General features: G+C 37.1%; 3 protein-coding genes and 1 long non-coding RNA gene across 5 annotated transcripts in view; 2 read left to right on the top strand and 2 right to left on the bottom strand.

Moving 5' to 3' along the window:
- RGS22 (regulator of G protein signaling 22) overlaps positions 1-32,408 on the top strand; it is a 65,142-nt gene extending 32,734 nt beyond the window's left edge. The window contains exons 12-24 of the mRNA XM_030444700.1: positions 1,057-1,182; positions 2,755-2,856; positions 8,484-8,678; positions 12,858-12,950; positions 13,557-13,723; positions 16,787-16,949; positions 17,566-17,724; positions 19,561-19,623; positions 21,651-21,812; positions 24,772-24,951; positions 26,525-26,686; positions 30,172-30,276; positions 32,301-32,408. Coding sequence (XP_030300560.1) covers positions 1,057-1,182; positions 2,755-2,856; positions 8,484-8,678; positions 12,858-12,950; positions 13,557-13,723; positions 16,787-16,949; positions 17,566-17,724; positions 19,561-19,623; positions 21,651-21,812; positions 24,772-24,951; positions 26,525-26,686; positions 30,172-30,276; positions 32,301-32,408 — 1,785 coding nt within the window. The remainder of the gene's footprint in view (positions 1-1,056; positions 1,183-2,754; positions 2,857-8,483; positions 8,679-12,857; positions 12,951-13,556; positions 13,724-16,786; positions 16,950-17,565; positions 17,725-19,560; positions 19,624-21,650; positions 21,813-24,771; positions 24,952-26,524; positions 26,687-30,171; positions 30,277-32,300) is intronic.
- Positions 32,409-44,302: 11,894 nt separating this feature from the next.
- LOC115597942 lies at positions 44,303-48,712 on the bottom strand. The gene is made up of 3 exons (XR_003987282.1): positions 48,350-48,712; positions 47,671-47,826; positions 44,303-44,640 (listed from the first exon to the last, which is right to left on the bottom strand). It is a non-coding gene; the product is annotated as an uncharacterized LOC115597942 (long non-coding RNA).
- LOC103536496 (cytochrome c oxidase subunit 6C) lies at positions 48,020-53,824 on the top strand. 2 transcript variants are annotated; one of them, XM_030446311.1, is made up of 4 exons: positions 48,020-48,108; positions 49,106-49,233; positions 50,781-50,919; positions 53,698-53,824. In XM_030446311.1, the coding sequence occupies exons 2-3, from the start codon at positions 49,120-49,122 to the stop codon at positions 50,898-50,900; spliced, it is 234 nt and encodes a 77-aa protein (XP_030302171.1). In that variant the 5' UTR covers positions 48,020-48,108; positions 49,106-49,119; the 3' UTR covers positions 50,901-50,919; positions 53,698-53,824. The 2 variants fall into 2 exon arrangements, with proteins under 2 accessions (XP_030302171.1, XP_030302172.1); XM_030446312.1 differs by lacking the exon at positions 48,020-48,108 and adding an exon at positions 48,198-48,295.
- A 4,774-nt stretch (positions 53,825-58,598) lies between these two features.
- Positions 58,599-476,492, bottom strand: VPS13B (vacuolar protein sorting 13 homolog B). The gene is given in 65 exon segments (XM_030444536.1): positions 58,599-58,844; positions 64,600-64,849; positions 65,484-65,586; positions 68,054-68,230; positions 74,929-75,099; positions 76,023-76,199; positions 80,631-81,454; positions 82,653-82,771; positions 85,307-85,506; positions 86,090-86,217; positions 87,722-88,005; positions 89,792-89,938; positions 90,665-90,853; positions 91,477-91,678; positions 92,338-92,508; positions 93,002-93,177; positions 93,345-93,428; positions 93,586-93,849; positions 95,191-95,346; positions 104,654-104,815; positions 111,337-111,686; positions 113,506-113,687; positions 119,235-119,431; positions 135,128-135,312; positions 135,648-135,855; positions 138,426-138,455; positions 138,457-138,518; positions 138,521-138,587; positions 138,590-138,630; positions 150,340-150,753; positions 161,408-161,545; positions 171,299-172,001; positions 200,384-200,527; positions 202,061-202,187; positions 211,608-211,811; positions 235,736-235,847; positions 241,495-241,903; positions 243,597-243,738; positions 245,626-245,740; positions 246,740-246,911; positions 252,950-253,156; positions 257,850-258,070; positions 269,009-269,243; positions 277,768-277,895; positions 286,845-286,992; positions 295,248-295,357; positions 345,830-346,003; positions 346,854-346,988; positions 392,376-392,560; positions 407,293-407,417; positions 408,940-409,134; positions 410,986-411,155; positions 411,706-411,897; positions 415,924-416,011; positions 417,345-417,482; positions 419,472-419,594; positions 419,747-419,842; positions 422,492-422,760; positions 430,368-430,542; positions 433,564-433,745; positions 434,868-435,035; positions 439,380-439,500; positions 468,655-468,798; positions 475,555-475,713; positions 476,418-476,492. Coding segments are annotated over 64 exon segments (12,108 nt in total). The 5' UTR covers positions 475,702-475,713; positions 476,418-476,492.
- Between the last annotated feature and the right edge of the window lie 53,362 nt (positions 476,493-529,854).

Below are 529,854 nucleotides of genomic sequence, written 5' to 3'. Positions count from 1 at the left end.
AGAAAAGGCTAGTCTTTGTGATTAGGTTTACAGTTAGAAACCTGTATTGAGGAAATGTTCACACCATGAACTCTTAGATTTTGTACACCTGCATCATTCAGAGTTTTCTTCTGGCTGAGGGAGAAAAATACTGTTTACACTTACAGGGCTAGACTGGAACCTACAGTCAGGACCCCACAATTTGCTCCCATAAATATGATGCAAAGAGGAATGTAGGAATCCATTGTTCATACTTGGGAGTGGGATCTTCCTGCTCTGCTTCAGAAGGCTGGCTTCCTCCTGCCCTTCTCCATCCCTGTTACTGTTAGGAAAGAAGGCAGCTGTCAGCCACTGCATGCATCTGCTCACACTTCTGCTATCAGAGATGACAAGTCAGCCAAAATTTCTCCCTTCTAATCATCAGAATCCAATTTACCAGTTTGTAGCCTCCTCTGGTTTCTCTATGAGCCTTGTCACAATGGGTACAGTCTTCCTCAGACACTCCAGAAGCCAGCCACAGTAAAGGGAATGGATTTCCTCTGCCCTAAGCTGCTCATGATTTGGTGCTGATGTCAGTGGAGTAATCCCTGGAGACATCTTCTGTTTCATGAGAGTAATTTTGAAACCTGACCAAATAACCACTTGTTAACTTCTGTTGGTTCAAAACACAGTAGCTTGAGCTGAGACAACTTCTGACAGTTAAGTGATATGGTTTATAATTTTTTATCATTGGAATTCTTGGAACCAAACTGCTAGTGACAGAGTGAAGGCCAGCTTTGTTTTCCTGTTGGAAATATTGAAAAACCACCTAAGGTTCAAATTGTGATCATTTAGATACTCTTCATGCCTTCTGTTATCAGAGCTTTTCCATCGAATATGAATATTGTGGGAATATGAGTGAGAAGATGGTATGGTGAGCTGTGATGAGATGCATATGTAGTAGAAAATGGAGTCTAATTTCTTGGGATGAAGATAGTAATTGAATACTCTGCATGGCCCTCCCTTGTGATGTACTGACAGTTGAAAATTGTGAAAACCTACTGTTCCTTGCTGTATAACTACTTTTTATTTGTTCAGGGGAAAAGTGCTGCTGGCAGTGTTGTCTTAGGGGAATCAAGAATGGAAAGCATGCTGCAGTCTCTTTATTTGGAGAACAGAGCAGGCTACTACTTCACACACTTCTGTGAGAAGTCAGGGAATAAGGTACGAGCATTTTCCTACCCTGTGATAATTTAGTCTATAATTGACTGAATGCCAAGTTATAGAGGGCAGCCAGGCTGCAAAAAGATGGAGAAAGAAAGATTGATGACTGGATGAATAATTACTTGTGAGACTCCAATCCCTCAACAACAATAAACTGTTCATGTGTATACTCAAACTAATGACAGGTCTTAACCAAGCCGTCAGATCCTAACTGTCTCAGAACTATTGGAAATCTGATTGTACCATCAGGGATAAAAAAAAGACTAATCATTTTTAAAAACTGGCCTTTAACTTGGCAGAAAAAATGAGGTCTTAACCCACAAAAACATTTTTTAAAAAGATGGAAATTCCACTCTGCTATTACTCATGATAATCTGCCTCCTTCTTAGTTGCTGGGTTAGCGATGTCCAAAATCTCCAAAGTTTTAAAAACGTTCTTCTGCTTCCATGAAGCTTCTTGGATTTCTGAGAAACATAACACTATTTCTTCTGTGCAGTCAGCAGATCCATCATTCATTGCTGGGTGTAAACTGAGGATTGGTTGGAACAAGTTATGAATCTGAGTCAGTGTTCAGTGGCTTTGCAGAAAATTTGAGTCTTTAGGGGAGATTTGAATGCAATCAAGATGGACATCTATTTCACCACTGGCACAGCCCAGAATCCAACAGCAGTAGCTAGAAATGCCTTTTGCTACCAGAAGGCAACAGTCAATGTTTCCAAAGCCGAATACCTCCAGATAAAGATATTAAATATGTATAGATAGAAACCTAAATAAAAGAATCTTATATTTTCATTGGAGACAGGCACACACCCTCAAGTCCTGTAGCCTTTGCAGGTGCCAGACTCCTTTGAAAATTATTTCCTTCAGGCTTTATCTGCAACTGTGGATCCTGTTTCACTCCTATGCCAGGTATAACAGGCTACAGTTCTGTGGAGCTGTTCCCTGTCCCTATATTTTTGGAATGTTTTCTTCATTGTCCAGCGATGGGAGTTCCAGGCTATTTTTAAGCCAAACTCCAAGCTCATAGGAACTTGATTTGAACAGAGGACTTGTGGGAAGGTCTAGACTCCGTCTTCTGAAAGATCTTTTGATGTTTATTTGAATTTGTGAAATGAGGCCATGACTCTGTGCCTCAGAAATGCATGTAATAAAAATGTAACGATGGCCCCAGCAACATATGTCAAGTACAAAATATTTAATTGTTTTGGTTATTTCTGCAAAATACTGTTTCACCATGGCATGAATTCTGCATGTCCATTATCACCATTTCTTCTTTAGTTCTGGCTTTGTGCCACTGAAATGTGATTACTCTTCAAATATTAACTATAATGTTAACAATTTTAAGGGACAATTATGGACAAAGGATACAATAAAAGATACGGTATCACATTGAGAATGCCATTAAATGTGTTGTCCTTCTGCCAGTGTGCAACAGAAGGTTAAATCCATCTCAAATTGAGCTTGATTTATGATGACCCCAAGGAGCTTGATAAATTACTTGCTTTGGAAAGTCATCCTTTTATAAGGCTGTGATATTTGGGTGGCAATAACTACAATATTTTTCATCTCTAGTTGTGGAAGAACAGTGTGTACTTTTGGTTTGACCTGCAGGCTTATCATCAGCTTTTCTACCAAGAAACTCTTCATCCTTCTAAAATATGCAAGCAAGCTCAAGTAAGTTGTAAATAATATGTTTTCTCTTCAGAAATAGATTTGTTCATTCCCTTCACAAATACACTTGTTCAGTGTCAACACTGAAAAGAAGATACAAAGTAGAAAAATTTCCAAATCCTGACAATTCAAAAAGACCTAAATCTGGGTTGTGGACAATAAAAGAAGTTCTTTGGATTCTTTCCATGGAATTTCTTGATTTCAATGTTAAACATGCATAGTCTGATTTCTGGGCTCTAATGTCTGTTCCCAGTTTTATCTGTTACACTCAGTTTACCTAATCTCCCTTTTGCTGCTCTGTGTTGTATTTGGAAACTGTCTGCTTAGTGTTAGAGTTAATACTTTTTCTAAAGCATCTAATTGTGCTGTACCTTCCTTCCATCTCCTCTGTAGATTAGAATTGCAGGTCTCACAGTTCAGACTTTTTATAATGACTGTAGTGAAGAAAATAGATCTTCCAGTTGTCAGTCCTGTTCTTCTGACTTTCAGGGCACCACTGTGCTCTTTCCTTACTTGTCAAGTGATCTGTAGACCCTCATTTACTGTAAGCCAGAACTGATATTGCCTATAAGTGAGGATTCTTAGTTGGGAATGCAGTTTAAGTTGGGGAATAAAACAAAAATGAAGTGATTCACCACTGCTGATAGCTGTTGCTGTTGCCAGCTGCAGGCACTGGCAGGGAAAGAGGCTGCAGCAGCGTGATATCTGTAGGATTCCAAATAATTTTTAAAATCACTTTGTGAGACTTTGGTCTGCTTTTCCTCTGTAAACCTTGTGTAGGAGTATATCATATCTACATATTTCAATATATGCTGTAATAGCTACTTCACATGTCATCAGAACAAGTATCTGTACAAAGCAGTGGAGAATGATCTCTTTGTATTGTTATTGAGCATCTGAACTGCCTTGAATATTTCTTTTTTTCCTACTTGGAGGATTTACTGCGGCAAATGACACAATTTTGCATGTTTGTCCAGAATTCTCACCTGCATCAGTGTTATTTGTACAGAAATTCCAAGCAGAGGCCAAGGGCATGGATTCCTCCCTCTCTCCTGCCTCACACTGCCTAACTTGAACTGCTGCTCTACTGAGTTGTATTCCCCTCTGTCTCTCCTTAGGGCCTGAGGCTGGGGACAGCTGGCTGTACCCCAAAGACTGACTGTTTCCTCTATCTGCCCAGGTCTGAGTGTGAACAGGGACCCTGCTCACAACAGGCTTGCAAGTTAACCATATCTAGACTGTGTCTTCATTTTCCTATATGCTTTGTTGCAGTGGCTGCATGGCTGCAAATTAAACCCCAGATCTTCCTTATTTTTTCTTATCTTATTTCCAGCACTGGCCTGGTGGTGACAGCAGAACATCATGCAAGCAGTACTACCAGGCAGTTGCAGAGAGCTCCATATACATAGCCATTAAAGTAAATACATAAAAATGGAATTTGTGAAACTGTTCCATTAGCATAACTAACAGCTGAAATGTAACATAACAAATCAACACATGTGCTGCAACATTTGGTATCATTCTCAAGCTTGCCTTTTAAGGCTGCACAAAAATTACTCTTGTTTTCATTGGAACATGGTAAAGAATCAAGCTGCATCCAATCTACAGGGTCTGCTTATGGAAGAGTTGCCTTCCCAAAGTCTGTGCTCACCTTTGGCACATTGAGATAGTAATTCTAAATACTCCTAAGAGAATGGGGATCAGATTCACACAACACATTGTCATATATATTTTACTATCTTTTACAGAAAGAGACATCCAGAGAATTCATTGTTTCAGTTGTTAGGCATTTTTATCTCAGCTTTAGAACAGAGCAAGGAAATGCATTCCAAGGTGTACATTCATTCATCCAGGGAAAGAAACTATGGTGAGAATAAAATCTGATGGATACGAAAAATTATGAGTACTGGTAACCCTCAAGGAACATATATAGTTATTCACCACAAATATCCTTACAGGAATGTAAAATAAATTGGGAAAGAAAACAAATAAACAAACACATATTTTAGTTTTCTATTGTAAGAGTTATTTAGAGTTAGAAAACTTAATACAGTTATGGGAAGTAAAATCTTTTAACACTGGACCCAATTTAGATAAAGGAAGTTGCTCTTATTGTGAACATGAAGGGTCAGACACAAGATATCTCTTAGTGGAAAGTGATGATGGGGGGCTAAGGCAGTTCCACCTTTCATTTTAAGATCAGCCAGTGCATTGTGTTCTTCCATCATTTGATTCTGTCAAGCAGCTCCACAAGCCCCTTTTCTAGAGCAGATCAGTATCTATGCCTTCGGGCAGCAATGCAAAGCACTTGAACTTAAATTCTTTTTGTTTTTCTTGTGCCTCTCTAGTCATTCTGAGGTTGCTTATCACTAGCAATCTCATCAATCACACCAAAACCCAAGGCCTAAACAATCCTTGATTTGGAAAGTCACAAACGAGACCAAAGCCTTAGTCTGAATTTCCTAGGCATTTTGTCTTCAGATTTGTGCCATTATAAGTAATTTCAAGGTGCAAACTGACCAAATTTCTAAGCAGTGTTTTGGGTTCAATGCATCACTTATTCTAATACATTTACATACATAGGAAAATATATAGCTGGCAGGTAGGAAAACTCTTTGTATTTTACAAAAGGAACAAAACCTGGAATAAATGAAGTGTGATGTGCACTTGATGTCACATTGCTTAAGATTTGTGTAATGATTTGATAAGCTTTAAGTTAATTTAATATAATTTTTTCCTGTTGGAAAAAGGTCACACAAGACCTATGTGACATGGGAGTCAAAAAAAGGCTAAGAATATACCTTTTTAAAGGATACAGTGTATTTCCCTCTATTTCTTGCTAAGTTCATTGCTCAGTGTTGAGGGCTGTGAACACAGACCCTTCCTCTTTCTTTGGCATGTCTAGAACTCCCTGCAGCTGATTTTGCTGCAATCCTTGCATTCAGCTGGTGCAGATTTACAGATGCACTTGAACTCTTAGCACGGGACACAGGGATTAAAGATCCTTCTCATTTCTCCCCTTCCTGCAAGTGCACGCATTCACTTTGTCACTTTGTGATGCTATCTTTTTACTTGATAGGTCAAATTCCATAGCAATGGATTCTTACAAGAACTCAAACAAGAAGATGGCATCACGCCAAATCCTTGGGCACTGCATCCCTAAGAGGCCATCCTGATTACAGCACTGAGGGGCTGATCCTTTGAGTTTGGAAAAGGGCACTCCTACAGCTAGTTAAACACCTCTGAGTTTCTGCTTCACATGTATTACCAGCCCCAACTTGTTTCTGGAAAAAGAAATCTGTCTTTACTATGCTCTAGTCTTCCATGTGAAATTATACAGGACTGGAGGCAATTCTAGAGGTAGAGCAGCCTGCAAAGGCAGTCCCTAGTATGACACTATATTTCAACTGTGTTTATGTGAGAAGATTTTCAATAGCTTTTGGCCAAAGCTTTCTTAATCTGGGCAATTTTTGACTCTGTAGGCTGATATTTTTTTGTCAGCCCTGAAGAAGAGCTGTGAATATGCTCAAGTTAATCTGTCTCATAAGAAATAATGGGGGAAAAAATGGTTCTACCCAGGAAAGATGTGGAATGCTTGTTTTGGTTTTGTTCTTAAAAATGTCCTAAAATGACCAGCCATTTAAAAAACTAGGTTAAATGTGTCTTAAAATACTGAAGACCTATTTTAAACCCTTTTCACCTATTTATAGATCCCTTGTGTGTGTATTTATGAGTCATAACAAATGGAGCAAAGTAGCCCTAATGATGAATAAAATGGTTAACCTCTCTTTAAGAAGTCTGTTTTTAAAGACACCACATCTTTATGTCATTGGACTGGTCCTTTGTAATTTGGTTATTTTACATGTTAAATGTTTTTGATCAGACTAAAACACGATAGAACTGAAATTTGTGTTAGGGTTTTTGAAAGTAACTTGCAACTTTTGAAATCTATATGAATATAATTTATAATGTCTCTTAAATTTAAATTTATTTTTGGGATTTGCTGAATTTAGGATAAATACAGTCTTGTTCTTCAGCTAAGACCTGTGGATGTCCTCATTTTTTGACCTTACCCTTTATGCGTGGGGGTCTTTATTGCACTGATAACATGGGACCACAATAGCCACAAATAATCTTTGTTTTCAGTTATTAAAGCTACACAGAAAAGGGTTATAGTCCTGCATAGACAGCAAATACAGTAATCATAATATGTTGTAAGTGGGGGATGAATGCCAGCCATCATAGCCCTGTATACCTCAGAGACCTGATGTCAGGAAGGTTTAAAGGGTTTGTTTCAAGTTGTTAAGATCCCAAATAATGGGGATTTAGTCCGGTACTGTTACTGAAATCAGAAAAAAAAAATAATCAGAATTTCATTTAAAACAAAGAGAAACATAATTATTTCATGTGCCCAAACCTTCTCCCCACTGTTCTTGAAATCTGAAAAAAACAGAATTCTAATACTGCTTGAACACAGGGTAAATGTGTAAATTTTCTTCTTTTCCACTGCTTTGTACATATGCTATCTAAAGATGGAATTTAGTAACATAAGGAAAATTAAGTTCTTAATTGTCAAAACTGTGTGATAATAAATAATACAGATGAGTTCCCCACTGCCATCCTCAATGCCATCATGGGCTCCTCGGTGCCAACTCAGAAATTCTGAGTCATGCTCAGTTATCTGATCCCCTAACTACATGTTTGAAAGCTATTTAGACTTTGACAGTGTGAAGAAGAAAAACATTTTAAAGAGATGAAATTTGTTTGGGCAGCATCTTTTTTTGTTTCAGTTGAATACCCAGCTACAGTCAGAATTGTGATGTATTAGAAAGATATTCTGGAATAACTTATTTCAAGATATTCCTGCAAGAAAGTAGCTTTCTCTGAGTTTTCAATTAATTTTTCATAGGAATTTATGAAACATTTAATAAACAAGAATTTGACTTAGGGGACTACTTGGAAAAATAATCCTTTAAAAATAAATTTTAAAAGTACTCTATGCTTCAAGAATGAGCTGATTCTCTACACATCTTCCATGTGTATGTGTTGAATGGCAACCTCTGTTCTTCATGAAAAAGCAGATTGTAGTCCTTGCTTTGATAAGGACTTTGACTTCAGTTGTACAGTAATATCTCCTGTTACAGATCCTGTTCCATGATGGAGTCTCTCCAGTGTCAAAACACTGTGCAAGAGAATCACCACACAGAATGAAATCTTATAATTTTTACCTTAAATTTACAATTTGCCTTCTATGTAGAAGTAAGACTCCATGACAAGCTATCCCAACCCATTACTACATGAGGAGTGCAGTTGCTGCAATGATTGTGGTTATTTGGATCTAACTAAAACCAAGCCAAAATATCTCCAAGCAAAAACTAAATGAAGCATTATTTTGTGACTAACCATTTAAACAAGTGGGAGTAAAAGTGGCAGGGAGGTCAGGTATGGCAATAACAGGACTTTGGACAAAGCAGTAATATTGGTAAAAACAAGACAGGTGTAAATAAGATAAATGTTCAGATCTTATAGCAGAGGAGAGTGGAAAATATGCATTAATTCTCTCACGTTAATACCATGATAATTGGAATGGATAATGGCTAAGAAACAGTTTTTTCTCTGTTTTATTGTAGTTCCTTTATGCAAATTACATTGCCCCATCTGCCAGTATGGACATTGGACTTCATCAGAGCAAGAAAAACATGATTTATCAGAAAATTGACCCAGCTTTTGAGGACCTTTTTGACTTAGCAGAAGAACATATCCTCACTGTGCTACTAGAGCCATGGATGGAGATGGTGGAAGCAGACACATGTGCTTATGGAAAGGTAACTGCTCTGCATGACATGACGAAAAATCCTTATATCAAGGAGGGAAGTCACAAGAGCCTAAATATGCAACACTGTTGCACTTGAAGTCAGCAGGGAAGTATTATGGGATGCTTTGCTCACCCATTCTTTTTTACACTGTTGTGTAAAAAGTAGCATGTGTGGAGCAGCATCAACTTTCTGTGGACAGGAGATTTGCATTCCAGAAGCAATGTGCAGGCTTCATAGACCCCTGGGTCTGTGAATTAGGAAGGGATGCATCTTGCTATGGCAAAATTTGTCTATGCACTCAGGAAACATCATGTTTCTGCAATCAAATTAATCAACATGTTTTTTCTTCTATGTTTTTAACGATAAGCACAGAAAAAGCTGCATTTCTAGAGTGTCTGTACAGTGCTGCTAGGGTCATATTAAGTATATCAAGTACTTCTTGGGGTCTAGAAATAAAGTGCAAATACTGCTTAGAGTAACAGGAAATGTGATTTGGTGATCCAGCTGTATTTGCCCCAAGACTTTTTAGATAGCTGCCCTGCTGTCTCTAACTGAGCCCCAGAGGCTTCCTGAAGTAGGTGGTTCAGTGATGTACTCAGTGCTAATCCCAGAAATCCTCTGGAGGCTTGAACTGAGCAGGGGACACAGTGTTTGCTCTGGCTCTGTACTCTTTGTAAACTTACCTACAAGTTACCAGCTGCAGGTCCAACTTCTAATTCCAAGTCTTTAATATCTCTCTTGGCTATGGACAGAGAAGCTGTCAATGGAGAATGAGGAGTTGGTGGGCAGGGAGTTAGTTCTTAGGGTTTTTTCTCCACTGTAGTCTTAGATGAAGCATCTACATTTTTACAGGAAATATCATCACTTCTGCTGATACTTCTGTCAGCATGTAATGAGAATATGCATACATTGTCCCTTGAAAAACAGTCTGGGATCCTTCCAAAAAAGTTCAGTGGTACATTGTATTTTTGTTACTAAATCATGCATGCATATAGGGAGAACTAGAGCAGATAACTAAATTCAAAGTCGAGAATGGACTTCTGTTAGGTGGCAACCAGTGTTAAACATTGAAGATTAGAGTACAAGAATGGAAAAAAGCATACAGCAACACTGTCAGCTCCAGCAACTGAGCAGGTTCATGAAGCAGTGAGAGCTGGTCTTATCCACACTGGTTTTGATAGTCTTCAATGAGGTTTTTTTTCCCCCATGGGTTTACATAAATGTGTTTTGAGTCATTTTATATCTTCAGCCTCACAGTAATGGTGGGTTTCATAGTTTATTCATGCAATAAGAGAAAAAACTGCTTATCTTGGTCCGTTTGCAAACCCCTCCCTGATAATTTCACATAGTTTTATATGTCATGAGGAACAGTGAACAACTGCTGTCTTGTCATATTCTCAATTCTGTTATTCTTTTACATATTTCTGGTTTATCCCACTTCAATTGCATCTCTTTGAAACTCAAGAATCCTACTCTACCTGACCTCTCCTCTTATGGAAGGAGTTCCCTACCTTTGTTACACTTATCACCCCATCTGCAGCTGTTATTTTATATTTTTTTTATGAAATGCAAGCAGTATTCAAAATCTGAAGGCACTAGGGATTATGCAGTGGCAGAATCATGTTTTGTGTTTTGTTCTTTGTTCCTTTCCTAATTGTTCCTGTGATTCTGATTGCCCTTTGACTCTTGGTGAACTTTGAGTGAATGTGCAAAATGTAAGATAATAGCCATCCACAGTGATTCCAAGATGTCTTTGCTAAGTAATAACAACTAATGGAAGGCCCTAATTTGGAACTCACTGGAATGACTTAATGTTTATTGTCCTTGAATTCAGCTGCTCTTGTAACATGCAAATGTTAAAGTGTCCTGAAATCCTGCAGCTCTTCACAGTCAATTTAATTTTTTACTCTGGAATCATTTTGCAGACTTTGTTGTCTCCTCACTCACCTCCTTTTCCAGATAATTTCTGAATATTTAAAAAAACAGCCTCAGCGCAGATCCCAGGGAGACTCCAATAGGAACCCCACCCCACAGTGAAAGTTATTTATTTCTTTATATTTGATTTTTTACCTTCTAATTAATTCACAAGGGGCCCTTGCCTCTCATCCTCTGATAAATTTGTTTCCTTACGAAACTCTGAAAGAGGGAACATTGAAAAAAAAATACTGAAACAAAATACACGAGGCCAAACACATCTGCAAAATATTCTCTTCGCTTTTCAGCATCTTTTCAAAGCTTTTGGATAAATTATTTGTTTCTAAGCTACTATTTCTAAGTTTTTTCAGCTATAATTGTTTATGACCTTCTGCACACTGTGTGACTGATCGATGCTTTTGTCCATATGAAATTTTTCTTATTTTCTATCAGACTGGTTTTACAGCATTTGTAAATGCATATTTCCCATCTGTATTGTCCATACCAGCTGTAGTGTATCGATTGCCAATCCTCACTAAGTCAAATCATCAGCTCAGCAGAGTATTACTATACAAAACTTTTGTGTAAAAAGGACTCTGCTCTTGAGCACTCTCTGAATATAGTGTTTTCACTGTTTCTAGCAATGGAAGAATTCTTCCAAAATAAGAATTGAAAAAAACCCTCTTCTTTAAGTTAATGTGTGTCAGTTTATACCTCCTTGAGTTACCCTTTCAGTTTAGATGCTTTGCTTTGCTTTACGAATGTTGCAGACTTCTCATTGTCCTAATAACAAAAACATCTTAGAGCACAAAAAAGCAGAACTAAATCCTTTTGAGTTCACAACACATGCATTTGTGAAGAGCTATAATACACAGCCATAAACTGACCTGTTTGAGGAGGCACTAGAGTCTCTCTCTTTGTACTAGGTGCAGTCTGATGCCTAGATCAGGCACTCTCCTTCCCAGCACAAAGTCTGCTTTGGATTTTGTTCAGTCCCTGGCTCTGCTCTTTCCCTTTGTTCTACCTTACAGCAGGATATATTTGCCCCATAATGAAACAAGATATTTTATCAAGAATTAGGTGAGTCCAAAACTGTTTATCTGGGACATGGTCAATATATAACTACATTTTTATCTCTGAATGAAACACGAAAACAGGAGAGCTCCTTTTTATTGTTGACGATCATCCAGCCTCTATCTGCTTTCCGTTCAAACTTTATGAAAAATGTTTTGAATTATTTTCCTATTTACTTTTAAACTACATTTTCTTTGAAAGGAAAGAATACCCAAGAGCACTTTACAACAGTGGAATAGAGTTACACTGAGCCTGAAGGCATTCAGATAGCACAGTGATTAGTGTGGTATTCACATTTTGACAAAGGCGTAATGAATATTAACCTAAGAACTCTCTCTCTTATACATAAAATCTTGTATAATAAGACCACAGGTTATTAATTGTTGTGGTGAGTGTGCTAATTGGTGCAATGCATTGCCTTAATATTGCTAAGTGTCCTAAAACCTGCATTTGAGTGGTTTAATCAGCCAAGAAGGTCACCAACTAGTCCTTACCCAGTTACTGACTGTTTGCACATACCATGGAGAAATTCTCTAGTTATATACATAAAGCTTCTAATGAAGTAAACAAATGCAAATACTTCATGAGTTCTAATCATGCACATTATATTATTTTAAGGCATTACCTGGAATAAAACTAAGTAACAGGATAAGACTGAAAGTCTGAAAGCTTTCATCTCCATTGTTTAGATATTATAGCATCTTTCATCTTAGATTTCCATTTCTGGAAACCTGTGGCACTCTATCTGACATTTTCCCCTGAGCATCATGGTTTTAAGATCTGTTTTTCTGCTTCTCAGTGGCCCATTGACACACTATTAGCTGGTATAGGCAATCAGGTAACTCTGGCACAATGTATATAATGTTATACATACACAATATACACTATATTATGTACACAATATAATTTTACAGGTTTTAAATGACAAAGTTCTTTTCTTGTAGATATAGTTACGTTATTTAGTGGTGTTCTGTAGAACTCTACATGTGACCTGACACAGATCTGAAAAACCTGTTCTACTACAGCTTTTAACTGAACTGTTTCTCACAAGGATGTAACTCCTCCTGTCCTGTAAACAGCAATCTTACTGCTGGCAAACATATTCTTTTCTAACCACTGTCACTGGCAAGGTGCCTGCCCAGTTCTCCATCTTTCTATACTGTGTACTATAGGGATGACATAAGATATTATTTTTATTAGGTGGAGTTGGTGGAAGAAACTCGACAGCTGGATTCCGTGTACTTTAGAAAGCTCCAGGCTTTGTATCAGGAGAGGGGTTCCAAGAAGGATGAGGTAAGACAAGTACCTGCTAACAAAAACATATTCTTTTTTCTATCAGAGAGGGTTAACACTTTGAGTATCAGCAATGAAAGACTAAGTGCCGGTTTGGAGAAGCAACCAATCTGATTTCTACCATTCAGTTTGGGGAAAGACTGACAGCCATGGTGCTAATGACAAGCACAGGTCTTCTGCCAGTTACATCAATGTCAGACCACTGTATGACTGGAGTCAATAAGAAAGTTTCCACTCAAGTCTGTGGAATGTATTTTGGCTCCTTAATAACGAGTAAATACCTTGATTTCAAGTAAACTGCAGGTATATACTGGTTTATTTGATTATGGAAACTAAAGCTGATTAAGAGCTCAATTGACTTTCTCAGCTATCAGAAAACTGTTCTAAAGAGAGAGAAGTTACCTAATCATAGAATCATAGAATCGACTGGGTTGGAAGGGTCCTCAGAGATTATCAAGTCCAACCCTTGATCCACTACCGTTGCAGTTACTAGACCATGGCACTGAGTGCCACGTCCAGTCTCTTTTTAAACATAAGGATTATTAGACTGAGCAAAGGATAGAGATGAAAAAGCAGTTATGCAAGTGAAATAATTCCTTCCTTCAGAGTACTGTTGCTGCCACGGGTCTGCCATCCTTCTCTGATGCTCTCAAAGAAGATCAGCACTTGTGTCAAGTTCCCAAAGAGTTGGCAGGTCCTAATCTACCTGACTTGATTTATGACAAAGAGAAGTTAGAACAGTTCTGGACTTTTCTTAATGAGAATTCTGCTAGGTATGTTTCTTCATTATTATTATTTTACTCGTTTCTAAGTTCATAAGAAATCTTTGCTGGGGACCTTGGACATCTAAATATCTGCAGATTTTTTTTTTTTTTAAATGTGTTTGTATACTTATGAAATACATATGCACATTGTTGAGATAACTGACTTCTATTAATATTTTGGGGGTAAAAATTCTCCTGTCATAAAATCTTTCTATTTCTGTTCCACTTTTTGCTGCTGTTTTGCTTTTAGCTTCTGCTTTCATTAGTGGCAAACCACCGAGTAGAGCCGTTAGCCTAAAATAAGTAAAAAATTATCTTTTTTAGTGCAGATTCAATTTAACACATTAAAAAAAAAATAAAGCTGGATGTTATAAAAACGTACACATTATTCTCACAGTGTGAGAGCAACTGCAGCTTTGTGCTTGCACTGATCTGAACAGAATTAAAAACCAGCTCATGGCACATACAGTTCTTGCAGGGTTTTTGAAAAACTGAGCTCAGAAATGAAGATCTAAACAGAAATTCTAGCAGAAGTAAATGTGAGTTTGCCACATTTTAATTTTTTTTCCCTGAGCCCCACAGTAATCTCTATCCTGATTTAGGAAAAGGCAAATATATTTTCTATGCAACTGCTACCAAGTCCTTAAATTGTGACTTTCTTCCTTTAATTTGGGTTCCTATGAGCTGATATTTGACATATTGCCCATTACTTCTAGTCAAGCACTGCTATCATTGTAGACTGGATATTGGCCAACAGACTGGATACTGGCCAACTTTTTAAAAAGTGTCTGGAGACCTAGCACAGAATTCCTCTGGAAAAGTCTCAATGTCATCACTTCTGCTTATCATCATAGGTACCCTTTGTAGCCAGAGAGAGAAATATACACTTTTGGACACAATTCTTCTAATTCTGAATGTAACATCTAAAACCCATTTGGATGGATCACTCCTAAAGTGTTGTTTTTGGTTTTTTTCTGCTCACTGACTACAAAAACACTGTAGGCAATGAGTTCAGATGTCACTTAGGCTGTGAGTACCTATGGTCAAATGAATTCCAGACCAAACATTTTGATTACTCACCTGATCACTAAAAAATTTGGGACATACACCCTGAAGATATGAATATATATTTTTTTATATCATTCATATGCCTTTGCTACTGCAGTTCTAGTATTTCCTTTCTGCCTCTCAATGAATCATCTTGCACACCCTCTGGGGCTTGCACACACTTTGGAGAGTACTGATTTAGAGTTCCTCTCTAACTGGGGAAATGGTGGGAATTGCCAGAGAAGAGGTCACTGACTAGGATGGGGTCCTTGAAAGGTGGACTGAATCACCTCTGGGACTTCCTGCTTCTTTGCTAATGACAGACAAGTCCCATCTAAAATTATAGAGCCAGCCAGAGAAATGTTTAATTTATGGAGAAATTTTTCTTTTTAAACATTAATAATGAAGAAAACCTTCTGTAAAAGTTTCACAAAACAGTACTTTAGGGCTGGGTCCAGACCCAGTAACTCTGAGGTCCAGCTGGCATGCTGCAGTAAAGATGCTTAATGGCACTATAAACTGAAGGGATTGTAGAACTAATGCAGTCTGGAAAACTTCAGCAAAAACCAGATAATGTGTCATTTGCCTCTTTGTTAAAGTTTATGGTTCTGTTATTGCCCAAATGTAAGTGATCCAAGGTTCAGGAAGGACAGGATGCTGAGTACCTGGGCACCAATTTGGGTAAGATACTAAACAAAGTTCCATTACTTAATATTTAATTAAATGCATAGGATATATTCACACAATTTCAGGACAATTTGTGTTACTTTGGTTTAGTGGGTTAAGACTTAGTCTTGTCAGACCAACAAGCTATGTTCATGCTCCTGATCCCTTGGAAGGAAAAAGTAGGAGAACATGAGGACAAAAACATGAGGGTAAGCCACCAGTGTAAGTGGTTTTACCTAACAAACTTTAAAATTATGTATTTTGCTTTTTAAATAAGATGGACATATTTGACCAGCTGTCATAGGTAGATGCCAAGGAGTAACTGCATAAATTACAGCAAATTGGATCATTTGCTTTTGGGTGAATTATTCATGCTGTGAACGAACTAGGAAATGAAAGAAGTTCCATAAAACTTAGGTCTGTAAGGGTCTCGAAAGACTTTTAAAGGGTGAACATCTGTTCTTCAATCAGTTGGATGCTTTTGAAAGTTTAACTCATAGATAAGTGCTTTGAAAAAGTCACTTATTAACCAAATGGAGAAGTGGAACAGATTTGTCTAAATTTAATGTTTCATATTTTGTACTACAAATGCAGAGAATATCCTCATTAAAATGCTCACAAAATGGAAACTGTAGGTATGTCACTTATTCTGTCCTCTGGTTTAAAGAACAAAACCAATATCTGCTCCATTAAAACAAATAGAACAATCTACAGATAGATTATTTGTCAATTACCACAAATGATAAAACAAGTACTGGAATCAAGAACTTATGAAAAGGCAACCCACAAAAAAGCCCTAGAAAAAAAATTACCATAAATTGGTTTTGTCTGCTTGACTGCAAACTGACTGAAGCTCTAGCACTTTGCATGAAGTAAGAAGGGGGTGATTTCTGGAGCTGACTTTTCCAGCTGTCATCCCTGCTTCTTTCTCAGGCAATATGAGGATGCAGAACAGGGGGTGTCAACTTGTCTCTCAGTGGTTCACAGCCTGCAGTACTGCTTCAAATTCTCATCTGTTTCATTTTTCTTCTCTCTGTGAGCTCTGCACCATGGGTCTGGTTCACAGTCCCTGCTGGATTTAGCAGGGGCACATTGAGGTGATTATTCCTTTTATGATACCCAGAAGGGACCCTAAATGAGATCCCCAAGATGTGTGTTTTATCTGTGTGTTCACCAAGTGACATGGTCTCACCAGATGGTACTAGCAAAGAAAAAAAATTACATAAAATTTCAGTCCAATCTGACCTGGTATTTAGAACTTGAACATTTTGGTGGCTTGTGGTTAAACTAATAACTCCCTAGAATGTTGATGAAATTAACTCAGTATTTAAATAACATTCTGTTTAAATTTGTTTGTAGCATGGATCTCATGTACTGGATAGATACTGAACAGTTCAGAAAGATGCTCCATGAGGACAAATTAAAAATGGAAGATAAATTAAAGGACATTGAAAATAAGTACTTAAACAAAAACTACTTATTTGGGCCCAACAGCCCAGCTACCAGAGAACAACAAGAACAGGTACCAGTTACAAAACCATTAATAAAGAACAATCACTCTGAATATTACTGAGATTAAAATCCATAAGCTGCTTTAGACCAGCTTTTCCCCAAGTTATGTCCTCAAACCTTACCTATATTTTTGGCCAGAAATCTGGTTCTGTGTTGGGTGTGAGGAGCCCCTCGTCCATGTGCAGGTATTTCCTCCCTTATTCTTATAGAACATCTCTCTAAAACACTGATGTGAGGCTGCAGTCAGAGCATGCACAACAGAGCTCAGAAAAAGTGTAAAAATGGCTTTCAGGCAGAGTGACTTGTTCCAGCTTTCTAGTTTGGTATGTCAGTAAAGCCACAGACAGCCAGTCTGAGCTGTGGTACTCTGATATATCTTGATACTTAGGAAATTTACTTGGTCAAGCTGGGGTATTATTTGCTGGAGTCTGTATTCCATTATAGGTAGGGACAAATGTAATCTGTTCCCTTTTATGAAAAGTACATGTGAGCCTTGGGTAAGCATGCATTAAATGCTTTGCTTACAGTTAAGCTCATGCTTTGCTAAATCAAGGATGTAGAGAGATAAAGGACATTTGGTATACACAAAAGTTTATGTCATGTGTTATTGTATTTGGATTACTTAGCTAATGCATTCAGGTGGAGGAGGGGGACAAATCCTTCACGATCAACTTTCAGCAGCAGTTCTGCTAGAAATTCAGCAGTTCGTCCAGAAGAGATTAGAAACACAATGGCTGCCATTGTTCCTGGCAGATGAGCACCCCGGGGAGGAGGGACAAGCAAAGGTAATGTTTTAACAACAGCAACAAATCCGGGCATTGTTTTTTGGTTGGCTCAGAATTTATCATTGGGATAAAATGGTTCAGAGGAAAAGCAGCCCACAACCCACATTCAGTTTACTTTGAAAAGGATGATCTAGCTCTTACAGGTTGAAGCATTTAGCTTGATAACTGTGAAGGTAGTTCCTCTGAAGGCTCAGTCTGGCTGCCAATATTATTGGATCCTAAATCTGAAGGAGCTGGCGTTAGCTCTGCTGTAAACCAAGCTTTGTTGTAGTGCTGCACTCTCCAAATGCCATTCTGCCCTAGCCATACACTTACACACTGAAGAAATGCTGCTTTGCTTAAAAGATTTGCCCAAGGGGACAAAGACACCAGCAAACAAATGGGCTTCCCATGCTATTTTCTCTTTCACTCACAAATGGGCTTCCCATGCTGTTTTCTCTTTCACTCTCTCTTATGCTGTCAATATTCTCCCATCTGTATCTGAAGTGCCTGTAAAAATAACTCCAGGACTTGTGAAATTTTGCTGAGTGGGAAGGTTGATTGCTACAAGCCTTGTTTCCAATTGGTGACTTCAGAGAGTTGCCAGAATAAATGGAATGAGAAGCCTTGCACTGCTGCTGGCTCACTAGGAATACAGGGAAATGGGCAGAGCTAGTAGAGTCCTTCTGTGACTGGGATCTGTGTAGGGAAATATTCCTGCTGCATCCTACAGATGCAAAACACTGGGGTTTTTGCACTTGCACAAAAACTCTGAAATGGCACAGCAGAAGGCAATTTGACAGTTCCACCAAGCAGACACATAGGCAGTCTACATTGATTCATAGAACTTACTTCCAATGATCTTTTTAACATCAAGAAGATTGTCAGAAGTGTTGTCAGAAATGCATCGGAACGGGAATTTTTTTCATTGATTCAGAGCCCTAAGAAATCTCAAAAATGTGGGTTCTGATAAATCAAACTGTAATTTAATAATAATGTCAAAGTAAAATTTCCTAACCCTCTGCACCTTTTTAGCTGAACTCTGGCTTCTTCATAAGCCATGGCAGAAGACAAGAGGTAAGACTAAGCTGCTTCCAGGTCTGGAAGCTCTCTTGCCTCTTCTTGCACCTGCTTGCTGCACAGTGCTGGCAGGGAGAGTAGACCCATGCAGTTTGGAAAATGCTGTATTCAACTCTAATAAATAGTTTACAGGAAATACATACTTCTAATGAGCCTCTAGTATTTTCCTAACTCCATTTATGTCTCACTGGTCTTTTTCTTACTGCAAATTCAGAGGATGAAAAGGTCCTTTGAAGAATGTATTTGAGAAGAAATGAAACCAGATGACATTCTCCACTTGGCTTCATATTTCACAGTGACCAAATACTGTGGGACTACTATGTAGTCCCTATTCAGAAAATCTGCCCTTGATTTGAGGTGTATTTTTCCTACAAAGAAGCTGTAGGATCAAGCCTGTATTTCTGATACAGCTGTCCAAAGGAACTAAAACCATTTCATGAAAAAAACCCAGAACAAAATAAAAAGTTAGAGCCCAAAATGTGTTCCCAACATAAGTGCTTATTCAGAAGGCTATGAGTAGGGTAAACTAGTGCAGTTTTTGCTATTGCCTCTTGTCTTTTCTAACTCTACAGTCCAAATGAGCACATGCTCATTTATAGCTGAACAAGGGATTGTGTTCAGTGTGGGTCTACAAGTTTCAGATGCAAAGACCCAAAAGAAGATCTATCAACTCTTCATTCTTCCTTCTTCATTGTGGTCTCAAATATTAGAAGGCTTAACATGAACAAAGAGGAGATAAAAATGCAGTTTAAAATAAAATGTTTTGTTCAACTCTAGGTAAGGGACATAACTGAAGATCTTCCAGGCCAAAAACAGGAGAAGACAACTAGGATGTGGAAGGCAAGTGAAGTTTACTCTGTCTCTTGTGTCTGCAGTTTCATTGGCTTTTCTGTTTGGACCTTGCACATCCTTCACTGTCTGCCTGCTGACAGTGTGAGGCCCAAAGGTACTGCTGTCAAAAGCAGTCATTGTTGCATTGGCTACAGTTGACTGATTGCTCACATTCCTGGTGAATTTAGCTCCCTCCTGGATGTTCATGGTAAATTTCTCTCCCTACCTGGCTGGAGAGCTCATACTTGAAAAAAGCCCTGTCTCGTGTCCTGGGCTTTGGAGCATTCAACCCTCCTCAAACTGGTATTGTACCTTTAATTCACATTTATCTGTGTTTTGCATGTGGTGGACTTATTGGGACAAGCTGTTCATTCCAGCATCTGGTAGTTTATTTATTATTGTGAGTGGATTACGTGCAGACACAAAAGGGAATGTGAAGTATGCAGTAGAGTGGGCAGGTTTAATCATATCTCACAGTATCTGTTTCATTTAGAATTGTATTTTAATCTTACGGCACTGAGATAATATCAAGTTTAAACATCTTAAACCTTTGTAATAATACATTTCATCAGATGTTTGCCAGTTTTTTCCTCCTGAAGAGCAGTGAACTCGTTATGATTGCCAACATACAAGTTGTGTACATTTATTCAGTTGAACTTTTATTGTCTGTTGAAATCAAACTGGAGACCCGGTCACCAATTATCCATGCAAACCATTAGCACAAAAAAGATCCAAAGTGCATGTGGGTCCTGTTAACTGGCTTCCCTTTGTTTGTCAGGAAGATGGTTATTTTCCATGTTCTGCTTCAAGGCTATAGACCCATAAAATAAGCAGCGTTCATATATTAGTACAGGGGTGGGAGCAATGCTTAGTTCTTCCCTTCATTATATAGCCTAGAAATAATTTTCCCCCAAAGGTGCCTACATGCTGTTCACAGGGTATAGAACATGTTTGGAGAACTGAAGGAGGGCTGAGTAGATGTCACCTTGTTGTCTAAGTTGAGCCAACTTTATTTTAACCAAAGGACCTTTGGACAACCACCACTCACCCTCTTGCAAGGGGAGCCTCTTATCCCTGGCAGGCTCTGTGGCAGGACGTTACCTCTGTTTTCAAGAGAATATTGCAGAAAGACTTTCTGCTCAAATGAAATTAGATTTCCAGGACTGCCTGCAGAAACTGGAAATGTTTGTGTCTCATGTTGACCATTGAACAGCAACCCATCCCTCCAGGACTTCAAAAATTTTAAATTCAGAAAATTTATACTCTGTTAGATGATAGTTTTCATTCATCCATCTGATTACAAAGGAGGGCTGTTTGGCTTGCTCCTCAGTGACAGCACAAGAACTGTTTGTTCAGGAAGGCAGGCCAGCCTGAACTTCATTTCAAACAAACTGTCCCTGCATAAACCATCTTCCTTTCTCCACCCTTTCCTGGCTGCCTACCCCCCTGTGCTTTGCAGCATGTGGGTTTCCAAAAGGTCTTGATGACTTTAAATTCTATTTTATTAATGGTAGCTTTATTCCACAGAGAGCAAACTCTCCAGCTTCTGTTGGTGATCATGGCAACACATTTCAAAGCTCATTTTGTTGGTGAGATCCCTGTCAGAAGCATTTTACAACTTTAAGCTATGCGGTTTGTCTGTTCCTTTTTCTTTGTTGTTTGTTTGCACAAAACCCCAACCATTCTCTAGAAAAGTAGCCTGTTGCCATAATCAATAACAATAGCTGTTTCCATACTTTATAGTATGTAGTCATATGGTCTAAATCATTGTTAGTCATTTCCTCTCCCATCATGTCTTCCAAAACATGTTGCCCAAACCAAACTGGAGGGAAGAAAAAAAAAAAAAAAAGCAAAAAGAAGTAAAGTAAGAAATGAAACCTTGCCACATTCTATTGTATCCATGTCACAAACTCATAAACTACTGAAAGTTAGGGTCATTGCAAAGATAACTATCAGACAGCTTAGGCTAACTAATGTCTTTGCAATTGCTTTTTGAAACAAAGTTTATTTGGTGCATTTATTTCTTCTTTTGACAGCATGTGGACAGTAAGTGGGTTTCTTCATCTAGTGAAATAATAGCTTTCCGCAATGCGCTGTTGAATCCAGTGACAGCAAATCTGTTTCAGTACTTTGTGTCACTGAAAGGAGACTTACTGGAGAACGGAGTGCTCTTCTGGCAAGAGGTGCAGAAATACAAGGTACGCTGGTAAAATGCAGCAAGGGGAATACCATTTGATTTGTAAGCAAATGCATCCATTCCTGCATATTAGGATAATTTTAACAAGAAAATCTTAGGCACTTTCTTGTTAGCAGTAAAACCTTGTTCACTGTTTTAACTTTTTTCTTTGATGAAGAACCTCGCTTCTTAAGAGTAACTATTTTTAATGACTTGACTGTATTGTCCCTGTATTTCTTTATGCTTCTTCAAACTGTTACATTCTTCTGAGTCCCCAGAGGACACTAATAACTAGTTAATACTCAGATTTTGGTATACATCTGTTGAGCACAAGAAAATATGCAAGCAATAAATGTTAATTCTGTCTTTATGTTTACATACTGTTAAATAATGGGATTATTGCTGAATTTGGTAATTTCTCAAAAATCAGAGAAAACTGACATTCAACAAAATGTGCAAATGCAGAGATAGTATCTACTCCAAACACTTATATTCAGACCCTGTTCCCCCTGCACTCCATACCATCACATTTGACTGCAGCTGAGGATGTGGCCAAGGTGAAATGTGACAGGGAAGCTGAGAAGGAATTGCCTCTCTCCCAGATACATCTCTTTATGAAATAACTGCTGTGCAGGGTGAAATGTAATGGGAAAACTGCAGACTGAGCCTTTAAATCACACTGCAGCCTCCTAGTAGCACCCTGGACTGAATACAGGGGCAACAGTGCAAGGATCTTTCACTTTTAATTTATTCCTGTTGCCTCTGGGATACTGCTGATGCAGAAGTGCTACCAGAGAGCAGAGCCTCTCCTGGGCTCCTGAACACGACCTGTGTGCACATGGCAGGCAGGGAGCATGAGGTCAGATAACATGCTCAAAAATCAGGACATAAATATAGCTAATGCTGCAGCAGCACTCAGAGATCCTGCTGCAGGCATGTGTCTTTATTTTCCCTGTTTAATATTGCACATTTGAATTTAGGGTCTGCTTTAGAAGCTGTTTGCTCCTCTGTTTCCAGAGGGTGGCCTCTCCTTCTCAGAGGCTCTAATCCTCAAGCAAGGAATCATGAGCTGAAATGCACTCTGGGGCTGCTGCTGTCTCTCTCTTCGTTAGAGTGACAAGCTGAGACTACAAACTTGACATGAAGGCACATGAAGTTCCATGGCATAAATCCTTATCAAAATATTCAATGTTTTTTTTCAGATTTGTGACCGTTCATTGTTAAATTGTGAAATACACGCAAATTAATGTGGAGTATAGTTTAGAATGTTTTCTTTGTTTATCTGCTTTCTGAAGAAATCCTTCGTTGTTTTATGTCCCAGCGACTTCATTTATGTTAATTTTATTTCTCTTCTTATCAAGAAAAAGTACAATCTGACCATATTTCTACATGCATGTGATTTGTCATGGTTGGCAGTTAATACTCTTTATAGAAGCAAAGAACTGGACCAGTAGGAGTGTTGTGGGTCAGGCTGAACTGGAGGAATATTGCCAAAGACATGGGCAGCACTTTGTTCAGTGCATACTTGTGTTGCCTGAGCCCTGTCATGCCATCAGTTCAGACAGAACTGCCTTGGGGAGTCAGGGACTGCAATGCTCCTCATAATCCATCAGGCTGGAGGCACATCTTGGGACAATCAAAACCCCCAAAATATATATTTATATATATTTACATATATTATATATATATTTATATATGAAGAACTGTAACTCAGTGGATCATTTCCATCTGTTCCTCTGTGTTCATGTCTCATCCTTCTTCATATTATATGGCTTATTTGTCTTCCCTCTTACTACAGCTCAGATATGTTTTTTTTTTTAAGGTAGGTAAGTGAAGGAAGGCATAATTTACTCTCAGGATATATTGAATATATTCTTGTATTGCCTAACTTTCCTTATTATAGCTGTTATTATTTTTTTTTTCTTCACAAAAGTAAGAAGTATTTATAATAAAACCAGCCAGCTTTTTCACAGACCACATTACTGGTTAAAGGCCCTGTTTTTAATTTCTTTGCAAAGTAAATATCCAGCCTTCTAAACTGAAACAAAATGCACATTCTTCATTTAGAGAGCTCTCTTCCTGAAAATTCTCTTGAGTGCTCATTGTGTCTTTCATAGATATATGTGATAATCTCCTGGTGTTATAGAAATTTCTTGATGTTTATAGATAGATGGAAAGTTTGTGTTTCATAGTGTTTGAAGGAAGTCCTTTAAATTATTTTACCTTCCAGTCAAAGTCCAATCATTACATTGCCAGAATGTGAAAACAGTAATAACAGGTTTTACAAGATTAATAGGATCATATTAAAAAAAATAATAGAAAAATCCCAGTGTTTCTTACAGCTCTCACCCTTGTAAGTGCAGGTTTGTTTTGTATTCTGCTGTGCACAGAGTAATTTCAGACACAGGTTTTGGGAAACTATAACATCTTAATGAATGGGGAAAGTAGAAGACTTGGTGAATGGAAGATTGTACTGGCAGCTGAAATTGTCCCCTCTTGTGCCAATGTTCCTGTTATAATATCCTGTACCCTCTAAATAATGCCTCCCTTGGAGTATTTAGAGCATTTATTTGCCTTTAATTTACCATGGATATGCCAGTCATAGCTGGCTCATTGTGGAAATCAGTGCATTTCACACCTCTATGCACGTTTCTCTTTTCAGAAATGCTTCCTATTTTCCAGTAATGTAAACTGAATGCAGGATACAAGCTATCCTGTTCTATCAGAATGTGCAGGCAGAGATTATCCATCACCTAAAAGCAATGATTGCTGTATATCTGCATTTGCAAACCAGAAGTCCCACTTATGTCTTAACTATGTTTTTCACTACACCCATTTCCTCTAGAATTTTATCCTCCATACTGAAGAAATCTATCCTATAACTATTTTTCTATGACTATAAATCTTTGATCATTGGTGCCCTATAAAAGGTCTTGCATCTCTCTCTTCATTGACAGAAAATGCTGTTTTTCATCTTTCAGGACTTGTGCCATTCTCACTGTGATGATGCTACAGTCCAGAAGAAGATCACAGCTATTATCGACTGCTTTATCAATTCTGCCATTCCCCCAGCTTTGCAGATTGACATCCCACCTCAACAAGCAAAGAAGATTCTGGAGCACAGGAAAGAATTAGGACCTTACATTTTTAGAGAAGCACAGGTAAGAAGCTGGGAGAATCTCTGTAACAGATCCTGCTAGAGTCTGTGTACCTGATTCTAAAGACAGTCTCTGGTGCTTATGTGACAATTTGGACTTGATACTCATGCCTGGACATGAAGGAGAACATTATCATCATGCATCTCAGTGAAGACTGCATGGTGGAGATGACAAAGAGTTCAGATATTTACTGCTCTACAGGCTGGGCAATCTCTGACAGCTAGGTCATCTTGCAAGGTGTTATTCAGGTCTGTGTTAGGAATTCTGGCAGTAGCAATTAATTCTGCCTCTGTTTTTAATTTCTTGCTCATTACCATTTGATTAATGTCAGAGAAGTAATTTGTAGTAAGAAAGTTTGGAGGTTTCAAAGTTTGTGGAAAAAAAATGCAGATGAGACTAAAGTACAAAGACAGCTTAACTTATTGAATGCCTTTCCCTTCTTTATTACAGAAAGTCTGTATTAAATGGCTGTAGATAATTTTCTCTCTGATCTATCTACTAACCAGACTGAGCAGCAATTTGTGAACCCTTACTACAGACTTAATTTCTTATTCCTCATTACTGTTTTCTCTGACTTATCTTCTAAACCCAAGAAAGGTAGTTCCTCTTCTTTTCCTATGGAATTGCTACCAAAACATTTAAACATCAACTGTAAGTCCATAAAGTGCTTGAACCACAAAAGACGGATGGTTTCTCAGAGAAGAGGTTTCATATCAGCCCTAAGAGAAATAAGAAGTCTCATTTCAGCTGGTGTAAAACCCAGCAAACTCCAGAAATGTGGCACAAACCCAGGGGAAGAACATGGCCAAAAAGCTGTGACTGGAACATGACAGTAACCCACATGTCACTTTCAAGTCTGTTGAGCCAGAAGCAGTGAGGTGCTGAGCATACTCAGCTTCTTTGAAGCCAGGTTTATCAATTAGAATTAAACATAGAAATAAATTGAAAAATGTAAGCCTTAGTACGTGCAGCAACAGAATTCACTGAGCCCCTCTGTTTGCTTTTCTAAAATTGTTTTTCTTATTCTAGTTCAAAAAAAGACCCTGTGAGAGATTATATCATTTAAAAATTATCCAAGATTTGCTCATAGATCTGTAATGTGGTTTAAGAGCCTTTCCAGAGGCAAAAAAGTATTTCCTTTCTCTTAAGGAGGGAAAAAACCCCTCTCAATAATGAACTGAATATTTGAAATACTTGAGCAGTACAATGGTGCAAAAGCAATTCTACTGTTGTATATTTTATCAGGAATACTTGTAAAAAATGATGGATGTTTTCATTAATGCAAACAATTGTTTAGGGAAATATAAAAAAAGAAAGTGCCTTTTAACTGTGTTTTAGGAAGATTTCTCACCAGTAATAAACACACTGATGAAAAGCATGTGCTGAGAAAAGCTGGGCTGAAATGTCAGGACACAGTACGTGGGAGGAACAAGGCTGTGTATTCAAAAAGAAATAGTTATTTCATTCTCATGGTAAACTACATTTTATTTCACAGTAAATTCTGTGGTTTGTTTTTGGTTTGTTTTTTTTTTTTTGTTAATATGGTCAAGACTGACTTTCTTTTCTTTCTGTGCAGATGACTATTTTTGCTCTTCTTTTTAAATTTTGGCCAAAATTTTGTAAGTTTCAAAGTGATTTGGCTAGTGGAAAAATTCTACTACCCCTGGAGAGAAAAAAGGGGAAAACTATGCAAAAGAAGCGAGGCAAAAGAGGAGAGGTAAGGCTCACAAAGTTTCAGGTGACAGCTGATGAACTGCATAGAAAGTCCTTCATGAGCAAACATACATAAATTCAAATATCCCTTTTTCAGCCTTGTCCAAAGCTACTGAAATATTTTCGTTAGAATTCAAGCTTTACATGCGACCCGGTCTGAGGGTGATTAGTTCCCAATCCTGCCAATGCATATACATATGTTTAACTGGAAGCAGATGAGTCAGTGGAATATTCCTTTCATGAAGCAGAGGGGAAAATGTATTTTAGTCATTTCTTGTGCCAAAAGAAGAGTGAGAAAGAGGGCTGAATTAGAGGAAAAAAATTATGTATGGTCCATGTGTACAATGTGTAACTGCAGACCTGTTTGCACTTTCAGTATGTGCTGTCCTGCTTCAGAATTTACAGTCCTGGGTCACCATTGCAAACCAAACCAAACAAAGCAAAACAAAAACAGATTTTCATATCTATTTTCTCAGAAGGAGTATTTGAAAAGTCTGCACATTATTTAAAAAAATATTTATGGGCTAATTGCTTTGTATAGTCTTTGTCTTTTCTTGGATATCTCTCAGCCTTGACAGTGAAATTGTCAGACTGTTCACAATGAGTTTCCAGACAGTTTCAGTGCATTAACAGAACTGTGACCCCTACAGCGGAATGCTTGCTTGTAAAATTGTTTTTCTTGGAATTTTATTATTAAAATATAATGGATTTTTTTTCTATTGATTATAGGCTTTGCAAATGTTTATTTTTTATGAAATGTAATTGTTTAGCCAGCTTTGAGGAGATATAATTCCTTTCAGGGCAAAGAAATAATAGGACTTGCAAACTATCAGAAGTAGCATTAACAGACCTTCACATATTTTAAATACCAAGTGCACATGTGTTGAGATGTTGCCTATGATGAGAACCACATGAATACCTGGACAGATAAAGACATAGAGGCTGGTAAGAACACGGACACATTGTTATCATCTTTTAGACACGTGAAAACCCAGGACCAGTGAAGCGTTATTTAAGGCCACACACCAATGTCAAGTGAAGTCTAAAATCCAAGAACTCATGTTCCTTTCTCCAGAGCACGTTGCCTCCATACAGATATATCTGGCAAGGCCATTGGCAATACTTGCTGTGCAAGAATGCAATATTTCAAAGTAATGCACTTTTGCGTTTTCACAGACTTATTTTTTCCATCTGTTTGTTGCCTGTCTATAAGATTTCTGATTAAGATCAAGGAAGTAAAGAGCAAATCTTGGCCAGGAGGGCAAAAGCCTGGCTTTTATGGGGAACAAATGGGAAAGGTGAATTACCCTTCTAAGCTGGGAAACAGGGCAAGAAATTTTAGAAAGTGACAGAGACTGTAGTTCAGTAAACAGTTTGCAGACTATTCTCAAAAAAAAAAAATTGTCAGTAAATCAGTTACCTTTTAAAATCTCTTGAAGGAACAGGTGGAACAGCTAAGTCTTTGCAACTCTTCTCCCCCTCTATTATTGTTTAAAGAATTTGCCATTCCCTGTTCTCTTGCCTGAGATTTCTGTCCCCTCAGTGACTACGTAACTATTCAAATGATTCAGTATCCCTGAAGGATACTGATAAGGTTCATCCAACATAAGCAATAGCACATTCCCTTGGCAGCTTGTAGAAGGTGATGATTTCTTGGCATTTAAAATAATGTCTATGCTCCTCTGCCCCACCAGGCTCATGTTGACAGAGAGGAAAGCTCTGTCGAGAGTTAGAAACAATTTTTTCTTGTAAATATTTTATTCTCCCCCATTATGCCTTTTTGGGTTAATTTCAAATACAACAATCATAGTACTGGTGGAGCAGATTTCATCTCTTCTTTTGCATAAATTTGTCCGTGGAATGCCCAGTCTACCTGGGCTCTTCTTGCTTTCTAGACTGACTGGGTAAGAGTTGGACTTCTGTGTACTGTAATGGAAAAAATGGACAGACAGTGAGGTTTTCATAGAATCATGAAATGGTTTGGGTTGGAAAGGACATTAAAGATCATCTAGTTCTAAACCTCCTGCATGGGCAGGGACACCTCCCACCAGACCAGGTTGCTCAAAGCCCCATCCAGCTTGGCCTTGAACACTTCCAGGGAAGGGGCATCCACAACCTCCTTAGGCATCAACCTGTTCCAGTGTCTCACCACTCTCACAATGAAGAATTTCTTCCTACTGTCTAACCTAAGTCTAGCCTCTTCCATATTAAAACCATTTTTGTTTTCAAGTGTACAAAACAGTTTTAACTTGCACTGCATATCTGTATTTACTCTTTTCATAACCTTAGGGGGAAAAGGAAAAACTGTAAGTGTTAATTTTTCTTGTTGATGTTTCTGCTATCTCTTTTTAAGCTTTTTATCAGTAAGTTTATTTGTTAGAAAGGGGTATAATGTCATGGAACAAGCCATTGCCATAACATTACTAATTTTTAAATAAGAAGACAGTTTTAAAGACATCATTTAATTCACCATTCTAATTGAGAAAGCTAGCAAACATAAACTGAGTTATATTAGCATACACACTATTTCTGTATTTACTTTAAAATCCCTGTTCCATCAAGTGTGCCAGAGAAGTTTGTAAGGCTGTGCTGAAAAGAAGATAAATACCACACTGCCTGGGCAGTTCTATACCAAAGAGACACCTTTGGTATCCATAGGACAGTGGGGGTGATCAGGAAGAATGCACTGTGGGAGAAAAAAATAGGATATTCTAGTCATTTTAGTATCTTTCAGGGGTTTTCTGAGTTACTCTGGGAAACCATTTGGGTTGAATTCTCTCTCTCTCTCTTTTTTTTTTTTTTTTTAATAAATTTCTTATTTGCAACATGGGACGTTATACTACTTGGTTAATGGGGATCTTGTGGGTTTAGTGACATAAGGTTAAATATGTATATTGATTAATGTTCATAAAGAGTTTGGGGATAATCAGACAGACTGTGCAAGAGTGTAGCCTTAGTAAACCACTAAAACAACATGAAAATGACAGTTAACCACTAGAGCAGTTTATGAGGCATTATGATACCTTGTTGGTCATTGTAAATGTTTTAAATGAGATTGCCTGTTTTCTTAATACTTACACTGTCTTCATTCACAGCTACTGGACCAAACTGGAATTAATAATGAGAAATCCTATGTTCTATGTTTATACCTGAGGCCAAATTAGAGGATCACAGTGGCTTCTCTGCTCTTAAACTATGTTCTGCTGCAGATCTGCCCCCTCCCTTCATGTCATTTTGGGGAGGGTATTGAATCTGAAAGGAAAAGAGTTGGCAGGAGTGTAGAGGTCAGGAAACTTTAATTAGCACAAAGAAATGCTTCAAAAAGCAGTATCTTATGCTACTTTTTATTATTTCCAACATGATGAATTATGAAACTGAACATTACAAAACATGTACTGCATATGACAGTGTTTCATTTGCAATGACAATTTTAGCCTTCTCAGACTTTGGGTTTTAATTCAGCTCAGTAACTATTGTTTACATCTAACCATGAGTTCTTATTCTTGGCAGGTTAAAGAAGTGAGAACAAAAAGTATTCCACCAAGTGGTGCTTTGGGAGGTGAGACTGGTCTGGAGACAGGAACAGCACCATTTTCAGATGAATATGGGTGGAAGGTAAATAATAAACATGTTGCTATGAGTATAGTCATTCAAGAGAGGCAAAATGAACTTGGTATAATGGGAACATGGAGTTTGGTTTTGAATAATACAATCACATGGTTCTTCAATAAATACTCATTCTTCTACAATTAACTTTTCTATTTTTAAGAGTACTTACATGTAATGACTTTTAAACTTATTTATTTATTTTAAGATTTATCTGCTGAGTAGTATTAATATCTAAAACATGTTAAGCCCTTCAGTTTTTAAAAGAATTTTTATTTAAAGATAATCTCTAGGAAAGGAAGTTCAAATCTTGAACAAGAAAATTTTAATTACTTGGAAAACTCATATCTTGATCGAAATTGGCTTGGGCCTAAGTCCTGTTGTGCTCTCATGTCAGAAATAAAAGTTGAACTCACTTAGGAAATATAGGAATTTGAATAGAAAATCCAGCAGAAAAATAGTTTCCTATTACTTCTGTGTTAAATCTGTAGTGAAAAAGTAGAAGTCAATTTATTGGGAAAGCAGGAAGAACAGACATCCCAGCTCAGGCATATCAAGGCATCATTCATGGCTGAATTGCCATTGCCATAATGTACCAGGAAACCTCAGCAACCACATCATCACAGCTGTGTTAGGCACTGCAGGAGTAAATCACACACTCCAGCCACTGCTTCCATTCCATAGACCTCCTCCTGTGGCATTACACTAGTGATGAGCAAAATACAGAAACAGGCAGTCTGAAATACCCTTGAAATCATAGAATCATAGAATTGGCTGGGTTGGAAGGGACCTCAGAGATCATCGAGTCCAACCCTTGAACCACCGTTGCGGTTGCTAGACCATGGCACTGAGTGCCACATCCAGTCTCTTTTTAAATATCTCCAGGGACGGAGAATCCACTACTTCCCTGGGCAGCCCATTCCAATGCCTGATCACCCTCTCCATAAAGAAATTTTTTCTAATATCCAACCTAAACTTCCCCTGGCACAACTTAAGACCATGCCCTCCTGTCTTGTTGAAAGTCATCTGGCAAAAGAGACCAACGTCCACCCTGTTACACCCTCCTTTCAGGGAGTTGTAGAGAGCGATGAGGTCTCCCCTGAGCCACCTCTTCTTCAGGCTGAACAGCCCCAGCTCCCTCAGCCAAATATGAAGCCAGAAGTCAAACTGTTTAAGATATCACCCTGATCCCATAAATTGACCTTCTAACCTTTGCTCATACCTATTTAAAAAAAAACAAACCCAAGTCAGTTGGGTGAGCCAGTATATCAATATCATACACTTCAGTCCTCAAGAAGCAGGTAACTGCAGAAAGAGCAGTAATATTCTACAGAGCAGTTTCTTCTGCAAGCCCCTTTCTGCTATAGGAAGATGCCCAAAGTTCTTAGGGAGTCATGAAACGACAAATTGGCCGCAAAGTTCTCAGGCTGTAATGAAAAAAACCCCACCAAATAAAAGTACAGATCCCATACTGATTTGGAAGAGTGACTAAATTTTACATGGAACTGTGGCTGTTACAACATAGAAAGCAACATTTGTTCCCTAGAAAAAGAAAGAATGTGAAATCTCCAGTTGATCTGTCTCAAGTGGTAGCAGCATTCTGCTGAAGTGAAGAGGCAGAAAGAACTCTTATGCTAAGGACTAGCTGGAAAGATGTGGCAGAGAGATAAAATCAAGTCCTCAATAGCACAAAGGCTGATATTTTGGTAGGGGAAAGGTCTGCTCTGTTTAGATTTTAAAAATGAAAGGAGCAATGATAGGACTGAGACAGGGGATGGAGAATAAATGAATGTAAGCATCAGATCTGTCAAACTTGCATAAATTGCATTTCATGGTGTTTTGAGATTCATTTATTTGCAGCAATCCCCTGATTCCAGTATTTTCATGACAAAACTTCTCTTCTTAGCAATTGTGATTATTCCATAATAGGGGTATAATATAAACGAGCTTTATTTTTTGTCTCACTGTTGAAATGGACCAGGAACTACCAGTGACATGGTCTGGAGGATGATGGTTTTTAATGATTCTTGCAGGCTTCCTGGTCCTATTCCAAGTATATAGAAGCTTTGGAGCAGGAGAGAATACTGCTTAAAAAGCAAGAAGATCTGGAGAAAAGTTCATCATTCCTTGCAGGTTGTTAACCAAACTCTCCAGTTTAAGAGAACAAACTTATCTTAGGTGAAATTCTCTCCGTATAAGGTCTTTGTTCTCCTTTTCAGTTGCATATATGAACCTCTGCCTTTTTTATGCTGTGTGCTTAGCAGTTGCTCTCCACAGCATACTCATGATTGATAAGATTTCTAAGAGAGGGAAAGTGAAAGCTACAGGAGTATCAGTGTTGCCTTTACTGGACAGGTCCTATTGCAAGAAGGGATTTGGACATTTCTTCATTCTGCAGTGGCACAGCAATCCTATTTGTTCAGTGCATATTTCACTCCCCGGCTTCTTGTAATTCATCAACTTACATACAACCAGAGAAATGAAATTTTTTTCTTACCAGTTTGCCAGTATGCTTCTGGGGGGATGTAAGAAGCTTTGCTTCATTTTTTGTTTTAGCCATGAATATCCTCTTGGGTCTTTCTCAGAGAGATTACGATATTTTGTTCATTAGATAGCTCCATTTAGCTGTAGGGTTAGCAATAATGCTATGTAATATTTAACCCTTTCATTATCTCATAATTTAAATTTTCTTTCCCTATGCAGGTGCCTCATCTGCTTCCCTTCCAAAGCAGGGAAGCTCCAAAAAAATCCCCCGTTTCTCCAAAGAGTAGTGTGATTTTTGAGAAACACTCAAATCTTCCCAAGAAATAGAAAGTGAGTACCAGATTGCCAACAAGTGTGCTTTGAAATTTGGATGCTTAAAAGCTAGATTTCCTGCTGTCTGTGCTGATGCTCATTAGTAGCAAGTTATCCCACTCCAAATCATGTTTAATAGAAGCTGTACGCTCTCAACATGAAGACAAGATTATTTTTTTCTCCAGCCATGGTTAGTGGACCTAATTCTGACCAGATGGAAGTTTGTTGCAAAATGGTAGTCTCTGAAATGTGGTCATCTAAGCTTTCCAGTTAAAATATTTTAAATAGGAGCACGAGATGACTGGAAGAAATTCAGACCCCATGGTGTTACTGGCAAGGGCCTGACACAGAACTAGCAATAGATCATCTCTGCTGAAGCCAATTAAACATTAGAATGGGAGAAAGAAGTGGGACAGCAAAGAGATCTACTAAAGACAGAAAAGCAGATTTTGCTTCAAAGCTTGAATTCCTAGATGGAAGAATCCCCTGGAGGTTTTAGTGTGTTTTTCTAAGCCTATACTGAAATTAGATGGGCTTAAAAAATTAATAGAACTTGGAGTATTTCTCCCCTTCCTTCTCTGCTCCTCCTTCCTTTTCTAATTTTGTGCATCAGCCCTGTTATTTTAGACAAGTTGGTGTCCTGCCCTCCCTAGTTCTCCTAAACTTCCCAGTGCCTTGTCCTGTGGCAGAATTTTCTGTATGTGACTTAAGAGAAAACTGCACCATTCTTTGGTCTCCCCTCATGTTCTCTTTCTGCCCTCTTATCACCCTCTGTAGTTGCAGTTACAACCCAGTCACTGTGTACCTTACTTAACTCTATTTCATACCTTTATGCCTGTTTGTACTACAGCTCTGCTGCACACACAGCTTTGTCACTGTGGGAATCCTTGTGTAGGAACTTTGGTTCTGCTCAGTAGCTGAGAGCCCTCCAGCTGGGCCCAGTGCTCAAAGAGGGATTGCAAGGTAGCTGCAGCCCCTGGACCACAGTTCCTCAAAACCTGAGAGCTACATTCCCACCAGACATCAGGCTGTGCAGGGCAATGCAGTGACAGTAGAGGTGTTCTCCAGCAGTTTGAAAGGCCTCTCTCACTACCTTCAGTTGCAGACCACTCGCCAGCACAACTGGAAATTTTCCTGCCCTGCCCAGTTCCTCCCCATAGCTCAAGTGTTCCCCTGCTCTTTAGTGGTTTCCTCTTCTTCCATCTTCTTCCCTTTGGTGGTTCCCCTCCACCACACTCTCTGTGGTGATCTATCACGCTGCTATGAGGATGACATATCTACCAAAGACCATCCCTGCTCTTGATGGGACAGCTTCTCTCCACTTCGCTACAGAAGAAGTCACACCTTGAATACTGGGTATAAATTGTAAGGTACTGGCAGTGGGGGTGCTGTAGGGGTGGTGTCTGTAAGGAGAGGCTGAGGCTGCCCTGTATCAGACATTGCCAGTTCCATCCAGCTCCAACAGACCCAGACCCAGACCCAGACAAGCCCATCAGCCAAGCTGGTGGCATCTTGGAGAAATATATCTAAGAAAGTTCAAAGAAAATCAGAGAAAGGAGGAGGGAATGAGCAAAAATAACATAGGAAACACCAAGGCCAGAGGAGGAAGAGAAGTTGGAGGAGGTTGGGGAGAAGGAGGTGCTTCATCATGGAGCAGATGTTCCCTACAGCCTATGGACCCGTACTGCAGCAGAGGAAGAGAATGAGATGGAAGAAAGGACTCTCCATTGCCTCAGTGAAGGGACAGAGTGTAACCTGTGGTGATAACAAGATGGGGAGGAGAGGTGCCTGGAGTGACCTGGAACCTGGTAACAATGGAGGAAAAAATGTCTTCTTTAAGTGTGTAAATGTTCATTTCTTCTTTTTGTTTCCCACCACCCAAAATCAAGGGATTTATTCTAATTGCCAATACGTTAATTTCCCCAATTCAAGCCTGTTTTGCTTGTGACAGTAAGGTAAGCAATATCCCTGTCTTTATCTTGAACTACAAGCTTTCTCTTTCTTTTTGTCCCCTCTTTTCTCCCCTTGTCCTGATGAGGTGGGGTGTGTGGAGTGAGTGACCAGCTGGGCAGGAAAGTCTGCTAGTGAGGCCTAACCCCACCATACCTTGTTTCTCTCTTTTTGATGCATTTATTGAAGAACTGTTCTGACTTTTGCAGGCAGATTAAAATCTCTCTGAGGCATTTAATGGAGGTAGGAAGGACACACAAAAATAATGTGCATGCAAGGTTTGTCCTTGTGTTTCCAGAGCAAAGACAAAATTCCTTGGAATATTATTAAGAACCATATAACGTTAGTGAAGACTAGAAAACAAACATCTTCCAATGTGTGCCATCATCGTGTGATTGTGATACTGATTCTTGTGTTACTTATTTGTTTATTAATACACCTTGAGCCTCAAATCAAAGTAACCTTCCACTGAAGTACGCATGGTAAAAACAAATAGGTAGTCTTGGTCCTATGTGTCTTATAATCAATCCCAGTTCTTCACTACTTGATGTGATGAATAAGTAAAACACTGCATTGAACTGACAGCCCTGAAGCAGTGTCTCTTGGCACACCATAGTCTCAGTACTAGAAATCACACAACTTCTGTTTATCAAAGGTACCTCATGAGGTGCCTGAGATATCATTAAATCAAACTCTCTTGTGGTAAGCTCCCAGCTCATTCTCAGTCTTGATCCAAAGTATACTTTCTGCCTCATTTTTGAATTTTGATCCACAAGAAAGGCTTAAAATACATCAGGACACATATGTGATTGAGAACTTAAGTAAAGCATCTTTCCTTCTGTGGCATTACTCACCTGAAGGGTGCAGGAGCTCATAGCTCTTGTGTAGCTCTCCTGAATTTCTTGCTGCTTTTTATGATTTTAAGAGTTTTAAAGAGAAATGAGGTTGGGACTAGGGCCAAAGGATTAACTGGGGAGTTAAGAGGGGCAGGGGAATAATTAACTGCTAGGCAGGGGACGGGATGATGATAGACCTCTCCCTATTTTTCAGACCACTTTAAACACCAATCTCTGGCCACAAAGTTGTTGGCTCCCTTCTTTCCTTACATGTGTGTAACGCATGTAAGAGAAAGGCAGATCAGAAAGCTCCAGCATGCTGAGTTCCTGAGGACTACCCCTGAATTCTGATTGTCTTCTGCTATTCCTCCCAACCTCTTGGACAAGGAGAACAAGTCGTGCAGCCCTGTCTCAGTTGTCAGAATTAAAGGTTCTTCACTTGGAGCTCCGAGATCATACTGCTAAGGACCATTCCCAAGTGCTTTCCTTCTCAGTGTGGCATGGCAGCTAAGGATAACTTTTTTCACTCAACACAATGACCAAGAATTCTGTAGGTTTCCACCAGGAGTTGCTTCAAACAGGCTGGCAGGGAAGAAAGACACTTTTTTTTATGGATCTAGCTGCCCTGCTCAGATAACTTCCCAGAAGGAGCAACGGAGTTCAGTTCCTACTTTCCCCACAGTTCAGAGACAGAGTTTTCTTCATGCATGTATCCTTCTGTCTTTGGGTTGTTTGTTCTTATGACTTTACCTGAGCAAGATGTTTTGGGTGGAAGCCACAAGGGAGTTAAACATAAAATTCTTGTTCCTCTTTTTCATGTTTTCCCAAATGTTCCCATGTTTTTACAGATGCAGTAAACTTCAATGCTCAGTAACATCTGAGGAGGGTGGAATGTAGCATCTTGTAGCGAGCAGAGCACATGTGGTACTGTGTGGCCTACCACTCATTAATGTGAAAGGCAAAGAATCACGAAATGTCATAAATGGAGCATTACATGTCAGTCTAAAAAACACGTGAAAGGCCACCTTCTGCTGCTGTGGTCAGTGCAGTGCACGCAACCAAATGCTGGAGTGCACCAGTCAGTTCCTGCTGTTGTATTCTTGCCTTCATGGCACTCTGAGACAGTTAAATAACACGTAGACAACGCTTATCTTATGCTGGTAGCTTTGACTTGGATCTACTTGGATTACTTCTAAAACAAAAAATATTATCCAGATATTTGTCACAGATGATAAAACTCCTTGTGAATATGTTCCAGCCTTGCCAAATTTTTAACAAAACTTTACCAGCCGCTACACAAAAACTACTGTCCAAGTTACTATGATTAATACCATACAAGTCTATCAAACTTTAAAAAAAAACAAAAGTATTTCGTGTACTTCAATGATTGAGTAGAATTCTTCAAACTGCCTCTATCCACTCAAAGTTCTGCAAATCAATGATAATACTCAATCCAGTCTGCAGTTTTGCCTCCATGTTAATGGAACATATATGTATGTATACACGACTGCAAGCACAATCATTTACACACTATGTCTTAGTATGGAACTGAGGAAGATCACATGTATTAGTAATGCTAGCAATGCATGTCATCACCATGCTCATTTTATGTGTTAATTTTAAAGAATTATTGAGCAATTGGACAGGGAATATATTAAGAGACAGGAACCCTTTCACTTCTGGGTTACTGAATCTCAGCTGCTGCAGTGTCAGATACCCCATATCAGCTGTTTGGTTACACACCTGAAATGGAGTGGTGGGGTTAGCCTCATCCTGAGGGACCACGTAACTACTATTGCCAGTTCCAGCAGAGACCCTCCAAGCTGAATGGATATAGAGACTAAAAGAATGTTACTGTTTTAAGTGATGATCCTGCATCACTACAGAAAGCTTGCACTGCTGTTGCCCTTCTTCCCTTGTTCTTGAGGTTTGTTCTCTCTCAAGTTAGTGACATATGAGAGCATAGCAGTTAAAAAGGACTAGAAAAGTTTTATCGAGAACCCTGTAACTTCTCTCTTTGGATAACTAAAATGTTATTCCTTGCTTGACTATATATACATTGGGACTTTCAGAAATCTGCAGCAGAACAGTTGTCCGTGGAGTTTGCTGCTACAGACAACAAAACCAATTCTCTTTTCAGAAACCTGAAAACCTAAAACCTCTTCTGTAGAGATTTATGTAGAGATTCTGTGGAGATTTATGGTTTAGTGTTCAAAACACAGAGTATAATCATGTTCATTCAGACTTAACTTATCTTGTTTACTCCAAAGTAATACAACATATTGGAACTATTCTTGAATTTTTTTAATCCATCATTTGTATTCACAAATATTTACACTTAGATGCCATTACTGTGTATTTCACTTTTCTCTCATCAGACCTGGCATGTTTATTAAAACATTTTATAATCTCCAAGAATGCAGTCCTGAAGTTGGTAATTTGAATACTTCTGGTATCAACACAAGCTGTGACTACACACTTCAGGAAGGGGATTTATACATTTTGCTTTGACTTCTCTCTCGCTACCAAATGACACAAAGTATCAGATTATGAGATTAATTCCTGAAAATATGTAGTGCCGGATTTAGTTATTAAATTGTACACCTACAAGAGTTCACAGGAGTGATAGTGGTGGTCACCAGGCCATTTTAAACGGGGTGAAATGTTTTCTCATTTATGCCTGTACAATGCTGCTCTGCCATTGCCTCCAGACTCATGATCTCTTTTTATTGGCTGCTTTTTAAACCATTGTCAATGGGGAACATTCTCAGATCCTGAACTGTGGATTTGTTTGTAGCTTTCAGGGTGTGAAAATCTAGTAGTCAATCATCAGGCATTGAAATCATTAATGAAGAGCAGTGCTTTGCAGACACAGCACTAAACCAGACTCAGCAGGCACAGTTTCTATTATTGGCTCTCCTAATACACAGTACTTGGTGGCAAAGGCCAGACTGGTTTGTGCCACACCTTCTTAACCTTTTACAGAAGAATAACTATTTTGACAAATTTTGCAAATATATTTGGTTTAAAATGAGAAACCAGTAAACAAGAACATCATTGAACTGGTTTTTTTCATAAATGTGGGAGGCTCAGTTTCCTGCTGTTGAAAGAACTGAAAAATGGCAGGTGGCCCCTCAGTGCCCCTTCCGTGCCCCTTATTACAGACTTGGGGACTTTTTCCATCCTCTACTACTGGCACACTTGTTAAATGTGCAGCCTCAGTCTCCCCCAACACTATTGCTCTAGTCAAAACTACTTATATTAGCTGGTGTGTGTGTAAAAAGGATTGAAAAGAGAACACATGTTTCAAAGTTCTGATCCACTTGGAAAAGAAAACCCTTAAATTATTTGTTTTTAATGTTAAATACTTGGCCGAAGGGATCACTGTGTAGCTTTATGTGGCCAATGGTGCTGCAGTAATCCAGCTTCAATTTCACCTGTTTAAACTGTTCCATCACATTCAGCTGATGATTTTTGTCACTTCCTTTTTACAGAAATGCTTTTAGTCAGCCATTATGAATCATGCTGGAATGCAGCTAAGATGGGGTTAACTGGTATTTTTTTTTAAGCTTATGGAACATTGCTGGTTTTAATACATTCAGTAGTTGCTGTAAGAATGTTGGGGAAAGACAGGTTTGAACAAAAATTTTAGATCTGGATCTGTACTCACAGTTCAAATCTATGTCTAATGGCCTGATTTGGAGCATTCCCAGGATTTCAGAGAGCTATAATTCACATCTGTGCTTCTAAGTCCTTCATGCATGATTGTTTGAATGTGCACTTTTGGAACAGGTCCATGTCTAATAGGCTAGATTGTAGTTCCCAAATCAGAAGCCACATGGTATTGCTATATAGCCTTTTTTTTTTTTCCACTCATTATGTAGCCTTTAAATAAGGTTTTGTCAGTCCAGCACATTGCATTAATGCAAAACACCAAAGCCTATGCTTTCAACCTACCTGCTATCAAATTCACACGTTTTGATTCCTACCAGTGATTTAGTAAAGCATTTGCACAATGATCACAATGGATGTTATTCTGCAAGTAATAATTTATCAGAGTGTTGGACCAGATGGTACTTATGCAGGGCCCACTAAGTTGTTCTTGTATGGTAAAGATAGTTCAGGTATAGATTAGATTATTTTATTTTTAATATTAATTGAGCCAAGGTAATTCATATGTCAAGCACAGGCTGCCTTGGGTTTTCCTCTCTTTCTCTACTAGTTAAAGTATGTTAGTTTCATGGTAACATATGTGAAAGCGTTGACAACAGAATTGCTTATTCCACATGTTAATTATGTATTTGTTCAGAGCATACTGATGAACTGTGTGCATTTCTCATGTTAAGTTTTCATTTCACGTCAAAGGAAAAGTGGAAATGTAAGTGGAATTGTGCTTTTAATTTCAGATTTTATTTTTTGCTTTAAACCGATCTTTTACATGATTCCTCTGTACCATATGTGTTTGAAATTTTTCTGTTGGCAAGAAGTTTAAAAAGAAAGTAATACTCGCTTCTCAGAAAAGGATTTTTGAACAAAGCAAAGCAATTGTGCCATTAATGAGAAAGTTAAATGAAACAAATGACAAGGCAAGCAAGAAAAAAACACAGCATCACACTCAAGGAATGCACAGGCACACAATAGCTTATGCAATATTCCCCATCTGTCAAAGTCAATAAATACAGAGATTGCATTGGAAATATTAATCACATTAGGCTTCAGTGTCTATGGCTCACTAAATGCAATCAACAAGCTTTTATCATTCTTACTGCCTTTCACTTGTAGGCAACTAAATTAATTTAATCCCAGCTATGAAACCAAATTTTGTGAAACCCAGACTCTGATTTTGTTTGCCATTCATTCCTGAGAAAGGCATTTTGTTAATCAAACTTATCATGTCTCTAGAGTAATTTACACCTTCACATTTTTGTACATGTGTATGTTTGTAGGCATGTGTACGTGTCTATAAAATTCTGTACCTCATGAATTTGTGTGTACTTGTATGCATATATATATATACATCCTATAAACTTATAGGCATAAAATTACCTTGTTTGGTAAGCTGTTTTACTGTCATAATCCCACAAAGCTTAAGTTTGGTGTGTACCACCTTCTTCCTAATACAATTTCCTCACCATTTCCTTCTCTGTGGTTGTTTTTTTCTGAAATGAAGATCTTTATGTTTCATTAAAATGTTTGTACTCACTTGCATATCAGAGGGTAGAACCATTATGCCTGTTTTGTTGAGCAATATGACTCTTTCCAGAGCTCTGCATAGCTGCTGGAAAGAGAAAATAAATGCATTTTTTGGGAGTCCTTCTTCATCTAGAAAGCATATGTAAGAAAAAAAATTAACTTTCTCTCTGCTTTTTCTCCCAAATGAGAAACTAATTAACAGCACGTGTTGGGACATTCACTAAAGGCTACAAAGAATGATTTACTATTCTCAAACTAATGAACTGAATGCTTGACCTAAAAAAAAGGAGAGCCTGTGTGACTGCATTCATCTTCCAGTTACGATTTTCCAGTTCAAAGATTGTCTTAACTCCTGGCTGCTTGATCCTGAAATTTGCTGAATGTATTGAAATTCATTCCCTTAATTCATATCTCCAGAGGTCCTCAGCACCTGGCACCAGTAGGCTTCTAGAAAGCTGTCCAAAAGATTAAAAGAGTGATTTCTTTTTTTTTTTTTAATTGAAAAAATAGGAAAGCAACACTGCTTCATTGCTGCACCTCCAGGTGAATGTATATTGAAAAAACAAATTAAAAAAAAAAAACAACAAACCCAAAACAAACCAAAACAAAAAAACCCCAACAAAAAAACCCAACAAAAAACCTACCAAAAAGCAAAACAAAATCAACACTCAGAAAGACATAGGCTTAGCTGGGCTTGCCAAGGTAATGTGGCATCAATCACAGATTGCGTTCTGGGACAATAGTTGAGCGTTGGAGACAAATTGTTCAGCAAGCTTTTGGTATCCTTATTGTCATCAGAGGGGTTCTAAAAACAGATAAGATGCACACATCTGCCAGGAATGACTACGTATTTTCAGGCCTGTACTGGGGCAGGGGAACGAGCAGATGAACTCTTGAGGGAGTTATTTTCTCCGAATCCATATCCAGGTTGTTCTGAATGCAAAAGCTTAGCCTCTGCTAAGGAATCTTATGACAGTCAAGGGCCGTGACACTTCATTTGCTCTGCACCCAAAACTCCCACTGAAGCCAATTATTCAATCTAATTTAACAAAGGCCACAGCTTCTCTGGCTGTGCAATTGTTGGTAACCATCAACAAACTGATTCATCTACAAGTGGGCCAAATGTTACAAAATCTGTTTCTGAGTTCTTGTTTGTACCCCCATCATAAGATTACACCAAAATTAAAGCATGCAGTACTTGAACTAACTTCAAAGGCTGAGCTTGCACTTCTAGCTAGTTCAGCCTTTTTATTGGTTCATGTTTTCCATTTGGCTTCAACATCCTGTTCCTTACTGATGCCCTTCTAGAGTTTCATTTACAAATATTACGTCCCTGGTTAGTGAGCCATGCTAATTAATACTGTGGTAGAGGCTATGGATTATAGTAATCTCATGCCTCCTGCTTGGAAAAACTCTGCAATTTTTCCAGACGTTTACATGTAATGCCGTATTGAACATGGCCAAATTTGTCTTAAGAAAACGTATCCTGAACTCATTTAATCAAAATATATTTAACTAAGGTTGCTTATGCTGTTATCTACTGCCAGTTTTGTTAATCATGAAGCTCAAAAATTTCAATGCAGTAGAAACCTGAGATCCACAATTTCCTAATTAGATTATTTCAAACAAAACAGTAAAGTTAAAACAGGCTGGTTTAAGTATACATATTTTTAAAAGTTTATGCCAATAACAAGTTTGTTAAGAAAACATGAACAGATGATTTGACTACTTTCTGGAAGCCTCACACGTCTGACTGGGCCTCACCTTTCAAACCTGGAACCACAACCTGACACAGATTTTGTCTCCATTGGGAATTTTGTAGTCAGAGACTCCCTGACTGCTGGGACTTCAAGCACTGCTAATGTTGTGATTGTAAAGAAAATATACTGTATTTGCAGTAGCATCAAATATCAAATAAAAGCTATGGAGCTTTTACACAACATAGCAATCCTAAGTCAATAGGTTCTTCCAAAACCAAAATAAACCAAAGCAATGGCATTTTTTAGGAAGAAGGGATGTATTTATAAGACCAGGTGATGTAATTGGAAACAACGGAGAAGCTTTCAGGCTCACAATATGTTCACCAGGTCACAAAGAGGTCAAGAAATACATCATCTCTGGGGTACTTGTTACTTTATTTTTGGTTTTAATGGTGTTCATGAACTCTCTTTTCATAAATGGACACAATTCAGTTGACATGACTGCAGTATGATGACACAAATCACAACAAATGTGAAAAAGACACTCCTCACTCCTTCTAGACTGTCATTTCAAACCCAGAAAGGGAAATTTGCCAGCATCTTGTAATGCTTACCATGTCATCACCTCAACATGAATTAAACCAGACTAAAATGGAAGCCTTAGAAACCTCTGAGAAAAGGTCTAAAAACTTGATGCACAAACAATTCCAAAAGTGGCAATTTACACATTTTCTTCAGTATTTTCTTCAGAATGAGCTCTACATTGTACTTGCTAATTTTTTATTTTATACTTTACTCAAATAAAAGGCATAGATATCTCCAGGTTGAATCCTACACTGCCAGTTACTAAGTGTCACTTTCCTGGGGTGCAGTCCCTAACCTGAGCAAGGCCTCTTGTCCTCTCAACAAAGCTCTCTCCTCTGAGAGGAGCACACTGAGCCAAGAGCATGTTGAATATAACCAGGGAAGGGACCAAATGCTGTGCCTTGTGGAGATTAAGTCCAATCTTCTCCTTGAAAGAGGCCTTCCCACTGTACAGCCACTGCTTTATACCCCCAGGTAAGTTGGTCTGTTATTTTCTGTGAGAATTAATTCCTTGAACAAAATTATAGCTGTACAAACAGCAGCAGTTGGCTGATTTCTGCTTTCCTAGAGGTCAGAGGATTAATGGTATCATCTAGGAAAAATAGAAGCTAACAAAAGACCTGGTCTAAACCTTATTACAGTATGAAGAACACTTCCTCTTTCAATGGACTCATCTTTGGACTCCTGAAGGGTATCCATCAATCTTCTGCTCAGACTTACTGTAAGGCATCCAGGATCAAGGAGAAGAGAACTGGTGAATGTACCTTGTGCTTGTGTGTACAGGCTCACCAGGAGCCTGGTGGGCAAGTCATGCAGACATTGTTTGCCATAAAACAGTGTCCACTGTTCACTCTGTGAAGTGTGGGACTTCACAGAGTCCCAGCACAGTGTTCACTCTGTGAATGTTCCCACATTCACTGAGAAGCTGTGAATGCCCCTTCCACTTCTTCCCATGGAACATCTAGTTCCATGATGTTTGGAACTAGAGAATTTTGCCTTGTGTTAATCTAAATTGAGTCACAGCACATCAACCAAACTGTGCTTTGAAAAGGATTGTGAAAAGCTTGGCCTCTTGTCCTTGTGTCCTTGCTTTCATTTTCAGAAGGAGAAACTCTGCTCCAGTGCTGCTCTTACCCTGAACACTTTCTGGAGCTGAAGCCAGGCTAGGAATGCTTCTGGACTACATCTGATGGGTTGTGCATTGCCAAGATGGGACTGCAGAGCCTGAATTACATATAACAATGTTACATGTTGACTGGTTGAACTGTAGACTGGAATAGTTGGCTGTAGAGGTGGCTTAACTCCACAGGTTCCTGGAAAAACAAGGATGAGGAATAAAAATACTTTCTCAGAGTAAGGCATATCAATGCAAACACAGAGGAGTATTGTAATCATAGTAATACAGTAGTACAGTCTTATATTCTACAATTACAAACAGTAATCATAGAATCATAGAATGGTTTGGGCTGAAAGGCACCTTAAAGATCATCAAGTTCCAAGCCCCCTGCCATGGTCAGGGATATCTCCTTTCTATGAAATCAGATGATAATGTAGAACATCTCTGGCAATGAATGGTGAATTTAGACCTGTCTAGGTTAAATTTTTAGGTAAGAATGATATGTATATAAAGTATTTCTTCTTCAAAAATACAATTTATCTAAATGAACTTTTCCTGCTACTGACATAAGCAGTGTATTTTTTAGGCTCCCTGAACCTGGAGGACTCCAGAATGAGAACAATTAATATATATCCATACTTCAAAAAAGAAGAGGGACGTGTGACATGAATTAATGTCTCAACTTCAAGTTGAGAATCTGGAAAAATATCTGAGTCTCTTATTTAACAATATAACATGATGGTACCAAATACAGGATCATTAATGTAATCATATTGCTATTTGAAGTGTTTAAAAATATCAAAATCTGCCTCTCTACAAGTTGAACAAACTGAAAAAAATTGCCTTTTTTTTTTTTAGATTTTATTTATTTCAGAAGCATGCATAAAATCAACAAAGGCTTGTGAAATCCCTGTCTACTCCATTTATTCTGATTTGAACTTCTGGGTTTTTTTTCTCCTTTGTTTATAATGGGAAGTATAAAAATATTTTTCTTCCCCCTACTAATTTTGACTTTTTCCATTTAGGAATCATTGATTCACCCTCATTTTTTGTACAGCTGCCATTCCAATTCTGTTAAGTAACTTCTTGTGCCACAATATCTTTGTTTGTTCCATACCACCACTGATTGATGTTGACAGAGCCGTGGTAAGAGAGCATTTGATTAGTTAATTTCTGGCAGAGAAATGGGAGGAGGAGCCCAAATGTATGCATTTTCATATGTGGCACATAGCACTGTTTAATTTTTTTTTTCTTTTATGATAGAGAGGTAGGTTTTATACTAAATTAAACTACTTATAAATGCAGCTGGCTCAGGGGATTGCCGCTGTCCCATGTGATCCTTTTCCAGTAGATTTTGTTTTCTTCTAATTTGATCCAGATTATGATTATCTAAAGGCTTTTTGTGGCATATGCAAAATCATTGGATTGTCACAGTCCTGTTCCTAGTCGGCTCCGGTCCACACCACAGAAAGCACAGTCCCAAGTATCACAGCTGGCACTCTTTGTGGAACAAACAAGGATTCACTGCCTAAATTTCCTCTCACTAAAGCAGAGGTGAATTTTATTTCAAATTTCGGTGCAGCACAAATTCCTGGAATACAACTATTTAGCATTAATCCCTTTCTTCACTCTTCAAAAAATGATCCCTTTCAAGGACACCATGAAGAAGTGTCAACTGTTGCTGGCTCTACAGTGTTTTGGAAAGGAAAAGAGGACTGCAGATTGGTAACTGTGGTGCCTTTTGAGCTAACAGTCCTGATATTCGTGGCCAAAAGGCAACTGAAGCAGGTGTCAGAAACCCCAGGGACTGGGTGGACTGGGAAGGAAATAATGCTGTTGTCTCTGTAGTGCATACCTCAGTGTTTTCAGAATGCTTTGATGCATTTGGATGCATGGGATCCACTAGAGTCCAAAACGCATTCAGCCTTCTCATCCATTCAGAAACCAGAGTGAGAGGAAGCAAATTCAGGCACTGATTTAATGGAGCTGATTATTTCTGCCCTTCTTCCATGACTCTTCTCCCAGTGCATTCAGTATCCCTTCTTTTTATCCCTTATTTGCACAGTCCCAACTGCCCTTTCTACAGAACAAAAAGGAATTGGCTGTATATTCCACAGCAATGACGTCAAAGAATAGTAACAATTAGCACTTCATTTAGCATCCTAACTATAACACAAAGATGCCTAGCCAGCAGTATCTCAGGCACATGGGGAAACTGGTCACATAGAAAAGAATTTAATGACCTGGCCAGCCATGAAGTAAGCTATTGAAAACAGCAATCAAAATTCTTTTATTTGGAGACCTAAGTCCATCCACCAAAATACTCTGTCTCACCAAGACCCACATTTACAGGAAAAGCCCTCATATGTAATCTATAATGATAGCAGCCATGAAATCTGCTATGCTTTCACTTCTTTTAATTTTGTATCCTCTTTTTTCTTGACACTGTGTAAAACGAGGGCACGCTGAGTGGATCTTTTAAGACACCCTAGACAACTCTCCCTGTCATTCCTTTCCTGGTCTTACTGAATGACAGAGTGAGCTCTCCCCAGAACAGCAGGACCCTTGTGGACATGGGTATGTCCTTAGATCACCACAGTAAATTTATAGACATATTTTGTCATTCTGTCTGCATGACATTGTTAACATTTGGCTTTTTGTGTTAATCCACACAGTAAATACTCTTGGACAGACATTATTCATTTCAGTCTCAAGTATTATAACAAACTTTTCTTCAGTTTGAGGAATGTCGTTCAGATCACATCTATTCAGACTGCTGTTACAAAGATGGTTCTCCCGGCTTGTAGCTGTGCCTGTATTATTTCTCTCTGCATTTTTCTGCACTTTCCTCTTCTTTGATCCCACCAAAGGAAAAGCAACTTCTCTTTAGTTTTAAGGGCCTGTCTCCTCTCTCATTTGATGTCAGGATCTGCTGGCTTTGGCAAGGGACTGCAAGGCTCGAACGAATACTTTGCTGCACAGAGGGGGCTGGGGTTCTTTCAAGGCAGGAATTTCTAGCATTTTGTGTAAACCCCACACAGACTCCTCAGGAGTTACAGAAATGACAACAACACCAGATGCTGAAATGGTGGTAACAAGGTGGAAGCCAGGTGCAAAGGACATCCGTGCCTCACTTCCAAGAAAGGCACACAAACTGCCTAAGGAACACCTAGAAAGGATTGCAAGTTGTTTAATTTCTTTGAACAATCATCCTTAGCCAGCTCACCAGAGGTTATTATTCCATACATTCTGGAATTACAGCCATTTGAGTCTGATGGCCACTCCGGAGCCCTGGAACAGCGGGTGCCATGTGAGCGCAGGGCGGCGGGCGGCGGCTGCTGGAGAAGTGCGGAGCAGCGAGGGTATTGGGTGCGCAGGAGGCCTGGGGTGAGAGAGGGGCCCACTGAGCCTCTCGGCACGGCTGTGTCACCCGGGGCCTCCTCCTGCCTTGACTCTTGCTGGGCAATGGCGAAGCCCAACACGGCTACACCTCCCGCTCCTCTCCCCGCTCCCCATCCACACCCCGCAGCAGTGCGCGGACTGCCGGCTTTGAGCCGCACCGCTCGCCGTAGCCAGGCCACCTCCTCCTGCGCATGCGGGGTGGCGGGGCGGCAGAGGGCTGCGGGCCGGCGGGGCGGAAGGACGTTGCTGGGGCAGCGCTGAGGTGAGGCCGCGATCCCGCTCCCTCCTCCCGCTGCCGGGATCCTTCTCCCCCTCAGACCAGCGCTCGCCGCCAGCCCCCACCAGTCGCCGCTAGCCGCCCCTCTCCCCCCGGCCCCGCACCCCGTCGCGGCAGCCGGTGACCTCTGCGCGTCCCTGAGGTGGTGGGGACGGGCCCTGGGGCGGCAGAGGTCAGCGAGGGGCCGGAGCGCCGTCTGTGAGGGGAGGGTCAGTGCGGGACTTACCTTGGCCTGGCCATTGCCCTTTCTGCCGGTAACGGCGGCGGAGGGGGACCTGTATGCGATGGTTCCTCTTAAACGTGTGAGGGGAGTGGATGTCCGTAGCTTAGGGCAGCGCTGAGGCCGCCGGGGGAGGCCGGGCCGGGCCACCTCCTGAGTGTCGCTCCCGCTCCCTGTGAGCACCGGGAGGCTGCACGAAGGGGAGCAGCCAGCGGGCAGCGCTGCCTCGGGGCCGTGCACTGCTGAGGAAGCCCGGGTCTGGTGTTTGAAGAGGCCGCCTGCGTCTGGTGGTGCAGGTTACATCTTACGGAAGAGAAAAAATTTCCTTTAGTACAGTAAGGCTTGCAGTTATTTAAAAAAAAACCAATCAAAACCCCATAAGTAAGTTCAAGAGGCGTGTGTTTTTCATTAGAAATCAATCAGATGTGATCAGTGTTCTGAATGTCTTCATCAGGACAGCAGGCCTGAAGTGATAAGATCTGCAGAGTGAGGAGGATTTAGTATGAACAGTGATTCCTTGAGTACTGGATGGAAAGAGCATAAAATCTCACTTAGGTTTATGTCATGAATAGCTTGTCCTTGAATGTTGACCCTTAAACGTTCTTACTGAGAAGTCAGGTAGAGAAGAAATGCTTTTGTTGTGAAGGCATTTATTACACAGTGTAAAGAACAATCTACGGTACAGCTACAAAAGATGACTTAAGTAGAGCTTCTTGTCCCCAGAATTTAATTTAATTTTATTTTGTTTTATTTTCTTTTTAGGAAATACAGTCACCATGTCGTCTGCACTGTTGCCTAAGCCACAAATGCGGCGCCTTTTGGCCAGGAGGATGAAATTTCACCTTTTTGGGGCATTTTTTGTATCTGTAGGATGTGCAGCTTTATATAAGGTGAGTTCTGCAGTCATTCAGTTATAAACTGGACTCATTACAGTGTTTTAAGAATTCATAATATTTTTTTTGGTTGAGGTTTGGTTGAGCTGTTCATCAGAAAGCTTTAGTAGTATATTTTTGTAAGTGTATTTCCAGAACATAACTAAATCTTCCTAATCTTCATTTGAAGAAATTAAGTTAATAACCTGATTCCTTAAGCTGTGTGATCAAGGTGACGCAGTTCGTAACAACTTTAGCTGGAGTGTCCTTATCCAAGGCTACTCTTGATCACTCACACAGTTGGTGTGCATTAACTCTGTATAGTCTGTGTCTTTCTCTGGTTTGGTATCTGAGACTCTAGGGAGTTTCAGTCTTATTTGATCTCTAGACAGGCTGATTTCAGAAACCTTGGTCCTAAGCAATTTGGGAAGCCTGCCCTTCACCCTCCAGATATCAGAGTGGGGAAGGCTAGAATGGTCCTTTTACCCTTTCTTACAAATTGGCATGTGGAAATTAAGAATTACTTTTCAAAAAAACCCCACTTACAGATTGGAGTTTGGCTTTTGTGTCCTTAAGAGACTTCTAACAAGAGATAAGAGTGATGGCTCTTCTTGAGTTATTAATTTATTGTATAGTTCTTGGATCTCATACACAGAGCAAGTAACATAGTTTGAATTCTTGTGCAAGAACTGGATCTTGGTTTTTCCATTGAACTCATTCATGCAGCATTTGAAAACTTGGGAAGCTATTGATAAAAGTGACTAGAAATTCAGTTGTTTTCAGGCTGTTCACAGAAATATCACTGTGGACTTCATCTTTTCAGATATAAAGAAGTGTTTATCAGAAACAATAAGCTTGCACAGTTACAGTTCAGCATCTAGTTAACACATCTGTTAAAGAGATGGGCAAGCTTGTTTGTGATCTGACACACAGTGTAATTTTTTTTAACAGTGTGTGGTTTTATACTTTGTTTGCGACCCCCACATTAATGCACCAGTAATGCAGCAGACAATACTTAGAACAAGTAACACAGACTGCAGTAGTGTTTACTTCCTTACATGTTAGATACTGTTGGGCAAACCCATCTTGGACTTCCCCTCACATTTCTGGGGGGCTTTGTGAGCATATCCCTGTGCTTCTGTGCACATCCTGTGAATGAGTGTCTAAGGAGTCAGGATCATGTCTTTTCGTGTCACTGAGCTCTTGGCAGTCTAGTAGAATTTTATCAGACTTCTGTAGTTGACTACAGTGTAGGTAAAATGTCATACATTATTTTAGGATGCTGTTTCTCTGGAGTTACAGTTTTGCAGCTGCCCACAGGCACAAAAGTTGACATAATGGTCTTATCTGTATTAGTGGGATGGGCATTGTGTTTGACTTCAGACAGTTTTGTTTGACTTCAGGTAGTTTGAACTGTGGATTTGAACAGGAGCAAAGTAGTATTTTACTCCTTTGAGGTAAAGGTTTTTTAGACTGATAGCCATGGATACAGATCATAGAACTATTAGGAAAAAAAATGTTCATAAAGCTTTGCAAGCTTTAATACTCCATGTGTTACTTTCTAGTTTGGAATTGCTGAACCAAGGAAACGAGCTTATGCAGAGTTCTATAAAAACTATGATGCCATGAAGGACTTTGAAGCCATGAGAGCAGCTGGAGTGTTTGAGTCTGCTCCACCCAAATGATGGTAACTTGTGTTTACAGGTAATAAGCTCCTCTGCCTTAAAACAAGAGACAAGATTGTTTCAGTGAAGCATTGTGCTTGTCTTTGGGGGTTCTTCTGTTCTGATCATGTAAGAAGATGTTTCCAGACAAAAAGGACTCTAGTAACCTCTGGGTACTAAGAACACAAGGACATATGGCAGCTGGAGAGCAGGGAGTTAAGGGCAGAGTAGAAAGCTCCTGAGTGCATTTTGGGTCCTGTGTTTAGCTTGTGTGATATAGGAGACCTGCACAGAGGGACTGCAGGTTTTTCCCTCCTCACACAGTCATGTTCAAAACAGTTCTGTCTTCGTGTGGAGAGGAGACAAGGCTCTTAAGACTTGTCTGGTATCACTGTGATGTTGGTGTTGCCACATCTTGATCTGCTTAGCTTTGGGCTGTCTTGTGTCTTTTTGGGCTGTCTTTACTTTTACTTGTGGTGGTGGAGTGAATGAGGCAATGGAGAGGCTGTTTTCTCTCTCATAGCATTTATTTTAATGTAAGAAACAGAACTTCCTTGCATCCTTTCATCTTTTGAAGTTGATGAGAGGGGGAAGATATCTAGTAATGAAGGAAGTGTTTTTAGATACATAAATAGATACAAAAAAATCACAGAGGCATTTAATTATTACACAGCTCTGTGTAATAATACTGAGATTTTTGTTGTACTGAATTAAGGCTGAACAGAAGTTTGCTCACAGTATTATTTTCCTAGCACTTAGTGTTGCTTTTTTTTTTTTTTAATTTGAAGACTACCAAAACTTTGTTCTCCCTTACTTGTTACAACACAAGGGAAAAAAAGCCTTATTTCAAGCTTTCTTAGTTATTAATAAGAACATTCATTAAACTGCACAAGCTCATGATGTGACAGCTCAATAAAGAATTCCCCCCCCTTCTTGATCCAGATTTCTTACACTGAGTTCTCTGCTTCTCTTAAAATGACTTCAAACTAATCTAGAGTGATAGCTTTTTCATTCTTTTGGAATGTTTTCATATTGTGATCATTACGTGATAATCTGTGGCTCTAATTATCCTGGCCAGCTGGATTTTCTCAGCCTGTTTGCTTAAAGGAGCAAGATTAAATAAAGTGTTTGTACTTAACGCCGTTAATACCAAATTCTGTTGTGTGGCAATCTGCAACTATCTGGTTTCTGCATAACAACTGCAGAAAAAAGCAGAAATTAGAAATAAATTTATTCAAAGAAATTAATAGAAATGTGGCAGTCCCTTTCTTAATGTTTTTCTTCTTGTGAGAGGGGAAGACTTCTGCTCTTCAGTGGTGATTGCAGGAAAGGTAAATACTGAAATGATAAATTTACCTGGTTTTAATCCTGGCAATTCTGCCTGTGATTTGATCCCATTGCTAATATTTAGGCACTTTTAAACTTTCTTAGACACTAGAATTGCATTCCTTAGTCAGGTGGCCTTCATCAGAGTATTCTGAAAGGCCATCTGGTGGTAAAATCATTTGAAACAAACACTGTCAACAAGGATGCATGTTGAATATTTAATTGGAATCATGAGCAGGATTTTTTTCAGTGCAAGTAGAGCCCCACTCTCAACTTGCTTATGTTCCCATTTGCAGCTTAGAAAAAAAAATGCACATTGTGTGCACCTGTTAAAATTAAATGTTTCCTAAACATTTGTTCCATTCCTTAATTACAACAGCTCAAAAGACAATGTGAAGGACAAATCTTTATATGTGATTTTGTTTGAATTGATTCTTCTTCTTTAGCCTGTTTATTTATGAACTGGTATTTTTCACTCCTTCACAGTAGAAAGGGGTTGGATATTTTTGTATCCGCACAGAATACATAAATAGAAGGGGGAAAACAATACCAGTGTTTCAGATGTTCCTAAAAGACTGTGAAAAGGGCAAGTACACAGAAAAGATGGAAGCTGGTAGCTTAAGTCTTAGTTATGGCAGTTGGATGGATGGAGGTTGAATTTTATTCCTTTTTTGGCATAGTTACTGAAGGGTACAGTGGTCATGCATGCTCTACATCTCCCATTTTACTGGAATACATCCTGTACGTGGCAATAGATACAGCAGTTTATGTAACACTCATGTAATGCTCTGGAATCAGTACTTAGCTCCAAAATTGAAGAAGGGGCAGGGTAGGCAGGGAAGAGAAGTAATGAATTAAGGTCTTAGCTTAGAACTCTGCTGGGAATGGGGGCAACTTGGTACTGAAGTGTGGATTTTGTCTTTTGTCTGCTTGGCGTGGACTTTGTGTGGTGATACTGGTAATGGGAACCAAGGTCAAGTGTAAATTTGTGGAGTATCCTACCTCCTTAGTGTGCTCAGTAATAGAATAAAGGGGCAAGCTCAGAGTTTGAAGCTAACCACTTGCATGACTCTTGTCATGGAGCACAGCTGGTCTTGGATTGTGTTCAAGGTACTGGGGAGAAGCAATTTGAATTTGGTTTTCTTCCTTCCTTGGTAGGTTGCCTACACCACTTGTTTCCTCTCTGGCTCCTATCTGAAAGCTGCATTCCTTTCTCTTTTAGGCCCTTAGCAAGATTGATTCAGTTATCAGTGCAGCATGTATAGTGAATCTGACATGCTGTGCAGTATTGTTCCAGCTCTTGATTTATTCCATGTTTCACTTCTGTTTGCCACATGAAGGGTGTGTGATTCTTTAAACCATCAGGAAATAACAGGGGGAATTCCTCTAGACTAAACCACCGCATTGCTTTGCATTCATACATACTAATATGTTTACTTAGAGCATGAAGTTTGTCCAACATAACTTAATTTTTTTTTTTTTAATCTTGCAGATCCCTTTCAGTCTAAGGCGACTTGATGACCGAACGTCATTTGTTCACTGAATTGTGAAGTGTCCTGCACACCAGTGCACGGCACGCTCTGGTGTAACTCAATAAATAAAATGCATATGTCAGTGGCGCTTGGTTGTCTTCATTGATGTTGAAATGCTTAAATGCTCAGATTCTGGGAAGAGTGGTGGAAAGTCTTCATAAATTGCTCAAGATGAGCAATAAATCTGGTTTTCTTTCTGCTTGCATCTGCTTGCATCTTTCAGAAAGCCAGCCGGGACCTGGGCTGCATCAAAAGAAGCATGGACAGACAGTCAAAGGAGGTGATTCTCCCCCTCTACTCTGCTCTTGTGAGACCCCACCTGGAGTACTGTGTTCAGTTCTGGAGTCTCCAGCATAAGAAAGAGAGCTCCTGGAACGTGTCCAGAGGAGAGACACTAAAATATTTAGAAGACAGGTTAAGGAAGTTGGGGGTTCTCCAGCCTGGAGAAAAGGGGTCTCCAAGGTGACCTTATAGCAATCTTTCAGTATCTGAAGGGGGCCTACAGGAAAGCTGGGACAGGGCTTTTTACATGGGTGTGTGGTGAGAGGACAAGGGAAAATGGTCTCAAGCTTGAAGAGAGGAGATTTAGGTTAGACATTAGGAAGAAATTCTATGAGGTTGGTTAGACACTTGCACAGGTTGCCTAAGGAGGTTGTGGCTGCCCCCTCCCTGGAAGTGTTCAAGGCCAGGTTGGATGAGGCTTTGAGCAACCTGGTCTGGTGGGAGGTGTCCCTGCCCATGCAGGGGGTTAGAACTGGATGATCTGAAAGGTCCCTTCCAACCCAAACCATTCTATGATTCAATCATCTTTGTTTTGACCAAATTCTGCATTTGATAACGAAGCATATCCCTAGGCAGATGCAGCTTGGTTGTCTTTGCTGCTGATGCTGAGCTTGAAGATGGGCTGCAACTCGTGATGGCTAAATGTGGGTACTAGGAGAGGGGTCAAAGCTCATCGTGTGACAGGAGGGAACGTGGTGGGTGAAGCAGCATGACACATTAAGCTATCTGTGTGATATCTGAAGGTCTTCAAATCCTGTTTGGAGTAACTCCTTACTTTAAATGGATCATTAACTACTTAGCACTTCCTAGGTATCTGCGAGCAGCATTTGGACTAATGAAGGAATGTAAGTAATGTATTTGATCCAGAACACTATGAACAACATGGGATTTTCTTTAAATTTTCCATATGAGCAAAGCAAAGAAAGAATTTGACATGAGCAGTGCAGGGGAAACCATACAGTAATCAAAATACCCCTGCTCCTATAAATGTAAACCAAATTTAACAATAGCAAATGATACCCATTTATCTTCCCAATGCACACTATAAACACTCAGTGCCATTAAGCGCTGCCTAACGGGTTCTCAGGCGTGTCTGCAGGTTAAACAGCGAGGGGTCCTCAGTCATACTGACAGCTTCAGAGGCAAAGAAGCTTGTTACTGCCAGGTGTGCAGGCTGGCTTTCCTTGAAGACTGACTTCCCTTGCAGCTCCAGCCTGTCCTTCCCAGTTGCTACAAATTAATTTACTTCTAAAGTCTTAAGTTTCTTCTAAACAGTTAGAGATGACAGCAGTTACTGTTACAGTCTGGGTTTCTTCAGTTACCAGTATGCTTTGATTTCAAGAAATGGGATCCCTGTTCCTGATTGTACAGCACAGCTTAGGGATGACGCTGGCTAACAATTCATCAGCAACAATGAAAGGTGAGCCACAGCTTCTGTGTCTGTAGGTTTTAATTGTTGCTTTCGGTATAATTATGATATTGTGGCTTCACAATGTCTGAAAAGCAAGTCCTTCCTTTCAGCAGGTGATGCCAACTGACCCATAGCCTGCTTTCCTCTGGGTAGGCACACGTAGGCAGATGGGCTAAATGCCTTTTCTGAAAGCAGAACCAACCCATCGACTTTCACCTTTAATTTTTCTTTTCCTTTTCTTTCTCCTGTTTGCCTTTGCCAGCAAGAGTTCGGTTTATTCTGTCTTGCAAATGGCTTGAAGTGGGACTTCGCATAGTGCAAGAAAGACCTGTGTGAGTTAGACCCTCATCAGCTGCTTGTCACAGGGCCTGGCATTCTGTTTCTAGGAGATGCAGAGCTGATAAAAAAACCCCATCCTTGTCTGTTCTGAGACCATCCCAAATGCCTGTAACGTGTTTTGGGGTTTTTTTTTGGTGGCTTTTTAATTTTTTTTTCTGTGTTTGTATATGAAATAATACATAAAAAGGAATTGTTTGAGCTAAACTACTTTGGGAAAGGTCTTGCTGTGTGTAAGCCTGACCATGCCTTCAAATTTTTGGCTGGCTTACTTTATTCTTGAGTGTTTGAGGAATGATTGATCGTTCTGGAAGCAAACTAAAAAGCTAGATTTGAAGTTGAGAGCACTCCAGGTCTAACGAGCATTAGGAGGGTAGGCATGTTTTAAGAGTACACATTGGAGTGCTTTAGCAGCTAAGTACAGGCAGCTGCTCTTTGGACAACTTTGTTTTCATAGTTCACACAGCTCATATGTAGGAGAGGCTGATTTATATGCCATCTCCACACATGTTTCCATACATGTGGTCAGAAGGGGGAGAAAGAACCTGCCTAATGCACTAAAGATGCTGGCTTAATTCACTAAAGAAGAGTGTAATTTAAGCAAGTGTTTATTCCAGGGGAATATCATTCAAGGAAAACACCAGTGTAGTTTAAACAATCTACAAACCAAGAAATTAAACTGCTGCATTCCCTCATTTTTTACAGGTGTGTTTGTATCCTCTTGGCTCGTTTGCATACTACATAGAGAGCAGATCAGTCTAATTCAGATGGTGACTACAGAGCTGTTTTGATTCTGTTAGTCACAAAAGCATAAAACTTTTCAGCACATGTGTTTTGGCAAGCTAATAATCAGGTTTTACTTCCCATGTATTGTCATGATCTATTGCATTTTCTGGCACATGGTGATGTCCAGTGAGCGACTAGAATGTAACAGGGTCTACTTCAAGCTTTTGTCTGTCTTGCCACTGTTCTACACAGCTACCTGCTCATTCCCTTTTAACTGGATGACCAAACAGCCCACATAAAGAGGTATTACAGGAATAGCTTTATTAACTTTAAACAGTCTCATTATATTACAATTTATCCACCAATATGCAAAATTAGAAGTATTAAACTATTTCCATAAAATATTCAGGAACAAAGAATGTGTTTGCATATATACATGTACATTTTTAAAATAGTGTTATTTAAGCAATGGCTAAGTTATGAAATCACTGTATGAAATGGTAATGGATGGGCTGACTTCACATTCAGGAAAGGACAATGCAGAACCCAGGCTTCTGTATTTTCAGTACACAAGAGACGCAGCTATTAGAAATATCTTTTAACAAAACAAAACTCACAAGAAAACATTGCAGTTACTACATTCTCATTGACTGTGCATTTGGTCATATCAAGTATGCATAGAAGTTAATAACTATAAAGCATATGGACCTGTTCCAGATGATGATGAGATTTTACTCCAGTTCCTGTCTCCAATTCCAGCTGTGTTCAGGAATCCCAACACACAATTCTTGTTGGTAAGTACACAGAAAAGGGGGTAACAGAGTGGGGGAAAAAAAAGAATAAAGCTGCCATAGCCAGATTTGGTTTATAACGTAATCTAACTGCCCAGAGACAGTGATTTCTTGCCTCCTATAAACTGTGAGACATCTGAAAAATAAAAGACCTTTAGAAAGCTTGTTTGCCTTGAAGTATTTAACATATTCCTAAGTGTGTTGTGAGGGCATCATTAACAATGTAACTGGAGCCTGTGGGTCTATACTTTTCAGTCAACTTTAAAAAATAAAAGAATCTCACTTTGCTCAGCACAAACATTTGGAAAGGTCATGTTTCTAAATATCCCTGGGTTTACCAGGTCAGTGCTGATAGGCACAGAATGAATTAGGGCTTTATTGAGCACACTGTGGCAGATCAGATGTAAGCAAGACCCAACAAGGCCGTATGTAGCACCTGCATGTCTATGCTATGTTGGGCTTGTAGATTTTTTTTTTTTTGGTAGATCTTAAGGAGACTAAGCTCTGTTTCTTAGATTTTTTTTTTAAACTGCATATTATTGGCTTCCAGCTAATGACTAGGCAATGCACAATGTCATATATACATTGAAAGTCCTGAAAATTTGATTGTGGATAAAATAAAAGTTTCTGTATACAGATAGTTTTAAAAATAAAGTCATGTTGTACTTCATGTTTTGTTCTCCAAACCACACAAAGGCACTAGTTTACATTAAGGACTAATGTCCTGCAAAACTTCAGTCAAATAAAGGAAGCTATTTTAAGGTTAAAGTGGTGCTAAAACCCAGCTGTCACTAGTAACTTAAAACAGCCACAACTGGGTTTTTCAGAGTAAGTGGGGGAAAATGTTTTGCCTCAGGATGTACGTGTTGGGGGAAGTGCATGGGGGGGAAGGCTCAGCCTTGAGCAAGTTTTTACAGCTGAGTTATAAACCTGGTTTATAACAGAAACTGGCAGACCCTAAAATATGATATAGTAGGTATTGATACACATCTTGTGTGTGTGGCAAAAATGCCCATGTGCACGTAAGTTTTCCTTATTCTCTAGTTTTTTTTTGGTTATTGAAAAGAAAAAGTTTTGATTCAGCTGTAGTCCAAGGCTGTTTGTTTCACTTTGTTTGCTAGAATACTTTCCTTCCAGCAGTAGTATTTTGGATAGAGAGTAGGAATGTTGTCCCTATTAGAGAAGCTATTGGGCTTAACTTTATCATCCCCTACCTCCTAATAAACAATACTCGCCTCTACTTGATGCAGGTTACTGCACAGAAAGCATTTCTTTCAAAACAGAAAGGCATTACTATACCCATCACAAATAATTATCAGTGAAATCCTTTCCTCAAGGCTTTGTTTTTCACCATGGTGAATTTGCTAATGAATACTTGGGCAAAATTTGGATCAACTACATATTGATAGGTTTTCACTATAGCAGGAAGATGCTCAGCAGCCACTGCCTGCAATGCTGGCACTGTTGCTGAGCTGGGAGGGAGGTGGTGAGATGTCTTGGTGATGTACTCCACGAGGCGGTTGTACTGTTGTTCTGAGAGCCTCTCTCTAGCTCCATCTGCCTGAAATCAGATAACACAACGATTACTTAGTAATTGACAGGAACTGAACTTAGTAGTTCAGTAGACATTACTTTCTGTGGTTAAAAATCTTCCTTCTTGGGACCTTCTTACACCAGTTTAATGTTTGAGTTCATGGTGCTCTCCCATAGTTTACTGCTTGTTGGATTAGTCCTTTCCTTTGCTGCTTTGGACACTTCTGAGAAGATCTAACTCTGCCATAGAAAATTTAAGCAGTGTCTTTTGAGGTTTTCAGGGATGGAGCCTGTACATCTTAATCTATTGTAAAGATCTATTATTGAGCAACTCTTTGTAGACAGAAAAAAGCATCTGAACCCTTTTTAGAAAAATGCCAGTGGCTCCTGGCAGTGTTTATCTATAGCTGTGCTCATTATCAAAAGCAGCTTCTCACAAAGTGCAATTAAAGACAGCTCATAGCTGTATCTGGGCACTTAAGTTTTTATCTTACTTTATTTACAAAAAAGACTAGAAGCTACCTTCCAGGTGAGTGCCTTATGACAGGATAGATCCATCTGCTTCTGGTAACCAAAAAAACCCATTCTAGGTTAGAGGACAATTACATTTTTTTAAATGAAAGGGGTTTACTGAAGGTGGTTTGGACATGTTTCTGCAGAAGAAATTAAGATGGCTATGAAAAAATGCTTTTTCTGCTACTGGAGTTGGAAGGAATCTGCTGAAGAAATCCTTTCTGGGATGTGTAGAGGTTCAAGGCTGTAGCAACAGGCATGTAAGTAACCTACCTCTAGTGGAAAAATGCATTAAAATGATGACTGTCAACAGAAAGGTGGCATCTACCATATAGTTCCAAAAGATAAAGAATCAGGTGAAAACCAAGGGCAAGACTGGCTTTGGAAGGGCAATCTGCTGAACCCCATTTTTTTGAAGAAGAACTTGAAGATGATGATGACAACTTTAAGAAGGGAAAGCATGCAAGCCAACATCAAGCTAATTGCATAATTAAAAAAAAAAGCATATTTCAGAAATACCACCAATGATGGATCCTATAGTCACATCACAAGCAAAGTCATTCAGAATAAAAGTTATTTCCAAAATATGAAAATGAAAAAAGGCAGAAGCTATCTTAGGGCTAGGCTTTGATATCTCCCTGTTTGTACTTGGGAAACTGCTGCCTAGTTCCATTTCTATGGCGTTTAAAATGTCTTACTAAGGATTCAAGACAACAGGCAGAAGATTGTTGAAATCTGCCTGTCTTTCAGGGAGTTTTACACGTGCATAACTACAGTGATGATGTTTTAAAACAGTGCCATTGGATTATTCTATTTAACACCCAGAACCAATATCTTGTCACATCTCTGGGCTGCAAGGCTCATTTTAAACAAACCATTGCTTATTTGAAGAAAGAATTAGTATGATTGATAGACAGTGACAGATGTCACATCCAAATCAAAACAGTCCTCTCTGTTTTTGTTTTTTTTTTAAACTATGTCTTAGGAGACGGATTTTCTGCTCAGCAAGTAGAAAACCTCCTGTTTTCAATCATAACCACAAAAATGCTAAAGGAAGCAGACTCATGAACAAGCTCAGAAGCTCAAGGTTGGAGCCTATGCTAAGAAACAGTGGGAGTGATGAAATGGAGAGTGTGGTTTCCATGAGTGACCCTAAAGGGAGGGAAAATTCAGCAGGCAGGTTGCTGCAGTGGACACACAGCTAAGAGGGGATCATGGTGTGTGAACCACCTCTTCGGTCTGGTGGCACAGAAAAAGTATCTTCTCAGCAGTCAGTCCATTTTACCAGTTGGAGGGAGGGAAATACATTAGAGTAGCACTTCTGAAAACTGGATTTCAAGGTAGGGGTGTAAACCTTTCAGTCAGGTGGCTCCTGATTCCTACTTCTAAGGTAGTAAGCCCAGGGGAAGTGGGGATGTAGCTGTGCCTCCACACTGACCAGAAAACCCTGTAATCAAAGGAGATGGAAACTGTTGGCATCCCCCTCACCTACCCATGTGAACCCGGTCTGTGTTCAGCCCCAGTCTATATTGTACAGATACAGCATAATTAGCCAGGAGAAAATACTAATGGCACTTGGATGGTCTTAAAAACTAACTGGGACACTACTTGCTTCCAGATGACTTCATCTGCAACCATCTGCTTCCCCAGCCAGTTTCAGTTTATATAGTCAGGACAACAGCAGAAACTTGAAACTGCTGTTATTCTACATTTTTTCCTAAATGGGGCCTAACATTGTCACTAAATGCCTTAGCCCACTCCTTTGAGCAGCTGTCATATTAACAGCCAGATCATTCCATGAATCAAAACTTAACTCAAAGACTTCCTAGAGGAATCTTAAAGATATATCATGTCCTTTTCTGCTAGAAGGCCACACTTTCAGGTTAAGAACTCCAAAATTCTTCTAAAAATTCCTCCTACTATGGCTTATGAAGAATAAGCCTTCAGCAGTTCTGACTAATTCTACAGTAGCAATAGGGTCTTTGTTGCAGAGCCTGGATGTGTACGTAGCAGTGATGGTCTGCTTTGTGCTGAGGAAGGAGGTCTGGTTCCTTAGGGTATTTTTCACTACTATGAAAAATCCAGGGAATGGATTTTGGCTCCAGAGACAATAGCTTGCAGCACTATTGTGAAAACCCTGTTGCAGATCATCACAAAGAAATTCTGGAGAATCTGAAAATCCAGGGCCCTTTGATATTTTGCTGTCTTCTTGATGTCGTGAGCTATACTGAGAGCAGCTGGAGGAGCAGGCCTTTTGAGTTTGAAATCTGTCAAGAAGCAAGCAGTGTCTCAATTACTTCAGAAGATAATCCAGGTTCAATTAATGCTTCCTTTTCAGTAACAATGCTGTCAGTGCCAGAGTTTTCAAGAATCCATCCAGGCTATTCCTAGCCAGATGGAATAAGTTATATATTGTGGAAGCAAACAAGCCATCAGGCAAACCTATTGCTGAAGGAGTCAAACTTTGCTCTATAACATCTCTGGTGAGTACAGCTGTAGAGCAACTCATGTTTGTTTCCTAATAGTTCCAAGAAGCTGAGGACAGGGAAAGGGGGAAACTGTTTTGGGCAGAGCTGAAACAAAACTTCTGGCAATTATTTTTGTGAGCAACGACACAAAAAAATTAGATTTTTATGATGTCGAAATGAAATGTTTCAAATTGCTGTATTATTTCTAGGATCTTTGACCAAATTAACCAGAATACTAGGTATAATTTACACTTGGTGACATCACATCTATTCTGCTAAGCTCATCATAATATTTTGATTGACCTTACTGGGCATTTTCTAGATAAAAATTCTGGCCATTCTTACTGATGTCATCATGTACAGAAGTGTTTGCACTTCAGCTGAGGACATCTCCACTGCAACCACATGGGCTGCCATTACTGTTCTGGAACTGTGTCTGTTGGAGTGCAGGGCTGCAGCTCTGAGGCTGCCCTGTCCACTTGCAAGTTTCAGCTTGCTGCTCCTTAAGGTTCCTTATCCTAATCAGATTCAAAGGCTTCTTACAGAAGCTCTCCTGGGGGACCTGAAGGGGAGGCCCTGGCTGCCACCACCAGCAGTGCTGCACACAGCAGCCCAAGCTCCACAGAAATGACATGGCTCAGATGCAGAAAGAAATACCAAGTATGAAATTTTCCAGTCCACTAAAGCAAAAAAAAACCTATATTAAACATTAATTACAAAGGAATATTATGTAACTCCAGGTGATTACTGAAACTTTATGAAGCTTTTGGAATCTCGTGTAGCTGCCTTAGCATTAAAAAAATATTAATTTTTTTTATTGTCTTCCTTGCTTTCAACTGCTCCTCCTTACAGCCCATTTTCACACAAATTTCAGCATCAGCTTTTCCATTTTAAAGGAATACTTATGCCAGGTCTTTTTTGTACAGCACTGCTCAGCTTTTGCTGCCTGGCCATCCCTGACCTTGCTCCACCTTGCTCCACAGGTGTTCTTCACCTCTTTTATCATGTCATACATTTTCACTGAGTTCTCAAGAGCCTGTGTGTGTGAAAGAGACTGTGTACTCAGGCTGGGTGGCTTGAGGCTCACTGTTGTGCCACTGGAGTACGATTTTCATATTTTTATCCAGGATTCCTAAAGAAACGTGGATTTGGTCCAGTACCTCCAAAGCAGGTCACATTTACTGTGTGTACCAGTACTGTGTGTACTGTGTATGTGGGAACACTGGAGTCTGCACATGCTTGCAGGGTTGTGCTGTCCACATACAGAAGCCACTTGCTCAGCAGCTCTACACATTCCCAGCTCCAGCAGCTGTGGGGAGCAGAATTAGGTTCCCTGTCCCTCACCTTCCCTTCCCCAGAGAGGCAGCCCCTCTGCCTCATCACCCTCTTAAAACAATGTTTGGGCAACATCTTGAAGCAACTCCTCACCCCCCGGATAACCAGATGCAAGGTCAAGAACCACCACACTACAGGACAATTAAAAACATATGGTTTGCTGCTAAAATTTGGGTTAGGATGGGTTGAGTGCATCAAATGTCCAAGGGAGAACAAATGATCTTCCTCTTCCCTCCAGGACAGTAGCTCTGGACTGAGCAGGATAGTCTGGATTCAGTCTGATATGTGCCTCCAGCAACCACACAACATTCAGGGATAAAAAAGCTGAGCTCTGCCCACTTGCATCAAAATTTAAGCAATACCTCATGTAGCTTTGCGGTGAGAGAAGGCATCTTCAGTCAACAGCACTCTGTGAGACTGAGGTTAGTGGAAAGACAATAAATGTAAACAGAGAATTCAGCACTAAAAAAAGCTTTCACAAAAAAATCCAAGCACTCTCATGGCAAAGATGAAGTCCTTGCTGTGCTGGAATTGACGGGAAACTCCTCAGCAACTTCAGCAAAGCTAGGACTTAACTCAAGATGCTGAAGCCTCTCCTCCTTTTTGGGACCCCTCATACTTCATGGAGTTCTACTTATGTTCTTTTCTTGTATTTGAAACAGAAAATTATGGCCTAATAGTCTATGAACTACCTGACATAGTTTAAAAAAAAACCAGAGATGTGCATGTTTGTTTTTGAAATGATCCATTGATCATATGATTCCATTTGAGAACTTAATACAATAAACATTGTTTCCCAACAGTGTTAAAAATATAACATTCTTCTGCCATTAGAAGAAGAAAATTAATCCAAACCCTCAGTATTCAAATGAGTTAGAGATCCTTCAATGTGAGGATGAAGAGTTTGTCCTCTTACTGGCAAACACTTGGAGCATTCAATCTCAGCACAGGAATGGATCCACTGTAAAGTTACCATTTGCAGAGGGAAGATCTAAAGTAAATAAAACTAGCAGCCAAGTAAGACCACTGCATTGGAGGTGGTCAGAGAAGAAACATGCTGAAAGAAGTATGTGTCAACATCACTGAACTGTTAAAACACAATTCACAGAAAAATAGAAGGAATTGTTCTAGGTGTGACTTGGTAGGTATAGGCAGCAATGCTGACTTTCCAAGCAATAAACACCTCACACACATGCAGTCATGAGAACCTGTTTAGAAAAAAGTTGTGCTTACCAAGAACTGTCACAGATATGAAATACCAAAAAGAGGACAGAAGGGAGGAGAGGTGTCCCTTTCATCTGAAGGGCAAGGCAGTCAGTCATGAGGTATGCAAAACCAGCAGGTCCCCTGCTTTGGCACTTAGACCTCTGGCCTCCCAACCCAAAGGCGAGTATGCCCACTGCCAAAAGTATCATTATCATTGTAACTTTATCTTTGAATTAAAATAGCATTCAGGCCTTGCCATACCTCCAAATCCGAAGGCACTCTCTGCTGCTTTAGCTGCACCTTCAGCAGGTCTTTTTGCTGATCATCCTCCAGACAATCGATTTCTGTCACGGGGAATGCCTGCTGCTGTGTGTCTTCACTGATACTGACCACAAAGAGCACCTCTGAGGTGAGCAGCAAGCAGCCTTCATGCTGCTGGCCTGATCCACTCACAATCATGACATCTAAGGCCATGTGGACCTCTGGCCTTCCTAGAGATTGCAGCATTTTCCTGCATTATCAAGGAAAGAAAAAGGAGAAGAAAAAAAGATGAAGGAGGCAGTGTTATGCATGGGATTCTTCACAACTTCTTTTGATCAGTAATGTTTTCGCTTAAGTCTGTAGCTATCACCTACAAATACAAAATAAGCCAGGGAGAATATTCCAAGTGTCCATTACCGAAAGTTGTAAGATTTAGAGAAAAAATGTTAAACTGTTACTTCTCAAAACTCCATAATCATTCACTGCAAAATTGGCCTAATAACTGTGCTAGGTCAGCCTATTTCCTATCCTAAGAGAAAAATTAGCCTGAGAAGTGGCTTACAAATTCAGTGCAGAAAATAAAGTTATCTTCACTAACAGCTGTTTCTGGAGATGTGCAGTATTTTTTTGCAATGATAAATAAGTAAGAACTCACTGAATGCCATTAAATAAAGATCAGCCCTCTAGTTCCAAAGCTGGAAGCAGATCAGCAGCCCATCATTTGCAGATTGGGTTTCTATGCACTACCTTTGTGTTTAATGTTCCTAAACAAACTGCTGTAACTCAGCCTTTCCTAGGAAGCAGCCTGTTAAGTTGACCCCAGGCCAGAACCTATTAATAAACAACGTGGATGTAAAAATGAGCAAGTGTCTAAATAATTTTACCAGACATATTTGACGTGGCTATTTGGAGCCTGCTCAACATGTTGATCATTTGGATGAGAGCGCTGCTTGGGAAGCTGAGAAAGTCCAGCGCCGTGCAAAATACCTGTGGTAAGAGAATTTAAGTTTTTTAGTAGTTGTTTTCTACAAAACAGTTGCATGTTGTAGTGATGTCATCTGTTTAGAGCAGTTCGTAAAATAGTGCAGATCCAAAATGATGTCACATCTCTGGAAACTGTAGTCAAGATAATTCATTAAGTATTACAATGCAAGAGTTACACACTTAACCCCACTGATCTTGCATTAGCGAGAAACACACAAAAAACCCCACTGTGTGTTCTAAAAATCAGCCATACGCTTGCAATCAAGAGAAACATAATGCCCCTGAGAGCCATCATTTCAGAGGAGGATCGGACACATCACTTAGGATTTATGTAGAAAAAATCAAGCTCGTTGTTAACTTTCTTGCTTAATATTAAAAATCTTCAATATACGTGTCATGATGAGTACAAATTAGGAGGCGAGTTTGCCTAGATACTGTATTTAAATGTTCAGTTACTTAATCCAGCTGTTAAACACAGATCCATAGACATTTATGAGATCTCCCGGGGCATCTGGTTTATTGTGAATTCTTCTTAGTGCCAGCACAGAACAGAGATTACAAGCAGTTAAACAGTTTTCTAAATAGACTATCCAAAGCTGAAGATGATACAATATGCATACTTTCAGATGGCTTGTAAACTTCTAGAGATGAGGTATGATCAACAGAAAGGACGAGTGAGTTGCAAAAAAATCCACAAATGGAGTAGTTTTAAAAATTTTTACAAGACAGACAGGAAGTAGGTTAAGCATCATGCATTAGTGTTACACTGTTTAGTGCAAAGTTAGCCTTTAAATAAACAGAGAAATTGCCTTTTGTCTAATTAAGCATTCCATTGAAGCAAAAGGCATTTTTGCATAAGGGTGTCAATAACTTAGATTCCTTTTTACACAATGGATAATAATTTAAACAAAACATCAGCTCTGAACAAAAAAACCCTTTAATTTTAAGCACACATGTTGATGGTAATACTTAAAAGCTGCATCCCAGTTGTAACAGTTGGCTTACCAAGGTTCTCAGCATTATGTGAGTGAAAATGTTATTTACAGATGGAGAAAGAGAGAACATGTGTTTATTTCTGTGTGGTCCCCCACCCCTTGGTCCCCCCCAAGAGGCACGGTCCCACTTCCAATCCAGTTGTGGGTAAGAGTTACTTGAACTCTTGTGTGTTTTCCTCTCACGCACTGTCAGCTATTATTGATACGGTTTTTATGTTTTTTCCTGGCTAAGTCTTAGTGTCACATGCTCATGGAAAACATGATGTCTTGTATACCCTATCTGCAATGAAGTGACCCTCGCCTGTTCCAGGCTTCTTGATAAAGACTGAAGTGGAATTAAATCTAGAAAGAATAATGCCATGGGCTGCAAAACAACATGCAGCTTGCTGACAACAGGCAATAGTTTCTGATTTTACTGACACAGGTTTTACATCTATGGGATGCATAATTCAGGAGAGTAGTTATTATTAGCACTCATGCAAATGAGATAAAGTTAATTTGAAAGAATTGTAATAATTTAATATTTCATTATTTCTTTAAACAGACTGCTTCAAGGAATGAGTTCTGTTTGTAATGGGAAGCACAGAAACAATGTCCCAAACTTAAGCCCCAGGAGAACTAAGTATATCCTAAACAACACATCTCAAACGTAATTACTGCTAGCGATTAAAGGCTTCGATCTTAAAGGTCTGTCTGGTGTAATTAGTGAAGCAAAATTATTGACACACTGTCTTTGTACTAACAGGTCTCCCTGCTTTTCTCCCCTGACTGCACTCTCCAGCCCCAGTATACCCTTTAAATACCCAGACCAATAGCTTTGATTTCTTAAAACTGGAAACCAAGAAATAAGTGTATTTTGATATTTTATTTTTATCTTTTACAGTTTCTGGTTGTCCAGAAGTATCCACGCCCATCTGAAACAATCCACCACCACTGCCACTAAGTGCTCAGTCTTGCTGGAGAACCCACCTCTGCTGGTTGAAAGGTTACCTGTGTATCCAAAAAAGGGTCTGCCTTCTCACAACTCCCCAGGATGAAGGGGATGGTTCCACTACATGACTCAGTTCTTTCTCCCAGGAAAATAACTCTCTCCATGCATAGAGACAGCATGACTCTTTCCTTGCCAGAACAAAGCAATCTCAAAATGACACTCTAATTGGATCTAGTGTTGCTCTCATACACTTATGTCAAAAATACTCTTGTAAGCACATATGTTTCTGTAACTAATTCTACTGTATTCCAAGAATTACTTCATGCTTTCTGCGTTCTGTGTGTCTGTGGCTGTACAATGGTGATCAGCAATACAAGAGAGAAGCACAATGTGATGGCTTTTAAGAAAAATGAGCAGCACAACATTAACAACTACTCTGTGCTGGCATTTCTAAACGTTCCTCCAAGTCACACAGCTACTGAGCCGGATAAGTAAAACAACGCAGTTTGTATCCGAAGAGCACTGTAAAATCCAAAACACTCACCATAACCTGTCTGGGAGACGAGTTCAGCTGCCCCTCCGATGGGCTTTGTGAAGACCCCCATGATTCCTTTCCCCACACCTGAGATGACCCCTCTGGCTTTATGTCCAGCTGAAGCTTGGGCCTCAGACACTCGCTGAAAATTCTGCATCGGCTGATCCACAATCCCAGCGATTGCACCTGAAAACACAAGAGACCCTGGGAATTAGTGAAGACCAATAAACCAGAATAAGAGGAAATCTTACTCCTGGACCTGAATGCTGCTTGGATTAAAAACTGTACTGCACCCTTCTTATACAGCTACTTAGCATGCGACCAGTTCCAATTAACTAAACAATACGTTGGCTCCAATTTAAGCTAAATCTCAGCTTCCTTTTTAAAATGTATTTTAGTTTTTTAAACATTCAGATCACTTAACTTGACAGTATACTTTCATCTTTCAACTACTTTCAACTAAATGCTTTTGCTGAGTTAATTTAATTTGTTCATTCTGTGTAGCAACTCTGAAAATGTTGGGCTGGGAATAAAATCCACCCAATTTAGAAGAACTGAGCTGTTATGGAAATGAGATTTTCACATAAGTCTGAGACTGACTTCATGAGAATAAAAACTGCCTGTATTCAATAGATCATTTTTATATCCTCTTCCACTGCCAGAAATGTTCATAAGCTAACACAACTTTTGATATATTACTAAGATTAGCAGAATTAGATTTTGAGACTTTTTGTTACTTTTTGTGAAAACGATCATATTTTACTTTAATGCACATGGGTCAAACTTTTACAAGTGATACAGTGACCTTCCCAGCTTTTAGTATCAACAGAGAACTCTGACTTAAATCTTTTTAAATGTAAACAGGTATGTGAGGTGATACATTTCTTTGATCTTGAGTTTACTCTAGCCATTTAACTACAGACATGTCTCTAGTTATTGTAATTTTGATAGATAAGCTATTTGGAAATCACCAAGAGTACAAGGATTGGACCAAGTGACATCAGTTAGAAAATGTACTGCCTGATCCGAGGTTTTCTGCTCAGCAAAAAGCACATTTGCAGGCTCTCAGTTTGCTCCTTCAGCTGCAAATATCAAAATTAAACTTTTCTTTAGGGAGTAGGACAAAGTGCCACCTTGATAATCAAGCATTTTTAAAGAAACGCCACCTCTGAAGATTCTGCTTTGTATAAGGACGTAAATCCAGGCATAATTCCACAGATTTGGACAATCACAGCTGAGGTATTTGGCCCCATGTGTTTACCAGCGTGACATGCACTGGTCAGCTAGCTGCTAACTGGTTTTCAGATGGTTTTAGTTACTGTTACTGGATAAACAGAGAAGTTGCTGACTTTGAACAACAAGAACTAATAATATATTTGTACGCTGATATTCTGTCCAAAGAAAAGAGGAGGATGAGAAACAGCAGACATTTCCCCAGATCCTTATCCCTGGGATACTATCTATCAGCACTTCAAATAATCAGCATCCCCCATAAATGCCTTTCTCTGTTTTTAGATTGCTTCCAACTTCAGTGTGTGTGTGTGTACCCTTTACTGACAAAGGTATAGTATTTTCCCAGTAAATGCTGGTCTAATTTTTAATCTTATATCTCAGTTTTTACTGAGCTCAGTCACGGATTCAGAGTCTGTCACCCTTTGTACCACAGAGGCCATGAAGCTTCCTCCTTAATGCCATGCCATGGAAATGATACAATTTTCAATTCAATTCTGCTCTATTCCTACTCACCAGCTGCTCCTGATGCTTGACTAAAATAATGCCCCAACACTGCATTACACAATTGGGATTGTTCACCCAGTCTTTTGTACAATTGTGATGCATTTGAAGGCATAAAACAATACTTGGTGTGCTGCTAAGTTGCAGTATTAAGTTACCCTGTGACCTCCTTCACCCTATCTACTGAGGTCATCCACAGCAACTGCACTTTCAGAACAGAAGTTATTGCCTTATTAAATGTAATCCACCTAAGTCCAAGCACTAATAAATTATTTACTGCAATACACTTGAGCAACGTTATAAGGCAATAATAAATAAGAGCCTAGTCCAAAAGACCTGTGGTATGCTTCAGGCACTTCTCAGCTGGAATTACGCCCAGAGGACAAGGAAACAGAATGGAAACTGCTGTGGCTGTGTTATATAGGATTATTTATATAGTACCCCAAATAATATATAGCTTAATTAGCCTGTTGTTTAGTACTTCCACACTTGCTGTTATTCTGCCATTTTATGCATGGCATGAACTTGTTTGTAAAGTTACTGCCTTTTTGTATCTCATATACTTTTTTCAAGTCCTGTCTTTCTACCTGCAAAAAAATATAGCCGATGGTCTCCTCTTCCTTCTCTGCTCACCCTTTGTAATCTCTTATCTCAAACTGCAACACACTGACAAAACTCATTCTCATGCTGTGATCATGCCCACAAATCACATACTAAACTATAACCTTGCTTCTTTCATTAAGGTGTAGGGGGAAGCAATAAGGTCCTACTACCCTTGCAAAGCTAGGTCTGTGCAGCTCCTTTTGTGTAGCTCCTTTCCTGTGTGTGTCATGTGTGGGCAAAGGGAAAAAACAAAAAACAGAATTCACAGAATGTTTTAGGTTGGAAAAGGCCTCCAAGATCATCTGAAAGGCTGAGCAACCTCAAAACCCACCAGCACTGAGACAACGATGACAGACACACGAGGTTCACTGGAAAGAAGTTCTGGGAAGCATATGTCCCCTGGTATCCATGTGGCTTCTTTCTTTCTAACATAAAGTTAGTGGTAGAAACATCATGCTGAATGGACTCACTGCAGAAGGTCTTTCTCCCCAGCCTTCAGTAGGGTATCAGAAAAGCTGGGTGTGGGTATCAACACACAATGGTTCATGCCCACTCTTATTCTCACAGTCAAGAAACAGCTATGGTATCCTGTACCTGTCCCTTCTCTGTGATGTCGTTTGCCCTTTTTTTTTTTTTTTTAAAGAAACCATTCTCCCTTTTTCTTTCCTTTCTTACCCCAGGCATTCAATTTTATATGCATGCCCACATATGTACACACAGACTATGTATGTATAAAGAAAACCTCAATAAAATTAAACACCAAAGCAACAAAACAAAAACATATTCTTCCATTAGTGGACCAAAGAGGTTCCAGCAACACCGTAACATCTGCTAAACATCAGATGGGGTGCACTCTGATTAATACATGTTGCTCAGTAACCATAAAAAAAAGATACTTTGATAACTACAAAATTCAGATAGTTCAGAGTATATCACTGTATTACTTCAAGAAGAATTTGATTGCAGGCAGCAACTGATTTGTGCACGGGCTGACCATGTTTGGTGAATACAGCATGGCTGACAGAATTTAGCAAAGTTTAGACTACTTGTGTCAAACCTTTCAGACCAAGAAATGACTGGAAAATACCCTGCACCAGGAGAAACTGGCCATGGTTTGTCATGAGGCAGAAAACCAGCAAGCTGAAACCATTTTCTTCTTTTTCTTTTTTTTTTCTGTCGTCCTTCAGGATCGTCCCAAGTGTTTGAGAACACTTGAAGCATAGTCTCATCACAGCAAATATCACATAAAAACACAGCTAAAAGGAAAGAGCATCTGTTGGCATGCATTAATGTAGTTACAGAATTAATGTGTGGAATAGCACCCACCGTGTTAGCACTGGGTCTTTACTATCTCAATTGCAGATAGGCAATCACAGAGTGGCTCCTATTCAGTGGCTGTTGCACAGCAAGAACAACTACCACCACCTTTAATAACAGAAATTTGAGCTTCTGAAATCCAGGCTTTACCTTCTCTAGCAGCACAGTTACCCTGTCAGCTGGGATTACTAACAATGCCCTTTCCTCAAAAGCAGGAAAGAGTAACTCAAATGTCAAGCACTTTTGTAATGGTAAAAAATGGGTTTTTCAATAGTTGTCAGCTCTTTTGTTATTCACAAATGCTAACTTCAAGATGGTATTTTTCACTTGGACCAGTAGTTGAAAACAGAAGACCATAGTTTCAGTATTCTCATTTAAACAGTTATAGATTATTATTTTAACCTTGACTTCACCACGTAAGATGCAAAAAACAGACTGCTGATCACCGAAGTATTTAAAATACAATTTCACTGCATTTTTTCTAATCATATAAAAGAAAAAACACACCTATCCTAAGCTTTTGCTTCTTTTAATGCACAAATGTTATTAAAATGACCCAGAAGGTCCCCCCAAACTAGAAAAGAAGATGACAGCCTGCCAAAGATAACAATCAAATCAAATCAAACAACACCCTGACAGTACTTGAGTCATTTAAAACGAGACAGGACAAAGCACTTAAGAATGTACCACAGGGAACGATTTGCACTGAGGAGGAGACAAGAGAACATGATTTTGGCCCTGATTCAGCAAAGCACTTAAGCATGTGCTTAAGTGCTTTGCTGAATTAGGGCCACTATGAGCCAGATTTTCAGAAAAATCAGAAATGTAACTTTTTCTACGTAGATATCCCAACTATCAGTGAACTGAGGGCTCTTACATGCCGGTGCCTAGGCACGAAATCTGCATTTGCAATTCTTTAAGCTGATTGCAGGAGTCAAGTGGCTTTTACAAACATGACAGTGCTGTGACTATCATAGAAATATTTTTCACACTTCTCAGTTTTACAAGTAGAAAGTCACAGAAATTACGGCTTCAAAGAGCCGTGCCCTCTGCATTCCTGTGCTCTTCTGAATGCCTCTTCTGTGAATAAAATAGCAGCTCCGTTTCATTTTGTTATGTATGCAGAACCTGGAAGTGGTTTTAGAATAAGCAAGTTCATATTTACTCTGAAGAGCTGGTGAAAGAAAGCAACACAGTGTTATCTCCCTTTAACTACAATTGGGGTTTTTTTGTGAAGCCCCGGTATTCTTTAAACTGAATAATCAGCATGAAAACAGCTTTCTGACACGTTTGTAAAAATGAAATGTAGGTCTATACACGATTTAGGTCTTGGCACAATTTACCCTAATGCTGATGTGTAAACATGATTTCTAAAAATCAGTTTTTAAAAAAAAAACAACAAAAAACTACAGAAAAACCAACCTGTTACAAATTCACTGGAATACTTCTGATTTCTCCCTGAGAAGTCCCTTACTTGTCAAGTCTGGCTACACAGTAACCATAGCTATTTATCCGGGTACTTTTTTTGCTTCCACGGCTGAGAAGAGAGGTACCTATCAGGGAAGAAACTAAATAATAACAGTGGGAATAAACAAGATCCGAACTTGCAGAGCAGCTCTGCTTAAATGTTTATAAAGTTCTTAGTTTCTAACACGAAGTTTGATTTCTTCAGAAGCCAGGGACACTGAAACTCTAAATCAATTTTTTGTTCTTTAGGAAAAAAAAAAGACCAAACAACTCAGGCTTACTCTCACAAACAACTGAAGCCTTGTGTGCAAGAAGGCACAGATGCAGAGTATTTCTGCATGTATGTTATGGGATCCTGGCTTTCCTGAACAGCAGAAACTTTGCCTTGCTACAGCCAAAGCTACGAAGTTTTGCTTTTGAGTTCAGGCTGTAGACCTGTTGCTTTTAGCTCTGAAAGGCTCTGGTGTGTCAGTGAAAGCGACAGCCACTGCCTTATCCTGCTCTCTTATTAATAACTGAGCCAAGATCACCAAACCATTTCACCAGCACACATACACCAGGCTGACAGTGTGTTTCTAGAAGTATAATCTTTCATTCAGCTACTCAACCTGACTGCCCCTAGCCCAATAAAACAAGAAGCAAAAATAAAACCTTCTCCAAGCTGCCTTTGATTTGCAACACCAGTAACAGCTTACTATTGGGATAGTAGCTACTAACAGATGAAATTTCTCCTTTATGCACATTTCTCCTAGGACACTCACTTACTGGTTTACAGGCATTATCAAATGACAGTGCTTCACATCATCTAATGTTATTGCTTAAAATAATTTCCAGTAACTTAACCCAAACTTGTAACATTTTTACCACTTCCTCTTTGGGGCTTTCAGGGTTGTGGTTGCAAATTTAGGAGTTGTGTACACTACTGAAGATTAGGAAAGAGGACAAATCCTTTCAAGCTTCAGCTCCTCTAACCTTTTGCACTGGACTGCTTTTGGTCACTTTGATCTCAAAGGGATTCATACTCTTTAATACTTACTGAGGAACTCTGCCAAACAATACAGTTCTGCATTCTTTTGCTGTGTGACAAGTAGAAGTAACCTAGAAAATCCAGCCTCTTTCTGCAAAGCTTCTTGCAGAGATTTTTTTCCAGTGCGGTTAGAATTCAAATTTTTAGGTACTACTTTGAAATTGCCAAAGTAATCTTCCCTTCTAACCAAACCACTTGGCTGCTTGATGAATACAACTACACCGAATCAGGATGATCTGGGTTTTTAAAGCAGAATTCCTCAAAGGTTACTTAACATCTGCACTAAGTTCAAGTGTTTTTCAAACAAAACCAAGAATCCCTGATATCTACAGTGCAGCAAAACCAAGCAGGTTCAGGAGGCATTCCTGTAATTCACTGGAAAGTAAACATCAGTGTGATGACGTCTTTGTGCTGACTTAGTTACAAGCCACCCTCTGCCCAATGCAGAATTAATCTTTCTTCTCAAATATACATCATGTACTAACGAAAATGCTATTTCACAAAGAGACTGCAAACTTGATCTATATCTGCAATTATTTTATCAGTAAAAAACATACACAAAAGTCACTAAATCTCAATGAAAAAAACCAGTACCTCACATAAATACTGTGAGGCTACTTCGAACGAAAACATGAAATCAAACAGATTTTGCAATCATAATTCACTTGTAGAAAAGGCTGGTGAACAGATCAGAGAACAGTATCATCACTCAACTTGATATTTAATAGTACATTACCTAGAAGGCTAATGCCTAAACGAGAGAGCCCCTGTCTCAGTCCTTCTCCCAGGCTCTCTGGAAGCTGCCTTCTCCATTCTTCTTGTCTGTTGTAATGCTCCTCATCCAGTGACAGCCTATCCATATTGCGAGCAAGACTTGTTGCCAGATTGGTAATTGACGTCAGTGTACCTAAATACATGGGAGATATACATTTGGGTCTGGATCAAAATGCTTTAATTTAAAACATGGAGATGTTCCACGCCTCACTGAAATACCGAGCTTGTGAGCAGACCAGCAAGTCAATTGCAAAGTCACCCATGTGTAACATGCTTTACTGTTTGTTAAGCATCACCACACTGCTGCTACGGTCCACGTCATGCCTTTTACATCAGCCCGCACCAGGTCTGCCTGGCCGGTGGGAAAAGCAACTCAGCCGAACATCCTTCCCCAGTTCCCAAACTTCTCCGGGGCTAAACTAAACGGTGGGGGTGGGGTGGTGGAGGTGAGGGAAAGGTAAACAAATATTTACAGAGGAGCCCCGGAGGACTTGTCCTGAGGGAGCCCGGAGCAGCAGCGAGCTCTGGGGTGGCTGTGCCGGTGTCTCCCTGGCGGCAGGAGCCACGCGATGGCACTGTTCATACAGGCTTCGAAACAAAAGCTGCTCCTGTTCTCAGGCCAGCCCGGCCCTGCTGGCTAAACCTATCCACTTACTTACACGGTTATGACAACTGCATCGACTTTTTTCGTTTTGGGAAAAAAAAAAAAAAATAGATGAGGCAGCAGAGTGTAGAATTTCTGATGGTTAGCAGAAGTACAGAACACCTTTAATATTTCTGCAGTTATCACATGAAATACTGGCTGAGCCAATCTCTGTTTCCCACAGGGAGGTTTAAAATTCTGAAGTTTCTGAAACATTCTTACACACTGTAGTTAAGTGGTGATCTGTTTAATACATATGATGTTATATATGAGCTTTGTTACCCCCCCCAGAATGTTGCTGCAGCCTAGCAAGCCAAACAAAGCTGCAAGCAATACTGTTTAAAACTTTAACACATCCTTTAACAACACACGACAACAAAGCAGTAGCTGGAGCAACAAAGCGAAAGATCTACCTTTGGAAATGTGTTTTACAAATGATGTTGTTCCTCTGGAAACTCCACTGACAAATGCTCCTGGGCCTCTGGTCAGACCTTCATAGGGGAGCCTAAAGAAATCGGCTATGCCGTTCCCTATGCTTCTCACCAGACTAGCAGGGCTTCCCAGAATTTCCAGTGATCCGACAACCCAGCCTGCATGGAGAAACAAGACACATGTTATAGCTGCAAAATCTGCCGAAGCAGCAATTGTGAAGAGGTTATTCCTTAATTCTCTTTTTCACACTAGAATTCATCACATTATGAACTTCCTTTGAGCAAAACACGGGAAATAACTCATCCACTATGAATTCAGAAATGGCAATCTTTCATACTTCGTAAATCAAAGAAATCCTTTTGGCAAACTCACAAATAGCTTTAGAATGACTTCCTTCCAGGAGCTTCCCGTATTTCTGCTAAAAGTGTGCTAGGGAGGCGGATGCTAAAGCCTCACAGCTACAGAGGAACGGGACTGCGAGTTCAGATCACTGGGTCAGTTTTAGAGGCTATAAGGCAGCAGTGTGATTTCACATCCTTATGTGATAGAACTGTGACAGGGAGTTTACACTGATACAATGTACTGCTTTACCGGAGTGTGGAGGTCAATTGCTTGATGGAGTGTTAGGAAAGGGGATGCAGATTTTTGACAAGTGCTTTAGAAGTTATTTTAAATCCACCCGAACCCTTCTATGCTGATCATTTTCTTTCGGAGAGCAGTGAAAGCCAGACAAATGTCTTTTGCTCAGTACAGTTGTGTAAACAGCAATGACATCTACATGCTGATTAGGTTACTCATAGGGGAGTATTCCTTATGCATATCCCAGGAGAGGTTATCAGTGGATCTGGTTTCCTATATAAACGCAGGGTTGCCAGCAGCTTGCTGGATGGCCGAGCGTGCAGCAATCTGTTGCTGGAAAGCTGTTCGCAGGTCTTGTCTTTCTCAGGCTGGTTGGCAGCAGATTTATTGGGGAAATAGTGCTGCATAACTTTTTTCTTGGCAGCCCAGAGAGAGCAATTCAAGAATGGCTATAAACGTTCAACAGGAACTGCTTTGGGTTTGAGCCCCCATGAATTTGGTACCATGAATTTCAACTGGCACTTGTCAGGGTGACACAAGGTATGACAGGGCCAGGAGACTGAAAGAAGGACAGATTGGCCTCCTGCTCGTCTGCTGAGGGCCCTTGATCTGCGCTGCCCTCCTCCTTCCCATCTCATCACTGCAAACTCCTGCTATCCAGATGCTTTCCTTGTTTTCTAGTAACCCCTCCCAGTCACTCCTGTGGAAGGCTGAATCATGAAACTGAAGAGAAAACGTTACTCATATGAAATGAATTAATCTCGTACTATCGTTGTAAGCTCCCGGAAAACCTATTATTCTTGTTGGATCTGTCCCACATTTCAGCCCTGGCAGGTTCAGAACTCCAGTTCATGTAGTATAAAAAAGCGGGAATCTCAGTGGACATGAGGGAGAGGGTGGGATGGACTAGGAAAACAAAAAACAAGTACTGCTGGCAACACAACGAGCTGAGTGGCCATGAGCACGGCGTCCCACTGTGCCTGCCCCGGAGAGGGGGTCCCCCTGGCAGCCCTTCCCTGTGGGGACCAGGGGAAGCCAGTGATCCAGGCTGGGCCTGCCACTCCCTTGCTGTATTTTTAACAAATTATTCTTGCCACTGTGTGAAGTGATGAAAAGCTGGAGGGGCGGGGAGACATGTGCAGATGGGAGAGATGCTCTTTCTGTTTTTTTTCTGATCAATAATGTTGCAAGAACCCCCTAAAAACAGTCTTTTTTTTTTTTTCCCCTTTTCTTTTTTCCAAATGTCCTTGGCATGCCTTGTCCCAAGGCAGTGATGGGACAGCATGAGGCGATGGAAACGGGCTGCATGACACTGTGGATTAATGCCTTGCTGCCCTTCAGGTACCACCAGGCCAGTATATGAGAGTCTGCAACTCCACTCACTTGTTTGGTCAACCAGCATTTTCAGGAATGAAAATGAGATTAAAATCAGTTAAATACAAAGCTGAGCAGTTCCCTGATAATCCAGGGATGGGCTGCTGCAGTCTGGCTCTGGCCTATGGGCTGTCAGTTTTGGAAAGCTCTGGAAGAAACACGCACATGGGAGGACTACGCAACCTGCAGCCAAGGTTGACCCTCCTTAGCCAATGCTCAGAAAAAAAAATAATGGCTCCTCATTGCCAGCATGGACAACCTAATCCAAGGAGGAAGGCGTGGGAGTAAATTAGGAATAGGAAAATGATAAATCAGGAATAACCCCTCAATTCATAAGCTCATTTTACTTTGCAGAAATACAGTATCATGTCAGATTAGCATACCCCAGAGTAAGTTTAGTAATTATATGCCCTAGTTAGAAATACCTATGACTACATTAGCAGACAGCCACTGCATTTTCTTCATAGGCAACTGCAGGGTTAGATCTGGCTGATACCAGTAATATTTTTAAATAGAATTTTATTAACTTTTTAATAGAAGCAAACTTAATTAGAAAAGGATGGGAGATTTCAATTTCTAGTTCTGCTGATTTGAGACAAGCAATGCTAATCACTGTATCTGAGCAGAGTTCTCTGACCCCATTCATTGCTTATGAGACTTGGATTCCAGACAATCCACTTTGCAGCATGTGGGGCAGCCTCGTACAGCTCCTTTGCAGACTTGGGGGCACATCCTGCCCCCTCTCACAGGGAGCAATGGTCTTGCACATAGCTAAGGGTCAAATGAGACTACACCCTGCTTGGAGCATAAGGCATAGCTGTATGGGAATGCTCTTCATGCAGATGCTGTTATTTATGCATGGAGCAATGGTGAGCAGAAGAGGGGTTCAAGCAACCCCCCGTTTAGCAGAGGTTATGTAGTTAAAATGCAGGAGAGTGAGGTTTGCTTCTGTAAGAGGTGCAACTCACTTGGTGATGACGAAAGAACTCAGGGTTTGCAGACCATATACAGCTTTTTACTTGATTTTCCCCCTCTTTTTTAACTTTGTTGACACAGTCAGTCTTTAGACAAGTGCCACAAGCTCTTCAAAAGAAAGCATCTTATTTGCGTGAGCAAATACTCAACACTATTCACTATTTTAATCATGGTAACTCCTTTAAAAAAGTACACTTCAGTAGTTGGAGTGAGATTTGAGTAGTAACTAAATACATGCTTATGTATTTTCCTGAAGAGCTCTGCTGAAGCAAACCTTATTTCTTAATATTTAAACCTGCTTGATTTCAGCTACATCATGAGCCCAGAGTGAGGGGTGGCCTGGGCACTGCAAGGGTAGCACAGGAGGAAAGACCAAGACGGGGCTCAGAAATTCTTCACTAGCATATGTGCCTCACCTGGGATGTTGGGGATGAAAAGCCAGTACAACCTCAATTTCCTGCTGCAATCTATCACCACTTGCACCATCACTCCTAGCCTGTTCTGGGGAGAAACATTCACAGTGGGAACCATATTTGGCCACACTTTCTCTCTTTGTTAGCAGAAAACTACATCTCCCCTTTTGTACTATGGAGTTTGACTGTAAAACAAATCCAAACAAGTAGTAGAAAGAAAAAAAACCCTCCAATTTTTGCAAGCAAAATAATGAAAGAATTATGAATTATGAATTTCTGGTGCACTATGTTGTACACAGTTGCCACAGTCAGCTATACATGACAGGTATGCACACAGTGGAAAACCATATCGACATCTCTCTATTGATAAATACCTGAAATGCATGTGTACAGTTTTGGAAACTCTGCACAGAGATGAGGTCACAGCTATGCTTGCCACACAAATGGAAACACTGGCATGTCAGAAAATCTGCCCATTAGTATTGCAGGAGAAGAAATTCCACATTTTAGTGTGGAGTATTCCTTGTGTGTGATTGTGAAGGAGCTTTTGCCTGTTGGGTACAAATTCTGTTCTACACTAAGACACATCAGAGACCAAACTTCATTATTTCTAAATTAATATTTATGGGAAAAAGAATATACCTTCTAACCTAACAGACTAATTCCTCACTATTGATCCTATATGGAAAAAAGTCAGCAACAGCAAACTTCATAGTTCTTGGATCAAAGGACAACATCTGTGTGCCAGTTTAGCATGAAGGCTGTATGAAGAAAGACAGATTCCTAATCATAAACTGCAGCCAAAGGAGTTTTAACAACAAAACAACATTCAGGGCTATAATTTACTTCTGAATGCAGAGCAACATGCTGAATAATTTGATTAAATGTAGTTTTGGGGAGTTTATGTGAGGAATGTGGGTTGATTCTGACTCGTGCTCTAATATAAAATGACAAAAACCTAAGCCAGCTAGAATACATTTTTATGCTGTGTTCAGGGTTTTGTAAAGCCTTCAGGCAGCTGGCTAATGTTTAGCACAACTTTACAAATCTTCACTGGTGTCTGCTCAGCCATTTTATTTCCCTTCTGTCATATGGCAGGACATGAAAGGTGTCTGAAAATATCATTATCAAAGAGCGTTTGAGGAAAACAGTAATTGCATGGCTAACATCTAGGTTATTCAGCTTGAGACACAATCACAGAATCCTGGTACCTAATAAAAATGTTACACATTATGGAAAAGTACTGACCTGCTCTGAAAAGTGCTCCAGCAGCATAATGCATGGCCAAGGCATGGACAAGTTGCCTGGCAGTGGTGAAGATTGGTCCTCGCTCAAACACAGAGAAGGAGAGAGGGGTGTGATCTGAGGCTATATACAGTTTCAATGAAGCATGAATACTGACAAGGAGATTAACAGGTTGTATTGTTAATTTTCTTAGCTTCACTGGCTTGACCAAAGCTCTTGCATGCTCTCTCACTTGTTCAGGCAGTATAAGGGTAGTATCTGAAGTACTCACAGACTGACAAACAGTCTTGTTTTCTGGAAGGTACGTATCAAACAAGGTCTTAATGTAGTAAACAAAGGTGTCTTCCACATACAGTCTGGCTGGTTTGAGCTCAAAGCTGAGGTCATTCACATGGAACATGAAATTCTCCTCCTCAGAAAAAGCAATGCACAGTTTTATAAAGCAGTTTTCTTTATAGCTTTCCAAATCTTTGTTACAAACAATGAGGTTGTTCACTCTGGACCACTGCACAGTCTCGCTTTTCTCTCCTTGGCATAGAAGAACTGCAAAATGGAAATTGGATTTGCTGTACAACTGATTGTCCAATTGCAAATCTTCACAATACACTTGGAGACTATGAAATTGTGGGAGGCCTTCCACAGTGTCCCGCTGGAACTCCTGCGACAGGGGCCTGAGGTAGCTGGTGGCTGGGGCCATGTGGACAAGAATGTTGTCTGCTGTGAGATGCAGTAGTTCAGATGACACTTTATGGTTCGTAATATCATCAAATGCACCCAGATTTAACTGACTGATAAACATTTTCAGGGACAGAGTCTGCTCTTGACCTCTGGACAAGAAAAAGAAGTTGTGTTACTTCATGTATTTTGAGTTCACCTGGCACCTGGCTTTCTCAAAGTTATCAGGAGAGATGTTCTCCATAATACATGGGATACTCATTGTGCAAGTCCTGTTAATCTTAATGGGATCTGCCAGACTTAATCACCGCAGAGGGTACCACCCACCCAGGAAGCCTTTTAAGAAATGGGATATTACATATCTATGCCTGTTTTCTCCTTCTTTATTATCAATAAACAGGACAGTTTGGAGAGGAATGTTTCTTTATACACCACAGTTCTCTATTGGATTTGCAGCAGGGCAAGATATTAAAAGCAGGCAGTCAGTAAGTACAACTCTCTGATAATTCATATACAGCCTCAGCCATTATAGTATTTTCTGGGGGCCACTACTGAAGGTTACTATTATGGATAATACGTTTCACATCACATGCAGCAAGTGCTGTCCAGCAAAGCCACCACAGTATTTTTGATGGCACTGAGGGCCTCAACCCCCTCCAGTGTTACTTGTTCATTGCCAAGTTTAACTAGTAAGTGGTCTATTAAGTACTGCTGCTGACCAGTTTCTTGGGGCTAATGCTTAATTACAGTGCAAATAAAAACAGTACAACAAATTTAATTCTAAAACTGTAACAGCATTGCTGGAGGTCAAGCATTCTGTGTCTTGGAAATTGGTAGCATTATAATTGCACTTGAATGGAGCTGAGGTCCAAGTTGCAGTATGTGGTGCAGTCTTCTAAAGAAGAATGTTATAACCAACTATAGTTAATTACTGACTGCAAAACTGTTTTTATAGCCCTTTCACATCAAGCTTCCTACCAGTTTTAGTGGGAGGTTGTACAACTGCAGATGGCAGGACCTAGATAAATACATTTTCAACTGATGAGCACACACAGAATTAATTATAATAGAAAATTTATATATTTAAAATTAACAACTTGGGGCTTTTTGTTATATTGGACATGTAGTGTTCACCCCAAAGTGACTTAACTTTTGATGATACTGTCCTTTTTTAACTGTGATAGGCAAAACATAACATAGGATCTAAATGTATGCCACAGAGTATGCAGCAGTATGAAACCTACCTAACAGTTAACCCAAAGTTTAAGTCAATTAACACTTAGAAAGTTGACTGACCTTTCAGTACTGTCTGGCAATGCTTTTTTATCATCACCTATGTGCTTTTTGTACCTGTTGAGGTTGATCTCGACGGGTCCAGCTCTTCCTTCTGGAGCCAAGGTTATGATTACTGTCCCACATTGATGGGCAATGTCCACATAAACATAGCCAAAGCCAGTTAAGAACACAATCTAGTGAGGAGAGTTAGAAACATATGGAATGCTACTGAAATTACTATTTTGATGTCATAATTTGAATTAATCCTACTAACACTTTCTGGCTGAAACCTTTTACTCAAATAATGACACTGTTCAGTAAGAAAAAAAAACACACAAATTTGAATACTTCAGAAAAAACCTGCTCTGATACTTTAAGTATTTCAGTTGCACAGCAAGGAGAAATTTGTACCTCATCCTTTAATTGTAAACTGAATACATTTTAATACAAAGCTTCTTCTCCAGAAAGAGGCAAGATGCATGGAGAGGAGTGAGTTATATGAGAAAAGACTTAATAGGAAATTTAAATTTGTAATTTTGGATGAAGAAGAAGGGTATATTGCTGGAATTCTGCAAAATCCCACCTTCTCCTCTGGCAAACAGCCCCTAAATTACCATTATGCTGCTATGCCCTAGCCTAGAGCTGGTTAGATGAATGGCTGATAGCATAATAAAAAACACGTGAAGACTAAAATGTAAGTAACATTTTGAATTCATGAAGACTTGATATACGACTCAACACTGAAACATTTTAAAGTCATCTAAATGTGTTTGGTGAGAGCGCCTTCACAAGAAAGGTGCTGCCACAAAGATATCATAGAATCACAGAATCATAGAATCTTTTTGGGTTGGAAGGGACCTCTAAAGGTCATCTAGTCTAAACCCCCTGCAGTAAATAGGGACAGCCTCAACTAGATGAGGAATATGACAACAGTCTATTGGAAAGTGTAAGTGTCTAAAAAGGCAGGAAAATGAGAACTTCACAACAGGTTTGTCTTGCTTACAAATGTGTAAACTTCCATTCTGAACAGTTTGTTCTTAGGAATGCTCTGCTTAAAGAAATGATTTCCTTTTTTTTTTTTTTTTTTTCCCAGAATATAATATATTCAGGTCTTTTTAAGGCTTAGAGAACTAAGAGCGATCCTTGTTAGTGCAAGCTGGCTTCTGTTTCCTTGTAGGGCTACTATCAACACAATTGTTTATTAGACTTTAATGACAGAAGATATAATTTAAAGGAACCTAAGCTCAAGAAACAGTACAAAGATAATGGGCCAGCACAGGTAAAATAAACATTTATTTGTGTTGCAGAATCATTACTGCTGTTAACAAATCACCAGAAGGAAAAGCACTTGGAAGTTTAGTAGGATCAGCACTTAAACTGAGTCTCATTACACTATTTATAATAACCTTGTACAGGTTTCATTCATCAAATTGTGTCTTACTCTTTTGGGAATTACATATAAGAGACTTTTGGATTTCATTATGTCAGTTTTAGTCCTTTGCTTATTTGAAAGAGATTTGCAATCCTGCATGATGGAATTTGAGAAAACAGGACATCTCTTGAATTTTCAATACACCCTTATTATTCTAAAAAATCCTTACTGATCTTAAAGATTGGTAATTTAAATTCCAATTTCAGATAATTCTGATGATAAGATAAATACCTTAATTTTAGTAAATTATTAACATTTTCTTTCTAATAGAATAAGAAGTACCTATCTGAGACCATGCAGAAAGAGTACAAATTACTAAAGATCTTCTAAATCCTAGTTATTTCACAATCTGAACTGGGTTTTATCTGAAGCTATTAGCCTATTTATCATTTACTTATATTTACAGTTTTCTAAGAGGAAGACTGACTGAGAAATCCTCAGGAGATTCTCTACATGTAAACCTTGAAACTACAATAACAGAAGGCTGCACTTTTTATTTGGAGAGTTCTTCAAGTAGACAATGATCACCAAATGTTGTCTTAGCATCTAATTCCTTCTAGGAGCCAGATACTTATAAAGAACCCTAGTCTGGCATAACATTAATGACTGAAATTTGAAACCTTGCATTGCTTGACTGGCTTGCTGAATGAAACTGAACTACTTGCTATATAACATAACACTCAATAATCAAGAGCATTTTGTGATTGGTCCCCAGGGAAAACATCTGAAACTAGTATTTCTTTCAAAGAGCCAAGCAGTTTATGTTGATTCCATGTAAACTAATGACTTCAAAGATGGAAAAAATTCCCATCAAAAAGAATTACTCCTGTCAAGGAAGTTTTCATTTACCTCAAAAAAGGAGAAAAATAACAGAAGGGAAGGAAAGGGGGCTTCTGTTTTTAGAAAGACATAAGTTGCTTCTGTGAAGACACAGGGAGAATGACAGTGATGATTCCTTCAATACATAAAGATAAAAATCCTGTGCTAATTTAACTACCAAATAGAAGGATTTTCCTGGATCCTGTGGGATTCTTTGCTTAAAGGGCACAGAATTTCTCAGGATTTATTTTTCCAGGGAGTACCTGAAAAAAATTCCTACTTTGATTAAAGAGAAGAGAAAAAAAATCAGTGCTAGAAAGCCTGTATTTTTGATTTAGCTATTTTTATAGACTTAAATAAAAAAACCCAACAAAATCAACAGAAAGAATATGCTTATTGCAGAGGAACAATATAGAGGACAGGTCAGGAAGACAACCATTTATACTGTGAACTAGTAAATATATTTATAATGATGTACTTGTGTTCCTTGATTGTTGATGTCCACAAAATCACTCCATTCATTTACTAATTCACTGGTTGACATCACTTTCAGAAGAATGCTGGGGAACAAATCTCTTGTTTTGCAATCTGGGTAGCTGGAGACTTGATGGTAAAGTTCATGATGAACTGAACATTCAGCTGGAACCTTTCTACAATAAACTTCAAACTTTGGTGTATCTGAAATTGTATAAAATGCACAAGGTTAGAGGCTTTCCAAAACCTGATTTAAATAACAACTTACCTATGCTTCCACAAATGAGGAAGTTTCAATCTGACCATAAATGAGGAAGTTCCTATCTGAAATACCTCTTGATAAATAAAAACATTACTTTTCTATTGGTTGGAATATTTTCCCTTTTTTATATCATTAAGATTTACATAAATAATCATTATATTAACATACTGGAATTGTGACAATATGTGTTGTATTATATTTGCAAGTCTAAAGAAGTTTAAATGTTCCATGAGCTTGAACTGATGTCAACACAAGTCCACTTCCTACTAAGTTTCCTACAGCCTTGACAGCTGGAACCAGGGAGACCCAAAAGCCTGAAGCTATGTAAGTTCATACTCCTGACCTCACAATTAGCTCCATTAGCTTCTAGGCTTTAAAGTGCCTCAAAATGAGACAGACTTTTATGAGGCCATCAAGTTCTTGTAACCAAAACACATACTGAACCCATCTTTGAACTGGAGATCCAGTAAAATAATTATTCTACAACAGTACACCAATAGTTTCTAATTACTGCATAACACCTACCTTTAAAATTCTCTTTTACAAGTAGTGGAACAGAACACTTATTGTGGATAATTATACGAGGACTAGGATCTTCTGTAAGTGTTAGGTATGTCACACCAAGATGCTCTTGATAAGTCAGAGCTATAGCTCTAAAACAGAAGCAGATACATTTGATTACCCATCTTTTTGATGAAATGTCTATGTATTATTACTCTGGACAACCAAAACCATTCAAAACTAACACATGTAAAGATTCTGTATAATCAAATTCCACAGATATTTATATTCATTTAGGCAAGTATATATCTCCACTCAGAATTATATTTAAACAGATGAACACATGAAAACCAGTAACAGAGAAGAAATCCTTTCATAGAGAATAGTTAGGAGTTAAAATGAGCACGTGTGTTTGCAAGATGAGAGCCCTAGACAGCAATGATTTATATTAAATTAAAGACATGAGATTGTAGGCCCAAATTTTCAACATAAATCTTTAAATTTTTCCAGAAGAATTTGCACACATGCTTCTCTGAGACACAAGGAAGATATTTTTAACAAATACATAAATTTGTAACTCACTGCTCCCCTGGAATGATCCAAAATGCTATTGCCCTTTTAAATGTTAATGATACGGATCATCACTACATAAATTTCCAAAATGAAAAGAAGTCAACTTAGTTCTACTCATTAGCTATATAAAATGTCTTCACAAATAAACACAAACTCATTTTTTTTCTTGTGCATATTTATTGGCTATTTCTAAAAAAATTCACCCCATGGCATTTTTAAAAATCCAAACAGTCTGAAAATTCGATTAGGAACATGAGATCCTCCAGGCCTGTCTCAGAATTATAAGGAATCCCTCCCTTGTTCTTCACATTAATTTTTTTGAATCTTTAGTATCTACAATGATACCGCTTAGGCTCTGCAAAAGAACTAGATGAAGGCCCCACAGGCAAGAGAAAGATCATATAGCTAGTAATATATACTGATGTAGCTTCTCTAATTTCAGCAGATTGTTTCTTGTTTATACCAGCATAAGCACGAATAGATTCAGATATCAGGTCTGAGAATTAAAGTCGGGCATCTGAAAAGTCATTTGACATTATTTTTAACTGTCCGGATGCATTTGTTTGTAAGCAGAATGCAAATTTGGATTATTCAGGCTTTAAACTTTGGAGATCTTTCCTTGTTGTAGTCTCAAAATAGTTTCATCCCTTTTTTGCTTTTACTGTTTTTCCTCTTCTTACTATTACTAAAATATTTATTTATCTTTTAAAAACAAAATCTTAATTTTTGTTTTGTATCATTTCACACTGTCCTTGAACTCTTAAATTGTTGCTCACAAATTTAAAAAGATCATAATCTCACATATAAACATTTCAATCTCTTATTTTTTTATGCACATAAAATAATAGCAGCCCCTATGCTATAAAAACTGTACAACATGGTCATAACATTATAACAAGTTACAATGAAAGCATCAAAACCATCAAAAGATAATAATTTTCAAATTAAAGTAAGACCTGCCCTTTGCATATGGGGTGCATGTGTTACTCTGACTATTGCATTAATCTCTTAGGGTTTGTTACCAGCTGAAGCTTTACAGCAAGAAGCAGAGTTCATTATTCATTACCATGCAGGGTACAGTACCTGGTACAAAATCCACTTTCATTACGAACCCCCGTGGGCACTGCCACGCTCTGCCTAGGAAACTCCTGTTTAATGACAGCTGGGAGGCTCCACAGCTCCCAGCTCCCAACGCAGCCACCTGGGCTGAAGCTCAGCAGCACACGCTTGTCAGTAAGAGGAGCTCCTGAAGCTGCAGGACTGGTGTCTGGCATCAGGTCCCAGCAGGGCACGGTGCTCAGCGTTGTGCCGGGTGCTGCCCCAGCTGGACTGATGCTGAACACTGTACTGGCTGATGAGTGGAAGTCCTGGAAAGAAAAAAGGTGGTGGCAGCACAACATAGAATCTTTCAGGTTGGAAAAGACCCTTGGGATCATCGAGTCCAACCACCATCCAACCAAAGTTGTCCCCTGAACCATATCCCCCAGCACCACATCTAAACCACCCTTAAATACATCCAGGGAATGTGACTCAACCACCTCCCTTGGTAGCCTATTCCAGTGTCTGACAACTCTTTCTGTGAAAATTTTTTTCCTAATGTCCAGTCTAAACCTACCCTGTTGCAGCTTGAAGCCATTCCCTCTTGTTCTATCACTAATTACCCATGAGAAGAGACCAGCACCAACCTCTCTACAATGTTGCTTCAGGTAGTTATAGAGAGTGGTGAGGTCTCTCTTCATGCTCCTCTTCCTCAAACTAAACAGTTCCAGCTTCTCCAATTGTTCTTCCTAAGATTTATGCTCCAGGCCCTTCACCAGCTTTGTTGTCCTCCTCTGCACTCTCTCCAGCACCTCAGTATGTGTCCAACATTGAGGTGCCCCAAACCAGACACAATACTCATGGTGTGGCCCCACCAATGCTGACTACAGGGGGACAACCACCTCCCTTTTTCTGCTGGCCACACTATTTCTAATACAAGCCAGGATGCCATTTGCTTTCTTAGCCACCCCGGTTAATGCTGCTGCCTTATATTCAGCTGCTTGTCAATTAGAACCTCCAGGTCCTTTTCTGCCTGGCAGCTTTCCAGACACAGTTCCCCAAGCCTGAGTGTTGCATGGGGTTGTTGTGGCCCATGCTGTCTCTGTTCACACCCATTTGTACAGAAGAGTCTCCATCAGCCACAACTAACTAAAGACTGCACAGTGCATTAAAAGATATTTGGCCAAATTCTGTCCTCAGGTATACTCAGGCAGTTAACTGAGCACTGTGAACTCTCAGTTATACAACATAACTCTATCAAAAGAAAAGCTACATCACTGCAACGTAAACGTGAAAGAAAATCAACTTGTAGACATAAAACTTAGAATGGATTTTAGCCTCAGCATTCTTTCAATTTGCCACAAAATGTGAGATGCATGAATGTAGATACCGATGTGAAGAATACTAATGCAGAAGGAAAACAACACAGAAATAGGGAATTCAAAAAATTTGCTTATCTGCCAATTTCTCTAGCAAGTTGGACCCTGAGAAGTCTTTCCATGTATTTTACTATAAATCTAATCTTCAATAAATATGTATAAATGGTTGATTAAAATACATTGACCATGCATACATTTTGGTTCCTGTAATCTAGTCCTTAAATATACTGTGTGACTACTAGAAAACTGATATTCATGATTTGATGCAGATCACTGAAATACATAACCTATGGGCCTGTTTCTAGTTCTGCAGCTTTGCTCGGATAACTGGAATCTTCCCAAAAGGATAACTAAAAGTTTTCAGCTTGTCAGGCCAATACACCTCTTTTACATGAAAACTAAGGAAAAATTCTGAAAACAATTTCAACAGTTTCTATGGATTATGCTGCCTATTTTACAGGAATGGCCATTATGCCCGAACAGATGGAGAACAAGCAGAACTAATTCTGCAAAATACAAGAATATCTTGCTTGCACAGATTTCTGATCACAGTTGATTCCTGGAGCTGAATTTACACAAGATTCGGTATTTCAAATTAAAATGACAAAAATACTTTATCATTATTATCTCTAAAGATATCTGTTAAAGCTCTGCTATATGTAGTTGAGACCATGAAGCCTGAACACCCAGGTATGCAGATGACAAACAAAAACAATACCCACAGTGATTTATTTACCTCTTCTCCTGAGTGGGGTTTGGAAATGGAAAGCTGTGGCCTGTAATAAATTTGATATGATGTATCATTGATTATTGTTGTCTTATCTTCTATCTGTAGAATCTGTATACCTTGTCGAACCATTGAAGAAATGCAGAATTGACACAACTGTAATGATTGAAAGCAATTATGAGGTCACACACAAAATCACAAAAGATATTGAAATACAGTGACAGAATTGGCATTTTCTTTATGCCCATGGAATCCAGCACTTTGTAACTGTAGCAACATCACATACTTTTGAAATTGCATGTATCAATATTTCCTGAACAAGATTGAGAATTCGTTAGTTCTTTTTCTGGGAGATACTGCATTATCTTGATAAGTTGGGTAGAATGCTTTTATGATCCATTTCTTTAAATTATACTTCATATATTGTTTATGCAGGCTGAGGGAGCTGGGGAGCAGCCTACAGGAAGGCTGGAGATTGTTTGCAAGGGCCTGCAGTGATAGGACAAGGGGCAATGGTTTTAAATTAGAGAAAAGCAGATTTGTATTGGATGTTAGGAAAAAATTCTTTACCATGAGGGTGGTGGAAAGATGAAACAGGTTGTCCAGGGTGGTAGTTGAGGCCTCATCCCTGGAGATATTCAAGGTGAGGCTTGACAAGGCTCTGAGTAACCTGATCTAGTTGAGGGTGTCCCTGCTTACTGCAGGGGGGTTGGACTATGTGACCTTCAGAGCTCCCTTCCAACCCAAATAATTTTATGATTATGTATATATTAACATAATGAGGGAGGAGATTTCACACTGCATACTTTTTACTGTTTCCTTCTGCTATATGCCTTCTTTTTTTAATATTTAAGTTATAAATCATGAGAATTTTTTTCTAACCTTTTGATGGCCTGGAAAAGCACCAAGTTTTATTTCAGCTTCAACAAAACCTTCTTCATCCAACGTTACCACTTCCCCATTATCTGCATCCTTCCATTTTGGGGAAGTCACATTATGAACCAGTTTAATTGCCACCGATTTGTGCACAGTATTAGTGTTTGCCCAGTATATTCCAACCTGAAAAGCTTCCTGCAAGAGATAAGTGACCGATTACCACTTGTTGATATTTGGTAAGTTTTTACTAGGGTTAAATGTAGTTTCCAGCATCAAGTCAATCTAATTCCTTCCTTTCTCTCTGATGCTTAATAAGAGGTACAAGAACAGATGAAACTACAAGGTGTATATGGGACTCATCCTCATGATGGAATCAAGATTATACATGTTACCAGGTAGACTTGTTTAGTAATAGACATACATGGAGGAAATAAAAAGACAAAATAATCAGGAAGTATCAGATTGCCCAATTAGAATGAACATGCTGCTGTGTCAAATTATTTTAACTTTTTCAGAAATGAAGAATATCAGGGTTGTAATAAAAATGTATGTGCATGGCCAAGCAAAGGTATGGGAGAAGATCCATTATTACACAAACCTCTAAATTCAGGTAGACAAGTACGGTTTCCTATGAAGTATGTCATGCTACTTGCTTCGTGTCTTGTGAGTGTGGCAAATTTCTATTGTTCTTTCTATTCCTCCTTATATGACTAACAGATACAATGACTGTAATGTGGTGATCATCTGGATTTATAACCATTCTTCAGAATGAGAATGTTTAGCAGAACAGTGCCTGTTAAGGTGAGTGGCAAAGTTACCTCGAAATTGGGAGGTATAATTACTTTCCCAGTAGGTACTTGAAGAACGATCTTCTCTCCTTCAAACAACCAGAGGTCCCACTTGGACTGATTGATAAGCAAAGCCCAGGGCAGGAGTTCTACGAGCAGAGTTTTAACACACGGTTTCCACACTGACAACTTTACCCTCATTGGGCTATCCCATTGGGAGAGTTGTTCATTGCTGTGCAGTACCAAATAAACAAAAAGATAAAGTCAAAGGAATAATCAGCTCAAGATTAAAAATGATAAACTGTCATTTTCAGAAATTTGAAAGGCTTGTCTGGTTTCAAAACAGAAAAGACATCTCCTATTACCTTATCATTCTAGAACATACTGAGATGCTGCTAGATCTTGCTACATGTAGGCTATGAAGAGCTATTTTTAACTGCACAACTTCAATCTAAATTTGGTCAATTAACAAAATGCCTTAATATAATAACCACTATCCTTCAGAACTAAACCTCTCACTTCTGTAGTCATAAAATCACATTTCCTTTTGTTTATCTCTGTAAATCCTCCTACATCTTCCTACATCTACGACTTCCTACAACTCCTTGTTTCTAGACTGAAACAGCTACTGAATAAACAACAGCCTCTAGAGTTGCATAAAGAAGGTGCATCCACAAAAAATAGTTTCATTTTTTTAGTCTTTGCTGATGCCATGTTCTCAGTGTAATCAAGGGCTGAGCTCATTTTTTTCCCACCTGCAGCTTTCATATAGGAATCATGTAATTACTGAAAACAAATTCTACATTGATCACATACAGCCTTCTGGAACATGATTTCAACTTATCTGAAAGGGCAATATACCAACAATGAAGAAGTTTTGCAAAGAATTACCTGTCTGAATCCTTCTTATTATATGGCCATGCAGGCTGGGGAGGATTAGCAGTGCCATAGAACTCAGACAGTATTTGGTTGACGTTGCCACCTAGATGGGATTTCGTTGCTATCTGTTTAATTAATGTGGTTGAGATAGGTACTGCACACTCTGACGGATCATCTTCCTCCCTGTCATTGAAAAGAGATTCAGTCACACAACAAGATCAAGCATTGGTAGCACTGACTCTCAGTGAAGTTTGCCAAGTGTACTCTGCAGTAGGAACACTCTCAAGGTAATCACGGATGAATCAAAGTGTTTAACAAGTTCCTGAGCATTAACTGACATGCATGAATTTGTTATGAGACTGTAATGACTGCTGTGTCTGAGATCCTAGAAACTCTGCAGTGTTCTCAAGAAAACTTCAAGATCACTTAGGAATTTATTTTTCAAAACACAAAAATATGAACTGCTTGAGCAAAAAAATGCCAAGGTGCTTAGGATAGTTATACCAAATTTAGTACTTCCTATCAGGAAAGTCGTTTTCAGGCCATACATGCTTGCTCTGTTGTATCTCCTCTGCATATGCCACACTGCTGGAAAAAATGCACCAGCAGTTAAGCTGTAAATTATTCCTTCTTTTCCATACAAATGAACCCTTTTCAAAGCAAGTGAGTATTTTACCTGGCTTGAAATGTCAGGTGGTGTGTAAGATCAGGTTCTATATTCTGCAGTGCTTTCTCCTGACCTTTCCCTGGAATCACTTGTGTTTCCATCAGTCCCAGACTTCTTTTCTCTAGATGTATGATAATTGGGTCTGGAAGATGGCTCCTTACAATGAAAAGAGGGCTGAAAACAATCTACAAAAGGAAAACGATATACTAATTTAAGGCTAATTTTATTTCAGTGTTACAACTCTTAAAACAAGCTATTAATAAAACTTTAAAGTAGGTTATTCGGCCCTTAATTTATTATATGACATGTAAGGCATAAATAGTTAGATTTCAGACACACTAAATACACTTACTAGTCGTTGCTGCACATGAGAGTTGGGCTCTAAAGTCAAAATTGTGCACCACACATAAGTAATTGAACTCTGTGAAGAAGGTACCTGCATGCAGAGAGATCAACAGTATTACACTAAAATTATTTCAGGATGGTAATATTCAGCATTTCATCATATCAAATAAAACTCTAAATTCAAAGTTTGCAGTTCTCTCAAACATTTTCAATGCTATATTCCTTTATATACCTCTTTTTAGTCATACCTGAATGACAGTGCTGTGTTCTGTATGATTAGAACTTAGACACACATCTTGGGACCAGTCTTCATCTCCTGTAGCTTTCACACTCAGCTCAGTTAGTTCATCATTTTCTAGGACATATGAAGGCAACTTCTGCTTGGCCACAAGGCAGTTGATACGTTCTTTAACAACAGCCTGTCCATCCTGACTCACATAATGCTGAACCACTTTCAGTTCAATACTTTCGGAGAGGTAGCTACAGACTGTCTGTCTTCCGCAGATGAGGATCTAAACCACAGAAAAGTATGGAGTTCATTTATAAAAAACTGTGAAAAAGAAAGGTCAAAACTGAATTACAGAGTGAAAACCTCCACAAGAATAATGTCTCTGTTTTAGGTTTTCCCTTGCACTGCTGAACACTGTGAACAGTAAAACATTATTTTTATTGGACAAATGTATATGAGATTTCATAGAAAACTAGGCATTAAAATACTTGAAATATTGCTAAGTCAGTATCCAGGCTCGAAAGAAACATGTAACATATCCACTTTCATTCCCACTGAACTCAGCAGTACTGCCCATGGCTGACACAGCTCTGCTTTGGATTTTAAGAGTACTGTGATAGTCTCTGAATATTCATCCCTTTCTGAGCAGGCACAGTGAGGTACTTCAGAAGAAAGGTTTCTACTACCATCTCACACTCCCATCAAAATCCCAGTGATCCAAACCTTCCAGTATGTTTGCTCTATTGAAGTTTATAATTCCATTCTAACTGGCTGTACCACAGTTCTGTATTTAAGTGCACTCATCTAGAAAATTACCATATTAGACTCAGAGTTGTTGCTGGCCATCATCCACGAATTGTTTATCATGGAACTTACATCTGACCTTTTCTAAGCCAAAGGAAGGCAAAGCATTCCATGTGTATCCCTGTGACAACCACCTGCATTTTCTTTTCATTAATGAGGGTGCACACCAGAGTTGCAACCTACCAACTAAAACTCAGCAGGGCTTTCAGTGACACCAGGCACTGTTCTTGTCTGATCAGCTGCACTTCTGTTGTGCAATGTAAGGCTCTCTGCCATACCCATGAGCTGAACATGTTCTGTCCACCACATGCTCTGGCTTCTGCCAACACAGGCAGAATGACTGCAGTGTTAGGAACAGATCTCTTTACAAAGATAGTATGTTAAAAGTTACTACATGGTAGCCCATTTTTAAATGTTAATTTGGTCATTACTTCTTTCTCCTTTAACAATACAAAAGCCTGAATTACAAGTCAGAATAACAAATGAACAGTTTCTCTAAAAATATGTACACTATGCTTCTCAAGAGCTTAAAACATGTAACAGATTCTGTAAATTAGCACTGTTGAAACTTAAACAGGTAAAGGGATTTTCACTAGAATATACAAAATATGTGGAGGTACTTGAGCTTTAAGATGCTAAGATACACCCAAGTGAAGAAAACAGTTGCAAAAATTCCCAAAAATGTCTCCAGGAGGGTGTTATATTTGGGTTTTTTTGCATATCCAAGTAGGAGAGAATAAATGATAAGGTGACTAAATCATGAATAGATAACAGTTTAAATTACTCAAGTTATTTTTTCCAAATCAGATTGAATACTTACTTGCTTTTGCACTCCACTGAGCTGCTGAACCTTGATAATAAGTGATGCTGTCCGGCCCTTGTACTGAATGGTACGAATAAAGGTACCTGTATTGTCCACACCGAATGGCTCAGACCACCGCCAGTTTCCCCAACCTTCAATACAGATGTGTAACAGCTGGAAAGAAAGATATGACTACTTCGATACATAACTGGGGGGAAGAAAAAGCCTTGCAGTAGGATAAGAATTCCCATGAAGTAGAAATCGGTTTTAAACTCCACAGTGCTAACCAAACCAGTTTGCTGAACGACCCACTCAATCTGTGATTTCAAATACAAAAAAAAACACCCCACCAATACCATAAGATGGCTCTCCATCATGCATTTCTATATGTTACCTGCTTTAACAGTGTATTTAATATGCAGCACACAACTTTCAGGAAGAAAAGGGTATGTTGACTAGAGAGCCTCAATCAGGGAACAAGAGAGGTTTTTTTACTTCCCTTGAAATAGTTCTAGAAATCCACCCTCTTTTAATATCAGCAAGGTGATATGGAAAGCAGGTTGAGGCAAGATTTTTGGCCTTCAGAATAGGACAGAAAATGACAAATACCTTTCCCTTCAAAATAAAGGATGTAAATCTATTTGTACATACATTTATATAGCTCACATATACATGCGTGTTAAATACTAAACTTCGCAGATTGCTGAGAGATGGGGAACATTTTATTTCTTACACAAATGTGGTGGCAAGTTCAAGCTTGACTGCATGAGAAGAAATTTAACTGCATAATTATACTCCCTGTGTGATTTATTCCGGAAAAGGAGTGGCTTTTTTCCAGTTTAACTTAAATCACTTCCAGAGCAATATAGTCTTTCATCATTTGAAGAGCCTTTCATCCATTTACCCACCATACGCACTTACCTCTATCCCATGGAGATTCTTTAAGCCAGAGTAGTGAAAATTGGGGCTGTTCCATGTAGGTCAATGAAGTTACATAAATTTACGCCAGCTGAAGATCTGGCTATTTAGTTCTGTATAGATCTTTTGTGGCTGTGCAAACTTAAGAATGTGAGTTATATATAAGTGATCAAAGCAGTAAGCATTCTGGGTAAAATTTATTCTTTGCAGAGGGCCAGCACAGAGCCTAAGCATCACTTAAGTCCTTTAAAACAGTTATATAAAGGCCTTGTGGGAATTCTCTCTCGAGGGTTGAATTTCACTCTGATTTTGGACATCTGTCATTAATTAATTCAAGTAATTGAGAACAGGATCAGGCCCAAAGTTTGATTATTTACACGAGCAAAAATCGAAACTTGTAAATATTATGTTCTCTTGTGACTTGTTTCTAAAAAAGTATAGCACTGGCCATAGATCTGTCCAGTTGGACTTAGTGAATGGCTGCATGCTGGGGTTTTTTCATTGTTTTAAGAAACAACCACAGCAACAACTTTCAAAGATATTACAACTCAGTAGCCTGTTTGCAATTTGTGGTATCCTCAGCACAAGTTACACACAGAACAATAACATCCATTCAGTGGGTGGCTTTTGAATTTGCAAGAGTGATGACTGTTGCATTCAGATTCAAATTAGTTTTATGCTGGAAGCACAAAGGGTAATCTGTGCCAGTGTGCACATGGGCATGCCTCTTGGATGTGCACACGCGTGGGCACAGTTTTGTATTCAAGAATACATTGAGGCAAGCTGTGCACTAGGACACTCAAACTCATAAACAAATGCATCGCTTTCATTCTTAAGTGCTAGTTACAGAAAAGGAAAAACAAATAAAAAAAAAAATACAACTGCAGTGGCTGGAATCAGTTCAGTTTCTTACAGAGACAGCTGGGAATAAATCTCATCACATATGAAAACTAAAAGAAACAAGAAAACTGTTTACTTTGGAGAGACTGGTAGCTGGAAATGACAGCCAAATAATGACAAAAGGTACTAAGCGGTCAGTCTCAGCTAGAAGGCACACAAAATATGGTGTTCTCCAAAGACAGATGTCACATAAATACCATAATTGATGATTAGTAAATTGTATGTAGCTCCAACATTAGGATGTTTCCCACCCTGTATAAACAGCTTTGCTCACAAGTTGAATGTTCCCAAGGAACACGCTGTCAGCTTTCCCTGAGCAGTCATTAGCTCCCAAATGCTGCCTTACTAACTTTCTTTGCAGCACAATGATTAGTCTGCACTTAAATTCATGATTTAGAAAGAAAATTAAGATAGAGCTATTATCATATATTAACAATTTCTTATTTTGTAAACTTACTTTACACTTATTTTATAAATATATAATTTGTATACTAGTAAATGCTACATACAAAGGGAACAGTCTTTGTAAGTTATTTTGAAAATATGGAATGGATTTGTATTAATGACATAACAGTAGAACTGGGTACTTTCTAAGTTTACTTTAGAGCCAAGAAACTAAATTCCATGAAAACATAAAGGGATCTCTGGGTGAATCAGTTATATAAATGTGGCCAGTGGTGATTAGCAAATGACACTAAGTGATATAGAGATATATGGCAGGAAACAAAAATTGAAGTAATTTTAGAAAATTAAGTCATCAGGCGTTAACATGTTTTAGCAGAAGACGTCATAATTGATGGTGTTAAGATACTCAACAAGGCAGAGCTCTAATGCTGTAAAACTGAACTAATATGACAGATAAATGGTAATTGCCATGTAAGTCCCTCTCATTTATCAAGCTTTAAGTAAATTCTAAGTATTTATTAAATGCTGCTTAAGAAGCTCAACAAGTATAGCTAAGTATGGTACACGTATTAGGAGAAAAGAGAGGTAATTGCAGAAAGGTACAAAAAATGTTACATGGACTTCAAAAGCATTTTAACAAATACAATCCAGTGCTAAGTGGCAATTTCTAGTGTAGAGAGAGCTTTAAACAATTATCTACTGTACGTGTGAAGACAGCAAATAATTTGTGTAAGCATTTGATTTCTGCATTTTTAGTTAGGAAAACAAACCAACAAGTAACAGAGTTTTTTGATTGGACCAGACTTTGAATCTGTTACTCTGAGCCATTATGGACTTCAGGTTTGAGAGAGAAAGAAACTGGTGTCAGGGAGGCAGCCTAAGATGAAGCTTCCCTTCCTGGAGTGAATGGCTAGAATATCTGTATTTTTATCACATCTCTTCACAGAATGTTTCCATGCACTTGTCAAAATTTACTTAGGTTTTCTGCTAAATATGTGAGTGAAGGATACAATCTAAGTAAATAATAAGTGTCATCTGACAAAGTATGAAGACTAAAATTGGGGATTAAGATGAGATTAAGAATGGAGCCTGTGTAGAAAAGGCAGCATTTTCCATCTGTACAAGTAATTTAAAGCTTCTGGCATCAAAATGCTTAGTGACATAGATTTGATTTCTGCTTGAAGAGTCACCAATGTTAACTTGGTTTCACTGTAGTGAGATTATATCTGTCTTAGTAAAACTAGAAAATGCTTTTTGGGAAGAGTAAGGGTTAATATTCCCTCTAAGAGACTTGAAGGAATCAGCTGTGGATCTGGTTAATGGTGTGGAAGCAGTGGTTATTTCAGAAGGTACAAGACAGTAAAAAGCTGTGATGATGCAGCAGCACACAGGAAATGGACCTGAAGAGCTGAATTCTAAGACTTGCAGCAAAAATAAATTTTAACTGAAAAATTCAAGAAGGGTGATTGGTATTTTTTGGCTGTGCTTTCAGGGCATCAGGTAGCCCTTGACAAGGATTAGGACTTAAAACACTAAAACCTATTAGTATTTGCAAAAACAGTGGATGAAATGTTCATTCTGCACATTGTCAGCTGCAGCAGCCACCAAAAGTTCAGTTTTCTCATGTGACCTTGGAGATCTGACAAGTTCTACACCATTGGCCCTTGTAAGACAGAAGGCCAGTACAGAGTATGGGAGACAGCAATTTCCAGCATCCCCACTCTGCCCAGTAAAAAAAGGTCACGCTCAGTAGATAATCTTTGACCACTGGGGGTTCCTAGAGGTGTTGTGAGCCTCAACACAAGCTGCAGAGCAGGCCTGAACCTCACAGGTAGAAACTGGCTTTACACACACTGGAAGAGAAGAATCTTTGGGCTAAGGAACATTAACCAAATTATGAGGGTTCCCATGATTAATGATCCTATCCAGAAAGTCATTTACATATAATATGGTATATAAAAATGATTTCAATGCAAGACTGCAAAGGTAAGCAACAACAATGCATTCTGACCACTTGAACAGTTTAAAATAACGTAAAACGGTGTTTTTTGGGGCTTTTTTTTTTGGGGAGGGGGGATGTTTCCTGATTTTGTTTTGTAAATGACCTGGAGTGGATTATGTAAAGTACAGAAGGTTGTGCAGAGAATCTGTAACATTCCTAAGCACTAAAACAGTAAAATATCTCAACAACAACTGATATATAAGTCACAGTTTCTAAATTTGAACCCACAGAGTACAGTGCATCATCTTACCTTTTATATAACCCAATACCTGAAAGAATGGCAACTTGGAAATAAATAACAATGAATTATGATTCTGCTGGAGATGTAACATAAGTTAAAATCTGCCTCAGGGTCTTTTTTTTTTTTTTCTTCATCTGTTGGAGAAGGAGGAGGAGGTTCTTAAAGCTATTTCTAGATCTACAACTGCTTTAAAAAATTCTGTTGACAAAATTCTAGCAGAAATTCTACTTTACAGGCACGCTATTTAAAATAAGAGAAGAAAAGCTTTAAATGGCTTCCAGGGAAGGTATTATTAATATACCAACCACTACTACTATCTTTTCAAGAATTTGTAAGTGTATGTTCAGAAATTCTATATAAGTAGCAATAAAGTGGCACAGAGCTGTTTCACTTTGTCAAGAAATAAATTTATTTTTTCTGTAAGAAGCAACTTGGCCATGTTCTTACTGATGTCATTGCCCAAATCAACATAGGAACTGACTTTCACCCACTACATGCACCTGCTGCTTCAAGTTAAGGATGGTGAAAAGTGAAAATGGGCTGCTACCAAAAGCCTGGGAGAACCCTCTGGAGATAGGTTTGGGAGCTGCTACTTTAAATGCAGACTCCTGCTATGCAACATTATTTTATGCACAGAAAGCAAAAGAATTAATTTAGATCCATTATTCTTTTGCTTCTTGAAAGAAGTCTGCAGATGTTTGAGAATGTGGAAAATAACTAGTAATAACTAGCGTGCGTGATATAGAAGAATTTTGCTGTTTGTTCACAAGTAATCTCTTCAGAATACATTCAGGGAACTCTCACATGAATAGCTGGTTTTTACATTTGGTGTGATCCCTAGTGGGACCCTCCGACTGCCTACTGTCTTGCAAGACAGAATTCCTTAACTCTGAGAAAATTGCTAGGAAGATCTGATCTCTTCTAACTTCAGAGTTTCACCCTATGTATCATATGCTCCAGTTTTTCTCCTAAAAAACACAGCTGTCTTGGAAACAAACATGACTTTTGACATAAGAGGGGCCCATCCCACAGAGCAACTTGAAGATCAAGATAAGGAGTGCAGACTGGATCCAATAATAATGTAAGAGCCAGTGTTGCCTGTGGAGCACAGGAGTAATGTAGCTCCACTTCCCTTTTAATGATATCTACCAGACCTCTAACTTCCATTAAAATCTGCAAAACAAACTCACGAGGTCTGGCAACTTTTGCTAGAATTGCTTAAAGCCTCAAATATCATCAGTTTTGGACTTACCCCAACTCTGAAAGGGACTATATAGTTGGGGGTGTCTTATCCCTAAGGAAGGTTGAAACTTCATGAAGAAAATATGGGGAATGGAGCAGAGTATAATAAAAAGCATTGGACATCAGACTTACTACTGAAATATTAGCCAAACCAGTGAGACTTTCAGGAATCTCCGTTAAAGTTAAAAGGGAAAAGTTAAGTTCCCAAGGAAGGAAGGAAGGAAGGAAGGACGGACAGATGGACCAAGCTTTAACTTAAGCCAAACAGTTGAAGGGACACCTTCTATAGCTTATAAATCCAAATCCTTGGTGTGCTAAAGCTGTTTTCATAACATGAAGAAGTTGAACATTTTTTAAGTCCAGCCTATAGCATCTTCATTAATATTAAAATTAATTCTGAATGTAAATAAAGCTTTACATAACTATCGCTACTACAAAAATAACTTATTTTAGCTATATATATTTAATTGTGTTAAATAATTCAAACAGGCATTTACTGGATCTCTCACTATGCTTAATTAGCAAAAGAAAAATGGGCAATTTTATTGATGTGAATGTGAAAGAAACACAATCCTTTTAAAACTATTTATTTTCACTTAACTGAACTGCCTTGCCATACTAAAAAAACATTTTGCAGAGGTTAAATAAAGTATTTCATGGCAACCGCTGCTTCTTAGTGCCTGTGTAACAAGAAACATGAGACAGCCAAAGTTGTGCAAGTTGGTTTTCTTTCCCAGTAAGAGAATGTGGTATCTAAGACCTTGTCCTAACTCATTTTATCCCCAAGAGTAAGTCAAGTAAGTCAAGTATGAACTAATGCCTGGAGGGAAGTCCCTGACTCCAAAAGTATGGATTATTTCACATTTATCTTACAATCTGCTCTCAGAGTTCTTAAAATTCACTAACTTGGCAAGTTGGGAATTATCATGAGAAATGAAATAATTTCATAACTATGAAGTCATCTAGCATTCCACGAATATGACACTTAGAGGGTTTGTCTGTACTTGGGCATTATTCTGACCTTTGGATAATAAGCTGTTAGGTAGTTTTACATGGAAACAATTAGAAAAATGACATGGCATAACAGAGACAACCTGATGTCTTAATTGAGTTGTCATTTTAATTTCAAGGACTTGTATTAATCACTGAAAAAATTTACATGACAACATTTGTAATAGCATTTAAATAAACTTATTTTCTATGATCTAAACTGACAAAGGATTTTGCTATCCAGATGAGCTGTCTTTCTGAAGCATGCTAAACTTAGTGATTTGTATTTAACATTAATAAAATGAACAAGGTTTGCTTACAGATGGATGCCAAGATTCTCCAACCCTTATAAAGAAAATTTGCTTCTATCTCAATAGAGTGTGGAAAGCCTGTGCTTTCACAATGAAATTTACTTCAGTGTTATTTTTTAGTCTCTGAATTTCCCAGCAAGAGATGAATGTTGAAGAACATTAAAAGAGCAGAAATATTATTGAAATTATTCCAAGGGGTGGGACAAGGGAGCTATAGCCCCTCTACTGGAAGAGCCTGCTGGCGAGCAATGTGGTTGAGTCAGGAATGAGCTGTTAGCTTCACCATCTCTTGGGACATGGGAATCCAACATGACACTCCTGACTGTTTATCAGCTTAATTCTTCAGTGAATCTCAAGCTGAGAGCAAAACAGAACGGGGAAACCCTTTGACATCATCAGCTTTCAGCTGAAGAAAGAAAAATGCATTTAAGTTCCTACTGTCACCTCACCCACTCTGCAATCTGATTTGGTTTTCTTCTGGACTTCTCCACCTTCCATCCTGCACTTTTATTTTGCGCTTCTCAAAGGACATGCTAAAGATCAATGTTTAAAGGTTTAGGTTCTCCAGGTGTTGGGATAGCTTATGCCACATGTTGTGCTGGTTGTCTTTAGCAGCTTGGCTGCAAGTGACAGAAAGTATCAATAACAAGCTGCAATTTTAACTCTTCTACTTCTCACTTTGCTTGAGATATTCCTCATTTCCAAAACTCTTTTCAGTTTACACTATTATCAGAAGTACACATTATTAGAAATACACATAATCAGAACTACATCATTAGCAGGTCCACATTGAATAATGGTCAAAAAGAGGATTCTCCCAACTAAATAATTTTAAATAAGTAACCAGAAAATGAATAAGAAAACTTGTTATCAGGAAAGCCTTACTCAGTTATCATTTTCTTTGTAATCACTTTAAACATCTTCTTCTTCCATGTATTTATGAAAAGCTTTAAGTGATTTTTTTGGTGGTTGATAAAAAAAAAGCAAATTATAATTGGTGCAAAATACAGGTCACATTTAACTAGCTTTCTATAAGCCTGGTTGTTCTTCCTCCTTCACACAAGGAGTTACTTCAATCACACTCGCACTGCGACAAAACCCAGAGGAAAATGTTGTCCTGTTTGATGAGCAGGGATCCAATCTGACACTTGCCCATTGGCACAGAGCACACTCACCCATCTGGACTGCTCGCCCGTGGGCTGGGGCAGCACAGGAATTTCACTTGTATGAGAAAGTGTAGGTCCTTTTTGAAAACATGAGAAGGGATATAGAGTACTCCAGTGTCCCTGAGTCTCCAAAGATCTCTCCCTCTGCACTACTACACCAACTCCTTGGTCTCTGGGGTGAGCTTGTCCTTTATTAGCCTGCCTCCCTCTTAACTTATGCCTTGACTTCAGTGCCAACTGCAGCTGTTTATTCTGGCTGAATTTGCTCTGCACAGATTACCACATTAATGTAAAATGCAGTAGTTTTGCATATCCAGCGACTGACAAATGAACGAAAAACACAGCACGTTTGCCTTCTCTGCTTCCCAATGAAACCTGAAACTTCTCAGGAGTGAAAGTGGGCACAGCTCCTGTTTAGAATTACCATCCATATTTCACCTTCTTTCTCACATGTTAAGACTGGTATTTTCCAGGGCTCTAGAGAAGTTAGGAACCCCCATCCACTACACTTCTCCTAGGATCTGTAAAAATTTTAATAACTCCTCAGTGCAGGACTGCTGCTCAGCAGGTGGGGTGGCACAAGCCTCTAGTGTCCCACTCAGCTGGAGATGGGTAAATATTAAAAAGATAAAAGAAAAGGCTTTGCAGTCTAATAAACACTTTTTTTTGATGTTTGCCCTATCTTGAATCAAGATGAAAAGTCCATTTTTTCACCACCTCTTGAGAAAACAAACATGGTTTCATTGAAATAGTTCTGTTGATAATTTAAAAATATTTTTCTGTGTTTCTCTTTAAAAAACTATTTATCCTTATTCAAATTATGGAAGTGGGGTGTTCCTGACAATTCAAAATTTTTTCTAGTGTAGGAGCACACTGAGTGGAGGGATTTGTCCAGTTTTCTGCAAACAATTTCAGTGAACAGATGCTTCTGATAAAAACAATTAATTAGAAAAATCCTCCAAACCTCTAATGTACATCACAGAAAACAGACACTGATCAGTTAGTTACAAAAACCTGGCAAGTGATCTTTTGCTTTTTTTCAGAAGCTTCAGTTTCCACAAACCACTCAGTTTTACAGAAAGCGGTTGTGCACCTCCAGTTCTACCCTGGCGCAATTTCTAAACATTTCTGGCTTTCCTCACTTTTTGTTTACCTTTTCTCTCTGATGCAGCCAGAGCATGTGGCTCCTGAAGGAACTGGAGGCATTAAATATAGTTGAGGCCAGAGAGAAAACTGAGGAATCAATGCATAAAGCCACCAGGCAGCTTCAGAAACCGCTGCAGTGGAAGGGCTGTTTCTGCCTTACCTGCGGGGACTTGTGAGAGCGCCAGCTGTACTGGTGACAGTGGAGAGTGGCCAGCAAAATGTTTTCATCAGTATCCACCTGGCCAAACCGAAGTGTCTCTTGTGTGTCATTACAGATCACAAAATGGCTGAAGACCAACTCCTCTGCCCCAGGGCATTGGTTCTGAAAGGAAAGGGATAGGAAAGCCAGTAAGCATCACATTAATTGCAAGACATTTGGCAGCTGTCTGCCCACTGGCAATTGCTTTAACACACAATTGCTTTGGTCTAATAGTACTCCACTCTCTGCAAAACTATTGTTTGGGTTGACAAAGTATGTCCTAAATCTTACTGTATTTTACTTTATGTTTCTGTAATGCAAGTCCTAAAGATTTAAAACTACAGCAAAACTCTTATTTCCTAACTTAGGTAAAGGACTGCGATGAAGTTAAATTCAGATGGAAATGACACATCACATCGGGCAGATGGGTCTCAGGTCAGGCTTCACTTCCTCTTCCCCAGCTGCTGCTTCTACTTTGAACAGTTGCTTTGGGTCAGCAGCAGAAGACTCTCTCTCCTGACATCACTACACTTAAAAATAACTAAAGAAAAAGCAGAAGACAATTGGAGAGTATTTTCACAGCTTCACAAAGCTGGCTTGAAAATGCATCATGCAATTTGACAGTCCAACAGGAAAAATAAAAAACAATCACAGATTTAAAAGGTATTTTGGATTTTACAATACTTTTTCTTCTGCCTACAGCATCCTTCCATCTCTCTCTTTCTGCTTTTCATCTGGCTCCTTGTCACTCCGTTGACACAATGAGACTATATGATAGTCATAAAAATTAGCAGAGCTACAGGCCTTCCGCCCCAAAGGCACGAACTATAATCCCCTATACGGGAGAGGTCAAAGTGTGACTGACAATTTGATTTGGAGATCATCTCTCATATATTTCTGCCCTAGTCACTACTGGGCTGGCACCTTCACTTAACAAGCAACTATCTAGCAACCATAACTACTCCAAAAAAGCAACATTTGGACAGTGTTCACGCGATTTAATGGGTATAACACAAAGAATTAATTTTCCTGTGCTTTCCGTTACCTCTTTTTGACCCATCTTTTTTAGCACATACTTTTGACAATGCTTTATTGTTGGTTGGTTCCCTTCTCTCCACAATATAGCCCAGCTGCTCTTTTCTCATCCTTTCTTCCCATGACCTCTTCTCTAACTTCACGGACCTCCATGGTCTTTGAGAACTAATTCTGTTTTCCCTCCTGGCTCTCTCAGTAGACCTTTTAAATGAAAATAATAAAGCTAGCACCTCCTCTATATATGATCATGTGAGTCTTTTAATTATTTGATAACAATGTGCCTGGAAGCCTGCAGAAATTCAGAGATCAATCAAGAGAAAAGTATTTCCTCAGAGATCCCTATGGATCCTTAGTTATCTCTGAAAAACAGCTTGGTAAATAGCTTTTCTGAAAAGCTAAGTCTGCAATGTATGTCCAATTTAGCTTCCTTGAATGCATATTCACTCCTGTTATTGACTTCATAAGAACCTACGGTGCAGGTTGTGATTCCTCTTGAGACTGAATGTCAGAATGATTGGCTGGGAGTGTTTGTAAAAAAAAGTTATTCACCCTAGGAGTATTTAAGCATGAGTAAATTTAAATTAAAGCTTCTCTCCAAATATCATGAACTCTTCTGCATAAGATCAGATATCTCCCATGAAACAAGAGTCAGGTGAGTATAACCAAAATCTCACTTTTCAAAGTAGTAAAACTCATTAAAGAGCAGTATGACTGTGCCATATTCAGTAGCAGAGCTGGGTACACTAAAGGCTCACATTTACAGTGCCACTTCAGAGTGCGGAGTTTATTTTGGCATTTTCTATAGTGGTGGATCTATGACTCCTTACTGTCAAGCTGCCATACCCACATACTAATAAGTCTACCACAAATATATATACTTTCCTGTTACAGCTTTGCAAAATGTTCTTTTTAAAAGGGAGGATTTGCTATCCACAGAGTTCAGCATCTTGTTATAGTCAAACCTAGACATAACCCCAGAGGAATTAAAGAAATTATTTTTTACTCCAATACATTTTTTGCTGATTATGCGCAGCCTGGAAGAACACCACCAGAAGATTACAAGGTTCCTTCTTTCTACCTGACTGATTAACTAACTTAGCTACAAGTAAGTTAGCACAAACTGTAGGTTCCTGCATTTTCTGCAAGGGAAAGAGAACCAGCAAGTTAGCAAGAACACAACTCCCAAATTGTACTGGGGAGTGTTATCTCATCAGGGATTATTAATAGACTTGCACACATTTTGGTGCTGATGAATGACTGCCATAAATCATTATTTTAAATGCTAGATTTGCTACTAGAATCCACTGCTATTAATAGCAGTGCTTCCCAAAGTTACACAAAAGAGATATTTTAAGATCAGTTTTATGAGTTCCAAAGCTTTAACCAAGGCAACACCAAGATTTGCATAATAAGATATTGCTCTGTGCTGCCAGGTTTAGGAAGGATGCTTCAAGTTTTGATAGTCACAGCTGACTAAAGGATCATCAAGGAAGTTTGTAGATGCTTTAGCTCAGTATAGCAACTACACACTTTACAAGCAGGGTTCAAGGCAACTCTTGTTCTTGCAGTAAATTCAGACTTTTCCCAGAGGACCATCAATGCTTCTTGGTCACTGAGGAGCTACAGCAGCTCCCTGCACTCATCATGGGGAACCAGATCCCACATTCGCTGCTGAAGTCTGACAGTAGAAGCTTCTAGAGTAAACTGAGAGGGGAAACAACCCAAAAAAATCAATGTAAGGATGGAGTGAGGAAATCTTGATTGATAAAAGAGAGTGTAGAGAAACCAGACGTAATAAAACCAAATAGAACAGAGCCATTTGTGTGGCTGATGGGCTGAATAACTCCAGAAGCTGAAAACAACTAAGTGTGGATTAGGAAAGATATTACTTCTCTGAATTGAAACATCAAACCAAAAGAATCAGCAGAAGATCAACAGCCTGAATACGATACAGATTAGGGTCAGTTCCTGGGGGACAATTCCCTGCTTCTCTTTAGATAACTTTTCAGCTGTTCGTTCCTCCCAGAGAAGCCTGGAAAGCCCTTTACTGGGCTTTTAAATATTTTGTGAATTCTATTCAGAGAGGGTAAAAATGTCCTGTGTATTACTAGTCACCAGGTCTTCCCTGTCTCAGGACTTTTCAGCTCACAGCTACATCAAAGCATTTCTGGATCTGGAAAAAAGCCCATAAAAGAAGTAGGCCTCTTTATATGCACAGAATTATTTTCTGTGTGCTTCACAAGCTACCGAAGGCCTGTGCAAGCCTTCTCTCTCACACATACACACGTGCACACACCTCTTTCTCTACTCCATAGCAATGTTTTTGGGACAGAAAGTCTTTAGCAATTTCTTATCTCCCTCTGAGTTCCTCTAAGAGAAAAGTTTTTCATTCTGACTGTTTAAACTTCACTCTCATGACAGTGTGCTGCCATAAAATCAGAAACGTAAACTGAAGCTACATGTGAGTTTTCTGCTCCTTTTTCCTTTGCACTTTGTTCTCTGGTCAAAAGATAGGGAAACTTCTGTGATCACAGATGTTATTCTGACTGATCCCAGCTCATTAAGAAAACATACAACTGGCAGCAGAAAGGTTAAGCACCATGTGAACCTCAAGAAAAAGAAGTTCTAATGGTTTAAAACAGGTTTAAAACAGGAGCTGTTATAACTTCTGAGGGGTTTAGGAAAACATTTGCAGTGCAAGACCACAAAGGAATAGGATTTTTTCCAGGAATACTCACATAGTACCATAGCTGGGGCACTGTTTTCTCAGCTGACCCTGTGTCTCTAGGTATCACAAAGCAGTATGCTATAAAACAATTTGTGAAGGCTTAAATACTCAAACTAAGGGGGAAAAAACCACCCTCCTCCATACACAGGAGACACACATTTGCTATCTCACTTGATACTCTGTATGGTATTATTAAATAATAAAACTAAATTAATAACAATCTTGAAGTTCCCTGTTGAGTTATTAGATTATTAAAACCATTGCTTTAGCTTTGCATTTAGATGGGCATTAGCCTATTACAAGCAGTATATAAACAGGGACTTTAGATTAGGCAGTGAAATATGTCAAAAGGGAAAACTACTTTTAAAAAGTGCTAATCCTCTCAGATTTTCAGAATGTGATTTACATGTACAAAGCAAGTTGTATGCCTGCTGTTTTTTAGGCTTAATCTACTTTCAAGATATTCACCATTACTTAAACAAAAAAAAAAATTGAAAAATAAAATAATAATTAAAAAAAAACCAATCCATACTGAGGAAACAGAGACACTGACAGAGGCTTCTGCTAATCCTGAACTCCTGACCTAAAGGTGCAGGGCCAAATTGTTTCATGCTTCATCTGCCTGTCCACTGACTAAAACATCACTTGTTTCAGATATTAATCCAGTAAAAAATATGTGGAGAATTCAAATAACCTTTCCTACTTATTAAATTCATGCTTCTAGTTGGCAGCATTTATATTGCATTTTATGTGAACAGAAAATATCAAACAAGGCTTATCACTGAGAAAGTCATGCCCTCCTTGTGCAGTGCAATGCCACCCCCCAGTCTGGAGGTAAAGCCATATACAAAACATCTTGGCAACAATTAATTTAATAAGCCATTTTAAACCTACTTGTGTGTTAACTGTTCCCTAATTTCAAAGCAATGCAAGTTTTTAATCTTGAATACTCGAGGCTTGATACCCACCACATCAGAACATGGTGGCAAGTACCCTTGACATGAGAGGAAACGAGAAAATTACAGCAACAATTACAGAAGTATATCCTCCTGTGGCTCATGTTAACATTGCCAAATCCATGTATAAATCAGTACCAACTATTCATAGAATGTACCTGTCAGCAATATACAATGCGACATATGGCTCTACTTAATCAAATATACAATTCCATTTTTTCAACTCAGAATATTCCTTCAAGGCACAGAGTAGTCAGTCAGTCATTCACACTATGATGTGGTTTAAAACATTTAAATATTTATGCACCATATTTTATTTATATGTATAGCTATGTCTGAGATTTTTTTTTCCCCCCAACCTAAGAGGAAACTAACCTTTCTGAAGGCCATTTTGCAGTAGTTGCCACACATGTCTTGGATGAGGGACTAGTACTAAGCCAGAAATATTTGGGGTTTAAACAGCCTACCAAGGACTCTCTTATACTTTCTATGTTTGTTCTTTATTAAAAGCATTGTTCAAAATATGACAAAAACCAGAAATTGGAGCTACAAAGATTTTGGTTCACATTGATATTTGAGCCAGCTGTAAAGATTTAAATCACACTAGATCTTGTTTTATGAATGTCCTTTTGCAACAAGAAAACCATGGAATGCCCTTAAAAAAGAATTTTTTTTATATAAAACAGATGTTTTATCCTTTTTTGGGGGTTCTCTTATTGTAGTGCCATGATAGGTAATTAATTCCCAGGCTCCACATAGGTCTTTAGGCAGATGAAGAGAATGATTTGATTTCAGGGCTATACTGGACAAAGGGAATTACAGGCCTTCGAGGGGTCATTGCAGAAGCAAGGTTCCTTATACTGGGACTGGCTTCAGCCATTAGTGCTCTTTACACAGAATGTAATGTGAAACGAATGTTGAACTTCAATAAAGACAGAAGTAGTAGCTAGAAACAATAAGCTCTACTGCTCAGACTGAGCTGTGCTTACATACCATACATCACTCACCTTTTCATAAATTAATGGAATATTATGCATTTCAAGACCAAGATTCTGATTATTCAGATATAAATCCGTGAAGTTTCAATGAAACTCAAGTAATGTTGGCTACATTTAGCTTTATATACAGCATTCATTGCCTTCTGATTTTCATTGCTATCATGGAATAAATCACAGAATCACCGAGTCACAGAATTATTGAGGCTGGAAAAGGCCTCTGAGATGATCAAGTCCAGCCTATGACCTGACACAACCACATCAGCTGGACCATGGCACTAAGTGCCACATGCAGCCTTTCCTTAGAAACCTCCAGGGATGGTGACTCCACCATTTTCCTTGGCACTCCATTCCAATGTCTGATCACCCTCTCCATGAGGAAGTGCTTCCTGATATCCAACCTAAACCTCCCCTGGTGCAGCTGCAATCCGTGCCCTCTCATCCTGTCACTAATTGCCTGGGAGAAGAGCCTGACCCTCAGCTGACTACAGCCTCCTTTTGGGTAGTTGTAGAGAGTGATAAGGTTCTTCCCAAGTGTCCTCTTCTCCCGGTGAAACAACTCCAGCTCCCTTAACCTCTTCTTGTAAGACTTTCCCCCTGTTCTCTTCACCAGCCTCACTGCCCTCCTCTGGAGCACTTCCAGTACCTCAATGTCCTTCTTGAAGTGAGGGGCTCAGAACCGTACACAGTACTCGAGGTGAGGCCTCGCCTGTGCTCAGTACAAGGGGAGAAGAATTACTTCCCTAGTCCTGCTGGCCATACTATTCCTGATACAAACCAGGACGCCAAATGTTAATCAGTAAAAATAACTTTAGTATAAATTAAAGCTTTTACTTCTTCAAATATTTTTAGTGAATGCAGTTGGCATTCTCCCCTGCTACTAAATTTACCACAATAGCTACAATTTCCCTCACTACTGTATTTGCATACCTGTTGCCAAGCTTGAATCGCTGTATTTAGTGAGTGAAGTGCATATTGGCCAAAGTTGATGAAAATGGGGTCCACCATTATTGTGCAGTCCAATAGCCTTCCTACTGTACTTCTGGAAATAGCCATCTGCCCCCAGGTTTTGAAAGGCTTCACAACACTCTGCATAGTCACATTTCGGCACTCCAAAAGTTTACAGTTGGCTCGAGTTGAAAATTGGATCTCCTGGAACATGGAGTCATCACTCCACTGACGAAAATAAACGTGAGGCTCATCAAAGGAAATTATCATGTACTCTAGCTCAGACGGCAAGTTCTTATCAGACAAAAATGGCTGAAGAAACTTTGGTGATGCTGAAACATAGAAGAACAAACAAGATTCTCTATGGTTTTTAAAACTGTTTTAACTGCTTGTATAATATGATAAAAAAACAGTAAAATTTGTAAGAGTTGACATTTCTGAAATTAATCCTGTTCACACTGTTTATTAGATGTAAAATAGAACTGTAATTAATAGTAGCTGCAAAGAAAAAGTATCTGCAAACCCAAATCTCTTCATGGTAAATAGACCAAAAACCAGTCAAACTGCTTTATCTACACTGTGCATACTTGGGTTGCAATCTATGAGGAACACAGACCATATTTCCATGAGACTTTTAGCCACAGTAGATGTATATGATATCCCACACATAGCGCATTATGAATACAATAAAAGTTAGCAATATAGTATTTGCTGACATGTGGCTGTGCAGGCTAACAGGCTCCACAACGAGAACTGTCTTTGCTGCAGTTATAGGGAGTTCAATACTACAAACCCACTGAGATGCAGCATATTACCCCATAACAGTAGAAATGAAAGAAAATAGTATCCTGAGACTAAAGCATGAGAAATAAAAAAAAACCAACAACAAAAAAACACAAAAACCAACCAAACAAAAAAAAACCCCCCAAACCCCAAAGATGTTATCACATTCACTGATGTCTGTCTTGCAAAGTGCTGAGCACTGTGGCAGCAGACACTGCAAGGCACGTACACCCCTTGTGTAACATTAAGCATGTGAGTATTTCCACTGATGTTATTATTTATGTTGCTGGAACTATTCACATTCTTAAAATTAGCATATGCTCAAGTGCTCTACACATTTGGAACTGAAACATTCATCACTTTCCAGGATCAAGCCCTATTATTCTACAAAAGCATAATGGACACAAAAGGTTTGCTGCTCTCTTTGTGTATACATAGTACAATGGAGTTCCAAAAACTCAAGGCCTTTCGGGTGCTATAACAAGAACAGCAGCAGCATAAATTCATGCACAGTTGAAAAATGAAACAGCTGGGGTTGATTTTAATGTATTTTTTTATTTTTTCCAGTATGTGTAAATTTAAAGATCAAGGACCTGGAATAGGAGTGTAATAGTGAGCAAGGGTATGTACTGATAGAGGTAGCCAATAGGCAAAAAATTATCTGCTATATGCTGAATGTCAGTCTTGGTATGATTTGATAGTGAATATATAGTAATACTTGCAGAAACGACTCACAAAGAAACCTGTCCCTGTCAAATTTATCTAAGATATTTGCTCATCTTCCGTGGAAAGCATTCTTGGCATTTGAAAATCAGACAACAATGTAAAGATCTCTTGGAATGTATTTGCCACTAATGCAATGACAGAGAGTGCTGAACAAAACCAGATGTAGCTCCAGAAGTGATCATAATTGAAATAGCAGCTAAATCTGCAGTTCTCAGAGCTCTTCCAAGGAATTCTTACTAAGGGGGTTGCAAAATCTTCAAATATTTTAATAGCGCTGTTAATATGCTGGAAAATTTAAAAAGATCAAATTCATTCACTAAGATGGCTCAAAAATGAAGTGGCACCTGCTGTCACTAATCAGACTGCAAAAACCGGATGGCTTCTACAGTTACCCATTCCGGAGGGAGGGAGGGAGGGAGGAAGGGGTAAGATCAGCCAGTCCCACTCCATCCGTATGTGTTTTCTCAGGCACAGAAGTCATCAGTTTCACCCTGAAGTCTATACCACTGGTGGTTGTTGGTCACAATTTATTCCAAGCATGCCTGGTTGAATAAGGAAATGGGGACTACAGAGAGCATAACAGTGATGAAGCAACACAATTGAACTATATGCTTTTGCTATTCTACACAAAGGAGTACATACCTGTGCCTAGTTGATCAAGATGGTGGCAGAGGTGGACTTCCAAATAAGCAAAATGGATCAACACACTTAATGATGGCACAAACCAAGGAGTAAAACAGGAGTCAACCCTGGTACAGGCTGCTAATGCCATAGGGGTTACGAGCTGATCACAGGCACTTTGTGAGCCAGATTCACTTTCTGAGCTGCAGAAGAGATACAACAATGGATAGTTGAGCACATTGTTTTTTTTTAACTGCTGACATTAGTATTTATACACTTTTCCCAAGAATAGCATAGCAGTAAAGACTGCAATCCAGCTATGGTTTTATCACAGTACACTTTCAATTTACACACTGGAACACTTGAACCACAGAAGTGAAGTATATTTACAGAAAATAAAACTTAAATACCAGGTATCTTTAATTGCTAAACAGAGATACATTACCACTATTTTAAAGCTTTAAGAAGGAGCTGAAATTTAATCAGGTCAAGAAAATGATTTTTTAAACTTTATTTTAAGGAAACCAATTCACAACCACCGAACTTCTACTTATAAACCTTGCCACAGCAAGCTTTCTTTCCTTTACCCTTCTCATTCTACAGTCATAATTTAAAAAGAATCTCTGGGTGTTGTAAGCTCAGCCTGGAACCTTTTACTAGCACCTATTGCAATACATTTAACTATACATTTAAAATGCCATCCCACTGATTTTTTTTCTAGCTGGGCTCTTAACGCCAGGAATTTCCAAGCATTATCTTTCAGTCTCTTGAGAGAAACTAACACTACATCACAATTTTATAGGTTGCTAAGACACCACTGAAGTACAAATAAACTTTCTAATTCAAGCCAAATCTATCCTTAGTGTTCCTTATTCTCACTCTCTTCGCAGTTTTGCACTGAAGAGTTTTAGTTTAAAAGCCTAGACTTGATTCAAGAAGTAGACATCCACAGCCCAAAATTGTTTTTCAAATAAAGTTTAATGAAGGGTTTATGAATGATTTAATGAAGTCTAATTAAGGATTTTAGTTAAGAGGACAAGGGGAAATGCCCTAAAACTTGAAGAGAGGAGATTTAGGTTAGACATTAAAAAGAAATTCTTTCCTGTGAGTGGTGAGACACTGGAATGGGTTGCCCAGGGAAGTTGTGGCTGCCCCCTCCCTGGACGTGTTCAAGGCCAGGTTGGATGGGGGCTTGAGCAACCTGGTCTGGTGGGAGGTGTCCCTGCCCATGCAAGGGGGGTTGGAACAAGATCATCTTTAAGGTCTCTTCCAACCCAACCCATTCTGTGATTATATGATTAACTAAGGCAAATTTACTATTTTTGTCAGAAAGTAATTAGCTGTTATAAAAGACTGTTAATAGATTTTCATTGACATTTTAAAGGTATTTTAAGTTCAAACACAAGTTTTAATTGAAACATCGGCTTTCAAAGCAACATCTTATGCTTTTAGGACCAAATTTTATGTCACTCCATGTGTGTTACTAAAAAATTATGCACTCAAAATGTTCAGCTGCAGATGTGAAGAATTCCATTGACAGGTAAATTTATCAGCAGTATTTTGTAAATAAAACTGACCTGACCTTACTATCAAAAATGTCTACATTTTTTTTTTTAAGTCCCATGAAATATCAGAACTTGAAAAATGGAAATACCTACATTAGAAGTCATTATATATTATAAAGTATAATAGTTTCACATCATGCAAAGCAGTTCAAGTTAAATATATGGCAATTGGGAACAATGACTTAACAGTGACCTACATTATTCTTGTTATTTTAAAAGTGGAATATTTAAACCCAAACTGCCATTTGTGATGAAATCACAACATGGGAAAATATCCACTGGGAAGAAGAAAAAGACCACTTAAAGTCATTTAATTTGTGACTCAAATGCTGGTGTGAACCCAAACTGTGAGAGGTCAAAATCCAGCACATCATCTACTTTGAATGAAAGCTAAAACAATTAGCAAGCAACATGATCATGATTCTTCACTTTGATTTTTTAAAAGCAGCAATTTAAGGCTTATTTAAAAGTATTTGTACTTGTTTCATGGTTTGAATCATAAGGTATTTTCAATTACTACTTCACATGAGTATGTCAGTAGTTACAAAAATGCTGTTTACATTACACAGGAGATGCAAATATACAAAACATCTTGTACAGTAACCCACTTAAACAGAGAATGATAAACACCTCCCGAACAAACCACTGAGGGTCTTTAGTGCCTCACCACCCAAACAGAGCTTTAAATAAAAGTAATTCTGATTATAATTTGCTAGTCCTGCAACATGAAAATGCAACCTATAAAAAATTTATTCTACAATAGATTTCTTTTAATCTTCTATTTTAAGGTCTTCTGAAAACAGTCATTTATGCCATGTGCGATCCCTTTCCATAGATTCTATAATAAATCCTGAAGGAGATGCTAAATTACTTCCCTTAGGATCTGAGATTTGTTCATTCACAAAATAAACATTCACAAATGTTCATTCGAATGCTATTCATTCATAGATTAAGGAATGGTATACAAAATCCTTAAACAATACACACACATATACTATGTCCTTAACCCTGATTTTTATACTTCTATTTCCTGATCAATCTCAGAAATAGCTTGCATACCACAGGATTTGGCTCATGACAACTTTGCATATTCCCATATTCGTAATTGGTTAATTTACTTCAGCCTGCCAGATACTGCTCAACACATCAGCTGGATCCATATCTTCCCACACATACTGTTTTCCTGTCACACGAGCCACAAAAGTTTTATACTTTATAACTGATGTTAGGAATCAGTAATAAAGTATTTAAAACACAAGGGGTATTCTCTCTGGTATTACTGATTGGCACATCCTAGAGGTTACCCCAAAAGAAAAAACTTATCAAACAAAAAACCTGCAGAATTTGAAGGAAAAAAATATTATCATTGAGTAGCAGCTGCATGCATATGGCAGCTGAATCTGACCCATAATATAGAAGATCAAACTGAGAAAATAAACTTCAACAAGACTAAGCATTTTCGTACAGTGAATTAATAGTTAATTAAATTTACTAATCAATCATGCAGTTAAAGCAAGTAATTAATGTCAAATCCTCCAGAAAAAACAAGATTCAACTTTTATACAGTCCTCAGTTCTCACTCTCATTTGCAGATCCCCTCAACTTTGAAGTTCCCTCATCTAACACTTGCATTGGCTTTAAGCACAGCTCCTTGTGACTCTTCTCACAAGTCTAAAATAAAATCTCATGTAAAATGCTTGCTTTAGGAACAAGCCTAACTCTGAAACTTACCATGACATGGGGTAGTCTGTCTCAAAATCAAAACAGTTCGGATTTTTTTTGACAAGTAGAATCCAGAATACATTTTAGTGTGCCTGGTTACAATAAAATACTGATAGTGATAGCAATGTGTTTGTTTGATGAAGGCAGAGCACAGTTTCAGCAGAATTACTGTCAACATTGACTTCCTATGCTACCAGAAATGCTTCTCTGCAGGTCCACAGTATCTGTCACCACCTCCTAAATAAGTCTTCCCTTAAAACCAAATGGGATCCTTTAGGACTTAACTGTTGGCTTAATCTTGTGTACCTGTAACTATTTGCATTTTCAATGCTTTTCAGCTGCGTCAAAACTCCATGACTGGCACAGTTTGATCTGTCCCCAAGACAGATGTAATGTGGTCCAAAAACCACAGGTTAAAGCCCCATCTCTGAGAAACCACTCAGGCTGGACAGGACTACTTCCATACCAGTTGTTCCTGAAGTCATCTTTAAGAAAGTCTGCTGTTCAGCCCTCTTTGAAGATAGCATAAAGAGAGATCAGTTTTAATTTCCATCCAAAGATGAGGTTGAGGCAGGGAATATAATCTTTTCTCTGAATGGAATCAGAGGTTTTCTTAATGTATCTTTCAGGTTTCTGGATTCAGGATGGAGATCACCCTGACCTACACAAATCTTTACCTGTCCAGTCCACTGTCAGTTCATGTAGGTGTAAAATACACCTTTTAAAGCTATTATAGATTCCTCAAGCCACCAAAAGTATCTGGACTAGTGACTCTGCAGTCTCCATGCACATGCCTAAGCAGCTGACAGCTTATAACACAAGCTTGACTTCTCCCTTTTCTGTTTATTGACCTTCAAACACACGAGTAGTGTTGCACACTTTTTTTGCTGTCTCCTTTCCTGCCATCTCTATTCAGTGAACTACTAATGTTTCAGTTCCTGTTCTTTAAGTTGTAGTTTCTGCTTTAGCTTTATGCGTACACACGCAGTCTGGAAGATGTAGTGATTCTAATAAAATTACTGTGGACAGAGCAATTGTCTTCCCAGGAGTCTTTTGGTACCTCAAGGCCATTAGGATACTTCAACCCCTTTAATACTAGACACACTGATAGCACTGAGGATGGTCATGATAGTGGAGCAGGCCTGCAGACTCCCATCTGAAAACTCACAAGGTCAGACCTTCTAGGTGAGTGAATTAATTTTGTGCTGTAAAACATTTTTGATGTTAATCACAGTGCAAACTGGATTTATTTTTAAAAAAACTTATTTGTATTTCAGTTTAACCCTAGCCTTTTTCTGAATGGTTGCAACTAATTAGCTTATGAGAGCTCCTTGAACAAGCACTGCATATAGTGATGAACTCTATTTGAGCAGAAAACAACAAACATGATTACAGTGCCAAATGCCTTGATGAAAAAAAATCTACTAAACTTCACTACTTCATTTTCAGTTCCCACCGAGTTCACATTTCTGTGGTGTTAAGCTGACCAGGAACGCAATTTTGCCAAGGTCCCACATTCAGAGGAATTAACCTTGTCTAAAACACTTAACTTCTCAATGATGAAAATGCATTCTTTCACAATTAACATCAAGAAATCATTCCCAACCTGATACTATTAATGGAAACCAGATGTTTAATTTTCTTCATTGATTTTGTTAGCCATGTTCTTATTTCCTATTTTCTCTGAATTCTGTAGCTTCACATAACATATAGGTGGATGCTGTGCACTCATTCAAGTTTGTATTCGGGCACAGGCAGCAAACAATAAGCAAATATCAATGATCCAACAGCGTTGTTCTGGATTTTTCACTCCAACTATAAAACGTTAAGGTTTTTGAAAGTTAATTCCACTGCTGTTTGTGGTGAGAACTTGCACTCATTTTTAATACTCTACATATTAACCAAAACTGAATGAATGCAAATAGAGTGAATATCTGTCATTGCTCATTGTTTCCAGCTGTAAACACAATGAAAAATGGATCCCCAGTGTTTGATTAAGGTTTTTTTTTTTGCTGTTGGCATAGCAAGCAAGATGTAAAAATAATAATGTAATGCTCTTGAAGTACTAGAGGATTTTAAAAATACATTTAAAATAGACATGGCTTATTTTAGTAATTATTTAGTAATTTAGTAATTTAGTAATTAATTTAGTAATTTTAGCACTGAGGACAGAATATAGGTGATACAGGGAGGAATGCATGAGAGTAGAATGTTTACTACAATGTCAAACAATGGATTGTGCTGCAGCCTTCTTTTTTAATTCGCTGTTTATGAACCTAAAAGAGAGCTCTTTTTTGTGCATACTCCTTGCCCTTGCGTGAAGGTGAACTACAGCCTGCAGCTCATTTCAGCTACTCTCACTGCGTATGAAAACAGTATCTTATTACCTAAGTCTCCAGAAAAAAAGATCTCTCAAGAGTCTAGCATTAGATTTCTGCTTTTTCTCTCCTCCTTCAAAATTACCTTTGGTCATCAGCAACAGTCTGATTGCTGTTCAGGACAATCCTCCAAAGATCCGAGGCTATGAGCTCTTTCTGATCATTCGCAAGGTTGACACTGGGCAGCTGCAGTTCACAGACTTTGCTTTCTGATAGACTGAATTCCCGGAATGCAACAAAGGATTTCTGAAGCTCATCCCAGTACTCCAAGCTGCAAGGAATCTGTGATAAAAGGGAGGAAGGATAATTACTTTATGCTTGATTCCAAATATAATGAGATTTACTGTACATGCTAAAAGTGCAAAACTAACCAAAACTAAGTAGAAGTAAAAGCTGTTACACAGAAAATCATAATTGTAACCATTGCTTGGGTTCTGTGCTGTTTTGACATAAACTAAAATGTTTTCAGAACTTCATTGCAGTATAAAATTTCAAACTTCCTCTTACTAGGTACAGAAATATCCACTTATTCCACAATTCCCAAGAATAACAAAGACAATTAAACTAGTCCTTATTTCTATTATGTAGTAAAAAGTCCATCAAATGTCATCATGGCATCAAGGACATTCTAGTCATCACTAAAACTCTTTTTCTTGAGCTAGCTCTTTTAATTTTATGATATTACAAGTATCAATTTATTAATTACACATTTATTGTCATCTTAAAATGATCAGAGATAGCAAAAATTGCGATACACATGAATCAAAAAATCTTAGGACAAATCATGAAGTACTTATGATCACATATTTTCTCTTGTGGAATATGTTACTTAGCTGTGTGATTTGGAAAATCCAAGCCCAGTTTAATAACATCCCTAATTTTAAGGCACGTAAATAACCCATGTGCAGCAGTCCTGGATGCATCACTGAAGTGCAGAGAATGTTATTAGAGAGATTGCTAAATAAAAAACAAATCTTAAGCATCGACTTCAAAGAAATTTGTCTTAAGCCTCCATTTTTTTTTTTAAATGAAATTGTATGAAAGTCAGTAAGAATTTAATTTAAAAACAAATGCAAGATTTTAGAATTAAAATACTGAAATCCACAATTATGGCACTTACACATTTTCAAGAAATACTGGAAGCTAAGTTGACATAAAGCAACCAGAAAAAAAAAATGCATATGTATGTGCTATTATCCCTTTTATCACTGTGTGCCTCTGTGTAGGCATACATATATAAACAAGCAGGAAAAAAATAAGAATGTGGTAGAGATGCAAGTAAATCTAGGCTTAAGTAGAAAAATCACTATAAGTATTCTTCCTTGTTACTCAGTAAGGACCAGAATTCACATGGAAATGACAGCAGTCTGATTAATTAAAAAGAATGAAGGTTAAGAAGCAAAATTCAGGGAGCTCAGTGGTTCAAGCTGGGGAGGGCAAAAGGACATAAATAATCTCCATCAGGGAATCCTGGAAGAATTAACATATGGAACCACAGAGCCTGAAACATGAATTTTTACTACATCTGTCAAGTCACAGTGATACCTGAAGACTGAAAAGAGCAACCACAGTCACTTACATTTCAGGGTCAGGATTGAAAAAAAAAGAAAGAACCCACCCTTCCCCCCCAAATTAAACATAACAGAAAGAAACAAGGAAAGAAGGAAAGGAAAGGAAAGGAAAGGAAAGGAAAGGAAAGGAAAGGAAAGGAAAGGAAAGGAAAGGAAAGGAAAGGAAAGGAAAGGAAAGGAAAGGAAAGGAAAGGAAAGGAAAGGAAAGGAAAGGAAAGGAAAGGAAAGGAAAGGAAAGGAGCACTTCATGACTAAGATATATAACAGAGTAGCACAGGAGTATCAACCAAGAATACTGATATCCAGAATCTGAGAAAAAAGAATTGATTTCACACTGAAAAGTGCATGTCATTCAGGTAAAGATAGCAACTTCTCCATTTATAAGCTGCATATTCAATTGAAAATGGTGAGGACATGTAAGTGTTAGCTGGAAAATAACAAAGCAGTATGATGATGTCTGGAAAAAACAAATGGCATCGTGACACACATCAGGTGAGATATTTCCAAAAGTATGGGGCTATATACTAATTACACTACATTTACTCATTGTCTCACTGGAGAGTTTTACATTTCTTAAAAATTTCTCAATATTGAATTTCTTTATGTTTTAATGCCTATGGACAAACGCTCAAAACTGCAATACTTACCATTTAAGTATTTAATAATTAAAAAACATAATTACCATGGTAATATTTCTACCCTTTAATTATAGATATACCCAAGAAATTATTCCTCTGTGTTAACTACCAACATCCACCACCTGCTATCTTTCATGCTACATTCTATAGTCATTCACACTGACATCTTTTCTAAACCTTCACAGCTTCCACTTGTGATAAACTTGATTTTAAGATATTGCAATATCTTGTCTAATTCCTATAGTACAATATCTTGGAATGATAACATTACAAAAGAAACAAAAAATCTAAATTTCTAAAAATTCTAAATTTAGAATTCTAAGAATTCTAAAATTTCTAAAAAATGTTGCAGTCTTTCATGGCTGCACAGGTACTTCTGAATATAAGACACAGATCCAAACCATCAGCATTTATTTCTGTGTAACAATTTAGGGAGAAGGCATCCCCAGCCTCCCTGGGCCATCTGTTCCAGTGTCCCACCACCTTCAAACTAAAGAATTTATTCCTTATGTCAAACCTAAATCTACCCTCTCCTAGCTTAAAGCTATTTCCCCTTTGTCCTATCACTACATGATGTAGTAAAAAGTCCCTCTTCAGCTTTCCTGTAGACCACTTGAGGTACTGGAAGGCTGCTGTTAGGTCTCCTCAGAGCCTTCTCTTCTCCAGGCCGAAGAACCCCAACTCTCTCAGCCTGTCCTCACAGGAGAGATGCTCCAGCCCTCTGAACATCTCTGTGGCCCTCTGGACTCACTCTAAGAGCTCACAAGCCCTTCTTGAACTGGGGGCTCCAGAACTGGACACAGTACTCATGGTGGGGACCACATGAGAGCAGAGTTAGAGGGGGAGAAGAATGGTAAGTAGTGGGTATTTTAAAAGAGGCTAAGCAAGGTGAGAAATTCTAATCCCATTAAAAAAAATGAGCTGGAAGAACAAGTTAAAGAGCACAATAAAGGAATTTCATAAATGGCACTACCATATGAAAATTAAAACTATAAGTAAGGCTAGAGAAAAGTAATACAGAGAGACTGAAAATAAAGATGGACAACAAGGGCTGAACAAAACCTGAAAAAAACCCCCAGATTTTATATATAGTGTTCTTAAAACAAAGCAGGTACTTTTATATTTCCATCACTCAGTAGGTGATGGAAATACTGAAACTAATCTTGAGGATAAGATTGCAAAGTAAAATGAACAAAACAATTATTATGTCATAAATAAGTAATAACTCCTCTTCAGGCTTTTGTATAACCTGACATTGTGCATTTGTCTTTGAGTAACTTCACGGTAGCCTGCTATGTGAATTCTGAAGAATATGAAAAGGCACCAGAATAACTACAGGACTCAGAATAAGCCTGAAAGAACATATTCCCTAACTGAGTTGTAGTATGTCAAGAAATCTACCAGGGCATGAGACAGTGAGTTTCAAGAAATCATCTAAAAATTAGAAGTAAAAAGTCAAGGACATGCTTTATGTGACTGTCTATACAAAATAGAGGTCATGCTTTGGGACCATCCAAATCATAAGCTTTCTGGTTTGGAGCTTGCAAAAGACTTAGCTGACTTAGGCTCTTTGATTCCTACATATCTAGCTTTATTTGTTCTAGGGGGTTTATTACTAATGCCTGATCTGGATAAGTTTTAGGAAAGATGGTAGCTCTGGGCAATATTAGCTGCCAAAAAAAATAGTTGTGAACGCTGGGAAATCAACTACAATGCCAGAACTGAGTCATAGGCAGTGGGAATAGGTGAATTAGCTGCAACAAAAAGTTCCCCATAAGTAGAATTAAATATGGTACTTTCACCTTAAAATATTTGAATAAAACCTAAGCTATAATTCAGATAATTGCTCTCTTAGAAAATGTGACCGCTAGTGCTGCCTCTATGAAACTAAACACTAACGAAGCATATCTAACCACAAACTCCTTTGCTAAACATGAAACATGCTTCTTCAACAGACACTTCATTGCTTTTTGTCTTCTGTCCTAGATTTTCAAAGAAAGCTTTTTTCTACTGTAGAAAGCAAACAGAAACTTACTGTACAGCCTCTGTCACTTATATGTGCATACATCTATTGTTTACTTGTAGGCTCAGATTAAACCAAGAATATCCAGGTTCTGGAGAACCATATATAGCACAAACCTCATTTAGCCTCATTTAGAAGGATGGTTATAGTAATAGAAGGCAAAAGAGTCAAATGCTTCTCTCCAGCAGCATGAACAGCACAGTTTAGAAGCAGAAATTAAAAGCTACATGAGAACAGCATAAACCCTAAGTATTAAAAAAAAATGTTAATAAGATAAACACATTTTAAAACAAGCAGAGGACTTGCAGGATCCTCCTTTTTCTCTTTATTTCTGTGAACTAAAGAAATAAGAGATCCGAACATTGCATGACACTGTTCTGATGAAGAAGGAACATGGCTAATTAGCAAATTCTGACAGGAACTCACTCTGCCTCTGAGTGACACCTCCAGTCCTGCCCCTGTGAGAACAGGACAAAGAAACAACTCAGCTGAAATAGTTGCCTTGAAGCAGAAATCTTTTGAATTAAGAGAGCGTGGATTCCTGTCCTCCATGAATCACTCATTTCACTCTATTTTAAGAAAAAAAATTTCATATATATTACGAGCATAGACATTACCAGAATCACCTCTGAAACACGTCAAATCTCTTCAAATCAAGCCCGTTTCAATTGCAACAGAGCTGAAACCTCTATCATATCCATTTCCTCAAAAAAGAGAAACCTTAAACAACAAGAAACTTGAAAAGCTCCCCCAAAACCTGCATCCTTCAAGTAATCTCCTGAATGTTTGTTAACCTATCAGCAAGACAGTATTAATAACTAATATGAAGAATGCCCACTAATGCACTACTTTGGAACTGATCATGTTTTTTCTTACTCATCATATATGGTGTCACACAGCATTTGTAACAGAATAATTTAATTTCTATTAGGAAAGCAGGTGTCAATAAATGCTGGAGAATCCATTAATAGTATGTTACATGTTAATTTTTTCATCCATGTGTCCTACTGTTTATTTATATTTGCTTTTCAAAGGCTTTCATGATCACAATGCTCTTCTAGATTTTTCCTATGATCTGGTGCTGTCCTTCCAGCTTTAGACTTCTTTGTCAATATGACCTGGGAAAACCTTTGGGTGCAAACCACTAAGTATGTTTCTACAGCTGAGCTCTCTGGATGAGCAGAGGTCCAGCACCAGAACACTTCCTGAAGTTGTCACCTTACCATAAATGATTGTACCTGTAATTCACTTTACTTATTGTCATGATGCTAACAGGTCTCAGACACAGACAACATTGACATTTAGGACATAAATAAAACATCCCAATTTTTTAGCTAATCCCATCATTTTTCACAGATTTTTTTTCCACATCCACCTGCCTACTGTTCTGAATGAAGGACATATAAAAATATTGTATTATTACTTAAATAACACAACATGTGATTTTTAAACTCAGTCTTAAAAATGGATCTTTATCTTCACACATGCAGATCTCTTCGGTTGCAAAACACATCTTGCCCAGTTGAGAAAGAAAGATATTAACAGCTGGGTTACAGAAGAACATGCTTAATGTTACTTTCAGCAATGTTTCCTTTTGATTCATGTTTTTGGAAAAAAATAAACTTCTACAGAATAAATGTTAATTTCTTGAAACTCGGTCCCTCAGATGGTGGGCGCTTCCTCTTGGAAATGAAGTTACTCTTGTTCCAGAAACAACTACTGTACAAGAAAATGCACACAGAAGACAGGAAGCATGTGTGTGTTTTATCTTCCCCAAGCAGGGCCACCTAAGTGAAGGAGAGGCAGAATACAATACAAACTAGCACTTTGTGTCAGACGCCAACCCATGCTGAGATTTTAACTCCAGCTTCCTGAGCATGAATAAACTGATGACTCTGTAATAAAGCTATTCTGTTATCAGGATATTTTACTGTTTTAGGGCCAACTGCCTTAAAAATACAGTTCTCCCATTAGGTGAACAGAAGTTGCAGTAGTAGGAAATAAAAAGCTTTATCCAGATTTTTATTAGGGAAAAATTCTTGGCAACAACTACCAAGACTAATAGTTTTGAATTTGGAGTTGAAGTATTATTTGTATGAAAAAATAGTGAAAATGCCCTACAGAAAAATATATTTTGTAGAAAACACACTCAAAAGAAAATTAATATTAAACAGAATAAATCCTCCATAGTTATTATTGACACAACATACACCAAACAATCTGATCAGTGGGAAAACATCTTGGACAACTGCAGGATGCTTCAGCATCAGTATTTCTGTTTATTTTATGTGACTGACACTGTGAAATCATGCTACAAACCAGGCTGCCTGTTGGATAACATTTTTCTTAGCCTTCCTTGGGGCTAAGATTGTATCACACCACTGTAGAAAACAGCCTCTCCAGGCACAGCTACAGACCACCAATTTTCCTTTTTCATGAGGATCCAAAGAAGGAAAAAAGATATGGTAGTTTACAGTAAGGTAAAAATTTAGCCTGTTACTATTAGTATCAGGATTAGCAGTAGTAGTAGGATTAAAAACAGTCCTTACGCAGTGCTTGCTGTTCCCCCAGCTCAATCTCCTTTGTATTTCTCTTAGGGTTTTCTGTATTTTGACTCAAATTTCATATGTTACACACCTGTACATTTTGAGCACTAAAAGTTATTCCACTGTGGTGCACTCTCAATTTTCAGCACTCAGGAATATTCGCATACCACAACTAGAGAAGTTTTTCACAATGTTCCTATATAATTTATTTCTAGAATTTATTTCTCTTTTAATCTGGTTCATCAAATACTGTGCTGAAGCTAGAACGTTTAGATTCTAAATGTTCACTTTAAAACTGAATCTGCTTAATTTAATTTTTCCCCCTATTCACTTGAAGTCTTTGGCTGAATAATGAAAATAACTGCTAATTTTCTTTCTTGAGTAACAACATATAACTTGGCTCTTTCAACTCTTTCAACTTTCAACTACATAACCATGTATTTATTATGGTCTAATTAGCATATTTACTTCAGACTATTTAAATTTACATCTGTACTGTTGTTTATATAGTAAACATTAAATAGAGTTATAATAAAGAGATGTAAAAAAAATCTCCTGTCTTCTGAGAGAAACAGTTCTTTAAAAATACATAACTGCCTTTTAGCTGACTTTGGAAAAAAAGCGTCTATACATCTTCAACTAATAGAAGCTATAAAACCCCCTTTGTAATATTGGAACCAGTTGAGAAACCACAAGTATTCAAACGCAGGAAATCATGATTTTATAACATTTTAATGTGATCTACTCTTGGGAAACGAAGTTAACCAAGCCCTATTTCTGTACAGGAAATATTCCACTGTACAGTTGTAATACATTGTGGTGAGGGGTACAGCTGCAAATTTTTCACCTGTAATGCCCCACTGGTATTGTGGCTTACTGAATTGCATCAAGATTGCCTTCCTGTCCGGAAAGCCCTCTAAGTACAAACAAGACTCTAAGCCCAGGTTTTATTTTCCCTTGGTATCAGAATATGGTAATTTAAGAGCCCTGAGAAATGCTTTTTAACCTTTTAGAAGAAATATGTAGCATTCTTTTATTAGGAATTATGTTCTTTGCCTTTTTAAAACAACATGTGACCAACTTATCAATTTATCAGGCTAGCAGGTTCAGAGCAAATGCAGGTGTGTACAGTAATGTAATCTGTCACAGATACTGGGTTTTTTCATGATGGAAAAATTACTCCAAACACACTAGCAGCTTTTGTTAAGAAAGCACAGAATTGCACTGTGCTAGAACTGAGAAAATTTCTGCAGCACTTTTTAGCAGGAAAATGTATGTACTATTAAGTGCCAAACTTGGTTTTTTCTACTAACTGTCATTCATCTGGAGACTAAGTTTATCTGAAGATCACTTGCTCTTCTAATAGCAAAAGCAATGGTATTTAATTTAATTTATTAGGGACTTAATTGTTGTTGTAAGTATTGAGAAACAGAAGTATGTGGACAGGAGATCTTACACTGGAGACCTTACCAACTTCTTGCAATATTTCTTATTCTCTTTTTCTGATACAGGAACAATATTACACATTTTATTTAAGGCTTTTCATTTTCTAAGCTTCAGCACTTATTAATAGTATAAGCACCATGCTGTTGAAATGTAGTCACCTCTGGGACTGAAGGTAGCAGCCTAATAACACATAAAGTACTGACTGATTTTCGGTGTATGGGTTATTTTGACCACATATTCTCACCACAGTAAAGATTGAGTCCTACAAGGAGTGCCATAAGATCAGTGTACAGCAGGAAGGACTTTGGTTTGCAAAGTTTCATAAATCAGAGTCACAAAATCTAAAAAGTACAGAACACGAGGAGAGTGTAAATCTGTCATTAAGATAATCTGATGGTTTCATCAGTCCTCTGGCACCCGGTAGAATTTTCACTGGCTCAGTAACCCCAAAGGGTAAATTTCAGTGTGATGCACAGGCAAATTATGCACAACTTCCATTAACATTCCCAACAAGTTACGCTTAACTCCCTGCAGACTGCACAGAAACTGTAGGCCAAACGATACAGTCTCATCTCAATGCAGGGAACACTAAGATCACACAGCAAAATAATCAAGATTATACACACAAAATACAGTAACAAAATAGTAAAGTCTGAGATAATCCTACTCTCAGGCAAGGAAGTTCACAAATAATGTTTAAAGCTGGAATTCCTAAAGAGAATGGGCTCTGTTTCAACATGTGCTTAAGACTCACTGTGTAACACTGCAACTCCTTTAGCCTCTACTTCCTTCCTTGCAAGAAAATGAAGACAATACTTATCCTTAAGAGTCAGAGCCTTAACTTTTGAAAACATATGCAAAGCACTGCCAAGCACCACAGAATTTGCTCACATCCAGATAATCTGAAACCTAAGTGGCTCAGGGTATGAGCAAGCCTTCAGCTCTCTTAAATTAAAAGACCAGTTGTTCCTATGATGATCTGCATCCAGTTTTGTACAAATGCATGGATGTAAACACTGCTTCTACTGATGGGAAAGCTGTTTCCTACATTAGAATAAAAGGCATTCATTATAATTCTAGTTTATGGTCAGATATGCTTAATTGTACTGAATTGTTTCATTTCAGACTTGTTGCAACTCTTCACCAGTAGATACATCAAAGAAAGACATGTACACTCTCCGCAGTAGTAGTTTTACTACCACAGTAATTTTTAATAACATCAAAAGGTAGAATTAAATAGAAATTCAAGTTAAAAAAGCAGAACCTCACAAAAAAAAAAAAAAAAAAAAAAAACAAACCAGCAAATTGGCCTTCCAAGCAATTCACAACAGCTAGCCAAATTATTTCACAATCCATCAAAAAAGTCTGATTATTTGAAGATAGTTCTGAACTGCATGGCAGTAGAGTGAAAAATGTGCAAACCGACAGGCTTATCAATAAGTACAGTTGAACTTTACAGCTTATTATCTAATAACATTATGAACTTAAATCACTAACCTGTCCCACACAAATCATCTAGATTTCAAACTTAGTTGCTGCTTTGGGAATGTAAGAAATAAATCAAAGCTGAATAAAATTTGTGGTTTCCCAAAAAGCTGTTTTCCCAGACTCTCAAATGCCCAGCTGAACACTGTAGGCCCAAGAGGGAATGAAAAGTAAAAAGGAAGCAGAGCCAGCCAAAAATGAGGTATTCTCTGTTAAAAGGAAAAATGAATGTCTTTGACATTGATCATAATTCTTTTCCTGTTGACTGTCATGTCAAATCTTTCCTGGAATAATGACATACAGTAGGTCTAATGTCAGTCATTCTTAAGCTCACGCTTCCCTAAGCCACTGTTTAAACAACCACAAGGTGTTAGAAAATGGCTGTTTATTGACTGACAGTGTTGAAAAAATCACATTCCGGGCTGCAGAGTTTGCAAATGCTCTTTTTAAATAGCCCAAGCATTTTAAGGCAATGTGACAAAATTTTTTGAACCCTCACTTTTAAGTGGGAAATATTTTATGCACTCCTGAAAGAGATTTCACCATCTCAGCAAACGTTCCAAGTAAATTTTACCAGAGGGGTTTAATGCACCCAGTGTTTATTAGATCTCAGTTAAGACCCTGCCACCTTAGAACTATTCTCACTGACCTGATTTTCTCCAGTAGACTTTGAGATCTGGTTAATTTAATCACCAGGAATAAATGCTCTGTTTATCAGGAGACTGTATAAAGAAGAAAGGCCAAAAAAGAAGATCTCAGCACACATTCATCTTTTCATCAGCTGTTACAATGCTGACTACACTTGCATGCAATAGGAGTCCTGGCAGGTACACAAGGGAAACATCCTCAAATACAAAAACCTGTCAGGGTTATGGCTCAGTAGATATTTTATTTTAACTTCATATGGAGAAATGAACAAATGCCATAGATTATCTTTCTTTTCTCTTGTAAGCTTTAACAGCTTGTACCTCTCACTGGATGACAATCCAGGAGAAAGAATTTTAAGTCTGTGTTAGTGATGCAGCTTAAATAAATCAGAGAGCTCAGAATGTGAAGCATTACACATTATTTGATCACTATGATTAGACAAATCTGGTTTTCTCCACCTAATTCCCTGACCACTTGTGTAAACGCTGTTGTGACAATACTCAGCTTTTTGTTTTGAGATATGGGACAGTGCCAGCAATATTCCTTATTGGAAAGATAACTGCAATGGAAAGACAAACACTGAGCATCTCTAAAAAGTTCACTAGCTAAAATAGGCTTCTAGAAGCAAAGGAAATAACCTGTATGTATTGTTAGTCTGTTTGCAAAGAAAAGCAGGCTACCTCCTTGATGGTATACAAACTGTATTCTTATCCTTGGTGAGCCACTCTCCATCTTTGCTCTCTCTCCTGCCAACCCAACAATCAGGATGAAAAAAATAGCCACAAATTCTCTTTCAGCTGTCTTTCTAACCAGCTCAAGCCAATGTTTTCATCATTCTGGGAGATGAGGAAAGAGACTATTAGCTTTTCCTCTACAGTTTAGGCTGTCTAGCACACTTTTGTTCCTGAATTGCTCATGTATTCTCTACAACTCTGATATACCTGCAGGAGTTGTTTCTATATACCTTATAAAACATATTCTGCTTGAAGGCTATTACTCTGTTTCAAAGCCCTCAGTGGAAGAAATATTATTATTGGACAGAATCACAAGAACCATAACCACCTAGAGATTCCAACTTCAATTGCTATGAAACAAGACCATCATAGAACAAAAATAAAACCTGTTGCTCTTGCTCTGCAATGATCAGCTGGTTGCCTTGCAGAACTTCAAACTGTGTTTACTGTTGAACTGGAAAACTGAGACATACCTCCATTCTTCACATGTGGATATTTGCTGAGACAAATACATAAACATCTACATAATTTTTACTATAGAAATGCTCAAGAGAATGTACTAAATGTACAAATGTACTAAATGTACTTTGGAGCAAGAACAGGTTTTGACCCTCTGGTTTTTTTTACATATTTTCTGTAACCACCTAGCAAAAAAAAGGCTTTTAAAGTAGCTTGTCCACATATCTTGAAACACAGGTCTTTCTCTTACCAGCAAGCTACTTGAATGATTTAAAAGTTTCATCTGTTTTAATTGCGAAACTCTCAGAGAGCATCCTTTTGGATGTACCAGTATAAATCTTCACTATTTAAGTAATACCATTGCTACTTCATCTTGCCTATTATCTTTTGAAGTAATTTGGTAGAATTTGTCCAAATTTGGACTTTTCTCTGCTCCTGAGGTGTGGATGTGATTCTCATATCAACACCATTCTACCCTTTGCCCCTGCTTGATTTGGGCAGTAATGGATTTCCCTGGTTTATATGACATTAGATGGAGCCAGCATTGGGATTATCTTCATCCTTAAGCAATGTGTGCTATCTTATGTGAAGTTATCAGTGGAATATGCTTTTTTCTTCTCTATGTATTTTTGGAACTATCTTAGCAGTAATCAAGATCAAAAGAGAATGCCTTCAGCAATATTTTAGATGCTGCCCGAAGGTCTTTTCTATAGATCTTCTTTATATGAAGGGTACTTTAGTCATGTTTTTGAGCAATATTTATTGTTACTTGGACAAGACACTATTTACTTTTACGGCCTACAAGAACATGAAATTGCTCTTTGTATATTCCTTCACCTCATATTGATCTTTAAGAAACTATTCAGTTGTATCCAGAGCTTTCTAAACATTGATTAAAAAATCTCACAACTTGGAAAACAAATAACCATTAGTTGAAATGAGCCAGGAGTGATGAAACATTCAAGAGTTAATAGTTTTGATCAAGGAAGTAGGAAGATGTTTATAGAATTAGCCAGATAAGATTGTACACAAAACGCTTGCAAGCGAAGTGGCAAATTAATTTTTCTTCATTTCATTGATTTTGTACTCCAAAAACTAATACCATGTTTGTATTTCTTAATTAGTAAGAAGCTGAGAGTCATGCTACATAAAGTTTAAAACAGTCTTCAGGGTTTTATTCAGAAAAAATCTTGGCAATGAGGCAGACACAAGAGGAGTAAAAGAAGAAAAGATCAGAAAGAGTATAAGAGATGGCAGCCAGTAGCTTTAGTACCTGAGGATACAAAATGCCTTATGTCACTGAGAGATTAAAAATTAAATATTAAATAGAAAGGGGCTGCAATGTCTGGTAAACAGGAAGAACATAGGTTCAAATACTCTCAACCTCCCGAAAGAAATATAATCCTGACACATTTTCCTGCAAGCATCCAGGATTCTCTCTCACTTCCTCCAAACAAATAGATTCAACACCTATTTCAAACTGCTAAAGGAAATACAGCATGCTACACCTCAGCAGAAACAACAGTTCTTCCTTCTCCCTCCACAATAAAAGCAGCAATGTTCAGATTGTAAACAAGTAAAGTAGTAGAAACTTGACCAAAGACATTTCTTAGTTTTGCAACAACACAAGTTAAAACCAAGTAAGTTCTTCAGACAATCTAGAAACAGCAGCTAGGTTAAGGTTTCACAAAACCAATATTGCTCATACAAACTCTTATAATCTGAAGCTATTTGCTTCAGACTGCAGCAGATGACATGCAACTTCAATATCTACAAAAATTCTCTTTATGGTGAAGCTTTTGCAAGTTTCAGGAATTTAAAGAATAGCTATAAAACCAACGAGACTTCTAAAACCTACCCATGATTAAAACGATATGTCAAAAAAAGATTAACAAAGATAGAAAGCTAGATGGAATGTCACAGCAACTTACTCAGAAAGAAAGAACAGACAATTGGCAAACTATTAATTCAAGACAAACTACAGAAGTGCACCTTTGCCTGGATTTATGTGAAGTAAAGGATTAACGGAGACTGGTAACACAGCTGGTGACATTATGGGGCTTCTCAGCATTTGACCATACACACAATCCTGTGAAAGTTTTAAAAATATATATTTATATTCTTCAATATTACTACTGTCTTTAAATTTCAATACTTTTTTTGAAAAAAGCTCAAGCCTTTTGCTTGCAGATATTCCCTAATGTTTCATGTGAAAAAGTGAATAAAATGAAAGCATTTTCTTTTCTTTGTCTTTTTGTTTTGTGATTTTTCCATATGAACTAAATAAGCACTACATCAAGGAAGAGACATATATCCATATGGGGGAAAAAGTGAAGCTGATGAAAATCCTCCCAATTTATTTAAATCAGAACATAAAATTTGAGATGACTATCTGGTAAACAGGGTATACCTAATGAATTTCAAAATCACCTCTGTTACTTATTCCACCCACATAAATACGTTGGATTAATAAATAAAATGCATATTGCCTGTGTTTAAAATGGCTGCACATCTACAATGTGCAGAGCTGCTTTGTGTAGATGCATGGCCGTTTCAGGGAAATGTGATAAATGACCACCTAGAGCCAGTCAGCAGTTACTGCCATAATTAATGGCCCACTACCAAAACGTAGAAATGTATGCATTTCTGCACTCCATGTGTCCACAAGCAGAGGTTTTGAACAGATGTCCTCTAATTTGGCTGGTATCTTTCATCTCTTGTAAATGAAAGCTCAAGGTAGAAATATGAGACTAACTACGAATTACTTAATCATAAACTTGACAGACCTTGAGAAAAGAGTATGCCACAGTAAAACAAATAATGGAGGGAAGCTGCACAGGAACCCTTGACTACAAACTTAAAATGAGACCGATGGAAACGTAGTCAACATGTAAAATTAAATGCAAACCCCATGAATTACATGAAGACCAGTGGAAGTTGTCAGAACCTGGACACTGGTAGCTAAATGCTTTCCAGTTTCTTTCTTACTGTCCAAAGTAATCACAGGGGAAATGAGAGAGGATTTCAATTACCTTCTTTTCTCTAGACCACAGCATGGAAGCACAGAGCAGCAGGACCTGTGTGCTACTAGAAGTCCACCTGCATATGCCCAATTGAAGAATTGCCAATATTCCCTCTGTACAGGTTTATATTATTATACAAGCACCTACATTATTTTCACAATGTCTGCTACCTAAGCTTAATGTAATTATACCAAAAACTTGGTGTGCTATGCTCTGAAAATACCATCCTGAAAGAAGGCAAATTGCTGGCTTTCATAGCAACCTAACAGGATCATCAAGAAGACAACATACTGTAACACAATTTTGATCTTTGATTCAAACCTCATGCCAAGTGGAGCTGATTTTTTTCCATCTAGTTTTTAATTTTTATATAACCGAAAGGAGCTGACATTTGACTGTCCAGAGGGCAAAGAAATTGGCATGATCTCACTAACAGTATGTATGCAGTAATAACATTATAGTATTTATCTGAGGAAGATTATCCTACTTATCCATAACTCAAAGCATACTGGTGCATAATTCAATTTTAAAAGCAATTTTAAAAGTTATAGTAATAATGAAATAGAATTCAATGTTTCTGAACAAACAGGAAGAATTGGGAAATATTTATTTCCTTTGAATCAAATTTTAAAAAGTAGTGACAGATCCAATTCATAATACAAAAAAGAAACTAATATCAACAAAATTAATAAAAAACAAAATACAAATTGTAAGCGAATTTATAAAGATGAATTACACTAGACAGGAAAGAACTGTAACTACCTGACTGTGTATTTTAGAAAGCAAAATTTCTCAGAGTTAAGGAAGAATGTATTCATGAAGTATGTTCTATTTTTGGAGCAAAGTCACAAAGCTGCAGCACTAAGCCCTCCTTTGAAGGGCAGTTCCATGATCTCATAGAGCCAAACCCTCTCATAGCAAAACAAGAGAACACAGATCTTTTCTTTCCACTCCATGGATCTTACTAGTAGAAACACAGCCATCTGCAATCACAGCCTCACAGGCAGAGGCCAGGCTGGAGATCTGAGTTCAATGATTCCACTGCATCTGAGCAATTTCAGATCAGAACTTTCCACACATGTTTCAGTATCAAATCAAGTAAAGTCTTTAAGTAAGGATGAAATAACAGGAAGACAACAAAAATACAGCATGCCTGCAAACCAAACTGACAAATTTGGCTGTAGCTCATTATGTCATGGAAAAACTTTACAGGTAAATGTTAAAAATGTTAGCACAAGTAGTTCTACAAGTAAAGATGTGCTCAAGCTATGGAATTTACCTCTTATTGATTTTATAGAACTCCTGATATTTGTATTGTGTTCACTTTAAATAAACCAAAGTTTGAAAACGTTCACTTTACAGCACTAAAGTTTCCTTTTGCTAATGAAAGTAGAAAGTTACTCACTTGAAGAACATCTCCAAGGTCAGCAGTGCTAATATCTGGGTCTTCAGTGGTATTAAAAGGAACAGGGTTAATTCTTACAAGAGTGAGGACTCTGGGTTCTGGGTATCTCCACAACATCATTCCAGGACTATCCTCAGTTTCATTGTAAAACACAACTTCATGGGCATTGGGCACTTTTTGTGCTTCTGTCAAATGAAAGAAAGTTGTAATCTGTTATATAATTTCTACAAAGAAACACGCTGGTTTATGAGACCAAAGTAGTTAAAAATAATCCCTCAGGATCAAAAGGAGAGAAAATAAAAAAGCAATTTCCCTGACTTTTAAAAGATTACAACCTAATGGAAAGAAATAAAAAAACGTGTGGGTTTTTTTTCTTAAATTCCAGCAGATGTTCAATTGCTTTTCCAAAAACAGTAAAGTATTCATTGTAAAATGCAAGTAATCCTTAATAAGTTACTACTGTATTTATTTCATAATTAAAAATAAAAAAGAAGGAAGAGAGCAATAATACTCTTCTTACCTGCATCTTGTATGTATTGGAAGAGGCCTGTTCTCAGATCATCTGAGGTATGCTCAGTTTTTGAGGCCTGATTCCTTTCTGTAGAAAAACAATCAGGGTGTGTATGTTTAAATCGCAATGTCTCTACACTGCCCTTTTTGGTGAGGTACTGCCACAGAAGCTCCTGGAGAAGAACTAAACAGTTCAAATGCTCGTGACCCCAGAAAACCTTAAAAAAAAAAAAGAAAAAAAAAAATAAAATATGAAAAACAAAGACAAAACAAAACAATTTCATACAATATTTAGTTATTTTTGAAGGAACAGATTTCAGCCAAACAACAGGAACTTTATATGGCTTTCAGCCTGCTCTGCTTAAACCTTTATTGCTTGCAAGTATCCTTAATGTGAAAATAAAGAACAGGAACAAGAATCTCTACAAAATCATTTGGTAAATTTCTTCTTTTCATCATTCAAAGGAAAGCATTAATTCTTACCACTTACAATTGATACTGATTCTTGGAAAAGCCCAGAACTTTGAAGTAATATGCAAGAACTCACAGCTGAGAGCAGTATGTAATGCTAGGACTCATCACAAGTTTTGCAGTTTAAGATATATCATAAAACCCTTAAAGATGAAAAATTTGAAGTGTTCAAAGAGCGTGTTGCTCCAAAAGGAAAATTTTGGAATGCATTAAAAACTGAGGAATTGACACAGCAAAGAAGATGATTAGGAAGACATATGAAAGATCATACCAAGCATGAATATTGAACTAGATGTGCTCTAAGTTGTGAGAGTAAAGTTTAAAAGTTTAAAGGTTCTTCAAGTTTATGCCAGAAATTTAGAAAAATATCTAAGCAAAAGTAGCAGTGGAAATCAAGAGGATTCATACACTTTAAATCAAAATAAAATGCAAGCAGATATTTCTCTCCCCCAGCTTTGACAAGCAGCACTGCTTTACTCAAATCAAACTCCTGCTTGAGAGAATCCTGTTAACAGGGACAAGTCCTTGAACCTTCATATGCAGAAGTGGGTCCAGAAACAACAGGGAAGACAAGGAAGCAACTAGTAACTAATAGAGAAATAATACTTAGAACTGATGTAGAATGAAACCAAAAGCACTAGAAGGTAACTTAAAAGCCCATGGTAAGGGAGTAAAGGGATAGGAGTAAAGTAAACAAGTCAGGGTGCACATGAACAGCAGTGCAAAGTTTTTCACCAGTTTCCAAATACGAAAAAAAATCAGAAGATGCCTAAGGAGAGCACAGAACAGCTTTCAAGAAGGAAAGTTTTCCTTTCCCTGCATCTACATGTGAGCCCATGGAATAAACAGAGACTCAGAGCTACAGCCAGTCCTGAGATAAATAGTCCCTGCTATCTCCCAAATTCACTGCATTTCTACTGCAGTTTCTTGGGTGCCTCTGGGCTCCAGGTCCCACATTTGGTCTAGCACCAGCTCAAAGGAGCTCTGTGTCACCTAAGCTGATCCAGAGGCCTCAGTCCCCCACTGATGGAGGAGAGAGGAATGCTTTTTTCCCCTCACTTATATTCAGTTTATTTTTAGCCAGTGGGAACTACAGAGCATGGAACTCCTACTGCAGAATTCACAGATGAGGGACCAATTTCACATAAGCTCTCTATGCTCTGCTGCAATACAAATTAACAGTGGTAGAAGATGAGGTCATGTTTAGAGCTGGTAAAATCATTAGCTGTAAATAAAATAATTTGAAACAGAATTGCTCATGCTTTTGTCAGTATTCTCAAATCTGTTCTGCCAGACCAAATGCTTAATTTTTTTTCTGCAAAAGTTAATTATCCCAGCATACACTCTAATAATGAATGGCATTCTCAGATTTATAGGTATTTTTCTGGTTGTTGCTAAAATCCCTATTTTTTGAAAAAACCCAAAACACAAACCTGTAAGTAATAAATAGAAAGAAAGCAGAGAAACAGACTTTTTTTTTTTTTTTTTTTAAATTCATTGAGATATAATGTTTAAAAAATTTGTATATTCAGTTAGCCTTGTTCCCAGTTGCTGTGGTTTTAAGAATTGTAATGCCAATTCTGGAAAAAGGACCTAATGACACGACTAAATGTTCAAAATTTACTTTTTGTCTTTTATATGCTTGATTTATATATTTATTTTAAAACATTTGGTGTGTATAGATGCTACAATAAAAATTAATTGAAACAAGACATATCTTAAAAGCCTACTTATAAAGCCCCACAGAATCTATTTTTCATTTCTAGAACTCCCATGCTTCTTGGACTGGTTTCAAGTTGTGGGCACTTCCAAAAAGGAGAGGATTGCGTGGAAAACTGAGTATTAATTGCTACAAACAACAGTCTATAATTATTCCCCTGAGAAATTGGTGTAAGTTTTAAAAGAAACGATATGTATTGCTTAAAGCTACCCTAGGCATTACAGACACATAGCACATGGACAGACAAACACACCACACATCAGCACAGGGTCCTAGATATTAAGTGTTAGTAATTTGGATCCAGTAGTTTCTAAGGGAACACACACATACAGTTACAAGACATGGCTTAAGCAGTATTTAAAAAAGAACAACAAAACACTGCACAACAATTTTTCAATCAAAAGTTCTACATGAAAGGATAGATTCTCATTTTAAAAGGTAAAATAAAAAACCATCAAAACATCCAAGGAAAAACCCCAACCCAATGAACTGCTGAAGGCTGCAAAGCTTTACAGGTTTTCCATACATATTTATGAAATCCTGATCATCCAAAGCCAGTCCAGCTCACAAGCAGAACCATTATCATCTTATACAGACCTGCAGCAGTCCTCCTCTCAAATCAATGTATTATTTTTGGAACAGATTGCTCTGGGCCAGGATCACCACTGTGCTTACACCACTTTGCTTTCCACATGAACAGAGCCAGCAAAAAGGGCCCATCAGAGATCTGGCTCTTTCTTTGAGACTTGTTTTAAAGTAGGAAATCTTTTTACGTCAAGGGCAAAAGATGATCCGTGGATTCCTAGAAAGAGAGAGAGAAAAAATCACCGCTGGTTGTTATTCTCCACAACATTTGCTTATGTCCCACTAATTTTCATGGAAATGCTTGTGTGGAAAACTGTTCTCCTCTCCAGGCAAGAACATCACAGTTGGGCATGAAAGGGTTGATATTTTTTTTTTTTTAAGCTTTTTCTTGTGACACTGTTGAGCACACTTTATACAGTCTTGCAGTTATGGGCAGGTATGTCTCCTGCACATTCCTTACAAAGAACTATTTGCCCAAAACATAATGGCTTTTTTACATGTGTGACTATTTTAAGGTTTATGAGAAGAGACATTTTTCATTAAAGTATGATTTTTTTTTTAAAGAGCATATTAAGAACAAGAACAGCTGCTTCACTTGATTATATTTTAAACTGACAGGAAATAGCTATTTTGAATGACTCTTTTCTACCTTTGTTCATGTTAGTTATAAAATACTGCCTTGCTAGACTTTAGAAGAATAAGGGTATATTTGCATTCAAATATTCAAAACCAATTACTGTAACACATATATATATACATGAGCTTGCCTAAAAACAGTTTAATCTAAAAGTTTCCACAAAAACCATTTACACTTTATGCAGCTTTATAAACCAGGAATGATAATGGCTGGTTAGATTTATGACAGAATTTACGTACTCTCACTGAACATGCAAACATTTTTAGGAAAGAAATACTGCAGAAATGTCACATCTCTTGTGAGTTTAGCTTACTGCAAATCACTACTTAATAAAACAAACCACACTTAATATCTCAGTATTTCTTTTCTATATTTATATGAAAAGTACTACATCTGATGTTTGGTTAACTTTTTTTTTCTCTTCTATTGCTTGTACTTCAACCCAAAACCCAGAATATTGAATGTCACCATATTTTATAATTACCACAGCTTATTTTTCTAATGAAACTAGATATTTACTAAAGGCAAAAGATTAAAAAAAAAAACAAAACAGGAGTTACATACAGATATTTGAAGGTACAGTTCTATTTTACATTTTCATACCTTCACTGGTAGAAAAATCCCACAAAAATACAACTCACTCTTTTGAATACATGCAGTAAAACTTTTCCCATTAATCCCTTAGAATTCTGTAAAAAGTCTATCTGAAGAAGTTATGATTTCATAATCCTGACACATATTTTATACAATGGAAAGAAATACACTGGACTTTTTTGTTGTTGTTGTTGTTGTTTTTTGTTAAATTTTTAATCTAGCATCCAGTAGGAAGGTGATTTGATAGTCTCCACAGCAATAATGGTTGAATTCAAGACAAGTAGGAACCACAAACAAGAACCTCTTCCTTGAGCAATTTGAGCTTCAGTAAGAATAATCAAGGGCTCGAGAAAACATTTGTCCCATGCCAATAATGGACTGGGACTGGGTTATTTAGTTTAACTTCTGAGCCCCTGGGTTTGGTCTTGTATGAAACAGGTTCATATGACAGAAAGTGCTCCATATTTCTTTGACATTGAATTTTGAAAATCAAGAAAACTAACAGGAACACACCCCAACACCTTTTGGTACTGGATTAGACTTGATTCTGTAAACTGTGGAATGAATTAGGTTCATGTAGGAATCAAGAAAAAGAGGTGTTTTTACAGGAAGGACTGACCCTCATCCTGCTATGCTCAGTCTAGTTATTTAAGAGGCATTACAATATTTGGTTTTTTTTTTAATATTCTGCATGGAACTTTAATTTTAGAGAGGAGAAATTCTTGGTAACTATTGCACAATTTTGCAATATACAGAAATGTTCTATAGTTTTAGTGGAATATGTGCCAAGCTGCAGGAATAACAAAAGGGGAAAAGGAATGCCAGAATACAAGTGGTTTTATTTATGTTTTCTTTCACTGGGATTACACTTGGAAGGATTATGCTTTCCAGTCTTTTTTCTGTTGTCATCTCAACTCCACGAAGTACAAAGAAAACACAATATCCAGCGGCTTAGAAACAGAACTGAGCATTCAGCACATAATATGCTGAATCCAAATTGCTGGTCCAAATCAGCAGTGCCTTTCTCAAGAGCTATGTAAACAATGAGAAATGAACACACAATTAACAATAAGGAAGTGTTGGTAGATTGCAAATAAATAAAATATTATGAGACACGGCCATGGTTTACGTCCTACAAATACCAGGAAAAACTCAGGGATAGGCACAGGCAAGAATCAAACCCTTGTCCTTCCTAGGAGTTATCTCTACGTGCCCTCTTGGGCACTTAATTAAAAAAAAATAATGTAGAGAGCATTCAGAAAAACTTGCACAAAGTGATGTATTGAGGAAGCCTGAAAAAAGCATGTGAAGAACAACAAGTATGCACAAACTTGATTAAGGAATAGTAAATCAAGAGACCTCTGGGCCTGAGGGAAATCTCAATTGGCTACCATTACTATGGAAATCCTTAAAGATGACATTAGAAAGGGATAAATCTCATAAGGGAAGGGAGTGAAGGAATACCAGTATGCACTAGGAGGAAACTTATTTTAAAATTCCTAAATATCATATATTCAAAGTATATATTCACTTAGTGAGGTTGCTTGCCTATCACTAAACAATCATCTCAGAAAAGTAAGGTACAAAATAATTCTCCCCCATTTTTTTTTTGTCTTACAGCATTTCAGTCAGTCCTTTCTTGCATCTCCCACAAACCTCTACTGGAGAACTGTAGCTTCAGTTTAAATAGATTAAATCACAGTCTCCATTTGAAGTGAACCTGAGATGGCACCACACAGAAGTAATATATCTTCATAAATGATTGTTGTGATATATAAAAGTTAACTTGTTCTGTTTGAATTATTACTCATGAACACCAACATGCTTTTCAGTACGTGCAATAATTTATTTCTAGGAACAAATAGTTTCATGACTTTCAAAACACTCCTCCAAGAGACCAATAAATAAGAAGTATTTCCTCCAGACAGTTTTTAAAAACTGCTACCAGCCCTTCACTGTCAGACTCCACCCAGACTCACAATAGCTCAGCAATGGGCTGCCACGTTAACTCAGCAGAATGCAGTTTACACCAGGCTTCTGGTGTAAGGAAGGATTACCTTTACGATGACACATGCTTGAAAGGAATATTCATAGCTATTTTCATAAGGTTGGAAGTTATACTTGAGGGCTTGAAAAATAGGTAACACTTTCTTGGCAATGTCAAGAAATTAACCTGCTCAGAATTACAGAGCATTACAACAGAGTAGTGAAGAAAATTCACTGAAAGATAATGTTTGCTTTGATATTCTAACATTTTTCTTCTTCTAGTCAGTAGAAACTTGATTTTAAACATTTACAAAGACATCTCAAGAACCTGAGTACCCTACTACAGATATAAATATCATTATGCTAGGGTTTATATGTAACTATAATTGTGTTAGTGTTTACCAGTACAGGAGGATCTGCGTTTGTTAAACCGCCCCATACACTTAAGTCAATTTGTGTGTATAGAAAGAAAAGAACTCTTCCATTTAATAGATGCAGAAAATACATTAGAACAACCCTTGCCTTACAGTAACAATCACTTGGCTTTTTTGCAAAACAGGTGTTAAGAAAGAATTCTCTTATTTTTCCGGGTTCACAGATGAAGGGAGAGACAATGTTTTGGCATTAACCACGGACTTTCTGTTTTTAAAAAACATTTTAAAATGGTGATACTTGAATCAGCTCCAAATGAGATAAGTAGAAATGGAGCAGGAGTTTTTTCTTTTCCATTATGCCCTGTCCATTTGCTCCCCCCTTAGATAGCTGCAAATCCTGTTTGGTTCACTGTACTTTCACTTAATACAACATAGAGCTTGATTTTAACTGGCAAACTTCTCTATGGGAAAAGAGTTTTAAGAAAATGGAAACACATATAATAAACATAGCAAATGGGACTGGACTATAGTCGAGCTACATTCTGAAAAGTCTTCTGGAAGCTACTAGCTGTGCTACAAACTGTGGCACTAGGAATAAAATTGCTTTTATGAGTTTGGGATAGCTCAGAAGCAAGACTGTGTCCTGGAGCACAGAGCCTGCAGGCTGCTTGGGACTGGGCAGGATGCACGTGAGCAACATGGGCTGCACCAGCCAGGGACATGTTCTGCATTCCCATCCAATTCCCACCCAAAGGATCGTGGTGCATTCTGAAGGGAGAAGTCCAGGCTCTCCCTTGGGCCCTTCATACCTGGGTGGCAGTGAGACCATCTGGCTCCAGAAGGTAAATCAGAAAGCAGAGTTCCTTACTACTTTCTGATTTATTGTCACACATAATGAGTGTGATAATCTATCGTGTTTGCTTCACTCTTCCTATTTGCAATTTCATTACCTAAAGTTGCCAAAAATACTAAGACACCTTTGAATATGTGTATATGTTATTATATATAATTTATTGAGCCAATTATCTGCATGGGTTTTTTCCTCTTACGAAAAATTCAGATGCATCATATAACGAGGAGTTATACTACAGTTACACAGTTCTGTTTACAGGCATCTTTTACGAAGCAGTTTCTGAGAAGAAAGGGTAACAAAGCTATGAAAATAATTACAGGGGAAATGCTGCAGTTAGTTTAAGAGTCAGCCAACTTATTAAAGTCTGGAAACAGCAGTAGCAAACAAATGGTGAGACATAGTCAAGGACAATTTTCCAGGACAGATTTAGTTAACAATCCACTGACTGCACTGGATTTCTTATTAGTGTCGAGCTGAATCTTATGATAGTTCATTCTCCCCACGAGAACAATATTTACACATTGCCAATTATCTATTCTTTGGTGAAGGCCAGGTTTTCAGCATTTCATGGGGACACATGCGGGCTCTGTAAAAACATGAGATGTGTAACACACGGTAAACAGAAAGTAATGATCTTAAACAGGCCAAACCCTTGAATTCATCACTAATAAATGTCCCCATGCATTCAGCAGTCCTGGCTGCTGGGAGCCTGTTTTCTTCAAATACTTCAAACACTAAAATGCAGGAACATTTATTATTTTAATCCATTACAGGCAGTGCTTGATTTAACTTTATTGGTTGTGGTGGTGGTAGTAGTTATAGTGGGGGTAAAGCTATGTTCTTTTACACATCATTTCAAACGGGCTTAATTATATTTTATAGCTCAGGCCAGGAATCCTGCTTGTTTTGTGTCTAACAAGGTTCAAATGGAGTTCAGGTCAGTGATGAATCAGAAGAGAAGTCAAAGATGGTTATCTATTTGAAATGAGCTCATCTCCCTTAAAGAATAACTGAGCAGGTACATCATGTTCATTACACTACTGAATACTAAATAGCTGAAAAAGCTCAATTAAATTCTTGATTTGGTAATTTGGGAGTGTGTGGTGCCTGAACAGAGAGGGCATAATAAGGTTAAATTTTAAGGGATTTTCATTTGTGGTCTGGGTGATCTTTGTTACAAAATAATTTAGAATACATTTGCAAAGTTCTGTATTGCCCTACCTTATTCTCATTAAGTGGAAAAAAATTCATAATGAAAAGCAACAAAAATAGCATTTATTTTGCATCTCTGAGTCCAGCTTTCAAAACTGACTGCTATACTTACATGAGGAATATTTGGTTCTTGTATCATAGAAATTTTCTTTTTAGAAATTGATAGTTTCCAGAAAGTGACTAAACATTCTTGGCACTAAACATTGGGCACAAAGAGGTTCTTCAATTAAAAAAAATATCTATTCTCACATGTTAATTTTAGGTGGCTGGTTAAAAACCTTGGTTTATTTTCAGAAGACAGCTGGTGCCTACAACTGTCACTGATTTATGAAGTTGTAGATACTTAGCACTGCTACCATATCAGAACATCACATGGCTGCATGGTAAATGAAGCATTACAAAATAGTGGATGCCACTCAAAATGCAGCCCAATATAAATGCCATAGTGTTGAATTAGAATTACAGGTGTCTTGCACGTCTGCTCTACGCTTGATTCACTGGATTTCAACTGTTTAAAAAAACTAAATAGTCCATGAACTACAGGGTAACTTTCCTTTATAAATAAACCACCCTGAAGACAGTGTCTGGCAGCACCTGAGCTGTTTGAGCCACTATAACCCAGCGAATTATGCTTTTGAAAGTCCAAGGCTTGACAGATACATGGCAGCCTCAGAAACTGAACAGCTTTCCCTGCACTTCTGGGATATGTTCCCTTAAGATTAAGGTCAGTCCAAGTCCAGGCTCCTATGTCCCAGGTCCTTTCTTCTCCTTCCTACTTTCAACACTTCTCTGGATTCTTTTTTGTGCTAGAACAGTGCACCTGTCCTGTGAGTCAACTGAAGGAGAGCATCTTGCTGGAAACTTGTCTTCCCCTTTGGGTTGGTTTTCAGCCAGATCAGTGCCCTCACTCAACTCAATGAACAGCTGCCCAAGTAAGAGAGCATGAGGCAGGGTGAGGAAATGTGTATCCACAGTAAACTGAACTTCCTATGGAATAGCACCTTTTGTTTGAGGAGCAAACTGGTGATCTCATCCTATAAAAATAATCTTGTCATAGCACACAGCTAAAGAAATTCCAATCTGAAAAAAAAAATACAATTACTTTCACAATAAAAGCTGAAGAGAGTACTGAAACAACTGTTGTTCGGAACAATTGTTCAGAATTGAATTTCACTTGGAGACTTGGAGCCTACTTTTTAAAGTTGAGTTATTTAAACTATAAATGCAATTCAACAAAATTAGTGCAGTCTTTCATCAACAACCTACAACTAACTAGTTTTTTCTTTTTCTTTCCTTTTTTTTTTTTTTTTTTTTTTTTTCCTTAGGTTTAGTTAACTGCTAGTTCATCGGTAGCAACTCTGAACGCTGTTACAAAGTACCAGTAGGGAATCTGACCAGGATTAATAGTGGTACTCAGCCCTGGGATTAGGTGGTGTCTTGTTTCATGGATTTTAGGCCATCTGTTCTTCCCTCCTACATTATACTCCTGCAGAACTATAAATGCACCTCCACCTCAGGGACTATACTAAGGAATTAGAATTCTTCTGGTTTTCATTATCACAAGATTCAGTAACTCATTTCATTGTCAGGATAATCCCCTTTTACTCTTTCTTTTGCGCTTGCAGGGTATGCCAGAATGACAAATAAAATCCCAGATGTTAGAGACCTGATGAGGTCTCCACCTTTTTTCGAGTGTTGGGTTTAAGCTACTAGGGACATGGTGTCAAATCTGACAGGACCCTGGTGCCCACACCCAATATTCATTAAGGTTTGTTAGTGATTTGTATAGCTGTCTACAAGCTGCACTTCCACCTCAATCCTCAGTGGCCATTTAAATATTTAGTTTGTCCTCTGGCTTTTACTGACAAAGAATTAATTTCCTATTGTTCAAGTGTTGGAAAGAGTTTATATTTCTTTCTAAAAGTAACAAAGGTCTTCTGGGTGTTGTAAATGGTTTGTTAGTGCTGCATATTATTTTAGGTAGTCATATCTAATTTAATGTTTTATTTCCCCAAAGGCTAACTTGCATGTCTGCAGCATCCAAAGGCTACGACAACGCCTTAGCAGAGTTTTCTCAAGAGAATCAGTAAGATCCAAAATGAAGTTTAGTCTTTGGTCTCCACCAATTAATAGCTGTTTTTAATTTTAATATTTCTGTAAAGTGTCTTCAGTATGTAATTACTTTTAAGGTTTACTAAAAATATTTGCAATTACCATATGTTCAGCTAACGTGTATTTTTACCCCTTATTTATATGCTAAAGTAATCATCTCTGCATATAGAACTAAGGGCTGGGGAATTCTGCCTATGATCTTTGGAACATTATATGTCCGTAACTTTCTCAGTTCAGACACTGAACAGCAAGACTTCCCTCCTGTGTCCAGCCAGAACAAAATAAGGCTCTGCTGAGAGACTACAGGCTTCTTGCTGTCTTTCACTCTGGGGAGAGTACAGTCCTCAACTTCTCTCATTTAGCTGCACTTTTGGCAGGTAGGTAGTGCTAATTTCAACACCAAGCCTAAATTAACTGAAAGCCATATGCTTAGAATTGCTGTCTATTTTCTGGTATTTATTGCTAAAACTTATTTCAACCTTAATGGCATGTCATTGTTCTAGAGTAAGCTACATACCTAAAATGTGATACCAAGCAACCTCAAATCTGGTTGGATACATGGCACTTGAGAGCTCTAGACACTTTGCAGAAGATGCCACACACTTCAAAGGACAAAAATCACTGAACCAGGTCTTGAGATAGTTCTTGAACTTGGGGCTCTCATCAACAGCACAAATAAGCTGCCAAAAATGAGCTAAATGCTTGTTATTTGCTTGCATGAAATGGGTAAAAGTTTTAAATTGTAATTTTAAGGTACAAAATATAAAACTACTACAGGTAATTACTGTATTTAACACCAGTAAATATATTTAACATCCTGCCCTTAAGGGTATCAGAAAAACTATACTGGTTGCCTCTCCTAAACTAAAATTAATAATATCTTTTTTTGGAAAAGGGATTTTGGTTTGTTTTTATGCCAATACACTGCATCACATTCTGCAAGAGTATTACTTTACTTAAACCAAAATACTTGGGATTTCAACATAAGAGAATATAAGTATTCTAGCAGAACTAGTAATCATGTTGTTATAAGTAACTGCTGTATTAAAACATGAAAAATGGCCAAAAAATTAAGTCCCTTGACACACTAAAGGTTTGGAGTTGTATAACAGTGCAGCACGATATGCAGAAATGGATGTGTTTTAATTTGATCCAACTGCAATATGAGTGTTCAACACTCAGAATATAGTTTATTAAAAGTTAAATAATTCAACAAATTAGCCCCTCTGTTTTTCAGAAGCTAGAGCTTTTATCATTCATTAGAAATTAAGAAACTAAATTTAAACGGTAGGCCTTTACCTTTTGTGATTAAACCTGGAAAGTCTAGAGGGAAAACTAATAAATAAAAAAAAAGAGTTACATGGCAAGCTTCTTTCTTAAATTCAGCTAAAAGAAATCAAAGCATTAAACAAGGTCACGCACTTTTGTTTTCCCCCTGCAAGGAGGAAAGAATGCTGACAATACGTTCTTGCAAGATTTTTTTTTGCTAAATAATTCCTAGCAAATAGGATTCTTTACAAACCAACTTCTCCTGCATTAAAACTCATCTGGAAATGGGGTCATCTATGCTGTTTATAAAACACTGCCACATAAAATGTGTAAAAAACCATATTTCACTAAAAATAGCTTGTGTAAGTAAGGGATTAGAGTAGTTTCTACTGCTATAATTGTTCCTTTGTAGTTTTTTCCATGATGTTTTTGAACAGTGTTTTTAACTATGTTTATTAAAGTCAGCACATCAAAAAGCATCAAAGAGAAAGCTAGTGAAAACCAAAGAAACCCCAAGCGTATTGTGTTGTCTCACTGGGGAGTTATGCAGATTCAAGTAAACAAGTGCAAATTGTTGAGGTTTTAATGAAAATTTTCTACAATTATTGTATCTGAAGTCATTCTATATAATAACATCTGTAGAGCAGATGGCCATACTGTACAAAAGGCAAGCAATGTTCCTTTTTCTTCCTCTGTTTTAACAGTACATCTGAGATGACTACTTTTGTCATTGTGCTTAGTCTGGTTCAGCAAATAATTCGTAAAATGCAGCTGCTACAGATGGTCACAATAGTTATTCAACTGTAAAATCAAAGACACAGTGAAGTATTTGCGTATTATTTTCATTCAATACACAAAAATCTGATATTAACCCTGTTTAGCTCAAGAGGTGTATCTATAAAACCTTTTGTAAAAAGAAAAGTAGTGAACAACTGATATATTTAAATAGTACTTGTTCCCTAGATATTAGCTGCTACACATTTTAAAACGGAGTTAGCTTGCAAAATTTCTTTGCAATAATAGAACAAATCTAGTTAGGTAAGTGGAATTCTAAAATCTTTTAATAACAAGATTATAATATCATTGCCCCTGTGCTGAATAACTTTTTTTCTTGAAGTTATAATTTCCACTTAGGTTTCTATCAGAATTTTAATTTTAAATTAATGATTTTCAATAAATATCTGAGCAGTTTACTACAAGAATTTTTGAAAGTCAAAATCAGTTTTGTGTACTATTGTACTTTTGGAACTTAAAACAATTTATTTCACTGACACAGTATCATGCAAAATGTCATGCATATGTATTTCCCTTTTTTAAAAGCAAAGGTAAGGCAACTTCAGCTGGAAAAACGTGAAAGGAGTTTGTTGGTGTACAGTTATCATCAGGTATTGAATTTTCTTCATACCGAGTAACTAATTTCCATTTTCAGTAGATTCAGCATCAGTGTTGCTTTACTTAACAATGCTTGCCAGACTCCAAACACAGTGAAGATCTATGTATAGCTTGTTTCATGATTAAAAAAAAGATTGCCTTCCTCACTCTGCCCAAAGAATTAAGAAATAGAGCTTCATATCAGAATGTTTCTGAGGTTTAAAGCAAAGGCAAAGTACGTCCTCCTTCTGGGAGGATGAAAAACTCCAGGGTAAGTGATACATGCTGCTAAGTTTGCCAGATTGCTTTATAGCACAGTGATGGAACAGGCTCAGCTTTCATATATCGAAGCTTGCTGTGGACACCATAATGCACTATAAGACATATAATATTTAAAAGACAGAGGGGAAGTGATGGAAGGAAAGAGGATTATTACACAGAAAGAAAACCAGAACCACTTAAAGGACGTTGGAAAGGCCTTTTACTCAGTTGCAGTGCTTTCTATGCTAGGGTTGCAATCTGATTAGAAAAGCGTGGGAACACAGGCTCTGTACTGCTGTTTATTTATGGATAAATATATATATACAGTACTCTTGATTTGATCCATAAAAAGGCTCCAGCACTTTCACAGGCTTTCATGTCTTATGAACCTTAAATTTTTCATTTTTAACTTCTAAAACAATAAAGAAACACTGAAACCTGCTGGCCTGAGAAGAAATACTTCTGATGAAAAAGAAATAAATCACCACCTCACTTGGCCTACAACTTGTTCTTCTCAGCTACAGACGATTTTACCTGGCACAATTACTCTGCCAACTACCTCCATCTGGCTCATCTCCCCATCATGTAAATGTACCCTCTTATTAAATTTATTAGAAGACTAATAAAACAAGTTAGAAAGACACTCAAAATGTCTTCATTTTAAATGAGTCTCTGGTATCCTGGTAATTGTACCCAAGGTGTGAAGTTTCCTTGCAGTTCTGAAGTAATGAGGCTGGAGCACCAGTTTTCCCTGGGTGACTCTCAGCTGTGCAGAGAAAGCATGTAAAAACTTAAAACCTCATAAGCCTGAAGGAGAATAATGGTATAACCCAATATTTACATAGTAGGGCTCTGAACACTTCTTGTATTTTTTTTTTAAACAGAAATATAGGGTCCTAACAAGAAAATACAGTTATTAAGTGAAAGCTGTCAAAATTTTGTCCTTTGAAGCATGCGCTGAATCATCAGAACACCAAAAAAATGGTTCTTGCAAAAACTATTCCAGCCAGAATTCTGTCAATAAATTAGTAATTACAAGCTAGGGAATATTAACTACAAAGTTTAATTAAGCACTCTTGGGTGCAGCCTCACTGAAAGGAAAACTCTGGAAATGCAGTCTATGAGGAATTTGCTATTCTCTGTTGTAGATTCATTATTTCAGCTAGAGGAGTTCTCTTCAATGCCCCACACTTTAAATGGTTACCAGACCACCACTTGAACAAATCAGTAGCATTTCCAGCTTTCAAAAACTCTTACCTGCAGTTTTATGCCCACTTTTAATACTCAGGCTCCCAGTGAGGCTTGATGAAGAGACTAACAAACAAGGTTTACTGGGATGCGGGATGGTTTCCATGGAAACAACCATTTGAACGGTGTGAATGGAAATTTTCTGGAAGCAGGAAAGGGCTGGCCACAAGTTTTCTTGCACTGACAGCTTCTGGGCAGCACTGGTGGGTGCTGCAGGTGGCAAATCCCTTGTACTGGGCTGTTTGGTTTTCCCAGTGACATCCTCATCTGGAATGACACCAGGTGATGGAGCAGCCTCTTTCCTGGGCTCATCATCATCATCATCTGTCGGTACGATTTTCTTCAAAAACTGGTTTATTTGATCAAGTCTGACAAAACTGAGATTTGCTTTCAAAGGTTTTGAGATGTCCACGTTCATGTCAGCTGTAGAAGAGAATTGAAGAAAGAAATATGAGAAGCTATCATACAATATAAGCTATTCAAGCAATATAAAAATATTAGGCATCTAATGGAAATACCATTTCTCCCATGTTTCCTTAGAAGTAATGAATCAATGTTAAAACATACTGAAACAATATTTTTATGAATAAATCTGAATTAAAACATCATGAAAAGTGATGTAAGAAATCTTCACTATACACAGTTTTAATGGAAGAAACATGTCACAAAGTTGATCTTATTTCCTTGTTTTTTTCCCAGGGATCACCTATCTGAAAGGCACACAGTTTATCTGAGTGTGTAGGAGGGTAAATACCTTAGTCCTTTTGTGTCAGAATGAGAGAAGAAGAAATGTGAAATGAAAAGCAAATATAAAAACTGAGGTATTTTCAGATGTGCTTGTTTTCCAGGAAGGCTGGAATAACTCAGCATTTGAAAACACTCTTTGTATCCATTGTAAAGAACTTTGGTACTTCCCAGTCTGCTAAAAGTCTCCCAGAATTTTTAGAAATCACAACTAATACAAAGAACATTGCCAACAGTGGTATTTTAGTAGCTGAGATGTTACAATTACCAAGATTATTTCACAGATGGGAACCAGAATTTTATGATAGTTGAAAGTAAATTCTATGCTGCTATCTGGCTTTTTATCAGTACATTACACATCATTACAGAAATCCAGCTTTAGCTCGTTTTTTAAACTCTTTCATTTCAAAATCATCTTTCATCCAGTAATGAGGCAGCTATCCTGAGCAGCAGGAAAAGTTTGCTTTTCACTTTGGTGTTTGATTCGTATCACCCTACCCCCAAGAACCAAAAATTATTAAAATTCTGTGCATATATCTAAAATTGATCAAATAGTCAGAGAAAACAGCATTACTTGGTTTCAAATTTCATTGTTAATATATATAGGAAACACTCTTTGCTGAAGGTTTCACACAGATTAATGAACACCTCACAAAAATTAGGATCTAGTTCCAAATTGTTCAGGATCATATTCTATTTTTAGCACTGATGCAAACTGATGAACTCGACTTTCCCATTCTTGAGTGAAATCACCAGGTTTTACAACAACAGTAAAGGGCTGTGGAAACAAAGCTTCAGAACTTCTCTTAAGCATAGGTTTATACTGACTTCAGAGTCCCAGACATATGACAAAGCAATTTTCAGACCCCCAAAATATCTGGGGATTCTAAGTTTCAGGTACATGCTTTGGCATCTGGATTATAAACTAGCACTTCTACAAAGATAAGAGGAACTTATTAATAGCCATGTAACACTTATTATAGTTGAATTAAAAACCCCAAAACAGTCTTAGAAAAAAGCCTGCAGCACTCCAGCAGCCACAGCTAGCTGAAATTTAAGACTCGAAAACTATTTCAATTTTAACTTACAATTTTAATTAATGGCTTTCTAAAAATGCTTCCTCTTTTGTTAGACTTCCATGCTGAACTAGAAACTGTGGTGAAATACCAGCTAACATGTGGTCCTAGTAGAAAGGCAAGTATCAAAGCTAGGAAGGTTTGATCAAAAGACAGTAAGATTTTTAGACATTCAAAATGACCCACGATCAACTGGGAAGATTCTTCAAAATACTTATGTACTGATATCTGTAACTGAGACCAAGGGAAGAATAATGCCAAAATACTTTTGAAAATCTGCATTCTTCTTGGCACTAAAGAAATATGCCTGGCTTTTTGCATACATCATTGGTCCCCTCCTCCCTTTGGATGGAGAAAGTAGATTCAGGAAGAAAGTAGAGACTTGTGACATTATGGTACTATGTGTTACTCTAACGAAACATTTAAAAACCAACCAACCAACAACAAAAAAAAACCCTAGCAACCAACAAACATCAAATGAGCAAAAACCAAAACAAATGAGCAGCAGTTTAAAAATTACCCAAGTCTGAAATCAAATTTATACAAGGATTTGTGTTTCTGAACCATTTAGGCACTTTCAAAACAAGTCCGTTACTGACTTAATTTTCTCCATTAGTGATGCAGTAATAAAGGAATAAAATAGAATTGATGTTGTTGGATTTTCTACATATTTAAGTTTGTAAATTAGTAAATGAAGAAAAGACCCTTATTGCTTGGTGTGACAGCTTTCACATCTGCCTGTTTTGTCAGAGAAAAGGCAGTGTTTTATGACTAGTACTAGTCACCTGTTTTCACAAAGACTCCACTCATCCAAGAAAGTAATAAAAAAAATGGACATTGGGACTTCCCTGTTTTCTATTTGGAAACTGCACATGTCACACAGAAAATTGTTGTCATGACCAGTAACTTGACAAAGGTTTGCATTAAGTTATTATTATCCAGTGAATCAGCCCTGACTGAAGGTGATAGCAGCCAGAAGCATAATTGCAGAAAATGTCACCCTGGAACCCTGACTGCAAATATTTTAACTATCTCATAATGAAATAGGTTATTTTTACAACTTGGGAAAGATTATGTAAGGAGATTCTTTGGCATTTTAAGTAAAACATTCAAAACATTTTAAAAATCTAGTTGAGCAATCAGCATGTTTTTAGGATTTATGTTGGTCAATATGTTTTACACTTTAAACTTAGAGCTGCAAAAGAAACTAAGATTCCAAGAAAAACATATATAAATGATGGAAAGAAAGAGCGAAAACTTATGCAATATGAAGAACTATTTGTAGCAGCTGATGAACAGAGATGCTCAGCAACTTCTCCAGTCATGCAAAACGGGCTAAAAAGAGAAATTACAAAGCGAAGGGTCACGTTGATGCAGCTGGAATAAAATTTCCAAAATGTGAAATCCAAGCGTAAAAGTCTTATTACAGGATCTTAAACACCTTGGGAAGCACATCATACAACACCCTGCAGATTCTGTACTGGTAGGAAAACAGATTCTCATAATCCAAACAAGTCTTTCAGTTGTCAAAAATTCCATCAGAATCAGGACATGGCAAAAAGTAGCTCAAAGCCACCTTTAAATTGTCAGCTCCATCAGACTTCTGTCTACTGGTGACTCCCTAACACAGTTATACCTCAATGTTTTCTTTAGATTTAAGACATAATAATAGCAATCAATTACTTTGCCAGGTGTTATCTATTTCCAGCAAATAAAGAGTAAAGAAATTACTGTGGTTGTAAACAGACTGCATTCAAGTGAGTTATTTCTGGTTATCATCTTTTAATCAGACAGAATCAGATGATATCAAAGCTATGTAGCATTTGAGTGTAGAATTTGAATTGGTATTTGTGTCTCTCAGCTTCTTCACTACATTTGTGTCTCTCAGCTTCTTCACTACATTTCTTTAGATTACCCAGCAAATCCATGTCTGTCAATTATTAGTTTCTAGTAACACTTCACAACTTTCTGAACAGCCACTAGGAAACAGAATGATGAAATAACTATTGAGTTAAAAGGAGATTAGATAAATATAAATAAATTACACTTATTATATGCTCCCACTACACCAGGAGATGACTTAACAGTGAAAGGAAAAGAATCACATTGCAATAATGAAATCAGAGAGGGAATTAGGTCCCAGAGGCAATTCTACGGAGTTTATGTTAATGTACACCTTGTGGGGGACCAGAAATCAACTGAAATAGTTTCCTGAAAACTGTTTCCAGCTATTTTCTCATTTTAAAAGTTCCAACTTCACTTGACCCATTAGTCATCATATTACTTACATTTATTATGTATTTTGAAATCTATTACAAAAAGCCCAATGGATTCAATATGGCCTGTTTGAACAAAATCATAACATCCATAAAAGAAAACCTATAAGCAGCACTCTGAAATGTCTGTCTGAAACAATTTCTTTCTTTGTCATTTTATTACTAAGAGCTTTAGATAAAAAAAATTCAGGGTTATGAGTATTTTACCCTTGTTCTCCATAACATTCAGATTTGTACTATGAAGATATAATTTTATTCAGTGAACCTGGGATAACAATAATACTCAAAAGGACTTTTTATTTGGTGGTCTAAGAATGAAAAAGCAGCACAAATAACGGGGGTCCTAACAAGTTACTTTAGGTCAATCCAAGCTCTTACTGAAGTCTGTGGGTTATTCTAATATATGCCATAACTTAATGTACACCAGGTTACTACTTCTATGACTGATAAAACTACCATAGTATACTCTTAGTCTGAAAAACCAGAAAGTAACTCCATGAAAATTATCTATAAATTTCATTTATAAGACTGGGATTTTTTTCACACACTGAGAAATGTTAAACTGTGACAGAGAAAAATAAGGCATCTTCCAAGAATTTGTTCACTTATCATGCACCAGTGGATTTTTTATTTCTCATAGCTAATATAAAAAAGTCCAGGTCTTTCTCCCTCTGGATAGACACAGATCTTGCTTTTCTCTACCCGAAAAACACTATAAAATATGAAACTTAATAAATAGTACTACCATAGAAGAAAGTATTATTTGCCCTAAACTCTTAGGAGGATTGGATTGCTAGCCAGGGGAGAGCCAGACAAAAAGCATGAAACATGTTTCCATCAGTAATATTCTTTTCTCTGGGAGCCACCCATACTGTTGTAAGAAGTTTAAACAGAGGAAATCTGAGGAAGGTAAAGGTAATCTTGAGCACTGAGATTCTGATTTGGAGTCAGGGTGGCCCTTCAGCAACAGGGAAATAGCTGAATTGCAAAAATTAAATTTATAAAAATAGGAAAGAGAGAGACACGTGAAGAAAAGACTAACTGTACTGTTCTCAATTGTCCTTGGTCAGGCATCAAAAGAGAGACAAATTAAAAGAAATTGAAAAGCAAAAAGAATCCAAATGAACTGGTTTTATCCTCTAATTCATCATTCTCAATTTGGATCAAGGGAGAAGAGGAAGAAACTTGAGACAAGGCTTGAGAGGCCATCTGCAGTCCATCTTGTATTCTGCTTCTGTGAGACAGATGCCAATTAATCTGTAAGAGGCTGGTAGTCACTGTTCAGTATTTCTACCTACTCCCATCTGTGTGTTGCAGCCCCACAGAAGCAGCTCTTTAAGGCCAGTAAGGCAAATTCCAGCCATCAGGGAACTTGATCAACTCAGCCAAGCAGGGTGTTCCACAGAGGTAACAACTCCACTTCCATGACCTACTTTGTTATTGACATCACACAAAGGCAACACTGACCCATTAACAGCTCTAGCAAGCCAGTGTCTGGGTCTGAGATCTCAGATGAGGCTCAGTTATGTAATTCTATTAATTTTTTTTTTAATTGTCACAAATGAACCAAAATAAATTGTAGGCTGAGAAGACGAAAGACACCATTAATAAAGGACAGAAGATTACTGCTATTTGTAGGATGCTGACTAAAATTAAGCAACAGTGCAACTACCAAATCCAGTACAAAAGTGTGTGTGTCAAAGGCTGGGTGGTGAGTCCAAAAATTGTAATGAGGGCACTGGGAGAGTCCTAGCATGAAAAAGAAACTCTAGCTAAGGGAAACATTAACTCTCTCAACAGACAGTCGGGGAAGCTGAAGCACAATATGGTGAGATGAAATAAATTGTTCCAGGTCACGGAGCATGTTTTTGGAAAAGAACCCATAAATACTAATTCTCTATTTGTCTGCTTAGCTGCTGAAAAATACATCTGTATTAAGACATACAGAGAGCATTTCAAAAAATTCAGCAAATGTTTGAACTAACTTTTAAAAGAATGTCAACACACTGCAAAAGGCACCAAGAAAATCTTTTCCAACTTTTCCATGTGGCTTCAGTGTGCAGTTTTCACTTTTATTACTTAGGCATTCAAGAAATTAAATTTAAAATAAATGTTCTAGACACTGCTTTTAGAAAGGTACTTTGATAATTTTATGCATTATTACATTGATATTATGGACAATAGATGTGTCAAAACCAAAGCAATACCTACAGGCTGGTACACCTGTTTGGAATATTCCTCTTTGCCCTCTTAATCAAATAAATATAATTTCATGGCTACAGTGTCACTGCTTTAAAAACTTGTTTGTAAAAGAGTAAAGGGAAAAAAAACCCTACTAGAAAGCTCAAAAGTTTTGCAAATGACCCAGAGTTAATTAGAAAAGTCTGCACCCTGGCTAGTTCCCCTTCTCACGTGTCAGCTCTCATTAAATCAAAAAATTCTCATTTCAAAGTTAACAAACACCATGGTTAACAAAACTGTTAAACTGGGATCAAGTGGGCACATTCCTAGGTTTATATATGATGTCATGCTAAGCAGCCCACAGCTGAACTTGCAAGTAGTATGAATGATTTTTCAATATATTAAGTATCTGATCTAATGCTAATTTTCTCTCTATGGGCTAACTGTGCTGGGAACAGGTGGCCCTGCTTTCAATTACGGAGGGCTAACATGCCAGTGTGAGGCCTGGATTAGTTCACCTTCTCACAGGGAATTTGCCTCGGTTGGGAATGGATTTATTATGGCTTCACACATGGAACGGAGCTCATGTCAGCTGAGGGCAGTGATACATCATATGATTCAAATTAACCTGCTGTGGACTGTTCCGCAGGGCTGATATTGTGTATTAAAATGACGACATTTTTAAAACAGCTTGAAAGAAACCAGGATTGCTGAAGTGCAATGGTTCCAATTTGTTCCAACTAATCTATCACCTGCTGGAGATATTATTCCAGTGGGTTTCTGGTAGCTGCTATTTTCCAGGTTTCTCCCAACCACTGACCTTGCTAATGGGTACAATTGTTGCCTTTGCAAGGGGGGAGAAAAAGCAGAGAGCACCCCATGGCACAGTTTGTTGCTTTTTACACATAAACCCTGACCCGGTGCTGTGCCCCTCCTGGTGCCCACAACATCCCAGGGAGGGACTGGCAGGAGAGGTCAAGCCCCCAGTTTACACTTTATCTTTGCGTTTCAGTAGGACATGGTATTTCTTAATTTGTCTGGATAATTTGAGGTTCTGTAGAAATTATTTCAGAAGCTTTGGTAGGAAGGACCTCAGCAAATTCTCCTTTCCTAATGTCCTCCCAAGAAAAACTGAGGGAAATGGACTTTGGCATAAACCATCTGTATTTTACATGCATAAGCATTTTAAGGCAATTTGTATCAAGCTGTACTTCAGAAACTTGTTTGGTATAATTTGCAAAAAGAAGACATTAAAAAGATTTTGTAGCTAAGAAAGCATAGCTGATTGGAAACCAAAATGTCCCAAGGAGATAATAGGAGATAAACATAATCAACTTTTAAAATTTGCTAAAACAACACGGCTGCATTTGTTTCTCACCTAAGGAATAATATCTAATGCTGAAGCAGCAATAGTTGACTCATATGTATTAGACAAGAATTAAATGTACTATCCAGTAGCAGACTGAATATAAAAGAGAGGGTCACGAGGTACGTGGAATTTAAATTTTTAAAAATAATTAGTTACTGCAGAAAAAGAAAGAACAGTCCTTTAATACTCTGCAGGGTTAAAGTTGAGGCCTGTTCCCACAGGCCTGATGATGAATGCTTATTTCTTCTAGGATCCTATTACCTTAAATCTGGAAGAAATATCATTTTTTCTTTAGTTGCCAAAAATGTACAAAATAATCAACTCATGTGGCAAGAAGTGCATTAATGTATCCTGTTATTCTCATTTAATTAGTGGTTTCCAAGTTTAGCTACTTGCTGTAGTTTTTTGATCTCCAATCTAATCTGGACTGACAACCTGGTTTCCTGTGTGGTGAAACCATACAATTTTTCTGTGGAACACTATCTACTTATCTGTTTCAGCTGACAAACTATTTACAAGGAGTACTGGTTTTATCTAACACAGCAAACACTGGGAACCACTTGCAGACTTTTTCTTTTAACTGCTGGCACAGAAATTTCCAACATAAAACATAAGCACGTTTGATTGTTGTATTTGAAATTTTACCTCAGCACACAAATGATGTATTTTGTAAGGGAAATTACATTACAACTAATTAAACACTGACCTTTGAACACTTAAAATCTGTAAAGTCACCTCAACTGTTACGTCAGATTTTTGTCTAAAGAGGCACAACTTTCAAAAATGTGCTGATGTTTCAGAACAGCAGATCTGCTATACCAAACAGATAGCACCTACTATAAGTGCTAAATTAATGCATTTTAATAATTTACTTCTTGCACTTATAAAAAGCATATATCTAAATGAATGTGAAAACACAGCATGTCCTTAGAAAATGTGCCAGTTAGCAGCAGCATTACTTGCCAAATGTTCACCAAAAAGATTAGGCCCTCGAGGCCTCCAACAGAAGTGTGCTCCAGCAATCCATTTATTTATTCAATTTATTAACTGTGATGCCTCCCATCACAAACACAGGTTGTCTGGTGACCTTACGAGAGCTCTCAGGAGTTTTGATGAGGTTCTTGTCCTCAATAAACAACTACCAGCTTAGGATCTGGTGATGTAGACACTTTCTCCAGGGCTGCTGACGGCCAAGCTACCTCACCCTGGAAGAAGTTGTGGTCGGAGAACTTTCCCCTTAGGAGAGTTAGTAACTTATTTTCCAGTAGCCTGCTGAGGAGCTGTCAAGCTTCCATAACTCTTTGCATGTGCTGTTCTGACGCAATCACAGGCGGAAAGCGCCTTCCATTACTCATGCAATGAAACCTCCAGCCCCCAAGGAAGGCTTCTTGGTAAAGGTTAGTTTATTTGAAGAGGATCTCATAATGGCAACAGCTGAGGTCAGAGAAAGCTGCAAAGGAATGCAGAGCTGTTTTGTTACATTACACCAGCAAAAATATTCATCAAAATTTAGAATTACTGTGGAGTCATGTATAATGATAGTTCCAATTAGCAACAAAAAGATGCTGTTGGCTAGGAGGAAATCTCTGATCTTTTATATGCTTTGTGAGAATACATTAAGTTTTTTTTCAGTTCCCTATTTAGCCAAACATCATGGAGGGGAGAGATACAACCCTGATTTGGGACCTGACTGAATTGCTGAGAATGAGGCAGACATTCAGACTGCTTGTGAGTATATACCATGTACATGCATACATAAAACACCAGCTTCCATGTTTGCTAGTCTTATCTGACAGGAGAGCTGTCTTACTGACAGGAGAGTATGAGGGAAACACCTTCAGGTGTGTAATAAATTAAATATAAAGGTTGTGCTGGAAAACTACAGTGAGAACTTTGAGAAAAGGGGAATGCAGAAATGAAGGGTCTGGGAATAATGGGAAGCTGCCAGATGTGGGGAGAGAGCATAAAAAAGAAAAAAGAGGGAAAAAGTAAACCAATCATGCAGCAGCAACCAAAAAATTGCAGCCTTGAGAGAGAATACATTTTCCTTTTGGCTTTCCCAGGTAACTCAAAAATCCTGATTCTTGATATTCCTTTGCTTTCACCATCTACCTATAAAAGCCACTGATAGTAGGTATCTCTTGTGCTGGTTATGATTAGAATGAAAATGTTCCCTTACTACCAATCCTTTAGTTCAAATAGGAGTTAAACATACTTAGGTCTGAAGGTTCAAAATCCTATTAATGAAGCAAAAAATAGAACAATAAAATGAAAGTTCTGCACTGTCAGATGATTTCAAAATCTTCTCTTAAAACAGTGTTTCTAAGGTGGGACAGGAGAAACTGAAGAAGGGGCAATGATTAGGTTGTTTATGTACTTTATTCTTTCTTTAAGACTCATGCCTACCTGCATGCAAAGTATGGATTTTCAAGTTAATCACAATACTTACAGTCAGAGGGTAAATAAGCAAGTCTCATTCTCTGGTTGTTCAATTTGATATCCTGGGGTCTGATACACAGATGCAATTACTGCATCACCCAAAGACAACATAAACTGTGTTTCCAACATCTAAATTTCTGTGTTTTGAAGTACCCTTGAAAACTAAATTCTCTGTTTAAATTGGTAACCATAATATGAGGGAACTTTTAATTTTGCTGTGCCAGTTGCCTTTTGTGAAATGGCAAGGCCATAATATTCCACTACCCATAGGAAGGTTGTGCAGGTAAATCAGTATTTCTGTGGTGCTCAGGTCCCAAAGCAGTAAGGAACAAGTAATTCTGCTGCAGAGCCCCCCTTAGATGGTGTACCTGTATGAACAGGTAACAGAATGAACAGGAAAACCCAGTACTGAAATGTTGGTCACCAAGTGACAGATAAGAGCTCATTCTGTGCAGAGTGAAATAGGGGCATTAGGGATAAGGATATTAGACAAGAAGAATTTACACATTTCAATAAACTGTAACAAATATGCATAAGAGAAATTAATTGTGATGGCACAGGGAAATGCAAAAGTATTTTATAACTTCTAATGTAACCTCAATTATATTCTATATAGTAATGTAATTATAAATGGATAATACACAAAACAGAGAATGGATGACATATTTCAATTTGCAGGAGTTTCTGATACTCCAGGAGAGAAAATTTAAGTCACATTATTTCAAGTAAATACTAATAAGCCTTCAGACTACACCACTAACATTCAATGTTAACTAAAGAAACACACCATTTTTTTTTAAATTTTACAGTATCTACACTTTAGGTTACAGGAATGTGCAATGTCCAGGTATCCAAATTCCACAGATGGAAGAAAATTTCACATTCATTAGCATGGAATACATTTTTCTGATAATCCAGCATATATGTGTCTAGGTGTGCATATCTACAACGAGATTATATTAGAAAAACAGAGATTAAAGTGCAATGCTTACCTGGTCCATTAAGGAAATCTTTAATTTGCACAGTGATAAGAGGAGGTGGAATACCACTTTTAGCATCTACCTCTCCGGCTACTGTCTGCAACCAAATCTTGCAATAATCGAGAGCTTCTGGTAGAGTTTTCCCAGGATCTACAGATGATAGTGATCATAGTTATTATTATTATTATATACATAGCAAAATGCTACATACAAAATAAAAATTAAATTTTAAAACATAACACAGTAAATGTTCCTAGTGCTACTGTTATACATAGATAGCACTTGTGCCTACAGAACAGATGCATGTATACACACGAAAAAGAGCAAAGCTGTAATGGACAAAATATAAAAAACCTGCAAAAATAACAAGTAAAATACCAGCAAAAGACATCATTTACCACAAGATGACTTCAATTAGCACACAATTTTAGCTTTAATTATGACTACACTTACACTGCTCAAGAGAATCTGTGCTCAAAACCAATAAATTTTACAGAACAGAAGAAAGAGGTCAGGTTAGGAAAGCAAAGGCACAGAGAGAATGGGATCTGAAAAGGGGGGGTTAAGGGCAACAGGAAACCTCTCTATAGGTATGTCAATGATAAGAAGAAGACTAGGGAAAATGTGGGCCCACTCCAGAAGGAAATGGGAGAGCTGGTCAGCCAAGATGTAGAGAAGATACTCAATGACTACTTTGCCTCAGTCTTCACCAGCAAGGACTCTGGTCACCACTGGACCACTAACGTGGTCTCCATGTTACAGAATTCAAACTATATGACAAGAATGTTACCAGCTATCAGGGACAGAGCACAATAACAATGTGGTTATATCACTGTCTTTGGAACTTTGCTCAACACCTAATCAGTAACTATTCCTGCATACCACCTTGAATTGCATTCCTTTGAACAGTTTATAATATTACAGAAGTACATTAAAATTTATTTCCTCCTAACTCCTCCTATTCTTTTCTTCATTTTTGGCATATTATAAATGGCAAAAACGGTACTGTAAAAGCGTTTTTTATTCTTTAGCATCTCATGACCTTCATTATAATAGTCCTAAATTTTGGCACTAAAGGTCTTATGTTCTAAATAATCAATTAGTCTTTATCATCAAGACTGCTGTGTGGATTACTGAAAGTCTCTCTCATCCTTAATGGTTTAAGATTATTTTCTTGATGTTATTCTTTCTATTTTTAGTCAATTAAAAACTGTCATAGTTGCCTGGAGTTTTACTGAAAGGACTCCTTTCAAGAACAGTATTTAAGTACCCACTATTATAGTCAACATATGGTATTCTTGGTATCCCAGTCATATGTGGACTGGGTATATAAAGTCAGCTTTGGAATTTGTATTTCTTGACCTTATCATGTGATTCATATAAAACTTGGCACATACGAACCCTTATGTGATTTCAAAGAACCTACTGAAACCAATTGATCATGACTTTAGATCTATATGGAAAAGATCAAAAGTTAGCACATTCTTCTGGTTTTATTTGATCAATTTTCAGGCAATGACTTTACAGCAGTATTTGTACTGCATGGCATACACATCACAGGCTTTCCTTCCCTTTATTCCTGCTATACATTTATAAAGTCAGCTCTCAACAGTTATTTAGGAGATCTCACTGCATGCAGCAGATTTGTGTATTTTGCACGTGAATTTCTAAATTTTCACTGTCCTTAGCCCTTTCTCTTAATTATGTTAAACAAAATGGAGTGGCTTTTCTCTATAATAACTGCTTTTTCTATAGAAACTCTCTTTTCCACAGTAACTACTTCAGGGAATATATCGCTGCCTGTGTCTGGAGTTTGCCTGGTGTACTGAAAATAATAATAAAAAATCTTTACCACCAAAATACACATCTATTCCAAAATAGAATTTTGTAGTTGTTTTGAAGAAGGATGTTGTCTCTTACTTGGATCTATACTGAAATGTTTTGTTTTGTACCAGTGAATAAGTAAAATACTATTGTTTTTCAGAATATAGAGTGCAAAGCCTTGTAGTAGGAGCATCACTGATACAATTATATTGATCTTAAAGTTACCATTCTTTCAGCAGTATCAATATAAACATTTATGTGTACTAATACTTGCAACATGCCACTCCTGTGTCTCATTTCTGTAAGATAGCACCACATGCTGTACATAGTAACCTAGATAATCCAATGGCTTTTCCAGTAAATTCAGTCAAACAGTTCTTCTGAAGAATACATTCCTGCTATCCAAAGATATGTTTAGTTTATAAAATACCTAATAATTATTTCAAAGTTGTAGCTATTTAAAGATGAAAATATCTCTGACAAAAAGAACTTAACATAGCATAAAATCCTTGTGTGACATAATACATTAGCTATACAAACACTGCCCTCAGGGCTCTGGGAATTGCAGCACTTCAGCACAGAATCAAAAAAGTAAAGGAACCAAGGGGCTCTCAGGAGGATATTCTGATCTGTCACATGTCCAAGGAGTGCAGCACTGTCACCTCTTCATTACCTGAGGCACTGCAGGGCTGAGATACCTGAATAATGGGAATGACTCCATTTACAGATTAGGAAAACAACACAAACAAACCTCAGTGCACAAAATTAGCCTGTGTCCAACAAAGTGTGTTACTTTTAACCCAGCGCTGGCTGTAATGATTTCAAGACTTTTTTTGTTTGTTTGTTTGTTTGCTTGCTTTTTAATCATGTGGAACTGTTTTATTCTGAAACCAAGCTAATTCTGGAAGCAGGACAGTTGCACTGACACAATTTTGCATCAGAGTTAATGATCCCAAAGAGCCATACAAAGAACTGGTTTGTGTGTTCCCAAACCCATGGCATATGGTTAATTGGGAACCTGGGTTACAGACTTGACTGTACACCCAAATTTGCTAGATATGGATCAATAGATATCTTTTTTTAATGTAAAAAGAACAAAGTTAAAACCTAGAGCTTTCAAAACTGACTATGCTGGTGTGTATCTCAGAAACTTGACAGGAGTTCCTAATTGGAACTATGACTTGTATCTGGGCAGGACAATTTCATTTACATCAAAGGTCAAAAGACTGAAACAAGTGTCTTGACTAAAATACATTCTAAGGTAGAAAACAGCATATGCATTTTCACAGGAATAAAGATCAGGAAAGAAATAAAACAGGAAATCAGGAAAGAATTAAAACAATATCAAATCAATTGATCTATCGCTATGTCAAAGGCTTAGTAACAGCCAGAGAAGCAGCTGAATGAAAAAGAGAAAATTTAAGCTGAAAAGTGAGGAATTCCTGCTGGTGAGAGCTGTTAGAAAAAGGACTCTTCTCCCTCAAGGAAATGATGGAAACATTCAGAATGTTTAAAAATACACTTGACAGAGCACTATAAAATATACAATAGGGAACAATTATGCATCAGCAGGGAACTGGTCTGAATAATGTATTATAATAGGTCATTTCCATTTCCATTTTCTATGATTCTCTCAAAAATCAACACTTAAATTTGCAGTTATTTGTATAAAGAAAATGCTGGAGAAAACCCAAGGGACGCATATATAAGTAAAAGGAGAGGCTAGAATTACTTTGCAGCAAGCCAAGAGAGAGAAAAGAAAGGCTTGAGAAGGGAAGAGCAGTGAAGACAGCCAGAAATTCTATCCTCTACACCATGTGTACAAATATGACTGTGGGCAGCAAAAGAAAAATGGTGAGACAATTATCACAGATTGACAATCAAGACTGTAATTTAAAATCTGTAAGACTGAGAAGCTTAGAGGACTTCTTGTTGAAGGCCTCATGTAAATCCATAATTTCTCTCACCCCTCCTTTTAAAAATAAATAAATAAAAAAAATCTCTGGCTAGATTTGAATCCACTCAAACACCCAAAGCCACTTATAATCTTGCTAAGGTCCAGATCTCAGCTCAAAACTTCACAGTTCATGAAGCGTTTGATTTCACAGAAGCAGCAGAAGAAATTTCCATCCTGAAGGTTTTTACTCTTCAAACTGTGGGTTTGTTCCAGTTTGTAGCTGAGAGCCAGGGCAGCTCAGCAGGCATAGCCAGAGGGGGACTTTGATGGGGGGATTCAGTGATCCACAGCACCCCAGAAACTGCCAGGCAGGGGACAGGGCTACTGAGTGTGTGTGTGGGATGGCAACTTGGCCCATTCAGCTGGAACTTGACCCAGACGCTTTCATTTCAATGGATGAATCATATTTTGGTCTGCATTCAATCTTAAAAGCCAGTACGATGCTGAAATCATCCCTGCATTTCAAACTCTAAAGTGGAACGTTTGGTCTTGTTTTAAAAATGGTTTCCATTGGAATTTAAAAAACACAAGTGGGAAAACGTATCTATGAGCGTACTCACAAGTGCTGTGTCAGGAAGTTCAAAAATGAGCACTTACAGTAACCTGAGGAATGTGCATTCCCAGGCCAGCTTGTCTTTACGGGTGGAGGCTGCATCCCCCCACCACATCCATGAGTGCAGATGTACTGGACAATAATTACACTTGGAGGGGAACAGGTGATGCTCCAGCAGAACTCCCTCAATGCTGTACTAGGAAAGAGCCTTAAATCCCCTCTTTCCCTCGGAGGAAGCACAAGCTGACAGAGAGGCAGGGAATCAGACTCCCTGCCGGAGCCAGCCTGCTCTGCTCTCTACACAGCCTGGCCTTTCCATTAGATCAGAGGTTACATGTGGTCTTAGCTACTGCATGTGCTCTTCATGGACCCCCTGCCATGAAAGGCGTGGGTGTTAAAAAAAAAAAAAGTCAGGAATAATGCTGGATGGCCTCACAATGAGTGTTTTCTGCAAATGCTTCATTGGCGGAAGTTGAAGAAATTCCATGCATAACAGATACTTATTGAGAAGTTCCCTTAAAACGACCAAGCACCACAACCTCCTCTTTGAAAGTAAACAAACAAACAAATAGAAAAAAGATTTTTCAAGAATGCCCAGAGCACAATGCTCAGGAAATGAGGCAATTTTGTATCTGGATTACATTACCTGAAACAAAGGAAATAAAGATTTAAAAAAAATATTTAGAAAAGTGGCTTATGAGATTACATTAAAAACTATTTCACCCACTTTTATTTAAGAGGAAATGGCCAATGCTCTGTTGGCAAAAACTAATGACTAGCAGATGCCTTTCTGTTAAATGTAGGATGAGCAATGAATAAAAAAGTTTGGTTGATAGTATCTTTCAAGCTATTAATACAGAGTATTACAAGTAAACTCCGGGAATAGCCAGTCTATTTAATGGTGCTTATTAGCTAGTTAATATTTATTCCATTAATTTATTTACTTCGATTTGAAGTTCCTATACCTGGCAGTAGCATAATTGCACACAAGCTGTGCAATTACTAAAATAATTTAAAACACAAATGAAGCCGTTTAGCACAACCATAAAAAACTAAGCTAACATTTTAATAACTTAATAAGTCTCCTGTGCTTACAAACTGACTTGCCAGTGGATTTGGTTGGAGAGAACATCTGAGGAAATTGAAAGCATAACCATCAGTCTTTACCTCCAGGGCTGGCAAATGCTCCCACATACAGACAGTGGCCTCATGGAAATGTGCTGCTACTAACTGCTAATTAACACACTAACAATACTTAACTGTTAAAAAGCGTATTTTCTATTTTATTCTCAAGTTCTTATTTATTTCATGTTTCAGAAAGTAAGCAAAAAACCCCAACCAAACAATGCTAGTGACAAAGGAAAGAAGTTCTGTGCATGAAGAACATGTTTTTCGTCATGAAGAACATAGCTTTTCTCATGTGCGTGTCCTCTGGCCACTGTGCAATACTTTGTCTCACAGAAAAGAGTGAAAACTTAATGTGTAAGATCCTGAGTTTTAAGCTCTATTAGCTTGAAATCTTTCAAAAATAAGAACAGAACTGTTGTCCGATATAAAGTATATGAAACTTAGTAACAGTATTAAAAAACTTCATTTCTACACATGTCCAAAGCAGTAAATGATCATAAAGCAGTAAGTTTAATTTTGTCAGCCCAGGATTAACTATTATTCTCTTCAGAATTCATGCTGGTGCTGTTTTATAGGTTATTTTCCCTGTTTTACTCAAAGCTTCATAAAACAGACTCTCATCAAACCACCTGCTAGAAGCAGTTCTGAAATCTGAAGCATTCTTTTTTCACTTACAGCTGAACAAAATATTTCTTACAAATATACTAATGGGAGATGAGGGATGGGAAACATAACTAAGTCCAAACTAGTACCAGTTTTAATTTACTCACAGTGTTTTTTTGGAACTAATATTTGTCAAACAGCAAGACATTCCTAAATTCACAATAGAATTTTATATTTGCTTCTCTCTTGCAAGATCTGAGATTTGCTTCAGAACTGCAGACTTTTTTTGTACTAGAAAAGCTGCAAGAAATAGCACAGTATTTCACAATACCTGAATTTACTGCTGGTGAACTCACACCAGTCAGGTCTTATGAATCACACAACAAAACTGATTCAGAATTTTTTTTCCAAATGCTTAAAAAAAATTCCTGAGGTATTCTTAGGCAGCATATATGGTGTATGCATATACACAGAACCATGGGTTGAAATGGCAGAGTTTTCATTATCATGTTTTGGATCTAATCTACATTATTCATACACAGCTTAACTGTGTAAGCTTAACTGTATTAGTAGAAGTAATGAGAAACGACCTCCTTAGGAGGACCAATAAAACTTTACAACAAATATCATGTATTTTTCCTTTTGCCCAAACAAGCCTCAATTTTTTAGGTTATAATGAAATTTGGTATGTTACAGAACCCATCTTCTGAGCTGCTGCTGTGCTGTTGTCTGTCTCCATCATGAGATGCAAGGCACATAATGTTTTCATCAGGCCTGCTTTCCAAGTCCCAGTGATTAGTTTTTTAGGTTTGTTTTTTATTTTTTTTTTAAAGGGGGAAATATACTCCATCAGTTCTTATAACCTAATTAAAATATTTATTTTATGTCTAGATTGTGTTCTCTTCCCTATCCTAATAGTGATAATGGAGTGATAGTTGCATGCATACATACAGACACAAGAAGAGTAGTTTCTAGGGAGTTTAACTGGAAGTATTCTTTAGCAACATTCACAGTAAATTAAATATCATTTATGCCCTCTTCCCACTCTCTAGTCCTTGGTATACAAAGAAATACAGGAATTTAATGCATGCCTGTTGTAAGGAGAGAAGCTAACATTTCTTTCAAATAAACTTTTTATTATTCTTCATTTGGATGATGCATCTCTTTCAGATAAAACTGTCAGCAAATAGTCAGAACATTAAGAAAAATTGGCATGATTGATTAAATCAACTGCAGCAACTCAGAAAATGCCATGCAAAGCTCTTGATGCTGTAGTATATGATATACAATATATAGAGTATGTATGTATATAAAACACAGCCATTGGCTACTTTCTTACAAATGAAAAATACAGATTTCCAAAACTAACATGTTACTGCAGTGGTATGACAACATTAATCCTGAACAATGCAATTACAAGCACAGCAGGTCTTCCTAAACAAGAGGCAATAAAAATTTATACTGAGTATTTGGCTGTGTGAATTAGTGTGTGGCTTCAAGTTTGGATTAGTTTTATTAACTTATTAACATGTTTTAACAGGAGACCTTAATAATGTCTAAAAGTATCTAAAGGGTGGGTGCTAGGAAGATGGAGCCAGACTCTTAATAGCTCCCAGTGAAAGGTCAAGGAGAGATGGGCACAAGCTGGAACATAGGAAGTTCCATTTAAACACAAGAAAAAACTTATTTATCATGAGGGTGACAAGGCACTGGAGCAGGCTGCCCAGGGGGGCTGTGGAGTCCCATTCTCTGGAGGTATTAAAAACCTGTCTGGATGCAGTCCTGTGTAATGTGCTCTGAGTGATCCTGCTTTAGTGGGAGAGTTGGACTGGATGATCTCTAGAGGTCCCTTCCAACTCTGGTGATTCTGTGATTTAGGATGGGGATTTTAGGCACTAGAACTTTGACACCCACCTTTCAAACTCCTTTGAGAAGAGCCCTAATGTTTCAGAAGCAAGCACAGAATTCTGCCTGATCCACAAATAAGGTATTTACTGCTGCCCCCAAAGGCAGCAAGATGAAACCAGAAATTCTGCCTTCACATTGTCTGGTTCCTGCCTCCACACTCTTTTATCTCTGTCTGACCCAGAGACAAAAAGCCAAAGAAAAGGGTAGTAGGCTAAATGAAGGGTTAGTCTTTGGTCCTTGAAGAAGACCTCTTGGGGTTTCACTGAAAAACTGCTGGTGACCAAGGAACTCTCAGGCTGTAGATTCCTATTATCTTTGCTATTTAGACTTCTCTAAATATGGGAAACATAAATAAAAATGGGAAACATAGAAATCTTCTCATGATTTCTCATCATCTTTGTAGGAAGACCTTAATACAGCTTGTGTTTCCTAGAACTGCTCCCATAGACAGGAAAATGGTGAAAGACTTCAAAAGTTAATTGTAGGAGCACAGTTGGGAGAAATGTGTCAAGTTTACTGCTAAAATGGTGGCAATTTGTACAAGGACACACTTGAATGCCTCAGACATGGGAAACGAAGAAGTCATATCACAAATTTCCAAAACCCTACATTAATGAAGTTTTGATCTTTACCTTAAAGCTACTCCAACTTCCTTTCAAGTTTTGCACCGTTAATTGATCTGTTAATTCTTTTAATATTTTTATTTACACAGTGACCACCTTTTATATAACATCTAACTAATACACATGAGAATCTGGAGCAAATAAAATTCAGGACACAGCTGTATTTCTTTCAAGACAGGACAGCAACAGTAGAGAAAGATGAAAATGGAAGCATGGTAAAAGATGTTCTTTTGCAAAGGACAAATCTCTGTATTTCAATTATCATTTTTTCCAGCTAACTGATTTTTTTCACTATTTCATTGTAATTCAGGTTTCTTAAAAAAGTTAAAGTCTACTAAAATCAGAATTTTTAGTCTTTCACATATGCATGCTATTTGAATGCCAATTTTCAAAAGATACCACCTTATTCAACAAAGAAAGGTATACATCCACAAAAAAATGTACTATTTTTCACAAGTGGTGTGCTATATGAACTCTGGCAACAAAAAACTAGCAATGTTTTTTAACTATAGTTCTCATTCAGTGAAAAATTTAAAACCCCACACTTTTCTGGCTGTGTGTTCAGTAGATCTCAGCACTTTCATTTACACTTTTTTTAGGTAATACTCTGTAATGGTGTACATTACATTTTTGCACCTGGTACTAGCTGTCAGAAAACGAACTACAGTAATAGATTTCTCTCTTCAGTGGTATAGATAAAAGAGAAAAAGAAAATTTCAGAGTATTTTCTTCTGAACAGTTACTCTGGTATTTCTTATTATAAGCTTTGCATATGAAAAAAAAGTGCCACTTGTTACGAAAAGGAAAAACTATTACTAAGCTGAATGAAAAATTATAATATATGACATCACTAGATTTCATTTGAGATATCACTATAATTTCCTTACAGTTTATGATTCAAACACCAGGTGCTTCTAAAATGTTTACCTTCAAATTTTATCAGAAGGCTAATAGAAAAAGACTGTCATATACAGTCATAAAAAATGGTTCTTATGGGATCAGCCTGGCTTACAACATTGAGAAGTTAGAGAACTGCAACAATCCCTATTGCAATCTGGTACTGAGGAAGTAATATTGAGGAACAGGAAGATCCGGTTGCTATAAAGTTTGGTACTGAGAATTTCAAATATTTTATACACTTACTATGATTCAGATGTGGGGTATAATCCGAAATATATGTATATTTACAATTTGATTTTAAATAGATGTCCTAGAAGTCTCTCAGCTGTTTTCCACCGCCCCAGTAACTTTGAAAAGTGCAATTATTATGGCAGTGACAATGAGAAGTGAATGTTAAATGCTCTTACCAGTACACTTGTAGTCTGAGGCTACTCCTTTAAGACCAGCATCAAACACGGATATCTCTACCTTTTGCTTTCTGTGGTGGCAGCTCAGGAGCACAGAGGGTTGTGATACAACGAGGTAGAGAAATGGCTGCAGCTCTATGTCCCCAGCTCCCCTGCGACCGGGCTGCCGAACGATAGTTATACCCAGGGCTTGTCGGGCAGATGATCTTGTGGAAGCGTGCAGGCTTTCTAGGGACAAAAGACCAGTTTTTCTCCCAGTAGGAAGGGGAACATTACTGTTCAACAGATCATCTGCTGTGACAGAAGAAATGCAGGGCTGACTGGGCTTCTTGGTTTCATGGCTGCCACCTGAGGCTGTTTCTGGAAGGTTCAAGGAGCTTTTGCTTATTTTCTCACCATCTTTCTGGTCTTGTACAGATTTTGATTTAGGCAAGGCAGTGCATGAATAAGTCATCAAGGAGATTCGACTTGCTGTTACAAAAATGTCAAAGGGGATGAAATTGAGATTCTTGACAATGGAGGACTGGAGGGAAGGACGAGCAATGCGGTGCTGGCTGGTACCACTGTGCTGCTCAATCTGAACAATTCTGATTTTAACACTGTCACTGCCAATTCCGCTGTCCTGTGCCCCGCTATAACGGGAAGAAGTCTCAACTTTTCCTCCATCAGACACATCCATTTTTTTCTGCTCTTGTTTGGAAACCTGCAAAGGAAAATGTTGTATCAACTTATGATACCCATATTCCAACTATTTCCATTTCAGTGGCAGCAAACAATCACTATATAAACATGATGTCTAAAAAGAGAATTCTTAGAAAAATACCTGCCAAGTTTACTTTAACACAGTAATAACTCATGAAAACACAGCAGGTGTCTGTTCCAATGAAATGATGACTCACAACAGATTAAGTGCCAAAAGAACACGTGAAGGAAAACGAAAAAAAGGAGTAATGATTTCTAGGCTTAAATGACTTTTCTTTTTTTAAATATAAATCTAAAAAAAATATTTAACCATGTTTAACATTACATTCTATTTCACCTAATCTAATGCAAAATCATAAAAAGATTAAATGGAAATTGTATAAATATTATGTTGTATGAAAAATATTTTTTAAGAGTCATGGAAATGACAGCTGCCTTGTATAAAACACCAAAGCTGAAGGAAACGTCAGCACTACCTAAAGATTGCCTCTGTGAGAGGGTACAAGCTGTTAGTTTACCAAGGCTCACCATAAGGTTTCAGAGGGTTTCACATAAGAAATCATTGCATATAGAAATATTTCAAAAAGAAAACATACACCACTGATAAACAGAAAAAGAATGCGCCTTCTATCACAGGAAATGCAAGAGTGAAACAAATAGTTGCAAGGCTGTCTTCAGGGACCACAGAGTGCCAGTTCAAGGGACAGAGATATCCAAAATACGGAAATCCTTCAGGAAGAAATCTCTTCCAATACTGCTCATGAAACAAACAGAAATCCTACAAAGGAGCTCAAAGACAAGAGGAGGAGTGTATCCTAAAACAGATACTTGTTAACAATAGCGATAATGATAATAACGGCCAACTCCTTGGATTCATATGGAATTTAGAGCCATACATTCAGCCTGTATAGCTTCCACAGCATAACTAGCACTTCCAGCTGTGCTGCCCAGAAGTGTTTCTGCTCTCCACAAGAGCTAACATCAGAATGCCCAGTTCAGTCAGATTCATGACCCATTCCTCTCCTACTCCCCCAAAATCCACAGCTGTTCCATTTGGGATGCCACTGGTACACTGTGTAGTTGTTTTAGTAATCACTTCTAGACTCAGTGTCCATGAATTTCTTTTTGAACACGCTGCAAGTGTCTGGCATCTACAACCTTCTGGGGCAGTTATTTCAATTTCTTTTTTTCTTCCTTTGCTTTAAACCTATTTTCTATTAGTGTCATCTCCCTCCACCCATCTTTTTCAGTGTATGATTTGAATGTTCAGATCCACATTCAGCTTCATCACTGTTGCTACTACTTTGTAAACCTTGATCAAAACCTCCCTCAGCCTTCTTTACAGACAGGGAAATCCCAGACTTTTTAGGCTTCCTCACAAAGCAACTGCTCAAGCACTTTAATGATTTTAGCTTTCTTTCTCTACTTCTGTAACTGCACTATACACTTCTTGAGTATCCTACATAGTATGAAATAACTGGGATCACTATGGCTTTATACAGAAGTAAAATAATTACTTCTGTCTTGTTCTCAGTCTCCACCCTACTGATGTCCACTATTTTGTTGCTTTTTTTTCTCCATATTGCCTCAATGATACAATTTCTTTGTTCCAGGACTTCAATCCTGTCTCTTTATCTTCTCTGCTCAACTGAATCTTAAAAAAGGGAGATATAAACTATGACAAACTGTGTCTTATTATTAATTGTATATTAACCACAAAATACAATCATGAGTTACAAGTATTTTCAAATTTATCAACAACTTAACTCTAGGAATGAAAGAGTGAATTACTGAATTTCTTCAAACTTTATTATTTTTGCAACAATATTAGTAGATTCTACATATACTTCAGATACTGGGTTGTGATGTAGTTAAAGAAAAGCATTTTTTTCATAGGTTCTTTTATTTTGTGTTTTATGAATCAAAGGAAGCAAGTCCCTCTTCTTTTCTTAAAAGGAATGAACATACCAGAAAAAATTGCTACGTAGGAAATCCTTAAGCAGAACCATTAAGTAGCTGAGATTTTCTTTGAAAAGGTTTTTGTCAGCTCTGGTTACAAACTTTTCAGATTCACTCATGTACATATTTTTCAAATAACCAACAAAATTCCTTGCAGCTGATTTCTATGCAGAATCGTATCACTGACTTGTAAAGGTGATACCACTTTTAATGCAATCTCTGTAAAAATAACTAGACACCATTTTAATGAAGTACAATATTGTGAGCCCGGAAACCCTGGATCTTTTTAATAGCTTAGAAAAGTTAGGTTATTTACTGTCTGGTATGCTATTTCTGTCTCATATCCTATAGTGCTTTGCCCATATGCTGCACTGATGGCACTGTCAAAAATGGCATAGTTGGTTGTGTTGCTTATGGGCTGAGGGCAAGCAGAAGGCAGCAGGGGTGGAGCTGTGAAAGAACCTGGCTGTATCATTTCATGGAGATGCTGCATGACATGGAGCAGAGGGCATATGCTGATTAAAGTCATTAATTTTTAACTGCTCCACAGCCATCAGTTCAGTCTGACAAAAAATCTTTTTAGAAAGTGTGGTACTGTAGTGAATGAAGCTCTGAGGGTGTTATATAGTATTGTCTTGCTCTCCTCTTTGCAGTAAAAATTTCTACAGAAACCTGGTATGAAGGATATGCTTGATTTGGCTAGAGGGATTGAAAATACAGTGTCACCCACAAAACTATAATCTTCCAGGGAGAAAAGCATTACATGTGTATGACTGAGTGGAGGGAGAGAGCACAGTCCTTTTGGGTTTTTAACAGATCCTCTCTTCTCACACCTAAATACATTTGACTTGAGGAGTAGTTCTCTTTTCTTCTGGCTCTTTGTATAATTTAGTATTTGTTAAATGTGCTGGTCTATGCAAATCACCTCAAGGAAGGGATGCAAAGCCTCTTGCAACAGGACAAGGGGGAATGGTTTTAAAGTAAAAGAGGGTAGGCTTAGACTAGATATAAGGAAGAAACATTTTACAATGAGGGTGGTGAAACACTGGCAAAGGTTGTCCAGAGCAGTGGTAGAAGCCCTACCCCTGGCAACATCCAAGGTCAGGTTGGACCCGGCTCTAAGCAACCTGATCAGGTGGAAGATGTCCCTACTCACTGCAGGGGGGTTGCACTAGATGACCTTTAAATGTCCCTTCCAATCCAAACCATTCTGTGATTCCACAAAGGTGAGAAAGTAGCTCTGCCTCCATCCCTATTCAGACTTCAGGTTTTTTGTGAGGACTACTGCAAGGGCGCTAATTGGTCCCAACTGCTGAGTTTCCTGTTATGCAGACATTTGACTAAAGAAACTTACTAAGACCCCAAATCAATTCAGGCAGGTCACCAAACAGCAGTCAGATGGCAACTTCTGCTCAGTACTAAGCAGTACAGAATATGAACCAGTGCCCGAAAGGTGAAAGACACTGTATCCTATTACAGTTTTCCATGCCACCCGGTTCTGCAATGAAATTTTGACTTATGTGAGCTCTTACCACATATATTATTAAAAGTTGGAACAAGTGAGTAATGATTTGCAAGACAGCTTTATATAACAGCAATGGGTACAAAATAAAGGTGCAGAAGTACCACTGAAACTTCTTGCATCAATTTTGACTCTCAGTAAACATCAAACATTCCCACCAACTTTCACAGCTAGCCTGAAAATACGGCTAGTAATAAACTTGGGAATTATTTATTTTTCTCTCTAAAAGGATAAGGATACGAGAGGGAATGACTCTTAGTATAACAACTCTAAAAAGATTCTTTGCTTTCCTATGGGATAAACAGGACAATACTTTAAAGATGTCAGGAACAGCAATATCAGCTTGCTGTTTGCAAATGTAACGGTAACATTTATCATTGGGCTGCATTATATCAATTCTCTTACTCTTTACATAACCCATTTAAAATGAACAATAAAAGTTTTCTTTAATTAGCTACTGGTGTGCATTAACATGATCATGATTAAACCATAAAAACCAACTGTACATTACTCTGGTCCCCTATCCCATGTGTTTTAAATTATTTTAGTTGAAAATGTACTTTGAGTCCCTTTTAAAAGTTCGACCTTCTGCTTTCAGAGAATTAAATGCATATTACTGTAGTGGAGAAGATAATGTTTCAGACCTCCAGGCATATATTAAACACACTGGCAGCACATTAGACAAAATGCTTTACTTATTAGATACTTCCTATTCTAAACAGTGTCATCAAAGGCTAAAAACAAAATCCATATAAAGGCTGCACAATGCTTCCACACAGAACCTGTGCCAAAATCCCTGTACTTTCCAACTAATGAGGAAAGGATGTGTACTCTTAACATATGAATGTAAGATTTTCCAAGCATTCACTTTAGGAAACAGGACTATTGATTCCACATGGCTTATGTTAAGTGAAACTGTATTGGTAAAATAACCTTTAAGATATTTGGCATGATAACTATAATTAAACAGTATTCAAAGGAATAAAACAAAAGGGAATTTGGTTCCACAATGGCTAATTAAAATAAAATGAAAAAACACAGCATGTCATCTATCAAGATAAATTGTTATTGTTTAAGAACTATTTAAATACTGTTAAAATATACTTTTAGATAAAATCTGAAAGGACTGGAAAAATATTTGTGGCTTAAAAATGGATAGTTTGGCGAAGAAAAAAGTATAGGATGCTGAAATTTTATGCTGAGATAATAGCTTTAAAGCTTTGAGCATAACCAGATGGTACTTACATCGGAGGAATTCTACAGTTTCACTGTCAGAATGAGTTGCAATATGGAAAGGTTTTCAATAGCTAGAAAAAACATGTCAAGATGATAGTTTACTTCTTAGATCACTTCAGTGCATTTTCTTGTCCTTTCACAGTTATATAACCTATCAATAGTAGACGTTATGGAAAAGGTGTTGAAAGCTGCCCTGGTAGCTAGGGAACTGTGGCTAATTCTTCCTTTTCATGTGTTGAGATAGGTAACTTTACTAGCTTAACCCCTTGAGTTCAATAGGGCATATGACACATATATCTAGTGAAAGGGCAATGAAATAGCATGTCCTGTAGAACACACACAGAGAAGTACATCAAAAAATCAAGGGTAAATAAATATATTTGATTCGCATAATTAGCAAGCAGTCCCACCTGAGGTCACTGCAATCTTAACCAGGTAACTCTTTTTTATTTTCCATTCCTGATAAAAGTATTTAGATGGTAAAGACATGTCCTCAAAGTTTTCACTCCATAAAGAGAAGCAATAAAACCACCCAGATAAACACACAACCTAATACTTCTGACCAGTAATTAACACATTTTCCAAATCAGAGAGGTCTTTTACAACAACTGGCAGTGTTTTTTCATTGTATTTTCACTTTCTTATTCTCTCAAGAGCTTTCAACAATAACAAATGTAAGCATGTGCAAATTTCATTATAAGCATTTCCATCAGTTTTATTTTCTCTTACTGATACTTTACAGGATAATTCTTTAACAGAATAACTGTAAAGCAACATGATCTTTGGAAGTGCAACTGGTCCAGACTGAAAGCACCTACATTTGTAAAATTTTTCCAGCTTCTCAGCTTAATTAAGGTTATTCAAAGACAATATTGAAGTAAAATTTCCAGCCTTCTGCATAGCTGTGCCTTAACTGTGATCAAAACCCCTCAGCCCATCATGAGATCACTCTTCACATTACAAAAATTATGGAAAGAGAGACACAGGTGTGAAACCATGGAATCAAAGTGCCAATCACATATGCTTCATCACCATGGCATGTGACCCAGTTTTATTGCTTTTGCTAAATAGTAGTGCCATTTTCAGGGAAATAAAAATCTTGCCTACCACACAAACTGAAATACAGAAAAGGATTTCTTCTTTCCCTGTTACGCAGGAACTACAAAAAAAAACATTTGTGTAGTTTCTTTCTTGCTCTAAGTACACAATCTACTTCATCAAAGAGTCTCCAACAGTTTAGAAATTTATTTGACATGCTGTTCTCTAAAGAATCATGTTTGTTTGTGTGTTTGTTTTTTTGGCTAACCAAAGTTTGCTACAATTTTCTACTGAATTCTTCATCTAAACCAATTTTGTTTTGTTTTGCTTGAGTTCCAAGATTTATTTGAATTTTGAACATTATCAAAATAATTTTGTAAACTGACATATTAATGTCACAGGAAAATACAGTGACACACACACAAGCATATTAGACTGCAGTAAGACCTATGTCTGAAAGTCTAATAAAGTTACAAATTTTAAGTTACAAATTAAAATTTCAGTCATACAGACAGACTTGCTTCTTATATCAGTTCAACTACAGAAAGTTTTGTGTAACAAAATATCAGAATGTATGAAATAGTTTATTTTATAGAGAAGCCAAACGTATTTTTCCACTAAGGAAGTTGCTTTTTAAACAGAATTTGCTTTAAAATAAGTCATGCTAATTTGAAGTGTAATGGCATTCTACAGAAATACTCCTGACAGGAATTAAATTGTAACTTTTACAATACTGCAGGAATTATGTGAACGATGTGATGGCAAGGAACAATACAAACTCAGCTTCTTCATGCAATGTTTTAACAGCTCTTCAAAAGCAGAGCAAGAGGCTACAGTCTGCTAAACACTGATCCAAATATTCATAAATCAAAGCTGTGCTAAACTTCCCAATTGTAACATGGGTACATGCAAATGCTAAATCCTCTGTAACACCAACAGAATTATTTAAAAAATCTTAATACAAACCGTATGTTTATTTTGCTACCTTATGAAAGGGCAGTAAGAAACTATTGTGTTCAATATTGTTATTGCTAAATGAATGCTTTCACTTTAAAAAGACCAGGATGAAATCTGGCAGAGTACTTTGTTCAACAGTAATTTTTCTTTAATTTTTTTACTACAAGAATTAGCTTTTCTTGGGTTATTTTAAAATTTAATTTCAGAATTTAAAGTTCAAGTCTTTGCTCTTATATGAAAAACCTGGATTAAAATAAATTTACATATTTAGGCAGGATGAAGGTTTGTTTTGAGAATCTGCATATTTCTCTTGGACATTTTAAAAAGAAATAGTTAAAACTTCGAATTTATTTTATGAGATGTTATCTAACATTTTGGTCTTAAGATTTTGTTAGAAGTTTTACCAGTCTGTTTTGGATCACATTTCCATCCAGACAGACATACTGAACTAAGTGGTGGTTTGATATGGAGGTGACCTTACAGGAAGCAACTTTGTCTCATCAAGCTGGCTGAACCTTTCAGGAGGATGCTGAATTAGCTCTCATTCACTGGTATGCTAAATACATTGAGGGGGGGAAAAACACCCAACACAACAAATAACATTCAAGGACTTACAATTTTGAGTTACAAAGGCTGTGATTTCACACCAGAAAGGTTGCTCTTGAACACTACAGACAGAGCAGTTATCTAAGTCAGCTACCAGTATGGCTGGATATACAAGTTTGCCACTGGAACTGGAATATCACAGCATGCAGTGGAATTATTTTAAGTGCTTTTGCCACTGACCATTCCTAGGAAATCATGAAGTCACTGGATGGCACCCATCACAACACTACTCTTAGGTCCAAAAAATCCCAGGCTCCTACAGATTAATGTTTTCTTGACCAGGCATTCAATCGTATGATGAGAAAGTCTAATGTAACAATTCACTGAATAATTCTTAGATACACAAGTTTAAATAATTTAATATTATTAAAGATGGAAACATCAGATGATTCACTGTTACTACAGTCAAAGATGAGAAATTTAACAAAGTTATTTACTCCCATTGGAATAAATTGGGATATTCTCCCATTGACTAACATTCAGTGTTCTGCAAAATAAATAAAAAGATGCAGAAACAAATGCCAAATACACTGGCAGTGATTCAAAGCAGGATTCAAGAAAGCCTCAAAATGCAAATTTAGGCTTCTTATTCTAGGATAGGATGAATTAATGTACTAACAATAAAAACAGTCATTGTAATTCAGTAAACTAACCTGATATCTGACTTTCAACATACAGAATCTACCTGCAGCATCTTAACTGAATAAGCATATAGCTGTAAGCTGTCCACCAAACCAAATGTTATAGTATTTATCTTTCTCTATATTAGAGTCTTCATCTGTTCTGAGTATCTTAAAGGCATTTCAAATAACGATATCCACAGCAGATAAGATGTCATGTACAAATGCTGCCCAATTTACCAATTTTCTTTCTACATTATTTCCAACAGTGTAGGTTAAACAAAAGTACAAGACAGAAAATCACCTTTATCCTGGCCCAAACCAGGACACTGAGACAGAATATATGCCACAAGGAGGAGAATCCACAGTACAGGTAAAGAATACCCATCTGTTGATACAGAATTGCTCACTGAAAGGTGCTGGGACGTTGAGTGCCTCAGATTTTAAAGCTTTCAGATGTATGGAAAATTACAGGGGAAGAATCAATTCCCTGGACCTGCTGGCCACACTGTTCCTGATACAGGCCAGGATGCCATTGGCCTTCTTGGCTGCCTGGGCACACTGCTGGCTCCTTTTTAATTTCTCATGTTCAGCTTCCTGGACCCCCACCCCCCTTCTTTTTTTCCTAGGTTGCTACATCTCACCTGTATCACGACAATTAAACTTGTATCTAGCCTAATGTTTGAGTAAATCATGGTTCAGTTTGTCCAGAGTATCTTAGAAAAGGACTACCTGAGTTAAAGCACGTGAAGTGCCATGCAAACTAAAGACTGGGAAATTAATAATTCCTGAATATGATTTAATTTTTTTTTTGTAACAAGGCCATCACAAAATATTGCCATTTTTAGCAAGTTGCTGTGAGAGCCTCAGTGTGGAATTCCAGGCCAGACTGAATTTGTGTCACCTCATTTGTGCCATGTCTGATTCATGAAACAGCCAGTCTTAAAGTACCAAAACAAAAACAAAACCAAAAACCAACAAACCCCAAAAAAACACCAAACCCCCAAAACCCCAAAAAACCCCAACAACTCCAAAAAAAAGAGAAAAAACATATTTATTTTTGGCCTGTTCTGTTTCCCCCATTGCTTCATTGTACTACTACAATTTGGACAAGGAAAAGGACAGACTGTGGCAACCCAGCTTGGATTATCTTAATGAGCCTCAAAATTGTATCTTAAATGGTGCCCTCTGAACTCGTTCAAAAATAATTAAAGAAAAGAGTTGTGGTTTTGAAGCAGGAAAGAAAGGTCAGAACCAGGACCTCTGTAAGCCCACTCCAGGAGCAGATGACACATGGAGCTGCATCTTCATGCTTGTCTGACTGATCAAGCCTGGCAAGCTTCCAACTGCCCTAAGTCTCTCTCAGTGCTAGGAGGCAGCTTCAAAGCACCCAGCTCCAAGCCATGCTGAGATTTGACTTTATACCTTACTGGAAAATAAATGGAGAATTATTATGAAACACATCCTGCAGCAGTCTGCCACTTTCAAAGCTTCCAACTGCAGCACTATGATCTCATTGGAGCCATCTAACTGTGGGCTGATAACGACATGAAAGACAATTAGAAAGCCCAGGCATAAAGACAAGTTTTTCTTTTAATGAAAAACACCTTTGGCATTTAAATGCTGCTTCTATGTGGTGTTATTATGGTGTATTATATTAAAGATGAAAAAGATAACAGATATTACTGGATATTATGTACCCATACTGCTTTTTCATTAATTTTTACATAAATACTAACAAGCTTTACCTGTTTGGAGTGATGATCATTATGTATACATATATATATATATATATATACACATACAATATATCCGTATGTACAATCACATACACAAATATATAGTACAAAAATCAATAATGGCTTTTTTTTGTTTGTTTGAATTTTCAATTTTATAGCACCTACTAGAAAATTCCCAGTCTGTCAGAATGCAGCATGCAATTTGGGAATTCAGGCTCAACTTGTGAGAAATGCACAAAACCTTGTTCTAGCAGCCTGGATGTGCAATATAGCCAAGCTAACTTTATTACTTTGGTAGCTGAGCCATACTGATCCTGGGCAAAAATCCATTTCCTGTGGTAGGCTTCAACATGGACAAATATCCAATGAGGCATCCAACCCAGACCAGCCTATTTAGAAATTACTTAGTACAAACACCAAGGATCCAATAGATAAAATGAGTAAAACCCTCAGGTGTTCAATGTGTCATAAATATTTATATGGGGAAAATGCCTTATTGCCACATAGAATGAATTCTATGAAAAACAGGGATATTTTCAAGAGCATATATATCAGTTAGGTGTCCAGGTGCTCTCTGACTGAAAAAAAAAATTTCTATATGACTTTGAATCTCTCCTACTCTCTTCTGTCTGTGTTTTGGAAGGCAAAGAACCAGCAAAAGCAGCGTATCTGTGGAGATAAGTTTACATATTCTAGTGGAAAATGAAAAAAAACCATAAAAATCACTGCAAGAACACAGATGAACTAATGCAAATAGAAGGACCTTACTATTCCTGTAATTATGGGAAGAAAAAATGCCCTATTTCCTATTGTACTGTCTTGCTGCTCTTCAGACACATACGAGTAATGTGAAACCTTCAGACAGGACCCCTAATCAGTTAAGTTTATTGATTTTCAGTTCTATGGATTCTCTATTTTAACCAGTTTTCCAATAATTTGAAATAACTGTCACTGTTCATTTCTGAGAATACTCTACCAAGTCTCTATTACTCCTGTGCTTTGATGGAGAAAGTTAAAATTAGTGGAAATCTTTACTTAGGAGGAGTTAAGAACGTAGCTGTGAGTCTTGATTCATGCAATGAATCACTGGTAATTTGGTGGGAAGGTAAAGACTCACTGACATTAAAAGAGTTGGAAAAACTGCCTAGGAAGGCAATCAGGAAAAAATTGCTAATCTGCAAGGTTATGAAGAAAATCCATTAACTAGCATAACAGAAACACCAAAGTTGCATACTATATATTAACAACTGAAAGCTTTACAATGTCTTCTCTCTAGGTAGATAATGGTGGTCAGTTATCTGCAGAAACTAGTTTGAAATAATTACCAATGGCTCTAAGCCTGAATTCAATTCAGTAAATGTTACTGGAATAACATGCATGACTCCTATCAGTATCTTATCACAATCTAAGATTTCACCTTTTGATATACCAACTGTAACCCAGTAAGAATGAAGTTAGCTGTAAAAATGTAAAAATGGAAGTACTGTTCTCTTTAATCTCCTTCATACTCAAGAGAAACACTTAGCAATGCAAGTCAGAGGCACATCTACCTTTCTGCCTAGGTGGGAATACAAACAATACTGGTTTGTGTAATGATTATCAAAGTCACAGAACCTATGCATGTACTTTGTGGACTTTGTCACCCAAGGGTGATACTGTCCTGAAGTGTAGTTCACTGGAATTTCAGTAAATTGGCTTTTATGGTAGATGGCAGAAGAAATCTAATAGATTATTATATATTTTCTAGGTATTATATAATAAAGGTTCTGTATTATCTTTCCAGTTGGAACACTGTGTGTCCAGGAAGAAGCACTATTACACTCTCTTCCCTATTCAACAGAAGTCCAATGCAATGTTCAAATGTTCAAGGGGAAGTGGAAAAAGTATTTTTATTGAGCCAAGTAAACTTCCCTGCAGGTTGGGCATAGAATAGAAATAAATTGTTTGGATTCAGAGAGGCTTAGAAGCCCAAATAATCCTAGAAATAAATGCCACTGATGATATCAATAACAGATGATATCAATTGATATTGATGATATCAATAACAGAAAATTATTGCCAACTTTTGGAAACCTCAATTGAAGAGTAAAGCTCAAACTACATTCCACAAGTATCCACATACATGCACGTGTTCTTTTGAATAATCCCCATGTGTTTTGCTTTCGTATCTGCAAAACGGACCCTTTCTCTGAAAACTTCCTATTTTAGTGTGAATTTATTTGAGTCCCTCACCTCTTTTTCGCTTTGTTGAAAAATAAGAATTTTGCTTTGAAGAGTCTCAGTAAAATCACAGCCATTTTCCCAGTACCAGATTTGCATCTACATGCTTGCTCATAGAAGTATCAAAAAGAACTTGCACAGCCCTTCAAAAAGATTATCTCCTTGCTAGTTTTGGCTACAAAATCAAATGATAAGACAAAGCTTCCTAACAATGGAAACATGGTATAGTGATGACACAATATACTGGCAAGGACTTTATTATGATACTGACCTTGAACTAACCAAAGATCACTTTTTTTTCAGGAAAACATCCGACAAGTGGCTATGTGGGGATCCAAGTACTAGTAAAACTACCAGGAAAATGATGCAAATGTCTATTTCAGCTAAAGGTTTTTCTTGGCATTCTCAAGAAGTTACACTTTGGCACTCAAGCTACAAGTTTACATCTAAAACTGTATGACCATTGTATCCCAATGGTAAAAACTATCAGAAGACAATTTCAAAAGATTTAGCCGTCACATGAATTTTGAGTACTGCTTTAAAAGCAGGACTTAGCAGAAATCAAAATAAAACAGACAACTCAAAATAATACGTCCTGTTTGTCCAAAATAATAAAAATAATCTATATCTCTCATTTGAACTACTCAGTCAACATGTCAAAGAAATGAAGAAAACTTCACGCAGTGGACACTGTAAAACAAGAATTAAAATAAACCAAAACAAAATACATCTATTTTTGACAAAGATGGGCAGAACACTTTTGTTGGCTTGCCAAGAAAGGAAGAGTCCTAAGTTTTTCTCAATTGAAATTAAAACTTATTTCAGATTGACCAGAGTCAGAAACTCTATGGAGCAAGACTGTTACTTATGTATTTTCAAAATTAGTTTTCTTTTGGCCTTGTGAACACTTTTGTGAACACTGCATGAGGTACAGTTTTAAGCATGGCCAGAATGGTATTCCATCTATACTCTAAGATTCTACTGTATTTCACACAGATTCTAGCAAAGAAAAATCAATTTAACTTATTGCACAATACATCAAGCTAAAGGTGTAGAAGGAAAGGAAAGGAAAGGAAAGGAAAGGAAAGGAAAGGAAAGGAAAGGAAAGGAAAGGAAAGGAAAGGAAAGGAAAGGAAAGGAAAGGAAAGGAAAGGAAAGGAAAGGAAAGGAAAGGAAAGGAAAGGAAAGGAAAGGAAAGGAAAGGAAAGGAAAGGAAAGGAAAGGAAAGGGAAGGGAAGGCAAGGCAAGGCAAGGCAAGGCAAGGCAAGGCAAGGCAAGGCAAGGCAAGGCAAGGCAAGGCAAGGCAAGGCAAGGCAAGGCAAGGCAAGGCAAGGCAAGGCAAGGCAAGGCAAGGCAAGGCAAGGCAAGGCAAGGCAAGGCAAGGAAGGAAAAAAACCCTAAAAGCACAAACAATTTTTCTACTTCAAGGGAAAGAAAACTTTGGTGGGGATCAAGATACTTGGATTTTGATTTTATTATAATCTTTCTTGTTCTAAAAGAACTCTCATACAGTTTAAAGGATTATATCTATTAGGTCCACTTACTGCTTAAGATGGTAAGATTAATCTGTAGAACAACCTATACTATGGAAATAAACTATACATGAGGCAAATTTTGTCCATGAATTCTACGTCCAAGTATGTCTCAAATATGCTTTTTACAAGTCTTCATGTTATTACATATTTGGGACAAAACAGTCACCAGATTAACTCGTACACCTTCCTTTCACATTTGAAGGTTTCAGGTCATCAAACAGAAATAGGAAATCTATGTCAATGAATGAAACATCTACCATCTTACAAAGGTGCAAATTCTTTTGAGAGAAACAGTAAACACTAATCAACTCAGTCCAATGACGTAGCTCAGATGTCTTGAACATTTTCACATCCATTTGATTCATATACATAGAAAGCTACTCTCTTTTATGTTTAACTCACTACTGATAACAGAAAATTTATTCATACAAATATTCTTGTCAGTCTTGTCAAGCAACATGCAAAGCCCTTAAATTTCTGCTATTACAGGCAAATGAGTATTTGAGAAAATACCCACATAATGAAATCTGTGGCATGAGATACCAGTCATATCATTCTACTAGGCAGTCTCAGATGATGCAGCTTAACCTGAACAGAGAAACAGACTACAGCTGGCCAGAAAAACTGAAAAAGTAGGTGGGCAGCTAATATGATTAGCAGCAGCATTCACAAAATTATTTCTCACTGCTTAAGATAGAGGGTAGCACTTAAGTGAAATTCTGGTCTGAAGAAAATCAGTGTGAAAGTAAGCATAGAATCATAGAATATTCAGGGTTGGAAGGAACCTTTAAGCTCATCTAGTTCCAACCCCCCTGCCACAGGCAGGGACACCTCCCACTAGCTCAGGTTCCTCAGAGCCCTGTCCAGCCTGGCCTTAAAAACTTCCAGGGATGGGGATTCCACCACCTCTCTGCGCAACCTGTGCCAGTGTCTCACCACCCTCGTGGTGAAGATCTTTTTCCTAACTTGGAATCTAAATCTACCCTCCTCTAGTTTGAATCTATCCCCCCAGTCCTATCACTACCTGACATCCTAAAAAGTCCATCACCAGATTTCTTGTAGGCCCCTTCAGATACTGAAGGCTACAATAAGGTCTCCTCAGAGCCTTCTCCTCTCCAGACTGAATAACCCCAACTCTCTCAGTCTGTCTTCATAGGAGAGGTGCTCCAGCCCCCTGATCATCTTCATGGCCCTTCTCTGGACACACTCCAGCACGTCCATGTCCCTCCTGTAACAGGGGCTCCAGAACTGGATGCAGTACTCCAGGTGGGGTCTCATGAGGGCAGAGTAGAGGGGGAGAATCACTTCCCTCAACCTGCTGGCCACACTTCTCTTGCTGCAGCCCAGGATACATTCAGCTTTCTGGGATGCACATGTACACTGATGGCTCATGTTGAGCTTCTCATCCACCAGCACCCCCAAGTCCTTTTCCTCAGGGCTGCTCTCAAGCCAGTCACTGCCCAGCCTGTATCAGTGCTTGGGATTGCCTCAACCCAGATGCAGGACCTTGCACTTGGTCTTGTTGAACTTCATGAGCTTGGCATGGTGCCACCTCTCCAGCCTGTCAAGGTCCCTCTGGATGGCATCCCTTCCCTCCAGCGTGTCAGCCACACCACACAGCTTGGTGTCATCAGGGAACTTGCTGAGGGTACACTCAGTGCCACCATCCATGTCACCAACAAAGATATCAAACAAGACTGGTCCCAGTGCTGATCCTTGTGGGACTCCACTTGGACATGGACCCATTGACAGCCACTCTTTGGGTGCAGCCATCAAGCCAGTTCTTTTTCAATCAAATGGTCCATCCATCAATCCCAGGTTTTACCAGCTTGGAGAGGAGGATGTTATGTGGGACTGTGTCAAAGGCTTTGCTCAGGTCCAGGTGAATGATGTTTGTTGCTCTTCCCTTGTCTATTGATGTTGTGACCTTTCATAGAAGGCCACAAGATTTGTCAGGCATGATTTGCCCTTGGTGAAGCTGTGTTGATCATACCCAGTCACCTCTTCATTATTCTTCTGCCTCATCAGTGCCTCCAGGAGGATCTGCTTCATGATCTTACCTGGCACAGAGATGAGACTGACTGGCCTGTAGATTCCTGGATCTTCCTTCTTTTCCTTCTTGAAAATGGGGGTTATGTTTCCCCTTTTCCAGTCAGTGGGGACTTCACTGGATTGCCCTGACTTTTGGAATATAATTGGTTTAGCAACCACATCTGCCAGTTCCCTCAGTATCCATGGGTGAATCCCATCAGGTCCAATGGACTTGTACACAAAAGCAGCACACAAAAAAGCTGGAGAATGACTTCTTATGTGATAGAATGAGACGGTAGCAGTTTTAAACTGAAAGATGGTAGATTTAGGTTAGATAACAGGAAGAAATTTTTTACTGTGAGGGTGGTGAGACAGGTTGCCCAGATGATTTGTGGATGCCCAGCCCTTGCAAGTCTTCAAGGACAGGTGCTTTGAGCAATTTGGTCCAGTGCAGGCTGTCCCTGCCCATGGCAGAGGGGCTGGAAACACCTGACCTTTAAATTCCCTTCCAACCAAAACCATTCTATGATGCTAGGATTTAATCCCAGCTGAGCACCCAGGCCATACAAGCCACACAAGTGGGAAAACTGTCTACTGCCTATAATTGAATAACAGCTTTCTCTTAGTGGCAATACCTATTTTGGTTTCTCACCAACCATTTCCAGGATTTTCATGAAAGAGATAAAAATAATTAACATTGAGACTGTTCTGATCTCTCTGATCTATCCTGATTTCTAATTTGGCTGAGAACACAAAACATGTAGTATTATTTGAGGAAGACTGACATACAAAGCAATCACATAAGCTTTATTTACTTCCAAAAATAGGTTAAAAAAGATTTTTTCATGAAGCAATAAGGTAAAAGTGAAGATCCTTCTTGCACAGAAAACAAGAAAGTTCAAAATCTGAGACTGCTCACTGCCCACTGGCTGTTGCTTTAATAAACTACTTATTGGCTTCAACTGCCCTGTCTCTTTTCATTCCCAGCTTTCTCTTTAAGAAAAAACACATTACTTCACTTTAAAATGAAGAGAATTACAGTATCCATGTGTTTATAATTACTGTCAAGAATCAAGTTTTCTGCACTACCAAGCAGCTGATGTTCCATACAAGGAAGAAACTGTAACCAGTGCTGTCTGAAGGTGATCCTGCCACAGCATCAAACTCTACTGTGTACAAGTGTGAGATGACTCAAAGGAGAGTATTTGATGAGATCAAAGAAGCAGAACCCTCAGACATACATCATGTGACCCAACACTCAAACTTTCCTCTCTTCATCAGATGCTTAAGAAAATCATCACTACGACACATTTAATGTCCACAGTGTGAGAAAGTCCAAGCATGTATTCTCTCACACTCCTGTTTTGGGTGAGTTAGAGCCAGCGTGTTGTCTTTAATGATTTTGTCCTGCCTACACTTCAACAACCAATTATAGCTTTTATTTACTGCATAACACACATTTTCTGTTTTTCTAATCCTTTTTTTTTTAAAATTTTTTTTTTTTCTGCAAAATGAACCAATAGGATCTCTTGCATGCATCCTATATTTTAACAAACAGTTTTGGACCTATTTCAGAATGTATCTCTGTAAGGAATACTTTAGAATTTTAGTTAATACATTAAAAGACCTGAAGCAACTATTTTTAAAATTAAGTTTATGTACCATTTAGTTATTAAAAGCATTTTTTTATAAGAATGTACAATAATATTTAAGTTACTGATACTAAAAATAGTATCCACAAGTTATGTTTGAAATCTTGTTAGAGTATGCAATAAAGAGATCCAAGAGAACATTTATGTCTTGTTGACTATTCCACTAACAGTAGTAGAGACAAAAGAACTGTAATTTCTTATAGATTGAATTGATTCTCCTTCACAAATTCATGTAGGGTGTACAAGGCATGATCAAGATTTAAAACATACAGAAGTGGCCTCACTATACAGGAATGGAAACATAAGAAATCTCTTAATGATGGTGACACAAATTAGAGCTACTTTGGAGATCTAGTTGTGGTGTGTTTAGAAATGATAACTTTCTACAATCTTTATCTGAGAAAGCATTATCTGGGAATATTCCATTATTTCCAAAGCCATAAAATAAATACAGTGTGAGTAACCAAGACTAATTTTAAGCTAACCCTTGTTAAGCTGCTTGAGAACTTCTGTCAAACTGCTCCAAAGTAACCCAAATTTTGGTAGTCTCTCTTGACTTTGTTTCTTAGAACCCTTATCTTAAACTTTACACTTGTAACCTAATGGCAAGTCCCTCATGTTTTTAAACCTACAGCCATGGAAAATAAAAAAAAAACAAAGGAAGCTACACTTAGAGATTATTCATGCAAAATGCAGCCCACGCATCCCAGGTAATGAGATTGTTGCTAACAGTTTTATTAATACATTAAACAGCTTCACTAAATACGTGATTCTTCAATTACTGTAGTGCTAACTCACCAGAAAGTACCCATAGCCTGGGTATGGCACTTCATGCTGTGTGATCTGCTAGTCCCTAAAGTGAAAATTGGAAGGCTTTAAACATGGGGCATGGTCAGATATGCAAGCTCAGATCAGTAATTGTGCAAATTACAAGAAAGACAAAATTATCTGAGAAGTATTTCAGTAGTTCCCATGTCAATAACTACCATTTCTGGGATGCTACTGTTACCATACCTGAAGTTTGCCCTGCTTTTAGTCATTGCAACAAGCTTCAAACACCCAAGGAAAAAATCTTGAAACCCTCAGGAAGCTATCTTCACACAACATTACCTTTTTTACATGCCAGGACACTTTTGGATATCAAGACATACCTAAATTCATCTGGTCTATATAAAACACAGAAACTGAGACTGTTTTGGCTCCCTTACACTGATTACCTTAAGCTTCAGGAATTAAAAGACAAAAAGATAAACAGCTTCATCAAAAGAAACTCATAAATGTGGATGCCAACTTCTCAAAGTTTCAACATACTAAAAATACTTCCAATTACACAAGGACACTAACCAGTCAACACAACATATGTGCAACATGTGCATCTACACTTCACACTATGGCTGTCTAGCTTCTTAAGTAGTATTATCTGGAACTTGTTTTACCAGATTTCTGATTGTTATTATTTTAAAACAAATACAAATTGAAAACAAGGTGATGTTTGTTTTCAGCAAAAATATGATACTATTGTTTTTTATGTGCTCCCTAGAAGTAATACATTGATAACCTTGACTGAAGTTTAATTAAATTTCTCAGGAGAACTTGCTCTGTGGAAGTACCATAGGGAAGAAAGCTTGCTATGAACTCCACTAGCCAGCACATGTTGTATGACACAATTGCAATAGCACTTTCACACATCCTTCCTGCTGATCATGTTCCTTATCTTACAGTGAAGTTTCAGCAAAACAGAAGGTTAATAAGACTACTATAAACAGAAATAAACTACAAGAGAACATACGAATGGCCCCACTGGGTCAGACCAAAGGGCCTTCTAGACTTCTGTTCTCTGATGGCAGCTGTAAAGTGGATGCTTAGAGAATAAGTATAAATAAAGCAAACAGAAAAACATTTCTTCAGAATATTCTTCCAGACCTCCTGAGCTAGCTTATTACAGGGCAATATAATTTATCACAAATGCTTTCTTAAACCTTACCTGCAGTGACAGAGAACAACTTATCTTCTGAAGATACAACTGCAATGTCTCTCATATGACAAATCAGTACCTAACTTGATTCAACCAGTCTAGACAGGAATCAGTTGCTACAGATGAGTTTTGTACACTTTCTCTCTTTTGGAGACCTCTCAGTTAACAGCTTGCTGAAATTAGTGTGTTGCCTATCAATCACTGAATCCTCTGCTGATTTTGTTTGAGTGTCTGTGCAGATAGAAAACATACTCCCCCACTATTGGGACCAATTACAAGAAATAATCTGATCTCTCTGAAATATCCAATCTTTACATGAATTAAGAGTCCAAAAATATTTTTTGTGGTGGAAGAACAATATGGCAAAGTTGAAACAACTTTCACCTCTCTCCTGCCATGTCCAGTGTTAACATTATTTCTTCAGGAAGCTGGTGGGCTGTCTTTCAAATTTATCAGAATGTAGGGGTTAACCTTATGGAACGTGTCACATCTGCTGGTGGGGTTTACCCAAAAGTGATTGTCCAACAGCCATATTAAGAAGCAAAATATCATTTGGCTGGGCTGACAAACACTGCTGAGGCCAGTGCTCGGGTAGCCTTGCTCAAAAGTCAAATCCCTAGAATCAGGCATTACAAAAGCACAAATCAGTAGCCTGCACATCATGCCTCAAATTTCTGAAAGAAAAAATCTGCCCATACCACCATTCCCTTGTTTTTGCTCAACAGTGCCCTCAGGTGAATGACAGCTTCTGTCGTCTCTGACTGCAAATTTTGGTTGAAATATAGATCAGTTGTGAATAAAAATTACAACCAGACACTTCAATCCTAGGTAATTCTTTATGTTATGATTTTCCCAGTACAGCTGAATCTATCCTTTACCACCTCAGTTGTTAAATACAGTTTCTTGACTTCAGGAAGATTTTTTCACATCTTTTGGGGGAAGAAATTATTTTTTAAACATCAAATTTGAGCAGGATCTACTGCGTCCTAATGGCTGGCAACACACAGATACAATAACAGCAAGTACATTAAAGACTTTTCAGAAGCTTTGTTCATTGCTCAGGCAAAAATACCAAAATGTCAGAAAGAGGTAGGGAGGTCTGAGAGGGATCCAAACCAGGGACAATTTCTTGGTTTCTACTTCTACTGTGTGCAAATAGCTCCATATTTGCAACAAGTATTGCATTCATCACTGCAATTAAATCTTATGAATAAGAAAAACATGGTCAATGGAAAAGATATGGATTTGGCTATGATTATTCAAGAAATAGCTTATGCTGGTTACTGGTTAGTTACTAGCTATGTAATATCAGCTACCTATCTGAATTTCAGCTACAATCTGAAATTGTATAGGATAGGTATAGACTTTCAACCTACTGAAGTGTGCATTTAGGCTAACAGAAAATAAACAAACAAGACTATGTAATTTGGCAAATAGGGAGGGAGGGGACAGGGAGAAATACACTGGTAGAAAACAGAAAATGAGATTTGGGATGACATCCTCTGGAATATACTTCAGAAGTTTACTGTGCCTGAAATTTTAAAAGCAAGCACCTTGTATTCAGTACTGTAACTGACTCTTCCCCTAAACCCACAATCCTCACAGAAAACTTTTTTGAAGGAAAAGCAATATCTGAATGTATCGATTAATTGGTCAGGAAAGATACAAAATAACTGTGCTTTAGTATTCATAATCACTTCAAATACAGAATTACTAGACAGGAATATTTTTTAGGGGAAATTAAGCAAAATTCTGATTTGCATCCAAATTAGTGTTTTTCCAAAAATCTATCCTGAAGCTTATGGAGGAGTACTTTGTACAGAAAATATTTGGTAATGACCTCAATGGCCATATTTGACTAAGGAGTGTAAGAGAAGCTCCTGTATTTTCCATTTCTAAACCCTAGTATGACAAATAGATTTTCTCTTGCAAAAAATCTCCAACTGTGACAGACACCAGGAAATGGATTTCTCAGACTAAGAAATAAACTGCTTGAGATGACACCTGTTCTATCACAACTAAAACTAGTTATCATTTATGTTGGAAAGACTTTTACCAGAATATTAAAAATTCTTGTTAAGAATGAGGAAATATGGTACTTTTATTAACATTGCACCTATAATGTTAGGTGCATCATTGAAAAAATCAGGACATTAACTGCACTTCACTCATTTCTTTTCCTAGGACTTCTGTTCTCCATGTGCAGGTATTACATCTTCTTGTAAAAATTTGGCATATAGTAATTGTGAAAACGTGAATAATTATGAAAAGGCAGCAACATTCTTTGCTTCTCAGGTAATTTATCAAACACCACATATGTGTCCATACTTAAAACCTGTCAAGAAGATCAAAGCAATATTCTTTGTAATAATAGACTACACTTCATGAAGAAGTCAGTACAACAGGTCTACTGAACAAAAAGATTAATTTATAAAAGAGTATAAAGCTAGGGCTTGTAATAAGTAAAAACACAGCACTGGAGCCCTGGTATAAAACTCTGTATAGAATATTAAAGCACTAAAAGAAAATAAAAACAAAGATTTACCCATAAATCACCACCATCTTTTTGTTTTTCTCTACACTAATCTTTACAACATTGTTCAATAAACCACCAAATACAGACCATTTGGAAATTACACCTTTAAAGTTTAAACAAGTGGTTACTACTTTGATGACTGGATACATTTATGTAACTGAAGCATAAAACAGCAAAAACACAAAGTATTTTATTTTTGAAGCAGGAGACAATAACTTAATCCTTCTATTTACCAAGAACTTCCAGTGAAATCAAGCTTCCTAACTAGAATTAATGATGTTTTTAGTTGCTCAACAATCCTCAGGATTTATCTAGTCAAACATTTAGAAGGCACTGAATTTTTTTCACATCTTAAATGCTGCTTGTTGCCTCATTTTTTGGTGTTCTTCTTCAATACACATGAAAAACTTTTTGTAATGAGATTCAAAGCCAATATATGTCCAGCATATTTTCTCTCTAGTCTTTATATTTTTATATATAGTTAGCTATTTCAAACATGGTTTACAGACAAAAGGCAAAAGAGGTAACAGAGATTGCCATTCTGACACACTGGGCACTAACATTCTGACACTATGGGCATAACATTAACATTAACTTTTAAAGTCATAGATTGCAATTTTTAAAAAAGAAGTAAGATGCTTTTTTTTAAACTGGAAAATAATTACTTGTTGGAAAAGTTTATGATTGACTATGGTGCATTCACTATCACTGGATTATTTTATTATTTTTAGAAAAATATTAATGGCACAGAATAATTAAAAAATATTTGTAACTAAAACTACCTCATCTAAAGCTCAGTTAATTGAAGAAAATCCTACAGTCTGAGATAATTCCAATTACAGCGATCTTCACTGTCACCTTAGTGACTCTAAATTATCAAACCACCCTAACTATAGACAAGCTAGGACACCTGCCAGCTTTGCTTCTAATGTTAGACAGCTTTCCAAATGACATCCTCTTTATTTGTTCTGATCAGTTTTAATGTAATTTCTTTCAGCCTTAACACTATTTGTCTCATTCAGGCTGATCATATGACTTACCTGTCTGAAACTGCACCCCTATATATTTTCCAATTAATACCTTTAATTTAATTTTGGCAATTTTTCCTGTTTTCTTTAAAGTTTGCTAATTCTCCTAATTTACTTATGTTCACAAAACAGTAAAAATTCCAGACTTTAATTCTGCCTTACACAGTGACTGAAGCTGAGAAAATCCAGTATCAGTACCAATCCTTCAAAGCCCAGTTGATGCCTCCAACGAAAAGCATATTTGCACTCATGATTAGATAATCCCTTAATGAAGTCAGGCTCACTGTGATTGATGAAACAGTGTCACTCAATGTAACCAGGCTTAGAAGGAAGTAAGAACAAGTGGATCAGCTTAAGTTATTTAATTAAGTGTTGGTTACTTACTGAATAGGCAACTGCAATGATCTATAATCTTTCTAACTTGTAATGCAGAGCTGTTTAAGGAATAAAGTTAGAATAGCTCTTGGCAAGTGGGAGGCTACAGGAGAGTAATCAGTAAGTTAAACAGAATTCTAGCAATCCTTATTATTTTGCTTATACAGTCAAAATATAACATTCCAGAAATTCATCAATGCTAAAACTTCAGCTCTTCTAGTTCACTAACAGAGCAACTACAACTTACAACTTCATTTTTATCTTATTTTCAAGGCACATGTACAGAATTCTATTTTCAATTGTGAAGTTCTGATAAAAACAAGTGCCAGTATTATGTCTTAGAATACGTATAAGGCATATTTTATATGTTACCAGACAAACATCATCAAGGATTAAAACATAGTTAATTTATATGCAGACAGGAAGTGTTAAAATGCAAAAAAATTGAAAAGAAATAATAATAATTTAAAAATTCCTGGCACAGAATGCTGATCTCACTGCGTATAGTTAGCCGTGAACTCCTTGTTATTGCATATAATTTAAGTTTAGATGAATTTCAATGGCAAACAGACAAATCCATAAGAGAAAGAAACACTGAAGACTCTCAAGTACACAGACATCACCCCTATTCTCTGCAAGTGCCTGACTTGTAAATATGACATTAAAGCTGGGGGAATATTACAGGGATGCAAAATGAATGAATCTGGTTTTATATTGTTTCCACATCACTTGGTCATGTAGGGCTAAATAAATGAGTCTCAATTTAAGCCACCATGGTCATTACTTTATCACGTGTTTCACATATCAGCTATATCTAGCAGTGGGTGTGAAATCTTTGCACTAGTGCCTTTCTACAACCAGAGTGGTAAATTACAAAATATTGATGAATTTGTCACAGGAAATACTTGTGAAAATTTAGGGTACTTACAAAACAAAGAAGACCAAGCTAGTAATTAATAATGGTGCTTTCTAGGCCTAAGAAAAACAAAGACACAAAAAATGCCAGGAAAATATGGCACAAAAGGAATAAGTAGGTCATCCCTTCAAAAAGATGATCCAGAAAAGCACAACAGATTTTGTGCAATAGCAGCTCTGCCAGTGAAAGTATCAAGCATCAGATCTCTTTCTTTGCTATAGCCTTTTAACAAAAAACCCCCTGCAAAAGTTATCATGATATTCTGACAAATTTTTCTTCCTGTGTAAGAAACAGGACAAGTCTTCAAATAATTTCAGAAGACACAGAGCTGCATTTATAATTGCTTTTATTATTTAATTTCTAAGACAGCAGCTCTGCACAATGGAAAACGTAGAGAATTGCAAATTAATATCATGAGTGAGCCACATCAGCACTACTGGAGTTAAAGAGATGTGTGGATTTCTGGAAGAAAGTAGGCCATAGGAAACAAAGAAGGAAGAGTGCAGTAAAGAGAATGGGACAAGGAAAGAATGTTATATTAGCTTTGTCACTTAAGGGTGGTGTTTTTTTTTCTGTGGGATACTGTATAGAATGCATACATAGATCATAGATCAAAAACTATTCCCATCTCTGGCTTTCTTAATGAATTGGTTCATCCCTACTCCCTTAAAGTATGTTTTTTTTTTGTTAGGAAGTATAAATGCTCAACTTGCTTGAATATACTGGTTTCAAAATTAGGCATGTGTTATTCTTAATATGTGGTTGTTTTAAAAGCAGAGTTAATATGATTATTTTATATTAATGAATAACAAAATTAATTACTGTTGGTAAAACCCCATCCCCCAGGAAGTCTAAACAAAATTAAGTTCTTCGTTATTAATAAAAACATACTTAGCTGCTTAAAGATTCTTAGGCTTCAGAGAATGCAGTTCACTAATTTTTGCCATTTTAATGTAGTGTGGCTTATTTTTTGAAATGCAGAGCAGATTAATAGAATTTACTAAACTCAGAATCACATATTTTAGAATTGATAGGAGGCTGTTATGATCGGTTAGAGACTGTAACATTAGAACCAGTTCAATCACAAACCACAGCAGGTAGTATTCTCTTGATATTAAAAATAAGCAAAATTACCTCAGCTTAACATCTTTTTTGCCTGTCTTTAGGCAGTGTTCTAAGATTTTTTGTAACATCCAGACTTGAATGTTTACTTCCAGTTTCAAATAGATGACTCCTTGTATATCTCCACAACTTTAAATAGAACTCTAAGTGATTCTACTTTAGCCTTGATGTTTGCACTTCTCAAATATTTGTGGCTTCACAGCTCCAAACCTTTCATCTTGCAGTCAAGGTCTATGCATTTGACTCTTATGCTCCTCCTCCCAGAATATACCTGGGAGGGTAAAATACATCCAGAATTCCCAAATATTTTGTTGTCTTTTATTTTATTGTCTTTCTTTGGAATACTGGTTAGCTTCAAAGGGCTGCTTGCTGAAAGAGCTGTCATCAGCCCACATACTTGGCAGCCTTGAGAGCTCACCTTGCTGGAGAAAGAATCAGCAGGGAGGCCTACAGACAGAAAGAGTGCTAGAGACAAGCAGAGAGACATGCTTTATATATCCATAGTTTTTACTTGGACAGCAAGCATTAGAAACTATTGGCTCTGAAAAAAATGCAAAGCATTATTAAGTATCAAAAAAGTGACAGCCCTGAGATGAGCAAAGGAAAGCTTCTGACTGAAACGCTTTGCCCTTCCTCAGAATCCACAAAGCAGATATCTATCAGGGTAATGTCTGTGACAAAATGGATGGATTTGTGGACAAGGGTGGGGCAGTGAATGTAATTTACCTCAACTTTGGCAAGGCTTTAAATGCTTCTACAATATTTTAGACATTATAGTTTGGATAGATGGACCAGCAGATATAAAACTAGTTAAATGACTGAACTCAGAGGGTACTGATGAATGGGAAGCAATGAACATGTACAAGGGCACAGGGCAGAGTTGCTATCCACAAAGACCTGGACAGGGTAAACAAATTACCCAAAAAGGAACCTTAGAATGTTAAAAGAGGAGAAATGTGAGGTCCTGTGAAGTCCTGTACTTGTATAGAAAGAATCTCAGCAATGATACAATTTGGTTGCAGAGCAGTCCTATTGGACATGAGCCAGTTTTGTGTCTGGGCAGCAACAGTGGTCAGCAGCATCTTGGACTGTATTGGCAGAAGCACAGTTGGTAGATTGAGGGATGTGATTATGATTTAACCAGCTCCTGTGAAATCACATCTGGAATACTGGGACCAATTTTGGTTCTTGCAGCATAAGAAAAATATCAACTGAGTTGTAATTGGCCTCAGACCATCAATTCACGCTGTCCAGCTCCCTCCTCAGAGCCTTCCTACCCTCAAGCATCTCAACACTTTCACCCAAATTGGTGTCATCTGCAAACTATCTGAGGAAGCACTTAATCCCCTTATCTAGATCACTGATGAAGATATTGAACAAGCCTGATCCCATGGCTGTACTGCACTTGCCATGTGAGTGCACTCAACATGAACCTCAACGTGTCAAAAAACCTGATCTAGGTTTGACACTGGTGTTCTTTTGAGCAGAAGAATGGTCTCCAGAGGCATGTTTGAATGTAAATCATGTTTTGAATCTTACAATTCAATAATTAGAAGGTGTGAAGTATAGATAGCCAAGTGCAGGCTCCAGCCTCTATTAATTGAAAAAAACCCAGCAGTATACAATAAGTGTACTGTATTTCTCTCTGACTAAAGGAGAAAGATGAGGCTGGCAGTAAATGCGTATATAAATATTAGAGGGTGGGGTGTCTTATATGTAACACTGAAGAAACACCTGGACAAAAAACAATAAGTGGATTTTACATTTTTTGTATAGCAAATCAAAATACTTCTAAAACTTATTTAAGAGAACCCTTTGAACCCTTTGAATAAGAAATAACCACCACTTAGAACAAGAAATATTCCCTTTATTAATTTATTAAAGGAGATGGCAATAATGCAGAGGAGATAGGAATGAAGAACAAATAGCTATCTTGGGATGTAGTCAACAAAAAGCTTTTTTAAAGTGTCTAGAAAACTGCTTTTAAGTTTGTACAATCTACATCAGTCATGCAGCACTTCTGAAAAGCACCGATACAAAATTAAAATTCTTGACATTCATTAAAATCTTCCCATTCCACTGACAATGGGAAAACAGCACTACTACATAAATTATGTTAATATCCAAAAGAGGTCCTGTATCTACAAAGTATCCAAGCAAAAGAAAGATATGCTGCATTTCTATTCTACAGTTTTCATGTTTTTACATGATAATGAGACAACTCCCTTTATTTCCCTCTATCCTTGGAAGGGAACAAGGGTGGTGGTGGTGATGGGATGCCAATATTAGCAGATAACAAGCAGCTTCTGGGGCTTTGACAGGATGAGAAAGGAGGAATATATAAGTACTTTAGCTGTTCTAGAGCATTTCTTATTTCCACTCAGACTCACATGCAAATTGAATCTTTAAGATCTAGATTCTTGGAAAGACGGAATTTATTTATTTATTTATTTATTTATTTCCCTCTTATTTTTGAAGATTTATTCATGGGTCCAACAGCCATTCCAGTGGAATTAGTGCCTTGTCATACATTAACTTCTACTGTCTTCAAAAGATGCTGTCAGCCTGACTAGATCCCTGGTTTTAAAGAGAAGAAATAACCTTATTTTTCTTAGGGCAAAGTTCCTTTCCTCTTTTCTTCCTCCTCAGCCCAAAAGTTTAATAATTTAAACTTGCAAGTCTGTCACAATTACTGACTGGACTCCACTGCAAACTGAGGTTATCAACTTTTAGAAATAAAGATTGTCAAATACAAGTGATTGTTGTTGAACACTGCGAGATTCCATAAAAAGGGAGAGATGAATTGCTCAGGAGATGAAAGACCCTTCATGATGTACCTATCACCTTTCTTACTTAAGAAGCACAAGAATATTCAGAGGTAGACTGAATCTCAGGGACTTAAGTGAAAATAGTCATTATCAGTAGTGGCTACTAGCTACAGAGAAAATTTTGAAGTTTACTGTCTTTAGTGAAGTATATAAACTCGTAAGAAGATGGCAAAGCTTCAACAAAAGTTGAAAATACCAAACAACCTCAAAAACCTACTTCAAAATTTATTTTTTACTTCATTGTTTACTTTGGACAATTCTCTTAGGCCATCTTAGGACAAGATGTTGCAGAAGCACCTTAGTCTAATTAACTGATTTATTCTTCTTAAAGTAACACTCATCCTATTGTTCAAACAACATCAGAATACATTTTAAAGCTGAACAAACAAACGATAACAAAATATATATTTCACTTACTGACATAATTTTGTCCAGATGATGCTACAGTAGCCCAAAAAAGCCCAGTTGTAAACCAGGGGAAAACCTACCTCTGTGGTGCTACTGGAAGGTTCCAGGCCACCCATATTGGCTTGTATCAGCTGCTGAAGAAGTTGTACTTGAGCCACATTGAGAAAGAAATCAAGGTTTGTCGTCACATTCACCTCCAAAGAGTGACCACACACCAAAATTTCCTGTCGAGAAATTATAGGAAAACAACAGATAGCAGCTACTGGGGAAATAATTTTCAGCTTCTATATAACTGTATTTGGATTCTCTGATGCAAGTCTTCAACACTGGATGTAGTACTAATTCAGTCTTTTTAGGGGGAAGTGGTGTCTCAGGCTTCCAAACAAGGATTGTTTGCTTTCAACAGCATAACTATTCAGGCAAATTTTGTGAGGCCTTGTTTTCATCTCTTGATAGGATCACACACCAGACTGTCAGATTTTGGTTTTGGTTTTCATTTCCTTGGCAATGACTACAATTTTCCTTCCTTTTTTTTTTTTTTTTTTCAACATAGACTCTGATTGATTTATACTTAAATCATATGTTGGAAATCACTGATAACCAACCTAATTGATTTCTCTTTGCATGTAAACCATTGTTAATACCTTGGCAAAGCTATCTGGATGGCCCCTGTTTTATTGGTGAAAAAAAGCTCTTCATCACTGCTGGCCAGAGAGAAAGAGATGAAAAACAGAATCAGTGCAGAAGGGTAGCTTCATAAGCAGAAGTACTACCCTTGGCTCATGAGAAGCTTGCAAAATGTTCAAGCACTTTGTAATTTAAACTAGACCCCTCCCTTCATCATTGAACATCATCCAGGGAGTAGATATAAAGAAGGTATGTATAGAAAACACTATTTTTTTTATTTTTTTTTTTTTACATTAAACAATTTCCATCTGCCTTTGCAAAGACTCTTTACATAAAATATGAAAATGTTACTTTTTCTCTCTCATTAGCTGTTATTTTGCAACCATGTATTCCTACTGCATGCTGCAATACACACCTAATACCCTTTTTGCTCCCGTCTTGCTTTTCTCAGGAGGCAGCTGTTATGAGAAATAATCCTTGTGAGCTGACAATAACTTTCTGATATTTCCCCTACATAAAATGTTTTAAATTCTTGAGCTACAAACAAATGCCAGAAAGTGAGTCAATACCTTCTGTGTGCAACATGATTCACAGACTAACCTTGAAGAAGCTGACCCATAGACTGGTAAAAGTGATTGTTAAATCTGGAGACCTGGAGTAGCTTCAAGTACCTACAGTAATGGTTGGAGAGCAGATGTTTTGTGGAAATCTGTGGGCTTGAAAATCTGACATGAAGAATTCAGCTCAATTTTTTTCTTAAAGATAGTCTATAAATTGCATTTCCAGGCTTCTTTACGAGAATGCTGTACTATGGCACCTCTTCTCAACACCTTTTAATCAGAAATCTTTTAAAAATCTTTCTGGAAATCATTTCCCATTTTCTGAATTGCAAACAGGCTCATCTACCTCTGCACGGGCTGCCTTTAATATCAAATGATACACAAAAATTATTTCTCCAGTGTGGAAAGAGCATTTCAGATAGTGACTAAGACCTTTTGCTTGGCTTTGCTTTCAGTCATGATCTCTATATTTGAAAACACACCCGGACATATAAAATAGTGAAACAGTAAAATATTAAGATTATCCACGTATTAGAAGTTACACTATTGCTGTTCACATCTTGTACTAACCTCTGCGTGTAAATTCTCTGCAGCATCAATTTTGGTGAAAATAATAGCAGGAGCTGCAGTTATTCGAACTGTAAAATCTGTTAAAATTGGAGTTAAAATCGCTCTCCTTTCCTGATGCCGTCGTATGCTAAAAAAAAAAAAAAAAAAAAAAAAAATTAAAAAATTACATTACATTATACATTTTTGAGGGGCAAAGCTTCTCATACTCTTCTTTGCATCCAGTATGTAGCAAAAAATGGCTTCAATATTAGTATAGCATTTGAGCATTTGAGAGTTACCTCAATAAACATGAAATATCACCATTATAAATCACATTATTTCCAATTCTGAAGGTGAGCTTCTACCTTCATTTCACAGAAAATATATGCTGAAATATTTGACTTTTTTCAAACTACCTCCAGGTAGACAAGTCTGATATTTGACACTGCTGCTTTTACTGCTTAATGAACTAGACAAAAATAATTTGAACAAAGATATGAACTTTACTATCAGGATTTTTCAAACTTGTCAGTGGATGCCCTTCACTTTACAGAATCACAGAATCATCCAGGTTGGAAAGGATCTCTGAGATCATCAAGTCCAACCCTTGATCCACTGCCACTGTGGTTCCCAGACCACGGCACTGAGTGTCACATCCAGTCTCCTTAAAAACCTCCAGGGACAGAGAGTTCACCTCCTCCCTGGGCAGCTCATTCCAATGCCTGATCACCCTCTCTGTAAAGAATTTCTTCCTAATATCCAACCTAAACCTCCCCTGGCACAGCTCAAGTCCATGCCCTCTTGTCTTACTGGTAGCTACTTGGGAGAAGAGACCGACCCCCCCCTTGGCTACCCTCTCCTTTCAGGGAGTTGTAGAGAGCGATGAGGTCTCCCCTGAGCTTCCTCTTCTCCAGGCTGAACACCCCCAGCTCCCTCAGCCCTTCCTCACAGGACTTGTGCTGGATCCCTTCACAGCCTCCTTGCTCTTCTCTGGACCTGCTCCAGCACCTCAATCTCCTTCCTGAAATGAGGGGCCCAGAACTGGACACAGTACTCGAGGTGTGGCCTCACCAGGGCTGAGTACAGGGGCAGAATCCCTTCCCTGGACCTGCTGGCCACACTGTTCCTGATCCAGGCTAGGATGCCATTGGCCTTCTTGGCCACCTGGGCACACTGCTGGCTCATGTTCAGCTTCCTTCAATCCAGACTCCCAGGTCCCTTTCTGCCTGGCTGCTCTCCAACCACTCTGTGCCCAGCCTGGAGCTCCCCATGGGGTTGTTGTGGCCAAAGTGCAGGACCCGGCACTTGGCTGTATTGAACCTCATCCCATTGGAATCAGCCCAACTCTCCAGTCTGTCCAGGTCCCTCTGCAGAGCGCTCCTGCCTTCCAGCTGATCCACACTCCCCCGCAGCTTAGTGTTGTCTGTGAATTTCCTAAATATGGACTCAATCCCCTCATCTAAGTCATCAATGAAGATATTAAACAGAACTGGGCCCACCCTGGGGACACCACTAGTGACCGGCCGCCAATTGGATCAGCACCATTCAGCGCTACTCTCTGGGGGCCTCCAGCAGTTCCTACCTCAGCACAGAGTGCTCGTGTCTGAGCCCTGGGCTGACAGATTTTTCAGGAGAATGCTATGGGAATAGGTGCTATGAACAGGTGTTCTAAAGTCTGGATTATAGTTGAATTCATGCTTTAAAGGTCTGTGGTGAAATAATTTCTGCACACAACAGTGTAACTGACACAAAAATCAAAGATATGAAAAATTAAACTAGGAAACCCCATGAAACTCTAGGGATCACACAATAATATATAACTACTGCCCAAGACATTTAAAGTGCCATGAAAATGGAGAGATGTCAGTTTTCCTCCACTGCTTCCACCACTGGCTGTTCAGAGATAGTACCTTTTCATCCAAATAACACCATTTGCTTGCCAATAATATTTGTGTCATTAAACTTGATAATTCCTTTTTTCCCCCAAGCTGTGTGTTTCTTTTTTTGTTCTGTTTTAAGAAAATACTAAGCCTAAGGGCACAGCTCCATTATAGATGAACCAGTAATAGCTTATGACAACACATTCCAAATAGCCAGAATCATCTGGGTCAGGTCAAATAAACTATTGCCACAAAATGCCATCTGAGAGCCCCTGAGATCAGGGGAAAAAAGATAATGAGATCAAGATGTTATTCAGCTCCTGAAAGAGGACAGAGTTCAAAATCTTAGGAGAACCTTCCATCAAGAGAGGTTTTTGATAACTTTTTTACCTATCATGATTTATAGAGATGCTAAATACCTGCATTTCACCACAGAGAACTCTAGAAGTCACCAAAAAGTTATTGGCCCAAGGCTAGATTTCCTATGCTTACAAAACAGAAATTTATCAACTCTGAAACAATGCAAGTTAAAACTATACACTAAATTATACAAATATCTATCACAACACAAGAGACTGAAATGAACTGCCATGTAGAAGAAGGAAGTAAGTTTATGTAGAAGTCCTTAAGATTTATCTCCATGCCAGACAGGTATCCCTGTACTACCTTTAATCTTGCCATCTCCAGTAATGGAAACATGGCCGTTCAGGCATCATTCAAGTGAGCCAGACACATGAACTATGCAATTTGACAATTAGTCCTTAGCATCATTGGAGTTATCCATGTACATGCCAATAAACAATATGGTTATATGCTTGACTATGCAGAAATCTCTGGACTGCACGTGGAATAGGTAACTGTCTTGTTTAATAATAGGTATCAATACACAGTCATCATCAATACACACAATGACACTAGATTCTGCTGAAAATGACACTATTTCAAATGCTGATGGCATGTGGGCCAAGAGTTAGGGAAAAAAAGAAATTAAAAAGACATCATAACATGACTGTAATTCAGTCAAGTTCAAAAAATTAAAAATCCAGATGACAAATTACTGCTTACACAATTTCAATTTGATGCTTCACATTCTACTAACAATTTTCTTAAGTGTCCTCAAAACATGTAGAAAGCATGAAATGATGATAGAAAGCTGGGAATACAGACTGTCAGATGTAGATTGGCCTTGAAGCCTTCAAATTTATTCAAGGCAACAGTGCACATCAGTCAAGAGCAGATGCAACAGAGCAGAGCTTCTATTTACTGCACACAAGTCTAATAAACTTTCTCTACACTGCTGAGAGGGATGCACACTGCTCTAAGTTGCATGCAAGATACTTCAGAGCAAGACAGTTACTAAGAGTGAGAAAACTTTAAAAGCATTTTCATAAGCTGTAGATCTCCTGATCTGCAAGGATGGTTTTTAAAGCAAAATTCTAAAGTCTACTTCGATCCCCAAATTAGAAAGAAGATCTGTTAATAGTTAGTGTACACCTTCAACTGAAAAAATCATCTTAGATTTTGCCAGCTCTACAAATGCTTCTCTCCCTGCCATCACCTTAGTATTAAATTTAAACCAGATGGTTTTCTACCCAATTCCTATTTCTCCTTCACAATAGGATGAGAAAAAATGCTTTTGTTTGTGAGGAAAATGAAAGAGCTAAGTAGCAGAACAATTCTATGAAAAAACATACAGCTATACATTAGAATGTTCTATATAACGTGATATAAAACTGCTGATACATATAGCAGAGCTGTAAAAGCAAGTTACTAGAACCCTAGACCCTGAAGAGACTGGCTCTCTTCAGTCATCTTTCAAATTATTTTTCAGTTAGTATGTATTCCAATTTCTTAATTTCTTAACTAACCAAGTACACTGGGTTAAATAACTTTTTTGGCACTACAGATATCATGTGTTATTTTACTTTTTACAAAAATCATTACTATGTGGTATCCCTGTCCTACTCAACTTACTAGTTTCTGCATTTCTAGCTGGTGAATTTGAAGTTCAGCCAAATCAAGTATTAGCAAAATAATTGTAAGTACAAACAGAAGGCAAACAGAGCACAGTAAATAATGAAGGGAGAGGATATGAGAAAGAGCACAAAAGGACCAAAGAAACAAATTCCACTTTGAATTATTAAGTCTTCCACACTGCACCTAAGTGCACAGTTAACTTAACACAGGTGTACACCACATGAGCTTATGAAAAAACTTGATTGTGAAGAGCGTAATGATGGCTCTATGTCTGCAGCACATTCATTCCATGGTTCATTTATGCATCTGTTATATATTTGTCTTGGAAAAAAAGGAAAAGCAAGTACTTTTAGATATGTTAAAGTAGTTGATCATCTACACTTAAAAGTACAGCACATTTGAAACACCATATGCTAAAGCAAAGCAATAAGGCAGTAAAGCTGTTCTGATAAGGCCTGGAGGTGTGCTGAATTTGGGCTGTATCTGCTCAATAACATGAACACTGGTTATGGACCACAGATCCACATTGTAAAAGCACAAGACCAAAGTGGTCTGTGTCCTCAAAGGCTTACAAGAAAAAACACCCTCACAGACAGTAAAAGTGAACAACTAACAGCATCATAGGTAATGATATCCGTACAGTGGCAACCTGAAAGCTGTCTTAGGAGGTTTTATATTACAGTATAATAAAAAAGAATTTTTTTGGAAGGATTTGCAAGGTGATATTGCAGTAACTCCGTGCACGTTCACACGAAGTGCCTTTATAACATATAGGCTAACCTAGGCATGAGCAAGAAAGTGCTTCTTCAAAAATTACATGTAGCAGCTCTGGTAACCAGTACGATGAGATCTGACAAGCAGAGAGTGTAGATGTTTCAAAGCAAATGAAAGCAGACGCATAAGGGGAAATGGATAGACACAGAAGTCTGGAAATACCAGAAAGCACAGATATTTCTAATAATTAATATGACAAAACATGTGGGGAGAAGAGAGAAAAAAATGTGAAGAACAGAATTTTGTATTCAAAGAAATAACATTTGATTAAATCAAATGAATTCATCAGTATTTGATTACACCCACTCAGAAGCATGTTGAATTTACACGAGGAGGAAGGACTGCCAAAGAGATGATGTTGCACTAACCTAGGAGGTGCAATGATGTGAGACTGGATAAGCTATGAAATTGCACAAAGAAGACCTATAACTTGGCCTTATTATGTGGAAAACCTAATTAAAAAAAAAAAAAAAAAGCAGAAAATACTGGCCAGTAAGAGCTAAACAAAACCTAGATGTGAAACGTGGAAATGTTTGCCTTATTCTTATTGCAATTTTTCTCTTAACAACAGCTTACTGAATCTAGAATTTGAGCTCTTACCTGCGTAAAAAATACATAGGTCAGGGAGAAAATCATATAAATTCAACACATGAATGACAATCAACAAATTTTTTATGTCATAAAAGTCTACTATCTACAGACAGACAAGTCCTCCCCAAGAATTCTGTCACTTGAATAAAAACAAAAAATTCAAGTCTTTAGCATGGAACAGGCAACATAATCAGTGTTCTCTAGTAGTATGAGGCATGCAAAACCAGAGATGTTATGTTGGCTAGCATGCTAACTTAGGAAAGATTTTTCCTTTGCAGGTTTCCCATAGTTGTATAAAGCAGTTAATCCTTGATCCACAACTGTATTTGGATATCCAACTAGTAATGACATTATCATGCCTCAGACCTCCATCTCCCAGTGGGCAGAAGGTTCATATCCTTTCAGTTCTCTGAGGTGTTGGAAAGGCACATTGCAAGACAGTGAAACAGAATAGCAACATTTTGAGGATTACCTAATGACCAGAATTATAAAATGAAAAAAACGTACACCATCTGGTTGTACAGAATGACTATTGTTAAATAATTATGCCTCAGTAAAGTTAATTTTCATCTTATTAAGAATGCTGAGCAATATTTCTTTGCTGTGTATTTATAAAGAAAATAATATACTCCATCTTATTGGGTAAGACCTTCTACAGTATGAATACAAGCACGACTTCAAGCACAGCAACTGAAGTACAGGACTGAATACAAATTTATTGCATTTTATTTCAAAAAGTTCACAGGGGATGCCCCTACTTCCCTACATATGAATCAAGATCTCTTTTTTCCTGGTATTCCTTGTGAGAACTTAGTAAGCTGCACTTCAGCTTTCCCAAAAAGCATGACCAAAAAAACTATTCAAAGAAAAATCTGCAGGAAACCTTTCTGAGGATCCTTGCAAAGCAAGAGTGGTATTTTGTTCAGTTTAGTACAACAGATCATTGGCTCCCTGACATGCTCAATGAGAGTTGCAGAGAGCTGTTCCAGATGGTGGTATGCCAAGGACAGAACTGTAATGCAGTATATTGCCACACTCAATTCATTACCACACAGAGAAGTAATGCTTTTAAGCTCAATTAATTTTTTTTCTTTTTAAACGGAGTTTATTCAAGCTGCAGGAAGCAGAAGTTGCTGCTGGGAGCTGGGGAAGGATTGCACAGGGACGGGGGCGAGGCCTCAAGAGAGGATATATTTCTTTATTTCCTTCAGGGCTGTTGTTTTTTCCATTGAGAGGAGGGAGAGGGAGGAGGAGATCTGCAAGCTGTAAAAGCAGTTTTCAATCAATAAAACTTCTCTTGGTTAAGTACTCCCAGTTCCCCACATGCTGTTTGGTATAGGGAATAAACGTGGACAGGTTTCATTTGTACATAACCTTATTAGAACTGTCTGACTGTTTCCAGTATTCTTTTCATATATTACACCATTAGGGAGCTTTTTATAACATCTACAGTGAAATACAAACATTTCATAATGGGAAGAGTTATGATCCCTGATCCTCAGTACAGCACAGAATTTGGATGTTGGGTTTTTTTGGTTTTTTTTTTCTGAGACAGGGCATCTACCCCACCAGAGCACTCCAGGCCCCTCATTTATCATGGAGTGACCTGCAGAGGCCTAGGAGGCATCACACCAGCACTTCCCAATAGCCCTCTTGAAGAATTGTAAACTAAAGGCCTTCAAACACTCAAGACTTAGACTCAATGCAAGACTGTTTGCTTTCCAAATTACAATGTAGAAGTTTTTCAAAAAATCAAACCCATGAGACATTAAAGTACTAGAAATACTAAACTGCAGAAAAAATGGTGGAAAAACCAGAAGGATTTACTTTCTGTGTAAAGATTGTTACAGCATTTAAATTACAAGTTATGTCAAAAGCACTTAAATATATGTTTGCATGATATCTTATATTTAGAGTGATTTGGTCTTTATGTGAATTTTTAAAACAAGATCAAATCTTCACCCTGTAGACTGAATTACAGTATAATGTATTTGAGAATTTTTTACAGTTATTTAATATATTAAAATAAAAAAGTAGTAATGCTTTTAGAAATAGGAATGGAAAATGAATGGCTGCTATCTGTGCTGAAGTCTTCTGCAAAGTAACTGAAATACTTGGACAGATGTTGGACATTATACTGCACCACATAAAGCCTAAGAATTAAAAAAATGAGGAAAACGGGTCTCCAGAAAGAATCTTAAAACCCAATGCAGCTAACAAACCATAACACTGGTTCTAAATGATATGTAAAAATAAATAAAAGTATATTAAAACCAAACAAAGAAACTAACCCTAAAATAACTCAGTAAAAATAATTCACTATGTTCCAGGTTAAACATGTTCAAGAAACTTAAAGAATTAAAAAAGAAAATAGTATCACAAGTAGGTCAAAGAATTAAGTGCTTGTGGTAGTTCTAGGAAATTTTAAGATAAATTTAACCCTTAAGACATTAAGCACCATGTAAAACACCATGCAGCCAGCACCTTTTGGTGCACATTGGAAATAGCTCAGTGGATGGCAGAGTTCAATGCAGGTTCTTCCAGTTCTCAGCACACCACTTCCACAGATCGTAAAATAAGCCCAGATGCAGTTAAAATGACTGCCAACTAAAAAAGCAAAAATCCTGGAAAAGAACTGTAGTAAATGTGTAAAATTTCAAGCCAAAAGACAAAGGAACACTCATACTGACTTTTTCTTTAAAAAAATTTGAGCTGGAATTAAAATAAAGTGTTGCATACCAGAAGGAAAATGCTAATGTATTTAATTAAAAGTGATCTAAATTGAACCCCAAATATAAGATTAATTTAAAAGCAATTTCAAACCAAACATACTTATGTGTTAAGAATATTCTAATACATTCTATTTTGGAAGTCTACTGAGGAAAAGAAGGATGTCCAAGAAGTTATGAGAAATAAAAAGGACTCAGGTTATCTGTAATAGTAGCTCCTCTCTCTCTTATCTTAATAGCTTTTCAGAAATCCCATCAAATTTCTTATCAAAATCTACAACCATAAAGCTGAGATCAAAGTGTGCTTCGCCAGTGGGAAGGAAAAGAAAAGCCAGTTTCTCAGTGTCTGCTACTCAAGCTCAACTTGCAAATTGGCCAGAAGTCCTTTGAGATAAGGTCACACACATTTTTTCAAAATTCTTTTGAAAAGAAAAATTGTCTAAGTAATTATATTAGTTAAAAAAGGTCAGGTGATCTTACAAATGAAGATAAATATTATCACTGTGTTTAAATTTTTATTTGTTCTCCTGTCACTTTCTGTGGTTTTACTATTCCTTCAGTTAGATCTCCATTTCCTGCCCTCTGTTTTTCAATGATAAGGTGGAATTTAAAATATTGATCACATCTTTTCCCAAAATGTGCTCAAGTGTGAGCTTATTTGTTCTCTTGGTCAGTCTGCATGCCACCACATAGCTTCTTTAACTACACCTTGTCTCACTTCAGAAAAATCTCAGAGTCCTCTTACCTCTCTCTTTTAATAAAAAAAAAAAAATTTAAAAAATCAGCAATGGTTCATTTTTTGCCTTTTCTTTATCACTTTTATGAACTTATTCTTCAATTAACACAGGAATCTTATTTAAGGAACCAGTGAATTATTACTCTTCACCATCAGATCTTATTCATCTCCGTTTGCAAAGAGAAGTCTGACTGCTACACAGCCTGAAAACTTAGCTTCAAACCACCTGTATGGAATTTAAAGTATACTAAAACTTAAGATGTCATTTTTTCATAGTTTACCACTTAAAAAAACAAGTTTGTATTTGAAATTTTTTCAACTTTCTTTTACTGGAGGATGGGGTTTTTTGGTGTACAGATCATACAATACACAATAAGGGAGACTCAGCTGAAATATCTCATTCTCAAAATTCATCTGGTTTTAGTTACAGAAGTGCAAAAAACAGTTCAGAACCAATAGGAAATGTTCTACTTTATCCTCCTCTAGCTTAGAAATGTCTAAGCTGGTTTTACTCAAGCTTTTTAAAAATACAAACAGAAGATTAAAAAAAACCCTAAAAAAAATATCAAAACCAAAACCTCCCATTGCTTGTAGACTGAGAAGCTAAAGTCTCAGCCCTGGAGTTATTTTTATGGACATACAGTAATTCATTCAGAAAAGAGCTTATAGTGGAAACAAAGGCACAAAATAACCAGACAGTTACTACAGTATAACAATAGTAATACGCATTTCAAATGTATAATCCAAAACGCCTTGGAAATGTGCTTGTAATGTAAAGCAAAACCAGTCCAAAATTATTTGATTCAGATACACTGCAAATGACATCTGCAGTGTTTCTGCTATGTAATTATATTAAAAAAAAGTTTAAAAAAACTTCCTACCTACTGGCCATGTTCCATTCAAGCGCTGGATTTTGAGAATTTCTTTCACTCTCTGTCAAAACCCCTCCTTTTCCATTTTCCTTCTCTGGTTTCAGCTGATTCCAGTGAGCAGTACCAATATTTATAGACTGAAGATCTATTTGATATTGTCTGTCTTCAACCTCTGACCCAGGGTCTCGAAGTATTCCTAGATTCAGTGCTCTCCTGTAATGCCAAAGGGAAAAAGCAAAAAAGAAAAACAAACAAAAAAACAAAAAGGAAAAAAAAAACAAGAAAAAAAAAGGAAAAAAAAACCAGCAAAGGTCAAAATCAGGCAGATATTCATTAGGATAAAAAAATGAAGAAAATTTATGTATCAGTTTTGCCATTCTTGATGACATCTATGCATTGTTTCAAGTCCAGCTCTTCAGAATTATTCAGCTGTCTTTTTTCTACAGAATTCAATGGGAGATATGCAAATAAATATATTCCAAAATTTATCCAGATTCACCAAAGTTAGTATGAGATCAATCCACTGAACGTAACTGCACTTTCAATCAAGTCCACATGAGCAGAATTACGAGGAAACAGGAGCAATTCATATATACTGGATGGATAAAGGATGTCACATTCAAGTGTCCAAAAAAGAGCAGCCACATACTGGCATTATGAACAACTTCATTGTGAGACAGTTGCTCCACCGTTGATAGAAAAACAGTCCAATGTCTTTAAAATGGAATTTCAGTACAGTGCTTTCTGTACAACTTTTCTGACAAGTGAGAAAAAAATATAAATTTTAGTGAACCACACGACTTGTGGGTTCTGCTAAATTCTGTTACATTAGATTTCATGAAATATATTCAATTGAACTTAACACTGTTTTTCAAAACAAGCCAGTAAAGGAAGAAGGTGGATTATCTGATTATTTTTTTTTGCCTTGAATCTACTATCACAAAAATTTACAGTCTATTTTTATTGATTTCATACATCTGAGTTCAAGTTTAATCTTATTTGCACATGCGATCCAATTTACTGCTGCATTCTAGGTTGAAATCTTATGTGAGAATTGTAGTTTAGTGTATTACTGCTGCTTCCACAGAGAAATTAATAATTCTGTGATCTATTTAATCACTGATGCTAACAATCTAAAAATAAAGATTAAAGCAGTTCATCTCAACCTGCGATGCACACACTGCATGCAAACTGTAAGTACAGGTAAGGAACCTATTTCAAAGTATGAACCCAGTGCTGTCCAAATCCAAACACAATTGAAACTGCTAAATACCATTGCCACTGTCACCAATGGAGTATGCAAGCAATTAATAAAATTAAGTAATTAAGCATGTCTATCCACAGAGGCATGTGAGCAGCAGGAAATCCATTTTGATCAAGTAATTCCTGGTGAGGCAGTGGGATGGCATTGTTCAGTAGCCCTGTAACTTTCCTAAATGCTTAGCACAAATACACTGAAAATCTGTTCTGTCAGTAGTGGTATTTCAAAATTAATGTGGTTTCTTAAAACTCAAGAATGTATTTGTCAACTTGCCACATAGAGAGATCTAACCACAACAACTGTGTATTTTATTATTCTTTCTAAGCATTGCTTCATCAATATGAATGCAGTTCTCTTTGGGTTGGTTTGGGGTTTTTTTGGTAGTTTTTTGCATTTTTTTTTCTGTTTGTTTGTTTTTAACATGATAGCTTTTTTGTCTATTGCTACTTCTAAATAAGGGAATATATGTTTTGTGAAATATTACTGAAATCAAAGCACAAAATGACATATTTAATGAAAAATATCAAATATATAGAATACTAATTTCACCCACACAATAAGTTCTCTCCTGAATGTCACTCTAAGGGGTATTTTTCATTAAGTGAAATTTCACTTCATTTTCATGAAGTGCTGGAGAACTTGCAGTGAGCTGCACCTAGCACTACACTCCTTAGGCTTGGTCAGCACAATCATGACCTTGTGAACTGAACTCCTAGAAAATGGGGATTTATGTGCCAATCTGAAATTCCCCAACGTGACAATGGCTTTCTTCCCCTCATAAATTTCCTGATTTAAATATAAAACCTAATGTAATCACTCTTTGGCAGACATTTTTAGATGCAGCAAAAGACACAAAGCACTAGTGCATTGCATTTGTAGTAAGATTTGTGAAACAGATATTTTTTTCATTTGATCCAATACATTTACTAAATACTAAGAACTAGACAATGCTTGCATTGCTTTGGGATATCACAGTTTAATATTTTCATGCTGATATAAAAACTGCATTTTTATTCTCTTCCCACTATCAACAATCTTTTTAATATAACACAAATCTTTTCCTTTGATCCTTTACATCCCACCTTTAAAATACAAGCAAACAAGTTGTGTTTCTGTAGATTACCCATTTCAAGAAATGCGTGTTCTACATCAACATGTAGAACATGAGGATTAGTTACTAATGCACTGATGTTTTGACTAAGCTGGCTATTGCTTTCAGAAAGTACATCCTGCCAGTTTATTACAAGAATCAAAACACAGCCTTTTCCCAAATAAATTATCTGCATACAACCATTTACACAAGCACTCATTTCTGGTTTTCCGTATCAACTATTTTTCTAAGTGTGCCCTCAACTTAGTTGAATACCTCCTAGAAGGATGAAAATAAATTAAATTGCAGCAAAATTGGCCTAATCTTAAGTTTAAGTGCTATGTATGAACTCCACAGCCTTCTTCCCTGTGCAGCTTTGAAAATCCTTGTAGGAGACAAAATCAGGAAAACAGAGTAAGCCAAAGTAATGGCTACTCTACCCCTTGCATAAACACTGTTTTACTAGCTGTAAGGTTCTGTAGGTGCTATGATTTTAATTGCTTCCCCCTTCTAAAAACAACCTTGCTATCTCACCTGAATCTTTTAGCAGGTGGTGTAGAATACAGCAGTTGGTTAATAATACAGTAAGATCATAAGCAACTAAAGATGACCATAAGCATGTACCAGGAAATACATCTTTACTTTCTTTTCTATATTGATTTAGTCTGGGTAAGGCTTTTTGTATGTTTATGTAAGAAAAAGCTCATGTTGAACAACTTAAGAAATGCTGCTGAATAGGCATTATTCTAAGACCCTCTGTAAAGTTAAATCTATTCACTTATAGCTCATCTGAGACCTAGGAAAAGCTAAAGCTAGCCAGGAAAATGACACTTAAGGACTACTTTCTGTGTAATGATTAAGAAATATTCAAGGACTTCACATGCAACAGCTAATGCTTGCTAGCACTTACACCAAGATCTGTGTGCACTGATTTTGGTTTTTGGGTACCAAGATGACAAACCTATCTACCCAATTTTCAATTAGTAACAGTTTTGTCTGGTGGGAAAAGATTCTTACAATTCAATTTTTAAAAAGGAAACAAACCATCAGTTTTGATCAATATATACCCTCTTGGTGTGTATACCCAATATATACCCTCTTATTCCATCTGGATATAGATGCTATGCAAGAGGACCGCTTCCTCTTAAGCTTCTGGAGTCCCAGCCCACCTGTAGCCTGAAAGCCCCTCACCTGTGAATGAGGTGTCACTGAACTAGTGTAGAAATCACAGTAATATTTACCATTGACCTCATGATCCTTAACTGCCTTTTCCCCAGTTTAATTCAATAACTTTCTCTCCTTGACAAGGCCAAGAAGATGTCTTACACTGAACAGGGGACATTGAAAGAGCTGATTTTTAGGGAAACAATTGAGCACAGATTCATTTGAAGTGGAATGCTCTAAGTGTTAAGAAGGGCATTGAATAAAAATGTGGTAAACCTAGAGCATCCGTGATAGCAACACTGGCCTCTGAAAATGCTAAGCTTCTATCAGTAAAAAACCCGAAAGGAATCATCTTACCAATTTAATTTTTCTTTTTAATTACAGCAGGTAAATGCCTATTTATCACAGCAAGGAATCAAATGCTTGAGACACTGGGAGAGAAACAGAACTTCCCCAACATCACAGAACACACACAGGCATAAATTTAGAATAGCAATAAAAGAAACCCTGTAGCATCAGCCTTGTTCATGATAGAAGACTTGGATATGTCTCAGTTTAGGTACTAAAACCATTCATTTTTGAGGAAGATGGAAAGAAGAAAAGTAAGGAGCAAAAAGGAGGGCACAAGAGTAGACAGGAGGAAGAACAAAGATGGGGTCAGGGTACTAATGTTGAAATTAAAGAAAAGCAGCGGGTATGAAAACTCTGTTATTGCAAAAAGCAAGAAGGAGACATCCTTCGGCTAGAAGGGAAGGTCCTGAGAAATTTTGAAAATTCTGAACATGATCCTGAGTACACATTCTGACACACAGAGTGAGCTTCGTATCTTCCCCTCAGGGTAACCTCAGCTTTACCTTCCCACCCTGCCATGTGTCTATAGGGAGACTTATTTGTGGTTTAACATACTGTTTTATGACTGCTGGGATGTTGGAAGCAGTTTATTTTAGTCTGGGTCAGTAGAGCAGGCTCTCAAATGCTGTCAGCAGTAAACTCCAGTTCTCACCATTTCTGCCTCCTTTCCCCAGGAACTATGCCACATATGACTGACTTCATTGGCAGCTGCTCCTCCTCCCATCTAAAGGTCAGACTCAGAAGAACTGAATTTCAGCCCAAGCTCCACATTTGCTGGCAGCATATGCTGGACTGGATACCAGCAAGTTCTTACAAAAGACAAATATAAACTGAGTATGGTAAACCTACTTTGTTTAATGCTTTATCAATTAGCAAATGATGCTATTTTGTTCATATGTCTGTACTCTCATAACTTTTAATTTTAAAATAACACTTAAAGTTTACAGAAAGCTGTTTAACAATTTAACTACATTCCCCTGGCTTGCTGTTGTGTTTTGTTCTGTACAGCCAGATGCATCAGCATCTTGAAGACACTGCATGGCAAGTGTCCCAAAAGGCAAAGTGGTTGAGGTATCTGGATTCACCTTCAGTAGTAGAAGACCCTTATTGAAAGAAAACACCAGTGCTAGTAGCTCCATGAGCAAAACAAAAACAACTAATTCTAAACATTTACATAGTGGATAAACACATCACATCTCTAACACAGAGGAAGAAGTTATTACTTGAACTTTAACTGAATACATTTTATAGTCATACCTCTATGAAAATTTGTGTTTAAAGCTTTTGTGAACAGAAATAAATCACCTTAAAAGGTAGATTACTTCAATATGCTGAAAAAAAAAAAGACAAGCAATGACAGAAACATACATAAAAATTTCTTTTGGTTGTGCTAGGCTGCTTAAAAAACCTGATACAGTGAAGCAAAAGTACAACATTAGCCTTCCTTTCTTCTAAACTAATGTGGGATAAACATTCGATGTGTCTCTTGGGCACTGGTTCTTTTTTTGTTCTTATACCTACAGATGAGTATCATGGCAAAAAGAGGAGCTTGTTTAAGTGCAAAAAAAGCTGAAGAAGAGGATGAGAAACCTAGTAGTTAGAAAGATCTTTAGGTACCACAAGGATAATCATGAAATTACAGAACTTGGTACTTTCAAGTCATCAAAAAAAGATAAAAAGATGATTCAACTATTGATCAGTGTGTGCTAAGACATCATTCAAAACATGAATGTCAAGTGCCTGGTGGAAAAAACTGGAGGTACAGAACAAATCATCAAAGAGAAGAGTAGTGAAATTTACTTGAATGTCATAACATGTCTTTTAGCCTCCTCACTGTCAGCCTGGAATACATAAGAACACGGCAGATACATGTTCAGAAAATTTATCCTTGAAAGAGTCTGCTCTATTTGTATTTCAAGACACTCCAATCTTCTAGAGACTTCAAGCACAACAGAGAAACTACTATTATGAAGATCTTGGTTCCTAGCAAACAGAGAATGACATTCCAAGAAGGTATTGAGGGTCTTCAGCGAAGTCATCACACTATGTTATCTATGATTGTTTCTCTTAAATATCTCCAAGCAAGGTATTACAGAGTCACAGCCACAAATATGGCCATATGGGACAGACAGAAACACAGGCTTATCCCCTCTCCCTGCTTCTAGATTTCCCCAGTTGTGCAGCAGCCTTCTACAGAAAATCATAATAGTAATAATTCTAATTTTTTTCAAAAAGTCTTAACAAATTATGCTTTCTTTTTACCAGTACTTCAGAACAGGTTTTTCTTGGCAAGCCAAAAGAGACAGGTCTTCCATTACAATTACTTTGTAAGCTTTTTCTTAAAAAATATACAATATTGACAAAAAACTCAGTTCTTGAAATGTTCAGAGGCGAAAGAGTAAAATTAAAATAACCTTACTTTTTAGCTAGCTACTTTGTGTCCTTTATTGACTGGTTTCATCAATTGCAGCTACTGAGCCATACAGGTATTTACTTTCACCTAAAACCATTTTAAAAAAGGCCTGACTTTCATTGACCTATATAAATGAAAGAAAAAAAATATTTGGTTTTCAATATATAGAAGAAATTCAAATAACTGAATGCAAGGGTTTGAGCCTATTTTGCATGTATGGCTGATAGTCTCTCAAAAGGAATAGAAGATGCTGTCTCAAAGCTTGAGGTGACAAACCTAACTGGCTGCATGGACACCTAGAAGAGCCAAGTCTGCCAGCTCTTCATATGTTGTGCACAAGAACATCTGAGACTAAGAGACAATGCTTGTCAGGCCTTCTCAGGGCCTGCAGGATATGTTTCTGCCTTTGCAAGATTAGAACATGCTGAAGAAAACCAGCAGAGGCAGATTTTATTCCTGTTCTCTCTAAACTCGCTTATTATGTGACTCTAAGCAACACAATGTCTGCAACTCATATATTTTTTTACTCATATATTTTGTGGATATAATACCAAAATGTTGTTGTAAATATAGTTAATCAATTGCATAGAAAACACTTTGAGATCATATTCTACATATAAAAATATGTATAATAAATAAATAATGCAGTTTTTATCAAGATGTTATTTAACTACTGGAATATTTTTATTTTGAAACTCAGTAGGTACAGAGAGGAAAAAATAACAACATCCCCTCGTGCCTTTTAATTACAATGGTGGTGCCAGGTAGATGCTGCTGTAACTCCCTTTGCTATACATTGAGGAAGGTCAGATTTTAGTGAACTGGACCCCACCAAGGGCAAGATTGGTAGCAGTGCAGTGATTAGACAAAAGCTACAAAACACATGAAAGGAATTACAATAGATCAGACACCAAACATTTTGGTGTTGTGCTTCCTTCCTCTAGTCCTACGGGCAGGAAATGCTCTATGTGTCCTGTGAGTTGACCAGACATTTAAAAGTAGCCCCTTGTTCCAAAGGCTCTGGTAAAATAATTGCCTGCTAAGAAGCTGAAGAACTTCTGCAGCACAGTTGCCACCTGAAGCTGTACCGGGAACACGATATGAAAGATCCTATGATGACAAGGTATGGTAAACTATATGGTAATTGCACTCTTTCAAAACCAAAAAAGCATAAAATGAAACAAAGCTGAAGTCTGCAGCTGTGCATTTAGATGTCATCTGTTTAGTTTCTTATGTGAATTTTTCTTGTTTAAATTTCTCAGCAAAAATAACAACATGAGCAAGTCTGAACATCTAAGGATCACTTTTTTATTTTTACACTGGTTAATATTATAGACACTTTGAGGAATCTTCATAGTTTTGAAGCACTTGTCAAAAATCAGGGAGCACAGTATAAATACATAGTTGACAAGACTGTATAAATGATAAGCATGCACAACTCCAAAGGAAGGTCAAAGGTATTTTTGGATGCCAAATGTTTCTAGAAGCTGCAAGTGGAATTCTCTAAATAGAGTCTGTGAGGAGAAAGCTTGAAGAGTTTAAGTGGGTGGAGTGGAAGTCTGGGATGAGGGTTAGCAAAAAAATCCCAAAGACAATATAATCCCAAGACTTTTAGGATTTTGTTTCATGATAGTAATAATTTTATCTCAAAACTTAATGCTGTTTGGCAGTAAGAGGATCTTTGTTTTTTTCAAATATTTCAGAAGTACTTGGTTTTCCACATAGCTAAGTTAAATATTCCTGTATTTTACTTTGTTTTCATTGATTCACCTCGTTCAGTGGTACAACACCTCAGTTTTTTCAGATGTTCTAATACATTCACCTGGAAATACCGAGGCTGAGTTTCACTGAACACGAACTTCATACTTGATGCATGCAATTTTTTTTTACATGGTGTGGTACAACCTGGTACAACAATACAAGCCAGAAGATGTACTGTCCACAGTGTGTTTGATAAGATGACATGGGACAGGATTTCTTTTTGCTGTTGTGTCAGTATATTGAACTCACACCTGGACATCAATCAAATTCTACAGAAAGCAGTATAGAATGTTAGAAAGAAATAAATATCAGTTTTTCCTTTACATTAAACATTGTGTATTAATGAATATTTTTGGCATAGTATACTGTAATAGGGGATTATAGCATAGCTAATACAGCTAGAAACAACTCTAAAACACAAATATTTGACTTTACAAGTCAACTGACATTTATCTTTGGCACTGATTAAATTACTATGTCAAGATGCCACTTGTATTTTCTTTTTCTTTTGCAGAATTGTTGTATGCTTAATGGCAAGCTGGATCTATTTCTAAAATAGTGTAGATACTACTGTAAAATATGGCAATAACAGTTTAAAATTACCTCCTTTAATTATTTTCTAAAGTCCTTGCACCACTTTTCAATTTAAATAACACTGTGAAACTGTCCTGGTAGAAAATTCATCCCATATTCATTATGAAATGTATTATCTTTTATGTTAAAACCCATTTTTTATCTTCTTTAAAACTCCACTGAAGTATTACTCATGACACTTCCAAATTCAATATGAAACTATGCCTAACGAGAATCCAGGGAAGTTTACTGATAACTACACGTTTGAAGGGGGGATCCTAAAAAAAAAAAAAAAAAAAAAAGTGGAAATAAATGTCTTAAGTTTATTCTCAGTGATTATTAGGACTGCAAAAGGCAGAAATTATGCATAATCTATTAAAACAAGTGATACATTGATCAATGTATATTTCACCTTTCCCCAGAGATTTAAAATCCATCCTGTGTGTACTGAAAGGAAAGAAACTATGCACTGATTAGAGAGGCAGTTTATATATATATATGTGTGTATATATATATATATATATATTTAGAGTTACATATAGGAGATTTTAATTAATTTTCCTGAAAGGGCATCTTGAATATTTGTACTGCAAAGTCTGAACCTTTCCCTTCATGACTTAACTTAATTTTTATTTCTTTTCTTCAGCTACGTCCTATATAATGAGTAAGTCTTGAGTTCAGAGAGGTTAATGTAAAATCAGCAGTGACCACAAAGTATCAAGGTTCTACCAGTTTTGGCTTCATGAGAGAATTACAGGCTTGAGTTCCCATGCCTGGGGGCAGAAACTCTTGCTACAAAGACAGAGGCAAGACTCAAGTTATATAGAAATTGTTCTTTCACTTCCAGGTTTAGTTTTTCAAGGGGCAATGTAGTACCAACTACATGCTGCAAAGAGTTTCCAGCAAGTTTAGTGCTCATTTTTATTCCTAAAGAAATGAGCTGAAAGGAAATTGTACAAACTGGTGTTTCTTCTATCTTCCTTTTTATAAAATATTAGGACTTGAACAATCAAGGCAGCTTTATCAAAACACAGGACAAAGCACAACTTACCTGGTATGTTTTCTTCTTTTTTTTCTTTGCTATGTTCACTTATTCTCTAAGTACAGGATGCCCTCAAACTTCCTCATCTTCCATTATTCTTTATTGGATGTCAAAAGGTTTCTTTTCAACTGCACGACATCCAGGTAAAGCATAGTCCCAAAACCTTAATAGTTTTCCTGAGATCTGTTAGAGTTGGATTGTTGGGAGTTTTTTTCCCTTTCAGAAAATGCTTTTGAACTTCTATTTCTTCCATTATGAAGCTCAGATATCATCCTGAACAAACCACTTCCCCACCAGCATTTTCCGATTATTTCTGGCTCTGCAGGAGGGCAGGAGCAGAGGAATGAAGTACCCTGCTATAGCACATTTGAGTGTGGAGATTATCCCACCAGTTCTTCTAAGGGTTTAAAGCTTTTTGGGTATGTTATTACTAGAGACCTCATCTCCTCTTTACTATATTGTTTCTATTCTTAAAGTATGACTACAAAACTGGACAAAGAATAACAGGTTTAAACTAAAACATAGGAAGTTCCACCTCAACATGAGGAGAAACTTCTTTTCTGTGGGGGTGAGGAAGCACTGGCACAGGCTGCCCAGAGGGGCTGTGGAGTTTCCTTCTCTGGAGACTTTCAAAACCCACCTGGATGTGTGCCCTGCCCTGGGGGATCCTGCTCTGGCAGGGGGGCTGGACAAGATGGTCTCTAGGGGCCCTTTCTGACCCCTAACATTCTATGATTAATGGAATCACACCTGAAGTCAAGCAAAGTCTCCTTGTCTTACCACCATTAAAGAAAGTTTTCAAAAACTAACAACTTTGACTAAGTGCATAAACTTGCACAGAGAAACCTACAAAGGTTTTCTAAAAGAAACATGAGACTAAAGCCATTGAGAAGCATTTTGCTCTTCACTGAATGGACTGATTTTTTCCAAACATTTTTAATTTAATGAAACATCCAGAAGATGTGGAAGTATGCAGCAAAATTTCAGGAGACATCTGCATGAAAGGTCAGTTTACAAATGGGATTTTGATACATAGATTCTCATCTTAAAATATGTAATAAAGGTATGACTATACACCACACATTTTAGGTACCATTCTTATAGTCAATTTTAAATCCACTAACTCCTCCATGCTATTAAATACAATTACTGCAACTTAAATATATAAATAGTTATTTCAGACTGGAGTGGCTGTAGCTTTTTGTTTCTTCTATGATGAAAAATTGGTAGCTTTTGTTTTAAAAGTGTGATACTTTAAAAGGGTTATTTATGTCAAGACATTTAAATATACTTAGAATATGGTTTAGGAAATGGACGTCAAAACTCATCTTTAGGCTAAAAGTATAAAATACACAAGAAATTTAGAGAACCAGAGAGAACAGATAAAGAACAAGAGAAAATCTAGCAAAGCTCAAACTGAAGAGGATCCTCATTCATTGTAAGCTGTTGCTGAGGTAGCTTTTAGTAGCAGGAGGCAACAGTCTTAGATACCTACATCCTGCCATAGAAAGCCACAGAATCCACCATTGTTTTGTAAGCATTAAATACGAAGCATTCACACTGCATCAATTGAAATCTACTATTCAGCCATATACAATCTGTTTTAAACAGAGGTTTTAAGCAAGCTCCACTTACAGGGCAATATCAGGCAATAGTCATCTTCATGTACTCAGAATTTATCTGTGTATTCACAATACTGACCATGAAGACTGCAAATTTTAGTGTCAGGGAAGAAAACTCAAGCTTTGCTTTATTCCTGGAGCTTAAAAAAAGAATAAATACACAGGCACTACACAGACAAAAGCCCTCACACAAACAAATACTCAGCACATTACACTGTCCATTTGGGAAACAGCAATTTCTATCATCTGTAGTTAGAGTCCAGTTTAGTAAACACAGTGCTTAATTTTTATATAAACTGCAATGCATGAATACAATATACAGACCTTAGAAACTATTTTTTAGGAAGCTACTTCTGTAAGTCTTGCATTTACATAATATATCAGGCATTTTTTCTTATTCTGCCAACAACATGGAAAATCACCCATTGCAAGTTGTCTGAAAGTGTATCTCAAGAGTCTGAACCAACACATACCAGATAAATGCATTCCTCTGAATTTTTCTTGAATATGTGCATAAATATATATGCATCCAACCTTAACCTGGGAAATAGAAAAACTTTTGCTTTGCAGCTGGATTTTCTGATCTGCAAGCTTTTTTTCCTGTTCCTTGAAAAGCTGTCAAAGAGTTCAAACCTGTGCTGTTATGATCCTGGAAGTATCTATCTATATATAGATACTCATAGATTCTCCTACCTCCACACCTGTTTATTTCTTGTTGCTGAAGAACACACACTTATGTCAGAAAAAACAAGTATTTCTGATTTATGCCAATCATTGATTTTGAACTCACTGAAGATGCCTGATACTGTCTCTGTATTTTATTACTCTCAATATGCATTTGTGTTAGCCATTAATATACCCATGTTAGCCATTGCCTTCTCACTGAGAAAAAACCCCTAACAATAAAAAGAATCAGAGAGCCTAATAAAATTTTTGAAAGGCTGAAGAATGCTACATTTATCTTTGTCAGTTACAAATAACAAACCCCATGAGAATATGAACCAGTCTTTAAAGAAAAAAGTGATGGATTTATATCTTTAAGGAAAAAAGAGAAAAAGAATAGCTTCTGAAATGCAACAAACTATATAACTTTTAAATCTGGGTATTTTTTTTATTGCAGCATAATTAGGTTTAATAGCAAAAATGAGAGATAAAGCAGTATGTACAGTCAGAGCATAGACATAAAAAATATTAAGTATGACTTTTGACTGAACTGAAGGTGGCTGAACACTAAGCTACCTTGGAAAATCAATAAGAGTGAGGAACCATACTCAAAAAAACAATTTGAGCTGTTTGAGGTAAGAGTAACAAGGATTTAATTTCACCATGGGAGCTTTGAATAGTATCCCTTAGAGAAATATACTCAAATAACATATAATAATTCTGTATGTATCTGCTGATCCCTTTTGCTAGATAATCCCAAACCCAAATAGGAATACTTAAAAGTGGTAAACATAAAAGAAAGGCACTGGCAAATGGTTTTGCAAAAGAAAGAATTCTTTTATCCAAAAAGTAGTGTAAGAACTGTGGTATGAATTTGTCATAGATAAAACCCTGTGAGAGACATCAGAGAACCCACAAATATTTATGGAATGAACCACAATCTGTATACAGAAGTTAACAAATGTCTCATTACAAATGGGATATGGTTTTCCCAGTAACAGAAGCACACAACTTGCATTATATTTAACTTGAGATATTGTTATAATTAAAAATACTACAAAGAAAAAAGAGTCTGCTTTATATATTACTGGAGAATACTTTTCAACAAACAAAACATTTGCTGAAGCCAAATCTGATGGAAATTACATTTACTCACAAACAGTGAAGAAGGAAATTGTAAAATCAGTTTTTAAAAGCTTTCCTGAATTATTTTAGCATAAATTATTTATCTCTGTGAAGACTTTTAGATGCTAGTTTTCCAGAAAAGTAACCATGATATGTGGACTCAATCATATAAATCCACATATCCATGCAGTCTGATGATCTTTAAGGTACCTTCCAACATTAGACATTCTATGCACTTTAAGAATCAGCAAAGGAAACCTAGGGCAGGAGTTGTAAGGAGTTTGTGTGAAGTAACTGATGTTTATGAAAGTAACTTGTATAGAGGGACCACTCCAGTTCTTATTATGGCATCAGCTCCTAAGGACCAACTAATTATTTTCTCCCACATCAACAGAAACCCAAACACCTTTCATCATTTCCCCCAGTATTTTAAAATAACAATAAAAATGTAAAGCTACTTACAGAAAAGGAAAGATTAAAGAGAGGTAACTTGAAATAAGAAATGTAAAAGCTTCAATAGTGTTGCTTTATAACACAAAACATATAGCACAACTTACATAAAAAAATAATTCTAGCGTTCAGATTTCCTTTTATTTTCCAGTTTTACAGCTTATCTGAACTATTTTTCACTGAATTCAAGTTGCTGAGTATTTAAACTGTGAAAGGTATCCTGGGATTTTAAAATGGAATTTTGTGTCTTTTTTTCTTTGTCTCCGTGCCTTTTTTCGTTTACCTTTTTAAACTGTTACACTGTGTTTAATAAAATTAATGGCGAATCTGAGAATTTTATTAAAATTCTTAGTTCATAGTGTCAGATTCTGTGCTGTGTTTTAAAAACCCAAACCATGATGGCAAATTAAGCTGATCCAAGCTCAAGCTGCTGCAATATTACCTTTTTGCTAAGGTTATGTGTGCCTATACGATAAAGAGGCTCAAGTCAATGACCTGACTGAAAAAAGTTGCCTGATGCCCCCAAAATGTTTTTGGCTTCTTCAACTCACTATACTGAAGCACAAGGAGCAGCACCATAGAGCTGCAAAGAGAAGGATGTCTTAGAATCAGATTTGCAACCTTTGTAAGCACAGAACTTACTGCCGAAAGACAACTATGACTAAAGTAATGTTAAAAACCAACATTATACCTATCCTACTCTGGGCTGCCCCAAGGATGCCCAAGGACACATTTCACTCCTTGAGACCCTTCCCTGGGCATGGCTTGTCTGCACATCACTTGCTTTGGGACGAGGATGAGAGATTTCTCTACTCAAAGAGCTCTTGAAACATCTAATGTGCTTTCTCTCCAGCACAGTAAATAAAGAATTAATCTGGAGAAGAACTAAGTTTGAAAAGTATTTTCAAATGGGATGAAGGGCAATCATTAGAGTTAAGGGAGGCAAGTAGCTACACAACCTGATTTCAGCTAAGGAGGTGTGTATCAATGCTGGTTGAGGAGAAAGAGAGACGTGAGATTTCTAAGGGTTTTATTTAAAATGTACAAAAGATTTTGAAACTAAAAGGAGAAGAAATTACTCCTCCTGGGGAGAAGGCAACAAGACTGAGAAGACAACAACTGAGTCTCAATAAAAAAACAACAAAAAACTATGCACAAGTATTTATCATCTAAAGATTATGAAGTATCAAGGCAAGTAGCTTAAAATATTGAGTATATTGAGCAAAATGACAAGAGAACGAAATGAAAATTTTTAACGTTTGAAAACTAACCAACATTCAAACAAGTTTTATTTTGATTGCCTTCACTATTATAGGTTTCAACATGGCAGACTTGCATTGGGTTTTTTTGCAATGGAAAATGGAAATGAAAAAAAAAATCTTGTTTTAAACAGCATCACAAATCAGTGCAAAGGAAACCATAATCTCTCCTCCACTCAGTCACCATAAACATATTACAGATTTCAAAACTGAAGCTGTAGGAACTGCACATGTTAAACTCCATATCTACCACACAGCAAACACTGTGTTAAAACAGTATTTCAGACAGCAAGAAATATCAGACAAGGGAAACTATAAGTTCAGGCTGCCATGTATCTTAAACTTAGCCCTGACTTTGACAAACATACAGTAGTTGAGAACACCCACAGATGAGAAATCTTTTTATAGAACAAAGTCAAGCACACTGGCACAACAGAGAAAGCAATGTCCTTGTGAAAGTTTTGCTGTACAATTGCTATTTACTTCTGACATTAAGCTGTTGAATGATGGCATCTTGATTAAACAGTCAAAGAAATGGACTATATGCTACTATAAATTATATAAAATGTGATATTGAACATTTTATAGACTCCTTTTTTGAAGGGATGCTTCTTGCATGCCTGTCTCCCAGATTCACAGCTAAACTGACCACAGAAATACATGACCTGAACCAACAGGCCAGTTTAAAGGGAGTTTGAAAATCTATTCCAAATTTAGCTCTGAAATGCACACAGGTGTTGGTAAGAATGAGCTATACCTGAATAATGAGGCAATCATAACCACATAGTAAACTCAAAAGCTTTACCAGAAAAACTAGATGTGGTTGCCCTAAGCACTGAAACCTTCACTCCACTGCAATTCCTTCACTGCTCAGCAAATAGACTAACTGCCAAAACTGCCAAAAAAATGCCTGAATAGGGAACATGAGGCTGTTACCACCATCTTTGCCCAGAGGAGTGTGCAAGCCCATCTTAGCTAGCCAGGCACTGACCTGAAACTGGTTCATGAGGCCAGGGGAGACCACTGCATTGCCCTTCACTGAGCAGTCACCTCCACAAGGTGCTCAATCTCAGCGTGGTTCCCCTCACCATCCCTTGCCATTGGAGTCCCTCCCAAACAAGTGAACAAGTCACCCATTACCTTCCAGGTCAAACTCAAAGGAATTTGTAAGACCTCTGAAGATGCTCTTTGGATCTCTGCCTGCCTCTATAGCAGGACTACTGGGCATACATAAACACAGCTCTGTGAATCTCCATAAAATTAATTTCATTCCTCCTCTCCCGACCTCCTCACAAAAGGCTGGGATGCTGCCAGGGTAAAGAGCACTTTTCTGCAAATACCTCAGCCAAATCCAAAGCAATGTGCCCAACTGAAAAGAAGAAAGAACTGTGCCGACAGACTGTGTATTACGTTCTAAAAATATTGAAATAAATCATCAAGAAGGGATGTTAGTGGCCCTGGAAGTGTTCAAGGCCAGGCTGGATGGGGCCTTGAGCAATCTGATCTAGTAGGAGGTGTCCCTGATCGGGGAGGGGGGTTGGAACTAGATCTTTAAGGTCCATTCCAACCCCAGCCGTTCTATGATTCTATGATTATTTGAGAGTTACAAGGAGACTTGAAAAAATTACTACAACGATTTTACAGATTTCACCTTTGCTCTCTTGGAGTGAATTGGTTACTCGTTTGAATTGATTCTTCACTGACATTTCCATAGCAGGTTTTTTCCCTGACACATTTAATAAGGTTCTCCAAAGAGCTGTCCCGATTAACAACAAATGGAGAATTAAATGACAGAATAATGGCAGTGCTCTTTGATAAGAATGCTTCTATAAAGCATATTTCAATTTGTTTTTCTCTTAGGAACTTCACGTGAAATTAAAAATTATTCTAAGAATCAGAATAAAAAGGCTATACTAGTAAGTGAAACAAAAATATAAAGTGGTTAAGTATACTGAGCACACAGTGTTAAACTGATGAATTAGAGTGAACAATAAAGTTGCAAGAATGCTTTTCCTATTTATGAACTTTACCTGATTTTGATTATCACATAAAGAACTGTATTTTAGACATATATTTAGGCAAACTAGTCATGTATTTTTGCAGATTCAAGTAAAACTCTAAATTAAAGAAACTTCAAGTAAAAATATGATTGATAGTTAAAGCTGAACATTTTTAAGGTTGAATTCCAAATATAAAATTAGCTTTGAATAGCTTTTGGTATTAAATAATTAACTAGCTACATTTCTGAAATTAAATGGGCAGTTCCAGCTGTTATTTTACAATTAGTTTCCACTGAGGGTTTTAAATTAATAACTGCTGCAATAGCCTCAAACATGCCAATGTTAATTAGGAGTGGTGTTTCCATGTAATGCTATCCATATATATGAATATTTTACTGGGCAAAAGGTCTAAGGAGAATTTTTTTTTTTGCCTCTCTACTAAAGATAGAAGGAGAGAGAAATGTAAAGCAGGAAAAGACTTCACTTCCAAGCCCTTTTCCAGAGAGGGGTATAGTATTCTTAGGGAAGGTAAAGATGACTTTCCGAAGGTCCTTACACTAAAAAAAAAGGATGAGTCCTAAGGACAATATTTAGAACTTGCTTCTTAGTATGAATATTTTGACTCAACCCCCCAGTTCAACAATAAAGCTAATGATAACTGAATAACAAAACAAACAAACACAAAGCATATCCAAGCAAGAATATTTAAAAAAACCCCAAACAAACACATCTCCTGAGGAAGTTTAAAATATCCAATTATAGTTTGGTTTTGTTTTTTTTTTTGCCTTAACACAGGAAGAAAATAACTGAAAATGGTGAGGTATAAGCCTATTTCAAAACTTCTACAAAATAAGACATTTCTCTCCTTGAAATACTGGGGATTTTTTCCCTCAAAAGTTGTTTTCCTACATAACTTTAGCTCTACGGTTTTAAAGATTCTGAAATGAAAGCAAAACTGCAATAAAGATCTTTATGATGCACTGCAGCTTTTACTTTTTAAAGTTTGCTATGAAACACATGCACATTTTCATATGCTATCAAGCACTACATATGCATGCATTTTTTCACTGATTATCTTTGCTGCCTTTATTGTAAGAAAATTCAACAAACTCAAGCTAATATCTTGTTTGCCTACCATATAATCTTCATTGAACTATTAAAAAAATATAGCCAATTAAAACCTTTATAAAATAATTAAAAGGAAGTTATTAATATCAGGTGTGTATCCTGGGAAAATTATCTGAATACTTAACTACTGGGAAAGCAAGATTATTTTTTTTCAACTTCTAATTGGTTTGTAAAGGAAAACATTTTTGCTCATACTACAGTTACAGAAAATTCAAGCTTTTTGTAACAATAACTTAGTGGTATAGCTTTTGAATATGAGTACGTCCCACAGCAGTTTAATACTGAGCAAAAAATGTTTCTGAAGACAAGATGCTTATAGATGTGGGTGCTGTTGAAAAGTTTTGAAAAGCATTTGATTTTTCAAACCACACTGGAAAGAAAAAACAGATTTGCACAGAGACTTCTGGCTATGTATGTGCTTCTTGCATGAAACTTCTTCCATCATTCTTTCCACTATCAGCACAGACACACAAAACTGTTTATTACTCCTTTTTTTAAACTGAAGGATTTTTGTTAACCAATTATTGGCATTAATGATGATTACAAGCATGTTCTTGATAAAACTCCTTAAAATAAAGATAAATAGCATACATTTTATACAAAAAAACATCATTATTTTGTGATTTGCAAATGTTTGAGAGATAAAAAACAGTGGACAAAAAAACAGAAAAATGAAAAAATAGATTAGATAAATTTATATTAAAAATTACTTGAACACACGAGCAGTTTAAAGAACAAATTTGAAAAAAACTACAGCTACCTTTCCATGACTAAACACTTTACATGTAATTTTTTTGGGGGGGATTGGTTTTTAAAGAATTCCTATTTACATTCACAAATTGAAAACAGTCAAATGACAGCTTAATGCTTTGATCTATGAAAGATCTACACATGAAAATGACCATGGAACTTTCAGACCTGGACTATTAAGCTTTGATGTATGACATGAATGAAATCCTTGGATCTCAAAAATGATGAATCCAGAGTGCAGACAACAATTAGATTCCTTATTGTCCAAGCTGAGGAAAGCTTATGGTTCTGTTCACCTAAGCTCCCAGAGCTTGATAGTTTATTAATATGTATTCTGGACTTGATAAGCAAGGCCTTTTCACAATTGCCTTCAAACAGCCTGTATTCTCTGTGCTCTTTGCCAGCCATTTCATTTTTTATCTTTACAGTATCTTACCTAAAAATTATTTCAATCTGCCTTTTCATGGATGCTCCCTAAAACTGTATTAATTAATTAATATTAATTAATGTTCCACATCAGAGTGTGCAGAAAATCAAGATGTTGGGGACGACTGGCAATTGCCTATACAATTGAGCAGACAGGTTGCACAGTATTTGGTATAATAAGGCTCATTTCTCTATAAAGAAGTAGAACTAAATATCTTTCAATTTTGGCTCTGTTCTGCTTCATATTTAAGCAGAGCCAGAGGCATCTACTTATTCTTATTTTTCAATCAGAGAAACAGAACTGGTGTGTCTTGTGATGAAGTTACCTGAGCCATTTTCCTGTTGGCATCTCTAGTGCTACTGGTAATTTAAGCACAACTTGTGTTATTCATTGTTGTAAACCCAGAACATTCAAATTTTTAAAAAATTCAGTCCATTTTATGTCATGTTTCCATTGACTAAAAGTGTTCCAGGATTCCAACTATGCTCAGATTAATTGCACTAAGTGCTGTTTGTACAGGAAAATGCTGTTGTAATCTGAAAAGGTAACAAAATTATCTCACAGAATGCGAGATAATTGGACAGAAAAACTGGTTAAGATGACTACAGACACATTTGATTATTTCCACTTCTGTAAAGAATTGTAATTTATTCATGCTGATACTCTACATTATCCACTTTTATTAAATGTGAAAGAACTAAGGAAATGACAAAGGGAAAACATGTGAAGACACACAAAGAAGAAAATTAGGTTTTTTGACCTACCACAAGAGATGCTACTCTCTTTACTGCAACCATGTGCATACATGGAAAAAGATCTTCTAGCCTGGTGCCCTCAGAATTTTTTATATCCATCAAAAGACTGTTCTTTGACAAGTGATTATCTAATGGATCTTCTAAATCCTCTAGATTTGTTGCTTGGAGAAAGACCTGAGCAACATGATCTAAACTGCTTTATCAGGTAGGAGGCTGGATTAGGTGAATCACTTCCAACTGAAATTATTCCATGGTTTCATGGTTCCTTTGGATTTTTGTAACAGAATTAGACACATAACTGCTTTTAGCACTTGCCACATAAAAACAAATATTTGAGTGTTAGAGAAGTGATAACTGCTAATAAGAAATCTTAACTGATGTCCTCCAAAGTAAAGAAAGCATTGCTACAAACAGGACAACTGCTAAAAGCCTCTGCATATTTGGCATATATTTAAGCTCTTATTTCCATCAAATTAACACTGTAGCAGAAGTAGGTACCAAAAAACCCATGGTTGAGGAGTTCTAGGAAACTCTTGAGGAAAAAAACTTAAGCTGGATTCTCATCTTACTATTCACCAGAGTGCCAAACAGGAGTGAGTCCAGGACTGAGAAATGCAATTTTTTACTCCAAAGAGATGCTCGTTTTCTCATCTAGTCACAGCATTTATAAAATTTCCCCACAACATGATATCTCTGGTATCAGGAAACTGGCTGACTTTCACTCATTAACATGACTTTCCAAATCTCAGCACTCTTCCTCTCCAAAACTTCTAGACCTTCCCTCTCTGTTTTATCAGATGCATTTAACCATCCATTTGGCCACTTCAACAGTTCTATCATACACAGTGTGATCATACAAGCCAAGAAATGACCGTATCATCTTTTTTCCCTCTTTTCTCCAACAGCAGCACCCCCAGTCCCAAGTTTAATATGACCAGGCAATTGAAAACATAAAAAGTGGTTCTGTCCTTCACTGATTAGTAGAAGCTTCATTTACTCTACCTGATCTCTCCACATTTTTAATTAACTGCTCTTCCCTCTCTTTAGCCAGGTTAGGCTAGGCAGCTGCCCCATTTGCACCTCTATCCAGTTTTTGCTTTATTCTGCTTCCCATCCCAAAGCCTTCTGGTACCTGCAAGAATTCTGCTCCATAGATTTGGCAGTTTCTTGACTGAAACATGAAATTCGGGTCATATTTATTGAACACAAACACACACTTAGCTGGGGTTTAAGAACCAAAAATTAATGACAAACCATTAAAATAAACAAACCAACTCCTAGGATTTACTAGGAAATAAATTGAGAAGGAGAAATTGTCTCTTACTGTGACCAGTTAAACTATATTTCTTCCAGGAGCCTGCTATTTACTGCATTTACATGCATCTTTTTTTAATAATTGTATTAATAGTCAGAACTAAATTAGTCAATTTCCTACTGGAGGAAACAGTTATTTTTAGATGGATTTTTATATGGCATAAGAAAACTGAAGTTACTACATCAATACATTTCTTGCCAACTTCCAATAATCACCTGAAAAAAAATATTTATGCCCAAACTTTTGGGGCACATTATTTTTCCAACATTCCATTTTCCATTTTACTCCCTTCTCAAGCTAAGCAAGTAACCTATTTTGCCTAAGACACAGTTGAGTCATTTCATCTGACAAGCCAAAAGTGGCCTGGTTTATTTAGTATGACCTTTGGCCATACCAGATTTACCTTTCATGCACTGGCAATCTGTTAATAATACATTAGCACATTTAGTTTTTCACCTATTAAGTTATGGGACAAATTCAGAAGATATTTGGAAATTCTACTTAGCTTTTAGCCATGAAGTTTCTCAGCCTTTCTGAGAAGAACAGTTTCCAAATGAGAAGCAAAAACTCTTCTTTCTCATGAAACACTACAAAAGTTACATTAATTGCATGTGGTTATAGTTTAGACCTAAACAGAAGACTGTTTAAACCAAAGTGACACCGCAAATTAATTTTGCATCCCCACTCCAGAAACACTGTAAAGACAGTGGTTCAGACAATGATTTATTTGCTTTTTTTCTATTAAAAGCAGCAGCAGCAAATTAGAGGAGAAGAGAGGTTGGAAAAAGACAGAAGATGACATGTTGGGATTATTAGAATGCTGTAGCAGCTAATTCTTCAGTAATCAACAGGCTGCTGTAATTTCTTTTTTTTTTTTTTCAGTCTCTTAAGCTGGATATTGTATTACTTGTAACTCTGCTGATATTTATTAAAAAAATCTTTCACCAAAAGACATGAATTGTACATTGTGTAGGTTTGCTCGTCTTACTACTTGATTTTTCATGTAAAAAAATGAATGGCTATCTTAAACCATGTTTCTGTAACTACAATATATTCTGGATCAAAGAACACATAATTAGAAAATGCATCTACATGGATTCTGGATGGGAATCTTAATATCTTTAATTAAAAAACATTTATTTATATTACTTGGAAGTGTTGAACCTTGCTTGAACAGATCTAAATAGTCCCCTCTTCCCAAAACCAAAAGACCACCCACTACCAACTTCAATATTGTCTCACAGAACTCTGCAAAGTAACTTGACACTGCCCCAATGTATTTAAAAAACACTAAAGCTCGTGTAATTGGATGATTAAAGGAACAAAGATAAGACTGAGTTATTTGACAGCTGCTGAGAAATTAGAAGAACGGTTGCTGAAGCAGTTAGAGGAAATTACTGAAAATGGCAGACATTTTGCAGAAAAAGCCACAGGAAGCTTGGTGTTGTGCAAATGGTCACAAAGAAGCCAATAGCACTCAGAAGAGAGATGTCTGTAGCCCAGTGCTTATTTCTACCTTACCCATTTGGTATCCTCATTTCTAAAGGAGGACTGGAGTATATCATAACTGTATGAAACCAGGAAAACTAAATACACATTGCACAAACCTAGTCTAGAACATTTTTGTATATAAGACACAGAGACCTATAATGCAAAAGAGCATCAGAACCTTTAAGCAACTGAGTGAATTCTGGTTAGAAAAGCACAGAATTTCTTATTTATGGTAAAGCCTGAAGAAATAAAAAGCTAGAAAATAAAAAAAGGAAAGAAGAGGGAAGAAGGGAGGGAGGGAGGGGGGGAGGGAGGGAGGGGGGGAGAGAAGAGAGAGAAGGGAAAAAAGGGAGAGGAGAGGAAGGGGGGGGGGAGGGGGGAGAGAAAAGTAAAACTAAGAAAAATAAGAGAAAAAAGAAAAGAGAGAAAAGGGGGGGAAGAGGGGGGGAGAAAGGGAAGGAAAAGAGAGGGAAAAGAGAGGGAAAAGAGAGGGAAAAACTACTATTACCAAACTTTAAATCAGAAACATATTTTAAATATTTCCACATGAAATTTGAAGAAGAAGTCTCTCTGACATGTTCTAAGTGATCAGAAGAGAAACTGGAAATATTTCATGGTCTCCTAAAAACCCTAGTCTTGACAAAAAGTAAAACTTGCTGTCATTTTCTAGGCAGTAAATTTTTTCACTGCTGGGAAAAGATTTTGATGTTTGTAATTTCCATTGAAGAGCACTATGAAGTAGTTAAAAATACTGCCACATCTGAAAAACAGACCAACGGGAAGTATAAGACACTTGTTCATCTGTATTTCTGTGACTTTTCTCACTTGGTATTATTTGCAACCATACTTTCATGTCTGGCAACACTGCCAACTCTACTAAGGATCATATATTACTTTTATCATGTTGATTACATATGTTCACCAGTTTTGCTGCCTATATATGATTAGTGTGGTTTGCACATACTTAGTGACACAATCCAGAGCATAACATTTTCACAGAAAATGTGTTTACTGGGAAAGAGCTCCTTAGAAGTTTGTGTTTCTTTCAGCTTTGATCTACACAATGTTAAAAATCCTGCAGTTTGAATCTATGCTTACCGTTTGCATTATTAAGATCTATCTCCTTCACATTATAGGGCTACTGAGCACTTCCATAGTCACAAAAAATTTCCTTTTCTCTTAGGTGAACTTAGTAGTAGCTGAATAAAAGAAAGCCTCTTAAAATATTCTCATCTGTGAGCTTAAACTTTGTAATGACTTGACATTTAAATTCTGTTATTCATCAGCACTTCACAGAAGAACTTGGTTTGTCTAAATGGATTTGAAAGCCCACAAGTGAAGAAAATCAGAAAAACCTGGTTTTGAATATCAAAAGATTGTATGTGGAAAGCATTTTTACAGGCTGCACATACCCGTTTTATTGATCATTTAACTTCTCTCAAAATGAATTTTTCTGAGACCATATATGAAAAGTCCATCCCCTCCCCCAACACTTACTGATAAATGTCTTTTCTGAGCACAGCTCTACTAAGAGGGTTGTCAGCCTGAGGAGCCATACAGACAGATCCAATCTTGAGAACCAAGGTGTCTTCTTTAATTGCTGGGTTAGCTGTAGTTAGGAAAGAGAAAATACCTGTCTGATTAAAAGACAAATGCATAAAGTAGAAACAATGAAAAACTATTTCTTAAAAAAAGTCTAAGTAAGAATGTCTGCTAAGGATTCAGTTTTGCTCAGGACCAATAACTGTTGCTAAAAAAAGAGTCACAAAATCAATAGCAGTGTTGTGACACATAAGACAAAACTGTTGCTATTTATTTCCCCACAGTAGTTTGTCACATTTTTCATTAACTCTAATCCTTTTTTTTTTTTTTTTCAAAAACTATATTAATTCCACAGACTTCTTTGTTATCTGCCCATTTCTCCAATAATTATCTGCTGAAATATCAGTATGTAAAGCACTCTGAATCCTTTTTAGTATGGGCCTAGATTTTTTAGATGTGAAACATTGCAGGATATTATAATGTAACCATACTAGTAGCATTTGGTATGGGTTGCAACACACATGAAAAGTTCAAACACAAGGATTGAAACAAGAGAGTCTGAAATCTGACACATGTACTAAGAACAAAATGTAACACTGGACAGTAAATGCCACATCAATAACAAAATTACACCAAGAAGAAAAAGCTCTGCTTTCCACTTCGGGTACATCACATTCAAATTTTAGCCACATGTATAAATTCCTCATTTTAAAAGTAGTGGTCATATTCAATACAAACCCAAAAGTTCTGCCCAGAAAAAAAGTAGCACCACATTTGTTGTAGTAAAACTCTGAAGTTTCCTTACAGGAAAACACTTGAGTCTACTGCACCTCCTTCTCAGCAGACATAGATACAGACAAAGCTTCTGCTCAGAAGGCTTTATAGGAACTAGGAAAAGCTCCTGAGAACATGCAATACAAGCTCAAAGATTTCATCATCTGCAGTGAAATGGTTCACTGCACCAGCAGTGTGAGACATAACAAGGGTGGAACAACAACACACTTGATCCCATCCAAGGAAAAGACTCTCACATGTGCGTTCTGAAAACAAAATCATAACAGCAGCACGGAGTTCAAATATTTTACTGAAGAGTGAAATGCTTGGCATGGATATAGCAAGAACTATGAGGTTAAAAATAGCTTCTCCAGACCTGTTAATGTATTGATAAATAAGATACCATGCTTTGTGCCTGCATGTATACATTCACAGAATTCACATACCTTATACATATATACACACACACATTCACAGAAATTCTAATATAATATTTTGAAACAACCATAGGAAACACAGCATTAACCATGCAGCAGCACAGTAACACAAGTGCTAACAGCAGACTTACAAGAACCTCACCCATGTAAAAGGCAAAGTTAAATCTTTAAGTCCCAAAAGCAGAGAAACCATATAGACAGTTTAATTGCCAGAACTAAGGCAGAAAAGTTAAATTAACTAAAAAACCCAATTTGTGACTACATCAAACTTCATATTTTTAACTTTCAGATAAAAAAAAATTAGTATGGCATCATTCTAAATATTAGAATTCCTGCCACTGTACACTTGATATTGGATTTTTTTTCCCAGCTAGTCACATAAGAAAAAGGAGTGAAGATATTAAGTATACTTCTGATTGTAACTACAACTTATTTAGGCAGGCTTATACTGAGAAGTGGTTCTTAATGAAATGTTTCTTATTCTAAAAAAACTAATTTGTATCTCACACTTAGCAAAGCACAATAAACTTGGGAGTACTCATCACAGGACTTTTCTTTTTCAAGACTGGGAATGGTTATTTTGTGTACAACTTTCTGAAGATAAGGAATTAAGTCAATCTTAAACCAGAAAGAATTACAGGCATTAAACTTTTCAGCTGGTTTCTAATGAGTGGTAATCTGAGCCATGCCTTAGGGTGATGAATTCACATCTCCATTCATTAACTCACAAATTCTCCTATTAGCTTTTGAAAATATGAGAATAATATTGTAAACATAACACAGAGATTATAAATATTTAAAAGCTATAGGGAGGGAAAACGTCTACTCTACAAGTACAATCAAACTTCCAGATTGTGCCATAATATTGCTCACGATCTCATTCGGTTTTACCCACTCATTGCAGTCTTCTTTTTGCTAAGGTAAACACATTAAACTTTTTAATCCTTGTAAGGCTTCTTTTCCAGCACTTGATTACCATTTGTGGTGCTTTTCAGCACCCTCTCCAGTTTTATCAGTTGCCATTTTTGACAGAAAGTATATTGAAAACGATGTTCCATCATCTGCTATACGCAGAAGCACAGTTACGACCCTTATTTGTCTCCACTAAGCCCACTGAGACTCTTGTTTTCAGCCACTATTTCCCAGAATGCTTTCTAGTCCTGAAGACACAGTCTGCATAATTTTCTACCTTTATATATAAATTCAAAGATTAAGTATATTTTCTACAATCAGTGATATAAATGCAGCAATCGTGATGCGCAGCTCATAGAACCCTCGACATTCTTTTCCTCAGGGCATTGCTTGCAACATATGTTGATGCTGCAGCAATGGTTTTATATTTACTTTCAGATTACTACATGCAAGTTTCACTTATTATTCCACATTGACACTTCCACTTAGCCATTTTTAATTAATTTAACTTTTCCACAGATGATACACAGGGATGTAATTAAATTAGAATACCATAAAGACACAATTTCAAACTCCTTACAAAAGTGTAAGGACATCAAATCTTCACAAATATTTTATCAACTTAGAATTGTAACCATAATGAAGAATGCAAATCAGATGTGTTTACCAGGACTAATTTTCCATAAAACTGTATTTTGGGTGGAGAGTTTGACACCCTGGAAGGCTGTGCTGCCATTCAGAGGCACCTACACAGACCGGAGAGTTGGGAAGGGAGAAATTGAATGAATTAGAACAAGGGCAAGTGTAAAGTCTTGCATCTGGGAAAAAAGAACCCTCCCCAGGCTGCCTAGGGAGGTGTGGAGTCTCCTTGCCTGGAGACATTCAAATCCCACCTGGATGTGTTCCTGTGTGACCTGCTGTAGGTGACCCTGCTCTGGCAGGAGGGGTTTGGACTCGATGATCTTTCAAGGTCCCTTCCAACCCCTAACTTTCTCTGACTCTATGATTTATTACCATGTAACAAATATGTAATTCTTTATTGTCTGAATCCTGTAATAGACTTTTACCTTTATGTTCTCTGAGGGAGAGCAATAAAACTACCTGTCTTAGTTTTATTTGAACATCACAATTTTCATTTTACCTTCAGCTGTCTAGAAGCCGCTATTCCAAGGTGTGTTAAAAATTAGTTTCAGAAGACTAAGATCCCTAAGCACAAGTTACTCAGTCTGACTGATTTGAAACTGTTTAATAATAAGCAAGGAGGATGTTACAGACCATATGTTAGGACAGACTTCAAAGTAGGGAGTCATGCTCATGTGACAAGAATATATCACTTCCACAAATGCAGGACATACATTTATTAAGAACGCCGCCTTTTCTTTTTCACTATCAACAAATTTATCATGTCCTTTCTAGTGATTCCTGATATTTCACTCTTAGTACATATTAAAAAAAAGTTCCTATTGTCCTCAAACCAGCCAGATGTGGATTCTTTACCACTTCTAAGCATTTATTTTTTGTAATTTGCAATTTTTATTTATAGTGTTCTGCTACAAAGAATTTCTTGATTCTATGTTATATATTGCTTTTTATATTTAGTCCTCACTAAGTAAGTGAAGGCTGCTGGCGAGAGCTTGAAACACCACCTGACACATTAACAAATCAAACTCTCAGGGAAAGCAGCCTAGGACAGAATGCTGCCCTGAAGTCTACTACAAAAAGAAATGTTGATCTGGTGCCACTGCAAAAACCATAAACATGTACGTAAACTCCTCAGGAGAAAAATAATTATTTTGATTATTTATAGTGTTTGTGTACCACCGTTCACTGTGTAAGTTTGGTTTTGGAATGCACAAAGAAAGAACAGATTTGGGATATTTTTAAATTTGATATGTTAAGTCACAACTACATGTGTTTTTCGGGGGGTAGTTTCGGTAGCTATCACTAGATACAAAAAAATTAATAACACAGGATTGACTGGAAGAGAAACTAAGGTCATTTTTTGGTCTTTCTGAGGCTTATAGGGGAATATTTCCACAATATATAACACTTTATCAGTGTAGCACATAAGTAATGGGTCATATTCAATCTTACTCCTCATTTTTGTTTCTAATTTCTGCTCTTGAAGACAATAAGCAGTAGAAGAGAGAAGTGATTTATTTCACATTCAGAAAGAGATGAGAGAAGAGTTGAGAAAATCTGGAGTGAAAGAAGAAATTGAAGGAGAAGGGTACTGATTTTCATAGTGACAATACTTAAGAATTTTCCAGTGAAAGAGGTTAGCTGGCTTTTTTACTGATTTAGTAAAGCTTATCTTCAGCAGTATTCTTTGAAAGCACACCTACTTTTCCTTTCCACATCCATACAATAGTGTCACTTCTGTTCTTTGCATGCATTTGCAAGCAATGTATAGCAACAAGACAAACTTTTTTATAATTTCTTTTTAATCAAGTATACAGCTACAGAGCTAGAAAAACATACTTAAAAAAAATATATACATTTCCTTGACAGCATGTCCTAAAACTCCCTTCCAATCAGAATAAATTCTTTTTTGCCAACACAGCCAGCCTAATTTTATCTTGCCATGCTTTCATCATTCCCAGTTGGAAAACTGTGGAGGACGCTGGCAAAAAAAAAATGACCTACATAAATTCTCACTGTCTGCACTTCTTGCAGTTAGATTATGACAAGAATTTAAATATTATACTCTTAGGATTATATTGTGAGCTATATCATATAGAATGGTTAAAAAGACACACACCTACAGGACTTACGGAAATGTATGATGATACCCAGTAAACAATTTTTTCCTTATTTTTTAATCTGTAAATGAACTTTTGGTAAACAAATTGATCACATTCCCACTAGCTGTTACAAAGTGTGATTTTCATGTCAGTTTATTCATATAGAAAGATTGTAAAAGGGATGTAAATATATTTTATGTATGAAAGGAAAACCATTTCTTATAGAAAAAAGTAGTATCCATAGATCACACTGCTACTTACTGTCATTTGAAACAAGAGTTTATGCTATGCACAACTTTGTAAAAACCGGAAAGCCTCTCACATAAGGGAGCCTGAACAGCTTCAACTAAGAATTACCAAATAAATGATAAACTTTATTATCTGTTATCTTACTATCTATTGGGCATCAATCATAAGGTATATTTTAACATCTTTCTCCAAACTGAAGTAGAATATCTATCTCCTTTACTACTGCATGGATTTCTGGAAGCCAGTTTCCAGAGCAGCTGAGGCTCCATTACTGGAACAGCTATCTGTGAAAAGCTGAACTGGTACCAGAGTAATGAGAGCTGACACGAGTATTACCACAGCATGATTTGGGTTCCCTTCACACAATTTTTTACCTTTTTCTTTTTATAAACACATTTTAAACACAAACTCCCAAAGTACTAGGAAAACAAAGATAAAATAAACACCTAAAAAACTTTTCAGCAAATCTGCGGAGAAATGGCTGCATGGATGTTAGATCTGATCCTTAAAACTGAAGGCCCTAAAAATGCAATTTATGTTAGAGTATTTGTCTACAATACTGAACAGTAAAAAAATGCTTAACATAAAATATTGTTACCTTCTGCAGTGTGACGATCTTCCTCATTTTTGGGACAGAAGACTCTGATTACCCCAGTGCTGATATAAATCAGAGGCAAGTTGCGGGAAGTTAGAGCATGAGTCCTCATAGGCTGGCCTGGGGATTTCCTTTTCTCCTTCTGAGTCCTTGGCAGTCTGGCTTGAAAAATGCTTGCAATTGCATTAAGCAAAGGAAAACAGAGGACCACATCAAAGGCTTGAGAAGAGAGAAGGATCTCATGAAGGAAATGAGGAGAACCATCAGTGTGACCTTCTGATAGCTTATGGAATGTTCTCCGTTCGTTTCTTGATATCAGCTTGTGCCGGACATTTTTTGTCACAGCTTTGGTGTAAGTGAGAGAAAGAAATCCGTGCTGTTGGTGTGAGCCATCTAAAAGTTTTGCAGTTGTCTGTTTCAAGGAAAGAAAAAAAAAAAAAAGTGTATATTTTTGCAGCAGTTTAACATCCATCAACTGCCATATACTCTGTTAGTTAGGATGCTTAGGGTTCTACGTTTGCTAGAGAATTTCCACTATTTCTGAATTATGGAATATAATTTTCTTTTTTTGTCAATGGACAATTTATCCAGTTTTTCTACACTTCACTGTAGTGTGTCAGCTAAGACTATGAATTGCTGAATACTTTTTTCTTTTCTGATTGTTAATGTTATATGAAATTCACATCAGCCAAAAAATACCTTATAAATCCATGTCTAAATTTACCAAATATTTTCTGATAATTTTTCACATTGTATTTTTATTTCTCATTCATTTTAGACATTTTAGAAGTAGATCTTACTTCCTTGCATTGTTTCCTCTGTATGTGCAAATACTATAGGTGCTAAAATAACACTTGAGTGCTGAGATATGTCACTCCATCTAAACATGGGTGTTAAAACCACCCTGAAGTCAACTAAGACTTAAGAATTAAGTTGGGTTTGGTCTCATCACCTCTTGAGTATCTAAAGAGAACAGCTGTACCACGTGCTGAAACACATCACTTAAATAAAGATATATTGCTCTGTACTTCAGAAACAGCACATTGCAGTTCTAAGTATGAATATTTCCTAGATAAAGATGACAATTAAATACTTAGCTCCCAGAAGATGTACAAGACAATTTTCATGTTATCTTTGACAGTTTTTCAGTCATACACTGCTAGTGAGTGTTAAACACTGAAAGAATAACTAGGAAAACCATTATTTTTAAAATGCAATAAGCATTTTGTTAGAATTCTATAAGATTATTTAAATTTTTACCTTACACATGAGCATAAGTCAAAGCAATACTTTTGAAAGTATTTGCTTCTTTCAGCATCTTAAATTTAATTAAAAACAATATAATGTACTTTAAATCTTGTTAATAGAACAATATCTATTTAACAAACAGGATAAGTAAAGTGCTGAAACACTGGATGCCTTTGTGTTTACTTAAAGTAAATTAGTGAGGTTAATTTCCCATAAGAACTGAAACAAACAGAATAAGAGGAAGTATTGCCAATCAATATTCACTGTGAAAATAAGACCTCACAGAACTTCCATTAACACTCACATTCATACCTTTTGTGAAGATAGAGCTCAATGTCATATCATACAAAGTATGGTAAACAGGCAAGAAAAAGAGAGATTAAATATCTCACACTGATACATTCTAAATTAATGTTCCAAGCATTCAAAAGAAAGGCTCATATATGAAATTGTTAATTGTTGCATTATAGTATTGTTGCAGTAATAAAAAGTATTTAATTTCCTAAGTAGATATCAGAATTACATTAACAAAATGCAGCATTCAATACTGGCTTTTGTGTATTTGGTCTCCAAACACTACTACTGTATGTGCTCACTTTTAATACATATGAATTCTACTGACTTCAGTGTACTGAAATGTACAGGCTGTGAGCCATCAACCCTTATTCCCAAATCAACTAAAAAAGAGGGAAACAACACAACTAATATAATTAATGTAAGGAATAAATATATTTTTAAAAATTAGACTAGAAACTAAAGACATTTGAGCCTTTTTTTTTTTTTTTTTTTTTTTTTACTCCAACTGGCATTTTATTAATGTAAGTTCTGTAGTAAAAATTTTTGGAAAAGATTCTTACAGAGGGAAAGAAGCCAGAGAAATTACTGAAAGGGTCCTGCTTGCTGATGGGTCGAACCAATAAGGTACGTCTGTTCAGCTTGTCAGTACAGGAAAGGAACACTCCTCCATACTGCCCCAGAGACCAAGATTCTTCCCCAAGGCTTGAGGTAATAGGCAACACATGGATGAGGGAAAGAAAAAAACCAACAATCAAATAAAAATAAAGAAATCTGCTATAAGCAAAAAATCCCAACAAAAACACATTAATATTACACAGTTCAATGTAACTGCAAGATAAAACCTATGCCACGTCTTTTCCTAAAAGGCTGAAATTCAATCAGATCATGCAAATAGTCAAAAAGTTCACAACTTTATAAAATTTTGTGTGAAAGAACGACCTATGGCAAGAGGTCAAGACAGATGAGAGTAAAGTGTAGTAAATCCTGCATTTCCTTTAGCTTTATTAGAATGGGGAGACCAGTTACAAGAACCAAGAAACTGCAACAAAAAAAATGTACTCATATGTGTTACATAATCATAGTGTTATTTAGAAAAAACGACTTATTAAGCATTACAATGTGCTTTATATTACAGTTCAATAATTTTTTATCATATATAAGGATAAAAAAAAATGTATTGCTTAAGAAGAGTCATTCAGCTAAAACCCCCAAAGCCTCAACCTTTCTTAAAGCTTCAGTATAACTTTAGTAAACAAAATCACCCTAAAGTTGAAAACATTACTAATGGAGCAGTAGTCTCCTGGGAGAGAATGGCTCTCTCTCAAGCTTTCCATACAATCTGTGGACAAAGCAGTTTGTTAGAAGCACCTAGTACTGGTATTCCAAAGGGTTTTAAAGCATTATAATTTGATTTTAAAATATTTTGCAAAGGAAAGTACAAATTTTGATTACCAAATATTACAATTTTACAATTTTATTACAATATTACATGTAAATTGTAACTGTAACCTCACAAAAGAGCAAGAATTCCATTTTATTTAGGCAGCTGATGAGAAAAAAAGTCTCAAATATGTTGGTAACTTTGCTAATTTGATACCAAATCTCCTTAATGCTGTACACAGATAACCTTAAGTGCTCAATAAGACCTTGCAGACATTGTCTCCTGAGTCAAAATGATTTATTCTCCTAAATATTTTTCTCATTTTTAATGGCAAAAAAAGGTCCTAAACTTTTAATTTTAGTTTTCTACGGGCTTTTTTGTGTTTTGGTTTGGTTTGGGTTTGGGTTTTGTCCCCTCTCTTAATTTCTGTCTCCCACAACAACATGTGTTGATCTGTAATGGGGCAAACACTAATTTGGGTGACCAAAGGCAGAACAGGCCCTCTCTTATTTTGTCCAAACTCTTGTTGTTTATGGGCAATGAACACGCCAGCTTCTCTCTACAGAACCATGCCTCTGGGTGCCAAATGAATGCAGACGCACCAGTGCAGCAAACTATTCAACTGACAGGACTTGCTAAAGTTGCAAGAGTTGGTCAAACTACCTACTCTAAATATGCATAATATTGATGACACATTGGTTGACATGACTGAAATTTTACTTGGGGGCATCCACATGACACTACACGGTGTCACACAGACACAGATAATCAATTCCCTCCATCACCGTGTTGCTAAGTGACAGCAAGAGACAAAGCTCCATTTTTAAGAAAAATTCTTCGTAATATCTAAGAGTATGGTACTTTAAATCCTTAAATATTTGCACTTGCTAACATTTCAGGAAGCAACATTTAGGAATTTCCCATTCACAAGTTCAGCTAAAATTAATGATTTTGTTTAATAGACAAAAAAAGCAGTAAGTGTGGAAAATAAACCTAATGTGCAATGATTTCTATGTATTTCTTTGGAATCGGATACAATTCTGAGAAGAATGAAATTCCCTTTTTAGCCTCCTTTTTATAACTTTACAGTTTAATGCAATTTCACTGAAACTGAAAAATTACCTTCGATTCAAGTTTAGAATTAAGAAAAGGGCCACACCTGTCTTCTTTCAGCCTGAAATTAAAGCAGACTAACACCAAGGAAATACCTGTTTCTGTAATGGTCAATATTGAAGCTTTCTATTTTACATTTGATTTTGGTATAGACATCCTGCATATCCACTGAGGCACTGAGATCTTCTAATTCACTGACAACACAGACTTCTGCAATGGTAAGATAAAATAAAAATTATTAGTTCTTAATCTGAGCATTTAGCTTTTAGGAAAAATATATCTGAGAAACTACATGTTGTAAATAGAAAGATGCTACTTCCACTCAGAGTTTTTTATAAAGTGCTTTTGTCTCACACAGACAGGAAATAGAAAAAACTCCTAGAATCCACACATTCTACAAATATGTAGAGACTTTTATATGGGGTTTAGTTCAGATGGTCTGAGTACAATTATTTTTTAAAAAATGTAAAAAGCTTATGCAAAGATATTTATTCTATTTGATTTATTTTTTTTTTTAATCAAATATTTAAGTACTTGTCTTTGCAAATCAGGTCTGAACATTAGTCTCCTTATTTTTTTCACACTTCTGTAAGTTACAATATTAAATGCTATGGAACAGTATTTAAAAAAAAAATACATGAGGGCTTGCAGCACATTTATAGAATTTGAGTTGCTCTCAAAAAAATTACTACCCGGATGATAACCCAACTGTAACCTCAAGCAAAAAAAAGAGAAGCTGTGTACTACCACACACATTTCTTTTTTCAAAATAGAAGTTGAAACTTATGACTTGAACTCCATGCTAAACTTTCTATGACTTCAAAGATTATACTATGACGATCACATTCAATTTAAATTTGAAATCATCATTACAGAACTACATGTCTGTATGTAAACACAGAAAACATACTACTGAATCATAACATATTTGAAGCATGATTACTTCTAGGGCAATAAATGCAGCACTCCAAAGTAAATTAACTGATTTTCAGTTTCATATAATCATCTTTCAACACGGGGGAGCACAGGGGTTGGGAAATATTTTCAAAAGAACAATACTGAGCTTGTTGCTCTAATTTAAAATATAGATCCAACCCATTATTTCTCCATTACAGTACTTAATATTGTCAATAAAAGCTGTGAATAGCAAATACTGTGCTGTCATGTACAGAATTGATACCATTTTATTAGAGGAAAAACGCTGGATACCTGTGCTATTATTTCTAGGATCAGGAGCAAACAATTTAATAGTAATTTTCGGCAACATCCACTGCATCCACAGGCTGACACGTCCACTCGAGACTCCAATATTACTTGTTGTTTGTTCCAATGTAATGGAGTCTGAGAATGGAGAATCATCACCACCCTGAAGAGAATCACCCTAAGAAACAGATGAGAAAAAAACAAAGTATTGTTTTTTACCTTTTTTTTCTTTTTTCTGTCTAGTCTGATGCAGAAGTTTCTTTTGTAAATGAAACTTAATTTAGTTAATGCACAAGTAAGGCCTACACAGGCATCTATCTCTGGAAGTGAACTTGAAGAAGAAAACCAGTCCTTGAACTTCTAGGAGTCAAATATAGGATGTTGATGTAAAACAATGCTATTAGTAACACAGGAATTGTGAACCTCTGGACACAGTCATGGGCAGAGCATGCTGGGGCTCACTCAGACCCCTGGAACTGCCACTGCCAGTTTTGGAACATGTTTTACCACAAGGCCTTCAAGTTGTAACTGGGGCCTCAACTCACTTGTGCTTCACTTTTGCACTGCAATCTGGTACCTGGGCTACCATGTTCCCATCCAGTATTCCAGGACACTTCCATGTACTACTGCTTGGGACTAGCTAGCTTCAAAGTACAGATAAAACTGCATTAAGCTGAGGCTTTCAGTGATACCTCTTCTGTTTGCAGCTATGACAGCTGCAGAGCTTATCAATAGACATCCCCAGCTGCTCAACACCATGTCCCAGTTGGAGTTTACTGGCTTACTGGCTACCCCGATCCTCTACTTGAATAGTTCATCGTGAACATACTATCTAAATTTTTTCTGCCATTCAAACCTACATAAACAGCTGAATTGGTCCATTCTCTTTTGAGTGGCAGAAGTCCTGCGGATGCTCCTCTGAAAGCAAATGTTGCTTTCTGGCTATCCTTTGGGAGGTGAAAAATGAAGAGACTTCATTTCTTCCTAGGCTTCTGTTAATGGTATTGAAAAACTGATGCTCTGCAGTAGCTGCTGCTTTTTAAAACAATAATAATAAAAAATATAAATGAAAAAAACCCAACCCCAAATTCTTAGACATTTTTTTAAATGAAAAACTAAGCAACTGAAGTGAGACTGTGTTCTTGTTTCTCATGAAGTTTCAATTTTCATTTTGGATTTTCAGCATCCAGCATAGTATTGTTAAACATGTTTATGCATTAATTTTCTGCTCTGTTTCCAGATCTACAGAACAATCAAGCCAGAGTCAGAAACCCTGAACTATTTTCCCACAACTTCTCATGCCAAGTCCTAAAATATACAATTTAATTCTTTTACCAATTGTTGCAAATTGACCAATATACTGAGTTTATTTTCTTAGCAGAATTTATCTTTGTTCATCAGGAAGATCCAAACATATGAGGCCTTCATCCCTGGCCTGCCTCGAGCTCAGGGATGATCACAGTTTGGCCACACTAACGCTGTGCCTTATCAAAATAACTTCTGCGTTCTTGCTCAATCACTGACTTTCCCCAAGGACTAAACACTTCTACCACTGTTTGTACTTAAGTAAACAGTAACAAGTGGCCTGTTGTAGTCTGCACTACCTTTGCTTTTGCTGTTCCAGAGGAGGGACAGTAAAAATGATTAACTGTTTCCAGCCTCCAATACTTAAGCCTCTCACTCATGTATCCCTGTCTCACAGCCACCCAGATTACAATTCAGTAAGCTAGGTAGCTTTATCCACTGAGGGCTGTGGTGCTCACTCTCAACTTGTCAGCATGAAAAGAATTATATGCAGCAAAAAATATAAATCATCCACAGATCACATAAACAAGTTACTTCGTTTGCTAATATAAACAGCCATGAGTTTGCTTTCTTCCGATTCATTTATAGCAAGTCCACTGCAGCTGAAAGAAGCTTTAAAAATAATCATTTGTCTCCCACAGAACCAAATAACATATTAACTGTAAAATCTCTAAACTTAAAAAAACCCCATACTTATGGCAACAAAGTAGTTTGGTTCAGAAGGCTTAAAGATTTAAAAATACAGGAACATGTAAACGAATATAGACTGAAAAAATGCAAACTTCTGGAAAATATCCCTAAGTCAAATCAGTAGAAGTGCATATTATAATTGTTTAATTAACTCCATATACTTCACTCCTGCTTATCAGCAATATTGTCTATAAAATATATAGCTGCAAGGCTGAAATTGTGGCTTATGCACTCAATTTTTATGTATTACCTCCTCTAGTTCTTTCATTAAAAACATTACTGTTACTGTTTGACAGCAAGTTATAATTTACAAATACAGGATGGTATTTTCCAAATGAAACACGGACCGAGATTTGCTCTCACTGACTTTGAGTAACATTAGGCTAAAGTTAAGTACCTCCAAATTTCTAAAGACAAAAAATATGCATCTACAAGGAATCAATAATAGCATTTAGAGAATGTAAAGATGTGACATACATGACATTTAAAGAGATTAACATAAAAGTATTTTTCTATTTCCCCAAGTATTTGTAATTTGTCTTCAGACCTGCCTGTATCAAGACAGCAAGCAAGCAAGGTTTTGTTGGCATTAGGTCTCCTGGCCAGTGAGTGCCTGCACTGTAACTGCCTCATCTGCTTTTATTGCTCCCTTGATGGAATTCAGACTGTGGGAAGGGAAAGGAATGGTCAAGTTCCAGCAGCAAAACCACAGACAGAGATTAATCAAACCCAGGAAAATGGTGGAATGCTGCTCCAATATTCTCAGTTACCTCTCCAAAGCTGCTTCCACCTTTCCTTTCTCCTTTCCCATTCACTGAAATCAAGCCTTTTCGGTCATCCTCTGCTTCAACACAGTATCACCTATTCTCAGCTGGTTAACTTTCCTGACATTCCAGTTCCTTCAATAGTAATTTCTGTGATGTATTAAAGATAACTTTTGCCTTCCTGTCTCTAGACCTCACCAATCTCTCCTCAATGCTCAGATTTTCTATGCCAATCTCTGAAGAGTACTTGAAGAATACCATGATAGATGAAGCTGACAAGCAGTAGGCTACTCTGACACCCCCCACCCTGCTTCTACACTTTAAAAAAAAAATAAAAATAAAAAAAAAAAATAAAAAAAAAAATTACATTTTCAGAAGGTACCTGGAAAATATTCAGCTCTCAACCATACCTCAGTGCAAGTCAATGCAACTGACTTTTACAATACTTAGTTGGGTTTCACTAGTTAGGCTCTTGTGAACAGAGTCTCCAGATAAAAATTCTTGTATCTAAGATAGATATATACAATAAACCATACTTGGATAAAATGTGGAGGACTATTGTCTTCACTCAGAAGAAAAACTTGGCCTCAATGAAAATAGGATGGAGTAACAGACTGACATCTGCAGCCCATTAGGCAAATTGACAGGTAGAACTAGCTGCTGTACTTCATAGCAGACAAAACAAGCAAAAAACCATAGAATCTGTCTGCATTTCTTGTCTACAAGGCCTGTCAACTTTGCATGCTTTTGGGACAGAGGAACAGCTGTATAGCTCTGTACAGATGCTGCTCAGATGCATCTATAGGGGGGTTCAGTTCATATCTGAACATACTAAATGTTCATACTAAATGGGTGATTTTTCTTCAAATAAAGTTTGAATTATATGGACCAAAACCGAGGCACTCAGCAGACTGTAGTTCAAAGGAGTAGTTGAAAATAGTGGATGTGACCAGATCCTCTGTCTCATCTTCACATCCAACCTTCTTCAAATAAAGGAGAAGTACAGTTTCATGATCTTAAATACAGCATTTTTGTAGCTACTAGTCTTATAGGAATCTAAACTCTGGTTTGAATTCCCAACTCTCCAAGTCTTTTTTTTAAAACTGCAGTAATTCTAAACCTTAACTTTTGACTTTTTTTAGTATTAAAACCCTTGTACACCCTACATACTCTTTTTGATTTTCATCACCTTCATACTTATATATTCCTTTTACTGACTCTTTCTTCTGCACTGCTTTCCTACCCCAGCCACAGCCAGAACACCTTGGGCTGAGAGCTCTGAATAGAGATGATGGATCCAAGCTCTATTCTTCAACCTTTCAGTCGTATGAACTATAGTTTCATGTAAACTTTTCCTCCTGTTTGTACCTTTTTGCCTTTTTCGTATCTTTAATAAAATCCTCAGAGCATGGTAATTTGTTAAATTTATTTATTCTGTCTAAGCACAATGATACAATCCTTTCAAAACAGTTTTCAAATGTTGGTTTTAAAGTGCTATGTCAATTTTAAGTCCCCTATTGTGAAAAAATCCAATATTAATGCCATATGTTCTAACAGAACTTTCTATTCTAACAAGATTTAAACTATGGTCTTAGCTTCAGAGTGGAAAATACTGAATGCAAATTCTAACATTGTCCTTTGTTAGCTAAGTCACAAAGTTTCATTTATATCAGAAAAAAATTTATTTAGCTAGTGCATAACATTTGCTGAGAAAAGGAATAAAATGATATAAATTATGAACATTTTGCAAAGGGTTAGGATATGAATACTAAACTTGGACCCATATTACCAAAATAATCTTGGTAACATATGAATTAAAACAATTACTGAAACATTTAAGTACTGCTCCAAGTACAGCATGTACTCCAGATACTACTGCCTATATAGAGAGTCAAAACAAAAATGTTATTTATAAAGCTGGTGGCTTTAGATTTTAATGAGAAAGGGATCTGATGCGAGTAGGTGGAAAAAACAGGTTTTTTTTTTACCATATTGTTTTCCTACTAGTATTTCCTATATTGTATTTCCTACTAGTATTGCTTATCTTCAGTTGGGTACCTGTGGCAAAATTTTTCACGAACACATAGAAATATGCCAAAACTGAGGCTACTCAAATAATCCAAAAACGTATTAGTGAAACAATTAAAGAACTGAAACCCTAGCTCAAATAGGTTTTAATGAAAGTTATGTCTGTGTGTGTGTGTGACTGATATAAAAAGTAAGTACAAAAAAATCACCAGTTCATTATCTCCAAACCCAGGAATTAATATAAATCATACATAGGGTTAAAGCAATCCTGGTCAAATGTTGTTGAACATGTAATTGCATTCTCTCCTCTAACTGTTGTAGTTGTCTGTGTTCTAGCACTGGTCTGTGAAGTGCTCCCAACACTGCAGTGTTTATCCTGAGAATTAAACCCAGTCTCTCAGTACAGTCTCCCCACTTTCAAATAGCATTATGTTAAGAATGAAGCATTGCACAGGTATGCTACACCACTGATACACCTAAACCTCACCTTTCGCATTTTTGGCTCTCTTCTGCAGCACAACAAGGCAAATGTATTATTCCAGCAAGTGAGACTGACAGAGGCACTATGTAAACCACAAATATGAGACCTATTTGGCTGCACAGCCTCCTGTGACCACCCATTCTACTATATAACAGCTATCTGGCAACTCATAGATAATGATACTTGTGGCTGAAGTTTAACATCCTATTCATGCTGATAAAACAATCATCTTCTTTTCTTGGTATGGCAGAGAAACAGAACTCCTTTCCATGTCTCAAAATAAATTTTACAGTCTTAGGCACTTACAGATCAGGTACCAGATCACTTCAAGCAGCCAGGCAGTGCTGTAAATTAAGGAGGCAGAAATGCACTGCACCACGTAGCCAGTCTTCTGTACGAAGACGCACACCAAACCCACATGCAACTGAGCTACAAAAGCACTCCTGAAATATGGGACAGCTGGGAGAAGGGTAGGAACTGAGCTCCAGAAGTAGAGGAAGGGCAGCAATGTCTGGACGGACCTGAGCTGAGTGTGCAGCTGGGTGACCCCCAGTGCCAGCCTTGGAAGCCCTCACTGTCCCTGTACCTCTCCCGGCTGCCAACACAGTCTGCACACAGCAGCTCTTGGCTGACTCAGGCATTGTAGTGACTGACTTGAACATGACAGGATAACTGCAAAAGCTCCTTGGAATGACTCACAAGCAGCACAGGTATCCCAGGTACTTCCAAACACCAGGTAATGTTCTAAAAATTCTGGACTTGAAAAATACCTTATGCTTCTTGACCTGGAAACAGTAACCATAAATTTTCTGACAACAGTTAATATTCATTCACTTCAAAGAGAAACAATGTAGACAAACAATAAGCATAGGAGAAAAAAAAAAAAGAAAGAAAAAAAAAAGTCTTGTTTTTTTCACCTTCTTCCACTTTTTTTCTAAGCAAGCCTACCTCTGTAGTGGTCCCAATGTCAGCAGATGGGCTGTATGTGCTGGTATCTGGCGGAGCAGTACCAACACTACTTTTAACTGGAGAGCAAGGAGGAGCAGGTCCTGTCATGGTTTCAGAATAAACAGAAGATTGATACAGAATTCCCCTCCTCTGAATCTTATTCCAAACTTTACTTGTGATCTCAGCCAGTTCATACAGAAGCTGCACCTAAAAGAAGAAGAACAAAACCCCAATATTTTTCTAAGATGAAGCTTTCCTTAAAGAGGTAAAGAATAGTCATAAGTCCTCCACTGAGGCTTAGAATGTAGCAGGACTGAACTTCTCCCTGTTCCTAGCATTCCGATAAGCAACTTTGTTGTAACCAAAATTATTAACTTCAGTTTACAGTACAGTGATTTGATAAAAGTAATCTGTGCTTTGCCTAAACATCATACATAGCTCATGAAAATGTAAGCAGGAGCATGGTCTTGTAAAACTTCTGCTAATAATAATTTTAACAATTAAACAAAGTTAATACATGGCATATTTCATATGTATAGACACTGCCTCTAGAAAATGCCAAACATATAAACTTACAAAAATTATTAATTAAAATTATATTAAAATAATGATCCTACACAGCATATGAAACTGCTCTAACTTTCAGGAAGAGTATCCACTATCAAACTAAACAGTCTCCTGGCATATGTCATTCCAATATTCAGAAACATAAAGTCTAACCTTGCACATTGTTTGACTCAGTTCTAAGATATTTACATAAGTTATTGTAAATAAGCATTAATCACAGAATCTGTATGACAACATACTGCAATATACTGTATAAAACAAGCTCAGAGAAAACTGCAAACAATATAGAAGCAGATCCACAGCTGGATACCATACCCAACTTGCCATTATAAAAAATGGAAATTCTTATATTTATAAAAACTTTAAGCCTCAGGACACATCTACTCTATGAAGCTGGCTTCTTATGTGGGCAGAACAGATGCAGAAAAACACTGTTGTCAATCTACATTTGATATAAAACAGTACTTGATTTCGTGCGTGAGAATGTGTGATGAAGTCTCAAAGTACATGCCACAGTCATTTCTTAAGAGGTAAAGTGCTGGGATTTTATAAAAACCTTCTTAATTCATCTTGGATTTTCTTTTGAAGTTTCAAGGCTTACATTGAGCAGGTTATATACTCTTTTGACAGAATTTTTCCTTAAAGGGGATAAACTTCTCAGTACTTTTTTGTCTGCATATACAGAGTAATCTACAGACAAACAATATCCCTGGCTGTGGCAAAAAGTTCTTTTAGTTACTCTTTAATATATTTTATGTCTGTAGCACTCTAAGATGCACTGGTAACCTTTAAATTACTAATTACAAATTTCTAAGTTTTTCTGAGTCATTTCCATGTCCATCTGATTGATTGAGTAATATAACATTAACTGGTGCTGACATTTTGCTGGCAAAAGAGTCACTAGAAAATTAATGGGATACAGGCACATATCCAAATCATACATGCTTGCAACCTCCCCTCTCTCAAAATATTCTTTGGTCAAGAAAGCAAAGGATAATTTAAGCTATACTTATCTTAACGAAGGCTTCTGGAAATTTAATTATGCTCCTGTTCATAAAGGGACAAAATAACAAAAGAGAAGGAACTTCTGTGTATACATATCCTCTCGTACACAAGGTGAAGAGGGTTGTCATCTGAGACTGAAGAACTTAAGTCATATTGGAGTTGTAACAGTCATAATCATTAAAGCTAATTATTATGTTATATGGGAGATATTTTAGAATTGCTCAGGCTAGAATCTTTGCAGCCACTCTGAAACAGTGGCTATTTCAGACAGCAGCAGCCATTTCTCCAGACATTGCCAGCAACCACACTTCTAATTAGTATGACCCTAATACTCTATCCTGATCTGAAACCAGAGACACAAGTTCACCAAGAAAAAAAGGCACTCTGGTTAGAGGGAGATGATTTCACGGAGAGATGTTAAAAAGTAAAAACTAAAAAGTAAAAAGCTTCACACCGAAATCACATTAATACAAAAAGGAAGGGATGTATCTAAATGTAAATAAAACTTTTAAATTTCAGCTTTTCAGATACAGAGCTGAAGTTATGTCTTTATATTTTTAATACACTTAATTTTGTTCCATTGGTTGTTACTCACTAAAATAGAAGAATTTCTACTTTTTTTGTTGGTTGCATTTTTTTCAAGTGAGTAGTTTTAGTATTATTTTAATAGATAATAAAATCCAATTCTGATTCTAAGAGCCTGTGTAAGGACTTTGTCCTTTAAAAGTATTTTTGAGTGTAACAGTTAATACATAATAATTATTTTTAGTACACTCTATTCAAGAGAAGAAAAATGGTATGACAAAAATAGGAATAACTGTGCCAGAATTTGTGAAGAAAAGTTTCCTTCTCTCACAGCTTCAACTCCCTCACCAGCAAAACCACACATAACTCAGTAAGACCCCACTGACTACTTGGCAAAATCTGTAAAGTTCAATGTGTTACAGCATTTTATACTTTAAAAATAACACATTACTACAAAATTGAAAACTACTACAAAAGACAATATCCTGACAATTCTGCACACTGGATCTATTGACTTTAAAGTGATACAGCCATGAGAATATGGTTTCATATTAAGCTGTAATAGTAATATAGTAGAATACTTCACTTTGCTACCATTTAACAAATTCACTCGATATCACCTACTTTAAGGTTGTCATCTATAGACAAAATACAGCCAGCCATTTAAAGAATCAAATTTCAGAGTTAGTCTACTGTGAATTTATAACTATCAAATGCTGTTTATGTAATTGTATTTTCCATCTTCTGTTCTTGAACATCTGGCTAAATAAGAGTGATTTTTTTCTCCTTTTGCATAAGTAAACCAGAAAGTACAAGGAAGGCAAATGTAAGGGAGAAAAGACAGCTCAAGAACCTCTACTAAAATAATTTGCCTGCATTCTTTTAGTCATTATAATACTTCAGTAAATGAGTTTACAGTTTACAAAGACATCACTTAGGACAACAATATTTGGTGTGATATTACACTGTAAAACTTCATTTTAACATTTCACCATATGCATAATACGATTTACTTGGAGGTTACAATTTAAATTTTTAAATACAGATATTTTCTTACAGTTTGCAAAACAATTTGATCACACTCTGCTAGGAAAGCTTGAAAATGTTTACTTATTGGATTTTCCTTTTTTAATTGGTGATTCAAATTTAGATAAGGCTTCCACTTATAACAAAATCATTTTGCTTATAAATTAACGCTATTAATGTATTACATATATTAACCACGAGTAACGCATTTGAAGATTTTTTTTAAAAAAGCTCTCTGGAATTACTGAGAGACTACGAATCAAAAGCAGAAAAGAAAATGAACCTTTCAAAATATTTGACAATTCTCTGGATAGCTACAATACCAAGAGGAATTTTCTACAGTTCTATGAAAATTAATACAGGATGAGACAAGTTTCCCCCAGGCTGTAAAATTACTGCATGTGAATTTATTAAACATTACGGGAATACCACAAAGTTGTAAAATAAAGCTTTCAGAAGTCTGTAAATAGAAAATGGAAAATAGTCAGCAAAATCATAATTTAATAGTCAGCAAAATCACAATTTTGTCCTTTCCTATTTATATATTTAGAACTGAGTAACGAACCTTTCAGTGTGTAAAAAGACCTGGCATGCAGCTTTATGAGTCCTCTTGTTGAGGATACTCAATTTTAAATTTTATTTTGCCGTGCCTGACATGCAATCTCACTCTACCAACCTCTTCCATCCAGTGCAGATGATAATGTCATACAAATGAATGAGAAGTAACTTGGATAGAAGGCAGTGAATGAGGCAGGAGACCACACAGTGAGGATAAAATAAAAGGCTTTTTTCATTCATAGAATATGGAATGAGGCAAGGGAAAAACTGCATGTGATTGAGTAATGTATTATAATGTGTATACACAAGGGATAATGTTAAAATTTCACCAACCACCTTAGCATTAGTATTCCCAGACATAGGCCATAGGTCCACAACCTTTACAAATGTGATGTGCTATCTATCAGATCAAAATTATAATACTTTGGGTCCTTTCCTTTTTTACTATTAACAGAAGCAAAAAGCAGCCCATTTGTACACAACGTCCTTTGAATATTTTTACATATTGCTAAAACTCTGGAGTAGACAACATATGAATGCAGAGCACTACTCACACCTCATCAGTTTTGCAGTTCCCAATAAGAGTTTTTCCTTCAGTATCACTGGAAATGCTGCAGCTGCCAGGGTGGTGTTATGCAAGTTGCAGTAAACATTACTCGAGTTTTTCATAGAAAAACCTACTCTATTTGAAACTACAGCAAATCTGATACAAGCCAGTAGGATACAGAAAGTGCCCTTTCTGAAAATCTAGCAGCATCTTTGCCTTTTAATAAACAAAAATGAGGTGGCAAATTTTGTTTAAACACATTCGTCTGTTTTGAGTTTTTTCCCTTTAGTATAGGATACCATTGTTCGCCTAAGAAACTTTATGTTCAAAGAAATGTTAGTTCTATGAAAATATGGTAAAAAGTTACATTAAACCACTTCAATATATGTGACAGCAGAATAGCACTTTAGCATTTAATGGTACATCTGCAATTCATTTCACTCCATCAGCCAAAAGATGCATTTATACTGTAGCTATTACATTTTGAGCAGAGTTTAAATTACAAAACTTGAGAGAGCTTCAAAGCAAATCTTAATCTAAGCACCTTGATCTTGATGGCCCTGTTAAAAAAAAATTAAGATAGAAGAGACTCTCTTCAACAAAACACAGAACAATTATACTTAAATCGAGTTATTTTTAATTTCCTTTCATAAATCAATTAAATGTACCAACCTGGGGGTTGGAGCATTTTATTTCAAGGGACTCAAGGTCGACATGGAGGCAGACGACAAATGAATGTCTAGATTCTGGCCCCGAAGCAAGTAGTTTCTGTGAAGTAACAGCTAAAGTAGAAGTACAGCCCATTGGTTCCACTAAATTAAGTGTCATTTGTTGTCCAAGAAGAGTATATATACTGAAATGATGCAGACTAATAGTCCATGGAAAAGCATCACCTAATGATCAAAAGGAAGGGAGAACAGTCAAATAATTGCATAACAAAAACTGGGTTATTATTTTCTCAAAACACAGTAAAGGCATTATCCCAAGTCCCTTAAGAAGTCTGCAAGTGCAATAAACAACCTTTAAATTGATTCCGAACTCTCACAAATATAATTCAAGCATCACTTCCATTCTATAACTTAGAACCTAAACAACAGCAATAAATCACAGAACCACAGAATAAATTGTGTTAGAAGGGATGGCCATCCAGTCCAACCCCTCTGCAGTAAGCATGGATACCCTCAACTAGATCAGGTTGCTCAGAGCCTCATCAAGCCTCACCTTGAATATCTCCAGAGATGAGGCCTCAACTACCACCCTGGACAACCTGTTCCATTTTTCCACTGCCCTAATGGTAAAGAATTTTTTCCTAACATCCAATCTAAATCTGCTTTCCTCTAATTTAAAACCATTGCCCCTTGTCCTATCACTACAGGCCCTTGCAAACAGTTCATCTCTGGCCTTCCTGCTAGGCCCTGTTGGGGTACTGGAAGGTCTCCCATATATATATATATATATATATATATATATACACACATATACAAATATATAAATATATATACACATACACACATACATATATATAGGTGTGCGTGTGTATATATACACACACACATGCATCAGGAAAGCTATGATGTAATCGCTATCACGGAAACGTGGTGGGATGACTCCCATGACTGGAGTGCTACTATAGGTGGCTATAGGCTCTTCAGAAGGGACAGGCAGGGTAGGAGAGGCGGAGGGGTAGCCCTATATGTTAGGGAGTCCCTTGACACTTTCGAAATTGAAGTCTGTAATAATAAGGTGGAGTGCCTGTGGATCAGAATCAAGGGGAAGGTCAACAAGGCTGATATTGTGATGGGAGTCTGTTACAGACCACCCAATCAAGATGATGAGGATGATGAAGTATTCTACAGGCAACTGGCGGATGTCTCCAAATCGTCATCCCTTGTTCTCGTGGGCGACTTTAACCTACCAGACATCTGCTGGGAACTCCACAGCACAGAGACGAAGCAGTCTAGAAGATTCCTGGAGTGTATAGAGGATAATTTCCTGCTCCAGCTAGTAAATGAGCCCACCAGGAATGGAGCCTCGCTTGACCTTCTTTTCACAAACAGAGAGGAGCTGGTGGGAGATGTGGTGGTCGGTGGTCGCCTGGGACTTAGTGACCATGAAATAATAAAGTTTTCAATATTCAGGGATACAAGGAGGGTCGTCAATAAGACCTCTACACTGGACTTCCGAAGGGCAGATTTTGACCTCTTCAGAAGACTTGTTCGGAGTATACCCTGGGAAACAGACCTTGAAAACAGAGGGGTACAGGAGGGTTGGTTGTACTTCAAGGAACAAGTTCTGAAAGCACAGGAGCAGGCTGTCCCAGTATGCCGAAAAGCGAGCCGGCGGGGAAGACGACCGGCCTGGCTGAATTGGGAGATTCTGAAAGAAATTAGGGTTAAGAGGAGGGCCTACCAATTATGGAAAAAAGGGATAACTACTGAGGAGGAATTTAGGAATATTGTTAAGTCATGTCGAAAGAAAATCAGAGACACAAAAGCACAATGCGAACGGAATCTCGCCACCTCTGTGAAGGATAACAAAAAGTCCTTCTACAGATACATTAGCAGCAAAAGAAGGGGCAAGGAAAATATCCATTCTATACTAGACACGAGTGGGAATATAGTTGTTAAAGATGAAGAAAAGGCTGAGGTATTTAACACCTTCTTTACCTCAGTTTTCAGCGGAAAGACAGGTTACCCTGAAGACGGATGGCTTCTGGAGCTCATAGAAAGTGACATGAATCTAAACAGCCCCCCTGTAATCCTGAAGGACACAGTCTGTGACCTACTGCGATGCTTGGATCCCCACAAGTCTATGGGACCAGATGGGATCCACCCAAGGGTAATGAAGGAGCTGGCAGAAGAGCTCGCCAAGCCTCTCGCTATCATCTATCAACAGTCCTGGCTCACTGGGGACATCCCAGATGATTGGAAATTGGCGAATGTCACGCCAATCCACAAAAAGGGCCGGAAAGAGGACCCAGGAAACTACAGGCCCGTCAGCCTGACCTCAGTGCCTGGCAGGGTCATGGAACAGATCATCCTCAGTGCAATCACACAGCACCTGCAGGATGGGCAAGGGATCAGACCCAGCCAGCACGGTTTTAGGAAGGGCAGGTCATGCCTGACCAACCTGATCTCCTTTTATGATCAGGTGACCCGACTGGTGGATGAGGGGAGGGCTGTGGATGTGGTGTACCTAGACTTCAGCAAAGCCTTTGACACCGTCTCCCACAGCATCCTCCTGAAAAAACTGTCAGCCCGCAGCTTGGACAGGAGCACCCTGTGCTGGGTTAGGAACTGGCTGGAGGGCCGGGCCCAGAGAGTGGTGCTGAACGGGGCTGCATCCAGTTGGCGGCCGGTCACTAGTGGTGTCCCCCAGGGATCAGTGTTGGGCCCAGTTCTGTTCAACATCTTCATTGATGATTTTAGATGAGGGGATTGAGTCCATCATCAGCAAATTCGCAGACGACACTAAGCTGGGGGGGAGTGTTGATCAACTAGAAGGCAGGAGGGCTCTGCAGAGGGACCTGGACAGACTGGAGAGTTGGGCTGATTCCAACGGGATGAGGTTTAACACGGCCAAGTGCCGGGTCCTGCACTTTGGCCACAACAACCCCATGCAGCGCTACAGGCTGGGGACAGAGTGGCTGGAGAGCAGCCAGGCAGAAAAGGACCTGGGAGTCTGGATCGACAAGAAGCTGAACATGAGCCAGCAGTGTGCCCAGGTGGCCAAGAAAGCCAATGGCATCCTGGCCTGTATCTGGAACAGCATTGCCAGCAGGTCCAAGGAAGTGATTCTGCCCCTGTACTCAGCCCTCGTGAGGCCACACCTTGAGTACTGTGTCCAGTTCTGGGCCCCCCAGTTCAGGAAGGATATCGAGGTCCTGGAGCAGGTCCAAAGGAGGGCAACCAGGCTGGTGAAGGGACTCGAGCATAGACCCTACGAGGAGAGGCTGAGAGAACTGGGGTTGTTCAGCCTAAAGAAGAGGCGGCTCAGGGGAGACCTCATCGCTCTCTACAACTACCTGAAAGGAGGGTGTAGCCAGGTGGGGGTTGGGCTCTTTTACCAAACGACTTTCAACAAGACAAGAGGGCATGGACTTAAATTGTGCCAGGGGAAGTTTAGGTTAGATATTAGAAAGAATTTCTTTACGGAAAGAGTGATCCGTCATTGGAATGGGCTGCCCAGGGAAGTAGTGGATTCTCCATCCCTGGAGATATTTAAAAAAAGACTGGATGTGGCACTCAGTGCCATGGTCTAGCAACCGCAACGGTGGTTCAAGGGTTGGACTTGATGATCTCTGAGGTCCCTTCCAACCCAGCCAATTCTATGATTCTATGATATATACCTTATAGTATTATACCTAAAAGTATTAGGTCTCCCCAGAGCTCTCTTTTCTCCAGGCCAAACAACCCCAGCTCCCTCAGCCTATCAATATTTTATGTCAATATTGTAAATGTTTTACATCTTTTTACAAATTGAAAACCAATGTGAATGTCAACCCAAACTGTGAACAAACATGTTGTACAGGCTTGAAAAAATGTCCCTTTGCTTTATATGAAAACTCAAACTGCACAGTAACGTGAAACCACTCCATACTTATTTCAGCATATAGATGGCAGCAGCATGTCCTTCCATGATATACTTACATTTATAGGTTTTAATAGTACAAAAGAGAATTTTTTCTTCGAAAAATTCACAGCTTGAAGCTCAAACACATGATGCCACCAAGTAAAGTCTATTCCAGCACACTGTTCAGGTAAGTGAGAATTTGGTCACAGTGCAGCTCTTTTCCACTGCCTTCACTTATCTTCCTAAAACCCAGTGATGATGGATTTTGCCCAAATAAACTACTACAGACACATACAGAGCACTTCAGTTCTTATATTTAGGAAGGAGGCTACTCACAAAAGTGCCTGGCAGATTACTGGAAATCATTATCAAGAATAATTAGAGAGGGAATTGGCAATGTCCAGCAGAACAACAAAACAGATGCAACTTTGGTACAATCCTTTTTCCTTAGATTGTTGACAGATGGGAAATAAAAGGGAGGTTTCCAAAGGAGGACCACACAGATAATTACTTGGGTAAGTCTTTAAAAGGCCAACAGGAACTCTTTTGAGTGAGAGAAAACCTTCAGTAGCTCTACTAGTTAGAAATGAAAGGCTGAGAACAGAGAGCATAGGAATTATTTTCATGGGGGAGGGGGTGTTTGTTTGTTTTGTGGTTTTGTTTGTTTGGTCTGGCTTGGTTTTCTCCAAAGAAACTGTTCAACATTCTGTGTATCAGATTCTTTGCTGAGGAAGTTGAGTCTTTTTGTCCTCACTTGAATGACAGGGAGTCTGTGCTCAGCATCTCAGTTTTTCATTGATGAAGAGAAAGAGCCTGCTCCAATTCAAAGCAACATGAAAGTAGCTTGATGCAGTCTTATACCCAAACACAGAAGGCTGGTGGGTATCCCTAAACCTCAGCCTGGCTTGAAACAGTCTTCATCTTTGTACAGTGCACATTTATTTGGAGGGAAAGAAGAAAATAAGTTGTCCTTCCCATATCAAAATTCAGAAGGTGATTTGGTATGAAGCTTCAGTTTTCAAGATTTGGGCCTGAAATCATAAGTAAGAAGAGTCCAAATTAATCTAACACCCCAGAAGCATGGGAGCCAGTCTTAAGAATTAGAAGATGGCAAATACAAATGTATAATGGGTTGGTCCCTTGGAGTCTCACAGGACAATAAATTCAAAACAGTGAATCCAAAAAATACAGGAAGAGTGTGTTTGCTGCCTGGTGTGATCTACAGTCAACACTGTCCTACTGAGAAATCAAAACAGTAAAAATAGCACAAAATGTTAACTGTGATTATTTAGAAGAAACCTTTAAAAAGTTTTGAAATTAAAATAAAGCTGGATCCAAATATATATATTTTTACCATATTATTTTAGTAAGAATCCTGTTGTTTCTTCCACAGGTTGCACCAGCAATACATCTATATTGGTTGGTATTGTGTATCAGGTGAGTCTGTGTATCTAATACTAAGAAGGAACTGAATACTTCAGTAGTTTATTTTGAACTTATTACATACTGGAGAACTAGACTCAGCCAAAGCAACTTGAACATATTTTGGAAAGGTTTCGGATTAGAAATTTTAAAATAGTTAGCAATCTGTATTTTTTTTCCAAGTTCAGTTAGCCAAGAAATACAAAATATTAATTGTAATAGTTGGAAAAAATTCAAATGCGAAGTCAACTCTAATTACATGTTTCTAATTACTACACACGAACTTTGCTTTTCTTTATGACCACCACAGTAAATTAACATCGTGTATCGTTCATGGATTAGAAAGACTGTCCAAACAAAATCCTGAATGCTAATTCCACTACATTGTAAACGTTATCTACCTTAAAAAACCCCACTTAATTCTATAAATGTAAACAAACTACACTATGCTGAAAAACACCGTAACAAAAATATAGGAAATTTGCAACTTTACATTGTTTGCTTTTTTGGTTTTTAAGAAAAGCCTGTACCTGCATTCATTTGCAGACAGGTTTTATTCAATTATTTATATAATAAATTCAAAGTGTCTAAAAAAACAGCAAAAGCAAAACTGTTTATAGAATTTTATTTCAAAAACTATTTATTAGTAGGAAGAAAGGAAAAGTCTTTGCAATATTTGGTAGGTTTTTTTCTCTGCATCTAACCCTTCCATCCACATATACTATTGCTTTGCAGTCTAACTGCTGAGATTCTTCTATGTTGCAGTTTTTGTAAGTAAACCTGACATTGCCTTCAGTGGAATTAGTGCTCAGCCCACAGCTCTTATGGGAAGGATTATAAAACACATACATGACAGATCTCTACTATGGTTCAAGATTCTGGCTAACTCCTGATCTACTGCTTGCAAAAATCCTTATTTTTAATTGCTTCACTGCTGATTTAAAAAACTTGAGATTGTATTCATTAAGATATATAACTTCTAAATACCACCTTCAGATCTCTGGCAGCTGACCTGCCAGACAAGCTACATTACCATTTATCTGGTATATTATTACTAAAGCTGATAATGTTTAAAAACATAATGCAAGATAACTTCTAAGAATGCCAATATACTGTCGCTCTACTTCAAGCATTTAACTGCCTTTTTTTGTAGTTAGAAGCCTCTATATGCTACTATATTGTAATTTATGACCAATACATTTCATTATAATTAATCCACATACTAGTAGCAGAAGCCCTTATTTTTTATCTCTCTACAGTCACTTGACAACATACTGAGTTTAAATATATGGAATAAACAGTGATTTATATGACTGCTGTCAGTATATTGCTATCCATGAAAACATAAATAAGATCTCTAGAAATATCAAAAACAATTTAAAGATATTTTGAACATTGGTTTCTAAAATGAATCTTACTGTATCTGAACTAGCCAAATATGTTTCCAAAAAGGGAATCATAGAACTTTGAACTCCAAGAACTATGAACTCCAAGAGAAAGGACAGGAGATTAAAAAAAAAAAAACATAACAAGTTTTAAAGTATGAATGGAACCTAGGAAATTACTTTAATAATTAAAAATGTATACTTTTAAACACAGGAAAATTTCATAGATGCTGAAAATGCTCTCACTATTACTCTATGATTTTAGTTCCCTCCCTTGGAACAGGCTGTCCAGAGAAGCTGTGGATGCCCTCTCCCTGGAAGTGCTCAAGGCCAGGTTGAATGGAGCTTTCAGTAACCTGGTCTGATGGGAGGTGTCCTTGACCATGGACAAGGGTTGGAATGAGATGATCTGTAAGGTAGTTCTAGCCTAAATCATTCTATGATTCATGTCTTCAATTTATTTTCCTATGGTAAATTTTTGGAAGGCCACTAATCAGTCCAGAAGTCCTGATCATAACAACATATTTTGTCCATCTGTAAATTTACCACATTTTGTTCTATCACCATAGTTTGGGACTTGCAGATGATACAGTTGGATGTACATAGGCATGCTCAGAAACTCACCAATCACCCTAAAAGATTTCAGTTCTGCTCAGACTGAGTTTCTAACTATTTAATTCCTTCTTTGTAACCATTTTACTTAAAGGGCAGCTAAAATCATTTAGAGGTCCCCTTCTTCACAAATGGAGAAGACAATGGGCAAAAGATACAAACTGCACCTGGAGAGGTTTTATCTTGATATAAGAAAGAAGTTTTTTCACACTAAGAGCAAGAGTTGACAGAACAACCTCCCTAGAGATGAGGAGGTTTTCAGGAAGCAACTGGAAAGGGTGCTGAATAACTTCATCTAGGATCCCTTTGCTACAGAAGTTTGGACCAGATCATCATTGAAGGTTGCTTCCAATCAGGGCTGCTCTATGAATTATTCCATGATTCTGTTTCAGTATTCTCAGGGAATATTACCTCATGGACCCTGATATGAAATATAAAAGTAGTACCTTATAATTTTTATTGAAGCTCAATATCTTTTAATGAACCTAATTAGTTATATTTGTTATTTATTTTTCTTATTATTGTTTATTATTATATTTATTGTTCTTTTATTATTGTTATTTATTTTTACATTGTTCTTAACGTTGATTAATCAGTTTCTGTTGATATTACTTAGTATGATTGAGCTAAGTTATGTTTCTGGATTCAAGTATTGTACTTAAAATGTTCTTTTAATTATCCTTTAAAACTACAATTAACCTCAGGAAAGAAATTTATCAGAACTCTAAAAAGAAATGGAAAGACCTGATCTTGGTATAAGCTATTTTTACAGTATGCTGACATGCTGAGGTCAGTAAGTCTCTGTGAGTAGGCTACAATATCCCCAGATGACAGCATGGCTGTGCTCCCTTTCCCTCCTCTTTTAGTTTTTCATGGGGTAAGAAAAATATACAAGTAAGAACACAGGTTTCTTTGAAAGTAACAATGCATCATTTGTAAGCATGTCTTTTACTTACATCTTCTCTATAAAAGATGAAATTATTCAAAAAGTCATTTCCAAGAAATGCAAGCTTGAATAAATATAATTCCAGAGAGATGGTAACATCTTCAGAATGGTTGTATGTCCCCAAATTCTTGTTGAAAGACAGAATGCAAATTACAAGATTCTCCCAATAAATCCATAGAAAGTATTTACCTCTACATGGGAAGAAGCTAAGAGGGTAACTTAAAAGATTTGAAAAAAACTTTTTAATAGTCTGTTTAAGAGGGAGTATTGGCATGGGAGAAGGCAATAGCTCCATTAGAGAATCAAAAATATCAAGATTGTGAGAACTTCTGTTTGGCATTATTCCCGGAGCACAAAGCCACACACAAATAAATTCCTTACCATAGGCTTTATCCCAACCAGGGAGATTCTCTCTCTCTCACTAGGATCTTTCCTTCAAATCTGGGTTTGATAATATTAAAATAACTTCTTGCTTTCATGATTGGCTTAAAATATATCATCAGTTTAAAACAAACAAAAGAATTTGGTTAAATGTATTAATCTTTTATCTATCACTATGATCAACAAATTAGATCATTCCTACTGAAAGTTATTAGTAAAAACATACTTTTCTCTCCTTTTTTTTCTTTCCATTTTTTCTCCTTTTTAGTTGGCAAAATCTCTAATATGAATTTAAATACTAAAAACTAAAATTTTATTTTTGTTGCTGTGAGTTAAGCTAAAATACAGGAAGGAGAAGAGTCCAACATAAGACAGAACAAAAGGAGAAGGAAAGCACTGCTATAAATCCAAATACATTTCAGATAGCAGTATTAGCTTTTAAATGTGCTTTTGACTTATTTTTTCATAGCATAGCATTTATAATACCTTATATTTCAGCAATGAGTATGCTGAAACCAGAAAATTTTCCCACAAAAAGCTGTCACAAAAGCAATGGAACAATTGCTGCATCTCCTGTTTCATCTTAGAATGAACACACAAACCAGTAGCAATTATTTCAAAATAATACAGTTCAAGAATACAATAATGAACTAACTGTGCAACAATGTATGGGCTTTGGGATAGACCTAATTGTCTTCATAGTAGCTGGTATGCTGCTGTTTTGGATTTGTGATGAAAACTGCCACAAACATGGGCATGTTTTTGTTACTGCCAGTGCTTGCATAGTGTTAAGGTCTTTTCTGCTTCTCACACTGTCCCACCAGCTAGTAGGCTGGAGGTTTACATACTGGGGGGGACATATTTGGGACAGCTGTCCCCAATTGGCCAAAGGAATCTCCCATACCATATGATACTGTGCTAAGGGTTAAAAGCTGTGACAAGCAAGAAGGGGGAAGACATTCAGATTTATGGAATTGGTCTCCCTAAGTAACTGTTATGTGTGATGGAGCTCTGCTTTCCCAGAAGTGGCTGAACACCTGCCTGCTGATTGGAAGTAGTGAATTAATTCCTTTTTTTGCTTTGTTTTCATGTTCAGCTTCTGCTTTACCTATTAAACTCTCTTTAGTTCAACCCATGAGTTTTCTCACTTTTACCCTTCAGAGTCCCACCTCATCCTGCTAAGGAGAAGTGAGTGGCTGTGTGGGGCTGATTTGTCTACTGGGGTTTAAGCACAACAACTCATGCCCATGAAATTTTAATCATGGTTATGAGGATAGATATCTCATGAATGACATTTAAAATCAGCCCAAACCTCTACACTCGAGACTATGAGGGATAGGTGAGGTATTTCCAATACATAGCTTTTCATACAAATAAGGCTTTTCATCTATATTCCTTCAGAAAACTGCTGCGAATCCATTTACCACTTACTTTGATCAATTCTAAGGTCTCTTTTACAGTACAAATAAATTGTACTGAATATAACTAGCTTGCTTTCACCTGTTAGATAGGCCCCTCACAGTTTATCCTATCCATTCATTTCTCAATCATTCGTGGAATACTATAAGCTGTCTCTTCCCTCCAAGTGGTCTACACTCAAACCTCTATCAAATATTAGCTTTTCAAATAGTAACTACTGTAACTTATTCTCTTCCATAATATATGCACATAGAGCATCCCTCTGTACACACTTGCACAAACCCTCTCAATTTTTTCTTTAAATCCCTACAAAAACCTTGCTACTCTAGACACAAAACAGAGGACAATTGTTGCTTACCACAATGACTGAATCTCATGCTTCTCTTTTCACAGTCTTATTTCACAGATATATTTATGAATTTCTTTTCTCATTTTACATTTAATCGTAGAATATCCCAAGTTGGAAGGGACCCATAAGGATCATCAAGTCCAACTCCATGCTCCGTGTAGGACTGCCCAAAACTAAATGGTATCAATAGTGCTGTCCAGATGCTCCTTGAACTCTGACAGGGTTGGTGCCATGTCCACCACTTCCTTCAGAGCCTGTTCCATTGACTGACCACCCTCTTGGTGAAGAGACTTTTTCTAAGGTCCAGTTTGAATAATAGACTCAAGCCTTTATTTTTTTATTAGTTTATTTTTACCAGGAAAGGTGGCAAGAAATGTTTTTCCTAAACTCACACTATTCTGTCTTGGAATTCTCAGCTCAGCTCCACCACTCTCCCTCCCCCAGATTGCATCAAACTGACTGTGGCTACACAATAACTTCAATGACAAAACCAATGAAGGTAAAAATTGCACTTCTGAATTTTTTTGGCTTTGACAAGTAAACCATATCACAGAACCAGCTCTTTGGTAAGTTTCACTTCGATCTCCATGGAGCAAAATTGGTCATTAGTATTTCTAGCCATCAATAATAACATGCCACTAAAAAAGCAGCACAACATCACAAGGTTTAACATAAAATAAAGGCATTTTTGTAACAGTAAAAAATGGAAACTGAAGAGTAAGCTTTTTTAAGTTTACCATATTACCTTCTTCCAGGATGGGTCTCAGCACAACAAATGGGATTTCCTGCAATGGTTCCATATGCTTGTGTCCAGCACTCATAATCTTTATCTGGGGCAAGCAGACAACAAGTGTGCCAGGCATGCTGGCCTGCCCATGGTACCAGCTGCGCACAGTGCCAGGAATGTCACCTGATACAATAGTACTTGGGGAAGGCAGGCTGTCATTTGGGAGGAATACACAACAAGATTGCACTTCAAGCTGAAAAATACAGAAGAGAAAGATTTCTCAGAAACAGATTATAATTTTTTTCCCTCCAATGCTGAGTACTCATTTCAGTACAAACCTCAAGTTCCTTATCCATCTCAGTTGATTGAGAACGCTATTTGCTATTAGTTGAATTATTAGGAAAGATGGCACAAAATGTTGGCAAAAGAAGGTATTGTTGTAAACTATGATTATGAAAGGAGAAGGAAGAAAAAGTGGGATTTTGGTCTGTGAATCTGATCAGAAAGGTGTTGCCATATAAACCAAACATTTAGCTATCTACATTTTAACCCCTTCTTTAAAAGAAGTGTAACTGAATCAGAAAATGTTCCCAAAATAAAGCTAAGAAAGCATTCCTCTTTTTGTACTTCATTAGCTTTTGCTAGCAATAGCTAAGCCTCTAGAACTAACAAGATTTTATTTGCTATAGCTTTCTATAGACTTATGTTAAAACCTATTTCAGGGAAAATTCTGTCTTTACTTTTTAGCCAGCACTAACGAGCATGTTCAAAGAAGTTCATCACCAGATAAGCTAGGAAAATTATTAATTTTAATGGGAAATTGACTATGGCTACGTGCATACATATGCAAGGAGAAATTATTGGAATAATAGACTGGTCTGGGTTAGAATGGACAGTAAAGATCATCTAGTTCCCACTCCCCTCCATAGGTGGGGACACCTCACACTAGGCCAGGTTGCTCAAAGCCTCATCCAACTTGGTGTTCCAACACTTCCAGGGAGGGGCATTTACAGCTTCTCTGGGAAACCTATTTAGTGTCTCACCACCCTCATAGTGAAGAATTTCTTCCTACTGTCTAGTCTAAATCTACCTTCTTCCAGATTGAAACCAATACCTCTCGTGCTGTCACTACACACCCTTGTAAAAAGTCCCTTCCCAGATTTTCTGTAGCCCCTTTAGGTTCTGGAAGGTCACTATATACTCTCCAGGCTAAACAACCCAAACTCTCTCAACCTGTCTTCACAGGAAAGGTGCTCCAGCCCCCTGATCATCTTTGTGGCCTTCCTCTGGACTCACTCCAACATGCTCATGTCCTTCCTGTGCTGGGGGGTCCAGGAGTGGACACAGCACTCCCATGCAGTTCAGAAAGTTTATACAGCTTTCTTCTTGTTTTCATTGCAAATCAGAAGTAGTGCATATGAAATACTCATATGAAATATTGCTTTTCCATTATTTTCAAGCAGTGGTGTTATCCTGAAACATTTCTGACCTTTTCCACCATCTTCTGATGAACTTCTAGTAAGGCTGAGCACAAAACAAGAACTTCACTCATCATGACTTCTTAACTCAGAGGTGGTATAAGCTGAGGACTGTTAAGTTTTTCTCTGCTCTTACAAGTAACATTCTGCACCTGGATTTCAAACAGCCCTACCAGCCTGCAGACATCAATACTTAGGTAAGTACAAGCTATCATGCATTTTATTTGTTTGTTGTTTGGAAACGCACAGTGTACAAAATGTTGGACACAAGATGCTATTTCTAGCTGTAATAAAAACATTTGTTTGCTGGAAACCAACATAACAGAGTCTTTCAATCTGACATCATTAAAGACATCACAGCTTAAAACTGACTACCAAAGTTTGCACTTCATACTCTGCTCTGAAGGGTAATAGTTCCTCAAGCCTGCAATAGTGATAGGCAATAGAGCTGGAATTCCCCAGCATCCGATGTACTTTGCCAGCCTAGTGAAGAGAACACAGATATTCATCTGTATTTTGGCATTTTTGTGCCATATTGCTTAGACAAACTGACAAGTATTCAGTGCAGAAAAATATAAGTAGAATTTTGCAAAAATAAATACATTGTTACATGAAGTCTGTGTTTGTTTCTAGTTTTAGAACTGTTTGAGTTGTAAAATGAAGTTAATTATATCTTTGGTAAGTAGTTTATTGATCCAAGGTTGCAGAATGTACTTTATTTATACTGGATGAAAAGCAACTGTGTATTGTTACAGATGTAATAGACTTGGATTCTTTTTTTTCAACTGGTAAATTAGTCATTGTGTCAATTTGTAAAGATTTTTACAAAGACACATTAGATCATTTTCTGGTTTATTAGTAATAGGTTGCAGGTCAAGCCGTTGTGGGATAATGATAAATAGATGACAAAAGAACTTATGATCAGTGTAACTTTTGTTTTATCAGTGCATTTGCTGAGTAAACAGTTTATAACAAATCATCCATTCTTCATATATATATATATATATATATCTCCATGATTAACATCAAATGCTGCCTGGATATACAAACCATGTGGCAATAATAATAAAAAAAATTCCACAAACTTGAAGAGATACTACACTTCACTACATTACCAGCAGCAGGATCTGCAGGAGATGTTTTACAAAGTACTCCTGAGAAGAGATTTCAATACTCGGTAGAGTTTCTACACTTAATTTACAGTTCATTACAGCTTCATACTGAAGACAAGTTCTTCAGATATATATTTTTAAAATTTTATTTCTGTATCACGAACAATGTAGTGGAATAACAACAGTTTCAGTCCTTCAAATGCCTGAGAGAAATATCTGTTCACATGGGTAGTTATGCTGCCATTCTCTTTCAAACTACTGAATTGGAGTTTGATCATGAATCTTGGTGGGATTTACATGATACCATTAGGCCCACCATATAAAATATTAGATTTGTTTACACATACAGTATGCTTACTTGTGTTTCATCTAAAGTTTTAAATGAATAATTGATTTTTGTAAAACAGTACTGCAGGATTTCAAAGACTAACATGATGAACACAGAGAAAAATTCCACATTTTAGGACGAATACTGTAATTATTATAATTATGTAAGAAACTGCCAACTTGGGCCCAGTAACTGCAAAACTGAATTGCACCTGTAGAACTTCTCAGAAGCAGGTTCTGCTTATACACAGCCATCAACTTGAATGGAATTTGTGTATACTTATCTGACAGAATTTGGAGATCTGTCTAATACAAGTTCCAGTGAAGGAACAGAAGAGTGCACCTAAACTGATGGATCTGTCAGACAGAAGTGAGAATGTGTGCTACAGGCTGCTTCACCAATCAAAAAGTGCTTTAAAAGATATGTAATCCAAATTCTTAAAATTAAACTGCATCTATAACATATATTAAAGCTATCATATAAATCTTTTTACACTTTTTAAATAACTGTTAAACTGTGTGTATAAAATTGAGAATTTAATGTAAAATGTGACTGATTTATGTAACTGAATATAAATCTGCAGCAGTAAATCTTGCATTAATGTAAGGATCTGACAATCCAAGGGAAAGAAAATGAAGTAATCTGCCAGTAAGAAGTCCTCAAGCTGGGGGTCAGATCCTGTTCATGGAAACCATCTGGTTGGGACCCTCTAAGCCACACCAAACACAAATGATCTTTTAAAAAAATATCCTATTCATTAATGTTTCACAGCTGCACTGAGTGTTACTTCATTTTTCCATGGCAACATCCTTTCTGTTTCAAGGATCTCATTTCAGTTTTGGTAGCAACATATTCTTTTGCCAATACTGAACACATTCATGTGTTAAAGAGAAGGAACTATTACAAATTCTTGAAACAGAGTCACCCCCTATTTTCATTTCGACTCTGTCAAGGCCTATACATGCTAAGTAACTTACACTAGTGATTAACTAATGAAGTAAGAAGTATTTTCACCTGTACTTTTAAAATTACAGAAAGCATACTGCTCTAAGCTTTTACTAACATATAAGCCTAAAAATGTGCAATGATTTTAAGACTTTAATAAAAAGCTGAATAAAAAGGAGAGCAGTAAGTTACTGGAGTAGTTGGAGTATTTTTAAATAATCCAATTAAATAATTTAATTCTCTTTTATTATAAAAAGAGAATGCTGTTCAATAGACTGAATAGTTAAGTATATACTACAGACAAATGAGGCTTTCCTAACTGGAGAGTGGGGGGGGGGGGGGGGGGGGGGGGGGAGGGAAAAGAGACATACTGTAGTTACCCTGCAGAAATGAAATGAAGAGGGAGGGGTTCTGTAGTCTTCTATTATAATGATACCATAAGAAGATTCCTTTCCCTAATACACATTTGATAGCCATATAAACCAAATAGAGGCATTGAAGATGACCCACAAAGTGACATTGACATTTTTCCTGGAAAGTGGCCTCTCTGTGCATTAATCATCATCCATCATATGCTCTCAGTAGAAAGGCTAATGCATTTTTCTGGGACTTTTAGATACAAAATACAAACTTTAAATGATTCCCAAAACTGCAAAGAATCACCATTACACACCTCATGTATAGGTTCTGGTGCTGTCATTACTATCGGGCCATACCTCAGCCTCTGACGTCCCAATTCGCTCTACCCAATTCGACCACCTACAGTTCAGCCAGACACTCACTATTTCTTACAACTTCAAAAGGCAGGCCAGAAAGTAATTTTTTTGAAGCTAGACTAAAAGTCATATAAATGGAAAGCAGAGCCATGAGTAAGAGCCTAAGAGAGCAGGCTACCTGTACATACAAATGAGTATAAGGATCAGTTACATTTTCTTTAACTGCTTAAGAAACAAATTCTTATTACTACAGAGTATTCCTATACCTCTCTAAGCAAGCTTGATTTCAAAGTTTTTATTTAGTTATGGAATATTTAATTTTTTGGTCAGTCTGTGGTAAATAGTCGGCTTAAGAAATCATCCTGTCTCATTCCTGTTGATAGCTGTAACTGCTAAGTTCCAACTCTCAGAATCTCCTCATAACCCATGAATAAAGACCACTGTTAAAAGAACAGGAAACTCCAGTCATTCTCATCATTATGCTTCTGTTCCTTCAATCAATGTTACACTTTGATTAAAATTTACTACAATTTATAAGCTATGAAGAAAACATTATTTTCAATAATTTCAGGAAACATTCATTTTTTCATATAATTTCAGGGATATCTAAAGGCATGTGGACCATCTGTATAAGTTTCATATGTAATAACTGTTTTAGCTTTCTCTGCAACATTACTCATTAATTCATTTGCTTTTAATACAGATCCTTAATTGTTCTCAACAGAATTCAGCATTAGCAATTAAAAATAATAGTATTTACACTGCTCCCCAGTTTTAGCAACTCAGTATGAAGGACATATGAAAAGTGAGTATTAGCCTCCTACACAGCATTGCTGCCAAAAAGACTTCAAAGCTGCAAATAAAATCCTATGACAACTAAATAATAAACCAACTTTTTATAGTTAAGTACGAAAGTCTTTTCACTTAATACTAATAGCTTACCACAACACTATTGCACAAAATCTTCATGCAATATTCTATCATGAGCAAGGACTAAGCAAGTCCAAAATAAACTTTCCAGTTACTTTGGTTCCAAACACATTTACTTACTCAAACTTCCACCAAAAGAATGACCCTTTGATGATTTTAACTTATGAAGTTCCGTTTTATCTGATGACAACTACAAATATTTCTGTTCTACAATTGTGTTAATAAAAGAACCAGAAACATGAAAATAGCTTTCTAAAAAAACACAGAGTCTAAGTGCTCCACTATTTAACCAGAACTATATTGCTCTGCACAAATCTAAGCTTTCCCATTTAGGCTGATATTGAAGAAGCAGCATTATATATATACATCTGTGCCTTGAAAAATAAAAAAAAAGAGACACGGACACTACTAGCAATAATAAAAAGAACAGAAAGTATATTTATAAACTCTTCACATTTCATTAAGAAAGACTACTGTTTGGAAGCATGTCCTTGAACTTCTCCTGTGGTATTTCCTTCTAGGTTGTTGAAGCTTTGCACTGGTAACCCAATGTCCTTCTGTTCTGTCAAGCCCCAGGCCAGGCTGGATGGGGCTTGGAAGAAACTTGTCTATGAGAGGTGTCCCTGCCCATGGAGGGGGTTTGTAACTCGATAGTCTTTAAGGTCCCTTCCAACCCAAACCATTCTATGATTCTGTTCCTATGAAGATACTTTAACAAGTATGATGAAAGAATAAGGATGAAACATACGAATGTGTGTAAACTGTTGTATGAATTCATAGGACCGTTTAATTCCAACAGAGATTAAAAATATTATTTCATTTCCATAATCATGGTCCTCGTTGAGAACCTAACTGAAAAACTTTGTGAAAGTAAATAAACTTAGAACCTCAAGCACCAGAAAGAATACCTAATACAAAAAAATCCTCTGCCAGTATTAGCAGTACGTGCAGTATGTAACTGAATTATGTCAGAGTAGGGATATATTTACAAATTAATCTCTCAGTACCCATGTGCCTATCACTGTTTCACCTCCACAAAAAACCTCACTGATTTGAACACAGCCAAGTGCAAGGCCCTGCATCTGGGTAGGGGAAATCCCAAGTACAAGTACAGATTGGGCAGAGAATGGATTGAGAGGAGCCCTGAAGAGAAGGATTTGTGGGTGTTTGTTGATGAGCCCATGATGAGCTCAACATGAGCCAGCAATGTTTGCTTGCAGCCCAGAAAGCCAACCATACCCTGGGCAGCATGAAAAGAAGGGTGGTCAGCAGGTCAAGGAAGATGATTCTCCCCATCTACTCTGCTCCTGTGAGACCCCACCTGGAGTACTGTGTCCAGTTCTGGAGCCCCCAGCATAGAAAGGACATGGAACTCTTGGAGCAAGTCCAGAGGAGGGTCATGAAGATGATCAGGGGGCTGGAGAACCTCTTCCATGAAGACAGGCTGGGAGAGCTGGGGTTATTCAGCCTGGAGAAGAGAAGGGTCTTGGGAGATCTTGTAGTGGCCTTCCAGTACCTGAAAGGGGCTCCAGAAAAGCAGGGGAAGGACTCTTCACAAGGGTGTGTAGTGATAGCACAAGGAGTAATGGTCTCAAGCTGGAAGAGGGTAGATTTAGACTAGACATTAGGAAGAAATTCTTCACTGTGAGGGTGGTAAGACACTAAGTAGGTTTCCCAGAGAAGCTGTAGATGACCCTCCCTGGAAGTGTTGAAAGCCAGGCTGGATGGGTCTTCGAGCAACCTGGTCTAGTGCAAGGTGTTCCTGACCATACAGTGGAGTGGGAACTAGATGGTCTTGACAGTCCCTTCCAACCCAAACCTACGGTCCCATTATATATAATTTTTTACTTTTTTTTATGTTGAGTAACATGCAAATTTCATTTTTAGCTAGTCAGTATCTTAAATTGTATCAGTTTCTTAAAAAGCAAATCACTTTGCTGGCTGCTCACATAACAAAGTGTACCTTGAAAAATGTATGATCAGGATGCCTTAGGGCTGATTCAGTTCTCCCCATTTATAAGGGATACAGCTTATCTTCATTATTACTTTATTATTTTTATTATGACTCAAATTGTAAGCCTCATTCCAACAGCTTACATGTTATCTCTCTTGACTCCCTTTATCTAGCCATTTTGCTTTCCAGTGGCGACAACATTAAGAAATAAAGGAAAACAAGCAAAACACTCATGAAACAGGGAAGAAAGCTGTCCAAAAGCTACACAGAGTTACTAGAAAGCATGTCCTTAGCTTCAGTATGTTCTGCAATCAACTTACAAGTTTGAAATTCTTGGACAAGTCAATCTTAAACTTTTAAACTTTCTAATATTTTGAACTCAAAGTACATTCTTCATGACAGAGGAGTAAAACAGACACAAGCTCTAAGAGATAATATAAAAAATATAATTCTTTGAGGGAAGAAAGAATAGCATTCAATTACTACTTTCTGCCAGAAATAGGGTTGGGTTTTTTTTGTATTTTTAAAATTTTTATACAGCAACAGTTCTGTTACTATATGCTTGTGTACTGTAGGATACCAATCTCATAGAATGTACTGCTCAAAAGGCAGAGATTATAATAATTTTAAATTAGGATAATTTCTAAGCAGGCATTTGATATGCACTAGGAAGAACAGAGCCCTAATTCTAGCATTCCTAAGTCATGTAGTATTTGACCGTGCAGTCTCAATGCTGGACTTTTAACATGGCCATTTTTGTGTATAGCCTGTATGTATATGGCTACATGACAACTGTGTGACAACTCATCAGTAGAAGCAATCTAAAGAAGTCCAGGATGAAGTGATATAATTCAGTGGCCATCTGTTTGTCCTTTATGAAGAGGAAAACGAGTAAGCAGCTGAGCCATCACTGCATAACATAATATTGTATCAGACAATCACACAAAATTTTCTCAAGTATTTCTAGAAAGTATCTCAAGTATTCTGCAAGTCTAACTAGATAACAGGGTGTATAGCTATGTTCATAATACAGAAAAAGTCTGACAAGCACTTTTTCTCAGTATGATCTTTTAAGGAACTTCCCCTTAGATATAAAAAAGTATTCTGACAACTAATGTTCTAAAACCAAAGCATTCTGTACTCAACAAAAATCTATATTGTATTTTTCATTCCCTAAGACTTTAAAACTACTGAAATAAGACAATAAAACTTAGAAGCTCCTTTAAAAAGCCTCTAATAAAAAATACTAGGATGCATAAAAAGTATCATAAAGTTTGGAAAGACACTTTTTTTTTCACTTCCTTTTCATCTTACCTGAAGTGTAAGGCGCTTAACTGCATTCCACACTATTCCAATAAATTCCTTCATTCTTTCTTCAGGGCTTCTGCAGCTTTCAGATGAGTTCAGCATGGTCTTAACAGGAAGTGACAAAGGACGAGACTCTAATGCAAAGAACAAAACTCAGTTGCACACAGAATATATTACTAAGAAATATACTCTACTCATAGTGACAAAAAATAACACTTTAAATTCTAAAAGAGATTTTCTCTCACTATGTATATAATAAAAGTGTGTCTATTATTAGTTTTAAACTTGGCAATACAATTGTATCAGTTGAGCATGGTGAAAAATGGAATGAAACAGAATTCTTGAAGTTTTTTAATGTAAACTGCTAAGAAAATATTACAAAGGATGCTTGATCTAAGCAAATTAAGACAATTTTCAAAGTACTGTAACTTATTTGTTGACGTAATAGTAACCTGTGTGGTTTTCTCATAGAATGCTGTCAGTGTCATCTAAAAATTTTTTTAGTTTTCTAAACTTGTAATAAATGAAAGCCCAAAGCTCTGGGGTTTGTTTTTGGTTTTTTTAATTCACTTAACAAAACCTTGAGTATGCTTCAAAAAAAAGGCATAATTGTCTTCCTTTGTCTAGGTTTAAAGGTATTATTAAAGGTTTAAAGGTATTATTAAATTTTTCAGCAAAATTCAATGCTTTCTAGTAAAAAGAGAACTTCCTTTAAAGTGTTAGTTATTTAATAACATGAATGTGAAAATATTATAGATATCAGATGCATTTAATTGAATACGAGCTGATGGAACTTCAGAAGAGGACTAGTGAGGAGGTTAAGTAGTAACTGCAAATGCACTAAAGACTGTATGTGCCATACATATTTCCTACTGACATCTCTTATAGAATCATCCTCCTTCTTATCCTTTGAGATACACACCAAATTCTTGTCAGCTTCTATAATATTTCCTGGTTTGGCTTACATGTTGTCAAGCTGACAAAACTACATGAATAAATTATGAAATCTTCATTACTTTATTTTTAAACTAAATTGAAACAAGCACAATTGTGTGTCCCAATTATACAGCTAGAACAAACCTGTGGATAGAATTCTTAAAGTCATGCTATCTACTGAACGGAAAAAAGCAAAAGTAAATGCCCCCCCTTGATGTGCATCACTGGACATTCAGTCAGTTTGGACCATGCAAGGAAACATGCATGGGATTAATAAATGGAACATGTGAGAGGTGAGTTTCTGTCAAGAGTGTGCAATATTAGTGCCACTTGAGGAATCAATTTGTGACATCTTTCTCACCAAGGCTCCAAAATACCAGAGTTAATATTCTACAAAAAAATCCTTCAACAAATAGTATTTTTAATGATCTGAAAATAAAGAAAAGCATTAACTTTATAAAACTGATGGGGAATCAAAAGATTCATTAAGGAAGGTGGTGAAAAGAGCAAAATACAATACATATTGCTGCAGTTTAATTAGTTGTCTAGGATATTCCTGGCTACAATTATGGATCCATTAGAATGCAAATTGAATCATGAGAATGTAAAGAGTGACATTCCAGGATTGTTTGTTGTCAGCTGTGCTGGAAAGACAAACAAGTAAATGGTTCATGTGGAGTAGCTATTTAATAATATTTTCTCATGTGGACAGTTTGATGCCATGTAGTGATGTTTTTTGTGGGTGTTATTTGGTGGAGCATGTGTGGTGTTTGTTCTGGATTGGTTTTCTGGTGTGCTTTTTGTGTGTGCACTGTTGGACTCGGTGATCTCAGAGGTCCTTTCCAACCATGACTATTCTGTGATTCTGATTATGAATGTTTTAAGTTAAAACAAAGATACACTGAGCAATAGATGCTCTGCTTTAACTCCTTACGCCACCTTTGTTCACATCATCTCTCTGTAGTTAGGGCCTATACTCCACGTATTACAAGGTAAGAACTAGGAAGAGCCTCAATATCATGAAATATTAAAGATTTACTGGAGCACAGAACTCCAGAATACAAGTGCGGGTAAGGGTGAGGATAATGGCATGTAAAGTTACTGTGAGACTCTGGAAATGTCACTGGCAGCAATGCTTCTGGTAAGAATGAGCAGACAAATACATGTAAAATTGTATTCTACACCACAATCAGCAGGAATTATCAACATCCTATGTGACTGAATGAGTGTATTCCCTGTCAGTGGGCTCTAAATCTAGGTTTTGTTCCAGTCTCCCATGTTTTGTTCTCTGAGAAACACAGAGTCTGCTAATTCTCTCTCAATGAGAACTGACTTTCTAATGCCAGAAACCACTACTGGTGAATTAAAAATAAAATGAGCTGGCTGAAGCACCACTTGTTTCTCTCCATATACTTGCAATTCAAATCTGCAAAGCTGATTCAAATTCCAGGAATACCCATGATAGAAAACAGCTACAGCTTCACTGTAATAGCCCATACTCCAAAGACCAAAAAAACCCCCAAACCAACAAAAAGGTAAGAAATTTATTCAATCAGAAATCAAGGAAATTAGGGAAATAGTAAGAGGTGTTTCCAAGCAGAAAGGAAAAAAAAGCACACAAGTAACTCCTGAAAAGAAAAGAAGAAAGTTCACTCTTCATTTTTCTTCCTGTAGTGGTAAAAGTCCTAGAGATTTGTCTGAAGGGATGCTAGGACAGAATCATGTCTTAGTTCCTCATCAGGCAAGGCCATCAGTAAATGACAGCTGCCAGGAGACTGCAGTAGTCTCATGTGGCTATTGCCTATGGTTAGATTCCCATAATAGTCATGTAGACTGGATCAGTTACACCTGCCTTGGTATAAAGGTTCATCTCCTAAAATAATTATGCTATAATTATTCAGATACTACTGAACTGAAAACCTAGGAATGTTTCCTGCAGCAGTAATCAGCCTTGTGTTGAAGCCATAAGCCTGTCTGTTATACCTAGACAGAAAATAGGATTTGCAAACTGATGTGTAAATACAAAGTGATGAGGAGGGGAAAAAAAAGGGAGTTACAACAGATTGTAAAAGCTGAATTTTTAAGAAAGCCACTACTCTCATCTTCTAGTCCCATATTGTGTAATAGGTATTTTAGGAAAAACATATACCACAACTATTTCAATCAACTATCAATCATTCAGAGGCTGCCACAATCATAATGAATTTCAGAACATACACTGGTAATTAGCAGACTTTTTTAAAAGGACTGATCAGATCAGTTAGGACAGAGCTACCAAAAGCAGCAGTTTTCTTATTTCATTTCACAATTTATGGTTAAAGCATGAATTGAGTTCCAAGTGGCAGTCCTTCAAAACTAATCATAAAGATACTCTCTTTGTAGGTGATACCACTAAATAAGGCTTGTAGGTATAAATTCTAGACAGAAGTGTCTTACATACCTTTATCTTTGTGAATTTTAGCATACTGGGAATTGGTTGCTCTACAAGTCTGATGCATAGACTCCAAATGCTTTAAAAATTAAAAAAAAAAAGATCTTTGGGGAAAATGGTGCTAATCTGTGCTATTAATATTCCATTTCCTAAGGAAGGCAAAGAGGGAAAATATATAATATATATTAATGTTTTATATTTTATTGTATTTCCTCAAGTAAATCAAAGCAGGAAAGACCACAGAGCAGACATCTTTACTGCTGGGTTGAGGACCACTGATAATTTGTACTCACTGATGGCCTCAGACTTTCAGTCCTTCCTCTCTCCGTATTAAGTAGCAATTGAACTAAACAGAGGCAAAATATAATGCTAATACCTAAGTACCAATTGGTTTGCCTAACTGTATGAACAGACTGCCCAGTGAGGTTCTGGAGTGTCCTCCGGAGACTTTCAAAACCTTCCTGGATGTGTTCCTGTGTGGCCTGTCCAAGGTGACCCTGCCTTGGCAGGGGCTAGGACTAGATGATCTCCAGAGGTTCTTCCAACCCCTAACTTTCTATGATCCTATGTGCTGCAGATCTATCATGTCTCAACCTTTTGGCACATGATGACTTATTTCCCTCAGAGGTGCCTGAGATACCTCATGCATTAAGAGGTCAGCAGCTTCTTTCTATTTGGATAAGATTACCCTGCTGCAGGCAAACCCACACTTCCTGTGACCTCCAAAAGTTCAGCCAGCTCCCAGTGAATGTCAGGGTTGACAGAGAGCCATGCAGCAGCCTCCAGTTAGACAGTCTCTGTCTCATCATATGACCATACTCAAAATGCATCTGTCATATGACCTCAACAAGTCAGGCATCCTTTCCTTCCCACATCACATCACATCACCTAACCTATAGCTTCCTGCACATCAGAACCGAGTTAAGCTGAGCAAATCCTATTGCAAACTAATCATAATAACTAAGAAGCCATGTTGGCAAAACACATGAACATTGCTAGCATTTAAAAGAAGAAAGAAATCAAAAGAAAATGGATTGCACACGGCCCTTCTGATAGAGATTTTTCCTCTCCTAAAATAAGTAGTCATCTCCATAGTGTCAAAGAACTCATTGGTATTTCTTAGTATCTAATCACATTTTGCTGCATTAGATATGGCTTTTTACCAGAAATAAAACCAAAAATGCAACAAATGCAAGCAATTAAGGAACTGATCAAGGGGTCTAAGGGATTAGAAATGAGATTAAAATGCAGTGGAGGATAAAATGCAAACTTCAAACAACTCTGAAAAAAAAAATCTTAAAAAAGCCTATGGATTTTCTATGTGGAAGATTAACTGTTTTCTTTATATGTAAAGCAAAATGTAAAAACCTCTACTCTGCTCTGGTGAGTCTGACAAAGGAAGCCCCCCCCATCCCTGGCAGTATTCAAGGCCATGCTGGATAGAAGCAACCTGGTCTAATGGGAGGGGTCCCTGCCCATTCAGGTCATTTGGAACTAGAAGATCTTGAAGGTCCCTTCCAATCCAAATAATTCTATGATTCTAAGATTAATGTACTCTTTTTTTCTCACAATCCAATTTAAAAATAAAAATTTAATCTAAGCAGCAAAGTCATGAAACCCTTATGTAAAGCTCAAAGTTGTATTTAATAATATTAACAATATTTCCTGAACACTAAGTATCCACCAGAAGTGTTTCAGCAATATTCATGTTTTATTTTCGCAGTATCATAAGAGAAGTTATTCCCTATGCCCTCATTCCTGGATGATTGATATTTGAATTATTCAAGTTTTGGGGTTTTTTTTCTAATGAGAGACCATGAGAATGATGATCTGTATGTAAAAAAGTTTGTACTCTTCATCAAAATGCTTAAGAATAAATGCAGTACTTAATTAAACAGCAGAAAGTCCTTTCAAGCTTATACAAATACACAATGTATTTGCCCACATACTGAATAGTCTTTGCACAAATTATTTCTTTACTAACTTTTGAATATTTTTGCATTGTAGTAATGGTGCAGCTAATACATCAAGTTTATCAATCTAGATGATAACTTGACTCCACAGTCCCTGACACCTAGCAAGAGCAAGTCCTTTATACCCAGGGAAACAGCAGCACAGAGATGTAATCACTACATTAGAATTATTATTCAATGAGTTAGCAGCCAAATAAGCCTTAAAATACAGAGGTTTTTGATGTTTTACCCAACATGCCTTTTTTTAAAGTAAACAGATGTCAGTAAACAAAGACAAATGTGATACTAACATTGTGGCATAATCAAAAAGGATCTTCCTGTATGAAAGTGGGGATTAACTAGGGAACGGCTACAGTCAGCATTTTCTCCCACTGCATTCCTAATGATTGCTGCAGTATTTCTGGCAAAATATACTTATTTAGTTCTGGGAACAAAAAACTGAAAAAGGACTGACACTTTGGTGCAAAAGAGTAACAGTCTTTCATAGGCAAAACTGAGCTACTATATTAGTAATTACAAAAAGTATATTACATGTATGTTTGTATTTAAAGTCCATGCCTGGATTTATCTTAATAACACATAGAATTCCAAATAAACTTCATACTATGAACCAAGAATTCATCCTCTGGATTTGTAAGAATTCTTCATGCAAATGCAGTAGGAATTCTACCTAGTTTTCTGCCTTTTTAAAAACATATCAGAAGTTCCTTAGTCTTTAAATATCCCAATTTTTTTACTGTAAGGGTGACAGAGCCCTGGAACAGGCTGCCCAGGGAGGTTGTGGAGTCTCCTTCACTGGAGACATTCAAAACCCGTCTGGACACGTTCCTATGTGATGTACTCTAGGTGGCCCTGCTCTGGCAGGGGGGGTTGGACTAGCTGATCTTTCGAGGTCCCTACCAACCCCTAGGATTCTGTGATTCTGTGATTCTGTAAGGGCCTTGAGGCCTAGTTGCAAGGTTACTGAAAGATGAGCTATGAGAAAAAGATAAGGGAGCTGGCAGCAGAAAAGAAGAACAACAGGATAATGATGTAGCCAGCAGAAGTTCTGTGAGAACAGGATTTGTGGCCAAGATATAGCCACCTGCAAGATATCATTATATAAACAAGGGTTCTATATAGAGTGAGTGTGAATTGTTAATAGACGACTTCACTTTAACCATATTGGTGACTACGTGTTGTCCTTAAGCCTCCGTGGATTTTCCACAAGGGCAGTTGACAAATGGAACAAGTTGCTCAGGGAGGTATTTAAGGCTTTGTCCCTGGAGATATTCAAGGTGAGGCTTCATGAGGCTCAGAGCAACCTGTTCTAGTTGAGGGTGTCCTTGCTTACTGCAGGGGGGGTTGGACTGGATGACATTTAGAGGTGCCTTCCAACCCAAAATATTTTATGATTCTTTAGTCAATGGGTTACACCTCACAAAACAGTATTAAATTTGGGTCTGGGATAGCACAGTTACTTCCAAGCAGTCCTAAATGTTGGATGACATGGTACATGACAGTGAATAAAGTTTCAGTGTAGAGGCTACAAAAGGACCTCACCAGGAGGCAGTTAAAAAAAACAGAAACAAACTACAAAACCCAAACTCCCCCCATCCCAAAATAAAACAAAACAAAAAAACCAACAACCAAGAAAAACCCCCAACCAAATCTTATTAAATTTCACAAAGTTAACATAATTATCACTATTTAATAAGTTTATGTGAATTAAATCTACAAGTTATTCTAGTCATGAATGAGCACCTATATTGAATGTGTGAAAACAGACACTTTTACTTTACATTATTCAACAGTGTGCACAGGGAGCGCTTTCAAAGACTGCCCTACTCATCTACTGCATCCCATAATATCTTCCTGTATCATCATCATGGCTTGGCTTTGAGAATGATGCAACATATGCCATATATACGTCACCTATTTATATACACATATAGCTGGCATTTTGTCACTATCAGGCATAAGAGCAATAGTTCTATGCCTGGTTACAGGTCTGCAAATCACTTTTCACTGAATTAACAGGGAACTGCTGAATTGCTGAGAATGGGAAGAGAAGTGAGTGGATGGAGGAACTGAAAGAATTACTTATTTTTCCTTTATATTCTTTATCACTTTGCTTCTTCACAGCCACACCATACAAAATTTAAACCATATATTTTATTATCTTACTCTGTTTTTATCTTAACCTCTGTGGTTAAGGGAATTTATAAACAACTACAATTTAAGACTTAAGAACAGAAACTTTGGATTTTAACAGACAGATACCATATAAGTAGCAGTTTTGCTATTTTCCCATGCTTCATTTTGGCAAGGTCTCAGCAAACTTAAACTAATAAACTGAACTCAAGATCAATGTTTTAAATCATTTTACAGCTGTGATTACAAACGGCTTTCATTTAATACATACGTAGGTTGGTTTCTAGCAGATCAAGAGAATAACTATTGAGATGATGCTAGACTTGAAAGGGTAAATTCAAAATCATCAGCTGAACAGCATGATTTTAAGATACAATCTCTTTCAATCTACAAATGTCCTTGTTACCAATGTAAGAATCTCAGTCCTCTGACACCTTAAGGCATCTATATTAAGAAATACTAGATATAAAAGGATCATTACCCATTTTAACTGGAATGCTTTTGTAGCATAGCTAGCATTATAGGTCCTAGATCTATAGTAAGTACAGCATTTCTAATGTAAAATGATGAGAAAAATAATGAAAGAAAACTCAGAAAGCAGGCAAAATAAAAAAAAAATAAAGCGCAAAATCATGGGATCAGAAAAAGTAGAACAGAGAAGAATCACAGCAAATGGTTCTACTATTTTAGTACCAATGATAGCAGGGCAACGCACATAATATTCTGCAAACAGATTTCCAGGTTTTAGTCCTTTTTAATCTCAAAGAACAATTAAGCCCTAACACTAATGGGGAAGACTAATAGCAGTTTCAGTAGATAACACTCTGAAGTACTTCAGGATTACCGGGAACTAAACATTAATACAAAGGATGTTTTTGCAACAAGTCAATTTGTTCAGCATATTTCAGAAGGATTGGTGTAAGTGTCTTTTTGCTGATAGTCACTTTTTTTGGATGAGCTCCTATTTACTGCTTGGAGACAGCACTATAGGAATAAGTAGCCTAGAAAATACCAGAAAGGATTATCATTCTGATTAGTGAAAACAAAGTTTAATTTTCACAATCTTAAGTGGCCAGAAAATATTCCTAGATTTAATAATTCCTTGAAATCCAGACACAGAAGTACCAACAAATTCACTTCATATGGAAGCATGATTTTGAAAAGACTGTATTTTAACTGTTTATACACAAATCCTGACTTCCACATAAGCCAAATGTTAAACCATGTGAACATACTGACTAGAATCAAGGAGATTAAACCCAGTGTAGAAAGTCTGATAAATTACTGACTAAAACATTAGATATGAAGACAAACAGCAGATACTCTATTGAAAGCACATTTCCTTTATCTTCTTTTAGAAAATATGCTACATGAAACTATTGGAGGCCCAAAGATACTATCTAAGCAAAAGTGAGAAGAAAATTGAACGCCTATTTCCAAATAGCAAGTTTGAGTAATTTTAACTTAAAAAGTAATTTTCTCAGAGAATATTACTTTAAAACAGAAAGTTGTTCCACAGTATTTGCACAGCTGGTGCTGTTTAATCATGCAAGCTTGTTATCTAGGGGGTTGCAAAAGTAGAATGGGTAGTTTCAAGTAAAGGATCATACCTGTTACTGTTTTTGTTTTGACAGGACTGCTGGCATACTCAGAGGCTTGGTTTGATTGCTGCCTTGCCAAAGGTGCACTTCCAACTGATGCTTCATCCTCTTTTTTTCGAGTTACTGACACAGCAAGAGGAACAGTTCCCACGGACTGCTAGGAAAAGAAGAGCCTTGTGACCACTCAAAACCAAAATGTAACAATACTGAATTATGAAACTGTCGTGAGTAACGTGCCTTAAACTACACAGTTGTAATGTATAGAAGAAAATCTGAAACAAGGATTAGAGCACATAAATTATCAAAAAAAATTATAAAATAGTACATTCAGACTTACACTTGTAATTCTTTATTTTAGTTCCATTAAGCTGAAGAAAAGCTTTACAACAAAACAAAAGTGAAACAGAATTTTTTAACTTAATATACCATCCTTGATAGCCAATCAAATTGCACATGAATAAATCTAAATGTTCACCAAAGTGAAACATTTATCTAAATGTTTAATGGGAACTGGAAAATTTTACCAAGGCATGAAGAAACCAAAGTTTTGCAAAGAAATTTATCAACATTCATTATACTTCAACATAAAAGATGCATATTAATTCATTCATTATTATATTTGTTCCTCACATTTAAATATAAAATTTAATTCTGATTTTGCATTGTTTCGTATTTTAAGCATATCAATAAATGACAAACTCCTCAAAGTGATAAAATATGATAGTTAAATAAAAGTCATTAAAATGAAGTAATTAAAAGAGCTTGATTATATTTTAAAGATTAGAAAATAATAATGATGTGTGTTAATTCTCCTGGGTTCTGGAGCTAGAGGTTCACGAATGAATACAGTGTATTAGCTCCATTATTACTTTTTTTATTAGCACAAAGTAGAAAAGACAAAATCTTCAATTTTGCTCTATGCTTGGCTGTTAACACTTTGCTGCAGCATCATCTGCTACATAAATTGTAGATGTGTCCCAGTTAACAAAAGCAGAATATTTCTACTACTGATTTTGCAGAGGGTTTAATTTAAAGATGGCAAAAGTTTTTTCTAAAGATCAGACACTAACATTACACCCATCTTAATTTTTGTGTCATTTAATTTTGTTGGTATTGGAATGAAAATGTAATCCATATAGCTGGGTAATGAGAAACCCCCCACGTTGCATTAGGGATCTCTGTGGGGAACAAATTCGTGTGAGGCGGGCAATGTGCTTGTAAATTCTCTCCAATAGAAAACAGATCACTGAATCAAGCAGTGTGCAACACGTGCACATGTGCAAAACCCCAAAACAAACAGAAAAATCCTTTAATTGAAGTAGAAAGACTTCCAAATGCCTTCACCAATTTCCACTATAAAAGTAAATGAAAATAAGAAAGACAATAAAGTAATTAATCCTACTCCAGTGAAAACAATCAACTTATATATACAGTGGTATGCAAAGTTAATAGGAAAGTACTAAAGTCAATGACAAACAGAACTTTCCTCTCTCCTCCTTCCTCTAAACCTATAGTCATCAGCTTTGTCTCTAAAAGCACTAAAAAGCCATTCTGGAATAAGTAACATGCCACTTTCCTGTCCTGTAGCCATAACAACAATAAAAAAAAAAACACATCAGCTTTGAAAAGACAAACTTTAACACCACAGCAATACTTCCCACATGCACAGAAAGGATTTCAAGTTCCGTAAACTTCTGTCCAACACATTACATCATTTCTTTTCAAAATTTAGCAGTTTATCTTATACAACTCTTCATAAGACAAAGCCATCTGCAGCTCTCCCATGATGGTAACTGTGGAGCCCTGATTTGAGAATTCTGGATAGAACATTGCAAGAATGTTAACTTGCCAAAGTGAAGCAAGAGTTTCTGAAGAAGGAACACAGACAATACAAGACACTACAAAAGACAATAGGGTGGAAATACTGTCTGAAGCAGCAGTATCTATTTCTGTACCACTGAAGAAATGGATCAGCATCATAGAATAATAAGTTACACCACTAGTCATATAGTGAAAAATATCAAGGCTATCACAGCCAGAGAAAGCTGGAAAAAATTATGACCAAATATTGAGCGCTCGAGTGCTGATCTGGACAATGAAACAGCTGTTTCATCTTTGCTCACTGAAACCAAGCCTGATGTTGCTGTTGATGACGCCCAGTACAATCTTGTCAGGTTTTTGGCAAAAGATTTCTGGTTAAAAGAATGCAGAAGATGAAAGATCAACAATGAACTAGATGGAAAAGGATGATCAAGATTTGGGTTTTAGCCACAAACTGATGAGGAAATTGTGGCTTGGGAAATAGCAGATGACAAGAGCCCCACAGCTGTACGAGAAGATGAATCTGATGGGAAAGGAGACATTGCAGGCAAGTGTTATCATAAGAATTTCATCACAAGAATCCAAAAAGCTAGTGATAAAACAATATGTAGTAAAGCTTAACACATCTACTTGAGATGTAAGCTCTATGGTTACTAACTGGTGATGTTATTAAGAAGACAAATAAAGAAGATTTTATAAAGTTCTGGAACAGCAATATTTATATGAGGTTATTTTGTTGACACACAGTCAAATCAGATTCTGTCCTAGAATACTGACCACAGTTTTATCAATGCAATAATGGTTTGTGCCTATTATACACTGAATACTATATTATAAATTATTCATAATGCTCAAAATAATAATTAAGAATTTCTGCATAATTATTACAATTATTCTTTTAAGTGGTGGATAAAACAGGAAAGTTACCATTTTCCATATACGAATTTTACTGACACAAATAGTCTAACAATTACACAAGTCTGCATACACAAAACACACATACATGTTATTTATGCATGTAAATTGATCAACAGATACAGATTTTATTATTTTTTTTTTTACTTCATATCATGCAGTCAACATGACTTTGGAAATAATGCAGATCTAAAATCAGAGTAAGGCACAGAGCAATAACAGCTAAAAAACAACCTGCTAAAAACACCAATCCCTGACTATTTCTTGATTTATGTGGAGATATGCCAACTAACTAAAGCTAAAATATCCTGTAAAGAGGGCTCATGGAAATTTGCCCCAGGTAGAATAGGTTTTTATTTTACTTGGTACTTTCAGTAATAAAGTATTTTATTTATGAGTTACTTCCCACAAGCATGAGGCTGAAGAGAACGCAGGCAGATCTGAGAACATGAGAAATGCCTTTTAAAGAAAACCTGACCAACTGAGCAGACAGGTAACCTAGATTAGAGGGGTGCCTATACGGTCACCTCCCTAAGAACAAACCAAAAAACAAAACAAAAGCAAAATAATATTCCATGATAGGCACTTAAATATTATTACTAAAGGGAAAAAAATCAAACAAGCAATAAAACAAAAACAAAACAAAAAACAACTGAACAAACAAACAAAAACAAAACAAAAAACCCCCAACCAAACAAAAAAAAAAACCAGCTCTGGATTGTGAAATGCTGAATTCATAAGCCTCAGCCCAGCCATCAGTTGCCATATTTGAAGTGCTATGAAACTCAGCTCTCCCATCCCGTGGATGTAGTGTGCACACAGACTGACGTGTACACATGCAGTAGCTTGCAAGCAGCAAGCAGGAAGAAAAATTCATTAAATCTTTGGAACAGGGACAGATGGCTGCTCTACTGAAGACGTGGTGTCTTGTGAACATGTAAGATCACTGTCACGCAATCACTGTCTGTCTCAGAGAACATTTACATATGCTGCAGGAGTGTCCAAGCTGTGTCAGAATGGGCTCCAGCAGCAAGGAGGATCTACCTTGCCCATGTTGCAACAAGTTCTGGTGTCATGAAATCACAACCACTGCTTGACTAAAGAGGGACATTTCCTTGTTTTGATTTCTGAAACTAAAATTATAAGCACACCCCTAAACTGCTTCAGAGAAGTCAAACAAAACCAGGCATGAGGCCTAATTAAAAAGATCAGGCGTGCCTAACCCCTGGGCTCACAACAGCACGTTCTTTACTGGCAGATGAACTTGCTAATTCAAATGAAATTCCACTGGCTGCTTCAGGCAGGAATTTCAGGCATGCTCAGAGAAGTGAGAAGAGAGAAAATTAGTAAATTTTACTCTAAAGAGTAGAAAATCAGTAGAGAAAAAAAGCTGATGAAAAATTTGAATTGGGACGCACAATCTTCTGTGATGTAGATGTTCATGAGATAGAAACTTGGATTCTGGAATCATGTAGGTATTTTATATTCCAGTGCTTTTAAGCATTATCAATCTGTAAGAGGTGCAATGTCTTTTCCTTAGCTGTTTGTGTATACAACTACAGACATTCTCCACGCTCTGCTGTTTGTTTGTTTATTTTCTATTCTTCTATTGAAATACACATTAAATTACATAGTAATACCCTTTTCCAGAATACCCAAGGACAATGACTGGAATACACAGCCATGCACATTTATATTCTACTTCTATATAAATGTGTAGTCACATATTTTTGGTAGTTTAGTCTTCTTCACTAAAATTATCTATCTGTGCAAAACTAAGTATGGGTTTTTATAAGAGAGTAAATACATAAAAAATACAACTGGTTTACAAAAATAAAGCGAGTCACATTGGAAAAAAATTACAAAATAGTCAAAAAAAAATATAAGTTACTGGGCAAATAAGCTTCTACGTAGCTTTGCTTTGCTTTTTAATAGGGAGGAAATGTTAACCAGCAGTAAAGAGCATGCATACAAAAAAATTACTGTCTATAGTATTATCTTCTCCAAATTCTGTTGACATTAACCTTTCATAAAACACTGAAGAGCATATACTTTCAACAGAGCCTTTAGACCAAAGAAACAGGAGGGGTTTAAGCATATATTATAGATATGTTTAGCTAAAAAACTGTTAAAAAGCAGCAAGTAAGCACTGGGTGCATGTATTACACTAACACATCTACTGCTGCTCCACATATTACAGAAACAATCCATACAGACTAAAAGTATTTTTTAAAAATAAACACCCATTTTGGCTGACACATACAAGAATATTAAAAAAAAAAAAAAGGCAATAAAATCAACTTAAACTTCTGTGCCAGTCTAAACTCTGCTTAAAATCTAGCATAGGTTCATCAGCCATCAAGAAAAGTAAGATGTCTTCTGAGTTTGCTGCTTCAACTTCATGGATTAGTACCAGTTATTGGAAAAAAGGCAGTAACAAAACCATATATAATAAAAGTCTAATAAATTCAGGGAACCAAAAATATTATTTTAACACTTGAAAATGTAAAATACGTGATTCTGATATGGAACATACGGATTGAGAGCAACATATCTGGCTCATTCTAATGTTCCTTTCAGAAGTCAAAGTGACTGTATACAAAGCAGAATAGTTACATTTTTATCAGGTTTGGTCTTAATGCACTAATAGTCAAAGTGTAAAGCAGAACAAATTATTTATTTAGAAAATGTATCCATGTGTCAGCATAATATTCTTTAAACCTTTCTTAGCATTTCCATTTCATAGGTGTAACACACCAAATGTCAGAACAAAAGAATTTACCAATGAGTAACATTCTCTGGAATGCTTTTCACCTCTTCTTTGGATTTTGAACTAAAGGAAAGCAAAATCAGAATGTATATTTTTTAACAGATTCTTGCCATTTAAATACTAAAATGTTAAGAATCAATCCATTAACTATTAGAACTATCACATAATATATTATTAACAAGGTGGCATGACAAATTCACTTTTTCTTAACACATACATTAAGTAGCAAGTTTTTTGAGTTTTAACCCATTAGCTGGCAAACGTTTATTGTATTGATTATTGCACACTGTACACAGAGCACAGTGTTCCAAACAGGAAAGGTGATCTACCAAGAGTGTCGTTTTCTAGACAAAGAAGGATGTAATACTTGCTACGCTGATTATCTGGAAAGATAATCTGATGATGAGGTGAAAATACTCTCCTGGTAACATACTCCTTGCCTTACCTCTTCCTGTCTCTGTTACATATCTGTTGGCAGTCTTTTCTGACATTGAATGGCTATATTTTATTCTGTTCTTCGGTACTGCTACATATGAAATCAACATAAGAGTTTTGAAAAATTACTATAAATTGTATAAATATTATGGAATCTTAACAAGCATCTTGTGTTCACTTGAGCTTAGAAAAGGAAAGCTGCAGTAGGGCAAAAGAGATAAAAAAGAGACAGCTAAAATATTTTATTGTCTATAGCAATAAACATTGATGTGAAGTTGGGAAACTCGTGAGCTTCTTTTCCTCCTGGAAGAGGCTGAGGTACTGACTGCTGCCATCACCTCAGTCATTAGAAGCAAGACCAGCCGTGCATCTCAGCTTCCAGGGAGAAAGGATCAAGCAAGAAAGATGTACCCTCGGTGGAAGTGGATCAGGTCAGGGAATACTTAGGCAAACCAGACATGTGTAAGTCTGTGGGTGCTGATGGTATGAGCCCACAGGTGCTGAGAGAGCTGGCAGATGTAATCACAAGGTTATTTTTGGTGTTCATGGTGTCTGGGAGTGATGCCTCACAACTTGAGGAAAGCAAATGTTACTTCTGCCTTCAAGAAGGGCAAGGAAGACACAAGGAACTACATGCCAAGTCAACCTCATCGCAGCCCTTGGGAAGGTGGTGGCAAGAAATCCTGAAAACCACTTCCAGGCATACAAAGGAGAAGAAGGTGATTGGAAGTAACCAGCATAGATTCACCAAGTGGAAGTTATTCTTGACCAATGTCATAATATTTTATTATTAAACGACTGGCATGGTAGATGAAGGGAGAGTAGTGTATATTATTTACTTTGAGTTTAGTGAGGCCTTTGACACCAACTCCCATCAGATACTCACAGAGGAGGAACTGATGTAAAGGTTGGACAAATAGACAGTAAAGTGGACTGAAAATTGGCTGAATAGCTGGGCCCAGAGGGTGATGATCAGTGGCACAAAATCCAGCTGCAGTGTAAGTGTTGCAATGTACTGCAGGGTCAATAATGGGTACAATAATGGGTACAATCCTGTTCAATATTCTCATTAACTGCTTAATATACCAGAAGGTCATGCTGCCATCCAGAGGAATGGTGACAGGCTGGACACATGGGCTGACAGGAAGATCATGAAATTCACCAAGAAGTGCAAAGTCCTGCACCTGGGAAGGAACAAACAGAACAACCTCATGCAGTAGTTTATGCTGTAGGCTGCCCACCTGCAAAGCAGCTTTGCAGGAAAGGTTCTGCTGGACACTAGGTTGAACAAGAGCCAAAGGGTCCCTTGATGCAAAGGTGAATGGTATCCTGTGCTGTATGAGACAAAGAACTGCCAGCAAGTGAAGGGAGGTGTTCCTTTCCCTCCAGTCAGTGCTGGGTCTCAGTCTGGACTCCCCAGTACTAGAGAAACATGGATGTAGAGGATAGAGTCCAGCAAAGAACAAAAAAGATGGTTAAGAGACTAGGGAAACTATGGACTAAGGACTTAGGAACTACACCATGCACTCTAGTAGCCATCAGAGAAATTCCAAAGCAGTATGCAGACTTGTTCAAGAAGTGAGAGAGAGCCTCATGGATATTTATACTGAAATGTTCTTGTCTCTGTGCTTCAAAGAGGACAATGGAAAACTTACAGATGTAAAAATTCAGAACAGATACAGAAAAACAAGTTATAGCCACAACAACAACCACACAGATCATTATTCAACCCAAAGTATTTTGACTTTCTGATTTTCTGACTTTTCAGATAAAACTGACAATTTTGAGTTAGTAAAAATGGCAAAGATTTTGTATTAAGTAGAAATTAAAATTTAAAATATCTGAACATTTAAGGTCTCTGACTCACACAAGGATCTTATAAAGGGGTGAAAAAAAAAATACTACCAATCAGTATCATTTTGATTGTAACACTTACCTGGAAAGCATCATGGCCACTTAATAATCGACCATTGATACAGAATGCCAGGCTACAAAGAAAACACTGTGCCACACAGTCTTAAATTCTTGCTTCCTTTCCAAGCCCTTTTATGCAAATACATGTTTTGACATTATACATGCTGTTGCAGCTTTCACATGTGTCAAGTTATGAACTTTATGATTCATCTTCTATTAAAATGGGTTTCAATAAGAGTAGAGATTTTATAAAAGTTACACAATTATTTGATAGACCATCCCAAACAGTCAAAACATGATTTGCTAGTCACTCAGGTGGCTTATGAGGTTCCACCAGTTAAAGCTAGTTGCAAAATACTACTACTGAACACTGAAAATAAATAAAAATGCCTCTATTATTTTAATTAAACATTATAAATGAAAACAAGATCAACAGTATGCAGCAAACTACAAACAGGGTGACAGAAAACAAACAAGTGAAATAGGAATGCACTACTGGCATGTGTAGAAGAGGATGTTTCCACTCTGACTACAATTTTCCCTGCAAAAATCCATACCTGCTGTATGTGTCTGCTTGCTCGTTTCTGAGGCTGGTAGATAAGCCAAGAATACAGGACTGGATCAACATTAATTGCTATGCCTTGTATGCTGGACAAGAGCACTGCACCTACATAACACAGGAAAGAAAAGAAAATGTAAATTATCTCCTAAAGAATCTCCATATATATATATATGTATATTCATTTTTGTTGCACACAGATAATCTCTGATGCAGGCTTTTGTTTGCATTGGGCTTGCATATAAATGTATTTTAAATTCCAATCGAAAGTAATATATAAAACATAAACTTCAATAACTCTTTGAAAGAAAGAAACTTTACAGCAGTGCCAGTGTTATGGATACACACACACACACACACATAAAACAAACAAACAAACAAAACCACACCAAAAAAACCCCCAAAAACCCAACCAACCAAAAAGACCCAACTGCAGAGCATTGCATTTTGATTTTTCTTATTACCATTTTTTCTGAGAAAAAATTTTCACAAAGTTATGTGTGCATCTTAATAGACAAAACACCTTTCCTCAGACTCTCAGCCAACAATGACATTATGCAAGAAATGAGTCAAGGAGACCCTTGACAGAAAAACAACATAATGCATGGCAGCTCTCAGCCTCAATAAAGAAAAAACTGGTCTAGGACACTTGATTTGTTTAATAGAGACAGCTCTACCTTAGGCTAGAGTGATGTGCCCAAAGCTGCTCAGGACAAACATTTTTAAACATGGTCTTGAATGCAGAACATTAGTGGATGAGTTAGGTGAAACAGGGCAAACAGTGCTGGCAGATTTACCAGGGTGAGCTCTTAGGATTTTGTAAATTTAACTATATATCTTATTTTTATTTAATTTCACTTTTGAAGACCTAGGATTACAAGATAAGGCCACTTCATATCTTGAAAGCAAACTTTTAGTTTTCTTATGATTGAGAAGGTCCAAAGTAAGAGAAAAAACTATTCTCAATATCCAAAAATCTTGGCATCTACTTCAAGCCAAGCACATTTAAAGCCAATTTAAAAAGTACTTTTTCATTAAACAATCTGATAATGTATTAATTTATTGAGGCCTTCATTTTAATGGTACAGAAAAATTATCTGTTGCAGCAGAACTTAACTACAGAGATGTAAAATTCAGAGGCAAATGGATTAATAAATTCAAAACAGAAATACTGGTTACTGGAAGGTCCTAATACCAAGTTCTTGAGAATTACAGTAGCTCTATAATTCAAAGAAAGCAATATACATTACAATACTTATTCTGCAGTACACAATATAATTATGCAGCAATCTGAACATAATAATAAATTCAATGTATTTTCTACAAACCAGAAAAAATATGTGCCTCAAAACACATAATTCATCACCAAAGTTGTAAAGAGGGGAGAGAAAAAAAAAAAGGTGAGTTATGAGCTTATTGTATATAATAAAATTTTAAGACCAGCTGAATCCCAAATGGCAGAAGACCCACCAACTTGGGGAGATGCAAGCAGAGCCTGATGAGTACAATGGGAAAATGGCAGTCAAGAAATACACAAAAATAAATCATCCGCCTAGCAGATACTTGGAGTTGGAACACACACTGTGAGGAATTCCTATACACAGCCTATTATATGTGCTCTGATGGTTTTGGACCTCAGTAATAAACCTTAGAAATAAATCTCCAATTTAAGGCAAAGCCAGTGTTGGGGATATAGTAAAATGGGTAACGTGAAAGTAAGAGCTGTGAATACGCCCTGTAGCAGTATCTGGAGGAGACTACAAAAAAGAAGCAGAAGGCAACAGAGGACTGATGAAGTATGTGCTACAAATACTCGCTTTTATAAGATACTTGGCTGCTAAAGGGAATTCTGCATCTTTAAGAGATACCTCCTGTTGTCAGAAATATGTAATGAAGGGTTTAATGTGTATGTGATATGACAAGCTGAAGTCAGAGACCTCCCAGAGAGTGAGGAATAAAGTCATCCTACAGGGAAAGTAAAAATTAAAATAAAATCAAAAGAAACCCCGCATTTAAACAACTCTTAAGAAAAAAAGTGTAATGAGTGCATGATGCTAGTTACTCCATTTAGTTTTTTGTTTACCACAACAAAAACTACTAAAGCTAAGACGTTCAATACTTGTAAGTCACACTTTGAACTGAAAATATCTTTTCACTACAGTAGTCCATGTTTGGGAAAGAAAAAAAAAAAAAAGAAAAGTACAGTAGAAGTAGTCAGATAAACAATTACATTACTTGGCTTTCAATTTGACTGTCAGGTAACTCTGACCTCCTACTGAGCCGCTGCTGTCACGTTGAGTTACTGAAATTTACTGTGGTATTTGCTATTCAGCCACTACATGCAAAAAGCAATTTAATCACCTTTGTGAAGTTATTTTCTGTGTAAGAGCCATCTTCAAAATAATTATGTAGTCAAAGAAAAGCTGCTCAGATTTGCCTCACCCTGCCCTGCCCAATCTCTTGCAAACGTGTTTCCATGTCAAGAAATAAGAATCCCTCCCATTTTCAAGGTAGACCTCACTGATGTGAGGGTCAAGTTGGCAGAAGACTCCTTAAATGTCTAAGAAAAAAATTTAATTGCTATTTTTTCTCTGTCAAAATGCAATGCTTAAGTTTCCTGGATTTCATTAAGATTGTGGTGATGTTTCTTCTCTCCCCTCCCCTTTTCTCCTTTTAATTAAATCTGCATTTCAGAAAAAAGCAGACCTTAGTCTCATACTACAGTAGATTTCTTTTCCAGATCCCAGTTCCTGCCAGAATTACCTATTACATCTATGTTGTAAATCATGTGATATGTAAGAATCAAAGCCAATACCATGTAAATTTTGAACATTCGAGAATTTCCTCCAAGCCTTGGTGTCATTTGCCAGACACAGTTGGGCAAATGATTTCTTTCCTCCCAGCTGCTGGCTCTCTCCTGAAGGAAGGAACCAAGCAGAGGCTGCAAGCAGGAGGCAAACAGGAGGCAGCAGAGCACAGCTGTGCTTGGCACTCTCATCCTGCAGCCCAGCTTCTTGACAAGCTCTCTTGGATGATGACAGCTGCAGCAACAGCACTCATCTTCCCAAGGGACCAGGGGGGCCACAGAAGATAACCTGGGACCTCCTGGCACTTGGGTTGGCTCTGCACCACCTCCTCCCACCTTGGGTGCTGAGCAAAGGCTGCTGGAGGAGCAGAGTTGCTAGCTTGGGGCTCTAACCCGAGCCCTTTGCCTTCAAAAGGAAAATTCAAGCACATAGTTAATACCTGGGAAAAAAATACAGTGCACTGTATGCCTGTGGAAAAGGACACTTGAGGATTGAAGCTGCACAGAAAAGAGGCCAGAGATAAAGGCAGGGTAGGGAAAATGGGGCAGAGCAAAGCGGTAGAGAGTGGAGATGCTGAGGGATACTCAGCAGTGACTAAAGAAAGGAAAGGGTTTCAAATATCACAGGCACAGGAGAAAAGGATTGGTGAGAGGAATGCAGAGGTGAAGGAACACTCTGGGAAGCAGAAGGGAGGTGGCTACTGTCCCTTGGATATGGAAGAACCTTGTGAATGAACTTTCCATTACTGAGTCACTCCCAATATCTTGGTGAAAAAAAAATTTACTAGGAAGAGTAGACAATATTAGTTCAGACAGGAATTTACTCACCGAAACTACAAATTCAATACAACTACAGCAAGATTCTACGATTAACCTAAGCATTGAGAAACAGCCTTGCTATTTACATGCAGAATAACTGTATTTTATTTCTGTGAAAATAAAAGATCTACCTGGAAGAATCCTTTCTAAATTCTGTTCTGTTTGTATGCAGATTTCAAACACACCTACACTGCTATTCTCCATAAAAACTTTTAGTGAAAGATTTTAGATATTCACCTATAAAATGAAAAGGAAAGTGTTAACAAATTTAAGGTTTATAAAATTAAAGTGATAGTTTAGCTTACTAAACTAAAGTTAGTAAAGTTTACTTACTGAAGTTTAAGTTGTAGTTAATATACACCTATTGTGGAGGGATCACAAATATGAACAAAGGGAATGATCTACAATAAAAACTAATTCTGACAAGTTTTGTTTATTTTTAGTAACTAAGTAACTAAAGAAAACATTACACCATCTTGCTATATAAACTGCACCATGAATTATTTCAGCATTGAGCTCATGATTCCTCGCTGTCTCAGGACACGTGAATGATAAGTAGGTGCTGATACAAGCTGAGTTAGCATCATTCATTTGGTATCACATTATTCTAAATGACAAAAGAAAGAAGAAATTAATTTTTTACTAATTATCTTACTCTTCTGAAGGACATTTTCACTAGGGAATATTATAAAAACATAGATTTGTGTACTAAACCCATATGAAGAGTTCTTTTTTATAAACGTATATAGGTAATTAGTTCTTCCTGCTAGCTGACTCGGAACAGATGCATTGTAAATCACTAAATGTGGAAATATCTAACTCTGTTTAATTTTAGCCTGGGAGTCAACTAAGGGAAAAAGAGTGCTCTTTACTACTCTGCTCACTGCCAAAATGGCTCGCTTACCCACATTCCAAAAAGGCTTCACCAATTAACTATCCCATGGCACCACAGCCATTTTCAGTCAAATCTCCAACTGAAGAATGAGAGCTGAAGTGGGAGTTAGAGAATGCAGTTACACAGCATAAAAATAAAACACGCAAGCTTTTTGTCTACTTTGGAATATCAATGACGAGCCAATAGAATTGTCTTGCAAAATAATCAGTTTATTTAAGAGACAGATTCCTGCATTTCATCTTCAACTGCCAAGTCAGAGAAGGGAAACATATTTCAAACTACAAAAAGTTTCTGTGATTGTAATTATTTTTACATATATCAGCTACAATAGGTTGCTAATTTTTATCTACTGAAATATGTCTGCATATCTAAATCAAATCTAGCTATTCAAGGTTGATTTGAACAACTGACACAAATACTATCCAAATTTTCTCTGAGAAAAATAGCATCTACTGTAATTTCATGATGTTTTAAGTTCACCAAGTGCCTAAAACAAATCTAAGATTAATTAGCTTAGTTACTTAAACCAACAGTAGAATATTTAATTAAAAATGAAGTAGCGGGGTAACATACTGTCATGAACTAGAGCACTTCTGTGCTTTAAGGCCTGTAATGTCTGTAATATCAAACACAGCTCCTTCATACAACAGTTACTCTTTACTCAAGCTTACACACACACCACAAGACTTAAACAATATTCCTTTTTTAAAAATAAAAGTTTTTAAAAAAGAAAAAAAAAAGCTTTTAATCTTTGGAAACATTCAGTAAGAACATATTTCTACTACCATGACCCTGTTACTCTCATACCGAAGTTTATAGCAGAAAAGCATTAAGTGCTGAAAGAAAAGGTCAGCCTCATTACTATTTTTAAAGTAGAGAAAGTGAGGCAGAGAAGTTATTAAATCACACAGCAGGACCTAGGGATAGAATCTGGACAGTAAAGTTATGAGTTACAGCTATGTAACTACTGTAACTAGTAGCAAAAAATAAATACAGGGGTGTGAGCTGTGTTAATCAAAACTCTAAATTACACAGTACTAATTTCAATTAAACTTTTTGATAAGCTGACATTAGGGTTACAGAAGCATCCTATCTCCATCAATATACATACCCAAATACCTGAATTATAGCATGGAATTATATTCAAAGACGTAACAGAATGAGACAAAACAAAACTGGTTAACACAAAGGGCTTTATGTTAGGTATCACTTTCCTGAAGAAGCCACATTTCTGCAATATAATCCCAAATGAGGGATATCAAACCAAAGTGTGGTGAAATACCCTCAGCTATTTCCTATCATCTCCACCTTTTGATGTTAAGAACAGAATTGAGTCCAGTTAGAATTTTGTCTTTCTTACTGAGGAAAAATGTTATGCTATGCTGAGAATGCAAGTTTTCACAAAAATGCTGGAATATTTATAGATTTAAATTGTTATATGTTTTGGGGGAAAAATATCTTAAAAGGCTGCTTTATTTTACGCAATGCATTTGACTAAAACCTTAATTTTCTTCAGAGAAAATAGTGATGTGGGTTCAGGGAAACAGTTTATTAGGCAATAACAAATCAAGAAAAATAGGAAATGTGTAGGCAGCTGTAGCATACAGAAATGTCAGCTATATTTAGATGATTACTGAATCATCTCTGAAAATGTAACAGCAGTATTCCTATGCTGAGCAGCATAACAACTCTTACAGATTTCTAATGCAAGAACATTTCATTCAGCTACCATTTTCATATTCAGTCATCACAACTTACAATTCTGTGAATATAAGGAGAACAAGCTCAAAATTCAAGTAACAGAAAGGGTTCTACAGATTGGAAGCAAGGATATATTATAATTACATATTGTCAATGAGAGAAAAAAATTATATATACATCTCAGAAACTGTGATGTGCTTAAAACACTTGGCTTGTTTTATTCATAAAAAAATAAATTAAATATATATATATATATAAAATGGGGACAAATATAGCATTTAAGTTGCCCAGAGAGTTATGTTTCCACACAGAAGATGCAGGGTGGTGTAAACAGACTCCAAGCAGAATCTGGTACTGGAGACAGTGTTGTGTAAGCAGGTATTGAGAAACTCAGTAGTGCTTACAACCACTTCAGTGTACAGAGGTATCTCCTAAGTCTGGTCCCTTTGTCTTTTTTTCTGCATGCAAAGTCCCACAAGAAAATGATCTAACATCTGATGTTCTAAATCTGATCATAAACCTCAAAGTCCTTAGACTGTACTTATTAAGAAACTTTGTGGATCAGATCTGCTGTGGTAGCATCATAATAATTTCACATATAAAAGAGTTTAGATCTCAGGCTACCAACAGCTCTGTATCTGTCATCACCACAATTACACTGGGAGATGATTTAGTGGTTAAGGTGTTGTAAGACTGACAGTGGGACGATGACCCATCGTCCATGAAGGTCCTTCCCAACCATGATAATAATGCTATGATTCTACATACGTGATAAAGATTACTTAGACCTTAGAGGTAGTGGTATAAATGACATTAACCTGATAATACAGGTTTTCAAAATATCAACAAAGGTTTGGGAATTTTAGCTTGTTAAAGTTCTGTGACAAAACAACTCAAATATGTGCTGTAACATCAAGGCTGTTCATTTTAATATTCCATATGGAACCAGTACAACTCACTCAAGAGGAGACTGTGCATTCCATTTTGGTGCTCTGAAGAAACTATGAGGTAATGTTTCTAATTTTTTGTTTGCTCTACTTGGCTGAGACGTCCTTGATCCTATTTTAGAGGCTATGATGGCTATTTTTCAGATTACAAGGACTTTTAGTCTCACTTGTAAAATGTAGTAATCCCATGGAATAGATTTTTGATGTACTACCAAAACCAAACATTTTCTCAAGCAGACTAGAAAAAAAAAACTTATATGGATATTTTTTGTTAAACAAGATTTTTTCTGATACCTGTATTTAATGAACTAAGATCAGAAATTAAAAGAGTAGGGCAGTAAACCTCTTCTTTCATTTGATCTCAGGAGTCTAGTACCACTTTTCGATCATATTCTATTATGCAACAAAAATACCAATTAATTTAATTATAAAATAAGATATAATATGGCTCAAACCTAGTGTTTCCTTGTGGAATCAACAACCATAAGGACAAAACAGATTTAGCTACACAGTCTAGTGGAATTCACTGCAGAAGTCCCACAAGCTGTTTCATCAAAGGCTTCTAAAGAAACTATGCTACCTATAAGGGGTAAGAGTAAGCTAAATTGACAAACAATTTGGGGTTTGATTACTTAGGAGAAAAGAAACAGCAATAGGAAAACCCAGTAATCTTATCAACTGAAGACGGCAGAGACCTGCAGAGACCTGTGCTACCCAAGCCTGTTCAGGAGATTGATGTGGTGACCAACTCTGCTGAGCTATCCAGAGTAACCAAGAACAAGGCTGACAGAAGAAGTCCCAAACCATCCCTGGTGATTCAATATAGATAAGCATATCTTTCTGACTGGTATTCCTGATGATGACTGCTTTGACTCAGCAAATAAGATTTCTGTTTATTCTGGAAAAGTGCTAGCTCGGTGTTCAGTAGGAAGGAAGGAACAAGCAATCAAACAGAAAATATCATCTGTACTGCCACAGAAATCCATTGCGTACACAGATACTAAGAATACTGCAAACAGCTCTGATCACTCCAAAGGGTCAGTTTTAAGCATTCAAACATGGAAACTTGTGTTTCACAATATCATCCATTCAGTATTTATGCTCCCTGATTCACTCTATGCTCTGTGCCAAATGCATTATACATTCTCCAAATCCCAGAGCAGGGACCACAGAAATAAAAATGTATACACACATGTATCTTGAATTTCACTTACTGGTTAAGTCATTTTCTTTTCTTCATTTTTAAATGATTGCCTATTTACTAGAGTTGACTCCAAAGCAAAAGGGTTTTGAACAGCTCCAGCTCCAAACCACCTGGATGTGGACCTCAGCTGCAACAGCACTACCTTTTCTTCCGAGTGCAATGTTATTTGTAGATGTTTATGATAGCATCGTTCTCTGTAGGCATGTATACAAAGTGTAAGTACCACCAGTAGCTGCACTTTACATAACACTAACTGATGAATATACCAGAGTCTCAGCATATGCAACATATTTATTCTAATCAGTATAGACAATCCTGCAGTATGGTATGATTAAAAAAACCCTCTGAATTCAACACAGAAACTGCTGCACAGAGAGCTTCAGCTGAAGGCCAAAGGGCCACAGGAGGCAAGCAACCAAGAAAACCCATGTCAATGGACAAGAAGACCTTTGCAAGTGAGTGAGGGAAATCGTGTTTCAAAGAGTGATTGTAAAATCTTGCAGCTGCTTATGGAGGAGTTCTGTCCAAAAACTTCTACCTGCACGTGGGTATTGTCAATCCTCCTTGAGAGAACGCTGGCTGTCAGATAGACACTTTTCGTAGAAAAGGAAACTCTCAAACTGCCTATTTTATAAAATGAGCTTTTTATTCCTTGCAGAATAACAGGGTTGCAAGAACAGTGAGAATCAAACAAAGCTGAACCAGTCAAACAGTAGACTGCAATTGAAACTACAGCTTCAAGATCTGAAAAACAGACTGACCAGGCTGAGGATGATAGTTGTCTCAGATAAGCAGTCAATTGTGTGATGTTTTTCCTGTGAATTAAGATGTTTCCAATAAGGGATAGACAAGGCTGAAAAACTAAATGACTTGTTTTGCTGTGGGTTTTATTAGAAGGCTGATTAGGGTGCAAGCTTTCAAGGTTCCAGGTGAATAGTTCAGACAGAGAAAGAAAACAGAGAAACAGAGAGCATAAGTCTAACAGCTATCTTAAATAGACTGTTTTTAAAGGGATTAGACATATGGAACCCTTCCTAGACTTGTGAAGTATCTGTAAAGTCAGAAGTACAGCATGAGGACATCAGAAGAGACAAACCAATTTAGATCTCTCTTTAAAGGCCAAACTTCCTCTTCACTTCAAAACTAAGACATCTGTACTGGGTAATTCTCAGCCCAGAAAAGCAGCTAGGAGGATGACAGAATTATCAATATCTCATTCACCTTAAAAAATCAGAAAATAGCTGAGATCTGCTCTAAGGCTCTGAAACCATGGGAAACAGATCTTGGCTGTTTTGCTTGATTTCTCCCAGGGAAGAGAGAACTACATACCCTCAGCTCTCTTAATGGAGAAAATGTCAGACATGATCCAAATATATATTACCCTTAACTAAGCTATCAGAATGCCTAATAAAGTCGGTCAATTTTCCCAGTGTGAAAAATAGCACAATGAAGCTTTACTATATTCAGTTTACAAGCCATGAGTTCTATGACCCATAGGTAGTTAACCATGCAATGCAATATACATAAGGATACTGATATCAAGATTTAATCCTCCCTTTCTCTATGACTGGATTGGTATAATGCTATCATACCTTTTCTTCTATTGTGACACAACAGTATAGGAACATTGTGAACTATTTATAGAGTTAAAAGAAGGAATGCCTAAATGCATCTTTGGAGTTATTTTCAAAATAATCCCCAGTTTTTTACTTGTATAATATAGGTTTTGAACTAAAACCAGCAAATGCTCTGAAAACTGCCGAAAAGTTTCCCAATACAGTTCAGCTTCTGTATTTATAAACACCTCCCTGTCATCTGCCAAAATGCTATTTTGCAATTTCTTACAGCAGGATTCCTCTGGGAGCTGCAGTGGGATTCTTCCCCTGTGGCAACAGGGCACCAAGGAGTTTTTATTCCTTCTTCATCAGCTGAACATTTGTAGTTCTTAATTATGGATACCACCTGGTCTTGCACATTAAGTTATAAAACTAAAATCTTTTCAGCAGTGGATGCCTCATGTTTATTAAAAGTAATTTGAACAACAGACAGATGTGGTTTTTGTTTCCTTTCTTCTTAAACAGTAAACCTTTTCAGAGGCAACACAAAACACAGGAGATTTCACCTAATTTCTTAGGTGCTCAATTAAAAGAACAGACACAGAGATTGAGGAATAAGAAAATTTAGGAAGGCATGCTTAAGCTTTACAGTAGAAATTCCACATAAGGTTATGTTTTTCTATAGCAGAAATGTAACTGGAGCTAGAATGAAAAGCTATGTATTATCTGAAAAGAAAATCCTAGTTAATTCATATCTTCTTTCATATTGCTTAAGAAGACTTCATGCTCTACACCAGTGATTCAAGAGAGCAATAAATAGTATATAAATGAGCTGCCAAACAATGAGCCAGAATAAAAATAGCCACAGTACATTACACTGTCAAAGTTGTGACACTACAAGATAGGTAAAGTTACACTGGCAGTTCTACTAAACTTTTTTTTTTCCTTTCTTTTTTTTTAAATATGTGCATTCCCACAGAAATTCGATACAGAGGGCTCAACTTGAAAGTAAATATTTTCTTTTAAAAACAAAACAAAACACCAACAGCTTGGAAAATACAAAATTTCTAGTGCTTGGTTACTTAGTGGGGAAAAAAATACCAGTTTTAGATAATATGAACATAAAATGGGCAGGTTTTTAATGACAGTCACCCATGGTCCTGTTTTGTTTTTTTTTTCAGCCAATGACTGCATAAGAATAATCTGAAAAGGGGCTTATATTTGTGAATGACAGTGTACATACATAAAACCTTTTTTAACTGAGGATATGCTCAATTTACACAAACAAGGAAAATTACAGTTTAAAGTAAATATTATCATATTAACTCTAATTTTAATGAAATTCCTCAAGTCCACTGAAGATACTTTTATTTTCAGCTTTACAACAGTATTTTGATAGACTTACATCTGTCATATAAAACCAAAAAGCCTTCCTCAGCTTAGGAAACCTACATGTAAGAAAGGAGGAAGACCAGATAAGCACCTCAACTATTATTTAAATAATTGAACTAAAAGAAAAAAACATGGAGTAACTGACATCTCAAACGTAGAAATAGCTCTAATTACACCTATGGGAGGGTAAGTATTTTCAGAAAGTCTTGGAAATGTGCTGTAGTTTCACGAACTCTAGAAAGAACATTTCAAATTAACTACATTATATATTTGAGAACTGTTTCAAGACATACATTGTACTACTAACTGAAAAATTCACAGAGTGCACAAACCAACGAAAAATCTCTTCTTGTTGCATATTATAAAAGTGCCTAAAATTCTGATTTAAATTATGCATCAGCATATTGAATGCATAGAGTGGAATCTGGATTCCTTGCCTGCAGAGTTTTGCCTGTTACTTCTTTTACTTTCAACTGAGTTTACTGGTAGAACAAATAGCCTCCCATTGTATAATCTTCTTACAAATAAATACAGATGGAAATAAACAATTATTCTATTAATCACAGATTCAGCCACCTCTATACAAAATGTCAAATTGTACATTTAGTGGTACTGATTTTATCCTTATCTAGAATAGCTTCATATATAGCAGTTAAAAAGAACTGATATGACACATCTAATTATTTGTTAACATCCTAATACAGCATTTCAGGTTCTAGAAGTGTAAAGTTCAGACTCTAGGGCCAGGTGACAGTCATAATTAATGTTTGCATTAAACATTAAACACGGTATGGATTAAACAAGAATCTTAGCCAGGCAAGATAAAGCCTCTTACGGTACTTTCACAAAGATGAAACAATTCATGTTAAAAATGACAGAAAATAAAGGATTCAAAACATAAGAACAACTCAAGCAATGCAGGAGTACACTCATGATCACCCTATCTTTATTGCTGAGGGAAGTTTAAAGTATTTTTATAAACTCAAATAATCTTCCAATTCATGGAGACAAAGGCTTCCAGGTACATTTAACAAACATTCTGAATCACTGAAATAATGTTTCTCAAAAATATAATGAATCTACCATCATCACCAATAGATGAAGAATAAAAACATGATTTTACAGATCATGTAGAGGGCATAAAATCAAAGAATTAAGTTAAAGATGTTTAAATCTTCATGGCACAGTACAGGATAAATTTCATTAAGTGTTATAAAAAAAATATGGAAAGATAGCACCCAGAATATCCTTAAAGATATCCAGATTGCCAAACTAGTTCATTAGAAAAGTTGCTCTGTTCTTTTACCTGAAACAAAGCCTGCATCGCAGGAGGCAGAAGTTACAGTTAGCATTTTCACATTAGAAACTAATACATAAAACTAGAAAAAAAAGCCAAATTTTGTGCAGTTCATTTCTTCCTGTGGTGAACAGGGAGATGCTTATCTAATGTTTACTGGTTGTTTCAAAATTACTACATCATTTAGTTAATATAGAACTAAGTTCTTCTCAATACCTGCATGTTTGCAAACTCTGAATGTACATTCCAGGTCAGCTGTTAGGATCAAATAATTTTAAAGATTCAGGAGAGTTAGACATGTTGCATCCAAAACCTAAACCACCTAATACAGCAAACTCCTTTTATCTTACACCGAAATGCACATTCTTTAATGGTGACAGGATTTATGATCAGTATCTTTGCACTCATGGGGACCTAGCCAAGAAAATACTAGAGGACAGGCTTGCTAACTCTCATAATTAATATTTCTGAATTACAGGAAATCTGTATTACCTTAATGCATACTAAGGCATTAGTTAAACTATTATGTAAACATACCTATTTTCAAATCTGTTTTTTAAGCTCTTCCATCACTGCTAAACTTTAAAAAAAAATAAGACAGATAAAATGTCATTTATTATACACAGTTTCATTAAAATGTTTAGTTCAGCCAGTGTTTTAAATCACTTCCTAGCTAAAGTGAAAGCAGGAATTTCACTTTCACTTTTGGGCTTCAGTGAATGGTTTGCCATATTAAAAATAACCACGCTGACTATTACAAAAAAATAGTAATTTTTAAAGCACAAAAATATCTCCAGTATAGGCACTGGGAAAACACTGGTAATGTAAATTACAAAACTGTATCTCCTAAGTAGTAGAAGTGCAGAAAGCTGCTGTCATACATTTAGGCCACAGTGGGAGTTTTTAAATATGTTGCCTCAAAAAACTGATTTTTAAGTGAAACCAGCTTTCACGTTTTTACAGTGTCTTCTGAGAGAAATACTACAAATAAACAGAAACATGTAACCTTTAGTATTATTTTGGCAGCAAGCTGAACACTGCAGCTTTATGATTTTACAAAGCTCATTTAAGATTTTTATCAAAAAAAGTGTTAAGTAAGCTGTATAAAACATCTGCACGAGCATCATAAGAACACTGAGTTTATTTACAAAGCAAATAGTCCTGCAGATGGCTAACAATATATCCTGATGTCTTCAGAATACTAATTTTGTGAGCAGATCTTCTGGGGATGAGCTCCAAGAGAGCGGTATGTGCTCTTGCATCATATTTTACAGATCAGCAAACCCCATACCTGCTGCAAATTAATAAGATCAAGTTTTTCTGCATTTTTTTTTGTGCACGTCAGACTATTAAAATAAAAAAAATAAATAAAATCAGGTTAGAACAGTAAGAAAAAAAATCAGACAGAGCTTTAAGTAATTATATGGTAAAAGGAATGTTTCCTTGCAAGTATGCTTTAGATACTCCGTGCAATTTTAAATTTTCTGCCAGACACCACATCTTGCAGGCCCTATATGGTCCCTACCATGTAACCATAGCACTAGCTAAACAAATTACTAATCCAGATATCTCAAAGCTGTATTTCTATGCTGGGGCTGGAGAGCTGCCAATTCTAAAACCAGTGAATAAGGTGAATATAACAGCAATCATAGTATGCAACTTCTGTACCTGTAAGAGGAAAAAGCTACAGGATTTTACCTCATCATTTTCTCCATATTAAGGGATGTAATTCTGACCAGCTGCTTCTTCCTCAGCTCATTAACCTCATGGTTCCTTATTACAATTATAACACTGCATGTAGAAACCAGATTTTTGGAATAAAATGCAGATGTTTACAAAGCTTTGTGCCTGTTTATAGTTTTATGTTTTGTGATACTAAGCCTATACTTGGCTTTTGTTTTGGGTACTTTTTCGGGGAGAAGCTGGGGGGTGTTTTAACTAGTGGGAACATTTTAAAGCTGTTTAAAAAGTGACTGATGGATAAGCATTTCAAGCATGCAGTTGTCATTCTAACAAAACACCTTCAATAACAGACTAACTTTAAAATTCATTAAGTTACAGCTTTAAGAGAAAACTGTGTTAACAAAGGAGAACTATCATCCACACGCAGTGTTTCAGTTGCTTCCCTCTCCTCACCAAATCATTAATTTTATGTGGAATAAGCTTTATCTGCTTTGTTACTATTCCTGCATAGCTGTTTTCTCCTTTTATGTACATTTATACTAAGTCCAAAGATTATTAAAATATCATAAATTTTCTATAAATATTAATCTATGCTCAGCTCTCTCTAGCGTGACAAGCTAGATGCTAAACAGTGTCCAGCTGAAGAACAGAAGATAGTTCCAAGTAACTCTGTTTACTTAGCTGCTTTCAGTCCAAGGCAAAAGCAGATGAATAGTTAATATGACTGCTTTGGAAGTTTTCAATTTCATGTTCGTATTTTACAGCTACACGTAAAGAAAAGGATCCTTGTCTTTACTGAAAATCCAGGGAATATGCCAGAAAATAATTTCATGTCGTCCATAGCTGGGAATATTGAAGTCGGTTTTGCACAAAAATTAACTCAAGTACCTCCTAATTAAAGGAAAATAACTTCTATTCAGATACATCCAGTTGCATTTGTGGTGTCTCAGCAAAAGAAGCAGGGAGGCTCAGCACAGCAGCCTGCTATGCTTACGGAGGTACTGGATGAACACTGATTAATAGAATCTGCTCTCAACTCTTGCACTCTAGACAGAAAATTCCTGCATGGTTTGCTATAAAAATAGCAAGGTACACTGAGTAAGCAGTCACCTTACTGTACTGCTTGCTGGTTATGAGAACATGTTTATAGTAGTTTCTGCATCTGTCAAATCTCAGAAGACCTGACAGCACCCTAAGTTACTTTATTAAGTGAAACTGTTCTAAATACCCTTACGTATTCCTTGTAACTCAGATGATTATATGCTGAATTCTACATTAATCCCTTTCACACAAGCACACAGCTCAGAACACCTTCCTGCACAGCAGCAAATCTTCATCACAAGCTGCAGTAAAACCATTTTTTAACAGTTTGCAGCATGTTTACAAATTTAAAGGAAATATTATTTAACAGCCTAAAGGATTTGTATTTCTTAATTTATGATTACCTAGTTTGCTTGTCAATATGTTCAGCTACACATGAGCAGGATAACAACAGATTTCAGTCAAATTTAATGGATGCTTTTCATTAAAACAGGCTAAAACTGATTTTAATACTCCCAGCCATTAAGAAAAATGTTTTCTATATCTGAAGTAATTCTAGTAACTCTTAAAAAGAAATACAATGATACCTGTAATCTAATCACAGCATAGAGTGAGAGAAAACATGAAATAATGTAGTAATTAAAAACATGAAAGTAGTAATTAAATGTAAATGTTACTTAATTGTACTTAAGAAAATTTACTTGTACTTAAGAAATTGTACTTAAATTGTACTTAAGAAAATTTATCCAATATGAAAAGATGCCAAGAGCTCAAAATTTAGGGTAAATAGAGACAGCAAGGTTAACCTTACTAAAACCTTGACTTTAAGGTATCTGACCTAAATTGCATATTCAATCCAGTAGCATCAGATAGTCTTTAAATATAATGCTTGATTATGTATAAAAGTCTCCTGTTAAAAACAATTCATCTTAAACATCTATTTGTGTAAACTTAATGAATACTAACTGTGCTTAAAAAAAAAAAAAGCAGAAAAAAAAGCTCTGATGAGCATTTTTAACATCAAAGAACCTTCTGTATGATTCTTTATTAGACATGACTTTTTCACTTAAGCAGAATTAAGCAAATTAATGAACAGATCATCTGTGGACCTAATCTTTTTTGCAGTTTTGCCCATACCTTATGCTATCCAGCTGTAGTAGCTCGTGAAGCAGTTACAGACCCTTTATAAAGATACTATTTTATAGATGATGTTTTGAACATCACATGTTTGATGTGCAGCACATTTTAAACTGTGAAACATTATCATTATAAGAAGACTACTATGGGAGTGATCCATTAAGTATTTACAATTAAATAAACATTTACTGATAAAAAGAAACAAAAACAACAAAACCACAAATATAATTATCTCATGTTTTGTTCTTCTGTAGTACAACCATTCACAGCTTCTTCATGATATCAGAAACTCACATAGGATTAATTCTTCTAGTACATTCATATAATCTACAGGGCTTTAATAGAAGAGATATGCATTTAATGTAATTATCTAGAGTTATTATTTTAATTTTTTCTTTAGTACTGAACAGATCATATTCTATTTAAAACACTCCTCAAAACTTGTACACCATTATTAATCCAACTCTCACAGGATATGTAAACTGACTCCTCCAGCCCTAGCAAAAGCTCCTGTCATGAGAGACTACCACATATGAAGAACAAATCCACCCAGCACCTTCCAGCAGAACTAGTCCAGCCTCCCAAACAGTCTTACCATGCAGTCACAAGCCCCCTGTCAGGGCATACTGATGGGTACATACTTATTCTGCACATTCTTTCACTCCCCCTCACTTCCAGCAGTCTCATACTAACAAATAGTTAACAGACACACTACTTATGATGCAGGGTCTATGGCAGATAGCACAAAAACCTGTTACCTTCGGGTATCTGGCTGAAGTGAAGCTGAAGAAGTAACTTTCACAGTTTAAGCAAAGTTTCTATCACATTAGCTATCTCATTGGGAAAATGAAAAATTTATTTATTCTAGCCACAAACTTCACAGTACTCAAGCTTGAGTATAGCGTAAGTCAAATAATAAAGCTCAAATGTAATGTAAATTATTATCATATGGAGTTTTACTTTCTTGTCAATAGTGCCACATTTGGAAGCAACCTACAGTCCTGAATATCTTCAGAAACTGCCACACAGAAGTGCATATTTCTACTGATCACCAGGAGGCTGTGGATCCTAAATGTCAGCCCATGAATCATATCTTAGGTGCCTGAAGAAGGAACACATAAATCAGTCTTCTGTAGTTATAGGGAAAGGGGGGAGGAACACACACGAAAACCCAAGGAAATATATCTTCTATCATTTCCTTTCCAGATCACTTATTGGATCAAAAAGTTAAAAAGGTATTACCAGAGAATAAGTTAGGAAAACAAACCCAGCTCCCTGTGTAGTCACCGACTGTCTCCCAGGTACAGACCAAGAGTGTGGGCACCTCCAGAGACCCGGCAGTGCCCTCTGGTGACCCAGGCCCAGTTCAGCTGATTTATGGGCAGAAAAATCGACAATGCCCCTACAGAAGCTCCAGATAAAGGAGGAGGATTCTGTCATTCCTGTTGGAGACTTACAAAATAGCACATCTAATTTGCATGTGTTTGTTCTAGTCTGTAAAATTTCTGCTATGAAATTTGCTTTTTTGAATGAATAAGATTTAGATCTGCATTTGAGGACAAAAAGGCACCAGTAGGCATCACTGCAAGTTGTCAGTCTTTTGCTAACACTGAAGACAACAGTAGCAGTTGGAGGAGTTTTAGAGGATGGGACAAGAAAAGGGGCACTTGTTTTCTTGTTTCCTTGGGTGATTTTTTTTATTTTTTTTTTTTTAAGTGATGGAAGAGTCTGCCACAAGAACATGGAAGATTTATATGATTTTAATCAATTAAATGAAGCAGGCTGATATTTTTTCGTCCTTCAACAAATTTGGGAGAAACAATGGTAAATAGTAACATGGGGACTTCTGGCAATTTTGCTGGTCTTGGTAGAAATCCAGTACTCAAAAGCCACACAAAGTATTTAACTGTACAGACCTAAATGGTTGAATTCCCAAAAGAACAGCTTAAAGATGTATCATAGAATGGTTTGGGACTGTAAAGATCAGGTAGATCCAACCCCTCCTGCATGGGCAGGGACAACTTTCACTAGGGGAGGTTGCTCAAAGCCCCATGCAACCTGACCTCTTCATGACCTGTTCCAGCACCTCACAAACTTCACACTGCAGAATTTTTTCTTGATATCTAATTTAAATGTACTCTCTTCCAGTCTGAAACCATTACCCCAAACCCTATCACTATACGCCCTTTAAAAGAGTCTTTTCCAGCTTCCCCGTAGGTTCCCTCTTCAGGTACTGGAAGGCCACTAAAATGTCTCCCCCAGGCCTTCTCTTCAGGCTGCTATTTCTAAGACCTTTCAAATATATTCTTCAGTAGAATAGATTTAACTGGAACGTAAATTAAAAAGAACACAGATTCAGAAATAGGGAAAGTGAGAAAAAACTTTCATATGGTACTTGCTTCTTCGTTCAGTAAAAGTTATGGTAATAAGACAAGAAACTTTCACATATTTTGGATTCTCGCTTTACAGAAATTCACTGGAACTGTGCTACAGAAGAATCAGTTAACTCAGACCATGTGGATATCAGGTCTTTTCTCTTAAGGAAAAGGAGGCACAAAACAAGGAGTGTGTCACTCAGATTCACTTCAACAGCTGTTCTTCCACTCAATTGTATGTCAGCTAATTTTCCCCTGAAGTCATTTTACTGCTATCTCCTGTGCAATTGCCTTTTGCATCTGCCCTAATATGGCACAGAAGAGCAGCAGATTCATTACCCCTGAGCATGACTGATTCTTATCTGGCTACATAGCAGGTTCAGAACTTAGCATTCTTTTAACCTAATTTCTTTCCTACGATGCCATCAACCCTGCTAATTTGTATATATCTTAATTATCACTAGGTAATTAGGGACATCAGTAATATGCTTTTGAGCTACTTTCTCATTTTCCATTATGCAAAAAATGTTTCCATTCCTTTTCTGTTCATCACAGTAAAAAGCACACACACTGTCAGGCATGTGATTTGCTAATCACTTTGCAGCAATGCCTGTTAGGAAGGCAAATTACTAAAAATTACAATAGCCAACACACACTTCTGTTGCTGACAAAAAAAAAAGCTTGCTACCCTTAAAATATGGAGACATTTTAAATTTCTTTTATTCATTTTGTCTTTATGTTATTTTGTGTTAATTCCAATATTGCAAGTGAAGCCCCAATCTTAAAATAAAGATTAAAAATAAATGAGTTACTGAAAATATAATCTACTAGAATTTACAAAGTTTACTGTAGATAAAAAAATTGTTGTAAATGTTTACATAACCCCCATTCCTTCTCTTATAGACAAACAGTATCCCACATTTTCCAAAATAAACTTTCACTTCGGAGAAAAGGTAATGCCTTTTAATTTCAAAAGTCAGTTTTATCAATATACAGGATTCCATAATACTGAAGAGGTAATATAATATTGAAGAGAACGAAACATTTCCTACATATCAAACAGGAAAAAAATATTGCTGTATGTAGCAAAAATTGCTGTTTGGCACTGTCTTAATGGTCTCAATATGCATAAGAAACCAAAAAGGGTACTTTCAGCAAAAAGAGTCATTATTGACTACATTTAATATACTACAAATTGTTCTCATTCTGTGCAGAACAAATTTAATGTTGCAAATGGTAATAAATTTCAGCATACTTAAAACCAAACTGGAGTCCAGCAAGCATATAGTGTAAGTATAACACTGACTTTGTACTTGTAAACATCCTTTCCACACAGAGCCCTTTGGGACATTCAAAGAATTTACTGAATGAGCTACTTGGAATAAATAAAGAACACTCGATTTGGCCTGTAAGAACACTCAACTTGGCCTATAACACTTTAACTGATTTTTTAAAAAGTTTTAACTGTTCCCCTAGTTGCCTGGAAATTGCCATTTGAAAAAAAATGCTGCTGTAGCAATAGCAAATCTTTATTAATTCCTCATTTTTGGATTTTCCTCCACAGTGCTTACTAAAACTGATCTTGCAATCCAACTAGCTCATGACTGAAAGTTTAGAACCACACAAAAGTACTGGAAAAGAGGCTTTGTTGTGGTTTTGGTTTTGGGGGGGAGTTTTTTTGTTTGTTTTTTGTTTTTTTATTACTTACAGAAAGTAGTAAATTCTGGATGCAAAACTAGCTTAAGTGATAGTTACACAATCCAAATGAGAAGATGCATTTCTTCTACCTCATGACCAAGCCTAACTTTAACAAAAATCACCTTTAACTCAGACATACGTACCAGCTATGCAACTTTGTTCAAAAGTTGTTAGGGATGACCTGTCAAATTTTATTTTCAAAATCTTGAAATGGATTTTACAATTTTGCAGCTACACTTATGCAAAATTCATGTACAAATAAAGCTTAAGTGCTTAAATCTTTACTAGTAGTAAAACAATTTCCTAGAAAACTTGTGGGCTACAGGTGCATTTGCAGAATTCCCAGTTATAATTACTTTAAATGGGCATTTGTTTTCACTTAACTCTTTGAAAGCATCAACACCTACCTTGTCATACCTTTTCATCTGAAAACCAAGGAAATAAAAGCAATTTGAAATCTAAGAGCTGAATGTCAACAAAAAATATTTTTAAAAGTATTTTATATACAAAATGCCTTCCCCACATCCACTGTGTATTCTAACTACATCCATATGGGGGCAGTAATGTTAAAGAAAATAAAACACCCTAAAGTGGTCACCTTAATTAATTTATTGATAGACAATTCCTTGAACACACTGTTCTCAATACAATACTGGAAAAAAAACAAAACAAAAAACCTAAAAATAAAAATTGAAGGCTACTCCTCCTCAGAATTCTGTTTAAAGGGCTACCACAGAGTAATTGCTGTCTTCATCATCCAGAGCCTAGATATATTTTCTTGGTGTACTTAATTGTCCCTATGAGTAATCTATTATTATTTTTGCATTGTACTTACTAAATCTAAAGCAGTATCTACAGTGCAGTACTGTCCTAAGACAGACAGCAGATGGGGAGGAACTCATTTGTCCACAGTGTCTGAAGAAACAAGGTGCTGAAACAGCTATTATGGACTGTCACCAGAGTAACGCTTCCTGGATTAGGAGAATTTTATCTGAATGTAAATTATTCTATCAGTTCAGCTGCCTTTCCCCTCCATGGAGTAGCTGGAATCTCACTGGGTATAACCTCTACCTGGACATTCACAGCAGCAGTTTCTCCCTTGAACTCAAGCTCGCCTGAATCAACAGCCCTGCTAGATCCATGTTCTTTCAGATGAATGTTCTTTCAGATGAACATTCTTTCAGATGAATGTTCTTTCAGCCTCCATCTCCTGCCCCTCAGGCACACTTTCCCAAACCAGCTCCAAAAACCACCATCACATGTATCTCTGAAAGCAGCCAGTTGTTCCACAACATTTCCACAAAACTAAATTATTAAATCGCCACCAATTATTCAATGGCTTCCTGAATGTTATGGTAATCTATAGGGAAGAAGTCATTTATTGTTAGGTGAAAGGCTCTAGAAAAGGCTCTACAATTTATTAGAAGAGACAGACCAGGAATATGAGCTATGGAAGCATAAATGTTTGCAATGTTTTAAAGAAAATCCCCCAGCAAAAATCAAAACCAAGAAAGCATTGCCAAACATATAGGGATCATTACCTTGATCCTTTCACTAAAACTTACCATTAAAGTCCCCCAAGAGGCCTTCTGACTTTCCCAGCACAAGTTTTGCACCTTCTGTAGTAAAAGCATGAGGGGTGCTCCTGTGTGAAAATAGGCACTCTGGGATGCACTCTTCATACCACTCAGAAGTTAAAAAACCCACTAGTTTAACACAAGTTGTAGCTCAATAAAATGTCATAAACTAGCCAACAAAAGAAAGTTTCTTTTGGATTCAAGAGTCAATGACAACTACTTCATAGCTTGAGTCTACTCAATAAGAATCGTATGATTGCCTTAAAAATCAAAATCTCCTAAAATGGCATAATTTAAGATGCTTAGGGTATGGCATTTACAGTAATTTTGAAAAACAGAGTGGAATCCACCTTGTCTCTATCTGTGTATATCCATTTCAGGATGAAAACAGCCATTCCCATTACCATTCAATGTGGGTAAACCTATTTCTCCTTCACTCTGTATATCACAAGACCATCTCTCGTCTCCTCATCCTGCAGTTTTCTGCAGCTCAGCTATTCATAAACATCTCACAATCATTCATTCAATTATTCACAAATTTTTCTTCTCTACTCTCACAAAATCATAGTGCAGAGGGAAATAGGAAAGAAATTGGAAATAAGATTATTTTGAACTGTAAGAGGGGAAAAAATTACGAGAGTCCAGGAATACTTTAAACAAAATCACATACTCATTTCATCTCAGAACTCAAAATACAGAATGCCACTAAATTCCCACTACACTGGGAATATGCAAACACAGTCTACAAAGCAATACAGTAATTGCTACAAATCTGGAACAGTTCACAGAATGTTCAGGCATCAACAAGATATGCTTGTTCAGCTCCAAAGCACTTTGAAGAGAAGTAAAATAGCTTAGTTCTCTATACATGAATACAGAAGTCAAAGTTTAAAACCTAGATTTGAAAAATTGTAATGAGGTCTGCAAAATGACAAAGTATCTCAACTTAGATGCAATTTGATTTTAGAATATGAATTTGTATTTGATGGTGCTACCTGTTATTCGCTCATTTGTATTTTTTTATTTTGTTGTATTCAGGAGGTTTTCAATGTGTGTGTTTGGCTTTTTTTTTGCTAAGGAGATATCAGAATGTCTGCAACTCCTGTAAAAAATTAGAAGGTGAAAACTTTTTAAATTTCTTACTGTACTGCACAAATAGCTTCTACTGGCAATATTATCCAATGACCGTGATGCATACCCAGCTTGAGAGTTAGAAGAAATGAATACAGTTAACACGATGGGAGAAAACTTGGAACATAATTATAAATCCAGGGGAGCCATCTAATCATTTTGAAGATGCAACAGACTGATGTCACTTCTGATCTAACTGGTCAAACACAGAAGTTTTCAAAGAAGCAGTGATGAGCTCTCTGACTTGTGAAGCAAGCAGGGACTGCACTAGGACTGAACAGCACTCTTACTTAGAAGGGAATGACAAGCTTGGAGTAGATTTCCGGGGCAAGGAAAGGAAAGCCTTATTATCTGTGCCTGATCATTAGTTCACAGAACAGACACTTTCCTATAGAAAGGGCAGAAAAGGGTCAGAGCCACAGAGCATGTCTGGTGATTATGTTGATAGCTATCATACCAGCCGACAGCTGGGGGAACTGGGGGGTGCATTACAGATGAAGTTGACTTCATGGCTGCAAAGATATCAGCTTTCTTCATAATTTGGAACTAACAGGGAGTTTCCTCTTAAGGCAGATGGATTTTTTTCTGGCCATTTGAGAAGGATCTTGGTTGTTAACGCTAAGAACCTGTATAAAGAGAGAGAATGCTAACAACTGTCTTAATTGCGTTTCTGACCAGAATACCCGCAGAGATCTAGACCAGCAGAGCTACTGTATCAGATAAAATTATTTCCCCAGACATTTGTTTGTCCTATTCAATCAAGATTTCTCAGATAAACATTTTTGATTTGGCACTAGCAGATTCTAATTTTGCTCATGAAAAGACGTGCTGAAAGGTTTTGGTTTTGAGAAGCAAATATGAAATATGCGTGGTGCAAAAGTTGATATTGAAAGAAAGACATCTCACTATACATCAGTCCTTGTGTGTGTATGGGGTTACTGAAAACCCAAGAGCACTAAATTGTTCATGTAAATCTAAAAGATATTGTGTTCTTAAGTAGCAGAGCAATGCTGCAACAGGTTCCAGATACAATTCTTTAAGGTCCTATTACTATCTGTTGCCTGACTAAAAAGAAAAAGAAGAGCGCAAATTAAAAAAACATGGCAGGGGACTGGGGAACAACACTTTGGCATATTGAACCATAGAATAATTTCATTTGGAAAAGACCTTTAACAACATAAAGAGTCCAACAGTTAACCTAACACTGCCAAGTCCACCACTAAACTGTGAACCTAAGTGTCACACCTACATGGTCTTTGAAATACCTCCATGAGTGACAACTCATGGGCAGCCTCTTCCTGACAACTGTTTCAGTGAAGAAATTTTCCATATGTTCAAGTTATTTGGTCTGGTTCCTTACTACAAGGGACCAAAACACATAACCCATTTTTACCTACTGGGTTGAAAAGCTTGCTGTTACATAAAAGACAGCACATTCAGAATTTTAAAACAATTTTAAGTGTTGCTGCTACCAATCAATCAATCAATCAATAAACTACTGCAAGTCCAGCTATTATAAAATTTACTGCCCAAGGTGAGTGGAATGTCATGTGATTTTTTGCCTCTGATCCTTCTCCAGCATTTCAGTTTGTTTCAAGAAACATGGAGAATTCCTACTCTTTTAAAGGGAGAGGATCAAAGTATCAGGTATCTTTAATTTAGTTAATTAGCCAATTAGGTCACATGCATTTCAGCCAACCCAGGACTCCTCTGACACTGACAGCAGGATGCAACCAAACTGTGAGCTCATAACAACAGCACTTACAATACTGATCCCAACAAATAATTTTATAAACTAAGACTAACAACAAAACTATGAGATTAGATGCTAACTTACCTGCCTATCCTCTTAAAATGAAAGGATAGGAAAAAAAGAACAGTTGTGTATATATATATATATATATTTACGCATGCACACAAATGTGTATATATGTACTTGGTCAAACTTTTTGTCTCTTGTAGTAAAGAGAGATTATCAACTACCTTCTCATCATGCCCTTTTAAATCAAGTCTAGTATTCACCTCACTTTTATTAGTTAAGCAATTACCTCTATATGAAAAGACACAAATATTTCACTTGCATCAAACTACCAGTTCAGATTGCATTAACTTTTATCTTTAGGGCAGAACCTTTAGAGGACAATGGAACAACAAAATCCATTATTCCTGTGAGATATATATGTGGTTTGTTTTTTTTTTCCCCCCTCCTTTATGGGCACATCCTTTAAACATCAGATGGTTTGTATTGGTTTTGGTTTGTTTGCTGTCAGGGTGACTATCATCTTAAGTCTCAAGTAGCTGAAAGATACTGTTCCAGCATCTGCAGATAGCACCCATGGGCAAGAAGCTCTCCCACCTTACAAACAGGAACATACATACACACAGTATCTGTACACATGATCTACATCCTCCACACACAGACACTTGCTCTTACTATCAGTATTCAGGTTCTTTCACAGATCTAAGGTCCAGTATTAAAGCACAAAGCTTTATTTATGATTAAACCAAGTCCATTATCACTCTGCAGAAAACACAGATAACCTGCTGGGCTTTACTTTGGATGTGCCAACAGTTACATGAAAACATTTCTCCTCTCTTTGATGACCTCTCCTCGCTTCAGCAGCACCAAGGATGACTGGGAGACCTAAGAAGCCTTTTCCACCTCTTGCTTCTGTGCTGACACGCTCAAAAAAAGAAGAGATTCTGATGAGAAATTTCAATGGAGATGAGGAAATGCAATGCACAAGGCATAAGAAGAAAAAGAAATTAAAATCAAAAGACAATTAGGAGATAGGCTAATCTTTGCCACTTCAAAGATAAGTTACACTTTTGCAATTTGAGTATCTTGTCAGCAACAGATGAAACAGAAGTGTTTTACCTTTATATATTTTCCATACTACAACATGCAACTTTTCTATAATATTACCACTAGAGAATATTCAGCAGTGGCAATCTTGGGAAACATTTCTTGACTGAAAACATGTATTGCCTTACACAAAGATAGATTTTTTAATTGTTGGGTTTTCTGTCACCACAATGAATTAACTTTCAGAGCATTAAAACATAGCCGTGGATATGTTATTACTTCATCAAAATAATAGAGGGAAAGTGTGAAATAGCTTTGCAGGTTGTAACAGTGCTTTCCAGTAACACTATTATAAATAAGCAGCTGTCATCATTGCTACTTAAGACAAAGCAGTGTGAGGGTTTATACTTTTAGTAATAAAAATTAGATATTTTCTATTTGTTTGTCTAGTTTGTTTTCAACATCCTTATTCTTTTCCAACAGAAGTTGTGGACAAGTAATGTAGCCTGTTGCAGTATTCATGTAGTTAGGTTTTGTAGCTTTTCTTTTAAATCTAACCAAGAGAAACTTACAAATAATTATGCTAGTATTGTAATTTGCCAGTATTACAAAAAACATTGGAAGGATCCTGCCAAATCTAGCATGTGCAGTAATTTCACTAGTAGATTCACAACCAGATAAATCTACTTTATTTTTAAAAAATTAGCATTCTATAAAATCTTTTTCCTCATCACAGAATGACTATTACTAGAGAACATCCAATTAAAAAATTCGAGCTGTGCTGGTAAAGAATCCTATTCTCTCAGTAACAGTCCTATAAGAGCACAAGCAGTCTAAGCAAGCAATTGCAGAAGTTAACAAACTAAAAAGCTCTTGAGGATACTATTGTCAAGACAATAAAGTTTAGTGTTGTGCTTACAAGGGTATGATTACCTTCTGTTTTGGACAAGTATGGCAAATTTCTTGCCCTATCCCAATAAAAATAAACTCAGACTCATGCCACCAGTTTAAAGCACTGTTCTAACCGTGCTAATGCTATGATTGCAGCTACTGGTTACACTCCTCACTGCAGCAGAAAGAAGTCTATTACTTTCTCCTTAACAGACCTCACAGAAGAGGAGACAAATATATAAGCTCCAGAGAAAGAAAAGCTTGATAAGAAAGGTGTTAACAAAGGATATTGCCATCGAAAGAGCTGGGCCACAGACAAATCTATAAATTAGCTTAATCCAATGAGACTATAGTGACAGCTCAAAAGCCCTAATGCCTGTTCTTTATCAGGCAATGACAGATCTAGGTTTTGACATTTTAATGAATTAGAATTATTGCTGATTTGGGTTATCAGACCAAGAAGCCACAAAGAGTAACCAACCAGCAGCTAGATGATCTTTTCAGCTTCAGCCACTTATTTTAAAGAGAGATAAAGGCTTCGCAGCATCCAACTATTTCTTCTTACTTAACACTTGAATTATGGGATTATGGCAGAAAACTACTCCCTATCTTAATAGGCATTTAGACTCTTTCCAATATATACAAGAAAAAAAAAATCATCAAACTAGAACATTAGGTCGAGGCTTTAACTTGTATTTTGTGTCAAACAGAGAAGTGCTCCTCAATTTTGACAATCCAAAAAACCCAGTTCTTATAGTTCAGTTTCCTACCCTGTTTATATATATATATATATTAAAAAAAAAAAAAAAAAAAAAAAAAAAAGAGAGAGAGAGAGAGAGAAGGAAACAAGCAAAACAATTTTTGTGGAAACTCTGCTTCACTAAAAGGCTAAAGAAAAGCAGCTGAGCAATTTTAATCCACATTTTAAGATTAAATATTTATGGTAGAATGATAACTTTGCATCAGTGATCACATATCTATGTGATTAACCATCAAATGCCTTTCGGAGAAAATCTGTGTAGATAACATATTAATTTGACACCTTTTTAAATGTCAGTCACAATATAAAATATTTGTCATAACTTTACCTCTAAGACCCAGGATTCAGATGATTAGTTTTGTATGTTTGCTTCCTATATCTGAGAAGCAATATAACTTCACAGCTCCTGCAAGTTTCTTTCTAGCCCCCAGCTTCTCTAAGACCTTCTAATGTGCTTATTTTCTTTTTAAAAGGTATATTTGATGCTCATGAGGTAAAAACACAGCAATTGCTGGGCTTATAGTGGCACAAGAGGACAGAGCAGTAGAAAGAGGTAATGTAAAAATACTGGAAACATTCCTTTTATGAGTTTCCTTGCATTTCAGTCAATCTAAGCTGGCTATTGCTGGGGTAGCTTTCAAACCCCTCCTATCATTAGGAGACTTCCTATGCTCTCTTCTGGCCCCAAATCTTACTAGGTTCATGACCTTTTCAGCAAACAAATAGAAGTTTTACTAGTATTGGCATAAAACAATGCTGTTGAAAAGTTAAATAGGAGTAAAGAAAGGCTCTTGTTATGAACAGCTGAAGAACCACCTTTAGTTTATCAGGAAATAACTCATTCCTGAGCCTTGCAGGAACAAGCAGGGTCCCTCTGGGTCTTCCCTAAGTGCTTGTGCTCAGGCAAGTGCATGAACTCCAAGATTTCTAAAAGCTTCCCTAAGACTTTGGTGGGGACCAAATACACACACTGATGCCAATGGAGATTGTGAACTCAAGAACTCTAAAACTGATGGGTGGAGGTACTATAACATTACTTAAGAATCAAATCATATGTAAAATGTCTTTTAAAAAACACAACAAACATTTGCTTGTTTTTTTCAAATGAAACTGGTCCATAGAATGCTTTTTCACAAAACTGTCAATGCTGGACAGACATTAAAAAAAGTCATATTAGGCAAAGGTTTATATGTTTTAGCAATCAAAACCAATGTTACTTATTTCATTCTAGTGAAGAGGGAGTAAAAGCATAAGTAAATATTGCCCATTTGTGTCTTTCATGTAGCATCTTAAATTCTATTTTGAAATTACTTTATAAACTGAAATATCACTGATCCTTTGGTTAAAGATTTAAGGTATGGATATTATATTGCTGTGTTCTGTCACTGTCCAAGTATTAAATATACCTTTCTAAAAGAAATGTAAAGCAATACTTCTAACATTTTCGTCTGTAATCCTCATTCTTTACCTTTCCTGAAGCAGCATGTGGCGTAATTCTTCAAAAAGGTGTAACAAAATAAACTATTAAATCTTCTTACTCAGTGCTTAATTGTCTTTAAGAGTATCTAGCTAATTTTTTTCATTAAAAACAAACTATACACATAAATTGTGGATAGTGATAACAATTCTCATTAAGCAGAAGACCCTTGCCAATTAAGACTCTCAAAAGATACTTGATGCACCATTACACTGGAACTTAAGAAAAATGTCCCACATTTTATAATAACGAAATAAAGTGAACACTTGATTAAAATCCCATTTCCATATTTCAAATGGCTGAAAATTTCTTTATACTTAAGGCAGCCTTAATTGTGAGTATTTTTTTTAAAGGAAATTACGAGAGGTCTGTAAAACAAAAAGAACACACTAATTTTTACCTTATGATTCTAAGACATGATTGTACAACACTCTGAGTTGCCATTACACACACTTTAGTTTCTGAAACTATAATGTTCTGTTATATCACTGTCAGCAGAAGTTGCCCCATTAAGCCACTTTATCCTTTTTTTGGTGGAGAACAAAACCAGTTTGGCTTAATGAGTATCCAGTCAGTATACTTTTTGTGCTCGAAGAATTTATACTGGTTGCATTCCTTCTTGCAAAAATAGCATGACCTTGGAGGGTTCCTCCAGCTGCTTCTCTCAAACCACTGCCATCACTTCATCTTATCTGGCTTTCAGCCAGCTTGCTCTCATCCAAAACCTGTATCTTCATTAGACACTGACAACCACAATACCCAAAGGGGAAACATGCAGCTGGGGGCCACTAGTGCAATGCACTCACTGTTCCAAAGAAGAGTATTAAGCATACTCAATAGTTTGTTAAAATTCAAATATTCCAAGCCTGCATTTTAAGGCAAACTTTTAACATTTGCTGTCAAGCAGAAGAAAAAAAGCAACAAACCCAAACTTTTCAAGGAATCTGAATGACCAGAAAGAAGGTTAAATGAAATGAGACAATTGATTGCATCTTACTGAGCACATCTTAAGACCTACAAGCATGGGACCAGCTGCAAGCTTAGTCTTCACTCCGTATCTTCCTTGTATTTAATGTCAAATGTAATGACCAAGACAATTATTTGCATTAAGTTGCATATTACTCTGAAAATTTTTTCTTCGTAGATTTTTGATGTTTAAAATTCAAGAGACAGAGCAAGTATTGCAGAATGCCAAAGCTTAAGAAACTATGAAAAAAACTCAGAGAACGATAAGCAATGGCTCTCTATTTGCAAACTTACCAGATAAGTCTCTGATCATTATAGAAATACTACCAGTACCATGTACTAAGACAGCAATGAGTTAAGATCACAGAATCACAGAATGTTAGAGGTTAAGATCTATCCTCCTATTGAAAAGCAGGTGGAAGAACTTCCCTGAATTAGCCTTCAAAGATGGAGCTGTTCTTGAACACATCTTCTAGATATTTACGTTTAAACTTTTCCAGTGAAAGAAAATACATGTATCGCCCTTCATAAAGTGTTCTAACCATTCCCTCCAGTGAAATACACACCTCTTCAAGTTTGAATTTTTCTAGAATCATTGTTCAATCTTGTAAAAATCTGAAAAGCTTCAAAAATCAGTATTTTATCAATGTTACCTTACCAATATTTATAGATTATAAAGCTGTCTCTCAAATACCTTTTAATAATCTTAAACTCAGACACTTCCTTATTTAAACTTGATAAACTACATGAGCCCACAAATATTACTTCAACATTATAAACAAAACAGTATTCAAAAAGCCACCACCTGTATTATTCATGCACTGCTACAAACTTGTTTTCTCAAAACTTAGTGAAAATTCAAAGTAGTGATCTAGACTGATGCTCACTCCATTCTTTCACTTATCTAAGATGCAAATATGTATTTTTCTGTAGCATCAGTACTTGATACATGGTACATGAAGCCTTACTCTAACCTAACTGCCTTTTCCTCCTTCAGCAAAACCCAGAAAAATCTCTCTTGTAGGAAAAAAAAAATACATCCCTCACTCAAAAAAAGGATTATGTTTCAAATAAAAATTATCCCTTCTCACAATCATGTATCTAATAATGTTACTGGGAGACTTAAAACACTTTAGGTTAGCCACTCTGGTGGAGCAGCCCTTGAACACCAAGTAATGAGAGGATGAAGTGACAAAGTCAATGAGTGGAGATCTCATCAAAATCCTCAAACTGAGAGTTTTAGGTGGACTTTACTACAACCTGCTTCACCAACCCTGATCTGTGCTCACTTAACACACCTCACACTTACACACAGCAAGAATCAGCTCATCCATAGATATTTTTGTACCCTTTACATCAAATTCAAGATCAGGTCATGCCTGAACAATGTAACTAATTAGCACTGTACTCATGTAAAAATTTCACTGCATGGTTCCTTGGGAACTATGAAGGGAAGTATTGCATATATTTTCCCCATATAAGCGATTACAAATTCCAGGAATTTAAATTAGTTTAGCCAAATGTTTCCCAAAGTACTACTTTTGAAAAGAAAGCATAAAGAGTATAGCACAAGGAACATTCCTCTTAAAGGATATCTCATTATAGGATATTACTACACAACTAAAAAGTATGTAATTTGTAAGAATATTTTGAAACAGGAAGAGTTTTTGCAATTGTGTCAAAAACAAGGGGATGACCCTCAACTTTGCTCCTTTCACAAAGACCAAATTAAAAGAACCACTTGTAGCTAAATTCTTATTAATTTTCTTACATTCCTACAACCACTTGAACTTCAAAGTCCATTTTCAAGTGAAGAGATCCAAGTGTTAGGTTAAAAAAAAAACAAAAGCCCCTAGGCTTTATCTCTTAGCTACTGTCTGCAAGGATCTCCTCCAAAAAACCCAAGAAAGGACTTTTTGCATGCACAAACCTTCCATCCCATTCTGCATTCCTTACTTCACCCCATTAACATTCCTTGCAGAGAGCCCTTTGCTAGTTTTATGAGGCGAAACCACAGAATGTCAGGTTAACAAAGCCCTGCCGAGAACATTTACCTCAGTAAAACTGCTCATCAGGAGTCTGCTTACAGATATTTGCAACAAATTATTAGAATTATGGAACTGGAAGAAAAGTTAGAAAATCTGGTACGAAAAACACACAACTTATCTCTGTACCTACAAAGCAATGCTGACCTCTGATAACTGATTATTATTTAATCACAACATTTTTAATCAGAAAATTAGAAACACAATTAGTATACTTTATATTACTTTCCAATACTTTATCTCAGAATTCTTTTTTACTCTGCTATAGGGTAGTAAAACGGAAAGGCTTGATGGCTTGTGGGACATGTGGACTGGATGTTTTGTGAACTGTTCTGGCTTGAAATTATTATTACGTTGGCACCTGCAATTCAATTGATGATGTGGATGACCAAAGTCTCCATTTCTATGCTCTACATACATCAAATAACATTTTTTTAAAAACAGGCTGGCTCTGTTACTCTGGGCTCTGCCACAACAGTATTTAACATAAATAAACTGAGACAGTAGTAGCTGGGGAACTTATTTATGAATAGTACTAATCTAATAATTAAACTACCGTTAATGCATGGATCAAAATTTGTGTACACACTTATATTTATAGCCATCATAATACACATAATATTCAGGCCTTAGCACTGTATCCCATCAGTACTCCCTTCACACCATACATACCATCTGACCTGCAATGCCTGTATCTTGCTGCTCTAGAAGCACTTAAGGTGTTTACAGGGCTTTAACAGAAGCCCTCTTGATTAAAAACTTTATTCTTGTTTTGCAATGAAATAGGAGTTTTTTTAATCTTCTTCAGGGCAATTAGAACACATTAATTTTAAATTATATAAAATCAACTCAATAAAAACCTATGGAAGTACACAGATTTGTGTGTATAAAATGTATCTCACTCCTCTCACAGAAGTGAAATTAATTAATTAGCCAGTGCTCTACCCACCTTGCAAAAAGGGAGAAATTAGATGCTGCCTTTATTTTAAAGGATGAAAAGAAAAATCAGAAAACTAGATGTTAAATTACACCTATAATGCTAAATAATGCTGAAGAAATAAAGCAATATGCTTTAGAACATTCTCTGTTCACTTTTAAATATTCCCTCTAGCTCCTCAAATAAGAAGGTTATAGAAATATAACATTTTATTGGACGTGATGGAGAAATTCTGTATGCAAATAACAACCACTGTAACAGGAGGTATAATCTGTCAGCAAGTTATATCTTTAAGTTATCATCATTACAGTAACACTATTGCTACAGATGCAAATACATAAAAACATTGGTTTAAGTTAGTAAAGTTATATGATTAAAAAATTTTGAAAAAAATAGAATGAGAAGCCATCTTGAAACTATGGTTGCCAGAGGACACACTTTAATTCAAGTCCCTTTCCAAGCAATGTCTATTTATAACCATGGGAAATTTTTACAGCATTCACACACATTACTTTATTGTGCTTTTAAAGACAAAAATTGCCACTTCCAATAATTTCCAAAGAAGATATTTCTTAAATTTTCTAAAGGCCATTTAAGCTTGTTAACAGAGCAATCCAATGTTGAATTAGCTGTTTTAACATTATATCATTTCTCACAAACAGAAGACAGTTTAGGTAGATCAATTAAGAATTATTTTATTGATTACTTACTTATGAGAGCTTCCAATTTGGTTTTCACTGCATATCTTAAAAGTACCACAGATCAAATATCTCCCAAGCAAAAATCTCCATTACAGGTGACACTACACAAACTCTGTAACAACTTGAAATACCTACTCAGAAGCAACACATTGCTGTACAACTAATTTTTCTCCTGTTGCCCTACACAGAGAAAAATATTTTAAGGTTAAGATTGTAAGTAAATAAGAAGGGCCATTTTCACAGGGATACAGCTTATGTGGTGGGAACTTAGAGTAAGAGCCACCTGTAGTAGACAGTCAACTGCATTAAGAAACCATCACCAAATATTTCCACGATCTTCAGTACTTGTTCAATCTTTAATAAAAGGCCATCTCGTTCAGGCAATTGCCTGTTGTTGGTCCCTTGGGTGGTCCAAGAACTGGGTGGTCTAGTAATTTTAGCTTGGACAGTTTCAGTTTTTTTCTGTATTTAGCTGTCTCACATCTCACTTTATTCTTCTGGAGAAACTTGACTAAACCCAGAAGCAGTCTCTCAGTTAAATTTTGCTTCCTGAACAAGAACATCTTTCTTATGAGGAAACTGTATGAGAAAGCCAAACCAAACAAACAAAAAGGCTTTTTATACCACAACATTACAAATTGAAATGAAGGACCAAAGGACCCAAAACAATCCTAACCTATCATCCACCTAGCAGCTTGAAATAATGCTGAGGCTACTGATATCCTCATACTACAATTTCTAGAAGATCCACCTGACTGAACTTTTCCAAGTGTAATTTTTTTTCTTATGAGCATGGGATGTAAGAAGGAAGAGAGTGAGCCAGTTCAGGTGAGGTTTCTACTTCCACAGTGGTTACACTGCTTCTTGAACCTGGCTGGAGTTCTGCTTTGATTTTCACTGCATGCACTTGACAGGAAATCTGCTGTGATAGGAAATTATTTGAACAATGATGACACAACCAAGTATTTCTTTTAAGACTCTTTCTTCAAACTATGCAGAAAAAAAAAGCAGCAACAACAAAACTGCACTTATTACTGAACCCTAGCATTTTACCAAGCAACAGAGGATGACAGATAACACTGTGTCTGGATGCAGTTCACCACACTGGAGTTTTTCAGTACTTCCCAAAAAGTATTGTCCAATAGCTTTTGCTGGGCCCAACTGCAAGCTCAGTTTTATCCTTTATTTTTTTCATCATACTAGTGCTAATTTTTTCCCCTCTCCATGTTCTTATTAAATAGACATACTGGACATTAAAAAATAAGGTAATTAAATTATCTTAGTTATTCAAATGCATAAAACTTTGCATTAAATGGCTCAGTTGTTAAACACTGTTTTGCAGACCTAAGGTAGATACTTAAAAATCCTAGATGGTACCAGTAAGTGGCAGTAATGGAAAGAACAGTAAGTGACCAAAACAAAACAACTCACCAAAGAATATACACTCATAAAAAAACCCCAAAACCCCTACAAAAAACCCACAAAGACTGATCCAGTCAGCAAATCCAGTTTGAATGTTTGGGGAGGGAAGCAGAATTTCTATATTTTTCTAGAAATAAAAACGTGTTCTGATTTTTCAAATGTATTTCCCCCTTTTTTTAATCTTCCAAGCTGCCTTTAGAAGGATTGTCAAAATTCAGCTAAAAGTTTTGAAAAGTTTTGAAGTTTTTCCTCTGTTTCAAATTAAGAGCAAATCAACCAACACATATTATAAAAATTTACTTAATTATTTTTGTTTTTTCTTGGCTAATTATTAATGCATTATATGTTACAATTTGCCTCAAATGTACACTGCCACTCCATCCTCTGGGAAAAAGAACTATTATTGGCAAACAGATGTTTCTTAAGGATGATATGGGACTGGAAAGTTCTAACAGCCACTACCCAACTTTCCAGTAAAAGAAGCCGTGCCCCTTTTGGAGAAAAAAAAAAGTTAAAGTTAATATATGTGAAAACTTTAAAATATACTTGCTTCATCTTTAATATTTTAATAGTATTAGTATTTTAAAATTTACATTGAGAAACAGACTTATCTAATAAACTAATTCTTCCCTATCAGCATTCATGCTGATAAATTATGCAGTGCCCAGAAGTTACCAAAGCTTCAGTGGTTAAGGACAGTGGGCATGCCCAAGGAGAGACACTGACTTAGGAGATTTTGTCTTTTCTCCAGCAAATATCAGACACTCTCTGGCATTTGAGCGGGTAAAAAAAACCCTACAAGAAGTCTAGATTTGTTTCATCTAGAAGCATTTTAATAGCTTGATCAGCCAAAAGCAATTTTTATTGTCAAAAGTGAAGAACAACCATGCAGACAAAATTCCTTTGATCCAAGGATGAGCTTCAAGTACCTCATATGAGGTATTTGAATAATCTCACTGAGGGACAGAAGCAGCATTTGAGCCAATACAAAAAACCATATTTACATATACCTATGTCTTAAGCACTAAGCACATTTAAAAACCTTCCCTTGCAGAACTCTGCTATGTTTGATTTTCATAGGGAAAATGTCTGAGCAGCATATGTAAAACTGCTCAAATCATTTTGCTGTTAAACAAACAAGCACATGCCTAGAGGGAACAGCAGAAAGTAACTGGTCTCCTTATGATGAATAGCATTAACCAGCTCGGGCTTGCCAAGTCAGTAAGCGGTGTAAATTTAATGGCAATTAGCTGAGATCAAAGTTGAAGTACCATGAACAAAGTAGGTAGAACTGACAATATCAAAGAAGGGAAGTATATCATGGGTGACTGAAAAAAATTACTTAGATTTATTTAGAATGTTTGGAGCTGTTAATAGAAAAGGACAGATCCTTAAACACTGTTTATTTTCAAAACAGTATTACTGATTAAGCAGATTTCTAGGAGACTGCTTTCAGGGGTAAATTGGCCAAAAAAAACCTGACAGTGAAGTAAGTAAACTATTCAGTAATAGCTCCCGTTGTGGACACACTGCTTAGAATGATATTTTCTCAAGAAATTCAATTCCGAGTCAAAGTCAAGCATTTTCCCTCCTACCTGGCAAACAATTTATCAACTATTCAAAGCAATGGAAAAAGTGCACAGGCGACAGAAAATAAAAGAAAGGAAGAAAGTTCATGTGTTTCAAATGCAGTAGGTTTTTGGGACTATTAGTAACAGGAATAATATTCCTCTTATTAAATCTACATTTCTTAATCAAGGCTGACATAAAAAAAACCTCTACAAATTTAATTTATACACAATTCATCTGGAAAAAAGCTTTTGAGTTTGTTTTGGGGTTTTTTTTTTGGTGTGTAACGAGACATACATTTCCACATAATATCAGCAGGATTTAAAATTCCCATCTCAAATATTAAATGCTTAAAAAAACCTACAGCATACTCACTAATACTTTACTATCGAAATAGAATTCCAGGCTTCATGCAATGTCTTCCAAGAGAGTCCGAACACACTCTTATAATAATCCCCACAGCATTTTGTATGGATGCTAACATGGATTTTTACAGATCAGATACACAGAGATGTTAAATAATTAGCCAATACAAGTAAGTTAAGAAAAAAGAATTAACACAAGATAGATTCTTTCTACTGTACTTGCTAGCCTATTATTTTCATAAAGGGAAAATAGTAAAAAAACAGAAGCAAGTTTCAATGGTGTTTGAATTAAAGGCATTAAACCTAGGTATAAAGAAATGGTCCAGTATAATAAAAAGCAATTAATGTATTTTTGACCTTAACCTGAAAGGTAAAGACCCAGGAGTTCTTTGGCAATAAGTCAGCAAAGTCTATAAGAGATTTGCTTGAGCAAGGACTAAGTTTCTCAGAAGATCAAAGATAAGTGGTGTTACACTCTGCCCTAACCAGACCCAGATTCACACTTTCCATTACTTATTTACATTGATCTTATGACTATTTCTATAGATACCCCAGAATAAGTGTTCTTTTACTCTTTTACTAATATTTCTTTAATTAAGGAAATTAATTGCAGATTAACTGAAATATTGTACAAAAGACCTCACACAGTTTTCAAAGTGTAGGCTGAACCCTAATCCTCTTTTTTTTTTCTTTTTTTTTTTTCTTTTTTTTTTTTTTTTAACTAGCAGTAAAAGGATGAGGTCAATAAATTGTCAATTAATAACATACTTGCTTTGATGGCTCTTCAGTAATTTACTTTCATACCACTTCATAAATTTCTTAGGAAAACTTCTGGGATTGCTGATACAGTACCTCTGCCATGGGAAAATTTGGTTTAAATCTGCTCTGCTGCCAATAAACCAGTAAGAGTAACTGGCTGATAATCCTCCCACACTACACTGTTTAGGTATATGCACTCAACCAGCAAAAGTTTAATTTGTTCCGCTAATGGCACAGAAAACTACTCAAACTTATTCACCATAGAAATCTGAACTTCAGTCTGCTACTTTTTGTTATTCCTCAGGCAGAAAATTCAAGCTATTGAATGCTTTGCAATTCTGACTATTTTATCTTTTCTTTGATCCAAAGCATAACAATAATAAGGGATACTATCAGTAACTAAATATTAAACCACCCTTCACAGACGGAAGATATTAAAAGGCCTCAGAAAAAGCAGAATATTATTTGCATTGGCACACTGACATGCAAGACACATTCTATCATCCTAAGCAAGTGCAACTTTATTCTTAAACTACTGCACAAAACCCAGTGCTGATTGCATTCTTTTACATATTTCAAGCTGCCACACTTAATAGCATAATTGTTCAGAATTTCTAAGGCGATGAGACATCTTTATAAGTTACACCCCATTTGTTTGGAACACAATTTAACTAGTAAGGGCTTTATCTCTCTTTTAAGAAAACAAAATTGTCTGGCCAAAAAAAAAGAAGTATGACTGTGAACTGGGTTAGCTTTACATTTTCACTAGTTAAAAGCTCCCAGTAAAACTGCATTCACTCACAAGTGTTACTATGGGACCTTGTAGAAAATGAATGAAAAAAATCTTGTTGCCTTATCATTACCCCATGCTACTTTTGTATGAGTATCCTTCTTAACTAGTAATTTCTAACATCTTAAGGACAAATGTTCTGGATTCACTTGCTTGAGTATATTCCCACCTCAGTGCACTGAAAACATTTATTGAGCTGCTGCCATTTGAGAAAACTTGACCAAGAGTTGCTAAACTGTATTTGGCTCAAGCCAAATAGAGCCAAGCAAAATTCAAGACTACAAGGGTCAGTGCATCCTTCTTGCAAATATCCCTGCATCATCCTCTTGGAGCAGCCCATTAGAGCACCTCAGAGGAAGAGCTGTGCAAACCACTCCAAAAATATTCCACAGTAAAAGATAAATAGTGGTTCTATCTCCAGTATCTCCATTAGTGCTTGCATGAATATTAGTGAAGATTTTAACCATCATACTTGAGTGGATTATTCTTGCCTCTCAGTTTCCTGAGTTCGTGTCTTAATTTGCTGCCATTGTGTAGAAAACACCTGCTCCTTCACAGTTTTGAGACAGTGATCTTCCAGAGAAAAATAAACAACTTTGTATGGTTCACATTAGTGATGCCCTGTCCCAGGAAACAGATTGGAATGAAGTACAAGTACCTATAATGTAACCAAGAAGGAAAAAAACTTACTTGACCAATTCCTGAACAGTCCTTAAGGAAGAACCTCTGAAGTCTCACTGACTGCTCAAAGATGATTATGAATATCTCTGAACAGATAAAATGTGGCCATTGTTGTCTCCCTTCATAGTGTTACACAAAGTTCACACTGCCCTTACAGATACTCCCAACAAGCAAAAGTGGGTGCTCCCACTCTCACTCACCTTCTGTTACCACAGTTTGTACAATTCCTGCAGTGAAAGAAGAGTGGTTACTTCTGTACTTCTGAATTGGGAAGGGGAGGATACTTAATACACAATATGTGGCACTTCCTATCAAAAATTTCTGATTCAATGGGATAGAGACTCTTTGGTACCGTGCAAGCATTTAAAGAAAAATTAAAGTTCAATAGTTAATTTCCTATATGTCTATCTTTTCAAAGGAAACATGGTATCAGGCTCTGAAGACAACGAACCTGGTAATGCATTCATCTGCAAAAGATGTGCAAGCTGCAACATCCCAAAGTCCCAAACAGACAGGCATCCTTCATTTCATGAGTTTTGCCAGCTATTTTATTCTCGAGTCCCTGGTAAGCATGCAAGTAGCATTTACAAAATTGCTACCCATACATGTGCTTTATTTTGATCACAGAATGTCATGGGTTGGAAGGGACCTCTGAAGATCATGTCTAGCCCCCCCCTGCCAAAGCAAAACCAAAACTAGGGAAGGTCAGACTTCACAAAACTACAGCATTACTACTCCCTCATCGTGAGCGCAATAAACATTGGAGGGACGTCTACAAGAGAACAAATAAGGTCTTAAAATAAAATGGAATAAACTGTGCCATAAAACTACAAACAAAGCAGGTAAATACTCTGATTCTTAGGTCGTAATTGTTTGAACAGCTCTTGAAAACAAAGTCTTTAACTGAGGATGCAATGACTAAAATGAGACTAAGCTTGGTTACCAATTAAATGATCACATCACCCTTCAGACTGCAAACAGACAACAGCTCAGAGCTGACATCCCAATTCAACATTTTACAGCTGCTCTAAGGCAAAGACTTAGATGCTTGAATGCATGTATGCAGCTTATTTTCCCAGGATTTCGAAGTCCACATCCAGGCTGCTGTTCAGCCATTATAAATGAGTAATTCAATTAGGGCATGACTGCTTCTTGTATTAACTTGATAAAGATGTTTCATTCAAAGTGCATCAACAGTTGTATTAACTCACCCCTTTCACAGCCTTCTACTTACTTCTATGTTATGCTACCAGTCAAGAAACAAAAAGGTAATCTAGTCTGCAAACTATTGTAAAAGTCAGTAATACTAATTATATTTAGTACTAACATTACTATTACATTTTCATTATACCTGCTTTCAAAACTTCAAACATACCTTTATTTCCTGGTTTTCAATAAAAATAATTTTATTAGCTGGTTGCAAGCTGCACTAAAGTTTGATTTCATTAGTTTAGACATACAACTGTTTAAGTGACTGACATGTACTCTTAAAAGTATTTGTTTTCAGAAAATTCTGCTATACTGAAGATGACTTTGTATCCATTAAGTTTTCCCAAGCTAGTTTAAAAGCACAATTTTAGTACATTAATTTTAACCTTACCCTTAATAGTCAAACTACTGTATAAATGCACAAAACAACTATTTAGCTTTGACTAAAATACATTTCAAATCCTAGATTTCAAATACTAGAAGGACATATTGAAGATCTTCCATTTTATTGTATGAATTCTCAGGTCACAACCTAGAAAGAAAATTTGTTCTATACTAAATTCCTCTGTCTTATCACAGCAGGGACATAATAATAGAGCTCAAATTACAGGGAGAAAAGAATTAATGCTCTCCTTTCATAAATTTATTTTCATGTAATAGATAGTCAAGCATAAACATAGTTATACTAAATGTAAAAAATATACTGCTTATAAAATTTATACAATAAGCAGTTAAGAAAATATGTCCATTTTATTTAAAATAGTTTGTCTTACTGATTAACCTCTATTCCATGAATAAATGCAGACCAGAAAATAATACTGTCCAGAGGTGATGATCCATCAAATCTCCATTACCCTGCTCACTAATGTTGAGCTGCACATAATGCTTCATTATATTGAGTAGTATCTTCTCTTGTTTTTGTAATGAGAACTGATGCTATTTCCAAAATTTCAATTATATTCACTGTGTAGGTATGTGGGGGGGAAACCCCTATAGTAGCCAGTTCTAATATTATACTTTATATTGTATTTAAGCAATGTTTCTGTATGGTTTAAGTAGTTTTATTCCAGAAATAAAACAAGCAAAAGCATTTTGAGGGGAGAGACAGGAAGAAGAGGCAGTCAATCTCTGATTTATTCAGATTATTTTTGTGATATCTAACATGAATTTTCAGATTATACTTCATTTTCAGTTAAGATATATATCATATTATTGTATGATGGAAAGAAACTTGTGTGGGAATTTCGGGATAGAAACGTTCAATAGTAGAAGACATGTCTGAATGTGTCTTTAAGACTACATCCTAAACCACATAAATGAGACTGTTAGTACATTTGTGTATATTATAACTAGAAAACTGTAATCTTTGGAATGACCTGTAGCTTCCTTATAATCTCCTACAGAGCTGAACTATGAAACTATCTAGGGAGAACAAATTATATTTAGAAAAAAATATTTATTTAGATAATAACTTTCACACTAAAAATAATGAGATACATAATTTTATGCTGTTTTTCATCAAATGCATTGTATTTATGTAAGATGTTACTTAATCAGTTGTTAGTAAAATTTGAAAAGAAAAACATTTACGTGGTCAAAATGCATTTGTTTTACCATTAAAAGTCTACTGATTTTCTGTGACATCTCTTTAGCATTCCATTGCAAAAAATAGCCATGTTATAGAACTTACTTACATTACCAAACTGGAAATGAGAGCAAGATAATTTAATTATAAAACCTGGAAACAGTTTAAAAGCCATTTCAAAGTAAACGGTTACAGTCCCTTATGCTCATGTTTGGGAAGTGTCCAAATGGAATTTAAAGATCCCACAGCGTTTCTTCAAAATGAGTAGGAGCTATCCTAATATTTTGGCCAACATATAATTTCTCAATTAAAAACATGTTTCAATGGGCAAAGCTATGGGTCAGAAATTGCTAAGAGCATATGCCTGTCAAATTTCCAAAATTCTCAGAACCATTAGGAAGTATTTGGTCACCTTGCTGGATAATGCTTTTCCAGATGCCACAGGTGAATGCACTTTCATAAATATAAGGAACACAGCTCTATTATTGTCTGCTGTGATGGAAATAGAAGTCACCATTTATACCCACATTTAGATACTTTTTTTTTCAAACCAGATGTGTTACATATTACTTTGGTGGCCATATATACATTTTTATACCATGAGATTGTATTTGAACAGAAATCTTACGGAACACATATGCATACATACAAAATAAAGGAAGCAGAAATAATCTCATATCTGGCATCTTCTACATTTTACATATTTAATGCATTAAAAAGCTTTTTTAGCAACTTGGGTTTTTTACTTTTGTAGAATTTTGTAGGATATGCTGTTTAAAGAAAAGGTGGGGTGATCACCTTTATGGACATGAATGCCTGCATACCCCTGACTCACCACTCAAGAGCTCAAATCTTCCATTTCTAATACTGAAGCACAAACTACTCTCCCAAGAACTACAAGATTAACCATATTACCTATAGAATGCTGTTATCCTGAGTTAAAATAGAAGGAAAAGCCAGGCAATAAGCTTCTTAAGAAAAAGGTATAAACCTAGAGGAGAATGAGGCTTTCCAACTCCCTCACTCAACACATTTTAGTGCAAAGTCTCAGCTTCAGCTGTGTGGAGCTGAGTCAGTTTCTTCATGGTTCAACTGTTACTATTTTGCAATACTATCAATCTGCAGTGATACTATTAGGAAAAGAAATTTGGAAAAAGGCAAAAGCACTTGTTGGACTAAAAATATTACTCTGTTGACTTCCATATTGCAGCTGATCAGTAAATATCAAAGCCTTGAAATAAAAACAAATATTTTCAAGGAACTTCACAAAATAGGCTGACTTCCTACTAATTGATATAAGAGTATAGCTGCTTTTTCTCTTTTTTTTTTTCTTTAAATATAAATTTTTCAAGTATCTTTTTATAAAATGTAGAACTTCTTTAGTCACAATTTCAGAATCCTTGGGTACATGTGTTGCTGACAGATTTATGACATATTGAGAGAAACTGAATGTAATGCATGCAACAAGATGAGAACACCTCTTCACCCATGACCATTTGCAGAATAACTTGATGGAAAGTTGAACAAGCTGCCTTATCCTTGTATTGCACAATTACCTTTCTATAACCAGAACTTACTTCCAGTTGCCAGAGTTACACAACCCTCTGGAAATAATGTAATACAGTTAGTGTTGTATAGTATGTCCCTCCCTGATACTACTCCCACAGACATAAAATTTATAATTGGAAGCAGTGAAGTGCTTGAGGAAAGCTTTACTTCCCTGTTAGAAAAAGTATTAAGAGCTCAATCTTTGTAAAAGAGAGAGTACAGAGGTGATTCAAGTCTGGAAAAATATCTGATACTTAAACTTGGCTAGGTAGTGCACAACATATTGAGCTGTGAGGGTAACAGCGGAGGATGAAACTCACACAAGCTGCTAAATGTACAAAATTAATCACATTTAATAATCAGCTTTTATTTTCTTAGATAAGCATCATGTACAAAATTAATCACATTTAATAAGTGGCTTTTATTTTCTCAGATAAGCATCATGTAACTTGCATTTGCCACTGTTACCAACTTGCTCTCCCTCCACTCCATCCTGCTGCCCAGAACCACTCAGCAGTACCACCAACTGCAGCCCCCACTTGAACCTGTGATGAAACTAAAAGCTGTCAGGCATTTTGTTCACTACTATCAACTAATTTCAAAACTGTAAGAGAGAAATGAAGGAGAAATTGCACTACCGCAATCTTTTTTTTTAAACTCCAAGTTTTGTAAACTTAGCCTCACAGTTCAAGAAGTTGAATTGCTATTTTTAATCCAATTTTGAATACCCTAAGACCACTAGAAAAAAAAATTATAAAAATGCTTATTTATCTGAATTTAAATTCACCCCACTCAAACTAAGTACTACATGAATACCATGTTTTTACTAACTTATACTATTATGTTCCATATTTTTAGAAAGGCAATTATATGGGAATGAATAAGCCAGATTTTAGAAGCAATTAAGAAGATATAAATGTTGTGTGCCACAAGAGCACAGTTCTCAAAAGACCGGAGTCCTGGCAACTATCATAATCCTTTTGAAATTGTTCATATTAAGATTAAAGATCACTTTGTTCCTCTATTCCCACAACTAGTTGGTATGGTAAAAAGATCAATCCTCTGGTTTTATATGTAACATCTTTAACATTTGCTCTCCTTTCTGTGCATGTGATTAAATGTAACATTTTGAAATCCCAAAGTTCTGAGAAAAACATAAATCCTTGTCCACAGCTGCTGTTTGACTCTGGAAACACATGCATTTTCTTTTCAAGCATCTACCATCAAAAAATCCCAAAGGACTTGAACTGGAGAACACCTGCATCTCTTCATTTAGTTCCAATAACAGAGTCTAAACTTCAAAACTACAAAAATAGATGCTATGTTCAGCTGCAGTTACACTCTGCCCCTAATTCCCGTGAACAAAAATGCTAAGAGCATGAAATCATTCAGGCAAGCTCTGTCATCGAGAGGATAAGATTTTTTGCACCAGAAGCCCAGTGGGAACTTGATAGAAAACTGGCAACAATTACAGATAAAGTACATATTGAAATCCTCAGGGAGAGAAAAGGAAATGTAATAAGATAGATGGGTATAATTTTTACACATTTATACCCAAACCACAAATGTGAATTGTCTTTAATTACTCCAATATATTAAGTGTTTTTGCTCAGGCATTGTGTCAAACATTTCCAAAATACTTCAAATCAGTTTATGATTTCTCTTGTACAAGGTTTGGGTTTGTTTGGGGTTTTTTTACTAGCACAAGCACTCACTTAAACTAAACTGAGAACTTAAAAAGTATCATTGTTCCAGCTTTAAAATCCAGACTTTGCAGTATCCCCAGTCTAACAAGTCAAAATTAAATTAAAAAACCTGCCAATGATAGGCTTGCTTAACTGCAACAGTAAGGCAGCTGGGAGCATATAGAGGTGGGTATGAAAAAAAGCAAATATAAAACCTCTCAACTCCTTTCAAATAGGTTCTAACAGATAAAATCAGCTGTTTCATTAGAGGAAAAATATAATGTTCCTGTTGGTACATTTATGGCACTGTTTCCACATTTAAAGATATGATTTTTTCAGTCTTAAAAATATTTTCACTTCACAAATTATTTTTTCTTTATCTGGGGGGCGGAGGGAGATCGATCTTATCTAGAAAAATAGTGAAAAAAAAAGAGAAAAGTCTTTGAGATGTTAAGAAAAATACCACTTAGATGAGAAATTACTAACTTTTACAAGGTTGAGTATTTTCTCCTCAGCTTTCATGAAACTTTCACAAACTAGAGAAGCCTTCTCATTCTTCCTTTGCTCCACTGGGTGTATCACTTTACCACAAGAGTATGATATTAATACAGGTACTTTTGTTTACTCCCTTATTTCAGTGCTAAATTACTGAATATATAAGCTGATCTCAAGGAAAACTTCATTAATTGTATTTTTTATTTTAGTTCATCTTGATTTATATGTAATAAAACTCTCCAGACACCGGCTGTGCACACACTCCTGATTATTCAACATGGCAAACCAAATAGAGCTTAATCAGCTCACCTCATCTATTCAACAGCTGCTCATAATTAAATACTAACACCAGTATTCATTTTGAAATCTCCCTATTTCTCTCTAAGGCCAGGTGAAACAAACAAGGTCTGCAGCTTGCTCCAAGGGTTATTTCAGAGAAATAGTAAGAAGACCTTTCTAAGCCCTGGGGTAATGGAATAATCTCCTCTCTTGTACTTATTTTATGTGCTGCAGTTTTGATAAAACTGGAGAGCATGAGATACCTGGGTGTCTAATTTTCACAAAATATCCAAATATCAAAAAAAATATCCAAAATTCAAGTACCTCCATGCAAGTTTGTATTTAACAACTAAATAAAATCATATTTGCACTCTGTGTCACTAAATGCTTCCTCTGCCAAAGGTGGATCAGTTTTACACTGTACTAATGACACTTTGGTACATCAAACAGTAAAAATACTCTTGCTAAGTCATCACCAGTAAATGCACTGATTACACATAATACTTATTTTGCCTGTATAGGTTATACATCACATCATCACACACTTTAATGTGCCTGCTTAGAAATTACATTTACATTTGGAAATTAAGTTTTTCCTCTGGTGAATACACTCAGTGAACTATGATATTACCAGAACTGTGTTCTCCTCTTCCTCTCAGCAGCAACAAGTGTGTCCTGGTTTGGGCCAGGATAAAGGTGATTTTCTGTCTTGTACTTTTGCTTTTAGCTAAGTCTCTTGTAAGTAGTTGCACTGCTGAAATTAACAGCAAGTTTCTCAGACAGTGTGTGCTTCTAGGACTGATAACACTTGATGTTTATAGTTACTGCTAGAGACTGGTGTGCAGAGCCAGGGACACTGCTCAGCTCTGAGGAAAACTTTTACCCTCCAGAAGGAGTAAAGAGGTCCCACCTGCAGCCCTGCTTTGGGGAGGAACGGACAAGATAGATGCCAGAATTGACCAAACAGAGTATTCCATCCCATATACGTCATACACAGTATAAATTTGAGGGATCACGAGGGCCAAGCCAGATTTCCTGCTTCCAGCTTCCAGCTGCCTGTCCTTCCTGCCTTTCCTGCTCCCCTTCCTTCAGCCAGCATCCTGGAAGGATTCCGTCCATTCCTCTGCCTGTGGTCCTGATCCGTGCCAGCCCATATCTGTGTGTTCCTGCCTCCAGTTCCCGACTGCTGCCGACTCCAGGAGTCCAGCCTGGACTTTCTCAGGGCTGCCCTGCAGCCTCGGTGGTGACGTGAGAGTTACTGGGGGAAAAGGGGGGAGGAATGTGGTTTCCATTTTCCTGTATATTTGTATATATTTAGTAATTTTTTCCTATTTATCATTACTGTTTCATTAAAGCTGTGTAGTTTGGTTTCCAACCCATAAGTCTCTCTCCCTTATTCTCTCTTCTTTCTTTATCAGGGAGGAGAGAGAGATTAATAGAGAACATCTGTCACTCGGTTTAATTGCTGGGCCAGTGTTAAACTGTGACAAAGTGAAATAGCAAGGAATAAAACACCAGTGTACAATGCTTTATCACTCAAATTGTAAATATGTACTCAATCTTTGCAAAGCCACCTACGAACAAGTAGTGGAAGTTGTTGGATCATACCATTCAAGTGGTACCAAAGAGTAAATAGCTGCTGACTCGACAGGGAGATGAGGGAGAAAGGTTCCCTATCTGTTCTTCTGATTTATTCAAGAACATCACACCATTCGCACAACCTCCTTCTTGGCATTTTATACTCAAAAAACTGCTTTGATTTTGGACTTTCATAGGCACTGTTATTTTCCAAGATTCCTTACAGAGTATCAGAAACTGGCCTGCAATTGCTTCTCTAGACTATCATTCTGTCCTTAGTGGAGGTGGCTCTGTTGTAGCTCTGTGAGCTCCAATGCACCGCTCTGCCCCCCTGCCTGGTGTGACAGCAGCTCCACTGACACTGAGTTTGCAAAGATTTCTGAATCCATGTATACCGAGAGTTTACCTGAGTGCTGGTGACAAATTAACCAGTCCCACCAAGCTGGAACTGCTGTCCCCCCTAGCTCTTTTGAGAAAGCAAATACGTATTTTGTAAGCATCAGACACAAAGCTATTTGTGTATGCACTTCCTAGAGTCAGAAGACTTGGTCAACCCTGGCCTTACCTCTAACAATCTGAACAATTCTGGATTATTTTGCTCATCTCTCCTGCATAGTTTTTTTCATTCTCTCTAGAAGCAGGTTGTACTACTCCCTTTTCTTTGTAGTTCAAGTTCCTACTTTAGAATATCATATCTAACATTATTTGGATAAAATGCTTAAATAACACAATTTTACCACGACACAATCATCTCCAGCCACACAGCTTTAAACAACTCTTTTATTCCTCTGAAGCATAAATTGAATTTGCAGTCAAATTATCCAGTACAGGTTTCTTAATTCCCAGAAGTGACTGCAAATGACAGCAAAAGCATTTTTATACCCTCAAATTATTTCATGTTCTCTCTCCACACAGTTTTCACAGCCATAGTACAAAAGACAGCCACATCTCCTGCATTACATTGCTTCAGTCCCTTCAGCAAGGATTTGAAATTGAAGTCTTTAATTAACTCTGTCATCCTCTGTATAGAATCTGAGATAATTTAAATGTTAATGTTCCCTAGTAAGTCTTATGTTAAATAAAAATCATTTTCAGTAAACTGTTCTCCATGCTTACTAGCACCAAAGCTTTAACATCTCTCTCAGCTTTTCCCTCTCACTTGTTGTGGTCCCAAGTGGCACCTTGCAGAGCTGGAGCCTGGATGTGCAAGTTAACTACTACCCAAGTATACAGAATTGACACAACTTTCCTGAGACACTGGAGGGGGGAGTTGCAGGCGAGGTGTCCAGTAAATTTTCAGTTCTAAAACCTTAGCATTTTAAATGCATCTCCATCTAAAGAGCAGGTACCCCAATCACTTGTCCATTCCAAACCTGCTTCTGCCTCTTGAAGTCCCTGCATGTGAGTTTGGCTGCCACTTGGACTGTCAGTGCCTTAATTCTCATAGGCAGCTCCTGTCCCTGCCTATAAAGTGCTCTCTACTGTCTAATTGGATTATCCACTATACTGATGAGCTAAAATGCATTTTATCAGTAAGACCCCCAACAAAAGTATTGATTCTGTAGCCTGGGTACTTACACACAGCTCCTTTAAAATGTAATTAATATTCTAAGATAAAAATCAAAAACATACACTGAAAAGATGCTCAAGAAAAGGCAGAAAATGAAACAATCACTAATAGTAATAAATATTATGAACATATAAAAGCTACTTAAGTGACACAACATGTGCAACAGATTTTCATTTAAAAAAAATAACATCTGAATAATTCAGAGACTGTTGATTCATTAATTACTTTTCAGCCATGTTTAGGGGCAGAAACTTAAGATAATTGTTATAAAAACACTACTGTAAACATTTCCAACATGATGTTCTCCAAGAAACAGACAAGTACAGTTACCAAAAAAATAACATAATTGCTGAAGTGCACAGTGCTTACAAATATTTACTTTGCATTAGAATCAAATGTTGCTTACAGATGCACATTTTTTACAGACAGTAATAAATTTTTACAGACAGTAATAAATTCAGTTACTTTTCAGATTAGTGACATTCAACAACCACTACACATGAAAAAAAAGGAGAAAAAAAAGCACACTTTCCAGTCTATTTTTGTGTTCTTTAATATTGGAGTCAGCTAATTCTTTTGCTTTCCTTAAGCTAGATACTTCTTGTTTTGGTTTGGGTTTTCTTTTTTTCCCCCCTATTTGATTCCACAATTAGCATGGTAACAGGATAAACTTTTAAAACCACAAAAAACCTCACCCTTAAATTTCCCTAAACTGTCTGAAAATGCTGCTTATTATTTAAATCCAACACACTACCAAGTTTGATGACATCATTAGTGTGCTATGTAGTGTTCTGAAAATAACCTTTTTATCAATAAATACATGACAAATTTATTTTAATTGGAAGTTATGCAGCAAATTTATATTAATTATTTTGAGTTCACTAAGTTAAGCATAAGAAGCTCAAGCCAATAAAGGAAGAAAGAATAAAACTAATACTCTCAACACGAAGCCTGCCCCAAAAAAAAGGTTTAGAAAAGGTACTGTATAGGTAATTTCCAAAGCAACCAAAAATCAGTGAAGCATTCCTTATTCAAGAAGACAGACACCAAGATGCTCGTTTCAGTTCCTGTGTCTCTCCCTGAGCTAGCGAGCGCAGTATTTGGAAAAAATACTTTGACATTTGGTATTATACCAAGTCACTTCTGAAGGTAAGACAGGACAAATATAAATGCAGTACCAGATTGAAGGAGTTTTGCACTTACCAGAATTATGGCAGTAGTCCATATACTGTGGAATTTGGATTGTAAAGGCTACCAAATCTGGAGCTAAGAGAGATTCTGGCTTTCTGCTCTCATTGAGCCATTTACTGCTGTGTAAGTCTCTGGTGTCAGAAGGGCCTTGAATTAAAGGAATCAGCTTCTCCTTCCCACTGTCACCTAAGATAAAGATTAGACTCTTTAGAGCTTTTACTGTAGTAAGATAAATTTTCAACACATAAACATTCACTAGTCCAAAGAGAATAGCTATTAATATTTTAAGTACAGAATTAAAAGAGGAAGTAGAAAGAGCAATCTCATATAAGCTATTAAACAACTTCCTTAATGTTATCTTGTAAATGTCTTTACATCCAGGAGGATTTAAAAAAAAAAAAAAAGAAAACAATTCTCTTTACAATAGTAATTTCCACTGTTGAAAATCACTATAAACTTAGAGTTAAATATATTGCAATTTTAATGTTCTTGACATTTCGCTGCCTTTACATAGGAAGAGATCATAGGCATTGATCAGAATAAAGTTCCTGCATGCTCTTCAAAAAAATTTTTATTAAAGAAATTTAAAAACTACTTATGACAGTTCTATTAAAAATCCATAAGTAAAATACATACTTGTAGCACTGATGGAAAATTAGACATTAAACAATGAAAAGAATATAACAAAATAATAATGTTATTAGTAAAGCAAAATGCAAATATTCTTTGCAGTAAGAAAATGCAGAGTTATTCCAGTTTCCCCAGTGCTTTAAGATTAATATTTGTCTCATTTGGGAAAAAAAAAAAATCTTTATTTTTTTTATTCAGTGTAAAAATTGACTATACTGAGGCCAGACCGGATCATCCTGGCACACTTAACAATAACAATAAAAACCCCAAAACAGAATACAAAAAAACCCCTCTCTGATTCATAGGAACAATGAGTAAATTCTTGTTTCAGTAACTCTCCTTGTAAAAAGCAAGGCCAATTCTCCTGTACAGGCAATAAAGTTTTACATGGTCCAGCTGCACATACCTGGGGCTTTGGCACAAATTTTTATTGATCCCAGGGTCCCAGAGGCACATTTGACCAATGATGTGCCGCAGTACTTCAATTCAACGTTCTGGATTGAGCCCTCAAGAGTTGGCAGGGGATTCTTAGATTTCACACCTAATAAAAGAAAACTGCAAATGTACTAGCCTGTTGAATTTAAATATTTTTATATTCCTTCACCAAGGCATTTAAACTTAATTATACTTTAATTATCTACCTTAGATGTTCTTATAGCATTTTTGTTGTGATTCACAGGTTTTAAATGGCAATGAGAGAACGCTGTATATGGACATTTTAATGCAAGCAGTTATGCATAAAATATGTATAGATACTGAGAGGAAAACACATAAGGCCACTTGGAAATTGGATTAATAAATATGCATATGTACACATACATACTTTTTTTTTTTCTTTATAAGTGCCACTGCAACCATTCTCTTTCATGTTTTTATTGCAACCTTTTTATTTTAGGATCTTAAAATGACTAAGTGTTTTCAGCTTACATTTAGACAACAGCATTTTACTCAATAGCAAAGCATTAAACCCGCAGCTGAACAGCACAGGAGGCCAACACCACGCTTGCCATTTTTCATCTAAAACTGGAGTTCAAACCTTGCCTGATGTCACAGGTAGAAATAAGTTTTGGTGGTCATTCCTCAGCCCACATTTGTGCACACCAGAAAACCACCACCACACTGGTTGGAAAAAATCAGTGCTACTGAAGAGCTGCCTAGAACCCTGGTGGCAACAGCAGTGGGGGATCTTACGAGTCAGGATTGCAATTTGCTGGGAGAGCTGAAGAGCAGCCCCAGAACAAAGCCAGCCCACCTATTCTGTACAGCACTGCCTATCAGAAAAAAATACATAAATTTACTTGCAAATTAGAAAGAAATAGTTTCAACACCTGTATGAAAGGAAAAACTAACAGAAGTCGCCATTTTTTATGGGTTTTTCCCCCTCATTCAGAAGTGACTTGGAATTTGTCAGTTAGAATTGGCAAGCAGCTTGTTAATTATGAAAACATTAGTATAATTATGGAACTGTTTCCTCACACATGTAACAGAATTCGTTCCAAAATCCATAATTTATGCAAGAAATGTATTACATAATATCGGGTTAAAAAAGTGGAAAGCATTTTGACATCTATTTCAAGATAGTTACACACAAAGATACTTAATATAGTCTCTGCAGAATGAATTTATTAATTCTTTAGTTTCTATAAGACTTAATCCAGGGAGTATATTAGCTAGTAAAGAAAAATTTCTAAAAAATTCTAGAAAATACAAGATTTAGGATTAAACCTGGTAAATGTGCTTAGCTCACTGTGCCTATTCCAGTTCCTAATATTGAAGTGTATTTGGTAGTGCCTATATGCAGCATAGAAAGGGACATATGACATTTAGTAAACCTGACTACCATGTGAAAGTAGGTTCCACATCCTATGCATACTTTCTTACAAAAATTTACCTTGTCTTCTGTGTTCACAGCCTAATTTGTAATTGAAATTGAGGCTCAAAGAATGCTCACTGCAACCCAGTTGCAGCCTCCCACTACAACATCCCAACAGTGCTCAGTTTGAAAGATCAGCTACCAGCTTTAGTCTCATGAATACACTCCTCATTCCCAGCCTTGCCCAGGCCAAGCCTCTTTTAAAGCTGAAAAGCTTTAATCTAAGGTGTGGTATCAGGCACGATGCATGAATTTGTCAAAAGCAGCTTGGGCATCTCTAGGTTTTTCTAGTCTTGGCTCTGCCTCCTCATACTTCCTATAAACTTGTGCAAGTAGAAGCCACTGTGTTGAGGGAGAAAAAAAAGAGTATATTTTCCTGTCTTCTGTCTATTCCAAAACAAAGACTATAAAATACAGTTAGTAACAGCCAAGATTACAGTCAAAGTAATACAAATTTGAGTTGATAATTTGACCCACATCCTGCAAGTCTTCTCAAAACCAGTAGCTTCTTGCTGTTTCCATCTTTCAGCAACTTTCATGCCTCAAAATACAAGATGTGGTGTAAGACATATTTTTCTCACTTCACTATGGAAAACTAAGTACTTTTAAAACTAAGTATTTTCCATCATAGAGTTCACTTTTAGATTTATTACCCTGGACAACCTGTCTGCATTAAGACTAAAACTTCCCATGCTAGCTACATGTGTAACTTGAATTTTGTTTTAGTATCATATTTGAAAAGAAGGAAACAAGTTTCTGTGTGATTATGCTCCCTATTTGTTTCTCTTCACTCCTCTCATCAAGTAACACCTGGACTTGACAAATTTCAGCAAGATACAGCAGTGTTAAAGACACTTATTTGCTACAATCTACATAAAAATGTGGGAACACTTGTCCTGTTACCTGCTCCGTCAGTAGGAGCAGGAGAGCCATCAAAGCACAGCTCCAATTTGCCACTGCCCTGGTTTTCACCCAGCCAGTAGCTAGGGATAATGATGGGAAGCCAGGAAAGCTGAATGGTTTGGCATTGAAGAAACCCACAAACCCTCAGTACATGATCATATAACTAACAATTCTATGGCAAACAATATATTTTAATGTGTATGAAAACCTGACAGCAGTAATAAGCTGTTTCTTTCTTGAACAGTTTCTTTCTTGTTAGTGAGGGATGAGATGAACACTTTATCTCAATTTTCAACTACATGAAAAAAAAAAATGGAAAACTTGTTCAGAAAACATAGCATAATCATGCCACTCTTTTTCAACATTGCTTTGACACCAAATGGCAAACACCACATTTATTGTTCAGTACACCTCACATTTTCTTAGTTATTATTTACATCAGGAATACTGTAATCAAAGACTTTATGGAGACAGAGAGGCACTTATACCTGCCCTCTACCAAGTAAAACTTATGGCTGCTTCTAGATAAAAATCACCATTCTGTAGTTGACCGGTTTTTCTATTGGAATCATCTTGCCCATTGTAGAACTATTTGCAGTGAAAATCAAGTGGTGTCTTGTAACCGTGTTTATACTTGCTGACTGTGTTGATACTAGCTGATCACACAATCTGTTCTAATTTAATCACACATCAAATATACTGCATCACCAAACAACTAAAAAGCTGTTCTTTGCATATGGCAGAAAGGTTAATTTAAAATCTACTGCATCTTGACACTTTGCACCTTGTGTACATTAAGTCACTTTAACTCCAAGCCTAAAGAACCATTCTGCTATAGCAACATGCACAGAAGTATCACGCTAATGAGAAAGATTCCTATACCCTTTAAAGGAGAACCCCATATCCTCCCCAACAACTTTTTGGTCAGAGCTTTGGTCCTCTTGGCCTATGCGTCTTTTCCCAATCCATTTGTAACAAAGGTGAATTTGCAATGATTAATGGAAAATCAAGCAAAAAAAATCTAAACTGATCAAATAGAAGTGATGGGAAACCAGTAAAAGAAATACATGACTGATTTGGAGGACTGTGTGCCACCAAATTCGTGAAATACAACACATAATTCCTTAGAAGAATCATAAGCAAACTATGAACTGCAAAATATGAAATGGGAAATGAGTAAGGCATGACTAAAACTTCTAGAACCAGCTCTGCATAAATTCTCCCCACATCTAAGTTATAGCCTCAGAAGGAAAAATGTCAATATTTAAAGCATGAAGTACCAATAAACTATGGTTTGGCATCATGATATAGTCAAAGACTGTCACATATGTATCAAAATGACTTCAAACTCAGTTACAAAAGATCAATCCATGAATAAAAGCAAAGAACTAAAATGAAGTAACATTTAGATCTAATTCTTACTGGAATCAAGAAAAAATGTCATTTTTTTTTTCCCCACAAAAAAAAATATCAAATGTTACTAACACAGAAAAGCTAGTAAACAAATCAAAGCATAAGACACTCATTCATGCTCAGTCTCTGCTAAGCGGTGCCCTCAGTGAGGACTTCGGAAAATCCATGGTGAACTTGTTAAAGAGTTGGAACTCCTGAAAAGCTTGAAGCTAAATACAAACTTATTTTCTTATTCCTCGCAGTATGAACATAATAGAGGCCATGAAGACTAGATCTAGGTGGCATCAGTCCTAACTCTAGTATTTAAAGGATTTCATCTTCATTTAAATAAAACAGCAGCACAGGAACTTCAACATCTCTTTCAATCATTGTGCTTCCATGCACACACCACCTGAAGCAAAAACACTGGGGTTCTGTAACTGAGGTTTTTTATTTCATAGAATCATAGAATTGGCTGGGTTGGAAGGGACCTCAGAGATCATCAAGTCCAACCCCTGATCCACTACTGTTGCAGTTGCTAGACTACGGCACTGAGTGCCACATCCAGTCTCTTTTTAAATATCTCCAGGGACGGAGAATCCACTACTTCCCAGGGCAGCCCATTCCAATGCCTGATCACCCTCTCAGTAAAGGAATTCTTTCTAATATCTAACCTAAACTTCCCCTGGCACAACTTAAGACCATGCCCTCTTGTCTTGCTGAGAGTTGCCTGGGAAAAGAGACCAACCCCCACCTGGCTACACCCTCCTTTCAGGGAGTTGTAGAGAGCGATGAGGTCTCCCCTGAGCCTCCTCTTCTCCAGGCTGAACAGCCCCAGTTCCCTCAGCCTCTCCTCATAGGGTCTGTGCTCAAGTCCCTTCACCAGACTGGTTGCTCTCCTTTGGACCCACTCCAGCACCTCGATATCCTTCCTAAACTGAGGGGCCCAGAACTGGACACAGGACTCAAGCTGTGGCCTCACCAGTGCTGAGTACAGGGGCAGAATCACTTCCTTGGACTTCAGTTGGAGAAACAGAGAAAAAGAGATTTTTCTGAAGTGAAGAAGAAGAAGAGAGGTACAAATACCTCTCAGTTTTTTTAGTAGCAAAACTAAATCTTTGTGTTGAATTTCCTCAAATATGTTTATTGTGTTCACAATTCCACTTATCGAATGTGAAGACTACATTTTGCAGCCCTGACGTAGACACACCCTGACTACTATTTTCTTTCTTCTTCAAATCAGTAATTCAAGATCTCAAGGTGTCAATGGACACCTTTTTTTCTAACTCAATTTTATTTAGCATTATTATTGCTAGTCTGTTTATCATCACTACTTATTTGTCACTGTGTCAACCGGGTTTCAGTCCACAAACTGGTACTGTAAGAAATTAATGCTTCATTCTACCCATCCCCAAGACTTAAGAAAGCATTAACAACAAGATTTTGGTGGACTTGACCTGCCTTTATTTTATGGTAAGCTGGACAGATTTTCTACTGTCTTAAACTTCTTGTAATACAGTTCCACATCTAAAAAATAGCTCACTTTCATTTCCTCTTCAACCATGGTACTCAGAGTTAAACTAAATGGATGAATGGGAGGATGAAAATACTTATTGACAGACTAAAATACCATCTAAAGAAAGTCAAGCTGCATTCTTCTTGGGTGACAATGACAAAATACTTATCAATGTAAATATCTACCACCCTCTTCACCAGAACATAAGATGCAAAAGCCACATGTATGCACACACAACACAAAAATCAATCTCCACAAGTACCTTCAGTATTTTCAAATGGATTTCAGGGCCAAGCACACAGCCAGTCATGGACTGGTTTTCATTTTAAAGAAAAAGATTAAAACCTCTGTAACTAACCTCTTCAATCTTCAAACTGCCTGTAAACCAATTTAGGCTTCTCTATTTCCTAAAAAGTAAACCAGACGTAGGCTCATCATTTCATAATGGAGATTTAAACACTGCAAAAATCTTCCCAGCTTGCTCAAGAACAATTTCAGCTACAGGGAGAGTCACTTAAATCTGGCAAATCCCTGTTGCTACATTCCCATTCTGACACTCCACACAATACCCTTTATACAGGTCCCCATCTACCTTAATCCACGAACTTCTTGATTATTCCACAGTCCTGCTTCAAATGGAGAGCTAAATATTCAGAGACTGAAAACCAATACTGAAGTAATCACAGAACATTTGGAATATGTTTAAGGCACTCTAGGTCAGAAGCACCTTTTGAGTAACTCTACTGACAATCTCTGCTAAGTGATCATCAAGTCAGGTAAATAATGCTTTAATTTTGAACCCTCATAAGAGAACTAAATAGCTATCACTGAAAGAAAAATCTGAAAATACAATGCAAATGGGAAATGTTTCAGAACTCCCTTTACCCACTGTACCCAGAAGGCCAACCAGCACACACTGACAATTAAAACTCAGGGACCATCCTGAAACATTTTCAGTGTAGGGAACAGAAGTAGAATCCATGCATACTCTGTTGATCTACACTGTTCCTTTTAATTTAAATAGCAAACATTTACAGAAGGAATACTATCTTCTCTCTTTAAACATAGTAAAACATAAAGTATTGCAAATACCTCTAAAACTTAGCTGTGAAAGGTATAGTTTTAGGCAACTTATTATTACTCATACTACTATTGCTAATAGGCTATTTAGACACTGCAAATTATAAGCATATTTAATTGAAGCTATTATTTTAGATTTAGCAACATGACACCAGCAAGGACACAGGATTAAAGTGGTTTCAGTGGCACTGTTCCTGCTGTTGCAAACATAGGTTTGAAAACAAGAAAAGGACTTATTTTCCTTCCTGCACAGTTCCATAGATGCATTTCAGATACCGCTGTATCATTTGAGGCAAAGGGTAGAAGCCCAAGCTAATACATTAAAATGCTTTTTGTCTTCCAAGAAAACCCAGAATAACTATTAGAATCTGCATGCCTAGCTCTCAAAACAATCCATACAGCTATACACTGTCAGCAGATAAATGCTACAAATTACGTGTATGTAAAAGCTTCCAGGCTACAAATAAATAACTTGAAAATCTTTCACCATAAAATACTTGCAGCATGATCCTGAAAAACACAGGCAGACAGACAGAGGGAAGAGCTTACAGGTTCCACCCCCAGAAACACACCCTTTGGTTTGAAGCCCTCACAAGCAACTGACTCCATCTGAAGTCATATGAGCCTTCCACTCCTTTCAAATCAAGTAGTTTTACTGTATATTGAGGTAAGTAGCTCAAACAGAAGAACACAGTATATTAAAACACTTCTTCTCATTAATATATGCTATTATTATAATGGCAAACCTGATGCACGTTTTCTCTCTTGAGCTTCTATTAAATCTAGTTCAAGTTCAATCCAGTATGAGTTCAAATGCATTATCATCAACTATGCTAAGCATAAGTTGCAATGTATCTTAGGCTCTGGAATAAAGCCTGCATTTTACAACTACTCTTTTAATAAAAAGGTGCATAGCAACCAGAGGAAAAGGACATCTATAGTTTTACCAGGACAGCAAAATGCAGAATAAAATAAAACCTTCTTAGAGGAACAAGAGTCCTCTCACATCTCAACACCTTCTTAGAGGAACAAGAGTCCTCTCACATCTCAACACCTTCTCAAGAAATGACAGATCGAACACCTGGAGCCACACATGGTTGTGAGCTTCCCTGTAACACACATGACACTTGGTCACCTGTTTGCTGTCAGAGTATCTTATGACTCAAATCTTTCCCAAGCTCCATTAGATATAATTACATATAGGAAATAACAGTTATGGACCATAAAAAAGTCAACATCTGAGGATTCTAGAGGATGGACAAAGTAATTCTTCAAGAAGAAACCACAAAGGCTTATAAGAATTCAAAAGAATAAAGACAGATGTGCTTAATAGCAATATTATAAACAAATAATAAAGAACTACCATTTCAGATGAAATCCTTAACAATTTGATTTCCTGAGTTGCTGTGGATAGGGGAGAAGCAAGAAAAGTGAAGCAAGCCAGCAATTGTGTGCGTAAAATATGGACAAAAAAGGTGGCTGCTGCTGGGGATCCTGACTGTAAAGGAGTGGGAAAGAGCAGGAAGACAGTAATTCAGACAGGCTGGATAAATAAAACATGTTAGGGATTACATGAAAAAATATTAAAATGCAGTATAATCAGTATTACCTTGAACCATCTCCCCATGTTTTTCCTTCTCAGTGTATGCTGCTTTAAAGAACAGAAAGAACTGAAGCTACCCTTTCCCATGTTATTTTCCACACACACACAGCCACATTTCACTAAGAATGAGTTTGTTTCTAACTGGAGTTTCATTCTTAAAAACTTCTATATTGCGCTGGATTTTTTTGATATCACTGTGCTCCTCCCAGCAATGTAAATACACATTGTTTGGGATAAATATAAAAACACAATGCTCTAAGTTAAACCAAGAATGTTTACATTTTTATTTAAACGTTATATGCAACTACTGAGAACCTAAAGAGAAACAGTACATTTAGTGTCTGAAATGGCAGTTTCTAACACCAGGAGGGTATTAACCTTTAATCCTTGAAATAATTAAAGAAATGTTTGTAGAAATATTTTTAGCCTCTTTATCTGGTCAAAGTACTGGAAGTTAAGTCGTGTCTGTACAAACCAATCATTTCACCAGCAGTTTTAAATTTCTTTAAAGCCTCATATAAAAAGCACCTGCTTAAAGTGAGTAATGGAGTTTTATATTCATTGCACTTAGGAACAGCGTATGTAACCTATTCCGTTTTCCTCCCTTGTGGAATATATTTCAGCTTATATTGCACAGCACATTACCGATGTGTATAAAGACTCTCTGATCAGCAATTTGGACTGCAGACAGCAACCTGCATGAGTATATTTTTTTTCTCCTCCTTAAATACAGTGTCCACTTGATTCAGCAAATCAAATTAAAACCATCCTTTAAAGATGATGATCTCACCTTCACAGTGACTACACGAAGCCCATATATGCTAACACGGTACCAATGTCAGGCTACAACCTTCAGTACATACACTGCACAACCAACAAGCATTATAAAGAAAGAAGATAGTATATAATCTTCTCTGACTAAATAACAGAGAATCTCCATTAGTGTATTTCATTTCTGAGAAGTTAAAATTCACACTATTAAGATACCAAAAATAAGCTGTGTACAGTAGAAAATCCAAATGTAAGGGAAGTTCTGTAACTTAACACATACTAAGGATGCAGTTTAATCTTGGAATCAGCATCTTGCCATGAAAAAGCATTTCCATACTACAGGTTACTAAAGCACATGATTGTGATATACTTCTTTATGCTTGAGAAATCTAAGAAATTCTTCAACTCAACCTCATTGTAAGGTTTTCCTGCAGATTTATATAATACTGTATTTTGATAGAAGTATAAACTTGCAATTGCCTAACAATAGTGTTCTCCAGTTGTGAAAAACATCAGACTCAAGTATGTAATATGGGAAATGACCACGTAACAAAAAGCACATACTATTTTTCAGTAAGTCGCTGTTTTTCATTTGGTAAAACAAAACAAAACAGAAATTTGGCAGGACAATTTAAATAATCTTCATAAACACTTTCACATGATTAACCAGAATCATACAATTGTATTCACTGATTCTTTCTAAGAAGTATTACTGTATTACATGCACAGAGCATATTGATTTCAATATATTTCAGTGTGCTTAGCAGACTGGTTTATCATCTATGCACAGACTTGTATCTTCACCAAACCATATGCTACCTTAGTTACTAGCTGCATCTTCTTCCACCCTCATGTCTCTAGGTTGATAAGTTTTAAGTAACATGGAAAATAAATTTACCAGAACAACTTAAACTAAGCATAGAATTACCCGTCAATATTATTGCACATAAGTACTTACTGAACTGAACAGGAAGAAGGGCTATATTACATTAGCTTGATTAGTACCTCATGGAATGCTGCAGAAGTTTTGAGGTCAAGGCAAGTTTACAGAGCCCATGAGAAGTGGAAGGGAAAGGTATTCTGTAGTCACACATCTGAAGAGTATCTGTGGTTTGGGAAGTACATGTTTTCTAACCTAGTGTTTTAGGTTAGCACTATGGTAAATTTGTTTGATACTAATTTTAACTCTGATATACTTAGTGCAATAAAACTTGATAAAGATACCCAATATTAAAATATATGAGGAAATGGAGAACTTCAAAGTTAAAAGAAATCCTGATAAATCTTTGTAGTATCTTAAAACAATAACCAAAGGAGAATTTGAAAAGAAGGACAACTTTTTAATATAGAGGAACATTATGAACTTCATCTTTTTACAGTGTTGTTTCTTTTGACAATTAGACATTCTTACCATAATTTCCAATATATACAGAATATCCTTATAGGTACTATAACTTGGCTTAGTTTATAAAAAGGGACTTATATGAATGCCAGTTGTATGCTTTTCAACAGAAGGATGTAAACTTATTTAGCAATCTGTTTTTCTCTTTCATCTTATCTCTAGTTTCTGTGTAGATTTATAATGGTCATTGTTTCCAATTTTAACAAATCACCTAATGGCAGAAAGGAAAATATGTTAACCTTAGAATTATTTGCAGTTGTAGAAATCCCTTTTGTCTGGCTCATGCAAGGCCTGCAATCTGTTTTAAACACAGATTGTCTGTCTTTTGTCTGACAGCCACCAAGCTGCACAAATTACTTTCTGCCTGTTCACCTGTTTGCAGCTGTGTCTGTAAGCTAAGGATTCTGTAGCTTGACTTGAGCAGCCACTCCAGGATTGATGACATGTGCTGCTGATAAACTGAGCAATTTGAAGAAATTACTGGCTAAACTTATTGAAAGACATCTGTGTGTGAGCTGAGAACTAGAAGCCTTCAATTGTGTGTTTGCAACCTGCAGTGGCGGCGATCTGTTTGAAGCTGTAGCCTTCTCTAAGAGACCTGGCCCTACCACAAAATAACTACGCCATCTTTGCAGCAGATTTCCTCACACACCAACAGAATGCTGCTCTCTTGGTCTTTAATATATTTCCTAAACAGAGGATATAACAACAATTCCTATTGTTGTTACAATAGGACTTCCTATACTCATCCAGCAGAAGTAACTTGAAGTGTTTCCATTTTTCACTGGGATTGTTTCCTAGCCCTCTCTGCCCCACCAGCAAGCTGCCAGCAGGGAATGGTAGCAGGAGCTTCTCACAGGCACTTTTACCCCTCTGCGTGAGCCAAGGTGCCTTTGCAGTGTTATGGGAGTAGAGCTCAACTCTTCCTTCCACTTGCAGTATGTCATCCATGACCTCTTCAGCTAACTGATGTTAACACTGGAAATTTCTCCTCTAAGATTCAGTAATCAAGAAATTGTATTACCAAACGTTGTGAATCTGGATAATGTTTGGGCTTCTGGGGGATATTTGCAGATGTTAATTTTAAGCTCAGGAAGCCTGAGACTGCTATCTCAGGGTGAGCCCAAGTATGCACGTGTGTGCATGTATGAAATTCTTTTGGTTTAAATAAGCTCCAGCAGATTGGTGAGCTGTGTGTGACAGCTAGTCATTCCTAAGCTGCACATTATATTTAGTATAAGAAAACCCTGTGTCTTTTAGGAAACATTCTATAGCAATTTACTTCAACACTGCTCCTATTTTCTTTGTTCTTACATGTTTAGAACAAATGTGTTTCAAGCACACACTGTGACAAAGCAAGCCAAAGTAGAATTTCACATGTCTTGCAATGTTTTAGTAGCTCAGAATAAATGAAAAAAAGTTTCATAAGCACTGAAAGTGCTTGATACAGGAATGTAAAAAAATGTAATTGAAGGGAAAGTGTGTTAAGCTTAAAAATGTAACCAAGTGCTTAAGGAACTTTCTAAAGATGTAGTCAGAAGCATAAAACCTGTCAATTTTCACATCTGTCCATTAACCCCTGCCCTCCCAAGCACCCATTTTATATGTATAAAAAGCATTAGTATGCAATACTTAAGTATATCTAGTGAACCATGAAAACAAACCATTTCACCTTGTCTTTGTGAGTAGTTCATATTAAAAATCAAGGCACTGATTAAAATGATCAAACAATCAAGTCTTCTACGTGCACTGTTTGTCAGTTTTAGCAAAGGAAACTAGCATTTCCATTTTCATTTCTGAAGTCTTTGAAGGCAAATATTACCTTTAGAAGTATTTCACAAACAAGGTCTAGTAACAATAACAGCAACTTGGAAAATATGTATTAAACTTGATGAAAAATTGTCACTGTGCTTAAACACATTTGAAAGTAGGAAAGCAAAGCTTTCAACTTAAGTAGCTATATAAGCTGGGCTTTCACATTTCAGAACCCATAAACTGGATTCAACACAGAGCTGATGTGAACTCCTGGAAAAAAAGGATACATAGTGCAGTGCATATGCATATAATAAATCAAGTCTTGATTATGTGCAGCTAATAACTATACATCATTAATAATAAAATCTTTTAGATACTGTGCTATAGCAGATATCTAAGTAAATACAGTGCTTTTTTATTTTTACCCTCTATGTATATTGCGAGTTCGAGCATTTTTAAAGTCAGCTTTTATTTTAAAAGAGCTAAGTCGTGAGAACATTCTTATGTATCACTTCATAACTCTGACACCAGCTATGTATAAAAAGATTAGCCTTTATTTGGTATAAAATCAGTTGGCAGTTTTACATCTGTGCAATGCAACATAAATACCCCAGCTGGCATCTCGAGCTCACACACATATGGACTTCAAAACAGAAACTTCCTTATTTGCAGCACTGCCAGAGTAATTTTGTATACTCTGCATACTACAGCTATTTGTCAGGCCTCTGCAGGTGTGCACTGCACATAAACACACAGCTGTGGTCTCCCAAGCCAAGTGTTCCATCAAACACATAAAGGGAGACCTCAGCAGCTGGATTAGTCATCCCTGCAACAGGTCCAGGGAGAACAATATGGGTTAGTATTTTTGGAAAAGCATGGATGGTAAATTTATGATTATGCTGGCCTTACCAAATAACTGCTGGATTGTGTCATTTTTATGCAATGTCTACTTATTAAAGTTTTTGTTAGAATGGCTGGAACAGACCGAATATTTTTTAGTTTTTAATATAAACAATAAGGTAGTTTATGTATAAAATAGTTTATTAAGTGCAAAATGTTAAAAGGTCTTCATGCTAGTGGTTGGTTTTTGACAGATGTTACAATTATTTGCATTGGCTTTAACAGACAAATCACTGGAATCAATTATAGTTAGTATATCATAAAGTCTCTTACTAGTTATCCTTTATACTTTGTCACATTTACTACAATTAAATAGCATTTTTCTATCTCTGTTTTTTTGCTCTACTTGCTTAGATCACAGGTGAATGCCTAAAAACACTTAGTAAAAGTGCAGAATAAACACTTTACTGTAATAATTTGCTAGTTTGCTTAAAAAGTGTGGTTTTTGATGTTTTTGATAAAACAACAAACTTTACTTTCTCAGAACTGTCTGGAAGACACCAGCATCCACATAGTTCATGGTGGTCATACAGATGTTAAAACTATTTTAATCAATCAGAAAAAGAAGTGTGCCTAATTTTATGCAAGTTTCCTTTAAGAAACTTCATATGTCAAAGGCAAGAAAAAATGGATCAAAAAGAAACTGAATGAAATTTTAAATATAATTTGTCTATTTATTCAGAATGTCCACTGTGCAGTATGCATTTTAGCATTACAAAATGTCTTCAGTCGGTAAAGGTAAGAAGATATGAACACTACCAGGACAAATCCTAGGTGCATTTTAGCCATTAAACATTTGAGTTCAAATATGCAGGCAACACGTTCTTGCTTATGTTAGATATTTGTTTAAAATCACAAACATTTACTGGATCATACCCATAGCTCACTTCTGTGACAATGATGCATTTACACACTCACAAGAGCTCTTCAGACTTCATGAGGAAGATTCAACACATCAGTAAGGTGGGCATTCACCAGCACTAAGAACATTCCCCCATTTTCCTTGTGTACATCAGTACTTGGCAGCACCTGTGAACACTGTGAGCAGTAACCCATTCCCAAATGTCCCTTCTTCATTAAGTTAATTGCATGACTTCAAGAAAGAAGAGAAGGGGCTTCCTAAAGGTCACTTTTTAAAACATGACCTACTGACATTTCAAGAAAAAGTATCTGTCATCCACCAGAATTATCACTATTGGTGCCTCAGTAATATACATAAAGGTTATGTTAACATTATGGTAACATAAGATCTAATAATTAGAGTTAGTAGGCAACTTAACAATCACACAGTGACTTCCTCATGTGGAAGGAAGATACACACACCTTTATACAAAGGCAGTTGTTCTTTTAAGCCCCACAGATTGCAGAAAATATTAAAAAGGCATAGAACCAGAAACAGAGAGATGAAAAATACTCAGCCACTGTCAGTATAAGATCCACTACAACACGTCAAAAAATAATGAAGAAACACTTTGGGACAAAAATAGCTATTTATAATAGATTGAAAATGGACATGGCAAAGTTTGTTACTTTCATGCAAACAACTGTTTTTCCAAAATAAAACAGAAATTCCATGCATTTCAGGGATATGTGTTTTGCACCCATCTTGGCCTAAAAAGCAAAACACACTTAAAGCTTTAACCATGGAATTACTTATCTTGCAAAGTGAAGATGAAATCCAGATCAAAATAAAAGCAGAAATTGAATAGAGCAGATCAGGTTGATGGTTTGAAGGTACAGTTATCAACTTTTAATGACATATTATACCATTGATGAACAAAGTAAAAAAGAAAAACTAAAAACAGAGGGTAAGAAATAAAAGAAATAACTTTTATCAAAATAATCTCCTATCATATAAGAGGACCTGAGAAATCAGAGGCCCTACTTCAGAAAAAAACCAAAAACATCTTTCTTGAAAAACAACTCAAGATGATCGCAACATTACGAAGCAAAATAATGTGATGTCCACGAAGTAACTGTGCTTTTCAAAACCAATTGCAAAAATCTGAATTTTCAGGAAATTTTTAACAAATGTTTCTGTGAAAATTACAAAAAATTTACAATATTTAGTGATCATAAGCATTATCAATATTATCCAGCAAAGGATAAGAGAAGAGAAATTAGAAAGGTGGAAAGACCAGAGAGAGGGGGTTGAGTGGCACTGGTTTTCCCTGGGTGCCTCAGTGAAACAACAGATAACCCTGTATCAGTCCATCAGACACTTGTGCTCTAATCCTGATTTTGGCAGGTATTTCCAACCTGACCTCAAGAAAAGCATCCAACTTCTGGGCATTCATTTTACAAAGTCTTGCAGGGGTATTTATTAATTGGATGGTTTGTATTAATTTTACAAATATTATACAAAATAATCTCTGCACAATTAGCACAGAACTATTACAGTGTTGCTGATTTAAATGCAGATATAAAAGTTTTCCAGATATAATCTTAACCTTGCTGTTACAGGAAAATCTTCTGGATTAACTGAACAACATGGTAATTGCTGTGTTATACATCAGACCCACTGCTGCCAAGTTGCTCAGAATCAGCCTTTCCAGAAGCAAAGCTTCAACACTGCCTATGAAAGTAATGGATCCAATCACATGTTCTACTGGGATTATCATATTTTGGTACCACAAATGCATGGTGTTCAAGTGTCCATTACCTGGTATGGAGGGTGGAATGTCCTAGTAAGAGACAGAAGACAAAGAACAAGAGTCCTGAATATTCTCCTCCTAATAGAAGGGCTCCACAAAAAGGAAAGTCCTACAGAAGCCAAGAGAATATCAGGACCTACCTCCCTGAGCAAACTGATTACAGAACACACCTTCACCTTGTTGGTATGGATCTGAATCCAGCCTGAGCTCTCAAGAGACAACCCTTTCCAGGTCAAAAATTAAAAAAACCAAAACCCACAAAAAACTGGGAACATCAAGATTACTTTAGTCCATTCCCATATTCTGAGGAACAGCATCCCATAGAGTGGTTTGAGTTGGAAGGGACGTTAAAGATCATCCAGTTCCAGTACAATTAAATCAAACCACAGACCCTCTTCTCTCTGTAGAGAGCTCAGGCAAGTCTTTCAACAAAAGGTCCTCTCTAGGAAAGAAAATGAATTTATTTTAACTAACTGAGAGGAAAACCCAGTTCTAATTCTAGTAATGAAAAATGTCTCTACAAAGCTAGATGGCGAAGATGAGTGCAAGTTTTTTGCCTACACAAATAGCACTCAGAACTTCTTCACAATAAAGTAATTTACACCTCATTTAATCTAAAACTCAAATTCAACAGTTTCTCTGCCTTAGCTGGCTGGGATTTTAAGTACAGTTCTTATTAAGTACATCTTAATGAGATCCCGCCTAAAAGCCTAACAAAACCTTCTGGAACAAAAAAAAAATAAAGTAGGAGAATAAAGGCATTGCTTGAACTTCTACATATTTTGCTGCAGATATTTTGCAGCATGCCATTTTTTTAAATCAAACTAATAAAAGTTGAAGCATACAAGACCTCCTCTTGGGAACTAGTCAAGAATACTGATGAACATGAGCACCACAGAACAAGAGTATTTCATGTCTTCAGAACTTTTATTCATTCACTGAGGCCTAATACAGTCCTGCATAATGTTAAACCAGAAGACTTGAATAATTTATTGAAGTATATACATCTTGCTACAAGCTATTGCTGAAACAATAACACAAAGCAGAAAAATGGCTTGCAGTTTACTGCATCCACTGATACAAAATATTGAAGAAGTGAATCTCTAAGCAATCACTGGAAGATGCACTGGTTTCCTAAATTAAAGTTTCTAGTTAAATCTTATCCTACATTGTAGCCAACCAACATCTTAAAATGCTTGACAAATACTTCTCCCACAGTATTTAAAAAGACCTGATACAACCTGATACATTGATAAAGAACTTCCTATATTGAAAACTACATAGTTGCCCAAACAGATGAAGCAGCATTATCGAACTGTAACCAATTCCAGACCACTGGGCATCACACAGACCATGCTCACTTCTCTCTCCAGTCCTACCCCCACTTTTTTCCCATTTTTTCTTAAAATACAAGCTATTTTATAGGGTGACTGTAATGTGATACTATGATCATTGCTGATGGCAGTTAGAAACAGACCCTTCTAATCCAGCTGCTCTCCCCTTCAACAAATGCCATTTAAAAGCTACTTCATAAAAACATTATTGCTTCATACTTAAAAGACATTAAGTCAAGATTTTGGAAATTCCATTCACTTGATTGTATCAGCAAGTGCACTATATGTTAGATTTATCATTAAAGCAAAATCCATGAGAACTGTTTTCCAGACTTGAGTTAATGCTCCTATGACACATTTGGCCAATGAAAAGGGATGAAAAACAGTAGTGCTTTGAAGCAATAGCCAGTAAATGCCGCTGCGGTTTACCAAGAGTGGGACGGACAACATATTAGACCACAGTTAATGAAATTAAACCATTTCTTATGTTTTTTAAATGTGTCCTGTATTACTTGCTTGGAAACTACACAACTGCTTCATCTTTGAGATACAATTTACTACAGTAAAAAGTAGTATCTCTTACATCTACTGGTAATTAAATCAGTAAGCGTCTACCACTGTTTTGTATTTTACAATATTATTTAAGGCAAAATAACTACACAAATAAATTGCATGTTCTTTTTTGTTTCCACATAAGTAAGAAATTTATGTTCCTTATTCAAAGATCTGGGGAAAAGATTACTGTGAGGAAAACAGGATAAAGTATTTGCATACTACCTACTTGTGTAAGATATGCAGCTCTAAGTAGTTTCCTTCCATAATATGCCCATGAAACGTGGATTTAATGTAATGCTTTCTTTACACGGTTTGATGGAAAAAATTTTCCTGGCAGAACTTTTGGTTCAATAGATTTCTAGAGCTTCAACTTCAGTCTTCGTATACAATTTCTTCAACAAAGCGACGAAGTGGCTTATTTACCAAAACAAAATACTATTTGTCCTCTAATCCTGTGAGATCTTGAAGAACCAAACAGATGAATCTTCAAAAACCATTTAATTCTCTAGTACTTCTAAGTATTTACATATTTGTTATAAACCTATGGTTAAAGCCTAGTTAAATAAATCCTTAAAGAGGACTATGGCTCCCTTAAATAGCAACATATACTCTCCTATTTACATCAATAACTCCATTAAAACATTTTTTCCCCCTCTGAATTTAAGACAGAGAGCTCACAACTAAAAAATAATTTATTTCTAGCAGTCCAACCACATGTTGTTTCAAGCTAAGAACTTAGGGAACTAAGTCCCTCAAGCTTTCCAAATTAAGTTCTTCACAGACTGCATTTTAACAAGTTAATTTATGACTAAGCATTGTTAATTGATAAGCCTTTCCAATTACCATAATTAGTTAACAGTAAACTGAGGGACAGTCAATAGTCCAGGTCATTTTTACATAGAACCACTGCAAGAAGCCACTACTATTCTTCCCCAGGGACTATCAAGCCACAATATTGCTACTCATAGTCATTAGTAGCATGAGAAGACTTCTCTGTGAGAACAGTCATAAAACAGCACCAAAGCCTATCTGTAAAAGAAAAGACAATTAGCAACAGCCCTTTTTACAACCCCAAATCAAAAGGGCTACTGCCTTATCTTTGCTAGTTAGGAACATTTTACTAGATATGTCAAAAAACTCTGATATAAAAATTAGAACTCTACTTTGATGGTTGTGTATGCCTGATGAACCTCCCAAATAACAGAATGTATTTTCAGATAAATCCCTTTTTGCAGTTAAAAATATTAAAAAGTTAACACAGCTCTCAATGAAATTTTGAATACTGAGATTATCATTTCACTATATATTAAAACAGAAGTCTCCTAGAAAGAAATCAAATGAGATAATTATTTTACTTTTGAGAAAACTGTCCTTATTAGCAAAAGTGTTGAATAACATGGTCTTTAACACAAGTTATACTGCACACCAAAGTGGCAATGAAGCTCAGATCCCATACCCTCATTTCCATAATTATTTTCACATGTCTAGAATGCATTAAATACAGTACCATCTTAAAAATGAAAAGCAGACATTCCTTTGAAAATTAATTCAATATTTAGTATGTCATACTCAGAAAAGATCTCCTTTCAGAATGCAGAAAAACTAGAACCTAATAAATAACTATAAGGATGTTTATTATTTCATTTTGCCTTAATTTTGTCCTACAGGCACAAGCATACACAACAGTTGTGGAAAGAACACGTCTAGAACATTGTATTGTAACAGTGTAGGCCATAAGTCTTTCTCTGAAAATAAACATATACAGAACCTAAACAAAAAATTCAACATGGAACCTTCTTTACCATGCTTTTCCACATATTTTACATTAACTGCTCCTGCTGACAGACTTTGATCTCAATAGTCTTCAGTCACTTCTCAGAAAGAAACACACACATCACAGAACATTTCTTTTTTACCAGATTCTTTCCCTACAAACAAAAGCTTAAGTCAACTTTTTATGTATATACATCTCTTGAATCCACATATACCAGCACTGCAGAAGTTAGAGCTAAGATGTTCATGTAAGAATGCTAATCAGGAATTGCTGTGAATATTGCTGCTCTTTGTGTTGACTTTTAAATAGGATCAAATTCTTACCTAGTCTATACCAGGGTTATTCATACTCAACTGCAATTGGAAAAAACTAAAATTATTGCTCATTTGGAATTACTATTTCCATAGGGAAATTCACGGTTCTACTCACCAAAACAAACTGAGCTTAGATAAACCCTTTTTGCTGAAGAACTTGATGAACAGGGTAACTTGTGAGAAGTCACTGAAGATTTAGTAGTAGACAAGTAAAACTGACATTCTCTCAAAAGGATCACACAAAAAGACTTAATAAAGCTTTAACTTGCATCTTCTTTTAAGGCTTCTTGATATGCTAATACAAATTCAGGAATTTCATTTGGGAATTGAAAAAATCAGCAAATGGCTTAAAAACAATGATAAGGGGGGGGGGGGTGCTTTGTAGGTTGAGAGAAGTTCTCCTCCCCCTCTACTCTGCCCTGGTGAGGCCACATCTGGATTATTGTGTCCAGTTCTGGGCCACTCAGTTCCAGAAGGACCGGAAACTGCTTGAAAGAGTCCAGTGCAGAGCCACAAAGATGGTTAAGGGAGTGGAACATCTCCCCTATGAGGAAATGGTGAGGCAGTTGGGTCTCTTTAGCTTGGAGAAGAGGAGAATGAGGGGTGACCTTATTAATGTTTATAAATATGTAAAAGGTGAGTGTCAGAAGGATGGAGTCAGGCTCTTCTTAGTGATGACCAATGACAGGACAAAGGGTAACGGATGCAAGTTGCAGTACAGGAGGTTCTGTGTAAATGTAAGAAAAAGCTTTTTCACTCAGAGAGTGATAGAGCAGTGGAACTTCACAATTGTTGTGAGTCGTGGAGTCTCCTTCTCCAGAGACATTCAAAACCCATCTAGGCAAGTTCTTCTGTGACCTACACTAGGTGGGGTCCTGTTCTGGCAGAGGATGGGCTCTTATGATCTCTCCAGGTCCCTTCCAACCCCTAACATTTCGTGATTGTGATTTCTGTGAATTACCAAGTGACATCCATGCTTTGATGAAGACAGACATAAGCAGGGAAGTGTGGGAGAATTCCTCTTCAAGTTCAATTATATGATAGAATAAGTAAAATATCCTAATATTAATCTTCTCCATTTACATCACAATGTAATAGCTACTTATAGGGGTTACACAACATTGTCATACGTAGTCCCCAAACTTCAGACAATGTCAATAAATCCAGGAAGTTTTTTTTCAACACACCAATCAGAATGCATAATTACTAATCAAACATATGTTTCAAAGTAATTCCCAGAGGAAACAGTCAACTAGTAAGCGTTCACAGACTTCACAGAAGCCATGTGTAGACCAGCTATATGAAATGGCAACTGATGTTAAACACACTTTCAATAGGCTTTATCCTATCATAGGAAACTGTACATCTCCCAATAAACTCACAGCTGGGAAGACTTGAGTTCTTATCTTGCCAACCCACAGTATTTCACTGGAACAGGAGACATTACACAAAAGACAAACCATACAGAAGGCATAAAATATTAACAAAATTAAATCAAGGAAAGATAAGACGATTCAGTGAAATTGTCCAAGCAGAGAGGGATCAGGTTACGAAAGCCCTGATAGAATTCAATTTGGACAGGGACATCAAGGGCAACAAGAAAAGCTTCTATAGATATGTCAGTGACAAAAGGAAGAAGGGGAAAAACGTGAGCCCTCTTCAGAAGGAAACAGGAGACCTGGTTACACAGGATATGGACAGCTTCTTTGGCTCAGTCTTCACCAGCAAGTTCTCAAGACACAGCCCAATGCACAGAAGGCAAAGGTTGGGACTGGGAGAATGAAGAACCACGCATGGAGCTGGAAGGTCAGGTTTGAGACCATCTAAGGAACCTGAAAATGCACAAGTCCATTGGACCTGATGAAATGCATCTGTGAGTTCCTGCACAAACTGGCAGACAAGTTTCTAAGCCACTGTCCATCATATTAGAGAAACCAAGGCAGTCTGGTGAAGTTCCCACTGACAGGAAAAGGAGAAACATAACCCTCATTTTTAAAAAGAAACAAAAGAAAAAAGAGGCCTTTGTGCCTGGCAAGATCATGGAACAGATCCTCCTAAAAACTCTGCTAAAGTATATGGATAATAAGGAGACAATTTGTGACAGCCTACATGGCTTCATTAAGGACAAATTGTGATTTGTTGGCCTTCTATGATAAGATTACAGCTTTGTTGGGTAACAGAAAAGTAACTGACTTAATCTGTCAGGACTTATGTAAAGTATTTTACATTGACCCACACAACATCCTTAGCCTCCAAATTGAAAGATACAGACTTGGCAGATGGACCACTCAGTGGATAAGGAACTGGCTTATGCTCCAAAGAGCTGCAGTCAACAGCTCAATGTCCAAGTAGAGATAAGTTATGAGTAACATTTCTCAGGGGTCAGTGTTGGCATCAGCACTGTTTAACATCTTTGTCAGCAACATGGACAGTGAGACGGGCAGAGAATGGATTGAGAGCATCCCTAAGGAGAAGGACTTAGGGGTGTTGGTTAATGAAAAGCTCAGCATGACCCAGCAATGTGCCATATACTGGTCCACACCAAAAGAAGCATGGCCAGCAGGTCATGACCCCACCTGGAGTACTGTGTCCAGTTCTGGAGCATCCAACACAGCAAGGACATGGATCTCTTGGATCAAGTCCAGAGGAGGGCCACAGAAACTATCAGAGGGCTACAACACCTCTCCTATGAAGACAGGCTGAGAGAGTTGAGGTTATTTAGCCTGGAGAAGAGAAGGCTCCAGAGAGACCTTATAGTGGCCTTACAGTACCTGAAGGAAGCCTACAGGAAAGCCAGGGAGAGATTCTTTACAAGTGTGTAGAGAAAGCTTCAGGTGTAATGGTTTTAAGCAGGAAGAGGTAGATTTAGATTAGATATTAGGAAGAAATACTTCAGCATGAGGGTGGTGAGATAGTGGAAAAGGTTGTCCAGGGAAGTTGTGGATGCCTCCTTCCTGGAAGAGTTCAAGGCCAGGTTGAATGAGGCTTTGAGCAGCCTGGTCTGGTGGGCGATGTCCTTGCCCAGGACAGAGGGACTGGAACAAGATGATCTTTAAGGTGCCTTCCAACTCAAACTATTCTATGATTCTACGTTAACATGAAAGTCAATTTATACCCTGTGACCCAAATAAAAAAAAAAAAAAATTCTAACGCTGTTGGCAAAACTAAAATAGACACAGTACCCAAATATTTAAGATTAGAAAGTACATCCACACTGATATGGACTCACAAAAATGCATTATGTAAAATATAAGAAATCAAGACAGAGATCTCATTTCCTTTACAAGAAATGTGCATTTCCTTTTTTCCTCTGCAAAGCATGTCATCACTTTAGGGTAAGGCAAAACTAAGATGCATTAGTAAAGAAGTTTAAGAACGATCTTGCCAATGATAAAATTCTTTTTTACAGAAGAGAGTTGTCAATGTAAAAAATGGAGGCTGCTGATAGTTTTAGAAGCCCACTAATTTAGAACTACTCCATCAACTTCCTTACAGATAATGAATTTGTTATATGTTTTAAAGGGGGAGCAGACCAGTTTTACAATTCACCAAGCTAGATTTCAGCTGCCATAAAGTTGACAATTCTCAGTTACGTTCCCTTAAGAGTTGCAGAAGCCTGAAGTATTTATGCTGAAATTGTATAAACCAACTAATTTGAAAACAAAAATTAAAGATGAAACAAAGAAAAATACTTCTTTCTCCTGTTGCACCCAATGAACACAAAACATGTAGAACACATATATATTCACGTAACAGAAGGAAAGGCCAATCTTCCTTAGGAAATAAAAATCCCAAAGGAAATGAAAGTGGAAATGAAAGAAAAAGGTATTTGGCTCTACAGCCTAAGAATTGCCTACAGCAGAGTGTTACTGAGAGGTCCCTGGAGTCTGGCAGAGATTCAACAGTGGCAGCATTAACCCAGAAGTATTTAGTCATCAGGGGCATAGTTGGCTGATGAAGAGATGAGGTAATGTATTTACTTATTACAGAAACTGCACAAAACAGCCATACAGCCTGATGTACAGCAAATTTTTGTACAGTTACCAAATCATGCAAAGCATCAAAACCAATCGTATAATTGGAAGGAAATGTAAATGGCTGAGGCTTCAAGGAAATTTCATCTTACCTGTTTGCACACAACAAAGAGGAAAACAAACTAATCTCAGTGACATCCTCAAAAAAACCCCCAAACCACAAACAAAATAAATTCCTATTTGCTTCAGTAATAACACATGACAAGACTTTTCTCATTAACCAAGAATTATATACAGGCTAGTTGTGGTAGCTCCTAAAAAAACATACTAACTGATTTTATACTGTGGATAATAATAATCCTTAGAACAGTTTTGAAGACAATAGTAGTGGTCTTTGCACAGCACACCATGCAGCTATACAAGGCTTGCTTCACAACACTTTCTAATAATCAAGAACTCTATTCTCTTGACTCCCACTTTAAATTTCTCCTCTTACATCTCCAAACTAGATGACAACCTTTCAATGTTGATTTTTTTTTACCCTTTTAAAAGATCAGAAAACCAAAATATTTCATTTTTTATGGAAGTGTATCTGCAGAAATCCCATCACACAAGACTAGCTAAGTAGTCACAACTTCTGAAATGACCACCAAATATTACTAGTACATAAAAGAAAACTGTTTTACAGAATGGTATTTACCACTTCAAAATTGAAGGACAACATCTTACCTACATGTTGGCTACAGCTATCTGCTTTCTAAATGTTCAGTGTAGGAATGTTACTAAAACAATTTTCATCTGGTTTACCTCTCAATAGTAATGAACAAAGTCTTTATGGCACACTGCTGTAAGAATGTTATAGCATAGCAGAACATAGTATTTCATTATTTTTTACATCCTTTTGATTGAGGCAGTATGGACTTCAGCATTAATCAATGAGGCACAAATAATCCTATACAATTTATGCTAAGTCCCACGTAAATAGTAAAAAGAGGGTATTAATAATTATTTTAAATACTGAAATAATGTAGAGAATCTTAGCATGCAAGTTCATGCACCTTTTGGAAAGTCAAAGAAGAGACTGGATTAAATTAAGGGTTTAGGACTGCTGCAGAGCATGATACCAAGACCATCTCATAAATTCATTCAACTCTGAGGTGCTCTCCCTTGGGGAAATGCCATCACTCCTTCTGTCTTGAGTTGCCTCTGATGCTCATGTGGGCACACTGTAATCCAGATAATGACTAAACTGACCATGGGATTCACCCATGGGTGCTGATGGAACTGGCAGATGTGGTTGCTAAAATGCTCCCTATTATATTCCAGAAGTCATTGCAGTCCTGTGAAGTCCCCACTGACTGGAAAAGGGGAAACATAACCCCCATTTTCAAAAAGGGAGATCCATGGAACTACAGGCCAGTCAGTCTCACCTCTGTGCCCAGTAATATCATGGAGCAGATCCTCCTGGAGGCACTGATGAGGCAGAAGAATAACAAAGATGTGACAGGGTATGATCAACACAGCTTCACCAAGGGCAAATCATGCCTGACGAACTTTGTACCCTTCTTGAAAAAGTCACAACATCAACAGACAAGGGAAGAGCAACCAACATCATCCACCTGGACCTGAGCAAAGCCTTTGACACAGTCCCACACAACATCCTGCTCTCCAAGCTGGTAAAACTTAGGATTGATGGATGGACCACTCGGGTGGATAAAGAACTGGCTTGATGGCTGCACCCAAAGAGTGGCTGTCAATGGGTCCATGTCCAAGTGGAGTCCCACAAGGATCAGCACTGGAACCAGTCTTGTTTAACATCTTGGTTGGTGACATGGATGGAGGCATTGAGTGCACCCTCAGCAAGTTCCTTGATGACACCAAGCTGTGTGGTGTGGCTGACATGCTGGAGGGAAGGGTTGTCATCCAGAGGGACCTTGACAGGATGGAGAGGTGGGACCATGCCAAGCTCATGAAGTTCAACAAGACCAAATGCAAGATCCTGCATCTGGGTCGAGGCAATCCCAAGCACTGATACAGGCTGGGCAGTGACTGGCTTGAGAGCAGCCCTGAGGAAAAGGACTTGGGGGTGCTGGTGGATGAGAAGCTCAACATGAGCCATCAGTGTACATGTGAATCCCAGAAAGCTGAATGTATCCTGGGCTGCAGCAAGAGAAGTGTGGCCAGCAGGTTGAGGGAAGTGATTCTCCCCCTCTACTCTGCTCTCGTGAGACCCCACCTGGAGTACTGCAGTTCTGGAGCTCCTATTAGAGGAGGGACATGGATGTGCTGGAGTGTGTCCAGAGAAGGGCCACAAGGATGATCAGGGGGCTGGAGCACCTCTCCTATGAGGACAGACTGAGAGAGTTGCGGTTATTTGGTCTGGAGAGGAGAAGCCTCTGTGGAGACCTTATTGCAGCCTTCAGTATCTGAAGGGGCCTACAAGAAATCTGGTGATGGACTTTTTAGGATGTCAGGTAATGATAGGACTGGGGGAAATGGATTCAAGCTACAGGAGGGTAGATTTAGATTGGAAGTTAGGAAGAAGTTCTTCACCATGAGGGTGGTGAGACACTGGAACAGGTTGCCCAGAGAGGTGGTGGAAGCCCCATCCCTGGAAGTTTTTAAGGCCAGGCTGGACAGGGCTCTGAGAAACCTGATCTAATGGAAGGTGTCCCTGCCTGTGGCAGGAGGGTTGGAACTATATTAGCTTAAAGGTCCCTTCCAACCCTGAAAATTCTATTATTCTATGACTGAAAAATAACCCTCAGAAGGAGCCATTTCCAGCTGGATTTACAGGCTGAACTAATTCCTCACACACCTGCCTCATCAGCAGTGGGAAAGCTGCTGTCAGGAGTGGAAGGGAGGACCACCCCTTTACACAGCAGTATTCATCAGCTAAAAATAGATCACATCCTTTGTAAGACAGTACAGATGAGGTTTTAAAACCTCTTATCCTTATGAAAATGCCTGCAATCAAAATCTGGCAACAAAACACTTCAATAGTATATACAAGAATAAACAGATGCCAAGAGTTTCAAAAAACTCAGTCTTCACAAGAGCTAGATCCAAGATTTATGTTTATTCCTTGAAACCTAAAAGCCTTCCATTAAGTATATGATTAGACTTTAAAAATAGTTAAATAAAATCTGATTCAAACATACTGTAATCATGAGGCTGATGGAAGACAAGGCAGAATTGTGAATCCATTACAAATGAGGCGTCCTAATTACAAAGAACACAAGCCACTGCTTGGTTTTGGGTAATGTTCTTAATATCCTTCCTTGCAAAGGTAAATATTACTTGTTTTGAGCTACTGCCTAGAGACCTCAGCAGCAGGGCTCTGTTGAGCTAGATTAGTGATTCTAAGGAGCAGCCATGAATGCCAACCACTCCATAAATATAATACATTTTAGTGATAAAACCCACTGTAGTTTCCCATCACATCTAAAAAATAGATTCATAATATAAGATACTATCCACATATTATTAAAGTAAGTTTTGAATTTAACACACTAAAGCTTATTCCTTTTCCCTGGAATCAGGGAAGTGAGGAGACAGATTTGTAGGCAGGACTGACAAACAGGGTTTGCAGATTCTACCTTGCATCCCTGCAAACAAAGTAACCCGGAAAAAAAGACTATTTATTAGTGTTCAGAAAATTATGGTATGATTTTTTTTCTCCATAAAATTAAAAAAAATAATAATGTGTATTTGTTCCACGGGATCCCTGTAATTACAGATCACATACACCCAGGACCAGCTCAGGTATCTGCTTTGGATTCGCAATGGCAGCAACAAAAGAGAAATGAACAGACTGCCAAACATTAAATGGAAAGGAAGAGAAGCTGGAATTTTAAGGCAACTTAAGACAAGCCCCTACAGCATGAAAGAAAAGAAAAGGTAAGACAGTAAACATAAAGAAACTGTATAGGGAGTCCTACACCATCATTAAGAGAGAATAAAAAGACAGAACTAATAGACTCAGTATTAGAGCTTTCAGAAAAGCTGGATAAACAACATTTTAATACATCATCTTCTCAGAACACTTGAAAACATGTAAAACACCACTAGTAACATAAATCAATACATATATACAGCATGTGTGCAAGAGACAGCCCAAAATCATTTCTTCCACAATCCAGAAGCCTCTGTCCAGACCGACTGTGAGTTACACAAGACAACAAGGAGTAAAACCTTTATTACCTTCTGAAAAGTTTTCCAGTGTGACTATTTCCCATGAGGAAAGTACTCCTTTTGCCTGGAACCTGGTATGTACTGGATTTGTCTGAGGACACCTAACTCATACTGGAGGAAGGATACTCCTTAAGTCATAAAATGTTTGAAGCTTCTGCACTTCTCTTGGTAGGCTGCTCTAAATGCAACAACTCTCGCTATTGGAATAAATGTGTCCTTTATTTTTAATGTTACAATTTCCATAGGTTCAACTGGTGGATTTTATCAAGGAAAAGGCAAAAAAGATTAATGAATCCCTTTCTACCCAATTTACTACTCAGTTTGAAGTACACAGGTAGCACAATCAGGTCATTTTTCAAATCTCAGAGGACACAGATGCATTTTTATTTCAATTAAGGTCTCTTTCTCCAATTTTCCTATGACCTTTAAAGGTCTCTTCAGTGCTTTCTTCCAGTTTTTAACTTTTTGGGTTTTTTAAGCTATAAGAAAACTGGACAAAAGCATTATCTTCTGCCTTATAAATACCACATACAAATTGTATGTTTAAATAATAATATTTTTACTTTTTTGTTATCACCCACACAAAATTCTCACTAGCTCCTACTGACACAGCATGACATCAAGTCCTTCATGAGTGTGGGCTGCTATGATTCCTGCACATTGCCAATATCTGTGTTTCTGAAGAGCAAGATCCTCTTTGTATAATTTGGTCTACATTTCTTACTCATATGTACATGATCCTGTATATTTTTTCAGTGGATCCCAATAACCACATAATTTATATCACGCTGTGCAATTGCCCTATTACTACCATTTGACATTCTTCCTAAATCATGTATTTGGCAATGCATAATAGTAAGGGTTTTTTCCAGCAGTTCTATGAAGAGGAATATTTCTTCTTCAAAATTACAAAAAGTTCTGGAATAATAAAATAGAAAAATTTACTTACTGTGTTTTTAAACGATATATTCATAGCATTGTACAAATGTCACTAAACCAAACAGATGCACAGGCAGTCTTGAATAAGGTAAATGACATATTATGAACAATCATAAAAATGTGAAAGGAATAAGAAGCCTATTTAATGAAAAAAAAAATTCCATATGTCTTATGAAGTATTCTTTATCCTTTAAATGAGCACATTCAGATTTAGTCGCTGGCTTTGTTTCAGTGAAACCCCATCTGTACACTACATCGCTTACAGGCACATCTCAGTCATGCAATAACTATGTCACAGCTCATATATCAAATAAAAATCACATTCAAGTCCACACAACCTTATATACCCAAAGTCTTCCATTCTATTTAAAGTAATCCTAAGAGAGCTCTTACTGCAACTCACTGCTGATGTCACATGACTGTTTTTGGGAAACTGAGTCCTACAACTGAAATATCAAATAGTTCTTAAAACAGATGAGAATGATCTGAAGGAAAATTCTATTGTACTCACAGAGACTGCAAATTTTTGCACTTTTTAACAAAGAAACAGGTGTGAAACTAAAAGTACTAAATTGTAGCACTGCACAACACTATGTTGTACTGTGAAAAGCAGGATAAAAACACAGGGAACTCACAGTAGGCTTGAGGAATTCATTTGGCACATTTAGAATTCCAAGGCTAATAACGTTGACTCACCAGAACAAGGACAGAAAGTTTTCATTTTACCTTTCCAGTGTCTAATGGTTTTGGTGCCAGAACCATCTTATTTCAAACCCAACAGCAAGGATAACTGATAAGTCAAAAATACTTCTGTCCACATTACATGGCAATCCATGACCCCATTAACTTTTGTAGGCAGGCAACAGTATGAACAGCCATGTTAGAAACCTTTGAAATCATAAAAGTCTGAGCCATCTTCTCCACACAACTCCTTGAGCAAGCAGAATCCTGCTGAAACATTTATCAGGGGTTGGACTTGATGATCTCAGAGGTCCCTTCCAAGCCAGCCAATTCTATGATCTGCTCTTTTCATTATCACTCCTTTGACAAAGAGAAATTGTGCAAAACAGAAAAAATATCTGAGGTATTCAGCTAAATACAAATGCCGTAAGTTGAAAACCAACTATATTCAATCAAAAAGAGATTCATTATTGACAATGTCTAGAATTGCATAGTATCTCTACATTACTGGCAACACATATGAAGATGATTATTGAATAGTTGTTGCTTGATAACTTCCAACAAAGGTAAAGAATGTTTCAGTAGCATATACAATATCTGAATCACTATAAAACACAGTATGTTTGTTGCTTTGTGCTTGTTTTTATTTTTTTTCTATTTTAAAGATTACATTGATGAACAACATAAAAACCACCAGGACACCTTTACACCTGTTTAACTTCAGTCAGTTTCATGGGGTATATCCTAACAGCATTTAAATAACTTGCATTTAAAACAATTAGTAAAGCAAAAGAATGGCAAGTCAACTTCTGTAACAAATCACAGTCAGCAAGCTTAACAAACTTTTCTTATGATTTCATATTGCCAGCTTGAATTCTCAAAATAATGAGGAAACACCTCATTCTTCATGGATTACTAACTAGAGATAAGTGTATTAGGCTAATACACAATAAACAGAAGCCTCATATAAAGAAACCAAACACACACCAAGATACAATATTAAGAAATAGCAAAATATCTATCACCAAAAGCATGCAAGGGTCAACTACAATAAAGAGACCCAGCCTGATCAAGAGGATAGTTCAGAAATCAGCTGTCTCAAGTTAAGAGATCTGGGAGAAATAACAATTCAAACAGGAAATAATTTGTGTAGCATCAAGTAACACAGAATGAAAAGAATGAAGCCTTGTCATCATCCAGCCTCAATTTTTGTGAAATACAGGCCACAGGATTCCCCTCCTGCATTTAAAAAGCAGCATCAAGGTATAAAGAAAAAAAAAACCAAACCAAAATCCAACCAACCAAAACCAAACAAACCCTGCAGTCTCATTGAATTGTTGCAGTCATTAACTATGGCCAACATGGAAAAAAACAACAAAAAGCCCCCATCATTTTTAACAGTAATTTGTTTTGACAACTGAAAATTGTCAAACCTCAATTTGCTAGACAGAAAAGTTTCATTTTGAATACATGATGCAGTTACCTCAAATACCAGTAGGTTTGCCTTTTACAAAGCAACTATTCCAGGCTAGTAAGTAATTGCTATTACCAAGTTGCATCTCACATTCTGAAGTCCACATGAGCCTGAAGAAAATCAGTGGCTTTTTGAATGCCAAAACAATTACTTGAATGGCATTTGGAAGTCAAGCTGTTCTTCAAGGCTTCTGGGAGGACAAGACAACACAGAGTGCTAATGTGACACAGGACAACCATGGAGCGGTTTCTCATCAATATGAGCTTTTTGTTTATATGTTAAAAAATTGTGAAAGCAAAGACAAAAAAGGGCTAAAAATCACAGAATCATGGAAAATGAAAAAGAACTCTGAGATCATCAAGTCTAGCCAATGGCCTAACACTACCACATCAGCTGGACCATGGCACTAAGTGCCACATCCAGTCTCTCCTTAAACACCTCATGGGATGGTGACTCCACCATTTCCCTGGGCACCCCATTCCAATGTCTGATCACCCTCTCCATGAGGAAGTGCTTCCTGATATCCAACCTAATTCCTGCCATCCAACCCTTGGCACAGCTTGAGCCCTTTCCCTCACATGCTGCCACTAGTTGCCTGGGAGAAAACCCCAACCCCCATCTGGCTACAACTTCCCTTGAGGTAGCTGAGAGTGATAAGGTCCCCCCTGAGTCTCCTCTTCTCCAGGCTAAATATGGCTAAAGTAATAAAAATAAAAATAAGTAATTTCCCACTTGAATACAAGAATAAAATACAACAGTAAAATATAAGAGTAAAAAGACATTCCCCATTTGAATACAAATACTTAGCCTAAAGGATATACATGTATTTAGTTTAGGTTAAAGAAAAAGCAAATTAAAGAAATTATAAGAAATTATAAGTATTTTAACTTTTTATTTGAATAGTAATTCAATGGTTTATAAAAAGAAGAAAGTATCCTGACACCATGGGCAGCAAGCTTATGAACTCTACTTGGTAAGCTGTGTCCAAAAATGGAAGCACCTGCAAGGATACTTTGGCTCTAAACTGTAAGTTCAAGTGACAATGCACCAAGAAGAGATTTCCTAATTGACAGAATTGACTGAAAAAAAGCTCTGTACTATCGTAAGAAAATAGAACATGACTCCCAAGTACAGAAAAAAAGTGTTTCACAGAATATATTTTCCTTTTACATTATGAGATGCTAGAAAGACCTCTACTAACTGCAACTTATTAAACAATACTTAGTAATAAATAAACAATACTTATGTAAAAAATACAACTTATTAAACATTGCTATTGCAATGGTAGACAGAAGGGTGACTCCTCAGGTGCTGCCCTGGAAGAGTGTATCCCACCTCCTTGCTGGTGCAGGGTGTCAGCACTGGATTCCTTGTTTGCATTCATTTCAACAGGTAGAAGAAACTCAGAAGTCCAAATCTCCTCTTTTCAATATCTTTTCAATGTCTTTTCAATATCCTTCCTATCTCAAACAACTTCTTTTTCATGCCACTCTTTGTTAAGTCTATAAATTGATTTCTGCAATATTTCTGTGATCTATCAGAAGCTTATATTTCCATAAATGAAGTGTGGACTGGATTCCAAATAGATAACACTTGGGGGGATATACCAAGGCTGGCATATTAAAGCTTCAAGTTTCCCCCTTCTTTGTGGTAGAAACTTTTTAAGTACTATACATGCATAAAATAAACACGTTATCAGAATTTTGTCATTATATTCAAATATCTGAGAGTAAAATACTGAAAGAAAAGACTTCACAGGAGATTAAGGAACATACATATATTGTATGTATGATACATACATATAGTGAAATTATTATTCTAGACACTTAGAAATCTTACTGCATTATAGCACACAAGAATTTAGAGGGAAAATCAAGGAAAATTTCACAAAAAGCTAATTAACATAGGTACTTGTACCATTTTGAAAGCCCAAAACCAGAGCCACCTGGTCCAAGAAAACAGTCTTATGTTCACCCTGGAAGCACCTGTACACTTAAGATGGGTAACATTATTGAAACTTAAATCACTATCTTGGGAACTCAGACCAACTTCAGAATATAACAGGGAAGGAAACACACAATTTTAGTTCTCTAGAAAATCATCCGTTTTACTTGTATGTGTGCTTCAAGGTACTCTATTATAATGTCTGCAGGTTCTATTTCTACAGCTCAATTTTCTCATCAAATGCTACCATAACAAATGTAGCATCTGACTGAATGTTGACAAATATTAGGAAAAAAAATGTTTTCCAATGTGTGTTTTGAACAGTAATTCTTCACGTCATCTCCCAACCAGACTTAGTCATTACAGCAATGCCCTAAAAGCATCCAGATCTTTGCTTCAGATCACTTTTCCCTCCAAGTTAGAAAAGCTCTTTGCAAATACCACTGGAGAGAAACTCCCCTAAAGGTTTAACTTCAGACAAATCATTCAAATGAAGGTGTGGTAGGCATGAGATGGAGACACTGACACCATGACAATAGTTTGGTTTCAGTGCTATTGCCTTCTTCAGCTTTTTTTTGTCCCATATTTAAGGAATATTCTGTACGTTCAAAACGAGTTTTTCAAGCCTTTGTGCAAATTTGCAGAAGGCGAAATCTATGGAACAAAGTAGTAGTTTGATACTGCTAAATATGGCAGAGGTACTATCTTGCTAATAAGCACAAATCTGTTGGCAAGCTGTTTCATTGATAACATATGGGATACTGCAACATATGAATAGACAGGAGCATAAAAGTGATCCCATGGTGAATGTAGCCTGGACACAAAGTACACATCAAAGCAAGTTTTATAAAAAGCTCTTTTGAAAGTCAGATGATCAAGTGTTTAGCACTTTGGTGATCACAACTACCTCATCTAGAAGTCCAGTGGATGGATACAAAGTTAATTGATGAAACCAAGAACTAAGAGAGCTACAGCAAGATGCAATCACACGAGCCTTTCAACAGAACTGCAAATGCAGTGCCTCAAAGCTTTACTTCAAAGCTTACAGGCAGTCTAAAAAGAGTACACAAATATCTATGGACTCCTGATGTATCTGAAGTGATCTGGTTTGTTGGCACAAAGAGTAGAGTTTAGATGGAATTTCCTAAGATCATCTCCTGAACAGTGCAGTTCACCCTTCTGAACAGTATATTATTCTCATTATAAAAGCACTTGAAAAGCTGTTGAATACATGTAGAGACTATGTTCTTTATAACCTAAGTGGGACTATAAAGGAACATGAAAAAAGACTCAGTATAATAGATACCTAAAAAGGTGTTTTGCACTGTATAACCTACAATTCTAAACTTGTCAGTCTGATACTTACTACCAAGAATGCCAAGCACTGTCAAAACTACTTACAATAGGAAATATTCACTGTCAAGCACTCATACAAAAAATAGTCTAGGAAGTATGAATAGCAGTACAACTTGTTTTAAAACAAGTAAAATAAAATTATGCTCTCTGTTCAAGATTCCTTGGTTTCTGACAGACCATAAAAAAGAAACCAACCAAAAAAAAAACCACCGAAAAACCAATCAAACAAAAACCCAAACCAAACCAAAAAACCCACCACAATTTATTGTGCTTTGCCACATTTTGGATAGAAGGAGAGACTTCATTTCCTTACGCCAGGCAGGGATGCCACTCCTCTCCATTCTGTTGGGTAAAATTGGATTCACCTCAGACAGCGAATCACAGCAGACTCGCTTAATGTCCCAAGTGCCTCAGAAGAACACCTGCTTTATTCCTCAGTCTAGTCATCCTTTGGAAGTATAAAAGTTCTAAATCTTCTCTTTTACCAAGCAAACAACTAAACCAAGTGTGAGGGACCAACCTTCAAGGCCTATTGTAGGAAGCGGTGTGGAAACACCACTGTAAACCTTCCAACAAAATCTCGTTTGCAATCCAAAGGACTGAGAGCTGGGGAAATACAAGCAGAATGCCTGCACATGGAGACAATGTCAGAGATAAGGATGGAGAGGGTGCAGGTCCATTCCAGTTGCTCAGATACACCATCCTTACTAAGCAGCTATTAAAGCAAAACAGGCCTATAACAGGAAAAGCTATGGCAGAGGACTTTGGGAGCTGGATCCAGAAGTTATTTTCTTTTACCTATCTCTCTAACTTTTGTTTTCCTATTGTCTCTGTTTCTTCCTTCCTAAAACCATTAAGCAATCTGACGTCCACCACACGTTTTCCCAGGTCACCCACCCATGATACATACACATATCATGACTTTTATGGTCAAAAGATCTTTATGGTTGCAGAACCTGAGCAAAATCTAAATCGTTCCTATAGTTCTAATTAAAGCCCATGCTCAAATACAGACCTTAAGTGTTGTTTCACCTGAAGCTGATCAAGGGGTATCTGACAGTCAAGCATTTCCTTGGACTGTAACATTTTTACCACTCTCCTCAGGTAGGCCAGGTATAAGAGGAGTAGATCCAGCCCCATCTGGGCTCCTCTCTGAGAGGGAATTTAGAAAGCAGCCTTAATCTCTCTGAGTTGTCCCAAATCCAGGCTTTTATTTAACTCTTCTTTTTCCCGACAGTGCAGTTGGATGGCTAATTCTTCACAGTGGTAACAAATCTGAAGGTACTTGGAAAAGAGTATAATTCCGCATTCCAAAATCAGTTTGGGGTGTAGATGCCACCCCAAACTGTGGCATTTTTTTGTTAGAGGAGCAACAGAATTTAACACACTCCTTCAACAGCCAGTGATCGGAAAATACAAAGTCAGAACACTGAATGGACCCAGCTATCAAACAGTGGGCTACAACCACATTTAGAGAATGGTTTTTTTTCTCAAATGAGTCCACTCTTGTTAAGAAACTTGATGTAATTCTTCTTAATATGAATTGTAAACCTAGCTGGAGTATGTTGTAGTATGGATCTGTTTTCTAAGAGAAATTAATACTGTATGATTCAGAGGAAGCTCCGAGAGTTCCAACATTAGTAATTAGTGATATATTCTTGCACCATTGCAGAGGCTTTGGTTTCCCTTATATGAGATACCTTGTTTTTCATTGGCTTCTTTGAAAAGCAGGTTGAGAAGAAAAAACAACACATGAAAAAGCATGTCTATGTCTTAAATCAGAAAGTTTGAAAAATTACCAGAATACTTCAAAGAAACCCTTTGCATCAGTCTAGATTTAAAACATTTCTATAACAGTACTTAAGAGCTGCATTTCTTCTTGATTTCTATAATATCTACACAGTCACTCCCCATTCCCTGCAATAACTGAGGGAAAAATGGTTATAAAAAGTTAAGAAAAAGCATCTTTAAAAAGAAAACAACATCTGAGGCTACCACGTGAGAATTTTACTGCTCTTCACAAACCAATCAAATCAAAAGAAAAGCAGAAATAGAGACAAATGGAATTCAGAATTAAAAAGTCCAATGAAGAAGTAGTAAATGAGATGCAGCAAGAAAGCCAGGGTGCAAAGACAGGAGAAATCAGCCTATCATCTGGATTCATTTATCATGGTGCCCTCAAAACAAAACTTCAAAAAAAAGTGGAACACTTATTTGGTTTGCTCTGTATCCATACCAATGTTATGACTCAGTAACACTGAAACTAAGTTCAGACTGGGGACTACACTTATTTAGATGATCTACAACTAAAAAAAAGGTGTTTCTGGAAATTATTCTGATTACTTTCTCTGAACCTACCATAGCCCTGATTCTAAATTATATTTTGAAGGATGTTATGCAGATGCAGGAGCTCTTACTTTGCATATGACAGAATTCTCAAAAACCAGGAACTGTGATTATACATTGAACTCCGACATCACCTCAGAACCCCAGCTTTTTAAAAAACACATTTATGTGTAATGTATCATTATTTGTAAAAAATATATAAATCTACAGCAGCACTTCAAAACTAGGAATATTTTCTGAGAATAGTACAACATATCAAAGCAATCACATCTGTTTCACCATACATAATTTTCCTGTTACACTTCATACAAAAAGAAGATAATTTTCTTGCCTTCTATAGTTTCCTGATAATCTCATATTCCCCTAACTGCCTTATTGTTACTACCTTTTTATAGTACTGTTTATTTCTACCACTGGATATACTTTTTTTGTCCCAAAGAACTGCCCACCTTTAAAGATTTAATACTAAACTAAACAATTAATGGTCACAACATCACTTTAATTGTAGGTTAGTATTTTCAGCAAACACTGGACTTTCTGTCCTTACCATTATCTTATTGCATGCTCCTTGCATTATTTTATTCTGTGATTATGAGGCAGACTAAACGTGTAGAAAAAACATTATTCTTTACTGCAAGGGTTGCAATAATCAATAGTCACAGAAGTTTGCATTTCAAAAGGTTAACTACTTTCCCACAAGATATAATCCTAGAGAAGAGTATATTTTTCTTGAATCTCCATGCACTTACAAACCATGATTTGAATCTATAATCTCTAGGTTTAAAATACTGACAAATTATGCAGCTTTTTAAAAAGCCTAATTCAATAATGATAACAAACTATGTACTTGCTATTGCAGTACACAGTACTCTGTTATCTTTCTATGGCAAGAATACAATTGGTATTTATAATCTTACCTTATCAGAAAAAAAAAATTACCTCACAAATTGAAAGAAATTTTCAATGTCATTAACTTAAGTTCATAACATAAAAATAATTTTAGAGCACACTAGTACATTTTGTAAACTATTAGTATTGTAGGCACTGTAATAACAAAAATTTAAGTAGCTGTCTGATATTTAGTATGTCACAATTTCAACTTGGTGCAACTTTTATTTGATCAAGACTACACACATTGCATAAACTCACTCAAGATCAGCTTTCAACATTACATGTATGCAAACAGAAAACATCCTTCTATCATGCTTGATAGCTCACAAGTAGCTGCTTCTACATTTTAAGATAAAAGGACATCCCATGTCCTTAAACAGAAAAGATTATACAGTTAGTAGACAAAATAGTGCTTGCTTCAGTTCTATCAATTGTATGCATTGGCATTTCCCTCTCAGAACATCTCACTATATAAACTGATCTAATAACCTAAGAAGTTGGATTCTTTAATGTGAAGGTGGAAAGGACAGACTGAATTTTTGATATTTCCACAACTGTCAAACTACCACGGTGATGCTCAGAGCAAAAAGTAAATGTTATACACCAGCACACTTACTAATCAGACCACAGTGTGACTGAGTTTGTATGTACTCATGGAAGCAAAACTCAGGTTAAATCTAGTTGGCAGAGGAAAATTAGAACAGGAAACAGATTCCAGAGCCACCACCACTGCATTTTAGCACTAGCTTGTACTCCTCAGCTAAAAATTTTGCTTTAATGTTTAAAAAGGTGAAAAATAGCAGTAATACACTTGACATACTAGCACCCTTCCAGTACATATGAGAAGGTTCTGAAGAAGGTGCAGCTAGGCTATTCCCAGCAGTGCACAGTAGAGGATAAAAGACAATGATCATGTACTGAAAGAAGAAAGGTCCTGCCTGGATAGGAGGAATGAGAACAGAGGTACAAGCTGCACAGAGAGGTACAGCACTCTTATTCTTAAAGATTGGCAAGGTCTGACTGGACAGTGCTCTAAAGATTGTGACCTGGTTCCATAACTAAACCTGATCATACCAGAGGATCAGACCAGAGGCTTCCTGCAGTCCCAGGAATTGAATTTTCTGGCAGCCCTTTTATTTTTTAACAGGGGCAAAGAAATAGTACCCTTTTAGCTCTTCAAAAAAGCACTGTTCAGCAAATGGTGGCATTACTAGGGTCCATACTTCTGTTGCAGGATTTCTTGCATTCACCTTTTTCTTAAAACACAGGCCAAAAATACCACTATGGCCTTCTCATTCATGCTTTAACCTTGTATCAGATTCCTGGTTCACTCTGAATTTGACAATTTCTCTGGACTCTCTCCCAGAGAAGCATCTTTCCTTCTGTTATGTCTGAAGCTTTCTTTTGTCTGCACTGAACTCTTCTGAGAAATTTTCCCTTTCCTATTATAAAGCAGATTTATGACATGTTCTTCCTTATACTCATAACACTGAATTCCAGTAGCTTAGTTTCAACATGCTCTATTGCTCTTAGAAAAGAAGCCACCACCTCAGCCTTCCTGTAGTTTTTCACCTGACACAGTATGTGGCAATTAGAACAAGGTGAAAAGGCAGCCTACCTCCCTGCTGTCCAAACACACCTTTTTAAATAGAACAAGAAATAACATAAAGCTAACAGCTGAACAAACCAAACAGGTGCTCTCAGTCATAGCTTCCATTGCTATTTGTGCAAATAAACTACAGACTCTGGAGGAAGGGCACTATTTATAGCTCTAAGCTTAGGTGTCTTGTTTTTGGTAGCCCACCAACATACCCAACAAGAGTTCCCTGTTAATTTCAACATACATGCCAAACTGCATTTCTGACATGCAATTCAACTTAAAAAACTCAATAAATGTTTCTTTATATCTACAGACTTCACTCATGTATGTATGTATTCCTTTCAAAACCTATTTATGATTTTAGCTTGTTTCTTTCTCTTTGACTGTGCTGTTGACACTATGTATACACTCATTTTCACAATAGACATTTAAAAAAATCTCAAGTGGATTTTTAAGTACATAACATTCTGTAGTAGTGCAGAATGTATAGTAGTACTAGTAGTACTACAGTAGTACATTCAGGTAGGGTTGTATGAATGCCTTAAGTAGGCTATCACCATTTTTTCATCAAAATACTATATTTTCCACTTCAAAAGCTTATTAAAGTGTATTAATTAGACTGGAAAAAATAAGAAGACCAGTAATAATTACCAATTTACTCACATATTCAATTGTTGCTTTCTCCTTTCAGGTGACTACAGAATCAATGTTTTAGGCAGAAGATTTATTAAGAAGATACTTAACAAGTTAAACTCCAAGTGTAACAAATTGAAATTATAAAACATCCCACCTATCCCAAACTCAGTGCCAGTTCATAACTTAGTATCACTGAAAAAGTCTACAAGGAAAGGAAATAAAAGATTATACACAGCTAAATTACGCTCAAATAATCAAGACAAAGAAAAAAATGTGCTTAGGTGACTTATCCACACTTTGTTTCCATTTGAAATTAAGAGTTGATAATCTTAACAGACTTTCATAAAAATGTACAATGTATAAAACTAATACTATTTACAAATTACATTCAGAAGCCTGCATGAAGGATGAGGACACTTGTGGGTACCATCATCCATGCAAAACAGCCAGCTGTTTACACTGTGCAGGTTTCATATAGCTGTGTCCTGCCACTCCCAAGTAATTACTTAAGAGAATACCCTCTTACACTTTGATTTTAAACAGAAAAATTAAGCCATACTGCTCAAAAATAACAGCAAAATCGGTCACATTATGTGAAATAAACAGATATTAAATGCCAATATGTTGCAAAGACACAGAGCTTAACAACCTGCACTACCACTAAACTTTGAAATGTTGGGCTTTTGCTGGGTTTTGTGTTTTGGGGCTTGGTGGCAGGGGAGCAAGAAGGTAAGAGTATTTTAAAAAACAGGAGTATCAGAAGGGCAAGTTGCTTACTCAAGTTGTTTTCCTAAGTGGTTAAAAGAACCATGCAGCAGCTCCACAACCCTTTTTTATAAGTACACCTGGGAAGAATACTGAATCCTGTTACTTTCCTCAGTGCTACCCTGATGTGGTTTAGACCAGATGTTTAAATGTTACAGTATGAACATTTTCTTCTCTTCTTCCAAGGCAAAAGCAAAATAAGAGGAATATTTGACTTCACTCCACAAGAGACCTATTTAATAGTTTGGCGGTTATGTAAGTAAAGGTAGCTTGGCTAAGTCAATGTTGACGACATACAGAACGACATGATCCTAATGAGTTGGAAAATATTGGCTCTCCTGAGATTCAACCAGATGCTACTGCGCTGAGAAAGCTACTGTATTATTGAATTTCATTTTTATGAGGTAAAATTTATTATTCAGCCATTAAGGTATCCCACATGAAATCTTGCATAAAATAGTTTTACAGTTACTTTCTGGAAAGTAGATTTTATTTTAACTTTAAGACATCATTTACATGAGGGATTCAAATGCCTATTTGATCACCTTCAATAGAGAAATGTAAGGTCTGCAAGCAATTTTCTCAAAAATACCAGATTAATGGAACCGAACTGTCAACAAAATAATGAACTACCTGAATAGGACAAGGAAAAAGTGGTAGCAAGTTCCAGTTTTCCAGAGTAAACTAAAGCCATGTGTGACTGTATATATGTTTTCTTGGCAGGCTGAAATGGTTAGAAGCTGAGTGCTTCAGGTACCTACTACCAAATAATGAAAAAATACACAGGAAAATCACTCCATAGGATTAATTATGCTCAGTCATTGAAAGATCTTAACTTGCACTGTTTTTCTAAAATTCAGGTATTTTGTACAGTTATTTTTGTAAAAAAAAAAAAAAAATCTGTAATTGTAGAATGTTATTACATCAGTACACCTGACTGCAAAAGTCTAGAATGCATGATGCACTTCAGATGCATGTTTGCGTCCACATTTATAGCTGATGAAATGCAAAACTGGGATGTTTCACAAGCATGAGGAAGTACAAGAACTAAAGTTGTTTAAATTATATGTAACACACACTTGTGCTTATATACCAAAAGTACTACAAAATAAAACTGAAAGAAACATAGATTTCCAAAGAGATACGTGTGGACTGAAGACTCACAAAATACTCTTTTTAACTGTCCTCCACAAATTCTTCACTATACACATTTTTTTACTAGTAGTTTCAAGGTAACAGACCTTACAAATAAATACTACAAATACAAATTTTAAGTACTAAAGCACTTCTTTTTTAAGCTGTCAGAAAGCAAACACACACAACTTGCTTTTGAGACTGAAAAACTTGTTTTTTTCAGACAGCTTGCCTCTGCACAAATTCACCAAAAGATAAACTCTTGGACTACATGATGAAGACAGAAATTCTAATAACCAATAGACTATGAAATACTTGAGGAAAGTGTTTTCCTCCAAATGGCAAAATGCTTCTGCACAGCACGGGGACAAAGGTAGGTGGGGAACATAAGTAATTTTCCTTTCCTAGTATTCCATTAATCTATTCCCAGCAAGAATTTTTACAGGGAACAGCTTGAGAATTTGTTCTCAATCTCTAAACTAGTTCTGAAGGACGTTTTGGAGCAGAGAAACATTCATACTCCAGGTGAGATCATGGGACAGAACCTCAGATACTAGCTATTATTTTGCTCCTTTTTTTGTGGAAATACACCATTCAGAGTGTCCTTTTAAAACTGCATTTAGAGAAACTTGCAGCAGTTACCAAGCAGACAGGTTCCCAAAAAGAACTTTGTAATGTCTGAGACTATTCAAAGCATGTCAAAAGGCCAATAGCCACATATTCTTCTGATGTTCTTTACTCCTCCTGCAACTCGTTTATCAGTACTTCCAATTAAGTTTTGGCTCTTAATATTACATGTTTCTCAAATTTAACACTTTCTGTGTGCTTCTCCTTGCTTTGTCTTCCCCTGCATCTCTCTTCCCTTTTTATCAGGTCATCCTCTTTCTCCCTTTTTCCTTCCTCTCAGTTTTTTCCTTCTTTTTTCCTCCTAGTTCATCTGTTCTTCTTTCCCTACAGTACATCTTAGCCCATACTGCAAGCACGGTTTCAGTGAGGCAGTTTTAAAACTGAAGGAGATGACTGTCTTGGAAAAGGCATACAACTACCGACCATAAATCATTATAAAAAAAGATGTATGCTGAGAGGCTACAATGGATTGTGGTATCACTTTTGACTTCAAGCAATACCAAATCAGTATTTTATGGAGGCACACCACACAGAGAAACCACCTGGTGTAAAGCCTCAGTAAAGACATTAGGACCTCGGCAAGAATTGTTTCAGTCTAGTAACTCTCTTCAACACCACACAAAAAACAGTAATAAAGATAGAGGCTCTTGAAATAGATATAGGCTATGTAAACAAATGGTATACACATTTGAAACTGGCTGTGTGCAAGTAGTAAACTATAGAAGTTTATCTGAAGTCTAAATACATACTCAAAATTGGCAGAGGACATCTGGAAGGGTAACTAGAACACTTCTATAGCAGGGGGGACAATTTGGTCACAAAAGAACATTTTCAGCTTGCAAAGGACAAAAAATCATGGTGTTGTAGTATGTAACAATAATATGTAGTATCATAGAATGGTTTGGGTTGGAAGGGACCTTAAGAAGCAACTAGTTTCAATCCCTCTACAATAGGCAGGGACACCCCCCACTAGACCAGGCTGCTCAAAGCCCCATTCAATCTGGCCTTGAACACTTCCATGGAGGGAGCATCCACAACTTCCCTGGACAACCTCTTCCACTATCTCAGTACCCTCACACTAAAGAATTTCTTCCAAAAGCTCCATGTCCTTGTTGTGTTGGGGGCTATGGAACTGGACACAGTACTCCAGGTGGGGTCTCAGGATAGCACAAGGTAAGAAACACCTCCCTTGATCTGCTGCCCATCCTGCTTTTGTAACTGCCCAGGATACAGCTGGCTTTCAGGGGTGCAAGTGCTGAATTTTTGCTGCTGGCTGATGTCCAGCTTCTTAGCAACCAAGACCCTTAAGTCCACCTCCTCAGGGCTCCTCTCAATCCATTCTCTGCTCAACCTGTATATGTGCTTGAAATGGCCTAGACCCGTGTGCATAACCTTGCACTTGATATTTTTGAACTTCATATAGTTCAGACTGTAGGCAGCCAGATTTGTTGGAAACCTCTGGATAGCAGCAAAATATTAAAATCAGGAAGACAAACGACATAAGCTTTTTTTTTTTTTTTTTTTTTTGACAATAATGTGATGTCTGGACAGGGCTTTTTTTATTTAACAGTGGGAAAGAATCTGGATATACAGCTATCCTGCTGGACCTCTCATTAGTTAGAAAGATGGCTTTTAGAAGTTTGGAAGAGTAAAGGTAGAAGGTAATTTGGGTAACACTTCTCATGAACCACACGGTTTGATTCTTGTAACAATAGGGGGAAAAAAAATAAACCAAAACCAAACAAAAAACCCATCTAACTTCAATGATAACATTCCAAGGAAATAGGATAAAATGCAGGTAAGGTGACTGTTAGCTGTATTGTCCATTTTTCTTGCAAGAATATTACAGTGTCAAAGAAACAATAGTCAGAAAAAGCCAAAGAACAAAGGGAGAAAATAAGAAGACTTCTACTTCCCTATAAAATTACAGTCAGATTTTTTCTAGAAGTTTACACACATGCAAGTTATTGTTAAAATATGTGGAAGCTGAGACAAAGTATAAGGATGATTTTAAACCAAGCATAATACCAAATTTTAAAAAGGTATTTTAATGAAAGGTAGAAGACTTGCAGACTCAACCAAGCTAAAGATGAGGGCAAAATGGTAGACAGCAACCATTTTATAGCCTTGACCTCAATGCTGCCCCCATCTAGTTAACGAGAAGTACAAATAAAGAAATATAAAATTTACCAGGTCAAGTGTTAAGCCACAAACAAAAGAATATCAAGACAAGTGTACTAGAGCATTGGCTTACTATATTTAAGCACTTTAAATGTGTGCTACAGATTTTCTGCAGATTGTTAGCATGGTTGTATTAACACTCATTGAACTCAAGGACTGAAGCAGAGTAGATGGAACAGGCTACTTTGGAACTGCACAAATCACAAACCCTAAGATATCTGGAATGACCAAATGATTGTATTTCCACATTTCTCTAAGGTGTGGATTGTGAACCTGCTACCTTCAGAACTCCCAGTCCTTGAAAATAAAACCTCATAATTTCATCCTTACGTGACCCACAAGAATCAAGGAATTAAGAGGATAAGTGGCTTTTGGGAAAGAAGAAAAAAAATCAAAGCCCTTAAAAAGCAATTATTTCCAACAAGAGTTCTTTTGCACCATCAGATCAACCTATATTTATCTTTTAAAAAAATGACAGGACTGAAAAAGGAAAACAGGAATAAAAAAAAAAAAAAAATAAAAAATAGAAGGACTGATAAAGACTTCCAGTGATAGTCTAATCTACTATTCTGCTGCAAATCAAGATTTACTAAATCTGAACCATTCTCCTATCACATTTTTCAAGACTGCTACTGATGGGAGATTCTAAAACATCTCAATTATTTTTGTGTTTATTCACAACAGATAAACAACAATGGGTCTAAATAATAAGAAGATTTAAATTATTCTAGCCTGCCTAGAAATATAATGAAAAAAAAATGTTATCTTCTTCTGAATGACCTTCATGCACTTGAAGTCTGTAGTCTTCTCTGTAAGCTGGTCAAAATTTATAATTTCCTCACAAAACCCATGGGTGTTTTGCAAAAGGATGACAGACAACCAATTTCATTATTTATATCATCATCACTGATATTGGCAGATCTTCACAGCAGTTAGGTAAAATTTATTTATAAAATTGTATGAGAAACATCTGCAGACCTCAAAAAATTAAATGTATGGCCCTTAACAATCCAGTATTTATATTTCCTCAAACAGCTTCACCTCTGAATGATCTTAAAACAACACCACACCATATAAGGCAGCAAAGGTGAATGTTTCACATGAGGGAAGCATGGAAAAATTATCCTGTATGGGAAAATTAAATGCATTCAGAAATCAGTGCCAAGGAGTGAAGCTTCATAGCTTAGCTTACATCCTGGATTTTAAGCTTAAGCTATAAATACCCATGTACACACAGAATCATTCTGTCTGTTAACTACTGTTAGTAAAAACCTGGATTTAAAGGATATAGTTGTAGGCACATTCACTAGCAATGCCCCGTAACATAATAAATACTTCACAAAAAACATCACATATTTACCTGAAGTTTGGAAAATCTCATTCAGCAAAGCTTCATTTACTACCACCGAACTGACATTTCCAACAGGATGACACCAGCTCTGATAAATAGATTGTAGCAGAAGGGTTTGAGCTCTAGTTGCTTGAATTGTCAAATTAGGAAGCTCAAATATGCATTCTGTTAGTGGGACATGAGCTCGCTTGGTCCTGTTCAAAATATTGAGAGGAAAAAAAAGAAAATCATTAGGTTGGTGCATAAAAGTCAAGATTTAAAACCTTGGTCACAGAATACCACACTGTAAGCAGTTATTTTGTATGATGGTTGGAACTGTGTGCCTGTTGGCTTTTTTCTTGTAATAGCTGATTCTACTTATATTGAAATTCACTCTAGGTAGGACTTCTGCTATGTGATGTGCTACTTTGCATGTCCCTTCCAAACATGAAATGAAAAATATAATCTCTCAATTCAACTATCTCTTGGTTTTAGAAAATTTCATAAAAGTAATTTCCAAGTGGTCTTACCAAAGTAACAGCTACTCATAAAATTGAGCAGTTATTAAAAATAAAGAAAAAAAAGAATTTTCTGAAAAAAATTTTAAAGCTACAGTGAATCGCTAAATATGCCCAGTGATCCAAACAACCTATAGACAATATTCTTACAACAAAATCCAAAAAGACCCACATTCCATATTTCACCTCATATTCTGTGTATCTGTCTGACTTATCAAGGGATTCCTACATTTTTCAGATGCATTTTATCTGGAGGGCAGTGTAAGACAAAGGACATTGTCGGGGATAAAAGCTCTTCCGTGATGAAATCTCTCCCATAATTACAGCAAAGTCAGTTACTTTTTCTAATACATACACTACTACCTGAAACCAAGGAACAAATTGATTTGCTACATTTATTAGAAATTGCAAAGGTTCTTTGCAATTTGTTAAAATATGGGGAAGCTGAGACGAAGAAAAAGGATGATTTTAAACCAAGAACTGCAAAGGTTCTTTGCAACTTGAGTTCTCCAACTCAGGAGAGGGCTCCATGAGTCTCTTCCCAGCACCCAATGGATATGGATTCTGAAGAGCATGTAGTGAGCTGGTGGTAAGGGAGCAGAGGGGAACAGCAGCTGAGCAAGGAGCAAGCAAAAGTGAGTGGGGCTTGGGGTCTGTCTGTAGAGTATGGGCAGGAAAGATTGACCCCCTCTGTGTTCCACCCCTCTCAGAGCCCTCAGGGTCCTAAGACCATCTTATTTTGTTCCTCAGACTCAAACTTCAGTTGTTTCACACAGACTATGACAAGTAAAATATTCTGCTGCTATCACTTGTGGTGGGGGAAGGGGAGAGGGGAGAGGGGGGAGAGGGGAGATAGGGGGGAGAGGAAAAGGAGAGGAAAAGGAGAGGAAAAGGAGAGGAAAAGGAGAGGAAAAGGAGAGGAAAAGGAGAGGAAAAGGAGAGGAAAAGGAGAGGAAAAGGAGAGGAAAAGGAGAGGAAAAGGAGAGGAAAAGGAGAGGGGAGGAGAGGGGAGGGGAGGGGAGGGGAGGGGAGGGGAGGGGAGGGGAGGGGAGGGGAGGGGAGGGGAGGGGAGGGGAGGGGAGGGGAGGGGAGGGGAGGGGAGGGGAGGGGAGGGGAGGGGAGGGGAGGGGAGAGGAAAAAAGCAGTTTACTGTTTGAATACTATCAAATAGTATTTGATTTGGAACTATCATATTCTGGATGGATGCAGCTTCTGTTGACAGGAAAACCAAAACTGATCAGAGGTCTTTCCAGATGAGATCTTGTATTAGCTTTGTTTGTGGTTGGTTTGGGTTTATTTGGGATTTTTTTGGTGTGCATTTGTTTGGGTTGGTTTGTTTGTTTTTTTGTTTGTTTTGCACATGTTTTTTTAATAGCAGTCAATGACACCAAACAGTGAGTTAGAACAAGAAAAAATAAATTTTTCTTGCTTGAGGGAACTAAGTATCTCCTACCTGCCTTTTCTGCTGACAGCTCTAAAAGATCTTTCTAGAGTACATAAGCAGACCACATGCCAACCTTGCTGCCTGAGGTAATGGCTCTATCAACTGCAGCAAAGCAGGTGTAAGTGGAAAGAACCATCTTTACAAAATTCCTCAAGGTCTTCCTGTCTCTAATTTCAAGTTCAAACACACCACACACCTTTCCAATGTTCTTCCCCAAAAAAGTACAAATACTAAATGTGGTCTCCAAGAAAAGAATGCATCCAAACACATTTGAAATCAGTTGGTGCAAGAAAGTAATATAAAAAATTTTTTTTCTCTACATTTTAAAAAAATAGCTAGTTCAAAAATTAGAATTACTTTAAGGAGAAACAATACAAAAGCTGAAAAACATACTAGTACTCAGTCAGCCAAGTAGGAAAATATGCTGCCTGGTTAAAAAAAAAAAAAAAGAAGAAAAACACTGAGTCAGATAGACAGCCAAAAGGAACTATCAGCCTGGAACATATTCTGACAATTCTACCACACAACACACACAAGACAACACATGAAAATCACTCTCTTGTGGACACAACTAAATAAAACATCTCCTGCTTCAGCTGCTCAGATACACAAAGAGAACTCTCTGCAAATGTACATATATCCATATAGTCAGTAGAAGGGAAAGGTCTATGTTCCATGAAAAGCAAAGGTGGAGACTTCAACATTGTGGCCTTTTCTAATGCTGGGCTGATGTTAAAATTTTGATTTGGTTTCCTACAATTTCCTAGCACGTAAGCCCAAACTCTAATTTATCAGTTTAAGCAGAAAAGATTCTCTTAAGTAAAGGATTGAGCATGAGGTGAGTCTGCATTTAGGAAAACCCATCCCTTTAAAACTGCTATAAATGAAGAAAATAAAAAAATATTTTAAAACTCAAGATTACATAGACAACACAAATCTTTTACTGCTACCATGAGCTGGAAAACTGGATAAGCACGCTAACAAAGTTTCTGCAGATATTGTACAAAAAGAAATGCTATGTGTAGCAATATCAATCAGAATGTTTCCTAGTATTCCCTTTTCAAGCCACAAATTGTGATCTTTTATTATTTATGTCATTGCAGAAGTGCACTGTAACAGTTTTCCTTTCTGCACTTTTCATTTTTGTTCTTATTTCTTTAATTATCCTTTCAGATAACTTGTATTTTCTGCTTTTCCCTCTTTATTCTGAATATTATTTTGCAAGATTAGAACTAAATATTTCAAAAGACAGGTTCCCCAGTGTAAAGGAAGGAACTAAAAAGGTAGAAAAATTTTTTCAGCAAAATTCAGGATGAACCTATCTCCACAATAATTCCATCTAAAAGAACACATTTGTATTAACAAATACATGTAGTTTAGGGGGAAGTGTGATAACTGCAGCATACAATGACAGTGGAAAAGATTTTGCTTTACTAGTGACCTCTCATTTAATGAAATAATTACAGCTACTGTACTGAACTATGCTGAATTTAAAACTTATAATTTTCACATAAAATGGTCCCTATGGGTAATAACAGGACATTAAAGCTTTTTTATAACAATATGCAAATTCTGCTCATTGAATTTTAAAAATCCCATAGGAATAAAGTCTAGTGGTCCTTTTCAGGTAACTTTGGAGAAATGGGAAGTTGAAGAAAATAAATCCTTTTTTAGAGGAAAAAAAAAAAAAAAAGGCGGGGAGAAGTATTGTACCATCTGTGCAGCAAATGTTGCTTAAAGGAAATTTTAACTGGACCTGGCTAGTGATGAAAGTACATTTATAATTCAGAATTTATTATAATAGTTTTGAAACACAAATAATGCATTTAAAAGAAATAAAAATACAAGTTCGCTACCAAACTGCACCTGTTAATACAGAAAATCCATCATTAATAAGGGAGTGCGTTATACTTAAACAAGTTTTATGACCCAAGAGATATAGTCAAGCAATATGTGAAAATACTAGTACAAATATTTTTCTTCAGTAAACCAAGTTAGGTCTGTATTTCTGTATTGTATCATTTAATTTGTATTAAAGAATTGAATGTAACTTTCTATCAAAACTCATCACCGTATTAAAACAGTTATCATACACAGTTGGAATATAAAACTACTAGTGAAACTACACTTTAAAATTATAATAATAGAAATAATTATTTCTCAAATCTTTGCACTCAAGAGTTAAGATGCAGTTCTGAACATATGTTCATTTAACTGAACAGGTTAAAAAAACTACCAATTCAAACACTTCTCTGGGGGAAAATAAATCCTAATGCAACTAGCAGGATAGGCTACTCATTAAAGCTGAACTTGGACAAGTTCCAGAATAAATTGAAGGAAATATGAACAAGCAAGTCTTGCTGTGTAGTGGCATGGAGTGAAAATGAATCTGTCCTAATTAAATGATTTTTAAATACACTTTGGTTGTACCCAGTTTGCTGACAAACTGTAATACAGACTTGCTGAAATACTTGGACAAATCTGGCGTACCGTTAAAGAAAACAGTTTTCTTCACTATTTTTGAATGAAAACATGAATTGGTCCTTATTATACACTGTGCATAGGCACCAGTATAACCAATCTATATAAGTTCACAGGCCTGCTATGAAATATTTTCAGTTTGCAGACTTAAGAAATAGCAACTCATTCTTTTAAAATCAACACCTCAGAATCACTGAAAGAATATAGTGGTGAACAGCTGGCTCCAGAAATTTATATAGAGTCCCCAACTGCAAAGCTGGAACCTGCAAAATGTTTCCAAAAATTTAACTTTTGTTATTACTCATATCCTGTACAGTAAAATACAGTTCGTTCATTTTTTCCAAAATAACAAAACTAGTAACGTGCTACTAGAACCCAGCAACTGTGCCTTAGAATAACCTGAACAGAAGTTAAATGCCTAAGCAAGTTCAGTCAGCATTTGCACACCTTTGCTCTTAGGCAAACAGAAAATATGTGCTGGTTTATATTTGACATGAACAAAGCCTTCATCTACATACCTAGAACAAATCCATGTTTCTACTTAATCTGATCTTGCGTATCAACCTAAAGAAAATTACAGTTTTAATAATTTTTCTTAATATTTAAACAACTAGTGCTGGATAGGGGAAACCATGTCTAGCTTCTTAACAACAAATACTGAAACTCTAAATGGAGCATGCGGGGAGAAGGCAACATCACTACTACTCACAATAAAGAGTCATACTGTGTCTCTAAATGCTAACACCATTTTCAGTCTTCAGACAGTAACAAAGTTACTTGTGCCAGATAATAAAGTTAATTATTATTGCAATAATAATTAAACCCCCCTTAGAATGAACATCTCCAAGACTGATGTCTTCAAAACCTCTTCTACTCTTCCATAGGCTTCACTAATGGTTGCCTGACACGTCCTCTCTTACACAGCTGGATTTTCAGCAGTGGCAGCTGCCACTGCTAATCATACAATTTATTACATGTGAGAAAACAGTGAACTTAAAGATTCAACAACTTTTTTCCTTATGAATAAAAGTTTAATTTTAATTTTCTCTTTCTGCAAATTTTACACATGGTATTAGAAGAGAGCAACACAAACATTTCAAAACTGACTTGTCTAGAATTGTTTTAATATCAGTTCTGGAATTGAAATGTTCAGTGATGGAAAGTGTTTGCAAAGTATTAATTATATGAAAACTTTAGAAAAAAACCCAGATTTCCTCCAAACAGTTATAAAAGCAAAATGACACTGGCAAAGCACAGGCTTCAATGTGTCTTAGAAAATTAACAAAAAATAGATGTCCACTCTGATTTCTCAATGCAGTCTGTGTTTTAACAGAACAATACCATTAAGCTATATACAACAGAGCAAAAAGAAATACATCATTACAGGAACAAAAATAATTACTGAACTCAAAGAAATATCTAAAAGGAAAAATCTTGCAAAAAAACAAAAACAACCTTTGAAGCAAAGAAAGCAAGACGTTAGGAGCACAGATGTTAGGAGCTCTAAACTTGATTGGTTTTAAATAATTCAGTTTGTTTTGTTACATTTAGGCATTAAAATTATGATTATTAGACTTAAAATTAGTAGTGTTTCAAGTGAATAATAATACTGATTTGTGAAGCAACAAGGAAGTGAAAAGCAGTGGCCTTGTTGGGACAGTTATAGAAACTTAATCAGCTGTGAGACAGCAAGAGTAAACATCAAAGGCTGCATGAAAAAACATGGAATATGATGGTAGGAAAGTTCATTTCTCTCAGCTTGAATCCAACCACACTAAGCACAAGTCTTTCCACCCACTGGATTAAAATTAAAGAAGGCAAGAAAGCAGTCTGCCTCCACTTCCAGCAAAATTATTGCCTATCGGCCTCAAATACAAGAGATTTGAAGTAAAAATTCAATAAGGGATAACTCAAAAACAGTCTGGATTTTCAGTCACATGATAAACTAAGGTGGCTGCTGAAACTAATGCAGGAAACATACTAAACCAGCAGCTGAATTACAAAAACATACTTAGGATTCAGTTTATTGGCTTTGGAAAAGCTCATCAATGGGACAGACATATACTAGGGATATGAACTCCTGTCACATTGCAAGTGGTAGTCAGTCACTAATTGTTATGTCTTCCTTTTTAAAAAAAAACTCCTTTTCTAATCACTAGTTAATACATGTCTCCAGTTAGTATCATTACAGTGATATAAGAGGTCTATAAAGGAATAAATTTCTCTGCTCTGAGGAAATTAGAATGTTTCCTCCATCTTCTTTATGTAAAAACAAAAAAAAACCAAACAAAACCCAAACAAACAAAACACAAACAAAACCAAACAAAACCAAACAAAAACCAAACAACCAAAAACCCAAACAAACAAAACCCCAAACAAACAAAAATAAATAAAAGCAGAAAAAAAGTGTGGAAAGAAGCGGGAAGTAGAAGCAGAAGCAGAGTAGTTTTATATCCAGTATTTGATTTTTGCCTTCTACCTCCTCTGGAGAGCTAGCTCCTACTGGGAAAAGCTGCAGTGCCAAAATTAATGAAATTCATTAACATTCAGCTGCTTGGATATGGCAGCTTACTGGGAGGTGGATGTAGGGTGGAAATCAGCTGGAATATGGAGACATGGTAACTAAACAACTGCAGATGACCAAGATCACCAAAAACACCAGAGACAGCCAGGTAAAAGTTGCTGGTGTCCATAAACTTCCAGACAGCAAAGATTTGTGTGCCTTAAAACAAGACATGTGTTACGTTTTTTGTAGCTTTTGTAAATGCAGTATCAGTGCTGTGAATACCACAGTGTAATCCAATCTCAACAGCTACAGGGGTAGAAAAAGGTTTGGGGAACTGCCTTCCCACAGGACAGTCTGCTTTACTGTCCAGAGTAGCAACATCTCCCCTCACCTCTCCTGAACACACTTCCAGAAGCAGCCGAAACAGCTACTAAATCAATCCTCTAAAGCTGCCACACAGAGCCATTTGGTTGCCATTAGCAGGTAAAACAGGGAGCCAGGAGGGCTCAGAAACATCCTGGTCTCAGTGCAGAACACTGGGCAGTCAAATACAGGCATCTGCTGAACATGATGCCACAAAACAGGAACAGGACACAAGGTGCTGCCACATGGCATGGAGATCTGTGCTTAACCTGGTGTGAGCAGGGGAGCAAGAGTCATGACTGTGGCAGCCCTGAGAGCAGCATCATCCTCTCCTGCTCTCAGAAGTAAGAGCAGCAGCTCTCACAGAAACCACCCCTCCAGGCTGAGAATGTCAGTAAATGCATAATATTTTTAACTTCAAATAATACAATTAGTGTTAAATCAAAATTTAGCATCTTAACCACTGACCCCACCACTGACTTTATACCATTCTTTCCTCATCTCTTTACTAGCAAAGGCATAGTCTAATCATGCTTACCAAAGGCATTTCATTCCATTTGATTATTCATTTTGGAACTCAAAGGAAATCAGTAAAGAAATCTAATTTAAAATTTACTTTCAAATCCCTGTTGGCTCTGTTTAAAAGACATACATGTCATAATCGATGACAAAAATAATGATTTAAAAATGAATCCACAATTCCTATATTATAATCCTTTCAATTACTTTCATCAATATCAGAAGAACATGCAACAGGCACAACTGATTTCCAAATCTATTCTTATGAACAGATTTTATTAATATAGTTTACTGTTTAAGGGCCTGACATGATTTGATCTTTCTTCCTTTTTTGTTCAAATTGCTCCCTAACATTCTTATACAAAATACATCAAAGTAAAAATTCTTTTTCAGAAACTGGAAGTTCTTTAAAAGAATAAAACCTAATGAAAATCAGGTAATGCCTACCAAATATATGGGCTGAACGAGGGTCCAAACATTAGCATGTGTTCAATACAGTACCTGTAACTCAGTATGTGCAGCTGACAGGTTACTTAAACTTATTTTTAAATATATCCATTGCAAAAGGAATATGTTAGGAATTCAAATTTTCTTCAGTATTTAGGCAACATAACATTTCAGCTTCAAGACAGTGTTTCATACCATTCATCAGCCCCAAGTAAAGCAATATGCAGCTTTAATCCTGAAAATTCTACACATTTTGAACTAAATGCCAGTCACTTGCTCCTACCTAGTACATATGCCAGCAAGTACTGATGGCAACACTTAACTACAGCCAGTATAAAGAATTCACCATGTGCAATCACTTTCCCTGCACAGATATTTGTTAATAGGCTTAATTTACTTTCACTGAAGAGCCTTAACAATGAATTAGACTAAATAACTACACTGGAAACACTACAGATAACTACCCTGTACTGTCAACTCTACTGAATTTCTTTCTCGTGGACAATACTAGAAAAAATACAACTGTTTCTAATTTATATTGATTAAAAGTGCACTTTTAACAGATTTGCTGGATGCTGCCTGCCACATCTGCTGAGAAGCAGTAACATTAGACCTGGACTTGATCTTATAAAAAAAATTAAACTAGAGGTTTCTAACTGAAGTTAATTTGTAGTCACAGTAATCAAGCTGCAAGTCATGTACTCAGAATGCAAAACCTTTCCTGGACCGAGGGTCATCCTTGGTGATCAACAGCTCCTTCCAGAAAAATGCAGTTGAAAAGTGCACCAAAATGTCCCTGCTGAAACCTGATAAATTAGTATCACTGAAGATTAGAAAATGTTCCACAGAAGTTCCTTAAGCATCCTCATCCTTATACAGAAGCATGGCCTACTTTGAGTTTTATAATGAAAGATATGTTAAACTGTATTATCAATGCAAAAAAAAAAATCATTCTCCTGTTAAAACTGATAAATTACCCTAAAATACTGTTCACAATTTGCCATGATATCTTGACATACCTACTCCTCAAGCAAACACAAAAAATGCACAGTGAATTTTCAAGAGTCTCAGATTCAGTGCTCACAAAGCCATACCAAAACAGCTACAAAAGAAAAAAAAATATCTCATTTAATATTATTTTATTTGATGCATTTTCTAGGCCATGGAAGATAAGTAGACAATGCTGAAGCAATCCAGAGTACTCCCTAGACCAACCATTCACATCTGAGGCAATTCTATCCAGCCACCTCTGCAGAACCCAGGAGAATGACTGCTTCTGTCTGGTGTTGCACTACCCACATCATGGGCATATTGTTCAAACATGATTTATACGTGCTAGCTCTGACTCACATGATGCTGATGTGGCTGAAAAGTCTCTCCTGTCCCACATACTGATGGAATCTGCTCAGGCATGCAATCTCAGATCTTTTCTGTTTTGAAGGATACCCTGAATTTTCATCTGGCAGTTATATTCAATTACTGACATAACTAATAGTCACAACTGAATGCCACAAAATGAGTTTCATGTGTTTTCAACCTGTTTCTGCTTCTGACCCAGGAATGAAGCATGCCCCTCAACTGCCCATGTGAAACACAATCCACATCCAATCTAAATTGACACTACTCTGGATTTACTATGACTAGTCAATAAAACAGGCTGCCAAAATCAAAACCCAAGTGTCAATTTATTGGAAAACTTCCTAGATTTATGATCCAATGTTCACAGTCTGTGGATGTCTGACTCTTTTTTCAGCCAGTAGGGTCTGCTTGCCTCTTACTAGCACAACTGCACTGAACTCCATGACAGCTCCATCTCATGACTCCCAAGCTCACAAATTTACTGTGATTTCTAGTTCTAAGCAGCATTACTCCACTGGACATACTCTCTGAATATTTTCCAATCAAAATTAAAAAGACATGTAGTTCACCTGATCTCCTGCTATACCCTTGTTAATCCTCTCTTCCATGAGCAGCAAATTCTCAAGTTTCCTTCTGTCACCTCAGTAATACCTTGTTGGTAAAGGCCACGTCAACAGAAGCTAATTTGCCTATCAAAAACTTGTTGCATGTGAAGAAGCCAGATCTCCATCTATCACACTGCTTATGGATCACCATGAATTGCTGTCACTCTGGTCAATTCATTGTGACAACGTTAAATGCACACAGGTTTTCAAGATGATCCTGAGCAGCTCCTGACTCATACTGGAGCTTATAATGACCTTACTGGATTGTATAAGACATCTAATGATTAATTCTGTCAATAAGAATACAATTGTATAGCATAACACTCCATGGCTTTGATTAAGAGAGGGATGTTTGCCTTTTAAGTCATATATTAAAGAAGAAAACTGATGTAAAGCTATATAAAAATACAAACACCTTTAGAGTAAAAAAGGTTTAAGCAGAAATCTTAACAGGAACAACACAAGGTCTTTAGAACCCTCAGTTTCTGTAATGTCAAAATTGAAGTTGGATTTAAAAAGTTAAACTAAATTATGTGTACAAAGCAACCATTTGGCAACTACGGGGTGACACAGTCACAATAAAATCTAGGAAGTAAGAGAACACAAATTCCTGCTGTTCAGGTTGCTGGCAAAGTATGTTTCTCAGTGTCACTGTATAATAGTTAGCCAAAAGGAGGTTATGACCTCACATGCCAATCTAATGTAAATGTAACAGATCGTAGAGACATAGTAAAAAATTACTTTTACAGTTAAATCACTGTTGAAATATTAAGAACAGCTATATTATATTAATGTTCTTAATGGTTCGTGAAGCTTACACAAAATTTACATATAAATTTAATGTGAGGATAATCCATATCTAGATCCCTGTATTGAACTTTCAGTAATATGAGGGCATGTATTAATAAAATTATTATTATATCAGGACTTGAATCAGGACTTATTATTATATAACAAAATTATTATTATATCAGGACTTTAATTCACAGATTTCACAAGTGAAGCAAGTTATACATCTCTGGGCAGCTGAGGTGCCTAGCATATGATACATGTGACTTCCATTACCAGTCCAGCAAATTGAAAACTTGTCAGCTTTTGCTCTTCAATAAAAAGACTGAAAGGAAGAGACACAATCTCAACAAAAACCAAATCTGATGTTGTCAGTAATACTTGCTCATCAGAAACTGCTTGATTAAGATTACCACACTGCCTATGTTTAAGGTGGAATTTATTTCCTAAGATAGTATCTGCAGAAAACAGTTCAAAAGAAAGAATCTTTGTAAAAATTATATCCATTTAGCCTCAAAGAGTATTTTTTTAGTAATCTAGATCTAATTACATGTTACTTTTTCAGATTTTTGTTCTGATAGAGTAGCAATTCAAGAGCAAGAAATTAGCTGCTCTATACTCTCTAAGGTTCAGGCCATGAAATCCTAGAAACTATTTTATCCAAGAGGTCCTCAACTTGTTCATAAAAGGTTCATTCACACACTCAAATTTGATATGACTGCCTATCAGTCACGTCTGCAGACAGCAAATAAGCAGCTAATGCTCCAGTCTCAAAAGGAGAAAGAAGAGACTCATGATCAAGGAAACAGACTCCATGAAGGTAGACTACTGGACCAAGAAGCTCAATAAAAAGGATGCAAGGATAGACCATGTCTTCATCATTTACAGCCTTATTCCATTTGTTTAGATATTGTCTAAGTAGTAATAGAGGGAATTGCCTTATAATAAATAAGCTCATCAGTTCTCATAGAACTTTTCTTTCCAAAGAAAGAAAAAGAAAACAGCTAATTCCTCTTAAGATTTCTGTTTGGCAATAAACATTTTGTCATTCATTCTAGGCTTTTAACCATATTTTGCTAATTCTCAGTGTTTTTTAAACATCCTCTTGAAAGCTCTGAAAGCTTCTTTACAAGCTGGCATGCAACACTACATAAAGTAGTTGTAAAATATTGACATTAACATTGTATTTTGCATCTTATGTTTGACAAAAACAAAGAACCAGATGTTCTTTCTTTAATATAAAAGCAGATTACCTATACACTTTAAAAGATGTCGAAGACTTAGTTAACAAGTGATCTGGAGCACATTTCTTTTGGAAGCAGAAAGTGTATTAACTGAAATTAAAAAAGACATCAATCTAGTAGTTAGGCAAAATGGCACTTTTGTAATTCTTTGGGTTTTATTGGAATTTACAGAGATAATGCTGCTGAAATTTTATCTGTTAAATCATGTTAAGAATGTTTATTAACTAATTAAAAAAATATTACTGTAGTTTTTAATACACTATACATTTTGAGATTATTATATTGAAACTAGGAAAGAAAGCTAGTCTACTGATTTATGTCAGAAATAAAGTTTGGATTTTCACTACTAACTCAAAACATACTACCTGAGGGATTCCATAACAGTTCATAAAATGTCTTTGTTTTAAAAGGTATGGTCTGTGGTATATATTTTCTACGAAGAAACAGAAGAACACATGTAACATCAGATGTGTGTATTTTAAGGAACTCTGGAATGTGGAATCAAAAAATCCACATAAAGCAGGTGGCGTAATTTGCAGGGAAGGACTGAATTTAAGTTTAATGACATTACCAGGTTATCCTACCAGACTAATTCTCATTCACTGCATGACTTCAATGAAGCTCTCAGTCCTTGTGCTGATTTCGGTTTAGTTCAAGTGCTATTTGATGTGTTTCATCTGGAGTTTTATTCACTTCAAACTACACTTCATTTAACTAGGCTGCTGCTGTACTCATTTGTTTTGCTACTTTATTACCCACAAATTGGTGTTGCTTAGTTTAGATAACTTGTTTGAACAAATTAATTTTATATAATTATTTCACACTGTTCATAAACAAACTTCAGAAAATTTTTATATCACAAAAGAAACTGAGAAAGGTACTGAAATTATTTTAAAATGTACTAGACCACAATAAGTGTTGGTCTTAGAAGGCCCACTATTTAATGCTGTTTGATGATTTGCTATTTTAAGGCAGGACAATTCCCCTTCTTCCACTATTGAAACGTACTGCTTGTTTTCATTTTTCTATGCTACCAATCTACTACACTCTATTTTCCAACTGAGCACACATCACAACACAATGTATTCTTAAAAAAGAGGAACAAAGTGAGCAAGACAGAACACACGAGAGAGAAGACAACACAGGAGACAGAGAGAATGTGAGCACAAGACAGTGGACACCCGAGATGCTCCATGTGCAGTGGTGCATGAGGAAAAGGCTGAGAAACCAAGCATGGATGAGCAGGATGACCATCAAGCACACACAACTACCATTGTGCCTGTCAGGAGACAGATGTTTTTTACAACTATTTTTGACCTCAAATTTTTTCTTTTTATTTCGCACAACTAACCATGGGTTTTACAATGTACTAAATAAATGTACATTTACCATTAAACACTGGTTTATTTCTGCAGTTTACTAATAAGGATCCCTAATGAGAGCTTCACGTTACACACCATGTCACGTCAGGAAAGGCTGTCAGTCCTGTCACAGCACTGAAGTACTCTGGTTGGTGTGGATTATGGGCTATCCTGGTAACATTTACAGTTGTTCAGGAAATACTGCAACAGAACAGCAACTCATTTGAAGTGGTTTAGTAAACTATTGATGGAAAACATGAGAGAGTCCATTAGGCTGCTACCACCTGGTGGTGTGCAGATTATGCTAAAAACCTCTTGTATTTAACACGTTGCCACAGCTTGTGAGAGGAAAAACTGGTGTATTCTATAGGTAACATTTTTACAATCATAGGTGTAGTCTGGTTTTCCTTTATAATGTATTGAACTTCCAGAAACAAATAATTGGTACAAATTGGCTACGCAATACAACAGCCAAAGTATTTAACACATTAAACTTTTCTTCTCATCTTGTAATTTGATGTAAGATTCTTTGAACAGACTTTGTTGAAGAGCTACTGTTCAAATTGAGGGTTAAATAAAACTAATGTTTTTTTCCAAAGTATTGCTAAAAAGCATTTTCTTGAAAAGAGTTTTTATAAATGCAATTTATTAATAAAAATTATTACACACTGACATTTATGATCACAAGATTTAGCCTGTAGCGATAATTTAAAGACTGAATTTGCAATATATTAAAATTTTAAGAAACAGATTTTATATAGCTCATTTTATAAAGCAGAGAATTGCTTTTGGAATAGAAGGTTTTGCATTTAAAAACCAAATTGCTACAAATGGCTAAAACACTTCCAACTATAATGAGTAACAGAAATAAAAGTCATTTTGTGGGGCTGGGGTGTTTTACTGGTTTTCTTTCCCCCCATTTGTGGTTTTTCATTTGGTTGCATTTAAAACAGGAGGAGTTGTCCTGTTCAGTTAAACACGTCAAGTTTACCATCAGTATATAAATTCAGCTTTTGTATCCACCCAAGGAAGAATAGAAACTGGGTCATAGAATTCTACAAGGCCCAGAAGAAACTCATTTAATACAGGGCTTGCATAGCCTGTTCGCTGAACCAGCAAGGGTCTAGAATTTTTATTAACAGGTATCCTTATATAGAAATTTATTAATAACAGACTTAATATTAGAACATGATAGAAGAGACAGACATGTTTAAGGATATATATGGAGCTCAGCGTTTTTAAGCCATTCATCAGAAATACAAAAGTAGTTGACTACATCACTTAAATACACTCTACATGCTTAATGCTCACCAGTATTTGGGAAACTTGATCAGCTTGCCATAAACAGCAGTACTGAATGAAGGGATAACTGGAACAGGGAAGCAGTACAATCCTCTACTGTCTAAAGAGGTCAGTGCTGCTTGAAAACCAAATATCTGAAACAAATTAAGTTAGTCAAAGTGTATACTATCACACTCTTAGATCACTTTCAAATTACTTTTATAACATAATTATGCATTAAGTATATTCAATAAATAGTAAATAAACTGTATTAGGTTTAGATAATTTCTTTTCTCCTAAACACAAAAAACTGTGGAAAAGTCTACCTGAAAAAAATGTCCCAATAGGAATACATATAAAAACATTTTCTTCACTTAAAAATTGTTAACTACACTCTGGTGAATTAAAAAAAAATACCAATCTACTAAAAATCATTATTCTGTAACCTATAAATCTGCAGATTGCACATTGGTTTTCACATAAAATAAAATAACTTTTTGTAATTACAACAACATTAGCCTAAAAAAGTGGTATTTAAGGAAATTAAAAGCTCCACCTAGAAGTTTTTTTGTTTTTTTTTTTATAAGAACATCTAAATAAAATAACCACAATTATTCTTTGATTTTTTACTGGGCAATGTAGAAAAGAAAAGCTTGCTGGGCTGACTTTAAGATGCTGTACAACCATATTCACACAAGAACAGAACACTTGGGTCCATATCCTATAAAAATCAAATATGAAGTCCACATTTTGCAAACACTGAGCTAACAGTTCCTAAAACTTTTGAATAGAAAAATAATCCCCTCAAACTGAACAGACAGAAAAATTAATTCCAATACTGCCATGCCAATCACTGCAAATGCAACAGAATGTAAACTTGTCACCTAGAAAACTGAAAGCTTGCCATGCAATTCTGGGAGAGTTTGCTTCATGCAGATAGTAAGCATTTCATTGCTTAAATCTGTAGTAGCATATTGGCTACTACAGCCAATGACTGACTGAAAAATTTAATAAAATTAGCAATAGTAGCAGTAAATATTTATATTTTAGTAGCACACAAAAGGTTTCAAACTGCCTGAGAGGTTAAGAGGCCTGCTTTTAAATTCCCCTTGAGATTTCACTTCCATTCTACTAAAATCTCAGCAGATGACAACTGAATAATATCAAAGAAGTTTTTCAGTACTTTCTTATACTTCCCCTAATCTCATATTAACAACTTCTCTTATATAATGGATCTTTGGCAAGTGGTTGTTTGGCAACAGTTTGATTGCACACCTTCAACATCCTCTATCAAAACAACTAAAAGTGGTGGTTTTTTCTCAGAATATCACAAAGTTTCTATGTGTAATGCACTGTGACCTACATTATCTGTGAGTGCAATTCTAGAAAAATGCAAAAGTTTCTTTCGAAATTATTTTAACTCAGTATTGCCACAAAGACTTTGGGCCTTCAGTCTGCATAGCTTCCTCACATGAAGTTCTCTATGCATGTTAGAAACATTTTGGCTCAAGTCAGAAGCACCAATCCCAAACCATAACATACTGTGAAATGTGTTCAAGTCCTTTAGAGAAGCTGAAAACTTTCTCCCAACAAACCTGCTAACACCTAGGATTATCAATACTTCTATTTTTTTCTTAGTGTACTGCAATAAGAAACAGATCTCAAGCCTCCTTTTACCTTCAGATAGCAGTGTGAATAACAGTAATGAAGCAGGTTGTCAGATGGCTGGCTGAGGCTGCTGACCATGTGCACCAGTTGCTCAGCATACATTGGCACCGAGTGCTCCAGGTTAACCTTATCTACCAAAATTCGGATGGAAGGTAAAGGCCTCAGGGGCTGGAAGCTTGCAGCATTTAACAGTCCACTTACGTTCTGGGGAAGAAGAAGAAAAAACATACAATTATTACAATAGCAGATGTATTGTCTACCACATTTACATATTCTTACCTACACACACAAGCACATCTATATATAATAAACTGTTCACAGATACCACGGCCCTATGGTCATCATAAGCTGAATCCTCAATTTTTTCATAATAATTTCTTTGAAGCATAAAATTTGTGTTTAAACTTCTTATCCAGACTGTCTTGGGTGCAGATGTCCAGGTGTTGGGTGCAGGGGCTACAGAGGTGTTCTCTGTGAGGGGAGACCAGGGGCCGCCTCATGGCAGGCACAGGCGGTTCCAGTCAGTGCTGCCACAGCCCCACCCTGGGACACAGAGGAGCCCATCAGCCAAGACTGTGGCACTTCTGTGGAAACATATTTAAGAAAGGGCAAAAAAAATGCCATGCAGGTTTAGAGAAATGAGAAAAAAAAAAAAAAAAAAAAAAAAAAAAAAAAAAAAAAAAAAAAAAAAAAAAAAAAAAAAAAGTGAGAAACAGCAATATTAACATTAAGGTCACAAAATGAGGAGAGGGAGGAGGTGGTGCTCCAGGAAATGGAGCAGATGCTGCCCTGCTGCCCATTAGAGGAGGGGTGTTTCCTTGCATCCCATGATGGAAGAGACCACACCAGAGCAGATAACCACACTGCGGCCTGTGAAGGACTGGAGCAGGCAGATGCCCTCAAGGACACTGCTGCCTTCTGGAAAGTCTGTACTGGAGGAGATCTTTTTCCTCAAGGACTGTGGGAAGGATTCATACTGGAACAGGGAAAAAGTGTGAGGAAGAGAGAGTGGCAGAGACGAACTGATAGGGACTGACTCCAAACCCTCATTCCCAGTCCTCTGTGTTGAAGGGTGGGAGCTAGAAGAGTCAGGGAAGGAATTAAATTAAGCCTGGAAATAAGGGGGGGGACGGGGAAAAGGTGTTCTTAATTCTTGGCTTTGTTTCTCACTATCCAAATATATTTTAAATGGCAATAAATTAATTTTCCCAAACCAAATCTCTTTTGCTAGTAATGATAATTCACAAGTGACCTTTCCCTTTCTTTATCTTGATGCATCCTATTCTTTCCCCACTCTCCCACTCAGTAGGATGAGTAACCGAGTGAGTGAGTACCAGGACAATGTCAACCCACTACAAGAATAGGCAAAGTCAAGAGATTTTGTTTTATAAAATATTTGCTCACATTTTTAGCACTTCAAAGCACTATCACCATACTAAATCCATGCTGATTGAGCCTCTACACTGCCATGTAATATCACGCGTTCTGAGTTGTGCAAGACATGTCAGCAAAAGAAGATGCCATTCCAAAAAGAGAAACATTGCAATTTTACACACCCTACTATATTTTTCATAGTATCTATTAAAATGAAGTACTGTATCCAGCCAAAAAAGGCATGAACATACCAGGATTAGATTGTTGGACAGCTACCAAAGTGGCTATGGGGTTGCATCACATGAGCTCTCTTTCCCTTTTGGGAAGGATCTAAGAGATCTATAAAATCTCTTCAGGCCTCTGCCACAAGACATATACCTACTGCAAATCTTCACTATGCAGCACTGATTCATCCCTACAATACTAAGATCTACTTCTTTTTAATCACCTTTAACATATTTTTTCTTCCAAATTAATTTTTCCAGCTACTACGTGACACCTTCAGTTTACAGGTCTAGCTAGTCACTGCACACATCATTCATCCAAGTTATCTGAAGAGAAGGCTCATGAGCACCAAAGTAATTTGAAACTCAGTAATACATTCAGCACATGGAATAATAAATTTATATGACAAAGCACATGCTTATATAAAGAACTGAATAAATATCTATGCATACATACCTTCTCACCCATGATTATGGGAATCAGCTGATCCAGTAAATTGAATTCTGCCACAGGGATGATAACTGTACACTTAAGAACAGTGAATGTTGTAAGTCGAGTGGGAATGTATTCCTCCAATAAAGCTACTTCTTCTGAGGTTGGCATAGTTCTATTTCCATCCATAATATCTACAATAAATCAAGACACCTTTTTTTTACTAGAATATATAAAATACCACCTACAGTCACTTTTTCAGAAATGCTTAGCAACTAACAAAAAACAGAAAGAATTCCCCCTGCCTGCTCCTCCCCACTTAGTTATTTCATTCCACACTAGTTCTATCTAAGGCTAAAAACAATTGTAACTGGATTTTCCTTACTTTGAAATTTGGATAGCTCTCAGAAACTCATCTTCATAGTTTACCATGGCTTGTTTCCATACATTTTTATGATATATAACTAGAATTTCAAACTAATAAATATATACTATGAGGGTTTTCTTCTCCAAGATTCCAAAATTAAGCGAGAGTTGTCAGAGAAATAAGCCCTCCTTACTCAACAAGAGCCTTGTGATTGAAACAAATGGCCTCAAAGTATCTGAAATTATCTCAGAGGTACATCCAATACTAATGGATATATTGTGATGCATTTTAGCTTTATTTGTAAGTTGCAGCTTTGAGAACACTGAGTTCAGTCTGGTTTAATTCTGTATATTTGCACAAATGCAATAGGAGCAAACCTGGCTTGGTTCTTCTGTATGGCTCATACTCGTGTTCCAGAGCACAGACAATCATTTTCATTATCCGGTGCACGGCACTGCTGTCCAGTCGAAGACTGAGTGGGCCCACAATAAGGCTTTTTGTGGACATCTCCTGAACATTTCCAAAATCTTCACTCTTTCCTGAAGAAAGGTCTTGCTGATTCCCAGAAACTATAAGAAGTTTCATATATAACAACAAATTACAGCAAATACTGGACATGATGATTTTTAGCAGCTACTTTTGTTTCAAATCCTGTGATCACATACTTGCATTTATACTGAAATTTTTACAGAAAATGCAACAATGCAAACTGAACATAAAAACACTATGGCTTGTATAACATGTTTAAACAAACAGTCATTTTTAATGCAGAACAAAGTGTACAATTGCCTTCAAGCACAGCACAACCTAGGAACCTTTCCTATTAATTTTGTATCTCTTGAGCTTGGAATGCTCTGAAGGTGTCCAAACTATCTCCAAATGCGTGCCAGCTTAACCCCAATGTTACTGACAGCTCTGCTGTTCAAAACTTTCTACAGTTCATCACAGAGATATGCATCCCAATCAATAAAGGAAAAGGTGTACTGCTAAAAAACTGCAGATATGGGCCCTTGAAATGCTGAGCTGGTGGGCTACAACAGCGATAAGAATCCCATTGACTTGTATTGTCATAAACCCGACTGAACCTTCCTGCCACTCACTGATGAGGTAAAGCCTGGGCTGTGTGAATGAAAACTTTAATCACTATGACTCTGACCATTCTTAGAAGAGATAAAAGGATCAGTTAGTTTCAGCATCCAAAAGATCTATAAGCTTTGTGATCAGAATGGCAACTAGTGCACCAATTCAAGCATATTTACTGTTTTCCTGCTATAGATGTAGGATAATGTGATAGACTGACATCACAAATTCACTCCATATATGCTACTCATCAGCTATCAAACAGTATGACTACATTTCTTTAAAGTAACTTTATGGAACAGCTTCAGCTAACTTAGGCAAATTTCAGAAGCACAAGTGTAACTATTACGTATAACTTGTAAAAAGATGTCCTCACCCCTTTCACCCCTTTCATTTACTGTGCAGAATTTCACTCTTTAAAAAAGTCATCACTTTGACAGTGCTTTTACACAAGCATTTTAACATTAAATATCTTGCTAACCATTACACGAATGAATAGTCTGACAAAATAAGCAACAAGAGTAAAAGTATTCTGAGACCACTTAACCCATAAAATGAAAAATTTGACATAAAACTATGGGATGAAAGTTCATTCCATTCAGTGAATCTGGACAGCACCTACACCTTAGGCAGCACATTACTCCCTAATCCACCTGGTCAAAGCTGTGACAAATAGGAAAGCCAGGAAATGCCTATCCACTGCCATCAAATTCACCTTGGTTTCCACAATTTAACATACCTGCAATTGCAGAGCTGTCCATTTTATATGTTGTCCTTGTACTCACAATCAAGTCATGCCACAGAAACCAGTGTCTGTGTAAGCAATGAATGGGCTTCTTCCATGATGAACAGTAAAATTTTTAAGTTTTTATCCAATCTGGATCTTACTCAATGCAAGATAGATCATATTCTTTCTTCTTATCACCCATCTGCCTGGATTCAAATCACCCTATTTCACTGTATAAATCTAATAACATCTGGCCTTTCTGTTACAGTAACAAACCAAATACACCTGTACAGAACTATGACCCAAAACCACAGGAAAATCTGCCAAATCCAATTTCTCATTGTAACATCTTCCCCACTGACACAATCTTTCAGTACAAACATAAATGGCCAGTGGAGCTCAGCTGGTCAGACTGCTTGGTGGGAGCTGTAGCTGCTGCAGGCAGCTGACCAACTCACTTTGTCAAAGAGCTGTAGAAACTGGCTATTTCTGAGCAGCTAAGGCTTTGTGGTTACGCAGCCTGGCATGATGTGCTTCATAACTTCAAGGCAAATCTTACTTTTAAAGCAAGTGAAAGAAAGCATGTTTTATTTCTGGTTTCACAAAAGTAATGAAAAACTTGCCACAAAAATAGATAGGTAGATATTGGGAACAAAACAACTTCTGAAGTGCATCCTCTATGTAGGTCATGCTAATCTGTGTCAGAAAATTGACAGGTTACACAGTGTTTCAGGAAGGCTACTTTTTTGTACTGAAATTTAAAAAAAAAGCAAAACAAAAAACAAAACAAAAAACCCACAAACTATTTGGAAAATAGAAAAATAGTTGGAAGGGAAAGACAGGCAAAACTTCAAAATAAGACTACTCTGCTTAACCATCTATCTTGTTTTCATTCAAAATACCAAAAGTGACTAATGCACTCCTCTAAGTGACAGATGAAACTCCTGAGGTTTATGTTATCCATGAAACACTTGTAGTTTAATCAGTAATCGTATGCTTCAGGAAAGGTTAAAGGGGCAAAGAAGGTGTCAAACCAAAATTGCTTTCACAGATAAAAATCTTACAATCACATTAACAGCCTCCTATAACTTAGGTTAAATAACATTTTTTAGAGGGAGGTAGCAAGCACTGATGTAACTGAAAACACAGCTATCACTGCTAAAACAAGAAATAGTAAAATACAGAATTTTACTTAATTTCATATAAACACCATATATTAAAAACTGAGCAGGATTTCTATAGTTTTTAAAATCTCTGGGTATTTTTAAGTTTTTAAATGAAATATTCTATTCAATAATTAAATACTTGACTCAATACAGGAAAAAATACTAGCAGAAAATGCCACAGTTGCTTCTCTAAAGAATTAAACCATTTGAAAATTTCAAGTTTTAAGTATTTTATTCTGGAGCTAAACAACCATTTAAACCATTAATTTAAAAACTAATTACTACATTCCTTTATGTAGTCAGCTGGCTGAAATTAGGAGTGATTTTGAAATAGAAGCTCAAGGTAAGGTTAGATATGAAGTCAAGCTAAATTTTGATGTGTTTTCCCAGGGACTGATGAAGGAAATAAAAGCCAAGGCCCCGAGAGAGCAAACAAAGAAATAGAAGAGAAGAGAAGCTGAGGAGGGGAAAAGATAGTCAGAAAATACCAGTAGCTTTGTCTTGAGGGGGGAAAAAAAGTGATTTCAGTAATTTCTGAAAAGGGCTAGTTACAATCAGAAAAAAAAGTCATTATATTCCTTATACTCTGCAAAAGGAAGCTTTCCTCATAATAAAATAATTTGCACATATTCAAATTTTTATACCAAAAAATCATAAGTAGAGAAAGCTTATCCTAGGGTCTTCAACTGTTCTACAAAAAAGTTCTGCATGCAATTAAACAGTTACTTCTTTATTAAAAAACAGAAGTGGACTGCAGCTTGACATTTTCTCAGCTTCACATCACGCTCATGCTACAAAGAGGAAACACTCAGGGCTAAGAGAGTACTGTTAAATTGCCTCCAGTATTAGAGGGATACACCACATACTGGCATAGTTTAGTTCTTTTTATAAGCTTAGCATGGCTTCATCCTTTAACCAAACTGGAAGTCTTTCTTCCCTACTCCTTTTACACTTAATGTCCAGAAAACAAAGCCATTAGGAGTTGAGACTTCTCTTGCATAGAAATAAAAAAAGGACTGAAAAAACCCAGATGAGTTGGACAAGGTAACAAAGACAGATAAACATTCAGTCAGAAATTAGTATGGAGTTCCCAACAGATGTCCATAGATGCAGTGTTCATGATAGTAAATACACAGGTGGGGAAGAAAATATTATTTAGGCAATAAAATTGCAGAGCAGCAAATGCAGATGACAGTCTTCACAGGGGCAGGGGAAAAAACAAAAAACCCACACATCACAGTTCATAATAAAAGTGTATTTATAGTATGTCCTTTGTCCTGGCTTTTGTGATACTCACAAAAGAAGCTATACTTACTGCTTTGAATCCACTGTTTTGTCTCAGATTTAGAAAATAACTGACAGTATCTCAAAAATTACTTAAACTTAGCCAGTATCTTAATGTGCATGATTTAGGTTAATATTTAATTATACATATCTGAGTAAAGATTAATTCATCTTTGCATTTTTCCTCATAGGAGAAAATTACAATCTTTTGCATCCATTTTAATGATGAACCTGAAGGTAAGTCTAAGGTAAATCAGAGGACAAGTGGTCAAGGATCAGGTGGGCATGAAATGTCTTTGTGTCTATTATTTAACAGGGTAAACAAAGAAAAAGGGTACCTTTGCCACTGTTGCTTTCCATTGTGTACAAGTAATCCATGTAGAAAGCCCCAAACCTCTGCATTCCAGCTATCTCTGTGTATGTCTCCTACCAACAAAGCAAAGCAAACAAATAAAACGTTGTATAAGGAAAGAATCTTGAGATTACCAACTGATAGGCTGGTATGAAAGAGATATATTCATGTTTGGAGTTGTGCACCAACACACAGAAAGGCTTGTCAAAACAAAGGACAGAGGTTATCCCAAAGAATTCACCTTTCTGATAGGTAATGCAACTTCTATTTGAGGCCACACAAAGGCACATCCATAATTCCAGTGGACATGCTGACCAATTCATCAATAACATCTAGTTAATTAGTACCTTTAATGGAGTAAATATTCTCCACTTGACCTCTTGCATCCAACAGATCTGCCTAATTAAATACACTGAAAACTGAAGCCCATTCATTCAGTCTTTTTAACTTAAGGAAAATTGTGGGTTTATCTTTAAACAGTAGGAAACTTATTAAGACTTTATGCCATCATTGGGATTTACACATAATATAATCCATTCTGACACAGTAATTTTGCTTCCCCTCTTGCCAAAAAATAGGCAGATCCTAAAAACATTGAAAACAGGCCAAAAAAAAAAAAGTAAAGCTTAAAACTAAAACACACTATGGGAAATGACTGAATATGTACTTTTGATTTCTCCAATTAATTTCATTTTTAGAGGATTCTCCGGGGTTACACGTTATGAGTAGTAAGAAGATTAAAATAATAAAATTGCATATGAAAAAGAAATTATATTCAATTCAAAATTGTGAATGGCTTATCTGTATAATAACATGGAGCATAGAACTCCACCTATGAATACTCCTGGAATGGACCACCTTGGTCCAGTCTTCAATAACTGCAGATAGATAGGGATTAAAGTTTTATTGCACAATTTACAACAGAGAACACTGGTGACTCAAAATTTCTCTACCAAAGGCAAAGTTAGCAAGGCTTCCTCTAAGCAGACCAATAAAGCACACAGACAATAAAATTCACATTGGCCAAGATCTGTTTTCCAAGAGATCATTTCTTAGTTTGAAGACCATGAACTACCTAATGGTTGGGATGAAGTATGTATTGGTAAAGCTTGACCTTTAGCTGGCATTCTCTCATATCTCTGCTTTTCTCTGCATGTGTTCTGCAGTTAGTGCTTCTGGAAACTAAGGTATTAATTCAGTGTTTGGGGCAGGGGGGGAGTATCTGAAGCTTCTCTTGGAATTTTTGTTGCCTTTTTAAAACAGGTTACTATTTTTTGAGCATTTGCAAAGTAAGATTCAGTTAGACATGACAAACAATTGAAAACAATTAGAAAACAATTGAAAACAATTGAAAACAATTGAAAACAATTAGAAAAATTATTTCCAAGAAAAATTTAACTCTCTGACCTTATGATGAGCTGCATCCAATATAAATTCTGCACGAATACTATTATTTTCTGGACTTCTGTAATCGAATAGTGAATTGGTAAGGTATGTCATCCCTTTTGCACTCAAATTGTCTCCACAATTAAAGAAGATGGCCTCCTTCGTGGGGTAGTAGAATATAATATGGCAAGGGAAGAAAAAAAAAAATGGAGTCAGAGTAGTTTCAATTCTGTCATAACTCACCACTAACATAGCAGATACCATCCCTTGAAAAGATATGAAAAAAGGCACCTCAGCTCCAGTCTCATATTTCATTATGAAGTTAAGCCAATTAAATTTTATTCAATATACACTGAATTTACTGACCACTCCCTCCTCATTTTCAAGGTAATGAAAACAGCCTAAGTTAGTGACTATTATACAACCTGTGATACAGATATTAGTTTCATTTTAACAGAAAATAACCAATATTGGTCTAACTTCTGCCCTATCCTCTTAACTATACTTTTTTTTTGTCACAAAATATTCCATTTTTCTGACTGAATAATACATTTCAGATGCTTTATCCATCCCCTTCATAATAAGCAATTATTTCAATGTATGACGATCTTGCTGCCTTATCACTCTATTCATCTAGATTTCTACATGCCTCCTACACATCCCAAACCTTCCGTCCTTCTGAAATCAACACAATTGTTCCATCAAGTTTTATTCTTCTAAAAAGTTATTTATATGAGATTGATTTTTCCAACCATCTACTTCCAATCACATACAACAAAGCTGGAACCTATATTAAAGGCATGAAGTCCAAGCTATAGCAGTTCAGAAAGAGAACAGGTTGGGCAGTATCAACATGACTACCATTCTCACAAAAACAGAGATTTTCTTTTTAACACCCTAGAGGATAGTAGAAAAAAGAGCAAAAATCCAAGTGTCTCTTAGAGGCTGACCTACAGGAAACTGATTCACCCCCTCACCCCAGTCCAAAAATTACCTCTCTCATGTACTTATACCTCACAATCTCACAGCTGCTGCAGACAAGGCTGCTGCCCACCAGCACATCTCCAACCACATCTCCCTTCTATCTTACAGGGCCAGCTGAGCATTTTTTACACATCCTTGCCTTACCAGCCTATCCTTCTGGAGAAGCCTCCATCTATACATTCCAGCACACCAGTCATGCAGGGTGTCCCACCACACCACTATAATCCCTACAATGTCATACTCTACAGTTGTATAAAGGTATCTAATTCTTCTTGGTTGTTTTCTGTGATGCAGGCATCTGGATACAAATATTTGAGATGGATCCCAAGCCATGCTGCTCGCAGAGGGCAAGTATAAGAACCTGTCCCATCATACCTATCATAGTACATGTGACCATTTTCCAAAGAAGAAGATATGTAACATTCATCTACAATCACCTTACGTTTTCTTCCATATTCTGAATTTGTCTCCTTAAAGACTTTCCAGAGCATGAAATCAAGTTAAAAGGACTCTTGTTAACTGCATTATTTCTTTTTGCTTAAACACAGATAATTTCTGATTTCTGGTAGTATTCTATCTAAACTTAAAAAATTCTCATTGTTGAATGTAGAATTATGTACCACTTCATTACATATTTTCAGAAGAGTTCATAAGGATACCTGATTTAACTTCCTAAGCAATTCAAGATTTGCTCTTGATTAAAGATATACATATTAATACAGCTCTAAGTCCTTCACTTGGTACTGTTCTCAACCATATTGAAAAATGAGACAAAGCATTCATTCAATATTTGAGCCACACTTCTATCAACTTCAGTGTACAGCAGCTTCACTTCTTCCCTTCCAATCTTCTGTCAATTTAAGTGCTCACAGTTTTCAACTGTATTTTAATTTATTATAAAAGTTCAAAGCATGCAGACAAACGTTATGATGAGCTGTAATGTATTTGTATTTTAAAAAATTAACTAGTGTTTCACAGCTTCTCACTCCTAAGTCGTTGTCTTTCCAACCATAAGGAAGGAATAAACATGGAGTGCTATATTCCAGTGACACAAAAAAAAATTTAAATCACAATTGGCAACAGCAGACATTCCAATTAAAACCTTTATTAAAGCATACCAGAATTATGTATTCAGCAAGTCAACTGATATTTCAATATACTCACTTCATCACTCCTAATTATGTTCTCTTCAAAGTCTCTAATTCCCATAATTCCTTTAAGGCACATAGCTTGGCAACCAACAAAACCTATTTGGCAATCAAAGAAAAGTTCACCTTTCATGAGGACCTAGTAAGGAAAAAAAAATTTTGATTCTTAAGGAAATATGGAGAAAAATAAAGTAAAATATGTTTAGCTTTATATATTTAGGGCATTAATAAATAAGAAATCAATGAAACTTGAATAAAAATTAATCAAAACCCTTGTCATTGAAAAATTACCTCAACTGTGGTTCCTTCTTGTTCCCAGCATATAACTTCTTTGGATTTTACTTTCTGAGGGCTGTAGTAACTACTTTCAGCTTGCATTTCAGTGAGCTATGAAACAATAGATTAAACAAGTTTCATAATATATATACGTATCTCATTGTAAGTATTAAACAGCAGTAATGTCATTAGCATATAGCACTGATGATGACAAATTAATCTACAGGCCAGAACTTCTAAACAAGCAGGACACAGGTGCAGTTAAACAGCTGTAACACATTATCAGTATTAGAACTTCCCAAATTCAACTCCTGGTTTAAGTATGCAATAACACAAAGTTTTAAATCCACTATCCCATTTTTAGTTTGCTTATCTAAACAGAAACCATGTGAAAAGATGAAACAGATACAAAGCTGAATTATCAACATAGTATCAAAAGAGCTTTTAAACTGCTGTAAAAATCCTGGATTACATTATTTCTTTTTTCCAGCAAATAATTAAACAGCATGATAATATTAAGGAAACATTTTCATTACAATCACTTTTTTTACCCTGTCATTTTGTTTCATGTCATTTATATTTCTTGCAAAATTGTGATATAAAAACTAAAATTTAGGTAAAACACCTATAACCTGCAGCTGAGAAAAAGGAGAACAGAAGCACAAAATAATGAACGTGTTAGGTTTTTGCATTAAAAATACTTAAATTTGTTTATGTTAAGCAGCTTAAATATTTCCAATTCTAAGTTTTATACAGAAATATCCACAAGCTCTCATTATTTTCAAGAATGGATACACATGGATGTTGTTTCAAATTAAAATTTTCCCATCCAAATGTCCAAGAAAATTACATTAAGAAAAATCACTGATCACCCTTCAGCTGTGAGCAATTATTGTAAAGGAAAAGCAATTAATTGATTAAAAGAACTCAGACATTGCAAGACTCATTTTCAACATTATTAGAAAATGCTACATTTAATTTGGCAGGATTTTTAGTTGGAATGATATCAACTGTTCAGAATGCTAATGCAGAAACTTGACCTTATTTTTTAACCAGAATATGAACCACAAATTAATTCCATACATTCTTTGCATGCAAGGAGAACAATGAATTCTGTTTTCCTTCTAACTGTCACCATATTAGTGTCATAAAATCACTTCACATTTACAATACAGAGAATGTAAGATGTTACATTTTAAGAAGTTTTATCAGCTCCTAATATAAAGTGTGTAAACTTGCCAATGAGACATAGGGAATAAGATATGCTGGATAGGGGTTTCAATAAAATAAGTTCATACTATTTGAGAAATTTGAATTTTGGTTGCTTGCTCAAGTTTTTTAAGGGATATCCCAGGGTTATAATTAAAGGAGAAAGAAAAGATTTCCTACTATTTCTTTTTTTATCCTGTCCTTTGGTTTGTTTGGGTTTGACTGGTTTGTTTTTTGGCTTTTGGGGGGGGGGGATTTGTTTTTCTGTTTGGTTGGTTGGGGTTTTTTTTTGGTTTTTGTCTGTTTTGCTTTTTTTTTTTTTTTTTTTTTTTTTTAATGAAGCCTGAAACAGACTGACAGGAACATGACTGCATGTTTGTTGATGCTAATATTCTCAAATTTTGCAACCAAATTTGCCAGAAGGATGAAAGCTTAAAACATCAGCCTCCCCACAGAATGCCTGCAGCTCCCAAAGTCATTTGTCTGAAACTTCCCGACAGTTGCTGAGCACCTAAATGCCCTGCTGTGCCAGCAAATAAAAACAGCTGAAAGAAAGTAGACATGAAGACCCTCAAAATATTCTCTTTTTTACAGATGACAAGCCATATAGGCAGAAAAGGGGCAGGGAGCTGGTGATGGTATACAGTCTATACTCAGACACATAAAAATTGTATCAGGGTTATCAAAGTGCTCCAGTTCATCTGAAAGGCTCAAAGTTATAAAAATCAACATTAGTTATTCTGTTGCACATAGAAATAGTATTATTTCCTGTTCTGTAGAGTTCTGGCCTTGGTTTAATATATGTTTCACTGTAAAACCAAGAGACACCTTCAATTATAGATCTGCATGCAGAATTGCTGGCATCTAGTTTGGCATGTCTTAAGAGGATTTTGGTAACCCAGAACCTTTATTTTTAATTTCTGTCTTTACATCTTCATCTTGTTTAGCCTTTCATACTGTCTTTTGCAAGCTTACAAAAGGAAAAGAGAAGCCTTATAACTCTTGAGATTTGTTCATAGAAAACACTCAAATCTTTCTCTACATACACAATTTACAGCTCAGAGTATGTGTGTAATTTATCCTTTGTTTAATTCAATTCCAACCTATGGAAAATAAGTTCAACATTATTAAGTTGATATTTCCACATATTACAATTTAAATTTAAATTTAAAAATTACATTCCTTCAACTCAAAAGTTGTAAGAAGCTAAAGTTTTTTATAAAGAAATGTTTATATAGACATTAGATAGATAAAATTCTGCAATAAACATTCATAGAAAGCCTTTTAAACTTCTTCTTCCAATAAAATTTAAGCCGTTTCCCTTCAAGATGAAAACATTTGCACTCAAATTCTATGTCCAAAACACCTCACACTGCTATTATGAATATGCAGTACATTATGATGCAAGAGGAACTTCCAACATTCAGTTTTGTTGGTAATGTAAAGCACCTTGCCTCAAATCAAATGGTATATAAACACTCAATCTTTACACAACAAGCATAATTTCTCAACAATGAGAATAAATCTTATAAAACAAAGAGAAACACTTACCTTAAAAGTCACTGTTGCCTTTGTACAGTAAAAACCAATTGAAATAATAGGATCTTTGAGGGATTGAGATTTCTGCTGATGTAGCATCATTCCATCTTCAGTTCCACTAGACTCATTCTCTTCATCATCATAGCTCACAATGGCTGGAACAAATGACCAAGCCCAAGAAACCCATCCTTGCTGCTGGTCATCGTCTTGATGCACGTAAGGATCTTGATTAATATACTGTGTAGGATATTGTATTACTGAACTTGTTTCATCTTCTGCACCTTTTAAAACAAAGTCAAATTTTAAATCAACTGTGCTTGAAAATTAATTTATTATACTCAAAATTATAGTACGTAAAACTTGTCTAGGACTGTATTTCACATATCATCCCAGATATCTGGCTTATTATGTTTGAAAATAAGTACAAATTTTTGATTTCTGAAGAGTTCTCCTCTTTGCAATAGTTTTTTAATGCTATATTTCTACCACACACTTTCAAGACTTCTTGCATTAAAGCTCTTCTAAAGTTGTAAATTAGACTGTACTAAATTATGTAACTGTATGGTTTTCAGTTTAAATTTAAAGGACTTCAATCACAAAATCCATAAAAAGGAAATTGTAAATACAGCACAAATACAAAAATTAAAGTTGAAAGCCTTCTTTGTTTAAAAGTCAGCTATACCAGTATTCAGAGATACAGGTTTTATCTACATTCAAAGAAGCTGGTATGTCAACTGTGAGTTGAAAAAGCCAACATTAATCTACTGTGGAAAAAATATTAGAATTAATATAAAGAACAAAATGAAGATTTCTCTAACAATACAAGTCTAATATTCACGACCCAAATGGCTAACACTGTGCATGTACAAACAGCACTATTAGCTTGGTCTGTCTGGATTCACCACCACTCTTATTGGTCTCCCAGGGGGTATTAACTACTCCAGAATTACTGTAGGCAGTATAGGATGTGGTGCTGTTCCTGCAGGGGAACCATACTGAACATACTATTTAGCTGAGAACAGAAATAGATGTAATTCCATTTCTACATACTCATTTTTAAACTCAGAGGTCTCATTTTTACAAGTTTTAGAGCTTAGTCTTCAGTCTAATTAGACTTTAGTCTTTTAGTCTAATTATTTATACACCTGTGCAATGGGAGAAGGCATAAGAAAAAACACCCATGAAAATTCTCTACACATGCTTAGAGGTGTGGACACCTCGTCCCACAAGGGCAATGCAAGCTTCCTTCCTGCTCTCTTTACAAAACATCATCAGAGATCAGATTTCAATCCAAAATTCAATCTTGAAACACAGGAAACACAGAAGTGCACATAAAGTCTTGGAAACAGCTAAGAGGCAGGACTGTCAGATGTAGAAAGAAAAAGAACTGATATGGAGCATGACTGAAGTAGTTCAGACTGTTGTTGGCAAGCACATAAGAAATGGTGGAAAGTCAGCCAAAAGAAAAAATCTGGAGGTGTAGGACCAGGGTCATGCATAACATTTCAGCTATATTGCCACAAAACCTATAAACCATCACTGAGCATACCTCCTGCTGCAGTATGTGTCCACACAGAGATGGCAGTAACATAGATACTATATAATAGTTTTGTTTATAGTAGTTATTAATATTTTGAAAGATCATTGTGCAGCTATCTGATAGTCAGGGTGACAGTGAGGAACTTGGTTGTGAGCATCTATAATGCCGCATTGCAACTGGTCACTGAAATCCCATATGCTTAAGCTATTGTATGCAGATGGTCAGATTTCATTATTTTAAATGCATGTTTAGGCACATAGAATTGCTTACATCTGATAAAATCAGCTAAATGAGTAACAAATTAAAAAAAATGAGTAAAATTAAATCTTCCCAAATTGTAAAGTTCCTATATTGACATCAGATTTGTTTAAGTAGTTTTCTTGTTTTAGGAACTATAATATTTTTGTGGAGAACTAGATTTCTTTGGATGCCTTTAAAACATTTTATGTTGTTTTGCCATTTTTTTCCTTGAAAAACATTATAATACTTCTTTTGTAGAGAATCCCAAAAACTTGATTAAATCTGAAGGACACGAGTCACATGTTGACCTTTTGGTTTTACTACACAGAAACTTAAATATCAGACCGATTTTTCTGCTGATTATTTTAGAAGTGGCTTAATGTAAATGGCAGAATGCTAACAATGTTCTGAATGCTTTCAGTGAGCAAAATGTATTTCCCATTGATCTCCACAAACTCTTATGCAGTATATGAAACAAAAATACTTTTTGGATTGGCATTGTCAGACAGCTAACACCTTCTGTCCTATTAGATATTTTCACTTACATGTCCCTTTGAGATTAACTGTCCTGTGATATTTACCTCTATCCAGAGCCACTTGCCCTTTTGTGGTGATATTTCATGTTATTTAGTCTTTGTGATTACAATAGACCTATCTCCTGCATCCTGTTGTGATTCTGGTGCTTTAAATTCACTACCACTCGTTTTGTAGCTTACCCTTAACTAATTCATACATCTATTCTTAAATTTATTGAGGTTGGCATGTTATTTAAATAATTGAAATTTTAAAATGACTGATTAGCACCTGCATGTAATATAATGGGAAGCACGTTAGAATAATTATTTGTGTTATTTAAGCACTTGGAAATTGTGGCATTCTTAATTGGAATTTTCTTTAAAAAATTTAGAAGGCAATTCAGTCTCTCCTTCCGTATTCATCAGTTCTTTGCTATCTTAGTTTCAATTTACAGAAAGACAAGTTGGATACATTACAATAGAAGCTTGGGGAAGTTTAATACATGTAGCTATCTACCCTGAAAAGTGGGTTCTTCAGAGAGCTGAACCTGAAGCTTTGTTACTGTGACAATCTATATCCAGTGGACTGTGCAACTCAGCAATAAAAAGTAATCATGATTTCTTCCCTTGATTCATGTTTGTCTGTAAGGTGGAAGCATGTTCTGGTCTAGCAGGGTCCAGAGGTTTCAGTGTAAGGAATATCACAGAATCATTCCAGTTGGAAAAGACCATTGAAATCTCATCCAACTATAACCTAACTCTACCAAGTCCACTTTATTTTGTTTAGTGTTGTAAAAGTGTTATTATCTTCTTGCAATCACAAATGCAGTCTTTATTTTTGTTTAGTTTTGGGGGAGTAAAGATCACAACAGGGTTCGTGTGGATGGGATGGAAAGGTCCAGTTATTGCCATTTCACTCTTGTGAAACATCCTTCATATGCTGGAATCACGTCTCTCATGGAGTTCATTTCATGAAAGAAACAAAACAAAACAAACAAACAAACAAACAAACAAAAACAAAAAAAAACCACAAAAAAACCAAAAAACAAAACAAACAAAAAACAAAAAACACAAACAAAAAATTAAAAATAAAAACAAACAAAAAAACCCCAAAACAAAACAAAACAAAGAAAAAACTCACAAAAAACACCACCCCACCCCAGAACTTTCATAGTATAAAATTTCAATATAATTATTCCAAGAAAGCAGCACCAGGAACTGAACATTTTCAGAAGCTCAGTAGCTCATATTTCTCATGATTCCAGCTTCTCACATCTATCCCAAGCTGCTTCTTGCTCAGCATCTCCTATCATCATGCAGGCCCATCTCAGCTGTCTGCCCACCTGCCCTGCACCCCTCCCTCAGCAATGCCACTTTTTATTTCTTTGCTCTGCTGTTCTTCAGATCTCTGCTCATTCTTTACTTAACAAGCTTTAGTACTTCAGCCTTAAATCATCAACCTCAACAACTCCATCCAACTAAATTCCAGCTCTCCCTTGCATCCCAGCTATGTTAAACAAATTTTTCCATCACAAAACAAAAGCATATTCACAAGTCCCCACTCCCCACATCTACAACTGCTGGTTCTGCCATAGGCTCTGTTCAAACCCTCCCCCTGCTTTTATGTCTCTCTGCACTGAAAAACATCAATTTCCCCCTTCACAACAATGCCAATACAGTCAGACATCCAACACAACAATTCAGGCCCTCAGAAGCAAAAGTCCTGCCCAGCCCTGAGGAGAAGCACAGTCCAGGATGCATGAAGTACTAAGTTCATTTACATACCAAGCAAGTTTCTCCCTGTATTTCTGACCAAGAAATTTCTGACCAGTCAGCCTATGTATTTTGAATGCATTCAACTTGACAGAATTTGAGCACATTTTACTCAGGTAGCAAAATGTACATCCATGACACAGGCTATCTTGCTGCCAAATAAATCTCAAGGTCTTGGGTCTTAGGCTTGGGTATACAAGAACAACCAAAGTGCTGCTGGAATACTCCCAGACACGGATAAGTGACCAATTTTATTATGTCAATGAAGATATAATAAAAATAAATTCCATTGAAAAGATTAAGTATTGGTGATAACTGAAGCCAGTAAATTCTTTTAACTGAGAGGGTGGGGACTGGTTACTATTAAATACTGGGTTAGGCTGTTCAATGAATCTTCAGAAGCCTTTCAAAGAGTTTCAAAAACATAATCCATAAAGGAGGTCTGTACATTATTAAACTGTAAAGAATTCAGGCACAACTCCAGTGGAATTAGCCTTCAATTTCATGAAGCGTTACTCTTGGAAAACAAATGTGACTAATATAGCTCAGCAGATACTACACACCATTTATTATTGTACTTGATTACATCTTTTTTTCTGAAAATAGTAGCACAGTTGAAGTTTTCTCAGAGAAGTTCAAATCCGTGGTTGGAAATTTGGATGACAGGCACCATGAAGTGCTAAGAAAGTGGGGTTTTTCCTTTCTCAAGCACAAACATCATATGAAGTCAGAAGGAAAAAAATCACCTCACCAACTGATGGTAAGGCTAACCCAGGTAATGTCAATTTGGCACTTCTGCTTAACTGCACTGAATGGGAGGAAAAAAATAATTCAATATTTAAAAGTTTTGTTGGTCTGTATGTACATAGATGTGCACGTATGCCTACATGTATTCTAAACTCTATGCAGGAAACAAGCTTACATGGTATGAAGGAAAACAGTTGATAACAGTTTTAGCCTGTGTACGGCAAAGCATTTTGCAGTGAAGACAGAAATGGACTATTTCTGCTGCTCTGGTTTGGTCACACAACAACTGACATCTGGTTTTTGTTCTAAAGGAGATAGCTCTGTCAGATAGGATCATATCATTCAGAACAATGACAATGTTTGAGTACCGTGTAGTTGACTAGAAATTACATAGGAAACTACAGATTTCCTCCCGGGTAGTTCTTGTCATTACAACCTTAGTGTAATTTCTGACCCTTCTGACAACTCCTGAGTACATCAGTGTAAAGCTACATGACATCATTTCATTTTTAGATGGCTATTTTATGAAAAAAAAAAAACCTAGGAAGTCACATTCACAGTTGTTAAAAACAAACAAATAAAACTAAAAAAACCCACCGACAAATACTCTACAAATTTACAGACAACAACTGCAATTCAACCTTCCTGAAGACAAATATTAGAAATAAGGATAACAAGAGGCATTTTACTCATATTTGGACATACAAATCTTGAATTCCATTCCAGATGCAGAAAGGAGTGAGTACTTGTAGGCAGATGCCTTTTGTTTTAACCTTAATCTTTCCTTAAATTATATTTGTTTCACCACCCAACTCACTCCCCAGTTAAAAGAAACCAAACAAGACCACATGCTTCTCTTAGCCAACATCCATGGTCCTTGACAGTTACAGCTGTTCATCCCAGTCTTCTCTTTGGCCAGCTAACATTTGGCTCCAATCCTTAAACCTTTCCATCTGAAACTCACTGCCTACCAGTCCCAGCTGCTCACACTCATATGATTTCTCTCTTCTTCCTATGTCTTTCCTGTAGTCAAGTGGTCCTACCCTAGATACATCGTAATTCTCTACGGCATGAAAACTTGGCCAAATCTGGGTGAATTTTGATAGGAACAAAAGAAAGATATTAATGGTACAAAGATAACCCTCTCTGAAAGCAAGGATAATACAACTTTTCACATGCCACTTTTCACAAACAAGTTCTTCACCTTTTCGCATGCAAACAGTACAATTAAAGGGTTTGTTAGATGCAAAGAGTTCTTTAAAAACACAATGATTTTTTAAATTACTGTATGCTTTAAGTTTCAGAAGAAAATTCAGTTATTATTTTCAGGATATTAGGTACTTCTAATCGTATGTCTTACATTACAAACTCCATATTTCTTCTTAGGCAAATAGTTTCTAGTGCAAAAAACTATTTATGTGTTATAGAAAAATATAACAGAACTATTTACAGACATCTGATTTATTTGCTCAGTTCCACATAGCAGGAGCATGACAGAGAATTCTACATCTGGCATGAGTGAAACGGTTATCTGTGCCAACCAACACTGAAGGCTGTATTTTGGCAAAAGAAATTCCACTGCTGTCATATTCTCAATAATTTATTTCTATGAAACCAGAGAAGACAGCAATACAGGATCAATTAAAAACTTCTTAAACTTATATAAATTAAAACTATACCTTTCTTTAACAAAACAAAAATAATTTGGTAGTTTCACAAAGTTTCAAAACTGTGGTAATACAATAAATGTAAGCCACATCACCTTCACATATAATTTCAAGGATTTTGTAGAAGTCATCATGCTTAGGCTCTGTGGTGTGTATCTCTTCCTACTTCCCACGGTCCAAACTCAAACTTGGAAAGATATCCAACACTTATCTCTTGAGGAAATTAAAATTACAACACAAATCTTGAAGTAAGTTCCCAGTTTTGAAAAATATTTCTGCTCTACCAAAGCATAAAACCAAGAAAGTTCAAAATTTGGAATAAGAGTGCATCCTTCTTCTACTTTACTTAGTGCCTGATACATTAAAGACACTTCAAATTCAAGTTTGGATATTCAAGATCATTCTTGATTAAATTACTGGGAAAAAAAAAACAACACATAGTACGATGTAAGTCAATATGACTGCTTGATTCTGAAACATCCCATGTATATTGTATACAAAAGCAAAGAAATAGTATAGTATTTAAGTTCTAACGTCAAGTTAGAAGTTTTATTTCCCTTAGATTTTTAATATAAACTAATCACCTATATGCCTTTCTTATCTTGCTGCAATTTCCTAACAATTCACCTAGCATAAAACTTCAACACTCAAATGCATCACATGATACAATTAGAAAAAAAAAGTAGCAAAGTTGGTAGGTCCTAGCAAAGCCACATAAAATTCAAGCAGGAGTGAAAAGGCTCACAGCTAGAACTGCATTACTGTCCATCCAGAACTTACTGTATCCCTAAAAATATGTGGGAAACAATAGACAGGAAGCCATCACAAAAGCTTATATAGAATTAACCCCATCAGTGCACAAGTGTCATGTGCAGTAAGTTACCCTGAAAGATCATGTAGAAGAGAGAATATATGTTATACAAAATAAAGAGCATAGGAGAGTAGACAATATGAAAGGGCAGAATTACTGAAAACGTGGTACATAGTCATATTTTGCTGTGGAGAATAAATGTTGATTAATCTATTCTCAGTACCAAGTTTCAAAAAGAGGTGGTAAAGCAGCACTTTGAAACTCACAGCAGCCCAATTTGAACCAGGTAACAGAGAAAAGCTGAAGCTGCCTAAGGAGACAGGTGCCTTGTTCCATAATATAGCAAGAGAGAAATCCAAAGTACCCTACTGTGCCACAATCCCTAAAAGCATCTTTTTAGATAAAGTTATGTCAGAACAGAACATGCAAAAGATGTTAGAGGACTGTATGCTTACCCAGCACAATGAGCAGGCTCAGACAAACTGCAGGCTGCTGAGGTATTTTGCAGTGACCAACCTTGGCCACGTACACTTATAAAAAGCAAAGAAATAAATGTTTTTAACATTTTTTTTTTAAAAGTAAAAACTGGACTTACCTGTGGTATTTCCCAATGTATCTTTAGTATGGCAAATCAAATCTTCACTTTCCCCATCTTTGATGTTTCCTATTTCTCCATAATAAAGAGCAATTCCAAGCTGCATTATACGTATAAACATAGGAAGCTGCTGATCTGAGATTGAAAGTTTCAAACTCTCAACTAATGTGTGAATCTATAAAACGAAAGCAAACAAAAGCAAATAATAACACAGCTCTGTCATCATTAAAGCCAACTTTTAAACAGTATAGCTCCAAATGCACTTTGGACGTGCATTCTACTTTCTAAAAACAAAAGCTGCAGTACAACAGAAGATAAAAGGCTGCAAACAACAGTCCATAACTGGTTTGCCACAAAACAAATCTCCAAGTTGAAAAGTCAAATGAAATAAATTTCACATAATTTTTCTGAATACTTTTTACAATTGTTGTTGAAAACATTTATAGAACAAGTCACATAGGTGCACCTGAATGAAGTTTTATTTTCATCACAGAGTTTTATAAAAATCTCTGTATGGTAAAGAAAAGATACATCCACCATAATAGACAAAGCCCTTTATTGCTATTCCTTTCTCTAATAATGTTATTCCCAACATTGTTGCAAGTGGACAAGAAAAAGGAGGAAGAAGAAGGATTCATTCCATCTTAAGTCCAGAAAATTAGCTTCTCCATATATTTTAGTTCAAACATGCAATCAGGTAGTGATGTCTAAATGAAAGAAAGCTTTGCAAAAAGCAAAGAAAGCAAGCTTTTGCAAAGACTAATCAGCAGGATGAAAAAATATCCTTTAAGTATTTTAGCTATTTTATTAAATAATTTACAATACTTCCTGAAGATGTTATCATACTATAAAGTCATAAACGAGACATAAGGAATCTATTTTTCATAAATATAAGAGCTGCACAAAATTTTTATAATAACAGTCTGTAAAATTAGACATATTTCTAACTCTAGGTCTAGTTTCTAACTATTGTGGGTGAAAATAATGTAAATGCAAGGTAACTATACATCAGCATTGGCCATAATGCAATCCAATTCATGAAACATACAAAATTACTTTGTAAACAACACTGCACATTAACAGGCAGGTAAAAATACAGGAGTAAATTAGATATTTGTATTAAAATATGCTATTATACGACTAAAATTTCACTATCAAACTTAAAGTACTTTTATTAATAAAGCCACAGCCTCAGTCATATAGAATGAGTGAGCCATTTAGAATGCTCATTATAGAATGAGCAGCCATTTCTACAAATCATTGGAAGATTTTATATCTCAGAATTCTGCTACTTAAAATTCTCTTTAAAAGATCAGCATGTAAAATTCCAGGATAGATTTTGGAAATTAAAAATTACTCCCCTGAATTTCAATTTTTCAGGGCTAGCTGATTAAAAATTGTTGCTCAAAGACCTTTATCTGAAGGTGAACAACAGAAGGGGTATAAGAAGTGAATAACTGTCTTAGGATTTGGAAGAATCATAGAATCATTGAATTGGCTGGGTTGGAAGGGACCTCAAAGAAAACAGATTATTTTTCCAAAAGTCTTTTTAGAAGTCACAGAAGGGATACATATCACAATGGAGAACAGGAATACTAGGTAATGAACTGTTATATAGTTATATAGAACTGTTATATAGTGTTATATAGAACTGTAATAGAAATGATGCTGCACTTCTAGTCTTTATTCATAGTACTGCCCCCATCACCATCCTACTCTTACATTGCCAGTGGAACTCATGGCTCTCAGCATGTCAGCTCATCTCACTAAACCTGGGAGAAAACCAGGTATTTCCTCTTGTTCAGTTTGCTTTGTGTCAACGCAGTGAGATGTCTTAGTTGATGGTCAGACAAATGTCAGTGCTGCTCTAAATAAAGGAGGCAAGACTGACAACCCAGTGAAAATCAGCTGACTCTTATGCCTGTCTCATCTCATGACAATTTAAAAAAAAAAAAAAAAACAAAAACCCTCTGATCATTTTACATATGTTTTTCTGTATCCCCCTATATACACCATTTACATTTTAAAACTGAAAGTAGGAGAACAGCATTCCAATTTTAATGGCATACAAATGCATATCCAAGTATTTCAGAACTGTCCACATCTGAGAAGTCTCAGTTTCAACTCATTAAGGTTAGTTTGGCCAAAGCTTTGCAACAAACACAGTAGTCAATATTATACAACAATATTCTAGTCCCTACAGAGAAATCAAAAGAGCATATGCTATTATAAACGTGGGAGTCTTGGAAACTTTCACTCAAGACTGAAAAACAGATGTGATTTACCAAGCAAAAAGCACAGAGCATGAAAGTTTTCAATATAAAGATCTTCAGATATGAAGATATGAAGAAAAAGATTTGAGTGCTGTTGGCTTTTGTCTTAAGCTGGGAAGCAAACCACCAGAACACAAGCTACTCCTCACATGCACTGACGCTGCAGTAATTGCATTAGCAGTGGAGATTTGGAAAAAGCATCAAGCACCCTTGCATTAATTCCATTAATGTAGTTAAAAACAGCTCCTTTTTACTTCAGTTGTAAGAAAATACAGCTATTTCCATTCAATATTTAACTATTTTGAAAGGCAATCTGATGATCACATAATCTCCATATATACAACAAATCAGAAAGTTATGAATTAGTGAATTTGTTAGATTCAACAGATTTGTAGAACTCATCATTGCATAACAGCATAATGGTGAAATATCAGAAAATACTTCAGACTTTAAAAAAATTATTACCTTTGGATCAAAATAAACAAGTACCAATTAACATTAATAATAATCTAGCATCCTGTATCTTAATGTTTCTATTTGATAGAGCATATCTCTCAACATCATATACACTATTTTACATTTAAAGGCCGGAGAAAAATAATTCTAAAAGCACAGATGTAAACACAAGAAAGAGTAAAGGGTAAGTAGACTACACGCAACACAGAAAAAGAGTATACAGAACAAACACAAAAGACTTTTCTGAACAAACTGAAATGTGCCCTGAAAAAGGGCAGGGGCAATAAATAGTTCTTTACATGCTGTTACTGTACAGAAAGTAATTGCACCATATGAACAAAACAATAAAAAAAATTTAGTAAAATACAACAGCATTAGCTTTTCATTTTACTTTAAATTTCAAAGTATATTTTGAAAAAACTGAAAACTTTACAAGCAAGTACAAAAAAAAAAAATTCCATACCTACCTTAATAATAGATGGCATTTTGGAGTTGAGGTTATCATAAGTAAAATGCAGACGAGTCCTGAAGGAACATTTGTACAGCAGAGGCTCCTGGTAAAATTCAATTTTACCACTAGCATTTCTCTTATCAAGGCATACTGTGCAGTCAGAAAAGTTGATCATCTTCCTCAGCACTAAATCAGTGGCTTTTAAAAAAGAAGTATATAGGTTAAAAACTATATTGCATAAGAAAAAAAATCAGTTATTTATACAAGTTCTTATGTAGAAGATAAAATCACATGGTTATTTAAATCATCACTGAAGTACTGACTTACATGACTAAAGAGAAGCAGACTTTTTGAGCTGAATACATTAGAAATAAGGACAATTTTGTTATACCTAATTCAAAATTTCAGCCCTTCACTATACCTTAGACCTGCTTATAAAGCAAGAGTATTGCTCCATGTGCAAGCATAAGACCAGTATTAATCTCATTATTCTCCCAGAAAGAATCCTGCCTATTTTACCCTGAAGTTTTCTTTTGAATCTTAAAAAGCAAACAAGAGCTATTATAGTGATCTTAACATGATACATATTTTGTTATTTAGTCATATTATTTTGTAATAATTCTAGCCAGAATAAAGATATGGGTCCACTAATTAAATAGCCCATTCTACCTAAGATCTTGTGTGATGCTTGTACTGTGCCCAAATTCCACCTTTATCAAATGTCAGCAAGAACACCCAGACTTAAGTGAGTGCTGGTTATTCAAAGACTGAGTCACACAAATACCAAAGGCTAAGATAAAAATCAAAAAGTTGCAAAAACTATCAAAATAGGTTTTTTTTTTCCTGAATATGTGAAGCAAAATGAAGCACTTCTTGCAACTGGCGTGCCACATTTACTTTAGCACAGCACACTTTACTACCTCTCCAGCCAAACTCTTTAGGTAGTTTTAAGATCGTAACAAACAACTGCAACATAAAACCTTCAGATGCTACTGTTCATTCACAAAATAAAAACAGATTGCCTATGCACTCACAGACAGCAGGGAGCACAAAATGAAACACAATCACAGAAGGATGGCAAGTATGAGCAGGGAGGACTACAAAACATGTTGTGTAATTATCTGTGATCATACAAGAATGCATTGAGAATCAATCACTATTATAATTGGCTCATCAAAGTAAAGGACAAGAGGAAAAAATAGTAAGAAATGAGGTAGTAAAGTATCTTACTTCTAACAAAAGACATTTTTTTAGACTTTCAAATTCCTATATTGAGAGTGCCTCCACTGTGATACCTGAAACCAAAAAATAGCTACTCACCAGAGATGTCCATAAATGCTCGATCCCAAAACTCATCCACTGTATAGCATTCTGCAGAAGTGATATTGACTGAGAGAACAATATCATCTTCCACGTATTTTAAAATGAGATTGTTGATCACAATATTGACATTGTTTACAACACGCCTGATTAAGCTCTGAACATAACCTGTAAAATACAACAAATACTTAGGAGTTATAAGGAAGACAAGATGTCAAATTCTTGTACTGCTAAAATCATTATTTTCAGCTAGTATTCTTTTTTAAAATCAAAATTAAAAAAAAAACAACTATCACTATTTTTTAATTTAAAAAAAATCAACTTAAAACTGAAAACTTCATGAGAGGGCATTCAGTTAAGTTAATTGGCATCTTGTATTACAACAAAGTATAAAAACGAAGTTGTAAATATTAGAACCATAATGTAGTCTAAGAAATAAACCTTTGGTGTCAAGAATCAGTGTCCAAACTAATTAACAGAACAGGAGACTCTGGGTTATTGTAGACAAAGAATTTTGAAGACAGAGACTTTTTTACATGAGAGATACATAGAAATAGGTTTTAAAAAGTGAACACTAGTTGCTAAGTTATTTTTCAAGAAAGCATATATTATGACTAGTTGCCCTCTCACCTAAACTTTTAAAAGTTATCTAAATATTAATATGCCTAGTACTTTTTTAATTCTAAAAGCTAATATATACATAGCATGCCCAGTAAAACCCTTGTGAGGTATAACAAAATCAGTATCTGTCAACAACCCAATGATGTAAGTACCTGCAGAGAAGCCTGTTGGGAAGAAAACCATTTAATTTATTCTTTTTAACACAATGTGACTGGAAAAATGATCTCGTCTGTGAATTCCCAGTATGCAGTAAACACTCACATTTTACCAATGTGGCAAAGAAATTAAATATCCCTATTCTACCCTTACTTATATACTTTGATGTATACTGAATGTAACTACAGAGCTAACTCATTTGCTCTGAAAAAAAAACTAAAACAAAACAATTCATAAAACTGTTGTGTTTTAAAATTTATAACACTAGAGTCTATCTAAAATTACATATAGTATATACTATAGGAGGCTTTACTTTGTATGTTAATTATACAAGTTTAAATCAAGAGTAGTTTTGAAAAACTTGCATTAAGTAACACTGATTTATATCAACAACTTTAAGTCACATAAAACTCAAAATTAACATCAAAACATTATGAGATCAGTAGAGGCAAGCTCAGGTTGCTACTTCCATTCTACTCTGCTTTTTCTAGCCATTGTTTTCACACTTAGATATTACTTTTCCCCTTAAATTATTTTGAAAATTTTACCCTTACATAAGTGATTTTCTTGAATTCCACAAATGCAGTTCTACAGAGCTGACATAAAACATTTTTCTTTTCAGTATGCAAAAGCCTCCAACCACCTTTTTTATTAAAGGCAAAATGAGTTTTCAGCTACCACTGCTATTTCTGATTAAAATATTCAGGTACATTTTTCATGTTTCAAAAGTATTTTAATATTAAAATCTTAATTGTAAAATACCTATCACACTTCTTATCATAATTCACCTTGCTTCATAGTATGCTGCTCTTGAGTATACGTCAGCCTCTGAGCAAAGCTATTTCCAGCAGGAGAGCAGCATTTTAGTATCTCCTGTCATCTTAACTGGATTTTAACTGTACTAAAATAAAATGTGGAAAATGTTTTACACCATTGTCTACATAAACGAGTAATCCAGAAACCCAGTTACAGTCAAACTTTAGACACAGTCGTGCTACCAGAATTCTAACAATCTGCATTTATCTTCTTGGTATATTAATCTATAAAGCTACTTTAAAAATGTGTATAATAACTTTGTTTTTACAAATTTGACTTCTTAAAACTGCAAGATCTTATTAGGTAATACAAATTCTGAAAATCTAATGTGTTATTTCAATAATTAAGAGGTGTTAAGAGACCCACATTCATCACTGGACTGGTACAAACCAACTGTTATATAAACAGAAGTTGGCACAAAGCATTTTCTTGATTTTCTTAAATTCAACATAGGGATATTTTGCAGATTATGTAGGTTGCTGGCATAAAATCCAAACCAAAAATTTAAATATGATTTTAAAGCATGCTAGTAATTTCAGTGAAGAAAATGAAGCTGTCCCTCTAGAGGTTCAAAAGTTTAATATTTGCATTCAAGGGTCTTTCAAAGTCAATCTAATTCAAAACGAAGTAATAAAAGCATAAACAGGTTCATACATAATAAGAGAGGGTTTTTTTTAAAAATGGTTTTGTTTTAAATAAAAGTAGGAGTTGCTTCTTATTCCTTTAATTTTTAAAAGAGTATGACCATTTCTGCCACTAAAAGTAGGGTATTCTCTGATTAAGTGTTTAAAATTACTGGGAAACCTGTAGAGATAAATTGTCTCCTGAAGAGCTACACAAAAACCTCATGTATGCTTTTTCCAAATTCATCAAAACTGGTAGGCTGCCCTATGAAGTAAAGCCTATGAATGAAGTTTCAGATTCCAGTACCAGAGTCCAGAACAGAATTTTTGTCATCAGATTAGACACAACTAAACATCTTAATTTAGCAGAGTTGTTGCCAGAGCTACATTTTAATCTAAACTCTGCCTAGCTCCATCTCTGGGAACACAGCAGAGCTAAAGGATAAATCTTTCAACAAATTACAGCAGTCGTCTCACACCTGTATCTTCCAAAGACTAAACAAATCTGAAGATGACTCAACATCTTATTAAAATCCAAGATATGCAAAATAAATCTTAACAAGCCTATATGCTAAGCTTCAGAGAAAAAAATCTTTCTATAAAGAGGCCTCTGCTCCTTATGGATGCTGTTTACCACAGAACTTCTATATTAAACAGTGGGATTTGTGCATCAAAAAACCAAAACCAACTACATTTAGAGAACTTCACCACATATAAAGAAACTTACAGTCCATTTAATATGGTAAACTTTTCACAAATACCCTCTGAATCACTATACCTCACCACCCACATACTCTATCCAGTTGAAGGAGGAATGAAGGATGACAATGAAGGAGGTGATAATGCCTTACAGTTTCATAGAAATACAAAGTACATCTACAGAATCTATCAAGTAGTAATATAAGAAAGCACTAGATCCAATAATTTGCTAGAATATTGCAAATCCAATATGTGCAATTCCTATGAGCACAGTAATCACCAAGAACTACAATATATTCATAAAAAGATGACATGCAAACCAATTTTCAATGTGCTTGTTGCATCTGGATCCATAGAAACGCATTTTGGAATGTTTAACTCCATCACATGTTAACATCACACAAAGCAGATCTCCAGCCTTTGACTAAGACTATACTTTTCTGGAAGGTCTATACATAACACTGACTAAAACACATTTGAAGCACTAAAATCCCAAAACTGGCACTGAAGGCAATACAATCATCCAATTCTTTGGCAAGCCTTTGAGACTCTTGATGATCTCAGGTGGGATCCAAAGAGCCAAACACCAAGAGCTGCTGGACCTAAAGTGCTGTCCATGGCAGGACAGATTAGATGCCACATTTCACAATTCCAAAGCTCATTCATGGAATCTCAGAGCTTTACAAAAGCCTCCAGATCTGGGTCCTCAAGTACCTATTCCAAACCAAGATGATACTCTGTAGTACATAATACTTCACACACTCAATTCAAATGTTCTCTTTTGATTCACAGCAAGGATAAACTTTTTGCTATAAGACAGAAAAAATGCCCGACACAAAACTATGCCCTTAACTCATCTAAAATTACATTCCCCAATAATGCAAATTACAATTCATTCCAGTACTCCCCAGTTTTATTTTTCTGCCCTAAATAACACCCTGTACTCCAAATTTCTGTGCAAGCTGAGAGGCATTAGTAATTAAATAAGTGCTTCCTCAGGCATTTTTAAACCATATAAATATCTCCAAGTTCAACTGACCCAAATTCCACATTAGAAAAACAAATACAAACAAAAAAAAGTGGTGAACATCTCTACCAGTAGATACAGGACTCAATAAAAAACATGTCTCAGAATTATTAGTCTCATAAAGAGAAAAACCTTAGCTTTAAAACTATAAGAATCTGAAAACATGCCTGAAAACATACAAGAACAGAAATTAATGTGAACTACTGAGCAGCTGATGAGCAGCTGAAAACAGAATGATCTGAAACAGAAGAACCAGAACATAAGAGAATAAAATCTAACAATCTAGCACACTATTCTTACAGTATGTTTCTCACAATAATCTATTTTGCATTAAAAACGAGTTCTGTAAATTTAAGGATTCAATAAAAATAAAGGAAAAGATGTAAGGATTAACTATGTTAGATGGCAACTTGCTTGTATATTAAAAGTTCAAATATTTCACTGACCTTTATGGGATTTACAGGTGGACAGAGATATAATAGTTCAACTTAGACACTGCAACTACTTGGATGAAATTTAGGTATTTTTTTCTCACTCATATGCAATTCAGTATCTGAAAATATGGATTACCTGGAGGTAAATCAGGGTCAGGAGAAGCAGATTGCTGAACTCGTCGTGGTTTTACTGCTGACTTCAAGCTTTCGGAGGTACTGCGGTTTGTTGAACTGGAACCACAACTTTCGTGGTCTTCCTGCTAGAGTAGAAGAAAGCAACTTGGTCAACACCAAACAAAAACAAAAATATGGAGAGCAACTTATTATAGATTTCATAAATTAAGCTTCTGTTTGCATTTCTCCATCCATCCAATTTTGTACATGCATCAAACTATGGAAACTTAAAAACAAAATAGTTGGACAACTTAAAAATTACTTGCAATTGGTACTTTCACTAACATATACTTAAAAAAATAATACTGAACACATCTTCTAGCTGCATTTCTGCTGAAATATTCTTTCAAATGGAAAACATCAGGAAGACTACCAACACAAATACAAGAAATTAGCTCAAATGCCTACTTATGAAACCATCTCAAGATGCTTCCAAATACCAGTCACGTCCGTCCTAACCCAGCTAACTGAAGTTGATTCACAAAGCAAACTATTTTTGCAGACTTCTTATTCAGTATAAGATGGGCTCAGAAAATAAAAGTGGACTGAGGACATGTGCTCATCTTGAGCTTCTGTATTGCTTCTTCACCTTAAGGAATTCAGAAACAGGAAATATGGCTCATAATTAGAGAATACAATATTAGGCCTTACAAGATGAAATTCATAGAAACAAGAAAATCTTAATTAGCTGAATTTAAGGTTTTAAATACCCACCTCGTATTTCCATTACATTCCAGAATGACAGTTTAAGTACAAGACTCAAGAGCAAGTACACCAAAAAAAAGTAATGAAAATATTTATTGGAAGAGTGGGCCAGAGAGGAAGCAAATTCTTACAACTTTTGACCCAATCCAAATTACCTCTTATTACCTTCAATAGACACGGTCTCTTGTAGAAAAATTGCTAAATGCTCTGGGTCATAGCACCAGTAGGATTGCACAACATGTCCACAAAATGAGGGGTTCAGGGAACAATTGCCAAGTACTGCAGTACGAAGGTGTGATATTATAAGTCCTCTAACTACCAAAAAAGCAAACAGCTTCAACTGTCCTGGGTTTTTGTACAGGACCAATCATGTGGTTCCCTGCCTGCTGCCCATTTTTAAGAATCTCAGAGAAATTACAAAAGGGAATCTTCACATTACTTGCCCATTAAGGTTTTTGCATGGGACGGAAAAAAAAAAAAAAAAAAAGCTGTATGCAATGATATATTTTAAATGAAAGTTTGCAATTCAAAAGCAATGGTGGAGATAGCTCTTTCCTTTCCATTCCATATTTAGAAAAACAAGACACAGTGGGAAATTCTCTGATAAAGTGAAAATACCACTTAACTAAGAAGTAAGATGATAAGCAATACAATCTTATCCTGGAAAAAATAACAGAAGGCTGAAATTATTTGGAGAAATTACAGAAGACAGACTCATTCATATATTAGACGTCTGGAAGACAGCTTCTCTTAGAAGAACTACTATAGAGAATTTCAGATTTTTCTTCTGTAGAATTGAAACAAGCTGTTTGCTGGTTTTAATTAACAGCTATTTGACCATTTCGGTCATACAGAACTTGCCCATACCAATGCATGAAAAAAATGAAATTAGTGTTTAGCATTAAGTGTGTTTGGAGGGTATGTGTTTGGCTTCCTTATCTCAAACAACCTTCTGATGCTTTTCGTTGAGGAATGCGAGACTCCTGAAGACTGATGCAGAACTTTGAACTACAGCACAACTTCATTAGAAAGCCACCCCTCTCTTCATGGCATACCTCAGCAATAGTAACAACTTGAAGATCTTGCTGTATCTTTAAACTGGGGTGACAGAGGCCTCTTCATCAATAGGTATATTATGTAATCAGAAATATTCAACTCTCAAGTTTACCAAGAAAAAAAAAATAAATCATTGACTGTTTCGCTAAACTGTTCGAAATAGCTTTCATCCATAACCTTTCTTTCTTGGAAACTAGTTCATATATAGCATAAGAATAATTTTTCAGATGAGTCACCATAATGCTATTTATATTTTGAACCTGCAACCTGCCAATGTGATAGGGTCACATTACACTTGCCTTCTAATATTTATGTTGAAAAAGAAAGGGGGCTAGGGCAGGCATTCTGGTTTTGCTGTATTAAGGGTATCAAGCCTGATTACATTCAAGACTAACTTTTCTGTCTGCAAATCTACATGGCCAGATTTGATCAATCTCTTAACTTCATGCAAAATCTATGTGATGTTTTAGTCATATAGAGTATAACCAGCATTCAAAGATGACTTAAGAGTGGTTTAAGCTTTTTGCTTTTTCTGCTTTTGGAGAGTAAGTAATACACACTACCATACTGGATTTCAGGGGGTTTTGTTTTAAAAAAGGACAGAGAACTCTTAAATTGTGCTATTTTTGAAAGAAATTCAACCTATAAATACATTCAATACAATAAGCTTTTTCTGTTTCCTTGAGCTACAAGTACATTGTGATGGAAAAATGTTACAACCATGTAGTGTATGCAGACCTAAAAGTAATCAAAGCAAAAACGCACATGTTTCAAGATGGTGGCAAAATGCAAGACAAACACAGAAATATACCCATGCAACTTAATCCTCATGAAGTAACAGTACATCTACACTTAAGAAGAAGAATTCAACCTGACCAAACATACGAAAAAAAGTTTAATCTGGGATAATATCTATTCATTTCCTTACATTACACAATTATCAAAAAGGTTTTAGAGCTGCAAGAGGGTTCTCTGGGCATGAACACACACCATTTTTCACAACAGCTACTGATATTTCATAAAGCCATTTTTTCATTTCTTCATTACTGCAAGATAAGAGTGACCTTATAAGAACTACATTGCTATGTAGACATCCATCCAAGAGCTTTCTGTATCTGCATGCTTCTGCTGTATGTTAACTCTCAGAGCACACTATTAATTTCTCAAACATGTGGCTGTCTCATAAGCCCAGAAGTAAAACATGTTCATTAAAGAAATGAGGAAAAGTTCCAAGTGAACTGCCAAAACTAGCATAATTATGAAACTATTTAACACTGGAACCAACTAGAGTCACACACTGTATCTAGATCAGTGATGTCACCAGAAAAACCCAAGCCAAAAGGCACTAAAACTACTGCTCTCCCAATAAATCCACCTCACACCAGATGACAAACATTTTAAAGTTAAAGTCAAAATTACTCTGCGGTGGGAAGGACTTATATTCTAAAAGTGCTAATAACTGTAGTTATAGTATGAGATTTGACAAATGTCCATTCATTTTAGCATTAATGAGAGTGATTCCAACTAAGTCACAACAGCAAAAAACTAAAATAAAAAGTTAATTATTTATCTAGAGAGATGATTTATTTTAAAAAAGAGTAATTTACAAAAATATCTTTTCCCACAAGCTTGTATCATAAGTAAAGACTAGAAAACATAAAAAAATTTTAACATGAGGTCTTGCTTATGGGAGTTGTTATATACCTTGGATCAGAACAAATAGAAGTTCACAGAATAGGCTTCTTTTTCCCTTTTGGCAAACCTGTCAGACCAGGTATTCAGCTGTAATGTTTTTATAGAGCACTATGGTTACATCCAAAACTATGCAAGTCATAAGTAACATGCTAAAGACACCTTGGCTAGTAAATTCACATGTAAGTTCCTCAGTCAATTTTCTACTGCAAAATTAAACACTCACTGCAAGGTTTAAAGCTAATTACAGTTGACAACACCTGAATACATACTAAATGAGGTTTTAAGAACTTTCCTAATCAGTGGAGTTTATCATCTTCATTCATAACTGTGTTTTCCAAATTAAAAATAAATACATAAATAAATAAATACATAAATAAGTAAATACATAAATAAATACATAAATCTTTTTCTCTTTACAAAGACACTTCCTGTCTTGAAAATATGTAAATCCTATTTAACGTACAAGACCTCCAAAATGCCTCATAAGAATGATTTATGGGAAAATAATGCATTCTGTTGGGGATCACTTCACTAGTTATGCAAATATTGTTCCTCCGCTTTCATCAAAACAAGTTAAAGAAAAATAAGTCATCAAAAAATAAAAAAAATCTATGCACACAGAAAAACAATTACTATTATGAACCAGAATTTTAAAACCTGAATTGATCTTCAGTACCTACTACACAAACTTGTAGACTTCACCACTGCTGTTTTCTCTTCCTCTACAAACTTTTGCTTTTTCTTATCCTCTTTAATTTCTAAAATTACGATCTTAAGATACTTTGCAAGTCAGTAAGAGATACCTATATTTGTAAAGCATTTCTGAATCTGCAAGATGCAAAAACTGCAAGCAAGGAAATAATTTCCTGCTTGTGGACTGTGCTTGTATGGCTGACTAGTTGACTGAAGAATATACTCATTCTAGGACAGTCTTTGTCATCCTGCAAAGAACTTATTCCCAAATTGTTGACGTAACAACTGGTAGTGGGAGGTAAGTTGAGTGAAAAAGTGGCTGGACCACTGGGCTCAAAGTGTTGAGACCAGGGGTATAAATTCCAACTGGTGGCTGGTTACTTGGGATCAGTACCAAGCCCATGTTGCTGTTCATCCTTAATAAAGGCCTGGAAGATGGAATAGAGTGCACCCTCAGCAAGACTGGATGCTACCAACCTAGAGGGATGAGCCAATGCATTGGTGAGCAAGGAAGGAAGGAAAGAAAGAAACAAACAACAACAATAAAATTCCTCATGTTTTTTTCCACAAAACTCACAATGCACAGAACTGTGTAACTCACTTATTGTGAGGACAGGGTGGCCTGAAAGGAAAGAAGTCAGAAGAGACAAAGCAGAAAGCCTAGTGCTAGGTGAACTCCTTCAGCAAAACTGATTATGTGTGGACTAAACACTGCCCCACATTCTCTGTGCAAGGAAACCAGAGGGAAAAGTAGCTGAAACAGTTTCCTATGAAAAGCTGCAAGGAAAGAGGGACAGGAAACACTCAGGAGAACAGACTGCAAACATGAGAAGAAAAGAGATGAGACATTACCTACATTTTTATTCACTTTCCTGACTTGTGCAACTTTGTCTTGAAGATTAAGTGTCAACAGAACAGAACATGTATTTCATATTGCAACAGTTTATCTCCATACACAGGAACTCCAGGCCAGTTTGACTGCTCTGGTGTCATCCAGCCTAATGCACAATTTGGGATCTGCTATAGGACCGACCACCTTACCCACAGGGAGGTCCAGCACCTCAACTGGTCAGCTCCACAACAAGCATTTCTTACACCAATGCATTTCTTCTGTGTACAGTAACAGTATTCAAGCCATCTTGCATTTTTCTTTTGTGTGCTATTTTAGAAGATGCTGTACCAAAGACTGCCCGTATTCTTATCCTTGTTACAGGCCCCTTGAAACAATAATTATGAATAGCTGATTACCCTAGCATTTGTCAAATGTATTGTCCTAAACACTGCAGGAAGACCAACACACATCACTGATTCATTAAACATCATCTGGAAACCATCAGCAAAAACTTGGCCCATTCAAGTCACTCTTACTATTGTAATCTGTTCCACCTGCTAGAGGGCTAGCACTCCTCTCCAACCCTATATCAACTGGCCCCCAGGCTCTTTACCAAGACATCATTTCCTTCATCTCCTTCATGATTAAGGGTACTTGTTTCCCCCACTATCCTAGTGGGCTGTAGCTGCAGCTCCATTTCACATTTTCTTTAGGGGGTACTTTCCCCTAACACATTTCCTACAGCAATTTATTAGAAACCCAGACGCCATGTGCAAGAATTCCCTCCACCAAGCACCTGCCAAGGATGTAGTAATAATTATTATTACAACACAACCTGGCTACCCACTTCCTTCAGAGGAAGGTATAATACTGTCCAGACAAAGTTTTCTTCTAATCCCAAACACTATTGAGCAGCATACCTACAGCAGGGCTCCACTAACTGAGCAACCCCCAGCTCTCTACAGTTCTCACTGTACTGTATTCCACACATAGGGAATACCTAGGGAATTTCATAAAAGAAGATCTCAGCATAGAGTACAATCTACAGCAGGATGCTGGAACATTGACACGTTTAGTTAAGCACCATCAAAAAGAAAACAAACAAAAACCAAACGTTATCTCCTAACTTATTTCCAATACTTATTCTCATGCAGTATATTTTTTGTGCATTGTGCACATACATGTAATACTATGTAATTGTATTATTAATGCTATATATGTATGATATTCAAATAGTTTTGGCAAATTAAAATCTATTGGGTGAGTATAAATGTATGTTAATTTTTAGAGACCTTCAAATGCCTGGGAGAAACATCATTAGTCCTACTTTAGACATTTTTCTAACTTTTCAACTGATCAGATTCCAAACAGAGAAGCCATATAGGTGGAATATTCCAGTTATCTCCAGCTATTCGCTTGTCTCAAGCAAAACTTACATACAATAAATGTATCAAAATGCTTATATTTAAATCTTCAATTATGCATTTATAGACCTACTATATTCTAACAACTCACTTTAAGTTTTGTATTTTATTTTTATTCTTTAACTTCAGATACCACTATGAGGAAGAACAGATTTTCACTAAGTGTAATTTATCAATTATGTCTTATCTAAATAACATTTAGCTAAACTAATGGACTAAACTACAAAGCTGGCTGGCTGACTGAAAAAACTTCCTGGTTAATCAATGTAAAAAAGTACACATGGGTGCAACTTTTTCAAAGCATGTACAGTAAGGAGTTTTTACTTTTAATCAGTCATTTCTTTTGCAACTGCCGAGCTGTGATGGGTACACCATTTGAAGGAATTTACTGCTATTTATAATCCACCGCTTTTTAAATAAGAAAGCTTTCAAAACACTACCTTAAACCTTAACAAATACTAATTTATCTCCTAAAATAGTCAGCAATACATCACACAGAACCACCAGAATGCTGTACATTAAGAGAAGTGTAGCTGTCAACACTACTTCTAACTGTTGGGAAGTTTTACAAAGGACCTCTGTAATTATAACATAACACTAAATTTTCATCACACTGGTTAGTTTAAAATACAATGTAACTCCTCTCAGGTGCTAAGGATTTTTTATCAGGATCCAACTTTTATTTTTCTTTCTAGTGACCACCACATAATATGCCACTTCCTTCCTTACACATATTCTGACATTCAAAATTCTTCAAATTAATTTACTCACTTTGGTACAAGCTAATCATAAGGGATTTTTGTTTTTTTTAATAAAAATAAATAGCAAAACCTCTTCACCCAAATCTGTGCCAATCATTTTGAACGGAAAATTACTTTTCTTTTGTACGTGGTTTAATTTGCAATGAAAGAATCAGTATAGGTTTAAAATGATGGAGGAAAAGTGAGTGCCAGCAAGAAATGAAGTTGAGTGCCCCAGGGAACAAAGCATACAAATATTCTGAAAGGAGCAGGAGGGACAAGGACAGAACTGTTACCATTTGGTGCCCAACTGTGCACTTCAGCCACATGCCAAAGGAAGAGACTGAGAATTGGACAACAGGATGGAGAAATACGATTCACAAGAACTTAGGGGGAAAAAATATATATGTGAGAAAGCTAAAAGCCTGGAAACAACCTCTAATCTCATATAATGCCAGGTGGGAAAGCTCAGGTAGAATTTAATGTGGAAGAACAAAATAACATATCTTGATTCAAATTAAAGCATGGGACATTTGTAAAAAAACCCTACTGAGTAATACTGGCTAAGGAATAAATTTAAAACTAGACTTACAAAAATATTCTCTTAAATCTGTAATTTATCAGGGTTTTATCTATTTACATTAAGAAATGTTTCATAAATATAAGTTTGACATAAGTAATCATAGGTAACACACCATTACATTGTCAACTCATTCAGGTTTCTCTAACATTTCTGATTGTACATGGTATATATTTGTTGGGATGGTAGCTTTACCTTCTTCATAAACTAACTTAAAGCATACTTCCCACAATACTACTAATTCATTGCAACTGCATTCATACCAAACAAAAAGAAAGATTTAATCGACTGATGCTTTTTACCTGCAGTCCTGAAGAGTAGTTGCAGCTGATAGCTCCATTATTCAGAAGGAAAACCCTTCAGTTTAAAACGAACAGTTTTGATGCGAATTTTAGGTGTTACCAGGTATTTAAGGACTATGACAATCCAGGATTGCCCACCCATGGCAATCACCCAAGGATATGGTTCATGCTTTAGCACCCTCCTGTGGTACTGGCCATCCACTCCTGAATCCACCATACACAACCTCCATTTGTTCCTTCCAGGCAGATCTCCTCACAACTTTCCCCTCCCTCCTCAAACATCCTGTGGACCAAATATTTACCTCACATCCCACAAAGTAGGGTGAGCTATATAATACTTATGCCTACAAAGTTGGACACTGCAACTATCACTTCTGAATGAGTCCTATAATACCATCAACCATAACATTTTAAAAACTTTTTTTTGTTCAACAGAAAGTACTGCTACATAGATATTCTTAAACTGCTTTGGAAACAAATCTCTCAAACATGTCAGTTTGGGCAGTATTTTTTTCTGACATCTTGAATAAGCACAGTCAGCTGATTCTGAGATCTGCTCTTTTTCAAGATTTACTGTTTGGGGAGGAATACAAGTTTGTGAATCATTGCATAAACAGAGTAAGTATTTTATTTCCTACGTTGTGACTTTCTACATGTTTTTAGAAACATGATCTGGCAGTTAAAAATTCATCCTAATCCTGCTCCGTTTGTGAAAGCACATAGGCACTCTTACCTGTAGGTAAGCATTTATGCCAGATGATGAACACCCTTTAACATTAGCAGACTTTAGTTAAATTCTCATACTCTACAAGTATTAGGATAAACAAATATAGTTTAAAAAAAACAATATAAAATTAAATTAAAATATAATTAAAGAGTTGTTGCTTCAATGTTTGTAGTAAAAATGGTTAAAAATATAAGATGCAATGTTTTAGAACCTCTTGGAAAAAAAAAAGTAGTATCAACATATATTAAGAACACCTACATTATCAAGCCAAAACTTCATGCCAAGTCATAATAAAGAATATTGGAAAGTTATCAGTTTTAAGTATGGCTTTTATTTTCATAGATGAAAAAAATGGTAGTAAGTCACAGGGCTACCACCTCAAGCTCCTTATAATTTTTACATTGCAAACGTCAAAGCCAAACTTACCCGCATTTCAAGTTACAAATACATCTAGACACAGAGATGCAGCTTACTAAGATTTCATTTTCCTCTAAAAATTAGTATGTTACCTGTAAGATCTCAAAAGACATGGATGTTTTAACTTCTGCTCTTCTTTTGTGCCTGGATTGTAATCACATTATGTACACACTGGCCCTTCACATACTCTCTGTTCCTATGTGCAAAGGTATTATGTTACAGCCTTTAATTTTTTTCTCAAGAAAGATTACTTTATGAAGGTATTTTGGCAAAGTGTATAAAAATAGATTAATAGGCACACATTATATGTGGATATAACTACAGCTAAATTGATAGGAATTTACATATGAGTTTGTGTATATACACCTATACTGTCTGCACAGTTGTTTGAAGTGTCAGATATCTATCAAGACATTGTTTTACAACCACTTCCACAAACAAAAAGGTTCTACGCACATATGCATGGGCAAAACTCATTAGTTTTTTCCCTAGACTCAGTCTGCAAAATAATTTTAAGAGAAAAATCACAAATGGCCTGAATCCACCACAACATTTTCCACAAGTATTCTGTGCTCCTGTACTTGACTCTGCAAAATATGCGTGAAAATGTTCTCTGCAAGAGAATACTTTATCTATTAGTTTTGTGACAGACATCCATGTAACATTCATAGCTGTCCCTGTAAACTGAAGATCTTTGCCACTCAAGTTTACACTTCAATGTGAAATGTGTTCCTGGTAGATTTACATTTCCCTGATTTTTAATGTGTATAGTCATTTAAAGACTTTGTTAGTCTATAAAGCAACAGTGCTAGAAATAGACAATGCAATGTAAACCATCCTCCCCACTACTTAATTTTAGGTCAATCAAAGCAAAAATATTTAATTACAGATATTTGGAATATTACATTTTTTTATACCAGACTGAGGACTTCTTAAACTCCAAACATAACACATAATTAAATGTTTCTAAACATAACAGGCATAAGGACTGATGTGAGATGGCAAAAGACTAAACACATTTCTCTTATTTCTACACAAAAGGACTGATTGGGATATGTTCTAGAATAAAAGCTTTGCTCTATAATTGGGTGCTAAGGGCAAGTCAAAATACTGATAACATAGGTTTTCACTTTCAGACAGCTCTGATTACTGTAAATCACTGAAGAAGTCGTGTTTCTTACCTTGCATTGGCATGTTTAAATAATGTTCACAGCACTGATTTTCAAGAGGTTGCATCAAGACATTTATAGACAGTGACTGCTTCGATTATTTACACATTCTTAAAATTAGGAAAGCACTTCAAGCCTGCTGAAGAATTACACATTAAAAAGGCTGGGAACTACCAAGTTTCAGGGTACTGCACCTTGTTACTCTTTCTTTTTCATTTCTGATCTTCAGCTGCAGAGAGAAACAAAACAGAGAATCTCCTTGCAGTAGGTTTGGTTCTATCCCAAAGGGCAAAGATGAAATGAACATTGCCTTATGCAGAACACCTGCATGTTTTAAGGTTTTTAAACAACATTAAATGCTCACAAAAATATTTTAGACAACCAAATATTTTAAACACTTCAACTTCAAAAATCTTCAGAACTGCCACAAACTGAAGGCCTTCAGAAATAATTTTTGGTGACTGGTGTATCAGCAGCAGAAAGGACTGGAAAAAGCAGGAAAAGAACAGCAAATGCCAAAATGTAGTGGGGCTGTTTGTTTGAATTAAACACAAAAGAGCTGCTCATCCAGTTTAAAAACTGGGCATGTTCCACACAATGCTGAAGAAACAAACACACAGAAATACATAGTGCACATCATATCCTAGAGGGCTTAAAATTCGCCAACATACTCAGTGCTTCTGGTCCCCGCCACCTTCATTCTCTCCTCCACTGCTCTCATACAACTGTATGGATATTCATGCAACCAAAAGATGTCATAGCTCATTTTGTTAAGTATCTCACAAAGTATGTGCTAGCCAGAGACCACTAGTCCGCTTGAGTCCTTTCATATGCTTATCACTGTTAAAATTGACAAATTACAGTGTCCCAATCTCTGTAAGAAGTTCTGAACATGACATCCTCTTCCTAACAGCATGAGGGAAAAGAGAGAAGTTACACTATTTCTGCCTTCCACCCAAGAGTCTCATGTTGTTCTTCTCCTGGAAGTGGTGTTAGCCCAAAGCATGAATCTGGGACAGCACCAACCCTGTGGTGCTGTCTGTATTAGGGAGAGACATTAAATTAATGAAGCTAAGGTTTTCTCTTGTACTTCCAAGTGTGCAGTAACAAGACCAGAGATATTCAATTTCCTAGGGCTGCTGGCCCTGTAGACATCTCGGTCAAGTTTAAAAGGCCTTAACAAGTCTACCCAAGAAAAATTCACAGGCACAAAGCTGACTTATTGGGTACCATATGTTAGCCCAGGGAAAAAACCTGATTATGGCAGCCTAAGAAAAGACCAAGGAAAACTAGTTCAATTTATAGAAAACTTCTTATAAGAAAATTAGACTACATAGAATCACAGAATCGGCTGGGTTGGAAGGGACCTCAGAGATCATCAAGTCCAACCCTTGAACCACTACTGCTGCAGTTACCAGACCATGGCACTGAGTGCCACATCCAGTCTCTTTTTAAATATCTCCAGGGATGGAGAATCCACTACTTCACTGGGCAGCCCATTCCAATGCCTGATCACCCTCTCCGTAAAGAAATTCTTTCTAATATCTAACCTAAATGATCAAAAAGCTCCTTTCGGTTTTAAAATTCTATTCATCCAGGATGGTGCAAAGCTCCTTCAATTATTACTTACTCCAATACTGACTACTGAATAGCGCAAAAAGGATACACTACTAGATGTTCAGAAATGGTAGTGGGATAGTACTACAAGGATAACAAAATCCAAAGGAAATAATAAATTAGAGCAACAGAAAAAAAACAAAATACCCCTTGAAAACATAATCTTTAATACACAAGAACTACAACCTTCAAAGAGTGCAAGTCACAGCATGCTCAGACTGGAAAAAACAACCCAGCAATTGCCCTTATTCTCCTTCACAAGTCTCTCTCTTGCTCCATAAAACTCAAATGCATGATAGACTCTACAAGATTTTAAAGGGACTAAAATTTACTAGATGGCTTATTATATGCAAGATATGCAGATTTACCAAAATAGTTTGGTAGAAGTTATGAAAATGGCTCTCTGAACAACAGCCAAACCAACTAGCATGAGAAAATTCCTGTAAGTATCTCGCAGCAATACTTCAATTAACTCCAACATACTAAATTGAACTACACACAGAGCAGTGAATCTTAGTTCCAGCATTATTAAATGGAAAAAGAAACCTCATTCCAATTTGACTGTAAATTTTAGTTTGGCATCTGAATGTAAAAGTACATCCAATAATTAATTTTGATCATATAGAGAGAATTATATACACAGATACTACTAAATGTGTATTAAATACTGCTACTTCCCATGGCATTCTCCTGAAAAATCTGTCAGCCCAGGACTCAGACACGAGCACTCTGTGCTGGGTTAGGAACTGCTGGAGGCCCCCAGAGAGTGGTGCTGAATGGTGCTGATCCAATTGGCGGCCACTCACCAGTGGTGCCCCCCAGGGATCAGTGCTGGGCCAGTTCTGTTTGATATCTTTATTGATGACTTAGATGAGGGGATTGAGTCCACAGTTAGGAAATTCACAGACAACACTAAGTTGGGGGGGAGTGTGGATCAGCTGGAAGGCAGGAGGGCTCTGCAGAGGGACACGGACAGACTGAAGAGTTGGGCTGATTCCAATGGGATGAGGTTCAACACAGCCAAGTGCCGGGTCCTGCACTTTGGCCACAACAACCCCATGAGGAGCTCCAGGCTGGGCACAGAGTGGTTGGAGAGCAGCCAGGGAGAAAGGGACCTGGGAGTCTGGATTGACAGGAAGCTGAACATGAGCCAGCAGTGTGCCCAGGTGGCCAAGAAGGCCAATGTAATCCTGGCCTGTATCAGGAACAGCGTGGCCAGCAGGTCCAGGGAAGGGATTCTGCCCCTGTACTCAGCGCTGGTGAGGCCACACCTCGAGTACTGTGTCCAGTTCTGCGCCCCTCAGTTCAGGAAGGAGATTGAGGTGCTGGAGCAGGTCCAGAGAAGAGCAAGGAGGCTGTGAAGGGATCCAGCACAAGTCCTGTGAGGAAGGGCTGAGGGAGCTGGGGGTGTTCAGTCTGGAGAAGAGGAGGCTCAGGGGAGACCTCATGACTCTCTACAACTCCCTGAAAGGAGGCTGGAGCCAGGGGGGGGGGTTGGTCTCTTTTCCCAGGCAACTCTCAGCAAGACAAGAGAGCATGGACTTGAGCTGTGCCAGGGGAGGTTTTGGTTGGATATTAGGAAGAAATTCTTTACGGAGAGGGTGATCAGGCATTGGAATGGGCTGCCTGAGGAGGTGGTGGAGTCTCCATCCCTGGAGGTTTTTGAGACTGAATGTGGCACTCAGTGCCATGGTCTGGGAACCACAGCAGAAGTCGGTCAAGGGTTGGACTTGATGGTCTCAGAGGTCCTTTCCAACCTGGCTGATTCTGTGAATATCTATGGAAGTCATTGGAAAGAGGTTTTTTTCACATATTAACATGAAGTTTAGATTTTTACCTTTTAAACCATCTGAATCTGCCATGGTACAATGTTCAGAAACTAGCTGCCAGTACAAACCTCAGATACATCCAATTGTTCTTGATCCAAAACAGGACCATATCAGACAACATAGTTAGAATAAAGATACCATGTTCAATCTTTTCAGGTGATCAATGAAAAGCATATTTATTAGCTCTACATACCTAGCAAGTTTATTTTTTTTTAGGGTTTTGGGTTTTATTTTTCTTTTCCTCTTCTAGAGAAAGGAGCTGTATTTCTTAGGTAGAAGGAGCCTGAGTTTTCAAGTTGCTTTGCCCCAGTTTTACCTTTCAAGCAGAGTTTGGGACATTGTCCAACTAGGGTAGGGAAGTCAGTGGAGTCCAGCAGTGGGGGAAGACTCAATTTATTAAACTCAGTTTATTAAATTCAAATTATTAAACCTGTTGCTGAAAACCACGCTGGTGGATTATTTAGGTGTATTGCAAAATACCACCATGACTGTATAACATTGCAGCTTGTTACAAGATATTCTCTAAAACATTTTATTGAATAAGAGTACAGCAAAACCAGCTGTACCAAACCATGTCCTCCAGTGAATTATGAAACCACCTGCTACTCCCATGGTATTTAGAGCAGATATGCCACTACTACATAGGAAATTAAAATGGCTAAATATTTTCAAATTAATTTTTGGGCAACCAAACTATTGGCTTCAGAATTACATTAACTAAGAGCAATGCATGTCACAGCAGTGAAGCACAGGGGGTAATGCTACTGAAATACATGTGAGTTCTGACAGCTGGGGAAGCTGCTGGGCCACACACAGGGTGAAGATGGCTTTGGATAGCAATGGATGGGACAGCTGACCTTGGGAGTCAAGGATTTTGCAGACTTCTCAGTGGGTACCATAAGGACAGTGAAGCAGGAACAGTGCTGGCCCCAAACTGATCTCCTGCCACATCTTAAACACTAGCAGCAAGAAGCCTTCTGCATAACCTACACAGTACTTGGTCCAAGAAAAAAAACAAAAAAATCAGCTTTCTACCCAACAAACACCATGAGGCTGCTAGTTTCAATATAACAGAGGTTAAGCCCCAGTGAGTATTGTCTCTGAACATGTATTGTCTCTGAGACTTGTTTTCAAGTTCAGTAAAACTTCGCAGCTTTATTAGGAATTATTTTCTGACAACTTACATGTTGCTAGAAGTTTGCCACAGTTGCTGTTAACATGGGAGCAAGAGAATTGATTTACTGAGTAGTAATAAAACTCACAACACATGGAAACATACCTGCAGCCTCAAACAATTAAAAAAAAAAATTAAAAAATAAAATAAAATTGACACACCCAAAACCACTTTCTACCTAATCAGAAGGCACGTGTCTGCTAATTTATTTTCTTCAAGTCTTAGACTATAGCAAAAAAAGATAATAGAATAGGAAAGTGTCTGCATTTTATATTGCTGTTGTAATTTTACTATATTCAAACACGTATTATGGATCACTGGTCTCCGATATGTTAGATGAAGTACATAGCTATGTTTCCATGAAAGGAGTGATTTCAATTAAGAAATTGGAAAAGCAAAGACTCAACTAAAAAAAGGGATCATAAGATAAGCATGACATTCCAGTGATAAAGTGACTTCAGTCTTAAATATTTAACATTCCAGTGAAAATATCTAAGTGGTTTTATAGAATCATAGAATTATATATGAGAAACTTTGGACAAAACATCAAATATTTAAACAGTTTCTGCAATAATGATTTTTAAAAGTTAAAGTTCTCAGAAGAACAAATAGAAAAACAGAACAAGGATAACATTCCCAAGAGGGTAAAAGGCAATTTTTCCTAAAATAAACTGGTTTTCATTAAAAGTTTTACCAAGTGAGAGTTCATAAACAGCTCTATATAAATAGAAGTGTGATAAAGACTACTACTATTTGTATTTTTACTGTCACAGAAAAAAAACTTAAAGAATTTTATAAGCAGGACCTCTGCTTACCAAGCCAAATGAAAATACTTTAAAACTCCCACAAGAAATTGTGCAAGTGTTCAATTTTTTTAAATTATGAGATTCATCCAAACAGTCTATTAAAGGGATAGAGCTATTGAAAAGGAAACCAAATCTATTTTTTTTCTCATTATATAAAATTAAACTAGACAAAGTCTATGAAGCACTTGTACAAGAAGCTGTAGCAAGCCAGCACAGATGATGAGATCCTATCACATTTAAATCATTGCAACAGTGATCAGTGATGAAAAAAACCCGTCACTTATATAGGAAGCTTCTATGCTATTATGACCTGAATGTGTTCAGAAGGTTACTTTTACAAATTGCTTATGAAAGCTCTACATCTCCTTAGAGACAGGGAAAATAGTAGAACACTCTACTGAAGTCCTTGCTGTCTGTCTACACAACATTATTATACACAAGTCTTTTGCAGAGATCTAAGAAACTTGTTTCTGCAAATGAAATAAACAGTATAAAATACAAAAATGCTACATGTTAAAGACACATGTTTAATCACTACTAAGAATCTGAATTGCATTAAGCTATCCAAGCATATTCATAAAATATAAAATATTTTCAATGGGCAAAACACACAGGCAAGGCATCAAAAAATGATCATAAGTCAAAAACACCAGACAGAAAAAAAGATAACTTAAGGATTAAGATCATTTTGAGATGAGGCACAAGGTATTGGGGGAAAAGGAACACATGTGGTGCTGCTCTCTGACTGCCCTCAAGAGCAAGACAGGAAAAAGTTTAACACAGAAGGGTACCACAGCTCATACAAAGCTCAGTTCCACCAGAACCACACTTCCTTCATGTTTCTGTCACAGTGGTATCTCACGATCACAGGATCTCCAAGTCTGCCAGCAGCAATCCCCACAGCCTTCTCTTTCTTTGTGGCAGTATCCCACATGTGTTCTGGAACTAGCAAACTGCCTCCCAGCTCATTTCCACAAAACATGATAAAGAAGCACAAGAGATTGCTCTCTGCTCAGAATAGCTCAGAAGCCTAAATCAGAAAACACAAAAGACCAGTGTCAGCAGAGCATTAAAAATTACTTCTTAGCTGACACCCATCTTCTACAACCAAGCAACACACACAGGACTTGCACAAGTCCCATTGGTGCCAAGGACTAGGCAGGATCTTCATATAATCATCAGATTGGTTTAACAATGGATACAGACATGAAGCATTAGATTCAAATTAGCAGCAGTTTGTCCTCAAGCAAGAGTCAGAATAATTCCATGCCAAATTAAGAATCTGAATCATCTACCTCTAGCCAAAAGCCAGAACAGTCAGAGGGAAGATGAATGTTCATCAGCTGGAAATTCTGATCCAAGTCTGTTCCACACAGGTTGCTTGGTTCCTCACCGGCCAATTAAATGCAGCCAGCCTCCTGGTACTTGCTTTTAGTATTAGATAAGATGAAAATTCGTGGGGAAAATAATCATTTAATTGGAAGTATTAAAGTCTACTTTCAGATTTCTGAAAAACTGTACTTTGGTGTTTCTGTTTCAAAGCAAGTTTTCCAACATTCCTGAAAGGAACACAACTTTATTTTGTCTCATCGAAATATTCTATTTTGACATGCATAAAACCATCCACCTAAAGTGAAACATGGGTTTGAAACACACCAGCTCTAGGTGCATCCAGTTCTCTCCCTCAAAAGAACATCTCTGTGGTAATGCCCCATAGCTCATTCTACCTTACTAAGCATTTCAGTGAAAGAGAGCAATAATCCTGAGGAAACAGCCAGAAAAATAGTGTAGAATTGAGATCCACATATCCAAGCTACAAGTCCCACACAAGAGAACAGCAATTTAATTAAATACAATTCAGTACAGAATAGTCCTAGAAAACTAAGGGTCTTCTTTGACAAAAAAGAAAATACTTATTCCAAAATAAGAAGTTTCTTTTTCTTCCTCCCCCTCAAGGCAAGAGACAAAATAGCCTAAAACCATTGGAATTTCACCAGAAAGAAAATATAGCTTTACAGAAAAGAGCACACGGTAGCTGCTCAGTCACTTTACTCCTGGCATTTTGGTGAAAACATAATTTCTTCACCAAAATGCCAGGAGCAAAGTGACTGAGCAGCTACAGTGTGCTCTTCTTTTCAAGCTAATTTGGGCTACGTATACACCAACAGAACTGAATTTCAGCTTTTCCAAGAACTATATCCACAGTTGGCTTTACTAAATACAGAAGTCCTTAAACAGTATATGGATAATAAACTACAGTGTTATAAGCCACATTTATAAATGACATATTCTTTGATGTGTAATAAATGAAGAAAACATGACAGCATTTGATTTTCAAATAATAGTTCGAGGAGGGAAAGTTAACTGCAGAAGATTTAGCATCATCAGCTAGAGGAATTCAGGTAAAAAGAACTGTTGTATATGCATGAAGAGATAAAAGAGATGTCCACCAATAATTCCATGACACCCAATTGCTTTCAATTTTTATACAGATAGAACCATAGTTCATTTTTTTACAAGTCAAGAAAAGTAGAACATCCTTAACAATGCAGGAAATGAAGTTTTATTTGATGCACAAAATAAATCAACAATAATGTAATGTCTGTTGATGACAATGAAACCACTAGCATATGCACTCAGGACTCTGATCTATTCTGTCCACCAGATGCTCCCTTCTTGTGGAAGGTTGGTAAAAAAAAATTGCAGACTTAACAGTATGAGAAAAATCTGCTTAAGCTCCAGTGAAGTATTTTTCAAAGATTTACTGTAAAATCTCCATGTTCTTCATCATCATAAGCAAGTATTTAGGATGAACAACCTATGGCAATATGCAGTATGGCAGGACAATTCATCTAGCTCATTCCCTTTGGCCTCCTGTCCTAAGAGTCTCAGCTGCACACCAGATGATTGCACTGGAGCAGCCAGCCTCCTCCCCACAACCATTTTATCTGGGAGGCTTGTAGCCTCTCCTCCATCATCTAATAAGCCTGTATTTAAATGCATGCTGGGAAAAGGGGTTGAAGAGCTTTCAGGAGAGATGGCTACTTTACACTGTCAGAACAATCCATTTATCCTACAACCCTGTCACTAGCCACATCTGAGGAACATATGAGAAAGAGGACAGTCAGGAAAAGGCTGAATAAATTGTATGGAGTCAGCAGCATACTCTTATCCATCCTTTTACTCAGGCCTTCATCAGGCCCTTGTTGGGGAAAAACCCACAGAACAGAAAGCTTAAACACCTGGAATCCAGCAGAGATGCAGGAAGGCAGAGGCTTCCAGAAGGCAGAAGAACTGCACACATATACAACACAGTCCAGATGACAGTCAGCTACAGAAAGTGTCCCAGAACCCATAAAATATTACACCCTTCTGCCACTGGGAATACAAAAAACAAACTTAAGAGCAGCCCGCCCACCCAAAGGACTGAACACAGCAGCTCCACACAGCAGAGTGTGGATCAGCACTGATCAGGAGACCATTCAGCTCATAGAACTGCATGGAAAACCACTGTGGTTCTCTGAAAAGTCTTCCCTAGTGATCAACACAAATCTAAAATATTAGGACTAATGAGCTTTGCACCTAATTCTAAGTAATTACACATTACTATTGCTGCAGCAGCTGTTAACTCTTTTCAGAGAATCCGACACTAACCTGAAATGCTGAACAATGCTAACAGACTAATGGGCATTAGTCTGACAAAAAAGAAAAGTGACTTCCTATCCAATAGAACCAGAATACATTTACAGTTTCAGCTGAAAATACTTGTAAACTCCAATCAATAGAGCCCTCTACATGCCAGTCTTCCAGAAGAATGATTCATGCACATAATAAAATAAAGGGTAAAACAGTTTTGTTCTTCATCCTCCATTGTACTGAAAATGAGGAACAATACCTTACAGCATTATGTTCTTTTTAGACATTTGTGTTTTGACAGTCCACTGAACTCCAACTACTCCAAAGCTGACACGTGCCTGGGTAAAGGAAATCAAGCAAGGATCCTCATTAAGCCAAGGTGATAGCCTCAGGTCATAGATTTGCTTAGCAGTTTCTTTCATAGTTCAGAGACAGAACCACTGCACAAACATGCCAAAGACAGGAGGGGAGGAAAAGTGAAAGGGAAAAAAAATTGTATTTCTTTATTCCATTTTCTCCAGAAGCAAAGAAATAAATATTTACAGTTATAGTTAATGTTTATTTAATAGTTGGACTTAAACTAAGATGACTGAGACAACTACATGGTTCAGGACCTTGCCAACTGCACAGCACAGTTTCCCTGGGGTTCTACAGCCCACAAAAAGGTAAGAACTGACCATTTCCCCATTCTTCTGAAATAAATGCAGCTCACTGGGTGAGAGTTTTATTGCTCATAAGTGTTCAAAAAAACCCCACAATCTACATGAGTTGTGCATCAAGATTGCTTTGCAATAGCTACTCCTTTAGCGCAGGCATTGTAAGGTAACAAACAAACAATATGTAAAAAAAGAGAATGTTTCTACTTGAGTTCAATAACTGTGTCTAATAAATTATAATTGAATCAGAGACAATACCACTCTTTCCAAAAAGCACAAGCTATAATGTCAGAGTACATTTTGAGTACTTGAAAGAATTAAGAGTATTTTGTCTTTTACCATTTTAAGATTCTTTTACTAAGGGTGGATAAATTACAGGGTTTTTCCACTACAAAAATCTGTAATTACATCCATTCTGAAATAGTAGGTTTTGCTATAATGAGGAGCTAAAATACATTCCAACAAATTTAACTGTGCTTTAATCTATCAACAAACGAGGAAAAACTACTTCCTCTCCAAGGAAATATTTTTAAATACATTACCTCACCTCATTCCCCATTAAACCATACCAATTCAAACTCTTCACCTGACTACTTGAAACAAAGCTGGATTGTAGGGTCCTGATTTTGCTGTCAGCTGGACTTGGACAAATCTGGAATTACTCCAAAATAAATCAACTGAAGTATTCCAGACCTGCGCCAGGGAAAGCTGAATCAGAATCCAACCCTAGACTTGTAGGAATTATGCCAAAGATGATATATAAATCCTTTCACCCTATACCTTGGAACAAAGACACTGACTATTGGCATTGTATTTCCTTGCTGTAAGTAGGTCAGAAAAAAAAGCTCAGTAAAATCAGTAAAGGTACAAGGATTATTCTTAATCTTTCCACTTCATACACCTGTATCTACATGAGCACAACTGTTTCTCTGTACATTATAAAAAGGAATACACCACTTACACATTAATATTTGCATTTGCCTTAACAAACCTATTTTCTGAAATTCAAATTGGCGAAATTGTAGTATCTTAGTTTCATCTCACATCTACTTGCCCACCTGAAGAATTAAATACTTTTTTTGATTTCTACTTTATTTTATGAAGTATATTGAAGGCTAATACTGGGGTTTTCCCCCTATAAACTTGAAAAGAACACTAAGGTCTGCTCAGAAATGTGGTTCTGTATCAACAGCATTGCCACAATCACTCTTAGTCCCTGTTCCTGAACAAACAGGCTCCTTTCCAGAATTTAAAGATACATACCATGACAACACCAGCAATTATTAGTTCACCAAATTAACCAAAGCAAAAGAAATCAAACAATTTCTACCAGCTGGTGCATCACCATGAACAGTGAAGACTACTATGCTGTGACAACCTTGTTCTGAAAGCAGCAGGTGCAGGGTTGAACTCTGAGCTGCACAGCCAGTGCAACTTGGCTTTAAATTTGAAATTGAGTTACATTAGTGCCATAACAAGCCAGCTTCTGCTCTCCAAGCACCTTAGTCACACCATAAGGATGGAAAAAGACTTTGGCAGAGAGAAATGGGTCTGCTGTCCGGCTAACACAGACCAGTTTGGTTAGTTACCAGCCCAGGACAATCCCACAGCTTGGGTCCTCAATGGAGGAAATTTATCTCAAGAGTGAACTTCCAGAAGACCTGAACAACCAACAGCGCTGTCACCTTCTGGAGGCACCAGTAAGTTTGATGAAGCTTTCTCTGATGTTATCACTTGAAGCCGATTTTAGAAAAGTCACCCACAAACTTTTTCTACTCATACATACTCCAGAGACAGCAAAACATTTAAATTTAGACATAGGCAATGTCATCTGAAATACAAGCATATGCAAATCAATAGCATTAGTGGGAAGTATTAGTAGTTTTTTCCATCTACTAATCTGTTGACTTTTTTGTTTTTTTAGAAACATACTGTATTAAGTAACACTAAAAAAACCTCTAGTGTATTCACATTCAAATTCAACACAACTTTAAGACCCACAACATACCTTTAAGGCCCACAATGAACTCTGAAGTTCTAAAACAAAAGTTACACTGGTCATCACTGAACTAGCTCTAATATTTAACTTATTATATCATCCATTTCTTTGCAAAGATGTTAGCTTATTACATGTTCAGTTCTTCAAGTTCCTTCAGTTCCCAAGCAACACAGCTACTTCAACAAGAAAAAAAGGGGGGAAAAAAAAAAAAAAAAAAAAAAAAGAAAAAGAAAAAAGACTGGATACTACCCTAGCTGGTACAGAGCAAAGCTATTGCTTACATTTGAACAATGCACTTTCTAACTGGTGCTTTGCCAAGAGCCCAACCTGACATTTAGTTTCCAAGTTCATTTTGCAGCTTAAGAATCCCTTGGTCATCTTCCTCTTCCCTCTCCACACAACAAATTCAGATGATTCGATCCATAAACAACTGTAATACTCAAAATCTTAATAAAAACTTTCTAGAACACAGCTGTTCTATGTAGTGTAAATACTCAGTCTGGGGTCTGCAGTTTTCTAGCAATTTATAGAACATGCGAAGACAGTCCATGGAAGAACTCCAGAAAAAAAAATAGTTTTGGTTCATTGGAGGGACTGAAGGAAAGAAGTTAAATATACCTTAACTTTCGTTCAGCTAGGCATACATGACAGTGCCAATCCACAAAATAGTCAGAAAACAGCTCTTCACTGCCATCACTGCTTTAACTGAAATGTGGAAGAACAATGAAATTATGACTTTGCAAAACAATTTTTAACCTATGCACTGTGTATTCCTTCCTGCTCCTCTTTATCATCAAGCAATAATAAAATGAAAACCAGTCAGGCAGGAAGCTGCCTTTCAAATGCACAGATGCAGACACACATAGATATGCACACACATAAATAAAAAAGAATCAGCTTTCTACACCAAAGAAGCACAAGAGGTATGCAGGTCGCCTACTTCCTCACATCACGATGCCCCAAGCATGGGAATCTAAAGCAAAAGGTAGGTAATAGGGAGTTAGTTCTAAATGAGCCAAAGCAGCAACATCAGCTTCCTCTGAGGCAAAAACATGGCCCTCCACACAGGCAACACACTACTGAACTGTCAGCTTTTTAACTACTTAGGCAAACTGGGAATAACCACAGAAGTGGGATGTGTATGGATGTCAAATGTTAAAGAAATGGGTAAGGGGCAGCTCAGTAAAGTGAAATTGTACTGCAGGACAAAACTTATATGGAGGTGAAAACAATTATGCATGCAGACAAGACAATCACCTGCTTTTGGTTACTCTAAATAATACAGATTTTGTTAACTATGTACTTTGGCATAGGTTTATAAGCATTTATATGCATAATTTTCGTGTGCATGACTGAAGAGAAATGTGTGTAACTCGGGGTCAAGTGGTTTTACTGTCTGCCAGCACACATAATTTGATTTTATTTTTTTTTAATAGAGCATAACTTGCCAGGGACAAATTATAGTCAAAAACTAGAATCAAGTTTAGAAAATGTTACAGGAGCAAGAATAAAAAAAAGAATGAAGAGGCACAGAGAAATGGGATGAAACAATTCTTACCCATGCCCTATTTGATAACAATAAACACTAAGCATTCAATTTGCAGTTGGAGAGTGTTCAGAAGACAAGGTGGCAGACAGAAAGGAAAGCATATTTTGTTTACATCTTTCATGCACACATGAACTGTCCTAATAAAAAACTAGAGAAAAGTTACAACCATCAGGAAGTTCAGCTGCAGTGGGAACTGATATATTCCCTGTGTTGTTTGGTTATCTATTCTTTGGCAGCTCAGAAAAATATTCTCTTAGTCAAATCCTTCTCATAGAAAGAGAGTTCCATGTATTCATGATATTGGGACACTTACTCATACCTTGTCCCTGTGGGCATTCAGGAGACGATGAAGATGTCACACGGTATTGCACAGAACAGAAAACAAGAATTCAGAGACTTATTCTTCAGCAGAAACACCTAAAACAAGACTCACTCCCCCATACAATGCACTAGGATTAGGTCAGGTTTGCCTCTCTACCTTTGTGGGCAGCACATCCACATTGTGAGCTCTGCTATGGCCTTGGCACAAGCACAGAAGGAATCCAGTGGACTCATTCCTATCTTTCACAGTCATTACGTAGCCCTGAAAAGGGCTTCAAAAACAGATACACTGACAAATTCACATGAAAAATGTCTAAAATTACCAACATGGTAACAGGCATTTAGATAGGCAAGCCAGCTATTCCAGCGGAGGCAACACAATGGCCATTGAGGCAACAACGTTTCTACAGCTCAAGTATTCTGAATTGTGCGCACAGGCATCTTCAAACAAATTCACAGCAAAGGGAATTTCATCCTTTGCAAACAGAATTATTGCAACCTAGATTGTCAGATATCTTGCTTTTCAAATCTTTTCATATGTAAGTGGTTAATAGAGAAAAACAGGTAGAGTACGAGGGCACTTTTGCCCAGCTAGGATGTATGACTATTAATCCAGATTTAAGCAGAACTACACAGTATCTCCTATTTGACCACTCCATTGAAAACACTGAAAATACAAAGATGACAATTGCCTAAACCAGCTGCTGCAAGGCCTTTCTAGCAGTTATTTCAGCCTACCTTTACTGTTTCTTCTATCCAAAAAATGAGTTCACTATATGTTTTTGCAAGAGATTTGTGAGACACTGTATTTCTGCCCTAGAAAGATAATATCTTTGAAAGTGAATCTACTACCTAAACCTTTTCTTTTCACATCATAGCATTCAGAAAAAATAACAACTCTTCAAACTGGAGTTTTTGACAGAAAATTGTATAAAGCCCAACCAATGGCTCTGCCAAACCTTCTTTTGGAAAACATTAAAACTGTATTTAAAGTCTGATGTGCACAAAGGAATTTGTTTTAATTCAAAGTAGTATAAAAATCTGTTCTTTTTACATATATGCTCTTACTCATATGCACACACACAGACAGATGAATAAAAAAATAAAAAAGGGAATTTTATAAACATTTAGCTATTAAGGCACAAATAAAAGCAGCATGAATTGGGACAGAATTTCATATTTAATTTTAACCTGAAATTATGATTCAATTCGAGCTGAGGACAGTTTACTTCCTGTAGGGCAGCTCTCAATATAATCTTCACCCTAAACTTTGTATACAAACATTAAAACTTGAGTATTAGATTTACTAAACCAGGTACCACTATGTGAATGAGTAAGCATGCAACAAAAATATCTGTGAAATACAGGCCTTGAGATTTTATGCAATCAACAGAAAGGCAGAAATATGGGCCAATAAAGAGTGTTAGTGCTCTGACTTCCACTCTTACCATATTTTTGTTACCACTGAACAGCATACACATGCACTCAAAAGGAAAAAACAGCACTGTGTAGCCATACAACCCCACAGAATTGAACTACTTACCCAGGAGAGAAGGGGATGATAGCAAACACTGCTTTGGACCTAGAGGTAGCTTTACCACTTCAGCAAATGCACTACTTAGTTACACTGTCATCAAAACCCTTCAATTTCAAAATCCTTCATAACTTTTCTGCACACCCTATCTACCATCTCAATCGTTTCCCACTCAAGACCAGTTTCTGCTTTCAGCATTCTTTGATGACAGCCTCTGCTGATGTGCTGATAAGAATGTGTCTGCTATTCTGACAGTCATGCTTGTGGGCTGCTCTCCACTGTTTCCACAAAGTTATTCTATGCCTTCAAAACCTTCTTTGTAATGCCTCCTGAAAGGAACAGTGCTTAATTGTCTGTATGCTGATCCAAACAACTACTTCATTTCCCTGTGCCACTCTAAGACTTTGTATGTAACTTCCCTGATTCCGTAAGAAACTACCCCTTGGGGTAGTTTTCAACGTGTTTTCACCTTTCAGCATATTCCTGATGCACTGTTCTGATACAAGGCAAGGACTCAAAAGTGAATCAGCAACACAGATAATACATTTCTCCTATAATTTGCTCATTTGCTTCAGTTCCAAGACTAAAAGCCACATAATTCAAAGCTGAACATGAAGATTAGTCTTGTGGTTACTTATAATGTCAGGAAGGTGAAGGAAACAGACACAGGCTTGTCCTTCCCCATTTGTACAGACTGAATTTAAAGCCACTGGTCTGGACACAGAGGTCTAGTGTCATCAAGACAGGAAAAGAAATTAGCAAAGAATTTCAAATAGCTTTATAAATATTTTTTTAAAGCTTGGTAGAAAAGAAAAAAAAAGTTCAACAGAACAAAAAAGGAGAAAAACTCTAGGGGAAGAAACAGCATCAGAAGTTTAGAAAAAGATTTTCAATTCTAGATAAAAGTCCCAAGATTAATATTAATATATTAGAGACAAGTAAAGAACATACTACTGGATTTTTAACCACCCTCTAAAACAGTACATAATATTCAGAAGGAATAGCCTTACAGGAGCCAATTGCAATACCTTACCAAATACAAGTCAGGAAACCTCAGAATCACATTTAAGTTTCTAAGAACACAGATCAAATCAGACCAACACATTTCATTACTTTGTTACCTTTATAAATAGTCACACTTGAAGTAATCTTCTGCAGCGCTGAGTTTTCAGGAGCAAAAACAGGCACAGCTGCATTCATCTGATGGACACCAAAAAGCAACGCAAAATGCCTCTTTCTACTTCTTTTCTACTTTCTACTTCAATTTCTGGACTCACCAATTTCATAACTAGAGGAGCACACACCACTAAAACACCACTTTAATCACTACAAAGTTCTGTCCCTGATGCACTTAAGTTTTATTTCCTTATAAAGCAGTGATATTTATTATATGGTTGTTATTATTTATCTGGTTTAGAAGTGTTACTATCACCTTTAGAAGAATAAATCTTAATATAGGAAAAAAGAGAAAAGTAATGACCTTCAAACTGCTCCAACTTCAAAATTCACTAAAACCTCTACTATATCCTCTGAATTTTGCATATTAACTTGGTGAATTTACCACTTATCCAACATTTCCACTTAGAAAAGGAGACTATTGCCATAAATCTAGCAGCTCAACCACTAAGTCTCTACACCAAACTTTAATCTCAGTAGAAAAGATGTGCAATAGCACAAACAACAGAAAACCAACTGAACACTGAGACTGAACTAACAATGACACAGCATCAGAGTAAAGCACAGATGTACAAAAGCATTCCCAAGGGGATGACCTGCTTCAAAAACATTCAAGGGGAGTTTTTTGCTCACAAAAATCTGCAAGGTCCACTGGACAATAGCTTCAAACAATGCCATTTATTTTAATCCCCATACATCTTCAAAATAAACATTCTTTGAACCAGTCTTGTTCCAAAGAACACAGAACACTAAACTAAGGACAGAAACTGTTTTTTTGCTCAGGTGAAGTTATGCCTGTGCTCATTAGAGCTTTCATCTGAGAAACAAAATGCAGGCTTCAATCAAGCCAATAAACTTTTGACAACTAATTTTCTAGATAATTCTGCTCTTTTTTGAAATAAAGTTCCAGCTGGAGCTAAATTGACTGAAAGCGAGTTTTACTACCTTCTTCCACAGAAATATTCTATTTCATTCCCATTTTTTATTCACTGACACTGTCACACTGGAAGGTAGAACACAAGAATTTGTCAAAACATTTTCTTTTTATAAAACATTTCCAAATAGTAATTTAAGAAATAAAGTTCAAGTTGTCAACTTTTTAAAACCATATCTTCAGAAAACAGCATAAAAATGTTTTCATTTACATTCTTGTTAGTTGAAGATAATCCTTCTATGGCACAGACCCAAATTTTACCCTCCTGAGTGTACATACCACTGAATAATTTGCTCAAATGTCAGTTGTAATTTAAAAAAAATCTTTCGTTGCCTCTGAATTTAAACATCTGTAACAAATACTTGTTTTGGGAGTGCTTTACATTCATGACACTTGACCTTTTGCTGTATGCACCACAAAATTTAAGTTTCAAATACCATGCAAGGAGGAAATCTGATCATTTCAGCAGTAGCCATCTGCAAGGTCCAACATCAAGTATTAGTTCTGGGTTGCACAAAGTCATGAGTTAAAGCTTTTTCTGCAACTTCTATAATTAGTTGTAATTTGCTGCTTCTAAAACACATTTCTCAAGGAACATCTGACCCTGAAATCTTACCTTAATATTGGAAAAGCACTTAGCACTCAACTGTTGGTGTGCATACATGTGTGTAACTACAGAATGCAAGTATGTGCTTTGTGAGTGAGATATCTAGGACTAGAGATTTCTAGCCCAGCAACAAAAGGTTTTTAGCTCTTGAACTGTAAAAGAATATTGCAAGAAACATGAAACATAATGGAGAAGTGTATTCCAATGTTTTTGCTGCCTTACAGCTACCTGATATCTAATTATTGATGTTAAATGTTAGCACCTCATCAAACATTCTACCAAACACATGACTTTGCATAAGCCAGAATTTTCTTCTGCACAATCCTTGTATAACTAAGATTCCACATTGAAACTAAACTGTGAACTAGGCTTAGGGAAAAACAAAAACAAAAAAACCTAAAACACACAACACCACTCTCTAAAGCAGCACACTGACTTAAAAAAGCCCTAAACACTAACACACCCAAGCAATTTGTTAACTAACTTTAACTTGTTAAGAAGATTGAGCCATGTTATATCTTGGGTTCACTGTGTCAGGAGCCTGTGATTATCAAACCAATTAACAAAAGTAACTAAACAAAAAGACCTTTGAGACCCTCACATGTAACAAGTCTTCCAAGTATGCTCAAAAAAGTGCTGTAACTTTTAAAGGGAAGAGAGAACTGCACTCCAGAATCTTTAAAGCTCTCCAATACAAACACTTTCTGAAAACTGCCCAGTGCTGTAGTACATAGCTGTCTGAAGCAACCAGCACTGCTTCCTGGGAGGCAGAAGCTGGAAGCATGCAGGGTGCTATACTGCTCTTGAAATCCATTTCTTACTAGTCATAGGAAAATTCTAGAAATGTTTTTACATCTGGAAGGACAGTTGCATCTAATAAAGAATTAAAATTGTGGTCAAGGAAGGTATTAGCCATGATAAGAATTACCATTTAAGCACCTCAGAAACTAATAGGGATCTTCATGCCATTCTTATGATGGCTTTCAAGAAACTGAGCTACAGAAGCTATCATTCTCATCAGCCTCTCAGTTTTAGAAAAGCATTCATCACATTTCTTACCTGAGCTCCATCCTTCAATTTCAAGATGCATTCCATTGTATTGATAGTGATGACAACTGGTTCTGATCCCAATTTTGTCCATGGCACATGAATCCTCAGTTCATGAATATGCCCACTTAAAAAGGTAAATGGAAGTTTCAGCTCCTAAAAATAGCAATAAAGAGTGGTGAATTAACTACTGAAAAATCAAAATCCAAAATGATTTTGTAACTTAAAATAGTAAGGTTCCAGCACAAAATATAAGTCAAAATTAATTCTCCCTCCCAAAACCACCAGTGCACCATGGGGCTTGGCAACTGGCTTTATAATCACTTGCATACTTATATCAGATTTAGATTGTTCAAAGGAAACATTTGAATTATCATATCCCTTATAATAAAGTTTAAAACCACCTCCCTCACATAAAGCTACTGCAAAATCTGTCACTATGCAAGGGACAAGTAGAAATGAACCAGGTGAAAGTAAATACTTAAACTGACCTACAACCTATATTCCTATGAAGGAAACCAATCTGGCACATTGTTGCCCCATTCACATCCAATTGCTCAGTAAATACAAAATTATTAAATTCTTCATTGGTAAAACCAGACTTCTCCTCAGCAAGGCCTAAAATGGATGTTATACTCTTTTAAAACTGGTGCATGTCAGTCCAGAGATCCTAACAAACACCTGGCACTCCACCCAGTCTATCACATATCTATAGGACAACCCCACTGAGCTAGATGCTGCATGCAGGAAGCAAGGTTTATCTAAATTCTTTGCATATAAAGGGCTGAAATTTCCCTAGCTTCAGGGGTTCTCCTAGAAAACACAAGCTTAATGTTTATCAGATAGAACAGTCAGGCTAGAAACCTGGTCCCAGAACAAGAAATCAAGATTTAGAATAACAGAAATAAGATCTTAGTGCAAAGTGAAGAATTAATATTTGATATTTTGTCAGCATTCTCAATACAGAGTATGGTAATGGTGAGGCTTCAAGGATGATTTACCATCTTACCTTCCTAATCTGCTAACCTGACATTCTTGGCTATTGAGTTTTAATGGGGAAAAAGTAACATATGTCTTCATTTGGAGTTGCTTATTCCCTGCTGTTTGCAATTTCATGATAAATGCTGGTAACTGCAGGTGTGCTTCTACTGAGAATGACAAAGAAGCTAATCTAAGTCTCCTAGATGCTGGGCAATAGTTTTGGCCACCACAATAGAGTGTTTTCAATCAGAAGGGACTTACAACAGTCATCTAGTCCATTCAGAGCTGACTAAAAGTTAAAGCATGTTGGTAAGGACTCTGTCCAAATGCCTCTTCAACACTGACAGACTAGAGGCATCAACAACCTCTCCAGAAAACCTGTTCCTATGCCTGACCACCTCCTCAGTGAGCAAGTGCTTTGCAATGGCCAGTCTGAAGCTCTCCTGGCACAGCTTTGAACCATTCCCACATGTTCTGTCACTGAATACCAGGAAAAAGAGATCACCACTTCCCTTCTCTATACCCTCCTCAGGAAGCTGTAGAGAGCAATGAGGTCTCCCCTTAGATTCCCTGTCTCCAAACCAGACAAGCATAGAATCCTAAGCCCCTCCTTACAGGACATTCCTTCCAGCCCTTTCACCAGCTTTATTGCCCTCCTCAGGAGGCATTCAAGGATTTTCACACCATTCTTAAATTGTGGGGCCAAGAACCACATGCAGTGTTCAGGGTGAGGCCACATCAGCACTGAATACAGCAGGATAATCACCTCTTTTGACAGGCTGGTCATGCTGTGGTTGATGTTTCCAGGATGGGGTTTACCCCCTAGGCTGCAAGGGCACACAGCTCAGACTCACACTGAGCCTGCTGCCCAACCAGCACCCCAGGTTCTTAGCTGTCATGTTTCTTTGTAAAGTCAGGGGCATAAACCTTGGTTTAAAACTTCAGAACTTTCCTGGAAAACTGGACAACCTGGGGCTTAAGCACCTTTGCACCTTGGCTCAAATTAGGCACTTACATGCTTCAGCTCAGTACCATGAATGAGAAGTTAACTACAGAAGGTCCACATAATTCTGAGGTCAAACAGACAAGTTACCAGGTAATTTCAAACATGTAGAAGTGGTTACAAAAATCCTGTTTTCCTGCACTGATTGACCCTAGACCTATCCCTGCTCTACAGAAGTTCTACAGAAATAAAATGAGGCCAAGTGGATTTTCCATTTACTACTCAATATGTAATATAAATTCTACATATAGTACATTTCTGAAGGTGCTTAACATCATTGTTTATCTAACACCTTGAAATTGTACTCTAAACCTACTGACACATTTTAAAAGCCACTCAAAATGCTGATTTTTTTCTAAGTAGTTACCATGGCAGAAGTTTATAGAGTTTGAATAACCACTATTCCAACAGTAACATCCAACCACTATTCCAACAGTAGCATCCTGAGATAAACTCTGATTTGTCACCCAAAAGAAGAGGTGACAATTCTTACACACAAATACTTAGCACCAGCTCCTAAAAGGAGCAGTTTTAAAGAACACTCCATTCTGCAGCTGATACCTCCTCAGCCTTTCTACTAATACTATGAAAACGTTCATCTTGCATCTAAGAGTTAAGTGTAGATGAAATACATTCACTGCTGACAAAGTCTTCAGAAAAGAGAAATACACAACATTTCTGCCATTACTTTGCAAAGTAGTTTTCATTTTGTAATTTAATTTTTAGGGTTTAATGAACTTTAATTAATGAAGTTCAAAAAAACCCCATGTCCATCTCACATAAAGGTAACTGTTGACTCCTACCTCTGCCATGATTGCACAGAATCACAAATAATCTCAAATCCCCATTCCAAAAGATGACTGACCAAGATATTCTCATAAAAGCAGTTTGAAGAGAAATGCTGATTTGTTCTTAATGGTTTTTTTCTTCATTTCATTCGCTAATACACTGAAGGATTTTAGCTGAAAGCCTCTCCTAAAAAAATCTATCCTAATTTCAACACTAATTAAATGAAATTTTAATCCAGACAGTTCCAGTTAAGCCACTGAAAAGCAAGCACTGGGCAGTTTAGGTAGAGATGTTGCTGCACTGATCATACAATAAATGAAAAAGTACCTTATGTCCCACCACTTGCAGGTGTCAGGAAATAATCAAAAAAAACTCAATCTAAAAATACTTTACAACTTTGGAAACAATGCTTTCGTTAATCAAGACAGCAAGCTACCATTATTGGCAGCAATAGAAATTAATTGCCTTTCAAAACTCAGATACATAATTTTTATGCCACTCACTAGTACTGCAATGTCTAATTTAGATCCTGATTTTTGTTCAAAAGCTACAAGTTTACTTCAGAAAGCATTCTAGACTGTATCTTTCTGTTACTGTAGTTATGATGGACTTAACACATTCCCATTTCTGCCTAGTTAACTGTAAAATATAGAAACAGAAGCAGGAATTCTTTACAAATGAGGTGATACAAACAAATGCACAGCATATTTAGAAGCCATAGTTCTCACTGTTCAAGAGCATTTCAATATAAATGTTGTCTGACATTACTGTAATTGCACAAACAAGTTTTCCTAAACCAATGCAGAGAAATCTTTGTTGTGCTATTTCAGCAGAAAATACAAATGTGTGCCAAATTTAGTAACTCATTCATAATGCAACACAACAAAGCATTCTTATTCCTCCTCCTTTCCCGTGCGGCCCTTTCATTTACTACTGCACAAAATTCTTAATAAACTTTTTCTATTTCCAACTGATTAGACTTCACATTTCAGATTTTACATGTATGTCCCATAAATCCTACAAAAAAATTTCAGTCTGAAAACAAATACCAAAGCACCAAAACACCACTTGACACCAAAATAACTGACTGACATCATGCAAGAGTGCAGGCTAGATCATAATTCCTCTTGCTCCAAAATCTCCCCTTACTCTCACACCCAAGACACTCCCAGGCTTCAGGGTGATAGGTTTCCTCTACATCAGTATTAACTCAAGTAACTTCACATTCAAAGCCCTAACCCAGCAGCACACACTACAGACAGTTGCAGTAAGGGTATTTTACTCTCATTTTCTTACATTTAAGTATACTAGTATTTTTCATATATCTTTTGCTCAAGTATGAAAAATCTACTCTACAATAAAATGACAATCTCTAGACCCAGCTTTCTTTTGTTTTCCAAAGACCACTTCATATTCCCCTTCTGAGTTTGCAGGACTGCTAACATACTAAGCTACAATGTTATGGAAATATACACAAGCTTCAAAAAGAGCTGACCTTTAGCTCTTTGGTACCACTGTATCAACAGAAATTCCACACACAAGCTGATTACCAAATTCACAGGGAGTTCTCTTAGCTCTTTACTATAGTGACTTCACATAAAAGTTGCCAAACTGCTTAAAAAGCTTTTCCATAAAACAATATTTAAATATTGAAGTTTAATTACAAAATACTTTGTTGAGGTATTTTTTGAACCATGTGCCAGTTGTTGCCACTTTTCTGAATGCTTAGTCTTCTAGTTATTGAATCATCCAGGACAAAAAAGAAACTAATATCAAAAATGTATTCACCTTCAAGTACAGATAATCAGCATAAAATTAACTGGCTATTCAGTGATTTCATTATGTACAAAAGCTGCATTGTACCTAGAAGACTAAACATGAATACAAACTAGTACTCAGCTTTCATTGAAAAGTTGATATTGCCAAAAAAATTAAAAAAGAAAGGGTAAGCATTGGTCAGGGAAAAGACAGACCTTGAGAGTTTCTGCAGTAAGATTCAACTTAGTTTAATAAGAGCACATGAAACATCCATAAATAGATGTAAAAAGATACAACGTATTTTTAGGTATTGAAACATTCTCTTTGAGCTTGATAAACCTTTTATGTCACTAACTTTATTACAGCTAATTTCAAACTATATTAGTTCCAACATGGACTCAAACAGAAAGCAAGCTCTTCTAGAAGACATAGAATCATAGAATTGGCTGGGTTGGAAGGGACCTCAGAGATCATCAAGTCCAACCCTTGAATCACCGCTGCAGTTGCTAGACCATGGCACTGAGTGCCACATCCAGTCTCTTTTTAAATATCTCCAGGGAAGGAGAATCCACTACTTCCCTGGGCAGCCCATTCCAATGCCTGATCACCCTCTCAGTAAAGAAATTCTTTCTAATGTCCAACCTAAACCTCAGCTGGCACAACTTGAGACCGTGCCCTCTTGTCTTGTTGAAAGTTCTAGCAAAAGAGACCAACCCCCACCTGGCTACAACCTCCTTCTGCGCTCGAGTCCCTGCACCAGCCTGGTTGCCCTCCTTTGGACCTGCTCCAGCACCTCAACCTCCTTCCTGAACTGAGGGGCCCAGAACTGGACACAGTACTCGAGGTGTGGCCTCCCCAGCACTGAGTACAGGGGCAGAATCACTTCCCTGGACCTGCTGGCCACGCTGTTCCTGATACAGGCCAGGATGCCATTGGCCTTCTTGGCCACCTGGGCACACTGCTGGCTCATGTTCAGCTTCCTGTCAATCCAGACTCCCATGATGGCATTTTGTCCTCTGTTCTCATGTGCTCTTTGGAATTCTGTTTGGTGGCCTACTTAAGAGTACGTGAGGTGGGAACATCAACATCAGTTGAAGTGTAAGGAGCAAGGAGAGAAACTTGTGTCCAAGATATAGGAAACAGAGCTTTTCTCTTTCCTGTTATAGGTAGTTTATAGATCTGTATCCATGTAGTTTGGCATCTGTGCTAATGCTCCCAAATAATCATGTATACTTCCACAAGAGATGGAATTTTCTGGAAATATTTAAGGCTCCAGACAAAGACATCCAGGGTTATGTGCATTTGTATCCAAAGCCCAAAGCACGAAATTAAGGCTGCATTCATGCCAGATTAGGAGTAAGGAACTTGTCTGAAGATAACAGCCCAGAACAGAAAGGATGTTAGAACAGAGCAACTAAGGTCTCTCTTTGGATATTATGAATCCATCCATGCAGAGAACCCAAATAAAATAATTGATGTTGGTAATTTTTAAAGACTTTTAAGAGCTTTTCAAGTGAGCTCCCTGCCAGCTGCAGAGGCTTGGGGATATAGTATGAATACTACATACTCAGATTTTTGCTCAGCAGACATAAAATAGCATTTCTTCTGGAAAAAAAGAGAAAGCCACCCTAAATACAGTCTGTGGGTCCACACAAGGTCCAAAGAATAGTAAGAGCCAAATACTCACTACACTATGCCAACAGAAAACAGCTTTATCTGTTTCACACACTCAACTCCTTAAGTTTTAAAGGAGGAGGGCAGCAATCCTTCTACTAAGCCCTAATCAGATCATGTAGACAGCAGACTTGAAATTCTGTATCAGGTGTTTCATTTGGTCAAGCTTAGCTTATTTTAAGGCTAAGTTTTATAAAGCCTCTGATCTAATCCACATAAACCAGCAGATCAAATCTGCCTCTCATTTCCTCTTAAGTTTAGATGCAAATGGAGTGATGAAAACTGAGTCATAAAACAACACAGAAAACACATACCTGTGTTTATTATCCATAATTAAACAGGCATCCTACAGTACTTTGTAAAATTTTTAATTAGTTACTATATGCAGCTAGTAAATATGACTGCAAAAGCCCTTTAGTCAACGTTCAGATGGTGAAACAATGGTTACTCAAAGAAGAAGTGTCCACAAAAAAGCTCTTCCCTACACACCCCATAATTTACAGAATATGTAAAGAATTACCATTCATTATTAAAGAAATGACATGGAATTATTGTAAGAATAACTAAATGCAGGGGGGAAATATGACTTCCATAAGAAGAAAAACAGTGAGTATTAAATGAAGAAACATTTATCTGTGCAAACCAACTTAAATGATTTAGCCACTTCTTCTAAAACAAAGGCTGAAACTCCTGTAAGCCTGACGTACCTGTTCAAGGACATCCAACTTCAGTTCAAGTTTACTAAGTACAACATCTCCTCCCCAGAGTGACAACTGCAGATCTGAAGGCTTTAAGTTCTTTATGTAGCGATTCACATAGCTCATCAAAATAGGTGTTACATAGGACTCCAGCATTCTGGAAGATTGCTGTATTTTGGGAAAAAAGAGAATAAGACATTATTTATAGATCTGTCAGCCTACTTTTCAGTAAAGCAGCAGTCACATTGGTTGGATGGATGAAAAATGGTATTTCGGATTCTGCTTTCTAACATGTCTCTGTGTAGAGATACATCTACTTACATACAAAGAAAAAATATACACCAAGAAGAAAGAAAACATCTAGGAATTTCCAGCTTACTTACACACATAAGTTATTGAACAAATAACTTGCACACTCTCAAAATAAAAGCTGACCCAAACAAACCAAGAAACAGAGGAGGAGGTAAAGCAGTCTAGCATGCTTTCATATAAAATGTAAGCCACAGAAACCCTGTCACTTTTAACTGACAGGAAGTCCACGCTACAACATCACCTTAGTCACACCTCACAGATCTGCTCTCTTGAGCAGGGTGCACAGGGCAGCAGCTGCCTGCCCGCCTCCCACCCTTCACCCAGCCACACCAGTACCCTTCCTCACCTAACCTGCATGACATTACCGCCTGCCACCGCTCCCCCAGCCCCAGCCTTCCCAGCACCCTGCCCGCTTCCCGCCCTGAGGAGACCCTTCCTCCCCTGCCCCCCCCATCGCGGCCAGGGCCGCGGCCTCTGCCGGGCACCCCAACGAAGCCGGGCACCCCCCGCCCCGACCTTCGGGACACCCCTCACACCCCCCTCCCCCAGCACCCCGTTACCTGCCCCTCGAAACACCTCCGAGGGCCCGTGCCCCCCCCCCCAGCCGCCGCCCTCACCGGGCCGGCCGGGCTGCGGAGCCCGGTGCAGGAGCTCCCGGTGCCGCAGCTCCCGGTGCCGCAGCTCCCGCCGCCCCGGCTCCGCCGCACGGCCACTTCCGGGTTCCCTGGTGCGTACGTGCGCTCCCTTCCAGCCTCCGACGACGCCTCGACCGGAAGGATTTGGCTGCAGCACCCAGGCAGAGCCGGAAGTCGTCCTGAGAGCCGGCGGTGTCGGCGGGGCTGGTGCGGCCGTTGGGGGGAGGGGGCGGGGCCGCCCCGTGAAGGGGAAGGGAGAGGGGAGGGAGGGGCGGGGGCGGTGGGGGTGGTGTCTGCTGCGGCTGCTGCCTCCTCCTCAGCGGAGGGACGGGGTGCGCAGGGGTCGGAGGCGGAGGATCCCGAGAACTACTGAATCGGAATTACTGGGACTGGAAAAGACCTCTGAGCTCATCAAATCCAGCCTGTGACGCAACACCGCCACATTGGCTGGGCCATGGCACCAAGTGCCACTTCCAGTTCCTGAAGCACCCCCAGGGATAGTGACCCCGCTGCTTCCCTGGGCAGTCCACTCAAAGAAGGGGGAGCTTTCACCCAGAGAGGTGTTGCTGAGGGGTGTCTGCCCACGGCCAGCTCCAGCCCCAAGCTCTGATCACGGTGTCATAGTGATGAGTGACCATTTGAGTCAAGTCTCAGTGTGGCAAGCCCGTTGTTGTTTCCAGTGTGTTTAATCAAGCTGGACATTTTCTCATTTGCTTTTGAGTGAATTTCTGCTTAAGTTCTGAATTTCAGTGTTTCAAATGTAAGAAGAAAGTTACTCAGAAACACCTTTGATGTTCATAGAATCATAGAATCAACTGGGTTGGAAGGGACTTCAGAGATAATCGAGTCCAACCCTTGAACCACCGTTGCGGTTGCTAGACCATGGCACTGAGTGCCACATCCAGTCTCTTTTTAAATATCTCCAGGGACGGAGAATCCACCACTTCCCTGGGCAGCCCATTCCAATGCCTGATCACCCTTTCGGTAAAGAAATTCTTTCTAATCTTTCTAATGTTCTGTGTGCCCAGAGCTCCATGTGCTGAACATATAGAAAAGCCACCCCCTGCCAGCCCCGAGTCTCTTTTAGGGTTGTTCCTGGCAGCATGCAAATGCCCTGGGAAGGTCTGACTTGATGGACTCCTCGAGGGCTGGCATGCGGATGATGTGGAAAAGAGCCTGGGTCCATATTTTTCAGGGTGAAGTGCAGCAGGCAGTGCCCGTGGGCATGGCTTTGATGTAGATAATGAATAACCTCTCACAAAGGCCTATGATTTGAGTTTTTTAAAAAAAGCCTGGGATATGCCCATTGATTAGATGTTATGTATTCCTCCTGGAAACTTGAAATCCTGCATGTTTAATCAGCACGGCGTAGTTGCACAGCTGAGAACAGAAAATAAAGTGATATATGGTACGTGGGGTAGGTTCATGTGAAGTGAGGCCCAAAGAGGGAGTGCTTGGATTCCCTGGAGTCCGTGGAGTTTGCCTCCCGTGGCAGCCCACATGTGGAAACCCAGCTGAACCAGCCTGGAGTCTCCAGCTGCCGATGGGTCAGTCAGCTGTCTGCTCTGCCTCTGCCATACACATGTTGAGTTAATCACGAATCTACCCTGGTTTTACATACACCATCACATCACTTCCTGGGCCATCTTCCCTCAGGAATCACAGCCAGTAAGACAGTATTCACCTCACAAAGAGCTGAAGCAGCTTGGACTTCTTTTCCTCTTATAGTGAAGGTCACCAGTCCCACTGCTCATACTTGAGTATATGTTTGACTGTTCTTCAGCAGCTGTGGCATGTTAACCTGTACCTGAGCAATAGTAGCAGGCAAGTGAAGAACAGAAAAGTTTTAAGAACATCAGTGGTCTTTAATTAAGGATGTGCTTCTGACTTACAATTCCTCTAGTGTTAATATATTAGCAATTTATTAGCATAATTACAGGTACAAGATGAAGCATAGCAGGTTCCATATAATATGAGAAGAAACTTTCACTGTGAGGGTGAAGAGCACTGGAACAGGATGCCCAGGGAGGTTGTGGAGTCTCCTTCTCTGAAGACATTCAAAACCCACCTGGATGTGTTCCTGTGTGACCTGCTGTAGGTGACCCTGCTCTGGCAGGGGCGGGTTGGGCTCGATGATCTTTTGAGGTCCCTTCCAACCCCTAACTTTCTGTGATTCTGTGATTTATGTGAATGTTCTTGAAAAGTTCCTTTGCATAACTGTTGTGCATTTCAGTTTCTCTGCTAGAGTTGTGGGAGTGGTGAATTTTAGTGGTAAAACTTTTTGGAGGTTGGCATTGCAAGCCAGCTCAGCGAAATAATCTGTATAAATGGAAGCAACCTTGTTTATAGATGGCCTCTCTATGGATTTGCATTGGCACAAAAGAGGGATGTGCCAACAGATAAATGTAATGGTGAAGCACACCCTATGTATGCATCAAGGGCCCTTGTTTCAACAGACAAACATTCCTATGTTTCTTTGTCCACTGTGTGACTATTTTTGAATGACACATCTCATCAACACTGGAATGTTTTCTGAAAGTTTGGAATTGAAGAGCAATATCCTGTTTTGGTGGAAGTCAGAAAACTAGAAGAAGAGTAGGGGAGACACTTAGTACTCCTGGCAGCTGCTTGGCAGAAATAGCAGCTCAGGACAACTCTGTAATTTGCCTGGAAGTTATTAGCATTTCATTATAATTACCTCCATCTCAGTCCCAGTTCAAGTATGTTGACACCCTGAATAATTTATTTCCTACAGAAATAAAAAATACAAAAAATGGGAGGAAGCCATCATGCAGTAATCACTCTTGGCCAGAAAGGAAATGGGTGACATGAACTGAAAGGAGCTGGAGAGGGTTACAAGAGGCACCTGATGTGCAAAGGGATGAGAGCACAGAGTACAAAGGGCATTTGCAGGTAACAGGCAGGTTGTGAGCAGTAACGGACTTGGACATACTGAAGCAATAAGTGCCTGTCTGCTGGAAATGTCAGCTGCCTGAGCTGGTCTGATTTATTCAATATTTCAGCAATTCAGTGAAACATTCTAACCCCCTGCATGGGCAGGGACACTTTTCCACATCCCACCAGGTGGACAATCCAGGGAGATTCAGACTGTGCCACTCCTCTCAGACAGAAACCTAGATAAGGCTGACCCAAATCCTCCTCTCAGACCTGGCCCTCCCAGGCAGAATCATGAAGGGTCTGTCCCACCAGGTGGGTATGGGTAGAATTAACCTTTTCTAACTTCCCTGTGTGCAGGGTTAGCCCTCTCTTAGTCAATCTCTTTTGACAAACCAATTGATGAGATTAACCTCTGTAACTGTGAGGTAATCGAGTTACCACAATCACCCCTGGTACATACAAAGCATAACTTCAATTGAAATTGATTAAGATTATAAAACTTGTCAAAAAACCACACCCTCAAAGCAACAAATTGTAACTAGTGAAACTAGTTGTCAAATCAACCAGTTACAAAAACTTAGCAAAATTAGAAAATTATGTTACTCTTATATCCCAAGAATAAGGTTAAAAACAGGGAGAGGGAGAGAGAGCTATGAAGGAAAGGTGACAGAAAAGATATCACCACCCTAGGATCCAGGGACAATCTCAGCATGAAGTTGTGGTCCTTGGATTTTGGGTGTGCATGGAGCATCCTGAGTCTGCATCTTTTATGCTACCTGCCCCCACCTTTTCCAGGGAGTCTCAGCAAGTCTTGTGCAGACTCAGTGTTGAGTTTTGAGTGTTCTGGAAATGAGTCAGTGTGGTATGGGAGTCCAGGAGGTCACTTGGCCCTCCCAACCAGGTTAACTGAACAGTGACCCTTACTTGTGAGCATGTGCCCTGTTCAGTGGCCTTACACAGGACTTTCACAAGAAGGGGCTCTGCCTCTGCAGGGCCTCACTTGCTGACCACTATTCCTTATCAAACAAGGACAGTGTCCTCCTTATCAGGGTGGCTACCAAGTGAGGGGCTTGCAGGAACGGTGTCCAGATGGCTTATGAAATGAAGACTTCATCCAAGCATCATGTCCCGTTTCTCTGGGCAGCTGTTGTGAGACAATTATTCTTTTCAACACTCTACACCAGCTTGCTCACAGCCCGATCCAACCTGGCCTTCAACACTTCTAAGGGTGGGATACCCATAATTTCCCTGAGAGACTTATTCCAGTTTCTCACTACACTCATAGTGAGATATTCATATAAATTAACTAATTTTGGATACCTTAAAAGTTGGCATAAATAAATAAAGTTCAACCTGAAGACTGGGAAAGCACACACAAGACTGTGTAGCATTTGGCCAGAAGTGAAATGAGTACAGGGTTTCAAGGAACTCCTCAGGAAATTTCCTTACCTGCATAAGACTGCATTTTGGTATAAGAGACTATTGGTGTGTTTCTGTCTTCAGTGTTGTTGATGCTGTGGGTGATCTGCCATTTTTTTGCAGCAGAAAATGGATCAATTAAGTGCAAAATGAAGAGGAAAAAGAGTTCATAAAAATGTGGAAAGCTGATAAAAGGTAGAGGATTATTAATCAAATATCCCACTAGCTGAGGAATAAAGCCAAGGGGAAAAGCAAGAAAATTAGTCAACAGAATTTTTTCAGTAGCTTCTATAGCCATATTAGTTAATTTCTACCTCTTTTGTTCATTAACAAATCATAGCTCAGATGCAGAGTGAACCTAAGGAATCATAGAATGGTTGGGTTTAGAAGGGACCTTAAAGGTCATCCTGTTCTAACCCTCGTGCATGGCAGGGACACGTTGCACTAGTCCAGGTTCTTCAAAGCCTCATCCCATCTGCCCTTGAACACCTCCAGAGATGTAACATAGACCAACCTTTTATTTTAAGCACCATTTTGGAAAGCCTCATGTGCTGATGTTGGTGTTTGGCAGCTGTTGTGGCTCTAATGTCATAACCTGAGTCTCCTGCCTGCTGTCCATCAGGCAGCCCATGCCAGCCATGTGAGCAGAGGGGTTTGGATGCAGACCCAGGATGTCTGCACCATGTTAAAGGTTACTGACAAAGAGGGTTGGGAGTCAGCCTGCAAGGAACATCTTTTTTTCACTTGTCAGAGGTTTGCAGGCCTCTAAACTTCTCCTTCACCACATCTTTTGGCTAATATGGATACTTCAGTTGGTTTAACTTACTGGGCAAATTACTGTTCATGTCTGTCCTGCTCCAATTCTGCCAGTCCTGCTCCAGTGCCTCCAAGTACGAGGGCATGGATGTGGGTGGGTGGTCCCAGGAGCCCTCAGTCTGTCTGTATGGAAGAAGATTTTGCTATTTTGACATTTTTTATAGCCTGCTGAGGTGACCCATAAACAACAGGAGTCTGACAGCATGAAAGTTGGTGATCCGAAACAAGCAATACTAACTGAGATATTTTAGAAACATTTCTGAAGGAAATAAAAATTGTTTGGGCTTCCTCTTCCTCTCCTGTTTTAGTTGATAAAACTTGGACTAGTTAATTTGTATTGTTCCTTTGTGGTTCCGTTTTCTGTTTTTATTGCAAATTATTATTTGTAGTATATTGTATCAAATATATACAAGTATATAAACATGTATGTTTTCTAATCTAAATATTCTGAAGATATTAAGATTTGTCCCTCCATTATATAGGGAATTTCCTGAGCTCATGGCTAAAGTGACTGAAATTATCTATCTTCTAATAATTTTCAAACATTTAAAAACTTCATCAACAAAAGCAAACAATAGAAGAAAATCTCTTTCATCCTTAACATTACGTATGTTATTAGTGATGTTATTAGTTATTAAATCACATATAACCATCTAACAGTGGGAAACCAAAATTGCCATGTCATTTTATTACTCTGGGATTATTTTCATGTTCACCAAATGGATTCAAATTTGAAATTTGAAAAAAATCAACACAAATAAAAAAAATTTAGACCTTGCTCATAGATATCTTTATAATCTGAATGTTAGGTATATTCTAGATTTAAAGGTGCAAATAACTGATGTTTTGTTTGTTCTTCCATTTCCTAATTTTAAAAAATACTTTAGCCTTAGTCTCGTGATAATAATGTTTTTCAAGTGTAAAGGAAAATAGGTTGAATTGCAGCACCCTTAAAATGGAAAATCAGTGATCAAAAGAAAAAAAAAGAGTTTGCAATTATGATTATGAGCAAGATTTTTTTGAAACAGTTAAGTTCACAGTAAGTAAAATTGAAAAGCACTAACTTAGTGAACAAAGGTGACAAAATTCTGGAAGCAAATAGTTTCTGAGTCATAATCCCAGCTCATTGCTGCCTCATCTGGCTTTTTAGAAAATCACTTTTCTAAGTCTCTGCAGCAGCTTGGAGACAGAATGCTGAGGTGCTGGGAAGCAAGGCACTCATGTGCAGATCTGAGCTCTTACCTGGCTTGTCCAGCTTCCCCCTGTGTTTCTTCTGTCAGTGACTGTTCACTGTGAGTGAATGGGGCAAATGCCTGATGAAACCTCTCTTCAGAAGGGAGGGCAATGGGCTAACAACCAGCTTGAGCAATGTGAGCAGGGTTGGGTTGGAAAGGGTCTGGTCCAGACAGCAACTGTGCACCCAAATGTAGGGATTTAACTACAGCAGCTGGTGTTTGAAAATGTAGACTGGACACGTAAATTCTTTTTACATCTGTTCAGGTTGCTTTGGGAATTATTAGACCTTCAATACAGAGGTTATTTTGCATCTGCAGAATACCTGTGGTACTTGAGCAGAGTGGGAATGTGCAAGCAATGCAGTTTTGGTCTTCCAGGAGTATGGTTTTCAAGTAGATCACAAGGAGTAGGAGTGCCCATCTAAAACAGAAAAGTCAAAGCTTGAAAGTGTTTTCCAAGTCTTTGTTAAACTGGTAACAAAGGATGACTATTACCTGCCTTGCAGTAGTGAAATTTTAGGGTATATAGAGATATTTGACCTCTTCTGATATGCTTAAAGCATTTTTGTATCCTTTGGGTATAAAGAGGTATCATTGTGCTCTACACATAATCATGGAATACATTAAAAAAGTCAGCCAAGAAGTTACGATTTCTGGAAAGTTTATTATAATGTTGTATGAGATATTGTAAAGAATTTTAGAAATTATGATTCTCACTCATTTCTGAGTCTTGCTCTGTACTGGAAATTCTTAAGGTCTATGTGAGAAATGAAGAAAATATGAGTAGCCCAAACTACTAGCAATTTACACTTGTGACACAGACTACAAACATAAAGTTTTGTGACATCTGAAAACTTGAGTTTCTGATGGAGTACTCAACTTTACATAGATATCTCATGCCTAAGAACAGATACATATAAATGAGTCCATGAGATGGAAAGCAGTCTAAAAAAAAAATCCTCAGTTTTTATTTCAAAGGCTGACACCACATGAATCGTGTTGTTTACAGTGATGGAGCTCTTACCCTTACGTCCAGAAGTTCAGTCATCACCTTTATTGTGTTTTCAAACAAACACATTTCTAGAGATGCAAGTTAGGCCTAACAATTTAGTGTGTTAAAAAGATGTCCTCTCCCCAACACAACACAGTTTCAGATTTAATTCCAGCCAGAATTAAACCAAGAAAAACTGAGCCATTTTGGGCTATTTGTTCTTCATGCTTCTGCTTTGTCTCATGTTTCACAGGCTCTTCAACAAGAAGCAAATCTCTGTGAAATGGGAGAAATGGTTGTATTTCATAAGAAAGTTTATTCATTACTTTCAAGTGTTCAAATTTGATACCAAAAGATGAATACTTGTTTTAGGGAGCCGGACAAAAAAGTTATCAAGGTAACTCAACTTTACTAATGGAAAACTTCTGAAAGCTGGGCAAGTGCTTTTAATTTGCAGGGATAAATTGTTCATGTTCCCGTCATCTCATGTCTGAGCTACCACAAGCATCAGTTTCTAAAGCACCTGAAAATTATAAATCTACACCATTTCTCTTCTTTAGAAATTACCAGTCTCCCCTTTACATCCCTCCAATAAGTTGTCTGATTTTATCACAATAGATATGAAGGATTTATTTTTCAATGCTTTTCATTTCTTTCAAGCACATTACCCTTACTCTCCCTCCTTTACTCTTGCAGCAGATCCATACTCACTGCTGGTCTGGCAGTGATGCAAATCACCATTCCAACACCAAGTTGTTCACCCTTTTTGTCTTTTCTCCAAAGCAATTTTTGCTACATGGAAACAACGTGTTTTAAACATCTACAAAGACCCTCTCTATGCTTTGTCATCTCCTTTCTTAAAATTCACTGTCAAAAGGATGTCTACCAAAATGGCAACAGCTAGGAGCAAGAGAACTGACACCCTTACTGTCTGGGGAATCAGTGTCACAGGATTATGTCCTTGGGCTTCCCATCCATCAGCCATCTCTCCATGCTGTCACCTTAGCATGTAATTAGGTGCAACATTTTTTCCTGTGGCAAAGCTGATGGACAAAACACATGCTAACTGTTACATCTGGGGAAAACATAAATCAAGATGACACCTTTATGTTGTATATTTTTAAGGCGAGGACCATCCTTTTTTTTCTGGGTTTGTGCAGTGTGTTTTAACATATTACTTTGTTTCCCAACTTCAGCATTTAGCTCTGCTGCAATCCAAATGACTTTGGTAGCAAAATCCTTTCAGTGAGGTTGAATCCACTGGAGTCATGCAAATGCAGTTTGCATTATTTGGATGGCCTTTAAAACTGCTTAAGTTGAAAGAAGTGGGCATTGACTCATGAAGAATTCTATGCCTTCTAAGATCTTCCAGCTCAAGAGCTTCCCAGCAGCAGACTATGTGAACTGGCAAGAGGACTAAAAGCCTTTCTGTTCACTGGAGTCCTCAGAACTGTACACTAAATAAAGAGGAGGATATAGTGACCACAAATACAGCCAAAGAAAGTAGGTGAACCCAAGTCTGAGGAAAGCAAAAGTTTAAACCAAAACATCCTAGAAACTTCAGGGAGCTGGGAACACCTCCAGTAGGTCTATCTTTGTCCAGATGCAACATGAAATGAAGCATTTCTTTCCAGACACCAAGACAAAGAAGAGTGGACAGCAGCTGTGTCATTTTTCCCAGCTAAGCAAACTTCTGATGAACTGTTTCACTCTCACTTTAGGAAGAGGAAAGAACAGAGTAGTACAACCCCTCTTAACGGGGTTGTAAAAGACACACAGACCCTGATCATGTTGCTCTCCAGGGACATGCTACCTTTTGCACTCTTTCATAGATGGTTAGCACTAAAACCACTAAAACATCACCATCTCCAATTGAGTGAGAAGCTGAGGCCATATCACAGTAGTTCTTTGCTTCTTAATGAGCGGTCAATCTCTTCTAAGAAGGCAAAAATACAGAATATTGTTATTATTTTGCATATTCTGGTAGCACTGTTTCAATCTGTTGGCTGTACTCTCTGTGAGACAGTGCACAGGTTAACATTGTGAAGGCTCCTTTCAGAACCTGCAAAGTTAGAACATATATTATTTTAATGAAAGCATAGGTTGTGGAGGCTACAACAAAATCCACAGGAAGATCCTAAATCCTCCAACACTTTGGATTTTTCAACAGCCTGGATTTGGATTGACCCTAATAATGTGTATACTTAGTGCTTAGAATCACATGCATCAGGTCCATAGAAAATACAATTTACCAGCTGTGCAAGTATTTTTCTAATGACTCAGACTCTCTGCTTTTTTGTTATTGTAGAAAAATGTGATGCTTTTAAACTAGGCAGCATAAATTACATTGTTGCTTCTCTGATGTAATATAATGTAACCTTTTCCCTTTCTTATACCTTTTGAAAGGGTGGTATAGCTAGTTCTGCATACCCAGTGCACCTCCTGGAGTTTGGTTATACTCTGTTGCCAGTTAGAGTGCTTCTCAGTACCTTCTGCTATAATTTCCTTCCTGATCCTTAAAGACAAAATCTTCATGTTAGATATCTGCACCACGGGAAGCATGAGATACCTCTGCCTTCAACCACTCTCTGGTTGAGGGGATGCTTTCAGTTTTTAAGTACTTCACTGCTATGGCAAAAAGAGTGTAACTGTTACAAAACATACTTTTTGCGGACTGATGCCAGAAAATAAATTACCTTACATGGCAATTTCATAGAATCATAGAATCGGCTGGGTTGGAAGGGACCTCAGAGATCATAGAGTCCAACCCTTGAACCACTGTTGCGGTTGCTAGACCATGGCACTGAGTGCCACATCCAGTCTCTTTTTAAATATCTCCAGGGATGGAGAATCCACTACTTCCCTGGGCAGCCCATTCCAATGTCTGATCACCCTCTCGGTAAAGAAATTCTTTCTAATATCCAACCTAAACTTACCCCGGCACAACTTAAGACCGTGCCCTCTTGTCTTGCTGAGAGTTGCCTGGGAAAAGAGACCAACCCCCAACCCCCCCCCCCCGCCTACCCCCTCCTTTCAGGGAGCTGTAGAAAGTGAATTTAAGTAAGTCTCCTGTGAGAGGACAACTGGTAAAAAAAAAAACAAAAAAACCAAAAACAAACAAACAAACAAACAAAACAAACCCAAAACTGTATCGGAGGCAGCTTCTTTGTAGAGAAGAATGAATAAATAATTTGTTTCCAAGCATGAAATACAGCAGTTTCATTTTCTTATCATTAAGAGCCTCACTGAGATAAATAGGATCAGGGTATGACTGAGTCCTGCATGTAAGAACTCTGGGCAGAACTGAATCAGAAGTTTTCATTACAAAATCACCATTAATTTTTTAAGTCTTGGCACAAAGATTAAACTGTTCCATCAGTCATTAAAAGTTATGTGCCCATTACAGCAAATGTCTCAATTAAAAGCAAAATAAAATAATGTTCTATAAAATTAGGATGATGATATAAGAAATCACATCATTAAACTGGAAGCTGTATGGCCTTGCTTTCCAGGACGAATAAACATGACCCCATGACTTCCTGAGTGCCCCAATGTTCTTGAAACAACCTCCCCTTTTTGTGTGAGTGAATCAGTTTGCAAAAGAGCTCTTCTATCTTATTTTATGCTCACTTAAATTTATGGCTGAAGCATCACCAGGAGGTTTGACTGTTGCTTAACAGGCATGCAATACACAGAACACAACCCGAAGGGCTGACAACTGCCAAGCTGATACAGTGTGTATTTCAAGAGGCAATTTAATGTAAATTGTTGTTTATAATGTACCACATGTTGTGCTATAACAGCACATCAGGACTTCCAATTTTAATTTTCGTTTTCCTAAAGTTCAACTCCCTGTTGTGTACATCTGTGCCTCGTCTAGGATGTTAAAAGGAAATATAAATTATTTTCCTTACAAAATACATGCAAGAGTTTCAATTTAAATATTTAAAATTAAATATATAAAAGTTTCTTATGTTATCAAAATAAATATATTAGGTTTGTTTTTCAGTAAATCTTACTAGAAGATTAATAACTAATACAAAGAAATAAGCATCAAAACATATTTTTAAAACTAGGGACAAGGTTAATTTATCCTCTGTTTACTGGCTAAAAAGTTTTAGTTATTCTAGAGAATAACATTTGTGAAATGTGATTTGCTTGTATTTGGTGATGCAAAAGCATTTCTATTCTTTTAATTGGATGGACTTTAACTTAAGTACCATGTACATGCTTGGAAACCTAGCTTTCAATAGCTGCAAAGTATGTACATAATTAGTAATGGGACCTTCAATCATTCTCCCTCTCATGTTCCACTGTTTTCCCGTATTCCAGCACAGTTATGTACCCTTTAAGCTATTTTTATCAAGTGTGACAACTTTGAACTTGTTCCAAGGCTGTATTGCCTTAGATGTGACCTTCTGGTGTGGAAGTTAAATATTCTCCGAAAATCTTGCATATAACATGTACTTCTCTGTATTTACTCTTAATGTAATATCTTCAAAGAATACAAAAAGGTCAGTGAAACACGAACTTCTTCTATAACAGCCTTAGTGCCTTATCCTTTATACATGACTCCAGTAGGATTTACACATGTGTAAGGACTGTGGGCCATGTGTGCAAGTATGGACACATGTTGTATCATATTAAGGTTCAGTAATAGGGCTGGCCAGGAAACAAGGATTCTGTTCTGTGAAAAATTCTGAGGTTTTGGCATTTTTTTTCATTCCGATGCAGGGTGAAATCAAGACTTTTTGGGCTGTTTTGAAAGAAAAACAGCCCAAGAAGGAGACAGACAGACAGACAGACAGACAGATCACTGGGGCTAAGCCGTTACCTGTCACAGTGAATCCCTCTTTCAGTCACCACTTCAAATCTGGCAGTGGTGATTTAAGCTTGGATGTGCCCGGAGCAAGATGAATTTCATTGCCACCACATTATTTGGTGTCCACAAGCAAGAGAAGCCTTTTCTCATTTTGACAGAATTCCAGTCTGGTGTTCAAGTGGGAAACTCCAGTCACCTCTCATCAGGGCAAGCAGAATTGTTAGGAAGTTTCTACTTGTGGAGCATCATTCAGCTCTGAGGTATTCTTATTGCCCTTGTACTCAGCCTTGGTGAGGCCACACCTCAAGTACTGTGTCCAGTTCTGGGCCCCTCAGTTCAGGAAGGATATTGAGGTCCTGGAGCAGGTCCAAAGGAGGGCAACCAGGCTGGTGAAGGGACTTGAGCACAGATCCTATGAGGAGAGGCTGAGGGAGCTGGGGCTGTTCAGCCTAAAGAAGAGGAGGCTCAGGGGAGACCTCATCACTCTCTACAACTCCCTGAAAGGAGGGTGTAGCCAGGTGGGGGTTGGTCTCTTTTCCCAGACGACTTTCAACAAGAGAAGAGGGCATGGTCTTAAGTTGTGCCAGGGGAAGTTTAGGTTAGATATTAGAAAGAATTCCTTTACTGAGAGGGTGATCAGGCATTGGAATGGGCTGCCCTGGGAAGTAGTGGATTCTCCATCCCTGGAGATACTTAAAAAGAGACTGGATGTGGCACTCAGTGCCATGGTCTGGGAACCGCAACAGTGGTTCAGGAGTTGGACTCGATGATCTCTGAGGTCCCTTCCAACCCAGCCAATTCTATGATTCTATGATTTTGTGTGCCAGGGGCCCCCTGTGCTGTATTTTATCATGAGGCAGGTGACAGACCATGGTGCTGTGCTCTGCTACCTCACAGGGCTCTCTAAGCCCATGCCAAGGGATTTACCCCAAGCAGACACAGCCTCCTCAGCAGGCACATATGAAGCAGAGTTTGGGGACCAACGATGTCAGCAAAAGGGCTGTATGTGACATGTTTGTGCCACAGGAATTCCTGTCACTGGAGTTGTTTTGGTGTTATACCTGCAAAATATTTGTCCAAGCTGTACGTTTCTGAAGTGTCAGCTTCTCTCTGGTTTGCAAGGAATTGGGTATGCAGGGGAGCAGTTTTTCTATTTGATGAATTGTGTTTAGTTGAAAAAGCAATGAGTATGAACCCCATCAGCTCTGCTTTATTTCTTCTTAAAGGAAAGCTAACAGTATTTGATTTGTTCCTTCAAAATTATACAGGCCTTTGAGATACATGTGCATTTGAGCCATATCTGGTTCACTGCAATAGTACTATCAGCAGTTTTTAAACTGTACTTTGAGCATTTTATGTCCTAAAAATAACATCATAGGGTTGTGCTTACTCTTTCTGCAGCGATGTTGTAAATAATAACAGCATAGCAATTTTCATGTTGCATTTCCATGTAGATTATACTATAAATATTAACTTTTCCAAGTTAGGTATAACCTCTAGCCAGCATTAGCTAATAAATCAACTTAACTTAATGTGTATTTGCATATTTATTTCATGCAATAAAACCCCAAAAGAAACCACAAAATCCCAGAGTGAGGTTCTCATGGACAACTGGAGTGTAGCTTCTCCTGGGGGCATAACATGTACTGGAAATATTAGTGATGCCTCTTTTGTTCATATGTTTTACTGTCTGCAAGCTCTGAACTATGGTAATGATAGCAAACAGCTAAGAATAGTAGAGAAACCTTTCTAAAAGAGGAAATAGCAATTGACTGACAATACTTATTTTAAATTTGAACAGTTAGAAAACTGATGAACAGGAAAAAAAAATTAAATTTTCTCTGAGTTTATTTCCAATACAATTGTCTAAATCTGGTCTCTGGTTTGAAAAAAAAAACCTTTATCATTTGTTGCTAGCATGACCCAAGACAAATTTCTGGTACATTTTGCCTAAGGGCCAAAGTAATATTTTCAGTCAGAATGTGAAATACTATCCAGCAATCTGTCCTAGATCTTGACATAAGGACTGGACAAGTAGATTTATCTTCTGGTTTTGTTTTGTTTTGTTGCTGTTTGTTTTGTTGTGTTGTTTTTTAATTAAAACAGTATTTCAAAGGATGATTTAAAAAAGACAAACCAAAACAAAAAAACAGGGAATTGGAGCTGCCCTTTTCAAAGATCAGATGATGTTAAGTTTAACATTTATGTGGTAGCATGAAAGATGCATGACCTAATAAGGCAGAGACAGCTTAACAGATGATATTAAGTGTAAATGCTGAAGATCTTCTTCGATGTGTCTGGTAAGCATTACAAGTTGGGATTATTCCCATGTTGTAGATATGGAACCGACTCAGAACGATCATAACTGCATTTAGATCAGGATTCAGTGTTAGAGACAGGATTAGAATTCAGGAGTTGATCAGTACAGTGATCATTAAGTGAATCTGCAAAGTGTGCTGCTACATACCTGGTGCTCTTGTGGCTTGGGATCACACCAGAGGCCGCCCAGCCCTGACAGCCAGAGCTCTGAAACAAACCTATTTCTGAATGCAGCGTTTTTTGACTCTCTGACTCATTAACTGTGTTACCAAGTGGTGGTACTTGCTCATGTGATTATGCAGGAACAGCCCATAGCCAAAATGAAGAATGAATTATTTTTGTAGAAATTCTCTTCTTGAGCTGGTTTACCAAGGATGCATTTTTAGCATTGCATTTCCCCACTAACTATACAGTCAGAAGCAGCAGGACCACCTGCGGAAATGTCCAGGTTACCCCGTATCAGATCTCCCCAAAATCAAGCTTTGGTTGCCCTGTGTTCCAGTGCACAGCTGGGAATGTCTGTGTGAGGGACCATGAGCAACCTGTCTGTGTGGAGAAGAAAACAGAGGCACCAATGCAACTCGTATCTGTAAAACTATCAAAACAAACATTTCAACTAACAAATTCTTGACTGGACTTCATGGTCCACAAAACCCTCTTACCCTAAAGACAGAGGGCAACAATCTTCACATATTTACAGTCTACCAAGGGTGGTGTGAGCAGCAGGGATCTCACAGTCATATAAAAATAAAGTAAGCAGAATGTCTTAAAACTCTTTCTTTAAAAAAAAGTAGAGGAACCGAATTTCTGTTTGATCTTAGTCTGTAGAGGCAAATGGCAACCAGAAGAGGGAGCACATGTCAACTGGAAGTCTATTCCAAGAGCTCCATTGACTCAACTAATTATTCTGCTGACGAGTACAGCCATGTTGGCAAAATAAATAAAGAAGATAAATCCAGGCTTGTCTTCTGGAACAGGGAAAAGCTGATCAGAAAGGAACTGATAATAACACACTTCGTTGAACTGCCCCAGCAGAGGTGTTTCCATGTTCAAGAGTCTCTGGGTTTGAGGCAGGTGTCTGTCACTTTTGTGCTTTCCTGTACATCCACTCAGCTCATGAGAAACAGCAGGCTCCTTGCTGTGCCTCTCCTGCTTACAGCTCACATAGGGATCACTCATGTAGGCAGTACGAGTCATTCCTTCCAGTAAAGAGGCCATGGCCATCAATTGCATTTCTCTTCTACTCTCTCCTCTCTTTTGCCCTCTTTTTGTGACCCTTTTTTACAATAGGTTTTACTTTTCCTTATTTCTCCTGCTGTTCTGTTCTCTAGCTGTCCTTCTACCCACAGCACCAGCATCCAAAGCTTATGAGAAGCTGCAGAGGTCTGGGTGCCTGTGACAGCCCTGCTGCTTTGGGGGGCTCACCCTCCTTCCCAGAGCAAGTACCAAGTGACTCCAGATACATCTCTCTGCAGCCAGGTCTGCTGGCAGGAGCTGTGGGCTTGGGGAGAGGCAAAGTTTCGCTGCCACACAGGACTCTCCCTGCCATCTTTTCCTGCTCCCTCTGGCACTGGACCACAGTTCCAAGTAGTTACCTTGGCACCAAGGCCATAGGGTGCCTCAGAGGGACTGAATTGAGGGAACTGAGAAGCACTGGTTGCTCTAAGAGAGCTCTAAGATTTACCATTCTCCTTTTAGTTTAGACTTCATACGAGGAGTTTCTTTTTCTCTGTTTAAGCTTTCTCACCACTGACCCTTATTTTTTGTTCTTCTGTCACATTCTTTATCCTCAACTCCTTATTTTCTGTTGCTGCTTCGAGTCTTGTTTCCTTCAGCTGCCACTACTGTCACTTTCCTTCATCATACCATAAAATAGTTTTGCTTACAAACTCTCATCTCTCTTTCTTTCTCTTGCTGGTCATGCTGTTCAATACATCTTTCTTTCCTGAAGGAAATAGACTCTGATCAAGGTGGCAAATACTTTTCTTAAATGGTCAGAATGAAACAAGGTTTTGAGGAATGTTAATATAATACCACAAATTATTTTCTCATTAATGTTTAATACATTAGCCTCTTCTCAAATAACCCTTGAAATATGTTATAGTCTTATATTTCAGTCTTAAAAGCAACCAATTAACATAAAAAGAATAAGTTTAGAATAAAATTAAGCTGCAAACCTTCTTTTCATTTACTGTTTTCCTGATCATATGTGTAAGTTACATGTCTGTAGTAAAAACCAAGAAACTAGGTATAAGTGTTCATTATTTTTTAAAAGTTTTGTCTTATAATGTGACTTTTTGCAAATAATTCTTTCATTTTTTAAAAATTTTGCACATTATTTTTAGTACATTACTGAACCAAAACCAGAAAGCATTTTTCCTTTCTATGTTATTAAGACCAACAGAAGATGTGTGACAGTTTTATTTACATACTATAATGGGACAAGAGACCATTAGTCTTTACATAGCATAGAGTAACATTATTCTTTTCCATCTTTTTTTTTTTCCTTTCTGAACCACTGAGCCCTTGATCTTTTTAAACAACACTGGGTCAAGTCAGCTATCTAAGGAATAGTTTGCTAGAGAAAACAAAAAAGCAATGGTGTCTGACAGCCTTCAAATGCACTTTGTACCTTGTTGTTTTAGTGTCAGCTATTGACAGATCTAGTTGGGGAAATTTCTGGTCATATCAGCAGCAACAATCCAATCTTCTACAGCACTTTTCACATCAGAGCACATTACAAATAGCATTATCATCCCCCTGTTGATAGCACAGGAGGTTGTGGTAGGGATAACTGACAGGTTATAGGTAAAGGAAAGATCTGACTGGTAGAAAGAAAATTGAAGCAGAAAACAAATACTCAATCACTTCTTTCAGTGACATTTCCCCCTTCCTCCATGAAAAAAATTGTTACATGAAGAACTTTTCAAGCCTTGCTGAAATTCACCATCCTTTGATCTGACTTTATATATGGTTGCAAAAATAGTGAAATTAAGGTAACTTCTACTGACATCGTTTTGGATTAGTCAGGCCTTTTCTTTCTTTTTTTTTTTTTTTTTCTTTTTTTTTTTTTTTTTTTTTTTTTTTTAAAGCACAAGTTGAGTCTCTGAGGAAACATTCCCTCTCTACCACACAAGTGGTAAATAAAATCTACAAATAAATTCTACTATTTCCCCAAATGTATAGGATACAAAAAAATGTATTCATTAGTGTGAGATATAAAAATGTAGACTCACACTTCTGAAATCTATGGCTGTTACTTTCACACTTGTGCCAAAGACAAACAAACATAATTCTCCCTGGCAGCTGCACGACATTCCAAACAGCCACCACATTAATTCACTCACCTCCATCAGCCTCCGCCTGCAACCTGCACAGCTTGCTGCCAGGAAGCCTGGCAATAAATTCCAACTCTAAATACCAAACAAGGTAGAAAATACCATACAATGCATTATTCCAAAGGACAAAATGGGCCCACTAAATAGGGATACCAGGGAAGGGGCTTGTCTACAGCCTTTTGGGGTTTCTGTTATTGCACTTGTGGAAGGCAGGAGTCAGTCACAGAAAACGTAGGTTTGCACTGGCAGCTGAAGTCTGAATTTTGTACTCAAAATTTGAGTTAAATCTATTAGTGAATTCGATAATTGGGGTCTAGCCTAGGATTTCTGTGTATTTGACTGCTTCTGGAGAAGGGTGTTGTGGATACCATGCTGCAGCTGTGTAACATGAGTTAGTATGGAGATCCTTATTTCCCTCCAACAAAATGTATATGAAAATGGAAGGCAGGTACCAAATATTAGAATTATCTATGATCATCTCTTATGTAGATTTACTTTTCATATATATTTGTTAATATATTTATATATTTATGTACACAAAACCTTTCATCTCAGTCTCTCAATTATTCTTATTTTAATTTCAATAGGCAAAACAAGAAAGAAAAGTTGTAAAAGTCATTCTGAGTTCAGAGGAAAACATGCACACATTTCATGCCTAAGAGCAACTGCAAACAAAATAGACACTGTCTCAGAAAGTTTCTCATTGAGTTAATGGTACAGCACACAATAAAGCTATCACAAATCTGAAGGTTTTCCAGTACAGGTTTCTTTCCTTTCACCTTTTTCTGGGAAGCTGTGTATTCCAAAATGAAACAAATGGTGTATGTAATTATGCTACAATGATTTTCAGGAGTTCAGTCCAGAAGAACACCTGACAACCTAAAAGTTTTCCAGCTTCTCAGGTTCTTGTGAGTATGAAGATCTGGGCTGGAAAACTCAAGGGAACAGCTATTAAAAAAGGTTATGACTGGTTTGGCTTAAGGTTGCACCCAGCACACCAGCAACTCAGCCATTCTTTACATTCAGACCCCGTGGAGCAAATGGGATAGGAAAGAAATAAAATAATTCTCAGAAGTGTAACAGGCACTTCAAATCTCAGAGAAGTTTTACTTTGTGTTGTGAGCAAAGTTGCTGACAATAATTTCATGCCAACTGTTTCCACTCATGTTGTTTTGCTAACTTTGTGTTAGCTCACTGCCTTTAGGGGTGACAGAAAAAGCTCCCTCTGTTTGATCAGTCTTCTATCTTGACTTTATCTTTTTAGAGTTTTGCAAAGCTGATAAAAATACAGAAGTTTACACAGAACAATTTATTTGAATTGCAGCCAAACCTTTGATAATATTGTGTGTCATGAGCTTCTGTATCATCAAAAGTAGCTCATTTTTGAACAACAGGGTAAGTAGTTCTTTCAAATATATTTTACACCTTGGAGAAGTGTTAAAGAAAGAAAAACCTTATACCCTGTAGAGCTATGTATTTTCATATTTCCTTTGAGTGAAAACCTACTCCACATTACACCACTGACTTATTTTCATTGCTTCTTTTTGTGGGAATAAAGGTGTCATTCATATGATCTCCCCTTTTCTTGTTCTTTTTGAAGTTGCAATGGGATCTCCATCTCTAGGCTCTTTATTCTCTTGAGTGACTGTAGTTGCTGTAGAATTATAGCTACTATGAGCTTCCTTACAGAAATTGAACTCAACCTCTTTTTATTGCTCACTCCAAATTCTATTTGCACTTTTTCCTTCCACTGGATTCTTACCTGGAACAGGTTTTTATACTGTAGGCTACAAATTGTGCAAATGTCTCCCTTTTTTTATTTTTTTACAACATATTTCAAGCTTTTCCAGCACAACTTTGATTTAGTCCACTCTCTACCAGAACTCTTTATCTTCTTTCTGATTTCCTTACTTTCTGAATAATTCAAATTGTTTTGCAGACTTCTTAAAATACCAGTGTAGGGTAAGTAGCTATAGGGTCAACAGGTGTTGCTATAATGGCTAACTAGACAAGGACTAAGTGTTACAGCCCTTTCACATTTAAAACTTCTGTTGACCTCAACAATCCATAAGAAGATAGCCCAGTTTTAACTGTCTTCACCTTAAAAAGGATATTCAAGGGGTTAAGAGGACTGGAGGCATAATTTCTTCACTTTAGGAATGGCTAGGACAAGTACACCTTGATTTGCACTTGCAAGTTTTTCAGTGCTTGAGGTTTTTTTCAGACCAGCTGCTGAGTTTTCAGTGGCTTTATTTTCAGTTTATTGTAAAGTGAATTTTGTTTTCAAAATTATTTTTCTTCTGCATTATTTTTCTTCTACCTTCTTAGTGGTGATTCAGAGTGTTATCTCCAGAAAAAGAGATGTTTTTAGTCTGGGGGGGTGGTGGTGTTCAGTTTTAAGAAGTCTCAAGATTTTATCTTCAGTTTCAATATTTGCTTCTTCCTTTGTAACTGCCATTCTTGGACATGAGTGAACCCATGACCACTTCAAGCTTCTTTTTCTTTAAGTGTGTTTCTACTCCTCACATTTTTAGCACCTGAAAATAAAAAACCAATTTTGATAAAATGTTAGAACTTTAAAAAATCCACCTTATTTTTTCTGGAACTTAAGATTTTTAAGCCATTGGTTTTGATGCCTGTAGGACTGGGTTTTAAAGCTAGAAAAACTGTATGTTTCAACTTAAGTTTGAAACAGAGGGACTTAACAAAGCCTTAAAGAACAGCTGACAAAAATAAAAGTACATTTGAGGAGAGGAGAGGAGAGGAGAGGAGAGGAGAGGAGAGGAGAGGAGAGGAGAGGAGAGGAGAGGAGAGGAGAGGAGAGGAGAGGAGAGGAGAGGAGAGGAGAGGAGAGGAGAGGAGAGGAGAGGAGAGGAGAGGAGAGGAGAGGGAGAGGAGAGGAGAGGAGAGGAGAGGAGAGGAGAGGAGAGGAGAGGAGAGGAGAGGAGAGGAGAGGAGAGGAGGAGAGGAGAGGAGAGGAGAGGAGAGGAGAGGAGAGGAGAGGAGAGGAGAGGAGAGAAAAACTAAGAGGAAAAGGACAGTTTTTTGTCCCTTCTTTAACTGGAACAAAATTAAGATAATTATTTTCCATTTTTTATGACTTCCATATCATATTTGCTGAGTTTGCAGGTCAAAAATCTGTTGTTTGTTGGGTTTTTTTCCAGCTGCCAACCTGCAGCTTCCACCTAAGATTTGAAAGTGAAACATATTAATTCTGCTTCATAGGTCCTTACTGGTAGTAAAGGTACTGCAGTAGGAAATCAGCTGACAAGTTTTGCTGATGATGTGCAGAACATAATAGAAGCCAACTCACCCTTCCAGAGGTCCATGCCTCTGCAGCACTAATAGTAGTAAAAACAGGCTTTGGGGCAGAAAAGTAAGTAGTTTTAATTCCAGAGTACTCAGGGAACAGCTCTGTTGAGTAAGTGTGCCTTAATGTAGCAACTTCACTGTCCATCACTGTGTTTTTAGCCACCAGCACTCATCTCCAAGGCAGTGTTGGGTCCCGTGGTTGGCTCTGCCTGCACTGCTCACAGAGGTGACCAATGGCCACCCAGTCTCTTGACTGCCACTGGAGACAAGATGCTCTCTGCTCAACTGGAATTAGGCACTGGAGCAAACTGGACTCATCTCTCCTGGGTGGCTGAGTGACTGCTGGGATGATCTTCACCAAGAATGAGAGCTGGTCTATTTCTGTCTTCCTGTCCCTAATAAAGAAATTACAGACACTTTAAGAAAACTTGTGTTACTCAGCCTAGGATTATTTTTCTTAAATGATCTTCATAGAAAACTGCATCTTTATCAAATAATCTTCAGAGGTTTTAAAACGGTTGTGGCTCTGCCTCTTATTCCTCCCCACAGAAGAAGGAGAAGAAGGCATGAACTGGGACTGCAAGTCTAAGTTTGTTCACAGTCTGTTCCTTGGGAAGAGCAACTACATGCATGAGCAGCTTGCAGCTCCTTACAAGGTTAAAGTCTTGCCTGTGGCAAGGATTAGTTTGGTGAAAATGCATAAATAACATGGGTTTGTCTGCAATGATACGTTCAGGTGTCTGACTCAGTATTATTACCAAGAATAATTAACTCAGCAACGGAGAAAACACACACGTACACAAATGAGGCGATGATATTCATGAGATAAATGTCATTTATCATGAGGTGTCTCACCTGCTTTCTGATCTGTATGCCATCTAGACCTCTGGAACTGATTTGAAGGGGCCTGAAATATGTTAAAAACCAAATAACCAAAAATATAAACAGCCAGATAAAGGTTTCCTCTATGCTTCAAAGGTCTTGGATAATGTATTTAGTGCTGCACCTGAGGGGAACAGTGCAGGGAAGGGAGAACTCTAGGAGCAGAATGCAGCATTATGGCATTATGAAACACGGAGCAGATATTTTTGGGTAATTTTAGAGGATTCTTAAATCATGTGTCCTGTACTAAGTTGTCTAATATTACTCATGAAAAATCTGTACCTTGATTTTAGAAGACATTGAAAATATATTCAGAATAAAATAATATTTAACATTAAGATGCAGGGTCCCTAAGGACTATATTTCTACTCTCAGCATTTTGGAGCTAGTTTGATTGGCACCTCCAGTAAAAAATCACAGATGTCTGTCACTGAAAGAAATTAATTTTATCCAGTTTGTTTCTTCCCACAAAAGTAGACAACTGTATCATCCCTTTTGGGCATTTGCCAGATCATTTTGGATAATGAGATAGTGATGCCTTGGAGTTGTGAACAGCTGTAGTTCTTCTGTGAACCTGCAGTAGCTCATTTTTATTTTTTTCCACTCTGAACCCCACAAATACCTGCAGAACAAAGCTGGCTGAAGCAGGAGACATCCTCATTGCACCAGGCACATCCTGTCAAATAGTATGAAAGGGAGGAACCCCTCTTTGCTACAACAGAGGGAAGGAATACCTTTGTTTCACTTCTGAAAATATTTATTGAAGAAAAAAAAAAAGACTCTGATGGGTGTGCGTGTCCTGTTGCAAAGCTACAGCCCAGAGTCAGGCAACACTCGATGTCAAATGACAACACTGAGAATTTTGCCCGAGTAAAGCTACAGAATTTGGCCCATAAAAAATTATTAGATCATGCTCCAATTTTCAGTCAGCTTTTCAAAGCCAAATACTTTTTCTTGTTTACATTAATGCAAATCCATAGAGGAAGTAAGATGAAGCCATTAGTCCCTAGGTTACAACATTGTAAAATTTAGTTTTTATAAATTCCATGACTCAGCTTTTAGGGACTTGTTTTGTTATCATTTTTGCAAACATTCTGAATCCCAGGAAAGTTCATCACCTGGCAGTCTTTTTTTTTTTTTTTCCTGAAGAAATTTAATACTGAAAAGGAATCAAAAACTGCTTTAAAAGGTTTTACTTAGGACTACAAATACTATAGAGGCACAAGGTTTGCCAAGTGGCAAACCAGCCAAATTCTGCAAATCCTAAAATTGCAGTAGTATTTCTTTCAACTTGAAAAGGCCTCATGATTTGAAGGCCTGCTGATGTGAAAAGGGATCTGTAGGATTTGGCCTTTTCTGGCAAGGCCCAAAATCATAGCTTTGCTATATGTAGTTAATCTGCATTTTGTTTAAAGGGATCCCATCAGGAAAGTAGAAACAGATTTTTCTTAACTTAGTGCTTACAGTTGATTTTAAAAATGCTGCCCTTGTCAGAGGTTAAACTGTTCCCTGCCTTGCTCTTATAAGCATTTTAAACTATCTGCATGAAATAGTGTAAATAGGACATACAAGGAATGAGGGTATAATCTAAGCATAAGGAAATGTAAAAAAAAAAGGCAGTTTTGCTGTTCTTATTACAGTGAATAAAAAGTCCATCCAGCTGCTTGTGCTTAACCAATACAAAAAAAATATGGTTTCACACCAAAAGAACAATTTATTCTGTGAGTTAAAACATTTAGAAGACCTTATTAACAATGGGGAGCACTTGCACACACACAGGGGCCGTATGCACATAATTAAACGCTATTAATGCATGAAATGCAGCAGAACTAGGGTCAGAACTATACAGAATGTAGGACATGGTTCTGGTTTGAAGCTAACCCAAGAAAAGCCCAAACACCTGAACCATTGGAAGAAAATATGGGGGGTGTATACATAGAAGTTGACTTCTCTTAGTCGAAAATCTAAGCCTAGGTTTTAATTTCCATAGTATACCTTTATTTTTCAGGATTAAAAATCATGCTGCTTAGCCATATCTCTATTGCTTGCTTTCTTGAAGGTCTTGACTTATTTTCTGCATGGAGGGAGTTGGACCTCTTTCCCGTGAGGGAGTATCTAGAAGTGTCTATATACACATCACTGAGCCTGTTGTTCCTCCTGTCCACCCTCTCTCAAGGTCAATATACTCTGCATAACACGATCAGTAATGCAGCAGTGTAATTAGCTGGAGATCTGTGTGTTAATAAAAGGCCCAAGGAAAACAAAAATCTGTCTTGCAGCAGGAGTGCCTGTCTAAACATTTGTTTCCAACCTCCGAGGTTTTATGTAAAAATCCACTGCATTTCTTCCCTAGCAATACCTATAAATAAAAGGACTCCATCTTCAGTCAATGCTTACTCATTTAAAAAATACTTTCTGGTGTTCTATTCTCCTTTTCTTCTACTTATTTTATTATTTGTACTTTTCTCTACCTATGGTTTCCTTTGGCTTCTTCCCACTATTCTAGATTTCCTGCATGAACTTCATCTTATTTCCATTTCCCTACTATTTGCCTCCCTCTGAATTCTGTTTTTTACTCTCTTTTCAGTTTCCTTCACTTCATTTCCTCTACCTAACAAGTTCTTCTTTTTCTATTTTCTGCTTTTCTTCCTATTTTTGTAGCTCCTCTCCTGACTGTCCCTGGTTTGTTTTATTCACCTCTACATCCTTCTTCTCCCTGGCTCTCTACTCCCCTTTTCTAGCTTGTGTTCCCCTTCACTGCATCTTTACTGTTTATGTCCCACCTTTATTTGTTTATATCCCACCTGTACTGTGTGGAAATACCTCAGGCAAGCCAGGAGAGAAGCTTCTCTTATTTGACAGAATCACAGAATTGTCATGGTTGGAAAAGATCCCTAAAATCCCTGCATCCAACTGTCAAAATCCAGCACCCCTCCCAGTAAAATAAATAAATTAATTTTATCATATATTACAATAATAATAATATATAATATATGCTTTACTTACAATATATATTATACATTCTATATTATATATTAATATATATTGCATATAATGTATAAAATATAAAATATATTTTATTATTTAAAAATACCTGTAACACCATAGCTTTCCCCACAATGTGTGTGATGAGATTTAACTGCATGAGGAATGGCAAAGAATTTCCTTTAACATGGCAAAATTTGCAAAACTTTGAAGAGATAAGGATCTTTTTTGATAAGTAAATGTGACAGTTTGAACACCACCCAGTAACAGTGATAGATAGGTTCAGTGAGAGAAAGACAATTAAGACAAGTTTTGTCCAAATTAGAGGTTGCAAGCAACTGGGACTGCCTGTAAGCACTTTTCTTGTTCTGCAGATTATTTTACACCAGAAGAGCAATAGCCTCCACATAGGAAGTCCTCACCCTAGAAAAAGTTACCAAAGGCAATTTCTAAAGTTAGCTTGATTAAAGTTAGCTTGAATTTCTTTATGGAGAGAGTGATCTGGCATTGGAATGGGCTGCCCAGGGAAGTAGTAGATTCTCCATCCCTGGAGATATTTAAAAAGAGACTGGATGTGGCACTCAGTGCCATGGTCTGGTAACTGCAGTGGTGGTAAAAGGGTTGGACTCGATGATCTCTGAGGTCCCTTCCAACCCAGCCAATTCTATGATTCTATGATTTTATGATATTCTTTGTATTTTTCCAATCTTTTCACACTATTTCTTCCCTTTTACTTCATTATCTTTTTCTCTTTTAAGGTGTTTGTCTTAAATGTGCAACAGTTGGCTTCCCCTGCTTTTCTTCTATGTGTTTTGTCTCTGGATTCCTCCTATCACCATTTCTCCTTCCTATGTTCCTCAGACTGACTCTTTGTGTTCTCTCTTTGTATTCACCTTTTTAACCCAGATGTTTCATCACACTTTTATCACTGTATAGGTCTTCTGTGCTATCTTCTTCCCACACTACAAATTATACTCTGCTGGCATAGCCACAGAAACTGTCTCTCCTTCCACTTGCATGCACTCTCATTTCTCTCCCGTGTACACACATTCCACCAGCACTTCAAAATTAAAGCAAACATGTGGATACATGAAGATTTCCTCAATATGTGTTTGTACACGCAGGCTCCACAGATCTATTCGAAGTTTGCTTACAGGCTCTGTGCCAGCCCCACTTTATGTGGGAATTGTAATACAACCTCCTACAGAAACATGTTCAACCTCTTTTCAGCACATGTATCCCACTTTCTTCTAGATCTCTTCTCCACATATACACAGAACCTTCTTCTCATGTGTTTTCTCCATACCTATTGATCTGTCCTAAATGACTTTTAAATAGAGAAGGCCAGGGACTGATTGATTGATTGATTATCAGATAATTTGAGAGCATTCAGAGGACTGTTTTGGAGGATAGGGTTACTGCACTGGTTTGGAAAAAACCTCTCCTGTTGTTCTCAGGAGAGGGTTTTTTAGGTGCTTATTTCTGAAAAGAATAATGGGTATCTCTGTTTTAAAAGGCAGGATTTTGGTAGCAGCTTGCTCAGAAACTAGCCTGGAACTGTATACTTACTTGCTCTTAGGAGGAAGCTCATTTGACTTCTCAATATAAATACTGGTCAGTATTTATAGCATGCTTTTATCACACTTCATTTTTGCCTTTTGTGCTTGCTCTCAGACATATCAGAGAAGAAATTAAATCTAAGGTAGGAGCAGTTCCACAACAAAAGTGAGGTTCCTCAATGCAGGGCAAAAAAGGACAAGCTTACCTACTGGTTGGTATGTTACTAATGACCAAGGAGTAAGTGGTACCACAATAGCAGCCCCTCTCAGAGCAACACTGAAAGGCTCACACCTTCCTCAAAGAGTCTGATTTTATCAGGACTTGGGGAAAAAAGTGTTTTACTTTTCTTCAGGTAATCTCCCCTTCTCTTGCCCATCCAGCTAAAGACAATATGGAGATAGGACTTCCATCCATTCTTTATGCTGGAACATTATTTTGTGCTTTACCATGAGTATCAGAAGCCAACAGGACACTCTTGGCATTGCAGCTACACCTCCAGTCTACATCACATGGGAAGGAAAGGCAAGCATTTGTGAAGGTCATGGAGCAATACAGCTGGACCCTTAGTCTGCATGCCCAATGAGAGCCTGGGCATGTGGCACAGACTGCAATTTGGATACAAAGGGAAGAGTACTTTGCCAACACCACCTCAGAAGTGTGACTCTTGTCCTCTCAATGTTCTCCCTGCCCACAACCTCTCAGCTTCTGTGAGACTTTCCTCTGTTGATCACTGATGTGCCTAAAAGCTGGATCATGACTACAATTTATCAGACTTGTCTGTTGCCTTGTGTTTTCTCTGTTCAGTGTCTCCTCCACACAGCAGAACTGTGTGATCCAGCCCACACCTGCTGCCTTCAACCCTCAAGCTTTTCTCAGGCTCTCCACACAACCTGAGAGCAATCTAGCGTACTCCTTGGGAGATTTTTAGAAGGATAAAAACTGTTCAGCTCCTCAGACTGAATTTAGACACCCCAATCTGCCCCAGTGTTTTGGTTCCTCAAATGCAAACCTGGGCATCTGGTTAAAACACAATCCAGCTCTCTTTGTACAGGGTGCATAAGTTTATTTTTGATAGAAACACAGGTACAATGGAGCGAAAGAGGAAGGTGATATATAGTGAGAGCCCAGCTTAACATCAGGTTCTTGTGCAGATATGTTGCTTGCTTAGTTTCAGGAACTGCAAAATGCTTCCAGTTTAGAGATAACCTTAGTTCATTGCAGCAGCCAGGGAAGCTGTCAATGCCCATCAGCCAGCACTACTGAAAGACTTGCTCCTTACTTGTTCCCCAGAACGTTTTCTGTCTTACAAATAGAGCAGGAGTGGGAAGTAGGATAGATTTGGGTACCAACTCAGAGACTCAGTACTTACCTAACAGCCTTTGGGCAGTTTTTGGTAACAATCAGATGAAACTTTCAGTTATATGTTTGTATCATTTCAGAATGAAATATTAACTACTTTAACTACTTAGCTATTATTTGCATAAAATGATGTCATATCCCTTTTACAGTCACCTAATTTCTCTTAGAGCAAGCAGTTTGCAGGGTGGCTCACCTGTATACCAATTATGCCAGAGGACAGACCTCATCCAGAGGGGTTTTGTTGAGAGCTTGATAATGCTGTAGTTTAAAACCTTCACAGTAGCATCTCCCTTCTTTATTATGCATGTGAAAATGCATATGTACACAATTTCCCTGAAGTCTGAAATCACAGAAAGCTCCCCAAAAGCATTGTTTAGTCTCATGCATTTAATAATATCCAAGATCCTCGGATATGCCCACAGTGATGATGGAGAAACTTCTGTCTGAGCTGGCGTGGGTAGATAAGCAGCAGAAATGTGCCTGAACAAACGAGTTCTGCCTTACACCATCCTGCTGCCAGACCCTGTCTAGCTCATTTGCACAGCAGTGATCTGTGCCATGCCAGCTTGGTGACGTGGCTCCCTGCAAGCTGAGGGATCACTGCTGGGCTCAACATGGAGACCAGGCTAACAAGTAGCTGACTGCCAGGGAGTGGTGGTGGGCAGGAGGAGGAGATGCAGAAGAGGAAAGGAAGGCTGTCTGCTGTCTGCTTTTTTCAATTGCATTCTCAATTTGTATTCTCATAATCTTATTTACATGAATTTTTATTACTTCTGTTTATGCTTTTCCATACCATTTTCCCTCCTTGCTCTTTTTAGGTTATGAGGAATATCTACCAATATCAATATCTACTGATATTTCTTCCAAGATCCCAGAGTGCATGGGAAAACCCTTGGTGTAGCTACTGGAAAAAAGATGCTACAGAAAGAAATCAACCTCAGCATGCTGCTGCCACCAGACGTATTAGGGAACTTATCTCACACCTTTAAATGTAATTACTGTAGCAAATAAGCAAACATATAATTATAGAATCATAGAATGGTTTAGGTTGGAAGAGACCTTAAAGATGATCTGGTTCTAATCCCCCTGCCATGGGCAGGGACACCTCCCATTAGACCAGGTTGCTCAAAGCTCCATCCAGCCTCACCTTGAACACTTCCAGGGAGGGGGTAGCCACTTCCCTGTGCAACACGATGCCATTGAAACTGAACTGAGACATCACACTGATGGCAGAAATATTACATAGCTTTTTTGTCAAGGTAACTCTTACCAACACGATAAAGACATGCACTGGGGCTCAGAAAAATATCTGAAAACAAACTTTTCAAGACAAAAATTTACAAGTGCTTGTGTCCAGCTTTCTGATTGCATAGCCAGACATCAGGGAAACACTTCTCTTGTCTCTTGAAAATATTGGAGCTCTCAAGATGAATTGGGCATAGGAGATAGTGTAAGGGCAGCTGAATGACTGAAAATAGAAACTCTTGAGAATAAAGCAGAGTCATTTTGGAAGAGAATTCTGTATCTGGCGAGCCAGAGGCACAGCAAACTGGCCAAACTATATCAAGAATATCCAGGAACCTGGTGAGCAGATGTGAAACATGCAGGGAAATGTGGTCCAAACAGCAAAAGAGACTATGAAAAACTGCAGCATCCCTAGAAAAACTTGGACCATAGTAGGAACAGCCTTTTTGAGAAAATGCAAGACAAGAAGTTACGGTTTTGATCTAGAATTTGTTTACATGGTAAGTATTCATACATCTCTTGCAATTGTAAATGTAAAGTAAAAGCACTGTCCCAGTTCTGCATAAACTTAGCCCATACTATTTTTTGTGTTGCATGTTGTGAATTGAGAATTTAACTGAGAGAGAGTAAATTAACCCAGTATAGTGTTAACTTGGGTGGCTGCAATCATCTCAACACAATGTGAGACTGCATCTCCATAAAAGCAAAGAAAATATATAGTCAACCTTTCCTTAGTAAAGAAGTCCTGAGAGCTTGAGCAGCATCTTGAGGCCACACACAATGTCATCTGCATATTTCTGTATCCACAGCCCCAGAATTGCTCCCACTAGGGATGGTGAGAGGATGAGGAAGAGCAGTGCCCATGAAAAGATGAGCACTCCCTACCACAAAACCCATAATTGCCCTCGGAGTAGGAGACTTCTCTGTAACCAGGGATCTCCCCAGAACAAGCTGTGATCTTAAAAAAACTCAGGGCATTGAAGAAGTCATTTCCTGTTGATATCACACAGCAGTGGGCAAGTGTGATTTTCTCAGACATTATTACAACACGAGGACACTGGCACTGCTAGGAAGGACAGTGAAATCTGCCCCCATCAGATGTAATCAGCATTGCATTGAGAAACTCATCACCGGAAGGACTGAGTATGAGACAGTCACTGCAGGAGATAAACACTCATTAAACTCCTACGAGCTATATCCAAGACCCTGTGCTACAGCACAGTGTGGAGCAACACCTCACCAAGCCCTAAGGAAAATACCTTAGATCCCATAAGCAGTTAAGAAAAGAGAAAGAGAGGGATGAGTGTGTTAAAATATGTATAATGCTAATGATTTTAAGATTCAAGAGTGTGTAATAAAATGCTAAGCACATCGATTGGCCATGGTATTTGCACTTAGTTGTGGTATCTGAAATAAATGCAGCAGCTAGGACATTAGTATAAGTGTATTCCCTATGGGGACATTGTCAACAGGATAATTTACTGTATAAAACATGTCCATCCCTACCCTGCACTGTTTTCTGTTATCAGTAATATCTATGAGCTGAAAGCCCATCTGTGCTGCCTCAGAAAATACAATGGCACTATCAACAGTGATACCTGCATCAGCTTTAATCTAAATAGTTCATGCAACAACAAGGTTTAGCACAAGCTTCACTAATCTCCAAGGGGTAAGTGGCAGATTTACATAGGTGCCTGTGCGAGTCAGAAATTACTGATGACATTGTCTGAAGTGGTGTGAGGATGCTTAGTTGTACTGCAAAATTAATTGTAAAGTTGCTTTGGGGAGGCACTTGATCAGAGAAGACAGAATGCAAGGCGGTGTCCAGTTCTGGGCCCCTCAGTTTAGGAAAGTTATCGAGGTCCTGGAGCAGGTCCAAAGGAGGGCAGCCAGGCTGGTGAAGGGACTCGAGCACAGACCCTATGAGGAGAGGCTGAGGGAGCTGGGGGTGTTCAGCCTGGAGAAGAGGAGGCTCCCTGAAAGGAGGGTGTAGCCAGGTGGGGGTTGGTCTCTTTTGCCAGATGACTTTCAACAAGACAAGAGGGCATGGTCTTAAGTTGTGCCAGGGGAGGTTTAGGTTAGATATTAGAAAGAATTTCTTTACGGAGAGGGTGATCAGGCATTGGAATGGGCTGCCCAGGGAAGTGGTGGATTCTCCGTCCCTGGAGATATTTAAAAAGAGACTGGATGTGGCACTCAGTGCCATGGTCTAGCAACCGCAACGGTGGTTCAAGGGTTGGACTCGATTATCTCTGAGGTCCCTTCCAACCCAGCCAATTCTATGATTCTATGAATATTGACAGGCTATTGAACTGTCTTCAGTTTTTTTCTTGAAAACTGAATGATCCTAGACTTTCACTGGCTAGTGGATTTGGAAAAATTTGTTTCCAGGCACATTGCCATGTTTTCCTTACAGTCTCCTGGGAGCAGTGGTGCCCAGGCAGGGGATGCCAGAGGACATCCCTCCTCCTAGCCCAGCTCCTCTACAATACAGAAGAGAGGTGAGCAAGCTCTGCTGTCAGTGTGCAGCTGGGTGGAGCCACCACTTTATTTTTCTCTTCCTTCCTTTCCCTTCCCTTTTTTTCCACCTCTAAATTCCTGATAACATTAAAAACTTTGACTTAACCTCTGAGTGTTGAGGGTCAGTGACCTGCTGAATGTAACCTCTCAGGGAGCACTGCAGCCAAAGGGATCCTAAGGGAACGTAGCCAGGAGCACTTATGAAGAGTGAGGAAGATGATGTGGCTGCTACATTTAGCACTGGTAGGACTCATGGTGAACTAGCTTATATTCCTGATGTTTACCATACATAGAGGATGCTGATAGACTGCACAGATTATGGAGAAGAGCCCTGGGACTCATCAGAGAATCAAAAAAATAAATGTCTTACAGCAATAGACTCGAAGAGTTTAATCAGTTATTTTAAGACAGAAGAGGCAAAGATATAGGATGATCACAGACCATCAGAATCTATGGCAGGGATATGATTTTGATAAATGAGAGCTAGTCTAGTAGACAAAGGCATAATAAGATTTAATTGCTGGAAGCTGAATCCAGGGAAATTCAAAATAGAAATAAGTCACAAAAATGTAAGGGCAAGAATAGTTGTTCCTTGAAACAATTCACTAAGGGTTGCTGTTGGCTCTCCATCACTGGAAATATTTTAATTGGGATTGGCTGCTTCTCTAAACTTTGTGCTCCAGTTCAAACAGGAATTAATTCAGTGAAGTCCCATGGCTTGTATTATGAAGGGGCCAAGCCAGATGATCACAGTGGTCCCTTCTGAATTTTTAATTTATGAGCTCTGATATAATCAGATCCCAGTACAATATAGCCATAGGCAAAAAAAAACTTCCTATTCATCACAGATTATTCTGAGAAATGTTAGCATCTTCTCACTATTTCATTGGGATAAATCAGGCATTACAGTTTATTGCTGCGTTAAGCTGGTAAAACATAACTGTAGTTTCATGTGTCTTTAACTCATTACCTCAAAAAACCTCAAAACATTTACACAGCTCATCCTAACTATTCATCTTAAAAAGCATTTAAATGTTGAGAACAATGAGTTCAGGCTCCAATACGCTGAGCTGTCCTTCAGCAAGAACACACAAAATGTATCCCGATAAATGAGCAACCCTAAAGTAAACCCCGCATCACTATCACCTGGATGTAACTACACCTAATGTCCCCTTGATCTTTGCACAGAACTCTCATTGCATACACAGCCAGAGCAGTAAATGGCTCCAAGGAGGTAGATACTGTTTCACAAAAAAGGTTTAAGACAAACACAGACAACAGAGAAGTGCTGATTTAGTAACAGAATATTTTACAGCAAAGAAGGTCACAAGTTGGCAGCATTAAAGGTTTTATTTTGGTTAGGTAACATGTGTGAACAAATGCTGTACAGAACAGGTAGTCAAGTGCCAGCAATATTTTTATTTTGAAAATGTTATCTTCACTTAGATCTTCTTCAGGAGAATATCACCAGTCAATCATCAAGCTGCCTCTTCCAGCCCAATGCCCTCACCATTACACAATCCTGCGTGGATACCGGGTTCATGCGGTGGAGACATAATCCTGCAAATTCTGAAGATAATGCTTTCTGATCCAAAAAGAGCCCGTTTCCCATTTATAGACTAGGAAATTAATCTTTTCAGAACGTGGCTTTTTAAACAAGCTAAATTCCAATTCCAGATAGATTGGCTGAACCAAATTTAGAGTTGAACCTTGTGTTGTTAGGCAGAAAGAGTCATGCAGCTTATCTGCTTTTTCTGCACAGTCAAGGCAGTATGTTGTGACCAGCTTCACAGAACACATGTATCTTTTTTACAAATGTACAATTTTAAAAAATCAGGTAGCTAAAAACAAGCAATGGTGACTTGAAACAGAAAATACAGGACAATTTATTGCAATGCCATGTAGCTAGCTGTCTCGTGTTAGCCACTGATTCACACCAGCTAAATTTAGCTCAGTTGTCCAGATCAGACTTTGTTGCTCGTTTGCTTAAAGTTAATGAGGAATTAGCATATTTTTTCAAATTATACTTCTGTTGTTCATAATCATAACAAAAGAAATTTCAAAATATTTGTGGAGTCTCATTAATCACCTTTTCTTCAGATCTGGATTATCCTTTAAATGATGGTAAGTAGATGTCACATAATATTGCCACAAGTCATTTACATGCTTATCAACAACAATGCAGGCTTGACTTAGTGATCCAACAAGAACCAACTTGTGGCCAAAGTTTAATTATGTTACGGAATTACCATCAGGGCTCAAAATGGCTACTGACTTCTTTAGTTTTGTTATTTTTGCATAGTCCTGGCTCCATCTCTTAAGTCACAGCCTCCAAATCTTTCCCACTCCGCTCTCCTCCAGACATCTTCCTTCCACTCCCAGCACTGTCTCTTCTGTGCTACATCTGTTTTGTTATCTTGGCTTAATAATTTCTATCACTAGAAATTATTCTAGTTTATTCTAGTTATTATTATTGTTATTAATATTATTAAATTATTCCAATTTATTCTGCTAGAGTTCATCTTAAAACCACTGCAAGCAAGGTTAACATTTTATCCTGTTCTCCATAGCACACAAATGTCATAACTTGAGTTGTACTTCTTTATTTTTCATCTCTAAACTGGTACAGAGACAAAATGTACACTAATATATTGCCCACAGTCGTAATGCAATAACCTGAGCACAAGAAGATGAGATCAATGGTTTTGATACGACCACTGCCTTTTGGTAAGGAGTTGTCTTTGTGGTATAGCTTTTGAGTGCCAAAGATGCATGGAATAACCTGCATACACCAACAACTAAAAATCACACTGTTATGCACTATCATCAGGAAAATAATCTATTGGCTGAGAAAACAGATGAAAGACTATTTGTTTCAATCCTAAGGAAGGAGTAGCAAAGTGAAAGCTAAACCCCTGAAAAAAGCACTGCATCTTCGAGAAGATGAAAGGAAGGTGCCAGTGATATCTTATGATTTATAACAGCCCTGCAATTGCAGGCTGTGATGTATGAATGTGATGTGTTTTCCTAATAAGAGGAATAAGTGCTCTGAGTTGATCCTTAAATAAATGTATAAAGTGCTGGAAAGCACGAGCATAGAGTATGGCTTGAGAAGTGTAAATACAGATATGAAATGAATGCTCTTGAGTGCAAGAGGCTGGGTGATAGAACAATGAGAATGAAAGAATATAGTGTTCCTTAAAGAGTTTACTGTTTAGTGAGAAGAAAATGAACACAGTCTTCAGTCCTACACTCCCTCTTTCTTCCTTTTATCATCTTGCCAAAATTGTTTGCTTTTGAAAAATAATGAAGATACTCTAAAATAACAATCCACCTTATACCTTAATATATTGTTTCATTTCTTCAAAGTGCTCTGCAAACATTAGTAAATCTTCCTAACAACATGGCTCTAAAATATTACTATGAGATAGGGAAACTGAACTCTGCAAGTGAAATGACTCAGCTGGGGTCCCGTATTTAAAGAATCTGAGTGACATTGTAAAAATAATGATTATATTAGTAAACAATTCTGCTAAATAGCTGATAGTGGAATCAAAGTTGGAACATAGGATTTCCTGCCTCTTATTTTAACATTGTGGACCACACAGCCTGCCTGTAGAAATCCATTTAATAGCCTTCTTCTTCAGTATGTTCTTACTCTTCTGTTTAAGCCTCATAACAACGAGTAATTGATTCCTGAGCTATCAGTTTACTAAGTTATGCACTATGCATCACTTGCACATTTTATCAAATGAGATTTATGATCTATTCCAAGAAACTTGTGCATTTGGAGTATGTTGGGAAGCCAGTGTGACCTGGGAAGATCCACAAACCGCTGGATGCTCTGTCACTCCAATGAACAAACATGAGGGTCCTCACAACCTTCTGGTTAGGAAAATATCCCTGTATCACAAAAATTGGTTCCACAACTGACAAGCCAAACAGAAAGAATGGAAACTGCCAATTCATTCAGATTATGTCTCTTACTAATATAAAGATTCTTCTCGTGACCAAGGGGAAGCAAACTTAAGGAACAATGTGAGTTCATTTTGCTTTAACTGCCCATGCTTTACTTCTTCTTTAGTATTAGCTTATAACCAATGAGTGACTTGCAGAAAAAGCAAATTTACAACACTCTTGTTCTCACTTACCCAAAGATTTAAGATTCAGGTTTGTTCTGGTATGTCAGTAATAACCAAAGATATACAAATACTATAGGACACTGTCAGAATACAATAAAATCCATAGCTCTATGTATTCCATAGGTTGGGCCAGCACTGATTTCTGAAAATATGTTCTTCAGTTGAGTCATTGCCATACAGATAATCTCTTCTACAATTACATTTTAAAGAAAAAAAAATAATTTATAAAGATGTCTGTTAAGGCTACTTTATTATGACTGTTCTGCACCTTTGATGACTATACCAAAAAATTAAGTATTGCTGGGAATGTAGAAAACAGGGAGCTATGTCTTTCTGCTAAGTCACTAAAATACCAAATCCAGCATTCTGGATCTGGAACACTCCCTTGAGGACTTTGTGACCATAAACCAATAAATAGATTACGTTCATTCACATGTTTTTTTCCCACCTGTGACAGATACTGTGGTGTGCCACGGCTAAGGTAAAATGGGATGGTCAAAACACAGTTTATTTCATGCTCTACAATTCATCAAGAATCATCAGGACAGATGCCAGGACTTTCAAAATTTTGAATCAGATGCAGAGGCTGAACCCCAGAGGTTTAAATAAGGACACTGACATTTTTTAGTATCTGGATGGGGACATCACTGTCACAAAGTAGGAATACTCAACAGCTCAGCTGCAAATGGGTAATAATTGCACTGAAAGCAATCAGCTTGGAAGTATGAGGCAAGAACTCCCACAGTTTTCTTTCCTCCTCCCCCAGCTAGCAATAAAAATCCCACAGAACAGAAAAAGTTCCTTTCAGTTTGGATTTTAGATGTTAAAAAATAGGTATGTCACTTTTACACAGTGCCTGATGTATTAAGTCTCAAATAACACAAGAATTCTTATATAACTCGGTAATCAGTGGACCCAATTGTTTATAATATGCCAACAGTAAATGCAGGAGGAATTTATAATCATATTTTCATGGGGAGTAAGCCAAAATCCCTTCTGCAGCTCAAACAAACTGCTTCACTATTCAATTTTGGACGGGTTTAAAACGCAAAGAGATATGACAACATGTCAGATAAATTTCTCTTGTGGCATTTTCCCCATAGGGGTGACGCAAAGAAAAGTCAGAAGATTAGCTTGTTATGTCCAGTGTGTATTTTACAGTTACTATACAGGTGGATTGTTACAATAGTCTCATGACAAGACCTCTACAGGAAAAATATACCAAAAAATTACTTCACTAACTACATTTTCTATTCTTCCTGTCAATTCTCCCCTTTTCTTTTTCCCTTCTCGCAAATCTGCAGTGGTCCTTCTTTCTTTTTTTCTTTTTCTTTTTCTTTTTCTTTTTCTTTTTCTTTTTCTTTTTCTTTTTCTTTCTCTTTTTCTTTCTCTCTCTTTCTTTCCCTTTTTTCTTTCTTTCTTTCTTTCTTTCTTTCTTTCTTTCTTTCTTTCTTTCTTTCTTTCTTTCTTTCTTTCTTTCTTTCTTTCTTTCTTTCTTTTCTTTCTTTCTTTCTTTCTTTCTTTCTTTCTTTCTTTCTTTCTTTCTTTCTTTCTTTCTTTCTTTCTTTCTCTCTCTTTCTTTCTTCCTCTCTTTCTCTCACTCTTTCCTGCCTCTTTTAGACTCCCTCAACAATGGAAATCAAGCAGAGTTGACTGAATTGCTTTAAACACAATAGAAATATAGTTCCAGTGCCTGGAATTTAAAGGCAGATTTCCCCTGACTGACGTCTGCTAGTCCTAGCTGTTTTAAAACAGCATTTTAAAATTATTTCTCAGATGTTTCTTCTTCAAATGAAATGGTCCCATTCTCAGTAGTGAAACAAAACCTTCCCTGTTTCTCTCCTGTTGGCCACTGGCTGCTTTTTGTCCCACACTTCCTTCCCTCCTCCACTCACTCCCATGTCTGGCTTGAAGCTTCTCCTAGAAGAGATTTCACCTTGAAATGAACTTGAGCACCTCAAAGCCAATCCATGTCCCAGCACCAGAAGGGCAGTGTTCCTTCAGTGGCTTCTCTCTGCTAGGTTTTATAACGTGGTAGCACTGCAAGAACACATCTCTCCCCTGACTCTCAGTCAGGCTCATTTTGAGATGCGAGATGCAAGCTGCCCCCGGGGCTGGCAGGGAGGGGAAAGTAGCCCTGTCTGGAGCCAAACCAGCCCCTTTGCCAGGGTAGCAGCACAGGAGCAGAGGGGATGTTCCTCAGGTATGTGCTGACTGGCACAGTGAGGTAGGGGAACGTGGGGGACAAAGGCACAGTGCCTAGGTACAGCAGTGTAGCTAAGGAAACATGAAGGACTGAATGATGACCCAGATACTTGCAGCCTGGTGACCACTTTTGGGGGTCCTCTCTTCCACGTGGTGCCCTGATAATTTCCTCATCTACTTGTGAGCCTTCAGTCCTGCCATTTTTTGCCTTTGCTCCTTGCAGGGTTTTTTGCAGTCAGTCCTTTCTCCTCTGGGGAGGCCTTAACACTTTGGTTAGATCATTAATGCCCCTGCCAGCCCTGAGCAGAGACAAACAAAAGCTTCCCTGCTCTCCCATTCATTCCTTCTCAGAAGGAAGGAGGAAAGGGCAGACACCCCAGGGAGGGAGAGGGTAGAAATGGCAACCAGACCAAGGCACAGCCATAATTTCAGTCTGTGAATGTGGGTTGTAATGGAGAAAATTAAGATGCTGCCTTTCCCAAACCCTGAAGAAAAGCCAGTCTGGGGACACACTGGAGAATTTCACAGATTCCTGCTGACACTGATTGCTCTCCCAAAGTCCAAACCCTACTTTAGTTCAACACCTACGTTTATGCCATAACTTTAAAGGCCAAGGTCTCATTTTTCAGTGGTGAAAAACTGCCAGGTTTTTCCCTTGGATTTAGGGCAAAGGAACTTTCTGCACTTGGGCAAAGGCGCTTTTGTGATGAGGCTGAGATCTGTGCTTGAAAAATTCTTGGTATTACAACTTCAAGATGCTTGGCACAGCTGAACTCCCGTGAAAGAGTCTGATGCAAGAAAACAGATGAAAGCTGCAACGTCGTTGAAGGGAATTGCAAAGATTGGATTGAGGACAGGATTTGGCCTCTACCACTGAGCATTCATGAGGCCAGACATGATATGGAAACTGTTTCAGTAAAATATACTCCACAGAATCAACATGCCAGGGAGCCTGAACAGCTTCATTTATCACTGTTCCACTGCTGGTGCTTCTCTTTACACAGGGTTACAACTTCTTCTGTTAAATCTCATGTCTGACTCTTGGTCTCTATTGATTTCAAAGGATGCAGAAAGATGTTTATGACAAAATCTGTGCATGATTCTGTTTAAAAAAGAGACCTGCATGCTTAAAATCTTTCTGACCAAGAATATAAGGGTTTGGATGCTGAAGCAATTGAGAGTAAATGGAAAATTAATAGCTACAGGTAGGTGTGGCAAAGAGGAATGATAAACATTAACAGTATTGTATTTTGTATAGATGATTGTCTGTGGTAGTACCCTACCTTAAAGAGAGACTCTGATATCACAGGACAAAATTAGTCATGGATGTAGCTGTTTTTTCACCCTCCATCTCCATCTGATTAATTTATCTTAGTGTTCCAGAAGCATTTCTTTGAAGTAGCCGAAGCACCACTGTCTGAAAGAGCTTTCCACTTAATTCTTCCCACGAATCTGTTAAGGGTTTTTTAAAAAGAAAAATTCACACATATATGCTTATTTTCATATGGAAATCTTTAACTCATGAAATAAAGAGAACCCTTTGGTCTCATATCCAATATTTATCCTGGTTACACACTTTTAAAGAGATGATACTGATTTGCACTACTAAACAAAGAGCACATTAGTATTGCAAGCAGTCATTTTCCACCCAGCTAAGCTTTCTTTGGAATGTAGCTGTCAATTTTTCCTTTTTCAGACCCTGAAGGAAGTATCCACATTTATTCAAAATAAAGAATCCAAACTCTTGGACTCCTCAGAGCAAAATAAGCCAGAAGGTGGAGTTGCAACTGTAATTATGATCTTTTTAGTGCCTGAGGAAAATGTCTTTAGTTAACTAGATGCATTCCACTGCTACTAATGCAGTCTGTTCATGTTTAAAAATGTTTATTTTGTCCTATCTAGTCACAGCTTCCAATGTTATTGACAAGTATACACAATGTGTGCATCCACTAAACATATGAAAAGAATCACTGAAAACATCCCTTTCTTATTGGCCCAACATCAGGTTCAAGGAATCCATTTCATAAACTATTAGCTATTCTCTTACTTGATGTAAATGTGATAAATGGAATGCTTATAGCACCCTACTCATAGTTTTAAAATTATTTTAGAGTAGTGTATGTGTAGCTAAAATATAATTAATAATCTGATCAATTTTCCAAATGAAAATCTATAAATTACAGATACCAGGGAACTACAGAGATCAGAGGAAAAGTAAAGGGTTGTACACTTAAGACTGTGAGCAGTTTGTCCTAGGAGGACAGTATGGGAGCACTGCAAAGCTACAGGGAGAAATGAGAATGTTTTTTCCCATTTCCTCTTCACTTTTTCCCAGTGGGTTCTAATGAGAAGCTGCTTTTAGTTTCACTTGCAATTAAATTCTAATTCTAACGTTCTTTGCTACAATTAAATACTACTCGAGATGGAAAAAGATTTAAGAGTACAAGCTGAGAAACACAGTGCAGTGTAACTGTGCCTGCCCTTAATCTCCACCTTTTTAGTTTGAAATGCTGGGGAATTTTTTTTCACAGTGGGAAAAAATCTCTTTCTGACACATATACACTGCACCTTCTTATCAAAATGTAATTAGTAGAGCTGAAGAGTGACTGGTTCAATATCACAAAAATTAGCACTTGCTTGAAATGTGAGAACATTGCCTTGTTGGAGGCTTTCAGAAATGATACTTAACTGACAAGATTTTTTGCTGTCATTTATTTATTTTCCTTTGACAACAGTTCATGGCACAGATCTGAGGTAAGCTGTGATGTTCCAATGGAACCTTGCCTACAGTAAAGGAATGGAGGGCTGTAAATTATTTAGACAGCTATGAAACAATTCTGTAATTCTGTTATACTACCAGTTACTCAGCTCGGAAGCTGTGGGTGTGCATGTACGTGTGTGCATGTGGCTTCCATCTATATGGAATTTTCATGGCAGAGGATTTTTCTAATCTACATTGCCATACCTCAGTGAAGCTAAGGCAGGTATCTGTCCTCTGAGCTACATGAAAAAAAGCAATTTAGCCCTGCAGGAGTCAGAGGCTGGAGGCAAGGAAGATGCCACCTGAATTGTGCCAGACCCTGATCAGACTGAGTTTGACCAGAATCCAGAAGGTGTGTGTAGGTAAGGAAGCTGGCTGGTTAGAAGGGGGGGAAGGAGGGGAAGAGGGGGGTGTGCATGTTCCTATGCTTGTCTCACTGTCCATAAGAAACAGCAGCCACAGATGTGGTCCTGCAAGGGGCCCGAAAGAGAGAGGCACAGCCCTGCGGGGAACACACTCCACAAGGAGCACACAGGGAACACAGAACTCTGCAGGGAACACACTCCACTACGGAACCAAGCCTGGAAATTCTGAGCAAGAAAAGTGCCTGCCGTTTGTTTCTACTGCATTCAGAGAAACAAGATTCTGAGTACATGCTTTGTAAATAAACCAAAGACATTCCAGACTCCTATCATCAATTTCTCCACCTAATGGAAAAAATCCCGCAAGTTTCCACTCTGTGAATAGGGGCAATACCATAAGCACGAACACAGGGTCAAGTCAAGTGCTATCCTCACTTGTACTGGTATAGCCCCACTCAAAACAGTGCAGAAAAAAAGGTCCCCTGATACTGATACAGAGGTACTTTCTGTTGTATTTGAATTTTCCAACCCAGAAAACTAAATGCAAAAGGATCAACAGTGCTCATTCCTTTGGCTAGAAAGAAAGCGGAATGTCCAACAAAGTGCTTATAATTTTGTTTCTCTGAAAAGGTTTAATTTATGGACCAGCATTTTTCTAGTCCTGAATGTATAGAGTTAGCTTGTTCAAATAATTTCTTGTTCAACCTTCCCAAATGCAAAACAGTTCCCTGCCTCATGAGGAGCTGTAAGACTTGATTTTTCAGACTCAAATGCTACGAGATCCTTTGCTTAACAGGTAGGGAGCACTCTGTGGTCAAAAGTATTTTTCCAGAAGTGCATGTCTTTGGAAGATAAAAATATGTATTTTTATGTAAAAATATGTTGTAATATGTATTTTTACATTGTAAAAATATTACATTGTAAAAATATAACTGGGGGGGAAAGAAAAAACTGTTTTCCTAAATGGCAAGTTTCAGTCATGCGAGATCAATGTAGAGGAAGATTTAGAAAAAGCCCTCAGATTAACTGTAGCTGCTGGTCACACATCCTTTAGGATTGGAGTTCATTACCATTTGTTAATATAGCCTCAATATCAATACCACGTGACAGTTAAACACTAGCAGAAGTCTTGACATCTTCTACCTTCTATTGAAAGTGACACTTGAAAAAACACTTATATTCCCCTACAAACATTGTATTTGAAAGCTTTTTATTTTTCCTCCTGGGACACTGTAATTAAAAAGTGCACATGGGGTTGCATTCAGCCACTGACATAAAGGGTGTAACCGTGCAAGTTACAGGAAGGGATGTACCAAGGATATTCATGTGAACAGTCCCATGCACTCTGATCACATCTTGCAGGAAGAAAGAGGAAAGCATAAATGGGAGATTTGGGGCTGAAATGAATAGTTTGCCCTCAATGACTTTCACTAATGTAACTGTCTCTTGTACAAGGGAAGTCCTAGTGCAAGAGTGGGGCCCCTGACCATTGTCAAAGCACAGGTAAAATAATTAAACCAGTGATAACTAGCCTGTGAGTTGAAAGACAGCCTTTTCAGTCTTATCACATTCTTTTTGAAGGACCTACCTCTCAATCAGGTTTCTTGCTTGGGGTGACTTGCAGCAGCCAAGAACAGTAGTCCTTATGGTGTCAAAGAACAGCCGTGAGGAAATCTGTCAGACATTGCCTCTCCAGAGCTGCAGAAGCTGGAAAGACATAACAGATGTCACCATTTGCTGGGGTGGAAAAGAAATTATAGCTTTAAGAAAGACAAAGTCTTACAAGACATTTGAGCTGTAGTTATGAATGAGGTGGGGAAAATAAACCCAAATTTAAAAAATCGAGGTTCTAGAGGAAGTTGTCTTGTAAGTCCAGAGAAACAGCAGAACTAAAGGAGTGACTGTCCTGGTCTCACAGCTCCCGTGTTCCTGGCTGTGTGATGGCACAGATTTAAAAAATGGGAAAGGATGGATTTTTATTTTTTTTTTTTAAAGCAGACAGTGAAAGAGAAGAGAGGAGGATGAGTCAGAAGATGCACAGTAGGTCTATTAATTATTACTGTAAAATGATATCTACATTTCTGTTTCTGGAGAAGGTGGTCCAGAGGTAAAGTGTAGAGAAAGCAGGGAAGGAGATCAAAGTCACAAGTTAAAAGAGCCCTTTGAAAATCAATAGGGGAGCAGAAGAAGAGGTTTCCAGGGAACATGTTAAGAGTGATTACAGAGGTGGAAGAACCACAAGAAGAGATGACAAGAAATGAGAGGACGGGATTGCAGAAAGCAGCTGTATTGCTGGGGAGAAAAGAGAGAAAGCATCAAGTTGGGAAGAACAGTCCCAAACGAGTAGCACTTGAGCTACAGAGAGGTGGGTGAGAGAGGTCTGAAAATACTGCCCTGATGCAGACCCCACTTACTCATGAGGAGTTTGTGCAATTTGATGAGGTGCTAGCCCACTTACATGCCCACATCAATACCTCTCAGTCAGCCAAAGATTTCTTGCCTCAGCTGGGCTGATAACTGCTCCCCAGCAATGGGATCCCCGCTGCCTGCCGGGTGCCCCCATCCCTCTTCCTCCCACCTCAGCTGCACCCAGTCCCACTCACTCCCCTGCACCGGCCCTGGTGCTCACCCAGCCCTGCATTAAGCCAGAGTAGAAGGAACTCAACAAAGCAAATAGTTTTCCACCAGCTTAGTGTACTATTAAGCAATACTTTAAACAGCAAAGAAAATACATGGGATGACATATGGAGACACTTTCCCACAGAAGCATTAAAGGGAGTTTAGCACAGTGCTTAGTTTCAAGATGTATGAGTATCTTTGATGTCTGTAACCCCACCTTTATTACTTCTTGCAGTCTCATAATACCAAATGGAGAGAAGGATGGATATAGTGAGAGCATTGTTTACTCTGAGCAACAATCTAAAAAGGTTAGATGATTTAAAAAAAATAAAGGATTGTTGCAGAAGGTTGTTATTTCTGTATTCTTAAAATGCTACACAAATTGAAATGACAATTTGTCATCCTACTGTAAAACACCTTATATATTTAACTGAAGCTGCAAGTACACCAGATGTATTTGGTCGTAGCCATAACATAACAGACCATAAATGTGGAGACACAAGGTGGAAAGGTAGCACTTCACCAAGGTAGGTGTGAGAGGACTGTGACAATGAAGAACCAGGTAATATTAACACCATGTCACAAAAGACAGCAGAACAAGGCAGCATCCTATTGCCACAGGTCTGCCTAGCAGTCCCTGCAACATATAGCTGCTATGGGATCTAGGTTAGGCTTTGTAGGCATGCTTGGGTGGCATGCTGATGTGAAAAAAACAGCCTTCTAAAATAGTAGAAAAAGTTTCATATAGACAGCAAAAAATGGCTTTTGGTCATATATACATAAAACCAGAGCAGGGGTATAGAGTTAAATATTATAAATGTGGCATTATCATTAGATTTTATGGGAGTATGTTAGAATGTGAGCAGTGTAAAGTACTGACAGTATTACCATGTAATGTAGTTATTCACTTAAAAAAAGGATGAAAGGAGGGTAATTGTGAAAGTGCAAACTCTTGACAGTAGTAACATATAACATAGTTATTCCAAAGAAAGTATGAAAGAAATATAATTGTGAAGTGTATGTGATATTGCATAGTACATTTATATATAGAGAATGGCCAAGACATACAGGGATTCCATTTGCAGAAGGAGTTTATATATGAGAGGGGACAGTGTATGTGGAAGAAGGAACAAAAGCTAAGTGTTCCCCTCTCTTGGATCTGATTCTGTGTTTGCTCACAGAGCAATTGCTGCCTTCAGCTGAGTCCAACCAACTGCTCAGCCTCACCTCAGTCCTTGATGTCAGCACTTCCATTTTCAGACTTCTGTGATATTGTCTTTTCCTCCTGAGGACAGTAGGATACACACTTGAGTTCAAAAGGCCATGGTACACGTGGATCTAGCAGAAGACATTATTTATTTGGACAATTAGCTGATACTTGTCACTCAGCTTTGTGCTAGGCTTTTGGGAAGGGCAGCATGCCAGGGTACACATGCTGAGGGCAGCTCTGTTGTACCTGTGCTCAGGATGGGAGGGCGGGGCCATAACCTTGTGGCTCTGACCCAGTTTGTTCAGGTTCAAAGTGGAGGAGGAAGAAAGCTGGAAGCCCTGGTCTCCTTGGGTTGCATGGCCTGAGGAGACCCATGGGAGTCCTGTGGGACCGTGTGGGATCCCTCACTCTCTTGGTGCAGACGATTCAAGGTGTAAAGGCAGCAGAAGGAAAGGTCCAGGGAATCTGTGTGTTAAGAGAGAAAGCAGCTGGGGCAAAGCTGAGTGAGTGCTGATTGCAGAGCTAGGCAAGAAAGCAGAGAGCAGAGCTGCCTTTCAGCAGGAGAATCTGGAAGGGCTGGCTAGGGATTCTGGGCAAAGACATTGCATGCTGCTGCTGGTCCCTCCTCAGGCTGGGGAAAACAGACTCTACTTCTTCTTTGTAAATAAGCAGGATTGCACCACGGAATCATTATCAATCTCACATCCAGAGGAAACTCTCAAAAAGACCTTAAATGCTGCCTCACCTCTCAGGCCAGACTATGACAATACAGTCCAGATCATAACATCCCAAAACACCTGTAGGAACCCTGGTACTGACAGGCAGAGCTGGACACCATCCTTCCCCCCCTGCCAGCATGGGGAAGAAGCTGCCTTTTCTGCAGCATCCTGGCTCGGCCAGAAGGCCCCACGTGTGAGGTTAAAGCCCTGGAGGAGGGAGCAGAGGGGCTCAGAGGGTCTGAGGCAGGGAGTTTGGGGTAGACCTGGCTGAACTTCTTGTCTCCCATACAGAAAATGTGCCACCAATCTCAGAGTGGTTTAGTATCATTAGGAGTTGAACATAACTGGTGCTGTACTGCTGAGGGAAAGGGAGAAGAAATTCCATGTTTGTCATGCCATAAATCTCCTTTGGAAAGCCTTACCTGGGAGGGAGAGAGGCTGGATCTCAGGTCTGGATCTCAGGCCTCAGTCTGCAGGTACCCTTCTTGTGTGGGGGTCTTCTACAGTTCCTCTGGCAATAGGGTTTGGTATTTTGATTAAGACTTGTAGGATTTCCCCAGAAATAACCTCGTTCTTCTGTGAAGCAAAGCAAGACAATTAAGTTCACAATACCTGACCTGGCCTGGCTAGAGGTGTAAGTCACTTAATGCCAAGCAACACCAGAGAGCAGTTGAGGGCACGAAAGGCAAAATTCAGATCCAGACTTCAGATAGAAAGTGTATGGGCAAAATGCAATCACCCATGCTTATCCATTCTCATTGGCATGCCTAACTCTTTGGAAAAATTATGTGGGATCTTTGTTATGAATGACAACGGCTGATTTCACATCTTATCCCAAAAGACTCCACTAAAGATTCTGAGGAATTTCTTAAGTAACCACATATGTTGAACTGTTACGTATCTTAATGAAAAAAAGATAGCCACTTAACAAAAAGATATCCAGAGAAGAGTTCACGCTACAGATTATACAATATGTATCTTCCCCCCCCCCCCAAAAAAAAGGGACAATCTTAATTTATACAAGCACAATTTTTCCATCTGAAAATACTAAATGCAAGTGTTTTCCGTAATTTGAAGGAACTCTTGGCTCCACTGAAGTAAATGGCAAAACTCCCATTGACTTCAAATGGATCAGGACGTAAACCTTTGCATTTAAGAACACGCCGACTGAATTCAAAATTTTCTTTAAAAGAAAAAAATGGAAAGAAAAATGTGCTTGCATTTAAAAGTTTTGATGCCAAGTTTTGTCCCAGAGCGAATTACTTCAGCCTTGATATAAATCTGTCAAAATAAGTTTAAAAAATGTAAAGATGAACACGCCCTTAAAAGAATAGCCCTGCTTTCCTCTTCTGCTCAGGTCCATAGTCCATACAAAAGAATTTTGCACTGACAGTAATGTAAATGAAGGAGAAAAGATGAACTAACAAGGCAGACAGGATCCAACCTTATGGATATATTCTGTAATTCAGAAATAGACAACACAACGTAGTCCCAAGTATTTAACAGTAAAAATATTTCTTTACACAGCTTCAATTTCATTGAGAAGCCATATATCCAGGAAATAAAATTAACCTATTTAAATTGCTTTAGATCAAGATAAAATAATTAAATACAGATATTTAGTCTGAGTGTAAAAATATATTTTTTTTCCCATTTCATTTGAAGTCTTGCATAATACATAAAAGTTGAGAGAGTAAATGTCCATCTCCCACTGTACCCAGTCTCCAGCAATTTTTAGGAGTATTTAAGAAAAAGTAAAAGGGTACATATATAAGTATCAGGTCAGTATCTTCTATAATGCAGTAGAAGGACAGTTCATTATAAGATTTTATTATTTCTAAAAATTAATTTGAGATTTTTAAAATTTGTTCTGTATCTGACAATGTTGTGTTGTGGAGATCAATGAAGTAACACTGCAGTTTAGTGTTCCTAAACTCCAGGTTAGTGTACTATGGCTAGATCACATTGAAACTCCTGCTTAAATAAAATATTTGCACCCTTCCCATTGTAATTTCGGTTAATTTCTAGTAATGTTAATTGAGAAAAATTTCTCCTGTGCTCTCACTTTAAAGTAGAGAAACAGCTGGGGGTCTTTTGACTCCATCTGAAAATTAACCAAGCTCCTAAACTTGAAATAGTACCCAAACTAAACAAGTTATGCAGTTTTCCCAGATGCATTAGCATAGCTCATTGATCATTGCAGTGATAGTATGACATGATAACGATACAGTTTTGCTATATTACTTACAGTGATACCAAAGCAAAACAAAACCAAAAAAAAAAAAGAACTCGCCGCTGCAGAATGTTGTAGAAACGATTTCTCGACTTTCTGATTATGATTAAATCTTAGTGTGCTTTGAAATCCCTAATGTGTAATGCAAACCAGGATTTGGGGTGTTAGGAATGCATCCCCACCCTCCTCCCAAAAAGCTCTGTAAATTATCATCTGCAGACCCCAAATCCTTGAGTGGAGGGGGAAGGAAGAAGAAGAAGAAGAAGAAGGAGGCAGGGAGAGGGAGAGGCGAGAGGGGAGAGAAGAGAGATTAGAAGCACTTTTCACCTCTTGGTCCCGTCAGTGTGCTCAACGCCGAGAACCGTGCCTCAAATCCAGTGTTATCGTTAGGCCTGATTCAAAGGAAGTCAAATAGTCTACTGAGAAAACAGGGGAAAAAGTAAAGGTCCTGAAGAAGTAAGTGCTGCATGTTGAAACGTATGCATGTCACACCCCATTTGTCTTTCATATTGAAGAATAAAGCAGCCTGTCCCGCAGCAGTTATTATACACCATATTCTTTATTTTAAAAATGCAAGAAATTTGGCACAAAGAACAAAAAATCAACTGATGAAAAGCATTTATGTCATGGTTTAAATTAAGACCTTTGTAATGCAAGAATTACATCAGCAGTGGGCTTAGCTTAATGAAAATAAGACAGTGTTTTTAAAGACTATGAGCGAACAAATTCTTTCTGCTCTCTGAAAGAGACAAAAGGCAGATAGAGATAAATAGATAATTTAAGCTGAAATCAGAGCAAATCACACTTTGCTACCTCTAGGAATTACTGAACTTTTTATTCCACTGACAATTCTGGGTCCGTGAGGTCAAGAGAAAAGTTATTTTATATTCACATGTGGATTTTAAACATTTTCAGGGGATATTAGATATTACAAAGTCTCTCCGATATTCTCATTGCGTGCACTTCTGGTTGAGATTAATTGAAGTTTTAAATTTCCTCTCTTTTGATGTGTTTTTGGGTCCACCTAACAAGAACTAAAAGTTAAGATGTTCTAATTTATCAACTTTTAAAATGTTTATTACCATATTATTTTGATATAATGATGTTTAAGGATTTAATAAAAAAAAATTGTTTTGAATGAGAAGAAATGCATTAATATGAGCCACTTGTGGCTACTAGCAATGATGTAGTAATGATTTGATTAATGTTAAAATATACAGCTGGAGGTAGCAAAAGAGAGGTGGAGTCTCTTTCATATGTATCGTTTGATATAAACTTTTGTCATCTATTCTTTTTGCACATTTTAATCTTTATGGGTCTGCTGAATGCTTTATTAGAATATAAGGAGCAATTTCTGATGAGGAAGGAACATGTTAGAACAAGATAAAATAGTGGCTTTAGTGGAGATGAATGTAGACTTCAAAATCTAGACAGAAAACTTTCTACTGTATTATGGTGAGTATAATTATACATGATTTTAATATATTTTTACTGCATTTGTCTGATAAAAAACTGCAAAGTGAGTGGATCAAGTCCATGTTTTACTGTTACTGTTCGCAAATGAAACTGTTTTAGTCACAAAACAACATATATTTTGGGGAGTATTGCATATGTGTCAATATATATATATTTGTTATTTGCTCTTTATAAAAAGAGAACTAACAAAAGGACACTTTAATTATGTCTGCTTTACAGAAGAAAAAAAAATACAATATTTTGCATTGCTGTTTCTTTTTACATATGAACTAATTAGGAATTAATCATCCACATGCTGCAAATGAGGTTATCTTAAATATTTGGCAATGTAAATTAATGAGGTGGGCATACACAAGACAGAATGGACACCATTATTTGTGGTTTATACACGTTTTATATATATATATATATTGTTTCTGAACAATGTGATCAAGCTACAGCCAACGTTTCAGATTATATGTATCGACACCGTGCTGGTCAATCTGGTTTAAAGATTCTCTGAATTACTGATGGAGGACAAATTAATTCTGATCTGGATGAAACTAGCTATCCAAATCCTGAAAAATCCTTAATCTTAACAGCACTTGTTGATGTGTCCATTGGGATTTCCAGGAAGTTCCAGGAAGACAGTCAGTTCCGTGATAAAATAAGTTTGTCCTTTCTGCCTACATTCTCTCTCAGTAACAAAAGGATGAGGACCAGAGCTTTTCTCAAAAAAAAAAAAAAAAAAAAAAAAAAAAAAAAAAAAAAAAAAAAAAGCAAAAAAAAAAAAAAAAAAAGCATTATGTCAGTGTTTTAGAAAAAAATTAGGATTCTTCACGTTCAGAGGACTTCTGGCATCTGTTTAAGTTTTATTTGAAACAAGTGCAGAAAACAATTGACCTTCATTTTCCACTTCCCTTGGGCTGTGGGAATGGAAGAGTGAAGAGAAGGGATTTGAAAAGACGGGGCCTGATTCTGTACCCAGAGCAGGTCAGCAGCCACAGCTGGTGTCAATGAGACCTGCTTAAAAGCAACAGCTGCAGAACTGGGCCTGATGATAAAGGTGATCTGACATTCAAGAAGGAGGAGATACAGAGGAGCTGGATTTGCTGCTTTTTGTATGCACACAAACAGATTTTCTTGTCAACGAAATGCAATCCTTCCTCTTGGAATTGGTGTCTCGGGGAGCACTCAGAAGGCTGTTAGGAGCCTGCCCAGTCCTTAAAAAATAACAGACAATACACAGTGCTCATGAAGAAATTCCTCCCTCTCACTAAGTATTGTTTTTAAGGAATTTAGGTAGGAGCTAAACAAAACAATTTCAAGCTGTCTCAACTTAAAAAAATGGCTCTTCCAAGAACTCTTTGCCCCCTCAATTTCTGCCGTGTCTTCTCAGATAACTTATGCTTCCAACATCTCTAACATCCACAATCCCCTGGAAGCAAAGGGGTTAGTACCTACCTTCCTAGCAGCAAAAATGTGGAAAACATGCCAGGTATTTTTCATACATGATTCAAAATAAATCCAGGCAACAGAAAAAAAAAGACCCTTACACTTTAGTCACTCCATCTTTGGAGATCACCCTGAACAAAACCCGGCAACAGCACTGGCGTTCCCTGGGGGGCAGCAGCTGTGCTGTGGGGACAGCAGGTTGGGAGGACAAGGTCAGACCCCATCCAGGATTCCTTCCCCAGTTGTGCTGAGCAGTGTCTGCACTCTGCCCTGTTGCTATGACACTACACTGCTTGAAAATGCAATAAATAAGCAGAGCAGCCTTTCTTATTGGCATAACTGCTCTTTCTGTTTCTCCAGAGGACGTGGCAGATGCTGCTAATGAGATTACCATTTCTTTGCATCCTGTCACTGGTAGGTGGGTCAGAGCAGGAATCTGCTCTGCTGTCCCGATGAAGTTTCTTCACTTTCAAAACACTTCCCTGGGCAGAAAGGGCACCTATATGAAAATATTTGTGCCAAGGGACATGTTCTTGTGGGCAAGGTTCTGACAGCTGAGATTGCCAGGCAGGACCCTGAGTGAGGTTTATCATGCTGTTGTTTATCAAGCAGATATTCCTCCCATTGCACTAAGTTAAAACAGCAAGTCTTAAAATGTGGCCAACAGAGCATGATTTCTAAAGAACTGGCTACTCACCTGGTACTAAATTCCTTCCTTCTTTTAACTGCTGAATAGACAAAAACCATTAAAGATTTTACTTACATTAATTTTCTTAATATTAATTTTCCATGTCGGCAAGGGCTCTCATTACCACAAATATGTTATAAAACTGTGGGCTGCACGGCTCGATCTGCATCACAACTGCTATCTATTAAGGTATGAGCCACATCATGAAAGCATTAGAGAATGCCTGTGTTAAAAAATTACTATCTCCTGTTTAAAGCAGATTTATATTAATAGGAATCCTCAGCCTAAAGTGTTTTGGGAAAACATGCCATCCCTAAGAAGCTTGATGTGGAGCTAATGTTTGCGGGGCCTGATCTTTACAAATGTGTGTGCTCGTAATCGGTTTTATTCGTGACAGAAGGCGTTGGGAGTTCCAGGGTTTGCTCTGTCAGATGACACGCATACGTGTTTGCAAAATGGCTGTGCAGGCAGTCATCCCAGCCTTAAAGACTGCACTTTGGTACGAGGCAGGGGAAGAATCCTGCCGGCAAAGGTTATTTGAATAAATTCACTTTTTTCCCTAGAACACAGCAAAAAGTGCTACAGCTTTAGACTTCAAAGTTTTGAAGGTTATTTGCAGTTAATCCACTGCTATTACAAGCTGTAGCAAGAACTCTGCCCATGCTGTAAAAAAGCACTAGTGAGTACTACCTTTGCTGTAAAGCCTGCAGGCTGCCCACTTTGGGATTGAACAAGCGACATCTACCTTCCCCAGCTGGGTGGTCAAATTACAATAAATGATAATTAACAAATTAAAATTTAAATAGTCTTCCTGCTTTCTTGAAAGGGGAAAGTGGGTTATAAATGCATTTTTCGAATGCTAAACTGAATTTTATTGTATGAAAAGGTCATAGTTAGATCTGTGAGCATTTGTGCATAGAAAAAGAAAAGTCAAATTTTACCCTCTTCAGCATTTAAAGCTGAGCTTCATACACAGACATGTATTTACACACAGGCAGATTTTTGCCCTTACAGCTCCAGTGATTTCAATCTTTTAATTTGTAATTGTCCTGACACATTCCTGCTTCCATTTATTTTAATCCTCTCGGATTGTGACTCTTATTTGGAAACTTGAGAGCTTGAACTAATTCAAAAGTACTTTCTGAAAGAAATATTCTTTTACGGAGCATTTTGTAACACTACTGTTTTAACATATTACAAATTGGTGGTGTTAGACAACCATAACAGACTCTACCACTTCCTTGCTTTGCCCTTCTGAAATGTTTACTTTACCCAACAAAAAAAAAATCTAATTAAGCCTCACAATCAGCCTCATTGCATAAATAAGTGTTAGTTTCCTTGGGTTGCTAACAAGAATACTGAGACACAGATGGGTTAAATGAGTTGTTAAAAGCCACACAGTAGCTGCATTTTTATTATAAGGGTTAGCTCGAAGAGTAGCTTCACTGATTTAAAATATGAACAAAGGAAAGAGAATCCATATGAAAAACAAATGAAAAAAATTCACCCTCTGCGGACAAATTTCTGCTGAAAAGGATATTCACAGTGATCAAAGCAAAGTTTAAAGAATGAGCGTCTGGAAAAAAAAACTTTAAAAGATGTTTTAGTTATAATAATGCAGTTATCCAAATGTCAGTGAATTTGATCAAAGCTGATCTACAGAGCTCAGGTTTAGCATTAGGTGAGTCATTTTCTTTTATTAGTGATGCTTTTTCATTCAAATAGGTAAAAAGGTGAGAGTTTGGATATGTTGAAGGTTTCATTGGCTTACAGTAGGGACAGACAAATGAGGCCCACCTAGTTTTACAATCT

Source organism: Calypte anna, chromosome 2, assembly GCF_003957555.1.
Source record: "Calypte anna isolate BGI_N300 chromosome 2, bCalAnn1_v1.p, whole genome shotgun sequence".
Classification (NCBI taxonomy): domain Eukaryota; kingdom Metazoa; phylum Chordata; class Aves; order Apodiformes; family Trochilidae; genus Calypte; species Calypte anna.
This window is presented reverse-complemented; position numbering and strand designations above follow the sequence as displayed.

Coding starts and splice junctions, on each gene's coding strand:
- LOC103536496 (XM_030446311.1), top strand. CDS start 49,120: ATGTCGTCTGCACTGTTGCCTAAGCCACAAATGCGGCGCCTTTTGGCC. Junction 49,234..50,780: donor GATGTGCAGCTTTATATAAG/GTGAGTTCTGCA, acceptor GTTACTTTCTAG/TTTGGAATTGCTGAACCAAG.